The sequence below is a fragment of the Xyrauchen texanus genome, chromosome 38 (assembly GCF_025860055.1).
Source record: "Xyrauchen texanus isolate HMW12.3.18 chromosome 38, RBS_HiC_50CHRs, whole genome shotgun sequence".
In the NCBI taxonomy this organism is placed as follows: Eukaryota; Metazoa; Chordata; class Actinopteri; order Cypriniformes; family Catostomidae; genus Xyrauchen; species Xyrauchen texanus.
This window is the reverse complement of record NC_068313.1, coordinates 26,373,224-26,819,028: the sequence shown is the minus strand read 5'-3', so window position 1 is coordinate 26,819,028 and position 445,805 is coordinate 26,373,224. Positions and strand designations below refer to the sequence as shown.

The 445,805-nt window shown below is 38.2% G+C and overlaps 4 protein-coding genes across 18 annotated transcripts; 1 reads left to right on the top strand and 3 right to left on the bottom strand.

The window, feature by feature from the left end:
- Positions 1–7,256: 7,256 nt before the first annotated feature.
- LOC127632101 (RNA-binding protein Musashi homolog 2) lies at positions 7,257–379,827 on the top strand. Of its 14 annotated transcripts, none has more exons than XM_052110592.1 (15): positions 7,257–7,420; positions 7,748–7,788; positions 8,076–8,157; positions 8,553–8,637; positions 15,178–15,219; positions 114,667–114,759; positions 227,982–228,030; positions 283,568–283,650; positions 305,085–305,199; positions 315,261–315,335; positions 340,056–340,121; positions 360,766–360,945; positions 366,961–367,115; positions 372,188–372,264; positions 375,159–379,827. In XM_052110592.1, exons 1-14 carry the CDS (start codon positions 7,359–7,361, stop codon positions 372,227–372,229), a joined length of 1,170 nt encoding a protein of 389 aa, XP_051966552.1. In that variant the 5' UTR covers positions 7,257–7,358; the 3' UTR covers positions 372,230–372,264; positions 375,159–379,827. The 14 variants fall into 14 exon arrangements, with proteins under 14 accessions (XP_051966552.1, XP_051966549.1, XP_051966560.1 ...); XM_052110589.1 differs by having other exon boundaries at positions 340,056–340,178; XM_052110600.1 differs by lacking the exon at positions 360,766–360,945.
- LOC127632115 (acyl-CoA-binding protein-like) lies at positions 100,407–100,670 on the bottom strand. Its single transcript, XM_052110623.1, has one exon. The coding sequence runs from the start codon at positions 100,668–100,670 to the stop codon at positions 100,407–100,409; it is 264 nt and encodes an 87-aa protein (XP_051966583.1).
- A 33,951-nt stretch (positions 379,828–413,778) lies between the features above and the next one.
- mrps23 (mitochondrial ribosomal protein S23) lies at positions 413,779–419,092 on the bottom strand. Of its 2 annotated transcripts, none has more exons than XM_052110620.1 (5): positions 418,937–419,092; positions 416,370–416,549; positions 415,079–415,156; positions 414,863–414,986; positions 413,779–414,747 (listed from the first exon to the last, which is right to left on the bottom strand). In XM_052110620.1, exons 1-5 carry the CDS (start codon positions 418,978–418,980, stop codon positions 414,595–414,597), a joined length of 579 nt encoding a protein of 192 aa, XP_051966580.1. In that variant the 5' UTR covers positions 418,981–419,092; the 3' UTR covers positions 413,779–414,594. The 2 variants fall into 2 exon arrangements, with proteins under 2 accessions (XP_051966580.1, XP_051966581.1); XM_052110621.1 differs by having other exon boundaries at positions 413,779–414,744.
- Positions 419,093–420,189: 1,097 nt separating this feature from the next.
- Positions 420,190–433,225, bottom strand: LOC127632087 (nitric oxide synthase, inducible-like). Its single transcript, XM_052110565.1, has 26 exons — positions 433,200–433,225; positions 432,547–432,605; positions 432,366–432,467; positions 431,144–431,292; positions 430,831–430,993; positions 430,647–430,738; positions 430,374–430,515; positions 430,005–430,144; positions 429,093–429,267; positions 428,898–428,999; positions 428,375–428,569; positions 428,158–428,240; positions 427,892–428,036; positions 427,206–427,310; positions 426,955–427,004; positions 426,672–426,846; positions 426,403–426,523; positions 426,046–426,124; positions 425,722–425,912; positions 425,465–425,631; positions 423,628–423,838; positions 423,268–423,355; positions 422,348–422,469; positions 422,091–422,239; positions 421,163–421,357; positions 420,190–421,047 (listed from the first exon to the last, which is right to left on the bottom strand). Exons 2-26 carry the CDS (start codon positions 432,601–432,603, stop codon positions 421,009–421,011), a joined length of 3,237 nt encoding a protein of 1,078 aa, XP_051966525.1. The 5' UTR covers positions 432,604–432,605; positions 433,200–433,225; the 3' UTR covers positions 420,190–421,008.
- Between the last annotated feature and the right edge of the window lie 12,580 nt (positions 433,226–445,805).

Genomic DNA, 445,805 nt, shown 5'->3' with positions numbered 1-445,805 from the left:
AGCCATGATTCATTTAATCCAAGAGTGAAAGTGTTCAATAACAAGACTGTTACAGAGATTAAGTAAGTAGTATTCAGATGGCCATGATGGTGCCCCTGCCCCATGTAGAATAAAACAGCTTTTATAAAGTTACTGATACTATGACTACAGTCCTGTGAGTGGTCATGATTTTATACACGTTTCAAAATTACAATTTAATAACCTAACCTTAATATTTTTAAAATCGCTGTAGCCTATCATAAAGCTGTGAATCCTCCTTTCTTTCACAATATTACAGTTATTATCTAATATAGTGATCCATGTCTGGTCACTGATGTGTTGTGATAACATGAGCACAAGATGGCGTCGGAGTTTGACATTTCAACTTCGCTAGAAATTCTTCTTTTTTTTTTTTTTTTTTTTTAGGTCAATGAGATCATCAGCTTTTGGAGTGTCAGGACCATCTCCATTTCAGGGCACTTAAATGAGCTTTTTGTCTGTCTGATCTCTGTCAAATAGTGGTAATGCGTTAGCTCGCACGAATCTAATGAAGGCACTCAAGCACACACAATCTTTATTCAGACGTCTTGAATGGCTGCACTTTCTAGCTCATCTCTGGACACTGGTAATTATCCGAGGTCACCCTTGTCTTGCTTTCTGCCGCCAGACAGCCGAGACCCTTAAGTCTTCGAAAAATGTGTATGAACACAATGGATATTCTGGCATGTGAATGTTACACTGTACGGCAGTGCTGGAATTAAATGAATGTTATTGTCTCCTGAGGGGCAGTTTAACACCGACACGTTTCTCATTTGATTGTTCTGGTCAGGCACTACTAAATTACACTTTCTATCGCACCTACCTTCGCAGTTTCGTGAACGTGAAAAGGCTAAAGTCTGTTCTTTTTCCACCGAGGACACTATTTTTAAACCTCCTTTTATCAGTGCGACTGGCAAATATTTCAGTCTCTGGTTAAAAATAATCGAGAGTTCCTCTGTTCAAGTGCAATTGGCATCAAGGACGATTCTGAAGCGTTTCAGTACTTCACTGAAACTGATACTGAGATTAAACTGATAATCAAGGTTTAAGGCTGGTTTATCTTTTGATTAATACATTCTGTGGAAGAAATGGATTTAATAAATGTACTGAGGATTGATATCTAAAGTTTAGATGTTTTTTTTTTTTAAACTCATGTCATTACTTTTGAACTGGTACAATTGCACTAAAAAGTATGCATATAATGCATATAAAAATGTTAAACTCATTTGCATTATATAACAAAATATAAAACTTGGTGGCATAAATATTGAAGACAAAAAGCAGAAACACACTTTATATGTAAAACAATGCTAAAATTGTACAACAATTGATATATTGTTCAAATTAAAGAGAAAAGATATTTGGACACTTTCTGGTTGTCGATCTTGGAGCATGTCCAGAGTTGATGTGAAGAACTGCACCTTTATTTAGTCTGCTACACTCTCAGATAAAAAGGTACCGTTCAAGGTAGAAGGCTGTCACTGAGGTGGTACCCTTGTTTTTGGAACATATCTGTATTCTTAAGGGGAAAAAGGTACTTTTCCCCCCCAGATGAACAGAACATATAAATGTACCTTTAAACATACCCAATACATCCTTAGGGTACAATTATGACCCAAAACGTGTTATGAATTTTACAAAGTGGCACAAACAAGTTCCCATTGAGGGTACCAACCCAGTGACAGACCTTGTACCTTAAATGGTACTTTTTATTTAATTTGTATAGTGTACAACACCTGTGTGAACTTCAGGGGAACTGACATCATTCATCCACTAAAACCACCCTGGGACAAGGTAGTTACAAGTAATTGCAAAATCAAATAAAAAAAAGGCTCTGATTTTGACCATGATTGTATTGCCATCCCCAAAAGAATCAGTGAGGAACAGTGACATGGACACAGTCAAAGCACAGAGACTCCAAGACATTGAGTCAGGGTAACTGAAGATACACATAAAAGCATGTAAAGAGCCCTCAGCACCTTTCCTTACTCTGACACCATCTGCTCAGCACTGATGTTAGCTCATGCGTCTCTGTTTGTGTATGTGCGAAGCTTCTGCCTGCTGCTGAATGGAGCGTCTGCTTTGTAGTGTGCGCCAATAACTTTGATGGGAGATCATTAGAATGAGTGCTAACATCTTTTCCGTATGTTCTTTTTTCACTTGATGTGTACAGGTGTGTATAAAAGGAGGACACATCTAGATTTGAATTTGAATATAGTGAATCGCCTGTGGCCTAAATGATGTTGCCAAAGAAGCGAGGCAGCATTAGCAATAAGCGTCGCTTAATACTGGCAGGGGAACAATAGCTCAATTGCAGTATTGGCAGGGGCGTAGATTCTGGGGGAGATGGGGGTATGTAACCCCTCTAATAATCAAAACAAGCAAGTAACCCCCTCATTGGACACATGGAAATTTGACAGTTCGTATTGTCAATATTTCTGTAAATTAGGCCATATCCCAGTGCCATTTGCGAAACAAGCTATGCAGGATAATAAAACACAAATGGATGTTTGGATGTGATAAGAAACAGTGGAAGCAGCATTTAATCTGGGAGCGATAATGCGCATCAGATAACTTGATAGAGGAAGTGCTCAATACTCATTTAGTGATGATGTGACAGGGGAATTGATTTATTGGCAGTATTTCACTCTGGCCCAGTCACACGGTGACCATGTCGGAAACATGTGATATATATATATATATATACAAACTTTTACTTATTACTAAAAAGAGGTTCAGTTATATATCAAAAATGGTTTTCCATTTATTATTTTATTAAAAAAGGTAAAGTAGCAGCCCTTGTTGATTGGAGAATATGTATTTTATTTTAAAAGTCACTTCTTGTACTCCAAAAATATTTGAGCCTGTTTTTAAGATTTACACATGCGAAATCTGTAACTATGTGAGAAAATGTGTAATTTACGAAATACATAAATCTTACAAATAGGCTAAAAAAAGAAGTGAAGAAAGAAACATATTATAATGCAAACCAAACCAAACTTAAAATTGAAAATCAACCAATTTGAATTAGAACCAGAGGAACAAGGAATGCTAGAGGACCAGGCAATTGGAAATTAACATTCATTGGTTTATATTTCTGTTTTCTTATTTATTTATTTACTCAAATACCAACTTCATTGCAACAGCAAGAAAATGGGGTCATTTTGACTTACATTTGTACACTTTTAAATGACAAACCTTCACGGCCTGTTCCTCGAAGAGCCCTTAGTAGTTTACATTTTGGTTAAGTTTGCAACATAATGCTGATCTTCTGGTGCAAGGTGTGACTGAGCCCAGAACTATCTTTGTTAAACTATAGAAGAACTTAATGATTCATTTTCAAGAACAGCATCACCGCTTTGAAAAGGGACAACATGATGATGATGAAACTTGTTTCTTCATTATTTCAACCCCCATTATAACTATTTCTTAATCATGAAGTATTATCTCTGGAGTTATCCATTTGAAGATTTGAGCACATATTTTCTAATTCCATTGTCAAATTGCCCATCCATTTTAGGCAATGTTTGGCATATTACATTTTCTCTCTAATTACAAAATGCACCCGCTCTAATTGGACAGATATGTGTTGTGCACTTAGTCTTGTCTTTAATAAGGGTCTTCAGTTCAGACATCTTTCTCTGCTGTGTTTGAAGACTTAATGGATTCTCAGAGACATTAGATTTAACGTAATAACGGCGAGGGTTGCAGTGTTAATAAACCGTGCCTTCAAAACCAGCAAATGCAAATGTGTATATTTAAATACGCTTTTGATGTGTTTAATTTAAAGTTGAATTGAAATTCCATTTCATCAAGCCTGACAGCCGTGTCTCTGTTTGTGTCACATGTAGCATGAATATGCATATCAGAATGGTAATATTCATAATCACTGCTCCTATTCATCTCATAGGAGCCGAGTATTTATTAAGTGGATGATATTCAGGCTGATCTACAAGAGAAAATGTATGTTTTGTGGGATCAGACAAATATCAGTACCGTGAGAGTCTTGGGGTGAAAAAAAAAAAAGCAATGCTTTGAATTAATTCTGTAATCAAATAATAAAAGTTAGTAGTAAAGCTCTTATGAGGACCTGTTTGCACTCAATGCTTTAATGAACCAATAAACATTTGGCTTTCCAAATAGTCATTCCCCTAAATGGTATTTAAGGCTTGTATATATATGTATATGAAACCCTCGGGTCATCATGTACAGTAGATGTTTCCTGAACAATTATGCCAATGAGCCATGATTCTAAAAACAGCCCCCTTTTGATAGCTCAGATTTGGCATAGCTACGGCAAGGCATAAAAAAAGACATGCTTTCAGGTGGTCGGATTGAATGTGTTTTGCTGCTTTACACTGAAATGAAAGGCAACTGCTCTGAATAAACTATTTTTTCCCCTCCATTATGCTTATCAGATCTTATTAAGCAATTATGTCATTTCGATTATCCTAAATACCCTGTTAAACTGTTCTGCCAAAGCCCATCAGAAATTTAATTATGTATTGAATTACAATAAAATAGAACAGCAGTGGTGATGCATATTTGAACTTAACAGAAATGACATTTCAGGGATCTTGGAGGATAACAATCATTTTTAATACTAATTACAATTTATTGGTCAAGAACATGGAAAGTAATCAAGAACAAAAAATGTAAACGGTATAAACCTTTTTTATGAGGATCCTTGACATGCTATTCCTTTTTCTTTTTAAAACGGTGGTCTTGTCTTGCCGGAAGCCCAAGAGAATATAATCTGAAAGGGGAGAGAGATGTTTTGTTTCTGGGTTGCGCCCGATAGGTGCCTATGTGTCAGTTTACCAACAAGCAGGATGCAAGGCAGTGAGGTGAGACAGCGGGGTTCACCTGCCAATCAAGCACATCTCAGCCTCCTCTGGACACTTCCTTCATGTTTGCTCTTCACTTGAAGAGGCTAGACTGTTGTTCAGAGGCTATCTTTAGCAGAGGAGTGGAAAAGAGGATATATGAATTGGAGGAGGTATAGAAGAAAAAATGGGTGAAATGATGAGCTGTCTTTGGGCCATGAGGCCCTCTCTCATACAGAGCTGCAGGAAATAAACAGCAATCGCTGTAGCATGACTGAAAATCCACTGAGCAGGCAGCCTTAATTGAGCCCTCTCTCTCTATCTCTCGCTCCTTAACACATAGGCTGACTCTCTCCCCCCTCTCCATGGATAGTAAGCCTTAACCTTTTTTGTGTGTTTTTAAAAAACCTTAATTGATGTGTAAAATGGTGGTTTTCGGAAGTCAAGTGATCCAAATACCCTCAGGCAGGGTTCTCAGATATTTGAATTTTAACGTCTAACTGTGACAGACGGTTGCCGTCAAGGAGTCCTTCACAATGACTTCATGAGTGTACTATACATGACAGAGATAGGAAAAAGTTGAGAATCAATAACCTTACCAAATGTAATATTTGCATTTGTGCTTTAAATGTCTAATTCATTTGATGAATGTTGATGATTTTTGAATGTGTAAATAAATGACTGTTAATCTAATTAAACTATGATTGAACCATGGCAGTGATTTCTATTTAAAAAATAATTTATATTTGAAACTTGAACACAATAGATAGCGGGTTTTGCCCAAGGCACAATAAAGCTAGAAACGCTACTGACCACATCTTGCACATAAAGATTGCAAAGCATTTCATGCTTGCTTTAGATCTTTCAAGATAAAAATAATTTTTTGGTCAATTTCTTATTACCACTACACTTCCAGTTTCAAAATCAAGAGCATTTAATGTTTGATAAACAAAAAAGAAAACTTTGATTTTATACAGACGAGAGGTCTTTGTATTGTTATTTGCAACAGATGTTTTTTTCAAACTGGGGCCCGGAGACCCCCAAAGGGCCACAATGGTGTGCGCTGAAAATGTCAGAGAAATTCAGAGTTAGTCAGAGTTTCATTCTGCTCGCTTAAGACTAGTTGAAAATAATAACAATTAACATGAACTAACAATGAACATTACTTTTACAACATATATTAATCTAGGTTAATGTTCATTTCAACATATACCAATACATAAAAAGAAAAAAAAATGAATAGTTGTATTTGTTAACAATAGTTAATGCACTGTGAACTAACGATGAACAATATAATTTGTATTAACTAACAATTACAAATGCTGTAATAAATATATTGTTCATTGTTTGTTCATAATAACTAATGCAATTACTTATGTTAACAAATTGAACCTTATTGTAAAGTGTTAGCTTTTATTATCTATACAGTCATAGTTTCCTCATGTCACTCCTCCCAGGCAACATTCCCTATAAAGCATGATTTGAAACTAAATATATTGTGAAAATCGCTATAAATACATTTCTCCATAGATGTATATACATCTATAACATTACTCTATTAGTGAGTTGAAAACTGTAGCTAATAAAAGATACACAGTCAACTGAATACAAATTAAATGTTTTCTAGATATTATAAAATAATTTCCTTTGGCTTTAGTACATTGACAACATTAACATTAATTATTTCATTTTCCAAACAGCATGTTGTTTTTATAATATCACAATTACTATTTTTCTCACACAGAAGACTATAAATGGGTCTTTATACATTAAAATACATACCTGCTTTTTTATTTTAAGGAGGGGCTCCTCGCAAGGGACTTATCATATTTGGGGGTCCTTTTGGAAAATTTAGAAACCCCTGATTTAAAATATAGTCAAGCCACCTTTTTCAACAAAACAGATGACAGAGAAATTATCTTAAATTTAATCTTTAGTCAATATGTAGGTAGTTATTGAAAGAAGCACAACAATTGAAGCAATTGTTTTCAGACTGTCACCTGCAGCATTAGATTAAAATGATATCATTGATTTACCCCAAAACATTGCGAGCCTGGCTAGAATTTTATTTCCACCCTACTTGATGTTTAGACATGCTGGAGCAACAAAACAAAAAAGGATAGGAGCAAACAGTCAGTGCTTATTATATAATAATAATTATTATTATTATTATTATAATCGGTGACGTAATGTTTTTCCTGTCCTAGTACTCCCCACGGGCGCAATGAAAAAAACAAAACAATAAACTACAGAAAAAGCCCAAATCTTCAATTTCACAGCTCAAGGTGGGCGTGACCATGCTAATGACGTCAATGAAATAGGTTAGGTGACGAGCCCCTTCTGCGCTCCGCCCCTTGTGGGTGACGGGAGGGGGAGGGAGCCAGGCAGAGCTGATCCCACGTGTGACGCTCGCATTCCCGGCTCAGTAACATTCTCTTAGCGGGGCTTCGGGTAGCGTTCGCTCTGACTGTGTGTGTGTGTGTGTGTTAGTTACTGGCCATAGTTGGGTTAGCAATGGAGGGAGACGGGAGCCAAGCCACATCTGGAAGCCCTAGCGATTCGCAACACGACCCGGGGTAAGCCAGAGCCAGTGCTGACTGCACTTGACTTTTCCCTTTTCTCTATCTTTTTCTCTCCAGTGACATTATTCGGTTTTTAAAAAACGCAGCGGTGCCATTGGTGCAGCCTTCTGAGTGCACTCAACTACTACACTTTGGTTTGATTGATATGAGCGAGCGGGCCTGCCCGGCTCAGTAAAAAACACACACAGCTCTTCTCGATCTGTGCTTTGCCTTCGTGTAGCTTTGCTTTTTTATATTTTGTCGCTAGCTAAGTAGTTAGCTGCATGTCAAAATGGCCGATCTGACATCTGGACTGACTTGTGCTGTGTTTTCCCCTTACAGTAAAATGTTTATCGGTGGCCTCAGCTGGCAAACTTCACCAGGTAAGAGCACGACGATGTCGCTGTCATTTGCGAGCCTTTGTCGCTCGGTGTGTTTTTGTTGCGCGTCCGCGCGCTGGTTACATTGTATCTAGCGTTGCGCGCGGTGCGGGAGATGTGTGCCGTGCGCGCAAGGTTATTTTCATTCCCAATCATTTCAAGTCCTCTATTCGACCCCTGTTTGAAATGCATAAGGGGTGGTGTTTTCATTTATATGTTTATATAAAAAAGCCGCAATAACTATTCTGCTTTGCTAATGTGTCCTCTTTTCTTTCTGTTTTGTTTCACAGACAGCCTTAGAGACTATTTTAATAAATTTGGAGAAATCAGAGAATGTATGGTGATGAGAGATCCCACGACAAAACGCTCCAGGTAAAAAAAAATAATTAACGCTTAGGTTTTGAATCCCTTTGACTTCGAGATTGTGATTTTAAGCGTTCGGCGATGTATTGCACGCTCTTGCGAGTTGCGCTGTTAATTAGCATCCGGAGGATGTGTTCTGAGAAACGCGTAATGTTAAATCAGATGTCTTTAAACATAAACGCTTAATAAAATTGCACCAGATTTCGGCTTCGTCATTGGCACGTTAAGTGTCCTTGACAGTACCTGAAATGTTTAGTCAACCAATGTCTTGTAATGTTTAATAATAAAAGGATGGACGTGTTAACATCCTTCACCAAGTGTCCTACGATCAGTCAGACGCGCGTGACCCATCGCTGTCAAAGCGCTTAATGCATTTCTGTGTTTGTGTTGTGTTTGTTTTCCAGGGGATTTGGCTTCGTTACATTTGCGGATGCGGCCAGTGTAGATAAGGTCTTAGCTCAACCTCACCACGAGTTAGACTCCAAGACGGTAGGTTTGCTTTTATTCGCGATATATTCTGTGAAGTGCTATTTCAACATGCTTGTATGTGTCATTCAGTGGGGGAAAAAAACACGCAGTCTCCTTATAATATCTTTTCCCGGGTCTAGCCACTACAGCATTGACATTGTACCACACACACAACAGCAGGGCACTTGACGCAAATAAGTAGCGGGATAATTAGTCCTGTCTTATAAATACTTCCATGCCTCAACAGGATTGAACCCCTTGTTTGCAGTCCTGGAACTGGGAAACAAGGGGTTAAAAGCACAGAGGTGAAGACTGGGCTAATTGCCTGCTGTTTATTTTGGTTGTGAGCACGTGTCATTTGTGCCAGTTGTGACGTAAAACTTGCAATATGTATGTAGTGTGAGTGTAGTCCTGCTCATGTCTGTTGCCGGTTTGAATTTTCTAAAGGAAAGCTGAAACGTGCTCAGGGCAAGGATCTATTTTAGATGCACACACAAGTTCATTCCACAGCAGGCTGACTAATACTGTTCAGGAGCAGGTCACATTATTTACATGGGGAAATAATAATATATTTTTTTTATTTTACTGCAAGGATATTTTTGATTTTGAGTTGTGTTCACATGCATCTGTCATTTGTGGTCCAAGTTTGTGTGTGCACAGGCGAGACTGAGCTTTAGTCATTTTCTGTTGTTATCATTATTATGCATTCATGTCGTTATATTAAAATGTGACGTTACTTCTTATTTTTTTAATATACAAGTTATTTTTCTGTTGTTGATTTATTCATACCTAGAGTTTGCTGTTGTTTTAAAAATGTTTAAAATATGCTTGAAACATGCAAACCTGATGTTCAGACAATGTAATATGAATTATAATTTTTTTTTTAAAGTATTGCACGCATTGAAAATAAAATGATAACTTTCAAAAAAGCCGCTAAGACTATGAGGTGTTTTTCTTTATATGTAGTGATGGAACACATTTTATTATGTGGTATTTGATTCTTCTAAAACAATTGTGTTGTATTTAAATAGGAGTAATGTGTCGATATGTTACTGTTGTGTTGGTTTGAAATGAAAGATTGATCTTTAGGAAATTCTGAAAATTGAAATGTCGGCTATGTCTGTGCAACTGAGTCAGATACAAAAGGCCTATCAGCAAGAAATGGGTTTATCTGGCTCATAGTACCTCATCTGTTTGAATACCTAAATCAAACCAGAATACATTCAGATTTCCATGAGCCAGAGAACCCAAAGATAAGCAGACACCCTATCAGTAAAATTCATGTGGGTTTTATTTTTCTATTTTTTTATAGTCACCATCTTTCTTGTTTGTAGTTGCAGCTGTTAGTTACCTGTAGGAGTCCGGTGTGAAAGAGCCTTTTATTTGGGATATAGGGTGTGGACAAATACTGCCTTCACTGACTCATTTTAACAGATGCAATGTTTCTGCAAGTTCTTATCAAGTGATGAACTTTATTTAAAGGGATTCATAGAGGTACATTGCTGCGAATGACTAACTTGACATTCACTTGGAATGCTTGTGGCTTCTACTCTTCTCCCAAACCACTGAATATAAATGTTGCCAGTACCTTTAATTTCAAAACATGTCCGATTCAAATGGCCATTAGAATTTTTGGTAACCCTTTACAATCAAGTGCCATTATTTAACAACATTAGTTATCATAAACTAACAATGAACAACATTTTTACAGCATTTTTTATTGTTTGTTAATGTTAATACGACATTAATAAATTTTTTAAATCAAAAGTTATATTTGTCATAGTTAATGCAGTATGAACTAACATTAACATTGAACAATTGTATTAGCTAACCGTAACAAAGCTTAATAAATATATTGCTCCTTGTTAGTTAATGACACACAATGCATTAACTAATGTTAGCAAATTACACTTTATTGTAAACTGTTAACGAATTATGTTCCAGTTAAGTAGATCATTTGATGGAAATGTAAAATATTACATTTTACAAAATAGATTTGAAATAAGTCAAATAAAATAGCAATTTCAAACATTTTCATAAAAAAAAAAAAATGAAATTAAAAGAAGAAACAAAACAAAAGATTTTAATTTAAGTTTGAGAATGAACTTGTTTCATGTAATATTTCATCATGCCATAATAATCTCATTATAGGTTTAGGAATAATGTTTACACTAAAGACGTAAATAGATGGGACCAAACCGAGGTAATGTGGTGGATAACCCGAGGTTATGTGGTTGCTCATTGCACTGATTAGATTAGATCAGGTGGCTAATTTGTTAAACTGTTTATTACCCACATAAAACTGCAGGTAGATTACTGTTGATAGTTTACTTAATAGTTTACTCCAGTTTCTTGTAAAATATTAATATAAAATCATGATACTAGACTATCAGGTGAAATATTCTCTTTTTGCTTTCAAGCCCTAAATTTGTACAGTACTGTGCAAAAGTCTTAGACAAGCAAGATGTTTTATAAAAAAAAACATTTGTCTTAAAATAGTTATTTATATCTTCAGCTTTAGTGTAACATTAGGAAATATAAATGCTAGACTCCCAAACATAACTTTTTGCAAATAGAATAGAACAGAAGAACAGGGAGCCCTGCAACAGTTGGCATGCCCCCTACAGAGCCCCCCAGTAAACATTGTGTCAGTCTGGGATTACATGAAGAGACACAAGCAATCGAGACAGCCTAAATAGATAGAAGAACTGTGAAAAATTCTCCAAGAAGCTTGGAACATCCTATCTGCCAACAACCAAGAAAAACTGTGTCCAGGTTTTCCTAGGAGAATTAGGACTGTTTTAAAGCCAAAGTTGGTCACACCAAAATATTAATTTAGCTTTATTTTATGTTTACTTGACTTTAAATGACATTATTTGATAAACGAAAACTATTTATAGCATTAGTTTTAAAGACATCCTCACTGTGCATTTTTCACAAGTGCCTAAAACTTTTGCACTACTGTAGATGCACAGCTTTCCATTCATCTCACTCTGCCTATTTGACATTGACTGATGTAAGCTTAAATACCTTTAGGAGGGAGAATATTTCAATCTGATATATATATATATATATATATATATATTAGTTCATTTAATATATATATTAAATGAACCCTAAAGATTTTAGCATTGCACATTGCAAAAAAAAATCATATCTCGGACATCAAAATTGAGCAGTGTAGATTACATAATCACAGCACACATGTGTAACTCTTGAAGTTAAAAGTGGGTCAGTGTTTGACATTTCAAATGCTCTTGAATGGCTGCGGGGAAAAAAAAGAAAGCTAGCATAAGCAGTGATGTATCCAGGATTGAGAGCGATTGAGATCACGGGGACAGTAGCGGCTGCAGCTAAAGCAGGGATTAATGAGCTCTTGGTAGTGATGTCATTGTTAGTGTTGGGGCATCACTGGCATGACTTGAACCAAAGCATGACCTCATTGATAAAGGTAAACACTGGGGCTATAGCTCCAGGCTTAAATGAAAGTTCTGTCATCAGTTAATCAGCCTCATTATGTTCCAAACCCGTCACTATTGCTTTTTTTCTCTCTCTACAAACAATAAAAGTTAATGGTGACTGAGACTGTTAAACCTTAATTTTCTGCATGAAATCACATTTTGTGTTCCATGGAAGAAAGAAAATAATATGGGTTTGGAACAGCATGAGGTTGAGTGAATTTTCTCTTCTGGGTGAAACGTTCCTTTAAAGAACAACTTTAAATTGGTTTTGATTTCTATAACATTTGAAACGTGTTATTTTTTTCTTTTCTTTTTAAGCATTGCTTCTTTTAAAAAGATCAAGGCTTGTTCTTCTTCCCCAACTGTTCCTTTACTATTTATGTTTCAGCCGCATTAGTTTTTGCCATTCCATATCCTGAATTTTATTAGTCTTATTTGCATAATCTTAAAACATAAGCACATGTAAATAAACATATAGATATTCCTATATTATTAAGCTGTCGTATGTTAATTAAATATATGCGCCATATTACAGATGGGTGTTTAAGAAGGTGATGCACACATATAGTTTTTTAAAAATCCTTTAGAAATGATATTTTTATTATTATAAGAAATAAGAAAAATATTATTTGCTGATTCACAAAACACTCAAAGTTTCCTCGTTTAAATCCATGTTTTTTGCATTTTCTGTTTTCCATTTTTCCGCAATTTGTGCAAATGGACCAGAGAAAACATGTACAGAGATATTCTTGATGCTCTTGTTTCACATTTGATTAAAAGCTGTGTAATCTGCAAAAAAAAGAAAAAAGAAAAATACCCGGGGTGAGAATTGCATTGTGTATTGACAACCGAGAGACTGCTGGCGGTTTCTCTAAAAGCAATCTGTTTTAGATTAAACACTTTTCTGGATGAATTAAAGTACAACACAACAGCATAATTTCCCACCAGAAAGAGTTTTTTTTTATTTATTATTTTTTATTATTATATAAAAGCAGTACATATTGCATTTCTCTTCAGGTCAAATTAATTTACCAGGAGACTCCCTCCTTCGTATTCCACCAAAACATGTTTATTACTTTTTTTTTTTTCCCCCTTTTCGCACGCTGTCACATCTCACAGTTCTGCTTTTCTTTTGGTTGCTGTTTATATAAAGTGACAAAGCATTCAGATACACAGTATATTCAAGAGCAATATAGCACTAACAGATCTTTTTCCCTTGAGATATTTTTCCATTTAATGGGAATGCAGGAGCAAGCATCTGCGGAAAGAAAGTCTTTGAACTGTTTTTTATTCTCGCATGCGTGATTATCTACCGTCCATTCCTTCTAGTGCTCTGGCAGAACAAGCTTTTGGCCTCTGCTTGGAAAAATACTTTTGTTTTAGACTTTGAAAGTTTTTTTATTTCAGTTTTTAAAATGGGAATAGTTATGATGAAGCTTGTATTTGTAAGCATTAGCAAATGCATAATGCAATATGAAATTACAAAGAACAATATATATTTTTTTTTACAGTATTAATATTGGTTAATATTAATTAATAAGAAAATCCAGTTGTTCATGGTTAGTTCAAGTTAGTGCATTAACAACTGATCATGCATAACACTTTAAAAAAATGTATTAATAAGTGAGTATTGATGCTGACTACCACCCCTGGAGTCCTGAGTTCGAATCCAGGGCATGCTGAGTGACTCCAGCCAGGTCTCCTAAGCAACCAAATTGGACCGGTTGCTATGAAGGGTAGAGTCACATGGGGTAACCTCCTCGTGGTCACTATAATGTGTGGTTCTTACTCTCGGTGGGGCACATGGTGAGTTGTGTGTGGATGCCGCAGAGAATAGGGTGGACATCCACACGAGCTACCTCTCCGTGGTAATGCGCTCAACAAGCTGCATGATAAGAAGCGCGGATTGACGGTCTCGTATGCGGAGGCAACTGAGATTCGTCCTCTGCCACCCGGATTAAGGAGAGTCACTACACCACCACAAGGTCTTCAAACGCATTGGGAATTGGGCATTCCAAATTGGGGAGAAAAATGGGAGAAAAGACAATGATTAGTATACATTAGAATGTTGAAGTTGCTGTAAAGCAATGTTCATTGTAATTCATGCTAACTAACATATTGAAAATGTTAACAAATGCAACCTTATTTTAAAGGGTTACCAGTGTAATATCTTTTTTTTTAATATTTGTCCTAGGGTGTGCCTCTAACAAGCCAGTTTGTGGAAATCAATAATGCCTGTTTATTATAAATAAAACTACTTTTCTCTAAATAAAGAGAAACGTTTAGCATAAGACACATCCATTTTTTTGCATTACCAACAGGTATAATAGCGCAGAGACATCGATAAAAGGACAAATTACTTGATTGCAATTGACACATTTATGTTGTTAATGTCTTCCCCTGGGATTTTAATTTCCCAGATGAATCATGGAAGCAATTAATGTAAATTGTGCCCTTCGTTGCAGGGTGTATTCAGGTTATTTCTCTGTCAATGTGTATGAAATAACGCTGCTTGTAATATAGGGAAATATAAACTGTGTGATGCCAATAATGTTGCTAAAATGATGTTCAAAGTGTAACTCTTCATTCAGTGTGAAACAGTGTAGGATTGAGATAGTCACCTATAATAATGATAATCTCTCAGGGGGAATGAAGTTTGTTGATGTATTTGATCAAATGCCCTGTCTTGACTCTTCACAAATCTACAGCACTCACTAAAACACCTTCCGTCATGTCGACCTGACCTCCCTGGAGGCCAGCAGCACTTTTTCACCAAGTCTGTGAATTATCTCTGGTGTGTTAAATTACCCGGCCTGTTTATTTATGCTGTAATCTAGTAATTATGCTCCAACCTGTGTTAGGTTTTATTTGATTTTGTTATACACAGGCCTCATGCAACCAGCGTGTAATAACTAGGCAAGATTACACATGAGACCCAGTGCATTGCATCATGATTAATGCCATTATTTTCATGAAGGTTATTGAGCAGTCACAGCACATTGCCTCTGTTTTCGAATATTTTGTCATTTTCCTCTTCATGTAACTGTATTACCAGTTCAGTGTTCTCATATTTCTTTCTCTCTTCCCTTGTCTTATTTAGATTGATCCTAAAGTTGCCTTTCCAAGACGCGCTCAACCCAAGGTAAGAGCTGTTTGCTTTTGCTCGCAATGCCCAGTCACTTTACATTTGCAAGTATGCCGTGTATTTGTTAATAGTGTGAGAGGGTGAATGTTTTCGGTGAATTTTGGCTTTGATAGAGCAGAGTTGAGTCTGAGTTTTAACTGTGATGCTATGTTGTGGTCTGTTGTAGTCTGGCTGGTGTTTGTTCCAGGCTGACCATGACTTCTCTGTGTCAGTACAAGGAGAGGCTGTTGTTTAATATTTGAAAAATTACAGCTTTTTAATCAGTTTTTTTAAGCTAGGGCCAGCTATTAGTGCTAATGAACCTTAGTGAAGAACTATATATTTACTAAAATATTAATTTATTACTGTTTTGAGTGTGAAAGTTGAGTATTTTTATTGGGGAGATAGTGTTGAGTGGTTATTTATTGTACTTTTTTCGCATCGCTGCTTCAATGTAAGATCCTTAGTGAATAATTTTTTGTTTATTAAATAAATATTGAAACGACTAGTTCAGCATAATTAGAAAATTCTGTCATCATTTACTCACTTCTATTGTTCTATACTGTTGTTATTTATGTGGAACACACAAGGAGAATTTTTGAGGAATCTTTTACTCAGATCTTTTCCACACAACCACAGTTCATGTTGACCATGGCGGTCAAGACAAAACACCATAAAAGTAGTCAAAATATTTATTCCAAGTCTTCTGAAGCCATATGATAGCCTTATGTTAGGAACATGCCAACATTTAAAGGAATAGTTCACCTAAAAATTTAATTCTTTCAACATTAATTCATCCTCATGTCATTCCAAAGCAGTATTTTTTTCTTCGGTCAAACAGACAACACACAATGTTAGGGACTGACAGCCTCAGTCACCATTCACTTTCATTGCATGGAAAACGGATGTAATGACAGCGAATGGTGATTGGCACAGCAGTCCCTAACATTATGCCTTTTATCTTCCACGGATAAAAAAAAGCTATAGGGGTTCAGAACAACATGAGATTGATTAATTGATGACAGAATTTTCATTTTTGGGTGAAGTCGGTATTCACTGATAATCTACCCCTTCGCTGAAGCAGCATTTACTGTACTTTAAATGTGAAGAATTCAGCTTTTGTAATTAGTATTTGATGGCAATATATTAGTACGTACAGTATGAACCTGAAGAACAGTCATGGAGAAAATGTTTTATTATTGCTGTTTTGAATGTGAAGGTTGAGTGGTGTGGGTGGTGATTAACTGACCTTTTTTTTTGGCATTGTTGCTTTGGTGAATCTTTGCGAAGGGGTGGAGGGGGGGTTTCCCCTCAGCATTGGAATCCTGAGAATTAAATTCCTCTGCCAGTTTCTCATGAATTTTGTCTCAATATTATTTTTTTTGTGCATCCTTCTGTGTGTTTTCATGGTATCTAATGTCCTGCTTCTGCGAGCCATGTTGGCAGCAAACCACCTACAGCCTCTTCACTTCAGTGTCAGCCAGATGGTCTATGCCCCAGATTTTGTGTCTGCCGTGCAGCCGTTGCTCAGGTAGAGCTCAGGAAGACCCCCCTGGATGTGCTATAGGCCACCATGACTTTTATCCACTTTTTCTCTAAAGAGGAAAGGTGAGAACTTCAACACTGACCTGGGATCAGCTCAGATGTTGTCTTGGAATGGATGAGGAAAGAAAAATCTCTATTGCTCCTAGACAACACTGAGGTTGCAAGATTTTCCTTAAAGGGATAGGTCACCAAAAAATGCAAATTCTGTCATAATTTACTCACCGTCATGTTGTGTTGTCCCAAACCCCTATTAAAAAGTAAATGGATAAAAGTGTCTGCTAAATGAATAAATAAATAAATGGTGACTGAGGTCCTTCTGTGTTCCAAGGAACAAAGTCATGTGGGTTTGGAACAACATGAGGGTGAGTGAATGATTCCATTCATTTTTAGGTGAACTATTCCTTTAAATTAGATCTCCAGGTCTCCTGATATAAAAAAGCAACCTTGGAGAAATATAATTGTCCTCTGGGAGAGAGAGAGGAACAGGCAGATGGTCTTAGACCGGAAACAAAATGGGAACCTCTGGCCTGTATGGTGAGAGGTGTCTGTTGCACACTTGTCTGGCTAATTGATATAAAGAACTTTTCTGCTTGGTCCAGAGTAGGGAATCATTGAAGGAGAAACGATGTGCTCTGTTTCCCGCTCTCATGCACATACACATGCCAGCGAGGCTGGTCCAAATGCAGGCCACAGGGTCCCAGGCCTAATGCTGTTTCTTGGCTTTGGTTGGACACAGGATGAATAGGAGTATTAATACTGCCAGGATTCAGTAGCAGTTAGACTGAAGTCCTGTGGATCTTTGCTCAGAGCCAGGCATATTGGTGAATAGTACCTTTAAATGGTGATACATTATTATTCCCACATCCAGTCAATGGGTTAGACGTGATCGCGCAATCAAAACTTGCCAATAGCGAGTATTATACGAATTAATTATCCACCATCCCCTAACTGTGTGGTTAAATTTAATGATCCATGTTCAATGCAAGTTTAGCTCAGTAGACAGAATTTGTGGTGTAATGCTGATTACAACAAAAATTATTTAAACTCGTCCCTCATTTATTTTAAATAAGCAAATATCGCAGTTACAGTTAGGCACTTACAATGTAATTGAATGGGGCCAGTCCATGAACATTAAAGTACATGCTGTTTCACAAGTACAGCCACAAGACATAAACATTATGTACACTGGCGGCCAAAGGTTTGGAATAATGTACAGATTTTGCTCTTATGGATAGAATTTGATACTTTTATTCACCAAAGTGGCATTCAACTGATCACAATGAATAGTCAGGACATTAAAATTACAATTTGATTTTTCATACTTTTTTGTCTTAAACTACTTTCCTCCAAGTGCATCAATGATAGCTTTGGAGATTCTTGGCATTCTAGCTGTCAGTTTGTCCAGATACTCAAGTGACATTTCACCCCACACTTCCTGTAGAACTTGCCATAGATGTGGCTGTCTTGTCGGCACTTCTCACGCACCTTACAGTCTAGCTGATCCTACAAAAGCTAAATGGAGTTAAGATCCATAACACTCTTTTCCAATTATCTGTTGTCTAATTAACCTTTTATTTTAGTTTTTCTGTTTCAAAAGTGGCTTTTTCTTTGCAATTCTTCCCATAAGGCTGCACCCCTTCGTCTACTCTTTACTGTTGTACATGAAACTGGTGTTGAGCTGGTAGAATTCAATGAAGCTGTCAGTTGAGGTCATGTGAGGCATCTGTTTCTCAAACTCTGATGTACTTATCCTCTTGTTTAGTTGTACATCTGGCCTTCCACATCTCTTTCTGTCCTTGTTAGAGCCAGTTGTCTGTAGTATACACCTATGTATCTAGAGAAAGCTGATTCTTTTTGCCATTTTTTACCTAATATTGACTTTAAGACATGCTAGTCTATTGCATACTGTGGCAACTCAAAAACAAACACAGAGACAATGTTAAGCTTCATTTAATGAACCAAATAGCTTTCAGCAGTGTTTGATATAATGACAAGTGATTTTCTAGTAGCAATTTACCATGATTACTCAAGGATAAGGTGTTGGAGTGATGGCTGCTGGAAATGGGGCCTTTCTAGATTTGATCAAAAATGACTTTTTTCAAATAGTGATGGTGTTGTTTTTTACATCAGTAATGTCCTGACTATACTTTGTGATCAGTTGAATGCCACTTTGGTGAACTAAAGTACCAATTTCCTTCCAAAACAGCACAATCTGTACATTATTCCAAACTTTTGGCCGCCAGAATATGTTAACATGACTTTAGTGGGCATTGCAGGGTGAACTGGCGTTACGTCTTATTGACAGCAAAGTAGTAATATTGGCTATAACTTAACATAAATAAGGTTAATAATTGATTTTTATCACACTTTGATCATGTTAACAAGTATAGTGTTTACTTCATGTGGCTATACTTTTGAAACTGTGTGTAGTTTAAACATTTATAAATTGACCCTATTCACTTCCATTGTAAGTGCCTTAGTGTATATATGCTTTTTGCCTTTTTTTATTTTATTTTTTATAAATTAGGGGAGAGTCATTCGAGTCTAATTAACATAATTCCACAAATTCCGCTGTTGATTTAGCTTAATTTGAATTGAATCTGGAACATAAAGGAAGAGATTAAGAACAAACCAGCAGTAAATAATCATAAATATCCCAAAAAATCTAATGGCCACACTGTCCTCACCATGCAAGGCGAGAGTAGAGTGCTTTTTATTTCCCAACAAAAGCACTAAAAGGTAGTGGGGATTTGTTTTTGCAATGATTGTGTTTAACACTGCAGAAGTTTACAACAGATTGCTTTTCCGTCATGTTTGTGAGTGGGCTTGTTGTTTCACACTACTTTTCCCAAACACGGCTCTGCATGTCCCGACAAGATTTTAATTGATATCGGAATTGAGGCCACTTTTGGAAGGGAATGGATTTTCGCAGGTCTGATATCGCCCTCCGAGAACACTGTTATTTTCATCATCCCTCAGGCTGCATAATCCTTCCAATCAAGTTACCAGTGCTTCACCAGCTGGTGTAGTGCAGTTTTAACAAGCCTCTAGGTGCAGTAAGGCAATGGACGATCATCTTTATGTGATGGGCCATTTGTTCGGCACTCATTCTTGGCCCTTCTCATTGATCATATTTGCAGATCAGACCGTTCCCAGTTGCTAATTTAGTGGGAGGATATTTATCTACAAGACATTTGCGGATGAAGCATTACATTCTCAAATAATTTATTTCAAAACTATTTACGTCCTTAAGTAAATTCAAAGAAATAATGGGAAACTTGATGGCTTTAGTTCAAAACATTAAAGGGGATCATTTATGTGCAAATTCTGTCAACATATGTATCTGTTAAATATATATTAAGATTTTTAAAAGATTATCTCACCTATGTTGTTCCATACAATGCAATTGAATGGGTGCCAACATTTTGAAGCTCCAAAATCCACAGAAGGGCAACATAAAAGTGCTCCAGATGATTCTGGGGGTTGAGTGCATATCTTCTAATGTGATATGATAGGTGTTGGTGAGAAACAGATCAATATTTAAGTCCTTTTTCCTTCATTTTCACTTTCTTCTCCTTTTGGTGATTTACAGTCTTAATGCATATCGCCCCCTACTGGGCAAGGAGGAGAATTTATAATAAAAAATGACTTCAATATTGATCTGTTACTCACCCACGTCTATCATATCGTGTCTGTACACATTGATTTAACTATTGGAGTCGTATGGATTACTTTTATGCTTCCTTAATGTGGATTTTGGAGCTTCAAAATGTTGATACCCATCACTTGCATTGTAAGGACCTACAGAGCTGAAAAATTCTTCTAAAAATCTTAATTTTATTCTGCAGAGGAATGAAAGTCAGTCACATCTGGGATGGCAGAAAGGTGAGTAAATCATGAGAGAATTTTATTTTTGGGTGAACTATCCTTTTAAGAATACCAAGGATGATAGGAGACTAGTTTGGGTCTCTGTATGCAAGTCCGATTCTTGAGCGTGAAAGTTACGACTCATTTGTGCCCCTTGGGCTTTTCTTCCCTGCCTCTACCTTCCAGCCTCTGCTTTTTCTGCCATTAAAAGATTATTGTGTCATTTTTGCTGACACTAGTTCAAAACACTGTTAGACACTGTATAATGAGTTTGCACGCAAAGCTCACAGCAGCTACCTTCGGGTCCTTAAACTTGATTTCACAGGAGTCTTACCAATCAGTGCCAAGCCGGTGGCTATAATCAGTCTAATGAGTGACATTATCTACAAAAATGGGAGCTATTTTTAAAGTACAGACGAAATCGGGGGTGGGGTTTGAAACCAGAGTTAAAAGGCCCTGCACATAACATAATGGGACCCTTCAGTTCCAGCAGCCCAACACACAACCAGCCTGAGTTGAGATGCCCTGACATTTACCACCATGAGTGTTGTCAAAACAAAGCCCGAGCAAGCTACATCCCCAGTTCTCTTGTTCTTGCAAACATCCTGCACAGGACTGGCTGAATAGAGAAATAATGGGTGTCAGAGCTAAAATTATGTTTACTATTGGAAATTTCTTCCATCATACACTGGAAATTTCAAGAAGTTTAAAAAATCCGGACCTGGAAAAGTAATAGAAATTAGTAAAATTTAAAGTCATGGAAATATCTGTTTGTCTAGTTATGTGTTTCTCTAAAATATTTAATTGGCTTGATATTGCTCTTGTGTAGTGTAAAACTAGTAGGGTTACGAACCTAGAACCGGTTCTGAACAAGAACGAGTCTGAACCATTTCTTTTGTAATATACCATTTCTTTTTGTAATAATGATTTTCATGACTTTCAGTTCCATTAATAGTTTCTGAACATGTCATTTTTGGCTGATTTAAAATACTCTGATATATCGAGCGTAACACTGTGTGACCAGTTTAGTGCGATTCCCAAAGAAATCTCTTTTTTTTTTTATTGGAAGAATCAGTGTGCAACAATGTGCAACAATATTTACAATATTTACTCCTAGTGTACTGTGAAACAACAAAGCTGTCTGGTCCTGTGGTGCAAGCTTTCAGGGAGAGGCACATGGCTAAGTGTGAAAAATTCAGGCCAAGTTTTTAATGAAGTCCAAAATGTGGTGCCGTATGAAGTGCCGAAACCCCCCAGTGGACGTTTTCTCACTCTCTGGGAGGCAGAGCAGCACCGCAAGCCCACCAACTCCAAACAACTCTGCAGCAATTAAAGAAAGCTGGCTAACGCACAGCTCAATCCAGCTTCATGGGCTTTACAGATCGCCTCTTTCATTTCAGCCGCCATAGTTCTTTGCTGACAGCTTGGCAAAGTAGCCCCTTTTCTCTTTTGAATTTTCAACAGGTGCTTGTTTATTCCACGTGGGCTGAGAAAACTTTGATTTGATAAAAGGGCCTTGGTTGAATCTGTTGTAGGTCTTTGATGTGAATATCGCTTGATGTAAATATTGCGTAAAAGTTCCGTGATGAAACGTTTTGATGCAAGGAACAACAAAGGAGAAAGAAAGGATGTGAACTGAGAGAAAAGAGAATAAGCACCTCATTGTGCATTTTTAGGTGCTTTGCCAAACAAGAGCATCATCAATTCAACCAAACTGTGAAACACAACATTATTTTCCAACCCCTTCAGTAAGGCTTAAGTAGACCTTTATATATACCATACCTGAAATTAGCACTATATATGCACATTATATAAAAACATAAATAATAATGAAAGTAAAAAGTGCAATTATAATAATTGTAACAAAATGTAAAGACATTGCCTTTCAGCTCACCACTTGTACTTAATACATTTTCACTTTTTCTTTTTTCAGGAAAATCAGAATATCCACATTATCAGGGAAGGTGGATCTGTTAGCATTGACAATGTCCCTACTGTTGAAATATTAATCCGATGATGTTCATTATTGCTTTAGCTCTGTCTGAGTTTGCAGGGAGAGGCTGCTTGCATGCCGTGTCGAGACTAAGGGTGCTTCTGATTTCTGAAATTGTGCGTCCTTGTTTCCTTTACTTTCTTCCTTTCCTCGTTTCCTTGCTCCACCCTTTTAGAAAACAAGGAAAGGATGGAAGGAAACATGGACAGAGGAATCGAAGCAAGACTTGATTGTAAAGAAATGTCCTTGCTCCCGTTAGCTCAAAGGCACATGTGGATGATGTCACCACAAATGTGTCATCATGTTAGATGTGCTTCGTGAGGCATGCACGACTTTGGTGAAACAGAGCCGACACACAACCTTCGTCCTGCTCACTACTTCGTTTACCACAATAACCACAATATAAACCACAATATTTCCAAACAACAGATTTTAGAGACTGTGGTGGGTCTTCAATCTCTAGCTTATTTAGGACTGACATATTTATATTTTCATGGCTCCATACTGCGACCAAAAATTATTGATTGCAACAATAATTTAAAATGGAGTCGCCATTGGCGACAGTCGGGTTGTGCACGTTAATATGCAGTTTTGTCAGATATCATTTTGTGAGTTATTGAATACATCTATAGAGCACGCACCACCAGTGTGTCTTGAGCAGCTTTACACCCGTTCTGTCGACAAACCCAGCGTGAGAGAGTCATGACCAAATGACTCTTTTGAACCGGATATTTTTCATTAATCATCCAAAAAGAACTGAGGGTTTGTACTCAGGAGCTCAGGTTAGCAGTTTGAATGAGGACTGGGACTATCAAGCCTCTAAATGACATAAAAAGCACCATGAAAGTATCATATAAGTAAATAGTACACTACATTCCACATCTTCTGAAGTCATACTACAGCTTAGTGTTAGGACCAGACTGAAATTTAAGTAATTAAGTTCTTCAAGTTCACAAACTCCTGCTTTAGTATCACTGGTTTTGAGTTATAAGATTGACAAAAGCAGTCATAAGATAATGTCGACTCAAAAACGTTAATTTCATCCCTTTTTCCTTGAGGAGTCTTTGAGGGCGCCGTCTTCCCCCTTGTACTGCTGAGTGACTGCGAGCAGGCCTGGCATGGTCACATGGTTCAAAACTATAGAGGAGAGCTACGAGTACCACTGTGGCCAGCCCAGCACTAACTGCTCTTGAGTGACACTAATGAGGAGAACAGGCATGCAGGAAAGAGAAGGAAACAAGCTCTTGTGGACATCGCCATTGACAAAACCCCTTTAAGATCTCACCACTCACTGCAATCTTTCACAAGACTCCCCCCTTTCTTCAAATCCCTCTCGCAGACTCCCATTCTCAAAAGACACATCTCTCAATTAGCATGGTTTGGAAAACATGCCACTTTGGTGCTATTCCTGTTATTTTTTTTTATTAGCAGGATGTGAGAGATCTAATTGAATCCTGTTCTAAAGAGTATGGCAACACGCTTCACGACTTGCCCAAACAACAGAGAAAATATGGAGAGAGGGGAGAAGATGCATTCTGTACTTCAGTCTAAAGGTGTCTGGAGCACAATTGTCTTACATCAGACTTAAGGACCATTCACACAAAACAAATTTTTGTCTCAATATTTTTTTTACAGAGCCCATATTGTGCTAATTTACAGGTTCATAATTTTATTTTGGTGGTCTACTAAAATAGGTTTACATGCTTTAATGTTCAAAAAACACATAATTTTTCTCATACTGTAAATTGTTGCAGCACCTCTATTCATCCTCTGTCTGAAACACTCTGTTTTAGCTCCTGTCTCTTTAAAGCCCCGCTTTCCTAAAAGCCCAGTCTGTTGCGATTGGTCAACCGTTAGAGCATGTGTCAGAAATGTAACGCCCCCTTACCAGAACTGAAGTAGCCCTTAGGCTCGCATTATGCAAATGTATTACATAGTGACATATCTAAGTCACGGAAGTAATGGCTGTTTTCTGTGGGACAGAGAAACTTTCTTTGGCATGGACTTTGTGCTTTGTTACTTTTCCAACCTTTTACATGCACAAACGACTATATTACACACTAAAGGAAATGTAAACTCACTTTAATTGTTTTTCTTTTAAAACATTAGATGGTTGTCTTTGAACATTTTATCATGTCTTGTTTTTTCAGCTCAAGAGCAACACATTTTTAAGAGGGTGTGTCAAGTTAAAGCAGTGGTTCTCAAACTTTTTCGGTCATTCCCCACTTTGGACAAGGGGGAATTTTCAAGCCCCATCTGCCACCATCGCCCCAACACAATGCTAATGAAATATGCAACAAGCTTAAAATGTTCCAATTTATTGAACAGTAGTAACAAGTAACAAGTAGTATCAGTAACAAGTTGTATCTAAATATAAACTAACTATTTACATGAAATAACAGCAAGTTCAAAAATAAAGAAAATAAAAGTGCAGCTGGCATAACTTGCATGAAATTCAGAAATAGAGAAAATAAAAGTGCAGCTGTGTCAACATTTGTATCAAGATAAAAAAAATTAGAAAAGAAATACAAGTGCTACTTTGCAATCTGTTAAAAAAAAGAAAAAAAGAGAAATCCATTTGGCAAGAAAGTATTTAAAGAATTCATTTTCCCTGCATTAGTGGCTGCAATGAGCTTGTTTTGCATTGCACAGTTTCTCAAAGCAGGGTTGCAGGCTTGATACTGCCACTCAAGTCATGTTCAATGTTCAGTTGAGATCTGTACTTAGTTTTCAGTGAAGCAACAGCTGAAAAGCCCATCTCACAGAGATATGATGTGGCAAAGGACTAACATCATTTTGTACTTAAAAACGTGAAATATATATATTTTTTAAATAGACATAACATACTGTGTTTGAAATTGGATTAAAATTATGGGCAGTGTAGCTATAAGATAAACTAATGATTCATTATTCTAATATTCCTTTGCTCCGATCAGAGCATGTGAGCTGAGCGCGCATTTCTGAATATTCCGCTCTGCTCGCTCATTCCGCTCAGGGTCGCGGCTCAACCCAGAATGGCCTGCTGGTTCAAAAATATGTGAAATAAGGGCTGCCTCCGACTAAAGTTTTTTCTAGTCGACTAGTAGTTGTTCATTTAAGCCATTAGTGGACAAATTGCCCCTTTATATTGATTTAATAACTTAAGTAGGCTATACAGGATACTGAGCGTTATATAGCCGCACTCAAGCGCATCGACCGCACGCATAAAGCTTGCCACAAAGAACCGGCAAAAGTAATGATTATGAATGTGAAACAAAAATAGCAAGGAGACATTTAATTGTTTATTAATAAACTGGTGTTTTATGTGTCACTGCAAAGATGAAGTTGACGATGCAGACTCGCCATGAACGAATAAAGACAGAAATGCATAAAAAGGAAAATTTCCCCCCGTTTGGCGCGCCCCACCTGTCACGTCTCTATTCCCCACCAGTGGGGCGCGCCCCATACTTTGAGAACCGCTGAGTTAAAGGAACTTCAAGCAAGCCTTGAGACACCTGTGTGCTGTTCTATTCATTACTCTTTGTCTAGCGTTTTTTAACCCAAGAACGGTTGCAATCTGAACAACCCCCACACCATTTCCAGCTATTAAAAAAAATTCAAATCTGTCCATACTGAAAGTAAAAATGCTAAAACTAAGAACACATATCTTGTATTTTTGTGAGGTCCATCATACTTCTTCAGACAGTGTCCCTTTTATTGTTTTTCCTTGTGAAAATTGTTTGATTTGTTGTATAAGATCCAATGTTTCTTAACCTCCACAATCAATTTCACCTCATCGATTTTTGATGTTTATTATACATGAGGAGTGGGATTTTGGTCCCAAATATTTTTTTTATTGTGGGTGAGGAGAGCAAGCATAACATAGCAAAAATATAATTAAGTGACCAACAGAAACTAGCACTCGTCGTGATTGGTTTGGACAAACTTAACATAAAAATTAACATAAAAAAGATGTATTATAAAAAAGATTTATAGTTTGCTTTGTCACATCGAGCTTGGACAAAATGTTACATGCTGTTTGCTGTTCTGCAGAAAATAAAACAAACAGCAAATAGTTATATTGTCTGTTTTATTGTTCCTCCGTCATTTGTTCAGGCTCACTGCCTGTTCAAAAGTAAACTTTCATCGATGGCCCTAATCAATGGTGAATCACTTTGTCTTTCTTGTAACTCTGCGAAAGTTAACTAAAAAGTTTGTTTTCTATATTGCTCCTGTGGTAGACTGTGGCATAGTGCCAGTTCCAAAAACATAAAGATTTTTCAAAGAACATATTTCTTTTGAAGTCACAGTGTGACATTAACCGAGTAGAAAGAGAAGCAATAACACTGAGGGTGTTATGAACCAAATGTTTTTGACCCTTTCATAGACCTGTGTTCTGTAAACTTGTTCCTGCAATTTATTCTTTTCATTATCCTTCCTGCTTGATTTCTGACACATCTCAGGCCCCGTTTATATCTTGTATTACCATCCACAATGGCAAATGTTCTTGGTCACTGTGGTTTCATACACACAGTGTTAATAACATGCAGTGACACAGTGGAGGTAATACTCTGATACGGCCATCCTTCTCCATTTCTGTGGAGGTGATAGAATGGAAAATCATATTTTGAAAAACACACAGAATCTCAAGGGTGTTCCTTTATGTGAAATAGGGGGTTGAGGGTTTAATTGAAGAGCCTCACGAGTAAAAGGGAGGATTTAGGATGGACATATTTTGTATATTATATTGTGTAATTCCACATATTATATTATATTATATTATATTATATTATATTATATTATATTATATTATATTAATGTTTGAGTAGGTGACCAATTGCTTGTTGTTTACTCTACAAATGCAAAGTGAATTGCTGTGCATTTCTGACTACACCGAAAGTGTAGAAAGTGTTCTTTCCATAAGAGCAAAATCTGTACATTATTCCAATCTTTTGGCCAGCAGTGTATACTGTGTGTGTGTGTGTGTGTGTGTGTGTGTAATAAATATATATATATATATATATATATATATATATATATATATATATATATATAATATAAATTTGTGAAAATATTGCATGTTATTGCACCCTTGCTAGTTGTTGTTGCTCTTTCTGTGCCATCAAATCATTTCAATTTATATTTCTAGGAAAACAATTTCACTATACACCGAAAAGCACATAAAAGTACACAAATAAAACAAATAACCATTCATTCTTATGTAGGCAATATATGGTAGTACAAGTTAACGTATTAACATGAACATAACTACACTGATATTAGCCACAGTTTTACAGTGGTATGAATTAGTTTATTAGTTAAAGTAATAATAAAGAATTAACAATTTTCATAGAAGCCTAATAAACATAACATTAATGAGACTATCACGCATGTCTTTCACAGTATGCTCGTCTCTTTAGACACTACTATACCACTGATGTAAGGAGCACATTTTATCAGTATGTTTTTTCCATGGGAATAAAACCCAGGACCTTGCTGTTGCTAGCAACATGGACTTCCGGTTTAGCTACGGGAAAACTAAAATATTAGGCAAGGATTGCACATATTGTTACATTTGCTTTCTCAACCCACAAAGTTTGATAAAAGTCTAGAAAAAATAAGACAATACAGTATTACTTGAGGCTAGCTTTGACTTTGCCTTGGGCTGTCAGGCCTGTAAGCATGTCAACACAGCAGACAGGTTATTATACTGTGACAAACTCAGTTCGGAGCATCCTGGAGCTTTCATTTAGGGTTTCTCCCAGAGTGGAAGGCTGCCAGATCTGCCAAAGCCTTTGTAGGAGCAGACAATCTTCCAAATCCACCCAGTTGACGCTGTGGCGTGCTTCTCTTTGATGGTGCAGTTACCTGCTGTGTCCTATGCTGTACAGTACAGCTGTAGCGCCGGGGCTATCGGCCCACACACTCCACCCTCTAACAGCCGAACTCTGTGCTGCAAGCTGGCTTCTCTCACTCTTTTTCTCTCTGAAAGACCTCTTACGAACTGGTGCATGCAGTGTTGCATTGGAGCTGGTATATAATCCCTATTAGTTTTAATGGGTTAGTTCACACAAAAATGTCAATTTTGTCGTCATTTATTGACCCTAAAGTCGTTCCAAACCAATATGACTTTTTTCCATGGAACACAAATAGGAGATGTTAGGCAGCATGTTTGTGACTGGCTGGCTCAGTCACCATTCAGTTTCATCATATAGAATAATGATGCAATGAAAGGGAATGGTGACTGAGAGGAACATCATCTTTTGTGTTCCGCAGAAGTAGTAGTAGTAGTGGTTTACAATGACATGAGGTTGAGGAAATGATGAAAGAAATGTCATTAATGGGTTAACTATCCCTTTAAAGCTTACCTGTGCAATTTCTGCCTCACTAGCATCACCAAATAGAATTGAAAATAGTTGTTTTCAAACAGGTTTTCCAAACACTGGCCCCATCCTTTATTGGTCAGACAAACAAAAAGCCACGCCCCTAAACTCGTGCCATTGGTTGAGTCATTGTTGCTATAGCAAACTTGTTGGGATGCACAAACAAATAGAGGAATGTTTTGATAACGCCACAGTGTTTTTGAAACACTGTGTGCGTTTTCCGGTGTACTTCGTATATGCTTTTGACCTTGATGCGCATGCGCAGTCGAGGCATTTTTTCTCACTGCGTTTTTGTTGCAGCTTTGATGTGTCGAATATTGACATTTGTGATTTGGTGGAAGCTGTGCTCTGCTCTCGCTCTCTGTCCGTTTCTCTCTGGGTGTTTGTGAAATAAGTGGTCTGTGCAATCAGTGCTGTTGGGCTCATCGAAACTTCTCTGACCTGCCATGTGTGTCCTTGTTCAATGATTGTCCTTCACTTCACTGCAGTGCTCCGCTCCTCTCCTCCACACAGCTCGGCCACTTATCTGACCAGGTGGCTGATATGTTTTCTTTCCTTTTTCTTTTCATTTTTCCATCATTGTTTTTAGCGGTCCAGTGCAAGGGTACCTTTTTTTACTCCTTCCACTCAAGAGCACTTGGATGAAACACATTTTCCATGTGTATTTTAGCATACAAACTCCAGCAAACAATCTCTGCAGCAAACTTCTCCTTACGCTCACAAACTTCATATATATTTGTATATATCTGCATATTTTGCAATGTACTTTAAATATATATATTCTATTGAGGCTGTCATGATTATTAAATTTGGCTGATGATTCATTGTCTACAAATAATTGCGATTATGACGATTAATTGTCATATTTCTTAAGGTGTATGTGTGCTTCACAGCTTAAGTTATTTTGTACATATTTAACTTCAAATATGTAAATTAAATAATAAAAAGGGATATATGATTTCCTGTTAAGGCTTCAAAAACTTATGAATGACATAAAAATGTTTTTATTTTTATATATCAAAATATTTCTAAATGCTTAAATATGTCCCACAAATATTTTTTTTTCAGCAATGGTCCTGCTGTGTCCATGAGCCTGATTTTAGATTATTTTGTCGCTGAAATGCACATTATATTGATTTTGACTTGATGCAACAGTAACATCTGTAAAAAAGTTTATTTATACATAGGCCTACCTAATTTATATAGGGCTAAATTAAAATATTCTGTGTGTAATCCTACTGATTAAGTACAATCATCTCTTTGAATTTCTGAAGGCAAAAAAGCCAGTTACTTTTTCCTACAATCAAAGAGCAGATTTTACACTGAAGAAAAACTGATTGCTTGGTCCATAATAATTATGAAAAATTTCCATAATTCCTCCATTAGTGTCATAGTTTTAAGTGATATTTGTAACTAGATCACAGTTAGTCACTGGTAAAATCAAGCATGGCTCCTCACTACGACAGTAAGTAACCAACAAAATAAACAATGGCATTTTTGTTATGAAATGACAGAAACTACACATTTAAAAACTTTATATGCAAATTAGCTGGAGCTCCCCACCCCGTATCCAGAATAGGGCGGAGTTTTGTCATCTCTGCTTCGGACAACTAGACATCATAAACAATATGACTGACAGCAAAAATAGTGGTGTTCAGCCCTATATGTTTGAACCGTAGTCAGACACTGATGAAGGAGAGACTCCGTCAGATGTAACAAATTTGAGAATGAACCAGGAAGTTTACGAATGGTTATTTGATAAATGTATTTATTTGTTGTAGAGTTTTTTCAGCAGTTTTGCAATGATGGATGAGCAACACACGCACACACAGATACTGTTACAACGTTTGCTTGCGCTATAACGAAACAACACACTCAATCAAACATGTCCGTCTGCAGTGTCCGTCAACAGTCGTGGGCAAGGCCTGTACAAAGTGACCTCACTTTGTACAGAATCTGCGAATGGCTTGTTCTGAGACAGTGCTTCTGATTAATGGGGATTAAAAAAAAGGACTGGGTGGATTTTTATCATTATAGGGGGGTTGTGTATACACACTGCCAACACACATTTATGTTCAAACACCATGTAAAAGTGAATTTTGCATAATAAGTGTCTACGTCACACCGGCTGGAAAAATGATTGCAAGACGCGACCATTATGTCGCAATCTGGAGCCCTATATTTCTATTAACTTTAATAACTTCAAAGAAGTTATCAGAGAAAAATACTTTACATTAGAAGCAGTAGTAAAATATTTCTGTCCTAATTTCTTACATTTTACACGTTATTTTAATGCTCTTTTTTTTGAAAATACAAGCCCTTATTTCTCATGAAAAACAAGTTTCAAGTGATGCCGGAGCGCTTTGCGTTCACGATCAAAGTTAATATTTGTTCGTTTATATTTTCGCGGGAGTTTGGCGTGTACCTCTGCTGATGGTGCGTGCATCAGAGAAGTGCTTAACGTGCTCTTCAGGACAGGCTTTGCTCTGGGTGACATCTGTGGCACAGCTCAGTGACGCTCAGAGTTCAGCTGAATGGGACACAAACGCGCCGTTGATGGCATTTATATATTCGCTTTAAATTCCCTTATTTGGACATTAAAATGTGATTGGAATTTGAAGTGCACAATAATCAAATTACCGCGATCAGACATTTATTTAATAATCGTGACAGGCCTAATTCTATACTTATTATATCGACTGCTTTAAATCAATGGTTTTGTTATTTTAGTTTTTAATTTGATTGTGTCATCCGTAATGCTTTATGGTATTGTAGTTCATTCCCTCATTAAAAATGATTAATAAACAGGCTTTTTGTCTGATTTTCAAAGAATTCTTTGCCTCATGAAAGTTTGTAACACTGTGATTCATCTCAGAAATGGTTGGTTTGGTTCATGGCTTGGCAACTCTTAAATTAAGACATTAACATTTCATGTTGCTAAATATACAGTATGTGTGCAATTGGTGAGTCTTGGTGAGTATTTCACCCCCAGTATTGATTTTATGTTGTTGTAAAGTGTCTTCAATAATAAGATAATAAATGATATGCAGTTTCAAATTAGTTAGATGGAACCCCCCCCCCCCACTCTATTCTCCAAGGATCACTCTTTTGGATCTGTGTGTTTGTCCCCCATGGCAGGCCAGAGTTGCAGGAGCAACTATTAGGCTGCAGTATGTGTACTGCTGTCAGGCCATGACATTTTTCATTGGCTCTGAATGTGACTATTGACGGACGCCCCCTCAGACGCAACGCCTCCTCCAGTTGGTTTCTCCCCGCCCTCTCTGGTTAGCTGGAGCCTTTGCTACCGCATGATAAATCTGAGGCTAAATTTAGAGGCCGTTTTTCTCGCACAGAGAGAGACTGAACGACAGTGAAAGTAAGAGAGTGTGTATATGAGTGTCATAGGCTTGCTATCCACAACAAATCCATTTGCAAAGAGACAACATTTTGTCCCCTTCACAAAGGGTATTGTTTGTCCCTTATTTTCCTTCGCATAACTGATTTATTTGTGCTTATTCTTTATACTGTGCATTGTTGTTTTATCCAGTTTTGCTGCCATTACGGACTATTGGACAGGCTTTTTTGCCATAACATATTTTTCCTTTCATACAAACCTTCAGTGACTCCAATTAAGATCTTGAATGTCTTTTATTTTTCTAAAAGACAGAGTCAAAAAGACTCTGTAACTGATTGGATTCCAATTTGTCTGATTTGTCCTTTTTAGTTGAACGTTGTTGTATTTATCCAGCTGAAGTAACCTTTAATCTCACATGCCCAGGTTTACTACCAATTTATTTGCTTTACTTGTTTGTTTGGCTGTAGTAACTGTGCACTTTTGTAATGGTGAACTTGCAAAAGCTGGGCTGCATATGCAGACGCAATCGCTACTTCAGGATTTAGTTTATCCCATTCACTTCGGCAGTCCCTGAGAAACCACTTACCTTGATTTTTCCACACCACTGCCATGGGATTTCATTTGATCTTTTAAAAGTAGATGGCACACAAACTACATCTGAGAACAAAAACAAGTGCCATCTTCCTTTTGTATTGACCAAAGACTTGGACAAATACACTTAACGTTACACTTAAGGTACCGCACTATTCTAAGCATCAAAAGAAATTAGCCTGAGCGTGACTGGTTAGCAACATCTGTTCGCTTCAGCAGGCTCACGCTATGTTTTTGATGTTGTGAAAGGGGGTAAAGGGCGAATTTGGGTCTCTCTCTGAAGTACGCAGTGAGATGGGATCTGGCTGTGGACATTTTTTCCAATGCTGATACAGCTGAACCATCAGGAGGGCCAGTGCACATGAAATGACTGGCCTGCTTAAAGGGATAGTTCATTGAAAAATGACAGTTCGGTCACCATTACTGTTCCAAACCTATATGACTTTCACTGTAAGGAAAAAAGTTGCCGTAAAAGTGAAAGGTAACATTTTGCCACTCAAAAGCTAAAGTCATAGGGGATTGAAGCCAAATGATTGTGAGTAAATGATGATAGAATTTTCATTTTTGGGTGAACTATCCCTTTAAGTTCCCTCTCACTACATACTCCCACCTTTCCAAGACTCAGTCAGTGTGCTGTGCTCTAATTCACAGGTGTCTCGGCTGACCTATTTCAAACCATTTTGGGTACGACTGCAATCATTTTAAGCAATGGTTCTCGATTAGATTTGCAACCCAGATTTTACATTGGACATAAAGAGGCAAACCAATAGAATATCAAAATCGTTCATAATTCAACAAAATATTCCTAAAAAACAAACATTAAGATTTATTGAAATTATTCTAAACTGCATAGGCCCAACATTATGCTAAATTGTTTGCATGTCATGGGCTAGAACATTTATAAATGTGGTTCCTAAATGTCTCTTGAATTTTAATAGTTGCATGCTCTTGGCAGCCAGTAATTCAACACACAAAACACATTGGTTGGAAGTCTCTGCACAAACCATGTTCATTCTCACGTCAAGTGAACCCACTTTAAATGTATTCTGGGTTGTACCATGTATATTTTTGTTCATGGTTTTTCGTGGCTGAGGGCAGTTTATGTTTATATGTGGCTAATTTGGCTAGCTCCTTCTAAATGACATATAATACCGTTGAGTTGGATTGGACATTCAACCTTTGACAACAAAAGATATGTTTTCTCCTCCCTTTGACCTCATTTACACCTGATATTAAGATGCGTTTTTGGTAATCCGATCTCATGTTGTCAGCGCATAAATACAGGTCTAAACAGGGTCTTAAATGTTTTGTGATTGGTTCACAATAAGCACACATGAATGTGGTCAAAAACGCATGTGACCGCATCACAATTGAGGTGTAAACACTAATCAGTCCTGTATGCATCCGGGCAGCAACAAAGTACCACCCCTCACATGTCAATCATCTGCTGTGCTAAAACAAGAGTCTAAATTTTGCCGGTTATGAGCGATTTAACTTTTTACACAAGTGTGAGGACTAAACTGCCCTACAAATCAAAAAGGCAGTAACTACGCAGAGTGCAGAGCTGAGAAAAATTACTTTAAAGTTATCCTGTCATCCAGCCTAAGTAGTTGTAGGTAGATTATTGGACATGTGGCTGTTTTGTTACTTTATATTAGATTATTCTTTGTACATATCAAACCTCATAATTAATTAGATATTTTACCCCTATTTTGCAGTTACTGTATTCTTGCTTTGTATTACTTACCAAAAACGTGGCACCCATACCAACTCATACAGAGGGACAACATTTTCATAGGTTAATATAATTAAGGGGAATCCAAATAAAATATATTATTTTATATTCAGAAGAAGAAACCGTGCAATAAATAAATGCTTAGGAACAGGAACCAATGTGTTTGAGCCTGAGAGCTAAGGAGCGTAAATACCTGCCGGCTCAGCTCTGCAGAAGTTTGTTTTTGTTGAAAGCATGGATACAGTAAAGAGAAAGATGTCAGTTTTGCTCACAACTCGCTAACTTCTCTAAACAGCGGACATAGTCTTCAAACAGCGGCGCGAAGAGAGTGTGTTTTAAGTTGAACAGACACCTGTCACATTAAAGAATAACTGTTACACCGATAGCTGTGTTTATGGACAGTTATATTCTCCTGCTGGACAACAACGCCGTGAATGATTACCCTATGAAAAAAGAATACGCCATTCATGTAGGCTAATAAGAGCGAAGAAGATCACGCTGGCTGCTTGGAAGTTATGGGATAGCCTGATGCCTTTAGAAGTTTTACCTCCTTACCTGTGTGTTCATCATGGAAACAGTAACTTCACTGCACAGCAACGCGGTTATTTTTTGTTAGGTAAAACATAACAAGAATACAGTAATGGATGTTACTGTACTCATGCTTTGTTTCACTAGGGCTTTTTGCAGTTACTGTACAAACGACTACCATTTTTCTCGAAAACGACACACATTTGAGATAAGATGTTTTTTTTTTTTCACTTGTTTCCATTTTTATTGTTTTATATGGTTTTTAGTAGAACACAAAAGAACAGAACAGGTCACTAGGGGTATGACATACAATTATGTTGTTCATAAACTGTTAATGTCAAATCAGGGGTTACTTTCCCAATAGTCTCAGAGGAGTGAGAAAGAACTTTTCCTTTTCCCCCCCTCTCTTCCTTCCTTTATAATAATATCAGGAGAATAATTGTAATTGTCCGTTCAAGTCAATAAAAGGTTCAAGGTCCCATCATACAACATTCAGTTCCAGCATGTTTTCATTGGATAAGTATTTGAATGAGAAAAGAATAAATAAAATAAAAATAATAATAATTTGCATTACACTCACAATATCTCCTTATATTCACTCCCTGCTTCTATACATTAGCCATTTTGACCAGTACTTGTAGAATTTGTCCATGTTTAATCGTAAAGAGAAGGTCAGCTTTTCCATATCATATAAACGACTTACAATCACTATCCACTCATCTTTTGTTGGTGGACTCTCATGCAGCCATTTCTTAGTTATTGTTTTTTTACTCACAACTAATAATACATTAAGTAGGTATTTGTCTTGAGTATTAAGATTAGTTGTTATATTTCCTAAATATATAGTACTGAAACTGTACTCCGTCTCGAATCCCAGTATCAATTTTATTTCACAGATTATCTCTAACCAAAAAGGCTGAATCGTTGGACATTTCCAGAATATGTGAAAGTAATCTGCCATAGAGGTATTACATTGTCTCCAACAGAATATAGAATCTGGTTTACCATTCTGTAAGTATTTTCTCTTGGGAGTAATAAAGAATCTTACGATATTTTTCCATGAGAATTCTCTCCATTGACCTGAACTGGTGGTAGTATACTGTGTTTTGCAAATGTTTAACCACTCTTCATCGGATAAAATTATGTTCGCTTCCTTCTCCCATTTATCTTTCACATATACTGTAGAGTGATTTTTAGAAGATTGTATACTTGAGTATATTCTTGATATCAGTTTCTTGTGAGTTCCATTCTTATACGCATCAATAAAAATATTGACCATATTCATTTCAATTTTATTGTTATTTTTTATATTTTTATTGTAATGGTTCCTAAGTTGTAAATATCTAAAGAAATCTTGTTTTTCTAAAATGTAGGTGTCAGTAAGATGTTGGAAGCTCTTTAAACCTGTGTTGGTTGAGATTATACAATATGATGTAATGCCTTTCGACGACCATTGTTTAAACCTTGAATCTAACTGTGCAGGTTTAAAATCATTGTCATAGGCCACCCATCTTAACAACCGTGCTTGCTTCTCGAGCTTGAAATTTTTACATTCCTTGAACCAGACATTGAGAGGAACCATCGTCCAATGACTCAGTTCATTAGAGTATTTAGTCTTAGTGGTTTTATCCCCCAATAAGGATGATGAGCTAAATTTCACAGACCACATTTCAAAAACTGCAAGATCTTGTAGATTTACACTCTACAATATCAGGAAGATAAGACCCTTCCTCTCTGTACATGCCACACAACTGCTCGTTCAGTCCCTTGTCATAACTAGACTGGACTACTGTAACGCTCTCATTGCAGGCCTTCCTGCATGTGCTATTAGACCTCTCCAAATGATCCAGAATGCAGCAGCACGTCTGGTCTTTAATGAACCTAAGAGAGCACACGTTACACCACTCTTTGTCTCTCTCCACTGGCTGCCGGTTCATGCCCGTTTTAAATTCAAGGCCCTGATGCTGGCATATAAAACAGTCACTGGGTCTGCTCCAGCATACCTTAAAACATTTATGCAGAGCTACGTTCCCACCAGAAGCCTGCGGTCGGCTAAGGAACGTCGCCTTGTCGTACCAAAACAAAGAGGCACCAAAACACTTTCCCGGACTTTCAGTTTCATCATACCACGGTGGTGGAATGACCTTCCCAACTCAATCCGGAAGCTAACTCACTCTCTATCTTCAAAAAGCGGCTAAAAACACATCTTTTCCAAAAGCACTTAACCGGTCAATAAAAAAAAAAAAAAAAAAAAAAAATATAATATATATATATATATATATATTTACATTTCTTGTTGCACTTAAATCTGTTTTGTATACTATTATGATGATAGTGAAACTTTGTAATATGGCACTTTTTGTACCACTGTCTCCCTAAGATGATTCGCTGATGTTCTTCCTCTTTTGTAAGTCGCTTTGGATAAAAGCGTCTGCCAAATGAATAAATGTAAATGTAAATGTAAATAAGGAGGGGAGGGTAATGCCCAGCTGGCTAAATTCTAATTCTTTCCATCTTGCTTCATACTCATTATTACACCAACAAACTAGATATTTCAGCTGTGCCGCTTTGTAGTAATCTTCCAAACAGGGAAGAGACAGTCCACCTCTCTCCTTTGATAATTGTAGTGTTTTAAGTCTGACCCTAGGTTTCTGATTTTTCCATATGTATCTAGAAATCATTCGGTTCCAGTCATTAAACTGTTTTTTCGGAATCTCTACAGGCAGCGATTGGAATAGAAACAGTAATCGTGGTAAAACGTTCATTCTTATACTTTCAATTCGATTATATAAACCAAGGGGTAAGGGCATCCATCTGTCCAAATCTGCTTTTAGTTCTTTAGTTATGGGTTCATAATTTATAGTGTAAATTTTTGTCATATTCTTTGGTATGCTTTGGTATTTTCCACTTAAAATGATATTTATTACGTATGTTCTCCTGTGGTGAATAATTAAAAGAGAGGGTTTGAGTTTTGTCTAAATTTAATCTATATCCTGAGTACCAACCAAACTGCTCAAGGCATGACATAAGTTTAGGTAAACTGGAGTCGGGGTCAGAGATTGTCACAAGAATATCATCTGCATATAGACATATTTTGTGTTCATTTCCTTTAAATTGGAATCCTGGTATTTCTACATCTTCTCTAATTGCTTGAGCAAGTGGCTCTATGAATAGTGCAAAAAGTGTGGGACTTAAAGGGCATCCCTGGCGACATCCCCATTCCAGTGTAATTGAACTAGAAATACTACCATTTATTTTAACCTGTGCCGTCGGTAAATGATATAGTGGTTTAAGACATCCTATAACCTTTTCATTGAAGCCAAAACAATGCAGTACCAGGTACAAAAATTCCCATCGCACGGAAACAAAAGCCTTTTCGGCATCGAGGCTAATTACCAGAGATTTAGAGTTACTTTTGCTTATGCTATCAATCAGAAATAATGCCCGTCTCACATTATCTTGTGTCTGCCTGTTTTTCACAAATCCTGTTTGGTCGATATCAATCAACTGAGGAATTATATTTTCTAGTCTTTTTGCAATTATCGAAGCATATAATCTATAATCTATATTCAAAACCGAAATAGGTCTATATGACCCACATTCCGTCTTATCTTTTCCAACTTTTGGTATTACTGATATGATGGCTTGCTTCCAAGATATTGGCGTCTCTCCCCCCTTAAGAACATGGTTAAAACATTTTAACAGCATAGGTTTTAGTAATTCGTTAAATGTTTTGTACCACTCTGCTGGGTACCCATCCCCCCCTGGTACTTTATTTGTCTTTAAAGTTGATATGGCCTTATCAATTTCAGCTTCTGTAATTTCTTGTGTTACCAGTTTGTTTTGTGTAAGCCCTACTGATGGTAAGTCTAGAGATTCCAAAAAATGTTCAATAATGGAAGGGTCCGCTGCTTCTGGTTGAGAATATAATTTTTTATAGTAGATTTCAAACGAACTTAATATATCTTCTGTTTTATAGCACGTTTCATTGGTTTCTGGATTTCTAATTTTGAAAACTGACCTTTCAGTTTGCCGTTTACGGAGTTTCCATGCTAACAGTTTTTTAGCTCTGGGTCCATTTTCATAGTACTGCAGTTTGACATATTTAAGTTTGATCTCTACTTGTTTATCAAGTATCTTGTTTATTTGCTGTTTTCTTACTTTTATTTCTTCTAAAATTTGAGGTTTATTTAATTCAATATGTTTTTGTTCCAGTGTTTTTAGTGAGTTTGATAAATCAGACAATATCTTCTGTTTTTCTTTTTTTTTCCTTGAGGACCACTTTAACAGCTTTCCTCTTAACACTGCCTTAGCAGCGTCCCATAGAACACTTGATGACATTTCCTCATTATTATTAAATTCTATGTACTCTTTAATTTCTTTTTTAATATAGTCTATACATTGGGGATCATTTAAGAGGCTAGTGTTCAATCTCCAGACGGTGTTCTTGGATTGAACATCTAAATGGAGTCTCAAATAAACTCCTGCATGATCTGAAACATCTCTAATTCCTATATCACAACCTATAATTCTATGCCTGTCCGATTGGAGCATGAAAAAATAAAGAGATAAGATGTTTTGTCACATAACAAAGGATGCCTTGAATGTCATGAAAATGATAATAACTCATTTTTGACCAAAAATGCAGTTACTGCCTTTTTGTTTTGTAAGGCATTAAACAGATCATCTTCAGTGCATCAGAAATTAACATGCAGGGACTTATGAGAAGCACGAACATCTGCAACGAGATGCATCTTAAAACGAGGTGTAAAACGAGGGGTCTTTGAAAAAGTTTATTTGCCTTTTTCTGTCCTAAATATGCACGATTAAATGGCTAATTGCATTGTATTATTGCCATTTAGACCATAAAGACTTTCAGAACTTTTCAGAACCTGAGACTCACCAGTTGTGAACCACTGGTTTAAAGCACTGTTATGAACTTTGTAAATGTTGTGGTTTTAACATGAGCTGTTTTTCTTTTTCAACTCAAACAATCCCTTATGCAGCATAAGATTTTTATTTGGAATTCTCAACCCAACTGTCATCACATTTTTCAACTCTGTTTTTAAAATAAACCTCCTGTAGGCCTCTCCTCTGGTGAACTTATGAAGGCCCATTAGGAGTGTCTCCCTGTTGGTGTTGCAAATGGTGCAGGCTTTTATTTTTGGCCCTGTCCTGGCTGATGTATTTTGCTCCGAGACGGCTGGCTGTTAGATATAGATAGGTCTCTCTCTCTCTCTCTATCTCTCTCTCTCTCTCTCACACTCTCTCTCTCGCTCTCTCTCTCTCTCTCTCTCACTCACTTATTAACAAAAACATACAAGCCTCACACATACAGGTTAAAGGTTATAGGCAGTAATTAAAAATGTGCATCTAATGTTTCCTTCAGGATTTTGTTTTTGCAGTGGATGCCTTTGACCCCCCAGAAATTGACCCTAATACAATTCTAAACAAAATTAAAAGAAAGTTGTGCTGACTGATTTATGTTAAAAATAATTTAGCCGTGCCCAGTCTTTCTGTCTCGTCATATACAAATCACAGCCTGTCAACCGTGATGCTGCAGGTTCAGGAGTATCACTCCTGAATAACACTGAGGGATACTTGTGCATACCATAGTAGGAAATGTAGTCCATTAAGAGGAGCATGTTTTGTTTATGTCTTTAGTAGCTTGGACATCTTGGCTGAAATTTGACCCTGGCACACAGGGCCAGTTGTTGTGCTTTCCAACAGTTCTCATTTCTTAAAGACCCTGATGTAGTGATACAATAAATCACAGTCATTTATCTGTGGCTAGTGTCTGTGATGAATAATTAAGCCAGTTATTAGTAAAATGCACAACGTGTTAATTACCCATAGTCTTCATCATTAAAGGTTGCGTCTCGCTGAATATAATGGCAGCTCTTGGGTGGTGGTTCTTCTGGTATTGACATATTATGTCTCAAGCCAGTGTTCTAGACTGTGGGTTTTGAACCTACTCGGTTAGAGGAATTCAGAGTGAAACATGCAGCTTGTTGGTAATCGAGGGAATAATTGGCAATCAATAATGAATGAGACAGAGCCTTGAAATAGGACTGTCCATTTCAACATCAATTTTTAATTATCAATCACAGGCAGGAATGAAAATCTTAATGTAAGTGTCTGATTTGTTTTGCAGGGTGTTAAGCACTCCTTGGGTGGGGTGATGCTTGACTTTATTGTACCTTGACCTGCATAGTCAGACTGTCTCAACACTTATAGATTGTATTTATTAAATCATACTTTATTCTGACAGCTTCCTCACATAAATATTCTGCAGCTCAGTTTTGTTTAAATACATATTTGAACTGAAATCAAAGTTTTTTTGTTGTTGTCCTTTTTGTGTATTAGATTTTAAGGCCTTTTTTTAATGCTTTTAAAATGTGTAGTTTTTTGGACCCAGAACATTAATGACTCACCTTGGTCGAAGGGGCGTGCACACATTTTTGTCCAATTAAATTCTCTCTAGATTGAGAATGTCCCCTCTCCCAGTGCTCCTGCTGTTAAACACAACAGTGCCCACCATTTTTTTTGCAGCTGTTTTGGTTCTGGTATTTTGCAAAGTATTTTACCCATTTATTTTTCTCCATAGGGATTTCACAAAATGAACCATAAAGAGTTCTAAGTCATGAACAAAAACCAACCAGCTTTGAGGTTTATCACAACATTTTATTCTTTGATTTGAATATTTTTATATCTGACAAAAGAAGACGGCTTAACGTTTTTCATGAGGGTGTGAACTATAATCCCATGAAGCGTTGAAAATTATGTAATCGAATTGATAACTATGGCAAAATATAAAACTTTTGATTTAAAATGGCCTTTAATAAGTATATAAATATAACATTTAAGTTTGTTGCAAAATATTCATATATGGATATTTTAACAAGTAGTTTGAGAGTGTAGACGGACAAGATTATGTAATCTTGGCCGATATTCGTCTTAAATCCGTGATCGGCCGATCGTGCCTAGATTTAGGGCCGATCTTTTTTGCAGCATGCAGGCAATGACACATACACTGCTCCTCTAATGAATAAGTGCTTTCTCAGCCCTTGAAGCATGACAGAATGGCCTCTGGAGTTGTGGGCAATTCTAAGCATTCACGAATTTAAACTTTCAGACATGATGTAATTGAGATTAATATGCCGATTTGTTTTAAAAAATGTGTAAGAATTACATAAGTGTGTATGTATGTTAATTTGCTCATTTTCTAGAGTCGTTACAGTAGTTATTTGGACTTGTTACACAGTGAACAGGAAGAGGATATAGAGGCTGCTAACAGGTTTAAAAACAAATTAAACAGCAAATAAACATGCAAATACATGATGCATGACGTGTGTTGTGACAGTCAGGCGTTGTGTTACGTGATAGAGACCGTTTGAGCAATCATGAGCGCTTTTAGCTTTACTCTCTTTAACTGTTTAACCTTCAATAATGACACGGCTTCTTCATGCATTTGCTTAATAATTAGTGATTTGTGTTACAGCAAATCTCAAAGACAGTAAACAGACCATAATGATTTCTCACTGGGGCAGTTTTAGGGCTTGTTATGAATATATTTTGATATTTACAACAGAACTATTAATAACCGTTTCATTATTGTTGAACTTGTGACTATTCAAGTCAAGCTGTTTACACCATTTGTAAGTGTATGTTAGATTTCTATTCATCAATACTGAACTGAATTATTTTTGATAAAATAAGCTATTACACCATTCTAAGTAGAAGTTGATTTTGTGAGTTTTATAAAAATGCTAGCTGCACTAAGTTAAATGCATTAAGTTGAAGACATCTTTTAGTTACTTTGTTTATTAGTTATTTTTGTAAACAAACAAAAAAACAGTCTTCAGCTCTATTACCTAGTCAAATACAAGTATCAGATCAGGACTCGGTATCTGCAGATATTTAATATTTAAATATCGGATCAGCTGTCAAAAAAGCTGATCGGGACATCCCTAGCAAAGATAGTTTTTTTTCTTCTTTTGTCTGTAGGCAGAGACACACCTCCACCCACAAGCCTGAGACGCTGAGAAGAAAAACAGTTAATAATGTAATATAGGATAGTAGGAGAACTGGAGGTGATGAGGGATCTGCTCACTTCTCCACTTCTTTACCAGGGCTTTGGGCTTGGAGGTGTACAATATCAATTCCCTGCAGTGTGCGTGGGTCATGTGATCCTGGTTGCTATGTTACTAGGTTCGAATACAGGCATACTTCCCTAAGAGGAAGGCCCTTGGAAGAAGATAAGTGCAGCTTCTAGTCCGTTAATAATCCAAGCTTGATCTCAAAAATATATCAACCTAGGTCTGAAATCACTTAGTTTGGAAGGACAGGACGTGTCTAATAATGGTTTTAAATATGAGACAGAATGGCGATTGACTATTTGGCCTAAGTTGGAGCAGTTTCTTAAATAATAACATAATTAAAGGAATCACATCATCATTTTAAAGCAATCATAAGAGCCATTTTGGCTCCTACTATTGCAGCGATATGATACACATACCGGGAAGTTCTCCCCCTGTGATGGCAGTGGATGGTCAATGCATTGTGTGTAATGAGAAAGTTATGAGGATAAATGTCTGTTGGAGAGTGGGGTAGAGCAAGGGAATATAGATATAATGTTCTTACTGACCATGCATCTCTGATGTAAATGTCTGCTTGATAGCAGTTATCCATCCATTCCGCTGGTGTACGCTCAACCGCAGCATCACTGGAGAGTCGAGGGCAGCTGATGCCAAAAGCCTGGGGCGCTCTGATCAGTGTCGCAGGTGAATAATTATTAGCTTAGTAGTAGGTATTTACCTTCAGGGCAATTCAGGACCAACAAAATATGTCTTGGCAAAATCACAGTGAACGTGTTACCCACAGCTTTGCATGGAATAAGTGCTTTACATGCAATGGAAATTCACTTCGAACAGCAACACTATATAGAAAACACCTGGATGGTTTGACCATCAGTGTCTGTGTGGTGGTGGTGGTGGTGGTAGGTCAGTCACCATCCATCTGTTCAGTAGTAAAAGGCAACTGTATATGGCAAGTATATATGTGATATACCGGTCATGGACAAGTCCTTAATGGCAAAATGTTTGTGTACACCAAGTAAAGTTTTTCTTTGTATATGAGAACTGCCATTGTTTTTAGTGGCCATCCAAAGTCAGGACCTTGCAGTTTACTTTTCTTGTACAGTGTTAGTACAGTGAAAGTTGAACAAATTTGTACTTTCTGTAATACACTGTGACATTGTCCATTGTTCAATAAGAATTTCAGAGAGGCAGGTCCAGTTGTACTTTCAGAGTTCCATTATATTCCAATATTCTCAGCCATCTTGGTTCTGGAAGTTTTTCACTTTTTTCCATAGGGATTTCAAGCACTTCATAAAAGTACCAACCAGCTCCGAGGTGAATCACTCCATTATGAACTTTCACCAGGAATTTCGCTTTATACATGGTTTTTAAAACTTAAAATAATGGAGACTGATGGCTTCAATGGCTTCATCGGTAAACAACCTCAGAGCTCACGGTAGGCATGCCTTTAAAGGTTTATAAGTTATCATTAATGATCAATTCCTCTATGGAAAAAAAGGAATAAATGTTCTACTTTGGGAACCAGAATGTTGTTCTATTGGCTGTAGCAAATAGGAAACTTGATTTCAAACATCTCTTTCCAAATCCTCAAAATGCATCTTACACATCCATACAATGCTCTGTGAGAGCTTTCTTTAGAGCAGTGGTTCTTAATTCCGGTCCTGGGTCCAGTTGCAAGAAACCCCTAAAGTTAAGAAAAGCTTTAGTTAGAAGTTACAAGATATAAGGGTATTGCCACTATAGTGCTGCACATTTAGGATTCCATACTAGAACTGTGGTTCTCAAGTCAAGTTCTGGTTAACCAAGGGTGTTTCTTAATAAGGGTTATTCAGAAAACCCTTAGTCAACCAGTAATGGACTTGAGAACCACTGCTCTAGGACTTCTCATTTCATGTTCATGCATTTGTCCTGTGTAGTGCTCTCTCTCCCTCCCTCTGTTCTTTGGGAACCCTACCGTGCCAATACTCCCCACAGCTGTGGCCCTTTTGCCCTGCTGTAGATTTGGGCCTGCTGGCACTCTCTTAATGGCTGTGAGATGTAGGGGAGATGGGCCACTTGGGGAGCACTTGTTTGTTGATTGGCGACAGCAGCACAATCATTGTTTCCACAGCTGCCTCGATCGAGGATTCTATGTTCTTGATTCGACCTTGGGGAGTCAGGGCCGTTTGATGCATCTTCCAAACACGGACATGGTCAGGCCAAATGTGGCCCGCTGTTTTTTTTTTTCTGTTTTTTTGCCATTACTTGCTTTTGTGTCCTACAAGCTGAGAATATTACAGTTGCATATTGCCTTTAAGAAATGCACATAATCCAGTGCAGGAGTTTAAGCAGAAACTTTTGTTTACTATACTTGCTGCAAGGGTGGATGTAGCTCAAGCTTTGAAAGCACTCTACAGCCCAAGTTCCAGTTCCAGTTTTGAACTCTTCTGTTTAGAACAGAGCAAACAAACAAAAGCTTGGTATCCTGGTAGAGGAAGAAACTGGAAAACAACAGAGTTCATTTGTGGTTGTTCTATTGAAGTAGACACCCTACTGAGACCTCCTGACATAAAGGATTAGTTCACCCAAAAATTCTGTATCATTTACTCACCTTCATCATCATTCCATACCTTAATGACATTCTGTCTTCTGTAGAACACAACATTTTTGAAGCCCATCTCTTTTTCATATAATGAAAGTGAATTAGGACTGGGGCTATCAAGCTCTAAATTAACAAGGATAGCACCATAAAAGTACTACAAAAGTTGTCCTTATAACTTGAACACTATATATATCATGTTTTCTGAAGCCATTCAACAGAGACGAGAAACCGAGAAACTGACTAACATTCAAAACAGGCCAACATTTTAAGTCCTTATTCACTGAAAATCTTGATATCAACCCTAACTCGTTTTGTTTTCGATGGGAGTTTGAGATCAAATTGCTCTTTTGTTACAAATAATTTCATGATCCTTTTAAATAAAGTCAATGTACAGTTTCAAATGTAATTCATTCTACATTTCATGTGAAAGCAATCAATCATTTTGATTTATAGCAACAAGAAAGCTACTGTGAAGCCTTCTCTTTAAATGAACAGTGGATTTATTTGTTTTTCTACAATCATATCAATCAGGGAATTCCCATCTTGGTCCAAGCTGCATTTGTCTTTTTTGTGTTTTTACAGCTCTAGTTCTCTCATGCCGTTCCGCAGCACATGTCACACGTCTTCCCAAATCCCAGCTCTTAGCTGTCTGCTGCGGAATCCTTCCCTCCCACAAGCTTTTATTTGAACATGCTTTTACCATTCATCAGAGTGCGAAGCTCAAGATCACAGTCCCTCTCTGAGGACAAGACATAAAGTAGAAGTTTACTTGGGGAACATCGGCAGAAAAAAAGAAAGGGAAAAGTAGACCGCGACACTTGAACTTATGATTGGCACTTTTGACTAGGTTTGAGCCAAGTTGACGGTGTGCATCCATAACCATAAAAGATATTGAACGGTCGATGTTGTGTTTATGAGCACATAGCTCAGAGAGGCAGCTGTCCTCACTGTTGCACCGTTGAGTAACACAGCAAAGATTAATAGCCCGCAATAGACAGTAAATGATACTTGATTTATAGCTCATTATATACACTGCTGTGCGGCTCATAGTATTACATAATACGCTTTTAATACTGCCGTGTCTATCAAAAGTGCCAGCTTATGAATACCGGAGCAAAGAAATTATACAAAAGTAATTAACATCGAAAGACCACAGCTTTATGAACGATCTCCCTTTTAATTGGGGCTCCTGTAAAGCCGGGGTTGTTGGCAGTGTGGGGACAGTTGGGAGAGATTACAGGTGAGTGATAAACTAAATAAAGGTTGTGAATTTCCAGGTTTTATTTTAGAAATGGTGGCTGACATGGTCAAAGTCATTCTAATGTTTATGCTTTGCCAAAATAGAGCAAATTAATTTTATTAGAGGTCACATTTTAATATCAAAATGAAAAATGTTGATCTATGTGCTAGGGACATAGTTTATTTTGAATGGGCATTGATATTTGTTTATGGAAAGCTCTTCATTGTGTGGTTTTTGTAGGTACAATACAATAAATGGTGTCCTCATGTGCAACACATTAGAATTCATTGAGGCATGAATTGTAATAAAATCATGCAACCAATGACTCAGTTCAATTGAAAAACATCAAAAAGGACACTTTTGTAAAAGTATATTTTTGGCCATTGCTATAGTTTTTTTAATTCAATTTAATGGAATTTTATGTAATTGAAATGCGTACATTTTAAAAATAGGCTAAAAATATTTTTGAATTTATATATGAATTATTAATTAAATAAATAAATACATTATTATTATTGTTTGTGGAAAGCTCTCAACAATACTTGTTGTATCTACAATACATGTTGTCCTATGCAATGTGTTGCAATTTGTTGTTGCGTAAATTGTGATGCAAGTGGGCAACAAATGCAAGGATTTAGTTCAAGCACATCACAAAGTAGAGATTGACCTATAATTTTATTTAACCATTATACTGTAACCGATAACCGTCATTGAAAATTTTATTGGCTAGTGTTTGCTTAATATCAGACCTATCAATTATGATATCAATGTCAATTTACCTATAATGGAAACATTACACTTTTTCACAATTGTCTTAATAATTGAGTAATATCTTTATTATTATCATCATTAAAATATTCATCATGTGTATATAGTTTTCATTGATGTAATCTTTATTTATCATTGTCTCAAAAGTAGAAATAAAACAAATTACAAATGAGTTCTGCATATACAGCTGAAGTCTGAAGCCATAGCCACAGAATGCATCTCCTTCCTGAGCGGTTTGATGGCTGCATGGTCCCATGGTATTTATTCTTGCACAGATTAATGTAGTACATTCAGGCATTTGGGAATTGCTCCCAAGGATGAACCAGACATGTGGAGGTCCACAATTTTGTTCTGAAATCTTGGCTGATTTATTTCGATTTCCCATGATGTCAAGCAAAGAGGCACTGAGTTTGAAGGTAGGCCTAAAAATACATCCACAGGTACACCTCCAATTCAGTACACCTCCTATCAGAAATTAACTCGCTAATTACCGAAGTCTTGACTTAATTTTCTGGAATTTTCCAAGCTGCTTAAAGGGACAGTTAACTAAATATATGTGAACTTCTGACCCACTGGAATTGTTATATAGGCAATTAAAAGTTAAGCAATCTGTCTGTAAACAATTGTTGGAAAAATGACTCATGTCATGCACAAAGTAGATGTCCTAAATAACTTGCCAAAACTCGAGTTTGCTAATATTATATATATATATATGTATATGTATATATATGTATATGTATATATATGTATATATATATATGTATAGATATATATATATATATATGTATATATATATGTGTGTATATATATATATATATATATATATCTATCTATCTATCTATCTATCTGTGGAGTGGTTAAAAATGTGTTTTATTGATTTCAACATAAGTGTATGTAAACTTCAACTGTAGGTTGAAGTTTACATACACTTATTACATCAGCTGCCACTTAAACATTGAAAATAAAATATGTTTAGTATCTGTCTGTCAAATAGGAAAGATTAAGACAAAAAGCCCAAATTTAAAATAAATTATCTTTTTTTTTCCCCTTAAAGATAAACGATTGCCCAATTGCATTATAAAATTTGTGGTGGTTGACATAGGATCTTCAGCCATCGAAGAGCCCGGGCTGTCCTTCCTGGCTCAGCAGTCTATTTTAAGAAGACACTTGTTGTGAAGTAACACTTTCACTGCTGTATCCTTTTTTTTCTACAACCAGTCATTACTGCCACTGTCACCCTTTAAGAGTTGTTCCACCTCCCTCCCATACCTCCACACCAGGGGCTGGACTACTTCTGACCCATAGAGCATGTGCTTGCAAGAGGTGATAGGTGATGATGTTAACTGGCAGCAGGCCATTTTCGCTGCTGGTTACAGGTAATGTGTAGTTCAAAGGGGTGCTATCCCACCCTTGAAATGTTTTATCTCGCCCATATTTTTTTTTAAGTCATTCTTTGCCCAAGCTCTAGAGATTCCTAAAATCATTGTCAGTTAGTGCTTTAAATCCCTCATCCTTATTGTGGGCCTAGACTGTCTGCTTGTTGTAGGCTGTGAGAGGATGTGTGAGGGTTTAGTAGAGGTGATGGTTAAATGATGTGAGCCGCACAGAGACCTGTGAACGTGGAAATTCCCTGAGTCTCTTTTTGTTTCCTTTGTCTTCCACTTAGTAACTTTTTTGCATAGCTTAAATCTGTGGTTCTCAAAGTGGGGGTGCGCGGAAGACTGACCCATCCTCAAATCTTGTTCACTTTCACACATTCAACAAAAAAAGTGAAAATTAACATAAGAACCAAAGTGCACAATTTATTTTCCTCTGCCTTTAAAATTTAGCTTGGCACCACAGCGCATCCTGTGTGCGCAGCTCTTGACAGCCCAAAGCGTTGATGTCAGTTGCGCTCATGTAAACGAGGTCATTCTTGCATGCAGGGCAGTTTCAGGTGAGTGACGAGGTGAATAAACTCTTAAATTTCAGTCTTTTCCTCAAACAACACACTATATTGCTTCAGAAGAATTGAGATCTGAGGCACAAGTGTTATGGATGACTTTAAGGTGCTTTTATGTGTGCTTTTGGAGCTTGGACCGCCACAAACGCGGTCCTCTCATCCCTCAATCTTGTGTTTCGTGAATTAAAAAAGTCATACTGATTTTGAACGACGAGGGTGAGTAAATGATGGTGGAAAGGTCATTTTTTTATTAAAGTTGATCAGTATCATTAATCAGGTGTTCTCAGTAAAAACAAAATGATTTTTGATTCGATTATTTGGAGGTGATCCAAAAAAAATTGAGAACCATTGGCTTAGTCAACACAAAATGACATTCACAATCCTTTTTACTTTCGCCATGTGACATATTTCTGAGTGAAACAGGATTTTTAGTGAGAAAAAAAATAAATAAATGGATTTGATTTTACCTATCAGATTATAAAAATGAAAGTCAGTAATTGGTTGAAACTTAAGTGTCCTTCATGACGTCAGAGGAAAAAATACATTATTTTCAGACACTTGAGCAAGTTATTTCATTTTGATGAAACATTTTTTTTCTTTGGAATAAACGCACTGATAATTTATATTCTTATAAGTCCAGGAACGTGTATTCAAGGTGAACTGTGAAATTTCTTTACCACTAGTGGCACCAAATGGAATTGCAATAATAATGCCGGTTAGCTGGTTTAAAATGACAGTAATGACTGATTTCAAACTGATTTCTTAAACACTCCCCTGTCTGCCATTAGTTGGACAAAAAAAAATACAAAATTGTCCCACCGTAAACTGATGCCATTGGTTGAGCCTATGTTCCCATGTCTGGCTGGACGAGATGGCTCAATCAAACGGAGAAATGTTTTGATAGTGTTTACCTTTTTTTGGGGGGGGGGATCAACCTATGAATGGCTTACTTATGATTTTCTCTGCATTTTAAGCTGGGATAGAAGAATATTCTGCACTATTGTCCATCTCTCTTTTTTGACAATTAGTGGATGCTTGATAGGTTTCTCTTTCTTTTCTCACTTCCTTTGAATGACAGAGAGGGAAGACTGCTGGCTGAACTCTTTCTTTCTCTCTCTCTCTCTCTCTCTCTCTCTCTCTCTCTCTCTCTCTCTCTCTCTCTCTCTCATGCTGTTAGTGGAATCAAGGGCAATGCCACAGATGAGGACGAGACTTGCTAAAAGTAGCCGACACTGATCATTGAGAGGGAAAGTGGTGTACCCCCCACGCACCTTTAATCTCACTCACTTGTTCTCACTCTCTCGCCATCCCTAGCACTCTCTTTCTTTCTATCCCTTGACTATGATTGCTGGTCTCCAATAGTTAAAGAGCATGCATTGGAGACCAGGACTGCTGGCTAGCCTTTTCTGGTTCTATGGAATAAGGCATCATTGTGAACATTGCAGTGATTTTGGTGGGCTTTTTTGCCACTGAGATTTTAGAAACTGCTTCAAGTAGAGGTCCCAACTCAAAAAATTTTTTTGATAATTTTTGACTGGTGAAAGAAATGCATATATTTTGGACTTTGATAATCATTTACTGAGGTCCGCTTATAATCCTATTAAGATTTTTTTAATAAAAGTTTTGGCCCTCTGATTAAAAAGCTCAATTTTAGCATTGTGTCCCCTTTAAGACTTAAATGTAAATGCCCACTGCTATGATTGGGTGACTTAATAATCTATGCATATGAAAGAAGTTTCATAGTGTCAAATGTATCCAAAACATTTGCCAAAACAAAAACAAATCAAAATTGTATTTTGTTGCATTGTATAATGGGGCTAAAATGACCTCTCTCACATTTCTGTTTGCTTAAATCCATCTTTAACTCACAAAAAACAAACACTCTCTTATTAATAAAGCTGCGTATTGCCAATTTTCATCATGACAATTTGTTTCAGCCCTAATATGAAGCAATACAATTAACATGGATACTCACACTTGTGTGTTGCGACATTACTGTCGCGTTTAAGTTTTAATTTTAGTCTCTCTGCAAAGCCAGCGTCGAACTGTGTCTTGTTTGAAAAAGAATACACAGTAAAATTAATCGAACAAACAAACACTGTCTTACTGACGTGATCCGGGACTCCATTAAAAATAAACGTCAGCCACAATTTCCTAATTTTTGGATCATTAGGAATCAAATGCAAAGGGTCGGTTTTTCCACAACCTGGCACTGCACAATGTTTTATAAACTTTGCAGGCATCTCGTACCTCTTGTTCAAATAATCCCTGTGTTTTTCCCTGCCGTGCCAACTCTTATCACTGCTATAATTGCGAACCTATGGGCGGGCCAAAAAGGCTGTTGTAGGCGAAGTAGATGTTGACCTGTTTATGCAGAGGAAGACTTGTGCAGATGTATTCTTCTCTAATATGTAATTGGGATGAAGCAGTAGAAAAAGTGTCGTTTAGGAATATTGGTTTCAGTAAAGTCTTTTTTTTGACTAACGAATAAGTTTTGAGTCCTGAAACTTACAGTATGTTTTTATAGTACTATGTCCTCTTATATGTCAAAAGATCAAGGAAAGTTTGATTTCTCAATGCATGACACCTTGGTCAGGTTGCAGTAACATCAATTTTAATGCTAGGTCTATTTATGTTTATCTTTCTTCAGAAAAAGTCAACAAAATCAAATTTTAGCTGGTCTCGGAGTATCTAATTTGACATGAATTAACCCATTAGACTAATTTCAGGTTCTCTCCCTGTTTTGAGACTAGTGAGTATTAGAACGTTAAGATACAAAAAGTTTAATAGCCTCTCTGATGTAAACTTTGAAGCTAAAACAGTAGTTCAGTTGGCTGTTTCAGTGTAAGTGATTCAATGATTCATTTGCACCATCACTTAAAAATGTACCTGTGTGGCTTTTTTTCATGTATTAATGTTTTAGTAAAATAAATGTAGGTTGATTTAGCTATTTATGACATTGTATTGTTATTTGTATTACCATATTAATTCATTGGTGCTCTGCATAGGTAGTAAAATAATTCAATATAATTCTTCCTTTTGTTCATTTAGTGAAAACATTGTGGAAAACATGCCTTGATTATTTTAAACTAGATTTCACTGTATTTAGTCTGCATTAAACATTATCTATGAATCTTTGGCGCCAGTGGCTGCAGAATGGTTCCTCTTGTTGAAAAATACATGGTTTTAAGCAGTTTCAGGGCAAACGCATAATATCGAAATCTATATTCAATATCATCTGACGGCTGAGAAATTTTGAAATTGAATTTTTAGCTGTATTGCCCTGGCCTACTGACTAGTGGGCCGCTCTTCCTTCCTAATTTTTTTTCCTGTGGTTCTTTGGCCTCTTTTGTCCCTCTCAGTTAGAATATTTTTGCCTTTATTCTCTTACGAGCAATAGCTGGCCTCTTTAAAAGGATTCGCAATTCCACTCTTAGACTTTGTACTTACAAGCAGAGCACACTGAATAAACCGTTTTAATCAGGCTGTCCTTTTTTGATTGTTGTATTTTGCATATTTTAAGCAGGTCATTATTTCATTTGTCCTTGTCTTGGACTAAGTTTGTAGCTAATCAGTAAGTTGTCCATGGCGCTCTTCAAATTTATTCTCCATGGTGGTGCGCAGACATATTTCACGTTAAGTAAAATGCTAATGCGGAGTAGTAAAATGAGAGATTGTAGGGCTGTCGTATTCCGCCAGTCCATTATCATTAGGTTGGAATGTTTTTCGGTTTTCTCTGTCAGTTCATTTAGTTGTGCATAATAACAAATAGACAGTCCTTCCCGTGATTCTGCAACAGTGCCGCTACTTGAGAAACAGCAGGGGGAAGATTTACATCCCATGTTTACCAGTTACATTATGATTTCCCCTTTGCCTGTTAGTTTTGATGGGAAAAGAGGTTAACAATATGGGTCTCAAAAATTGTGCCTGTTTGTTCAACAGCAAAGGGTGACAGCTCATGATTTATTCAATCATTGTCAGTGTTATTCATTCAAATTGTCATAGTATTACCTTAAGTCACAAGATTTGCTGTGCATACTGTAAAGTTGTCTATCAATGTCTAACGTTGACGATGCGGCGACTCCCCCCAATAAGTGTTGCGGTGCATTCTGACAAACCGCTGCGAAAGATTGTGACGCTCCCCCATAGAGCTACCTTCATTTTCCTGTCTACCGAATGCACCTTCAGGTTAGATTGACATTCCCCTAAATTACTCTTTTCAGCCAGTTAAAGCTGTTGCCTTTTGAGTGATTGGCTTGCTTCTCGATTTTCTCCACCAGAAAACAAACAAAATTTTGTTTTTCTTTTGCTCTTAAAAGTTGAGCTGCATCCTTTGTCGATCAAGAGCGATAAAGTGTCTGTGATTTTATGAAATAAGCAAATGGAGTATTCCATTTTTCCTTGACTAGAGGGCTATTTACTCAAAACAGCTTACTCCACTTCCTCCTCTGAATGTAATGTTTATGATGGATTACAGAGGTTGATGTTCATTGGTGTGAGAATGAGTGTAGTGGTGTGAGAAGACCAAAAGGTGAACCGAAGTCGCCGAGAGGCTTGCAAACTTGGTGGTTGGCTTGCTGTAGTGCTTGCTGGTAAAGCTCCTCAGGGGCCTTTAAGCAGGAAGTCTGCTGTAGGAGTAATTGAACACAGCTTTGCTGTAGTCACTTTAAAACCCAGGAGGGAGTGGATGGGGTGGGAGGTGGCAAATGGAGTGGCTGTTTTTCTGACCAGTTTTTCAGGATGAGCCCATGAGAAGACGTTTAAAATCAAAGCAAGAGCTTATGCTAAATCATACAAAACGGCTACCGTCTCTCTCACACACGACTGACGTTGTGTAGAGCTTTCCACTTACAGCAATAATAACGATGTCTTTGTCATATGTATTATATTAGTTGGGACACAATTCTAGTTGAAGCATCAATTATAATAATTGATGATACTTAGGGTTAGGGATTTGGACAAACCCCAGAATCCCAAGTATTACATTTAGGTTAATAACTTGCCCTGCACTGTACATGAACAATATAGGGGATGTTTTAATAATTTTCTAAGTGAATACATTTGCTATTTTTATATTTTATTAAAAAGAAATGTCTCCTGTTTTGCAATAAAACAAGCCAAAAAAATGTCATCGACTTGCATTGAAGGGGGTATGTATCTAGGGATTGACAGGGTGTCTCTAAAGGGATGCTTCTATATTGTGTAGACATGGGTATGGGGCTCTTTTGAATTGGGCCAGTAAGCAAGTACCTAGCAACCACCATGAACACCCTAGCAACTGCATAGCAATGCACTAAAACCTACTTGAAATATCTTAGCAGTCACATTGCAACACCTTCTCAACCAAACAGAACACCATGGCAACGACATAGCAATGCAGTAAAACCCACTAAGAACAACTAAGCAACCACATAGCAATGCCCTGACAACTATCCACAACACCCTAGCATAATGGAGCCAGCTTTTCTTTAAACAAGCTTCACCTATATATTTTCTTATACATTTTAGATGTATCCTCAGAAAACATTTAAATAAAAAATCAAGATTTATCTGTTTGCAGTTTAGCATGCCGAGCATGGCCACACATTTAAAATGCTCTAGTAAATTCAGCTGGTTCTTTAACAAAGCAATCCCTTTTAGTCCTATAGCACACACTTGTGCATCTCTCAACCTGAAATCAATGTCCACAGTACACTGCAGAGTGCCCTATGCCATTTATCCATATTGGAGTATCAATACACCCGTGAGCCTGCTTAGTGCCTGATCTGGTTCGTGCCTGTCTGGCAGCTCTCTCTGTGTCTTAGAGAGATTAAAATGAGGATCATGTTTGAGTTTGCCTCAGCAGGATTGAGACACCAGGTAACCCTGTTTGGTCCTCTCTCTTGTGGTTATGAATTCGATTTTACATGGCTCCTTCTAAACCTCTCCCACGATGATAGGTTGACATCTCCCATGACACAGCTAAAGAGTTCAAATGATCAATGAAAAACTGGTGATTTGGTGTTATTGATTTTAGAATGCTTGTTGTTGCATAGACATTTGATAACAGACCTAATTCAGTGTAGATGCCATATTTAATTTGACGCAAATGAAAACGGCGCTGTGAGGGATAGAAAGATAGTTCATTCAATATGTCATACTCTTGGGGTACCTGTGTGTCATTTGTTCAACCGGCAAATCACTGAAAGTATCTTTTCACAAATTTTTGGTTTGACAAAAAGACTCTGGAAATATTGGGTTATGAAAATTAGATGTGACATTTAAGTACCTTAAAGTTGTCAAATCAAAATGTATGTATTTATTTATTTATTTATTTTATGAATGCACATTACTGGTCTTATTGTGACATTCATCCATGCAGATTTGTTAATTTGTGAAATAAATGAATAAATAAATAAAATAACTCGTAATCTTTAATAAAAATGTCATTACTCTCAAAGCTCTTCTGGTGATAAAATGACTCTTCTCTTCTGATGTATGCAAGGCTGTGCTGCAGTTAACCAAATCCAAATCAATTTGAACCCTCCTTCAATAGTCATGTATACAAAACTGGCATCAAAGTAGCAAATGCAGATATAAAGAGGTGTGTTTTCAGCCGTTTCCCTCCCAAAACCCCTATTCCTTACCCAAAATGCCTTGGAGTTTGGAATGTTTGGAGTTTATTCATATGTTTTAATGTAGGCACCTTCTGGGGGTATCTTGGGATGTACGGCATGAGTAAGTGTTCTTTTTTCTCTTTATATTTAGTGTATTTAGTGTATTCAAAATGTTGAAATATTGTGATCTTTTACTTGCTTGTTTCTTATTAATCTGCACTGGACTGTAATGAACAACAGCTCCAGTATAGTAGTTAGCGAAGACCGTGATGTGCTGTGTGCATGTGTGGGCTGGTTATGTATTGCTGTCAGTTAGATCTTCGTTCGGTTCTCAAGTCAGTGAAAAAGCAGTGTGTTATTGAGATCAGTTTCCCTGGCTCTTGCAGGAGCAGCACGGTGGAAAGGATGCATGTGTGTCTGTTTGTCAACTGCAATCTTGTATTCAGGTCAGCCTCTGATACGGTATGCAACTCCCACTTTTTGTCCCAAGGTTTTTTTAGTTTTAGTTTTTTAATGAACAGATTTCAGCTTTTTTTCTTTTTGGTATATGAAGGTCTCATTAAAACGGATTTGGAAACTTTTTGCCAGGCCATCATCTTTTTTAGTACTTGAAATGCATTTTATGTATAGATTTGACTGTTTTAGCCTTGTCCCAGACCCAGCCTTTTAATTTTAAACTATGAAAATCCATCAGAATTATGTTAAACACAATACATAATTTGAGATGTGGTTGAAATCACACTAGTAGGAATTCCCATGACATCCAGAAAAAACAAACGACAAAAATAGCATAAATCACCTGTAATGAATGTCTATACACCGTTGAACATTATAGACAAAAAATAAATAAATTAAAAGGTTAAACGAGATTTACTTCGAAATCCATACCAATAAAAGTTGGAAGTTGAAGAAACGCCCACGCCCATTTGCAAGGAAAACAAGTCAATTTTATTTGTATAGTGCCTTTAACAACACACATTGTTTCAAAGCAGCTTTACAGAAGATCATGCCTTAACATAAGATACAAATTTAATATCTATAATATCTTCATCATCACTGTGTAGTTTGATAAAATAAGATTGCGAATTGTGTTTAAAAAAACAGGTAGTCAATGGTTTCTATATGACATGTGGTTGGAGGGAAGGGGTTTAAAAATAAGGGCAGGGTGATGTTGGTTTAAAAGTAAAGTTGCTTCATAGGTGGAGCAAGTTATTAACAAAAAAAAGATTATGAAGACCAAAACATGTTTTCTTTGATGTAATATAGAGATGATTAATTCCCAAAAATTTCGGAAACAGTAAACAGACTGCACTTCTTCCACTCACTGTCTTATTTGATTCAATTTGAAATAAAACATTGTGTCTACCTTGACTAAAGTCTATAGTGTCATGTGGCTTACAAAACTTGAATAAGCCAGCATGCTAAATCTGTCTGTAGCACAACCACTGAGTTACGCTGGTTGAATTCTGAATGTGATAACTGAGCTTCCCTTTAGTTTGCCTCCCCACTATCTCCTCTCACTGACTATAATTGCTGAGGTGATGTTAAAAGTAGTGAACATTTTCCACTAGGGCTATCCTGGCAGCGTTGTCGAGTGGCAGCAGGCATATCCAGATCCAGCTGTAGCAGCTGTTGAGAGGGAAGATGAAGGTGGGAGAGCTTGCCATCCACAGGTGCAGTGTGTTAGACGCTTCACAGACAGCTTGCATTTGTTTTTGCCGTTGTTTTAGTAAGCAATGCTGTTTTCAGCTCTGTCAGCATCACAACGCTTCGCATCAAAGCCCAAATTATGCTATTGAAGTTCCCCGAGATGGAGCTTCTCATAGACAAGAGAGACAACCTCCTTGTTCAATGCTCCTTTATTTATTTAATTTTTTCATCATGTTCTCCTCACACCTGGTGTCTGTTTAAAAAGAAATGCCTCATTCAGGGCTTATGGGTTAGCTATGAAAGCTAATGGAGCTTTGTGCTTCAAAGGATCTATAGGCAGAGCTGTTCTCTGTTTCAGGAGCACTGAGGGAAGATTAAAACTCTGCTGAGGCGGTTGCGGGTCTGGACGGCCCAGGCCACATCTCCAGGTGTGTTCTAGGATATGTCAGCAGGAAGAGATATGTGCTAGGTCAGGCTACAACACCACCTGTGATCTTGCTGGTCTTTGGTTTCCAGCCTTTAAAGCTTGTGGCTTGTTAAATCTCAGATCATCATGTAGGTTATCTCCAAAGCAGATATGGACATTTTCTTGTTTTCAAATGTTTTCATATAGTAATGTGTGTGTAGAGATTTTATTGTTTAATTTTCATGTTAACGTTCTTTTTTTTTTTTTCTAATTTATTGAGAGACTTACTAAAAGATCAAGCCTAAGGTTTGCTGGTCTTAGCTAGTTTAACCCATATTTTGGTCTTGTAAAACTTTAGAACTCATTTAAAATCATTTTAAAAACAGGTTAATATTAACCGTGAGACCAAAAATGGTTTAAGCCCATTTAGCAGAAATCAATAGGTGTTTAGCTGGTTTAGGTGCTCGACTAGCTAGTCTCCAAGCCAGACCAGCAGACAAGTGCTTCCAATACTTTTAAAACCATCAAAATGGACCTGCCTAACTATCTTGGCCAGGCTGGGAGACCAGCTTAGACCACCTCAGGCTGGTTTAAGCTGTTTTTCAGCATTGAGAGAGTAGAGGACAGGAAATGATGTAAAAAAGAGGTGAATTATGAAATGTTGCAAGCAGGATTCAAACTTGAATCACTTGCATGAGCACCACTGCTCAATGTGTAGGAACATGTGCCCCACAGCTCCAGCTGAGAAATATTTTAAAATCTGTTTCATACCATTATTGGTCATCCAGCTTCTACGATTGTGAACAGCAAACCTCTGTGGAGATTGCAATTCTTCATCACAGTGCCTCCACAAACGCAGTCCCTTCAGATTAATTAGCTGGAAAAAACATAGACAAACAAATAACATGACAAATAAACTCATGGTTAACTGGTGAACAAAGCAGCATGTCATATATTTTGCTTGACATAAAAAAACAGCATTGTGGTCTATGTGTTTGACCCAGATTGCGAGAATGCAAACTCCTAGATTTTCTAGTGTGCTGCGTGTGTTCCTTTCTGCTGGACTGAGTCTTGAGCTTCAGCAAGCTCAGTGCCAGCCGGTGGAAACTGGAGCCCAAGGTAATTTGCAGACCTTAAACACAGTGCATTCACTCAATGAATCCCCGGGATTCCATTACCATGTACTGAGAAGCGAGCAGCGCTAATTAGTAAGGAATCGAATCAGAGTAACCTTCGTACTTGGTTGCCTCTTTCCAGTCCAGGAGTCCTAGAGACTTTCTACAAATAACGGATTTTAGCACTTTCAGCTGATTTTTTTATCTTCCTACAACCCTATCCCTGCAGAAAAATACATTGGGTTTTAGCTTGTTTTGGCACTCTTCTGCCTAGTGTACACTACAGGACTTGTTATGAGTCGGCAACGAAAAGACAGCTCTCAAGATGAATGGCCTTGTTGTGTGTGCACTCCTGCGACACTCCCTGACTCATCCCAGACGCCAAGATGGATTTCAAAACTCCTTGAAATCCAGACGTCTTGTCGCCATGTGTGAGCACTGTCCTGACAAGCGAGAGACCGTTAGTGACCAGCAGACAATGAAATTGCAAGAGAAGTCATATGGAGTCAGCTGAGACCATCAAACCAGCTTAGGCTGTTTTAAGCTGTTTTTTAAGTGGGGCATTAAGATGAAGGGCACATGTTTGCTTTGAAGGATGACTTCACTGATTAAAATCATGATATGTTTCATAGAAATATAATTGCAACATTTTGCGGAATAGTGCTTGATTTAATGTATGCATGTTTTTCATGCACACTCGCAATATAGACTGGAATTCCTAGATATTGCACTGCTGCACTCTTTCTTTGACATCTGTGTCATGTGGATAGGACTTATTAGTGTTTGTTGTGCTGTTGCCTCTCCTTTACCGATACCAATAATGATGACTGTGGGAAGGGGAAACTAGGTTATTTTAGGCGTTTAGTGTCTATCAGAGAACAGCGCTGATAATTCCTTGTGCTAGGGTGTTATTTACCCTCCTGTTTATGATATGATTGCCAAGGGTAACAACATATAAGATGTTTCTTAGATCATTTCCTGGGGCACTGAAGTCAACTTGAGAATTCTTGTGGGTTTATCCATTGCCTACAGCAGGAAGAGTTGATACGAATAGATGAACAATGTCATTGTATTTGCTCCGAAATGATACACATGGAATGTATAATCTCAGCCCATGGGCTGAGTGAGAATCGAATGTCATAGAAAACAATATCAGCGCAAATCTAATCAAAGTCCTCAAAGCTGTTGAACACATTTCTTGATGAAGACTGCATTTTTCAAAGCCAGCTGCCAAGTTCTTTCGTGGGATTGTTGTAGGCAGTGCATGTAGATGAGAAAATAGACCTGCCGGACTCTGACGTAATCAATTCCACTTCTTTGCCACCTTGAAAAATGGATGCCGTGCTATTCTGGGACTGTATGGGGGGAAAGTGCAAATAGTCCAGGAATAATTGAGTGTGGGTGGGCTGGGATAGTTTTTGCATCGCCACTACATTGCCCCAGTTAATTATTATTTTAGGAAAATTGGCTACTTTGTTGCTTCCGCCTCAATGTGGAGGCCTTAAAAGTCACCCCTTGGGGAGGAAGCCACATGCAGGCGGGGGTAGTAATGGGAAGGACCAGAATGTCATTAGTATGGGATGTGCTTTGACAGAAGAGGCCTGTACTCAGAGTCTCCAGTGTGTTCCTCTGATACTTGCCTCATAAGGTCTCCATCAGGGCCCATTTAGATTATGACTCTGATCTCTCTCTTAAAATGTGCACAATCATCTCTAGTAATGGGAATATGAATTATGCATGCTTCTCAATCCCTGATTTCTCTCTGCCCCCCCCCCCCCTTCTTGAAGTAGCAAAGAACATAGGGAAGACTGTGATCAGTAAAATCAACAACATTTATCATTACAAGGAAATCCTTGCAATCTAGCTGTATGCAGGAACTGTACGTTTTTACCGAAATATAAGAAAAAAAAAATAAGACAAAGAACATTGATTCCAGTATAAAGATACCTTATTGTTTGGCAAAATGTTGCAATAGTTTTTGCATTGCATTTTTTTGTATTACTCACTATCAATGATATCAATGTCGTACTGTATCTTCAATGACGACCATGGTTCATGCAAATTCTGGTAATTTTGGTCAAATGAAAGTAATGGAGTGTATTAATACCGCAGTAATTTTCATCATTCTCATACACTTGTTAGTGTGTGCATAAATTTAACTAAAGACATTGATTCCTGGTGTCAGAATAATAGTCAATTTGAGGTTGGGAAGTTGTTGGATGGCCTAATGAACTTTGATCTACTTTAATTGTAGAAAGGCTGGGAGGTATCCGGCCCCACTGCTAGCTGGTCTTGTGCTCTTGTCCTCACTTTTTGACTCTGACACCGCATGGAAAAAGTTATAAGTTTAGTCCTGCGTTTGTCTGTCTGCCTGTTTGCTCAAGTCACAGGAGTATTTGTATGTGAAAAGAATTAGCGCGTTCGTGATTATAATCACTAGCGCGTTAGTGATTTATGCCACCCTGGGAAAGGCTGAGGGGATACGATGTCCTCTTGCAAAAACGTGTGGCTGGTAATGGCACATTTGTGTCTGGGCCTGCATCTGTGTTCCATCTGATGGGTTTAATCCTTGTTTTTACCGCTGTTTCAGCTGTGTTCTGCTTCGTTTGATGTGTACTCTGTTACCCAACCATTTTGTTCTCTCTCTTTCTCTCCCTCACACCCTCAATCTATCTCTCTTTTTGTTGTTCTCACACTCTTTCTGTGTGAGATACACGAAAAAATTTCTGCGTCACATTTCACCCCAAAAACAGAAAAAAGCAAAATATATTGCATACTTTATATTTACTTAGATAAAAAACAGAAAAATTAAGTAGACAATATCTACTTGATTACAGTAAAAAAAAAATATATTTGTAAACATTTAAATAAGCATAAATTAAAGTTAGTTCAACAAGCACTATCATTACTACTGATTATTTACTACCATTATTACTACATTTTAAATATTTTATATATATATATATATATATATATATATATATATATATATATATATATATATATATACTGTAAAGCAGTCAATGGAAAGGAGGCGGTGAGAACCGGCTTTTCAACATAAATAATAGTTTAATAATAAACTGAAACAAAAGACAAGAAACACACATTTGACGGACATGTCCGTAAACGATCTCTCTCTCCCGCACAATCCTCCGCAGTCGGCCTTTATCCCTCTCGGAGGCTTGATTAGCCTGATAGGGGACCCGGTGTGTATAATCACGGTTTGAAAAAAGTCATTTTTGATCAAATCTAGACAGGCCGCATTTCCAGCAGCCATCACTCCAACACCTTATCCTTGAGTATTCATGCTAAATCACTAATTTGCTACAAGAAAATCACTTGGAATTATATCAAACACAGTTGAAAGCTATTTGGTTCATTAAATGAAGCTTAACATTGTCTTTGTGTTTGTTTTTGAGTTGCCACAGTATGCAATAGACTGGCATGTGTTAAGGTCAATATTAGGTGAAAATATGTATATATATATATATGTACATATATGTATGTATGTGTGTATATATATGTACATATATGTATGTATGTGTGTATATATGTATGTACATACATGTATGTGTGTGTGTGTATGTACAGTGAGGAAAATAAGTATTTGAACACCCTGCTATTTTGCAAGTTCTCCCACTTGGAAATCATGGAGGGGTCTGAAATTGTCATCGTAGGTGCATGTCCACTGTGAGAGACATAATCTAAAAAAAAAAATCCAGAAATCACAATATATGATTTTTTAACTATTTATTTGTATGATACAGCTGCAAATAAGTATTTGAACACCTGTCTATTAGCTAGAATTCTGACCCTCAAAGACCTGTTAGTCTGCCTTTAAAATGTCCACCTCCACTCCATTTATTATCCTAAATTAGATGCACCTGTTTGAGGTCGTTAGCTGCATAAAGACACCTGTCCACCCCATACAATCAGTAAGAATCCAACTACTAACATGGCCAAGACCAAAGAGCTGTCCAAAGACACTAGAGACAAAATTGTACACCTCCACAAGGCTGGAAAGGGCTACGGGAAATTGCCAAGCAGCTTGGTGAAAAAAGGTCCACTGTTGGAGCAATCATTAGAAAATGGAAGAAGCTAAACATGACTGTCAATCTCCCTCGGACTGGGGCTCCATGCAAGATCTCACCTCGTGGGGTCTCAATGATCCTAAGAAAGGTGAGAAATCAGCCCAGAACTACACTGGAGGAGCTGGTCAATGACCTGAAAAGAGCTGGGACCACCGTTTCCAAGGTTACTGTTGGTAATACACTAAGACGTCATGGTTTGAAATCATGCATGGCACGGAAGGTTCCCCTGCTTAAACCAGCACATGTCAAGGCCCGTCTTAAGTTTGCCAATGACCATTTGGATGATCCAGAGGAGTCATGGGAGAAAGTCATGTGGTCAGATGAGACCAAAATAGAACTTTTTGGTCATAATTCCACTAACCGTGTTTGGAGGAAGAAGAATGATGAGTACATCCCAAGAACACCATCCCTACTGTGAAGCATGGGGGTGGTAGCGTCATGCTTTGGGGGTGTTTTTCTGCACATGGGACAGGGCTGACTGCACTGTATTAAGGAGAGGATGACCGGGGCCATGTATTGCGAGATTTTGGGGAACAACCTCCTTCCCTCAGTTAGAGCATTGAAGATGGGTCGAGGCTGGGTCTTCCAACATGACAATGACCGAAGCACACAGCCAGGATAACCAAGGAGTGGCTCTGTAAGAAGCATATCAAGGTTCTGGCGTGGCCTAGCCAGTCTCCAGACCTAAACCCAATAGAGAATCTTTGGAGGGAGCTCAAACTCCGTGTTTCTCAGCGACAGCCCAGAAACCTGACTGATCTAGAGAAGATCTGTGTGGAGGAGTGGGCCAAAATCCCTCCTGCAGTGTGTGCAAACCTGGTGAAAAACTACAGGAAACGTTTGACCTCTGTAATTGCAAACAAAGGCTACTGTACCAAATATTAACATTGATTTTCTCAGGTGTTCAAATACTTATTTGCAGCTGTATCATACAAATAAATAGTTAAAAAATCATACATTGTGATTTCTGGATTTTTTTTTAGATTATGTCTCTCACAGTGGACATGCACCTACGATGACAATTTCAGACCCCTCCATGATTTCTAAGTGGGAGAACTTGCAAAATAGCAGGGTGTTCAAATACTTATTTTCCTCACTGTATGTATGTATATATATATATATATATATATATGCATATATGCATCAAATTTATACATTGAATGCATGGATCTGCTAAATGTACAAATATAAAATTATAGGGTGGATAATGAGGCAGACAGGTTTCGTGAGATTCACACTTATCTCCCTCTCCTCCCACCAGCTATAGGTAACACTATCCTTCATGTGCTGCCAGAGTACTCTGGCTTCATGAAAGGTGCCAGGTAGCAGAGGTGAAACCTGGAGCCGGGCTGTGCCCTCACACAGGGGTGCCATGCTCTTTGTCGTGATGGAAGTTGTCAATGGAGCATATGGCTTTCCCACTAATCAGCACTTCAGCTCGCCTCTCTCCATGACTGCTGATTCAGCACACACACAACTTGGCTCCACCCTGCCATATTGTGCTTTAATAAGCAGTCTTTATTGTGAAAAGTCAACAATTATGCACTTCATAATCCCACAGTTGGCATTACGCTTGAGTTGTAATCTATATTCTTGCTATGAATGAAGGCAGTGTCTTACAACGGCCATATTTTACACCTTTGTGGCATTTCATTTTTTCCCTCCTGGACTTTTTTTGTTGTTGTACCAAAATCAGTCATAATTTAGTTGTACATTAACATTTTCCACCTTCTTTCTGATCTTTATAATTAATCAGGCTGTTTTTGGCAGCTGTACCTTTTAAGTGGTCTATATGTAAATGACCTTCGTTCTAATTGGCTAGCCTTCCCGTGCTGGCATAGTTTACACGGCCATTTATCGGGTGGGCTAAGTTGCTAAATACTGAATAAATATTGATGTGACTTCACAACCATGCATATTTCAGTATGACATGGTTAATATTTGTGTAAAAAGTAGATGTTTACATTGTCTGGGGGGGGGTGGTAGTGGCTTGATAGAGCTTAAGTGTTGTGGCTAATTGCTGGGGTGTTGCTATGTGGTTGCTAAGGTGTTCTGAGTGGTTACTAGGCTGTTCTGGGTGGTTGCTAGATAGTCTGATCACTTAGAAAAGTAATAGCACACTTCTGCTCAACTAGCCACATCATTTAAAGCAGTTACCAGCCAAAGTTTTGGATGTTTTTGAAAATACCTTATCCCTAAATATGAGCATTAGTAATCCTGATGCTTGCCTCGATGTTGTAGACATGGTGTTCAAAAAGCCCCTCAGAGGTAACTAGCTCTAACTCTGGCTCTGCAGTCTTCTGAAAATAACCCTGTCACAGCCCACAGGGCAGCAGCGTGTCTGGAGGAGAGTGGCAGATTTGTCTATATAAGGAGTGAGGGAGGTCTTCCCATAGCATGAGCTGAAGTGCAGGTGGAGCCCTGCCCAGTTACTTCCTCCTCCACCATCCTTTGTCTGTTTCTCTGTTTTTGTCTCGGTTTCTGTGGTTCTGTATTTACTGGCCCTCCATTCCTTTTAACCAGGGATGGGTCGTGATGGTTGACTGTTCGTTGAGCAAGCGACAGCATGCTGTGTTTTAGCTCTTACAGAGTTTGCGTGGTCAAATCCTCTTGTAAAAGTTGCGTTAGATTCATTGCCCCTTTAAAGCCTCACCACCTCGACCAAATATATCGATGGATATGTTTGGCTGTTGTGACATGTGTCGCTGTGTTTTTGTGCATGCCGTTGCATCACGTTTTTTAGACAAATATTGTATTTATTTATACCTTTATTTTACCAGGTTAGTCTCTTGAGATTACAAATCTCTTTTACAAGAGAGACCTGGCCAAAATGGCAGCATACAATGTTGTAATAATAATCATCAAATAAACAAGTACAGAAAATTGGGTATATAAAGCAAAATAAAAAATAAAATTAGGCTAACTATACATTAAAACATACATTAAATACATTAAAATCACCAAAGTTGCTGTTTAAAAAGTCTCTGACTCTAAATACATTTAAAGGCAATCGTTTTTGCTGAAGAACATTTAAGAAGAAGGGGCAGCAAATAAAAAAGCTTTCATACCAAACTCAGTCCTCATCTTAGTGACTAGGATACTATAACATATCAATAATGCATCAAGATTTTTTTTTAATTAGTCTAAAATGCATTGTGAGCCTTACGTTTGTACTATACTGTTTTGCTCTATCTAGCTGTTTTTAAACTAATGCATCTTATGTAAACACCTAGAAATGCTTCTTATCGAGGTCAGGTAATCCCATAACCAGACTGATATATACAGGGCTCACCAAGTCGATTAGTCGACTTGTCATTCAAACAAACAACCAACTGGTCGATTCATGGTAAAACAGTAACTATCAGGGAATTTGAAATTAACATTATTTTCTAGGCCTAGAAATGACAACTTCTTTGAAAGTCATGGTAAAATCATATACATTTTAATAGAGAATATATATATTTTTGTATTTATATTCAGTTCTAAAATATTTAATTGGCTAGAAATTGTCTTCTGCAATGCAGTCACTATAACATTTGAAATATCCTTATCCAGTAACCACAAACGACTGTCCGAAGTCATGGAAAGGTCAAGGAATTGATTGGTCCTAATTTTTTCAAATCTCTTCTTATAATACAATATCGTTACCATAAGAGCTTTTGTCTCCTCCTTGGCATCCTCTCCTCCATTTTATCTTCATTATCTTCCTCTGCGTGACAGATGACGAGCTGGAGTGCTGAGCAGAGGTTAGAAAATGTATTAATAGGAATGTGGGAGAGTTGGCCAAGCACCTTCCTTGTGCACCTGCAGCCATTGCTGAATGTGGCTAATCGCCGCCTCCCTCAGGTCTAGACAGAGCTCGGGTCACTTAAGTTCAGCCCAGGTGCAGGACAAACTAGCCAGAACACAGTTATCTCAGATATCAGGCAACAGAAAATACATCAGACACCTCAGGCATGAACTCGCCGTTTGCAGTCTCCACCACTGGAGAATGCTGATGAATGATACCCAGGGCTCAACAGCAATGATGGGCCACTGGACTGGGGCCAGAGTCAGACATTCAGGCAAGTTAACCGAACTGTCACTTGCTCAACTGGTGCAGTGCTGTGTTGGCACTAAATCTTAAATTTGTTGGTCTAGTAAATGTGAAAACTTTTTGGATGTCTCTTAAAAAGGAAAAATAATTTAGAATTCATCAAGAATTGACTTACCTTCATGTTGTTCCAAACACACAAAAGCACAAAAAAAGGAAATGTTATGAAACCAATGGCAGATGGTGGGAGTGTTTGGGAAATCGGTTTGGAAGCAGTCATTATTTTTATAATTCCATGTGGTCATGCTAGTGGTGTAGAAATGACAAATTTCACCATAAACATTTCATGAAAGATATTCTCTTTTCTGAAACATTTAAAAAATACATTGCTAAAAGAAAAAAAGTTCTTTATTTATATATTTTTTGGTGGTGGGGTCAGTAAAAATTAGAAAAATTGAATGTTTACAGTTAAGCCTTCGATAGCTCCACACAAATTCTGAAATCTGTAAAAACCGGCAAATCGGAACGTGCACAGAGCTGCTCAGACATTGAGGGTTCTACCTTGATTTGTTTTTATGTTGGCTCCTTAAACACAATAGATAATGACAATGTTTCAGCGAACAGCTTGACAAATAGAGGGGTGCTTTAAGCAAGTGCTGCACTCCTGCGTGATTGTGCGGATGTTGTTTTTGATGAGCTTTACAAGGCTTTCTACAGCGTTTAGGGCTGGGAGACGAGCCAGCCGACCCCCTCCCCCCTCCCTTCGCTCTGTTGGAGCACGAACAGAAAACAAGCTAGAGATTCTGTTTCGCCTTTAATCACCAACTAGTGCAAAGACAAACAGTGCTCCTCCACCTGAGAGCCACTCTTAAGGGAACACTAATGATGCTTTAACAGGCCGCGTTTTTAGCAGAACCCCAGCCATGCCCTTCAGTTCCACCTTAAGCTCTCGAACATATTACTTTACAGATGCATTGTCTTCTGTTCTGCTGAGGCGCACAGAATGGCAGTGCCGTCCAACAGGAAAAATGAGCTAGCATCACACTGCTGGCTCCCAGGCTGATGTTTCTTCCCCTATTACCAAAACTTGACATTTGAGAGAATGGTCTTTTCACTTCAGGGTTCTCTGACAATGTGCATAGAATCATGTGTCCTATGCTGTCTTCCTCTCCTGTGTTTTTCTAAACTTAGCCTCCTTGTTCGAGCACAGGCTGACATTAGGTGCCGTAGTCTAAAACCAAAGGTGTCAGCTCAGCCCTCATGTGCCGGGAGTGTTGCGTCGCTGCGTTTTTGTGCCGCTGCATGGAAAGCAGTGGTAAACATGCAGTAGATTGTGGCTGAGCTTTAGTAAACCTGCATTCAGATCCCCAGCAGAGCCAGGAAAAGGCTGACATCCTGCCAACGAAGACAACTGCTGTGAGGGGAGGGGGAGAGAGAGATTGAGTTTTCCCTAGAGATATCTCAATGAGAAAATACATAAACCATTGTGTCCACTGGGGCTCCTTTGGAATAAACGTAGCTGTTCTAAAAATACATTTATAAAGCAGATAGTTATGACCACAAATTCTGATTGGTTGAGTTGCCTTCAAAGCTGTTGTAAAATATAAAATGTTCAACTGTGAACACACATTCTATTTTAAAGAAGTGTAATATCTGTGCCACTAGTATCACCAAACGGAATTGCAAGACTAATAACTGTTGTCAAACAGTGTTTATGTTAATGGTAAAATTTTAGTGCCCGTTGAATAATGCAGGTCAATTGAGGGGTTATTCTTTGCCACCAGGAACTGTCTTTCAGATGACAGATACTGTAGGATACAATGTGCCACAACAGATTCACCATAGGCAACATGCACTTTAAGTGGGTTGAACAAGTATAGAGACAGAAAAATCAATTGGCATGTTAAAACACAGTGGGGCATGAAGAGAGGAAGTCTTTTCTAATATTATGACCTGAGACGTTCAGCATACATGGGAACTTTCCCTCCTCAATAATATTAAATGCAGCCGAGGTGGTCACTACATGCAACTCAGAAATATTGAAAAAGTGACAGGGGATAAGTAAAAGGTTTTACATGCATCACATGCAAATAAAATCAGCGGGGCAATGTCTAGGGTTAGGGTTTGGATTTGGGTTATGGTTATGGTGCAGTGACTCTAGATTATGCTCATTAATAAGCATGTTTTACATTTTAGAGTTTTGCAGCACAAGAGTTACCATGTCCTCATGACATGTCAGTTGTCCATAGTTACTTGTTTGATAGTGTGAGCTGATTTTAATAAATGAATGACTTGACTTTTGATGTCAAACGCCTTCTGAAGTGAAAAGTGTAACTCGCCACAAGCGAGAGCATTTCAGTGCCAAAAAAGCTGCAGTTCCAAGTTGCACATATGTCACTACCTATTAGCCTAGCATTAACATAAAACCATACAACCATGTTTGCACAGTCTAAGGGCAAATGTATTCTGATTCCTGCTTTTACTTTGTATTAACGTTTTAAATCATTTACCATTAAAGCCAAAGTTGTTTAAAATGTCATAAAATATTGGAAAAACTATGCTAAATGCTAAACAGAGTTTTTGTTAGCTAATCTTTAACTAAGTAGAACTGACAATAGACCTAATATCAGTTGTAAGAGAGGAAGTATGTATGCTTCAGTTATCTCTCTCCTTCTCTTTCTTTCTTTATCTCTGTCTTTTTCTCAGTGTTGTAATAAGGTGCTTGCTGTCCATTGCTCTCCAAGTGAGTTTTACTATTGATGGATGGCTTTTTGTGGTTGGAGCAAATGGGTGGCATAAACTCTTTGACAGAATTAAAATTTTCCTCTTTCGTTCACAATAAATAATTTATAAAGCAAATTCCTTTTAGTTAAGGACCATGTTTGTGTGCATTTAGACACAATGGCACATCACATTGCCTGGAATGACAGTTGCGAAATACAACTGCACCTGTATCCACTGCAACAGTGTTGTCAGCAAAACATAGCACATGGGTTGTCTACTGGACACCAGGTGTGTTCAGTATTAATTATGCTTTGTCACTACATCGCACAAAAAGAAGTGTTTGACCAATTTTTGGGTACACATATTTTAATTTAGCCATATTTCTTTAAAATTCATTAAGACATGTTTACTATAAATTGCTTATCTGTTGACAAAGCTTGTCTTTACATTTTGGAACTGACACAAGAACAGGCCTAGGGGTTGTTCACACAGGACCCATTCTTGCATAAAAAGTTTAACGCTATTAATCAAATCCCACAATTTTAATGTGATATATATCTGGAAAACATGTCTTGAGTATTTTAAACTTGCATATAGCCTACCCTGTTTTACTACTAAGCATTGCTAAGACCATGTTGAATTTGTGCCACTGGCTATTTAATTAAGAGTCTGTGATACATTATTTATTTCGAGATTGTGTTGGTTTGTTTTGGTGTGGGGATACGGTATTAATAATTTTTGTACAGGTCTTAAAAAGGTCTTTTAAAGTAGTGGTCAACCGATATGGGTTTTTTAATGGACGATGCCGATATCCAGAGAGCATGGTGGCAGACAGGCCGATACAATGCCGATATATCACGAAATTTTATAGTAAATAACATAACTATTCTAAAACAATTTCTAAACTCTTATTTAGCACCATATTTACTAATAATTTTACTTAATTTTACATAAAACTGCAACTTTGTAAAAAATATATAAAAAAATAATATTGTATTTTAAATGGTAGATAGCAGTTTCTTCTGATTTCAGTTTTTTTTGTACAAATTTTTGTAATTTATTTGCACATGAATCTTTTAGGAAAAAGGAAATATCAGTACACACAGTAGTCCAGCAACCATAGATGGCATGTCCATGTTAGCAATCGCATTTTCTGAAAAAATACAGAATCAAACCAATTGTACATACAGCACACAGTGAATAAGATATTTACTTCTAGCACAGGTGAAGCGCATTTACTTTGAAGTTGCTTTCTCACGCTCATGCATATCCAGCACGAACAGCAATCTCCCGACACTTTAGATGGCCTGGATCGCCTGCTTGGATTATCACGGACATGACTGACCATCATGATTGGTGAATCAGAGGAACTTTTGATCCTAATCCTGAAGTTTTGATTCTGGCTTATAGAATATGCACTTCAGAGGAAGATATTTGATGAGCGAACAACAGGATGTGAAATTGCTGGATTTTCGCGAGGTTTGTAAATGACATCTGTTTAAGCGAGGTATCTGCACATTTGCAGATGGTATATAATAGAGGTTTTATCTATTTGACTTTAATCATTAGAAAAGAAAGTACAAATTTACAGGGAACTGCTGAGGAGAGGCTGATAAAATACGTGCTTTAGAGGTAAATAAATGATCGCCCCACACGACGCTGGATTTCCTCAAGTTTTGTGAGTTTTTTTTAATTACATTTGTTTAAATGAGATATACACATATGTGCAGATGGTATATGATATTAGTTTTATTAATAATTGCCTTTTTATCATTAGACAAGACAGTTAAATGTTACAGGGAACTATTGAGGAGAGAGAGGGAGTGAGGGAGGGAATGAAACTTTAACAATATGAGCTCAAACGTGTCTGCCTTGCGTCTCTGATATGTGGACCGTTTAAATTAGACTTTATTACACACTGGTTTATTATTGTAGTAACATTATGTCATGTAACAACAAAACGAACCGTGACTGGTCGTTTACATGTCTTATTCGCTTCACATGCAAACAGGCAATTTTGGCACCCTCAAGAAACGAATCGAGCAAACAGGAAAATGTATCGGCCGATGCCAATTATGACAAAAGCCTAAATATCATCCGATTTATCAACCTCTGTGATATATCAGTCGACCACTATTAAAAAGTCTTAAATCTTATTTAAAAAATTTTTGAAGCAACCCTGCTTTAAACAATGTGATGCCTGTATTCTGTTCTATTCCACTGCGTTGCTTCTAATTGTTTTTGAACTGAAGAGTGTGACCTTTTTAAGCGACCCTTAACGCTTCTGATAATTTCAAAATGTCCAGTTTTTAGCCAGTTAATCAGCCTGACTGATATATTTGTGTATTACTAAATAAAAGCTTATATATTTACTGTATCTATAGCAACAGCCATCCATTATATCAATTCAGCTGTAGCTTTCAGGGGGAGATTCACTCGTCCTCACACCCTCTCTCTCTCTCTCTCTCTCTCATCCAAAATTCTCTCTGAATGCCAGTACTTATATCGGACTATTTTGTAGAAATGTGCCATTCGTTTTATCCAGCAGATGCCACTTAAGTGAGGTGTCAATAACATTTTAAGATAACAAAAGACTGCCGTATGTTTGAAAAAAGGAGTGTTTTTCTATTGACTCCTACACAGGAGTGCTTTATTCCACGAAAGCTTCATGGTCCATTTGTTGTAGCTGTTTTCTTTCCTTCCTTCCGCCCGCCGCCCACCAACTCCTTCACATCTCCGCATCTAACCTTTACTTTGTTGTGGTGATTAGTATTCACAGGGGCTGAACGGTGTCCTGTAGAGGTGAACCGGATGCCCTTCGCCCCTCATTAGCGAGGTCATTCTCTGGAGTGGCTGGCTGTGACACGGCTGTTCGCCGGTGGCCGTGAGGGAGGGCCGAGAGCTCCATGAAGTGTAATACATGTCAGAGGAGTCTTCAGAAACGTGGAGACCGCGTCCCCACTCGGATCTGCACTCCTTCATTGTTATTCACGGCACTGTGAAGGCTTCAGATACGGGGCAGGAGGGAGAAAGTTCCAAGGGCTTGTATTGATGGAGCTGTTTATGATAGGCCTGGGTTGGATTTGAGTCTGTGCATTTGTGGATTTTTTTGATACAAGGCAGCAGCATATCCATTTAGATGAGGAAGATCCAGTATGGTCTTTGGACTGTCAAGTTGTGTTCACTGGAAGAGCTTTATTCAGCTGAAACCCCAGATTTAATCATTTAAAGTTGCACTATGTAAGATTTTTTTGGTTAAAAATGAACAAATTGCCATTATTGATTGAGTACATAGACGATCAATGTTCAAAACAATGTCCTTACCTTACCCCGATTCTCTACTGTAAGCCTATACAAATGATTTGTATTTTGAGCTGTTGGGTTCGATTTAACTCGAAATCGCTAATGACGTTCATCTTTGCATCATTACTTAATACCCGCACACACAGGAAAGAAGTACCGACTTTCTCATGTTCCGGCTGGAGAAACCAACGCTGTTCATCTCAGTTCAGTAACACACTCACACAGGTCAGGACAGCATCATTGCAGTCTTGTGGGGCGGCTGTGGCTCAGTTGGTAGAGCGGGTCAGCCACTAATCGCAGGGTTGGTAGTTCGAATCCTGGCCCACACGACTCCACATTCCGAAGTGTCCTTGGGCAAGACACTGAACCCCAAGTTGCTCCCAATGGCAGGCTAGCACCTTACATAGCAGCTCTGCCACCATTGGTGTGGGAATGTGTGTGAGAATGGGTGAATGAGACGCAGTGTAAAGCGCTTTGAATACTGTTAAGGCTTAAAAAGGCGCTATATAAGTGCAGACCATTTACCATTTAGATGTATATTTATCTGTTATCCGTTTGACGAAGTTGTTTACCTATTATGCTTGGATATTTTTTCTGGTACGGTTGTTGAAACTAATACTGCATGTCATGCTTTTATGAATCTAACATTACTCATGTGTAACTGATCGCAATGTATATACGTTGTCCGGTGAAGTTACTTTGACATGTTTAAAATGTATGACTTCTGAAATTGACTTCTTGTAATTGTTATATTGCATGTATAAGCTTAATATTTTGATGTTTAATGAAGTAGATTTTATCCAAATCATTATTGAATCCTCGTTTTATGTTTTTAGTTTACTGTTTTATTGTGTGCATTGCATATATATGCTATTGTAGTTACGGAGGTTGGATAATATAGGATAAAAGTCTCCTATTGAACTCAAATCAGCCATACAATTGAAATTGTAGTACCATTTACACATTAATAGTAGATAAGTTGAATAATCATATTAAGATCTACTGGCTTGCAGAGCACAAAGTTACATATTGCAGCTTTAAGCAGATCACATGTTGTAGATGTAAGACAACTATAGAAGAGCGATTGTAGTGCAATTCTGTTACCCCATTTTTCCAGCAATGTCAGTTTTAATCAGTTTTCGCATAACTCAACATTAGTCTTTGAAGTGTACATATCTACTCTGTGGCTTAATCCACAGAGCAGTTTCAGTTTATTGTTTGGAAAACACTGAAGTGTTTTATTACTATTGATTGCTTAGGAAAAAGATGCTTAATATCTAGTGGTCAACCGACATGGGTTTTTCAGTAGCCAATACTGAAACCGATATCTTGGACCTGTAGCTAAACTGGTAGAACAAAATGCATACATTTAGATGTGATGTAAATCTAGAGAGCATGGTGGGTTGATGCCCCAATATATATTGATTCACTTGGCTTTAAGGCCAAGAGTATGTGGCAACCAAACGCAGTGCTTGTTGAACATTTAATTTAAAAATCATGGGCATTAATAGGAAGGTGGACCTCCCTTTGCGACTTTAATGGCTTCCACTCTTCTGGGATGTCTTTCTATTAGATATTGAACATGACTGCTGGTATTTTCTCAGACATCAGAGCATGGTGGAACAGAAAAGTTCTGTCCATTCTACTGAAATGTATGCACTTGTGTGGCAGGGTGAGCGAGAGACAGACACAGTGGGTGTGGTGACAATCCAATCAGAGGCGTTTATTGAAATAATAATAACACAAAAAGTTAAATAAACTGTCCAAATGGCAAAGTTTCCAAAACAAAGGGGAATCTGGTGTCCTCGTGGTGCATAAGGGTTATGTGCAGAGAGGGTAAGGTCCAGGTGCTAGTAGGCGGGGTCCGGTGGCCGTACATGCTCCCCTCCTAGGTTCATGGGCGCTTGGGGCGATGGCTCTTTTTAAGCAGCCTGGTTTCCCTGGGCCTCAGTGCTTGAGGGGAATAGCGGTTCGGCATTATGCCTGTCAGCCGCAACGTGTGCTCCAATCCAAAGTGTGGGTCCGGTAATGAATCTAATTTGCGCCAGACCATCCCCTCTCTGTTTTTGGACCTACGAAGGTGCCAGCAGGAAGAGACCAGTCTCCTGAGGTACATTCAGGTTTTAAAGGCTTCGGTGATGAGGCCATTCATTAAGTTCAGGTGAACCCTGTCACGCACCGCCAATTGGGGAAAAGTCACTGTGCCCCTCCTCTCTCTCCTCTGCCCACTCCAGTTGTGAGCCTGACTGAAGAACTGCCCTCTGAAGAGGCAGGGCAACGATGATCTATGAGAGGGGTGTGTCGTTCTGTCACAACTTGTTAGTAATGGGTATACGTGAAGTGGCCAAACTTGTTAATAGCCTGGCTATTTGTATTATACAGTAGTTCTTATTTGGTTAGAAACTATAACTACAATAGTAGTCGACTTAAATGGGTTTTTCAGTGGCCGATAACAATACACTATAAAATGCAGGGTGGCCCATTTAATCGCATTATAAAATTATACAATTTAATGCAATATTAATACCAAAATGCCACTTGAATCGGCCTGATCAATATATAGGTCTATTTTTACTTGGATCACAATTACCTGATTGGACTGTCTATTTACTCATGCATATGCTATATTAGTGCTGACACAGATATTCTTAAAAATACAAGTTTTAATTGTCAAGCTGTACCGGGCCAGAGCTAAAACTCGTAATGTTCCTGGTTGTGCCCCCTCTTCCATCGGCCTTATACTGTTTGCATGTATAGTCACACGCCATGCCCTTGTCATGTCTGTTAGCACACATAGGTACACTACACATCAGACTCATTGAAAAAGGTTTGTTGAAGACGTGCATGCCATTTACTCTGCATAATTTTGCTAAGCAGAACTGGCACAGGTGGATGGCTGTGGAAATTATCGGTTATTTCCAGTTGTGTTGAAAAGGCAATGAAATTACAGTAATATGAACTGGCAAATTCTATTTGCTTTGCGGAAATTTAGCGCTCTCAAATTTGGGGATGGCAGAGTGTAAGCTATTGGCAATGATTGAAGTATAGCCGGTCTGGAGGCTAAGTGATTGTTATTATTCAGGAGCTTTGAAGAGAGCTAGAGAGAGTGAGAGTGAAAGTAAAAAAAAATCTATTACATTTTTTGCCTCTAAATGGAGCTTGATTAAAGTGTTAAGTAGAGAAATGTCCCAAAAGGTACCCTTCCTGTCACTGTGGAAACGGCATGGTGCCGTGCTCCATGGGCAATCTGCCGTGCCCTCATTTCATCTGATTTGCATGCTAGAGAGAATTAGGTAATTGGCATTTATGCAGAACAAAAGAGAAGCTGCTCTCCCGGATAAAGGAGTGAGAGCTTTTCAAGTAGAACCTGATGTATGCGGCAGCAGAGCACCTTTTTAAGCAACACTTTTATATCTCTGTGTGTGTTTCAAGTATGATGCCGTTGTGCCTTTGGCAGTTGGGTGAAGTGAGGTGGAAGGAGGGTTAGAATATCTACTACGCTATCTCTAGTGAGAGAACCTTGTTTATTAGAGCTAGTTCCTGCCTGAGGTTGTATGGATCAATACCAAAATGTTGGTAGTCGATGCCACTGCTTGTATAATTTAAAAATAATTTGATACCATTTTCAATATCACAGCAAAAAAGTAACAGGCTAATGAACACACTCACTTATTAATATTAATATAAATACTAGCAAATTAAATGAAAACAGCCTTCAAGTATTTCTCAATTAAGCAAACATTGCTTCAAGTTTTTTTTAATTATATTTAATATTTTCAACAGCGGCAGGTGTAAATAATTTATAATATTGTTTTTAGTCCCACCTGTTTTTAAGACTTTTAAGACATTTAAGAAGACGTTTACATACACTTAAGACTTACGAAAGCAGACAAACAGTGTGCGGGTACCAAATTGAGTTGTTGTTTTGTACAACTGAATCTATAGAAAGACTCATTTTATCGTTACATCTGTTTCTTTTGTATTGACATCTTATTATTTCAGTATTTTAGTTGGTCCTGAAGTAGATGTATTTTGACATCCCTATTTCTGCCACTTCCAGTTGGAAAATATTCCTGTGTTTCGGGGCATATGATTGAACGTTACTCCGTGAGAATGCTCAAACTGAAATTGAAATATGGCGTAGAGGCAGCGGGGCTTGAGAAAGCAGTAAGAACCTTCTGCAAATCATTCATCCAAATATTGCACCCTTGCCATTTAAATCCCAGTCATGGAGAGCCATTCTGCGACTTTATTTATACTGAACAGTTATCCAAGAGCACGAGAGAAGGGCTTTGCCCATCATTAATGGCTCATATTAGAAAGCGAAGGAGAGGGAGAGAGGGAGCGTGTGGGGACGATGGCGGCACCACTCAGAACTGCACTTGAAATCGGTTTGAACAAGCCTTATCTGGCTAAAGCAGAACCACTGGCCTGTTTACTGTGTAAACTGATCACGGGCTCTGCCGTGTTGTGTGTTGAGGCTTTATTAATTAGAGCAGCCAGCCTGTTTGATTTCAAATAACTCTGAAAGTCATTTTTTCATCCCCTCTCTCTCTCTTTTCCTCTCTCTCTCTCTCTCTCTCTCTCTATCCCCCAGCTGATATCACTGTGTGACAGATGTTAAATTAGAGGCACGTCGCATTTTCACTTCTCAGGGGAAGAGAGGGAGTTTGAGTAGAATGGATTTTAACTCATGGTACCTTGGAATCAAAATGGTGCGAATGGCATACAATGTTTTTCATGTTCAAAATGTCTTTAAAGGTGTTTTGATCACATCAGAAGAGCACCAAATGCGCACAAAGTTTTTTAATCGAAAATAAGGAAAGAGATATAAGTAGGATAATAGGGTTTACTCTGATTCCAGGTTTATACCTCTTTATTGACTGAGACTTCGGCCCATAACATGGCCTACTCTATGCAAATATGTGAATGCAAACAATTCGAGCTATGCAAACTGAATTTCACATGTCGTTGTGTTCCGAAATGATCTTGAATGTGATTTATGAAGCAACTCACATACATGTTGCATTCCCAGCATTCCCATGTGGGCCGCTATATCGGGCCAGGCATTAAAATTAATAGTCTTCAACAAGAGTCAGTTTTCTCTTCCATGTCAACTAACATTTTAGCAGAGCAACAGTTTCAAGAGAATCTTGCTGAATTAGAGAAGACTAATTTGTTCTACTAGTGGCAACAAATGGAATTACAATCTCTTTATTTGAGCAGCCCGACTGCGCCGGACATAAAAAAAATCTCCCAACTAACATTGAGAGTTTGGGGAGTTATACCTTTAACGTTTATAGCTTGCTACCTGAATAAAAACCCATCCTGTTTAATGGCACACATTTGAAGGTAACTCTATCACCCCCTTGATTACTGAAGTTTTTTGCATTCATAGAAATGCAAGAATGTGTGTCAAGTTTATACAACAGGAACAAACACCTGTTGTGCATTGGCCAAGCATTTGTGTCCATATTTGCGTAGAGTATGTTTATGGTCTTAGTTGCAACCAACTATTTACCAAAACTCACATTGCCTTGATGGCGTATTGAAGGTTGTATTTTAGGATTAAGTCAAAACATGCTCATTTAGTTAGTCAGCACAGCATGTGTTTTGGCAGCAAAAGTTTGAAACGTGAAACACAGACTAGCCATGTTTGTGTTCAGCAGCACATATACACATGGCGTCACAGCCTTTAGCAGGTGAGGATGGAAAGAGAGAGGGGGAGGTTGGTTCCCGTTCATGTCACAGCCCAACAGAGTGGCTCTATCTGGGCCAGGGGTCACAAAGGCAGAGCCTGAGGAAAGTGAGGGGCTCTGGAGTGGCACGCTGTGTGAGCAGGGCTGCCTGAGAGTAATGGAGTGTTCCAAAGAGGTGAGGACTTGCGACTGTAAAGCAGCACCGCGCTCAGAGAGGCGTTTGTTTTACAGAGAAAAACACTCCCTCCACAGCCAGCCCCTACAGCAGTGCAGAGGCAGGTCACACATGGATGAACCGGGCTCTGTGTGTGTGTGTTTGTGTGTGTGTTTCAATGTGTGTGTGTGTGTGTGTGTGTGTGTGTGTGTGTGTGTGTGTATGAAAACGTGCTCTAGGCTCTGCTGCAGTTCTGGTAGTGTGTTTTAGACCACCCTATAATATTTCTTAAAGCCCAGTCAACATGTGCCACAGTACTTAATGCATATTAATTAATTAATTAATTGGTTTTGATAGTTGCTATTTGGAACTATTGGTTAACAGAAAATATATATGCTGATATTTCATTCATCATTTATTTAAAAATTTCCCCCATCATTTTTTAATTCCTTATCCGTTAGGGATGCACCGATACCACTTTTTCTCTTCTACGATTCCCATATCGGAAATATCATTATCGGCTGATACCGATCCCACTTACATAATCGGTTTAGAATATCTTTACATTATTTTGTTGAACTAATTGGGTGTACTCTTTAATATGTAAAGAAACACAAACCTGTAACTAGGATTCAGATCTCTTTTTTGTTCAATTTAGTTGTAAGATATCAGCTCACTTTTCATTTACACAGTTATTTTTTAGAACCTAGTCAACTTAAATATTACTATAACATTACTACTAATAATAATATTTTAAAATAGTAATATATAGTAATATATCTCAATCATGCACCTTTAACTTTTAAACCCTCACGCTTTTATTTTGACATACTAAACTCTCCAGGAAGTCCCTGTATGTGTCTGTTTGTAGGCAAGTTCACAGTAGCTTAATTCATTTCTTATTCAAATTCTGGCAAAATAAAATGAACCGATCTATTCAGCATCTACATCTGAGATGTTCGTGAGTAGTGCTCAAAAGTTGTGCACCGCTGTGAAGGCTAAAAATAGCCACGAGTGTGTGTCAACAGAGCAGCGCCATTCACTAACGTGCAGGAGCTGCTTGTGCATTTTATATATTTACTTATTAAACACAGCCTTTTGTAATTCACAGAGCTATTGCACATCTTAAAGTGGCTTTGAATAAAATGCACGAGTCATGAAAACTGCTTTAATTGTGTTTTTATGGTTCTTTTGTGTCATTTTTTTGAGCTTGATATTAACGAACATGACTATCATGGCTCATGCCATGGTCCAAAACACTGAGATCACATTTTTCCCGCATTCTGATAATTGATGTGAAAATGAACTGGACCTCCTGACCCGTATCTGCCTGATTTATACACTGCACTGCTGCCACAAGATTGGCTGATTAGGTAATCGCATGGATGATTGTTGATGCTAGACAGGCTGGTTTGAGTATTTCTGTAACAGCTGATCTTCTGGGATTTTCACACACAACAGTCTCTAGGATTTACTCAGAATGGTGGCAAAAACAAAAAACATCCACTCTTCATCTGGTGAATCTAATACTGGCTTGTTTGTCCTTGTGCCCCCCCAAAAACAATTTCTGATGCACCCCACCTCATTTGGATGGCAAAACTAACAACCCCATTCATACCTGGTCGGACGGTGAATTAGACAACCTATTGCCCACCCTAAAAGTCCAAATACAAATTTTGTTTAAATAGTTCAGATTGAGTGAGTACATTTCCACTGAAAATAACTTCCCTGGCTGAACATACGTGTGGGCTTTTTGGTTAGCTTAAGTGAAAAAGCTTCTCTGATGGCTTTTGTCCTTGAACACCACAGGTGGGATTAACTAATCACTCAGAGAGGGGGACCATTGATCAGGGCTACTTAAGCCCACTCTGAAAAACGTGGCCATCAAGACACAAAATGTCACAGATATCTTTTCTCTATGGTGACAGATGCAGCCACTCTGGGTGGAAATTTGATGTATAGTCAGGGGTCAAATTACATTTAATTTCACACAACTTCATTAATTAATGGCTGTTTGTTTGTCAATCCATTCCAGTGGGGAAAAACACACTAAAGTTTGTCACATTAAGCATAATGCTTCCCCCTAGTCAGTTGTGGACCCATAGAAATTGCCTATGCTATAGTGTTTAGTGTATGCAGTAATATAACAACAATGATGTCATATCTGGCCTAGGTCACTAGAATCACCAGCAGATTTAAGCGTTTCTCTACCTCCAAAAGCCTAATATAACCGCTGTGTATAGTAACACTGCAGTGTTGATACTGCCCGTAGAACTGCATCGGCAGTGTCGCATGTTGCCTGACAGCAATATGGCCTCCTTCCCAAGGCAGAGTCACTCATAAGAGCCATCGTCCTAATTGCAAGTTAATTCCTCACTCGAATCTCAGTTATCCTCTCGCTGCCTAGTAACAATGAGAGGAAACGCTATTTTGGTTACACTCATTTGCAAGCCCCCAGCAATCTTTATTCGCTCAACAAGTAACGTCACTTTGGTTTTAAAGCATAATTATGGCTATAGTTTCCACTCCGAAGGGCTTGCAGTATGTAAAGGGATAGTTCAACCAAGAATGACACCCATCATTTTTCTTACTTCCATTCAGTTCAAAATGCTCATCGCTGGCAACAAATGAACTCTGTAGAAGTGAGTGTTAAGAAAAAAAAGCCTTTCTTCCACTAGCAGGATAACGTAACACTCCGTCTTGCACTTGGTCAATAATCATTCCCATGCCCAGAAACTTCCTTAATCTAGCCGAGTGTTATATGCATTGTATGTGGACGGTTAATGCTGGTACATCAATAGGGATTATATAATGCTGTGGAAAGTTCACTAAAGGAGGTGGCAGAGGAGAGCCCACTGCTATCAATCAATCGTCCTATTAAAGTGAAAGTGCCCGCTCCTTCAGCCATCTCGCCCGCTCTGACTGTACCTTTTCCCTTTTACTTTCATCCGAAGCAATCAATCTCACGCTGCATCCGCTGCTGTGCTCTGCCTTAAGGCACCATGATTCTGGACTCTAAAATGATAGTCTGTATAGCCCAATGACCTTCTGCAAACTGGCTGTGGCCCACAGAGGAAATGGCTTGTTTTATGGCATGGAAGAATGTTTTTTTTTTAGGTCTGTACTAATATATTTAGAGGCTTAGTGATTATTGCTGAGGCTTATTGACTTGAAAGAAAATTTTTCACAAATTCTTGAATATTTAATCTAGGGTTGTTGAGAATTGCTGTGTTTTTACTAGCATGAATTTCTGTACTTCCTGGAATTGGTTTAATAATAAATGACATCCTCACTAGGGGTAGGCGGTTATGAGATTTAGTTATGATTCGCTGGTAATTCTATTTATTTATTAATCAGCATGTGGTAATGTTTAATATTTGGTTAATCCAGTGATTTGAATACAAACTCCATTTGATTCTTTTATCTTTTTACTTGGAACTTGATGGATACAAAGACAAAAAAAGAATATTCAAAAGAAGCCTCCTGGCATCAGTGCAGAAAAGACTAGTACAACTTATATTTTTAAGCAGATATTTTAAATTCTGATTGGATGAGCTGCATTCGAAGCCTTTGTTAAACGTATACACACCTGTAAAAACTGTAAATCGTTATAAATCTATATTAATGCATCAAGTTTCAACATTGCTTGGGAACCGCAATCATCTAATGATGAAGTCATGTCATGTGGGAATGGTCATATTTACTTGTTGAGTGCAGATGAAAGTCTCCACTAAGTCATAATTACCAGTGGGGAAACTTTTCGAGGTGGTTGGAGTCATGTCAGTTAAAGGATCAAGCAGGAATGAAATTGGAAATGGCCATAATTCAGTTTTTCTTGTGAATATTGACTGTGCAGTTTAGTTTGTGTGCATTTACATACCGTAAATGAAGCATGACGATTATGCTTGCCATAAAATAAATGCATTTAGCTGGTTTCAGAGGTGACAGGGGTGTGCAATAAAACTACATTTCCCATCATTAGATTTGATACCACTAGATTGATAAAATAGATAAATAGAGCATTAATTACACGCCAAATGCACAAATTTGCTCTTCATTTTGGTGTAGTGGCACATAAAGAACATCCTGTCTTTGTTCGTAGGTGAAAAAAGAGAGAAAGATGTATCAAATTGCACAATTGGTACATTATTATTATTATTATTATTATTTTTTTACTAAAATCAATTGAACAGTCATCACATTGTAAGTACGAACTTCCCAGGAGGACTTGAACACAGCCCAAACTCTGCTTTGCATTACATCGCCTATACTATCAAGTTTCACAAATTTGTTTGTTAGGTATTTGTGCATTAATTAAAAATACTTCTTAGCTCTTGGGTGTAAATAATGCATATCAAACCTGCTAACTAATAGCCACACAAATATATCTATCATGGTTTAAACGTTACATAGCTAAATCTCTACCGGTTAAAACATTTCTATTGTCGCATATAATGCCATTCCACCCAGCCCTAGTCCTCGCACTAAAAGGGTTGCAGAGACATGTCGAACAGACTTGAATCTGCCGTCAGATTCTCTGACAGCTCTGTGTGTCAGAACTGTAGTTAGAGCTATGGAGTATACATTAGCACTGGGAGTGCTCTTGGAAGATTGCCATGGTGTTTGTGGACCACAAACACAGCCCAGATGTACCCTGAACGCTGAGCTTCATACAAAGTTATCCTGAGCAACCTCTCATTGGTTCTGTCTCCTTAATGGTGCATTTGAATATCCATCTCATTTGGATGATCATCTTGTAATAAGATGACACCATGGAATATAGAATAAAAACGTATCTATTTAGCATGTCTGTTCTGAGTCAAATAGGTTTCTGGGTATTGAGAACTGGCTCATGTTCCATGCCTCAAATGCTCCAGAAGTTGATATCTGGGCCATAACTCGACTCAGAAGCTCTGTTCAGTAACCTATTCAGGGGGCTGATCTGGAAGAGGAAGATCGGGGCTTGATGTCTGAGCCATATCTGGCATGTCCATCACCTTAGCTTTGCGTCAGTCTGAGGCTTCCGTTGGCCAGCTGGGCCCTAATTACCCATAGCCAGCCAAACGGACACTTTATGTGCAATTTACGTGTTTATTGGGGATCAAGATTGTTTTTTGTGAGTTAAAGTTGGATCGAAATCAAGTGAACAAAAAGGTGAGAGACCGGAAGTCTTCGCCCATTATACACTGCAACAAAATAAGTTTTTGATTTGTTGTTGTTTTGGCTTGTTTTCCAATATAATTATCTAAAACTCCTTTTAAAACAATGTACATTTACTTTAGCAGTTATACTGCAGAAGAAAAAACATTTATCAGAGCATGTTTAGTATAATATTAAATATTTTAAAATATCTAAAAATCCTTAAAACAAGATGCATTTACTTGAACAGCAGCATATAAGATATTTAGACTTGCTTTCAGAGAATATATCCTTTTTTAATAAATTTTTTCATATTCTCTCCTTTTCCTCCCCAATTTGGAATGACCATTTCCCAATGCGCTCTAAGTCCTCATGGTGGCGTAGTGACTCGCCTCAATCCGGGTGGCGGAGGATGAATCTCAGTTGCCTCCGCGTTTGAGACCGTCAATCCGCGCATTTTATCATGTGGCTTTTTGAGTGCGTTACTGCGGAGATGTAGCGTATATGGAGGCTCCACGCTATTCTCCGTGACAGCCACACACAACTCCCCATGCGCCCTACCGAGTACGAACCACATTATAGCGACCATGAGGAAGTTACCCCATGTGACTACCCTCCCTAGCAACTGGGCCAATTTGGTTGCTTTGGAGACCTGGCTGGAATCACTCAGCATGCCCTGGATTCGAACTCGTAACTTCAGGGGTGGTAGTCAGCGTCTTTACTTGCTAAGCTACCCAGGCTGCCACAGAGAATATATCTTGAATATAAGTATATTTTGACTTTACTGCACTCGCAGAATGATCCAGTGATAAAATAAACTTATATTCAAAATACACTTACAGTATATTCAAGATACATTCTCTGAAAGCAAGTCCAAATATCTTATATGTTGTTTCTTAATTAAATGCATCTTGTTTTAAATATATGTATACAAATGTAAATGGAAAACAAGACAATTACTTGATAAAAAATAAATAAAATGTTTGCATACATTTTTTTACGGAATTAAACTTAATAATATTTTCCCCCTTTGTGTCAGTGAATATCTTTTAGAGGTACTTTTAAAAGATTTTGTTCTCTTTATTGTTAGTAAGCATGTTTAATACAACTTAAGTCAAGGCACAAGCTGAATAATTGGTTAAGAGCTAATGATTAATCGTTGCAAGAATTGCAGAATAATCGAATAATCTTTCTAATGCTTTCTTTTTATATGCTCAATGTTTTATTGTACAGCACTTTGGTGCAACTCTGTTGATGTCACGTTCCCTTGTTGTCTGCCCCGTGTTTTCTGTTTCACTCAGCACGTCACACTCCATGTCACGTTCCTTGTGGTCCGGCCCGTGTTTTCACCAGTCCTTGTCTAAGAAAACTACACTTCCCATCTTTCCTTGCCCTCACCACCTGCCAACACTCACTCATTGTTTTCACCTGCTTATCGTTTAGTTCCATCACCTCGTGTATTTAAACCCCCTTGTTTTCCCTTTCCTTTGTCGTTCGTTGATGTGTCATGTTCTTTGCCAAAGTACCCTGTGATTGCTGTCTTCCACTTACCCTTCGTAGATGTTTTACCCAACCTGTGCTCTCCTGTGTGTCGTTTTGTATTTGAGTTTAGTTTTCCCATCGTGGACTTTTCCTTTGTTCCTGTGTTTGTATTATTATTATTTGTTTTTTAATAAAACCGCGTTTGGATCCGCACCCCCCGTCTGCCTTCTCCTGCTTCCCACACACGCATAACAGTTGCTTTTAAATGTGCTATAGAAATACATTTTGACTGGACTTTACTAATAATCGTTAGATTAGTCGATTTATTAAAATAATTGTTAGTTACAGCCCTAGTGCACAATATTCCAAGTCTTCATTTGAATATGTGACCTGTTGCAAAATGGAAGATATTTAGTAAATATTGACTTAAATGTCAGTCTGTTTCTCACAAGAAGCTATCGTTCTTTTGTCCTTTTTGAAGCTTGACAGCCTCCATTGCCATTCAGTTTTATTTTTATGGAAAAGAGCATCATTGAAACATCTCCTTTTGTGTTCCATGGAGGAAAGCATTTGCAATGGTTTGGAACAATGTGAGGGTGAGTAAATATGACATATTTATTATGACATCATTTAAATTTTTGGTTCTTTTAAGTTCTTTTAAAAGTAAATCACTGGTCATCTGACTAGTCAAGGGCATAAATGGGATTCGCCCCACCAAAGTGCAGAAAAACATTGAAGTTGATCTTGACTTAAGATATGGCCCGTGGCTGTTTGGTCTGCATTTGCTCAGACATCTTTGACAAGATGCCTGAATGCAAACACTGCAACACAAATGCGAACACGCACACATTCAGCGTGCCACAAAGCAAACGGAAGCACACAAGTGGCTTCTGTGAAATCAAAGTTCGCTTTAGGCCCGCAAGATGGATGTTTGTTAGCTCTTCTCTTTCTCCTGAACAGATTAAACTGATGTGAAGCTCCATCTTGCCTTGTGGAGATTATTTCACTATGTGCTCAGAAAAAGTAGAAAGGATTGCTGAAGGCCTGTCTCCAAACGATGTGGTGTGCTGATAAATTCCGCAGCTTGCACTATACTTACTTAATATTTCAGAGAAGGACATAAAAGTCTGATATCATTTTATACTCCTAAATGGCAGCTTGGGAGAAAATGTCTGGAATAAAAAGAAAAATCTATTGTGAAAACTGAGAGGGAAGAGAAAAAGTACAGTCGCTTTAAAAATGTATACAGCTTCCAGCATAATGGTGTAAGTAATTTGTTAAGTGCTTATAACTCCCTTGCTAAAGTTTCGAAGATTTCGCCCCAAGCAAGCACTTAATTAGCATATTAATTTTTTAGAATAGCTTTGAGGGGCAAGCGCTAAATTTTTTCTCTCATTCCCCCCTCCCTAATGTGAAAATATTTTCCATTCTGCAGACTGTTTATCAAGGCTGAAAGCTCATTGAAATTCAGCGCAATTCCGTTTGAATGTAGACCGCGAGGTGCATCAGCCTAGCCATCTCCTGGGTCCTATAAGGAGCTATGAGTGACCACAATCTATCTTCATAACTGTGCAATAATCTATCGACTCTTGGTTTGAGTGTAAAGCTCATCAGATCATTAAGATAAAGCCACTGAGTGGGTATTGCTACAGTTTGTCATTTGAGGAATATTGGTGTTTGTGCAGTTTGAAATTACTAAGATACAATATGAAGGTCTGTATCGAAGAATTCTTGCACTCACTTTTTATTTACCTTTGGTAGGGTAAAATCGAATACAAATAATCAAGAATGAACTATATGGTTTGTATAGAGTACATTACATACTATACTCCGATCAACCACAGCATTAAAACCACCTTACTAATATTGTGTAGGTCCCCCTCGTGCTGACAAAACGGTGCCAACCTGCATCTCAGAACAGCATTCTGAGATGATATTCTTCTCACCACAATAGTACAGAGCAGTTATCTGAGTTACCATAGACTTAGTCAGTTCGAACCAGTCTGGCCATTCTGTGTTGACCTCTCTCATCAACTAGGCATTTCCATCCACAGAACTGCCACTCACTGGAAGTTTTTTGTGTTTTTTGCACCATTCGGAGTAAATTCGGAGACTGTTGTGCATGAAAATCCCAGGAGATCATCGGTTACAGAATTACTGTAATTGAATAAAGAGCTTTTATGAACCACAAATGCTTTCAGAATTATTTTCAGGATATATTATTCAGAATAATTTATAAACTTGAGAGGGGTCCAAATATGTTTTTTTAGTGGTGCTTGCTAAAACAAGCATCTGTATTACTATTGTTTGTATTTAGGGTTATAGATTTAAGTCTAGTTTTAAAATGTAGTGCATAATTTGCCCACACTGTTTGTGCTACAGACATAAATGTTACCTCAAATTGTCTGGCTTGTTGAGGTGTGCCATTACTAGACTTGCATTGAAGGAAGGATCCAAGTCATATTTAGGGACCAGAAAATCAGAGAGATTTTGTTATTGGCTCTTTTGACCTTGACCAATCAAAACACTTGAGCAACTGCATAGTGACACCCTGCATTCATGTTGTTTCGGAATTACTGTATTTATGAGATGGCAACACACAGATTGTACTCAAAGCTGTTCACATCCTCGAACCTTTCAGTGACAAAACTCAGAATGGCAAAATGGCTTTGTTGTTAACAGCAAAATATTTATCACTACATTAATTCATTATTTCACAGCTATATGTTCTTGCAAAATGTTTAAGAACAAAAAGAGTATTGATGCTGACTACCACCCCTGGAGTCGTGAGGTCGAATCCAGGGTGTGCCGAGTGACTCCAGCTAAGTTTCCCAAGCAACCAATTTGGCCCTGTTGCTAGGGAGGGTAACCTCCTTGTGGTCACGATTAGGGGTTCTCGCTCTCAGTGAGGCATGTAGTAATCTGTGCGTGGACTCGCGGAGAGTAACACGATCCTCCAGTGCTGCGAGTCTCCGCGTTATCATGCTCTGCGAGCCACATGATAAGATGCGCTGAATGACAGTCTCAGAAACGGATGCAACTGAGATTTGTCTTCCGCCACCTTGATTGAGGGGAGTAACCGCACCACCACGAGGACCTACTAAGTAGTATGAAATTGGGAGAAATTCGAATTGGGAGAAAAAGGGATAAAAAAAAGAACAGAAAGTGCTCCAGATAACAATAGCATAATGACATGGTATATCAAACAGATGAATAATTCCATCATGACATGAATACACGAAAAGGCAACATCCACAATAATCCATTTCCATTTGAAAATACATTGATTTTGCTTAATTCATGCCTTATACCTACACTAGAATGGTGTTTTCTTCAATGAAAAATGCTCTCCATAGCCGCCACATACATTGGAAAATGATGATAGTAGTAAACAGAAATTGGAGGTTTTGAATTTAACTGGATTAGTTTGGATGAATGTTTTGATGAATAACCTTTGTGACTGACCCCTGAACAACCTTTGACATTTCTCAATAATGTTTTAGACTGTTGTATGCTGGTTTGTCCCAGTGGTGCAACATGCTTTTACAGGTCTTGATCTCATCAGAGGGAGGGTATAGATATTGGCTAGTATTAACTCTTTCCCCGCCAGCGTTTTAAAAAAAAAGTTGCCAGCCACCGCCAGGGTTTTTGACGATTTTCGCTAAACTTTAATGGCCCGCAGAATATTTACTTCCATGAATATATGAAGATGCTATATATCACAATAAAGATCTGAGCCTCTGCTTTTAGGCAAAAAAAACGATTTTATTTTATCTTCATTTGTTCTTTTTTTATTGTGACTTGAACAGAGGTCGGTTTTATCAAAAAACAACATTTCAGACAAAAAGCTGATAAAAAGGCATGTTTATGTCTGATATTTTGAGCTTTCAAAACATGCGGAGGGGTCTTCCTTACTGTATAACACCTAAAACACGGAAACCCAGAAAATTCCGTGTTTGGCGGGGAAAGAGTTAAGTGCATGTCATGGGACTGTTACATAGATTTGACCTGGTCACCGGTGCTGCTGCTGTTCACATGAGCCAGCTTTGGCAATCCACCGGTCAGATGACCCGAGTATATTTTAGCATTGTGACATCAGTGGCTAAGGATTTAGAATGCTCTGACTGGTCACTCTTAAAGCTGTAGTATCCCACATGTGACGCAATTGAGTGCTCCAAAAGTGCTGTAATGATTGTAAGATCTGTAATGGCTGTAAGAACTGTGAGTTTATTAAAATCAATATTATTTATATATATATGTGTGTGTGTGTGTGTGTGTGTGTGTGTGTGTGTGTGTATTCAAAAGCTTTCAAAGGGGACAGCAGTTTCCAAGTGTTATGGAATTCAAAAATAAAGAGCTCTTTAGTGTGTCAGCAGTTTAGTATATATATATGTTTTATTTACAGAGGTGCTCCCAGATATCTCTTGATTTTGCACGGTACTTTCAGTGTCAGCACAACCTTACAACCTGCAGCTCTAATAGTTTCTATCAGCTTGAACTGTCTAAGAAAATACATTTCAAAATACATTTCATAGCACAGTTAAGCTCCACATTTTTAGAGGCTTGCTTCCAGTTATTTTGTTTTGTTTTGTTTTTTAATTGGCAGAAGTGCCATTTCATTTATCTTCAGCAAATGTTTGATTACCATAAATGCAGCTAGTTAATTAATGTCCACATGGATGTATGCATACATCCTGCTATTTGACAGTAGTGAAGATTAATTTTTTTTGCAATTTGTTTTTTTAAATATTACCAAACGCTTCGATATTTTGCTTAAAAATCTTTGACTTGTCAGCAGTCATTACTAGTGTCAATTACACAATTACTACTTCAAGTTACATCAAGTCAGATGCAGTTGAACTAGAAGTTCACATAGGATGATGTTACAAAGTCAGCAGCCATATCACCCTGTAGCTTTAGACTGGTTGCCCACTGAGGGTTGAGCCTGGTCAGTACCTGGATAGGAGACTTCCTGGGGAAAACTGAGGTTGCTGCTGAAAGAGGTGTTAGTGAGGCCAGCAGGGTGTGCTTACCCTGTGGTTTGTGTGGGTGCTAATGCCCCAGTATATTGAAATCACTGTCCTTCAGATGAGATGTCTGTGGTCACTAAAAAAAGAAATCCCATGGCACTTGTAAAAGAGTAGGGGTGTAACACCAGTGTCCTGGCCAAATTCCCCCCCATTGGCCCTTGTCAATTATGGCATCCTAATAATCCCTGTCCATTCATTATCTGTATCACTACTCTCTCCTCTCCACCAACTGCTGGTGTGTGATGAGAATACTTTGCACTATGGCTGCCATTGCATCATCAAGGTGGATGCTGCACACTGGTGGTGGTTGAGGAAATCCCCTGTTCACTATGTAAAGCGCTTTGAGTGTAGTGTCAGACAAGCGCTATGTAAATGTAACATTCATTTATTAATTCATTACACCCATGATGTATACCTGAAATGAAGGTGTGTGTGTGATAACTGTATCAAATTTATATTTTATGTCTTTATACTGTACTATTATACAAATTATGTTTAGAGCCTGACCAATATGGGATTTTTGAGGCCGATACCGATTTTAGAGTGGGAAAATTCACTGATTACTGGTATGGTGGTCGATATAGTTAATTTTGAGCTGCAATGAAAACAGACCTTTTCTATGTGGATTGTGCACCGGTATGACTATAAAAAGGTACTCAGAAGGCTGCTTTCTTAAACAAGTAAAAAGTAAAGTACAAGTACCTCTAAATTAGAGCTGCATGATTTGGACAAATAATAATATTGCGATTATTTTGAAAAATATTGTGATTGCGATTTGAACGGCGATTTATGATGGTAATGTTTTCCACATGTTCAACTGCAAAAAGGCTACTTGGGTTTTCACACTTGAGCCCTCTTAAAAAGAACCAAACTACAAACCACAAACAAATAAATATATAACAGTGAAACAAAGTCATCTTCATATTCAAATGTTACCGTCCACCGTGTACCTGTTTTTGTCCATTTTGTGATAGGGTCTCAGCCCACTAATCATCGTCATTAGTTTTTGAAACACAGTCATCTTGAATATTAGGGAAGCTCCAATCAGGATTTTAACATCTGATACCGATCTCCAATTTTCTTTTCATCTCATCAGTCGATGCTGATCATTTAACTTTTTATCAGCAGCTCTGTCAAAACTGGTTATATGTAAACTTTCTGCTCAATGTCACTGTTAACTAAATTTCCCTGTCGGTAAAACCATAGTTGTTGCCTAGTTTTTGCTGTCAAAAATAATGTTGGTTGATTGAATAATGCAATAAACACAAAATATAATTTTAATATATAAATTTTACTCTTTATTCTAGGCCTTAAAAACTACTTGGCTTGTACAAAAGTCCTAAAGAATGAGGCTTAATGTCAAACTGAAGTTGAACTGATAACCCATTGGTGTAATTAAATTTAAAATGAAAATATTGGTTAGTTTGTCACCATTACATTTAATTATTTGTATTCATTATTTTATTATATTTTATTTAGTAATGCATTATATTATAGTAACTAAATATTTGATATAGATTTATTTTATGTATGTTCCTTTTCATTTTGTTGGATGTTGGTAATATCAGTTCCACTTTCCCCTGTTTCCTTGGGGAGTGTAATAAGGGCGACACACTCTCTCGTGAGATAAACAAATGACAGGAGAATGGAGGAAGAGAAGTTTCTGGAATGTTAATGCTGTTTGCTCAGCAATCATTTAATAAAGTTGTTTGAATTATACCCCATCTTTCAGCCCTACTCTAAATTGTACTAAAGTACAGTTTTCTTGCCTATCAAAAGATCATCAGCAATATTTTGCTGTTAATGTATAACAAAACAGTCTCAAACAATAACTCATGGTTCGCTGCTATGAGTCTAGAGATAAACAGCGGCAGCGTTGTTGCACTGTATTCTGCTATACAAGTTCTGGGTAAACATTCAATGGTGGAAAACCAGACTTTTAATTATTACATTTTGTAAATGCAACGACTGGAATTGTTCGGTTGAAGGTGGTAACAAACTGTGAATCCTAAATAAAACAGTTTGGTGAATACATGCTTACACATTAGACTCCACTCAGCTGACAAGGTATGTAAGTAGTTACGTGGTTACGTTCATTGTCAAGGAGAGTAAAAGACCACCCAAGCATTGTTTTCTGCATTGTATGTTCTGAATTTTGTATTTTTTTTTAATATCTGCGCATATCGGAAAACATATATGTCGATACCAATATATCGGTGAAATGCTAAAATCCATTGACCGATAAATCAGTCGGGCACTAATTATGATGCACAGGTATGTAAACACAGCAGACTACAGCCAGCAAGGTAAGCAATTTGATATGGAAAATATATTTTTTAATACCATTTAAACATTGAAAAGTTCCCCACAATAGTTTAAATCTGAGCCTCATCAATACTTTATTATTTACAATTATAGCAAAAGGAGTTTGTGCTGCCACCAATTATTCCTGTGCCCAAGATAACTCTTTAAAATTATTTATGATTTGATCTATTGTAAAAAAAATTGTTTTGGATTTTTACTCAACCGTTTTGTTTTTCATTATCTGTTTGTCTAATTTGACTAAACTTTCTAGTGTTTTGGGAGGAGGTAGAAGACGTAATTGCACATGTACAGACCTTAAATGTTGAGTGAATTGGACATTCAGTTATTACTGATTTTACATTTATGGTTTTATATACAGGTTCTCTGCTATTGATAAATGTAATATTGGCCTGCAGGTTTGAATTTTATTTTCACTGTTAACTTAAATTGCCTCAAACAGAATGACCAGCCATTAAGCTGCTCATGTTGATCCCATTCAACCCTTGTCTGCTGCATGTGCTTTAGTTGCCTTGGGCTCCACTAAGTGGCTTGGGAGGGATCTTCCATTGACAGAGAGCTAGAGACTCATTTATGTGCCCTTTGGGGTCAGCAAAAGCCTGTTTGGCCCTGTCTTTGGCAGCCAACCTGCTGTCAGTCTGGAGATGCCTGCTGTAAGCTTGTAGTACTGTAGCTGCTTTGGGCTGTCACCTGCCATTTGCACTAAGCATCTTTACCTCACTCATCTACTCAGTGTAATGGCATTGCGGTTATCAATTAGGACTCTATAAATATGCACTAGAGATGGGATTGGACCAGTTTTACCCTGGAAACAAACTTCACACTATAGAACACCTCCATCCCTGTCCAAAGATCTGCTCTTTTTTAACACTTATAATGAAATCATGTCATTATTTAAATGCATCTAATGTTCTTTTAATAAAGTCAAGCCATTTTTATTTGTATAGCACTTTTCACTACATGCATCGTTTCAAAGCAGCTTTAAAGGAAATCATGCATTAACAAAAAAAAAAATGTAACCATAATATCTATAATGTCTTACAGTGATCATTGTGTAGTTTGATTAAATATGATTGTAAAATGTCTATAGAAATTAAATAATGAAAAAATAAAAAAATATAAAAATAAAAAAATTTAAAATAACCTTGGGAGAAACCTCACTGTGGGGTCCAGTTCCCCTCTGGCTAAACAACATGAATATAATTCCAATATTAGTTATTTGTTTGCAGTGCAAGTCATGATTTTTAATTTGTAAATTAAGTAAGTGTTAATGTCCAGTGTTTAAAAAATAATTCTTGGAAATATTAACAAGCCAGTATATTTTGTGGCGTGATGGAACGTGATGGAATATAGCATGTCAGAAGGTCACTTAAGTACTGCGGCGCTAGATTATTCAAAGCTTTGTATGTAGTTAACCAAATTTTTAAATGAATACGAAATTTAACAGGTAGCCAGTGTAACGATGATTAAATTGGGCTAATATGATCATATTTCTTGGTTGTAGTCAGCAATCTGGCTGCTGCATTTTGAACCAATTGAAGTTTATTTATTGAACTTGCTGGACATCCTCCCAGTAATGCATTACAATAATCTGTCTTAATTTAACAGTATTTCTCAGGTGGAAGAATGCTGTTCTACAAACATTGGACATTTTATTTTCAAAGGAACCGAAGTTCTTTTCTGTAGAAGATGACGTCAGAAGATGACATCCATCGAGATAGACACCCTTATTTTTAGAGGTTTATGGTCCAATATTTAGTACCTCTGTTTTGTAAGAATTGAGTAGAAGGAAATTTCTGACTATTCAATCTTTGATTTCATTGATAAACTCTGCTAATTTGGAGAATTGTGAATTTTCATTGGGTTTAGAATAAATATAAAGTTGGGTAATGTCTGCATAACAGTGGAAACTTATTCCGTGATTCCTGAAAATATCTCCCAGGGTTAACATGTATAAGGAGAAAAGCAGAGGTCCTAAAACTGATCCCTGTGGCACACTTTCGTTTTATGTGACAATTCCTTGTTTACACATACAAAGTGGTAGCAGTCTGATAAATATGATCTAAACCATGCTAATGCAAGTCCACTAATGCCAACAATATTCAAGAGAATGTCGTGATTTATCTTGTTGCAGGCAGCACTAAGATCTAAAAGCACTGATATGAGCAAGTCATTTGTAACTCTGATAAGTGTAGTCTTTGTAAGTTGATGGGGCCTAAATCCTGATTGTAATTGTTAATATATTACATTTCTCTGTAGGAATTAACATAGTTGGGAGGACACTACCTTTTCTTGTATTTTCAACATAAATTATATATTTGAAATCAGTCTGTAATTATAATTATCCAGGATCAAGCTGTGGCTTCTTAATAAGTGGTTTGATAACTGCCATTTTAAAGTTTCTTGGGACATGTTCAAAGGATAGTGAAGAGTTAATAATATTAAAAAGAGGTTCTGAGATTAAAAGGAATAATCCTTTTAAGAGTTTAGTTGGTATTGGAACTAACATACAGTATCTCACAAAAGTGAGTACATCCCTCACATTTTTGTAAATATTTGATTATATCTTTTCAAGTGACAACACTGAAGAAATGACACTTTGTTACAATGTAAAGTAGTGAGTGTACAGCTTGTATAACAGTGTAAATTTCACCCTCAGCTTCTTTAGCAAGGCAGTGGTCGTCTTGGAGGTGTGTTTGGGGTCGTTATCATGCTGGATTACTGTCCTGTGGCCCAGTCTCCGATGGGAGGGGATCATGCTCTGCTTCAGTATGTCACAGTACATGTTGGCATTCATGGTTCCCTCAATGAAATGTAGCTCCCCAGTGCCGGCAGCACTCATGCAGCCCCAGACCATGACACTCCCACCACCATGCTTGACTGTAGGCAAGCCACACTTGTCTTTGTACTCCTCACCTGGTTGCCGCCACACACGCTTGACACCATCTGATGTCTCATCAGACCACAGGACATGGTTTCAGTAATCCATGTCCTTAGTCTGCTTGTCTTCAGCAAACTATTTCCAGGCTTTCTTGTGCATCATCTTTAGAAGAGGCTTTCTTCTGGGATGACAGCCATGCAGACCAATTTGATGCAGTGTGCGGCATATGGTCTGAGCACTGACAGGCTGACCCCCCACCCCTTCAACCTCTGCAGCAATGCTGGCAGCACTCATACATCTATTTCTCAAAGACAACCTCTGGATATACCATGGCGAGGCCTGTTCTGAGTGGAACCTGTCCTGTTAAACTGCTGTATGGTCTTGGCCACTGTGCTGCAGCTCAGTGTCAGGGTCTTGGCAATCTTCTTAAAGCCTAGGCCATCTTTATGTAGAGCAACAATTCTTTTTTTCAGATCCTAAGAGAGTTCTTTGCCATGAGGTGCCATGTTGAACTTCCAGTGACCAGTATGAGGGAGCGTGAGAGCGATGACACCGCGATTCACACCTGAGACCTTGTAACACTAACGAGTCACATGACATTAATAAGTGGTTTAGACATTAATGGCTGTGGGTTGAGTTATTTTGAGGGGACAGCAAATTTACAATGTTATACAAGCTGTACACTCACTACTTTACATTGTAGCAAAGTGTCATTTCTTCAGTGTTGTCACATGAAAAGATATAATCAAATATTTACAAAAATGTGAGGGGTGTACTAACTTTTGTGAGATATTGTATATGTTGTGGCTTTTGATTTTTTTTATAAGTTTTATTAACTCTTCATGACCTATGACAGCAAAGGATTGAAGTTGCTTGTGAGGAACTTTGATACCATGTTTTCTGATGTGCAGTGACAGAATTATGCAATTTTATCAGTAAAGAAATTGATGTACTCGTTACAATTGTGCTGCGACTGAATATCTGGTTCTGTTGAGGCTTTAATCCTAAACAATTTAGCCACAGTACTGAATAAACACCTAGGATTGTTGTGGTTATTTTCTATGAGTATGCTGAACTGGCAGCTTATAATGCCTGTCTGTAGTTACAGACACTATCCTTCCATTCACCGCAAAACACCTCTAATTGCATTCTTCCACTTGTGCTCCATTTTCCAAGCTGCTTTCTTGAGAGCATGAGTGTGATCATTGTACCATGGTGCAAGGCTTTTTTCTTGATTTTTTTATCAAGAGTGCTACAGAAGACTGTGTTTATATTTTCTGTTATTTCATCAAGACTTTTTGACTTATTGAGTATGTGAGACAATTCTGGAAGATTATTAGTGAAGCTATCTTTAGTGGTCAAAGAATAGTTCTATCTGAACGATATCATGGTGTAGATTGAGTAACATTAGCTGATCGCAACAAAAAAGAGACACGGTAATGATCTAAGATGTCATCACTCTGCGGTACAATTTCTATAGTATTAACATCAAATCCATATGACAGAATTAAATCTAGCTTATGATTATGGCGATCAGTTTTTCCTCTCACATTTTGTCTGACTCCAAGTGAGTTGAAAATATTGATAAATGCTAATCCCAGTGGGTCATTTTAATTATCTATGTGAATGTTGAAGACACCAACAATTAAAGCTCTATCTAGATGAACTACTAAATCAAGGTAACCAGAGTAAGGCCCGGGTGATCTATATACTTTAGCAAGGGCTTAAGATGACAGTGATTGTTTTTATTTATATAAAACAGTGTCAGTGTCATATGAAACATTATTAGTTCAAAAGACTTAAACTTGTTTCCTGCCCTCTGGTTTCCTGTCAGAAACTTCACTGTAAATTGTAGCAACACCTCCTCCTCGACCCTTCAGATGAGGCTTATGTTTATAACAATAACCTGTGAAAGTAGATTTGTAAAACTAATATATTCATCCGGTTTAAGCCAGGTTTTAGTCAAACAGAGTGCATCCAAACTATGATCTGTAATAATTTAATTTACAATTAGTTCTTTGGTAGAAAGAGATCTAATGTTTAGTAGCACAACCTTTATATGATGTTTATATTCAATAGTTTCTTTTTTTTTTTTTTTTAAGTGTGACTTTTCTAAATTATTTTTGAGTGTTTTGTGTTTGGTAGTTCGGGGAACAGACACAGTCTCTATGTGATATCTAGGTTATACAGTCTCTATGTGTTGTAGTTTATGCGACCTGTGTGATGTCTGAAGGCAGCTAGCAGACTTTCGGATTGTCTGCTACATTCCCTGTGGGCATGAATTCCATCTCTCTTTAGTAGGACAGGTCTATCCCAAAAACTCTTCCCAATTGTCTATAAATCCTATGTTTTTCTCCAGACACAACTCAGACATTCAGCCGTTCAGTGACACTAATCTACTATAAAACTCAGGGAGAGGGCCAGAACATATTACAGTGTCTTACATCATTTTTGCAAGTTCACACACCTCTTTATGATTATCTCTAATGATTTCCGACTGGCAAAGCCGGACATCATTTGTGCTGACAAGAATAACAATTTTAGGAAATCTTATTTTAAAAGTGTTATGTTTAGCATTAGCCAGCACTTGTAAATTTGATCTGATGTCAGACTCCCGAGCCCCCGAAATGCATTTAACAATGTTGGCTGGAGTCTCTATTTCCACATTCCTTACAATATCACCATTAAGAATCACCATTGATTCTCAGTGGATGCATCACTGAGTGGAAAGAATCTATTGGAAACCCTAAAAGGAATGGGAGAGTGGTGTCACTTTGCTGAGCAAGTATGCCACCGAGACGTCACCCAGTTGCCCTGCTGCAGGGACTCTTCAGCTGGAACCAAAGTGTGTGTGTTGGTTGCTGTACTACCTGCATCCAAAACAGTTTCTACTGGCTTCTCTTTCTCACTGACCTCCACTAGCATTCAGATGCATGTCTCTATCTCATTAACCTTCTCCATCAGCCTGACTAATTCCTTAAATTTATTGCATGGAAATACCTTACTGCTGACAGAAGAAGCTACAGCAAACATGTGCAGGAAGCATTAACATGAGCGGATGACATGACTTACCACAATTGTTTGTTGTTGATGTTGTTATGGTTGTCCTTGAGTGGTGAGGATTTGATATCGACGTGGTTTCTAATCAGAAGATGTTTGAGATTGATGCAATAATTCTTGCAAAACACAGTGGAGAAAAACGAATGCACGCAGTTGAGATGTGATATTGTTTTCTACAAGCAGTGTACACATAGCTGACTACCACCCCTGGTGTCGCAAGTTCAAATCCAGGGTGTGCGACTCCAGCCAGGTCTCCTAAGCAACCAAATGGGCCTCTTTGCTAGGGAGGGTAGAGTCACATGTGGTAACCTCCTCTTGGCTGTGATTAATGTTTCTTGCTCTCAATGAGGCGCGTGGTAAGTTGTGCATGGATCGCAGATAGTACCATGAGCCTCCACATGCTGAGTCTCTGCGGTGTCATGCACGTCGAGACACGTGATAAGATATGTGGATTGACTGTCTCAGAAGCAGAGGCAACTGAGACTTGTCCTCCGCCACCCAGATTGAGGTGAGTAACCGCAACGCCACGAGGACCTACTAAGTAGTGGGAATTGAGCATTCCAAATTGGGAGACAAGGGGATAAATAAAGAAAAAATAATAAGAATAAGCAATGCTACCAAGCTGCAAACATTCGTGCAGCGTGCTGTCAGCGACAGGAACAGTAATTGACGTGACGTCAAAAACTTAATAACTTTTATAGCATTGTATAAATTTGCATTTATTAAAAAATGGGAAATACATTTTCACTACATGATTGCTGGAGGACGATTTATCTTGGCCTGCGAGGACTGTACCTCACACAGAGCACTGAGTCTGCATGCTCCAGTGTACCGTAACACAATTGAGAGGGGACACACTGGAGGCCTTAAGGCGTTTGATAGGAAAACAGTACAGGTAAAGACAGATTTCAACTTTAGATTCCGTACTTCACCTTCAGCTCTTCAACATTAGCAATGAATGCTTTCACAGCATCCTCCTTACTCATACCTTTCTTTGCCTCCCAGGCATCCCATTTGGCCTTTCCAGTAAAGTCTAACAAACCGGGTTGAGCGGTGTTTACATCTCCTATGGTGGCCTGTTTGTACAGACTGTAAATCTCCAGCATCTCAGCGTCTGTCGGTTTCGCTTTCAGCTGTTTGACCTCCTCTGCGGCTTTTTGAAACTCAGCCTCAGACATGGTTATAAATGTTTCTGTCGACTAAACTGCAGCACTCCAGAAACCACTGTGTGTGAGGGCAGCACTCACTCAAGCTTACCCTAGGGTTTTTATCTCTTGCGCTAGAGTCAGTTTTTATGTGTCTTTTGTTAAGGTTGCTTAAAATGTAATTTATTTATTTATTTTTTGTGTCAAGAATATAATGGAAATATATTGCTGACTTGACCATGCTTCTACACTTGTAGGTTATGCACAGTTTATTCTGTAGTCTCAAATCACGTCCCAGACCGCACACTTCTGCACTATTCTACACCATTTTGTAGTGCAAGTAGTGCGAGTAGTATGTTTACACTAAAAATGCAACAAAAAGAAGTGTACTACAAGTACACGAATAATGCACTTTTTCAACCATCAAAATGGAGTGTGGATTGTTGGACACTTGCTTGCCGTAGATAGCTGAAGGGACAGAGTTACCAACAGTTGTAAATAATGGAGAATATGGCAACAAGCAAAACTTCTGTGAAGACAGCACCTTACAAAAGTGAGTTAAACGCTTTACCATCATACCATGCTGTGTGAGTATATTATTGAGATATAAGTGTTGAACTGAAGATGATTTGTGCTAAAGCTAGTGGCAACACAACGCTTGTGTTTGAAACATCACTTCAGTCAGCTGTCTAATGGCGAATGCTTCCGTATAGTAAAAAAACATTAAGTGTCCATTTGGGACGATGCTACACTTTGAACATTCATACAATACATGGCTGAGTGCATAGTATATTTTGTAAGTTCATAGTGTATGGTGTGTTGTTTGGGACACAGCTTCTGTCACTGCACTTGTGCTGAAATTTACTGAATGCATTTAACTTTTTAACTAGATTTTTACATTTCCAGAAGAAAATGTAAGTGGTGCTTTCCTCATTAAAATTGGTTGCCAGTGGTTGTTATTGTGTTGCTAGAATTTTCTGGTTTGCCAGTGGTTGTTAGCTTGTTCATATGGTGTTTCTAGATGGTTGTTTTGGTTTTCTTGGTTACTAGTGATTTTTAACATGTTTCTTGTGTGTTTCTAAAATGGTAAAAAAAAACTGCCCCTAGATGAGTCTAGATGTGTGCTCAGGTTTTCTGGGTTGCTAGTGATTGTTAGTAGTGCTATAACAATAAGTCAACATTATCGACAATAAAAAGTGTAGACAAATTTTTTGGGTTGTCGAATAGTCATTTGATCTCATTTAACATAACACGAAATCACATTAAACTCTAATGATGATGCATGAGAGCAGTACTGCAGCTTGTGCCTGACTGAAGAGAGGAAGAAATGGTTAATGGTAAATGGTCTGCACTTATATAGTGCTTTTTTAACCTTCGAGGTTACCAAAGCACTTTACACTGTGTTCCATTCACCCATTCACACACACACACACACACACACACACACACACACACACACACACACACACACACACACACACACACACACCAATGATGGCAGAGCTGCCATGCAAGGGGTTAGCCTGCCATTGGGAGCAACTTGGGGTTCAGTGTCTTACCCAAGGACACTTCAGCGTGTGGAGTCATGTGGGCCAGGAATCGAACCACCAACCCTGCGATTGGCAGAGGACCCGCTCTACCACCTGAGCCACAGCCGCCTAAGAAAACATATCACTGTCCAGATGCACTCTAAACTTTCCAAACAGCTTCAGGTTATATAGATTGCAAAGTATTAGAGAATTATAATGCAAAAATTCAAAATAAATACAGAAGCACTCTCGTTGTGGAGCTGGAGCTGCTGCTCCGCTGAAGGAAAACTTGCATCTCGAGCTTCTTTAAAGGAAACACTCCAGCGTTACATCTTTAATAGTTATATTTAATGCCTTATAGCTTTATTAATCTTCAAATAAAATGGAAGCAGGTCATGTAAATAACTACAAACTCCAACACTGGCATTTTTCTGTGCGGTCAGCACCTCTTCAATGAGTTGCACGAATGTCACAATCTAAGGGGGAGAGATTGAAACTGCACCCGGCTGATACACACACTGTCGCGGGGATGCTCATCCCTCGAGCGTGCGCTTAATGCAGCTAGATTATAATGTGATGGTTCGTGACTAATTGAATCAAAATATATGTGTCACTGTGCATTTATTTTCATGAAGAAAACTGGCAATACGCAGCTTTATTAATAAGAGAGATTTAGATTTTTTGTGAGTTAAAGATGAATTGAAGTGAACAGAAAGGTGAGAGGTAGCCTTCACCCCATTATACACTGCAATAAAATACGTTTTTTTATTTGTTTTTGTTTTGGCTTGTTTTCCAATTTAAATGCATTGGCGGCCAAATGTTTAAAACAATGTACAGATTTTCTTTTAACTTTTATTCACCAAAGTGGCATTCAACTGATCACAATATATAGTCAGGACATTAATAATGTGAAAAATTATTATTACAATTTAAAAAAATAAATAAAAATGTTCATAACTTAAACTACTTCAAAGAGCTTTGTAGATCCTTGGCATTCTATTGCCAGAGATGTGGCTGTCTTGTCACGCACCTTATAGTCTAGCTTATCCCACAAAAGCTCAATGGGGTTAAGATCCATAACACTCTTTTCCAAATATCTGTTATCTTTGTCTGTGTTTCTTTGCCCACACTAACCTTTTATTTTTTTTCTGTTTTAAAAGCGTCTTTTCTTTGCAATTCTACCCATAAGGTCTGCACCCATGAGTCTTCTCTTTACTGTTGTACATGAAACTGGTGTTGAGCGGGTAGAATTCAATGAAGCTCTCAGCTGAAGACATGTGAGGCATCTGTTTCTCAAACTAGAGACTCTGATGTACTTATCCTCTTGTTTAGTTGTACATCTGGCCTTCCACAACTCTTTCTGTCCTTGTTAGAGCCAGTTATCCTTTGTCTTTGAAGACTGTAGTATACACCTTTATATGAAACCTTCAGTTTTTTGGCAATTTGACTGATGCGTTTCTAGAGAAATATGTTTCTTTTTTGTAATTTTTGACCTAATATTGACCTTAAGATAGTCCAGTCTATTGCATACTGTGGCAACTCAAAAACAAGCCTCATTTAATGAACCAAATAGCGTTCAACTGTGTTTGATATAATGGCAAGTGATTTTCTAGTACCAAATTAGCAATTTAGCATGATTACTCAAGGATAAGGTGTTGGAGTGATGGCTGCTGGAAATGGGGCCTGTCTAGATTTGATCAAAAATTACTTTTTTCAAATAATCTTCTCTTTACTGTTGTACATGAAACTGGTGTTGAGCGAGTAAAATTCAATGAAGCTGTCAGCTGAGGGCATGTGAGGCATCTGTTTCTCAAACTAGAGATTCTGATGTGCTTATCCTCTTTTTAGTTGTACATCTGGCTTTCCACATCTCTTCCTGTCCTTGTTAGAGCAGTTGCCATTTGTATTGGGGCCTGTCTAGATTTGATCTAAAATGACTTTTTTTCAAATAGCAATGGTGCTGTTTTTTTACATCAGTAATGTTCTGACTATACTTTGTGATCAGTTGAATGCCACTTTGGTGAATTAAAGTACCAATTTCCTTCTGAAACAGCAAAATCTGTACATTATTCCAAACTTTTGCCACCAGTTTATCTAAAACTCCTTGAAAACAATGTACATTTTTTTTAGCAGCTGAAGAAAAATTGTTATCTCAGAATGTTGAATATAATATTAAAAATAGAAATATTTTTATTAAAAAAGATGATAAGTATTCTTTAAAAAAAAGATGCATTCACCTGAGGAGCATGTAGACTTGCTTTTAGAGAATAGATCTTGAATATAAACATATTTGATCTTTTCTGCACTCGCAGAAATATAACCAAGTGAAAAAATACACTTCTATACAAAATACACATATTTTTAAGATACATTCTATTGAAGCATGTCTAAATATCTTATATGTTGCGTCTCAAGTAAATGTATCATGTTTTAAGGATTTCTAGACAATTTTAAATGTAAAACAAGTCAAAAACACTTGATAACAATATGATTTTTTCCCCCAGTGAATTTCTTTACTGAATTAAACTTGATACAAATAATTTTTTCCCTTTAATTCAGTGAATGTCATTTAGAGGTATCTTTTAAAAGAGGATTTTGTCCTCTTTATTGTTAGTAAGCATGTTTTATACAAACTTTTAAGTTGGGGCACAAGCTGAATAATAATGAATAATCACAGCAATAATCACTGAATAGTTGATTAATCGTTCTAATAATCATTCGATTAATCGATTATCAATATAATCGTTAGTTGCAGCCCTACTGTTGCTAGGGTGTTTCTATATGTGCTTTAGGGTTTTCTGGGTTGGAGTGGTTGTTAGCATGTTACTAGGGTGTTTCTAGATGATTGCTCGGGGTTTTATGGGATGCAAGTGGTTGTTTGATTGTTACTAGTTTGTTCCTAGATTGTTGCTAGGGTTTTCTTGGTGGATGTTAGGTGGTTGCTTACTGGCCTAAGTCAAAACATTCCACCCCAAAGTGTCTGATATTTTGGTCTCTAGAAGTGGCTCATGTCCCTCATTCAGTATATAGTAAGTTAATGAAATATATTCACTCATTTTATCATTTGCCAGAATTTTGAGTCTGATCACTTGGAAAAGCAATAGCACACTTATCCTTTACAAGGCACATGATTTGAGGCATTGTTATCAAAGTTAAATACTTGGGGTTAGGGCAAGTATAAAACTCCGTGTTAAGAATTTGTTCAAATCCCATATCCGAAGTATAACCTATAGTAATAGTAATACTTGTCTTTGCAAGCACCAAAACATTTAATATATATATGTATCTTTTTATTTTTTTTTTAAATATAGTCATTTAATAATTTATTATGCATGTGTTTGTGAGTGCTTGTGCAGGAATATACTGTAGAAAAATCTCATATTAACACCCTTGATACGCTCCCACAGAGAAAGAATTAACAGTGTTTGATATTGCATTAAATAAATCTTGTCTGATGTGCAACAGGGTGTTTGGGACCTGGAAAGGGGGGGCTGCACATCCAGCGGTTTTGCCAACATTACTAATCAGTTATTCTCAGCTCTTGGTCAAGCCGCCGCCTCGCCTGTCAATCAGGGTTAGCTGCAGGCGCGAAGCAGGAGCTGTTTGGCCCAGTACATTTGAATGTCGACATTAAAATTCCACACTGCAAAATTGTGTACAAATTGGAGCTTGGCGGCCTAAATTTAGATGCTGAAGAATAGAATGTGGCAAGTGCACTGGATTCTGTCACTCAAGCAAATGTCAACACCTCGCATGAGAAGAGAGCATGTTCAACTTTTTTGCTTTCACCTTCCTAGTTGTCACTGTTTCCAACTGGTTTTGATATGGTAATCATAATGATTTCAGTTATCCACTTAATGATTCTGGTTCCTATTCCACTTAACAATTGCTTTAACAGTTGTTTTATCAATTTTGAGGAAGCACCAAATAATTTATACTAGCTATATTGTAATATGTACTATATTTGTTTTTACATATTATAAAGAAAAGAAATTGGAACATATTATAAGCTCCATTTAATACAGCAAAAAATCTGAATGTGAATCTTCAACTTTAACCATGTCATCATATGAACAACCACAAACCCTCATTAATTACATTTATATATGCCTTAAAAAATACATGACACATAATAATGATTTGCTAGTAAGTGTAAGTACATTTAGTGGAACAGTTAACAATCATGAGCCATTCACACAGAAAAATCTTCAATATCAAAATATCATCTTCAAATGCAGCACTCAGGATGCAAGGGATGTTCACGTTAAGTCAACATTCGGTTTACCCAGTGTTTCCCAACCACTGTGCCGTGGCACACTAGTATGGCGTGAAAAGTTGTCAGGTGTTCCGTGGAAAATAATAAAATTCCACAAAATAAATAAATGCATGAATCATTTCAGGGATCCAAACACCTCACCTTTCAGAGAAATTCGCCATTTTGAAATCATAATCAGTCACTTTTGTGGTTGTGAAGAGCAATGATTAATGTGCAAATATGACTGATATTTATACATTCATCTCTTTGTAAATAAATAAATGCATAATCTGCTATATACTCATCCTGTGAATTGATGATTAAAAATGAAATTGTAGAAAATAAAAGCTATTAAATGTCTTATCATTAAAATATGAAAATTAAAATGACAGGTAATAATAGATTATGATGGAATTTTCATGACCCTGTCCGTTAATATGATGGATGATGAGAAGGTCTAATTTGTGAGAAATTTTTGCATAGCCGAATTTTAAACATTACAAGTAAACACGCTACTTAGACGCTACTGAAAACATGGACAAGATATTGAAAAGGAAAAATATTGACGATGGTTAGCCTATGTGGGATAGTGGTGTGCCGTAGAATTTGTTAGTCGTAAAAAGCAGAAACATTTTTGGGAAACTGGGTTCCCATGTATGCGCCAGTACTCGAATACCTAAATAAAACCACCATTCGGTTATGCTACATGTGCAATAGAGGGCTTCGACCCAAACTCAACGAGTTCTGACAAACCGTTGAGTTTTCCATCTGGGTTTGTGTCAGTTTTTCGTTTATTGGGCAAGGGCTGTTCATACATGCTTTTGTATGCATCTGCACAATGTTAAAACACTGTTCTATTCGCTGCCTTATGGCAATGTGAACCTGCCCGGGCAGAGCGCATATAGACAGTGACTGTTTGATAATTATAGTTTGAATTTAATGTGAACTAAGGGAAGTTACATTGCAATAAATGTTTTTTTATTCCCACGTCCTGACTACCCACAGAGAATGTATTAACTGTTCATGGTACACGAAAACTTGCACATACCTGGACGAAAGCAACTGAAAAAGCAGCGAGACGTGTCACAAATTTCATAGGCATGTTTGCATAGAAAAACAGTGCACATGGTTACGTACTGTGTGAATAGCCTCTTTGGGGCCTTTTAGCATGGTGTTCCGCTCGCATCAGTAGAACAATGCAGACCATTCAGAACTGATTCTCAATTCCCAACCCTACGTAATCCTGTTTGCTTGTAGTGTGTGATTCGGTGCAAGGACAAGGAGATGGCAATCAGCGATGAATATGTGACTTGAGATGATGAAGAGGCCTAGGAGGGAGGAAGGAGGAGGATGAGGAAGGGGTCTCATTATCTCACTCTAATCAGGGGACATCCAGCCAGGCAAAGAGGACTGATTAAAAATAGACTTGTCACAACAAGAGCATCGTTTGGCTGGGGCTTATGGGCTTATTGTTAGTGAGGACCAATGTTAGTCAACCGCAATCAACAGCAAGAGTCCACTACACCATTCATCAGAGACCCAGAGTAAACACAAATAAAAGTGAATGTGGGCCTCTCTAAAGACCACTATGCTTAAGAGAGGAAAGTCCTGGGAAAAAGGTCTAGGCGGTTTGATGGTGTGTATTGTGCAATAGTTGAAATGTGTCTACCGGTAGTGATTCTGCTGAATTGTTTATACATGATTTAAAAAAAAAATGACATAAAAGAAAACTGTAGTCTGCTTTACAAACTATGTTGTAGATGGACCAACATGAGCACACATCTGAAAGTCCGTGAACACATTTTCGTAGTGCTATTGGGAGCAACCTCCATAACACGGGTTTTGTGCCTGTGGGAACAAGGAAGTAGTCGCATTAACAAACTATGGTGAGTGCTATTGGGAGGTTACGTTTTCAGTCAAAAATGTTTTACTCCACTGACAATTACGTTTGGAGTTTGGGTTAGGCGGTGGAGTTAATAAAAGATGCATTCCTGTTATCTACTACATTTACAACTAAAAATACTACTTGCTTTTGGTGCCCCTCTGTGGACATTTCACCCAGAAATGAGCTCACATGTTCTCATATGTTCATCAACTCGTCCAGCTTTTGCCACTGGCAATGATTACAATTTCGATAATCTGATGAGTCTGGACAACTTCCACTCTAGACAACTTCGTTGATAATGGTAATAGCTATTTAGGTTTGACTCCTCATTTGTCCGGTGTAAACACAATGTAACTGTAGATATTTTCTCCACAGTAAAATACTTGAGTTCAACTGACGTCCAGTCACGCCATCACAGGTGTGCAACTCTGCATAAATCGGCCTATTCTGCATATATCGACTTGAAACATGGCTCGTCCAGTCATATCTATAATATATTACTGTTTTGAGCTTTCTGTTTTGAATTTACATAAAAAATAACTATCATACAATAACCATGATAAAAAAATGACTTGTGTCATGAGACAACTTATTGGTCATACGAACTCTCCACAGATGTTTTGAGAGGAGCAAGTTTAATCTTCATTTTCCCTTCCCTGATCTTTGTTCTTTGTTGTACTCCACGTTAGCCATCTCTCAAATGTCTCTCCCTCTCGTACCCCTCCCTCTCCGCTGGAATATAACTTGATTTGGTATGTCTGTATCCTGGCGATTGTCCTGCGCTCTGATAAGGATCCATGTTTTCAGGGAGGGTTTGGTTGCACCTCATCTAATGAAAGATCTTAATTAGATCCATTTGTGCCCAAAGGAGAGTAGATACAATATTAAATTGTCACTCCTATCACATTCCTACAATTTAGGCTGCAGGATACGTCTCGATCCATTTTATTTCACCGCAAATAATTGGTGAACTTTGCTGTCACTACTACCTTCTGCATTTTCCACATTTGAGAGAGCAAAAATAAACTCTGAAGAAAAACACTGCAATTAAATATTTACCATGTGACTACATACAATTACTTGTTAAAAAAAATCTAATTTACCTTCCAGTCTCACTCTTTGTACAGCACATTAAATTGTGTTGTGCTTATTTGGAGTAATAATGTCTAAATTGAAGCCTTCATTGCAGTCTTGGTCTTTATGTTCAAATTTATGTTTTCATGTTCTTGAATACAAATATACTTTTTTAAAAAAATATATATATATATTAAGTGTAATGACTTTGTTATAGCCATGGTAAATTTAACTTCTGAACAGTCCATTTAAGAATTTAACTTTCCATGGAGAGTACTAATAAAATAAATGTAATTCATTCTACTCATATATTTAATGACACATGCCAGGCCTTCTAGACACCAGGGCTGAGTTTCCCAAAAACATTGTAAGCCTAAGTAGATTGTAGGAACCATTGGCACCAATGGTCTCTACAATCAACTTAAGTTTGTGATGCTTAAAATCTAAAAATGTATCTGTTCAGTCACAAAATCATTATTAAAATCAGCATAAATGCAAATTCACTATAGAATTTATTTCATATATTACTTGACAGCTTGCATGAGATTCACCCACCAAACCTTTCTTTTATATATATATATATATATATATATATGTGTGTGTGTGTGTGTTTAGTGTATGAGTACTGTAATGCATTATAACGTCAACATGCACAATATCTAGCAGAATCTCATGTAGGCATCACCTCTGATCACCTGCACTTGTCTCAGCACTGGTAGAAACCTGCACCAAGACTTGCATCTCCTAGAAACATTCTGGCAGCTGACATTCCCTCGCACTAGAGGAAGGCAAGAAATCTACTCTAGGCATGCTGAGTCACATCAAGCAAGGCTGCTGGAAGATGACAGGCCTGAAACGGCAACATCAGCAGCCACAGACTAAGAGCAACAAACTCTGCTGCTCTGCATACATTTCTATGCACAGTATTTCCAAACATTCTGCTTATTCTCTATATACCTAGGTCCGTGGCATTCTTATATCTCTCGCCTCTACTGCGAGAAGTGCTCTTTCATATATTCATTTTCACGGCTAAATTTTTTAGGTCTTGAGATTGTGAAAGTTCCTCCTATATGTCATCACTTCGCCAGATGCTCTGTCCATTTTCAAGGTCCACGTTTTTCTGTCTTTTCATTTGAATATACTCTCACTGCTGAAAATTCCCCCCAGCTTAAACCAACCTAAGCTGGTTTTCTGGTCTTAGCCTTTGCTGGTTTTAGAGGGGTTTTGGTTGCTTGTCAGTTGTTTAGGCTGGGAGACTAGCTGGCCATCAGCTAAACACCTGCTTGGCCAGCTTGGGAGACAAACTTGACCTTCAAACCAGCTTAGTCTGGTTCAAGCTGTTTTTGTCAGCAGTCACACCTCAATGTTTTCTTGTTTTTTTTTTCACAGTTCTAATTTGTCTAATTTGGTACTTCTAATAGTACCTTCTTCCATCTCAACTATGTTAAAGACCACCTCTTAATGTCTGACAAAGAGTGTTTTCAAATTTGCGCTGACCATGAGAGGCTGTGGATGGATGTGTGAGGGTTGAAGCTGTGAATCCTTCAGCTGTAAATGTAGGGTTCCTTTAGCTCGAGCGAGTCGACACAGGACATGCTGACGCTATTCATACCCAGCATCTCTGTCACCGCTGGTTGAGGTTATTGCTCCATGTGTCATAAAACTAATTTGTTAGAAATTGTCTTTGTTTATTCTCCTCATGTTTTTCTAACCCTGTATGACTTGCATTCTTCTGTGGAACACAATAGGAGTTATTTATAACAGTATGTTCGAGCTGCTGTCTTCCATACAGTGAAAATGAATGGAGATGCTCAGTGGTCAAGCAAGAATTTTAGTAAATAGATACTTACATTTTAGTCTGTTCCTCACACAAATCAATCCTAATGGCTTTAAAGATATGGATTATAGCGGACTATGGATTACAGTGCTCAAATGGTAGGCACTACTTTTGTGATGGTTATGCTGCTTTTTTGTCCTTTTTGGAGCTTGACAGCACTTGGTCCTCATCTACTTACATTTTATGGAAGAGAGCACCTCAAAAATGGTTTTCTACAGAAAAAAGAATGTCATACAGGTTTGGAACAACAATGAGGGTGAGTAAATGTAAAATGTTTCATTTTTGGGTGAACTATCCCTTTAAAACAGGTATTTGGAATTTGGAAAGGTTGGTATTTTCCAAACTGGCATGAACCTGCTTTCTGTAATCGTCTTGGTCTTTATTGTGTGCAAACCAGCGCTCTGAATGCTAATGGGTTAGCTGAGTTAGCAGTGTCAGCAATGCAATGTGTTTGTGAGGCATATCTGCAGCTGAATCCCGAGAGAGGGAGTGGGGAAAGAGCAAAGGCCTGCTGTTGTCTCTTGTCACCATGGAGAGAAATGGACAGAGTAATTGCGTTGTTCCAGGGCCTGAGGAATCCCATCAACCAGGAGCTGGTGTTGTCAGAGGACATAAAGATGCCAGTAAAAACTTAACTCTCCACAGACACATTGGGGCGGCCCGGGCCTGCACAAAACGACAAGGGAAAAGACAGACAGATTAACCATGGTGGGTGCAGTTGAGAGCGAAAGTGCTTTGGAGAGGGTTTGGGAAACAGCCAGCTGAGTCGAGGGCCTGAGTGTGTTGGTTGCCAAGATTATGTATGATGGATGTGAATGAAGTCGAAATAAATGCTCAGTGTTGCTTATTTTTTCACTGTCATCTGTGGTTGGGGAAATAATGAGGACTACTACATATATGTTGCTAGACCCTATTTAGGGGGGCTTTAGTTCCCTTGTATTTAATCTGCGATTTAAGTTGTCAGCACCCATAAAAATGTGATTCACGTTCGCTGAAAAAACTTTCTCTAACTCTCTGTTCCAGTAAAATCCACATATTAAACTGCAAGCAAATACTCCAATGTTACTGACAAACCGATTCAATTTTGAATTATTTAGAAAAGTTGTCAGTCCTCTTGCAACTTCTTGCACTTGAGGCACGACTGACATCCAGGAATCTCCCCTCTGGTTTCCTTCAATGCCGAAACAAAGCTTATGTTCTCTCCTTGTCAATAAGCACACATTTTTGGGCTTTGTTTTAGTTTTTATGAGCTCAATAGAGAGGATAGGAAATTATTAAAGAGTTTGGAATGGATTCAGACATTTGGGAAAAACAGGGCTTATTAACTTAATGTGATCAAACAGAGTTTTGGAATATGGAAGCTGTTTGTTACTAGTCCAGGATGTTCTTGCAGTTCTAACCAGCCTGATCAATATTGAGTGTGTTTACATGCACACCAATATGCTGATGACTATCAAAAATTAGCTTATTCCAAAAATTTGACAATGCAAGAATATTTAATTTTTTTTATGCATTTTGACGTCAAAACATAATAAAGTATGCGCATAACACCTGTGCTCATTGGATAAGCCGTAATATACTTACTTATATAAGTAAAAATGGATGTAAAGGTGTACTTCTGCAACACCAAATCTGGATAATAGGCAAAAATCAGTTATGACCATACCCCAATTATTGAAAACCATAAAATATACCATGTAAGGCATTTACATGACTGTAACAGGTAAAGGATGGGCAAAGACAGGCTGAACAATTAACTAACATTTAATGAATAAATGAACTTAAACAAACACAGAGTGGCTGCGTCTCTCTCTCTCTCTCTCTCTCTCTCTCTCTCTCTCTCCCAAACTGGAGTCTCCGGCTCCCCTTTATCTCCCTCTCCTGCTGATTAATTGACTTGGCGCCGGCCGTGCACCCTCACAGTCCTTGTCACAATGACCTTACATCTTTAGCTTATTAAACATGATCAGTGATATATCATGTATGTAAATGTGCTCATTGTCTACCATGTCATCCAGATGGTAGTCCAGCTGATCAAATATCTAGACCAGTTTGGGGGCATGGGTTGGATTCAAACCTGTGTCTCCTACATGAGCTCCATAGCTCAATGTGTTGGGACCATTGCTGTGCCACAGCTCCAACGATGTGCACTCATTTTTTAGAAATCCACCTGGGTCAAAAAGAAACAGGGTTTGACAAGTTTCTTCTTTTTTACTTCAAAAAGGCCTTAACACTGCCTGAGGAGCTCTCTTGTTAGCGGTTATCATGGCCCTATATGATAGGTGGGCTATTTGATCTCAGTACACCAGCTCTCAACACAATTAGCGTTGCTACATGAAGAGAAGTCAGGTCTCGCCGCTCCACACATCTTCCAGCAGGGAGAGTTAATTGTGTTTTGAAGCATGGGCCTGGTTGCGTGACTGCGACCTCAACTACTATCTGTTCTCACGGTTGCGATCTTGCTTGGCTTATTGTAGAACCTCAGAGACTTCCAACTTTCCAACACCTTTTGTTAGTTACTCAATTAGAGCCACTTTGATGGTGTATTCAATCAACTCACTACAAGCTTTACTTGAGAAATATCAGAAATATTATAATTGGTGGAGATGGACCTCTTGTATATGTAAAAATGAAAGGAATCATAACACCAAATAGGACAACTGTAGTCCTGCCAACAAGAGCCTATGGCATTTTTTATTGAGGCATCACAACGTTCAATATAGTGACTGTTGAAATGAAAGTTCTGCCTTACAATTATATTCCTGCTTATTCTAGAATGTGAACTAGTTAGACCAGACTTAAAAATACTGTTTTTGTGTGATTTGAGATGAATAAGCACAACTTTTGATGCCGCTATTGTCAGATTTATTTCCTGATTTGAAATATGCTATTAAAACAATCACAAGCAACTCAAACTAAGTTTGAAATTTCGTTTTCCCCCCTTTCAGGTAGATAGGAGCTGTACTTGCATGAATGTAAATAGCTGCCGAACTTGGACCTAAGGTGAACTGACTTGCCTCACATAGGGACTTTGAAACTATCCTTTCCTAGTGAAACACTTCTGCTCCAATTTTCCTAAATGGACTGGGGGGGTTGCGAGTTGGTTCTTTGCAACACAAGCAAAACACCATTCACAGCTCAGGTGTTTCTTTTAGTGTGAAACAAAAAGTGTCCAGACTGTAATGTTGAGAGAGAGAAAGGACAGGTAGTGAAAGCAATATTGGGCATAGCAAGCTAGGTGTTATCCAGTCCCCAAGCACACTCTCACACACTCACAAATCACCTCTACTTCAGTACCTGTGGGACCAAAAACCCACAACCGTTCATCTCCCAATTCCCTCTTTTCCAGTTCTGAGCATCCTATTGCCACCTTTGTCTTCTGTGCCTTTGAAGTTCGCTCTGAAATGCTTTCACATGGGCTTAATCCCTTGTCTTCTCTTCTCTTCCAGATGGTCACAAGAACAAAGAAAATATTTGTAGGCGGATTATCAGCTAACACAGTAGTTGAAGATGTGAAGCAGTATTTTGAACAGTTTGGCAAGGTAAGATCTCTTTTTTTTTTTTTTTTTTTTCTCATTTGGCTAATTTCATGGCGAGATGCTTGCATGTGGCAGTTTGGAGATAAAAGACCAATCCGTTATTCACCTAGTCTGTTTCCATTAGGATTGTGCATTTTACCGGTACTAACGAATTACCACATTACAAAACAATTTGAAACATTACAATATCATATTGTTGCTATTTTGGTACCATATTAAAATATGCTGACATTAGCAAAATTATATGAGATATGACAATTTTGAGATGAAATCAATGAAAATTTTAAAATAAAATAAGAAACCTCTTGATATGGCCAAGTGAGATCTTTAAACAGCAGAAGGATATAATGTAATAAAATAATATTATGTCACATGCGCTGCACACTACAGAATTAACAAAAGGTGCCTCTCTGACTGTCATATGATCACACACACACACGCACACACACAAACACAACTCAACACAAACTACTGGTGCTTAATTTTCATGCAGTGCGTTTAGGGTATAAACGGCTGTTACCACTTAAATGAACTCCTCGGGTGCAGCTCGGAGATTTCAGCTCAAGAGTCAAGTAATTTTTATTTGTATAACACTTTTCACAACACACATAGTTTCAAAGCAGCTTTACAGGAAATCATGCATCAACAAAAAACTGTTATATCTATAAAGTCATTGAATGATCATTGTGTAGTTTGATTAAATATGATTGTAAATTGTGTATATAAAATGTATAATTAAATAATATTTGTATTTAGAACCCCTGTATGCAAGCTGAAGGCAACTGTGGCGAGGAACACAAAACGCTATTTAAATGTTGGTTAATGGAGAAAAATAATCTTGGAGAAACCAGACTCACTGTGGGGTCCAGTTCCCCTCTGGCTAAACAAAATGAATATAATGCCAATATTAGTTATTTGTGTGCAGTGCAAGTCATGGTCTAAAATTTGTAAATGAAGTAAGCATTCATGTCCAGTGTTAAAAAAACAAACAAACTAAAAAACAAAAACAATTATTAACTTTAAGATTAATGATTTATGTGTTTGAAGTCCATCCTGGATTAACTGCTGAAGTTCACATAGATGCATTGTCCTTTGTTAGTTTGCTGATGAAGGCTTTTGTTGGCAATTAAATGATAGTCTGTGTATTCCATTTTAAGAGTGTAGTCCATCAATAGACAAAGGTGATGCAGGCAGAGATCAATTAGGTGCAGAGATCAATGAGCTTTGTATGTAGTTAACAGAATATTTTAATTAATATGAAATTTAACAGGTAGCAATGTAACAATGATAAAATTAGGCTAGTATGATCATATTTCTTGGTTGTAGTCAGCACTTTGAACCAATTGAAGTTAATTTATTGAACTTGCTGGACATCCTCCCAGTAATGCATTACAATAATCTAGTCTTGAAGTCATGAACACATTAATTCGTTTTTTAGGCATCAGCAACAGAGAGCATGTGTCGTAACTGTATAAAAAACAATATTTCTGAGGTGGAAGAATGCTGTTCTACAAACATTGGAAATTCGATTACTAAAAGACAGATTTGTATCAAATATAACACCTTAGTTCTTAGCTGTAGAAGACGACATAACAGTACATCTATCGAGAGCCAAATGACATCAGATGATAAGAGCGAGTCATTTGTAACTGATAAGTGCAGTCTCTGTACTGTGATGGGGCCTAAATCTTGACTGAAATTGTTCATATATACCATTTCTCCATAGAAATGAACAGTTGGGAGGACAGTACTTTTCTAGTATTTTCAACATAAATGGTTGATTTGAAATCAGCCTGTAATTAGCCAATTCTCCAGGTTCAAGCTGTGGCTTCTTAATAAGCGGTTTGATAACTGCCATTTTAAAGTTCCTATCATGACCTATGATAGCAAAGTATTAAAGTTGCTAGTGAGGAAAATGATGAGAGTTTTCTGAGATGCCGTGACAGTTTTATTTCTGATTATTTCAGTTATTTAATTCATTGACACTAATCTACTGTAAACCTTATCAACACGATGAGCAGGGAGGGGGCCAGAGCATATTACAGTGTCTGACATTTATTTTGCAAGTTCACACACACCTTTAACATTATTTTTAGTGATCTTTGACTGGTGAAGCTGGACATAGTTAGTGCAGTCATGTATAACAATTTTAGAAAATCTAAATTTAGCATTAGCCAGCACTTGTAAATTTGATCTGATGTCAGATGCTCGAGCCCATGAAATGCATTTAACAATGGTGGCTGGAGTCTCTATTTCCACGTTCCTTGCAATAGAATCACAAGTTATTAAGGCTTTTCTACATGATTCTCAGTGGGTGCATGACAGAGTGGGGAGAATCGATTGGAAACCCTAACAGGAACAGTAGAGTGGTGTCGCTTTGCTGAGCGAGTATGCCGCTGTGACGTCACCCAAATACCCTGCTGCGGGGGTTCTACATCCGGAACAAAAGAGTGTGTGTTGCTCACTGTACTACCCACATCCGAAACAGTATCTACCGGCTTCTTTCTCACTGACCTCCACTAGCGTTAGGATGCGTGTCTTTAATTCAATAAACTTCTCTGTCAGCCTGAATAATTCCTTTCATTTATCATATGTGAATCCCTCACTGCTGACAGAGGAAGCTATAGTAAACATGTGGCATGCAATGCAGAAAGATATAACATGAGCAGATGTCATGACTTACCGCAATTGTTTGTCGTTGTTTTGGTTGTACTTGAGCAGTGAGGGTTTGAGATCGATGTGGTTCTATGTGGTTTCTAATCAGCAGGTGTTTGAGATTGATACAATAATCTTCCTAAAACACAGTGGAGAAAACTAATGCATGCAGTCGAGACATGAGATGTAGACAAGCGGAAAAAAGGAAAAACGGGCACGCTCAGTAAAATACACGCAGTTGAAACAGTAGAAAAGCGGAAAAACCAGAGGCACGTGGTAAAATTGCAAAGGATAAAATGATGAACATAGAAGAATAAGCAATGCTAAGCAGGCTGGCAAGCTACAAAGACAGACTCGTGCAGCATGCGGAGTCATGATGGGTGTATCCCAGCATTAATGGGAAGCTTGATATAACTAACCCGAAAAACGGGTGTAGGAGCCATTTCAAAATTGTTGTATTGTGACTTGTATTTCTATAGTTGTGCAACCTCTGCAGGTGAGGTGATGCCTTAAAAGACCAGGTGTTGCATGTTGAGTTGGCCTGCTGGGAGCATACGGTCTTTACCTTCAACTTTGTTTGTGCTGGACTTTTGTTTAATTTGTGTAGTTGCATTGCATTTTTCTTTTAATTTTATTCGTAACTTCAAGAAAGTAATAAACAGCATGGAATTCAGCGTAAACCTTGTTGACAATGGATTTATAAACAAAGGAAGAGTCTAAATCACTCCGCAAACCCAAGAAGTGACCAAATGGACAGTTTGTTTAAGGATGGTCATTACAACAGGATGAACTAAAAGTTATTTCAAAATAAAAGTCCCGCTAATAGGAACGCTCTATTCAAATGAATGAGTGCAATTGAAGACAGAAAAATATAACTACTGTATAAAAATTTTATATTCAAAAAGTAGCAAAAATACTCACAATAACAATGATGTAATATGAAATGTTTTTATTATTATTATTATTATATGTAAGCAATATCACAAACACAAGAAGCATTAACGTTTTCATTAATACTGTGAAGCTCTGTTGTGCAGCATTATATTTGACCAAAAATACAATTGCAGTAAATAATTATATATATAATTTTTATTAAAACTGTATGTGTTCATTTGATTAAACACCATTTGATCCTAACATTTAATTAAAAATGTTGTTACACAAATACAGGTATCTCCTAACCTCTTCACATACACGCTCTTGATGTGCATGCACATCAACGGTTGTAGTTTTCACCTACTTCTCCTGTGGTTTAGCATCTTCTAGCACTTCTTAATGACAGCAAAGGCTGAAATGTGAGTGTTGTCACCTTTTGGTCCAAGTAATTAGTGCAAATATTTCCAGGCGCATACACATTCTGTGTGTCTAGATTACGAGTGGTTAGAAAAATCTGGCTGCATGTGTTCAGTGCTTGAGCAATCTGCTGATGACAAAATTTTTGTCACATGTCCTGTGAGCGGAGGCTCAATGTTCGCGTCTGACCGAAGTATAGTAAGGGCTTATGTCAGAACACTCTGACGGTCTGTGCCAAGTTTGGTGGATGTGGCTTTAAAGTTCTAGGAGGAGTTAAAATTAATTTGTCAAGCCAACATAATTATTATTTTCAAGCAAGTTTCCCTGAACAGTCCCCTCGTCTTCCATTGGTTGGTCGAACATATATTCCTACCCCTTTGCCATCAGCCAATGGCATTGTTTGAGCAAATGTTGCTGAGTCAGGCTGGTTAGAATTTTGTCTGTGTTTGCATTTCATATATCTGTCTCTGAATATTAAGCTAGGATAGGAGAAAGTATTTTATCATCTTTAAAATTACAAACTTCATGTACACACTCTGTAAAGGCTCAAATGTTTGAACGTCATTTTCTTGGTAAATGTTGTAAGGGTTGATTTTGAGAGCCTCATATCTACTGTGCATTACACATGCCAAAATTGACAGTTGACCCTTATTTTTCTTTGGCCCAGGTGAACTTTTCTATCTGCATTCATTATGATATGACTTTGAGTAAGTTCACAGTCTCTCTATATTTCAAGCCCTACATAAATACCTAGCTCCATTTGTTTGTAATCAGCTGTGTCTAAGTGGACCTAACACGCACCTGACTTGATTGAAGGGCTCAATTATGCAGATGTTATACTTGCCCCATGCCATACGCCTTGCCCTCTGGCTGTTTTTACCAGCGCCAGTACTGCCAGTAGACAACTGCTAAATCATTGTGATTAAAGAACGGCAGAGTATTTGTAGCTTCTTAGGTCACAAGATTATATTTGTCTTACCGCAGCCCAGTTTATTGCACCGATCTTGTCTGCTGTTTTCAGGTAAAGCCGTAGATTGTTATTTTGAACAGACAGAGAGATCCAATAATACTTGCTGGGGTGCTAAAGACCTCAGCACCCGGTGTCTCATTGTTTGTAAGTTGGCAAAGACAGTGTTTAATGAAGTGTCTGCCTCCAAAGACAGGGAAATTACAAACTGACCATTCAATGGACGCGTTGTTATTTTGTACTGTGAGCAAAGGCGATACAAACCTTGAAATTGCTGCAAACTCTTGATGACTCTGCAAGTCTGCCCACCTGGAGGTATCACCACACTGGTGTCAGTTGAGCTGTTACCCAGAGGTGTGTGTATATGTATGTATGTGTGTGTGGGTGCGTGTGTGTAGGCCAATTAACAGTGTCTCATGGCGAGTGATGGGCAGGGACAGTAAGAGGTTCCTGGGAGGAGAGCAGGTGGCCTGGGGCAGAGAGGTCACCGGATCTGTCTCCTTAGAAGCTGTGTTCTTCCTGAGCACTTTTTCTGTGCCATGACAGCTTACACTCTGAGAGGGAGGTCTCACACACACACACACACACACACACACACACACACACACACACACACACATTGATGTTGGTGCAGCTATCCTTATGAGGAATCTCCATAGACACAATGATGTTTATACTGTACGAACAAAAAAAAAAACATTTATTATGTTTTGTTTTTTTTACAATTTGAATTATGGAACACATGTCCTCATAAACCACATTTATAGCATAATACCCTTGTAATTACCAGTTTGCATACACACGCATTTAAGCAGCACTAAGGGGCATATATTGCACAACACTGCAGAATTAAGATTTTAAAAAGCCTCTCCACAAAGGCTCTTTGAGTTAAATCCACTTTTCATTAACATTCTGTGATTTTGTGCTAATGCACAGCATAGCATTTGTTATTTCAGAGGAAAGTGTGACTAAATGATTTTAGTTTGCAATGAAACATTTCACTGGGTTCCCATATTTGGAAATATCAAGGAATTTTAAAATATGCATTTTGAGGCATGGAAACGTCTTTTGAAATGAATGAAATCTTGGAAAACATAATGGAAAAGAATCATGGAAATTCTGTAGAGAAGATCCATTTTTCTAGTTTTACTCTGCTTTAAAATATTTAATTGGCTAGAAATTGCTCTTTGCGAGTGCATCATATACTAACCCAGCCATCAAAAATGACTGGAAAAATCTACCTGGTGTAAAAGAAGCATGTTACTATAAATTTACTTACGTGGCTCGTTTTATGTATTGCGTCAATTTCTTGGTGAAATAAACACTAGAGGTGCTAAAACGAAAAATACTTTTATTTCCTTTCACACAAAAAAAGGCACATTAACCATTCATAAACTATTCCTTTTCAACCGTTCCTCACAAGGCCATCTTATGACATCAAAACTCTTTTACCATAGTGCAAACCTGTAAGGCTATATATACATTTGAATGTTTGCATTACATAATCAAATATATTTATAAGCTTGTTCTTGTGCGACAGTGTTGAAGCAGCTTTTTTCGAGATTTTTCATAATGATAATGTGAAAGGCTGCGTCCCGCTCTAAACCTTTATGCGCCCTAATTACATTGGATGGCTTATGCTTAGTCATAGGTTTATTGTAATCGGCTTGGAGTAGGTCTCCATACAAAGTACACTTATTCTGCTAAGTTGAAACAACTCCTGTTTACTTCATGATGATGTGTGTGTGTCTCTCTACCTCTCTACCTCTCTCGTTCTGGTGTTCAGTGTGCTGCTTTGACCAGGCTTTAGTTTCATTAGGCCTGAGTGTTGTTTCCAAGCCAATGCTTCACCACAATCAGGCCTTTATGCCTCCTCTTCCCTAGTTCCCATATCGGCCTGGGTGAGAGCCAGCCCCTGCTGTCTCGGGGGCAAAACTTTAAACTCCATCAGCCCAGATAGAATGTTTAGAGTGTCACTAGAATCACAGAGATGAGCAAAATATAGATGTTACAATACATGTTGATCATTGTGGTGAAGGATAATTATTGTGCGAGAAAAAGACTGATATATTAAGATTGGTGAAATTATATAGAGTTTGAGGTATTTTAAAGAGATAATGCAATTGCAACGCATATATTGCAAATTCCAAAATGAAATATGTGATTAGGGCCTAGGCATCGATACAGATTTACCAATTTAATTCAATTCTGATTCACAAGCTCCCGATTTGATTCAACTCTGATTTGATTAGATTCATATCCGTATATTTAGTTATTATACAGTGTATATTGCTTAGACATTAAAGAAGTTCTTTCTTAGCTAATGTTGTAAATTACACAGGGAACCTTCTAAATTGGTACTTTATGAAAATATAAATTTTAAAACATAATAACAGTTTCAGTGTCTATTTGTTTAACAGTGTTCAACACCACTAAAACTATATTAAACTTTGAAGCCATGTAATAATTATGGTTACCATTTGAAAATTATTTATTTTCTCTGCAGATTGTCCTTCCCTCTATTCCTTGTCATTGAACAGATTGTCATTTTCTCTTGGCTCATGACTCAGTGACAAGCCCACGTTAAGTGCTAGCTGAACGAAACCGCAATGCACTTGTCTGATGACAGACCATGTATTGTCATGTCGTCAAAATGAGAGAAAGGGCCGTCTGTAATGACTGTATCATGAGCACTCACTGTTAGTTAATTTAGCATACCTGGTGAACCGCTAACATTTAATAACGGCATTCGATTTACCTCAGGCTCAGGTAATAAAAACAGAGCACTTCTCTATTTGCAAGCCTCGCCGAATCACTAAGCCCTTAAAGTCTGATTTGATAAGCTTGTTTAGTGAGAGGTGTTTGTGAATTCAGTGTGAAGAGTTTATTTCAGATGCGTTCGCCTCATGTACAGGGTAAGGCTCAGGAAACATGACAGCAGTTCACCAGGGAGAGTAATGGCAGCCATCCAAAGTTGTCTTAAAGACACATTATTTTCTTCCCAAGGTTTCTTGCTTTACACCCAGACTGTTTTCCCTTGTTGCTGAGGCCTTGAGCTTGATCATGGGAGGTTTTAAACCTGACACTTTCAGGCCTCAACAATAAGGATGAGCTGATGGTATATACATGTGTTTTAATGACAAAGAAAACAATAATTTAATTTACATTTTGAATTCTGTTAATGTATGAATGTACAGTACATTGTTGTTGAGAATTATGCTCTTTTATACAGATAAAAACTTAAGTGAAATGTGATAATCTTTGAAGCATCAGTTAGAATGGATTAAACATTGTTACCCATCAGTTTAGCATTATATAAACATATTTTACTTTGTATGCCATTGTTTTCCAGAAAAGTGTTTATGAATTAATTGCAGTCATAGAGTTATAATTTAAGCAAACTGGTCTTATAGTATCACGTTATTATACCTTTAGTTTTGAAAATGATTTTAACCTGGCTTTTTTATGTATTGCGTCAGAAATAAACAATATAGAGGCACTACAACAGCAATGACTTTTCCCTTTTACACAAATCATGAGTAAAATGGCCTGTTATCTATTTAGGCAGTACATGTAATGTTTGCTTCACATAACCACATATACTACATGAACTACATTTACATTTATGCATTTGGCAGACGCTTTTATCCAAAGCGACTTACAGAGCCCTTATTACAGGGACAATCCCCTGGAGCAACCTGGAGTTAAGTACCTTGCTCAAGGACACAATGGTGGTGGCTGTGGGGATCGAACCAGCGACCTTCTGATTACCAGTTTACCAGTTATGTGGTTTAGACCACTACACCACCACCACTACATTTACAAGCTTGTTCTAACACTGTAAAATTGCGTGGTAGCTCAACTGAGGAGCTTGATGCAAGTTGATGTGTGATCCGAAAGTGTCATAGAAGCAGCACAAAATTACACGGTTGCTTCAGCAATTGCATTTTACTTTGCACATTTGCTTTCTATGACTTTATTGGTTAGGTTTAGGTTTAAGGTTTAGGGTAGGGAGGTCGGTTTTGATTTAAAACTCCATAGAGTATTAATTTGTATGTGTGCAAAATAAAATGTGTTTGTTTGGTGGTGCCAAGGGAAAATGTTGGAAGGGCAAGTTAAATGGGACCTATTATGCAAAATTCACTTTTACATAGTGTTTGAACATAAAGGTGTGTTGGCAGTTTGTGTACACAACCACCCTATAATGATAAAAATCCACCCAGTCCTATTTTTATTTTTTTAAATCCCCATTAATCAGAAGCACTGTCTCAGAACAAGCCATTCACAGATTCTGTACAAAGTGAGGTCACTTTGTACAGGCCTAACCCACGACTGTTGACGGACACTGCACACCTGTACACCAATTAATAAGTGAACATTACGCAACATGTTCAACATGTTTGTTTGTGTGTGTTGTTTCGTTGTAGCGCATAGCAAACAGCATTTGTTTGTGTGTGTGTGTTGCGCATCCATCATTACAAAACTGCTGAAAAAACTATTTTTTGATACATTTATCAAATAACCATTCGGAAACTTCCTGGTTCATTCTCAAAGGAGTCTCTCCCTCATCAGTGTCTGACTCCGGTTCAAACATATAGGGCTGAACACCACTATATTCGCTGTCAGTCATATTGCTTATGATGTCTTGCTATCGAAGCAGAGATGTCAAAACCCCGCCCTATTCTGGATACAGAGTGGGGAGCGCCAGCTCATTTGCATTTAAAGACACATACACAAAAAGAGCTCATTTTTATTCCCACCCGAAAATTTGCATTATCAACATGGTATAATAAATGATCTGTAGGTTATTTTGAGCTGAAACTTGACAGACACATTCTGGGCACACAAAAGTTTTAAATGACATCTTGTGAAAAAGGGCATAATACAACTTTCAAGGCTGTGTGATATGACGATATATATTGTGGTGACGATATAGAGTGTCAATCGCTAGAGATTTTGCTATGTCCTGTATATTGTGATATGTAAATATCCATGTGCGCAGTGCAAGCGTATCTATCAGTGGGCGCGCTTCACGTGAAACTGAAACCAGGCTTGAGCGGGAAATGAATTCGCCGGTTATTTGCATATACCATTGTAATGCCAGGATTCACTACAGAAATTCTGCAGATCAGACAACGGCGCAAACATGGCCACAAACTCATGCTGATTCTATGCAATTCTGATTTTGCGGGCCGATTCTGAGCACTCTTCAGCGGAGGATGCAGCAGTCCACCGTGATCTGACTATCACAGTCTGCTGGGACAGCGTCACTGTGATCCAGACACCTGGATCATCACTTTAATGTGCCACGGTGCGCTTGACTACACCGCACATCTGTAATTTTTGCTGATATGATCAAAAGTTAAGTTAAGAAAACGAACGGGAGCTTGCAGTTAAAACAGGTGCAACTTCTGGTTCACAAAAGCTGACACTGATTCGAAAAATTTAATCTGCAAACTGTCACGTGACAAAAAATACTGATCTGTAAACAACTTGAATGAAGCATGCTAAAGAATATTATGAATGCCAAAATATGCACTCCACTTTAATTGTCTTTTATTTTCTCCTTCTTTTTTGCATGTAGTGTGTGTGTATATATATATATATATATATATATATATATATATATATATATATATATATATAAAACAAAATTCTGCAAGTCGTGTTATTTTCATTGTGTATGTTTTGCAAAAATTATGTAATATTTTCTTTGTTACATTGCTTTGAAAAGATCTTGTGTTTCTTGAGGAATGTTATAAAATGATTGGTCAACAACATATCAGACTGATATGTGGCATAATGTGAAATTGAGTATTATGCAAAGGTTGATTTAAAACTGAGTGTTTATTTTACTTTTTGAATTTGTCAAGTTCTAAATGAAGAGTAAATTATATAAGAGGAAGTAGTTTTAATTTAAAAAGTATTTATTTCTCTGACCACATTTTCCACAAATAGGCATTACAATATGGTTACTTATTATGTTAACCACACTGTAAAACATTGAAGTAAAATCAACAGTAATTTACTGGCAACTGGCCATATCACAGCAGAATAACTGTAAAACTATCAATAGTAGTTTACAGCTTACTGTATAATGATTTACAGTATGTGCTGTACTGTCAAATTAATTGCAGTAGTTGTTTGTAGGTATCTATTACAAGTAAAAAACATAATGAAATAATTTAGGGATTTTTGCAAACAGAAAATGTATTACACATTGAGAACTCAAATATCACAATTCAAATGTTACTCATAAAGGTAAATTATGCTACCCACATAAAAGTCCATTGAAATATTATAGTTCACCAGATGTCCAAATGTCTGAAAGAACACTCTCCAATTCTCTGCCTGTCCAGACCTAGAGAACAAAAATACAAAAATCAATTAATATCATACACCATTAGTCTTGTATTTATATCTACATGACATTAAAACTACAAGGGAGAGAATCCACTCTCATCAACCAAGGTTGAGCATCATTCAGAAAGGACTTTAAAAAAAAAAAAGAATTGTTTCACATGTTCAATCGGTGTAAAAACAACATTTGTTCACAGACAATGTAAAGTGCTTACTGTAATACTAAACAGATTGGCCATGAGTTAAATTACTGTAATTATTCTCCAGCTCATTTTCTCCTAAAGAACACAGCTCAGTTTGACAGTAACATAAGGCAAGGTGGATAATACAGCCATAATACTGAAAAAGCAGCAACATACTGTAAACCGTATCTACAGTAAGTTGCAGTTGGAAATAGAATAATAATACTGTCAAAACAAGAAAAATAATTTACAGTGCAATTTTTATTGGATTTTCAGATGAAATTACTATATCGCGGTATATATGGTGATACACAGTAATATTACTCATATCGTGATATAAGATTTTTGTCATATCGCCCACTCCTAGTGCTACTACAGCAGAAACGATCCTTACCCTTGAGCTCTGCACTTTGTAAAGCAGTTTTAAGACAAACTCAATTGTAAAAGTGCTATATTAATTAATTTAATTGGATGGAAAGGTTCAAGTGACTGCACAAGCAAATAATAAACATTACCGAAAGCCTCTACGAACTGTGTGGAAACAGGCATGAGATTTAACATAATGCCATTGGTTATAGTATATATTACGGTAGTGTTTGGTACATTTCTGCTTTCTTTTTTAAGTTAGTATTTTTTAAGAGTCTGTAGCTTTAACTTTGTGAGTTTTTCATGGTTTATTTTCAGTTAATGTCTTAGGAGGGACTCCATTGTCTTGGCTGAGATGTGTTATTTCTTACCAAAAGGCCCTTTAGACTACCTTCTTCCATAAGACTGGCCAGGGAAGTGTCCTCTATTCACTGCAAGGGTGAGCAGTAAATCCCGGCGGACTTCTGTAGAGCCCATAGCCCTTAAATGTTCTCTACACATCAGTGGCTGCACACAAGTGGGAAGTTGCTAACAAAAGGTAGAAATTCTTAAGGGCCGCTGAAATACTCAATCATGGGTTCCGTGCTCTCCAGTGCCCTCTGGAGTGAACGGAGAAAACAAATGGGGAGCTAGTGAGGGATGAAAAGGAGCTTTTGAATGGCCTGGGATTAGGTTTAAGATGATGCTCTTTCTCCTCCCTCCCTTCCGTTCTGCCCGCTCGTCTCCCTCCTCGGCCTTTCGAGCCCACACCTGTATTTGTTTCGCTACCTAGTCTTTAACAAGGTCTTAAAATGGCTTTCATAGTGCTTGTGTTAACCAGTGAAACCAAATCTTCTTGTGAAGATTGAAAACACAATTGATTTTGGGCAGGGCTGAGGTCCCTCGCCCAGATCTGGCTCTTTTTCCGCCTGTGTTTGCTCTCACACGCCTTGAGATTGATCTCTGTCTTTCTTTCATTCCATTTTTTTTATTGTTTTTCTTGGCAAGACACAGGCCAGAAAAATGCATGCCTGCGTCAGACTCCGAATTCAATATTTTATCAAAATGTCACCTTGCACATCGGAACTGGACATCGTCCATCACATTTTCTGCCTCTTTCTTGGGGCTTACAGGTTGTATGTCTCAAATCAGTTAGTGAATGCTTTTTGTTTTGTTTTGACGTTTAGTTGTGTTAGATAGGTAAACAAAAATGCTTTTAAACAAACTTAAAATTGCTTTGCCCAACACGCAAGAATCCAAGATGGCTGTCCATGTAAATTGTCATGTGCATTTGTCTATAAAGTTAAAATTGCGAAGCAAACTATGTTTCAACTAAAGATTAAAAGTGAAAGTTCACCCATTATGAAAATTCTTTCATAATTTATTCATTCCCATGTTGTTCCAAACTCATATCGACTTTTGTTCTTCCATTGAATACACAAAGAAGACGGTATGTAGAATGACAGCTTCAGTCAGCATTCACTTTAACTGTATGGGGAAAAAAAATGCAATAAAAGTGAATGTTGACTGAGACAACATGAAAAATTGACCATGGATCATTTAAAACGGCCAACCTCCGGGGAATCACCGGTTGTACAAATAAAGAAACCTCGAACAGAGCAGAGTCTACAAGCAAAAAGGGAAAGCCACAGAGTACGTAATAAAACCTGAAATAACATGTACATATGTCTGTGTGTGTGTGTATGTGTAGTGAAATACAATAATTAAACTGTAATCTGTGCAGAACATTTCATTTGCTAGCACACGTGTGTATTTTTCTTTAGAATGGCATTAATTTATATAAATATATCCTAGGCTTGCCAAGGACATGTGAGTTTTGAAATGATGTTGACCACCGGTTGGTAACAATGACAATCTATAAATTACTTTTAATAACGTCATTTATTTCAAAACACCAATGTTTCAAATAAGTCAAAACAACAGAATAAGATATGGCACTTAACTGCTCAGGTGACGTGCTTTTGGATATCTGTCTTTTCCTTTCTTTTGTTATTTATTTGTCCATTCACTCTGATAAGATATCTTGTATTCAAGTGACACCGGTGACTCGAACCACATTCATCCACACTGAGGAGCAGAACCGAAACACAACTTGCTTCATTACCAAAACAATGTTCTTCCGCAAGACACATGCAGTTTATTTTTTAGATAAATAGAGGGCCAAAAGATACATAGAGTAGCTTTTAATATTATTTTTTTAGAGACTTAACAAAAGCGGTCTTCTAAAAGTAGGTGTGTAAATTATCTTTAAAACAGTATCGCCAATGGAAAAATTCAACACAAAGTACCCAGTAGAGTTCCTCTCAATTGTCCGGGTGGATCTGAAGCTTTAAACGCAGTGATTTACTGGCTTTATGGGCTCTTAAACACAGGCTGCCTGAGCTAGCTTTGCAGCCCTTTTAAAACAGAAAAATTAAACAATGATTTAACATTCTTCCTGACCTTTGTTTTCTCTGAGTATTGGCTGTGTTTCCAAGAGTCAAGGGGGGATGATTTTAAAACACCCACATGAGAATTGGAAGTTAAACTGCTTTTTGGCAATGATTTCCATTTTGATTCTGCTCTTTTCCTCCCTGTCTCCTTAAGTCTGTAGTTTGGCAGTATATCTTGTTGTTCATGACCTACCCAGAGTACATCATTTATAAACTTACAGTGATGGGTTGGACTTACTTTAGCTGCCTTGTATGCAGTAGAAGGCCTCTGTGATTTTACAGTATCTGTATCTAGAAAGTAGTTGTTTCTTTTCAAGACACTATTTACCTAGACTACTTTTAATTCACATCGTCGAGTGGAAAGAGCTTGACCACATTTGGCTACCTTAATCACTCTAACCACTCTCTAATTGCTTTTTCCTCATCATAGTCCCTGTGCTCTAAGATGATTTAGAGGGCATGAAATCTGGACTCAAGGTCTTATCGATGTCGTCAGTGCTTTGGCGACGCTTTGTTGCGTCATAAGGACCGTTTTTACCTGTGACCTGAAATGTAGGTTTTTAAACAGGATGAGAGCATTTTATGTGTTTTGATGATCTGTAACAGATTGTTTACTAATTCTTAAGTGTGTTAGGGTGAACATATTTGAGCAGTGTTGAAGCTTTATGTTAGGGATAACATGTTTAAGCTGCATTTAATGAGTGTTTGGGTTTTTCCATGGTTAAGATGCATGTTAGCTTAGGGGTTGCAAACAACAATTCACCATTAACATATTGTCCTTCTAGTTTGATTGTAATCAACTTAAGTGTGGTTTTGTGGCACAGATCCATTTTAAAGGAATAGTTCACCCAAAAAATACATATTTTGTCATTATTTTCTCACCCGCATGTCATTCCAAAGTTCCAAACCTGTATAACATCCTTTCTTATGCTGAACACACAAGGTCATTTTGAAATGAATATCACAGTCTGTCTTTTCAGTACAATCACAGTTGATAGGGACTAATGAAACTTTTTGTCGTCTTTGATGCCTCAAATGAATACATCTAATTCAAAGGACATGGTGTCATTGCTCTTAACCCTTGGTTCACCTGGTCTTGTGTTATCGGAGTAAATCTTCCAAGAGGGTCACTTTGTAAGCATGGATTGCCTTGATTACCTTTGAACTAAGTCACTGGGTCATGTGCGTACTGATACGTTGCCAGAGCCAGTCACATCTGTTTAAAGGGCTATCCGTTTTAAGAAGATTGACTGTGATTGAGGAGGATTTTCAGGCCCCGCTAACACAAGCAAATCTCTGAGAGATAGCAAGCCTCCAGCCGCAGGTTATTTTAGGTTGAAGGAAAGACTGAAGCAAAGAAAGAAACATTTCTCTCAGATTGCCCACATTCCAAAAAATATTGTCAAAAGATCTGCTTGGGCTTTGGCTCAATCTTCTGCATTGAGTGGCACTATCAGATCAGCTTTGGCTGGCTGGTCCCACTGTGCCTGAAGCCACTGGCCGATTTTAATCTTTTCCACCACTCCCTAGGCATGGAGTGCACCAATTAAATCAGCTCAGTGCTCTATTAGGATTTAACTGGGAAAATAAAGGAACCATTTCTATAGAGACCATGACATTTCCAATCCCCCCACCAGCACCCACCCATTCACCTGTGGAGATAGCCTTGGAGTGGTAATAAGATTTTCACTCAGGGGGGCTTCTGTGATCTTCAAGCTGGAGCAGCAGCTTCCAAGATGTGGCCTCAAATAAGCATCCACCTGCCATGCTGACTCTTCGAGAGAGGGACACTGCTGTGTCTCGTTCTGCTGCAGGCTCACAGGAAGTCTTCAGTGGGCTGATATTCCACAAAGATGTCCAGGAACATAGAGCGAAGGAAGGTCTTGAGTGACAGCTTCCATTCAGTCCGGAATGTGATGGTTTGAAAATAAGGTGTTATTCTGACCATGGTCTGTTTTGAACTTTTTTTTTCAAGAGTTTTCAGTTAGCATGCTAACCAATTAACCTGCAAAGCTAACATTCTGGTATGCTATCACTGCAATAAGTATGCTAATCAATTACCCTGCTAAGTCAACATATTCATTAGCATTAGACATTAGACTCACTTACAATTAGGGTTGTGCCGATGGACGATATCATCGTCCATCGTGATGGCTGACCAACATCACGATGTAGAGCCACCATCGTGATGCCACGCCCCCTTTTGCGAGTCTTGCTAGTGTGACTCACTAATCCTAGTGTCTTCTATAGTTAACCTAAAAACTTTGCAGGGATTGCTCTGTGAATTAAATTGAGAATATAACTAATGCATATATGCTATTTTAAATACTGTAGTATATGCCAGAGACGTGACGTGTTAGTCTGTGAAAATACCGTGTCAGGCAGGCTACACAAATATTGATCTTGACATTGTTAGCTTCTTGTCTTTTTTTTACATGTCTTACACTGTACATTTAGATTAAAATATTTTATGTTGTAGGCTACAAGAAAATAGCCTTTATTAATGAATTATTAGTAGTTGTAGTGTCAGAAAATCTTGCTCATTGTCACATAGCTCTTGTATACACTGAAGCGGCAGTTTAAGATAAACCCAGACCAGCGAACGTCAAATAACTTTTGTCTGGTTAATACTTTTAAAGAAAGATTTCCTTGGCCATAAATACATAATGTCAAAATGAAAAAATCAAATGAAAGAAACTAGGTGAATATGAATAACACACATTTATTAAAACATAGAAGAACAACAAATAAAGAACAAGAAAACTGGAGCAACACTCAGACCGAAGCTCGGCATTAACATTTCACTTATAATTAGCAGCACAATTAACTTCAGCACAGGCTACAAAATAAATTATGTTATTGAAATATTGTAAAGTGGTCATATGAACTACACAAATGAACGTTTAAAAAATAATATGCAAAATTGAATAGATCCGCAACGGACGGAAACATGCGTAAAGAAGTCTAATATCTTTCACCATAGACCATGTTTAAAATTCGATGTTTTTGGTCAGAAATACCAACATATTCACTTTATCTGGTTTTAATAAGCTGCGGATTGGAGTAAATACACTACCCGCTGTGCTGAAGACCCGCTCTGATGGAGTACTGGTAGCACATATGCACAGATATTTCCGTGCTAATCTTGCCATGAACGGAAACCTTTTGTCGTTCGTTTTCCACCAAGTCAGCGGGTCCTCTTCCCCATCAATGGCCATTTCCTGCAGGTACATGGTCATTTCTGCCTCGACCTTTTGCTCATCAGTGAGTAAAATAACGAAATTATAGTTTTTAAGTGGAAAATAGTATTTGTGTAAAGAGATATATTAAAATAAAAAGTGCACAACTCTTCATAAGTGAAAGCTAAAAAAAGAAAAGCTTCACGTGTCGTGCAACCTACTGATAAAGCGCCGACGAGTCATTAGTTGGGTTAGTAAAATAACGAAATTATCATTTTTCATATAATTTTTGAAAATTATATGGAATTATATAATCCACCCCCCCCCGCCCCACCCCACCGACGATATCGTCGTCCATCGCCATGTTTTACTGTCAACATCGTCAACTGCCAATTTAGGGGACATCGCCCAACCCTACTTACAGTGGGTTCTAGGTGTACCCTTTGTAAATTTGTGTGTATCATACTATCCAATTATCTTGTAAAGCTGTAATTTAGTCATGTGCTTCTTATGGTTAGCATGCTTATCAATTACCCTGCTAAGATAACATTTATTCACAGTAATTTATTAGTTTTTTTGTTGTTGTAAGTTTGTGTGAAGCTTGCTAACCAATTAACCTGTAAAGCCAACATTCAGTCATGCACTCCTTAGCATGCTTATCAATTGCCCTGCTATGCTAACGTTAGTTTACATTTATGTATTAAACAGACACTTTCATCCAAAACTACTTAAGGTCTGGGTATAGTTAATTTTTGTGCATTCCAGATCAGCTCGCAAATGGTCAAATGCATGGTAGGGTTGCACTGATAGACGATGATCTCAGGGATCGACGATGTTCAGAGTGATCGGCAATAGCTGATGACTTTGATGTCAAGAAGATATTTGGCTCGTTTCCCCATTAATGTATTAAATTATTATTATTATTATTAGGCTATTATTATTATCAAATTAATATTACAAATAATTTGCCCCATGGCACAAAGACACACGCTTGAAGAAACCCGCTTTATTATATTATTAAGAACAGATGACAGAAAAGCCGTCTATGTGCATGTATGACACGCTGTTTGCACGGAGGCATGCAGTCTCGTGGAACGCACATGTAAAAGTTTCTCTCTCTTTCATTGTTTCTGTCTTCAGAATTTTAGATTTTTTTGGTAAGAACAGTATCATCTATGAGCACTGCAAATGACCTCAGATATATCAGCTCAGGAGGTGCTTTGAGTTCAGTTTGCTTTATTTCCACATAGCAGTTCATTGTGACCACAACTCTGCAGAATATACTTCTGTGATTAAAACATAAAATAATACAAAAACACCTTCACCTCGAATCATGATTTACATTTCAGTGATTGTTATCATAATTGTAATTATTATTTTTGCATTTATTATTGTTTTCATGTCTTGAATTTGTTTTATTTCACGTGACTTGTTGAGCGCATTACCACAGAGAAATAGTCAGTGTGGAGGCATCCATTGTGGCATCCACGCAAAACTCACCATGCACCCCACCAAGAGCAACCACGAGGAGGTTACCCCATGTGACTCTACCCTCCCTAGCAACCGGGCCAATTTGGTTGCTTATGAGACATGGCTGGAGTCACTCAGTATGCCCTGGGATTCGAACTCCGGGGCCAGTCGTCAACGTCTTTACTCACTGAGCTACCCAGACCTGTGATAGTCTTTTTTTTAGTACACTCAATAGCAAGTGCATGTGTCTTGAGCAGGTCAAGAAATTCTAGGTGATGCACGGCCAAGCTGCATGGCTGTGCTGATGTAATTTGTGTCACATACTGTGTGCGGAGAAATTCGCACATAGTATACTTTGGCCTTTAAAGTGCATTCAAGTTTTGTTTTGTTTTTGCTGGGAATCAAACCAATAACCTTGCCACTGTTAGCACTGTGCTCTACCAATTGAGCTACAACAGACCACAGTCTGTGTACATGTATATCATACATTTAGTAAACACAGTATTACCATGTCCAGTTGCATGAAGTACAAGTACAGAATAAAGCTACAGAAACACAAATTCAGAGCTAGTTACTTCACATAATCATCAGAAAATTGATGATTCAGAAAGTATTTGATGCAGTTGGATTTGGCAGTACTGTAATTATTGACTGTATTTATGTAAATCAGAATGTGGTCTTTTGTGAACTTAGAGAATCTTCGGCCTGTTTTTTTTATTTCTCCTTCAGCAGAGATGATTGATACTCTCATACGTCTCTCATCAGCTCAACGCTGGCGGATACGAAGAAACGAGAACATTTAAATGCTCAGCATGAAAACAGTCAGCGTGAGCTCAAGAGAAAGAAGAGGAGATGAGAGCGAAATTATAACTGTGTGAGTTGTCTCTCCTCGGCATCCCTCAGAAATCTGATTGGGCTGACAGCATGGATGCTTATTTGGCATAGGGCCGCCTGCACGCTAACGCGTTGTTACACGTTGTGCATGAGTAACGTAGGAAAAAAACACATTAAACAATGTCCCATTGGGATAACAACCTCTCCCACTCAAAATGCTTTGAATGCTTTAAATGGCCTTGTTTCTGCCTCTTTCTCCTTTTACCTTATGCTTACTAGAAGGTACTTTTTTTTTTTTTTTGATTCAAAGCTTTAATGAAGCCTCTCAGGTATTGAGCATCATATACAATTACCAGGCTTACACAGCGGAGGATCACTGGATAATGTATGCTAGCAGGTACCGGGTGCTGTGTAGGGGCTATAGTGGCATGGTGCCAATGTAGTGTAAGGGGGAGATGGAATTTGGTGTTAGGGGGATAAGGAAGGACAAGACTTAAAGGAATGGTTAACCAAAACATGACAATGCACAACAATGAGGATGAGTAAATGATGTCATAATTTTCATTTTTAGATGAACTATTCCTTCATGAAGATAGAAACAGCATCATCTGCACATGCAATAATTAGACTGAATTCGCCATGAGACTCAGTGTCTATTAAAGGGTATATGTCCTCTTAGATGAGTGTCTACAAGTGTGGAGTTCTGCTGTGTTGCTTCTGTAGATGTGGAGATGGAGGCAGGGGAGGCGAGAAGGATAAATGGATGAAGCAGATTGGATTGATAAATATATTCGCCACATGCTTGCATACCCTGCGTGCGTGCGTGTGTGCGCGCTGCGTGTGTGTGTGTGCGTGTGTGTGTGTGTGTGTGCGCTAGTGAGCTCTTCACGACTGTTTGCGCCGTTTGAGGCAGCCGCACAAGGAAGCGGTGAAGGACTTTCAAGGCTACAGCGTTAATGTGAAATAGCTGAAAGTTCGGAAACAGGAAAGGTCTGGAGGCAGCGAAGCAGTTCAGGCAAGTGTATATTTTCTACTTTGATGCACACTTCACACAAACATTTTTTGGTGCTTGTAACTCAAGGTGCTTCAACAGGTCTATCAGTGGTTTCATAATAAATTAAACTCTCAATAACATAAACTCTCAATAACGTAAACTCATTAAACACAGCAACACCGCACTCTCGTGTCACTCTCCCCCTCTCTGATGTGTTTGGGCTGGTCCAGAAGGTCTCCCTCTGCTATAAATGTAACAAGAAACAGCTGTTAAAAATTACACCAGCCAATTTAAAGAACCACACCACACCCTCTCTCCCACAAACTGACACACGACCACACCCCCATCCCCACAGCTAATTAACTCAAATGCCAATGCATTACCTGGCTTCTTTCTTCGTTTTTTGTTTTTTAACCAACTCTGACACCAATCTGCTCCATGGGGCCCAAGCTGGGCGTGATAGCATGCCACCTCAGCCTTCATCGGAGAGCACTGTAAGGTTGAATATGCGCCGTGGGGATTGTGGGTTTGTCTACTGTGAAGATGGATCCCATGGAGTGGTCTAGAGAGAGGCCAAGGTTAAATAGTCCCTCATGGAACCCATGTTGATGCACTGGGTATGCCATTAAGTCACTTGAAGAATCCAAGAAAAGAAAAAAAAGGAAGAACATTCATTGTTTAGTACCACAAATGAATAGAATACCTCTCAGAGCCTTTGTGCATCAAAGTAATCAGCGTAGCTTATAATGAGCATGTTTTTACATTTAGATAAACAAGCAAATTTACCTTCTGAAATGATTTGTAGTAAATCTTTATACCTCTGAATCATATGCAATCAGATTCATCACAATTCAAAGCTCTTTTTGTCAGAATTTAATTGGACAAACAGATATATCACATACACAAGAGCAAGTCTGAGCATATCCCTCTTCGCTCTAATAGCAAACACATTTGCAATGACAGATATATTCTAGACTTCAGGAAATTATAGTTCCTTAGGCAAGTTGCGCCAGTGCCGAGCCAGAGCTCCCGCTACACTGTCTTCCTTCCCAGGCAGTGATCCTTTTTAGATTTGACTTATGAAAATAAAAACACTCACAATCCATTAAAATGAATTGTTTTGCTGACTGATTTATCATCCCCTGAAGGTTTCCAACAAGAATAACTTGGCATTCAATGTCACCTTGAAATGGATTAAAGGAAAGATAGATATTGTAATTGTTTTTTTCTGACTGTGAATACGTTTTGTAGCATATTTCTGGCTCTCCTGATAATCTTTATCATCACCGTGGGGGGCGAGCGGTGATTTGAAATGTCACAGGGGCTGTTTTGAAATGACTGCTTGTCAGTTCCACCCGCCATCGATGAGGAGTTGACTGGCCTGCCGATGCTGTTGCCTCGGGAGCCGAACTTCACAATGAGGGAGTGAATGATTATGACGATTAAAAAGAAGACGAGTACAAGCGTTCTAATTTCCCATCACAGCAGGTGGTTTTCATATATCCTTCCAAACAGCTGGTGGGATGGTGGGCAGGGGGAATGACGAGGATGGGGTCTGGGCCCAGTGCCCCGTCACCCGCCTTAATGACAACACTGCTTCTCCGTTGTCCAAACCACAGCCCCTCACACAGATGTTCAATCAGCATTTCTGACTAAATGCTGTTGAGACCACTGAACATTTTCAAATCACCCTGAAGTGCTGGCCATCTAGCATTTTCTGTGAGTGTTTTCAAATTACAAATAGCACATCAACAAGGTTTTTGGGGATAATTAGTGGAACAATAATGTTTTTTCCCAACATTTTAATGTTTACAGACAACATGTACACATTTAAATGGAAAGTTCACCCAAAAATGAAAATTATATCACCATTTGCTCACCCTCAATTTTTTACTAGATAAGATAAACATAAATGGTGATAAAAGCCAAGATATTAAATGACATCGATCAATATTTACTGAGGGATGTATTACTTTGTAAAGGTGGTACAAAATGTAATTTTCAGACTATGATTTTGTAGTGAAATCCCAGATTAAAAAAACTACTTTGTAAGGTGGCAGGATAATTATTTTTTGCTCAAATATAGTTTGGTCTATTACTAAAATCAGTTGACTCCAGCACTACTTGTTAAGTAAATGGCAATGGTGTGAGTCCAAAAATAAATAAATAAATAAATATAAACAACCAAAATTTCCATTTGGTGTCTTTCTTTTAACTGCCCGTTAAGGTTAAATCCCAGAGATATGGGGCTCTCAGTGTTGCACCATGCATAAATTGTTCAATTTTACCAATTTTCAATGGCTGAAAACCAAATGTCACATGGTATAAAGCCAGTTATTCTTTAGCAAGAAAACACACATCTGTACAAAGTAAAAATAATGGTGAAACTAGAAGTATATCTTTTTTATTCACAATAGTTTCAAAATCTCTATTTTTTGAGAAACCAAAAATGCTATATTATTAAAGGGCACCTATTATGGAATTTTGAAAATTACCTTTCATGTAGTGTGTAACATAGATTTAAGTGAACAAAAACATCCTGCAAAGTTTTATATATGAAAGTTCACCGTAAAAAAAGTTATTGTCTCTCAAATGTAGGAGTCGACTCTGAGTCAATGTAATGAATCGTTTTTCCAATGAGTCATTTTCCTTTTCGTTGTAACGTCAAGACGAAAAATGATCAAATTGGCACGCCCACTCATTGCACGCGCAGAGACACCAGGGAAAACTTGAAAACATCATGTCGACAACAAGACGCTGTGTTCTGAAGTCGCGTATCAAAAGCTGACCTTTTTTTCACTGCCCAAGGACGAGCATGTGAAGAATCAGTGGCTAGAGTTTATATTTACAACTATACCACACAAGTATAGCCGAACCTTGTGCTGTGTTCGCGTCATTTTAATGACGATTGCTTTACGAACATGAATGCTTTCAAGTGTGGATTCGCGAGCCGGTTGATACTGAAGGAAGGTTCAGTACCAAGTTTATTTGGATCAGCTTCCTCCGAATCACAACCTGTAAGTATTATTAATAATTGTTGCTTTTATGTGTTTTTTAGCATGCTTAATAAGTATTTGTGTGTGTTGTGTACGTTACGCTCAGGGCAGCTTCTAGGTCTCCAATGTCAATTTTTTGGAAATATGTGAAATGTTTGTCGATGTTATTGCAGTTGTCATAAAGAATAGAGCAATAACTTGTAGTAATGCAGTGCTTTACCAATATGTTTATGCGTTGGGCTAACGCAAACAATAACTGATTGGGTGTTTACCACCGAACTTTGGGCTATGATCGCTAACATAAATCAACTCAAATTCCTTCTCTGATTTTTATTTTTTTACTACAAAGCGGTGATGGGCGTTCCGTTTCCGACAATCTCTGCACAGAATATACCAATCACAACTGACTGGGTCATCTGACCAATCACCGCAGATTAGCATCACGCAAAGGAGGGGTTGGGAAAAATGAGTCGTTGAACGAATCATTTGGGAGTCGGTGAGCAAATCAGGTAAACATAAATGCATATTATAAGACAACAAAAGTGTTTTTTGTCATTGCATGCATGTAAAACTGTTGTTGGGGACTCCCAAAACAATATTAGGAACATTTTAAATGCCATAATAGGTGCCCTTTAAAGGTTCACTCATTAATTTATTTCCTCATTTGAAAGGTTTTACTTCTATAGAAATTAATAGTAATTTTGAAACGTGTATAAAATCATGACTATTCATGTGATATGAAGAGGTCAGTCATATCAGTAACCTTATAAAACTATTTTATTCTATATGGGGCAGGGTCTCCTCATAGGGGCAGCCATGTTAGAATCACATAACCAGCTAAATACTACTCGCTTATTTCCAGTAATGGCCCTGTTATTGGACACTTTCACTCATGGATTAAATGAATTCTGGCTTACTCTGCATAGTGAATTTCTACAATAATAATGGTAACTGAAAACTACTGTGTTTGAATGATGCAGCATCCATGCCACCAGGTGTTAGTGTAAGCCATACTCCGACATATATATACAAAATTACTGAGGGCACCTTTAAGAAAAGGAGACTATCCCTTTAATGCACTGTAAGTCACTTTGGATAAAAGCATCTTAGAAAATAATAATTGGAAATGTGAGCTGTTGCTTAGGGGTTAGCAAACATGGTGCAAATTTAATTGTGCTAAAAGAACACAGCCAGCATGGAAAAACCATGTGGCGCATATCTGTTTGAAGTGTCAACATTAAGGGCACCCAAACAAAGACTAAATCACTCACAGCAACACACTTTGGTAGAAGAAAGGCCAACTGACTTTAGTTTAGGGGTCCAGATTTAATTAAAATTATCACACGCAGTAGAGAATCAAGCAGAGATGCATGTCGTGTTATGCTATGATAAATAGAAAGAGTGACTTAAAAAGTGGGTGAAAAAGTGACTTTCACCTCACCTTCTTGTCCGTTTGATCTGTTGCAGTGGTCCTAACTGGGTGACGCCACCACTCCGGGTGTCAAAAGAAGCTCTTTTAAGTCTTTCACAATCTTCTGCACCCCAGTGGTTCGGAGTCTTGTGCGCAGGGTGAAGATGCCATCTCTGCTAATTATTTAGCGTCTGGAGTGAGTTGGATTTAGACCTTGACGTGTTACTCTGTATTTAATTAGTTGATGTCTTCAGAAAGTACTGTTTTGTGGAGGACTGCTTCCTCGCCACTTAGTACTGATGGGGGCTTCTCTCAGGGTGCCATGCTGCCCAGCATTGGCACACCCTGCCATTCTTTTTGTTTATGATAATACTGGCGGATGGCAATCACCACAAAATAGGAGTTAAAGAATGGGATTTCACTGGCTTTGTGGACCGAAACCATGCTACGTTAGTTACGTTTTTCATGTTTCTATGATACAAGCAATTTAAGCTTGAAGTGCATCTATTTTTACAAGCCGTGTCAGTAGGTGGTAGCATTTATATATATTTAAGCAATATCACTCGAGCTAGAGTGCGATATGGCCCTACATCAGCACTGCATGTAGGTTAGCACTGTGGCTGAATCACAGCAGTGTTGATGTAGAACCATATTGCATGATTGCTAGTGTGATATTGCTTATATACAACAGTTCAATGAACAAGTAAATAAACTTTCTTACACAATCAGAATCTGCTGTTGCTGGTTCAAAACAAATTATGCATCCAAGCCTTCGTTAGTAATTCAAAAATGTAACTTCTGAAATGGTATCACGGCCTGTGCTGTTTCGAACAAGTTATTGGATAAACAAGGATGGGTGTGTGTGTGTGTGTGTGTGTGTGTGAGTAGTGAGAGAGAGAGAGAGAGAGAGAGAGAGAGCGAGAGAGACTGAGAATGTGCAATCATCTGTTGCCACACCCAAGCAGAGATGCTGTCAGCTTTCTGAAGGTCAGCTTTCTCAGTGGTAAAATAGCTATCCAAGCAGGGGTATTCCTCTCTATTTCATATATTTGACTGTGCAAGAGTCATTCCCTATAGAAACCGCAATGTCCTACACCATTTTAAAAGTATGTATCCAATGTGGAAACTCCAGTAAGAGTTAAGCACCTTGAGTTCTGTAATCAATCAGTCTGTTGTGTCTCTCAGCTGTGATGAGCCTTAATGCTGAAGTTGTTTGTTTGAAGCTGTTTAAAGCTATTTCCTAGCTTAAGTAATGTAGTAGTAATATGAGTGATCATGGAGTGCTGTTCTATGTAAACAATGACTAAAGGATTCACTTCAGATCACCAACTGGCTCATATAACACACAAAAGGATCTTTTGCCACCACCTACTGGCTAACATATGTAATGACAAAATAAATGGATGAAAAAATAGACACATAGCCTACATTATCTCTTACCACATATGCCCTGCTCTTACAATTTAGTTTAGTATGACGAACACAAGCGGAGTGATACACACACATTGAAGCATCCGAGTGCTGATGATGTCAGACCATCACTGCTCATGAAACGTCTCTCGTCCAATCAGATTCGAGGACTGGACCAGAACTAACTGTTTTGTGTGTGTGTGTGTGTGTGTGTGTGTGTATATATACACACACACACACACACACACACACAGTATACCATATTTTTGATTTGCTCTAAATTTGACACACATCAAATAATACGCTTTTTACTGCTACAGCAGAACTTTCCGACTTTCGTTTTCTTCCTTTTACTGCAGGAATGACCTTGCTCCCATGAGCTTTGCTCAGCCAAGCCCTCTTTACCCCTGAAACAGATAACAAGCTTGCTCTCTGCCACTCTCCTGCTTCCCTCTGACCTCTCATTTCATCTCTTCCTCCAGTCCTCTCTCTTCTTCCATCTCTTTCCAGCTTCATCCTCCTAAACTTTGTTTAGAAAAAAGAGTGTGACTCTTTCTTTAAAAGCCTGTATGCTACAATTTACTTTGATGTTTGGCTCTTTGAAACTGATTTGGATGTTTTATAGCATTCTGGGGTGCTATGGAAACTGTTTAGTGTGAAATCCTTGTCTGAGTGACCTTGATAGTATATGACATGTTCAACAGAACTGCGCTACTGTTAAGAGTGTAAACAATGAATGTATGCATACTTGGGTACATTCATATGCATGCATTAGTTCTATTTTTCTATAATAACACTCTTGCTAAAAACACTTTTATTTAGCATTTTTGGAATATTTACATGCATACTTAGTATTATTGAATATAGTGTTTTTTTTTTTTTATATTTATGATTGCATTGTAAATGTTACATTATGGTCATTTCGTCCCAAAAATGAGGACGTTAATTATTGCAGAAAATAAATCAAGAAGAATGCTTAGACAAAATTCACACCAAAAATATTGGACAACTAAACAATGAAACTGCAGCTTCTATCCTGTTAGGCAGTGAGTAATTGCATGTTGCCAGAATGCACCAAGCCTGAATGTGACCTTTCAGAAGCACAAAATAAATATATATGCACTGTGGCAAATAGATTTCATTCTGTGTGTCTTTTATATTCTAATTTAGTGGGAATTTATGCATGCCATGGGAGAGATTTCAGAGACGGTGTTCAAGCCTCTCAGATTTGCCGTTTGGAACATTAAACACAATGCACCGTATAAAAGCATAGCTTGTTTGGAGTGAAGAATTTTAGAGAGAGAGAGAGAGAGAGAAAGAGAAAGAAAGAAAGAATAAATGTGAGAGAGCGTGTCAGGGAGGGAGGATGTGAGTGACTTGTATCTGAGTTTTCACTACAGCTGCCATGTGTGTATATGTTTGTATGCTTGAGCAGGATTTTTGGCAGTTGTGCCTTTGTGCCTCTGAGTTCAGGAGTCCTAGCTTCAATCCACTCCCCCCCCAGTCACACCTGATTCACTCTGACTTAAGCCCCTAATGGCTCAATATTTTACTGTGGCTTTTGAGAGCAGGCGGAGAGAGAGACTCTTCAAGCCCATCTGTCGCATATGGTCCCGCTTCTACACATGTGACATTCATTCAGGAGTCTTTTAATTCAGGAGCTCAACTTAGAAAGAGCTCCTCGAGCATGTGACAAATTGCTCTGAAGTGCAATGATCGAATCGTACTCGCATGTGCGTGTGCCGGAAATATCTGCATTAGTATTAGAGTGGATCCACATTTGGTTGGCAAGGCATAGCCAACTGATGCATAGTAAACATTGGAATTACATACAAAAGGGCCAGTGCGCAAAAGTATCATGTAGTGTAGAGCAAGATAAATGACAAAAAGATTTTAATTTGAATTTAATGTGGCATTTAACAAAATTTAATTTTCCATGGTGTATTTTGTATTTTTCAATTAGAATTTTGTACATTTTTATTGTATACATATGGCATTTAACAAAATAGATTTTTTTATTTATCTTTTTATTTATCTTATTTTATACATTTGTATTTTTAAACAGCAGATTTTGTGTTCTGCATTTTTTAGAGGTGAAATTAGCTGTAAAAATATAGGTTATAAAAGTACAGATGAATAAAATATAAAAAAAATTAAATATATAATTCAATATTCTAAAATTCTTAACGCAGAAGTTGAGATCTTACAGGAAGTAGGCCAGGGGTCAAGCATCCGGGTTTCACAGGGAAAATTAGAGGTTTCAGAGAAGTCAAACAGAGCATTTTTGCCAATCATAGAGCTACAATGGCAATTCCAGCATTTGCAGTGAAAATTTAAAATTGAATGTATAAATTACCCATGACCAGAATATATCAGAACCATTTCATTTAATTATCATCTGCAGATAGAATCCGAAAACTGTCCTTTGTAGTCTTCTGATGTCCGATTTCATAGCTGAACCAAACCAGACATTTATTGAAGGGCAGAGGACTGACTCAATGATTACGGATTAGAACTGGATTAGCAGCGCCTGTGACAGGTTGAACTTCCTCAACTGGCGAATGAAGTACAACCTCTGCTGGGCCTTTTTTAACAGTGGAGTCAATGTGGGTCTCCCACTTCAGGCCCTGTGAGATGGTAGTGCCCAGGAACCTGAATTACTCTACTGCTGCCACAGTGCTGTTTAGAATGGTGAGCGGAGTCCACAATCATCTCCACTGTTTTGAGCATGTTGAACTTCAGGTTGTTTTCACTGCATCAGTGAGCCAGCCTTTCAACCTTCCTTCTGTATGCAGACTCATTGTCATCCTGGATGAGGCCGATGACAGTAGTGTCATCTGCCAACTTCATGAGCTTGACAGAGGGGTCCTTGGCAGTGCAGTCACGGTATACAGGGAGAAGAGTAGTGGGGAGAACCCACATCCCTGTGGGGCACCAATGCTGTGATCGTACATGTGCTGGAAGTGAATTTCCCCAGTCTCACTAGCTGCTGCCTGTCCGCCAGAAAGCTGGGGAACACTGACAGATAGACATGGGAACAGAGAGCTGGGTTAATTTATTCCATAGGAGAGCTGGGATGAAGGTGTTGAATGCCGAACTGAAGTCCACAAAAAAGGATCATTGCATATTTCCCTGGTGTGTCCAGATGTTACAGGATTTGATGCAATTCCATGTTGACTGCATCATCCACAGACCTGTCTGCTCTATTAGTAAATTGAAGAGGATCCAGAAAGGGTCCAGAGATGTCCTTCGGTTTGGCCAACACCAGTCTCTCAAATGACTTCATGACCACAGACGTCAGAGCAATGGGTCTGTAGTCATTAATTCATTTGATCTTGGGTTTCTTTGGGACAGGGATGATAGTGGTGTATTTGAAGCAGCAGGGAACTTCACACTGCTCCAGTGATCTGTTGAAGATCTGTATGAAGATGGGAACCAGCTGGTCAACACAGGATTTTAGACAAGTGGGTGAAACACTGTTTGGGTCCTGTGCTTTCCTTGTCTTTTGATTCCGGAAGACCAGCACACATCCTCTTTACAGATCTTAAGTGCAGGTTGAGTAGTGGGGGTTGCAGGAGGTGTTGGTGTTTGTGTGAAGTGAAGGTCAGAGCGGGTGTGGAGTGTGAGACTGGGCTTTTCAAATCTAGAGTAAAACACATTCAAGTCGTCACCCATTTGTTGGCTCCCTACAATTTTGGGGGATGGTGTCTTGAAGTTAGTAATGTCTTTCAGGCCTCTCCACACTGATGCAGGGTTGTTCAATCCCTATTTTGCAATTATAAAATATAGGCTAGCTTTTTGAATTTTTTTAGAAATGGTGCGAAAAGTGTTTCTTTTCAAATTGCTATATCTAAGAAAGGGAAATAGTAACGGTTTCTTTTAATGGCACAAATCGGCACAAATCAGCATAAAGACTAAAGACTGGATTTATTTGATCCAAAATACAGAAACAACATTGATATTCTGAACTCTTTTTACAATTTAAAATAACAGTTTTCTATATGAATATATTGTAAAAATGCAATTTGTGATCAAAGCTGAATTTTCAGCATCATTACTGCAGTCTTCAGTGTCACATGATCCTTCAGAAATCATTATAATATGCTGATTTTCTAATATGGGCATATTTAAAATGCATTTTACTCATTTACACCTGAACAGATGTTTGCAAGCACAAGCATTGATGATAATGAGGCAGTATAAACGCTATTTAAAATATAATCTAGACATTCATATAATTTTATATCATATTACATATCATATTTATATTATACAGCATACAATTTAAATACCTGCTTTAGCCAAAACAGCATTTAAATGTAACTAAAACTTGCTTATTAGGACATATTTCCGTCGACCCCAGAGGGTTAATGTGCACTGTAATTAAAATAAATCTTACCTTACACTTCACAGCAGATGCACTGGAGGACAGATTATATCACAGCAAGAACTTTGAAGGTCAGATTATATATTATCAAACATATAATGTGGTTTTTAGATGTGTATAATTATTGATTATGAAAGATAAGATGCTATCGCGAATACACATGCCTCTATGCACAGCTGCCATATTTTTGTTGCAATATAAGTTGGGATTCTGAATTGAAGATATCGTCATGGAAGCATACAAAAGGAGGAGCACAGAAAGTTCTAAAAACCTAGCCCTTCCACTCTCCCAGCCTCGGAAGTGGTTGTGACGGATGGAATGGGAGAAGGCTGACTTAGTTTGTAGATTTTTTGGCATCAGAAAACATTGCTGCAGCTCTGCATCTAAACAGTGCACTCAAATGGTAATGGCTTTATACTTTTATTTAGTGATTTAAAAAAAAAAAAAAATGGTATAAAAATAAAGATATTGTGATGTTGAAAAGACTATTTGAGCGGCTGGATCATTATGACAACCGATTTTGCTGGTAAATAGCAGCATGAATTCAGATCATACCGGTTTGATCGTACGCATCTGAGCCCAGCCTTGTGTAATCAAACAAGTTTGATCATACTTGTAAAAGGTTTAAGTTAACTCACCTTGCTTATCATGCAGTATGTTAACTAGACTTAAGTAGACTTATCTCAGATTTGCTATTTAAAAGTTGTTTTTTTCTACATAATAATTTTAACTGAATAGACTCAAATGTAGGTCATACAATAACACAAATAGTTTACAAATAGATTATAACTGATTCTAGGTCAATCATTAAATAAACTTAATATTCCACAAATGAAATGCATAGACACCTGTATTTCAGTTGCACATGCACAAGGAGTACTGAGATAAATATAGCAGAGTCCAACTTGACCAAAGGAGACACATCACCCTAATGTGGTGTCATCACAACAAAACAACAAAAGTGATACTACAATAGAATTAAAACCTCTGAATTCTTATACCAACTATTTAAATGCCTCCATAAGTTGCCTTTGACCCTGGAAACATAATTCAATAATTTAAGTGCAAGGCATTATAGGTGTTCCCCCTAGCCTCAATTTTGTACTGAATCGTACAAGTGTTTATTACCACTTAAAATCTTAAGTCTGGATTTTTAAGCAAAATAAGTGCAAAGAACATAGACATTTGAGTTACAAGCTCAAAACTTGACTTTTCAAGTAATGTTAAATTGAGACAACTTGATTTTTCCAGTAATGACAACATTAGGGTTTACAGAGTACCAACAATGTCAACAATTGCAAACAATTGGTGTCACGCAATATAAATAAACAAACAAAAAAATTTGTCTATCAACAATTTTACCAGCATCTAGTGTCAATAATTGTAAAACAAATTGTGTTACGTAAAAACAATATTCAAGAAATTCAATAACTGTTGTTAATCAACAATTTTACCAGCATCTACCAACAAGTCTTTCAATGATCGTAAACACTTATGTAACGTCAAAACAATAAATAAACAAAACAAACTCAGTTAATCAACAATGTTTCTAGCCTTTAGCAGCAGTCAGTTAACAACTACATCAAACTCAATTCTCAAAGGCTTGTTCCTCAGCCAACATGACCTTCAATTTGCACACTCTCCTGCCTGTGCCGTGGAAGTTGGCTTTTTTTTTTTTTTTCTTTACCCCCGTAGAGGCCAAACTGGAGAAACTGAGTGCGTTCTCCCAGCACTTGATAACCATTCACACTATCAGAATGCTTCATTACACACCTTGACCTCTGTGGCATTTTCTCTTCACCCTGGATTTTACGCCAGCTCTGCAAAAAAGTATGAAAAAGAGAGAGCGAGAGAGAGAGAGAGAGAGAGAGGAAGGAAAGAAAGAAAGAAAGAGAGAGTCTGATTGTCAGGTGCAGTGTTTTGTAATTACTGTAGCTGCAGCTGTAGAGTTGAACAGTCCTGCTGGCTGGCTTTATTAGATTCTTTCAAACATCCCCCCCCCCCACACGCGCAATATACACACACACTTACCACCTCCTTCCCTTGCTGTTGGTTTCCAACTGAATGCTTTATTTCAAGAAAACCTGTTAAAGGAGAAGTGGTTCACAATAATCCACATCTTTCACTGTGTTGATAACACGAGTTAGGAGCTCTTTAAAAACATCACACACTAAACCGAGCACTGGATTCGCCAAATGACTTTACTTCGGGAGCTGTTTTATGTAACCTATAAACCCAGGTTTTTAGTGGTGCTTGCTTTGGCATCACGATTATTATTGCTCACACCCAATTTTGGGAACTGAGAAACCCATAACCCTAAGTGCTAAACTGTGGTATGTTTATGTTACAGACATGAATGATGCCTCAAATTGTTCAGCTTATTGAGGCAGAGCTACAATATCAAAGAGACTTTGGGGTGGGGTTGTTTCAAAAACTTCAACCAAGAACACCCTAGCAATGGCCTAGAAACCATTTAGTACTGTGGCAGCAACTACTTGAAACACTTTAGCGACCGCATAGCAACACCTTGGCAACCACCCACAACCCCAAAACACCATGACAGAGAGTTTTCTTTAGTCACAGTTGATTCAGAACATGTAAAAATCAAGTTTTCAAATCTATTTTAGTGTGTTGGCACTGCCATGTTTGGTCATGCTCTGTTATTCATTCATCTGTATCTGTCAAGGTCCTGAAGGTTTTTGAGTTAAGTATATATCTCTGAAGAGGACTGAAATCACTGATATAATTAGCAGCAGTATTTTACGGGAGTGGAGGGGAGCACAGCGAGTATCAGTCATCTGAAGATGCACTGACCTCTGCTCACTTCTCTGAGTCAGCAAGAATGACTTTGACACACACACACACACACACACACACACACACACACACACACACACACACACACACACACACACACACACACAGGCTCACAGTGTTTCCTCTTTCTTCATTCTCACTCTCCTTTTCATTCCTTTCACGTGCTCCACGGTTCTGCCAGCTGGCAATTTTTATTTTATATCATTTACAAAAACGTCATTGCCATTTTACGCATCATATACTCAAATGTGTCCTTCCAGAGGTGCAGATTTGTGCTTTACTCTCGCTGGACAGAAGATCAAAAGTTCAAGTATGACATTAAAGTCAACTTGAAATCAAAATGGACCCAATTTACTTTTGGAATAGGCTTTTTTTTGTTGCTTGTCTTATTGTGAACAATTAATCGGTGTACATGATTACAATAGTTACAATACAGTAATAGTTATTAAAGTGCTCAGTCTCTGAAACGACTTTCCTTTCTGCTGACATCACTAAGACCTCTTTTTTCGTCAAACCTCTCCCCTCCAAACACCATTTAGGATTCATTTCAGAGGTATTTACATTTAGTCACTTCATCATTTTTGTACTGTAATTGTGAACGCAAATTTAGTGACCTACTATTTTTATAAGCCACATAGAAAGAAGCAACATTTCACTGTGTGTTGTTCGCATTGTCATAGAAGTGAAATGTGTTATATTTGCCTATAATGGGGGAATAGTAGATCAGATTTGGATCCAATTTGTGGAGTCACATTGATGTGGCTAAGTGTAAATGGATTATGCATACCCAATTGTATATCAATTCGATCAATCGAGATGCATGAAGTGACTGATCCCTTAGGAACCAATTTTCATGATTAATTCAGATTCTCGATTAAAAAAATCAAAACCCTGCCTAAATCCTGTTTCACTTGGAAATACGTCACATTTTAGAAGTAAAATGGGTTGTGAACAGTTTTATGTAAACTTTTAAAGTTGCAGTGTTCATTATTCACATCAACATATGATTATGGTTACATAAGATTTGTGCTGAGATTACACAAGACTAATGCAACCATTAGAACAGCATGAAACTTTGTAAGTATTATACTCTTGCATGATGGAGAATGGAAATCTCTAAGAATCATCTCAAAAGTGGTACTTTAAACACGTCGGTTCATGCAAGGTCACAACGTCAAAGCAACATATAAAATCAAGTGTCTTCCTGTGTCGGCGGTGTAGAACTGGCATAATTCAGAAGCGATCATGACTGTGGCACGAACTGTTGAATCAGAGCTCTGCCTCTCTTTCACACCTCATCACACTCTGGATGTGCAAACTAATCACATCACAGGTACAGACTATGATTTAAAGCAAATAAAAAAAAAATCCCACCCTGCTACAGGCTTGAACATCAGGTGAAGTGTTATTTTGTCAAACGGGTGATAAAACCATTAATCCACTCCAGTGCACCCAATCCAGAGTGACACTTAAAACAGCTGTGGGTGGTGATACAGTGATCTCACTGGCAGAAGATTCACAGTTTCTCTTATTTTATCTGTTTTGTGTGCTTTGCTTCTTGTTACTTTTTGTTTTAAAGACAGGTCTGAGGTTGTCCGTTCAATACTCTGGCCCCAAAAAGTATTTGGATACTTGGGCCTCACTTAAAAAAAATATTAATGTCATTGCATTAGATAACAAAATATCAAACAAAGTGGCATTTATTTGAAAGTAAAAAAGCACAAACACACAATTGAAGCAAAACCTTTCAGAAGAGAAGTTTGATAGATTTGAAATTTAAAAATTAAACATGTAATATAAAATGGTAAAAAAAAAAGAAAAGTAAATGTTCATATCCATACATCCGTCCATCCTGATCATCTGTTCGAACATCCCATCCGGACATCATCCATCTGTCTGTCTGGACATCTGTCCTTCCGGACATACATCCGTAAAATACGTCTGTCCAACCATCAATCCATCCGAATGTCCGTCCATCCATCCAAATGTCCATCCATCCATACATCCACATATCCATCCATCCGAACATCCATCCATTTGAACATCCATCTATCCAAACAGTAGGTAATAGGTCTAATGGAGTGGTGGTGGCATAGTGGGCTAAAGCGCATAACTGGTAATCAGAAGGTTGCTGGTTCGATCCCCACAGCCACCACCATTGTGTCCTTGAGCAAGGCACTTAACTCCAGGTTGATTCGGGGGTATTGTCCCTGTAATAAGGGCTCTGTAATTCGCTTTGGATAAAAGCGTCTGCCAAATGCATAAATGTAAATGTCTAATGTTCATAATGAATGTATTTTGACACTTCCTGGTTGTCAGACGTCAATGGAACATATCCATAGTTAATGTTATGAACCTTTAGGTCACCTGTGGCTTGGAGACCTGTATGAACTTGAGTGGAAGACACTGTATACATTCACAAAAAATGGCTAAATAATGTCTGCAAAAATTAGAAAAATTGCTTAAAAGTAATTGGAAAAATGGTTCAGAAATGTGGCGTTAGTTCTTTGTAAACATCTAGCATCATTTGTTTAAAGATATTTTGCTATCTAATACAATGGCATTCATATGTCTGGGTCGATTGTTCAATCAATGAAACATTGAAAAAACATCAACAAATTTGCAGTTCTAAAAAAATAAATAAATACAGATTTTTTGTTGACCATTAGAACTAACCTATGACCTTAAGACAGTCCAATGTTTCAGATCGATGTTTACAGTCTCATGTTTTATTATCCAGCTGTGAGAGGAAGTTCAGTCCCTCTCTGATGCTCTGTCTGGACCTGTCCTAGAAAATCTTTGCCCAGTGGCAACAGAGTGAGAAAGAATCCTGCAATATTAGCTTGACAATTCAAAACTGATTTTTCAAACTCCTTCAAAGCAACACTTTTTATTGTGGCATTAGTGTTGCCGACAGGATTGAAGCACTTTTGGCAAGCCTCAATATGGACAACATGTAATTAAGTGGTTGGAGGAGGCATTGCTGTGGTAACGTAAGGAGGCGGAAAGTCTATAAAGGTGAACGGTCAGCATGTGGCCACTGACGCAGACTGAAGACACCCTGTGGCTAGCACACTTCACGACCACCTCAGGTCTCCGGGGCAAAAATAAAAGACATTACAAAACAGTCTCATGTGAATGCATGGCTTTGCATTCAAAGAGCGAATGTTTTTCTCGAATGACCTTGAGTGGTGGGGGTCACACGTCTGGCTGTGTTAGCACCCTTCTTCAACAGACCTGTCCCCTTAACTTCATCGCCATAGTAACTTCAGCCCTCGGCAGTGAGGCTGACCTTCATGCACTAAACAACAGCGTGGAGTGTAAGAGAACATTTAAATGTCTGCCAAAAGCCCATTACAGCCTCCAGGAAGAATACAATAACGTATTTTTTTTGCCGCTTATTTTCTTAATTTAATCAGTCATTACGTGGCTCTTAGCTAACTCCATTAGCCTCAACATGAAAGATCAGATTGTTGTAGTTACTTCTGCCAGTTTGCGTTGGGAATTACAGAGGAACACATGCAGCCTACTGAGACAGCATTTTAAGGCATCATAGACACCCCCTTGATGCTGTTGAAAAAGGGAGGCAACTTTGTAGTTGAATTGTGTCATTTCAATTGCAAATATAGCTGCAAGCTGCGATAAATAGTGTTCAAGCCTTTAAGGTCCTTTAAGTAAATATGTATCAGATAGTAAGTATTAATTAGACAGTCTGTTAGCACCTAAAACAATGATAAAGTGCCATAATATTCAGAAACATCATGTAACGAAGCACAAAGATATGGTATATTTTACATTCATGACTTAAAGCGCCACCAAGAGGCATAGGTGGGCAATTTTTTATAAGTGTCCTCAGACTGACCTCCTACATAAGTGTTTTTTTTTTCTTCTTTTGAACTACTCCCCTTTTCTCCCCTATTTGGCATGCCCAATTCCCAATGCGCTCTAGTCCTCATGGTGGCGTAGTTACTCGCCTCAATCTGGTTGGCAGAGGACGAATCTCAGTTGCTTCCACTTCTGAGACCGTCAATCCATGCATCTTATCACGTGGCTTGTTGAGCGCGTTACCGCGGAGACCTAGTGCATGTGGAGGCTTCACGCTATTTTCTGCGGCATCCACGCACAACTCGCCTCACGCCCCACTGAGAGCGAGAACCACATTATGGCGACCACGAGGAGGTTACCCCATGTGACTCTACCCACCCTAGCAACCGGGCCAATTGGTTGCTTGGGAAGCTTCACTGAAGTCACGTCGTGGATTTGAACTTGCTACTCCAGGGGTGGTAGTCAGTGTCTTTACTTGCTGAGCTACATTCCGTTCAAAAACTTCCGGAGCTTAAAAGATTTGCCATGATGTGGACGAGGCAAGAGAAATGTTGCAAATAAATATAATTATTTAATACTGAAAAGTATTGATTAAAAAGGTTTAAATTATATATTTTTTTACCCCAGATCAGTCACTTTTAACGTTCAATGACCAGAAGGCTGCTGCCTATGTAGTAGGGCTGAAACAGTTATTGACAACATTGACAATAAAAAATTGTCGACAAAATTTTTTGTTGTAGAATAGTCTTTTGATCTCATTTAACGTAACATGAAATCATATTAAACTCTAATGATGGCATGCGAGAGGAGCACTTCAGTTCGCACCTGATTGAAGAGAGGAAGAAAACACAGCTTACAGTCCAAATGCACTCCAAACCTTTCGAATAGTTCTGATATAGTGATATATAGTGATATAGATCACAAAGTATAAAGGGGATTATACAAAATTACAAATTAAGAAAAATACAGAAGCACGTTGTGGAATAAGCGGAGCCGGAGCTGCCGTTCCACTTATGCTTACAATCATGTATGTCTGACGTCTTTAAAATAAACACCTGTCGTTATATCTCTAATGCATCCTTTATTAAAGTAAAAATAATATGGAAGCAGATCATGTAAATAAGTACAAACTCCAAAACTGGCATTTCTCTGTGCGGTCAGCACCTCTTCTATGAGTTGCGTGAAGTCACCCGAGAATGTGTCTTGAACATGAGTATATTTTGACTTTACTGCACTCGCAGAAATATGATCAAGTGAAAAGTTTTTATTCAAAATACACTTCAACCTTTTAAGTCAAGGTACAAGCTGAATAGTCTGTTAAGAGCTAATGAATAATCGTTGCAATAATCACAGAATGGTCAAATCATTAAAATAATCGTTAGTTGAAGCCCTACTATGTAGGCATTAGGCAGTGAGGCAGCCCACTTGGTTTTGAAACACAGCTCTTGTGTTTTTATGCCCCACCGCCAGTGGCTTGAGAACAGGTCAGTGGCATGGTTATTTCGTGCCTAAATTGGCTCTTCTATCTGACCTTAGATCAGCAAATTATGTGGCTCTTTGGATATGGGATTGTACATTATCAGGTCTGGAGTCAGTGTGTGGGGATGCTTGGCATTTCACCTTGCTCAGCCCCTGCACCGTGTCCTCCTAAAGCCCGAGGAGAGCATCAGCTATTTACTGCCGCTGGCTCGCAGCACCACCACCCAAAAATAGAGGCACAGTAATCACAATTACACAGCCGGGGCGGAGGGCTGAAGTGTCATTTAGAAAAATAATCAAACATTCATCTTTCTCTCTCTCCCTCCTCTTCCTTTGTCTCTCTCTCGCTCTCTCACTTTTGAATCTGGCACAGTTTCAAGTAGCCTTGTTCAAAGCCATTACTGGAACAGACTAAAGTGCAAATAAAAGGTTGATGAACGATGGGGAAAATGGACAGATTGTATAGGGAAAGAAAGAGTCGAGCCCTCTCAAAAGCAAAGACCGTGGAGGGCAAAACCAGAAACACTGAGTGGGCACTGCCCTAAAACCTTGTCCTAAATCCAGTAGAGTTCTCTTCAGATTGCTAAGCGATTTTATAGTCCTGCTGGGATTTAAAGCTTAAGCAGAGATACAGGTTTGAACTAACATCTTGATTAAAACGTTAAGTGTCGTTTAACAGAACACCCAGCAGTTGTGCTAATGCATTGCAGTTAGAGTCAATAAGAAAGCAAGTACATTATACTGTATGCCTGCCATTAGCACCATTTGATTTACTAGTCCCATTAAGACTTGTGGCCATATAAAGAGTTAGTTTTATATTAAACACACAATGCTTTATATTTTGACCATATTCCAAATGTATTCCCGTCTTGCAGGGCTTTCTTTGACCTTTTAAGATGCTATACGCTGCATCTGCATTTTGGCCATTTCACAGACTTTAAGCCAACAAGCAATACCATAATTGTGTTTAAAGCTGAAAATATTCCACAACCACCAAACGTAATCGCACTGATAGGCTGATAGACTGAAGCAATTTAATTTATTAGAGGGTCAAAGCAATTTACTGAGTGCTAATTCACTTTAAAAATGCTAATAGAAATGTATTGAAGTAGCTAGTGCATGTATACAGAGCACCGGGAAACCGAGGCTAAACAGGTTTGATTTAAGAAGCTTGTGATAGGGACGTTGTAAGAATGTGTGAGTTTGATTAGATGTATTGTAGTTGTATGTAAAAGGTTATATTATTCATATATTCTTGCAGACTTCTGAAATGAGGCCCCTGATTTACCACAATCTTATAATATTTTTGTAATCCATCCATCCATCCATCCATCCATCCATCCATCCATCCATCCATCCATCCATCCATCGTCAACCGCTTATCCTGTGTACAGGGTCGCGGGGGGCTGGAGCCTATCCCAGCTAACATTGGGCGAAAGGCGGGGACACCCTGGACAGGTCGCCAGTCCAATATTTTTGTAATATTATAATAAAATTCTATTTAAACCAAGTCATTCTGTCAAGTCTCAGGTATATACAGTATGCTTTTAAATATTTCTGCATAGCTTTGTAATAATAATAATAATAATAATAAAATAGCTCTTATGTGACGTAGTAAATTGTCACCTTTTTAGCCCATTAGTCGACAAATCCTTGGGCACGTAATGAAGGTCACAGGTATCTTAAATTTAACCGAACTGTTAAACTGTCACTATAAACTGGCTAACTCACAGATATTTGGTTCATTTTAATTTGGAAATAACTAAGTTGTGATCTGCAAATGGTAGAGTTGTTTACATTATAATTAGTCAATCTATTTCCACCTGTTTCACCAATTCTGGCTGATTTGTGGATCGGCTGCAATCATGGAAGGTATTACCCTTATGACAACTGTTGGACAGTGTTACTTAAAAAAAAAAAAAAAAAAAAGGTGTGAATTATATGCTATTTGATCTCGTAATTATGATATTTTGTAATATGTGTTTTGCATTATTTATGTTCTGTCAATTATTTTCTTATCCAACTTTATTGAGGAAAGCTCACAAACTTCTGTTGGATCTGAGCCCCTCAGGCTAGTACTGTTTCAGTTTGTGTAAGTAGCAGCAACATTCTCCCTGAGCAATGTTGTTATAAGAAACTGCTGTACTCGTCTGCATCCTCTCGGCTGCCCGGGCGGATGAGGCTCTCCCTTTCCCCAGTGGACCCGGGAGCACCTGGGCCTGGGCTGCAGCTGCTCTGGGTCTTAATGCAATTAGCTGTCCCTGCCTGCAAGTCATGTGGAGCCCGGCCCTGCCTGATGACACTTAGAGAGATGAACCAGGAGGAGCTTCGTAGCACATGCGACACAGAAAACGCTAGCAAACCATTGCGTATATGGGTCAACACTAACCGCTAATGAGTTTCACCCACACATTTAGCAAGGACTGTAGCAGTCTGTACTTTCAGAAGCTATTCGCTGACGGAGGCACATGTTCGCTCGGTCCCATGTGTTTTAAATCGTAGTCTGCAGAGGTATGTATCACATTCGTCGAAGCAGAGGGTGATTTAGGAGAAACTTGTTGTGCAGTGTGTTTGAAGGGTGTAAGTACATGAAAAGTATGTTAGGGAAAATGAATGGGAGTTTTGGGGTGGTTTTGCACTGCTATTAAAGATGCATACACAAGCAGATCTGTGACTACTATGCGTTCACAGTTGTTTTGTTTTTTTTAGCTCAATGTGGTTCATCACAACTGAGAGCGTCCTCTATTTCAAAACAAGCCTGACATATTCACTTCAACTCTGTCAGCAATTTTGGGAGTGCATCACAGTTATGTGTTAAGCCCTTTTGATTTTTGTAGAACTAGCATGTAAACTTGCCTCTTAGTATGTCCCAAGTACATGCTGAATTCTGATGATTTTGATTTTAAATGTAGTAGGTCTGCTTTTTAATATAGTGTTAGTGACTAGATTTTTATTAGCAGATTGGTGGATGGTGCATGTGCGTGCTCCATGTTTTAGGTGGTTACTTAGTGGCCAAGTCAAAAGAGCCCACCCTCAAGTCTCTGATATTTTCATCCCCTCTATTTACATTTACATTTATACATTTGGCAGACACTTTTATCCAAAGCGATTTACAGTGCATTTATTACAGGGACAATCCCCCCGGAGCAACCTGGAGTTAAGTGCCTTGCTCAAGGACACAATGGTGTCCTTGAGCAAGGACTGTGGGGCTCGAACCAGTGTACATCTGATGACCAGATTACCAGTTATGTGCTTAGACCACTACACCACCACTCCATCTAGGCAAAAAGTCCAATCCTTAGAAAAGAAATAGTAAACCTCTCTTCAAAATGACACTAATGTCCTTTGCAAAAACTGTGTAATTTTTAAAAGACCACAAAGATTGAGACATGGCACATACCACTAATACACATAGTGTTTCTTCACCATTCTACTCTTGACCTCATATTCGGTGATGTTGCGATATCCAAATGTTATGCTTTTTCTTAAACTTTTGATGTATTATTTGTCAATCATGTCTTGAAGATGCCTTTGATCATAGTAAGTTGTCAGCAGTATCTGCGATATATTTCAAGAGCTGACTTGACCATCTGACTGGCGATATGGATGATTTGTCTTGCATTTTAAATATTCGTATCATAAGCTGTGTACATCAATCACACCAAATTTGTATCCGATATGCCGCGTGTTCTGGATACAACAAAGATAAAAGTGGCCCTGTGGTCCTTCTGTTGCTTTGAGTTGATAAAATCTGTTTTTAGTTGTCGCATTAATATTAAAGACTTTCTTGTTTCTTTTGTTACTCCAATCCACATGTTTGAATACTGAGCAGTAGGGCTTAGCGAAAAATCGTAAAAATGATATCTCTGATATGGCTTAGATGGGTGTCACACACTGGCAGCCAAAAGTTTTAAATAATGTACAGATTTTGTTCTTATGGTAAGAAATTGGTGTTTTATTCATCAAAGTGGCATTCAACTGATCACAATGTATAGTCAGGACATTAAAATTACTATTAACATTTTTAAACTACTTAAAAACTACTTCAAAGAGTTCTCATCAAAAAATCCTCCACATGCAGCAATGACAGCTTTGCAGCTCCTTAACATTCTAACTGTCCGTTTGTCAAGATTCTCAGGTGACATTTCACCCCACACTTCCTGTAGCACTTGTCAGGCACTTCTCACGCACCTTACATTCTAGCTGATCCCACAAAAGCTCAATGGGGTTAAGATCCATAACATTCTTTTCCAATTATCTGTTGTCCAATGTCTGTGTTTCTTTGCCCACTCTAACCTTTTCTTTTTGTTTTTCTGTTTCAAAAGTGGCTTTTTCTTTGCAATTCTTCCCATAAGGCTGTACCCCTGACTCTTCTCTTTACTGTTGTACATTAAACTGGTGTTGAGCGGGTAGAATTCAATGAAGCTGTCAGTTGAGGACATGTGAGGCATCTGTTTCTCAAACTAGAGACTCTGATGTACTTATCCTCTTGTTTAGTTGTACATATTGCCTTCCACATCTCTTTCTGTCCTTGTTAGAACCAGTTATCCTTTGTCTTTGAAGACTGTAGTATACACCTTTGTTTGAAATCTTCAGTTTTTTTGGCAATTTCAAGCATTGCATAGCCTTCATTTCTCAAAACAATGATTGACTGACAAGTTTCTAGAGAAAGCCGTTACTTTATTGCCATTTTTACCTAGTATTGACCTTAAGACATGCCACCATGTCTATTGCATACTGTGGCAACTCAAAAACAAACACAAAGACAATGTTAAAGAGCACCTATTATGGTTTTTAAACGTGCCTAATTTTGTTTTAAATGTCTCATACAATAGATTTACATGCATCCAATGTCAAAAAACACTTAAATTTGTTAATAATTTTAATTGCAGCATCACCTTTTTATCCTTTTTTCAAAGACGACTTGTTCAATGATCATCCGTCCTTAAGCATTCATTCTAAACTCTTCCTTTCAGAGAGCCTACTCTGCTCTGATTGTTCAGATGTCCCAGTCTGTTTTGATTGGTCTACCACTTAGTGTAGTGTTTTAGTGTAGTTAAAAGCGGTTCGCGAGCAGCCAATGAAGACCAGAGGCGGGGTTTTTGGTACCAAATTATGTAGGTTAGTACAGGAAGTGAGCCTGGAATCACTAAGGACTCGTTTCAGGTGTTCAGAATCGGTTCTTTCATTTGGCAGTCAATAACTCCATTTGTTGTGCACTTTGATTTTTGAAACTTTGCAGACTTTACATTCACAAACAGCTATATAACACACTACAAGGTAATATTTTAAAACCGTAATAGGTGCTCTTTAAGCTTCATTTAATGAACCAAATAGCTTTCAACTGTGTTTGATATAATTGCAAGTGATTTTCTAGTAACAAATTAGCAATTTAGCATGATTACTCAAGTATAAGGTGTTGGAGAAATGGCTGCTGGAAATGACTTTTCTCAAATAGTGATGGTGCTATATTTTACATCAGTAATGTCCTGCCACTATGGTGAATTAAAGTATCAATTTCCTTCCGAAACAGCAAAATCTGTATATTAGTCCAAACCTTTGGCTGCGTGTGTGTGTGTGTGTGTGTGTGTGTGTGTGTGTGTGTGTGTGTATGTGTATATATAAATAAAAAAATATATATATATATATATATATATATGTATATGTGTGTGTGTTTCTCATGATCTTAAAAACCTGTTGATTTGAAGGCGTATGATTAAATGTTTATTAGTTTGAAATTAGTTTTGTAGACAAAAATATAATTGTGCCAACATATTAATTTCATTACAAAACTTCAATTTTATTATTATAATTTTTTTAATATTATGTTTTTATTTTGACATTAAGGCAGCATAGGAAATACAAAAAAACAATGACAGGAAGGGGAAAATAAAAAAGGGGTGATTTTACAACGGTTGAAGTACATCAGTTCCTCCAGTTTTATACATATTTTTTTATTGTTTTATACACATATTTCTATGCCAGTGGGCACGGGCAATATATTGGCCATGCAAACAACAAAAGGGTCAAACCTTTACACTGTTATCCTCAGCCTTTGATAGATGTTTAAGAAAGGGTTCCCAGGTGAAACTAGCAATGTTACCAGAGAGAGTCTCTCTATATGCAAAGTGGTAGAGTTCAGACAGCCAAGATTTAAAAAGCAGGTTTGATGTCTTATTCCATAGACAAAGATGATTTTTTTTTTATAGCTAAGACCATTCCATATTGCACAGCTTTTTTGAAATCGATGGCCAAAGCCATGAAGAGAGTCAGATCAGCCAAAAACAGCAATTGCTGTGTCAGGGGAGCGGGCACAAGAATATGCCTCAGTGTAGAATAAGAAAATTTCACTCCAGAACTTGTAATGTTTCAGGCATGACCAAAACAGATGTTCCAGGAAGCCCTCAGCAGATTTACATTTGTTACAGGTAGAGGAGATGGAGTGGTAGAATTTGTTAAGCTTTGTCCTAAAATAATGCAGCCTATGTACTACTTTATATTGAATAATTTGGTGCCTTGTGTTAATAGAACATGTATTTATGACATTAATAGGCTCTATCCAGTACTTGTCAGTTATCTGAATAAATCCTTTTCCAATGAATCTTTCAGATATAAGGTAGATATGTCGAGCTGACTGGTAAAGACATCTATAAAACAGGAAATCAAATTAGGGGCATTGGGAGAGGCAGAAAGTAATTTTTTATATTTCATTTTCGTCCGTGTGTAGTTCAAAGTGCGAGATAGACGTGCAAACACAATTTCTCAGCTGTAGATGTCTAAAAATACGTGATGGTGGAATGTAAAATGTCTCTTTCAGCTGAGAAAATGTGGCAAATTAACCGTCCACATACAAGTCTCTGATGGTGACCATACCTTTACTAACCAGACTGACAATGTGGAGTTCGTGAGTGATGGCTTAAAGGCATTATTATAAAAGATGGCAGACAGTGCAGTAGATGGCAACTTAAATGTTTTCTGGACCTGACTCCATATTTTAAGAGAGCTGCTAAGTATAAAGTTTGTGTTGGCTACTGTTATGGGTGGCACAGGCACCTCAAAAAGCAGAGAGGAGAGAGAGTGGTTTGTAACACTCTGTTCGATGGCGAGCCAAGATGGAATGTCACCTGCAGGCCCCGTCGGGTGGGATTTTTTTCCACTATGATAAGGCTCTGCAGTTTGCAGCCCAATGATAATGCTGGAAGTTTGGCAGGCCTAATCTGCCCAGTGACCTTGGTTTACATAAATGTAGTTTTGAAATACGGTGCACTTTAAAGCCTCACACAAATGGCAATAAAATCGAACCCAAGGCTTTAAAAAAAATGTGTCCAGGAAAATTGGCAGGTTTTGAAAAAGGTTTAGAAATCTTGGCAGTGTCACCATCTTGATTGCATTTACATGCCCTACCATAGACAGTGGGAAGGTCCTCCAACTTTCTATATTATGTTTCAATCTGTCTAGCATTGCTAAATAATTTATCTTAAATATGTCCTTTGAGTTTTTTGGTATAGTGACACCCAGATATTTCAAACAATAGACTGCAATTTTAAAAGTAAAATTTTGTATGAAGCAATATTGTTAGTTACAGGCATGAATTCACTCTTTTGCCAGTTTACAGAGTAACCAGAGAACTTTCCAAAAGTCTCCAGCAAATCTATTAGGGGTGGGATGGACCATACTTGATCGACGGTAAATAATAATGTCATCAGCGTAGAGAGATATGTGGTGGTCTAATTGGCCTACCTTGGGAGTTAAAATAAGTGTGTTATTTCTTATAGCAGCCGTGAGGGGTTTTATAGCTATGGCAAAGAGCAGGGGTGAAAGTGGGCACCCTTGTATAGTGCCTCTATGCAGTATAAATTGTGATGATTTAACGAAGTTAGTGAGCACTGAGGGCCTGGTTCTGGCATAAAGCATTTTCACCCATAGAGAGAATGATTTGCCTAGGTCAAACTCCTGGAATACTGATATAATATAATCACATTCAATTTGGTCAAATGCCTTTTCAGCATCCAGAGATAAGATGGTTTGGGTATAAAATGTTAATTCGGTGTCTGACATTAAAGAAGGAAAAGTGCCCTGGGATGAAACCAGTCTGATCAGGTGACATTTTTTTGCTATACATTTATTTAATCTGTTCACAAGAATCTTAGTGAAAATTTTAAGATCTGAGTTCAGAAGGGCTAATGGGCGGCACGATGCAGGATCCGTTTCCACTTTCCCTTTTTTTAAGAATTAAAGAAATGTTGCCGTCCTACATTGATTTTGGAAATTCTTGGTTGTCAGTAGAATGGTTGAATAATCTTAGCATCAGGAGAGTGGGTTTCTGTGAATATTTCTTATAAAATTAAATTCTGAAGCTGTCAGGTCTGGGAACCTTACCGCTAGGGAAAGATGTTATGGCTTTGAGTATTTCATCTAATGCTATGTCTGTGTTAAGAGCGTCTCGTTCTGCATCATCTAATTTGGGGAGATGTAGTGATTGGAGGAAGCGGGATTGGGCTGTAGGAGCAGTGGATGTCTTGGATTCATACAAACCTTCATTAAATTCCTTGAAACGTTCATTGATGTCTCTAGGATTCCTTATTAAGGCCCCGTCCTTTTTCCTAATTTGATGAAGAGCTCTATTAGCTTGAATACTTCTCAGCTGTTGTGTGAGAAGCCTGTCAGATTTTTTTTATCTAGCTCAAATTGCTTTTGTTTTATTTTCAATAGCATATTTTTTTACTTTGTTAGAAAGAACTGAATTATACTCTAGTTTTAATGCTGTAACCTCTTTGAGCACATCAGGGTCTGCGGAGTCTGCATGTAAATGTTTGAGTTGAGTAAGACAAGCTTCAATTACTGACAGGCGTGCTTTCCATTTTTTTTTTCATGCCGGATTCATAAGAGATGATGTGTCCACTTAATACGGTCCTGAGTGACTCCCAAGGCGTTGAATCGGACACTTCCCCTGTATCGTTAAACGTAAGATATTCATCTAGACATTCTAAAACCGCTAAGGTTAAAAAAAAGCACTATTCAGACCATTTTTACCATTTAAAAATTTAAAAGTACATTGCCTGTCAGTTGGATAATTTAACCTCCAAATATCAACTAAATCAAGTGAGTTAATTAATTTGTTCAAGGTGGTGGTGGAATTGGGCAGATGGCCCACAGAGCGGATAGGGGTCCTGTCTAAAATGGGATCTAATACCAAGTTAAAGTCACTGCCAATTATTAGATTAGTGATTGACAGATTGGGCAGGAGATTAAGAACTTCACGGAAAAAGGATGGGTCATCATAGTTTGGTCCATATACATTCAATAGCATAATATGTACCGAGAAAATGAGACCAGAGACTATAACGTATCGCAAATGGTAGATATATGCTTAGCTTAACTGAGCATTAAATGTGAAAAATAATAATAATAATGAGTAAGTGACCCTAAACTTTTGACCGGTAATGTGTGTGTATATATATGTGTGTGTAAATCCGAGATGGGACACAGTCATTCTCTCATACAGATTTGAGATCAGGATTGTGAATTAATTTGAAAAGCGCATTATAAGCATTGCAACATTCAATGATGCAAAATTGATAATACCAGCCAAATTCTTGTAAATATATTGTGAATATTACATAAGTTGCCCAGTCGTAGTAAGCAGCGAGCTGTGTTTTTTCATGGGCAGGTCCAGACAGAGTGTTAGAGAGGGACCGCTCCTCCTTTCACCTTTCACATCACAACCATAAAATATGAGTCTGGGGAAAAAGAAGGACCTTTTAAAGGTGTAGCTGCTTTTGCTTTCCTTTTCATTACCCTAAAGGATGCCACTCAAGTTTTTAAGCTATGTGAATACATGGAGATTTTGGCTTGGATCGACACATCTCCGAACAGCAGCTTGAGCCCCAGCTTAAATGTCAGCCGCAGGGCAGAATGCACACTTCTCTGTCCCCGCCTGAACCGCCAGCCATCAAAGCTCTGCATTTCCTCTCTTGAACCTGCTCATAGTTTGTTATTTAGTGGAGGACAGAGAATGGAAAACCCGTCTGGGACTGTCACATCCACCTATGAACTTGTAGATACATCCATCCTGAGGGCTCCTGCTTTTTGCAACCCTTTTATGAATGAACAGATTTTTCCCCCTTGAGATGTGTCATGCCCTTGTATATTCCTGTTTCTTGACACTTATCTCTGGTTTTGTCCTTTGGCTTTTGGTGCATCAATGGATTCTCAATAAAATGAATTGCCTGAAAAGTGCTTGGACATTCAGGCGACTCATAACAATTTATGAATTCATTGCATGCAAACCAATGAGATCTGCAAAACGTATATATTTTTTTTCTTATATTTTCAGTAGGTAATGAATTGCCATCCCACAGGTAAAAAATAAATAAAATCACATTAATTCACATTAATTACTGTATTAGACATGTTTAACATTTCATGACCAGAAACTGTCCAAAATACTTTTTCATAATTTTGAACAGCATTTGTGAACAAACTTATAGGTGTGTATATATATATATATATATATATATATATATATATATATATATATATATATATACTCATATATTAACGCTCATATTATTTACACCTTGGGACTATACTTTGAAACAGCAAATATCTTAATGTTTTAGGATTGGCCCTACTCATTTCAGTTTTACGTGTCTCACTGGAACCCAGATTTGTCCTTTTCATAAATAAAAGGAGGAACAAGTAATAATTATATTTTTGTGGTAATGAACATTATGCTTCAAATGCTGTTGATTGAGCTTAACTTGTATTGAACATTCCTTTAAAAGAAATGCCTCCTCTAATACAATGACATTCATACGTTTAAATGTGGCTTAAATGTCCAAATACTTTTTGGGGCCACGCTACACAGCAGTAATTCCAAACTACCACAAATGAATTAAGTGACTATTGAAAAAGTCTTTCAAGACACCTTAAGCTTGAATGAATCATTAACCTCTTTTATATTTATCTTTTAGGTGCTCTTTCTCCGCCTCCATTACTTTATAATATATTCATCAGAAAGTTGTGGAGCATTCATAAGAGTTAGCACTGAGTAATTGAATTTTAGTGTAGGATGGTTGGGGGGAGAGAAAGAGAGAGGGACAGGGGAACATGGAGTGGGAGCCGAGGGAAGAGAGAGAGAGTGCAGGCATGTGTGGTTTGGCAGACTGCCGGTACAAACTGTTTCAAAGTTTTCAGGCCTTTATTTATTTTTCAATCATCTCTGTTTTATTATCAAATCCCTGGACAACTGGGTGCATAATCTCACATTATTCGCAAGGCTAATTAAAACTCAGCCAGGCTTCTAGTCTATTAAATCCTTTGAGCTTGGATGGAGAGCGCGACGTTGGATGTTACCCTACGTTCCTAACAAGGCTTGTTACTGCATGCATATTGTATGTCTGTACTGGGATGGCTGGCTACCATTGGTTCCCAGCCCTTCCCCTCCCTTCACCCCCTTTTCCAATGCCCAGAGATATGTATGCACACCCACGGCTCTCCAACCCCCATGGCTATTTCCCGCTCTTCACATTTCCAGTGGCTAACTTTCCAAAAATCCCTCATTTGTTTTTACAAGCAGTGCCCGTGCTCTTTTACGCCGTCCTGGGTGGGTACCCCTCTGTACCAACATGGTGCCCTGTTGGGTGCCTCTTTCTGACTGGTTGGACGGCAGCTTCAATGATAGCGAGTGGGGGGTTCTGCCAGACCCCCCACTTGCCCATTGGCTCCGAGGTGAGAGGACCCTGTTCTAATCATGACACCATCTCTTATGGAGAAGGTTACACCAGTGCCATGCTGATATCACTCTGCTTCACTCAACGCATCCTAACAAAAAATGTTCTCCGTCTATGCTGGGACCTTGCATCTGGGGCTCATACAAACAGCCAGAGGGCAGAGCTCAGTGACTCCTTGGGGCCCACATGCCATCTGAGCCAGACCCGGCAGGCAGAAAGAAGATCAGGGCTTGTGGGAGCAAAGAGAGACTGTGTGGGCACCTCTTTGCATACAGTCACTGGGGGTCAGGTTTTTGCGTACATTTCGGCAAACCCTTAAACAGTTGTGTTTATATTAGCTATGCTCAGCAAAGGTCAGCTATTAATTAACAATCCAGCAAAAAGCCAATTTAACTGAGCCAATGTTTGTGTGTATCTGCAAGTGGTAAGAGCACCTAAGATTAGAGGGGAAATCATTTGGAGAGGAATGTTTTTAAAGATGCCCAGCCTCCTTAGCAAATTCTTTAAAGCATATTCCGTACTTTTCATTTTTACAAGGTAAATGCATGCTTACTCTTTATTACATGGCTCTCTGTTATATTGATTCTGATTGGTCAATCGTGCCATCCAATGGTCTGATATTTCTAAATTAGAAACGCACATATTAACCGGTCATCCAGATATTGAGTCATCTTTCCTGCTTCTCGAATCAGTCTACAAGTAAGCTAATAAAATAATTTAAACTCAATATTTCATGTCCATTTATATATTTATTTGGCAATTAGTCTTGTAACAATTTAGGATCTGACAGATTATTCAATTAAATTCTAACATTTTTAAATAAATCAAAAAATACATAATAAAATTTATAAAATCACTAAATGAATCATTGCATCGCTAAGTACATCTATTAATCTCCCTTGTATGTTATAGTAGGGCTAGCTTGTGTCCTTTTTTATTTTAGCATCATCTTTGGGTTTCATTTAAGCATTAGCTTCGTATCTTTTCATTTTAAGGGTTATGGATATTGGCCTATCACAAAACAACAGTGGGTGTCACCATTTTAAGTAGGACGTCCTCTATCATGATGACCTTCTCCAGTCAAATGCTGCTCCAGTCAAAATCAAAAAACAAAATGTTGTGTAATTTCCAGTCAAAAACACTGCATAATGCTGTTAAGAATGGTCCACACACCAAAGCTGATGTTGCTATCATTCGCAGCATTTATTTCAGCCAACATTTCCATTACATTTTCTATATGGGTTAAAATTAAGTTATTGTTAGAGTTTTGGTCGGCAACTTCATCTGCAAGAATTAAAAAGAAACCTCTACTAAGCTCAGCCATATTTTAGGAGGAAAAATAACACTCAACTATTCTCATTAACCATAAAGTCCAAAGACATCGATTTTGAAGGGTTACGTCCACTGTCATTGAGTGACATGTCAATAACTGTAACACTGAAAATGAAAATTATAAGAACCAATTAAATCCATGCTTGACTGAAAAATTGGCCCAAAGATAGGGCTAAAATGAAATAAAAGTGACATTTATTGATTTATTTAGTGATTTAATGATTTTTTATTATTATTTCATAATATAAACACCATCAGGTTAATCAGAATTCAGATGGAAACCTGAGGTGGAATTCAGCTTTTTCTGGAGTCTCTACCATCTTGTTCTTCTCACATTCAGTAATAACACAATTTTAATGCAAATCACTGTTTCCATTTATTTATTTGGCAAATAAGCCACTTCAGGATGAAACAAGATCACTTTAGGATGAAACAAGATCACCATGACACACTGTTGACACTGTACATTATCCATTACTTTGTAAATCCCCATGGGCTACAGTGACTCCCATTCACACTTTCAATTTGATTGTGTAAAATTGGTAATTTCCAAAGTAGAATGTACATTTACAGATTCATTGTTTTATGATCTCATTAAAACATTCAGATTTTTTCCCCACCTTTTTTATAGCACATAGATGCCACTATACATTCCATCTAGATGCTAACATAGCCCAACACGAAGGATTAGCGCTATCTCCGGCTTTCGCTAGCTCGCTGCTAATTGCTGTCCACAACTTTCCTGTTACTCATGTTTAGCGAAAGCCATGAACGGCCAGTTAATCTCCACAAATTACTCCATTGTTTGAAGCCTTTATGTCCACGTCACTCAAACTCACCCCATCAGGTGTATAATAGAAGGTAAGGTAATCATGTTATAGGTTCGTAGCGTTGTTTTGTTCTACATTGGCCTGCGGAAAATTCCAGAGTTTGGAATTACGAGAAACGTCTCGAGAGCATTCTCATCATCTGTGACTGTCACTACAGGACAGAGCAAGAGAAAAATCAAACCCTGGGTTTAAATTTATTGGACCCTTGAGCAAAGTCAATATGTTTGATTTGGCAGACAAGCTCTTTTTTTATAAAGCGCTTCTGTCAAGTCCACTCAGCTAGCAGTCGTCTCTTTCTTCATACTCACTCTCTCTTCGGGGCAAGGTTGATAACTGCCAGCGTACAAGCTAAATTATGCTTGCTCAAAGCTGTCCACAACCCTACTACAACTTCCCACATCAACAGAGGTTTGTTTGGGAAATACATCTCCTTCTAATGATAGCTGTGGGGATGGCTTATTTAGCAGGGGGGGCAAAATCAGGCATGGCAGCGGAGACCTGTGTGGTCTCTGTAAGCTATGGCAAGAGAATTCATAGAGTGTTTCTGTAGAGATGCTCTGAGGGACAGGATGGTGTCCTGCATATTCAAGAGGTGCTTGACCTTTTGCTGGAGAGGAGGGGGATTAGTCTACTTCCTGATTTTCTCTGCCCCTTCAAAGTAAGTTTAGACTTCAGTTCTGTGGAGATTATGTTTCAATTATATTTCAAATGCAGCCGGCTTGGAAAGCAAAATTGGGTGGAAGAGGTAGATCTTTTTATGTCTGTCTTTAAAAGGAAATGGACAGGTGGTGTGGTCTATGTCATAGCCATTCTAGAGCAAAAAAGAAATACAGATTATTAAAATGTAAGCTTTGAGGCATGTGGTCCATGTCTTTTTTCTTTGAAGCCATCTATATGCTGGTGTCCTCTGTTAAGATGACCATTTTAATAGATCTACTCATTTAATATTTACTGCCTTTCTCTTCCAAAAATATTGGTGACTCATTTTGCACTCACAGGCGCATCCAAAGTTTTGCCCAATAAAATGTTTTCTAGAATGAGATAAGTAGTGAATACAAAGGGGCCGTTCACACCAAACAATTTTTTAATGCTGTTTTTTAATGTTAAGCTAGACAGACATTTTTGACCATTGTGCTGTTTTTTAGTCTCTCGCACAGGACTGTCAAGTTTTTTAGATGCTATGTTGAGTTAAAAAGAACTTTTAAAACCTCATCTTATGACACATGTGCTTCTTTTGTTGTGCTACGTTCAGCTGTTTTTTCCAAGAATGCTTTTGGACTGAACAGCCCCTATTACTACCTGCAGCGACAAGAAAGTAGCAAGTGTTCTTTGTATTCTAGTGTCCTCTTTAAATTTCACCATATTAAAGACACCCTCTTACGCCATCCTGGGTGGGCACCCCTCTGTGCCAGCATGGTGCCCTGCTTTAGTGAAAATCAAGTGTTTAACCTTGTTTACATGTCCATTTGGTGTTTTTTATATGCTAAAGGTTTGCCATATCAATAGCATACACTGCGGCGAAGCAAGGGGTATCAGGAGAAGCCAGGTGTTTGGAAGACATGTTCTGATTTTGGATGCAAAGTTGCGAAAGGTCAAAGGGTTAGCCTTCATGTATTATCAAAGGATCTGAAAATCAGAGATAAATGGGTGCAGTATATTGGAAAAATCATAATGTCCCAGCAAAACTTTCAGAGAATACTCGGGTTTGAAGTAGTCATTTTCCAAAGAACTGTTTTGAAAATTTTACCCAAAAACAGGTGGGTTTTGCCACTAAACTTATATTGAAGCCCAACGCGATTCCATCAATTTATCCTGGGGACACAGCGAGTATGAACCAACATGTTGGTCAACCGGTAAGATTCTTTTTCTTGTGTTTTATCTATCGACTGTGTCCAACAAATCTGCTGTGTACTAGATAAAAAGTAACTAAATTATATTACGATGTTAGTTTAATGAACACTATATGCCTTTCTCCAGAGACTTTCTATAGTGTTCAAGGCGTTTCTTCCTAACGGCACATCTGGATGTTTATTTTTACAAGGTAGCTAACTTGTCAGATGTGGCAAACAGGAACAAGGTTTGTCTAACATTAGCAAAACATAATTAGCTATTTGATAACGTAGTCAAGCCGAAGGATCATGTTATCTATTACGTTAGATTTCTAACGTTGTAGAGAGCGATACATAAAATACACTACCATTGTGATACATCAACTTGTAGATGACCATGTACAGTTCTCTTCTTCTTCTTCATTGTTCTGGTTTGAACATATAAGGCTGAATTTCTCCAATATTACCATTTGCCATTGTTTAGTACTTTTATAGTGAACAGAGTTGGAGGTGAGCAGGTAGCCCGAGCTGCAGGCCTGCAGGGGTGAGTGGAGATGGAGGCGGGACTAATTTACATATTCATAGATCCATGCATACTAAATGAGGCAAAGGTGTAGAGTTATATCTAAGCCATACTAAGGCATGAAGGGATTATTTTTATGGGAAAATAAAACAAAGATGAGTTTTTAGGGGTTAAACCAGTGACTGGAGAGAGACTTAAACTGTTAGCAGATATACGCATTTAATATTTCCAGCATTTCCCTTTGGGCAAAAAATTATGATTCAGATGCGTTCTACAGTTTAATGATTTGTATATTGATTGATTCATAATCATATATTCATATTGATTCATGTAGATGATTAAATATTGATGTATCTGTGTCTCGCAGTAGTGCAATGTTTTTTAACTGCCGTGTCAAGTAAAAAAAATCTAATTTTAAAAACATGTTTTGAGACATGCATTCATTGCGCTGTCTTGACAGAACACATTTGTTATGCACAGCTGCTTATAATCTAAAGGGACTGGAAGTTAGCAAATCATGGTTCAAAGCTATGTAGCAACTAAAGAAAGTTTTCATTTATTTCTATAACATTTTTTTTTTAAATAGTTCATTTGATATTTCCCAACAAATGTATTTTTGTAATTGGAACGATGTTAACACAGGAAAGAAAACTGTTGTTAAGGGGTCTATAATCTGTATATTGATTTAGGGTTTAGCTGATTTTCTTAAAATATTTCATTGGTGTACCTTTATGTTGAAAGCTATTTAAAAAAAAAAAACACAGCTAAGAGGGTTTTGTTACCCACAGTAATGCCATCCTTTAAAAAACATAAACAAAACTACTGATATTGGAGCATTTGACACTGAGACTCGACTTAATACCATTAATGTTTTAAATCAGAGCAGATCCACAACTCCCCATCATACAGGCCCGGGAGCAGAGAACTCCTTGCATTATTTGCTAATTAGACTTTATCCAGAGCTGGATTGTGGCTTTGATCTCCAAAATGTTTGGCTCCATTGTCTCTGATTTTAAACGTTCCGGGCCACCAGGCTCGCGCGGCCACGTCTGGCCGCTGTAACTGTGGAATGCTCAGGCCCTTTCATCTGTGCCTAAGCCCTCTTCCGGAACTGTCACGAGCTGAGGTGCTAGAAGGGGTAACCATAGTGACAGGCGGTAATTGGCCTGAGTGCGAGAGCGTTGGCACAGCTGCTACTGCTTTTGAAGTATTTACTCTAAATGACTGAGTCTTCCCACGTGAAATGGAGGATATCAAATACTGCACTTTTCATAATGGACCAAAAGTATAAATCAAAAGCTTTTTGGTGTCAAATTTTGTGAAGTATTGCCAGCTTATTTTTAGGACAAGTTGCAATACAGGATTATTTCTTCACTCATAGGACAACTCAGAACAATTTAACAAGGGTAACAGGGTGTGTCTCATCCCTAAAATTATGAATATAAAATTTGTGTAGAGTACGTTCTTATATCAGATGAGTGTAATATTCAGTTTGCAAATTACAGTGGGGGTCTTAAAGGAACATAGTCTTTTTACATTAAAGTATCTTTATGTATGTTTCTGCGGGTTTGCAAACATTTTAGTAGCCACAAATGTTAAACAGTCACTCTTGAACAGAAATCTTATTTTACCTGACATTGTAACCATAGCAACAGTAATCTGCTCAAGTGTTTTTTGTTAAGATCATCAATGGATGAATCTTTGGTAAAACATAAACACTGTCATCAGCATTTTGTTAGAGATGTTCATATCACAAATATATAAAAAATTAACTTTAATGTTTTGTCATTTGTCTAACTTGGCAAGATAAATCTCAACAGTTTGCACTGCAAACAGTTCAGATAGAAATTCCTTTAAAAAAAGGTAACCCCCCGAAAGTCATTGTGTAATTCACATACACACCACCTGTCATATACCGTATGTTTACTTGTCAACAGTGGACCACGATAACTGAAAAGTGTGGCCCCAAGTCCCAAGCTCTTCATTCACTCTCTGCTCCCTTATGCCTTCATTAACACATTCAGTGAAGTGCACGTGGAGCATCAGAATCGCACATTCCTGATTCAGGAGGTGATTTTTAAGCTCTGAGCAGCTCTCTTTCGCTCCCTCAGAAATGCGGAGCTCAGAATGTGAACTGAAAGCAGATAAGACGAAAAAATATCCCAGATGCATTGCACATAAAAAAAAAAGAAAATAATATTATCTGCCTAAGCTGACAACACCAACAAAGAAAATGAGATCTATATATTATCATGAAGGTAATTATGCAAGGAAGATTATAATCTTTTGTTGTCATTTGGAATATTTACTTGGAAAATTATATATCGGAATGCCTCCAGAATTCTTTGGATTTTTTTTTATTTGCCATCGCATATGAGGGATGTCTCTATGTGCTAGTCTAAATGACCTCATTATAACATCTCTGTCTAGGCTTCCACAGACTCTAACGAGACCTGTTTGAGTTTTAAGCAACTTTTTTTAGTGACCTAACGAATTAAAAATCTTTTACGAATGATTCGGTATCTTTAACTAGTGCACTGCAGACGATGAAGCTTCTAAAAAAAATAATACAAAATTTTGTGTGAGAGTGTGTTGAATGCCTTTTTGCATCTAACTTGACTCCCAAGGGATACATTTAACACCTCCATCACCAGAGCAGCAAAAGGAATGAATATTAAACAACAACCTGTGTGTTACAGTGATTTTACCTTGGGTAAGGGGCGTTCTTACATGCAATATTTGGTGGAGCAGCACACCATTGTGTACCGTATTCACATAGTGTTTTATTTGTTATTTTGAAATAACTTGACTATTAGCACAAGGTATAGTATTTACTGTATTCAAGTGACTTTATAAAAAATTGTGGACACATTTTAATAACATTTTTATTTTATTAAGTATTAAATATGTTGGTGAACAGGTGTTTTTTGTCTTAGCTTTTACTATATAGTGTATTTTAGCACATCTGGGACAGCTGTATTGACCAATCAGCGTCCAGGACCGGATCAATATTAATATTATTAATTCACCTTTAGTTTAAGAAGCATGCTGCACAATTATACAGAAACATGTTATCTGTGATGTTAGATTTGGCTGGAGTGGATCTGCAGTTTATCCAGCTGTACACACACTGGGGACCCGAAGCCAAGGCTGGCAGCCACTCATGCTTCTCAGTGGAACCGTGATAGATGGAAAGGAGAATATCTGGGCCTCTTCTGTATCAGCAAAGGGCTTAATTGAGAATAAGAACCCCCCCCAGGAGACACGTGGCGGAATCACTGCAGCTGCTCCTGCCGAGCGCCTCGCCGCTTTTGAGGAATGGACTAATGTACTCACGCAAAATGGCAGCCAGAAAGATTGGGAAGCGAATCCGCTTCTGTCTGCCGTAAAAAAAAAGTGTTCCTACTTCCTCTTTCTCCCTCAACCCTCTTTCTTTTCTTTCATACTCAGTTCAGTGGTTCCTCAATGGCTTCCCAGACGTTATTCATCATAGTTCATATTTGATTCAATTTGGTAATACAGGGATAAATAGGCCAGTGAGATGGCTGCAAATTACATTAAGACTCTGCGTCTGACATTTTCGATTTCAGTCTGGCAGAGTTTGAAAGCTGGCAAGCACGACTGAAAGCCCAGATGCCTGTAGCGACTTTGCAGCCAGCGTGGAACTCCGCCACTTCAGGTTGTGTTGAAGGAGCACTCTAGGGAAAAAATAAAAATAAACTAAGAAGATCTTGATTCTTTTTTTGTTCTTATTTATTTTGTTTTACCTCAGATGTTGGCCTGTATCATTTACCTTACATCTGGGAAGAATTGTCATCTTTGATGTGACCACTGTTTGACCACATATATATACATTCATTTTTTTTTAGTGGTGGTGTTTTAAAAATTTTAATTAAAAGGAAAAGTTGCATCTTTAAATGTATTCCCTTTAAAACACCACCGCTGCAGCTTTACACATTCAGATGGACATTTTTGTCCATTACGTTGCATATTTGGATGTTTTTTTGAATATGAATTGTGTTTTTAAAATGCCTTGTCAAATTAAAAATAAAATAGTACTGATCCAAAAATAAAATAATATACTCATTAATAAAAAATTCAAGTTTTAGAAGCGCATCAAGATCATTGCATCTTACATAAACAACCCCTATGAAATGCTTCCAATCAAGGTCCTATAAGGTCCGAGTTAAAGGAATAGTTCACCCAAAAATTAACATTCTCTCATCATATACTCACACTCATGCCATATCAGATGTGTATGACTTTATTTCTTCTGCAGAACACAAACGCTCTGTTGGTCCATTCAATGCAAGTGAATGATGACCAGAATTTTGAAGCTCCAAAGAGCACATACTGGCAGCATAAAAGTAATCCATAAGACTCCTGTAGTTTAATCCATGTCTTCAGAAGTGATATGATATGTGTGGGCGAGAAACAGATACATATTTAAGTCCTTTCCTACTATAAATTCTCCTCCCTTCCCGGTAGGTGGCGATATGCGAATCGCCAAAAACAAAAGAATAATCTGGAAGTCAAAGTGGAAATGTATCGTATAATAGGACTTAAATATTGATCTCTTAGTCACCCACACCAATCATATCACTTTTGAATACATGGATTTAATCACTGGAGCCTTATGGTTTACTTTTATGCTGCCTTTCTTCACTATTTCTGAGGTAAAGAGGCAAGTTATTCCAACATTTAGGAGCTGCCACTGCAAATTTTCAGCAGAAGAAAGTCATACACATCTGGGATGTTATGATAGTGAGTATACGATGTAATAATTTTCATTTTTGAGAAAACTATCCTTTAAAGACTGATTAGTTAAACAGTCATGCTGGCAACCTACTTATTGATTTTTAAAAAAAACATTTTAGTTTTGCACATCTCAAATATATTTTTTACCTGTGAAAGGATATTCTTGGTGTCTCCTTTAGGTCAACGTGAATATTGTTGTGTTGCCTTTGGTCCTTCTCCTTTGTTGTGCAACAATTCCACCTTTTAAGTTTCCTCCAGAGGGTTTGATGATGAAAGCCCTACCTTTGTTGTCTATGTCTGTGTGTGTGTCTAGTGTGGGAGAGATTGACTGGTGTAGGGAGAGATTGATGAATGAGGTAGAGTGCTCTCAACATTGCTAACTTAATGTTGATGGAACGACAGGCAGGGTACGATGGGCACACACTGAGGTTGTGTGTGTGTGTGCACGAGTTTAGCCCACAGGTAACACAAACCGTAATTATTTTCATCATGCAAGTTTAGAGTTGTGCGAGAAGCTCAATAAACTGAAAAGGGGTGGGGGAGGGGTCACTGCTTGACAGATGACAGCATTGTTTATGATTGCTGCTGCTGAGTTAGATGCAATTCAATCAGGCAGAGAGATACATATATTTTATTGCAATTATGCAAAATAACAATGTCACCCCGAGCGTCCTGATTCTTGATTTTCAGTTATTTTGTATGTGGTCCTCAGCAAATGTTGTATCTTCTGTAAATGAGCCAAGCCACTGTGTATGTAGAGTAGGTGAATTATATGTTCATTTTGAATCCTTTGTTGTAATGTACTTTTGTGCAAGAGATTAAATGTATTAGGTTCGATCCCGGCCTGCAACATGTTTGTGTTTTTTTCTTTACAATGTCATTTTAATAAAGATAAAAAAGAGAAGGAAAAAAAGAAATAGAACTGCTGGCAATGAGAAAAAAATCTTCAAATGCAGCTGTCAAATGTTATTTTATTATCCTTTTTATTAATTTTGTCTTAAAAAACATATTTGTACAATAAATGCTCTGTAGCTTTTGTAGAGTTTTTCATTTCCCACAGGGCACACAAGCTTTTATGTCTAAAAATGTGCATTAAAAAATAAATGAAAAGATTTAAGAAAATTGCACATTCCACAACTTGATATGGCCTTTAAAGTTGATGGCATATTAAAGTTTTTGATACATGGGAATGATTAATCATTTTGATTCAACATAGATTTAGTGAGATGACTAATGAGATGACTCAAGAAAGTGGTATTATAAGAGATAGGTCTTAATTTCGGTTATTTTAAATGCTATTCTTTGTAAAATCACTCCTCCAATAAATGAGTCAAGCCTTTATGGGATAGTTCTACCAAAAATTACACTTCTGTTGTCACTTTTGTCCCTAACATTCAACCTAATATTTTTGTGTTTCACGGAAGAAAGACATGGATTTGTAACAATATGAGGGTAAGTTAATGATGACAACATTTTTGGGTAAGCCATCCCTTTAAAGGGGATACCGCATGTGTAGAGGTGAATTGAGTGTTGTCAACACACATCATGGTGAAAAATGACTCCAGTGTAATTTCCTTAATACAGCATGATAAGGAGCAATAAGCTTTTGCGTTTAATGACATTAGCCAGCCATCGCTGAGCTGTAATTAAATGGATTGAAACAACTGATTAGCCAGGTTTGTTGCAACTATAAAATGTAATTGGAAATTTATGCAAATGTGAGAATCCCAAGGTTGCATCTTGATTCTCGGGTGCTCTGGCTGAAGATGGCCGTGGTCTCCAGGGTAACCAGAACACACAGAAAAGAGTGAAATTCTATGAGTGTGAATCGAAGTGTGTTACAAAGTCTGGAAAACTGTCTCAAGATAGGGTGACCATGCCTTTGTTAAAGTTTGTCACAGTCATATTAAGAGCTTTTCAATCATCTTCATTTGCTTTTTAGCTTTTGATCTCAAAAGGCCCAGAGTTGGACACAGGAGATGGACAATGGCATTGAACATGTTTCATGTAAGGATCTCTTATGTACTGTACCTTTAGATTTATGATCGAAGCCATGGGGTAGATGTTTAGATGTTATCTTTTAGATATGTTGCAGCCATGGTGCTCTCATGGATGACACAGGTTCGAGTCCAGTCTGCAACCTGTCCTAATCCAATTCCCCTCTCTTTCCCCAAAAATTTATTTGAACCCTCTATAATTGTATCTATTAACGTTGGTGCCAAGCAAAGCCATGGTGAAAATTCCATTTTAGAGTAAAAAAAAAATACACTTACATTTTGCAACTAACCTTTGATATGCAAATAGGAAGTGGCTCTTCACTACCTAGGTAGCAAAATAGTGTGTAGATTTGTACAAATTATTATTCAAAATGACTCTTAGAAAGTCTTTCCAACTGTCACATCTTCCAATGAAAACGATATCAATTATGCTAATGCTTTGCTCTTGTTACTGTAGAGTTTAAAGATCTTCTCAATTAACCGCTAACAGTTGGATTGATCAAATGTCTTATATAATGTCCCTTCTTAGAAGACAAGGAAGAGTGCTGAGGACAAGCCCTGTAATAGTTTGCATTTAGCAAGGCTGTAACACACACACACACACACACACACACACACACACACACACACACACACACAATCTGCCCCTAAGGATGCCTGTTTAAGCGACTGGCCCTGTCCTGGCTGCATGAGGCTGCATAAGTTGCCCACCCACCCCCACCCCCACACACACACACACACACACACACACTTACACACACTCAGATAAATTAGGGGCTGTCTCTGACTTTGGGATTTCTCACTCAGTGACACAGCGGCCATTTGTCAGTTCTCTCCATGGCACTCTTGGAGGCGAGTGTGTGTGTGTGTGTGCTCAGCAAAGCCATAAGTCTTGTTTATTTTGCTGGCTGTTGATTTGTTGGACCGTTTCTGTATGCACCATTGTTGTGCTGAAATTATTAAAAGCTGTCAGGGTTGAAGTATGAATACTTCATGCCATGCCAGCTGGTGTGTTTACAAGCGATCAATAAAAGCGACCGATAGCTGCACGAAACGATACAATATTTTTCACAGCTGGATCCCTGATCATTAATTCATCTCGCCCGTTTGGTAATCCTGGCATGCTAGCCAAATCAGGGGCTGTTAACCGTTTACAGAATGTGATTGGTTACAGTTGAATGGCAGATCATAACTCTACATAATCACATTGTGTCCCTAAGAGACTTTTTTTCTAAATCCTGCCCTCAATCTAAATGGTCATTACAATGAAATATAGATTTTCAATGTTGTTGGTGATATATAAAATTGAATCTGTTCGTTTGTCTTAGAGGCATGTTGTTCTAGGGCATTTGAAACACTGTTTTCAACAATGTTTTCGATTTGGAAAGTCATGGCACTTACAAAAATGTACAGTGGCTGTACCATAGTACTCTGATGGTATCCGGTGGTAATACCGTTGTACTTTTGCCATATACCATGTTACTTAATGATTTGAAAGATTGCTACTATCATGCACCATTGTATTTACATGGTATTCCAAGGTACAATGCTTCAAAGAATACCATACTGTAGTACTACCATGGTACATGTCTAAAAAACTATGGCAGTATCATGCTATTGTTGTTTAATGATCAGAGCTTTGGCGCAGTAGTTTGCATATGTGATTTTGACATGTTGGAGCTATGATGCTCACACTGATGATTAAGGTTAAAGTCAGGCCTACAACATGTCCTGATTCCATTTACCCTCTTTCCTTCTCCAATAATTCCGTCACTCATTCATGTGCCTATGTGTTCACACAATGATCTATTTTCTGAGTCAAAACCTCACAATGAAATTACAATAAAAAGAAACTTAAAGTACAGCCTTTCTTAAATTCTGCACAGCTTTTGTAAAGATTTTGTTATATTCCACAGGGAAAACACACTTTTATGTCTAAAACTGTGGTTGAAGTAAAAACAAAAAACAATAAAGCTACAATTTAAGATGATGGAACATCAGTTCAAAAGTTGATATTGCCTTTTAAGTTATTTGTTGATGACATGCACATTTTTTACATTCAATGGAATGACTATTGATTTAGATTCATCATTGATTTGACTATTGAGATGACTACTGTAGTAGGGGAGATTCACCTGCTGAGCAACTGCCATTGGGATGAATGGGAATACTAAGAAATAGCTTTTTTCAGACATTATACAGTATACCTCATTTATTAAAACACCCTTGCATCAGAATTTGTATGGTCTCATTTTTAGGAATATTTCACTTAGTAATACTCATCTTTATGACTATTTTTATAAAAATATCCAATATTCGTCAGCTAATTGATTTCTGTGAATTCATGGCTTCTTGCTTCAGAGACCCCATCATTTGGACACATGCAGTAGGAGATTTTCTTGATAGGAGATGGCTGAATTCATAAGACCTCAGTTGGTGGCCTGCCATAACACTGCAAGTGCACACAGACGCAATCAATTCCTTTCACGGCAAAATTCTGAGCTTTAATAGAGATAAAGTGCCCATCAACGTGTAAGCATTAGTATTGTTGACACGCTGAGTCATGGCCTAATGCACCCTGCACTCCTTCCCGCCTATGAGAGCATGGAAAGAGCGCAGGAAAATGACCAGTGCATTCCTCTGAGCTATGAGGGGAATCGACTTAAAGTGCCTTTAGGAGCCCAATAAGAAATGTGTACAGAGATTACGCCAAGAAACATCGCCCACAGTGTTGGACGTGATCCGGGTTTCTAATACCATTGATGGGACTTACAATAACAATTCGGTACGAGTCAAAACAACATTAGGAGAGTTTGATGGCAGCATGTTCTGAATGGCCCCCTCTTACGCTCCTGGGGCTAGTACATGACATAAAACCAACTACTGCCAGAATGACTTTTCACTTTACTCTATTTGATTTTATGGTCTGGTGTGACAGATAAATATATAAATGACTGACTTTCATTCAAATGAGGCATTCCTGGAATTTTAGAATGGTGATTGGTTGGCTGGTCCCAGCCTGGTCAGTTGGCTGGTTTTAGACAGGTTTAAGGCAATTTTAGCTGGTCAGACTGGGGACCAGCTAGAACAGTGGTTCTCATTGATGAATGCCCCCTACTTATTTCCTTACCCCAACAAATTATGGCAATTTTGTAATTACAAACAATAGGCCAACTCTAAATGTAGCCTATGGTAATATGTATTATTAATCTATTTTTGCAGTTAGTAGTAAATGTAAGCGCAGCGTAGTTCTAGCGGGAAGACTAGCAGCTGTTCATCATCAAACCATTAGCTGGGTTATTCCTAGCCAATTGCATGTAAACCATTGCTTTATAAGTCTGTTCACAATCTATCACATTGCTGTTTCAGTGTGCTAACACAGCAACCTCCACCACCCCACCACCACAGGTTGAGCCCTGTCCCGCACGGGGGTAGGCTCCTCGCCCCTGCGTCCTATCTCCGGCAGGATATGACGGTTCCGAGTATAACTCTCTCGGACCGCCAGACGGGTCCTACGCCAAATAGAGACATTACGTTTCTGTTTTACATTCATCAAATAAATGGCATCTTAAACCTCACTCAAGCCTGCGTGTCTTCCCGCTAGAAGTACAGTTAGTGTTACTATAGTAAATTCAAGGGTGGTCATATAGAATTTTGTGCCAAATTCAAATGGTTTCCACGTCTCATGCTTCTCAACGGTTCTCGCAGTGCTACAATGATCAGGGGTGCACGTTTAGAGACCGGTGTGTAAGTAAAAACGCACCTACTTTGCACTCGTGCTGCTCTGTCCATTGAGCTGTATCCACCTACAGAGACATACAGGTGCATTAGCGGAGGTTGTGACTTCACCTGTCTATTTGACACTGCTAAACCAGATACTTCAGATGCGTAGATAGACTTAAGAATCAGAAGAGCCACAGTACAAATGCATACCAACTTGTGTAATGGAGTCTAGATAAACATTTTAATGTAAACAGAAACTTGACGATAGATTTGATTAAAATGACTGATAAATGCCACCCATTTGGAACCTAATGTCCCCCTCTCTGCTAATTTGCTATCAGTGCCCACTGGCATTCTTTGAATGCCCACTGGGAACTGAGAACCCCTGAGTGTCACCATCTTAGTCAGGCTGGGAGACCAGATCAAACCAGGTAAGATCATCTTGAACCAACTTACCAGGTTATGCTGGTTTTAGCTTTCAAAACAAGTCTGTTTGTTTGTGCAACCTGTCCATCTGTTTCTTGACCAATCGTTTGGGTATGGCCCGGGACTATCTGTTTTTATCAATATTGTTGGTTTCGGGCAGAGCTATCTGTTTCTTTGACTAGTCGTGGGTTTGGGGTGGGCCTGTCTGTTCCTTTGACTAATAGTGTATATTTGTGGGAGGACTGTCTTTTTCTTTGACCAATAGTGTGTGTTTGTGGTGGAACTGTATGTTCCTTTGACTATTATTATGGATTTAGTGTGGTGCTATCTATTTCTTTGAACAATCATTTGTGATTGGGGTCAGGCTATCTGTTTCTTTGACCAATATTGTAGGTTTGGGACGGTACTTTCTGTTTCTTTGACCAGTTGTGTGGGTTTGGGGTGGGACTGTCTATTTCTTTCAGTAATAGTGTACATTTGGGGTGGAACTGTCTTTTTACACATTTCAGTTTTAAGGTGACAACTGACTCTAGAATAAGACTGTTGACATTCATTTCTGATGTAGCACAATGTGACAACGAGAATGCAATTTACTTACAATTTCTCATGGTTTGCTGTGACACATTTGGGAATGCAGCAACACATAAAACGACCCGTAAAACAACTAAAGTTTCCACAACTACAAACGTTTGCATTAATATATATTTGTGTAGAGTACGTTTCGGGCCTAAGAGCTAGAAACATGTGAAAAGAGAGAGAGAGAGAGAGAGAGATAGATTGCAAGCAGAAGGATCAGAGAGAGGCCTTGTTAGATGAGTGCTCCTCTGTGCTCTGAGGGTTTTTTCCTCTCTCTTTCGTTCTCTCTTTTTCTCCCTGGCTCCCCTTGGCCCTTTCATTGCGTGGGGTGCTAGTCAAATCGCAGATCAAAGCTTTATTCATTAAATGTCAGAGCAGATCATTTGCACTTCCATGAAATCTGCCATCACCAACACTGCTAAACCTCTGCGTTCATTAATATCCAAATTCAGGAAAGACAAAGCCGCTGATGAAATGCATATTCTGATCATTTCATCCAAAAGCAAGCCCTTTTTGCTCCAATAGACTCCATTTAAACCTGAAACAATGCTTATTTTATATTAATTCATTTTTTTTATCAAATCTCTCATTGCTAACATGGAAGCACGTGCTCGATTATTAAAGGAGCAGTGGGGAAACAATAGCCAAAGGCGAAAACTGCTTCATGTAGGCTGTTTATTACCGTCTGAAAAGATTTTTTTACTGAAGTGGCGTTCTGCTGAAAAAGAAACACTATAGCTGTGTGAATATAATTCTTTGAGATTTAATAGATATGCAATTTTGTGTCCTGAAGAGAACCACGTGAGGTGAAGTATTCATCTGTACTTCCATCTTCATTGGGAAAAAAATATATATATAAACAAATCTTAATCGGTACCTTTGTCTTGTTTTCCAGTAAACATTTCTAAGCATAAATAAAACAAGATAAATTTAGTCTTGTGCTGCTTTTTAATTTGACAAAGCAGCTAAAAATGTGGCACCCTTCCAAGAGATTCTGAGGTGGTCATATATGTATGTCTAGTGCTTGTTTGCACAGAAAACTTGTATTGAGAAAAACAATGCAACCGGCCGGAGAATCTCACCTGTGCATGCGCATCTCCTTTCCTCCTCGACTGCCTGTCAGACTCGTCAACTTGCACCACACACACACACACACACACACACACACGTAGCGGAGAAAATGTCAGAGAGAGGCGAGGGGGTCTGACATAAGAGTGTGTGTGTGTGAGTTAAAGCAGTGTTTCTCAACTGGTGGGTCGCAGGTCTATTCGGACTGGGTCGTGGACAGCAGGGAAAGAACAATGCAATGGTTCTACCATTGAAGATATTTCGGCAGCTGCCCAAGTGATAGCCCATTTAGGACTGCCGAGACAGATTTAATGAAAATCTCGAAAATATTTATTTTCAAAAGGGAGACTTTTAAAAAATAAAATAAAAATCAAGTTTCAATTATAATAAAGCGTTTGTTCAACCCCCCAAAAAAGCTTCTGTTTTCACTCCTTTAAGGGTCATTGTAAGTGATAATAATAATTATGTAATACTGTGAAACTGATATTTTCTGAGACTGTTATTGTACTGTGAAAATCTCATACCGTTGCAACCCTACATGACAATAGCTTACTTATGTCTTTGCATATTAGGCCAGGTTAGGAGAAAGTATTTTAACATCAAGAACATTACATACACAACCTTTGGGCTGAGTGACATAAATGAAATGTGCTCACTTTCACTCAGCACTGGAACAAACTTTTAAAACTATATTACTATTAATGTAAAACTATTTTAACATCAAGAGCATTACATACTCAACCTTTAAGAAAATATCTTTTGTTTAGTTTTTGGACTGTATCCTTCTCTCTTTTAACTAGATTGAATTTATATGCGCTGGCAGGGCTGCATAAATGTATATGATGAACATCTGTGAAAGGCAAACATCACTTCAAGGGAATTCTGTGATGTAGTGTGAAGGTTACTATAAAGAACCTCTCTCTCTCTCTCTCTCTCTCTCTCATTGCCTTATTTCAAGAGTTTCCACCTCAAACCAATTTCTCCCCCTTAGTCGCCGACAGTACGACAGACAATCCATCCCCAGTCATCCATCCATCTCTCTGCCTGACACGCTGTCATTGTTTTTTTGTAGAGGAAACACGCTTGTATTTGTAGCACTTGGGCTGAGTGACATAAATGAAATGTGCTTGCTTTCACTCAGCACTGGAACGAACAGTTAAAACTATATGTGGTGTTGGCTGTGCATGTGGTAACAGCCACTGTTGACCTTGGTCAGGCCGGTGGTGCCCGCTGCGAGTGTGGCACTCTTCCCATGTTGCCGCAGGGTGGTGGTGGAGCTGGTGGAGCTCACGCTAGACACAACAATGAGCATGACTCAGCATTGGCAAGCCGAGTGGGCCTTTTAGCAATGTTTTTTTTTTACTTTTGTCAATAAGTGTGGAAAGGAAGGACATTTTTGCCTGTTAACCTTTTCATGAGTAGGGTCTAAATTCCATTTCAATGGCTGTGAGTTATTTTGCACGTGACTGCACAGCTGGTAGAGGTGGGCAGATAGTATTTTTATAAAGAAAAAAATTATTTACATTTTTTATTTCTTGTCATTCATATATATATATATATATATATATATATATATATATATATATATATATATATATATATATATATATATATATATTAGTTGTTTAGGGTCACATACTCATTCTTTATTTGTAATTTTTTTTTTAAATGCAATTTTTGTTTTGTAATTAAATTAATATGTTGGCACAATTATATTTTTTGTCTACAAAACTCATTTCAATCATTTAATCATACGCCTTAAGATCAAAAGGTTTTTAAGATCATGAGAAACATTTCAGGCAAGTGAACCCAAACTTTTGACCGGTAGTGTATAAATCTAGTAAACATGTGAACAAATAGGTTATATCTGCTGTAATGTATTTGGTTTATAGCTGTAAAAACAAATGAACAAATAATATCAGCAGTCAGGTTTGCCTATATGCACTGTTTGACTCCTCAGACATTGTGTGTGTGTGTGTGTGTGTGTGTGTGTGTGTGTGTGTGTGTGTGTGTGTGTGTGTGTGAGAGACAAACGCTAATGTAAACAGACTTAGCTGCGTGAATTGGATAATCATGCTTGATCAGATGTTTTCACTGTATGGATACAAGTTTTAAACCGTTATCGTGGGGCTTTTGTGAAAGTTTGGCACTCTTTTTCAAAAAACAAATGTATTAAATGCCTGAAAAGACTGTTTGAGTTGATGTTTGTGTGAATGAAAACCTCATCTACACCTCATAAGTAGACGTGGCTGCATGCATGGGAAGATCACATTTAGATATGATGGTAGTGCTTCTGCAAGTTGTGAACCGTTATCGTAGTACTTTGGTGACAGTTAAGCTGTTTGTTACATAATTAAACATATTTGTGCTTGAAAAGAGCTTTGAGTAGCTGTTTGTTTGACTAATGACAACCACTGCTAATGTAAACAAATGGCAGCACGCATTGGAGGAAGATCGCATTTGATGTATTGACTGCGTATAAGAGCTGTAAACTTTATATAGGGGTACTTTGGTGACGAGTTGGATGTAATCTCATACTGTATGTGTGACGGTAAATATGAAAGGGTTAAAAGTGTTTAGCTTCCTTTTGGGATAGTATTGGCATCAACAACTTTGAAAACAACACCAAAACACTAGCATCAATTAACTTCACTGTGAAATTTTTGTTTATTGTGCAAAAGACAGACCAGTTTGTTGCATGAAATGTGGGTTGCAGCTAACATCAGAAATATAATTTGAATGAAAAATACATGAATATATATATATATTTTTCCCCACTGAAACTCCACTGATACAGGGTTGCTACCTAACAAAATTTACATTTAAAGCTCCGCAGTCCAGTTCTTTCAGAAAAGCTTCGTAATTGCTAGACTGCTATGCTTGAACCACTTCACTTTTTAATGAGAGTGCTGTTTTGATTGGACTCTTATGCGTCGTAATAAAGTAATGAACTCAAAACAAAGCGGTTGTTGTAAAGACACTGTTATGCTTCCGAAGACACCAGGCGCTCGCAGTGAAGCTCAAGGTCGTCTCCTCGGCACTCTTTCTTGGCAATTTTGCCTCTTTTCATTCAGTGTTTTTGTTCAAATTCCACTGTAAGAGGCACACATTCAATGTAACTGAGGCTTATTACCTTTTAGGTGTTTTTAATTGTTGTTTCTTAGCATAAGTGCATTGACCTCTACATTCTGTTTCAATGACACTGTATTCTGATTCATTCTATCTGTCAGTTTTATGTGTTAGTTATGGGAAATTTAACAATGTTGTTGTGTAGTTGATTGATGAGTGTAATTAAAGGTATTATGATTTAATTACGTGTTTTTAATTATTTAAATAGGCGTTGAATCATCTAGTTTGTCTATTGTCTTTGAGCATAGTGTATACACCTTTTGTTTCAAATGCAGGTTTGAGTGATAAGAATGGTCTGACGGCCCTGGGGCCAGTGTGAGAATGTTTTGGGCCATTTGATAGAACTGGCACTTGCCATATCAGACCAATACTTACGTTACAATAATTGTACAGTACATTCGTGGATTATGGGCATGTGTTTTTAGGCCTTGAAAACTTGCAGTCTATGATGTTTTGAACATTATTGTTGTGCAAATGTGTTGATGTAGAAAGGCAACATTATCTAATTAATTGACACAGATGAGGTTTTGATACAGTTGCGAGAATAATTGTGGTAGTCTTCAAAGAATCAGTTGGAACTGACTGCAAATTATAACCAAATGAGTTATGTTGTGCACCACATGCCATGAATTTCCAGGAAAAGTATTTATGAACTTTATAGCTGTCACAGTTACGTTATAACTGTACATTTTCCAGATATTGCTCTATGAATTCTAAATAATGTCCACATTTCCTTAGTCATTGTCGACCACAATGACCTATTAGGGGCCGTATGCCCTCAGATGTCACTGGAATGCAAAGAGACAACTATGGAATAGTAGAAATGGAAATATTGGAATTATGTTGTCCAAAATAAATCAAAACTATGTTATATTTTAGCATTTTCAAAGTAGTCACATTTTGCCTCGAATTTGCAGACATGTATTCTTGACATTTTCTCAACCAACTTCTTGAGGTATCACCCTGGGATGCTTTTAAACAGTATTAAAGGAGTTCCCATCTATATTCTGGGCAGTGGCTGCTTTTCTTAATTGTTCGATACACTTTTCTTTTTTTTATAACATTTTAGTTTTGTAATTAAAAATATTAATATGGTGGCATAATTAAATTTTTGTCTACAAAACTAATTTCAAACATTTTAGAATGCACCTTCAGATCAAAGGGTTTTTAAGATCATGAGAAACTTTTCAGGCAAGTAACCCCAAACCTTTGAACGGTAGTGTATATGAAAATAATTAACTTAATTGAAAGTCAGTAACTGTAATCTGACTACTAGAATTTAAAGTGTAATTTATCACTCTACTCCAAACAAAGTAATTAGATTACAGTAGTTAATAACTTTGTAATCAGAGTACATCCAACACTTAAAATAATGTCAATTATTTGTTGTAAATTGACTGATAATTTGATTTTTTAATCTCTTCTCAATAAAGTTGTATTCAATTACTTGACTACATCCGTTAACAAACTAACAATGAGCAAAACTGCACATGTTAATCTGGTTAATTTCAATTAACATTTTTTCAATTGAAAAGTTGTATATGTTAACACTAGTTAATACATTTTAAACTAACAATGAACAATTGCATCAGTATATTTACTTTTCAAATATATATTTTGTTGATAGTTCTTGATACCTAATGCATGTTAACACACAGAACCTTATTGTAAAATGTCAACACTTATTTATGACTTTATGCCAGTGAAAATATTGCTATGTCAAGTAAAAATCTGCAGTATGGTGCCCAACTAAACCAGCAGAAGTAAAATCCTTATTTTTGAGCGCTGAGTTGTAAGAATTCTTGTTTATCTCTCTAAATGCTAAATATATTGGACTGTCTTGCAGTCTTCACATCACATGAAGTCTTTTTTCATTTAGTGGTAAACGGCCTGGCATCTTTCTCAACGTAGTTTGAGCGGCATGTTTGTGCTTTCGGCTTTAAGGGTGTCTCGGTGATTGTCAGCTCGAGTTTGTGTGTAGATGGATAAGATACAGTGCAGGTTGTTAGATGGTAGTTCTCAGGGGAACTCAAAATCGAGTGCTTTAAGATTAGACCCGTAGACTACAGAGCTTCTTATGTAAATGGCCGATACAATTGCATTTCCATCGTAAGAGCTTCAAGTCGTTTTACCCCTGAGAAACCAAATGGCCCTTCTGCAGTCTTTATCTCTCTCTGTACAAATTTAAGAAAAGCTTGCATATTTTGCGTCAGTCTTTCCTGAATGCTTTTCCTCCTGGTACGTCCTAACTTTGCTTCCTGCGATGCCCTGGTCCCCGTACCCCTTTGAAACATACTGTAATTAAATGTTCAACAGATGATTCAGAGAATGCTCCACTGCCTGCCAACTGATAGCGGGCAGGACTGCCAAACGCAATCTCTCAAAGCGCAATTCAGCGGGGAGCCCGGCGGTGCTTGTTTCTCCTCTCAGCTTTTCTCTCTCCTCATGGGTTTCTTAGACACAGGGTAAACAGCTCCCTGAAAAACCCTCTCTCGCTCACACATATGCTTTTAGGCTACAACCAGGTGTGCTGGTAGAAGGACCCGATTCTTTTTATTGAAACGGCTTCATTAAGGTGTTTCTGTAATGTGATAACTAGGCTAATCTATTGAGATCAGGAAACAATTTTAATGTTGCCAGGAAGAATAGTTTTTAGGGTTAGTCTGTATAGATGTACAGGTTTATGACTCTTTTTCACATTCATGTTGATTCAGTCATTCATCTGCCGTTTATGATAGACTATCATTTGAATAAACATTTAAGCTATACACAACAGACGAGAGATGATGTCTGTTAGGCTACATGCTAATCTAGCGTGTTAAAGGAATAGTTCACCCACAATTCATATTTTGCCACAATTAAAAATGTTAAGAATCTTTACACAGCTACTGCCATGCAATGACGTTTGACATTAACTAGTGACTGGCAAGCTACAAAATGGACAATAAAGCACCATAAAAGCAATCTGTACATCAACTACAGGTATGTATGCACGTAAAATTGTCTTTTTTTTCCACTGTAAAAAAAACGGCATATCATCGCTGTTTGATGAAAAGCACGGATCTCCATAAATTACACCATGAATAGAATTCTATCATTACACATCTGTTTATAAACCGATTGATTTTTTTAATTGAACTTACATTAATTTTTGTTAGCAAATGTAGCCATACACGGTTTTCTTGTCACAGGTTCCAATGGTGCATGTTCTGAGTCTAGCTGTTCGTATTCCCAGAACTCAGTTGGCAGGTTATCGAATGGTAATTTATTTTTGTATATAATCTGAGCTTTCACTTACTATTTTAGATATAAATCAGTTTAATGACTTGTGTGTCTAGTCCTGTTGTTGACTGTTTTGGCAGTTTGCGCTCGCCTCATTAATAGTTTCGTTAATTAATGTTGCAAATACAGTGCAGCGATAACTTTTGGAAATTCAAGGCTGTTTCTCAGCACAGAGGCCACTTCATGCCGGCTCTGTAATAGGCATATATTGAATGGACAGTTTGATTTCGTGATTTCCGGGTTCAACGCATGAATTCCTCAGAATTAGCTTTCACCCACAGTTTCGCCAAGTGAAATGTAGAAATCTGGCAACTGTATATGGCGGGTATTGTCTACTTTTAAAAGCCACTGGACATTGTGCTTGCATGAATGGCTTTGGTTGTCAGGGAAATCACAGAGCCAGCGCAATGTAGGCAATCTCTTCACTACACTTCAGCTGAACAGCTGAGGTAAATTAGTTGACGCTCTTCAAAACATAAGGGTGGGACATACGCAGTTTTATGGACACTTCTCAAGGTAAATTGAGATACTTGTTAAACAGATAACCTGTTTAAACATTTTTTAATTGGTCACTTCAATGCACAATATAAAAAGTCAAAGTTGGAAGAGGTCATTCAGTGCATTCCGTCTATGGTAAAAAGTAAAAATTGCCAAAAGTGGAGATACGTGTATTTCAGACAGCGATGATATATGTGTTTGTATTGAAATCCAAAGTAATAATAATGACAGTATTTTTATCATGTGGGTAAGCTATTCCTTTAAATCTCAGCTTTTAAGACATATAGCAGAGAATGTTCTGGGTGGTGAGTTAAAGCTACCATTTGAACGGAACCCAAAATCACTAACTCTTTATAATTATAATTTTTTTCCCCCAATTTGGAAATCCCAATTCCCAATGCACTTTTGAAGTCCTCGTGGTGGCGTAGTGATTCGCCTCACTCCACGTAGTGGAGGACGAATCCCAGCTGCCTCCACATCTGAGACCATGATCCCGTGCATCTTGTCACATGGCTTGTTGAGCACGACGCCGCGGAAACATAGCGCATGTGGAGGCTTCACGCCATCCACCGCGGCATTCACGCTCAACACACCACGTGTCCCACTGAGACTGAACCACATTGTAGTGACCACGAGGAGGATACCCTGTATGACTCTTCCCTTCCTAGCAACTGGGCCAATTTGGTTGCTTAGGAGACCTGGCTGGTGTCACTCGGCACACCCTGAGATTCAAACTAGCGAACTCCAGGGGTGTAGTCAGCGTCTTTACCACAGAGTAGACAAAATTGGAAAATAGAGCAAAGCACTCCAACTCGTCTGTTTTGCTTGTCTCTGAGTGAGAGCATATGTGTGAAACAAGTTAGGTAGGCCTGTTTTCTATTATATTAAATACAAACCGAACCCGGCTCGAAACCCCGCGGTTTCTCGGGTCCCGTCGGGCTTGGGTCGGTTGCAGACCTCTACAGTAAAGTTCATATACAATCATCATAGTTTGAAAGATCCTGCATTTGCAATGTACTGCAGTGTACCCTGTAAAGCACTGTTTGCCATTATTCAGACCAACAGGTAAATCCTTCCTAAATGTTATTGTTTGAGGCAAAGTTTTTTTTAAAGTGCCATGTTTTTTTGGGAATTAAACAGTCTAATAGCTTACTTATAATTGTCTTTGCACAATACCTTACTTATGCAATATGACTTAATTCATTATGGTTGGGTCAAATTTGATTAACTGAATTTCATTAATCTTTATTTGAATGATCTCAATATTGATTCTGCACAGTTTGGGCCTTATTGCAATTTTATTACAATATTTTCAAAATGTATCAAGTTAGAAAGTTCCTTAGATTATTTGTAGCATTATCTTTGGGGGTATTTCTTTCATATGTAAGCAAAATGGACATTGTATGGAATCAAATCATATTAAAATGGGGATCGAATCAAATCGGGAAATCCTTCACCCTAACAATTCGAAAAACAGAATAATTGGTGGGAAATAATGTATGACTTGATTGTATCCTCTAGGATTTGATTAGATCGTGGATATTAGGCTTTGATTTCATTGGTTAATATTATTTTCCCTGTCCGTGCAGTCTTGGTGACATCAGCAGAAAAGAAAAGACGTTTATTAAAGGGGTCATATAATGGTACATGCACTTTTTCAAGTTGATTGTACTGAAATGTGTGTTGGCTGTGTCTGTACACAACCATCCTATTATGATAAACATCCATCCAGTGTTTTTGTTTTAATCTCCTTATATATTTTCCCCTGCCTCAAATAGAGCCGTTCGACCGTGTGACGTCACACGGTCGGACGCCCCTCCCAGGATTGTTGATTGACAGCAGTGTTTCAACACAGACCCGCCCTCGCTCGTGAGCGAGCTGTCAATCATAGTCCGTCATCATTGTTGATACACTGGAGCAGAATGGCGCCTAAGCGATTGTGGTGTTCTGTTCGGTGTAATAACGAACACAGCAGTCATTTTGATGTTCCTAAATCTGAACCGCTGAAGACGCAGTGGCTGAGTTTAGTTTACGATGGGAATATTCCCCACGAGCAACGTCAATGCGTTCATGTTTGCGCGAATCATTTTTCACCAGACTGCTTTATAAACGAGGGTCAGTATAAAGCTGGTTTTGCTAAGAAGCTGCTGCTGAAAAAAGATTCGGTACCAACTATTTATATTCCCTCTGCACCTCCAGAAGGAGTAAGTGTAACGTTTTATTAACCTTTATATTAATCTTTGCAAATCGCTTGCACGCTTCACAATGAATGTGGCTAATGTTTACACTCAGGGTACATTACGGCATGTTTTCCATAACGTTACAACGTTCTCAATATAATTCATAATCCCACATTTATAATGAACAAAACGCCCCCAGAACGGAGGGGCGGGGTGACCAAAGCTCATTATCATTTAAAGTCATATGCACTGAAACGGCGTGCTGAAAACAGAGCTGTTTTTGAGCAGGTAAAATTAGTGTTTTCTTAAAATACTAATGAGAATTTTTAATAAAAGTATATTACAAAGTTTTCATTTAGACCCTAAAGATTCATATTAACTTGTACAAAAATGGCATTATATGACCCCTTTAAGAAAGTAAATAGGCTTTATTGTTATTTTTTATGTTAATATTATGTGCATTTTTGGGTTTAGTTTCACTTATGGTATGAAGGTGGCTTCAGCAGAGAGCTCTGTGATGTGAGATGCTTGTGTACATGTGTATACTTTCCCTCCAGCCGGTTCTTGGACTGGCCTTGCTTTTCCATTAACACAGTGACTTAATACAACTGTTAGCTCAGTTGCATTAAGACCAGTCTTTTGTAAGGGCTCAGCAATCAATGCAAATTGGCCAAAACCGCTTTGGCAGTTTGCGCTCGCCTCGTTAATAGGCTCGTTAATTAATGTTGCAAATACCTTGCAGCGATAACTTTTGAAAATTCAAGGCTGTCTCTCAGCACAGAGGCCGCTTCATGCCGGCTCTGTAATAGGCATGTATTGAATGGAAAATTGATGATTCAAAAACTTCAATTGGAAGTGCCCAATTAAAATAAAATTTGATGCAACAATGGCCCAATGAGAGAGACTCAGTATGAAAGCCAAGCTCCTTATACTGTGTGTCAGATTTAATTTCGGACTGAGAGTCTCACAGGCTTGCTCAATAATAGCTCAGTATATTTTGTGCTCGGAATACTGTTTTGTCTGTTGAATGAAACAAACTAATCAGTTTATAAGCCTCCCTGGTCACTCATTGGTTTCAAATCACTCTTAGAGTCCCGTAATGAATTTGGCTTGATTTGAATCGATAAAATTCAAGCTTGATTTCAGTCATCTAACAAGCAGGAAGGATTTTGAGGCCTGTTTGTGAAGTTGCTAAAGTGTTTGTTAATGCTGAGGAGGGTGTTTGGTGAATTCTTCTCATCACAGATGGCTTCACTTGGGGGACAGTGTAGCATATTTACTGCAATAAAGCTGAGAAAAACGGACAGAAAACAAAAGAAGGATTTGCCAAATAACAAGGCCAGTCATGTGATTCTGGGGTACCCGTTCTGCCAGTGCCTGAGGCCTTGTGTTCTGCCTGCTGTACCCAGATTGAAATCTTCCATTTTGTACAAAATAAGTAAGTGGGCAATGGAAAAAGGAGAATTTGAGAGAAAATCCTTTTTAAATGCAGGGTGAATAAACACAATAGGAATAAACAAAGCATTTCCTATTTAATTGATCAGTTTCTGTGAACTAAAAATATTTTTTTATACAGTACTGTGCAAAAGTCTTAGGCACTTAAGATGTTTCCCCAAAAACATTTGTCTTAAGATGGTTATTTTTATATGCTACTTTAGTGTCAATTGGAAATATAAATGTTATACTCACAAACATTCCTTTTGTAAATAGAATATAATAGAATAGAAGAACAGGGAGCCCTGCAACAGATGGCATGACCCTCACAGAGCCCCCCACTGAACATCAAGTCTGTCTGGGATTTCACGAAGAGACCAAAGTAGTTGTGACAGCCTAAGTAATAAAATTTTTTTATTGTGGCAAATTTTCCAAGAAGCTTGGAACACCCTATCTGCCAACAACCAAGACAATTGTGTCCAGGTGTAAGTAGCAGAATAGGTGCTGTTTTGAATGCAAAAGTGGTCACACCAAATATTGATTAAGGTCTTTTTACTGGACTTTGCATGATGTTAATTGATTAATGATTTTTAATGAAAGATTTTTTTAAGAAATCCTCAATTTGAAAGTTTTTCACAAGTGCTTAAAACTTTTGCACAGTACTGTATATATTTAATTATATTTCTTCAATATTTGTATTATATTATGCAATAGTAAAATATTTCTTTACTAATTTTTTCACCTTCACACGTTATTTTAATGCTCTGATTTAACACTCAAGCCCTTATTTGTCATGAAGCAAAACCTTTGAGATTTAGTTTCATCATGTTATCACTCCACATAAATAACGTAAGTGTGTCTCCTCTTTGTCACTGCGTGTCATTAACACATTGTGTGTGACTGAACCAGGAACATTAGCCATTACACGATCGTTTAAAGTGAAACCGGAGCACTTTGCATTCACTGTCAAAGTTTATACTTGTTCATTTATATTTTCACGAGAGTTTGGCGCGAGCCTCTTCTGACAGTGCACGCATCAGAGTGGTTTACGAGCTCTTCAGGACAGGAGCTTGTTGACCTCCGCGGTGCGGCTCATTGACTCTCGGGGTTCAACTGAATTACAGACAAAAGCGCCTTTCATGGCATATATACAGTATATTTACTTAAAATTCCCTTATTTGGGCATTAAAATGCGATTGGAATTTGAATGTTCAATAATCACGTTAGTTTCAAATAAATGCGGTTAGATCAAATAACCGCGATTAGAGGGATATTTAATAATCGCGACTGGCCTAGTGCAAGTTATGGCATAAATATATACAGAAATATATATATTTATATATAACAGCACAACTCCAAATGCAAGCTTATTTATTAATAAGCTTGCATTTTGAGTTTTGCAGTTATAAATATGAATATACTGTATACATTTTATTGGTAATACCATGGTATTTGTTTCAGTGATGATGGAAATCCAAATGAGCTCATGATATTCAACAAAACATGACTGTAAGCAATAAACTACATGGACTCCAAAAAAAAAAAAAAATCATATTTGTCTTCTTGTTTTTCTGTTAAAATATCTGAAGACCCTTTTTGTCTCAACAGCAAAATAAGATTAGACAATAGGATTTGTTTTCAGAGACTGTATCTTGAAGTTTTGTTCTTGTGGCACTAACATATGTGAAAATACACATAAATTCAAGACTCGTTCTCTGAAAAAAAGCTGAATTATCTAGTGTTAAAGGAAATGTTAACTAAAAAATTTTAAATCATTAATTTACCTACCCTCGTGATGTTTTCAGACCCCTATGTCTTTCTTTTCTGGAACACGAAAGGAGACGTTATGCTGAATGTTTGCCTCAGTCACCATTCACTTTCATTGCAACCTTTTTCCATTCAATGAAAGTGAATGGTGACTTAGGCTGTTATTCTGCCTTACATCTCATTTTGGGTTCAACAGAAGAAAGTCATATAGGCTTGGAAAAACATGAGGGCGAGTAAATGATGGCAGATCAAGTTTGGGTGAACTATCCCTTTAAGGATTTTTAGATGTTTTTACTGGAAAGCAAGACAGTCACTCATATTAATGACATTTTGCAGTGGAAGTGTAACGAGAACCAGCTGGTACGTGGTAGTTCTGCAGTAAGTGTAACCCTCACTCACCTGGCCTCAAGAGGTGCACTAGCCTCCTCGTTAGCATACCCACCTCCCATGCTAGCTGACGCCGGTTCGAATCCCGCTCAGAGCAGGTTGAGGAGGACTGGTTACACGAGCATAGTTTGATAGCCACACATTTAGCATTACATTCAGCTGTTCTCTTTACATACACTCTCTTATACTCATAGAAACTGATACTTAAGCCCGACAGCACATCAGCTGTTCTTCTAAGAAACTGTACAGTCACGCTATTCCTTTACAAAGTTGTTTCAGTGCATGGGAGTACATTTGTGCTCAAAAGATGGAAGACTTGAAAGAATATGTGTGTGTGTGTGCTTGGAGCACCCCTCAGAGGACCACTTTCATCCTCCTACACACACCCTCCAATAACACATCAAGCCGTACACACAAGCCTGAGTTTGTATTACAGACACCGAGAGATGAAGCTAGCTCATTGTTTCTCTTTCACCGTAAATAACATTATAACAGCCTGTTTGTGAGTTTCATTTCTCGACTTTTAGATTTTTCAAATGTCATGAAGAGGACAGGCTGCCAGACCATTTGTTAACTGTTTCATATGTTTTTCCCTACGAGGCAATTTTCTGCAATGATATTCTCATCCTGACAATAGCGAGAGGAAAGCACTATTATTGCCTCGCTCCATTGACTCAATCACGGCCCTGCTGAACAGCTCGCCATCTTGTCATTACTGTCTCTTTATTTATTTTTGACTCAATTACACTCGCACAGTGCCTTACCACTTATATCTGTACCGAAAAATGCACACGCATTTATTCTTTATTGAATTAAATATGATATTACTAAAGCACAACCTGCAATACTCAGAGGGATGGACGCACGCTCACTAAACATTTATTTAAACACCAACCTGCTTCTCATAAAGGGATAGTTTATCTTAAAACAAATATTCTTTATTTACCCTCATCGTTGGTCCAAACCCAATTACTTTTTGTTTCCTTGGAACACAAAAGAATGACACCATTCACTTCCACTGTATGGAAAATAGATGCAGTTAAAGTGAATGGCTAACATTTTGCGTAAAGCCTCTTTTTGTGTTGCAGAAGAAGCAAAGTCATTCGGATTTGGAACAACATTAGTGTTCCCCCTCATGTTGTCCTAAACCCAATCACTTTCTTTATTTTGTGGTAATCAAAGGGAGGCATTTAGTTGAATGTCCAAGCTGTTTTTCCCCCCCGAACAATGGAAGTGAATTGAATGGAATTATTTGGTATTTTCATTTCTGCCCGAACTGTTCATTTAAGGATTGAATGCCAGGAAAAGCCCAGAAGCATTCATTTGCATTCATTAAAGTCCTTTCCTATCAGGCCGCCTTTGGTCGGCCATTATTTCCCGCACAATAATGGAAATGTATATGGAGACGTGTAGGGTCGAGAGTTTGGCACCACATCGGGATGGCAGGGATGCCAGGCAGTCTAAGCATGTGTGAAATATATTAATTCATCTCTTGTCATTTTTGCTTGGATAATTCTAATGTTGTCATGGTAATTTGAGGCCGGGAGGCAGCAGGTCACTTTCCAAACAGAGAGCATGTGCGGTAAGCACGGATTCTTGTGAGGGGCTGATAAGGCGCTGTGTGCAGCCTTCAGCTTCATGATGAATCACCTGCTTATCTGCGCACACCCAAAAGAGCCAGCTCCCACTGCACGAGACTGAGAGAGAGAGAGAGAGAGAGAGAGGGAGGGAGATTTTCATTATCAGCAAATAAGGGATAAAATGCTTGCACACAATAATAGCCATGTTCCCTATGCAAACCTGCTTGAATACCTGAATGGCGGCGCTATCAGCTCCCATGAGTTTGCGAGGCTTCAAAAACAAATGGACAACATTTTTATCATCGCTGTTCAATTTTCTCACCATTGTGCGGACGTATATGATACAGTTCATTACTATGGTCTGAGAGACGCCACGTGAAAGGGCCATTATGTAAAAATGGATTTTTGCACAGGTGACTCAATCAGAAAGGTTTATACAGGGTCCCCATGCTCATGGCTTTCAGGCATAAGGTCATGATATTAATAAAACCTGAAAAGGAAAGTACAATAAAAAATGAAAATTTTGTCATCCTATACTCGCCATAATTTTGTTCCAATGTCACATCTGTTTTTTATACACTAAATGGAAGTAAATGGTGACTGAGGCTTTCATTCTGCCTTGCATAACCTTAATGCCAATGCAAACCTGTATGACTTTCTTCCATTGGACACAAAAGGAGTAAATGTCTGAATTTTCATTTTTGTGTGAACAAGTTCTTTGAAAGTCATAGAAATGCACAATAATGAAGCTATAATTTTTCAGTTATACTTTTCTCTAAAATACTTTAAATCCTAAACATTGCTGTTGTGTAGAGGAAAGCGTTCTTGTACGCTGTAGTGTTCTAAAACATTCTTGTGCAGAATGTTAGTCTCTGTCACCATTCACTTTCATTTAATCAGTTTTTGCTGTTGTGTCACATGACTTGATGTTTAACCTTAAATGACAATCTAGAGTGTTGTGAACACTATTCAGTCGGTTTAAATTCATTGAAATTATGCGTTGCGGATAGCGAAGCCAAAATACAACATCAACGCATGTGGATGCGAGGTCACACGAGGTTTAATGCTAGAATAAAGTCATATACATTTCTAGAATTAATGTACGTTTTTTCTAGTTGTGCTTTGCTCTAAAATATTTCATAAATATTGCTCTTATGTAGAGTAAAACTTACTCTCAAGCCATAGTGTTGAATCAATGAATCAAAACAGTTTACAAAACAATTTTCCTGTAAGAATTAATGACTGGAAAGGTCATGGAAAAATCAAGGAAATTCCAAAAAGTGTGGGAACCCCCTGGGGAAAATTTCTTCTGGGAAAATGTTGTGTCTGCATGTTAGCATTTCACTGAGGGATTTTATTAATACGTAAATATAGGATCTTTTCGTGTTGTTGCTTATTAGAACATGGTCACCTACCGTGTGTGAGGTAGGAGGGGATTAAACGCTCACACGCAGCTATACACGGACTTCCTGCTAAACGTAAGTTTACTGCCGTAGCACTACTACTGCCTCTGGGCAACATCCTCTCACTCCTCCTCCTCCTCTCTTGCTTTGTGTGTGCATGCTGAAATGGTTGTGAATAGCCTGTGATAACTGCTGATGAGGTGTCGGGATCCATCCATCATTTTTCACACATTTTGTGGGTGATCAACCTCTCCACTTCTCAGGCCGTTTTACATTTCATGGAAAGGTTGCTTGAGTACCAACCACACCAATTTTTTCTTCCCTTTTGTGACTGTCTGTATTATTTTCTCTAAACTGGTTTTCCCTGAGGGGAGCATTTAGACTTTCCACAGAATCAGTCTGCTTGAGTTCTCATGTATTCTTGCTACTTTTCACTGCAGTTCGTTAATAAATAAATCACACCGAATGGTTTCCAAGCTTTAATTAGAAAGCCTGTACACCTTTCATTTCTTTAACATTTAGCACATCGCTAGCTCTCTGTCTACAAGCCGCAGTCCTTCCATTTGTTCATTAGTGGAAGGTTTTTATGTATTAGGAAAATGGAAGAAATGTAAATGGCAGCATAATAGATATTCATGTACTGCGGAATCCATGCATTTGCACGATCTAATGAATGCATAATTCAATTCCAAGTTGCAAACACTGATTCAACTCGATTCCTATAAGCAAGAAGAGATGGGGGGAGAGAGAGAGAGGGGGTGAATAAAACAGGGGTTCTCAACTGGTGAGACCCAGATAATGGGCTGCAGGTCTATTCTGATAAGGTTTTTCAAAAACAATGCTAAATTACAATAGAGGCAAAAACAGTCAGGTTCCGAAAGTAAAAATCCCATTTATTTTCTCCATTGCTGAATATATTTATTTATTTTTAATAGCTCTAAGGTTGGTAATTGATGGGATATATTTCTACTGAAGCCATCAGTCTGTGTTATTTGAACTTTTAAAACAATAACCTTGTTTAATAGTGGAATTCCTGATGAAGAACTACACTATCAATGTTGCTGAAGGGGAACTATCCACCAGTCAGAGAATTGTGATAAACAAAGCACGGCAAATGAGCTCTGCAGCAACTGCCCGCTCCCACTATGCACTGGGCAAGACGTAATTGTGTCAGCCTCCTTACAATCGATAATTATATATAAATGTGTGTGTGTGTGTGTATGTGTATATATATGATATATATATATATATATATATATATATATATATATATATATATATAATGGATATATATATATGGATATTCAAAAGAAATTCAAATGCATTGGTTCTATTTTTAAAATCATCATCTTTAAATCAATATTTTATATGTTTTCATAATTTTATATTCAATTACCGGTACATCATAAAAGAAAATAAGTTCACAGTTTTGTACCTGAATAATTTGGTCTGATATTGAATTACTTTATATTTCTTTCAAATTAAAGTTTGTAATATTGTGATTCACCTTGAGCTAGTTGGTTTGGTTTAAGGCTTAGAATTCTCTTAAAAAGCATTTCATAAAATCCCAATGGAACCAAAACATCGGATAAAAAATACTTCCAAAACCAAGAAGGCTGAAAAAATGGGCTGAAATAAAATACAATTAATAAACCATATAAATGTGCATTGTTAGGATAACAAAATAAATAGGCTTATCACCTGTTAAAGGGGCCAAATGGTGCCCATTTGTTTTGTTGTTAACTGTAAAGGCTGTCCATCTAATTAAACTCTATTTTGCAACACTTTAAAAGTTAGCCCCATTAGGTATCCTAAACATGTGTCTGCTTTGTGCCAATTACAATGTGTTTGGTAGCACTTATAATAAGGTTCCATTTGTTAACTTTACTAAATGTGTTAGATTTATGAACTAACAATGAACAATATATTTTGCAGTATTTAGTCATCTTTGTTAATGTTAGTTAATAAAGATACAATTGTTCATTATTAGTTCATAGTGCATTAACTAATGTTAAAATATAGAAATTATGACTTTTAAATGTGTTAGTGTATGTTGAAATTAACATGAACTAAAAGTAAAATAACTGTAAAAGTATTGCTCATTGTTAGTCCATGGTAACTAATCCTAACAAATGGAACCTTATTTTTTTTATTTAATGTTTTTATCCCCTTTTTTTCCCAAATTTGGAATGCTTAATTCCCACTACTTACTAGGTCTCCGTGGTGGCACGGATGCTCATCTCAATCTGGGTGGCGGAGGACAAGTCTCAGTTGCCTCCGCTTCTGAGACAGTTCTGCCTCGTTGTGCATGACACCACGGAGACTCACAGCACGTGGAGGCTCATGCTACTCTCCTTGATCCACGCAGAACTTACCATATGCCCCGTTGAGCTATTCAATCGCGACTACGAGAGGTTACCCCATGTGAATCTACCCTCCCTAGCAACCGGGCCAATTTGGTTGCTTAGGAGACCTGGCTGGAGTCAGTCAGCACATTCGAACTCGCGACTCCAGGGGTGGAAGTCAGCATCAATACTCGCTAAGCTACTCAGGCCCCAATAAATGGAACCTTATTTTAAAGTGTTACCATGTGTTTTGTGCTATAAATCATTAGCTTCTGAGAGCATAAAGTCATTGAAATGCTGGAGAATTTAAGAAAGCAAAATTTTTGCTGTTCAGCCTATGCTATGCTTTAATTTTGTACATTGTTGGCATGCAGTTTAGGCAACATTAAAACATTTAAATGTTTGATTTTATGGATATTTTTGTAAACAATTTTTCTACCGTTTTGGGTCATTACTTCTAGTCCAATGTAAAATCTGGGTCCTGAAGCAAAACCAGTGGATTTAAGTGATTTGAAGGAAAATGGGTGGAACCGTCAAAACAAGGTCAATAGGAAATTTTCCAACAGTTTAGGCACCTTTTTGTTTTGGTATGGAATGAGTTTTTTGGTGTGGACTCTGCCTCGAGACATGATCAACAATACCTTCTTACCTTATGCTCTTATGCAACTTCCTTCAAAGTTCTATTACGGTATGCAGAGCAGCATGGCTGAGGAATCCCATTCTGATGCGTTCATTCATTATAAGTCATTTCTGCCTCTGTGCGTTGTCTGAAAAGAAGCTCTTTTGCTTGCTCAGTCCATTTCAGTAATATAATGGAAAACACACCAGAACAGCTGAGGTACACATTTGTACTGCAGCCCCTATCTCTCCCTCTTTCTGTCTCTCTTTCATTCTTATTCTCCCTGGCTTGAGGATTCAAGTATTTGCTTTAACCCACATTTCTTTCTTTTTTTCTTCTTGTTCTGTGTCAATACAAATTCAGACAATTAGAATGATTGGCACTTTCTCAATGCCCCTAAAGACATTGTTTCCTTTTTGAAGTCAGCAGAGATTTTTATTTTTTACTCAAAAAGTTAGCTAAAGTGAAATGTTTTTTTTTAAGAAAGCATTGTCTTAAATAAAAGTTGTTTCTTTCACCCGATTCACCCCTTATTAATGTGCAACAAGAAAAAAAAAATCTCCGAACAGGTCAAATTAAGATATGCCTTGTAATTCGTAAAATATTAAAATAATATTTCTAGTTATTTTCAGCTTACATTATGTCATGTCTATGTGCTGTCTTATATATTTATATTAAAATAATTAAAATGTAGTAGTTAACATATAATTATAATAATTCATAATATATCATTTGTATTATATAAGGCTATCATTTTAATTTGTTCCTTTGTATAAACAAATGGGAAACCGTGATGACAGCATGCTACTGCAATTGGAATATTCCTTTATAGTCTACATGAAGTGGTTTTCACAACCCATTGTGCTTCATTCTCGTGCGACCCCACACCCTTGTACGTGGACTGTGTGTTTTGTTTTTGCTGTATGCTCAGCATAATTTTATTTTATTTAACTCAAATGATCCCAGTTCAGGACACCATGGGCTATCCGATATGCCATTTAAAAAATGTGAACGTTTTATCGCAAAACGGCACGCTGTTAAACACAGTGACCACTATAGTGGACTACAGCATTATTTTTCCCTTAGAAATTATATATGTACAGTGCATTATCACATTGAGAAGCTGAAAAATGTTGCTTTCAGAGGCTTTGTATGGAGTTAGGATGAAAAATAAGGTGCATTTTGAACTGTTTTTAGAGCAGTGCAGACACAAAGCACACTGGAGGTTAAGTCATTCACTAAATAGTGAGCAAGGGAGCTTTTCTATGCAGCCAAGTGCATTCACTCCAAACATCCGACCAGAAGTTCAGTTTCAGGCTGCAGATGATGTTTGGAACTCTCAACATGGTTGGCAGGCATGGGACAGTGATAATCAGTACATTTATTCAGAATTTATAATGCATCATTTTATTTGTACATGGTTAGCAGTGATTGGATGATGCTAGGCACTTGTACTTGTATCAGAAATAATTATGCTAATTTCTGATTGGTAAAAAGGCTGCAGCACTGGCTATCGCTTGTTTGTTTGAGAACACTAAGTATTGTTGCCAAAGTAGAATTAAAAAAATAATTGTAAAATAAAAGTTTATTTGCAGAGTTTATTTGTCAAAAAACATGAATCAATTATGTAACGTCTCAAAAATTACATTTCTTTCTGTAGCTTGGAATTATTTTCAATTTTACATCTTAGTCCAACTGTCCCCATATGAGGGCATCAAATTTTAGGAAATAATTTTCTCTTCTTTTTTTGCATGTTTATTACTAGTTATAAAGCAAAAATTGAAATGGAAAATGCACACAGTAGTCACGCTTGGGAACCCGGAAGGTTAATGTGAGACATTTCTCGTATAAATGTAGAACAGAACTTGATTTTTTTCCTTAAAGAATTGATTGGATTGTAAAAGTAGGCGTTCTGTACTAGATTGGAGGCAGACCTGAATGCAAATGGGTAATTTGAGAGGAAGGACTGAAATCAGCCAAAAAGGAATGTCGAGACATTCTTTGGAATAATATGCACATTCTTTCCAGGAATATGCATTCAGAAAGTAAATATGGTCAATTTTGATTTCAAGTAGACTCAAATCCCTTTAAGCCCCCCTATTTTTTCTTCATAATATGGATGCTAGCAAACGTGATTGCCTCACTTGCCCTACATGAATAACAAGCTGTGACTTCTTGGCAACCACATCTCAGGCAACAGTCGCTCTGTAAAAACCCTTTGAGATACAGTGGGTACGGAAAGTATTCAGACCCCCTTAAATTTTTCACTCTTTGTTATATTGCAGCCATTTGCTAAAATCATTTAAGTTCATTTTTTTTCCTCATTATTGTACACACAGCACCCCATATAGACAGAAAAACACAGAATTGTTGACATTTTTGCACATTTATTAAAAAAGAAAAACTGAAATATCACATGGTCCTAAGTATTCAGACCCTTTGCTGTGACACTCATATATTTAACTCAGGTGCTGTCCATTTCTTCTGATCATCCTTGAGATGGTTCTACACCTTCAGTTGAGTCCAGCTGTGTTTGATTATACTGATTGGACTTGATTAGGAAAGCCACACACCTGTCTATATAAGAACTTACAGCTCACAGTGCATGTCAGAGCAAATGAGAATCATGAGGTCAAAGGAACTGCCTGAAGAGCTCAGAGACAGAATTGTGGCAAGGCACAGATCTGGCCAAGGTTACAAAAACATTTCTGCTGCCCTTAAGGTTCATAAGAGCACAGTGGCCTCCATAATCCTTAAATGGAAGATGTTTGGGATGACCAGAACCCTTCCTAGAGCTGGCCGTCCGGCCAAACTGAGCTATCGGGGGAGAAGAGCCTTGGTGAGAGAGGTAAAGAAGAACCCAAAGATCACTGTGGCTGAGCTCCAGAGATGCAGTCGGGAGATGGGAGAAAGTTGTAGTAAGTCAACCATCACTGCAGCCATCCACCAGTCGGGGCTTTATGGCAGAGTGGCCCGACGGAAGCCTCTCCTCAGTGCAAGACACTTGAAAGCCCGTATGGAGTTTGCTAAAAAACACCTGAAGGACTCCAAGATGGTGATAAATAAGATTCTCTGGTCTGATGAGACCAAGATAGAACTTTTTGGCCTTAATTCTAAGCGGTATGTGTGGAGAAAACCAGGCACTGCTCATCACCTGTCCAATACAGTCTCAACAGTGAAGCATGGTGGTGGCAGCATCATGCTGTGGGTGTGTTATTCAGCTGCAGGGACAGGACGACTGGTTGCAATCGAGGGAAAGATGAATGCGGCCAAGTACAGGGATATCCTGGACGAAAACCTTCTCCAGAGTGCTCTGGACCTCAGACTGGGCCGAAGGTTCACCTTCCAACAAGACAATGACCCTAAGCACACCGCTAAAATAACGAAGGAGTGGCTTCACAACAACTCCGTGACTCTGAGCCCTGACTTAACTCTGAGCCCTGACTTAAACCCAATTGAGCATCTCTGGAGAGACCTGAATATGGCTGTCCACCAACGTTTACCATCCAACCTGACAGAACTGGAGAGGATCTGCAAGGAGGAATGGCAGAGGATACCCAAATCCAGATGTGAAAAACTTGTTGCATCTTTCCCAAAAAGACTCATGGCTGTATTAGATCAAAAGGGTGCTTCTACTAAATACTGAACAAAGGGTCTGAATACTTAGGACCATGTGATATTTCAGTTTTTCTTTTTTAATAAATGTGCAAAAATGTCAACAATTCTGTTTTTTTCTGTCAATATGGGGTGCTGTGTGTTCAATAATGAGGAAAAAAAATGAACTTAAATGATTTTAGCAAATGGCTGCAATATAACAAAGAGTGAAAAATGTAAGGGGGTCTGAATACTTTCCGTACCCACTGTTAAGTCAGTTTGCACAATGCTTCTGCCCATATGTAGTAAGAGAAAGACAGACAAGTCTCTTTTCAATCTATCATTTTGACAGGGTTTTATGCTAAATGGAGAGCAATGCACCAAATATTAGCTGGTCCACATGCTTGCCATTTTCTGCACTAACATTCACTGCATTATTCACTATGACTGTGACCTTCTCATTATCTTCTTTTCAGCCATTTCTTGTATGATTCTTATTGGCCATTTTGAACATAATGCTTCCCATTGAAAAGACTCACCGGAAGGCTTGATATTACATTCAGTGACTGGATTCTTCCTCCGCATACCAAAATGCCATTTAGTTCCATTCGCTACAGCTCTGGGTTTCAGCATATATCCTTAGTCTTTGATTGTGCACTCAGAGCTGTTTTTTCTAGGGGTCTCTGTGCTGTGCTGCAGGGGCCCTCAGGAGAACAAGTGGCCCCTTTTATGCGTTTGAACTACTCCGTGGGCCTGACTGCTCTCCCTACACCTCCACAGCACTGTGTTGCTGTTCTCATGTTCATGAGCCGGAGCAAAGTAGTAAACTGAAACTTCAGAGTGTTTTCAGAGTGTTCGGGGAAAAACACAGTAACCTCTGAATGTGACCGTTCAAACAAAAATGAAAATTCTGTCTTTTTACTCTCGAATGTCGTTCCAAACCAGTATTACTTTCTTAAGAAGATGCAATGAAAGTGAATAGTAACTGAGACTAATATTTTTTTTTTATTCCAATCTTTTATTCCATGAAAGACAGAATGTCATAAAGGTTTGGAACTATATGAGGGTGAGTAAATGATGACAGAAGTTTTTTTTTTTTTTTTTTAGAGAACCATGCCTTTAAAGGATTCCAAGAGGATGATGGCAACCTTCAGACCTGTAATATTTTTGAATTTAATTTTGTAGCCCTATAGTACAGCTTGATTTAGCCAAATGGACATGATTCTGGTCAGAACTGGTAATAAAATAAGCTTTTGTGATCTCCATGTGAACATTAATATTTGTAGTGTGCTTCCTGTCCTACAGTTGTCATTAAGATAGTGGTGGATTCTCTTCCTTGGATGCAATGCACATTATACTGTTGCGATCAAACGATTACGTAAAATTGAAACAGGCCTTTTGACATGAAATGATTCACTTAAATGTTCCCTGAAAAGTCAGTTGACCACATTTGTGCATAATGTTGACTATCACAAACAAATTAAAATAAAAAATAATACAAATTTAAATAAAAAAAAACATGACAGGGTTGTGTTGGAGAGAGAGGGCGAGGACTCAAAAGCAGTGTAGAATAGGCTTTAGTAATACAAAAAACAAACAAAAACTACCCCGAGGGAGTGACAGTCCACAACAAACTGGCATGGGACAGAAAACACAATGAGGTTAAATAGGGAAGGAAAAGAGGAGGTAATGATGAGGGCAGGGGAGCCAAATGAACTAATAACAAGGTAACAAGGGGGTGGGGTGGGATATCACTCACGACTGAACTGACACAAGTGCACATGACAATGAGAAAACACAAAGCCAAGAGCAATCACACAATAAACGACAAGACACAAGAACACAGCCATGTGTTCACTCAACATGACACAAAACATGAGTGTGTGGAGCGGAGCGGAGGGGGGCGGGGCCGGGTCGGAATATCGCGCGCCCGGTCCCCAATCGGCCTGATGAGGCGCGCAAGGGATAAAGGCGGGCGGTGACGATTGTTCGAGAGAGAGAGAGAATTACGGGCATGTCCGTCATGTGTGTGTTTGTGTATGCTTTTGGTTTAAGTTCTCATTAAATATCATTTATATTGACAAGCTGGTTCTCGCCGCCTCCTTGCCCATCCTTTAACTGTTTTACATTGGTGCCGAAAGCCAGGAAGGAGGAGGGATGCCCGTCGCAGAGTCCTCGACACTGCCGTCCACCCTGGGGAGTGCCGCTGCCATCTGCCGGGTGACGGAGTAGCCTGACCGCCCGGATGCGGGGAACGGCCGTCGTCCGTGGGGCAAGTGGGGACGGGATACCCCGACTGCCTGGAGCGAGGGAGCCGCTGCCGGGGGCGGAGGAGTGCCCTGCCGTCCCCAGAGACGCGGAGGGGTCGAGGGAAGACTGCCGTCCGCGAGGGGAGGAGGGAAGAAACTCTCCGACCGCCCGGAGCGGTAGAGCCGCTGCCAGGGGCGGAGGAGGGTCCCCATTTGCCGCCAGAAAAGCGGAGGTGCGTTCTACCTGCTGGGGGTCGAAGGTTTCACTCCGGAATATCGCGCGCCCGGTCCCCAATCGGCCTGATGAGGCGCGCGATATTCCGACCTGGCCCCGCCCCCCTCCGCTCCACATTCCTCCCGGCGTTATCTCAGGCCGGGGTGCCACCGGCATGACGTACACCCCCCCTATCCCTTGGGCGGGGTGTATCTCGCGTCCCGCGTGGTCATCCCCGCCTTCCTCGCCCTGGGAGGAGACAGGAGGGGAAAAACAACAACAAAATAGGTGAGGGAAAAGGCCAACACGGTGCGAAAGGGAGAGAGAGGGGAGAGAGAGAAAAAGCTCACTCACCGGTTCTCTGATACGCCGCAGCTTGTTCCTCGGCCACTCCTCCACACTCCAACGGACGACAGCCACGCCTCTCCGGGCGGATCCGAGGCAGTCCTCCAGCCCCTGGCGTACGGAACACCCCGCCGTGTTCTCGGGGAACAGAAGGGGTCTCCCCCGCCCCTGGCAGCGGTCCTCTCGCTCCAGGCGGTCGCCAGTGAGCCCCTCCCTGCTCGCGGCCAGCGGTCTTCAACCGCGCCGCGTTTCAGCGGCCGGTAGGCGACTCCTGCGCCCATGGCAGCGGCCCTGACCGCTCCAGGCGGTCGGCTAGGAGCCCCTTCTCCCCACGCGGTCGGCGGCCATCGTCCTCGTTCAGGCGGCTGGGCTCCTCGTCCCCCGGCAGATGGCAGATGGTTGGGGTGGACGGTAGTGGCGAGAACTCTACTACGGCGTATCCCTCCTCCTTCCCGGGCTTCGGCACCAGTGTAACGTATTCAATGGAAAGGAGGAGGTGAGAACTGGCTTGATAATATAAATGATAGTTTAATGGTAAACTTAAACCAAAAGCATACACAAACACACACACGACGGACATGCCCGTAATTCTCTCTCTCTCAAACAATCCTCACCGGCCGCCTTTATCCCTCGCGTGCCTCATCAGGCCGATTGGGGACCGGGTGCGCGATATTCCGACCCGGCCCCGCCCCCCTCCGCTCCACAGAGTGTCAGAATTCAGCCACAAAAAATATAAACAGATCCAACAGAAGTGTCTAAACCCTGACATTTACAGCTAGGCACTTACAATGGAAGTGAATAGGGCTAATTTTTGGAGGGTTTAAAGAAACAAATATAAAGTGTATAATTTTATGAATTACATTTATACAGTATACATTTTATAACATGAATTCTTCTGATAAAGTTATGTATTACTAGAGCTGTAAAGCTGATTAAATAAGCAGGATTACAGGGCTTACAGTTTTACGTCGTCATGGAAATAAAGTTGTTAAATTGGATACATCTTTACATAGTGAGTGATTTTATCACACTAATATCATGTTAACATGCAGCGTTTATGTCTTGTGGTTATACTTTTAAACAGTGAATATTTGAACTGTTTAGGGATTGGCTCTATTCACTTCCAATGTAAGTTCCTATCTGTAACACAGAATTTGGAGTGAAAGTTGAAATGGTAATCAATATTATACCTCAAATGGTGTCTAATGAGCTTAACTTTTATTGATCCTGGAATATTCCTGTAAGTAGTATTTGAAACAGGCCTGTTGAATATCCCCAAATGATTAAAATAAGAACTGAATCAAATCAAGATTTCATGAAACAAAATGAAATCATATTAAAAATCAGTACCAAGACCCAGCGCTATTACTGGATCAACATTCCTCAACATTCTAAAAAATACGATGCCTTATCCTTACACTAAGTTAAACCTTAAAATCAAAGGGAAATGTTGATAAGAATGTTGTTTAAGCCTCCAAACAGCCCTTAACTCTGAAATCTGATTGGTTGATTCATACCACGTCTGTACATGGTAATCACATTAAGCTTGCACTATGAGCTTTTTTCTCCCCTTATTTGATGATGCAAATTATTCATCAGATTAAAAGCAATTAAACTGATTTATATGCAATCACAAAAAATGATCTCATTCACCTCCTCGACACTAATATATATTTAAGGTTTTAAAAATAGCTTCTTTCAAATTTCCAGAAGAGAATTTTAACAGTGTACAGTATGGTGAAATCGATACAGAGGGAGGGAGTAAGAAATCAAGAGTGTCTGTGGACAAACAGATGATTTCAAGAGCAAATTGTTTTTTTCCAGTGTGAGAGACTGAAAGCCTGGATGGGGAGGAGAGGAAAAAGTGGCTCATCTTTCTCCTGTCAAAAAGTCGGGAGGATTCTCCTTCCACTGCCTTTTGTTTTTTAATTCACTGCCAGCTGTGTCAAATAACATGGCTTTCATCTCGAGTGGCTCCTAACCTTCCATTTACACCCTCCACTTTACAATTCCACCTTTGTGTTCACGCTTCAAATAAACCCCCTTTGTTTTGCTTTCCAACTCTTAAGAAATCTACATCACTCAAGTATATTAACTGAGGACTATAACTGTCACACAGAATTGCTCCCCGGGCTCGAGTAAAGATTCCCTTGACAAAACCCCCAGTCATGTTAATCCAAGCATAAATAAATGAAAAGTAGTACAACTGTATTCAAATTGTGCTCTGGTGTTTCATCCTCAAATAAAAGGGCGGGGGTGTCACGAGCAGAGATCTGCAGAAGTAACATTATCGCAAAGTATCACGTTTTAGATTTCTCCATTGTGGATATAGTTGTATTGAATCTGCAGTTAAAAAGGCTTTAAATGGTGAGCTAAATAAAGAGCTACGGGGGGTACAACTCTGGCAGGAACTGTAATAAAAATGAATGCGAGGATATAACCTCTAATGCTCCCTATCAGCCACGTACATCTGCACCTAATATAACAGGAAGTGCATCAGCCCTGCTTGCCTTGGTGTAAGATTGATCTTTTGTTTATTGAAATCCAGTAGTTTCACTTGTTTTTTCACATCCTTCCTGTTCCAGCTAGTATTCATCAGAGCTGCCAATCAGTTGCACACCTTCTTCCGTTTCTGACATATTTAATATTTGCAAGAATATTGAAATGTAACTCAGAAAGAGAGGTGGGCGTTATGAAAACCTTATAGCATGGTATATCAAAAAATATATATATTTTGGAAATTAAACAATAAAATGGTTTATGTATTAAATAACCATGTGATAATGACTAACCATGTGATAATTTTGAATAATGTAGTGAATTAAATACTTTACAAACTAAAGGTACTCCATCTCATTTGATTAATTTCTCATTTTATTTGGAACTTGATGGACAAAAACCAAAAAAGTATGGCATTAGTTAAAAATCAGCTTCATGTTAAGTAACTGTATGTGGCTGCCATACTGCCTGGAGTCTGGTTTTTCAGGTGAGGTGAGTTATCGAAGGGGCCTAACACAGACTTGCGAGGAGGGAGAGTTCTCAGCTGTTTGAGCCCACACCTCATCCATCGCTAGCTGTTAAGGACGAGCGAAAATGTTATTGCTTTTTTCATCACGGCGAAAATGACACTGCTTCTCTCCGAGAATGAGCTGGCTTTTCACACTCTCAGTCCACTACTTCTGCAGTGCAGTCATCGATCTGAGCGGATAGGAGCGACAGGGCGGGGGTGGTGGAGGAAGTGAGCATGCGGGCATGCAAGAGAGTGAGGGAGAAAGGTTAAGCCAGCTCCTCGGCCGCTGGCTCAGAGGTTTGCTGGGGCTCTGCCACGGCTAGGTTCCCGGCTTGATTCCACTCCCGTTTCATTTTGGAACGTAACAACCTTTGTCCTGCTGTCATCTCCTTCACACGCTCTACGGCCTGCCACTCACACCTGCCATAATGAAAGCTGACACGTCTCGATTTGCTTTTAAATTTGCGCATTTGAACGGAAGGCCCGCCAATGTTTCTGAGACCCTATTTACATACCAATGATATGGCTTCATTACTGAATTTTCATAATGATTAATATCATTATGTACTGTATGGACACTGAAATCACCAGATGGAGAACATACTGTAAGACTGAAAGGAACACTCACATAAGCAGAAACAGAAGTATAATTAGTAAAAATAGAAAGAAAAACCACAATATGACTTATATACTGTTTATAACGTTTATCCAACCAGTTATGTGCTACTTTATAAGAAATAATAATAATATAGTAATTCTATATATATATTGGGCTGGTTTGAATATTTCTGTAACTGCTGATCTCATGGGATTTTCATGCACAACAGTCTCCACCGTTTACTCAGAATGGTGCCAAAAACAAAAAAAATATTCCAGTGAGCGGCAGTTCTGTGAATGGAAATGGAGAGGTCAACAGAGAATGGCCAGACTGGTTCGATCTAACAAAGTCTACGGAAATCTCCAAATCTGTTTGGCAAAATTAAGTTTAAACTAAAGATTTTTAATCAGCTTTTCATACATGCAAAAAAAAAAAAAAAAAATCCAGCTAATGCTCATCAGCATTCTAGAGTAAACAAACTTTTTAACTGAATTGATATCTTTAAACTTCTAAAACCTTTCCTACAACAACCATTTTTCATGTTGTCATGATGTATCTACAATTGTTTCTGGTTTGAGGAACTCCAACACTTGTTGATGTGCTGCACCAATAGGGTGCCTGGATTTCCCATTTCTCAAGCCGCTGTTTTGGCTTGAAGACATCTTCATTTGTTAGTCTTCCTACAGAGACAAAACTTTCACCTTGCTTGCTCCCAGGCATAATATGTTCTTATGGAAGCACCATTCGCCATGCTAAAGCAGGGACAAGAGGAGTAGCTTGGCATGTTAAAGCACCATAAATAAAATGCCATTGTGACCTGTTGGTCCTGAACAGCTTGCAAACAGAAATGTGGGTGGGATTCATCAGCAGGCCCTATGGTCAACACCACACTGTCTTGACAGTGTGGATAAATCTTGGTTGGCACACTTGTGCAATTCCAGTGCCATGCCTCAAGCCGAGTGTAGTAATGACTGACTGTAGCATCAGCTGCTGCCCCCTCTTCAAGACCGGTTTTCGTAATGCCACTCCGTCCCTGACCAGGGGCCTTCTGGCTCCATGCTCCATCTCATTCTGTCTGGATTCAGGCCGTATTGACAATTTTTGGATGGCTTCAGTCGTGGCAGCGAGCTGTCTCTCTAATAGCAACAGGAACAGAAATCTTTGTGTCTTATGATGTGTTGTAGGACTTGCTTGTCAATTAGTAAGGTTGATTAGTTTAAATAGATTTTCTTTCCCCTCATATATAACTAAAATCGAGGTTAAAGTGAGGCACTTGCAATGGAACTGAATGTGGCCAATTTTTGGAGGGTTTAAAGGCATAAATGTGAAGCTTATCATTTTATAAATGAACCTGCATTCATTCTAATGTTAACTTGTGTATTATTTGAGCTGTAAAGTTGTTTAGATGTGTAATTTCTAGTCATTTTAGGGTTTGTTGACATCAAGATTGCAACAAAGTTATAATATTGTCTATAACTTTACACACAAAAAAGGTTAGTTTAGGATTTTATCACACTAAAATCATGGTTACACGCATATTATCTTGTGGCTAAACTTTTGAAACAGTGAGGATTTTAACGTGAAAAAATATGCCCCATACAGTGCCTCACTGTAACCTAGATTTTATATATTTATTTTTTAAAGAAAAGGATAGGCAAGTCAAAATGAATTTTTGTGGTAATCAATATTAGGCCACGAATGCTGTTGATTGAGCTTAACTTGTATTGAACCCGGAATATTCCTTTAACTTCATACAAAGTGCAGTACTGATAAATATAATCCAACACTGGGAAAAATGTAAGAACCCCCAAGAAACCAATCTGATTAATACAGAGCTTCCTTGAGAACGGTTGGTCTACCAGTCATTCAGACAACCCACCGACCAGACGATTTTGAAAATATGTAGTTTGTTACATCTCTAGAGTTGAGCTTATGGCATAAGAAAGTCTCTGCTGGAGTTCTGCAGCATTTTAGTTTATTACTACACTTGAACGCTGTTGGTGCAGTTGTGTCAAGAGGTAGTTTATATGCAGTAGAAGCTTTGTTTCCCTGAGCGGTTATACAGGAGCCAACAATCTGTGCCAAGCCCCCTATTGTCACCTTCTCAAGAGCAACCACACATTGACAGTGTTTGTATACTCCAAATCTCGCATTACTTGCTCATTTCCATGCCTACGGGACATGAATGATACTGGTACCAAAGATATGTTCAAACTATTTGTATTTACTTTACATCAGAGCTTTCTTTAATCCATAAATAAGGCAGTGGATTACTTAGTCTCAATTGCACATTGGTGGACTACGTTACAATGCCTTAATCAAGTTTGAAAAGATTGCTTTATTCCTCATCCGAGAGTTAAAATCTGATCCTTGCTCCAGTGAGTACATCAGCTGTTATATCGGATGTTGTTCACCACTCCTGAAGTTGTTGATAAAAAGTTTGAATGTTTTCTGGGCTACAGAAAGGGCAAAGGGGTCATGTTTCCAGATCATATTACATGAGCTGCAGTGGTGCACCAGACGAAGTAATGAGTCATGTGCACTCCCTGGAAGCCGAGCCGTACTGATGACAACTAGCATAGCCAGAACCAAATCAACTGGTGTTCTGTGAGACTAGACCTTATCTTCTGCAAAGAACCCAGTTGTAAAAATGTCCTATTTAAGAGTCCCGTCTAAGATGAGTCTTTCTTGAATCACTACCAACTTGGGGTGAGCAGTAAAAGTTAAAAATTGTATTGCAATATTTTCACAATTTTGGTAGGTAAAGACATACAGTAGATCACAGCATTCAAAATCAATTGAAAAAAAAAAAAAGAAATGTTAATTTTAAACTTGATTTATAGATGCAGGTTCATTCTGTTTTGCCAGCACGAGGGGGACCTACACAATATTTGGCAGGTGTTTTTAATGTTGTGGCTGATCGTTGTATAATGATGTAGCTACTTTTTTGAAGTTACTCTTATTATTAATGCTTCATGCTTTGGAAACGTTTATAATTTCCATGTTTTAACCAGTTTATTTATCACCATGATGCATCTTTCGACTCGTCATTATCCTTGACCAAATAAACCTTAATCGGTGAACAATTTGTCAGTAATTTTGTCACTGTTCATTATGGATTTCTTTGCCAATTTGACGTTTTGGATGTAGCTTTTAATGACACATTAGAAAAACATTTAGTGACTATACAGTGTGGAAATGCTAGATATACATGCATGGCAAAACCACATATCTCCACCCAAGCCAGCTTCTTTTCTCTCTGTGTTTAACAGTGGCAAAGAAGCACTAGAAGTTAAAAACATGACAGAGGTAGCAACATTAACTAAGGGGCGGCGTTTCATTCCGTTATTCCAGCCATGTTCTCTAGTTTTCATTACTAAACTATACTTGATAATTTATACAATGATTTTAAACATTATATCAGTCACCCCTGCTGCCATTAGAGCTATTGTCCTAAATTTACGTCATGGCATAAAAAATATGTTTATTTCTTCTGTTGGTCGAGCAACTTTTATAGGTATCCGGGCAAAGGAGATAGTCAATATTAGAAGGATAACAGATTGTGATGTGGATTTAACAATAATGTGCTACTTCGAAAGTATCTCTAGTTTTCTCAAGGATACATCACATCGTTAGAAGCAAATTGGTCAGCTTTTGCTTTCATATCGTAATTAGCATCTTTACAGTCAATGAATTCTGATTGTCTTTGGTTCTGTCTGACAGACACTGCTATACGCCAGGATTTACAAAGGATTTCGGTCCAAAGCTCTGTATGCAATGTTCATATGCAATGGCTCTGATAATTAAACCTTTTAAGGGCATAATGAGCTTATCGGGTGTGTGGGGGGGGAAATGTGGTGGGGGCTTCCTGCAGAAAGCGATTCTCTGCACCAAATCTCATGTGTTCCTCATCTTCAGGCTGTCAGTTAAGAGCGTGGATTTACATACATTTACATCACGCTTCGTCGGCGTGACAACGGTGAAGTAACGATGAGTCGATAACGGCCTGAAATAATCTGCCGTGATGAGTGAAGTCCAGACCAACTGATTTTGTGGGATGCCTGAATTTAGCTTATCTTCGCACTGAGCTGCAGGTGTTGATTTTTTGGTGTCTGTTGCTCTGTTCCAAAACCATGTGAGCCATCTTGCTGTTGACCTGTTCATGGGCAGCTGCTTCCTAAGGCTGCATTTTACCATCATGGAATCTCTACACAGCCAGCGCTCCACACAAGATACACAAGTCACAAATTTCAATAGAGACATTCAAGAAATAACACAATTGTTTTTGCACCTTTTAATTATTGAATAATTTCTAATAATTACATTTGCTTTGTCTGCCTTCTTACATTTTCTTTCATTCTGGGATTGTCTTCCTTGTAAAGGATACATGTGATGCTGCCTTAGAATTAGATGAAAACTAGGTATCTTCCTCCACTGGCAGCACACTAGATTTTGGAACAGAGTGTATGCGTTGGTTTTTTCGCCTTTCCTGTCAATGTCCACAGTGCCAGGAATTGCTGAAAACAGATTTGCCGCATGAGCGGAGTGATCTGGCATGGCTGGAACTCAAATCACTGCTTATCCATCCTGCACAAACAGAGCAGTGATCCCCCACCTCATAAATGGCCTGTTGTTTGTCAAATATACATGTTCCCCTTTTGCACAACATTTTGTCACGCTGGACCAGTATCAGGCATCACTCAAGTCTAGACATTTCACATCAAAAGGAAATAAATAGGAGATTTAGACCTGTGTGAATCGCTTTTGATATACTGTATATCAGAGCAGCTAGTCTCATCAATTATGGATTGGTGAACCTTAACCACAAATGTCCAGTCCTTGGGAGGGGGAAAATGTCTCTTTAGAGGCAGGACCTTGTGCAATCTAAGTGCCAAAGTCAAGCAAGACAGATAGTCAAGGATAGTTAGTTGGCATTTTTACCATTGGTGTAATCTTGGTTTAGAGAGGGGGGAATGTGAAAATGAGTGCTTATTACGAACTGCTCTCAATATAATACTTCTGCAAAATATTTCCTTTTAAAATAAATGGCAGGGTTCCACACAGCCAAGAAAAACCGTTAAGTGTCAGGGAAAAATAGTGGAATGGTTAAAATCTTAAAGATTTCGTTTTTTTTATTATTAAAATACTTTCTTCTAACCAATTTTAATCGGTAGAGATAACTATTGGTAAGCCATTAGTATTAGTATAACTATTAGTAAGTCATTGTTTTCTCCGGAAAGTATTAACATGGTAGCACTTTCCAAAATTGCTCCATTTTAGCAGCCTGGACAGCTTGACACAGTCGTTGGCTCAACCAATGTCATGAATTTGGGGTGGGACTTTTCCCCCCCCACCAATGGCAGACTGAGGGTGTACAACATTTAGTTTTGCAGTTCTGTTTAGTTACGGTCATGTCGCCGCAATTACACACTTCAGCTTTAACTGAAATTACTAAAGTAAATATGCATTTTTCTAGCTCTGCATGAATATTTCATCATCTAGAAATTAGGGCTGTCGATTTAACGCAATATAAAAATTAACGCAATTAATCGCACCATAATAAGGAAGATTCCTGAGAAATGCGAGCTTGTAGTACTACCTGTTTACTCCAGAGGGCAGTAAGTGAAATTTCAGCTGTATGAGCAACGCACAGTTTATACAGTGAAGAAAACACTTCAATAGGCAGAACAACGCAAATATACGTTACATTTTTGCGTTCAAAACACTTTAAGGAGCACAAATGCAAACTAAGGGATCTCAAGATGTGTTTAAAGATTGAGTATTAAACTATATTTAACTTGAAACAGTGAACTACAAATTGTATGTTTATGATGCGATGCACCCGAGACGCTACACAAGCATGTCTGACACAGGTGTAGATTGATGGGCTGTTAAACAAGCCCTCATAATAAATCTCCAACTGATTGACAAATTCACTTGTGTAATGGATTGCTGTGAACTGTATGCCGATGATTGACTTATGATCAATAATATGGTAGTAAACAATACATTGTTTTCTAAAGCCGTTTTCTGTCTTATCAATGATTTACTCTTCTGCCACAAGAATGTAATAGATTTTAATTATCTGAATATTTTTTATTACACACATTTATATATATATATATATATATATATATATATATATATATATATATATATATATATATATATGTATAATTATATATTGATATAAATATGTGTAATCTTTATATATTGAATTATTGTTATATGAGGGTCTTTCTCAGCAAATATTTGTATATGCGATTAATTTTTAAGGCCATCCATTCTCTTTACGTTGTTTTGATCCGATCTACATTCATTGCATTGTTTTCCATCGAGATGTGCCCACAGTAGCATATTTAATTGCCAGTGCTAATAGCAGATGAAGCATGCATCCAAGACATGGCCACGGACAATCACTCTCCTTTCATTTACCGTCCAGATCAGAAAGAAATAGAAAAGAAAAAGAAAGTGACTCCCCAAAATTAGAGGTGGTGAAACTTGATCGATTGTCCTTGAGAGAAAAAGTGAGACTTGCTCCTTTAGCATTGATTTTTCCAACAAAAGAAAAGACCGAGACAAATGATTAGAAAAAATAGAAAAGTGCTGGGGGTCTCTGCGGTAGATGAGGAGTGGATTCTGCACCCGACGCTGGCAGCCATTTCCAATTCGGTTATGCAAATAAACGTCTCCTCTTCCACCGAGCCATAGTCCTAAATGAGACCTTCCCGTGAATATCCATTTCCTCGTCTGCCACTGTTTATTTTTGATCAGCGGGTTTGTTTGCTCAATCACATTCACGTAAACACACATGCACCTCTATGATGAGGCACTGAGATGCGTTCGGACTTCTCTCCCATAGCTAAATATGCCATTGATCCACACCTGTGTGTCCTGCATCTGCAAAGAAAATCTTACTTGGAATGTTTCGTCTGGCTTTCTGTTTTTGTCCCCATGTTTTGTCAATTTGTGAGGTTGTTTGTGTCTTCTGCAACTCAAGATGTTAAATTGGTGTCAGGAACACTGTTAGGACAAAATGTGTCTCTTGGATTTCTTCCACCATGTTAGTGGCTACGATACTGTTGATTTTGAAACTGTTTTCAGTTTGCATTAGGAGTTGCACTGACTAAGCTTGTTGAACAGGCCAGTTCTGCCACTAGTCGATGTATTAGGTGTCGACTAGTTGTGGATCATAACTTGAGTTGTGTTTGTACTACTGTATATGGCGATCGCAACAGGAAATGTCAATTTATATATTGGTATAGCATTTTATTTTTCTTATAACACACTGATCCAAAGCAGTTTTATAGAAAATAGTAAAAAATATTACATGACCTGCTGACTAGTCAACTGCTTTTCAGAATGAATGCTTGACTCATACAAATTTGTAGTCTTGCAAACCCTAATTTGCATTTTCATGAGTTTTAAACAGTACTCATCCTCTGCTTTTCATTTAAATGCTTTCAGCCACAAAACCCACTGATGCTTTTTGATTATTTTTGATAAAATGATAATTCAATGTGTCTGATTTAAAAAAAAAAATGCTGCATTTGTTTTGGAGATTTCTACTGTGGCATGATTGGCACATTCACGATTTATTTGATACAAGAAGAGAGGTGGAGTCTGTTTTTCTTTCCTTACTGAGGGAGATTTAGCATGCGGTGATATGGCAGGTGGTAGATTCCACTCCCAGGTGGCTGAGTGAATTTAACCAAGTGTTGAATTGCCTTCTCTCGATTATTCGCCTGCATGTAAACACAATCTCCCCCTGTCTGACTGCGCATCCGCTGGCTTGTATTCCCTCCTGTCCTCCCGCTGATACCTTCCACAGTTAATAAAAAATGGCCCCACAGACTTTCCAATTATATTTCAGACTTAAATGAAGACATGTTGTCAAGCAGTTTTGCATAGCTACCATAGAGAAAGCAGCAAGGATTGCAACAATCTAGAATAATCCATGTTTAACTGAGTATGCTGTAGTTTTTGCTGGTTACGTTTAAAAAAAGTTCAGTAGCTGTTTTATGCAGTTTTAATTATTTTAAAGACCCCTTTAAATCCAAATCCAAATGTAAGTTTTAGTGCATATCTTTTAGATTTAAGCAGTCTATTTGCTAGTGTACTCCTAAAAAGTTGACAAATCAAACTTTTAGCTGTTATACGCATTCAAAATGTACAGTCTTTCTCATATGAGACCAACATGTCTACATGCTCACCAATATGCTGATATAAAGAATGAGAATGTCCCTCCTCTTAAAAGAAGGGTTCAGTACAAGTTAAGCTCAATCGACATTTGCATTTGTTGCTGTTGATAAACAAAAAACATTTCAAAATGATTTTTTGTGCGATTATCAACATTATTATGCAAATGCAGAGATTAACTTTACCCAAATACATCAACACTGGAAAGAAAACTGCCTTTGTGAAGCGATTTCATGGGGTCTTTAATGTGTTTTTGTCTGAGGTTTGTTGATGGGGTGGCCTATGGTTAACTCTGCGACAACATCTTTTCTTCTTTGGTAATACAAGATCACAACACCTGTGTGCTTTTCCTCATAACAGTCCTGCTATAAAAGCCCATAAAGGGCCATGTCTCAAAGGGCTTAATGCACGGCCCCTGCTAATAAGACGCATAAATCTCAAGGCGAGCTACAGTTTGTTTTCGCAAACTTCATTTAAACACAGTTTTATCGGTGCTCAGATAGGACCTGCCCCTTCCATGCCTGTCATAAAACAGGCCTTACCGTGGCATTTACTCATTGTGCTGGGTGCACGGCGCGTATTAGCCACTGACCAAGCTTAGGATGGGCAGTAAAAAGGCCACTTGTTCAGTCAATTAACAGTAATGGTGTTTAATGGCAAAGTAGCGCTACCACCTAGGGTGTTTCACAGGGGCTTTTAATGGCATTGGTCCCCTGAGCCTAGGGAGAATTTGCGCAATTTTCTATCATGCACCGTGAGCTGCCACATATGGTGGGCTAATTAATTCCCCACCACATCAGAACACTTAAAGGCCACTCAGTGCACTGGCTTGTTTCGCATCGATCTGTGTGCACCGAGCATGGGGTCTCGCCACCCCACAGCCCCTCAGAGTATTGGGCACAGGCGCAAAAGCTAACACGTAAAAGGTCAGAGCTATTTTAAATGCAGCATTAAGTTTCCATCCAAAGATTTTTTGCTAATAAAGTTTTAGCACATCAAAATAAAGCTGAAGTAAATGCTAATTATCATAAAAATTTCACAAGTGTCAACATATTTTTCAGTTGAACTCTAGCGCATAAACTCTATGTTGATACTTCAAATGTCACGAAAACTGGTTTTGAAACAATTTTTGTCGAGAAAATTGGCATTAATGCAAAAATTTAGTGTCACATGACCGAATTTGCCCCAATCGTTTGCCTGTTTTAATCATGACAACAAGGTATACATTCTTGAAAGCCACTTTATTGTATGTGATTATGGAACAGCATATAAATCTGATGCTGCAAACATGACACATCCATGAGTGCCAACACAAATATCTCATATCATGCACATCGACAAGTGCACGGAGAACAAATTAATAGCCATTGTTTGCGATTAATTTAATCATGGTAGACATCTGTTTATTTATTAAAGCTGCTTTTCCACACCATTAAAAATAATAGACGGCATTCATGAAATTAGCCCATAATACAAAAAACTAATAATTTCTTTTACAATTAAAAATAAATACACAATACTTGGAGAAAAGAATCAGTGTGCTTTTTTGGAACACTAACGATAGACCAATTCTATAAAATGATTGTTTAGTTTTCTTTTGAAAAAATGCCAGCAAAAATTCCTTGTATTAAATTAAATAAATTACCAAATGAAAAAAGCATTAAATTAAAAAATAAATTACAAATTAAAAAATATATATTTTTAGTCAGCTGAATGACATTCTCAGAATATTCTGCACTTTTTTCAAGACTAAACTTTCAGAAATATTTACTTAAAGAAAACTAGCTTTTGAACATTTTAAAACATGTAAATATTTTAAATCAAACCCTCTTTACCTCAGATCGCATTTGCTGAGCTTCTTCAGAAAATGTAAATTGCATTATGATGCTAAAATTAACTTTAAATGACAATCAAGTTCAGTTGGTCGTTAAAAGTTGCTGGACAAATATGCGGGACATAATGCAGTTGTGATGGCGATGCTTTAGATTAGATGATTGTTCAAAAATAGCCTATTAAATATCAGAAATGTATCATATGTAAACTCTGAAATTACACTGCAACAGATATTCTTTAATAGCTGTGCACACAACATATACACATCGATTGATGGTCCTTATACTAAGACCGCAAGTTTCCCCCACTTATTGGTGCAGGTCGCCAGCTTGAGCAGGGCCATGACGATTTGCATTTGGGTCAGAACCGGTGGCAACCTGTGATAGGAGCAACATCAGGACCAATATTACAGTCCTATCAGAAGAGCAACTGTTCCCTTTTGATTGCAATTACTTTTCTGATTGCTTTTATTTGTGAAATTAAAATGACAGTAAACTGGCTAATTTCAATGAATTGCCTCAATACTCTCCCCATTTTACCAAAACTTCTGAGGAAAATGATTAGGGACATCTTGGAGGCGAATTAACGATAAAAACACATACACAACCGGTCTCTAGATTTCCTTCCAAGCAATGGTCCGGACAATAACTTACTTGGTGTTAGTTGTCAGTATAGCTAAAGTCAAAAGAGCCTCTTTGAAACTGGTCAAGTATTATGATATTGGGGCTCCAGAGACAAAGCCAAAGTAGTGGGGTTTAGGGGATCTTCTACAAAAATATAAAAATATCTAAATGAGTTCATCAATCAAGAGCACTTTGTTATACATAATTAAAGATAAAATCAACTGTTCCTTTTGAAGCTGAATGACAACAGTCCAATATTTGTGTTTGAATATTTTTCGAGACTCAAGGGCATAGGAGGCCGTGTGACTATTAGTGAAAGATATTGTTTTAGGGTTCAAATGTAAAAGTCTGAATGGACCATTTTTACATTTTCCTTAAAATGAAAATCAATTACAAAACCAACAACAAACAATGTACAGCAAAATAGTGAAGCTTAACAATATTTTTAGCTAAAGTTAAGTAGGCCTATAAATGATCAGACTATCAAATAATGGAAACATTCTCATGAGAACTCCACCAGTAAAATCAAATGTATTTATTGTTTTACCTTGCTATTTATGCAATAGATGATCTTTGATAAATGTTCACAAAATAATCTGTTTGTGAAAGTCTTGAAACATGCTGATTAATAAAGTGCATTTTAGACTGAACATTTTTGTATAGTTTAAAGGCGCTCTGGAAGCACATTGTCATGTCACAAACCTGCGTGTTTAATGAAACATAAACAATTAATGATTAACAGCTTACAAACGGTAGGCAATTAAGGTCACAGTTATAAAAACTTTATAAACTTAAGAGACCTTTCTACTGACTCGTGTTCATTAAAAGAGAAAAGTATTCGAGGATACAGCACTGAAAGATCAGTGATAACTGCACACGAGCGTTTGCGCTATACACATCTCCGTTGTTTTGTTGCGTTGATCACTTGAAGTATAGAAACGGTAAGATGGGGCAGCAAATGTCAAGTTACATAACGGTCTGGATATAACCAAGACGAGGTCAGGACCTGGACGGCTGTCCGCTATTTGCTGACTGCTGTCCTACACCATCCACTTTTCTGTTGTGTTACTAGATAGCAAGAACTCTAAGTAGAGCTTTCTGTACTTTTCCATGAATCTAGTTGGCTCCTTTTACCTCAAATATAAAAGCGGGCCTGTTATCTGTGGGGGCCGCCCGGCCCCCTTACATACTGAAGAGACAGCTATTATCCCTCAGGCTTTCTTTCACAGGAGAAGGAGAGCGAACGGACTAAGATTAGGCACAGCCAAGGTGTGGGACCACGCTCACCTTTGTGTCGCATCTATACTGTATGTGTGTGTGCCCTCAAGAGCTTTTTATCTCTCAATCTGATGGCCGCAGGCAGACTGAATCTATCTATGAATTGCCTTTATTGAAAGGCCTGAATGGGTCATGGTGGTTCGAAGGCAGCGAAGCAGGACTGGCAGTGTGACATTCACACTTGTGCATTAGGTCATAGAGTATACAGTATAAATTAAGAGGTCTCAATTAATGTGAACAATATTTTTAAATATTTACCTGCATATATTTTTAAGTAAGAGATAATGTACAGTCAGCTGGTCATTATCACAAAATAAAGTCAGATAAGGTGATCATTGACCCCGATCTGCTCACGACATTACACAGCTATCTATATAATATCAATTAATTAATTAATAAATTGACATGACATATTGGTTTGTGTTAAAATTATGTTGTTTTGTGGGAAAAAAGGACCACTGAGTAGAGGTCTGCACGGGACTGTATTTTCCATCCCACTCCCACAAGTTTCTATCCCACAGGCCTCCTGCTGAATTTTACTCAATGTTCATCCGCTCTCTGCCGGCATTGATTTTCTTCCTGACCGCTCCCGTTCCCGCAAACTCGTATTTATTTTCCACATAGAGCAATACAAATAGATAACAAGTGTACACAAAGAAAGTTTTATTTTTTATATTAATATGATTGCTATTATCCAATGATGTGTGAAAATGATACCAATTTGACTTGCCTGAAGTTGGTTTCTTAACACTAAATTGACAATTTTCTAGTCCGAGTTTCACATCCTTTGATAACACAATGTGTGCACTGCCATTTTTCTAAAGCCCCATTGACTACCTGCCTGCTCTTAATATTGAATAATTAAATGCACAAGCTGTTCGCGCATTTATTTTACTTTATAAAAAATGTATAATAAATATAGTTTTATTTATTTATTTATTTATTTATTTATTATTATTATTATTATTATTATTTTGCATTCATTAATTAATAAAATAAAAAAGAGATCCACATCAGATTTGTCAGGCTGCTCTCTGACTGCCCACTCTCGTACCATCAGCTCCTGTCTTCAACTCTCGCACCACAAAAAATCCAATTGGGTCCTGCAGGTTCTGCGGGAGTTCTGAGGGAATGTAGTCCTCTACCACTGAGTTCCCAGAAACAACTGAATTCCACCTCCTGTTTGCATCATTCTGAGTTCAGTGGGTGTTTATTTTGCAAAAATGACCATCTTCGAAATAAATAAATACATTTTAAAATATCACTTGAGTGGAATAGGAAATATGAAAAATGACTTGCAATACCAAGATGACCAGTTTGTGCGGTCATTAATCAGAAATATCAGACCACTCAGTGACATAATTGTCCACTCTATATATATATATATATATATATGAGTATATCAGAGAGCAATGTAATACAATTATTTACAGAAATGAATCAAACTTAACAACTGTAGCTGAATTTTTGACACTGAGTTTAAAATCTGAATTAATAAAAATATCTGTCTTCACGCTTTCATACTTGGAAGTCACAACACTAAATAACACAGTCTTTAGTAAAACTTAATGGCCAAATAAGTGCACTAAAATCATTGCAAGTCTTACATTATTGTCCTGCATTACACCAGAGTGACAGAGAACCTGTGGAGAGATGCAGTCTTTTGCCCCATCAGTAATATATCTCAGATTTGTTACTGTGACATAAAGACAGGTGACACAGGTTCACACTGTTTGAGAATGAAAGAGAAAGATGAAGGGTGTGAAAGAGAGAAGAGAGAGAGAGAGAGAGAGAGAGAGAGAGAGAGAGAGAGAGAGACCTCATACTTGTTATGAGGAGAGACAGTTACATATGAGCCCGACTCCAGGGCTGTCTCCTCCCATCATGCTTTAGTGCAGCTCCAGTCAAGAGTCTGTGCTCTTTCTGGACAGAGTTAGATGCAGCAAGCTTCAGGCCTACAAACTAGCATTGACCAGCAGGGACAACATAATTACAGAGCTAACATACATCACATGAATTGTGAAAGGCACTCATGATGGTATATATATTCCCACATTACAATATTGTGCAGTTCTTTGAATTTCACCTTAAATGGCACTACTGTAGTTGCTCAGACAAATCCACATACTACATTATATTGTAAGTCTAATGGGTGCTTGGCAAATAGCTATGAGTCAGAATTGAGTATTTCCAAGAAACCACTAAATAATGCAAATTGGTTGTATTCAGATTAGATGGCATATTTCATTTATTTCATTTGACATGTACAATGCAATGGTGTGAGATATAGAAGTACAGTCTGTTTAATATTTTAAGTTGTTGATTAATCCCTGTGAAGTTTTATTTTATTTTATCTGTTCAATGAATTGATTGAAAAGCATTCAGTGATCCACTTTTGAGATCACTCAGAAATATTAATGGAAGTAAATATGTGGCATTCGGCATGCTTACAATTTTAATAATACAAAAAAATTGTTGGTAAAAATGGCTGATTATTACTATGTGCTTCTTTATTTGTTTTTTGTTTTTTTTATAGGTGAGTAAAAATAATTAATTAACATTCTTGTGTTATTTTAGTGGCAAAACAGCATTTCGCTAATTTAAGTTTATTTTACCTACATTAAACTACTATTTTAAATCTACTATGCAACAGTAACTGTCTACTGTAGATTATGATTGAATCCTTTGATTAAATACAAATTTCAGAGCAATATTAATATTATATAAATATTATGATATATATTGAATAGGTAGAACAATCTCAAGGTATGTATATATATATATATATATATATATATATATATATATATATATATATATATATATATATATATATATAAAATAATTTTTGTTTATTTATTTCCATTTCACCCAGCGCTTATGCTATTTTGTTCAAAAAGCTTAATTGTAAAGCCAAAATCTACTTCATTTGCATGGTGCTCATTTATGAACCATGTTCTTCACAATGAGAACTGTTCTTTTAGAAGAGCATAAATATGTGTTGAGTGATAGTGGAGGATAACAGATTTCCTCAGCCTGCGTGAGAGAGACTGTCAGTGTGATGTTTATTGGAAGTGATTGAGGGTGATGAGGAACTCTAAAGCTCTCTGCTCTATTGTTCTCTATAGAGCTGAGTGAAGGATGGCTGCTTTGGTGTGGCCAAGGTGTTTTTAAAACCTCCCCTGCCTCAGGGCTGATCTCAGGGACCTCTACAAGGAATGTATATGCTTGCATGTAGAGATGGGTGATATTTATTCATGATATATTTGCAATGGTTTTGCTGTTTATGTAGAATTAAGCAGCATTGTGAATGATTTTAATGTAGTTTTTATTTTGCTTCCTAAAGAGTGCATAATTTGATTAGTTTTGCGATCATGTCATTCTGTGGCTCGTGAATGTTATGTCTTTGCGATTTAAACATCCTAAGATAAAAAAAATTAGAGTTGATTCAGTTTAAACTATCTGTTACAATACCATTTTTTCTAAATTGTCTTTGCGTCATCATCAAAATTGTTCATGTAATGTTGTTTTTGCATTTATTAAAATCTTTTAGTTGATTATAATCCATAAATCTCGAAATATACAGTACTGTGCAAAAGTTTTGGGCACTTGTGAAAAATGTTGCAATAGTGAGGATGCCATAAATAGTTTTCATTTATCAATTAATGTCATACAAAGACCAGAAACATAAAAAAAGCTATATCAATATCTGGCGTGACCAGCTCTGTCTTCAAAACAGCACCAGTTAGGTACACCTGGACACTATTTAGGCTGCCTTGACTGCTTCTGTTTCTTCATGTAATCTCAAACTTACTCAGTGATGTTGAGATCTGGGCTCCGTGGGGACCATACCATCTTTGGTAGGGCTCCTTATTCTTCTTTTATTCAATTGTATTTGCAAAGGGAATTGTTTTTGTGAAAAATATAATGTGCCTAAGACTTTTGCACAATACTGTACATTGAACACATTTCTCTTAAATGTATGAATGTGTTCAAGTCTGTAACAGGCAGGTTTAGGCATACAGTGGGATGTATTAAGCATATTTATGTCAGTGTGTGTGATGGGTGCACTCTGGTGTGTGTCCTTGCAGACAGGGTTTTCCTGGAGTTTGCACAGGCCTCTGCATGTCAGAGTCAGACAGGATGCTACCCTTGGGCCGGTGGGGGAATATCATTCCTCAAAGAAAACGACAATGAGAAGCTTTCACATCTGTGCATGTATTAAAGGAATGACCCGTGTTTAATACAAGTTAAGCTCCATTGACAACATTTGTGGCATAATGTCGATTACCACAGGAAATTATTTTGACTCACTCCCCTAAGTACAGTGACCACTAAAAATCATGATTATAGTGAGGCACAGTGGAAATAACAGGCCATGCATTTAGTTTTTAGTTTTTTGTTAAAGCACTGACATGAATACTTCCCTCAAAAATATTTATTATATGAGCTATATAATTGTGTAACTCATGCTTTCAGTTGTGGGACTTCTATTATGGCTGATGAACTTGTAGTTATTTGCCACCTGTGTACAGTAATTTCTGTGTTTGGACAAATCCTTCTTTTCTTTCCTTATAGAACCTATTGATATCCACATATCAATGGGTTCACTGGCTTTATATGTTTATGACAGGAGTAACTTAAATTTAGATATACTTTCAAAACAGTGTAAATTTGAATTAATCTGATGTTACATTGCTTTACCTGTATTGGATTACTCCCTTAATGCCTTTTGCGCTTTGTAACTCCTCTTTTTATACGTTAAACTAGTATTACATTAATTTTCCTATCTTTTCTCTTACAGGTAGAAGATGCTATGCTTATGTTTGATAAAACTACAAATAGACATAGAGGTAAGAATCCATTTGTTTTTTTACGCATGTGTTTTTGTGTTTATGTCAAGTAAAGTCATTTTTATTTGTGTAGCGATTTTCACAACACACATTGTTTCAAAGCAGCTTTACAGAAAATAGTGTGTTAACAGAAAATTAAACTGTAATATCTATAAAGTCTTAGTTATCATTGTGTAGTTTGATTAAATATGACTGTAAACTAAACTATGTATAAAAATAAATAATTAAATCATTAAATCATATTTGTATTTATAACGCCAGTGAGCGAGCCGAAGGCGATTGTGGCAGGGAACACAAAACTCCATAAGATGTTGGTTAATGGAGAAAAATAACCTTGGTAGAAACCAGACTCACTGTGGGGCCAGTTCCCCTCTGGATAAACAACATGAAAATAATGTCAGTATTTATGTGCAGTGCAGGTCATGATTTAAAATGAGAATAATAAGTAAGTGTTAAAGGCCAGTGTTTATACAAAAATGTTGTATGAACTGAAAGATTAATGACGAATCCTGGATTAATTGCAGAAGTTCACATTGATGCATTGTCCTTTGTTAGTTGGATGATGAAGGGTTTTGTTGGCAAATCATTGAAAGTCTATGTATTCCATTATAAGAGTGTAGTCCATCATTAGACCAAGGTGATGCAAGCAGAGATCAGTGAGGTGCATCACAGTTCAACCAGCAGGTAATTTCGGTGAGGTCGTTCCCCAGTCCAAGGTTCAGGCAGTGGGATGTGATGTATCCCATGTTTTATGGTTGGAGTTGGCATCAGTTCATCCCCTGAAGTCCATCGTAATAGACTGAAGTGATGTCTGGCTGGCACTTGTGGCATTTAGTCCTCATCACTCAGAGACACATAGCAGTGGAGTCCGACACCAAGCAGGAACAGAGGTGGATCTGGCCAGCTCTGGTAACATTGGGATATGAATCCCGTGGTTGAGACAGGGATAGAATGTTAGATGCCATTCAGTTTTTTGCCGACTTATAGAGCATGATAAATGTTTCTGGCTCTGGCAGACCTAAATAAAGCAGCCTTATTGTGAGTTGATGGATAAATTAGGTGTATGCCTTGCTAAATAGATGAGTCTTTAGTCTAGACTTAAACTGAGTGTGTCTACATCCAGAACACTGTTAAAGAGTCTATTCCATAGTTTAGGAGCCAAATAGGAAAATGATCTACCTCCTTTTGTGGATTTTGATATTCTAGGAACTATTAACAGGCCAGAATTTTGCAATCGTTATGATCTTGATGGAATATAACGTGGTAGAAGGTCATTACCTCCAGTTAGACCATTCAAAGTTTTGTACGTAGTTAACACATTTTTTTTTTAAGAGGTTATTTTTAGAGGTTTTTGGTCCAATAATTAGTACCTCTGTTTTGTCATCTGATTGGCCATCCAATCTTTGATTTCACTGATACACTGCTAATTTGGAGAATTGTGATATTTCATCAGGTTTTGAAGAAATATAAAGTTGGGTATCATCAGCATTACAGTGGAAACTTATTCCATGATTCCTGGTAATATCTCCCAGGGGAAGCATATATAAGGAGAAAAGCAGAGGCCCTAAATCTGAACCCTGTGGCACTACATACTTTTGTTTGATTTGACAATTCCTCGTTTACACAGACAAAGTGGTAGTGGTCTGCTAAATAGGACCTAAACCATGTTAATGCAAGTCTACAAATGCCAACATAATTCTCAAGCCTATTTTAAGAGTATGTCGTGATCTATCGTGTAGAAGGCAGCATTAAGATCTAAAAGCACTAGAAGAGAAATGAAGCCGCGATCAGATGATTAGAGCAAGTCATTTGTAACTCTGATAAGTGCAGTCTTGGGGCCTAAATCCTGACTGAAATTGTTCATACTATTTCTCTGTAGAAATTAACATAGTTGGGAGGACTGCACCATTTCTAGTATTTTTTACATCAGTCTGTAATTAGCCAATTCTCCAGGATCAAGCTGTGGCTTCTTAAGTGGTTTGATAACTGCTATTTTAAAGTTTCTTGGGACATGTCCTAAGGATAGTGAGGAGTTAATAATATTTAAAAGAGGTTCTGAGATTACAGGGAATATCTCTTTTAAGAGTGTAGTTGGTATTGGATCTAACATACTGTACATGTTGTGGCTTTTAATGTTTTGATATATTCTTCATGACATATGACAGCGAAGGATTGAAGTTGTTTTTAAGGAAAATTATGTGGTACTTTGACAGCTGATTCCAATTTTATTTCTGATTATTTCAAATATATTTGTTAAGAAATTTATGAAGTCATTACTATTGTGTTGCAACAGAATATCTGGTTCAGTCAATGCTTTATTCCTAACCAGTTTAACCACAGTACTGAATACACACCTAGGATTGTTGTGGTTATATTTTATGAGTTTACTTAAATATTCTGACCTGGCAGCTTTTAGTGCCTGTCTGTAGCTACAGACACTATCCTTCCATGCACTGCGAAATACCTAATGTACCATGGTTTTTCTTTAATCGAGGGGGCGACACTATCAAGAGTGCTAGAGATTACTTTAATTATATTTTCTGATATTACGTCAAGTTCTTCTAGTCAAAACTAGAGTTTATGCAGTCTTGCGTGTCTGTGGGTGTTTATATGCACTACCTTTTGTTGGTGTGTGTGTGTGTGTGTGTGTGTGTGTGTTGTTACTACGAATGTCCTTCAGTTATTCTGAAAGCAAATTGTAATGTGCTGTTAGTCGTGCAGTTCACAGTTGCAGCACTCTACAGAAATTGATGCGTAGGTTTTCTGTGCAGGTACAGGAAGCCCCAGTGTGTGCTGGGTGTTACATTATAGCATTATATCTTCAAGGACGTTTCATTTTAGCCCTGAAGGTCAGGGCTAATGTGTTCCAATAAAAGAGCTGGATTTCCACTGTAGCCAGTCCATCGACTCTATTTGATTAGTCTGACATTTACCATTGGATACACAGGATGGAATGTTTCTCAGTCATATACGCTCACGCCTGCAGGCCTGTAAGAAATGAACAATGCCTTGTAGCGAATTTGGTAGTATAAATGTACATGGGATGGGTTAAAGTGCCTGCGTACCTCCACCATTATATGTAGGGAAACAGTATGTGTGAACTAGAAATTAAATTAAACTGTCCTTATTCTACATTATTATGTAAGGAAATTTATAATGGAATTAGATGCGTTCGACAACCATTATTATAATATTATAATTATAATATAATTAACAACCGTTAATTTTAGCCTTCACAGCAGTGCGCAATATTTTAGCACTACTCAAGAACAGCATCTCAGATGTAGATGCTCAAAAGTTCAGTTCACTTATAATATGCATTTAGAACGGCACCGGAGGAGCATTTTACCAGAATCTGAATAAGAAATAATTAACTACTGTGAACTTGCCTACAAACAGACAGTTTACAAACTGGAGAATTTAGAATGTCAAAATAAAAGTGTGAGTGTTAAAAAAGTGCACGATTTAAATATATTACTGTTTTATTTAAAATTAAAATTAAAATGTAATAATACAAATATTAATAAAAATTCATTTTTTTATATTCAAAATTAATTTGCTGCTATATTATCCGGTATACTTGTGAATATTAAAGTTTTTCTTAATAAGCTATACATTTATATTGAAATAATGTGTAGTTAGAGGTTTGTGTTTCTTTACATATTAAAGAGTACTCCCATGTAATATGTAAATATATTCTAACTGATTTTGCAAACAAACAACACTGATATCAGCTTGGGATCTGTATAGACGATACTGAAATTTCCGATATCGGAATCGGATCAGAAGAGAAAAAGTGGGATCTGTGCATCCCTAGTTCCTTGAGTTGATGGCGTTGAAGTTGCAATCAACTTATTTCACATTGAATGAAGAAATGATGTTGAACTTGCAGTGTTAGTTTCACTCTGTTATGGTCGAAGAAGTTACACGTGGCTTGATGTGTTGAGGCCTGCCAGCCCGAGACCTCGCGGTCGGACCGGGTGTTTCTGGTCCCACACGAACAGCAACCAGGAGAAGAAGGGAGAGGGAAGAGAGAGGGAGGTCACTCCGACAGTACCCTTTAACTTCTGAGGGAGGTCACTCCTCTCGAGTTTGGCTTGACAAATGAGAAGGGTGCAATTTTCCAGCAGGAAAAGTTCCTTTGTTTGGAAGTTGACTCATTTGCATAATTGGGGTAAGCTGGCAGATTGTGCCCCTTTATGCTCTGATTAAATTACAAGCATACAATGCATGCTATAAGGAGGTGATATACACCAATGTGCAGGGCGTCACACAAGGATTAATTTGATAGGAAGCAATAATTTTACATTAACTAGTGGTTCTGTCATAAAGCATGCATAACACAGTTCAGTACGAGACAGAAACAGTAATAATCATATAAACAATGTCCTGGGGATATGCATGTTCATTTATAGAACAGTTTGTCTATAAGTTAATGAAGAAAAGTCTGTTTTATGGGCTTTATGTGTCTTTCCTGTGGCGGAATGAACGGAATTACTCTCCCCATATTCCTTGGCTTTGCATGTGGCTACCCTCCCCTACCTGGAATATCTTTGATGTCCACTAGTTGCTGAACCAGTGTCAGCAAAGGGAGAGTAAAAGCTGATAATGATCAGGTGTAGAGCAGACATCTTGGAGTCTGCTTGGGCCTTTGCTTGTTACGATCTTGAGACATCTGTTGGATTATTAATTAAATAATGAATTATTGTGTGTCTGATTGGTCCAGATGCTACAGCCTTCAGACTCATTAATACTGGACTTTAGGGTGTATGCTATGTTTTGTGTTTTTACCTGTATGTGTGATATGATTTTAATAATGGGTTTGTTGATGGAGAGGAGAGAAGAAATGGGGAAATTAAACAGAAATGAGGACAAAAGGTGTAGAAAAGAGCAATGAAGAGAGGATGGTAAAATTAGGGAAGTAGAGGCAAAATCAGGAGAGGTAAGGAGGAATAAGGAAAGTAGAAGAGAAATGTGAAGAGCAGATAGTAGAAATGAGGAGAGGAGAAATAAGGACAAAAAGGAGAGGGAACGAGAAATGAGGAAAGGATAAATTAAGAGAAGAGGGGAGAAATGAGGAATAAAGAGGCATGGAGAAGAATTATGAGGTGAAGGAAAGAGACATGTTGAGGGGAGAGATGGCAGAAATTAGGAGAGGGGAAATTAAGACAAAAGAGCGATGCAAGGAGAAGTGAGGAGAGGAGAGGAGAGGAAAATGGAGGAAATGAAAGGGAAATGGTGAGAGGATAAATTAAGAGAAGAGAAAATAAAGGAAGGAGAAGAAATGGGAAATTTGGGAGACAATAAGTGAGGCGAGGAAAGGAGAAATAAAGAGAAGAAAAAAGGAGAAGAAAAGATACAGTAAATGTGGACATGACACAGTAGCAGAAATTAGGAGAGTAAAGGAGAAATGAAGAGAGGTGAGACAAGGAGGAGAGAAAAGGGAAGGAAAGGGAAAGGATGAGGAAAGATAACTGAAAACAGGAGAGGAGAAATAAAGACAAAAGAATAGATGCAAGGAGAAATTAGGAGAGAAGAGGAGTAGAAAGGAGGTAATGAGGAAATAAGATCAAGGAGAAGGAAGGCGAGAGAAGTGATGAGGAGGGGAGATATGAGAAAAGAAGAGACAATGAGAGCGGAAATGAGGACAGAAGAGGAAAGGAAATGATAAATGAGGAGAAATGAAGAGAAGTGGGGAGAAATGAGGGAGGGAGAGAAGAAATAAGGAGAGGGAAGGAGAAATTGGGAAAGAGATGAGAAATTAGAAACGAGGAGAGGAAAGGTGCAATGAAAGAAGAAGGGGAGAAATGAGGAAACAAGAAAATATAGAAGAAATGAGTAGATGAGGGAAGAAATTATGAAATAAGTACAAGAAGAGAAATGCAGAGTAGAAATACTAAATGAGAAGATGACAAATGAGGAAATGAGAAACGAGGAAAGAAGAAGAGAAATTAGGTGCGGAGACATGAGGACAAATGAGGTAAAGAGAAATGAGAAGATACATTAGGAAACAGGAGAGGACTTGAAAGGAGTGTGGGCCGTTGGTTATATCCAGCTCTGATCATCATCTCTCTATTTGACTTTACCAGCGAGGCCTCTCATGCTGGCCGAGGACATTCTAATGGCAAGCACTGAGCCAGTGAAAGAGTAGGCCGGACATAAAGATGAAGAGGATACACCAGACAGAGAATGAGAGGGGAGACATAAAGAGAAATGGCAAGCAGCTCTATGCAAAAGTGTTCACCAGTATAGCATCCTCCTCTGTAGCGGCCTGAAAGCCATAGAGATTCTTAGCCTTGAGTGGCCTTTGTGTGAGGCAGAGGAGCAGCAGTGTGTCTTTTATGCTGCATAAGTGGCTTTCGGTGCTCTAAGATGGGCTGGTTGTGGAAACGAAGTGGAGGGTATTAATCTCTCAACCTTAGATTTGCCTTTTAATCCATTTTGGTCACATTTTAAAGGTGAGTGTGTGCGTTTGTGTTTGAAGGTGTGCGGATGTGTGTTTCATTTTATTTTTCTCTCTCACTCAAATACACACTTTCAACCCCCCAAAGAACTTCCTGTCCTCCTGGCCGTTGTAACGCTCTCAGCTTTCTCTTTAACTGACTCTTCAGATCACTGTCTGTGACATCCTCGGAACAGCCTGATAAGTCATGGTGATATTTCTCATTCTATCCTATTATTGGCTAAGCTTTTTTTTAATCTGCTTCACAACCTTAAAAGGAATAGTTCACTCAAAACTGAAAATATGTTAATTGGATACTCACTCGTAATATCACACCTAATGCATTTTGCATCTGTTTGCTCTGTTTTTCAGTTGTATTTCTACAACTACAACTATTTTTGAAACTGCTTGATTGGTTACAGCTACGGCCAAATGTGTGCTTGGCTACAGCAGCACGTGCACATTGAAAAGCGGAACTTTTGAAACTTCTCATTCATAAACAAACTGAGTGACCTGGTACATGTACTGACTGACTGTAAGAGAAGGGCATGATGTTTGTTACTTCAGCATTGGCATGTGAGTCTCCCTTGTTCATCACGGAGAGAAATGGGCGGAAGAGCTATTGATGTGTACATGCGACTGATGTTTATACACGATGAGGGGTTTTAACAGGACTCACGTCAGTGCTGCCGAATACACTGAAGTCCATGAAGATGCACATCAGTGCAACCTCGGCTCTGACTTATAACCAAAAAGTTTTCACACACAAATCATGTCTTTTAGAGTACAAAGCTACAAGAAATAGTTTAAAACTGTCAAACTTTATGAGGAGATATTGAATGTCTCATAATTTATTTTAATTAATTATTATCTTTTTGTTTCTAAGTATCCAGAGATGCCAGTTATTGAATATAATACTCTCTGTATCTATGGGAACAGAGGGCAGGGGTGTTGTGGAGCCAGGGCTCTTTAGAGAGCCAAAATTCTGTTCCAGAGATGAGGCAAGTCAGAGTAAAGGTGGTGTTCTTCTGTTGAGCGTTCGCGTCGGCCCCTAGTTGAAAAACAAAACAAATGATATTATTCTCAAATACTTTGCGAAAGTTGCAAAAGAGCAGCGAGGATGGAAATAAGACCAGCTGCCATTAAACATGTGGCTGGTAAACACCAAGTGGCAAACAATGGCGACAAGGACCTGCCATTTCCATTAAAGACCTTGTACGCTTTTCAAAGAGAATCCCAACAATAGAGCAGCAACAATAGACGCCCGCAGATATGTTGCGCTTTTGTTTACTCGCCATTTGGAATATGAGCGATTGTCTTTTTGTTTATCCATGTCCTCCTTAAATTGCTCTCTCTCCAATGGCACCTTCAGCTAAACGAGGTGCCGTGAGGTCATGGTTTTTAATAGCCTCACAGCAATTACTTGACGTGGCTGCGGCTTCCACTGAATCTAAGTGGCCAACTGGGTGGTAATATGAAGGCAGAAAGAGACGTTTAAACTAGTTTTTGTAGATAACATTTAAATGAATGTGTTTGTTTTTGTTTCTTCCTAAAATGAAACAGGCTGAGAGAGGGAAAGAGGAAAAAGGAGAGACAGAAATGCAGTGATGTTCAGAATTGTGGCCTAGCATTCAGCACACTTGCTCCAGATACATCAAGCCATGGTGCTCATTTGTAGGGTTGGGATTTTAGTTTGTTTACTGGGAAAAATACTGGAATTGATAGATTTGCATGATGTTTTCCGTTTACGGTTCTGGAACTTTTGCATTCTTTTAGTGATCTAAAAAAACATTGTAAGAATCTGCAATATTTTTATCAGAGCTACCTTATATTTTGCTGTTGTTTAGATGATCAGTGCATTTCTTATTTTTTGTCAAGAATCAACATTACGCTTTCTAGCTCATTCATTGTTTTACACGGTCTGTGTACAATAAAGTTTGCGTTAACCACCTAATTTGTATTTTTACATTTTTCTGTTTCACGGATTGGGATTCATCGTGTCCCAATCCTATTCCAGTTCTCCCTCCTTCATTTCCTGTCCTCTTTCTACTCTGTCTTTCAATAAAATGACAAGATGGCCTAAATAAAAAATAAAAAAACGCACCATAGAGGACATTTCCGAACATTCTAGAACCAAAGTAAAAAGATTGTCGCGTCACATCCTGCTTTGAAGCACAAGACAATCTCACACTCCGATGTCTCACTGTCATCATCTCGGCTGTATGACTGCAACAGTGAGAGATGGAGAGAAAGATGGTAGTGGATGTCATAGGACAGAAGCAGAGACAGACAGTCTCTAATCCTCCGCAGTCTGTCTGTCTTCACACCCCCCTGCAAGACTATTCAACACTGTCCTTCAGCTCAGAGGTGACGAACACACGGCAGCTAAAAAGCGTTTTCTTTTTATCCCCCCCGTCTCTGTCTCTCCTCTCTCCTTCTCTCATAAAAGGGCGTTAGCTGTGCCAGAATGGGAGGACAACAGCCAAGGTCTTGCATTCAGGCAGAGATAGTGAGAATGTTTGTGCTTGAGATGGAGCTCTTTGGTGTTAGAAATGGACAATAAATATTGTCCTTTTTGCTGTGTCCAGAAAGTACACACTTCACCTTTAATTTCAGAAGTGAAAATGGTATTATAGTTGGTGTGCTTGATTCATTTTCATGGATCAGTTCAAATTATCTGCATTTTTCATGTATTTGCATATGCTATTAAAAATATATGTAGGTAAATATAGCTGTTTAGAGTGATGTTGGAAGAATACCTATATAATATTTGTGGAACACATTGCTCGATTACTTTTGACCATGGCTAACTGGCTGAATGATGGCCCCATTGATTGAAATGAAATCACCCTTTTAAGCCACTTCAAAGCAAAACATGAAGATCAAACTAAACTGTATATTCAAACACAATCAGGGCTTTAATTCGCTTCGTCTTTTATCTATTTTCTTTCTTTCTGCCTGTCTATCTCTCTCTTTCTGCTTCTCCTTTCTTCTCTCTCTCTATCGCTCTCTGAACAAGTCTCAAGTGAATATGCTACATCTGTGCTTCACAAAATGAGAAACAAAGTCTCTGCTGTGCTAGTGTGCCAGAGTCTGATTTTACACACCTTAGCACAATTCTGCTCTGATAATCGCAGCGCTATACTGTACATTCATCAGTCTGTCTGTAGAGACACTTTCTGTGTCATCCAGAAAATCCCTATACACTAGAGATTTGCATTTTGGTCATTTTGGCTGCTTGAGTTCTTGACAGATAAATCAGCAGAGTATTCATTATTGAACAGAGAGCTATAGTTACGTTTTTGCTATTTTTAATTGTTGGACCATGCACGGATGTGTTCAACTACTGCATTGCATTTTGAACTATTGAAATATTAGATTTAGGTTAGGGTATACATTTCAATAGTTTAAATAGTTTGATTTTCAAGACCCATGCATTCTGTTCCTTTACGTTGCATTCCATCTTACTTTTATTTTACTTATTGGCCTTCCACATCTCTCTTACTTATTATTATTTTATGCATTAACACGTCTTGTGTAAACGCCCCCCCGAGTACTCTCCAAGCAGAGTGTCGAGCACTCTTGCTACCCAGACTAAAAATGACCATGTATAGTGTCCAATCAGAGTGCTAGGTACTGCTCAAAATACCACTAAAATCAATCACAGAATTTTAGGTAAAAAAAAAAAAATACAAATAAAAATATATATAAATTAACTAAAGTTATGGACATTATCCGAGTGAATTTACATTTTTATAGATATGCTCAACACTAAAATATAAAATTTGTTAGTCATTTTTCTAAGTGCAATACCTTGAAAGTGAAATAATAAAAAAATCCTTATCCAGTAAACAAACAACTGGAAAAGTCATACAAATTAATTTGTTATATGGTGTAGGAATCCTCATCATTGCCCTCACTTTCTCTTATGCATGCCCATAACTAAGCATAATAAGCACAAGGAGTGTTTTAACATTTGCGTGATTTTTATGAATTTGTGCGTCTGGTGACATTTACAGAATAAATAAGTTTTAAAGGGACTAGACAAAACTGTGGGAACCACTTCAGTAGTGGATGGGTTTTTTCTGGCTTGGAATATTGCTGGCGTGGCATTTCGAGAGTGCGGTGGCGAGTTCATTAGTGTTGTTGCCAGCTAGCGATGGCCCTCATTGTCATTTAATAGGCTGTGCAAACAGATGTGTCCCTCCAAAATCAAATGTTTGTCTTTCTACATAGCTGACCGAAGCACTGTGCATTGCCTCTTTGGAGGTGTGTGTGTGTACAAGAGAGAGTTTGCTCATGTGTTCATGGATTCATAGGGGTTATCATGTTGGCAAATCTGTGTTTTGGCTCTGTAGGTACTGTATCATAAAAAACACAATTCGACATCCTGCAAGTGGGTTTCTGCTGTTGTTAATGTTTCAGCTTTAGAAAATACTAAACTATATGATGAAATCGCTTGAAAGAGTGGTTATGTTCCACATGATAAGAGACTCACATATACTGTATGTTTTTTTGCAAGATCAATATAAAATGAGAGAGAGAGAGAGAGAGAGAGAGAGCATTAGACATCTAAATATGAAACCAATTGGCATTTGTTAAAGAAAAATAGCACAAGCACAATTTTCAAGCAAAGCATTTCACAAGAAGTTTGTTAGGTTATAAATGATAAAACAAATACTGATCAGAATTAATCACTAAAAAATATTAGGAGGCTTTCTAGTTGTCAAAAGTTAGTGGAACATGTCCAAATGCCCTGATATATTTTTATATCTATCCAATGCAATCCAATCCAGATCTTAAATGTAGCTTAAGTGCCTTAACTTTTGTGGAATACTGTAAAAGGGAGGTAAAATCTAATAAAAACATGTCATAAACTGATATCTGTTTGCCCTGACATTGCAGGATTGTGCACTGATGCAGTGCATGCATGATGTTCTGCATCGTAAATATCCATAATCTCGCTATAAGGAGGACTGATAAATTTAATACAGTTTCATGCCACTGACTCATCCCCATTAGCAGTCCAAATCTGTGTTTTCTGCACCAATCAATAAGGCTGCAGGGCTGTGTTTGTGGACGGCAATAGAAGGACATTCTCTAAAGTGATCAGGGACAGCCTGTGAATCAGTTGCACTTAATCTCTCGAGCTCGTCTCTGTACTGCGTCGTATTTCTGCTGACGCCGTTTCGGAAGTGTAGCAATAATGTAGCTCCAAGTGTGTAAACAATGTAAGTACTGTTGATCCGCAGAAGGTCTCTTAAAGCCCACAAAGGTTAGCAGAGTTTGTTTTGGCCTTTCGCGACGTAATGGCAGCAATTTCCACATGTTTCACGTACCGCACGGCTCTCTGCCAGAGATCCCTGAGTAAATCTAATTAGATATACCTTCACCTTTATTGCCGTGGTTTGAAAAAGGGGCAACACCATTGTCTTGCATTAGCAATTAATATCCTTTCTTCTCGTAGATATATTGGCACGATATTAGTGTTTAACACAGAATGTCATCAAAATATCATAGTTAATCATACACATTTTCTCAGTGCCTCATTTAATTGGAGCTGCTCTAATCACTGTGAGGAGGAAATTATGTGTTCAGGTTTTGAGGGAATAACTTGATGCCTCAGAGGTGCATTAGGAAGACTGTACATTTACAGGGCCTATCGTATAGGTTTAATGCTAGAAAATACATACATTTTCTATAAATAATAAGAAATACATTTTCTTAGAACCGTCCTGACCAGGTTGTAATCACACAAGTGCTTAGTGATATGCTGTAGCTAATGCAATAATATCTCTTCATTTTCAGCCTTATGACAATATATACTGTATATTTATATACTGTTTAAAAATAAATAAAAACATGACTATATATATATACAACTATAAATATATATATATACACACTAGCGGCCAAAAGTTTGGAATAATGTACAGATTTTGCTCTTATGGAAAGAAATTGGCACTTTTATTCACCAAATGGCATTGAACTGATCACACTGTATAGTCAGGACATTTAATAATGTGAAAAATTACTATTACAATTTGAAAAACATTTCAGAACTTTTTAAACTATTTCAAAGTGTTCTCATCAAAAAATCCTCCACATGCATCAATGACATCTTTGCAGATTCTTGGCATTCTAGCTGTCACTTTGTCCAGATACTCAGGTGACGTTTCACCCCACACTTCCTGTATATATATATATATATATATATGTGTACAGTAGTGGCCAAAAATATTGGCACCCATGGTAAATATGAGCAAAGAAGGCTGTGAAAATAAATCTGTATTGTTTATCCTTTTGAAATGTAATAAAAACAAATGACAAAATCCGAACCTTTAATTGAAGAAAAACGATTGAAACAGCGTAAATATCTCTTTATTAAATCAACATTTTTCTCCAAAATACTTTGGCCATAACTATTGGCACCCGTTTATTCAATAATATTTGCAGCCTCCCTTTGCCAGGATAACAGCTCTGAGTCTTCTCTTATAACACCTAATGAGGTTGGAGAACACATGGCAATGGATCTGAGACCATTCCTCCATACAGAATCTCTCCAGATCCTTCAAATTCAGAGGTCCATGTTGGTGGACTCTGCTCTTCAGTTCACCCCACAGGTTTTCTATGGGGTTCAGGTCAGGGGACCGGTATGGCTATGGCAGAACCTTGATTTTGTTGTCAGTGAACCATTTTTGTGGTGATTTTGATGTTTGTTTTGGATCATTGTCTTGCTGGAAGATCCAACCAGGGCCCATTGTAAGTCATCTGACCATAGAACCCAGTTGCATTTGAAGTTCCAGTAGTGTTTGACAAACTGGAGATGCTTGAGTTTGTTGTTGGATGAGAGCAGAGGCTTTTTTTTCTTGAAACCCTCCCACACAACTTGTGGTGATGTAGGTGATGTCTGATTTATTTTTTATTTTTTAGACTTTCTGACCCCAAGACCCAACTAATTTCAGCAATTCTCCAGCTGTGATCCTTGGAAATTTTTTGGCCACTTGAACCATCCTCCTCACTGTGCGTGGAGACAATATAGAGACACGTCCTTTTCCAGGCCGATTCATAAGATCTCCAGTTGATTGTAACTTGTTAATTATTGCGCTGATTGTGGAAATGGGTTTTCAATGCTTTGGCTATTTTCTTATAGCCACTTCCCATTTTGTGAACCTCAAAAACCTTTTGCCACACATCATAACTATATTCTTTAGTCTAACCCACTGTGATGGATGATTAAGGGAATTTGGCCTGTGTGGTACCTCATATTTATACCCCTCTGAAACAGGAAGTCATGGCTCACCCAGGTGCTCTAAAAAAATTACAAATATGAAGGGGAATATACTTAAGATATATTTTACTCATAAGAATTTCTACTAGTCCACTAATACCAACGTGTGTGTGTGTGCGTGTGTGTGTGTGTTTTAGTTTAATATATTGCAAGTCATGACACAAGGAAGAACCATGAAACTAATTTAATGACAGTCTTTAAAAACGTATTAGCCAGTGTTGCTTAGCTTTATATCACCAGCATAATCATTGCAAATATAATGTGAATATTTTATATATAGACCAGCCCTACTTCATGCCGTTGTCAGTCACAACCCAGAGACAATGGAACAAATGCATTTATCCTCTAGAAATGCTGAAAGCTTTTTAAAAGCCACGGTGGTATTATTGCTGGCACAGGGTTTGTTGCAGGTGTTGTGGGGGGTTCAAAGGGGATGAAGAAAGGCTCTTTGATGTGGCTGAAGTTCATGCATTGACCTTTAGCAGCCCAGTGTCAGCCTCCCTGGAAGCCAAGAGAATGACTTCATAAGCAGGCACACCACTGACAGAGTGGCTGACCGACACATGGTGCCATTTACAGGACAGCAATCTTGTATCATCCTTAAAGAAATAAAGAGGTTTAAAAAAGAAGAATGTATCACTTCCTGAATAGGGATGAGTCAGGATTGTTGACTAGTTGCAAACAACCAGCTGGTCGATTAGTAAGGTCAACTAGTTTAACAGTTTTTTTTTTTTTTTGCAGTCAGCCTTTATCACTCTCGGAGGCTTGATTAGCCTGATAAGTGACCGGGTGTGTACAATCACGACCCCGCCCTCCGCCCTGTCACACCCCCTAAGAAAGGTGTCGATCTGGGTAAGGTGAACTCGAAACCAGCCTAATTATACAGCATTTCCTTATGGCTGATTAGTCGAATTGTTATTTTGTGTAATTTTGCACATCTCTATTTCTGAAAGAAATTACTCTAACCTTCAACTACTGAATGATGAAACAGCTTTCATTTAAAAAACTCCCTTCGGAACAAGAATCTTCAAGATGTACCTGGATATTATTATGCTGTGCCCAACATCATATCAATTTGAGAGCTGAAATCAGTCAGGACTATTTCAGGCTATTACATGAAGAGGACTTAACTCATTGAGAAGCAGCTCTTCGCTAGTTTTCTTTAGAGAAATTTACAGTCATCTATAAAATGAGAAACATAAAAACTGTAATTTCCACTTTCACACACTCAGTCTTATTACCACTAACATTTATTCTAGATGGAGACAGTAAAATCTATTGGATCCCTGGATTGAAGTCTTCATAATATCAAAATGGACCCTTTTTACTTTCTTGATGCATGTTCCAGGTCTTAAGGTGAATGATTAATCGGTGCACATTATTCCCATTAAGCTACGTTTTTATTTTTTTGGTTGGTTGGTTTTATTTGTCTTCATAATCTTAAAACTACTTTCTCTTTCTCTGAAATTACTTTCCTTTTTGCTGACGTATCTTAGGCTATACAAAATGAAAGTCTTAGGGGTTTAGAACAACATGAAGGTGCTTAAATAAGTAGTTTAATTTTTATGTGAACTATCCCTTCTGAAACCAGAGATCGATATGGAGTTTTTAGATAAAAAATATCCTAGTAGCAAACAGCCTGATTCTGAGTATTGGGGATTAGAATCCATGTGGGACGCGGCAGCGGTCAGCGCTGAGTTATATGTCATTGTGTGTGGAATTACGCTACCGCTGACCTTTTAATGCTGCCGGCTCCTCAATTTATGACCTCTGCAAACACTCGTCTCAGAAACAGCCACCCCAGTGTGAATTCGACGTACGGCGAACACACAGCGCACCGTATCAGCATTCATAGAGTCCTGAACACATTCTATTTAAGAGGTTAAGCACTGCAGAGAATTGGCAAGCGTGCTCGGAAAGGAGAAACGGGAAACACACATCCCTGACACTGAAAAGTGTTTTAGTGAGTGTGTGCCATTGTTTATATGCCTCACTCGGTTAACGTCAGCAATAATATGCAAGACTGGTCTATTAGAGGGGGAAGCAGACAGTTTGTTGTTTCATTTCATGTCGGTTGTGTTTTTTATAGTAAAAAAGGATTCTTTATTTTTCCTCTGTCTTTTGCTTAGTCTTGTCTTTAAAGGCCTTCCAAAGCAGCAGGTTACATTAGTAGAGTAATAGACTCTGCATTGTTAACTTGACAAAGTGGCTTTCTTATTTAGAATTGATAACTTAACTGTGTGTGTTCTGGATATTCTTTATTACATCTTCTTTTGTGTTCCACAGAAGAAATACATAGGTTTGGTGAAGTTAAGGGGATAGTTCACCCAAAAATGAAAATTCTCTCATCATTTTCTTACTGTCATGCTATTCCAGATGTGTATGACCTTGTCTTTCTTCAGCAAAACACAAATATGTTTAGAAAAATATATCAGCTCTTTAGGTCCACGTAATGCAAGTTAATGGTGATCAGACCTTTGTACCTCCAAAAAAACACATTACGGTAACGTAATGACTCCAGTGTTCAAATCCATTTCTTCAGAAGCGATATAATAGGTGTGGGTGGAAACAGAAGAATATTTAAGTATTTTTTTACTCTAAATCTCCCCTTTACTTTTACATCTGAAAGTGAAAGTTAAAGTGCATATTTAGAATAAAAAGGACTTAAATATTGTTCTGTTTCTCACCAACACCTTTCTGAAGAAAGTCATATTGATTACTTTTATGTTTCCTTGATGTGATTTTTGGAGCTATAATGGTCTGATCACCACTCACTGCAGTGTATGTACCTACAGAGCTGAGATATTTTTCGAAAAATCTCCTTATGTGTTCTACTGAAGAAAGAAAGTCATACGCATCTGAGATGACATGAGGTTGAGTAAATTCACTTTCATTTTTGGGTGAACTGTCCCTTTAACGATGACAGAATTAAAATGTTTGGGTTATGTATTCCTTCAAGAACCCCCTTCATATCTACATACGCTGCAAGAAAAGGTCAAATATTTAACTTGGGCTTTGGGAAATGGGCTTTCATGCATTTGCTTTCGCCTTCCACTAGTCAGAGTAAAGCCTCAGAGTGTCAGTCACGTGAAAGGACTGATACATGTATAATGTGTAATTATCAATAATTATCATTAACTGAATGACGCAGAACTAAGCTCAGAACATCGAGGAATTGTGCCATGTACATTGTGTTGTTGAAAATCGTAACTATTGATACCTTCATGTTGAGAAGTCATCAGAAAAATTTTGAGTGCACGGGGTACTCAACTAAAGGCAAAATTGTTCAATTATTGCAGACATGTGTAGTGCCATTGTTTATGGAAATGCTAGAAGGCGTTGAAGTGCAAAGGTGAAATAAAATCTATATTTTAACTCACAATGCTGTATCGATATTCTAATAGCAAGAAGTGACATTTTTCACATTAATATATGGGAGGAAAAGACATTGTTAACCAAATTGCAAACTCAGAACAAGTCTAACTTGTTTTATTTTTAAGGATGTCTGTTCAGATCATCCATAGAGCTAGAAAACAAGGGTTTATGTGTAATCATGATGTAATCATAATTTTTTTTACTAACACTTTTATTGCTCTGTTATGAAGATTAAATTAAGCACTTGTTGCACAAAGTCCAATAAAGATGAATAAGTAACAAGTGAGTAAAAGATTGCAATGTAGAGTTTTAAATTGCAATACACTTAACATGATTTATCACAAATATTAATGTAGCACAACCAAGATGTTGATATAATATTGTGTTGCCAGGTCCCTGCTGATTCCTACCCCTACTTACAGTAAGTATTATGGGAAATGTGAACGGCACTTCAGAGCTGGATAATGCTGCAGCATGTTATCTCCCCCGAGCCTTTCACTTTAAGTACTTACAGTTTACTTTCACTAACCTGCAATAAACTTCTCAATCTCCCCAAAATATCCCCCTGATTGACACTTCTGACCTTTCGTTCCGGGCATTTGCTGAGCAAAAACAGCCCCATCCCCCTGGTGATTGGCCGGCTTGTTTGTGATTGCCTTCAGCTGATTGGCAGGCAGAGAGATTGGCGGGGGGTCTCGGGTTGGCGGCGCAGGGGGAGTCAGGGAACAGTTGCAGAGGCGAGCTGGTCCCTTGGATGTGGAAATGGGTTTGATAAATAATAAAACAGTGGTAATAACCAGCTGCTTTGGAGGTCACATGACCTTCTGCCACAACCACCATGCAAATAATGACTTGACGACAACCTGATTGGTTCATGCATTATTAAGCCCAACCCCCCTCTGCTAACTCCACCCGCTAATGGCGCTACAGGTGTCCTCACATGGCTGGGGAAAATATCAACCTCTTTCATTGGCTTTTTATGCTTTCTTTTTAATCCTTTCTCTCACTTGGTGTGGCCATCTATTTCCCTGTGGAAATAAAATGCTGGTTATTGTATCCACCCGAGGATGCTTCCCTCTGGCTTTGTGCTATCATGATTTTTCTTGTGTGGCTAATGAGGTTTTGTGTTTGTGTATGTGTGTATCTTGTAAAGAAAGCCAAACAGCAAGGAAGAAAGACATATTGACTCTGTATACTTTCCCTGGATGCTTACTTCCAATATGATCCATTGACACTTTGTGTGACTGCACTGTATGGATTCCTCTGGCAGTTCATACCACTACTTCACCATATTGATCTTTTTGTCCTCAGTATTTCTCTGTGTGTAGCGGATGACTTTACACTGACAATAGGAAGGGAGAAAGGAACCGAGTGCAGCACCTACAGTACATAGTCATTCTCCTTGTTTTACTGCCTTCATGATGGACCATCACAAAAGAGCTCTTAGACACAAACACCTTTTTGTCTGTTATCTCAGTGATGGGCCCAGTGTGGATTGGTGTGCTGTTTTGTTTTTTGTTTTTTTTGGGCAAAAAGTGTGGGCACTGGCGGGAGCCTTGGTGCTCATGTAGGAGATGCAGGTTTGAGTTTTGCTTGCCCATGCAAAACACAATGCTGGTTTGTTGTGGGTCAGTGTCAAGAAACTACTGACCGTTTGCTATGGTTTTCTGGGTGGTTACTACGTGGTTGATATCCAGCCCGAGTCAAAAGAATCCACTCCCAGGTCATTATTATATTATTCTGGATCCTAAATATGGCTTGAGTCCCTCCTTTAATATAAGGATATGGGATTTTTTTTGTTCATTTGTTTAATTTTTTTCAGCAGGGGAAATTCTGAAAGCCGAATCATACTCTATATAAGTGTGAACACAGACACTTATAGATATGCAAGCTAGATTTCGGGAAAAAAGTGTCAGACAGCAAATCATGAAACAACGCAAGTGCACATTGCATTCTCAATGTTGCCAGTAGGGGCACTATAGCGGACATTAGTGTGAACTGTGCACTTATGCGGTGAGTTTTCTCTTTCAAGTCATGGCGGAGCAACAGTTTGAAGAGAATATTGCTGAGTGAGCACCTCACCTGCAAGTGAGCACCTCACCTGCATAATAACATATCTAGTTTAGGGTAACTAGGTAACTCTATAGGCCGCTTAAGTGCTGAGGTTTATTACCACATTACCACAGTAGCGCAAGAATGCACGTAAAGCATGTTCAACCGGACAGTACGTTGGCAAAGGCTTGGTCAAGAGCTCGAATCTGCACATGCGTACTTGCATAAAATATGTTTCTGGCCTATAGGTCAAAGTACACTAAGATCAGACGACACATGACACAAATCTCGTCATCAGCAGAGTGCTCGAGCACTGAACACGTGCTGCCCGATTTGTCTAACTGTGCGGCTTTGAATGCACAGAATATGCATGCACCTGGAATTATTTCCACAACTTAGTTGCTCCACAAAGAGGCAGTACTCACATTTGAGCCATTGCTGTCATGAAGAAATGCTAGAAGAAGATGTAATCGCCGGTAAATAACAGGAGAACAACAATGGTCGTTTAGCACTGCTTAAAAGGCCCTGTATCTTTTTTCGAAGTCTGTAAGAATCTCTGAGGTGAGTGAAACCACAGTGACAAACAGATGTTCAGTGTGCCTGACATGTTAATGCTGTGCCCGCCAGTTCACGTCTAAGGAGCCAACATGAAACCTGGTGCAAATTACAGTGTAAATATACCAATGGTTTATTCTGTGTTATAAATAGACACAACTAGAAAATGTATTCACCGAAGCACTGCTCTCATGGTGTGGAATTCTCTGGGTTGAGTGAAGGCTTTCTCTTGTGCTCTCTTAATGCCTTTTCCAGAGAAAATCTTGAAGATGTGCAGTGAGTTTGTTCTAGATGAAATCTCTGTTTAAAAAGGATCTTCTGAGGTTCTCATAACCAAGACACCAGCTGAGGCAAAAAACACTGAAATCTCTCTTTCGGTCCCCCTCCATACCCTGCATCTTTCCCGCTGTCTCTCATCACTCAATTTTCCCAATCCCTCCTCTGAGGCCCCCCTCTTTTCTCTATGGCTTTTGTCAGATGAAAGTGACAGGTCCCGACGGAGAAAGCCATGGAACAGCGCGGCACAAGACTGTCCTCTGGCATTCCACTGGCTCGGCGCTCTGTGTTTGAGATGTTCAATCAAAATGCTAATGGATCTTGCGACGAGGGAACGATATTATTGTTCCACTAATTGATATGAGAGGGAAGATGGAAGGGCCCACGTTGCAGCTCACCGCTACGTACCGGCTGCTCAGACACTCTGTTTTAATTACAATTATACAAATGAAAGGGAACAAATTGATCCGACAAGCAAAACAGTTTGTTGTTTTCCCTCTTTGTATATTAAATGCTATCTTATCTTATATAGTCACTTTTTGCATTATTTATTCCATACCTCACTTTGATTCAATGTCAAGATCCTATAGAAACATACCAAAATGGAACCGCCCTCTTGTTGTTTATTGCATTCAGGGCTGTAGCCACCATTAGAAGATTTGAATGGAATATTCAAATATATATATATATATATATATATATATATATATATATATATATATATATATATATATATATATATCAGATGTGATATATTATATACCAGTGATTCTAGGAATATCTGAAGCCAAGCCAGGCTAGTGTTTCCTAATCTCAAACATCATTAGAACAGGAAAAATATTACAGTATTACGTATGACTTTCTTCATAATTTATAAAGATCCAGACTTTTATTCTACATTGTAGCCTACTTGACATTGTGTTTACCATTGTTAAGCCAATGGATTGCTCCTCAGTGGTTAGTTAGGTAGTCTTAAAAAAATCTACTGTTTATTTGTTATAAAAAACAATAAATAGCCTTAACACGTTTAAAAACGTAATGTTTTTAATACAACTGCCACGGTTGTTATGAAAATCTATAATAATCTAAGTTTACCATGATAAATGTTAATAATGTGTGTTGATGTGTCGATGTGAAAAGTCTTGCAGTTGATGCTGGTGAAGGTGTTTTCTTTTTCCGTCATCAGTGCTGTTCAGAATATTATGGCTGTTTATCTGTTTGAAATGTTTGAATTGCTCCATAGCACTTTAAAATAGATAATTGTCATGTATAATTCAAATGGGTCACATGAGGTTTGATATGCTCCTTGATATCGATGGAAGCCCAGTGTAATCGTGCATGTGACCCACTCTGCACTATCCTATCACCGGAGCTTATATAACGAGGGTAGCCTGGTTGATGCGCATGCACCTGTGCACACCTGTGCACAGTATTAGAATAGAGAAGAGTGCATTGCTTGCGCGTGAGATTCTCTTTGGATAGTGTGACATGCACGCGATTCCACTCTTCAATCTGCAAACCACACGAGAAGCATATTTAGTGCTTATAAAGCCCAAAAAGCACATGAATATCATAAAGTTTCTCTTGGCGGCTGCCGAAAAATTTTCAGTGTTGAAATGACCTTAAAATGCAGTTCAAAAGTATAGCCACAAGATGTAAACATTATGCATGTTAACAAGATTTTAGTGTGATAAATTTGTTTTCAAACCTTATCTGGGTAAAGTTATATCCAATACCGGGATTGCTGAGTTTTGCTGTCATGACACCAAAGTTGTAATATTGTATCTAACTTTGCTCAAATTAGGTTAGTATGCGATTTTTTTTTTTTTCTTTTTTTTTCCCATCACTAAAATCATTTTAACGTGCATAAATTTTACATGTAGGTACTATACTTTTGAAACAATATTATACTGTATATATAAAAAGTGTATACATTGGCTCTTGTGTTACTACCAAAACATTGCGCTTGTTATATTTTATCGATAATGTGAGTTTAGGCTGATGGACTTTTTGCTTGCACAAATAATCCTACTATGGCCAGCATCTACTTACCATCTATAAAAAAAAAAAAATTAAATAACATTACAAAATTAACATTTATGATCAAACCTTATAAATGACAGTTTGCCCCTTACCTTTTTTCTATTTTGATGCCCCTGATTGCAACCAGCATTTTAGAAACACAGCAATTGTGTCCCAAGATCCTGAAAAAACACCTTCCTCTCAGTTCTCTTCAAGTGTGTGAACTCTAACCCCAACCAGAAATGTATTTTTCTCTGCTGCTAAATGACCTTAAAGCAATCCAAGCAGTCATCTGTCTACATGGAAGAATCTGCCACCCATAGTAGTTGGACTATTGATGTTTCTTTTTTCCTTTTGAGGCATCTAAGTATAGCCATGGGCTGAACCTTTTCCATGAATCTTCGTAGGGGTCACGGGAGAGACATTTCTATGTCTGTAGACGTATCAGAGATCCATGCTCTGGTGGGTGGCAAAGAAAGGGCAATTAATAGGCTGTCATGTGTGTTATTTCTTTCTGTTGGAGTGTCCATCCAGTAGGAGTGATGCTCCTGTCCGAAGCGTTTCTCAGAGATGTGGTCTGTCTTATTAAGTTGTCGACAGTTTTGAATGTTTTTGTGTGCGTGAATGAATTGATGGCCAGACCAATCTTAGCTTTAGAGGCAAATCTTGCAGAAAAAGCTTGTGTTCAGACTAGGGTTAGATATATAAAATTTGACTTTTATACAAAACCAGCCACTGGTACCCCGGAACAGATTCTAAATAAATTCCTGAAAGCAATGGTTGACTGAAAAAATACAAATTCTATCACTATTTACCCTCATGTTACACATGGGTGTGTTACACATGGGTGTGTAACATAATGGTAGAATTTTTTTATTTTCACCATCTAATTACAGAATATGGGAACTTTTGAGTTCAGTGCAGATTTGTATTTATTGTTTTTTACTTTAAGTTGCTATGTTAACTATGCAATTGTTTTTTAAATTAACACTTTCTGTTGTTATTATTATTAATATTATTATTATTATAGAAAGACTAGCTAAATTAACCTAACCACAGCAATGAGTAGCCATCCATGGCCTTACCTATGCCTTTGGCATAAGGGCAAATGCATAAAATGGTTTAAAGTCTCGACCTCCCAAGACTTATTGACAGATTTTTGACAAAGTTTTCCTCCTGTCAAATATATATTCTGTTTGAATTATGTTTGTTCTGTAGTTGTAATGAAAATCACCTAGTAGATTAGCATATTTAATATATAACTGCAACATTTTGTTAAAATACCACAGTTTCTGTTATTTCTGTAAAATCATAATACATAATACATAATAGTAAGGGTGATGATGGGCATTTGAAAAACTTGCGTGAGTCGCACCACACTCACATGAAATCCAGGCTTCAGTCACGCTGCATATTCGGTGTGTATAAAGTGCAAAGCGAGAGAAGAATATCATTAATTTTAATTCAGCGGCATGAAATTTCAGTTGGCCGGCTGCCAAACCATTTTCAATGCAGGAAAAACCCTGATATACACCGATCAGCCACATCATTACAACCACCTGCCTAATATTGTGTAGGTCCCCCTCGTGCCACCAAAACAGCACCAACCTGCATCTCAGAACAACATTCTGAGATTATATTCTTCTCACCACAATTGTACAGAGCGGTTATCTGAGTTACCATAGACTTAGTCAGTTCAAACCAGTCTGGCCATTCTCTGTTGACGTCTCAAACAAGGCATTTCCATCCACAGAACTGCCGCTCACTGGATATTTTTGTGTTTTTGGCACCATAAAATAAATGATTCTCTCTACTTTTATCCTGATATTTCACATTCTTAAAATTAAGTAGTGAACCTAACTGACCTAAGATAGGGAATGTTTTCTATGATTAAATATAAGCACTTCTGAAAAACTGAGTTTAAATGTATTTGGCTAAGGTCTATGTCAACTTCTGACTTCAACTGTATATACTGTTTGTATGATAGTCATAAATGTACTTTTTTACGATGGGACAATATTGTATTTGCCCCCTAGATCTGACGTTTAGGGCCATTTTTTACCTTTATGAGGGCATTTTACAAAACCCATATGTGTTGTCCTTTTATGTAAAGTGCTTTAATGTAATACATTTATTAATACAAATTCCAAATAAATTTAGTAATGCTGTTACCTAAAAATATAAATTTGCATGCAATCATATTTTGTGATCTGTATTAGGCCTACAAATAAATATGACAAAATATATCAGATTTGTTGTTATAATTTGTATTATTTTGAAGTGTGTAGTTATTATGAAGCATTATTTTAATTTTGGGGACATTTTTGTCACTTTTATTTGCATTTTTGCACCAATCCTGACTAATCTAGTTTATTGTTGATTTCAACATATACTAATGAATTTTTACTTTATATTAAATGTTAGTTAATTAGTTAATGCATTACAAACTAACATGAAATAAAAATTTTTTTATAACTAAACATTAACCAAGAAGATTAATACATAATGTAAAACATTGTCTGTTCTTGATACATAAGGCATTGAATAATGTTTACAAATACAACCTTATTGTAAAGTGTTAATTTATTATGTAAATGTCCGGCAATTCATTTCTTAGCAGCACATTGTCGTCTGGGTCAGATATCGAAATTTGCTAAATGTTTGTTGGTATTGCATTTACTGCACAGCCCTAGTTCAGTCTTCACTTCTTACGCAAGGCCTATCTCAAACTAAACTTTTTTTAGTTTGTTTGAAAAAGTTGTTTTCTTACTCTATCTTCATCCTTTGTGCTGGTCATACGTCTAAATGTGTCCTGGGATCACTTCAAACAACGTTTGTGCGTATATGTTTGTGGCTTTGTGAAATCACATCACATGTGCTTGAAGGCATCTCATCAAGTTGCCATGTTTAAACAGCCATCTTCATAACCACAGAGGGTAGACCTGTTGAATGAAGCCTTTGTAAATTTGTGATGAAAATGTCAGTACTGAGGGGAGAAATTAGCTCAGACATGCCTTTAGGAGGCCAACGGAGAAGAATGAATTTCTTCAAGCTCAAATCAAGCTGTAAGCAACACAGGCTCACAAAATGAATCCAACCGACTTGGGCAAAGTATTTTCCTGCCTTTAAAGGCTGCGTAGTACAGGTGCACAGGGTTAATGAGAACAACTCTCCAAGGTGGCACTTGCCAGAGGGAAGCAACACAATATGAGAGAGAATGAGAGACTGAGAGCACTCTGACACTGCTAGAAATGGGCAGTAGAGAGAGATTTTGGTAAATTCTGTTTGAGAGGTGCCAGACTCATGGTTGAGGGTATCTGGGAAACGCCTAATGCCATTTCATTGCGCATTTGACAGCTGCAGGCTGCTACATGCTGGTCCTGCAGCCCGTGGGGGTATAATTGGTTCTGCGGTGGGCACGTTGTGCTGTTCGGTGGGTAGTTCCGTGGGATTACACCGAGGCAAGGGCTTTGAGTTGTGTGCGGCCGAGATACAGGAGCATCTGGCGGTGGTCAGCTTGAAAAGAGCTGAGCAGGAGAGGGAGGTGGTCGACCTGGACTTTTTTCACAGCTTGTCCATTTTCCTTAGCCTTTCTGACAGATAAGCTTACACACAGAGAGAGAGAGAGAGAGAGAGAGAGAGAGAGAGCAGAAGAATGAATAAGAGAAGGGAGTTAAAGAGAGAGTGAGGAAAATGGGCTCTTTCAGACCTTAGATTTCATTTCAGTAGGCTTTATCTCTTCAGAACAATGCCAATGGAAAAGCTTATCAGGAGTGGTCTGAAGCATAAAGGTCCCACAGTAATGTGCGCTGATCACCACACACATACAAACAAACACACACACACACACACACACACACACACACACACACCTTTTGTTTGCGTGCTCTGATGTGGGATGTTAAAAGTGTTTACTTGTGGTGGTTACATTATAGCACACGCTATAATAAGAGTCCGCAAACCTCACTGTAGCAAAGAGATGGAAAGGAGTGTAATGTGACCAGCATTGTGCCCAGCATTGTGCGTTTATTATCAATAACAAAACCAGTGCCGGGGACGGGTCTGCACATGACCCGTTTCATTTAAGTAGCAACTCTGTATTTACGTAAAATGATCTTCTTTTCACAGATACATTTTCAACTATGTGGCAACACTGCTAAACAAAACTCTTAAACCAATTTGCTGACTGGTTTGCTGTTCTCCCAGCCTGGCCAAGCTGGTCTGTTTGCTGGTTCTAGGAGGAGTTGAGCACTGTTTAGCTGGACAGACTAGAAGACTAGCTGTCAGACCAGTTAAGTTCAGCTAGACCTGCAAAACCAGCCTCGGCAGGTTTAAACTTGGTATTGTGGTTTAGTGGTTTTAGAGGGGTTTTGTTCTTATTTCAGCTGGTTAAGGTGGGAGACCAGCTGGACGAACAGTTAGACCAGCTCAAGACTACCTTGGCTAGGCCTAGAGACTAGCTAAATCAGCTGAAACCAGCGAAGACCAGCAAACCAGCCTAGGCAGGTTTAAACCGTTTTCTTTCTTTCTTCGGCAGGGTGATTTGATGGTTTTAGAGCATGTGGTGGGGTGAGCAAGAGACAGACACAATGGGTGTGGTGTCAGGCCTCTGAGAGGTGTTTATTTCAAATAACATTAACAGAAAATGGGGGACAAACATGTCCAAGGGGGGAAAGTGCCCAACATAAAGGGCAATTTGGCATCCTCGCCATGAATGGGGCAATGTTGTGCTCCCCTGCTTTGTCTGCTGGAAGAGGGGCGGCAGCTTCTTTGGCAGCCCTGTCACAACGTTTGAGGGGAATGGCCTTCCTGGCCCGTCGGCCGCAACACGTGCTCCAGTACCCGGCATCACATCAATTCTCATGCCGGGGGTTTGGGGTGCAGCTCCGACGACACATCTAATTTGCGCTTGACCCTTCCCGCTCCATTCCTTGACCTGCAGGGTGAAGAGTGCGGTCTCTCGAGAAGAGGCACAGACGTTTTCAAAGGCAGTAGTGATGAGGGTTAGCAAGATGAAGAGAGGGTTGGAGACCAGCTCAATGACATGATAAACCAGCTCAAGACCATCTGTCCAGGTTGGAGACCAACTCAAACCAGCTAAGATTAGCAAACCAAATGCAGGGCGGTCTGATGATTGAAGATGGCTTTTGGGCACTTTTCTCCAGTTTTTGTTTTTGTTTGTTGTTTTACCCAAGAAAGGGAGGTTTGCTGGTTTAAAAGGGTTTTTGGGTACTTTCAGCTTGGCCTTGCTGGGTGAACAGATAAGACCGGCAAAACATCTTAGGATGGTTTAAGGTTGTATTTTTAGCTTGAAAAATATCTTTTTTGGTGTACATCTAAACCAAAACTGCCACTCTATCATATACATGCAGCCAACACGACTCACCTTTTCCATAAAGTCTCACAGAAAACAACAGCATCTAATTTCCTCTGTGGCAAGAACATTTCGCATAGATGACAGGCTGAGTATGGATTATTTTGTTTGTTTTTCACTCTTGTGTCTCGACTAGCTGGTATATAATCACCATATCTGTATATGAAATAGTCTTCATGGTGTTCACCAGGCCTTTATTCATGAAGTGTCACTTTACATAAAGGGAAGAATATAGCATTATGCTCACAGATACCCCTCACATGCACACCTCCTCCCTTGTGGAACGGCTGGAGAAGCAGCCTGCTGCTGCCGCTTTGAGGAAGATTAATGGGAGCTGAGGTTGTGAGGTGAAAATTCACCCCGAGAATGAATAAGATAAACACATTCCGCCTTTTTGACGCTGGTGTGAGGCTGTAATGACACTTGAATGAATGGCACATATTCAAAGCACACTGGCCGTTATTAGCGAGGCGAGGCAGCCGGCTACGCTGCATGTCTGACATGTATCGAAAGTCTTGGGAACATATTGAAATCAAAACGAATGGTATCTTGTGTAATAGATACGCTTATTGGAAAAAACAATGTTTATATCTTTGTGCGCTCATGCTCAAGCATAGCCAAAAGAAACCTCAGAATGCAGCTAAACCTGCTGAAACCGGCCTTTACTTGTCTTGGCTGATCACCCAGCCTAGTAAAGCTGGTTTCTTGACTGGTTTTTAGAGGAGGTTTGGGCAATTTTGACCTGATCTGACTGGGAGACCAGCTTAAAACAGCTATGACCAGGTTTCCATGCCACAAAAACGGCCTGAACCAGCTTATGCTGGTTTTATCTGGTTTATGATGCTTATTTCAGCAGACAATGCAACTATTGTTGTACAAAGCACAATCTTCATGTCTGAAGAATCAGATGTTTAAAAATATGATGGCTTTAAAAGACAAGGCACTCCTCATCACTCTTCCACTGATGAAGATGTCCTAGTGCTGAGTGACAACGCTTTACAGTCGCCATAGTGACAAAGGCATGCTGAAAGGCAGCAACCGCTGCTATTGAAGGGCCTCGTTAACAGGCATGCAGATAAGAGCTCCTTTAGCTCTAAAACAATCCTGAAACAATCAGAGAGAGAGAGAGAGAGAGAGAGAGAGAGATGGAGTGTGGCGGAGGGTGACGGAGAGAAAGAATCACGATAGTTAGTGCTCTTATCAAAAGGAGAAATGCGATTGTTTTGCAGCCTTAATTGCTAATATTGTTTACATTTTGACATCTCATCACGATTTAAACACCATAATCATGAACTGCTTTACTGGACTCTGTTCCAAATCCTAGTGATTTCCCTTGTTTTCTACTGCCTTCTAAGAAAGTGTCTTAACTGGAGCATGAACATATGTCAAATCAGCAACAAAATCTGACAACAGTAGTGTACATTTTGATTCTTTGCTTAAATCAGAACAAAAACCCCTCTGTTTTTCAGGTTAGTCCAGTTAAAATACATACGCATTCTAGAGCAATTTAAAGAGTAGGGACTGCTTTTTCTACAGGCTCCATATTTCCGCTACTGTGTCTGGTACACCATAAATATAGGTAACAGCTTAGTAAGGCAAACCGTACCAGTGCTTAAACTCTGATTCACTAGGCTAAACTGGTTTCCCACTTCACTACACTGAGCTCCTCAGCCATCTCTCTGGACCTGCTACCTGTTTCGGCTTTGTTCTTGAAAGCCTCTGCATTGCGCTTTGACTTTGTAGTGGATTAAATCAGAGTTTTTGAGTGAGGAGAGAGTCCTTACTCGTTTTTAAGATGGGTATGGAAGAAGAAAATTGATTGTTTCCACTGTTGGAATTCTAGTTGCTTTAACAACTATTAGCTCCAGGTTTCTTGTTGCATGAGGCTTTGAAGATTTAGCTCAGTAACACAACCCACAACATTGCTTACTCAATGTCGCTCCAAACTTATGACTGTCTTCAAAGCTGAATATGTAATGCCTAAATCACACACGGGGACTAAGGAGCAGGTCACGAGACAAGCAAGAACGAGGTTTGATGTTATTGCCATTTAAGTCATACTGTTGTCACCATTTTTGGGACAAAAAGAAAAAGAAACCATGTGGTTTTATCCCTAGTCATGAGAAGACTGACAAATACACAGTCATGAGTATTAGAATCAAAGGGATAGTTCAACCAAAAATCAACATTTTCATAATTTACTTAATACTTAATACTTTTTTCTGTGGAACACAAAATATGTTTTTATCTCAGTCACCATTCACTTCCATTGCATACTTTTTCCATGTACACATATCTTCTTTTGTGTTCCCCAATATATTTTTAGTGACGTTTCTCCCCCGGCTGTGTAAATAAATCTATAAACCCGTTCCTAACATCATTTGACACCTTTATTTCACACTTCTTTTAAAAACATCTTCATCCACCCAAGGAGTGATAAATCCATATGTATGATGACATGAAAATGGAGAGGGAGTAGGAAATTGGATATACGTACTTAAAATTTCAAGAATCACTTGACTATGAGAAAGGTGAAAGTCTGTGTGTTGGGAGGGGGAAGAGGGAAATATTAAAATTCCATTTCCTTCCTGCTTGTTCTTCTAAAGAGGTATTACAGGAAATTGTAGGGAGAATATGTACAATGATCTGTTTAACCTCCAGCAGCTCTTGGGCGGCTTCTTGACTCAGCCAGCTTGTGAGGCGTAAGTAGATTTCTGACAAGGTATAAATCAAATTATACAAATAACAGCCAATGACATTTTCCTGCAAGCGATCACCTCACGCATGCGAGAAAAAGAGAGAGCAGGACAGATGGACAGAGGAATATTTTTCAGGAATGTCTTATTTCTTTATCTGTCTGGGCTGTTTGGTCAGAAAAACAAAGAGAGGATTGGCAGTGCACACAACAATGAGATCTACAGTATTGTCCTGTGTGTCAGATAGTGGAAAACAATGAGTGATACTTGGGCTTTGTGAATTGCAGAAGACCTGCCTTAAAAGTTGGTTTGAATCAGGGTGTCATTCATCCACCCATTCGTTCATTCATTAATAAATGCTTGCATCATCCATTTGTATACATTTGCGGATTCATTTATTCACATAAAACAAATTAGTGAAACCAATCCATTTGAATGCTCATTCACTTATTCATTCATCTATAGTAACTGTATGAAACATTCATTTGTGTAGTCATTTATTACGTTGCATCCATGTATGTCTCCTTATTTATTTATTTATTTACTTCATTCATCTCATATGTTACAAATCAGGGAAACATATCTTAATTTTTATACTTGTTCATTTCATTAATTTACATTACTTTTAACTTTTGTATGACGTTTCTGTTCATGCATTCACTTATAACAAAAGCGTGAAACATATCTTAATTTTTGTGCTTGTTAATTTGATCGTTTGTTTGTTTATTCATTCATTCATTTATTAATTCAGTCACCTGTGTTAAGCATAAGTGAAACACACCTTAATTTGTGCATTTGTTCATCCACCTATATAAAATGAGTGAAAGAGTTAAACATGCAAATTGTGCATCTGCTCATCTATGCATGCATTCACATAAAGGAATTAAATATTCATTAATTTGTGTACATATTCATTAATTCACATGTTTGTCCTTATGTGAAAATACAGATGTGTACTTGTTTATTCGTTCATACTTTCATTCACTCCTAAAAATGCATTTTTGAAAAGCATGGCTTTTGCAGAGTGGAGCGTTGGAAATGGAGACAGACAGAGATGAAAACAGTAAGGGGGGAGAGATAGAAATAGAAGGGAGGGGGCAAAAGTATGAAAGCGTAGACATGTTATGATGGACGCTGATGCATCATTAGCCCACCCGCCCTGGCTCTGTACCACCAGACGGCCAATTTCTCCTTCAGCCCCACTGCATTAGAGCACAATCTGCAGGATTACGTCCACCGGATCCCCTATTTCAGCTCGCGCCACACTATCTGCGATTAGATTATTTAGCATCAGCTTTCAGCTTCATTAAACCTTGTTAAAAGCAGCTTCGTAGCAAAGGATTACAAGGACATGATAACGGGGAGGGCTATCTCTTAATGAAGGAATAATTTGCTCCCTGCTCTCTCCAGACCCCCTTCAGGAAATACACTATGAAGGGAACGAAGGGAGTGGAAGTGGAGAGGGCCGAACTGCTCTCTGCTGTGAGAGCTTCCCAGGGGCTATGTAGAGAGGCTCTTATGCCCTTACAAATACCCAAAGATGCTGCTAATGTGTGTCCACTTGCATGCCATCAAAATCTGAAGGATGCCCCCACCTCTCAGGCTTTGTTTCTGTTGTTTTCGGATTCTGTTAGATTCTCTTCTTTGCATCTTCCTCTCTCTTTCTCTCACTCGTTCTCTTTTTTGACACTGTCATCTTTACCAGTCCTTTTGTAACCTGTAAGAATATCTGGCACTTATAATTTAGTGAGTTGGACGCATATTGTTGCACCCAAAAATTTAACTTCTGTCATCATTTACTCGCCCTTTTGTTACAATCCTGTATGGCTTTGCCTACAACTATGGAAGTTGAATTTATAGTTTCTAAATATTTTTTTTCTTCATACTGTACAGTAATTTGTTTCTTAGAAATCATTGTTACATTGATCACCCCATGATTATTAGGAGCCTGCCATAGTTTTGCTTGTGGTTACTGTGCTCTTGCTACATATACTGAACTGAACTATGGTTAATATGTATAAACTCTGGTACTGCCTTTAGGGCATTAGCAGTTTACTGTATAGAAGTACAGATCTGTGCAAAAGTCTTAGGTGTATTATATTTTCCACAAAAACCTTTTTCTTTAAATTGTTATTTTATATATTTTGCTTTTAGTATATCAGTTGGAAAAATCAACTTTAGATTTAAACATTTCTTTTGCTATAAAATTGAATAGAAGATGAACAAGGAGCCCTACAACAGATGGTATGGCCCCCATAGAGCCCTGATCTCAACATCATTGGGATTACATAAGGAGACAATTGAGACATACTAAATACATAGAAGAACTGTGCCAAATTCTCCAAGAAGCTTAGACTATCCTATCTGCCAACAACCGAGAAAATCTGGGTACAGGTATATCTAGGAGAATTGGTGCTGTTTTGAAGGCAAAGGTTGGCACAGCAAATATTGATATAGCTTTTTTATGTTTATTGGACTTTGTATGACGTTAACTGTTAAATTAAAATGATGTATGGCTTTATTTTTGAAGACATCTTCACTATGCAACATTTTTCACAACTGCCTAAAACGTTTTCTCTGGATTGCTGGTTTTAGCTTATCTTTCACCCTGGCCAGGTTTGACTGCTGCTTGGTTTTATAGATTTTGGAAACTTTTCAACTGGTCAGTCAGCATGGGGGTCCAGCAAACCAGCTTAGGCTGTTATTTGTATTTTTTGTGAAAGTTTGTTCCTTTCAATTGTCTGGGCTATGACCTCTGATAAGTACCTCAACCCATCGATAACATCTGGCTTTATTTTCGTATTTGCACGGAGACCCAAGCACTAATGCTATGGCTAAATCTGCAGATATCTTGTGCCCATCTCATTGGCCCTTTTATAAGCCCTGTACTACGGAAATCAACAACAACATAAAACAAATTCAGTTCTGTAGGCCATCCACTGTCCGGTCTATCTGAATAACCTTTAGATGAATTAAATGATGAATGTGAGACCCCCCTCAGAGTGCATCTTCAAAGCCTAGCTAATAGTAGCACACAGTTGGGATCCAGGCCATCGGATTGATCAGGCCTGTCTCAAAGGGCAATTAAAGAGGAATAAAATGGCTTAGCATAGGAAGCATTTAGCTTCCGTTAGTTCAGACTTACTCAGAATACTGATCGCTTAGGGATGTATTTACAGTAACAGCCATTATTTATTAAATATAGCATATTTTTGTCAGTGTTTTGGTTACTTTTTCTATTTTTGCACATTGCTCAAAGCCAGGAAATCAATTGCGTTGCACATTAATGTGGCTTTAACTCAGTTTGGCCAATTTACTCCCTTTCTGGGGCCGGCTAAAGTTAATGCCTCTTCCCTACAAATGCCAACGAATCAATATCAACAAGTAATGAGGCATGACATTGCAGAAATTTGATTGACTTGAGCTTATCCCCTTGCCTTTCTTTCTTCAGATAGTGTCTCCAGGACAAACACACTCTCTCTCTTTCTGCTTGGAGGTTTTTTTTTTTTAATGCCCTAGGGTGCAGGATTAACTCTGTTCATTTAAGATCTTCTGAACTCCTCTGCGTTGACCTCAAAGTATATCAAACCGAAGCTTTTAGATTAAGTAAAAGGGTTGGCATGATCTACAGTAGCCTCAGAGAGCGGGGAGATTGACAGGGTACACATGCAGAGGTTGGTGGTCAAATACTGACCCTGAATGGTCCCTGAATGGGTGATATAGCAAAAAATAAATAATATATTGATAATTATGTACTTGCACTGAAATTACTTTATAGATTGGATTATTTACTTATTTTTTATTTTTTTGTTTTTTTTATCAAAGGAACCATCGTTTTGACTGAACATGCATGGAGTAGATTCAAAATGTTTAACTCAAAAAAGAGTCAAATGTAGCTAAACAGTGAAACTTAACATTTAAACTGATTCAAACACATATTTAAACTCACCAACTCTAACACCATTTTTACTATTGAAGTTCAAATCAAACATAACACTTTCATGTCTGCAAGTTGCGAGACAAGGAAGGATCATAAAACTAGTCTAATAACACGATCTTTTGCAAACTTAAATGGAAAATAAAAAAGCTAATTAAAATCATTGTGATATTCATGATGTTGCACCACTTTATATTGGCAGCAAAATCATTGCAAATATATTGTGAATATTCAATATATCGCCTAGCAGCAAATATGGCCAATACATACAAAGGCCTCAAATGAAGCATCCAACACTGTAACATCAATTTCCTGTACTAGATTTCTCCCATGTTCATCATCTCTTCCTCTGTTTTGTTCTGTAATCTCTCTAAGAACAGTCCTGAAAAGCATCTCTGCTGTATGTGTGTAGTTAATGCTCGACTTTGGCTGGAATTCTGCCTTGGCGCCAGCTCCTATGCGACTGGGACCGTAAAATTTTTGACTATTGTGAATTTGGTGGGAATCTTAGTGAAGAAATTTTCAATAGAAAAGAAGGAGACATGCCACACGCCTGAATAAGGCACAAAGATGGACTGTGTGATGCAGGAGACACACCACACAGCAGAGCTTTTAATTTCTGCTAATTCACCTTGGCGCCGTCCCAGTCGTGGTGATTAAAATAGAGCCCATGTGTTGGAATGGCTCTATAATATACATTTTCACATTTGATTATACAAGCAATTATGTTGCATTTAATGACATTTCAAATGTGCTCAGGAGGTTGTCGGCGGAAAGATCCTCATGTGCCCATCCCAACCCCCTCTCCTGACCTCCTTCAGCTAGTGATGGGAATTTCTCAGTTCTGGTTAAAATTCTGAATCCACTTAAAGATTATTTAAGTATTTATGGAGGGAAATGATTAGTGTGTCTTTCTGTCTCATTCATTTAAAGAACCGGATAATAAGAGTCACAAAGCAAACTACAATTGTCACTACACTAGCAGTGCAGGGTGACACTATCACAGTATTTTAGTTTTCTTTCTTGTTTTCATTGCAGGTTTCTAATGCAGAATGCAGATGTTCTAGAACCATTAACTGAACCAAACATTGTATTGCATTCAGTTCCAGTATTTCTTAATTTTTTAATGGAAATTATTCTGAATAAGAACCTGTTATCAGTTCCCTACCCTGCCCCAATTTCCAGGGTGTTGGTATTGAATGTTTTCTTAGGGGCCTTTCAGACCAAATATGTTCTTGAAAAAAGCTATACAATGCATATAACAGAACACAGTTCCTCAAGACATGCTTTAAAGAGTATGGCATCTTAAAAAATGTGTCTGTTTGCACAACACACTAAAAAAAAAAAAAAAACAGCTGGACGCAATGCAACCGGTAATGTCCATCTACCATGAAAAAAAGAGCACAGCCTGACACAACAACGTGTTTCATGTGAACAGCCTTTTAGACTAATCGTAATCACTATGATCTGTAAAGATTCCTCAGTCTCTCCTCTTATATTCAACAGTCTTGCCATAGCACTTAAAATGAGGGCATTTGTTACCTCCAGTTTATGTTCCAAGAGATTAAAATGAGAGTCCAACTTTACCGTTAATAAATTACAGTTCTCCCGTTGTCGCCGCTTCAAATGTGGACCATAACTGTGTCAAAAGCCTGTTATTCCTCCTGGCTGTTATTGTGTTATAGCACCCTGTTTCAGTTTCAGTTAGACTGTTTCAGTTCTGCTTTGGAACTAGATTTGAATATCCCCCAAAACACATGAACGTCTAATGCCATGCGAGACAGCGGAGGAGGCCGTGTATGACTTGGGTAAGCTGTCTGCTCTTGCAGCCGAAGTGTTGTTGATGATGAACGGCTTTATCGTCCATCTCTCTGATTGTACCATATGTGTGCAAACATAAACAGTCTGGCCACTGTCGTAGCGAGTGGCCTAATTACATGCTATCAGTGTTATTTATTTCCTAAAGGTGCTGTTTGGGAACATTCTCTCTCTCTCTCTCTCTCTCTCTCTCTCTCTCTCTCTCTCTCTCTCTCTCTCTCTCTCTCTCTCTCTCTCTCTCTCTCTCTCTCTCTCTCTTGCTCTCGCTCTCGCTCTCGCTCTACATCTCTGTTTGCCTTTAATCTGTCTTGCTCTTTCAGCCATGTGTGAATATTTCCGGTAATTATAATGTAGTTAATGTTGGTACATGAGTTCTTGTGGACTGGTATTCTCAACCTGGTCTCATAGAAGCACATTACTATACCTGTATTTGTGTAAAATACTTTTTACACATATGTAATTTTAAAGAACATTTGACATTTTTATTATACATTGTCAACAAATTCTAGAAATGAACACTGAGAAAATAAAGAATAAATAAAAATACAATAAATAGCTAAATAAACATCAGTAGTACAGTTTAATATCAGTCAAATGTTGACTATATTAATACTACCAGTCAATTAGTGGCAGATTGTAAAACAAGAAGCATTTACACCTGCCGAGTCAAGAGATAAAAAGCGGCAGCAGCTTTACACCTTATTCTGCTATACAAGTTCAGGGGAAACTTTCAACGGTGGAAAACCAGACTTTTAAATATTACATTTTGTAAATACAATGACTGGAATTGTTCGCTTGAAGGGATGCCAAACTGTGAATCAATTAAATTATTATAAGCAATTAAAGTAGCTACATGGTTAGCTATAAGCTCGTTGTCACAGAGAGTAAAAGATGGACCAGCATTGCATCTTACCAACTAGGTAACAACATAGCGTGAAATCAACACTCAACAGACACAATCCACCACCACACCGTTGTCTGCTGGGCTGCAAAAAGATGCTCTGATGTTTACCTTTCAATCTGCAATGTGTTACTGACTGCAATGACCAACTGTAGCTGGCTAAAATAGCAAACAGATGTGATAAACGTGAGTGACATGGTTGTCAGAGACAGGGTTAACATTATATTAGTTAAATTTATAAGGGAAAAAGATGGTGTCATTGTTTATTAGCTTTCCAATATGTATTTCACAAACTAGTTAGCAGCTTACCGTGAAGCCACCGTTTAACTCTGCACCGATAAATCGGCTGTGCACTAGTTTCCTCACACAAGGCTGTCTTAAGACATCATAACACTTTTACTGTAGTGCGTGTGTAATGGGTGCCAGCTGGTACGTGATAGCTCTACATTATGATTAAAACCTCACTACCCTGGCCTCAAGAGACACACTAGCAACTGACTGTAGAGGCTGTAGCCTTTAGCCTCCTCGGTAGCTCACCGACCTTCCATGCCGGCTGACGCCGATTTGAATCCCATTTGGAGTGAGTCAAGCAGGACCGGTTACAGTGGTGGTGTGACCAGGATGGAAGTGAGGTTTAGGGGGCTTAGTGTAATGGGAGCCAGCTGGTTCATTTCCCATGCCGGCTGCCACCTGTTCGAATCTCACTCGGTATGGGTCGAGCAGGACTGGTTACACGTGACATGTAAGGCGATATGTTTGAACGTTTGTATTATATAACCAACTACATTAGAAGCTTGTTTGGGCACATCAAATTGTGCAGTAGTTTAACTGATAGAGCGTTGCACTTGTGATACAAAGGACCAAGGGAGTCGACACGTGAGCAGAAAGTGTCATAGAAGAACCGTAAAATGATGTGGTTGCTTCAGTAAATATGTTTTTATGCCACATTTAACACTATCAGTTAGGTTTGGGTTTAAGGTTTGGGGTAGGGAGAAAGTTTTTTTTTATTTTAAACTCAAGAGTCTTAACCTTATCTGTACTAAATTCAACTCACTTTTAGTGCCTCTCATTGGATATTTCACCTCTGAATTTCCATGATACCTGTAAGGAGCAACCTAATATCATTTTGCAAAAATGTCACCATAGTCATGTTATCTCAATGTGCTAAGACTGTATTCTATTTCTCAAATTCTTCTCTTTATATATCCTAACTGTTCAAAGTCATGGGCATGTGATTTTTAACACTGATGTTCTCAAATGATTTAATCGCGAAGAGCTAGCTAGTCGAGACATTACCTAATTTGACCTTAAATTATCCATTATTTTACACAAACTGTGAAGCACTGTGGGGGAAAAAAAGTGTATTCTCACTTCTTTTGTGAAACTGAAAAAAATATCGATATATTCAAGTATGTAGCATGAAGGTGCAACCCCAGTGAAAAGATTTAAATGTTACACTGCCGGAGCAGAGTCCTTTCTCAACTGTGCAGTATGTTGACAAGCAGTGAAGTCTTTCGGAAAATATTTTCGGCACCTCTTTGATGTTTCTTCTCTTAGAACTGGACTATATCAGTTCTGCCAGATGCAAACTCAGAAGCTTTGTGATCTGATGAAACAACTTTCAACTAACCAAAACCAAGAACAACTAATTTTAAGGGGTTCCCTCTTGATAAGATCAGAGGCTGCCTTTTTTTCTTGCCTTTTTCATTGTGCCAACGCTGTAAATTGGATTTGTTTATGCATGGTCTCACTAATCAGAACGATTCATGTCGTTTTACATGCACAGACTATTGTTTCATTTCTGTATTTTATTGTTGTTCCAAATTCAGATTTATACTCTGTTGCTGTCGTGGAGAGTGTTCCCTAACCCAGCCAGCAAGGTGCAGGTTGAAAGTGATGGGGTATGTAGTCTTAGTGAAAAAATTCCCAGTTTCTCCAGTGTGTGTCTTTTTAAGTAGGACAGTGAAATTGATGGCCCAGTGCTGCTAGGTGACCTACATACAGTGGCATGGACAAAATAGACTCCTGAACACACACACACACAAAGCAGGGGGTGTGGAAGTCAGCAGAGCCTGAATGAACTCACAAACACAGAGATTCTGCTCACCGTGACATACATATGCTAATAAGGTGAGATATAGTGTATGTAATGTATAATACTACCATAATAATACTACCCGAAACCAGTGCTCATCCAGAGAATAATGCTTGCCATAGTCATTTCACCTTCAAGACAACCCCTTTGTAACTAAGTAGCAATTATTGCAATGTTGTTGTGTTTTTATTTATCTATTTTGGCTGTGTCAGGGTGCCATTTTCAGTCAGGGACAAAAACCTGAAACCAGAACTCTAATAACCTGCTATTAAAATCATCCTCCATTGTTTCACTTAAATAAAAAACAATTTATAGCCCAGAGGCTATAAACTTCCAAAACTGAGTGAGCTGCCTACCTAGACAGCATTGTGAAGCATCATAGGTGCTTTCTCATCATGAAGGCTGTTCCAAAAGTTGGAATTTGGCCAAAATAAGGTATCTTAGAAGGCAGCATAATTATGCTTATTAATTATGCTGCCTTCTAAGATACCTTATTTTGGCCAAATTCTAAAGCAGCATTACAGAAGAGAAGTAAATCTTAAAAGTTGAGAGAAAATGTTTGATTATAAATGTACTTATTTAATTCAAAACTAAACAGAATCCATTAAAATAGTTGCATCAAATTAAAATGGACTTTCCCAATATTTGTGTTTACCACAAATTTTATACTTATTGGAGTATTACATTATTAGCTTAAGAGCACTATTTGTGTGCCACACATCTTGTTGCCTATGTACTGTAGAAGTTTCCAAATCAGTCATTTATTTATGACATTCTTTATGAGTGAATGTAGGATGCTGCTTTTAGCCACTTTTCTACCATCGGGCCGAAACAATTCTTGTTGCGAAACCATGCCGTTCCATGGTGATACGGGTCAGTTTGTTTTTCCACTGTGGTGCTTGAATCTATATAACAAATATGTTAGTTGTGGACGGCGTGAGAGGAAAACATTGGAGCAAATGCGCATTGAGGATGATTTTTTCCTGTTTTTTACTCTGCTAAAGCGCAGGAAAGACATAACACATGACGCAAAAAGGAAAGCAAAGAGAAAAAGCAAGAGCTTTACCATCATTTGCTAAGACACCCGACATGTACACAAAGAAAGGCACAAGTTACCAGACTAGCTAAACAGGACATCTATTTACAAAATATTATATGAGAAATAAATATGTTATATGAGTTTTAATGAGCAAGCTAGCATAATCTACCTACCTGATGAAAAAGGTGTGTAGAAATAATCTACATAAAATAATCGACTTTTCTTGTTAAACCATCCTCAAAATATCATGAAGATACACCAAACACAAACATTTTAATATTTGTTTTTTAATAAAATGTTATTAACCTCACAATAGTGAACTTTGCCAGCTACCTAGAAACAAATGAGTTACCTTGGCGTTGGCTAATTGACTATTGCGAGTCGCCATGTGCTAAAGCCATTTTACCCGCATGGTAAAATAACCTGCCAAGAAATCCAGTCCGTAAACGTTTTGTAAAAGTGCCATTTTCAAGTTTAAAGGCAGCAAGTAGACAGCACGACAGCTCACTAGGTTTTTGAAACAAAGCTATTGTGTAAATTGCAATAACATCTACATATCTAATCTATAAAAACAACAAACATCTGCAGGTTTGTTTTATTTAAAAAAAAATTCCCTGGTAATATCAAGATGCCGTTTTCCATCAGGGACAATTTATCAGCAGCAGCATATCTCTTCAGAACAGTCTACAACCTTTATTGCTCATCAGCTTCTCTCTCTATTTCCCTTTCCCTTTCACTCCTCTGGATCTCTTCTCTTCACATTGTATCCTGATGCATCATTCACTCAGGTGCCCAGCTCAAGGGCAATGACTCATAGCACCATGACTCTAAATACCCAATAGAGAAGTGCAGTAATGAGATCCATCGCTTTAATTGTTACAGAGTTGGCGCTTGTTTGGGAGAGACTTTAGAACAGCTAATTAGTCAAAATGATTGAGATCCACAAACCTCTGCGAGGGAGAAGATAGATAAGGTGAAAAGTGCAGAATGCATCATTCAGTGCACGTCAGAGAAAGAGTGCTTCGTTCTATCTTTCTATCTATCTATCTATCTATCTATCTATCTCTATCTATCTATCTATCTATCTATCTATCTATCTATCGATCTATCTATCTATCTATCTATCGATCTATCTGTCTGTCTGTCTGATATACATTGTATATGTTTTATTCCATCCATCCATCCATCCATCCATCCATCCATCCATCCATCCATCCATCCATCCATCCATCCATCCATCCATCCATCCATCCATCCATCCATCCATCCATCCATCCATCCATCCATCCATCCATCCCCAACATTTACAAAGATTAATACTTTCTCTAAAAAATATATTGTGAATTGTTTGTTCATGATACCTAATGCATTAACTGATGTTAACAAATGGTGCCTTATTGTAAAGTGTTACCAAAATATTTATAGTTCTGCACTGTTTGTAGGCCACTAATAAAAGAGCCATATTTGTGACATTGACCATGTTAACTCCCGTGCAAGAAAAGGTCAGATTTCCTTGCTCCCATTGATTCTTTTCAACAGCATCACAAACCATGCTGGGATAACATGGATCATTAGGTTTTAAACAAAGGGGTATGTACCTATTACAAAGAAATTCTGAAATTCATGTCAATTCAAATCTCACTCACTCAATTTCTTTTAATAAATAAATTCTAAATTAAACAAGACAAGTAAGAAGTAGAACATTACAAATAAATGTCTTTGACTTAAACAAGATTAGGTGTATGCATTCATTCTAACACTGAATATATTTGAGTATAGAACATATGTAATATTTTCATTGAGGTCAGCATTGAGTTAAAATGTTAGTTCACCCAAAAAGGAAAAAAATCCCATAATTTACTCACTTTCAAGCCATCCTAGGTGTATATGACTTTCATCTTTCAGCCAAACACAATCAGAGTTATATTAAAAAATATCCTGGTTCTTCCGAGCTTTATAATGGGAGTGAATGATACCTTAGATTTTGAAGCCCAAAAAAGCGCATCCATCAAAAAGTAATCCATACAGCTCCATCCATCCGCGTTTGTCACTTCTCACTTATGCTACGCCTACATCATATGCCGGAACTCGCCTCTCTTGTGAACGCGTGGACGGCTGTTACCGGAAGCCAGTGATTGTAGTTTTTTAGTTATAAATATGGATATTTTTCTTAAAAAAACGCATCACTTCACTTCAGAAGGCCTTTATTAACCCCCTGGAGCCGTATGGAATACTTTTTTTGAAGGATGGATGTGCTTTTTTTGGACTTCAAAATCTAAGGTACCATTCACTCTCATTATAAAGCTTGGAAGAGCCAAGATATATTTTAATATAACTTCGATTGTGTTTGGCTGAAAGAGGAAAGTCAAATACACCTAGGATGGCTTGAGGGTGAGAGAATTATGGGATAATTTTCATTTTTGGGTGAACTAACCCTTTAAGATAAAGCATATTAGGTATTTGGATTAAGTAGGGATTGGTGTGTGTACATTTTACACTCGTTTAGCAGCTTCAAGTTACTGTGTGTGTTAGAATGTAAAGTTTGCTCACTCTATTAAGGAAGAAACCTGCACGTCTCCTAAGGCCTGACCTATGACCACTAACACCTGTGCCCACCACCTTTGAATCTGTATTGGTGTTTACTTTGTTTTCCACAGCTCCGTCTCAATTCCGGAAAGAAACCTTCAGATTAACAATGTTACCGAATTTCTGTGGCGCATGTGATGACCCAGAGAGAAAACTCGATACCGCTCGATACCCACATAAAGACCACCTGTTGTAGAGAGTGTAATTAGGCACCCTGATGCAATCATTTTCCAGTGAGATTGATCAATTTTATTTCACTCTGAAGGGTAAACATCAGTGCCCAGCACTGGCTCCCACCACTGACATTTACGGCAACTAACGGCACATTATCAGATATTCCCCTTAATTCGTCATGCCAATTGCTTCTTTGAAAAATTCCTATCATGGCTCTCGCCTTGATGTGTCTGCTGTAATTAAGGCTCAAATTGTTTTGATGCAAGTGTAATCACATTAGCCTGTTTGCAGGGGAGAGGGGTGAAATTGGACTTGTTGCTCTAGCGCCTGCAAAAAAGGCAGCAGACTGCGTGGAGTTTATGGATTATGAAAGAAAGAACTGTCAGAAAGCATCGAGCTCAAAGCTCTGTCCCATATGGGTCTTCATTACCTGCCCTGTCAGAGCCAGTCGAACCGCCACAAACACAATAAAAGCCTAATTCGCGTAGTTAAAGATGAGAATGGGATAAATGTTGGATTTTGGTTGCAAAAAGATGGCTCAATCGTTTGCAAGGGAATAGATTTTTTGTTTGTTTGTTTGTTTGTTTATTTGCTTATTTGTTTTTCCTGTCTTCTGTTTTGTTTTGCCATTTGGCGCGTTGACAGTCGAACGTAACTGGCAGTGAAATTACAGTTAGCTTAATTCATATTAGTCATAGAGGATTTTATCAAACATAGCAATATGTTGAATGATTATGATTCAACTTCTCACGCAGAGTAGAGTGAAAGACCAGATGGTACTTGTTATGTAGGAGGTCTTATGAGTTCAGAGTGACATTTCAAGTAACATTAGCATTACATTGTAGTGTTATTAATAATTCTAGCAACATATAATATTTTTCTTTGCTGATAATTGCATGAAAAGCTACAAGCTTTGTGCTTTGTAATCTTTTTTTATTATTATGTATTTACCTTTAGATCTAATATTCGTTAAATATTTATAATGATGTTTTCCTCTTCATTTACATGCAGATCAGAGCAGTTTACATTGAGTTGGTTAAACTGACACAGCCATAACATTAATGCATGAGTTCTTATTTTTTTGTTAAGACAAAATTTACTTACTTTATGTTTGTGTCATAGACCCCAATGCTAAATATGTAAACATGTAAATATTATTTTCAAAAGTAAACTATTATTTTGCCTTTTAATTTGTTTAATATGTTCCTGTGGCCTAATGAATTACAGTAATCATTGTTTAAATGTATTTATTTATTTTTATTAAAGCTTGTGTCACAAAGATGATGTGCACTTATCCAGTATATCATTTGTGTTTAGGGTCATCTTATTTACAAAATTCATTTCAGGCATTTAAGCACAAGCCTTGAGATCAAAATGTTTTGTTGGGTCACGTGAACATAAATTCACTTAATTGATTCAAAATGACTTGTAGTGTACTACTACAGTGTTTCCACTACTCAAAAGGTCTTGGTATGTGACAGTTAATTGTATTTCTTCAAAATGTATATTATATTTATATCAAATATTAATAATGTAGTCCCCAACAGAACTTGAGATCTAGTGGACTTTTTATCATATCAGGTTCTCTGGCCTTTCTGAGAAAACTTCTCTGGGACACTCTAAAGATGTTAGTTATGATATATTTGTTTAGAAAAAAATTATGTATGGAGCTTCTTTAGGAAATACTGGGGTCTTAAATGCACTTACCTTAAAGTTTAGCTATAAGTTATACTTGGTCTGAGTTGGTAGGTTATCTTTCATTTATAACTTGTGATATAAGATATTTTAATCACTTTATTGAAAATAAATAACTGAATCAAAGTTTTTGGTTCAGATTGTACATGTCTCTCTCTCTCTCTCTCTCTCTCTCTCTGTATGTCTCTCTCTGTCTGTCTCTCTCTCACTGTCTCGCTCTCTCTCTCTGCTGTGCTCCACATTCGCATAGACTTACCCTGCTGACTGTGCACATATTGCACCTCTCCATTCATCCGTCTTCTGTAATGAGGGAGGAAGAACTCAGATCATTAGCCATTAGAGAGAAATGGCTTCTTCTGAAGTGGCTGGTATTTTAGTTAGGTGGCTTCTGGAGAGTCTAATGTTGACATTAATCTTCAGTGCCACATGCGAGGGTACGCCAGTTACCTTAATTTTAGCTCTTTTAACCAAAGATATGACACCCTGTCGAAGGATGACTATCTAGATCTTTACAATCCACCTTGACAATGTAATTGCAAAAACTTCCCTGTGTGTGAGTATGCATACCTTCTTGCTACAGAAGTATGTCTGGTGTCATGCAGGATTACGTCCCCCCATGAAATCCAGTCCCAATTAGGTAGTGGAAGTGTCTGTTAAAATTTCAGTTGTAGCTGATCACATAAATACAGACAAATACAGACAATTTTTTGCTTTGGTTATGTCATGTTCTTTATTGAGGCTACGTATTTCTTCAAACGACCAAATAGAGCACCCAAAACAACTTCTTTCAGCTACTTGAATTCACTTTGGGGTCCTAGGGGGACAGGAAGTTCTTATTTGAATTCAGTATATGAAAGTGCGTATTAAAGTTACAAAAGTACTGGAATTCGACAGTCATTGTCAACATTGTTTTTTTTAGACACTTATGCTAATTGAACTTGTTTGTTAATGAATATTCTAAGTTTAATACAAGTTTATCTCAATCGACGGCATTCATGGCATAATTCATTTAGGCTTTTCTCAGTTGTTCTTTAAAAAAAAAAAAGAAAAAGAAAAGATCTGGGTTACAGTGAGGCACTTGCAATGGAAGTTAAGGGGGCCTCACTGTTTCTAAAGTATAACCACAAGACGTAAAGTAGATGCATCTTAAAATGATTTTAGCATTATAAAATTGCTTCCTAATCTTCTCTGTGTAAAGTTGCATCCAATTTGCCATTAAAGTAATGCTATAAACACTAAAACCCTATAAAGAAGAATTAATGTAAGTACATATATACAATTATAAGCTTCACATTTCTGCCTTTTAACCCTCCAAAAATTGCCCTCTTTCACTTCCATTGTAACTGAAGTGACTCACTGTAACCTCGATTTTAGCTTTTTTAAAAGAAAAGGAGGGATGAGTCGGATTTGTGTTTGTGTGTGTTTGGGTGTGTGTGTGTGTGTGTGTGTGTGTGTGTGTGTGTGTGTGTGTGTGTGTGTGTGTGTGTGTGTGTGTGTGTGCGCGTGCGTGTGTTGTAATGGTAATCAAAATTATGCCACAATTGGATCCAGAATTTTCCTTTAATATTCCTATGGCAGGTGCGTAAATTTGCGCCTTCTGTTTTCTGATATCACAGCTTAGTTCCCTTGAGATCCATCACGTCTCTCACACACACTCGACTGGAGTAAAAGATTTATACAGTGTCAGCGATGGCACACAGCTCCAAGAACTTTTCATTTGAATATACTTCTCTTTATTTTATCAAACTTCTTTTTTAGGTCCTCTCTCTCCGGTTTCTCCAAGAGCCATGTCTCTCCCAAGTCATAGCGGGGTGGCTGGAGCGACAATCGATTATGCTGTCTAGTCTCATTTAGGTTACAAGAGTTCCAGGTTGCAGAGAGCTTACCGAGAGGCTATTTTTCTCCCTACCCGTCGTCTTTTTGATTAAGCGGATGTGTAAATAAGGCCGCAAACTCCCATCGATGCATGCCAATCTATTTATTGGCTCCTAAGGATCATTTTCACCACTCCCCATGGGTGTCTTATAAGAATAGAGCTCCTCCCAGCACATGCGAGCGCAGGGACAGCCATCTGTCTGCCCGGGGAAAAAAAAGGAAACGCGTTGACAGATGTTCTCGTAGTGCTTTCTGCTTTCATTATTAATAGATGAGGAAGAGGGCCCATTTATCAGAGTGAGGAGAAATTAATTGACACTGGCTTTGATTTTATTGCTGTAACTTGTTGTTTGTGCACAATCACAATTTATTTTTCCTGTTTTGCTTCCAGGGGAAAGTGTTTGATGGTGGTTTAATGCAAAAGCATGTTGGTAAAAACACTATAAACAAAAAAAATAACTCTTCTCTCTCACACACACACACTCACACAGACTGACATATGCTAACTTATGTTGCGGAATGTTGCCCTGTCACCTCCCCACTGTGGCAGCAACTCATCTGTAACAGACGGAGATGCTGATGTCACTGTCTGGTTTTTTTTATGCCTCGGAGTCAGCAAACTGTGTTTAAAAAGCAGCCTAGCTTAGCATTTATTACAGGGGGAGATGCAGAACGTGCGCAGTGCAGCTGTGTCACAAGCTTTCCTTTATACTGGTACAGGGACCCCAACTGTGCTTTAGGTTACTGAAACTTTGAAATAGATAGACCACATTTTACCAGATATCTTTGGAATACCATGCAAAAAAAAAAAAAAAGCTTAGATTTGTTTGGACCAGCTTACATTCCGAAGCCTACTTTTGGATAGTAAGGCTGATCTGTTACTTGCACAATGTTGTAAAATTGGTTATTGTAGGAGGTAGACAAGCTTGACCAGAGAAAACCAGCTTTAAAATTCCCAATGTATTAGTAACCAGCAACATACAATTGATTTAGCCAATGTTTCTACATTATGTTGGATAGTAATTGAACGATATACCATCCAGGCTTATAAATCTACTGATTTTTGGTTATTTTGAAAGTAACAGTGATAACCATGCCTTGGCAGGCTTTAGCTCCCCATTGAGTAAGTTAGCAAATCTTCCAACAGTTAATGTCAATGGATAATACACAATTTCTATTTTTTTATGTACATTGTTTTACATTGATACTTTTTATGTTGTTTAAACATACAACATAAAAGTTTGTGTCTCACTTGCTGTAATTCAGTTGTATTAGTCTATGTCAAATATTTATTCAAACTTCAGGGAGATCCAACTATGATTTGCTTTATAGTGGTGTCTGTAGTTTAACATCAAAACAGTTATACACATTAGCTTTATATGGACATTTAAAGGTGTACTCAATAACTGTGTTTGTGTAATCTTGGACTTACAGTGACTACTAATGGTGTGGATGCAGCATTATTCAAAATCAGTAGCTTTCAGTTACTAATCCCATTGTGGAAATTCTCTATTAACCATCAGCCATGATTCATTTAATTAAAGAGTGAAAGTGTCCAATAACAAGATGGATACTGAGATTAAGTGAGTAGTATTCAGCTGGTCATGTGATTCTAAAACGGCAGCCCCCATGAGTGCTCCCCTGCCCCATGTAGAATAAAACAGCTTTTATTAGGTTACTGATATGACTAGAATCTTCATCTTGTGTGAGTGGTCATGATTTTATACATATGTTTCAAAATGACAATTAATTTACAAATGCATTAAAACATTTTAACTTGTGGTCATATATTATTCAACGGCTGACTTTGCATACCATTATAGAAGTCACAGATTCAGGTGATACGCCGTTAATGCAGTTTGCAAACAGCGTGCGCACACGCAAGTGTGTCGTGCATTTTTGAGTAAGTCCGTAGGCCACTGGGAGAAAAGGATGCCTTTTTCCCCCGCCATTTAATATGCAACATGCAATCTATTTACCATCTCTGGTCACTAGAAATGATACGAGATGGTGGTAATAATTTGGTTTTGTACCTCTTTCCTTTAAATACATCGAACTGCTCCAGGCACCCTCAGCTTTTTAAGCAAAGGTCAGAGGAAGACTCATTGATTTAGCATTTTAATTTTATTTGTGCTGGGCTCCGAGGGGGACTGGCATTCAGTGTGGCATTGGCTCTTTGTTTTCTAAGAGGCTGTGAATGTCTGTGTGTCTTTTGAGACCCAGCCTGCTCCGCTCTGGCTAATAAGTGTGAGATGGTAGCCAAACGCCTCCATAATAGCCACTAACACTTATTATCCTCCCCGAGATTGGAAATCCATGTGTTGTCATTGAGGGATCTCGAGATGAGTTAAAAGGAAAAAGATGGATGTGTTTTTTGCTCAAGCGTACAGCTTCAAAACAGATGTGCGTGTTTTGTGGGAATGCCGAATTGGTGTAGGTGGGCTGTAAGGCAGAAGTGGTTTCCAATGTAAGGAAATGGCCTGTTCAGAGTGGTTAAGTCACTAACTGAGCGAGATAATGCCTTGGGTTGTTTGAGGCGGAAAAATGCGACATCTCCTCCTCCAGCACAGAGGCAGCTGTTGTTTTGCATTGTCCCGTCCTCTCCTTCGCTTGACTTTGCAGAGGATGCGGAGAGGGCCCTGGTATCGGCCATCTTCATTAAGAGATCCTGTTAGCCGCTCTAGTCATTAGCGGAGCGGAGGGTTTTTGATTTGCTGCCATTTCCAATGCTTAGTCAAGAGCTCACCCCTGTCGATTGCACCATGTGCTCTGGGCGAAGACAGCATTCAAGCAAGATCGTTACCTGATCTTTCCTGCTACACTTGATATAGTTAGAGGGTAGACGGTTGTATTTGTCGTATGTGAAAATTGTACTTTTTATTTTTCATTTTCAGGGTCATGGGAAATATTCCTTTTTTATTCTTTTTTTTTTACCATTTATTTTTATTTAATTAATGATTTATGAAATGTGTGTTTTTTCTATTTATGCCCGTTTCTAAGATATTTAATTGGCTAAATATTGTTCTTGTGCAGAGTAAAACTTGCAAGCCATACTGTTGTCTGACTTATGAGTGAATCATTATTTATTTATTTCGGTTTCACTAATAAGTCTTATTGATTCATTGTTGAGTCTGTCTAAATTTGAGTTATTAAAATCCTTATCCCGAAGGTTAATCATAAACTATGAAATGTGATGGGAAAGTCATGGAAATCTTTTGTCAAAAAGTGAGGGCACTCTGCATTTTGTACTCAGAATAGTTTTCATGTCTATACCTGTCAAGTTTTGATCAAGTCCAACAACTTAATTTATTATTATAATTTAGTCTGTCATTTATAATTTTTTAATTCTCCATATATATAATCTCTCTTACAATATTATCCTGCTGTATGGATAATTGATATGAAATACTTCTGGCAAAGTTGATGTATCCTGAGGTATTACATTCTATAAACTATTTTTAATGGCATTTTGCTCATTCTTTTCTTATTACGCATTCAGTTTTTTATTAACTCAAGTGACTACTTGGAATATTTGTTCTTTTAGAAATTTATTTTTCACATTGCAGAGCCATTTAAAACGAGTGAGTGACTGCAAAAGGTGATTAAAAATTGTGAAATATTTAAAAGAAATTGTGAGCTGTTACAGAATTGAAAAATCAATATTTTATCGAATACATTAATTTCAACCTAAAATGTTGATGTTGGCAAAAAAAAATCCATGTACACCTTTTGTCAAATACAGATGCAGCAGTGTTGGGCGATATGACCACGAACTTAAATCGCTATATGAGTAATTTTATATTACAATAAAGGTATTTATCACGATATAGTATTTTTTTTAGGAACATCAATACAAATTGGCTTATGTATTAAACATATTTAAAGTCTATTTCTGTCAGTGAATTAAATATTTTCAAAAATGTACTCATGTAATTGTCTCTATTTGTCAGTAGTCAAAGTACAAAAAAAAAAACAACTTGGTTTTAAATCATTCTTACCATAATGCTAAATTTCACATTATGCCACATTTCAGTCTGATATATTGATCACCATAATTATTATAAAATTAGTAAAAAAGCAACGTAAAAGTAAATGTAAACATTTAAAAGTGGAGTGGTGGTGGCATAGTGGGCTAATGCACATAACTGTTAATCAGAAGGTCGCTGGTTTGAGCCTCCATGTGGGGCATCCTCAGAAGGAAGGTGGAGGAGCACAAGGTCTCTAACATCCACCAGCTCCGTGATGTCATCATGGAGGAGTGGAAGAGGACTCCAGTGGCAACCTGTGAAGCTCTGGTGAACTCCATGCCCAAGAGGGTTAAACCAGTGCTGGAAAATAATGGTGGCCACACAAAATATTTTGGGCCCAATTTGGACATTTTCACTTAGGGGTGTACTCACTTTTGTTGCCAGTGGTTTAGACATTAATGGCTGTGTGTTGAGTTATTTTGAGGGGACAGCAAATTTACACTGTTATACAAGCTGTATGTACACTCACTACTTTACATTGCAGCAAAGTGTCATTTCTTCAGTGTTGTCACTTTAAAAGATATAATCAAATATTTACAAAAATGTGAGGGATGTACTAACTTTTGTGAGATACTGTATATAGCTGAATTAATGTGTAGTGCATCTTTTGACTCTCATAATATTATTTTGCATGCTTCATTTTGAGGTAAAACAGAAAGCTTTTATTATGTGTGATTATCGTCATGTGGCACAGTTTGAATATATTTTTCTGCTCTGTGTTGGGTTTTGTGAACCTACACAACAGATGTCGCACTTGATTTAACAACAATCTCCTCTTCATTTTCTTGACTTGTTTGGGAGTCATCCTGTTATGTGGAGACATTCTTCAGTATGTTTCCTGGATAAAAAATTATAGTAGCACGAGTTATCCCGCTCTGCTGCTGCACTTGCTTGCACTTGTGTGCTCCAGAGGTATAACACATGATCGCTCACATGAAACGCAGAGATGCGCATGTCAGATGAGAAGCATAGTAAGCGCTTATGAAACTCCAAACCCGAATGCGAGATGAATGTCATTTAATTTGCTTGGGTGGCCGCCGAATATTTTTTAAACCACGTTTCTTAAATTCTCACAGTCTCACATGAAGCCATGCCCATTGATAGATAAGCCCATGCTGTGCACATGGATATTTACATATTGTGATATGCATGATATCTCTATTGATTGACACTTTACGTCGTCGCCACAATATATATCATATCGCCAAGCCCTAATATGCAGTAATTTTACGTTGAGTAAAAATGGTAGTCAAATTCTGTACTTTAGGAATAATTTAGATTTGCGAGACTGATACTAGACTCATCAACTGGTGGGGAAATTTCTATTTCAGGTGCTTCCTGCTGGGATGGAGGTACTGTAACCCTCCTCCCCCTCCCCTCCGTTGCCGGCAGGTTCCCTAATCCACCCAATGCTTGCCAGCTCCCTCCCAGGCTGCTGAGAAATTGCTCCTGACAGCTGATTTGTTGGTTGTCAGAACTGGTCGCTGTGCGGCTGATAAGGGCACGGAGGCCCGAGATGGAAAACTAACTGCCTCTCATGATTTCAAAGGCAGGCCCATCAGCTCTAGGCCTGCAGACACATGTAAATGTCTCTGGGCTGAAATCACCAGGGATGTTTCCTCCATGCAGAAGGGCGTTCTTTAAAGAGCCATCCTCGCATGAGTTAGCCCGCGCTCAGTGTGGATCATAGGGAATCACATGGCACAAATACAACCTTTTTGAGTATTTTACTTCACACTAATTGTTTGCTAGTGTTTATTGCTGCCCTGGCTGTACAAACACAGCTTTAGATAATTCCTGCTGAGTCCTTTTTTAACAAAGAATGAAGGTGGATGAATAGAGGACATAAGGCAGCAATAATCAGGCCCTGTGAGAGCACAAGCTTATGCACAGATATAAAACTGACATCTTTTCTATATAGCCGGTGCAGTGGGGAATAGTTCACCCAAATATAAAGTTTGCTCATCAATTACTCACCCTCATGTATTTTGGAACCTTTCTGTGAAAAATAAAATAAGTTATTTGTAATATAATGTCAAAGCTTTTTTGGAGCTTGAACACCCATGCTCCCATCCACTTTCATTAAATGGAAGAGTACAGCTCAGACTTTCTAATAAAACATATAATTTTGTATTCCACTGAAGAAAGAAAGTTATACAGGTTTGGAACGATGTAAGCGTAAATGATGACCTTTTTCATTTTCGTTAGAACTACTGTATCAATTTTAAGTATATAAAAGCAACAAGTATGGAGATGCTCCAGGCTGGCAGGGCAAGAAGTTTTTTACAACCCAATCCTCTCATTCATGTCAATGATCCCCTGATCTATGCTATCAAAGTAGACAGGCATATGGAGTAGAGAGAGTATCGGATGTATGACCTGGAAGGACACTGTGAGATGTGGTCCAGCCTGCAGCTGAATCATCAGGTCTGATCAGTCGTAGGAAGCTCTAATAGGCTTGTACAGGAAGCAATTGTGAGAGACGAGGTCACTGGTTAATTGGCTGTGAATCCTGTTTCAGTGTCCTCTCATGGGGCGGCTGCTCCTATAACTCACTTCCTGTCAATGATGTCAGCCCAAGAGGCCATCTAAGCCCAGACTGAAGGGTCGATGAGGGGGAACTGGCCGTCATCCAGTGCCAACAACACTAGAGTAAATGGCATTGCGGCAATGACCGTAGATCACCCATGCAGCCCATACATACAGTAATTGCCCATAATTACCTCATGCCCCAATACAAAGCCCTCATACAGTTGTGGCAAGACCCTGGTCTCAGCCACAGATGGCAAACCCATGAACCGCGCAGAGTCCATGCATAAACCATCTGACGCATATTGCACTCAAAACTGGAAAACACTTTTTCGATCTAGTAAGTGCTAATCTGATTGTCAATTTATGTATTCGTCAACAAGCTTGATAACGAGGAATCAGGTGGTAATTTTTTCTTTTCAAAACTGATCATTATTAACTGATCACGGTGATACAAGGCCACCCTCTCTGGGTTTTTTTTTTGCAATAATGACTGGCTGACTGTGGAATATTCCATACTCAGATAAACCCACCCCAAACAACACAAACAAACAATATGATATGTGATTTGTCGGTTTACAGTACATGTCAGTCAGGTGGCTCTTGTGAGCATTTCTTGGCTAGAATAAGCTTCAGACCGCACCTTTTTCCGCTGAAGGTAATACCCCATCAATCAGTCCGCAACCACATTCTGTCGACTCCAAACAGCATGCAGTCCACCTCTACCCAACCTTTGTGTTTAACCCAGCTGGGCGGGAAGTGGATGCTTCTGTGTCTTGGAGTCAGAGAGCAGATAATTCAGGTGGTGTTTTCTTCTCCAAACATAACAAACTGTACATATAATCACTGCTAGGTCGCGCAGTGCCAAGCCAGAAGCCACTGGCTTGTTTATCCGGCACATGTTATCATCCCTCCCACCTCTTCATCTTCTCTTATCATGGCCGTCGTTGATAGGGGATCCTTAGTTTCCTGTTTTGGGCTCTCTGTCAACCCCTCTGACCTTTTTGAACCTGGAGCTTATCTCTCACTTTCTTAAAAGCCTTGTCTAAAAGCAGCAGAGCACTCGATCTGGTTTATAAGTGCTCTGTCTTTGCTCTTTTTGTCTCTGTTACTTTAAAGGGTTTGTTCATTTTCAAAAATGAAAATTCTCTCAGCCTCATGCCATCCCGAATTCTGCAATTTATTCTGCAGAACACAAAGAAAGATTTTTAGAAGAATATCATGGCTCTTTTGGTCCATATAATGCAACTGAATGGGTGCCAAAATTTTGTAGCTCCAAAAAGGGTAACATAAAATACTCCATACCTTCTGAAACAATGTGATAGATGTGGGTGAGAAACAGGTCAATATTTAAGTCATTTTTTCTTCACTTTCTCCTTATGTGTTTGATGATTCACATTTTTTGTGCATATCCCTCCATACTGAGCAGGGAGGAGAATTTATAATAAAATATGACTTAAATATTGATCTGTTTCTTACCCACACCTATCATATCCTGTCTGAACACATGGCTCAAACCACTGGAGTCATATGGATTACTTTTATGCTACCTTAATGTGGATTTTGGAGCTTCAAAATTGTGGCACCCATTCACTTGCATTGAACGGGGCTAAAGAGCTGAGATATTCTTCTAAAAATCATAATTTGTGTTCTGCAGAGAAAAGAAAGTCATACTTGTCTGGGATGTCAGAAGGGTGAGTAAATCATAAAGAATTTTCATTTTTGGGTGAACAACCCCTTTAAAAGCCTTTTACGTAAAAAAAAAAAAAAAAAAAACCTTACCTAATGGTATACATTACTGCATAATATTTGTGATTATTTCTTAGTTAAATTGTCCTCCCACTTTTGAGGTATTATTATTTTAGAGTTTTGTTTTGCCTACCTGCATTGTGAAGAAAATAAAACAGCATTTTTAAGACCAAACAGAAGCTATTGCCAACCAGTTACGGTCATGGACTGAACAAACTTGGTGGTAATGGTGAGCACCTCCTGGGCAAATGTTACGTCACCTAATTAATATTCATGAGTCAAGATGATAAGTTTTGTGATGTATCCCCTCCAGAGCTGTCGTTGGGGATGGAACAACTCTAGAGCACACCCCACTATTCAGAAAATGTATCTGCCCCAGTTGTGTGTGTATTTGAGAATATTCTTGTGATTGTGTTAGACAATTTGTCTGTACGCAAACATCCAGGTCTAATTTAAGACTAATTCTTGGACATTTTGAGCATTTTTTGGTTATTCAGTGAATATTCTTCGTTTTAGTGGAGGATTTTACTCTGTTGTGCTCTGAGGTGAAAATGGATCCTCAGTAGATGCACTTAGAAATTAGGCAAAATAGTGCATCATGTATTGAAAAGCTTGCAAGGAAACATCAAATATTTCGTAATGGAATTCAGATGCCGACTGGCACTACAAATCCCATTAAAACAGCTTTGAGCCTCCTCCATCTCTGAGGAACAGACTCAAAGCTATTTTAATAGTGCCCAGGACTTCATCATTTTAACAGCAAAAGAGGTTCCTGTTCTGTACTAGATACATAATTTGCATGGCATTAGGACCAGATAAAACGAAAAATGCTGCACGACTCAAAGGCTCATTTATGCCTGCTCCATACGAGAATAGCAATCAACAGTTATTTGTTGCTTTTCCTATTCATTTAACTGCTTGTGTGTGGGTTCACTTCAATCACGTGCTGTTTTTTTTCCCCTCCTCCTTTCTACCCTGTTTTCCCTTTTCTCTTCCCCCCTTCCTTCCCCCCTCCATTCTCTTCACAGGATTCGGCTTTGTAACTTTCGAGAACGAAGACGTAGTGGAAAAGGTCTGCGAGATTCATTTTCACGAAATCAATAATAAAATGGTGAGTTGGTTTCACCTCTTTGCAATTTTTCAGTTCGGGAGATAGGATTAATATTTTATGCTGGAAGCAGAATGGGTGCTTATAATGGCACTGTACAGTGAGGGTGACAGCAAGGGTGGGTGTGTGTGTGGGGTGGTGTCATCTCTATCCCCCGACCAGCCTACTTTCAAGGGGATGAGGAGTCACTGGTGTGCACCGGCCACAAACCATGAAATTGTGTCTTAGATCCCTGTCTGCCAAGTTTGGAGAAAAGGCCTGTCTCCTTTCCCTGTCACTATTCCCTCAGCCAGGGAAGAATGGAGGAATATCTGGCAGTCATTCTGGGGTCTTGAAAAAAGTGTGCAGTGCGAAAGATTGAAAGACGATTTCAAATCAAAGCTGGGTGCTTCTTGCATGTTGGTACCTGATGCCCTGTCATGCGATTTCATGTTTGCCGCCAAGGTTTGTATTAGATTCCCGATTCCTCGCCAAGGTTTCAAAAAATGAAAGACATTGGAGGGACACGGTTACTGACCTTGAGGCTTTTACAGGCAAGCCATAAATGCAGCTTGCACTGCTCGCAGCGATTCACCAAACGAGGACAACCCTGGCGTTATTCTACATGACAGCCAGTTAGCAGGGTTTTTAATGAAGGTCAGCACTGTCAGTAAAGTTCAATTACTTATACTTACAAATCACCCGAGAAGCATGTGCCTCCAGGAGTTTTCCATGAGCTTGAGCTGAGAACTGACTTGTGGCTTTGATGAAACTACCATCTTGACAAAATTTTTCAGTCATGTGACAGTAGTTACTATAATTAATTTAACACTCTGCTAAACAAAGTTGAAAATCTGATTCATCTGAGTAAATTGGTTTACTTGGATGATTCATAAAACTGCTCAAGCCACTGTACAGAAGTTCCTACTCAGCATTTTTTGGTCTTCTTTTAAAAGTGAAATATTTTGTTAAATGCTGCTGTTAATATGGTGTTTTGATTGTAGTTTTGATTCAGGTATTTTATTTTTTTTTTATTTATTTAGAGTAAATTTATCTGTTGAAGTTTGATGATGTGACCCTATGTATGATTAGTCGCTCATTTAAAAAACTCTCTCTGTTTTTGTGCTACAAAAAAGGATGGGTCTGATTCAATCACACATGATTATATACAGTAGTTACATATTAAAAAAAAAAAAAAATGGTTAGCTATGTTCTACAGTAATAGAGTTAGAGTGTAAGTAACTTGCCTTTTTCAAAAGACTAGCTTGATTGTAGTTTAACTACTCGAAATCATGAGTGGCATGATTCAATACAAGTTAAGCTCAGTCAACAGCATTTGTGGCTCAATGTTGATTACCACAAAATGTATTTTGACATGTCCCTCCTGTTCTTTAAAAAAAGAGAAAGAAAGCCAAAATCTGGGTTGCAGTCCACTTACAATGGAAGTGAATGTGGCCAATCTGTAAACGTTAAAATAGTCAGTTTCAAAGTCACAGCCATAAGATGTAAACACTATACGTGTAATATATTTTTACTATGATAAAATTGCTTGCTAACCTTATCTGTGTAAAGTTATATCCAATTTTACAACTTTGTTGCCATTATGATGTAACACTGTAAACTCTTAAACCCTAAAACGACCATAGAAGTGACAATTACAAAAACTTTACAGCTCAGAATACACAAGTTTTACAGAAGAATTCATTTAAGGGCTTTTATAAAATTACAAGCTTCACATATCTGCCTTTTAAACCCGATTTATTGATTAAGCTTAACTTTTATAGAACTCTGGGTATTCCTTTAACACTGTTGATGACGCAATGAATCTTGTTATTCCATTCCAAGTATGAAAGCACAGGAGGCCCAGCCTCTTCATTGATTTTTATATGATAATGCATCAAATATTCTCATTATTCAATGTTTGCCTAGAGAAAGCAGCAGATTTATGTCTTTTTTTTTTTACATGTTTCCCCCAGTGTCTCTTAGCTGGAATCTTGCTGTTGATTGACTGGCTGGCTTAAATTGGACCATTGGAGAATTGATTGCATTGCTAATATCTGCTAGAAGGTTTAAGAAAAAGGAAAATGTGACAAAGGAGATCATACTGAATTTACATGAATATTAGTTAACCCCAAAAATAAAAATCATCATTTTCTTTCCCTCATGTCATACACATGACTATCTTTCTCCTGTTGAACAAGAGAAATTTCAAAGAATGTTGACACTCAGTGAAAGTGAATGGTGAATTGGCTGAGCTTGAGTAAATGATGACAGAATTTATGTTTTTGGCAAACTATCCCTTTAAAATTACAGCTTTATCATGGCCAAGAGTGGCATCAAATGTGAAATGTTTTGCCACAAATGCAAGGCATGAAAACAGGAATAAGGTCAAGGAATGTTCAATGAGAAAAAACAGAAAACACACAAACCCTGTCTTCCCGCTCTCTTTTGCTCTTCTTACTGATTTCAATTGCCATCATCAAGTTGCTTTTGCCAATAAGATCAAAGTGGTCTCTGAAGCATCGTCTCCTAGCAGGCCTGTGTGCATATTTGACTTGCTAATTCTACCATGGTAATATTGTTATAATATTTTGTACAGCGGCCGTAATGATCTCCCACTGCTTTTGGAAATGCCAGCAACGCACATCAACTGCCTACTTGGTGTTTCGCCATTTTCAGAAGCACCATATGTGACCTCCGACCCCAGGCTATGGAGCGGAGTGTGAGCCAGGCTCAGTAGCTTTTTATAGAGAGGCTCTGTTGACCCAGTAAGGCCACTCACAAGCTGCCAGGGCCCTGGATATCCATAAATGACCCTAAATGGTTCCAGGATCTGGAAAAGCTGGACTGGTAGATGTCTCTACAGACGCCAGGCTTCCTGATCAGCTCATTTGATACCTGGCCTGGAAATCCAGCCGGGCATTAAACATTCAGGAGACAATTCCTTGATCCCACAAGCTTGGAGACAGGAGCTCCGGGATTGGTGCCCTAACCAGCAGGAAAGTTAGATGCCATTCAAAGGGGATGAGATTGATAGAGATTACAGTAAAGTATACTGTTTAGAGATAATTTTAAGTTGTAAAAAAAAAAAAATACAGTAATAGCTTAAACCAGTCTAAGCTCGTTTGCTGGCCTTAGCTGGTCTAACTGGCTTGTCTCCCAACAAGTCAATACAATGTACATGGACAACTCATATTTAGGAAATTAATTGAAAACAGTTAAAGGAATATTCCGGGTTCAGTGCAAGTTAAGCTCAGCATTTGCAGCATAATGTTGATTATCACAAAAATGTATTTATACTCGCCCATCCTTTTCTATAAAAAAAGCTCAAATCTTGGTTCCAGTGAGGCACTTACAATAGAAGTGAATGCAGCCACTTTTTGGAGGGTTTAAAAGCAGAAATGTGAAGCTAATCATTTTATAAAAGCACTAACATAAAACTTGTGTATTATTTGAGCTGTAAAGTTATTTAAGTTGTCATTTTTTCAGTTTTTTTTTTTTTTTTTAGGGTTTGTTGACATGTCATCATTGCAACGAAGTTGTAAAATTGTCTATATCCTTACACAGAAAAGGTTAGTAAGTGATTTTATGACACATAAATCATGTTAACACACACATAGTTTACAACTTATGGCTATGCTTTTGAAACAGTGAGTATTTTAATGTTCACAGTTTGGCCCCCATTCACTTCCATTGTGCCTCACTGTAACCCAGATTTGTTTTAAATCACAGTAAATTTTTGCGATTATCAGTATTAATGCCACAAATGCTGTCGATTGAGCTTGACTTGTATCGAACCCGTAATATTACTTTAAATGAAAGCAGAGTGCAACTAGTTCAAAACTGCACAGATATGGAAGAAAAAACTACAAACAGATCAACATAATTGTTGTTTTAACTGGTTTCCATCTCCTTGAATGACTCATTCTAGAGTCATAATATCCTGTTACGTCTGTTTGCATGCTTTTTTCCCCCAAAGTATTATTCCGGACATTCTCCATTTTATCAGGCATTCCAGGAACATTTATCTTCCCCTCTGCTGACTGTAATGAGGAATACTGTGGGGCGAATTCAATAAACAGTTGTGCCGCCTTTGCACGCAATATTTCAGCGCAAAATCCTGCATCTTATTTACTACCCACCCGCATTCCAATTGAACCAGGCGTCAAATGCGCTGAAATAACACCAAGCTTTATTTAAATTAAGTCATTGTCATTCTTTTTCATAAGAAACGTGTCTTTTTTTTAAAGAAAATTAAGCTTAATAAACTGTAGATTGTGCCTTATTCACAAAACTCACGCAATTAATGTTGTGCCATTACCACCTGCTTTGCGGAATTTCATTTAAAAGAGATGTTTGTTTACATTTTCTGTTGATTATGGCAGTAGTTTTTCATTATGAAGAAGAGCGTTACTACCGGGCATGTTTCCAGACGGGCCGCTTAGACAAGCACACTTTCTGCATTTTTAAAGCTGATTCTTTAGTGAACCTTGTGCTAAAATAATGCACACAGAACATGCCTTTAAACAGCAATATCAGTAACCACAGTTCATTCTTGATGAATTCCCCTGTGTTTGAAAGTAATCTGGCTAGGCTGGATAAGTGGTTGACATCACCTGGATGGTTATAGAACAGCTGGATGAGTTCAACACAGTCCATGCAGTTTGTTCATTGGAAAATGTCCTCAAAAGAGGCACTGGAGCTGAAGCGAAGGTTTTGCAACCAGTTTAGACCATAGATGCCCTCTGCATGTGTTTGTGTGCGTTGAGTGGGGGAGTGTTCGATAGCATGCTAATTTTAGGTACTGGCCCCGAAGTCAGGAAGCATTATTTATAGTCTGATGGCTGTTTAACGCCATGGAAGAAGTGACTGTATCCTGACCCCGTGTAAACTCCATGTGGGAGTTCTCATGGACATACAGTATAACTGCACATGTTATCTCTCTTTTGCCTGTTGCCTGTTTGCTTGTCTGTCGCTGCCTCGCTCTCTTCCTCTGGGAATCTTCACCTTTCTAACCTTGGAACAGTATTGACTACTTAAGTCATCTCTATTCACATCATATTCATAAGACATTCTTTACGTTTCCCGACACTGTTAAGCGATCAAGTACTCGGTCAATGCCCTCCTCGCTCTTAATGCGTAAAGAGCAATTCCACACCATGGCCGTCCGTGCCTGCAACTGAATGATGTGAATTTTCTGCTCATGTCCTCCCCGCCTGTGCTCTTGCTTCCTGCGGGCACTGCGGAGGTTGTCTTTCTGATTTCTGTTACCGTTCCCACCCTCCTCTCAGTTTGCCCCGGCCGCCCAGCCGGCTTGCTGCCTGCCCACTGCGAGTCGGCCCATTAGCATGTATGATAAGTGCTGAGAGTGTCGGCAGGCCAATTTAGTGTCGCCTTGCCGCGCCGAGGCCCCAGCCTGCGCTATCATTGGAAGATAATCTACAACTGTGAGGAGAGAAGGGGAAAAAGTGTCAGTTCAGGATGGGAGAAAATTACTCCTATTTCCCGCTCTTTTTTTTTTTTTTGCCTGAAGGCTTGTGGCTCTCTGAAACTATCTTAAAGACGTGGTGCCAACAGCGGTGACAGAGCAGAGTTAGGGTGATTTCATGCCTGCTTCATTTAGCAGGCTCGCACCGCATCTGGGTTCGGTTAGATGCGCCACCATCTGAATTAAGATTTGCTGAAAATGTTTTCCTTTTAAATATTTAGCTAAGAGCGTGACTCGTTTTTAGCCTAACTGGGATATTTGTGCTTACTGAAGCTAATATGAAAGACACTAAATCGAGAATAGTAATAATACGTAATACAAATTGTTTAATCATCGGGATGAAAGTTTGTCATCATTTACTCACCCTCATGTTGTTCCAAAACCATATGACTTTCTTCTATGGAGCACAAAGGAGATGTTTGGAAGAAGTTCACCCCAGTCACCATTTACTTTAATTGTATGGAAAAAAGATGCAACGAAAGTAAATGGTGACTGAGAATAACATTCTGCCAAACATCTCCTTTTGTGTCAAATTAAGCCTGTCAAGTTTGGAACTATACACTTTCATCTTGTTTTCACAATATGTTTGTAATCAGACAGTTAAAACGGTAAACAAATAATACAATTATTTTGGATACACTAATGGTCTATCCAAAGCACATGAACCAGGTGTGAAAACCCTTTACAAGGCCCACACATTTTTTTTATTTTTTTCCCCCCAGTTTGTATAAGCACCTAAGCATGTTTAGAAGTTTGACAGTTTATTTGATCCCTCTCTAATCACCTGGATCTGATTAGCCCTTTTATCAAATAGATATTTTATTGTCACTGTGTGTGTGGTGTGGAGATGTATTTACACACTCTTGCCACAGGATCTTAAGAGTAGGTTGGCCTAATGGAAGGGGATTGTGATATTTGAAAAGATTACAGTAATTCAGCCGGCTGTAATGGAGCCGGCTGTTTCCGAAGAGCTCTCCGCGATTTCGAAATGTCACAACAAAGAAAGGAGGAGATTCAGCAAATTTGTGCCTTAAATAGAAGGGCGGACAAAACCAGAGGAAGAACACATGGTTTGAGAGTTTGTGCATGAGGGACAGGGAGAGAAAGTGAGAAAAAAAGCATGAGCACAGTTTTCTCTACTTACATTTTTCTCTGACCTTGCCAAACAAACAGTACAACACAGTGGAGGAATGATGTCATAAAGATTTTGTTTTGAAAACACATTATGATGTCACCAGGGGTGCATTAAGTTACCTCACGGCCCATTGGCTCATTTTTCTTCAGGCACTCCTGCCAGTCGTCTGAAGGTTACAGGGCTTTCACTACTTTCACTTGTGCTACACAGATGGCTTTCACTGTTGTGTGCTAACACAACTGTTATATGCTCTCTTCCTGCAAACATCAACATGGGAGGATAGGGAAGCAGATTCTGTGAATGCCCCCCCAAACCCCTCGGAAATTGTTGGCTTCTGGGCTTCAGCCCATATAAACCTGTGCATTAATGCGCCCCCGGATGTCAGTAAAGTCCTAAATTAATACTCGCCAAGCACAAAATGCAAGTTTAAAATTGCGTTGGCGCTTAATCGGCAAGTTACTGACCATTGGCTGTAATATCTACAATTCCTTAAAGAGATTAAAAAAAGAAAATTCTCATTTACTCTCCCTCATGCCATCCCAGATGTGTATGACTTTCTTTCTTCTGCAGAACACAAATAAAGATTTTTAGATGATTATCACAGCTCTATTGGTCCTCTGACTTAAATGTTGATCTCTTTCTCACCACACCCATTATATTGTTTCAGAAGATATGCATTTAACAACTGGAGTCATATAGATTACTTTTATACTGACTTTATGTCCCTTTTGGACCTACAAAGTTTTGGTCTCCATTCACTTGCACAGCTTAATTTGTGTTTTGCAGAAAGTCATACACATCTGAGATGAGGCATGAGGGTGAGTAAATGATGAGAACATTTTTGTTCTTTGGTGAACCATCCCTTTAAGTTTTTATTTTCTCCATGTGGTAACAGAAATCCTCACAATAAGCCAGCAAAGTAAAAATTTAAGTAACAAAATCATGATGCAGCTTCATGTTTTTGTGAGAAGTGCAGTTTCAAATAGAGTGACAATGACCACTGTTTGTCGCTAATATGCACAGACAAATCTGCTAAATAATAAAGACGAAAAAAAAAAATATATATATATATATATATATATATATATATATATATATATATATATATATATATATATATATAGCCAGTATTAATTATTTATGGCTGGTAATATTTTAAATTTACTTCCCATTGACAGGTGTTGCAAAACGTTTATTCTGGACCCTGGATGTCATATATAAAAGCGCTTTAGATGAGATGGTAAAATGTGTACTGAAGATGCCAGACACATCTGTGTGTGTGGGAATGTTTTACTTTTGAAATGAAACCAGAGCAAAGCCCAGATTAAATGGTGGTTTCTAAGTCTTGATTTTTTCCATCTTTATGTGGTTACCAGAGTTCGCTCTGTAACAGGCTGTTGAAACAGACATTCTGTTTGGGAGGCATAAATAGCCTCTGACAGGCGTTCTTTTTTGTTGGCGAATATAGATTTCTGTGTCAGATGGAATAGCTGTAAGTGTATCAATAATGTACGGCAGCCCCAAGTCTCCGATGTAATTTAATTCAAGTTGCGATGAATTATGCCTCAGTGTTAAGCCTTTAGTTCTGGCGCCTCTGGGTAAAAGAGCAGGGGGTTGTTTTCTTTTATCTCTCTCTCTCTCTCTGCCTGGCCTCTCGTGTCTGTTTTATCTGTGGGAACTGTACAAAAAAGCCATACTGAGTGACCTCTGGAGCAGTGATGTAACAGGAGTTCACTGGGAGAGCTGTGATAACGTTTAAATATGTTGTAGTTGATATGAGACCACACACACACACACACACGCACGCATACACACACACACAGTGGGCCTGTAGAAGACAGCTTGAGGTTACAGTAACTTGGTTGTTATTTGAATCTGTTTAAATCTACATATTGACGACAGTTGCTTCCACTTTAAATTTAAATTAGAGTTTGATTCTCCTGTGTGTGACATGCTGCGAAAATCCCACTTAACGATCCTTTAGCATATGTTTGCAACTAGCACCATTTGTGTTGTAGATATGAATGATACAGTATCTCAAATTAGAGAGTTTAACAAGAGCTATTTTCTATGCAATTGCATTTTTGTGTGGCAAAGAATAAAACAGGGAAAAAAAATAAAAGGAGGCATTAAAGTCAAACCTAAGGACCAGAATATCATAGAGTTTTGGGGATGGGCACATTTGACCTACCAACCAGAACACACCTGCAACGCCATAGCAACATGGTAAATAGCACCTAGAACAAGTTAGCAGCTGCAATGCAGTCATGGCAACCACCCATAACACCCTGCTAAATTAGAGCCCTTCTATTAAGTGGAGTCTACAAGCTTAGCATAAAGTAGCATAACATAGACATTCTATGGCAGTGCTCTGGCAAGGAGACAAGAGACCATTATTTTTAATGGATGTATATGGAGGAGATGCTTGAGTGTGCAGACTAAACTGCTATTGTGAGGAAACAGCTCATTAATTAATCAATTAACCGCTAATCTTCAGCATGTTATACACTAAATAATCCTTTTGGAATTAAATAAATAGTTCACCCAAAAATTACAATTCTCTCATCGTTTACTCACCCTTATGCCATCCCAGATGTGTATGACTTTCTTTTATCTGCTGAAGATATTTTGAATAATTTCTCAGCTCTGTAGGTCCATACAATGCAAGTAAATGGGTGCCAAAATTCTGAAGCACCAAAATCCACATAAGGACAAAAAAAATAAATACTCCAGACAACTCCAGTGGTTAAATCAATGTCTTCTGAAGCGATATGAAAACACCTTTCATATCGCTTCAGAAGACAGATCAAGTCTTTTTTTTACTATAAATTCTCCTCCCTGTCCTCAGTCAATCTCCACTTCAGTTTTTTTTACATTAAAGCACTATGTAGGAAGTCAGACATCTCAAATGGTGAGAGAGCCTGACATTCTAACCAACACTGACGAGGAAAACAACTAAAACAATGTGTCATGTGCTAACAATTATGTGTATCTGTCATGCAGATTTTTTAAACCAGTGGTGCTCAACCTTTTGGACTCCATGGCCCCCCACTGTCCAAGATGAAATTTGAAGGCCCCATCGCCCGAAACTAGACGTGTCTGATTAAAATAACTAATTATGGATCATTTTGGAGTCTAGAAGTGTCAGAAAGAGTCTGTTTATAATTTGTAGGCATACATCAAATGAATGCCTACATCTTATAGTCTTTTTTTTTTAGCATTTTAATTAAATGTAATTATTTTAATATTTCTTATTTTAAATAATTTTTCTTGATGCCACCTTTGGAAGTGTTCTGAGGCCCCCTAGTGTGTCCTGACTCGCGCAGCTTATCATGTGGTTCGTTGAGCGCGTAACTACGGAGACATAGCGTGTGTGGAGGCCCACGCCATCCACCGCGGCATCTACGCACGACTCCCACGCGCATCTATACACGACTCCCACAGAGAGCAAACCACATTATAGCGATCATGAGGAGGTTACCCCGGGTGACTCTACCCTCCCTAGCAACCGGGCCAATTTGGTTGCTTAGGAGACCTGGCTGGAGTTACTCGGCACATCCTGGGACTCGAACTCGCGAACTCCAGGTGTGGTAGCCAGCGTCTTTCACCATTGAGCTACCCAGGCCAATGAGAAAAACTATTTTTCATCAGAAACTATGGCAACTACGCTAAGTGTTAAGTTCCCTCGCAATAGTTTTGCATTCCCTAACAAAAGGTTTTGCTTTCCCTCACGACAGGTCTAAGTTTTATAATTTTTTTTGTTGTCACGCAATAGCTTTATCTATCCCTTACACAAATGAACTATGGCTTTAGTACAGTAACAATATTTTTATCATTGTATTTGTAGTAAATCCACAGAAAAAGCTAAATTATGGTAATAAAAATCATTCTGTCAAAAAAGGAAAGAATGAAAGAGAAAGACAAAATGAAAAAAGAAAGTACAAACGAAAGAAAGAACGAAAGGCAGACATAGTTACTACAGTTTTACTAGTAATACAATGGTTGGTTTGTGGTATGAATTATGGTAAAAAAATAAAAAAACTTGACCTTAAGAGAATTAACCATATCTTCACATTAGTAAACTGCAGTTACCATGCTGTTTGATAGGAACCTTTTTAAAAACCATTTGGTGCATGTTCTACAAATTAACCATGGAGTTAATAGTAAAACTGTAGCAACCCATTTATATATTTCTTTGGCAGATTTAATATAAATACCAAAGTTTTGGTTTTCCTTTATTATTACTATGTTTTTACTACAAATATAATGGTTAGAATATAAATACTGTAGTAATACCATGGTGATTTCTGTGGTTGGTAGTTTTACTACAAACAGTAATTTAACTGGTTACAGAAGTGAAACCAATGTAAATTTTTGTAAGCTATGGATAAAGATATTGTGAGGGAATCCAAAACTACTGCTTCAGAAAGTAAATACCCTCCCTGTTCTCTAAGGGGCTCCATGCTTATCCACAATCACAAGATAAAAAATATAGACTTGCATTTTCAGGATTAAATACACATAGCAAACCTAAGCCTGAAATCTACTATAAGTTTGAATTGAGTTTGTATAATAGTCAATTGCAGAATTGTATTTCTTAATGGACAGCAGTTTAAAATAAAACAACCAGAACATTTGAGGAATATCAATATGGTGCCTTTACAAATTACAAATGAATTGCAGAATTGTATTACTTGGGGTTGGGGCTTTAGAAAAAAAACAGAATGGTTGAGGAATATCAATACCGTACTGCCTTGCAATCACAATAAAAACTGTTTATACTGTATAGCGTAAAAGCCACTTCCCTTGAACTGCTTTATTTGTTGACAGTCTGTAAAGTTTGATTCTTTACTTTAATGGTGAGAAGTGTTTCTCATGATCCATTGAGAGATGAAAAATGGATGTCTGAATGAGGGGGGTCTAGTCGATTTGCCTCTGTCTGGCTTCATGAATGATCTCCAGCACTACAGATGGCAGAAATAAGACTGATTCCTCAGGCAGCCCACTTCAGATATATACAGCAGGCACAGAGAATGCCAACTCCATTATTGTGACAATCTCAGTGCGGCAGGACCCGTGCAAGTGTCCCTGTTTCACAGGACACTGCCTGTTTAGAATGCATATTTATTTATTGAGTTTGGATAAGTTATTTTCATGTTGGGCATTATGTGATCCCAAAGTCTTGGGAGCAAGGCAGGCAGGCGGCCTGGCATTTTGAAGTTCTGCAATTCTAATGGTAGAATAGAGAGTGAATGAATCAGCCTTCTGATTCATTCTTTCTTTATCCTCTGTCAGAGGAGAACAACATTTTTCTTGCTTCAAAAGAAGCAAATCTGCTTTAAGGAGCTAAATTTAAATGGGAGGTGTTTAGTCGTTATTGTGATTTATTGATTTTTATTGTCTCCCACACATGTTCTGGTCTGTTGTTATTGCACTGTGATTGATTTATATAGCAAACAATTGTTAGACTGTTAACTCCACTTTGCCTTATGTCAAGGTGCGTTAGCAGCAAGCCGTATAGTGGTTCTCATTCACTTATAATTGTGTACAAATATGAATGCATGCATACACATGCATATTCACTGTGCATCTGGAAAGTATTCACAGCGCTTCACTTTTTCCACATTTTGTTTTGTTACAGCCTTATTCCAAAATTGATTAAATTCATTATTTTCCTCAAAATTCTACAAACAATTCCCCACAATGCCAACGTGAAAGAAGTTTGTTTGAAATCTTATATTTTCTTAATTTATCACATGTACATAAGTATTCACAGCCTTTGCCATGACACTCAAAATTGAGCTCAGTTGCATCCTGTTTCCACTGATCATCCTTGAAATGTTTCTACAACTTGATTGAAGTCCACCTGTGGTAAATTCATTTCATTGGACATGATTTGGAAAGTCACACACCTGTCTATATAAGGTCCCAGAGTTAACAGTACATGTCAGAGCACAAACCAAGCCATGAAGTCCAAGGAATTGTCTGTCGACCTCCGAGTCAGGATTGTATTGAGGCACAGATCTGGGGATCTCATTGAAGGTCCCAATGAGCACAGTGGCCTCCATCATCCGTAAGTGGTAGAAGTTTGGAACCACCAGAACTCTTCCTTGAGCTGGTTGCCTGACCAAACTGAGGGGGAGAAGAGCCTTAGTCATTCTGAAAGAGCTCCAGAGTTTCTCTGTGGAGAGAGGAGAACCTTCCAGAAGAACAACCATCTCTTCAGCACTCTACCAATCAGGCCTGTATGGTAGAGTGCCCAGACGGAAGCCACTCCTCAATAAAAGGCACATGACAGCCCACCTGGATTTTGCCAAAAGGCACCTGAAGGACTCTCAGACCATGAGAAACTAAATTCTCTGGTCTGATGAAACAAAGATTTAACTCTTTGGCCTGAATGGCAAGCATCAAGTCTGGAGAAAACCAGGCAGCACTCATCACCTGGCCAATACCATCCCTACAGTGAAGCATGGTGGTGGCAGCATCATGCTGTGGGGATGTTTTTCAGTGGCAGGACAGGGAGACAAGTCAGGAACGAGGGAAAGATGAATGCAGCAATGTACAGAGACATCCTTGATGAAAACCTGCTCCAGAGCGCTCTAGACCTCAGACTGGGGCAAAGGTTCATCTTCCAACAGGACAACGACCCTAAGCACACAGCCAAGATAACAAAGGAGTGGCTACGGGACAACTCTGTGAATGTCCATGAGTGGCCCAGCCAGAGCCCTGACTTGAACCCCATTGAACATCTCTTGAGAGATTTGAAAATGGCTGTCCACTGATGCTCCCCATCCAACCTGATGGAGCTTGAGAGGTCCTGCAAAGGAGATTGGGAGAAACTGCCCAAAAATAGGTGTGCCAAGCTTGTAGCATCATACACAAAAAGACTTGAGGCTGTAATTGGGGCCAAAGGTGCTTCAACAAAGTATTGAGCAAATGCTGTGAATACTTGTATATGTGATTTTTTTTCATTTTTTATTTTTAATACATTTGCAAAGATTTCAAACAAACTTCTTTCACGTTGTCATTATGGGGTATTGTTTGTAGAATTTTGTGGAAAATAATTAATTTAATCCATTTTGGAAAAAGTGAAGTGCTGTGAATACTTTCCGGATGCACTGTGTGTGTGTGTGTGTGTGTGTGTGTGTGTGTGTATGTATGTATATATATATATATATATATATATATATATATATACACACACACACACACACACACACACACACACACACACACACAACAGTTAGTATAGGTCCTCAAATCTGATTGGACAAGAGACGTTCTATGAGTACTGATGGTCTCACACCATCAGCACTCGGACACTTCATTGTATGTATCGCTCCTTGTGTCCGTGCCATTCTAAACTAAAGTATAAGAGCAGTGCAGATGTGTTAAGAGCCATCTGTCTCTTTACATTTAATTTTGTGAAATTACATATTTTATCCAGCAAGTGGAGACTATTTTTGTGTTTAATATGAGCCAGTTTGTGATGTGAAGTGAGTCAGCATAACTCAGTGTTTATATTCAACAACACTCAGTGATCGCTCGTATTACTACTACACTAATAAAACTAGAAAATAGCTTTAAACGGCTTTAAACTAACAACTTCAGCATTAAGGCTGAATTATATACAGGTGAAACTCAAAAAATTAGAATATCGTGCAAAAGTTCATTAATTTCAGTAATTCAACTTAAAAGGTGAAACTAATATTTTATATAGACTCATTACAAGCAAAGTAAGATATTTCAAGCCTTTATTTGATATAATTTTGATGATTATGGCTTACAGCTTATGAAAACCCCAAATTCAGAATCTCAGAAAATTAGAATATTGTGAAAAGGTTCAGTATTGTAGGCTCAAAGTGTCACACTCTAATCAGCTAAACACCTGTAAAGGGTTCCTGAGCCTTTAAATGGTCTCTCAGTCTGGTTCAGTTGAATTCACAATCATGGGGAAGACTGCTGACCTGACAGTTGTGCAGAAAACCATCATTGACACCCTCCACAAGGAGGGAAAGCCTCAAAAGGTAATTGCAAAAGAAGTTGGATGTTCTCAAAGTGCTGTATCAAAGCACATTAATAGAAAGTTAAGTGGAAGGGAAAAGTGTGGAAGAAAAAGGTGCACAAGCAGCAGGGATGACCGTAGCCTGGAGAGGATTGTCAGGAAAAGGCCATTCAAATGTGTGGGGAGCTTCACAAGGAGTGGACGGAGGCTGGAGTTACTGCATCAAGAGCCACCACACACAGACGGGTCCTGGACATGGGCTTCAAATGTCAAACGCCTTACCTGGGCTAAAGAAAAAAGAAGTGGTCTATTGCTCAGTGGTCCAAAGTCCTCTTTTCTGATGAGAGCAAATTTTGCATCTCATTTGGAAACCAAGGTCCCAGAGTCTGGAGGAAGAATGGAGAGGCACACAATCCAAGATGCTTGAAGTCCAGTGTGAAGTTTCCACAGTCTGTGTTGGTTTGGGGAGCCATGTCATCGGCTGGTGTTGGTCCACTGTGCTTTATTAAGTCCAGAGTCAACGCAGCCGTCTACCGGGACATTTTAGAGCACTTCATGCTTCCTTCAGCAGACAAGCTTTATGGAGATGCTGACTTCATTTTCCAGCAGGACTTGGCACCTGCCCACACTGCCAAAAGTACCAAAACCTGGTTCAATGACCATGGTATTACTGTGCTTGATTGGCAAGAGAAAGATGAGAGACATGAGACCAAACAATGCAGAAGAGCTGAAGGCCGCTATTGAAGCATCTTGGTCTTCCATAACACCTCAGCAGTGCCACAGGCTGATAGCATCCATGCCACGCCGCATTGAGGCAGTAATTAATGCAAAAGGGGCCCAAACCAAGTACTGAGTACATATGCATGATTATACTTTTCAGAGGGCCGACATTTCTGTATTTAAAATCCTTATTTTTTATTGATTTTGTGTAATATTCTAATTTTCTGAGATTCTGAATTTGGGGTTTTCATAAGCTGTAAGCCATAATCATCAAAATTATATCAAATAAAGGCTTGAAATATCTTACTTTGCTTGTAATGAGTCTATATAATATATTAGTTTCACCTTTTAAGTTGAATTACTGAAATTAATGAAATTTTGCACGATATTCTAATTTTTCGAGTTTCACCTGTATATATATAAATATATATATTCACACACAGGTTTGTGAATGAGACCCAGTATGTTTAAAAATAGTTCCCTCTTTGGAACGACTCTCCTTTCAAAGTCAAAACATGTGGCTGAAGTTTTTGTGTGAGTGACGTCTTTTGTCACAAGGTCAGGGCGTCAGATTAGCAGATCGGATCTAATCTATCCCGAACCAGCCGGCTAATAAGCAGTGTGTGTGTTCTCTGGAGCAGATCGATCCTGTCTCACACCTCTTGCCTTCTCACACCAGCTCTGCTGAGGACACCGACACTAATGGCCACATTTGCTCCTGCCCACCAGTACCGTGTTCCTGCTCATGATTTTCCGACAATTAGCAAGACGAGTGGATGCACCCTGTTCTCATCTCTGCCATCATCCTCTCTGGCCTGGACATCCACTTAACTTGCTCTTTGGGTTGAACGGTGGATGTGAGATATAATAGAGTTTTTACCTCAAGTACAGTACACACATAAACAAACATGAAACACTTTAAAGTCTCTATGGACTCTGTGTGGCAATGTGTGGTAAAATAGGTGGCATGATGAATTTGACAAATATACTGTAGGTAACAATAACAAATTTGGTAACACTTTATTAAAAGTTTTATTCATTAGGACTAGACAGAATTTTTTTCCACTTTTTTTGACTGTGATGAGTGTTGGAAAAAAACTATTTTTATTTAAAATTTTAAATATTTAAGCGTTAAACGGAGTTAAATAAATATAGGCTACCCTTATTTGCCTGTGAAAGGGAATGTTGAATTTGGAATACTACAGAAATATGCAGAGCAGTCTGTGGAATTCTGCTGGCACAAATTGCATGCAGGCCTATAACAAACATTTGAACACAATTTTAATGTTTAATACATTTTATTAAAATTCTGTGGTTATTATGGTGATGGAAATTACATTTGAATCTTTTCTGAAATAAAGTGGTCAACTCCTTTGCATTGCTAAGGCTACTTACATTGCCAACATTTAATTTATACTAAATACACACAATGAAATTATATTTTCACATTTTTGCATAATTTGACAAAATATAGCTTGATTGGAAACAACACCATATAAATGTTCTGCTCACAGTTGATATTTACCTTGATTTGTCTTTGATGTTTTCACTTACACTTACATCAGTTGTCTCATATTTAATTTCAAGATTCACTTTGTGGACTTGTTGAACTAGTACACTAACTTTTACAGAAATATTGTTTGGTGTGGTGGATATGTTGCAACAACTGTGGGAGAGTCTTAATTTTTGAAAAGTTGATAGAAATTATTTGTCCACAATCTTTTTTTAATGTTTATTTAAATCTTGTTTATCATAGTTTAACTTAACATTTAATAATCTGTTTATTTATAATGGATTTCAATTGTCTTTGACCCAGAATTTCAATATTAAGCTAAAACTGTAAAATGTGTACCGTACATAAAAAGCATTTGAAAAGTACCAAGAAGGCCTGGTAAATGTTTTTTTGTGTTTTTAAAAAAAGTAACTTTCAGACACCATAAAGGAAATAAAAGTTGATCTTTTCGTTTTGATAAAAGTCAACCCCCTGGGACATGAAATTGCCTGAAGTTGAAGAAAAACAAATATATAAATAAGTAAATTTACATTCAAATATGAACTTGTTAATATGAAAAGTTTGATTACATTTCTTAATTTTTTTATGTGTATTAATGATCTCAAGCATACGGTATATAATGTATATATTACTTACATGCATGTTTGATCATTTTATTTATGAAATTTATAAAGTGTTCCCATGGAAATTTGTACTTGTTTTTTTTAATAGAGCTTTTACAATCTTTCTATTGAGAGGAGAGTAGAGAATGGACAGGAAATCATGGGAGGGAGGGATGGGAGGAGGGGGGGGCGTATGACACCCCCCTCCTGGTCCGATGAAGAGACAACTACTTGCCCACCCTAAGATCAAAATGCCCCTAAAAGATTGCATTTTAGTACCGGCCCAGAAAGTAAGCATGAAATGCTGCGAGCCAGATTCAAACTCCCATTTCCTGCATGAGTCGCTGATCTTTTTCACTGGATTCTGTTACATATATTAATCAAGTTTCACAAGAATGCCTAAATATCAAATGTAGAGATGCATTAGCGCATCATTTTTAGGAGGTTCCTCGGATGGACTTTGTTTTAAAGGCAGTGTCCTGATTTTGCCTATACTTCATTAGGTCCAAAAGTGAGAACATTCACCCATCAACGGTTCTCCCTCCTGTCCTTTCCTCCTCTCTCTCGTCTTCTCCTCCTCTTTCCTCCCCTGTGCTGGCATGATAACAGAGCCGTCCTGCGCTCTCAGGTCATTAGCCACAGGCTCTCGTATTTTCATTAACGATGGACGGGAGCTCATCATTGGCCTACCTCGACTGACGAGAGTAATTAGGTAAGTAATAATGTGGAGCCGCAGTCATGGCTCTTAAATGCCCATTGATGACAGTCAGATCGGAAGCCGGGCTTTCCTCGCCTATTAGCAACACAGAGATTGCAGGCATCATCGCTGAAACCACAAACTGACATAATTACACGCATCACACTCACACACACGAACACTCTCCTTGTCTCTCTTTCCCCAACACACACACTTTTTAGTGCCAGTGGTTAATGGAAGCATGTTGTATTTGGAGAAGTCCTGTGGCTCCTTATGAGTGCTTGTTGGTTTATGTGCTCATTTTTTGAAACAAGACATCGATGTTTGTGTTGTGATGTCTGGAGTTTGTTTGCTCACTTACTGCATGAAAATTAAATGTTCTTTTAATGCTTCCGTTGACATATAAGGTCATTTGGGAAAATGGAGGTGTTATCTTTAACAGATATCTGGATTTCCTTTATCTTTAGGTGCTGAAATTCAAGGATATTATCTCTCATTGTTAACATCAAGGACAACATACTGTCATGCAGTCACTTAGCTTGATGTGTTACATGCAGAGTGAATTAATTAATTTGGAAAACTCTGCCAGATATTTGAAGGTATTAGATTTTAATTGGGGAGTCATTACCATTAGCTCAAACATTTCACATATGTGTCTGGGATATTTGTATTTGAGAGCTGATGTGTTATAACAGTCCAAAATATGGATATTTAAAAAGTGTAATAACTAAGAGGTATTCAGAGATTTATTTTATGTGCTTAGTAGTGAGCAAACTAGGGATTTATGTGCAGAACTATATATTCTGCTTAGTTTTATATTTATGAGATTATCGTTATGCATAACTTTTGGATTAGCAAAAATTCTAATAAATAAATTGACATACATATCTCATAATTTCTTTAGCATTTTATGTACAAGAGTTTGAATGTGACACGCCGGCACGTATAAACAAAAGTGTGTGGTTCTTGGCCAGAATAATTCAGCTGCCGCAAATTCGCCACTGATCATTTTCACATGCAAATCAGCTTTGTGGCAAACTTGCAGCAAATTGTCCATTGTTGCCAAAGGTGTGCTGCAGGTTCACCTCTACCGGTGAAGAGCTGAAAACTTCTGGCAAGTGTTTGTGGCAAATCTCAAGCTCATTTGCATGTGAAAATAATGAATGGCAAATTTGCAGTAAATGTGTGGAAAGTTTGTGGCTAGTATGCCAGATGTAAGGGCTCCTGGTCATCTGTGTCTTCACTGGTCTTAGATAAAGCCTATAGGATAAATCTGCCCACCGCATATAAAACTAGCAGACATTTTAAGGACCTAGTAAGCATTAATCTGATTGGTTGTTTTAAAAAAATAAACGGTGAGTAGAGGAATAAAGCCTTTTTACTTACACTTTGTCCACCTGGAAACAGTTATGTTTACAAGGTATTGGGATGATATAACAAGCACTTTTGAGGATGATATAATCACTGGATTTGCCAAAGTGTTCAACGTTAATGACATCAGATCTTTGGAACATAGCCAGAGTTTTGTTTGATGGATTTAGTAGCAAGTTACTGTATATTTCTCATTGTTTTGTTAGTTATACCAATGATCCAGTTATTATTACTGTATGTTGGCTTGAAAAAGACACTTTAAGCTGATTAGGGTTTTTACAAAATCCCTAAACCAAGACCAAGATGTCCACTAAAACCTTTTTGTCCGAAAACGCATTGTTTTTGAGACCTTTCCTTTTTATTTTATTTTATTATCACATACTTTGGAAAACATAAGAAAGGAAGACATAAGAAAACTGAAAACAGAGTTTTCCAAAGAATACGGATAAGTGTGGACATTTCCTTAGTGTGCTATGTCTTTTAAAACAGATCGAATGATAGTTTTCACACAGTGGATGATCAAAACTTTCTAAAGAAGATTTGAAAAATCCACACTAATATGTTTTCATTTGAAAAATCCATTCTCAGTTTTCTAACAACTTAATTTTGGGTCTGGGAAATCCAGTGTGGATGAGAGGTGTAAACATAGTGAAATAAAGGCCACATCCTCACTGATACGATTCCAAATGACAACGCATTCATTTCTATATGTTTACACCTCTCATCCACACTAAAAAGTGCTTTTCCTTCACTGAAAATTTTGAGAAAGGCATTTAAGTTTTATTTTTTCCATGCCAATCTATTGTTGTGGTATAATTTATCTCGACCATGTCCACACTAATGCGTTTATATTTGAAAACGGATTGATTTTGCTCTCTTCACATCTCTCGTCATGTTGAGGACTTGATTCAAAAATGCTCTCTATAACTGCATACTTTGTAGAATTATGTCATTAAGAATCTAAAAAGAGTTTTCAAATGAAAATGGATTAGTGTGGATGTCGCCTTAGATAAACCTGCCACTAAATGCTTCGTAAAAATAATATTAACTGTGATTCATCGCTTAAAATGTCAGTCAGGCAGCTCTTTCTGTCTAAGTGGGCAACTCTTGACCAGAATAATTCACAGTCAAAACCAGATCTTTTGCAGCGGATAAAAAGACTAGATAAAGCATAGCCGGAACTGACAGGTGGTTGAGCTTTTGTTGATGGATCATGTGCATAACTTTATGCACAATGTTGGGGTTGACATTTCTTACCATGTCACTATCACAAACCCACGGATCCTTCATTCTGGTGCAGCACTTTATTTTAATGCCGGTGTTTGCGGTTGGTCTGCCACTCTTGACGCCCACTCTGTGTGTTCTGTCATAAGCAGGCTCTTTGCTGTGCATAGTGGAGGAGGGCGAAATGTCAGTCAGCACAGCAGGAAAATTATCAGTCGAAGGCGGTAGGGAGCTGGTTGGGGGTGCGGTGGGGGGGTGATCAGAAAGTGCCCGGGTAGAAATGGTTCAATGATAAGGACCTGATTAAAGTGGCAAGACAGTAATGGGTGATGAGAAAAATTCACAGGAAAAACAGAAAATAAAAACAACTTTCTTTTTTCTTTGCCCAAAGACAGCACATGGCATGTCTTAATAAACACACAAACATCAAAAGTGCTCTTGAAAAACTGTGGTGACATTAAGGCAGTGCATTACCAGCTGAAATACAGTTTGTTTGTTTTGTTCATTTTGTCAGCAAGTGATATACAAGTGCCAGCTCTGATAGTTTATGTCTGCAAGGTGACACAAGCCAAATATGAACAGCTTTTTTCTTATTTCCTGTGGGCTGGACATTTGTAATGGGTAGACAGGTCCTCAATGTAATAAGTGGTCTCCATCGAGAAAATAGTTGGACTGAATGTCATATTTTGTGCTCTGTCCACAGGTAGAATGTAAGAAGGCCCAGCCGAAGGAAGTGATGTTTCCTCCAGGGACACGGGGGAGAGCTAGAGGCCTGCCCTACACCATGGACGCCTTCATGCTGGGAATGGGCATGCTGAGTAAGTGGCATCTTAATATCCTGCTTACAATTAGTCATAAATAACCCTGTCAATTACTCGACCTGTATGCTTCTTTAAAGCCTTCACGAGTTAGTGTTCACAACCCAATTTATTTACATAATGTGAAGTATTTCCAAGGGAAATAAAACAAAATTTACAGCAGGACTTCATTTTATTATTTGAGGTTTAATTGGATCATGTAAAGTGGACAAGGTAGATGGTATGGTGTCTATATATATATATATATATATATATATATATATGGTTTGAGGAGGAGTTGAAAAATAAGAGGGTGAATCTCACAAAACATGTCAAGAAAATATCCTGGTCATATTTAACCCCAAATAAAAAAAAGAATTGCATCAAGAAACATTTTAAGGAATAGTTCACCTAAAAATTTAAATTCTCTCATTATTTACTCACCCTTATGCCAACCCAGATGTGTATGAATTTGTATGTATCTGCTGAACTCAAGTGAAGATTTTTAGAATAATTTCTCAGCTCTTTTGGACCATATAATGCATGTGAATGGGTGCCAAAAATGTTGAGGTTAATAAAAAAGTAATACTCCAGTGATTAAATCTATATCTTCAGAGGCGATATGATAGGCGTGGGTGAGAAACAGATCACTTTTACATTCTTCTTCTTGTGTTGGTGATTCACATTCTTCATGTGTACCGCCCCATACTGTCAGGGAGAAGAATTTTAATATTGATCTGTTTCTATGGATTAAAACACTGGGGACACATGGATTACATTTATGATACCTTTTTGTGCTTTTTGGAGCATCAAAATGTTGGCACCCATTCACTTGCATTGCATGGACCTACAGAGCTAAGATATTCTTCTAAATGACTTTGTTTCTGCTGAAGAAAGAAAGTCATACACATCTAAGATGGCATGAGGGTCAGGTGAGTAAATGATGAGACAATTAAATATATTTCTTTCTTTTTTTTGCATTGTGACATTATTTTGAAGACATTTAAACACATTTTACCCCTGAATTTTCATTACCATAATTGTGTCCAGATAGTAATAGTAACTTTTACTATTCCCATTATTTTCAAATGGTAAATGGTCTGCACTTATATTGCGTTTTTTATAACCTTAGCGGTTTTCAAAGCGCTTTACACTGTGAGCTCATTCACACACACACACACACACACACACACACACACACACACACACACACACACACACACACACACACACCAATGACAGCAGAGATACCATGCAAGGCACTAGCCTGCCATTGGGAGCAACTTGAGGTTCAGTGTCTTGCCCTAGGACACTTTGGCATGTGGAGTCATATGGGTCAGGAATCGAACCGCCAACCCTGCGATTAGTAGACCCGCTCTACCACCTGAGCCACAGAAAAATTTTGCATATATATATATATATATATTTTTATATGATTCCATGATTCATTTAATTAAAGAGTGAAAGTGCTCAAACAAGATGGTTACTGAGATTAAGTGAGTAGTATTCAGCTGATCATGTGATTTTTAAAATGGCAGCCCTCAAGAGGGGACCCTCTACATGTAGAATAAAACAGCTTTTATAAAGTTACTGATGTGACTGAAGACCTCATCTCATGTGAGTGGTCATGATTTTATACACGCGTTTCAAAATGACAGTTAATTTATTTAGGAGTAAAACTAATTTTGAGCACACCTTTCTGAGACTCATTTTCTATATGCACAATGTAACTTCTTATTTACTTCTGTAAATAGGACCAGGAATTTTTCTTGACAGCATTCGTGAGAATCAACTCTAAATATCTAGAGATGTCAACAAAACTGGAAAGTCAATTTGAAGACAGCAAGTTATTTTCATTTAATTGTATTAACCCTGAAGAGAAAAAACTACTTAAACTAGCCCTGGTCTTAGCTGGTCTGCTTGGGAGACCAGTTGGCCAACTCGCTAAACCAGCTGAAGACCAGCTTTGCCAGGCTGATATACCACCAGCTAAGAACAGCAAACCAGCTTAACCTGGTTTAATCTGTTTTGATAAAAAAAATATTATTATTATAATTTATTTTTTAAACAAATTTTTTTTATTTTATTTTTTACGGGAGAAGTCCATGTTGATGTGAATCTAGATCATAAATATCCACTGGGTGGGATTTTAGAGCAAGCATTGTTTCATGTTGACCTCAGAGACAAATGGAAGTTTCAGACCCAAATATGTCTGTGCACATTTTAAACATAGAAGCTGAGCTTGAGGGTGTGGAACAAGAGCATCACTGTAAACTCGAAGAACAAATTGCCAAATCATGATGTTGGAACAGTCAGACATGGAGAGGCAACAGCCTATTGAAAGTGTTCCTCAGAGAGAGCTCTGCATTTGCGTTAATGCTGCCACGCTCTGTTAGCGACTCTACAACTGCCATGCCAGTTTGAAACTTCTCTGCATTTCTGCTGGGAGCCTCACTCAAAGTCTACATGGATACGATACGCATGCGTCACTATCACATAAACGAGCTCTGGAAGCCATCAAACACAACGAGCCATCATCCCGACAGCCGCAAAGCTCGTCTTGATGATTCTCTGTAAATTTGACGTATGTCAGGAGGACAGGAAACGTAAATCCAGACAAGAATACCCACCTCTCAACACCCCCCACCCCCACCCCTCGTAAACTCACCCCCCACCCCCACCCAACCAGCTCCAGTGACTAGAGATAATTACTGTGAGATTGATCGTCTGCTGAAAGTAACTGAAGCAAATAAATCGTTTGATGCCTTGTGCAGAATGCGAATGGCAGCTATTGGGTGAAGCTGCAGAAGAGGTCGTCCTGCCTGTAATATGACTTGATGAAGCATCCTCGCCGGGCCCGCATGAAATATGATATTGATATTCAGCCAGCTCTGCTTCTAGCCCAACCAAATCCCTAACCTACTCTCACCAGATTATGGCTCCGCATTATAGTGCTAAATGAAGAGGAAAATTTAGGTAAAGTTGGGTTTTGAACCCATGATTTCAACAAACCTCAAAGGAGGGCGTAATACTTCTGTTTGCAAAGCAGTGTTATAATCATTAAAGGTGTCCTGGATTGCAGACATCTTAGATGCATGGATGCTGCATCATGCTAAAGTAATAGTTTTCGGTGACTAAAACTATTGTAGAAATGCACTATTTGCAGTCAGCCAAGACAAGCCTTTAAAAAGTACTCATTTTTTTCCTATGTGTAATACTTTTATTTGAGTGCACCTTCAATGCAAACTTTAAGGACTTTAAGTTTTTTTTGCTTTGATAGAAGCTTGTTTACAGTGGCTCACATGATCAAGCAAGAACTTCCTTTGTTAAGCGCTAAAAACAATGCTAGTTCACAGGTAAGCATGTGAGCCACTGTTAACTAGCTTTTCTCATAGAAAACATTTCGGGTTGTTTCTAACCAAAACCTGTTGAGTGCCTTCAGAAGACTTAAGGCCAAATTATACTTCAGTTGGGCACTGTGCTAAACACTCCACGCACAGAATGGCGCAAATTTCCTCATCGGCCCAGTTTGCGTGGACTATTCCTGCTTGGCCCAGTTTTTCTCAACATGCATCGTCGGTGCGTGCGCCTGGCGTTGAAGTCATAGTACGCATACGGCAACTGCATCTTTATTCACTCGCGTTTAAGTCAACACTGTCGACGGGGCGTGGTCTGATCTGGAACACAGAAAAACAAACTGTACTGGGGCTTTTACTTTTAGGATACTTTGTTTTTGTTTGTTTAGTTTTTTTAAGGCTGAAAACAACATGTTACATTAATTAACATTTTTTATTTTGTGTCCTGCATAAGAAAGATGATTTGTTTTTGTTGAACAAAATGTTTGTTTCTAATTTCATTGTTTTTCTAAGTATATATTTAAGTCTCCGTTTTAGGTGGAGGATTAAAGCGTTTTCAAACAAAATTGTATTAGTGTGGACATGGACGTTGCCTAAATTATTACAGAATTTTCATTTTTGGGTGAACTATTCCTTTTAAATAAAAATTAGCAGTCCGTTATTTATTTAAGGGTTCAACTACGAGCGTATCACAGCTACATCAAGACTTTTTGCCAAGATCCAAAAACCCCTAGCATGTTAATAGTCCATGATATCATCCGACTTCTTTCCGTTGGTGTCTACAGTGCCAACAGCATGATGTCAGCTCAAGTTGACTCGAGTTGAGATTGATGAAATTATGCCGCAAGTGGGTGTCATGAGCTTATTAGGGTTTAAAGCAGATCAGTGTTGAACAAACAGCAAGGGAGGAAGATGGAGCAAATTGCAAAGAGGAGACAGTGGGAACGGGTTAAAGGGGTCGCGCTCACTCGATCACGACACTGTCTTATCTAAATGAAATTGGAAAGCAGGACAGCGAAACATTCCTTTTGCTAATTTGCATACAAAAATCAACAAGGCTGATTATTTAAAGAACTACAATTCCTTATGTGCCGAAATCTCATTAGAGCTCTGCTCTGAGCAACGGTGTTTACCACACCTAATCGAGCTATTTATCTTTATTGTGCTGGGCCTCATGTATGTTTGCTAAAATTAATACACATCTCTGCTGGCGCAAAGTGCAGCCTTACCAGATGGATAATTGATTTTACAGTGAATCGAAACTGTTGAGCCATAAAATGGGCGCATTAGCATGCATATTAATAACGCAAATAAGAGGGCGAGGCCGTCGCCACTAGGCCAGATTAAGTGACAGTCTTTATTTACTGCATTGCCGGGAGATGGAAGGTGCCTGCCGTGGTGACGGCATGGCTTAATGAGTCTTCTACCCAGCCTCAGGTACCTTTCTCTCTTCCCCCCTCACGTTTCATCTCATTTCGCTCCTTATCTCCCACTGAGAGGCCTTGACTGCTACATGCAGTCTTGCCACTTGTTATTGGGCGGCAAAGTCGTGGCGGCCTGGCGTGTCAGGTGCTGGTCTCATGGCGTTCCCCTTTGTTATGCCCACAGCTCAACATCAAGGCTTAGCTTGGTCATTAAACACAGAGGAGAGCCATTTAGGTCTGACAGTTGAGTTGAATAGTTTTGATGAGGAGGTGGAGGAATGTTTCTGGGGAAAATGCTACCCTACGTGTGAGGTTTTGTGTATACAGACTATTATGAATCTCTTCACTGGCGAACAGCAGGCCATTATTTGTGGGTATGGGGCTATATACAGTACATTCCCAAGGGCCATATACTGCAGTTTAATGGTGAAGTGTGTAAGTTCTGTGCTAATAGCATCTTTAAAAGGAATTACAAAAATAATGGCAGTTTCCAAACAAGTTCTTGAATGTTTGCCTTCCTCATCTGCCATTGGTCGGACAAAACAATAGTCCACCCAACCCCCTGACTGCCTATTTTACTGTCTTTCTAATCATCCATCTGACTTTGAAATTAAAGTACAGTGTTCCTCAAGGGCTTTGTGGCTCCTCTATTTTGTTCCCATAGGTGCTGGCCCTACCACTATGTTAATCCACTACTGTCAACAAAAGCCCATCCCTCTACATTTAAAGTGATCTCTCTCTAAATGTCATATGAAAAGCCTTTGTCATGTATATTTAGTCTGGGCATCTGGCATTTGCTCCTCCTTAAGAGTAGAGTACACAGAGCCACTGTAGTCTCGAGAGAGACCTAGGAGCCCAGATATTAAGACTTTGTAAACATGTGATACGGCTCTCACAAAGAGCAAAGTTAAAGATGGCCTCCTTGTGGCATACAACACCTTGATAACTAATAATGTGATTGTTAAGTGTGTAGTTCAGTAGCAGGATCCTGTTCAATTCAAGAATTGTTGCCACAAGTTGAGACTAAAGCAATAAGTCGCAATATGTTGCACATTACAGTTATTTTACTATGGTATAACATCATGGGAAGAGCCTAAATGGCTTTACTTGTGGAAAAGAAAATGACTGTAATGCACATACTTGAGTGGCTTTGGCAATAGCAACATGATAAAAGATACAGATGTTAAAAAAAAGAGTCCAATTTATTATTAATAATAATCTGACTAAACAATTTTTTTAAAAAGTGAAGTAGTGCATTATCCTAACTAGGTTGTTAATGGTTGCCAAGCAACATAGGAACCTGGTGCATTAAAGGAATAGTTGACCTAAAATTGAAAATATAATTTACCCATGTTGCTTCAATCCCGTATGACTTTCTTACCTCCATGGAACATAAAAGAGGTTACAATAGGCAGAATATTCACCTCAGTCACAATTCACTTTCATTTTTTCCATACAATGAAAGTGAATGGTGAACAAGGGTAACATTTTGCCTTATATCCAGAAAAAAGGAATGTAAAGGTAACAGAATAAAATCTTTTGTTCAACTATCCTTTTAATATAGAATGTGCAGTCACAGAATGTGCATCTATATTCATTATATACAACAGCTTTGAATGACTATTCCTATCAGCATTTAGAGTTAGAACTATCAGTTTTAAAATTAGGTTATGATGCCGAAAGGATAGACATTAATTTCTTATAGATTGTATATCTGTAACTTGTCATCTGATGTGCCAAGTGAGTTCTACATCACTTTTCTGTGTACTTCAGGCAGTAGAACAGAATTTTTAATACTTTTATCCCTTCCCCCTCTTCTCCCCCATTTCCTCAGAATTGAGCTCACCTCAAGAATGGTCTTTGATTTGAAAACCGACTCTGTGGTTTCCATAGCATTTACTGCAAACGGCACAAAAAGCCTCCTTTCAGAAGCAGTCAATAAAAACAGAAAACTTCATAAAAGCAAATTATTTATTTTAAGCCTCTACTATAGCACTGACCCTTACCAAAGAAACTTTGTCAGGATCAATATCTTCACATAGACTACTTCCCACCAGTCTGTCTCTGCAATGTCAAACTGAATTGATCCAAGTTATGTCTGGCTTAACTTATGGTGAAGTATATTTATTCTCCTCAACACCAACTCACATTTGTGGCCGAGAGCCAAGAGCGATCAGTCGGCGTGAGCTTGCACTGCACACAGCCAATAACTATTACAGAGATCTCTCAGGTGTTTCTAAAGCTGTTTTGGGGAGTAGAAACAGGGATGGTGTGAGACTACACTGCCCTACAATGCCAAAACTTAGTAACCACAATATTGAAAGTAAGTCAAAGTTTTTGGATTGTCCAGGCAAATGTGGATTATAACATTGTCTTCTTCCGTTTTCTCTGAACCTGAGCATAATTTAACCACAAGCTGACTGTCATAGGACATATACATCTATGAGATCCAATTTGACTTTGCATGGCAGTATAGCGATTTCATCTCTTCATTCATTCTAAAGCTCTCTTTCTATATATATTGTTCTCACATGATCATATCGCATTCCCTCTGGCATTTGCGTCAACAATATGGCTGGCTGATATGTTCGATTGCTTGAAAAAAGTTTTTTTGTCTTCTGTTTGAAACCTGGCCAGATAATTAGTGCCTGAGCTCACATTGAAATAAGCCATTGTGACAGAATACGAACAATGGGTCTTTGGCCTGTAGCCGGGTAAATAGGGACATGCGGTGGCCCGTCGTTCAATGCTGGCAGTGCAACAACTTGAGCATGTGTGTTGGGTCGCATCCCATTTTTTTCTTAACAGCATGAGCAGGATGTGTTCCAGCGGAGGCAGGCATTATAGTAAACACTGCCGATTTCGTGTTTTCGCCTTGCTCCCAAATAGCCGATGATGGTTCTCTGATAATAAAATATTCTAGGGAAAACCAGCTCTCCCACCCGAGCTTCATCATTAAAAAGTTCTTCTTCAGCAGCAAAGACGACGAAGAGGCGTAAAAAACAGATTCCTAGAAAATTCCCTGCCAACGCCTTAACGCACTTTTTCAGTGTTTCGCTCCACTTTCGAATGACTTCTGCAATCGCTCAATCATATTTGTACCGTCCTGTCAGCGAGACGCAGTCGGTATTAGCACTCAGAAGGCCAAGGCTATGTGGCAGTGAGGGACTTTAATCCGTGATGTCCTGCCACAACTATCAGCCTGCCATTGTCTCGCACTGTCGTGTCCTTCATGATCGATTAGCCTGAGCTATAAAAGAAGGGTTATCGATCAATGACAGTGGAGAGGTGGGAAAATAGAGGGAGGGAGAAAGAGATGACAGCAGCAGACATGTCCGTTCCCTCAGCCAGTGGAAAAGAGGGATGAGCTCTGGGGAATGAAGCGAAATTGTGTTTTGTGATGTTTATGCTGTTCATCACTGCAAACTGAAGTTCGCAGGCTAGCTAATCTGTTATATTGCAGCCTCACTTTACGTGGTGTGTGATTGCCAAGGGAATGATTTCTTCTGAGTTTGTGCTGTTTCTGAGTTCTTTTATTTGTGTGTGTCTTGTTTGTATATCTGTGTCAGAAATGAATCATGACTTCTGTAAAATGCAGCACAAAGAGACAAAAATGCTAGGGATGAGAATCAGCAAGGAGCTGGTCTTACAGTATTATAGTGACATTAGGTACAATAGTATTGTGGTAAAATATTGCTTTACATTACTTGATGTTTTAGTATATTACGATTCAAACTGTTTGTATGTGAATGGCAGGTATCTGAAAGTCAATTTCAAGGCACATGCCTGAAAGTCTTGGCTATAAAATAGCTCTTTAACATGTTTGCCTTTCTTCCCCTCGAAACAAATATACAATTCATTGAATGTATGATGACCTTTTGTGGCAGCTTGCACCTCGTCAATCTAAACAAAAACAAAATCTAAACCTCTTTTTAAATCTATGTCTGCATTAAACCACCTATTATATGCTTTTTAGCCAAATTTAACAAAAAAGGTAACACAAAAATATCAAAACATTGTTTTGGCTGGCAAATGATGTAATTGATAAATTGTATATATTTATGTAATTTTAAATAAAAATACATTTATTGTAATGACACATTTAAACCTTTGGGTAAAAATATTCATTTATATTTTAGTTATATTTAGTATAATTAGTTTAGTTAACCCAAACATTTTAATTCTCTCATCATTTACTCACCCTCATGTCATCCCAGATGTGTATGACTTTCTTTCTTCAGCAGAACACAAACAAAGATTATTAGAAGAATATCTCAGCTCTGCAGGTCAATTCAATGCATGTGAATGGTGATCAGACCTTTTAGTAGCTCCAAGTGATTAAGTCCTTATCTTCAGAAGTGAAGATTAAACAAAATTTAAAACCTTTTTTACTCTAAATCTCCACTTTCACTTTCAATTTTACATCTGAAATTCACGCGTGGAACCTGTTTAGTATCACTTTCCCATCTGAAAGTTAAAGTGGAGATTTAGAGTTTAAAAGTTTTAAAATTGTGTTGTTTTTCACCCACTCCTATTAAATTGCTTCTGAAGATATGGATTCATATGGATTATGTTTACTTTTTGTGATTTTTGGAGCTACAAAAGTCTGATCACCATTCACATGCATTGTATGGCCCTACAGAGCTGAGATCTTCTTAAAATCTTAATTTGTGTTCTGCAGAAGAAAGTCAGTCATACTCATCTGGGATGGCATGAGGGTGAGTAAATGATGAGAGAATTTTCATTTTTGGGTGAACTATCCCTTTAAATTATGCAGGTGTGATTTGAATATGTTCAATATGAGCTATAACAAAAATACAGTATATCCATATTGAGAGTTAAAATTTTACTTTGGAGAATTAATAAAAATTAATTTAAGAGGTTTTTGAAGAAGGGGTTTGAAAACAACGTACAAATCCTCTGCTAGAGAAAACACATTTGTGCAATTGTACAGCATGTTTTATTATGACACAAAAACCCTTGTCGTCTTGATGTTAATTTGATTTTATAGGCAACAGCCTATCTGAATTATTCAGAATCATTTCAATTAATTATTTAAATTGAAGTATTTTACATAAATGGATTGCACATTGTTTTGATTTGGTAAGAAAAACAATATACCCTCTTAAAATAAAAAACAGCCCTTTAAAATCAATGACAAAATGTTAAAACAACAGGTTATTTCTGGCACTACTGTATATTTGTGTTTTAAATTAAATACTTATTTAATGGCACAATAGAGGCAAGCTCTGGGCTGTCTAAGCCATTTATAACATACCTGGATTTTCTTCTCTCCCCTCAGGTTATCCAAACATTGTAGCAACTTATGGCCGTGGATACACTGGTTTCGCCCCGAGCTACAGCTACCAGTTCCCTGGTAAGTTCCATCTTGTTAAGCTCTGTTTGGTGCTGCTCTCTCCTGCTGCTATGTGGTAATGGCCTCCCTGCTGGCCGCCAAAATCACAAACACCAACATACACCCATCCCTTGCTCCCACCAAAGCCCCATGCTGGAAACTCTGGTTTGGTGCTTTAAACTTAAATACACCATTTACATACTCAACATCTGTACATTTTGATGTACAAACAGACGCAATGTGCCTGGTTTAGCACCCTGCTGTAGTCCCATATGCACATTCATGTAGCTTTACAGATAACACAGCCATAAAGATGCTTTTAAACCCCACACGAACTACAAAAGAGCCCATTGGCATCTCATTTTCTCTCTTTTCACTGATATAATTCATACATTTAATTATACAATAGAATTCTGCAAATCAAATCAAAATCTTGACCCAGCAGGGTTTCAGGACATCCTGACAGAGATGAGTTTCTTTTTGTCTGGAAAAATCTGATGCAGCAATATAGCTCTATTATTTCACAGTTTAGTTCTTAGAAATGGCCTTTTGATAACCGATTGGTCCGAACCTATATTAGGACTTGTCAGGTATATCTTATTAGAATATACTACCTACTGTTTATCTAATGCTACTGAGTATACTTAAAGGAACGGTTCCCCAAAAAAGTAAAATGTTGTCATAATTTACCATTTGTGTATTGTTCCAAAATGCATGACTCTTCATATGACACAAATAGAGATGTGAGAAGGGAGAAATAGAGAAGGCAGCCTCAGTCACCAATCGCTTGAATGGTGACTGAAGCGAACATCCTGCCTAATATTTCCATTTGTGTTATTGATTTTCATTTTTGGGTGTAATATCCCTTTTAAGTCGAATTCAAATGACATTTGCAGCCCTTTTTACTTTTTAAGTGAAACAGGAAATTCATTGGAAACAGAAAATGTAGGGAGGAACGTAATTTTATCCATCGAGAATTGACTGGAAAGATGATTTGGTAATGTCAGATCAAAAGGAACACTTTTTTGTCAGAGGTGCAGCAAGTTATTACATTTGATTGATTTCAAAGTTGTTTTTTATTTATTTTTTTTATAGATGAATCTTTCACAAAAACAAGCCTAGAAACACATTTTAAGAAAGAAAGTAGGTTCAATTACAATTTCATATTGACTTTAATTTGAAGGAACATGAAAAGTGAACGTACTTTCATTACATATTTCTGATTAATTGTTTTGTCAAAACACCAGTCTAAGAGGCTTTTTACCATTCCATTATTAAACAATCTAATAATTATGCAGCAGTAGCATTAAAAGCACACAACACTAATAAGGAATTACAAATGAATGCATTTTTTGTAAATGCAAGACAACAGCTCTTCACAATTTGCAAAACACTGGCATGTTCACACTGTCAATGCTTAGCTGTATGAACGTAGCTTTATAGTGTCCTTTATCTCCGTATAATCAGTGTATCTTCAACAGGGGTTGCAAACTTATTTACTGTATGTGCATAAATGTTTCACTTTTGTTCTTTGCTCAGAGGGCCCTAGCTGGATTCTTCAAATGACTTGGCTGTTAAACATAAAGGGTGCTGTTTGTCACACTGAGAACTCTTAGTTGTCTTCCCCTTTGATTCCAATGCACAAATCAACCACAAACAATCCGTGCAGGCATCCTAAACTAACCGTTGAGTGCAGTCAGAATATTCCAGTGGTGACTTAGATAAATAAATGAAGCAAGGGGTAATGGATAATGAGGAAGTATAAATTGGCAGATGCTTTAGCAAGAGCTACTGTGACTAAGCTTGGTCAGGGGGATTAAAACATTATTGTGGGCTCACTCTCTTTAGTGAGTAGACTTAGCATAGTGCTATGCCAGTGTTCGTTATGTTCGATCTTATTTGTCTTATCTACCCCACAGGCCTATCAGTAAGGCTCAAGTACCCCTTTATCAACACCAAACAAGAAATGTGTTACTTTCAGCTCATATTATACTGTATATGATGTAGCATTATCAAAATTATTACAATGGCCAATATGATTAAAAGCAATAGATAATTTGAGAGAAAACATTCTCCCTGTGCAGCTTGCGCTCAAACTGAAGCAGGAGATCAACAGTTCAGAAATACTCATCTGGCACCAACATTCATCCATGCAATTATCTAAACAGCCAATCATGTGGCAGCAGTGCAGTGCATAAAATCATTCAGATACGGGTCAGGAGCTTCAGTTAATGTTCACATCAACCATCAGAATGGGGAACAAATATGATCTCAGTGATATATATATATATATATATATATATATATATATTTATAATAGACATCCACACAATTTACTGAGCTCAACACTTACAGCATAAGTATTCTAGTTTTCTCTCCATTTAAAATAACTGAACGTGTTAAAGAAATAGTTCAACCAAAAATGAAAATTCAATCATCATTTACTTACCCTTATGCCATTCCAAACCCATTTGACTTTATTCCTTCTGTGGCATTTCTTCTTATTACACAATATATTTTTTGTTTTGTTTTTTTAGTCTTTGGACAGCCCTAATATTATTATTATTTTTTTTTTTTTTACAGTCACAATTTCAATTTTTATAGGTTTAACAAAGCAAAATAAAAACGTTCCCAAGTATCCCTTTGGATACACATATGGGAATCACTACTTGCATCAGTTCTGAGCCTAGCAACATATCGAAGTTACCTCAGAAATGTATGTGTAGGCCCATATCTAAACACCAACTCCCACCTGATGCTATAAATAACCATACGAATAAACACATACAGGTCCACCCATGCCAAAAGTCTCATAACGCGAGCTGAAAAGCAATTGAGTGTATCGAATGCATATTTTTAGTGATATTGACCCTGAATATGGAGCTGAAGGACTTGCTGGCATATGAGTCACTGGCAAATAGGCTCGCAAACCACTCAACTAAAACTACAGTCCTATTGCAAAAAGGGGACTTTTTCTTTTCTTTCATATAATCCCCTGGCTTTTCTTGTAAAATGATCTACCAGATGCCACTCAGAAAGGGTCCCCTCACTCCATTTCAGATGTTGTCAATGACCTTGGTGTTGAATGTACAGGGTGAAAAACTTTTTCCAGACTGCTTGTTGTAGTACCTGGGATTTACTATAAGCTTAGCTGCAGCGAAGGTTAAAAATTGACTGTTGAAAAGAGAGAAGGTATTTTTTTTTTCATAGCACTTCTTGTAATCTACACAGGTGACTGGATTTGTAACGGGTCACAGGGGATGGTTTGCATGTTTTTGTGATGCATGCATGCAAGTAATGTATGCAAGTTACTATGCTCCTGTTTAGATTTTTAATGAAAACAAGAATAATTAATTGCATATCAAAGCCACAAGCCCACAGTACAATGGTGGAATTAATTGCATATGTGTTTTTAATCAATATACAGCGTATATACCAGGCTAAGTCTCCTCTGGGAACATCTTTGATCATAGATGGATTTAGTGTTTTCACTGCCCCAAAGACATACAGACATAAACAACCAATGGCGCTGTTGGAGCAAGTGTTGGTGCTATTGTCATTTTCATACTAACATGTCCTCTGGTAGATAAGATAAGAAGAAGCTGACAGGATCAGGCCACCTTCACTGTTATCTCCCCCTTCACCAGGACACACACACATACACACACATTGTTCTTCTCTCATTTTTATGAGACACAGAAGGGTGTTTCGGAGGCTTTAAATCCATGGCAAGCATATCCAAAGACCCATAGGCAAGCTCAGTGGCTCACCACCAATCCTGTAGATCCAACAGGCTTTCCCCAAACTGTGGGAGAAGATCTTCTCATTTTGGTGTAAGTCTATTGAAGGTTATTAGAGGTGTAGAAAATGAAAAACGTGACAAAGATCATTTTAGTGTGAACACTTAGAATTGAGAACCTTTTCTCATTCAGAACCTATTCAATTAAAATGATAAAATAAAAATAATAATACTGGAACCAAATTAGTTTCATAACGTTCGATTTTGTTAACAATCCTTGAATGTTTGCATTGCTCCATCAGTTCAGATTGTGCTTTTTAAAATACTCTGCTGGTGTTTCCCACCACTGAATCTACATTACCACTAGAGTGCCATCATTTCTTTGGTAAAGGAGCTTTAGCTTAGCTTGGAGTCTGAATTGAATGTGATAAATGGCTCTTATAAAATGATTCACTCAATTGGGAGTGGTTTCTGAATTAACTAATTGACTCACTGAAGCACAATTCATTATTTTCTGTTACGTCGGACTCAAAATGTACCAATAACTGTTACTGAGTTACATTGTATTGCAAGATTTATGACTAGTTGTTCATATGACAACAAGTAGTTACAAATACACTTTAGAGAATAGAGTTTTGTTGTAATAATGATACGAGAGGTTTTGCCAATTAATCTGAACCAATAGCAACCTTTTCAGTTATCGGCATACATTTTTGCCCATAGTTCGTTGGAAATCTTCTTAGATACAAAACACATTCAATAAATCGAATTATCGGCCAATTTATCAGTTATCTATTTATTAATTTTTTTTGGAAACCGCAAGTGTACTGTATGTTAAACGTTTTCAAATACAATGCAAACAATACAAATAAAAAAACGGTGGTATCAAATGACAAAAAGTTATTCTTCTGTTAATGTTATTAGACTTGGTTCAGCCACCACCTTAAGGTGTGTTCACACCGCCAGCGACACGCAGCGACAAAACAACCTCATCTCAGTCATTTTCTGCCGACTTCCGGCGAAACGAGCAATGGCAACCGTTGGTGACTGGTTGTGAGGGTGTCCAGCAACGCAACAAATTTGAGATGTATAACTTTATGCAAATGAAGAGCGACTTTCGGGAGCGACAGCCAATACGAGAGAAGATGGAAGAGCTCACGTGATCCTTCTCTCTCTCAGCTTCTGAGTCCTGCAGTGAAGGAAAGATGGAGGAAAGTCTAATCCTTGCTGTTAGCAATTTACCAATGTTGTATGATATGTCTCTGCCTGCATACAGGACATATTTAAGAAAAATGATGCGTGGAACGGTGTATCTGAGATCGCGGGGATCCCAAGTAGGTTTAAATCATCAAATAGCCTGTAAAATTAACTATTAAATTGTTTGTTTTGAAAATGATTTACATGTATAACAGAAAATGAAACTATATAAATGATCAGTGAATAAACGTACCATATTAATAACCTTACTAATATTTTAATAATAATAATAAATGTAAAGAAACAGTGCTGTTTATAGTCTCCATACCCGCCACTAGCGACCTAACCACCAGCCAATGGTGACATGCAGCGACAAAGTAGCAAAATCCAATAAAATATCAGTCTACCACTAAATGACACTTAAATATGTTAGTTATTTTTTGTTTATATACAGTATTTGCTTATATGAACAAAATATTGCAAATTGTAAAATATAGTATAATATAATATAGTGGCATAATATCCACCTTTTTCTGTGTCCCGTGATGCTTAGTGCTAGATCCGTTGTCAAGTAAACACAGTTGTTGTTGTGGCATATGTCCATTCATTCATTCATTGCGGTTTTGGGATTTCGAGGAGACCGTGTCTCATTTCATGATGACATGCATCAATCACTATGTCATTGTGTTACTGATTCTCCCAGATGTGATTGAAACCTATATTACCTCCGTTAGTTCAGTTTTAGATGTGTATGCTTGTCATTTGGTCACCCTGCATGTTGATATCAGACACACTGAAGAAGAGGCATGTAGTTCTTGTTCTTGGGTATTTAATCTCCTTTTCAAGTTTTCCGATATGACGGTTATTTCCTTTTAAATCTGCACGTAAGTTTATAATTTTGTTTGATTGATTGGTAAGAGGTGGTGCTTCACTGCCGCCCTTGACGCATCAGGACGCCATTTACACCTTAAATGCATTGTGGCCACATGTGTATGTGCTTCCTCAAAAGTACTAGGAATCCTTAATGGAATCAAAAAAAAAAAAAGGTTTGGTTAATTTAATCAGAACCAGAATCGCTAAAGGGATAAGTAACACCAACATGATGTCATGATTTATTCACTCTCAGATTGTTCCAAATCTGTTTGAATTTCTTACTTCTGTGAAACACAAAGAATGGGCCAGTCACCCATTGTTTCTCCCCCATACAATGAAAGTGAGTAATGACTGAGGCTGAGGCTATGTCCTATGGGTCATAAAGGAATTGGAACAACATGAGGATGAGTTCATTTTGGGTGAACTATCCCTTTAAATTCCTTATGATTCCCATCCCTAATGAACACCTTCATCCATCAAGACGCCTGTGATTCTTTGTTGTCATTTGCATTTTGTTTTTGGAAAATATGTGCCTTTATTTCCCACAATCCTCTGTTTGATCTTGTCTCACATTAAGCACTTACCGCACTCTGTTTTTCCAGCAGCGAATCATCTCTGTTCCACCATGATTTCTGGCATTTGACACGGCTGATGCTGATTAGAGCTGAAGGATTTTCCGTTGTCAAGGTCACCGTTCCTCTCGGCCCTGTCGGAACAAACGATATGTTAGAACACCATCCATTTATCCCTCTCTTCTCCTTAGGAGAAAGAAGAGGGAGGGATGGAATTGATGCTTCACTTCTGATTAGGGCCCAATCAGTTATGCAAACACACAGGCTGTCAGGGACCCCTTTTCCATTCTCCAGCGCAAGGCCCTCCACCAGCCCATCGTACAGAACATGACCGGCCTCGCAGGATATTGGAGTGCAAACAAACAAATAAAGATGCTGCTCTGCTGGAGATGGTGTTTATGTGGGAGGAGAGAGAGGAGAGGAAATTGGGAGATGACAGAAAAAGGGAGAGAGTGACAATCACTTAGAGGAGGTATGATATAATTGGGTTGGGAACCAAGAACTGGTTCTTATTCTAAGCAGGTTTCATTTTTTACTTTCATTCGTTAGGAGTTCTTGAACATGCCCTTTTTCATGTAAAGTACTTAAAATGCTCTAATAGTGTTTCCTGTACTACTATTTAGAGGCTGTTACTGAATTTACTACGTGTGTTGTCCAATTCTCAAAATAAATACTAAGTGAATCAAAAACACAGATGAATCTTTAAGAGCAGTTACTGAATTAAGGCCCCAGCACACTTCAAACTAAATTGAAGAATGAATGGGTGTGATGTAATTTAGAACAAAATCTGGCCAAAACTAAGGTGTTTTTGAGTATGTTTCATGACTTGTAACATCTCGCCATTGTGAACTGTCAGGAAAACTTCGTAACAACAACTTACTGCCATTGGTCCACGCCATTGGTAGGTGTGACCTGGAACTCAGTCAACATGAACACACAGGCGTGCAGTCATTAGCGAGCTGGTGCAAATTATCTTATATCTTAGAGACATTTTCCAAGAACATGTCATGCCATTTTTTTTATCAAATCTATTCAAATGCTCTTAAGTGCCCATTCACTCTGTTGTTTGATATACTGCTACACTCATTTGCCATCTGCAGACAAAAGCCATTCACACATCTGCCCAAAGAAATGCCTCTCTTATCATTATTCTTATCTTTATTATGCCTATGAAAACTCTTTTATACATCATCTTTGCCATAATATCAGTGTCATCATAAACTACAATGACAGAGTGTAACCGGCGCATATTATTGCCGCATATAGCGTGTTAGCACATTAGCGCCATGAATGCAGAATGTAAACATAATAAATTACTCATTAACTACTGCATGTACATTACTTTAAATTATCAGTGAATATTAAAACTCAAAACTCGCGTTTACTTATCTAGTGTGAATTTTATGCATAGAATGAGTTTTCATTAATTGAAAACACATTTAGAGTCACATTACTTATGCATCCTCTTATTTAAATGCCCCTTACGCCTCCCACAGCAGCGCAGTCAGTGTCTGAATGTTTGCAAACATTATACCCTTGCTCAGCTGTTTCGAACTTCTTTTTGTTGAAGAACGAAGAAGACCTTCTCTGTGAGGATGTCAGGGCCTTAAATCTAACTCGCTTACAGACCTACAAGTTTATAATTTGTCATTTTTAATAGACTCGAAATTAACCAATAATTTTTCTAATGAGCAAGAAAATTCTGCCTGTCAGCCACTGGTTGGAAAAGAGATAGTCACATCCCAATCTCACACCATTGGTTGAGACTATGACTATGTTTACATGGACACCAGAAATCGTCTAATTGCGAGAAAACAGCGTCCGTGTTTGCATGCGCAGTATAATTTGCGTACTCTTTACTCCCGTAAACTACGAATAAATTGCACATTTCACCTTTAAATTCCTCTCGATTCCCATCTCTAGATTAGAGTCCTGCCCTGCTGAGCTTGGCAGCGCCAGCAGACTTCAGGAGAGTAGCACAATTTCTTCTCTTTGACCCATTGTGAGGAGAGGATGATGAAAGAAAGATCGAGAGGGAGAGAGAGCAGATGAATAGGCAACAGAGAAGTCTCCTGCAGCTGTGCTACCTCATTCAGCTCTTCACCCAAATTAGCTCTAATTGAAAAGCCTGCTTATTAACTCAGTAGGCATGAGGCTAACACATTCACTATGTTACATGCTTAAAACAGGGGCCGCTGAGCTGGACACACTCTCGCCACACACACCAACACACTCAGTGCTCTTACAGTCTGTCTACAATGGACACAAGTGGTGTGTTACCAAGCATAAAAGTAAATCTCTCCCATTATAATAGTTGAAGCTGACTACAACGGAACACAGTACTTTCTGACACGGTCTATATTTAATCTAGCCAATTCATTTTTTCTTCCATCTTAAATATAGGCCACATCCACGCTAATACTTTTCATTTAAAAACACATAGATTTTGATAGATTTGATGTTTACGCCTCTCATCCACACTGGAAATGACGGCGTTTCGAAAAACGCTCTCCATTATCGCAGACTATGGAGAATGATGATATTAAGAATGAAAAAGATTTAGTTTAGATGTGGCCAAAGACTTTGGAAAACTCTCTCTAGTACCATAAACTTTGGAAAATGACTTTTCATATGATAACGGATTAGTGTGGATGTGACAAATGGTTTTAAAACCAAATATCAAATGTGGAGGTTTTTCCAATTAATTTATTCAATATATTATTAAATAACTAGCCAGCTTATGATGTTTTTGGTCTATCAATTAATGTCATCATTTGCTTCTAACTATACTATATGTATACTCAGTTGTGGCAATAGCAACATTATAATATGGATTTTATTTAAAAAATTCGTTTTCAAGTTATTCACCCATTTAAATCATTGCTTTAGCTCACAGCTGATTGCGCCTTGTTAGTGAACATTCTGAGATGATGAAGCTTAGATGCTTTTTGTAGACAGACACAAGCCGTTGCATTGCATCTTGGATTGTGTCTTGTGTAGGCAGGTTGTTAAAACAGATCCTGACACTTATTTATTGGAAATTCTTGGATGGCATAGGTTGTGCCAGACAGATGTTGTTTGTGTTTACAGAATAGATGATGTGAAGGTTGGCAGAGGTCATTGTGGAGGTCGTCTCATAGCGATAGATTAGACAGCCTGTCTCCTGCGGCCTTCCTGCTGTAATCACATTGATGACTCATCTGCAGTTCCCCACAGTCAGGCTGAAGCCCTGTCATATCCCAGGCTGCACTGCAGAGGCGTTTTAACCAGTATGGGTTTAATTATCAGCTTGTATCAGATCTACAACTCACACGCTGTTCTGAACGGAGCATCTCTTTTTCCTTGGGTTTCTTGTTGACTGAGGTCTTCACTCGGTGCTTGCATAATGAACACCGTATTCCTCATACCTGCCTTTTTTCTTCGCTATTTATTGTAATTAATTCAGCTCCAACCGCTTACAAACTCAATTCAAAATTTGATAATTTCAGTCTTTGATGTATTTTTTTAATAATAATATCTGATGTAAACATGCACTAGATGGGTGTCTTTAACCCTTTCAATGTGTCTTGCTGTTTTTTCTGCATCTGGTGCAATGAACGAAGAAGCATTTTAACATGGCATGTCAAGTAAAAAAAAAAAGAAGTCAACTTTAAAAGTCTCGAGACACCTGCATTTTGTTTCATTTCTCACACTGAATCTCTCTCTTTTTTTTTACCACAGGAACGGGCCCCTTAGAATGTTCTGCATTATTTTATACATTTGTTCTTTTAAGAAATGTAACATTTGAAGTTTAAAAAATCTCCAGTTGACTTGCATTTTTGCATCCATCTGCTCTGTTTTTCTATATAAGCATGTGCTAGATGGACATCTTTTGGTGTTGTGATGTGTCTTGCCTCTTTTTCAGCATTTTGTGCCATTAGCAAAGCATTTTTAAGACCCGTGTTAAGTTTAAAGAACTTCCATCTCGAGACACCTGAATTCAGCCCTATTCATTGTACTGTTTAATTGTATGAATGGCCCCTTAGAGTGTTCTGAATTTTAAAATCAAATTGTCTGCGATGACATCATAATAGCCTGTCTGCTTCAGCCACTAATTTCAGCTGGGTCCCCTTCTCACTGTGTCCAGTTCCTCTGGCATTCTTCTAAATTTTTAGATTGTTTTACCATAAACTATAGCACTGTTCTTTTACATGCTTGCAAGTACTGGTGTATCCTACAGTAAATGCAAATCTGGTGTGGTATTACCTTTTTTATGGCCCAAAAGGGTTACAACATCATGGCCTTGAAAATGCATACTTTAAGTTACATTACATTAATACACAATTACATTAGCATCAGCCCTTGACATTTCTGCCCCTTATTTCATAGTCCTCATTGAGGAGCCCATTGCCCTCAGATGTGCTTAAAAATCTAGCCTGATAAGTGGTGACTTTGGCTGACCCCCTGGTTAATCCATGTGCCCCTCTGCCAGGGATATAGTATTTGTCTGCCTGGTAATTGCCCTCATCAAGGAGGCGGCGGACTGCAAAGTAGGGTGTCAGGCTGCCAGTGGAGGAGACCTGTCCCTGGGCTGCGGCCTCATTATATGTGCTCATGCTGATTGGACCTGGATCCAGGTGGTCAGGAAGCCGCGGGGGAGCCGTATGAAGTCTCGCTGATGTCTAGGCAGGTTCTGACATTAGCAGATCGGCCAGACCCGGATCTTTCAACCTTCTGATGCCCTGATCTTCAGAAATGTGGCAAAGTTCACAGTTGTTAGACCGACAACCTCAAGCGCCCCATATGTTGTATCCCATAAAACCTCTTGGTCTTCCTCCTCATCTGCAGTTTGAACTTTGGATCCTGATTAAAGACCCTGTTTGATTATATTATATTATAGTACAGTATAGTATATTATATTACTCTCTCTGGACATACAGCAAATCCAAAAAGTATTTGGAGACTTAAGCAACACTTATGTCATTGCATTACAATCCAAATATCAAACCAAGTGGCATCTGCAAACAAATATTGACCTTTTCTTAGAACAGATACTTTTCTCAGCTGTTTTTTTTATTTTTATTTACTTTTAACCAATTGTTCCCAATGTCATGTTAGTGGATGTATAAAGTCCGTTCCCCTCAATTACACACAGGTGTCCAAGTGGAGTAACAACAGGTGTAGTTCAGGACATTGACTTTGCAAATGTTCCACTAACAGTTGCCAATCAGAAAGTGTTCAAATACTTTTGTCTTCGTTTTGAACAGTAATCTAATGAAGGGTCATTTAAAACCTAACAAAACATAAATTTGTGAATAGTTTTGCTAGAAAAGTGTTAATGTGGAAATATCCACTTTGTTGGATATTTTGTCTTAAGTGTCCAAATACTTTTTGGAACCACTGTACATCAGTGCGACATTTACAGGTGCATTTATTGTTTTATTCTTTGGTAAAAGCTTACTTTTCCTAAGCTAAAGCCTACCAGTAATATTTATGCCACAGTATTAGGCTATTCTTGTATTCTTTTTTTTTATGTATTTATTGGCACTAGAACTGACATTTTTCTTTTCTGCTCATTACCGCTTTGAAAAATGTCTCTATCGAGTGGTTGTAGGTTTTATTGCTGTACATAAAGCACTCTTAAGGAGATGCCGTCTGCTTGAACTGAATCCCCAGCCCAGTTGCTTTTGCCCTGGGTACAGTTTAATATGTCTTCCCCAAGCACACCCATCCCCATCCTCCCATTCTGAATACTGTGCTTTTTTGTGGATTAGGCATGATATGTAAATAATTCAAAATGTAAACCAGTTGAGATGAGTGTCGTATGCAGAGGTTAGACAGCTAGCTGAGCTATAAAGCGCTGAGATTGACATGACTTGCACAAGGTTTATATACGCTTAGCCCTTGTTATATCCTTTGCCAATTTAATGTGGTTTTGTTTTACAACTTTTGTTGTATGTCATACCCAGTAGGGGTGGGTGGTATAGCTAAAATAGCAATACCTATATGTATGTGTACAGTATTAATAAATATATATATATATATATATATATATATATATATATATATATATATATATATATATATATATATATATATATTTGCTTTAAAATTGCTTACAAATCAGAGGATTTTTTTTTTTCTTAAATAAATAAAAGTTAGGTTTTAAATAACAACATGTAACAACTACAGTAAAAATCTAGTTCAATCAATTCATTTGTTGGCTAATTGAACACAAGGAAGAATGGTATTTAGTCATTTTTATTTATATGCACCAAGATAACAATACATAGTTTTATGCATACAATATATACATGTTCTGTAATACACATAATAATTCATATATTTTTACTAAATCATATTAATATTTGAAAAATGCTTTGCAGAATGTGGAATCAGATAATTGAAATAGACAGTTGAACTCATTCAAAGCAATTAATTGAACTCTTAACGCTCATATGAAACTGATTGGCCCAATGAAAGCACATTTAAATGAAATATTATTACATAGATATACACAGTGTTGCTTAATGCTATATCAGCAGCACAATCATTGCAAATATAGCATGGATTTTTGTTAGATTTTCCAGCCTTAGTACCCAGCCACGTGGCTGTTTTTGTGGCACTCTACCAAAAGCCCTCCCGGCCCGTTTTATACAGGCCTGAGATGATGGATGCACTAGAGAAATCTGGTCATGCTTTCTGCCTTCAGAAATTGCTCTATAAGATGCACTATTAGTCAGACACCGCTTCACACATTGTATGTGATGGTCCCTGTAGCCGTTCTTATATTCTAATGTTTTTCCCTTTAATGTACGTTTAAGATCAATAAAAGCATTGCTTGGGTATTTAACCTTTGATCATAAGTGGACCATCATAGATTTCTACAATTTTGATGATGGTTACAAAGATAATCGAAGATTGCCTTTCTTTGGTCAAGGGAAATATTTATATCCGAGCTCTGTTTCCTCCATTTTTGCTTGTGCATTGTGATTCAAATGCAGTTTGAAGCATATGACTAAAGATTTGGCACCACAAATTGGGGAGTAGCTTGTTTATTATTAGTCATTTCATAATAAAAATGAAAAAAACAAAACATTAACTAGAAAAAAAATCGATTTTTACATTTTCTGTAGAAAATTCGAGTAGCACTTTTCCCTGAAAAACTCTATGCCAGGATGTTTTGGGTGGTTGCTAGGGTGTTCAGTGTGGTTTTAGAGTGTTGCTATGGAGTAATGGATAGGGTGTTCTATGTGGTTCCTTCGTGCCTATTGTTCAAAAGATCACCCATAATTCTATATTATATTCTGGTTTATAGATATAACTTGGGTCCCTCCTTCAATATTTGACTATCCACCAGCTAAGTTTTATTATCCACCATCCGAAAATCGTGAAATAAATTGTATCACTTAGACAAGCAATACTTTTCCTCAAACCAAGTGGCATCTGCAAAGAAAAATTGACCTTTTCTTAGAACTGGTTTTACATTTCTCAGCCTTGCCTCTTGCATTTAATTTTACCCAGTTGTTCCCAATGTCATGTTAGTGGATGTATAAAGTCCATTCCCCTCAAGTTCACACAGGTTTCCAAGCAGAGTAACAACAGGTGTAGTTCAGGACATTGACTTTGCAAATGTTCCACTAACAGTTGCCAATCAGAAAGTGTTGAAATACGTTTGTCATCGTTTAGATCAGTAATCTAATGAAGGGTCATTTAAAACCTAACAAAACATAATTTTGTGAATAGTTTTGCTAGAAAAGTGTGCTTGTGCTTTCTTTTTGTTTTAAAATGCCACTTTGTTGGATATTTTGTCTTAAGTGTCCAAATACTTTGGACACTTTGCATATGTCCCACTAACAGTTGCCATTCAGAAAGTGTTACCAATACATATATAACTCCTGCCTGTTTCATTATCCACCAGCCAAAAATCGTGAAATAAATTTGAACACTTAGACAAGTTATAGCACTCCTTTCCTCAACAAGCCACACAATTTGAGGCATCATAAGGTATCATGTCTATAGCACAAACATGCATGAGTTATTTGCTGAAGTTTAAGACCAGAAACATTTACACAATTACCCAATGTGCAGTCGTGTTTAACATGTGTTTTTGCATTACTGTAGTGGTAACAGACCTCAGTACTCAAGGGGAAACTGGATGCGTTACTATTTATGTACTGTAAATATATTTAATTTATCTTACTTGCTTTGCGATATTCTCTTCAAACTGTTTCTCCGCCATTACATTAGTTGGCTTGAAAGAGAAAACTCACAGTAAAAGCAGGGAGTTTACACTAATCTTTTCTATAGCGCCCCTTGCGGCAACATTGAGACTGCAATGCACAGTTGTGTTGTGTTATGAATTGCGGTCTGACGCGTTTTGGATCGCAGTAGCGCATGAAATCGAGCCTGCGTAGCTCGAAGTGTCTAGGTTCTTGCTTAGAAGTATTTTCGGCCTTAATTCTTGGGGCCATGGGTTTGTTCTAATCCCTATCCCGAAGTATGAGCAACAGTAAAAGTGATGCTTTTCTACTTGATAGTCCTGTTTTAACAGGAACTCACACTTTTTTACTGTCAAATCATTGGCCATTATCTGCATCTATATTTTTTTCACCCCTGCTGCGAGCGAAGCAGCATTCGTTTCTGCACCCATAATCGGCTGACATGAATGAAATTGCTCCATAAACATCATTGAGTGTGGTAAACGCTACCCCCCAATGTGCATACCTTACAGCTAAATAATCACAGCTGAATTCACACCCCCTTCGCCAGAAGCGTCCGAACCCCTACAGCCAGCTTTGACTCGCAATTCCCACACCTGTAATTCCTGAAGCCACAGATGCCAGAGCTGTGAGGAGCGGAGCAGTGACACGTTCCGTGTCCTTCATCGTCAGCACCCTCATTAGCCGAAGATATGAGCAGTTGGGCGTAATTCTGAGTTCTCTGCTGGCGAATGTCTCTCCGACTTGTGCATTTGGAAGCCTCATTGCCCAGGCTCCCGGCAGTCTTTGATGGCTCTACAGAAAATCCCTTTTGAAAGAAATACAAGTCAAGGGCTTCTGCTAAAGTAGCATGACTCACCTCTCGTTTGCCGGATGAAAAGATGGATGTTGAGATTGTGTTCTTGGTCTTTTCTTTTATCTGCCCTCTTTCTAAGATGCTCATTTTAGTGCTTGCATTTCTAATTCATTCCCCTCTGAATGTTTTATAATTGCTACATCAGCTAATAGCACGTTTTGAGTGTAGTTGAAAAGCAAGAAAACGGTTCCTGTTCTTTGATTCATTTTCATCAATTGCTTAAATTACGTTCTGATATATTAAATCAAAAAATTCATCAGATGTATTGCCATCTCTGTTTTAATGTTAGCAGCCCCACTAATCTAATTTAATGGCCATTATGACTTAAAATCATGATCGACCATGTCTAATTATTGAATGCCTTTATGACTCAAGAAAACAGGCGGTGAGCAGTCCAAACTAGAGTATTTCTAGAGGATAGTTGGCAGAAACACATAGGCATTAGTGATCATAAAATTTGCACATTTATAAAATCCACTGAAGATTTTAAGACCTCGTGAAATTGCTTGACGAGCAGTTTGTTTTCCTTTGTTGACATTTTTCATATTGAAACTGGAATATTGGTCAGAACATAGAAGGGGTCATCAACTTAATATGTTTATTTATCAGTATTTTTGTCTTGTTTTCCAGTTAAATATCTATACAATCATAAAACAAAATACATTTGCTTGAGAAACAAAATTTGGTAAGATTATAAGCCTTTTTTTTAGCATAAACCTCTCTAAATGATTTTTTTTTATGTCTGCATACAACAATAAAAAAAACATTTGTATGAGAAATCTACATAATTTGAGATATATTATAAAGTCTTATTAACTTACACAATCTAGTTTCTTTCTGTAGGTACATTTTTCAAGGTTTAGTTATTTTAGATAGATTTAGATTTGTATACATTTATTTATATGTTTTGGTCTGTTTTCTCAAATGTCAACTTTTATGTACACTAGCATATAGATGGCTTCAAAAGTACCAGTAATAGACATGAACTAAAAGCCCCCAAACTCCAATTATGATTTCATGGGGTCTTTTAGAAGGCTGTAAAAAAAGAAAAAAGTGTGGGGCGAGAGGAGACAGCAGGAGGAAATAGCGTGGGAGAGAGAGTGACAGGGGATGAGTGAGGACTACATCTATCCAGGGCTTCAGGGTGGAACAGATGTGTCCTTGTCCCTCCTCCAGGCCAGCCCAGCCGAGCACGGCCACTGACAGAGCAAACAGGCTGGAAAAATGAGGAAAAGTGGAAAGCTAAATATTGGCGTTATGTCCTCGGTAATTGAGAGGCCATGAAATTTATTTGATTCTGCCGAGCTGTTCCTGGGGGATAACACTGCAAACCCCCCAACCTCATCCCTCCTCCCAATGCCCTCTCTAGCCTCTACCGACCCCCTTCAAAAACAGAGAGCAAGATCTACAAAGTAACTCTATTTTTTCTATTCAGAAATGTTTAGATCTACCACAAAGTTTTCCGTGTATGATATCAAAAAAGAACAAATGGTTTTGTGGTTGAGAGGTACTCCAGAGTTCAGCAGAGCCACAATTAGAGCAGGTATTGACAAGACCCAGCAGGGTGCGTGTTTACCATTGTCTGAGAGATGTTTACTCTTGTCAAGAGCTGGTTTTGTTCTGAAGAGGCTGATAAGTGGGACTAAAACTAATATTTGCAAAGAGTGAAATGCAGCTTCACAGAGCAGACAGAAAAACAGCTGTGGATGTAGCGTGTCAGTGCTGTCTGTTTAGTTCATGTTTTATGTTTGTTTAGGCATTGTTAGGAAATGTGAATTTTAAAAGTAACACATTACATTACTGAATCAATCTTACAAAGTAACTAATTACATTATATACGTTTTTATGGAATGTAAGGGACCGTTCACACAGGACACATCCTTGTGTTCTTTTTAATTGTTTGTGTATGTAAACATACTGCACAGGTAACCTTTTAAAAATGCATATCATAACTACTTTTTGGAACGAGAACTCATCCTATAGGAACATCCGCTAATGCGATAGTTAGCTGTTTCTCTTCTTAATCCTTAGTGCTGTGTTTGACTTGACTTGTTTTAAGCATTTTTATTATTTTTATGCTGTGGACCAATGTTTGTCCCTCCAACATAGTTTGCATGCATGACTGAATCTTTGTATAGATGTTGCGACACTTGCAGTGAAGGCTGCTTAGTTTATGATAAATCGAGAAACCTAATTTTGTCACATCAGTTTTGTCACTTGCAATATAGGCGCATTGTCACATGCACTGTTACTTTTTAATTGGAAAAGTAGAGGTTTTCAATTGTATTTGTCAATAAATATATAGAGAGGCAACAATGCATGTTGCACTTATTTGTTATAGAAACTTTTATTATAGTGTAAACTCAAAAAGTAACGTTACTTGTTGCTTCCAAAAAGTAGTTTGATAACACAAAGCTTAATTGTAGCACAACCCAACTCTCTTTCTAAGTTCATACTCATCTCCATACATTTTCACATTGCATTACTGTCGTTGCATTTTACATCGTGATTTTTCAGGATGTCTATTACGTGCAACATATCCAGTATTTCGGCCTATTGCTAATAAAGAAGAGAAAACGGGCACTGTCAAAGGCGGCAGCGGCATACTTCAACTGGGAGCTACTGTTTAGCTTTGTCATTTCTAAATCTCACACCTGTGCTGTACTGATGTGTTAGCTGAAATATATCTCGATGTTAAGCACTCGGCCCCATTGTACAATTCTACAGCTAATCTTATCCTAAAGACTCCTTTTTGATTAGGCATTAGCAGCTCATGAAAGGTTATTAAGGCCACTAATATGAGGGTTTGGAGGGCGTCTGTGCTGAGGAATAGGATGGAACCCGTAAGAGATGGGGCTAATTACCATCCATCTTTCTGTGTGAACCCAACCATCTGCCAGTGTCACCCACTTATTGTCTATTGGCTTTCAATCATGAACTGACCACTGCAGCCAAAGATGTGTGTTTTAATTAGAGAGCTGCTCTATAATTATATTTATATTATAATAATGACTTTGACGAAGCATTTGAGTGGATGTCCTTCATTGTTCACTAAAATGATCATATTTAATTATGATGTTTGAACACTGCAGATTTGAGCAAGCTGAGTGGTTCTCTGTCTCTTTGGCACACACATGTGGGCACACCAACACAGACACACTTAAGTTTTTGCTCTCTTTTTCAAACACACATACATACCAAAGACATGTTCTCACCATACAGTAGTGCCAATTTTTGCCACATACTCAATTTCTTTGTTCCAAAACCTATGAGCTGCACTCCCAATAAAAGATGTCAAAACCAGTGGCGAATTCTCAGGGCCAGCAAAGCCTTCTCTGCTGGACTAACATGCCAAATAAATAATTATTTTTCATCCTTTCATTCTCAATCACCTTTTTGCCTTTTGCCTGCATTTGTAATCACTTTCCACTCTTAATAAATCTACAAACAAATAGAGAAAAAAAATAGAAGTTTATCCAGTCAAAATGTATTCCTTGATGCTTACAAGCAAAGTGTGACAACTGTTTCACAAATCGCATGCCCAAAGCATCGCGTGAGTTTGAGCTCCACCACGTCAGGCCTTCAGAATTTCTACAGAATCCCTCAACAGTGCAAATAAATGAGAAACTATAGTCAGATTCATCAGACAATCAGATTGATTTTTTTTGTTCTTGGTGGGTGTGATCTTCAGGATATGTCCCGGTCAAGGCCTTCTAGCTGGCCTTGAGTGACGCAATCATGCTTTAATTGACATAATTTGAAAGCGAAGAGCACGAGATCTATAGCTGATGAGTCGACTGTCATTACTACCTCTATCGCCATTGAGAAAGAGATCCTTCTGGATTTAAAAGCATGAGATGATCTGCATGACCATGTGATTGCTTAATTTATTAATCAGGAAAGGAGGACTGATTTTCACTCACTGCCAATGAGAATTGTTGAGTGGAATTTGCATGCCACTCCCCTGGACATATAGGTATAAAATGAGCTGGAATGCATCCACTCATTCAGGTTTTGTGCTGAGCAGCCGAGATAGGGTCTTGGACAATTTAGCGGGTAGTACAGCATTGTGGCAAGTGGGACACAACGTCTCGTTCCCTCCATCAGGGAACGGAAGACGTTCCCTATCTGTCACTCACTCAACGTTGTGTCGATGTAGTGACACTAGGGGTCTCTATACAAAACGCCACAACTAGCTGAACTGTGTTACGTGGACTGCCGATGCAGGTGCAAGCAAGCTGCTGCATGCGTAATAGCAGGTGTACCCGTCTGCATGTAGCCTCCCCCGCATTCACATTTGAATGGTCACTTAGAAGGCAGCTGCCTTTGTAGGCAGTAGGCAAGGCAGCTTACTTATCTTTAGAACAGAGCCATTGTGTTACCAGAAGGCAGTTATGCTTAAATCCATTAAGCCAATTTTTTGTGAACATTAATCTTGGCCTAACAGTCTATAGTATAAACAGTATACCTGAAATCTGTTTACTTTCTTTTGCAAGCATACATTGCATCCTCTCCCCCGCTGCTGCACCATACCGGTTTCCTTACCCCATGTAACGAAAGCTTAAAGTGAATTAAAGGGCACTTGGAAGCGAGCAATTAATCCCTGATGCCTACTCTCGTAATAATGCCATAAAGAGCCACTAAACCAGAGAGGTGATGGAGACACTTTCATCCAGCCCTGCTCAAAAATCACAGCCCCTGTGCAACACCCGGGGCCCGGCGTGGCTGGAACATTGCTTCACACTCCCTGGGGACCAAATTATCCTGCTGATTGAGTTGCGCGGCATAAACCGTCACGGTTCGTGATGGAGTACGATTCAACAGCTCAGCTTTACGACTCTCCATCTCTGTCTCGGTCCCTCATTCTCCCGCCCAAACATGAGCGGCAGCACAGAGATAAGTGACTTAAGTGGACTACAAAGTGTTGGGAGCATGGAGCCATTTCCATATCGCTTTTATGCTGCCGATGCCGGTCATGGTTGGATTTAACCCTATAGTGTTGCTGTGGATCATCTTTCTGGCTCGTGGTGGATTTCTCTGCCTATTTGGAAGTCAAGTTGCAGTTTCCAACTTGCCTCTGGTCTTGTGTTTCTTTTCAGCTCATGTTGTAGTGTAAATTTGTGAGGTGTTATGGAAATTGAGGCCGCTCGAATATAATTCTCTTGTCTTTTGATGCTAAAGACAAATAAAACTAAAAATATGGATACAAATACAGACAGGCAAATGGACAATGTGCACTGGATTGCAACATTATATAATGTTACACACCATGTAAACCTCCAAACACAGTCAATGCAGAATTTTTTTTTACTAGAATTACATTGACATTATAAAGTATTTGCATTGCATACAGTTGCTCCCAAAACTACTTTAATTTGTGTCTCTTCATCAGAGAATTTACTCAAATTGTCACTTTTCAAATTAAATTCTTTTTTGGGAATGACGAAATACCAAAAAAAAAAAATATATTTTTTTACAATTAACGTGAAGCCAGTATATACAGTATATGACCAAGGTATTTACTGTAGAGAATCTTATAGAAGACACTGTAATGCACTATATCTTTTTATAATTAATTGTAGCCAGTCAAAATAAATTATAACGCTTACCTATTCTTGGTTGGACCCTTTGAGAGTATAATGCATTATATAACATGATAGCTCATGAATGGATGTTGATGGATGTTAATCATGTGCATTGTGGTCTAAAATATAGGTAAGTAAGATAATGTATTAAAACATATTCACGCACCACACACTGATTATAAGGTGTATTTAAAGACATTATGTATGCTTTAGAATAGAGGTCGACCGATTAATCGGCCGTTTTTTTGCATTTTTTTACATAATCGGCATCGGCCAATATCCACGCATATCAAGCCGATTATTAGGCAGGTGCATCTCTGGGCAGCCTAGTCTTGTTGTGGAACACGTGTTCGACGCACACTGCCCCTAGAGTCATTTTCCAGCAGAGTGAGCAGACCTCATCCAGTGCCTAAGGAAGGAGCTAAGTTCCTTGGAGAAAACAGTAAGGGTTAAATTTGTATAACTTCTTTAGATTTAATTAAAAACTTTTGATATGTTACTGCCAACTTCAAGAAAAAACGTGACAAACGCGATAGTTGACATGACGCTCGGCTACTTTGGATATTGATAGCGTAGTTGAAGTTGCATTATCACAGCAGAAGGGTTGCTATCATGTCACAATAAGGAAGCAAGAATTTTGCAATTACAGACAGTGAATCTGAGACTTTTATTTGTTCTGTTTGTGTGTCTTATATTTGAGAGGGTTGTCACTCAATGCAGATAAATAAGTAATAAAAATATACCAACGCAGTATAGGCTATTGAAGGACTGGCTTTGGTAAGCTCGGACGTTATCGGTTCTGCTGTCGGTACTGGAGAAATTAAGAAAATACATTCTTTATTGCTGTAAAGAGAAAGTTATTTCTCTTATATCGCCAGCCATTTCTATGTATAATAAGTCTATGAAACCATTTATCTGTGATGCAATTTAGCTATTCGCAGTCAGAGAGAGAGAGTGAGAGATATCGATATCTCACGCGGTGCTACAGCGAGCAAAACACGAGCCCTGCTTAATGAGTGACAGAACTAAACATTCAAACATAGCCTGGTTTAGATCTGTGATTATTAGTTTGATTTTATTTTAGATTTCGCCTTCCAAAGATTATAAAAAGAATATTTATACATAAGCCGCATTCTGTCTAGCACAACTTCCTTCCCTTCACAGCGGTGCACTGACATTTCTCCCTAAAACTCAAACTTAACGTCAGAATCAGCACGATCGGTGATTGTTGTAAAATGCTACTGTGGCTAAATTGCGGGACGCATTTAATAATAAAAAGAGTGCAAGAGATAGGCTACCGTTCCCAAGGCGGCGCGCGCTCCGAAACACACCGCAAAGAGACAAGCAAAGTATAGGCTACTTTGGGTTTCATGCGTCTAAACGATCAACTATACACAAAAATATGTCAAAACGACCGGCTTGGAGATTCACTTAAACACAGTTTATGTCTTAAATGGACGTAGTTATGGAAATAGTTGGGGAGAAAATATGCTGCATCAGGAGCCTATTAGATCTGAACTCGGTCTTAAAGGGGAAGCGGTCTATGAAACGTGACGATTGAGCCATTACTGTGAATCAAACAACAAAAGGCAAAGAGAAAATCACTTACAGCTCTTGAATGAATAACTTCTGCGTTAATAAGCATTAATCTATCTATGATAAACTACAGTGTTATTTTACAATTGATTACTTTATTAGATTTCTTTTTAGACCACACCTGAACAGTAATGTTAGACCTTCCTGAAATAAAATTATATATATATATATATATATATATATATATATATATATATATATAACAAAAAAGAACCGTTAAGAATACCGTTAAAGTACCGGATCGATAAGCAGTATCGGTAAGATAGTAATACCATTAAAACCTTAACGATGCCCATCCCTAGTTATGCCTGTGCTTCTCTTGGATGTTCTGAATATTGGATTACGTGTCTGGATTGCCCCTTAATTAAAGCTGCATTTGGATCTCAACCTTCGTGTCTCGGAGCAGTTCGTAACACCTGCTTTGTTTATTTAATATATTTGTTATACATTATTTATACAATATGTTTTTACATTATACATTTTTAATTTTAAGTGTACAAGTGCAGATTGGTCAAGTGTTCAATAAATGTATTTGTTGAGAAATGTTGTCTATCTTAAGTAATTATTTGTGTTACATTTTATCTTTCAAATAAAAGGTTCAAATAAGAGGTTAAAAACAAGCACATATCGGCCAAATATCGGCCAAAATAAATCGGCAGCATTAATCGGCCATCGGCCGACCCGGATTTCAAAAGATCGGCATCGGCCTGAAAAAACCAATATCGGTCGACCTCTACTTTAGAATATACTGTTTTATCAATGCACTACATAAACAGGCCTTAAGTAAAGTTTCACCGGCTATACTTTTCATATGAAACTAATGTCAAAGCAAATCCATTGGTATAGTCTGATATACTGCATTAAGCTTACAGTTCCTCTTTGAATTCATCAGTGATTATGGTTATTCAAGGTCAGGATTCTCCTTTTGCAAAGTGCTGTTTCATTTCAGGCAGATGTTAGACTGTTGAATAACTGTGAAGTTCTATCTTTACTGCAGTGCTTTATTTCAAACATAAATACCTTATAGAAGAGTATTCTAGTAACTATATATTTCACATGACAACAAATCTAATTAGTTTATTATAGTAACTTGACTGTATAAGCTCAGTATCACATCCAGAAGGGTGATCCTCGCTCGTGGCCCTCCTGCTGTGTGCTCTGAACAGATAAGCTGAGGAGCAGCGTGGTCACCCATGCAGTAATACTCTGAGGGAGTGTATTAGGGCCACTGCAGCCATTACAATTGCAGAAACCTGCAAGAACACTGCAGCAAGTCTGTTTATGAGTCTGGAAATGTTGAGAGGTAGCTTGTTCCTGCTTTTTTTTTCTAATTTATCCTCTCCTCTCATTTTTTCCTTCTCCTTTTTACCCTCTCTACTCCTCTCCTCCCTTCACTACTCTCCTTTTCTGCTCTTTTATTCTCTCCTCTCCTTCACTGTTCCTCTTTCCCATTTTTTCTCTCTCCTGTACTCTCCTCGCTACATTACTCCCATTTTCTACCCTTTCCGCTCTTTTTTTTTCTTTTGTAATTTCTCCTTCCATTTTCTAATTTCTCCTCTAATTTCCTCTCCTCTCGTCACTACTACCATTTTCCACTTTTCTCCTCTCCTCTCTTGTCCTGTCCTGTTTCTCCATCCTCTTCTCCTTTATCACTCCCCCTTTTCACCCTTTTATACTCCTTTTTTTCTCTCCTCTTCTCTCTTTCCCTCACTGCTCCCTTTTGCAACTATTTTGTACTTGTTTACTCTCCTATAATTCTGTCACTACCTCCTTTTCCTCTCTTTTGTCTCTCCTCTTTTCTCTTTCCCTCACTGCTCCCCTTCGCAACTATTTTGTACTTGTTTGCTCTCCTATAATTCTGTCACTACCTCCTTTTCCTCTCTTTTTTCTCCCCTCTCACTCTTCACCTCTCATTCCTCAACTACTACCCATTTTCTGCCCTGTATCTTCCTTTTACTCCTTTTACTATTCTCCTTTTACCTCCTTTTCTGCTATTTGTCTTCTCCTCTCCTCTCATTCCTACGCTACTCCCCGTTTCCTCTTTTCTTTCTTCTTTCCTTTCCTTTCCTCTCCTCTCCTCTCCTCTTCTACCTCACCCCTCCCTTCCCCCATTTCCGCACAGGCTTCCCAGCAACAGCGTATGGTCCGGTAGCAGCAGCAGCAGCAGTGGCGGCAGCGCGTGGCTCAGGTAGGGGGGCCCGTGGAAGAGGCGGCTACGCAGCATACCCTCAGAGCACAGGGCCAGGTAAACGCTCTGGCCGTAGATCTGTGTGACTGCTGCTCTCTCCATGCTGCTGTTAACTCTAGCCGCCTCTGTCCTCTCTCTTACACACACACACACATTCACAAATATACACATAGTCTATAGTTAGAGTAAAAGGACAGAGCTCAAGGCTCTTGCCAGCTTCCCCGCCTTTTAGATGTGATTTATGGTGCTAGCAGAAGTTGCCCCCAAGCTGATGGTCTGAGACCAGTTTTTCCTTTTTTTTTTTCTTAATTTAGTTAAAGTCAGGATTATGATTGTGGGAACTGGTTACAGATCAGAGCACAGAGGCCCACTTCTACTTGCACAACCATTTCCATGCTGGGAAAAAAAAAAGAATTAAGCCAGGTCTGGTTAAAGCTGGTCTTCCAGCTTGACCAGCTGAAAAGTCCCCAAAATCCCTTTAAAATGAACAGAGCAGACCAGCAAACCCACTTAGTCTGGGGTTTTGTTATGTTTTTTCCAGCTGGATTGTTCTTTACTGTAGATGCCGTATTTTATTTTCTAACCCCTCCACCTCCCAACACCATTACACAAAGGCTACACCACTGAGACTGTTAATTTCTCATGATTATTTGAGTTCTCACATTTAATCAGCAGTGCTCTTGGACGTCAATTCCTTCACTCTGTCATTTGGACAAATGTTGTTCACCGCTGTCTAGAAAACACAGAGTCTGAACATTAAATATTTCCCAGTCGCTCCCTCATTCTGCCGTAGCTATTGATCTGGATGCTGGATAGCTTAATCTATCAATTGGAATTTAGCCCTGTTTGGACGGCAATTATTTTACATGGGGACGTGAGGTATTTCCAGCATTTACAGGGGGTAGTCAGTGATTTTATTGCTGTCCGAATCCGAAATGTCAGTGTTTTTCTCCAACCACCCATGAGAACATTCCCGACCAAATTACCTACTGTTTTTTTTTACAAACTTCAAGGTTGTGTGGTAATTTAATTACTGTCTGAATCCACATCTCTGAGTTTATAATCCAAAAGCCATATTGGAAATCCTTTTTGACTACTGCTAAGTGCTATACGTTTGCGCTGCTCGTGGTAACAGCTCTGGTGATAATGTACAGTTGTGGAAGTTGGAAGATTGTGTAACCGCTCCACCACAGGAAGTGGGAACTCTTAAGTAGAAGGGAAAGAAAAACGAGAGCCAGATCACGTAAACTTTTGAAATGGTCCATTATTATGTCAGCAATGTAATACAATTTTAATATCACTTTTTAATGTAGAAACGTCTACTAAATTAGATTTATACATAGGGCTTGCATGACTACTCGTTTATACGGGTCGAGTAGTCCCAGAAATGTTACCGGGTTAATGTCTATCTTATGTAAAATGTTTCATTTCCACCTACACTTTATAAACACTGACAGATAATTCCAAATGATTTGTTTTATCACAGAGTAGCCATGAAAATGTACTTTTACAGACGTCACCCTGAGAAACAATCGGTGTCTGAAAAAAGTTTTTGTCTGTACGACACAAGGATACTTTAATAAATAAACATCAGAGAGGAACAGCCCTCGGCCTTCTCCCTGACATCTGGCCTTTAACACAATGGGAAATGATGGCCTCGTCTAACTGACCATCAGAAAGTGGGGCCAGAGTGGATGTGTGATGAGATACTGAGTGTCTATTTAAAAACACACAGGCTCTTTTCCAAAACCTATTGAGCTGCCTTGCTGTCTACTACCTAATTATGAAGCTGCCTTTAAAGGCAGCATCCTAACTAGGACCTCATAAGTGACTAATTTGAAACGCTGTACAAAGGCAGCTCAGCACGCCACACAAATGACACTCCGCATTTTAGTCTCACAGTTGATTCCAATGGAGTGATACTCAAATAAGTATTACAATGAACAACACACACAAATATTGGGGGAAATATTCAGTTTTTAATTAGATTTTTTTAAAATTATTATTATTTTATAATCTATACTTCTTGATCAACATTTTGAAACGTCTTGAAAAAAAATGTTTCACTATGCTCAGTGCAATACATTCTAGAGTTGCCATTTCCACTAATATTTCATGGATATATGCAATGTTGTCTTTGACAGTTTGGCCAAAAGAAGGTACCCTAGCGGTAGCTACCTTTTTGAACACCTTTAGGCTCCATAGTGTGCCGATGATGCCTTAACATGCTACTTACGGTACACAGGCAGCTCAGGCTTTGGAGCGACACAATCACACAGTGCTACACAATGTTGTGTCTATCACAAATGCTACACAGGCAAATCAGACAAACATAATCCGTCCTCTTGCATACATTTTCTGCATATTTTGACTTATACACTTGAGCTCACTACATTGACACCTGCTCTCCACAGACAGCTATCCACCCCAGTTTAATTGGCCGACAGGCGTAAAAGTGGCTCTGTGCACGGTTTGAAGCAATGCAGTCGACAGAGCGTGAGCCAATCAGTCATGCCTCTCCACCCAATCAGACGTGTTTGATTCTGATTAGCACCCAGCTAAAGAAACCAACTTAGCCTGGAGAAAACAGCTCTCTGTATCTCATTTCTGTTTAATGTGGGTAAATTAAGGCAGGCTTGCTTGGAGCAGGCTCTGAGTTTAAATCAAGAGTTACATGAGAAACGGGTGGTGCTCACCTTTGACGTCATTAGACTCTGAAACATCTTGTGGTCATAGTTGTCTGCTTAATAAAGCCATAATGCAGGCTGGCATTTTGAAATTCACAGTGCATACAGTATATTTGTATGGCTTTCAGTGAGCCGGTATACTTTACATTATTTACAGTTGAGATCAGCACAAAAACATGTAGTAATACTGAAATACAGAGCGGGAATGTGAACCAAACAAATCGAGATGAGGAAGAACTTGCTTTTTGATGTTCAGAGATGTTGTTGAGTTTCAAAATGAAGTGATGTTTAGCTATTTACGTTACTGTGCAATGTCACAATTTACCACACCAATAAAGAATTTGTAGCCTGATCTCATGAACATAATTTTACTATGGTGGTATTTTTGCTAAATTAAATGGTTCCTTCACAGGTGAAATATCCACTGTGTTGTGCTAAAAGTGAGTTAAATAATCTCCCACACAATTATGTTTTAAAGAATAGGGCTCTTTTGATTTTTAAATCAACAAAACCTACCTCCCTAACCTAAACCTTAACCCTTAACCTAAACGATAGTGTCATAAAAAGCAAATGTGAGATAAAAACAGATGGGGTTTTTAAGTTAATACTCTATCATGTTTTTAAAATGAACAGAACCGACCTTCCTACCCTAAACCTTAAATCTATACCTAACCGATAGTGTCATAAAAAGTAAATGTAACATGAATAATTGCTGAAGCAATCATGTCATCTTGTTGCACTTCTATGCATGGTTGGGCTGTAATGGAATACATGTAATGGGATTTCATATTCAGAATACAAAAATGAATTAACTGTATTCAGCCCCCATTCAGAATACAGTTCCAGGACTTTATACAATTTTGTTAGAATTTTAGAGTACTTCTCACATAATGAACACAAAATTGGGCAGATGTGAAACAAAAACATAAATATTGTCAATCAAGTAAGAAACACTCACTCTCTCTTTCTTTAGAGCAGCTGATTTTGCTAATTTGAAAACACATTCATGGGTTAAAATATTTGAATGATGGGTTGCATTTTTGGGTTAATTTAATTATGGACCGCATTTACCAAAATGTTAGATGGTAGGCACTTAAAAATGAAATACATTGCCTTATTTAAAGTTATATTTTTTTCATCAATTTAACATTTGCACACTTGATACATTGTTTCCTGTAATCGTTGCTGTGGAAATACATTGATGCCACTGCAGATACAGCTTCTGTGTACAGACGGAGTAAAGAGCATTAAGAGTAAGAGCATCATGATAAGCATTTGGTGAGTCACGATCATATCAGAAACTTGCAGAATGAAGAACTGTTGAGAAATTTATTAACGACAATTATATGAGTAGGTCAAATGTGGGACAAAGTACTGAAAAGACAAAAAGAGGGTTAAAGGACTTCAAGTAGTTTTAGCTATTATAAATAGCTACTGTCAAATTTGTGGTTTATAGACATATGGGTGGCAAGTTCAGTGACACATATTGTAACACAAAGGCATTTTAATATCTACGTATATCTTACTTTTTAAAAGAACATATACAAAGCAGAGGTGGAAAGTAACGAATTACAACTACTCTCGTTACAGTACTTTAGTACATTTCAAAAAAAATAATTTTATAAATAAATAATAGGACTTTAGTTGATTAAAAAATGAAGAATTGTGAGGGAAATATAGTGGGAAAAACCCACTGTATTGTGATTTCTGCAAGGTTGCGCAATCATTTTCAATTGTTCTAATAATATGAAATTTGATTAGGTACCAAATTAGCACTTTAGAATGCTTTTGTAAGGAATAGGTGACACAGTATATGTTTGCCATCACGGATAAAGAAAAAATTGAATAAATGCTACTTAAAAAATTATTTCAAACCGCATTTATAATTTGCAATGAATGATTTTGGCAGGATTTTTGATAAATGTAATGCATCCTTGGTGAAAGGAAGCATCAATTTCATTCAAGAACAAAAATGTCTTTGTGTTCTAAAAATGGAAGTGTATATGCTATATATAATATAATATACTTTTTAGTAAGTAACTTGTAGCATAATTACTTGAGTAGTTTTTAAGCAAACTACTTATTTACTCTTCTTATACTAATAATATTTCTCAGTACTTCTACTTGTACTCTGGTGAATTATTTAATCAGTAGCAGTACTTTTACTTAAGTAAAAAACAAAATTGGTACTCTTTCCACCACTGATGCAAAGTTATTCACAAAATATAAAAAAATATAAAAAATCTCAAAAGTATGAGTAAAAGAAACAAAACACCCAAAAATAAAAGTGTCGGTAATAAAGAAAATAGGCCTAAATTTGGAAATATGCAAGCAATCCTAGTCAAAATCATTAGTAAGCATTAGTTTCCAACTACACATCTAATTTAAGGAAGCTAGCTTTTCAGATTCACTTGGATGTTAATAGTGTGCATATATATTGTAAAAGCATTCTTATGTGATGTATCGGCATACAGTACTGAACACATTTATTAAAGAGTATTTACTATTCAGCCCAGAATACTGTTAAAGTAATCCACCCAACCCTGCTTCTATGACACTTTTTGATTTGCATGCTCTTCTTTTCTTGTTTCCCGGTTCTTCACAACACAAATGCAATGCTTTATCAGTTGCGCTACCGCGCAAGTTGATCGCATTCAAACAAGCTTGTAAATACAGTTGGTTACATAATGCAAATATTAATCGACTGTATATAATCTACTGTATATAGCCTTACAAGTTCTGCGCTATAGCAGTTTCTTTTATGTCATAAAGCATCATGTGAGGAACAAGTCAAAAAGTGTTTATGATGATCTACTGTTTTACTCCTGATTTATGTTAATGTGAATAAAAGTCATTGTTGTTATAGCAACTCTAGTGTTCAGTTCACCAGGAGACTGCCACGAAATGTACAGCGATCCATGTAAAAATTATTTAGTAAACATTGAGGTTTAGTAATGAGGTTCTTTGTTTGAGAATTTGTCACAGTTGTGCAAGGTCACAGTTGTGCATACATATTGGCTATTTTGCAAAGGCTTCAGTTTTGTCTCATCCTATCAGAATTACAGTTTGAACTATCTGAATTTAAATTATTAGTTTTACTGATTTTAGTTTTTTGTTTTTAGTGTGAATGTGTTACATAATTTAAAGTTATTTTTGCATGGATCCCAGACTTATCATTCACATCTTTTAGGTTGTGGCCAAAAAAAATAAATAATAAAATATTATAGTAGCATTAATTTATAAACAGGGTTTGAAATTAACACCTGCCAAATGTGGGTAAAAAACTCTGTCACTCTTACTGGCCACTTTGGCGGATTACATTTTTTCAGGGTTTTTCCTGCATTAAAAGGAAAAATCCGATTCAGAGCTGCTGCCGAAGTAAATTTTATTGTATTCATCTCGCGTTGAGCGCTTTATAAGCACTAAATATGTCACTCATAACTTACCTCATGCATCTGTGCAGTGCGAATGATGCGTGACCCGCCGCAGCGCACACCAGTGCTCCAAAGATAAGATTGCCAGAGCTCTGAAACAGTGCAGAGCGAACCTTGCATGATTCAGTCGTGCTTCACTTGGTATTGCAGTGGCCAGTGGAAAACACAAAACTTTTGTGCCCATTTGAATTCTACAGAGAGAACATTCTAGTATAAAGTGCTATATGGAGGAAGTCAAGCATCTCACACTGCTAGACGGCACATACATTATAAACAGCAATGACGAGATAAAGAGGAAACAAATACGTCACTGGTTTTTAAAATACACATCATCATCCTTACTCAGATATATCCAGTATATGCTTTATTTAATGCAGTATCTGGTAACTTGCATAGATTTATAGTAAATCTATTTGGGTGAATCTATTAGACTTTAATTTTATGAATGTAGTAAAAGGTTTGTAATGTGTTTGGGCTAGAGCTTTTTCTTAACAAATACTAGTTTATTTTTCTTTTTTTAGAAAAGACTATCTTAACCACATATTAACCTAATCACAGTAATGTGAGGCTACACATGGTCTTACGTAATGGCCTTGTCATTACAAATGCCACTGTTAAACAATGGTAGAACAATGGCAAACTATCATAGGCATTTACAATTTTAAGGGGTTGAAACTTCGTTTTTTTTGACAAATGTTCCTCCTCTTCTATCCTACTCTTGTTTTAGCTGGCGTTTGCCTTTGGATAATATATAGGTTACGTAAACCATTAGGTCGGTGTCCTGCTGAAGTCACATCATTCTTATTTAGATAAAATGTCCAAATGCATGCAGTTACAGCCTCCAGTTACCTTTATACCTTTTTTGCGAGGTGGGGGATTTTGGCAGGTGAAAATGCTGAGTGGCTAGTGACCTTGGAAAACTACTAGCCACAGTTACGGTGAGCCAAAAAGTTCATTTCAAACCCTGTTTATAATTGACTCACTTTTTATCCAAACATAGTCATTACAACATGGATATAATCCTTTTCTTCTTTGAATATCAAGCAAAAATGACTATTGTGAAATTACCGTGATATAAGTCTTCGGTTATACTGCCCACCACTAATAGGTCTAATGAGCCTGATTTTCATTTGAAGATTGAAATCTTGCTGGAATGCAATAGGGTTTTTGGATTGGAACTTCATTAAGCCCATTGGACCAAGTTTATTAGGACTCAACCTAGCAGGCTACTGTAGTTATTTTACTACCCCTTTAATTGCCCCCTCACCCACCCCCTACGGCTGGTATCGTAAGCTGATGGCACAGTTGCACTCTTTTGTGACTGATGGAGTCACTCCATGGTTGCGCTGTGACAGAAGTATGAAAGCCATTGAGACAGAGCACTGACATTTAAGGATGACCTTTTCCGAGAGCCTCATCATCTATTACCAAACTGATCTCCATTGCGCAGCACAATTTATACACCCCTGCTGTGCATACATTTGCTGCTAGGCGGAGGATGAGATGTGTTTGCATGCCGACTGTCAGTCAGTTAACTCCTGCACCAACCTGCTGGCAAGGGTACGGTGAAAGTCAGAGGCTCCGGTCTGACAGACAAGTCGTCGCACTCCAGGGCCCCAGGATTCTGGTGAATTAGTGATTTTGCAGTCGGCCCATCCTCATCTTTTCAGAATCTGTCAATCACCCGAGGGCTGTTGCTCTTTCTCCACCTGCTTTTGATCTAATATTATAATATATTTACTATTTCAAAGCCTGACATTCCACAGATCTGATCATCCAAAGCAGCTTCTTTTTATGATTATTTATTGCCGTTGAAGTCATAAAATATATGACACACACTTTAGCTAGGCTAAATGGTGTGTGTAATATGAATGGGCTTCGGTGATTGCCGACTACGCCAGACCAGACTACTGCTACTCTTTGTCAGTTTGGCCAGAGAAACAGAGTCAGCAGATTTTTTAGGGTCAGGCAACATGTTCAGTATGAACTACTTATCAAATTAGTCTCCGTTTTACACTGATTGTACATGTTAAGCCTACATAAATTAATTTGAAGTCCAGATATTACAGCAGATCTGTTAAAGCTAGAACATACTAAGGCAGAAAATATTAAAATAGCAGATTTAAAGTTGCAATAAAAGTTGTATGATAAGTTTTGAATCCAGTTGAAGGTTTGTCCCTGCTCTTGTACTTCCCCTTCCTCTTGTTCTTCCTCTCAGCCGTATCCTGTGTCCTCTTACTGCTTTATTTACAGATCTTTTGGGTTCAGTCATACACCTTTTTTCTGTTGTATTTTAGCATTTAGTTTGACCTGTGGTGCTGAAAGGAATAGTCACACAAAAATCAATCTTTTGTCATCATTCCAGAGAATTTTTAGCCTGAGACGGACCACATGTATTACAATGAATGGTAGAAATTGAAGCACTCAATATGGCCAGTGCAGAAAAGGAAGTACCGCCTTACATGTTATAGAGCCAATCACCTTTTAGATACAGAGATCACCTGTTGGTTATCTTGAGAACGTGCATTAGCTGGACTGGACCTGCCTGAAAAATAGCGCTTTTTTTTTTGCGTGATCTGAGCTAAAGAAGCACAATTTATGATATCATTGTTGTCAGATTTTACTGCTGATTTGAAATATGTTATTATATGTAATCTTGACTAACTGTTTTGGAGATTTTTGTCTTTTCCCATTTTCCCAAGTAGATACGAGCTATACTTTTATGCCGCTTGTATCAATAGACAATAGCTTCCCCAAACTGTTCCCAAAATGGTTGCAGAATGGACTGACTTGCTTTGAAAGAGACTTTGGTGATTACAAACCCATATGACTTACTTTCTTTGGTGGAACACAAACGGAAATGTAAGGTAGAATTGCTAAAGCCTCAGTCACCATTCACTTTTGTAGAAGAAAGATGGTTATACGGGTTTGGAACACACAAGTATGATGACAGAATTTTTATTTGTGTGTAAACTATTCCTTGAACAACTGTAAATACTTCCCTCAATATTTCTTCCACCACAATAGCCTATATTTTCTTGTTCTTGCCTATTTCAATCATTCTCTGTCTAAAACATCTCTCAATCTTTACCATTTCTCTCCCTGGGGTTTTGTTTTGGTCTTTTTGAAAGTGTCTCCGAATTGAGTGCATGCCTCTGTAGTGGTAATTAGTGCTGGGTATTGATACAGATTTCCCGATTCACATGCTTTCGATATCAATTCATATGTTAATTATATAGGAGACCTTCTAACTAGGTACAATACGAAAATGTATTTTAATCCTATTTAATCATTTTGTTCCCATTTTAGCTTTTTAAAAATGTACAAATCCACGTAAACAATCAATAAATATAATATTATACTGCGTATATAATTTTTTGTTACATTGTTTATTGTTTGATTGCATAATTTGTACTATTTATAATTATTTACATTGATTTGTTGAACACGTGCTAAAAACAGTACTGTCTTTTTAAGAAAACTGGCATTTCTGTAAAGAGCGCCTGTAAACAAACGCATATTAACGAGAGAGACTCAAATGGCTTTACTTTTACATGTTATTCATTTTTATTGATTCATATATATATATATATATATATATAGTATATATATATATATATATAAAATACAGAATAAAATTTTAACCCCCGTTATTTCCCTGGTGGTTATGTGTATGTCTGTTTACTTGGATTTTGAAATATTGCATTATGGTTATTGGATTGCATATGTTTTAAATATTAGCAAAAATGGCTACATTCAGTAACTTGTCTTCGGATTGAAAGTACTAATTCTAATTCTTGTTTACCCCTTAATATATTTGTGTCAGAGGAATGGTGTAAAACGAATTGTGACTTATTGAGATCTCCTACAGCATGTGTCAAAGTGTGCGTCAAATGACATTCTGGCAGAGCTGCCCCATTTACTCTGAGCTCTTTGGCAAATAGAGAGGGAGAGGTGACTCACAGGAGATGCACAAGTTACATGACATTGCACATCTCACAAAAGCACATCCTAGAACTGTAGACCTGACGAACTCAGCACCTCGGCTCACCTGAGCTGGGGACAAAGAGCCACCACTGTCCATGGGGCGAGACTTGTCCATCCAATTTCTTTCAAGCTTTGCCATTCCTTCTCTCCCTCCATCTGTCCCTCTCCGTGAATTTAAAGAATGCTGTGTGTGTGTGTGTGTGTGTGTGTGTGTGTGTGTGTGTGTGTGTGTGTGTGTGTGTGTGTGTGTGTGTGTGTGTGTGTGTGCGCGTGTGGGTGTGAATTAGAGAGGCAGTCAGCACAGAAAACCTGTGTCACTCTCCATTAGTTATCATAGACTGACAGACCTGGACTGCAGCTGTGTCCGCGTCATTCGCTGCAGTCTCCACAGGCCACAGGTGCAGTCTAGGCCAGCCCGTCTCTACGGTGCCAGCCGCCCATGCTGCAAATTTGAAATGTACTTCATACTTGTCTGTCACGCTGCTGATGAAGACAGATGTGTGTTTTCATCATGTCGCGGCTAGCTGTCCGTTTCTGCACAACCTCCCCCTATGTGTGATGGTGTGAGCGCGTGACAAAATGAAAGCTTAAATAAGTATTAAATAATCAGGATTTTTTTCAGTTATTATAGTTTTGAAATGTTACTTTTTATTTTATTTTCAATTTGGCTTTTCAATTTAGTTGAGTTGTTATTTTTCACTCTATCACTGTTAGTTTAAGTTTAGTTTTAGTTTTCAAAGTGCATTTTAGTTTCAGTAAAATTGTAGATTTTCAGTTGATTTATATTTATTTCTATCTTAATATATGTTTAGATGCCATTTTTATGTTTAATGAAGGGTTATTCAAGTTTTTAATTAATTATTTATTATTTAGTTGCATTTGTCCTTTCCAATTTAGTTACATTTTTGTTACTTGTCTTGTTTAGTTTTAGTATTTTAGGGCTTAATGTGTTAGCTGACAACTTTTACATATTTTACATTTAGTGAAGAGTTAGGGTTCACATTTTATATTATACAATGTATCAAAAATTATAGCTAAAATTAGTTCATGGTTGTTTTATCAGCCACAATGTAGCTGTTCTATTCTGTAACATTATTTCTGTCAACAAAAACTTTGTTAACAATTGTAACTGGTGAGTGCTATTCTAGGATGAATCTCTGTCTCAAACAATCTGGATTTTTATTTTAATTTTAATTTTTTTGTCATGTACATCATTTTCTAAGCACAAACCGATGAAACATTATCTATATATAATTTATGAAACATCATCTCTTGCTGGCAGGGACATGTAGTAATCATAATTACTCTAATATGTGACTAGAAAAAAAAATATCTCTGAATGGAGAATGAAGCTTTCTGGATCCAATGGAAGGTTCTTGTAATTCTTTAAAGATGACATTGGTGGAAATGAGGTAGCTAATTGTGGATGTTCGGAAATTTCAAAGCTAATTTGGAGACACATTTGACATGTTTATTGACACCCTTGTAGCAGATGTGTTGGAAGGGAGAGAAGTGGAGAGAGATGCTGGAGATTGAGAGGCTGGGAGATAAAACATAATGTCACTGTGAGTATGGAATTGCAGGGTCAGTGCTTTTTATAGAACGCCAGTATGTGTTTTTGTTTGAGTGTACAGATTCCCTCTCCACGACTGTCATTTCTGCCCGGAGTAGATGATTGTGTGAAATGCTATTTCCAAGGCAGGCCGCAGTCCTTGAGCTTTTTTAAAAAGTGTTTGAAAGTCACATTGCGAAATGTCAGCTTTTCCATCGTCCCCCCATGAAAAGACTCTGTAAATGGTAGTATTTCGCTAACATCAGCAGGCTAATTGTGGTAATAGACTGCTGACAGGTCAAGTGTGAGCCATTCTGACTGGGTACAGAGAAAGAGGAAGATTTTTTCTCACCTTCTTGAAGCAGGCCCACTGTACACAATGTCAAATTGCTATGCAAACACATTTTCGTTTTTCCTAGACTTTTATACCAGACAAACAGATTTTAGTCTCAATGTCAGTGTGAAACACAGAGCTCATCAAGCATCTCCAAGAATAAATAGTTTTTACCAAAAGACCTCAATGAAGGTGGCCTGCTTTTAGTAGCAAATTAGATAAGTAAGATTACACAATGAGGAATTTGACTTGGTGAATTGCTTCCAAGAACCAGATGAAGCAGAAAGCAAGGTGTTAACAAATAAATATAGACAGGTAGGAACAACACTATGGCAGTATTTTGTGACACCATGTTGAACCATAAAAATTGTAAGTAGTTTAGTTATTAGGTTTTGTTTTTTTATTTTGAGTTTTTCTTGATGCTTGACTTGATGATGTGACTGTGGCTACATTTACATTCATCCAAATACATTTAAAAATACCGTTTTCATTTTCGAAACGCTCCCCATCCACACTGTCATTTTCAAGCATTTTTCCAGAAGTTGCTTGTCCACGCTGAAACATGAAAATGCTTAAATCCTCTTACTGAAAATGCGAAATCTCTGTTGCATGTACGGTCTGAAACGCAATTATCCTCCCGTTCCGTCGCCAGTCACCAATTCCGAGTAAACTTCCCGTCGCCTTTGAAGGAACGCAATGTAAATTCATTACAGTAGTACAAAAGCCTGTCTCACTGTGGACGGAAGGCCAAAATGTAGAGGAAAAAGATGCATTTTCAACCGAAAACCTATTAGGCTATTTTCAGACTGCAGGCAAATCAGAATTTTTCTCAAATCAGATCTTTTCAGGCAGACTGTCCGCACTATTATTTGCAAGTGATCATATTTGCATGTTCAGACTTAACCAACCTATCTGCATGGGTTGCTTTGGTAATAACGTAGGTGTACCCACGTGACGATGCTTTCAAAACAGATGCGGGAAAAATGGAGGTGCATCATCTCGCTTTCCAAATAAGCGCCTTGTCCAGTCATGGTGCAGAACTCCTCCGTTGCACAAGAAAAACTCAGTGACGGAGGAAACTGGTAAATATTGTGATGTTCCGTACTGCAGTCACCGTTTTTTGACGTCATCATTGTGTGTCGTGTTAAGAGTGATGCAAAAGACCGTTTGAAATCAGATTTGAGCAGCCAGAGCGTCCAGACTGAGATGCATCTGAAAAAATCCAATTTTGATCGCATTTGAAACTACCTCCCGATGTGAAGGAAAATCTGATTTCATGTGTTTTTTTGCTGTCCAGACTAGATTTTTTTGGATAATCAAAAAATGTGGTTTTAGTGGCAGTCTGAACAAGGTCTTAGTGTGGAGATGGCCAGAGACTGAAATCTGTCACTTTGTTTTAAGGAAGAGAACAGTAAACATGGGGTTCTTTTAGGCCTTTATACAGTTTTAGCACAGCTTTACTTTTCCTACACAGGGATGCAAGTTTGACTTTGGCTTACGTTATTCTTTGATCCCATTCCCTCTCGATCTCCCTCCACTTTCATGTTTGGGCTCAATTTTACTATGATTAAAGACAAAAATCCCATAAACAAAATTTTGGTTTTCGATAAATAAGCAGTAATTCAGAACAGGAAATCTATATTTCATAAGAATTGATTTGCATATTGTAACTAGAAGTGAACCATCTATATTGCATATAACGTTTGTATTATACTTATCAAAGTCCTCCCTTATTTTGAATGTAAAGACTGATAGCTGTGTTAAAAGAGCAGCATATTAATTATGATCTCAAATTTGGCCTTATCAACCCTTCATGTTGGCCTGGGTGGTCTGGACTGATGCGGTCTTGACTACAGTACGATTCGACAAACAAAATGTCCACCACTGTGTGTATGCATAAAGCCATGACAAATTGCCACTCTCTGTTCATTAAACAGCTGATAAAGGGACTCTTATTTACATACTCATGTATTTATGTATCTGTTTCTTGATGCCGCTCTAACAGATATTATGTATAATAAAACAAAACTGCACCGTGGGGTGTTGGGAGGGGGGGCGGGGGGTTGTAGGGGGAGTAAAAAGCAACCAGTGCTTTCATCTCAGCAACAGCTAAGAAGTACCCAGATGGGCTTTGTAATGGTGCAGTTGACAACCTTCCAGAGTGCATCCATTCTGAGCTCGCCTGCCCTGCTTCGGTCCCTCTGTCCCTCACCCTTGCTAGGGGGTCCTGGCTCGGTGCAGATGTTGCTCAGACAAAGGCACATCTGGATGACCTACTCCCAGCTGTTCCGGCATGACCTTAGAGTGTGTTCGCTGCCCTCAGTGCAGCACACAGAGGCGGAATGATGAATAGATGAGATGATGTCGTACGCCCACCATGAACGAGTGAGTGCCTCACATTCCTACACCGCTATTCATCAAGTCGGTGGAAGTGAGTTTGCGCATCTATCACCTGTCAACAATGCACCCCCCCACCCCAAACCTGACATTATAGAGTAATTAGATTTATCTTTGAGCGAAGGGGAGAGGCCCGCATGTATTCGTTTTTGTAGGAGAAGAAAACATTTTGAGCGTTTTGTTTTGTTTGACTATGAAGTTGTAGTTTGAGGAATTATTCATATGAAAATGTGTGACTATTAATGGAGGGAGACAATCTGTCCTTGCATTTTTTCTGCATCCTCCATCACGAGTTATTCACAGAGGCATAAAACGTTCCAAGTGCCATTCTCTAACTGATTGGCAGCATAGAATACAGTGGGGAAGCCATGGAGGAGCCATTATTGTGGCAACTTTTGATGTTTAAAAATGGCAGGGTTTAATTTAGCTCTTCTTTTTTTTTCCTCGTTCCTCACTTCCACTTGGTAAAAGTGAATGATTTGCATGCACTCTGAGAGAGAATTAGCCAGCAAAGGTAATCAAGCAGCCCTATTCCGCCAGATGGCTTTCTCTATAGACAGTAAATGGGCACTTTTTAACTGTGTTTTATTCCGTGTTTCTGCTTCAGATAGCACTGTCATTGGACGTGATCTACCTGGATAATAAACGTAATTTCTGCAGGCCGTTATTAGATAAGACCTTTGCTGCCACCTCTTTAACGCAAACAGCTTTCCAAGGCTAATTTGCCATGTCAATGCAAACAAAGAAACCAGGTGTGTTTGTTGTATGTGCGGTAATGTCCTATTTTGCATCCTGCGGTTCCTGTTCCGTGGAAATTAGGCGAAATATTTATGCAGATTGCGGCAGGGCCAAGGCATTGTCGTGTATAGCAGACTGTGGAGCGTCAGACAAAAGGGACGAGGCAGGCCACTTCGCTCGCGTCTGTGAAAGGACTTCATTTGCTTGTTGTTAAAGATCTAATTAGGAGGATGTGGGGAAACAGGACGGGATGGCAGCTTGTCTAATTAAGAGGCACGTTCAGGGTTCCCTTTGAACCTCAAGGATGCCCATCTATTAGAGAAGCCCATCAAAAATGGATTCAGCCTAAGTGCATTTTTGGTTGCTTTCCTTAAATGATTTAAGATGTGTGCACTGGAGTGGGCTTCCCCCTCCTCTCCGAAAGCCTGGAACACTTGAAGATTCTGAGCATAACGACCATTTCCATCATTTTTGCGCAGTTAGTTGGGGAAATTGCTTGGATGTCGTAATGCATCTGTGATTTATTTGCGTTCACAAATGTAGGGACTGGCAGGACTGGGATTTTCATGCTTGTTTCTGGTTATTAAACATACAGATCTTTTTAGTTCCTCGGAAATGCCTGTGAATGTTCTCGGACTGTTTTAGCGGCCCCAAAAATCTATGACACATATTTTTGAATTGGCTATTTTTTCTTTTTCTTTTTTGGAAAGGAGCCTGAAAAAAGGTGTAGAACATGGCCAAAACGTTTGTTGACACTCAAACACAACAACCACCACACAAAAATTGTGTTTGTTTAAACATTTATTTTTTAAAAACATGGGTATTTTAAGGAAGCTGGTCTTCCCAGACATCTTCCACTTGGATCATGGCTGGGGCAGGGATTTGCTTCCAAGAACATCAGTGAGGTCAGGCGTTGATATTTGGCAGTTGGGTCTGGCTCAAAGTTGCCATTCCAATTCATCCCAAAAGTGTTCAGTGGGGTTCAGGTTTGGGCTTTGTGCAGGCCAGTTAAGTTCTTCCACAACACTCAATTATTTTTGACGGGCCAAATTTTTGGCCCAGGGGCCTGTTGCACCTGCCATGCACAAGTTACAATTTAGACTAGCTTTAGCGTAAAGAGGCGCTAAGTTACAATTTATACACTACTAAATATTTAATAATTTCACCATTAAATCTAAATATTTATGGAAGCCTCAAACCAGGAGTAACAAAATCTAACTCAATGACATCGCTCAAGGTTTTGCATGACAGACTTCTATCTTTTAGACATATATGACTATTTTGACATTTACACTCATGTACATTTACAAGAGAATGTAAAAAATAGACTAGCATGAAACCATTCTAAGCGGTGCACTTTTCGGTGTGCATCGTCTGGTGTCACTGGCATGCAAATTTTCAATGTAATATGAAATTTTTCCCAGTTTGTTATATTTTTATTTATTTACTGATCCTTATTATTTACAGTTCCTAAACCTGATTAATTATATATATATATATATATATATATATATATATATATATATATATATATATATATATATATATATAATTAGCCTTCAGAACTGCCTTAATTCTACGTGGCATTGATTCAACAAGGTGCTGAAAGCATTCTTTAGAAATGTTGGCCCATATTGATAGGATAGCATCTTGCAGTTGATGGAGATTTGTGGGATGCACATCCAGGGCACGAAGCTCTCGTTCCACCACATCCCAAAGATGCTCTATTGGGTTGAGATCTGGTGACTGTGGGGGCCATTTTAGTACAGTGAACTCATTGTCATGTTCAAGAAACCAATTTGAAATGATTCGAGCTTTGTGACATGGTGCATTATCCTGCTGGAAGTAGCCATCAGAGGATGGGTACATGGTGGCCATAAAGGGATGGACATGGTCAGAAACAATGCTCAGGTAGGCTGTGGCATTTAAACGATGCCCAATTGGCACAAAGGGGCCTAAAGTGTGCCAAGAAAACTCCCCCACACCATTACACCACCACCACCAGCCTGCACAGTGGTAACAAGGCATGATGGATCCATGTTCTCATTCTGTTTACGCCAAATTCTGACTATACCATCTGAATGTCTCAACAGAAATCGAGACTCATCAGACCAGGCAACATTTTTCCAGTCTTCAACTGTCCAATTTTGGTGAGCTCTTGCAAATTGTAGCCTCTTTTTCCTATTTGTAGTGGAGATGAGTGGTACCCGGTGGGGTCTTCTGCTGTTGTAGCCCATGCGCCTCAAGGTTGTGCGTGTTGTGGCTTCACAAATGCTTTGCTGCATACCTCGGTTGTAATGAGTGGTTATTTCAGGCAAAGTTGCTCTTCTATCAGCATGAATCATTCGGCCCATTCTCCTCTGACCTCTAGCATCAACAAGGCATTTTCGCCCACAGGACTGCCGCATACTGGATGTTTTTCCCTTTTCACACCATTCTTTGTAAACCCTAGAAATGGTTGTGTGTGAAAATCCCAGTAACTGAGCAGATTGTGAAATACTCAGACCGGCCCGTCTGGCACCAAAAACCATGCCACGCTCAAAATTGCTTAAATCACCTTTCTTTCCCATTCTGACATTCAGTTTGGAGTTCAGGAGATTGTCTTGACCAGGACCACACCCCTAAATGCATTGAAGCAACTGCCATGTGATTGGTTGATTAGATAATTGCATTAATGAGAAATTGAACAGGTGTTCCTAATAATCCTTTAGGTGAGTGTATATATATATATATTTTTTTTTTTTTTTTTTTCCGCACTGCTTAACAATGGAAATGTAATTTATTACCACTGACAATTAGGCCTTATGTGTGACAAAAATGTTAAATATTCCTTAAGATAAAACTGAAATGAGTGTTTTTCAACACTTCTGTTCACTATTATGAAGTCTGCTTATTGGATAAATAAAGGTAAATGTCAGATGATGTGGCTGCACATTACTTTACAGAGAGCTTATTTCTAACTAGCTAAGTATTGCATTAATAACTGGTTGTGCGACTAAATTAAGCACTGATTTATTTACAAACTAACTAGTAGTTACTAAGCCCTTAGTTTGAACTCTACATCCCAACGTAACACCTGGTACAACCCTACACTGGGCATTATGCACTCTACATTACTCGTTCGTCTATGGAGATTGCATGTCAGTATTCTTGCACCTAGCATAAAAAAGCAATTGGTGCATCTGAAATAACCAAACCTGTTAATTAGAAGGATCATTTTTTTTACATACTTTTGGCCATGTAGTGTATAAATGATACCAACAAGCCTCTGTGACCAAAAACGCAGCTGTTGTTGTTTGCCTACATTAAAGCAGATCCAAAGTTTGGGCTGAGGTGAGTCAGCGGAGAAGAGCCTAGAGCCAGATAATTAATGAGTGATTGGGGAAGGTCGGAGCAACGAGCATCAACTGCATGCTACAGCCTCAGAGAGAGATCAGTGGCCCAGAATCAGTATTTCTTTTTTCTTTTCCTTTATTTATATTACTTTATTACTCCCTCAACCCTTCTTAAATGTAGGCTTCTGTAGACCTCATTTGTTCTACTGTGTATATCTGAGATCCTCTGAAACTAATTAAGAGGAAATAAAGGAAGAATATTGAATATAGGACCTCACCAAGGCTGCTCTAATGAGACAGTGTCTAGGATGAGTGGTTGTCTTGATATGAAACCTCAGCAGAGGGTCTGTATTGGCTGTTTATAAACAGTTAGCAGGTACATTGCAGTTTGTGAGATCCATCTTGTACTGTAACACCTTCCCTGAAGTTCACAGTTTCTCATCTAAAACAACAGCAGGCAGTGTAGGAAGGGATCAGCTTAATTACACACCCTCAGTTGTGGAACTGGGACCATTTTAGGGTGTTCTTCTCAAGTACAATGTTAGCTCTTCTCACATTTGTCTGCTTTTCACAGAGAGAAAGAGTTTTGAGATTGAGATTATGTAATAGTTGTTCTGGTTAAATCTCATATATAAAGGACATTTGCAATACTGTTAATAAGTAACTGCCAGTAACATCCCAAAATGTATTTGGGCACTTGAGCTACACTTAAAATGCATGAATGACAAGATAATAAAACAACCAAGTGCAATCAAATGATGCTAGCCCTTTATCATAAATTAAGCCTAATTATGCCTAATTTCACTCAGTTCCCCTCAAATTCAAATATGTGCCATAGCAAAGTAAACACAGGTGTAGTTCAACACAAAAACGAAGGACATTTTCCACTAAATTTGACTACCAGAACGTGTCCTTTTGCCTTAATTTTTAACTGTAACGTTTTGCTTGAAAAGTGCTATCTTTCTTAAAAATAAATGTGCCTTAGTTTGATATTTTGTTATCTAATGGCATGACATTGACGAAGTTTACATGCACATTCTTGCACCGATTATGCTTAACCAGCCAAAAACAAGTGTGTGGTAATGTAAACGCATTAAACGGCTTTCCTTTATTGTGTAAGGTCATAAACGGGTAGATTTTGTGTATTACCTTGATTTCGCCTTGCATGTAAACATTCTTACCGGACTATCCAGTGTAAGCAAGTGTTGTGCGCATGCCTCTTCGAGATTTGACATCAAATGCAGAGAATAACTAGATTATTTCAAATCTCATGTAAACGCAGTTTCCTTGCTTTGGTGAGTTATCATCTTATTGGTGTGCATGTAAACAGGTTTACTGCTGCTTTTTTAAAGTTTCCAAATACTCTTAGGACCACTGTATATAATATGTAAAAGCATCTTTTTACTTGTAATAATTTGTGCAGATTGACTCTTACAATAAAATAAAACATAAGAATCCTTATTTTGTTTAGACATTTTTTTAATACATTATCCACAATACCAACATAATGCACAATGCTTTATTATTTGGCTAACCATGCCTTAACCAAATACCAAGAATACCAAGCAGAGAGAGTTTTTCTGAAGTTATTGTCCTGCTTGTTGTGTTTGTTATGGATGCTGAATTTAAATTTGTTTTCAATAGTGAACATTTCTTTTTTAAATATCTATTAAGGGCTGTCAGTTTTTATGTAATGCTTTAAACAGTGACTTTAATGTACATATTTGATCTGTACTGTGTTAGTACCTCCAACTACAGCAAGCTCAAAGGTTGATAGGGTTGGAAAGGACAGGCAAGACAGGTAGGGATAGGATAGGACAGTACAGGATAGGATAGGTTGGGATCGAATGGGATAGGATAGGATAGGATGGGATAGAGGTGGGATAGGGATCGGTTTAGGAATGGGGTAGGGATCGGTTTACGGATAAATATTAGGGATGGGATTGGGATAGTATAGGATACATTCAAACACATCAAAGGGGGAAATGGCAAGATGTCGCTCTACAATCTCAGCATTTATCTTCCTAGTGCACGCTGCATTGTACAACCATGCAAGTCATATATTAAGCATTGCCTCGTAAAATTACTATGCAAAAGTCATATTTCCCCCAATGATGGAGTCCCATTCCTCCTCCTTCTCCCCTCCTCTTCCTCCTCCTTCCCTGTACTGTATCTCCCAGGCTTCCCCGATTACGGTTTCTATTCTTCGCCGAGCGACCAACGGGGGCCCCCCTTCTCCTTTGCTGACTATGGTTCCCTGGGCCCCCAGGCGGCTCAGCTGCTGCAAAGCGAGCATGCCACATCAGCCTGCAACTCCCCTCTCCAGCACCTGGCCAGCCCGGATCAGTATAAGAGCCCAGGTGTGTACCCGCCTCTCCTTCATTCAATGATTGATTTGATTCATGCGGTTGATTCATCACCGTGCCATTCATTATAACCAGAGAGAGAGAAAAAAGTGAGAGAGAGGGAGAGAGGGACTCGTGCATCCATGCAGTTTGCTTGATGTGTGCTGCATGTTGATTTTTCATAGCTTTGATAAAAGCATTCTTATTTAGCTTGGGGATTGAGGGAGAGTGTGTGTATATGATGTTGCCATTATGTATGTAATATTGAGATATATGGGCATGCAGGATTTGACTGCGGTCACATTCCCTGTGCAATTAACCACATGGTATGGCATATGCGGTTATGTCTGGTAGTGGTGTATCTTGTACAGTACATATCTAGACACGTATATGTATTACATGCCCATCAGCTCCATTCCACTTACCTGTCAGCCTGCTGGCATGTGATAAAGGATATCCAAACATCTGAATTCATATACACAAATATAAAATGACAAGCCATTTGTTTTCAAGCTGATTGTATCTCTTAGTTTGCACAGTTGGGCCTAGTATCATGTATTGTTAATGCATCCTCTTATTGCAGACTGTTTATTCTGTTTGCATCTTGTTTTGTGCGCATATGCAAGAGTTATCTGAGTGAAATGGAGTATTGTGTGTTGCATGGTTGATATATTCTCATTTTAATAGAGCCAACATATTTGTTATTGCCAAGTTTTGGGCATATTTTGTTATGCTTCGTGGTAGTGCAGCACTGACTTCTTAAAGTCACTCAGTCCTCTTAAAAACAGCAGAGTTGCACTTTATATTCAGTAGCCTGTTGACTGTAGTCTTGAGATCTCAGCAATAAACAGGACACATGATGCCAAGTTCCATGATAATGACTAATAAATCAAGGTTCATGGCAAAACCAGACCATTTCTGGTTCAGATCCCAGTAAGGAAAAGTGGGGAATGATGATTTCATAAATGTTTGAGAAACATTTTTAGTATGTATTTGAATAATTGTTTCGTGTGAATTGCATGTGCGGGGGAGAATGTCACCTCTCTGACCCAAATAGTATAATGCTTACATTTCCTCAAACCTTGTGTGCAGTAGACACCGCTGCAACACTTTCCTTCTTGGGAGGTCTTTAAATGATTGCACGCTCTAAGATAGACACGTCGCACATAATAAGGGATTTTTAAATAAATCCATAATAGTTGATAATGTGTATGAATTTGTTTCCCAGCAGTATCGAGCTACAGAAACAATTTCCTGCTCAGTTAATGAGCACATCCATTGATGACTTCTGGAGCTATACAAGTCAGTGAATCAACATGTCTTATTAGCGGTGGCCTATTGGGAATTCAAAAGGGAGGATGTGATGATAATCAGTACTGTCACTTGCATGAGATACTATGCAATGTGCTGCATTTCCCCTCTTGTTTAAAAGTGCTTTTCTTTTTTTCTTTTTTTATGACAAATGAAAACTAATTTCCTCAAGAGTTACTGTTTCGAGTATTAATGCTTTGATTCAGATCAGCTCAATCATTGCTGACATGCCAAGCTCATGACGCAGTTTCGAGCTTAGAGTTAACACTTAGGATAACCTGTGAACAGACTTGCACTTGAAGTTTTGATGTGTCTCACACCATGCGGTTTTTGGAGCCTTTTTTAAATTTGTATTTGCTGTGTATTCCTGACATATTGACTACCATCCTCACATTTCAAAAAAATAAAATAAATGTATAATTTCTCAAACAGTATTTTTGTGGTGTTACCCAGTTAAAATATCGGAGTATCCCTAAAACAAAGTAAAGTTTCTTTGGAGACAACATTGTGAAAAATAGAAAGAATTTTTTTCAGATAATGTGTCTTGAAGCAAGTAATTTTTCTTACCCTATTGGGAAATAATTTTTGCTGTTTGGTTTGGCTTGGTTTGTTTTGGTTTGGTTATTCAAGATGTATTATCTGAAAATAAGCCATCTTAAAAAAAAGTTTAAAATTAACATCTTAAAAAAAAAAAATCTTGTTTTAAGAATGATTAAAGGGGTCATGACATGGGTTTTTTTATTGTATTATTATGTTCCCTTAGGTGCAATTATAGTATTAATATATTTTTTTTTAAGAAAAACTTTTAAAATCTAGTGATTTATGACCTTTTCCCACCCTGTTTCTCATCCTCTGATTCAAACAGTCTGTTTTGGGGGCGTTTTCCATTTAAGACTTCAGTGTTAACGCCCACTGTTATGATTGGCTAACGTCAGTGCCTATGTATCAATTATTGACGCCCCAGCCAGAACAATATGCAAGTAAACTAAGTAAAAACACTGTGATTATTCATAATGAATGAAATTGCGCTTTAAAAAGTAGTTTAAAGTTTAAAATAGATTACTTACAGTTTGCGTCGTCGTTGTTCCCAGAATAGTCGGCACGGACTTATCTTTGAGCAACAGTTTTCTGGCAAAGCCAGCATCATATTGAGATTTGTTCTCAAAACAGTCATCCTTAAAATGTACAGAACAAACGCTTAAGTTAACACTGCCGTGACTGGGACGTCCGCAAAAAATAAACTGCATCCATTTTTCCCTGACGTCTGGATCTTTCGGCAGCTTATTCAGAGGTTTTGTTTGACCACAGCCAGGAACAGCACATCTGTGTGGCATCGTAATTTTCCTGTGCACAAGTAGTCTCTGTCAGAGCTCGCTGTCCATCGACTGAACACTTGTGAGGCGCACGGCGATACTGAAATGAGCGTAGTTGTCTTGCGCTTAAAGCGTAGTTATCTTGTGCTGGAGGCGGTCATATGCAAACGCTGGTACGTCACTTCTAACCGACACGTCACTTCTAACCATGAATCCAGAACGAGCTGTATTTTGAGCTTGATTAAATAAATGATTTGTTTAGAATGGGGAGGACGTCTTAAAATATTAAACTTGCAGGACGTTTTAATGATACAAAGACCTCTTATATACCAAAAGATCAAGGCAAATTTGGTTTCTCATGTCATGACCCCTTTAAATATTTTTTTACTGCAAAACAAGACCTTTTTTGCATTGTATCGCATTGCTTTACCTAAAGTATTGCTTAAGGAAATCTAGTCTGATTGTTGTCACTTGGAAATTGTGTAGCATATTTCACATTAAACAAACCAAGACGTCCTCTACATATAGATGTTTTGCTAGCAGCTGCCATCTTCCATTCTGTTCCAATCTACAGATGGATATACACACTGTCCCATCATCCCTCACAGTAGCTGTCTCTATTTTTATACATTGACATTTAGAAGTGAGAGCTTTGACTGGTAAACCGCACATCTCTCCTCTTGTCTGTATATTAATTTGTGTAAAAAGCAGATGGATTGTGCCTTGTGTTGTGTTTTGATTTTTACTTACGGCGGCATGTTGCCCCCTATCTAACATATTTGATCGCTTAGATAAGCTCTCTTGGATACTATTCCATTCACACAGAAACCTTTTACCCTCCCAAATATCGTGGAGGCTGCTATAGGCAGTAATAGACTTCCACTTCAATGGGTGCTGAACTAAAGCCTTCGCTTGTGGAGGAACTTGATTTAATATTCGCTTATTAATGGAAGTGTCATAGAAGGACACGAATAGGAGAAAAATGAGCGTGGCACAGCAAGGGGCCTCAAAGATTCTGAGAGCTTTCATTTAATTGAATTCATACATTTGTTTTTGTTTTGTTTTTTTCTTTAATTTGCCTATCAACAGCAGTTAAATGGAGGGGTCATTTGCGGATGACAGCAGCCATGGCTCAAGTGCTCTGATATAATTAGTCTTATTGTAATCCCCCCCACCCCCAAAACCCCCTTCCCTTTACCCATTTGTCCGTTTTTCCGAGGCTTGGATTTGTGTATAGGTTCAGAGGTTTCGAATTGGGCAACCAAACCTTGCAGAGTTCAAATGGCAAGTGAATTGAGAACACTTAACGGCTTTAGATATTTTGTTATGTCTTCCGCCCTTATGAATATTATACTGCCCCTATTATTGTTGGGTTGTTTTGCTGTTTTTGTGAGAAAAAGCGAAGGTCACTCAAGATGAGCTAGTCTCAGACTATCGATGAAACTGCACTAGTTATAGAAGCGTGAAGTCACATCATGATTTTGTTCCTCGTATGTTTGTTTTGGTGGCTTAATGCAAGAGATATTGCACATATGCATGAGTTCTGGAGTAAACAAAAAACATGTGCCATCCTAGATTAACTTCTGATGTTAAATTTCCACTGAGGTAAAAGTTGTTAGAAGACGTGCGAGTCACGACAAATGTTTTCTTTAGTAGACAGTTTGTATGTCTTTGATTTGAATGCATTACTTGCATAAAATACAGAGCTTGTTGATTGTTAATATTCAGGGTTCCAAGGTTCATGGAAAGCCTGGGAATATCAGTGAATTTAAAAATTGTTATTTCCAGGCCTGGAAAATTCATGGACAGTCACTGTATAGTTCATCAGCTAGAAATTCTTCATTGGGATTGCAATCTCTATAAAATAATTTTAAAAAATCCAGTATTCACAAATGACTGGAAAATTAATAGAAATTCATTGTTTAAGAGAGGAAACTCCATGATTCAGTCTTTAACGGGTTTTGCCCAAGACAATTTCTTGGTTCCAGGCAGCTGCTAGGCTTGATAGCCCCCTGATGCTAACAGCCAAATAAGCATTGTTATATAAAAATAAAAGAATACATTTAAAAAAAAAAAAAATATATATATATATAGGAGAGGAAGAGAGAGAGACAATTTTTTCAATGACAGGTGTTGATTAGGTAGGGGGTGTTGTGTCAGAATGCCCCGTGCAATTTTCAGAGAGGGACTGGATAACTGGCAGTCAAATTTGAAGGAGGATGGGCGTACAGCACTTGATATGAGATTGGGGAAAGGGAGCATACAGAAGTGGAGACAGGGTGAGGTTATGATATTGAAAGGAAGCTATTCATTCTGACTCAAACTCTTTAATATCGCAGAGGCCTTCAATGAAAAATGTTCCATCTACATACTACAGCAGTCCAGCTGTCTTTGCTTGCCTAACACCTACTTGAGCTCCTTTTGTTACCATGCATGTTTGATGCATCCGAAAAGTATACAGTGACCCCAAAAAGTATTTGAATGCTTAAGCCATACATAAAAATGCATGCATGTTTTAATTATTTAACAAAACATCAAACGAAGATTTATTTTCGAGAAAGATAGCACAAGCACACCTTTTAAGCAAAATATTTCACACACACACACACACACACACACACACACACAAAAATACGTTTGTTAGGTTTTTAATTATAAAATAAATGAAGACAGAACTATTAAAGCACTTTCTGGCTGTCGAATGTAAAATTAGTGGGTTTGTCTGCTGAGACTCCTGTGTAAACTGAAAGAGCATTTGATTAAAATAAAATTTGTTTGCATATGTTTGGTTTGATATTTTCTATGTAATGCGATTACATTTTTAAGTGGGACATAAGTGTCCAGATTTGTCAGAATACATTTTGTCTCCACTGTAAGTATACATTCATCTGCATGAATGACAAAAAACATACAAGACGAGATTACAGTGCAAAACTTGGCAGCAATAATACATAGCTTGCAGTAGTGCTAACTAGCTTGCTTTGTGTATTGTTCATTCGTGTGTGTGTGTGTGTGTGTGTGTGTGTGTGTGTGTGTGTGTGTGTGTGTGTGTGTCTGTCTGTCTGTCTGTCTGTCTGTCTGTCTGTCTGTCTGTCTGTCTGTGTCTGTGTCTATTCCCAGACCTGAATTTAGAACTTATTTTGATAATTTTATATCTGAAACGTTTTGGATGAACCATAAAGCATACATCGGGGCACTATTCTTAAAATATGCTAGGCAGTATAGACACACACACCTTCCTTTAAAAATCTGACGTTTTGTCCCCGTAACACTGTTGGTCTGTAGTGCTTTGTAAATGTACTGTGCATGCTTGTGCTAAGCTCACCTTGTTAGCCCTACTACACATTAGTGGTCATGACTAGCAACCCTGCTTACATCACTGTTGGCACGGTCGCTTCTCCGGCAGGCACCAACCCGCCCCGGCCTGGAGCCTTTCCTGGAGCCAGCAGCCCCGGGCCAGTGGCTGACCTGTATGGCCCCACCAGCCAGGACTCCGGTGTGGGCAACTACATTAGCGCTGCTAGTCCCCAGCCCGGCTCCGGCTTCGGACACAGCATTGCTGTAAGTACCCACCTGTTGCATTGAATGTCCTGCCCATGTTAGCGCTTTTAGTCTATAGTTGTTGCTTTTGTAGTTTTACACAGTGTACAAACCAGATGGTATGCAATAAAGTGACAAGCGTTAAAAGTTATCTGTGTTAAGCGAATTTGTTGATTGCTTGGTTTCTATTTTGTGGTATTGTTTTGAGTGGCCCTGCTCACAGTGAAATCTCATGGGTCAAATTTTGCTTCAATTTTAGCTGTTTATGCACAGTCACATTTACCTTAGCTCGGCAAAGACGCTATAAGCGGATTCTAAGTGGCCTTAAAACCTGCAATAATACATGCTAAGCAGCCTCTTTTTTTATGCTGCACTTTATAAACTGAGAAAGTGACATTATAAAGATGCTCACCACTAAAATGATTTCCTCATCCATATTGAAAATTCAGTGTAGTTATGTACAAAGCGCTGCCTAAACAAAGGTTTCTGCCAAACCAAGCAATTACCTATTGGTCAACAATGCGAATTTGTGTCAAAGTTCACCAAACTTAAGCTTATCCCTCAGGGATTCCCATCGAGATGACTATTTCGCCTGTGAAATTTGGAAATGTGACAGCACCTTTAAACATCTTATTTGCTGTAATTAGCCGCGTCGTATCTCGCAGCATTTTTGCATTCAGTGTGGAAAGATACATTTTTTGCCGCTGTCATTGCATCACATCTGGTTAGGACGCTGTGCCAATTATTTTTCTTTACAACAGATATGATTATGGGGAAAAAAACAGACTTGCTTACTTCAGATCAGAGATTCATACAAATGACATTGTTTACGTTTAAAAGCTGAATTGTGTAATTTCTATGCCATCAATCAGAATTGCGAAAATAAACATTGTTAACATTTTCCTGAATACTCTCCCTGTGTACCACTGATTGAACAAACAAATAGTCCTGCCCCAAACGCAATGTTTATCACACCACAGTGTGTTTACAGTTTTTTCAGAAAATCAACCAAGTTAGATTAATTTTTTTTATTTTTAATCAAATTAATAATGCAATATGCTGGTTAATTGATTGAATAGCAATTAATCGAATACCAATATTTACTGAGAAAGGCCCCTAGTAAAGGTATTTTCAGCACCTCTATTCAAAAGTGCTGTGTTTTTAGGACATGTGTTAAGTTAAACATAGTCTGAAACTTTGAAAAACCCATCTGGAGATACCTGCATTCTATTATGCACGGTCCAGCTGTCATTGAGCGCAAGAGCATGCCATCTACCAGCCTTCCTAGCTGGTTTGAAAAGGCATGTTGCCTGTACAGCTGTAGTGCTGACTGCCCCCTACTGCATTAAGGTGAAACATAAAGCTTGAATTGTTCCTATGGTAGGAACATTCCTCATTACATAATTTACGAACATGTTGGGGGCTTGATTTATTGAGTTATTTTTATGCCCTATTTTTCATATAATTAATCACACTAAATTAACACATTATATCGACAGCCCTATATTTGAGTATTTTATTGAAAAAGTTACACACTTCAGCTTTAAATGTGTTTAAGCTAGCTAATAAAAGCTTTGAATATGATGGAGTTCAAAAGGAATAAACATTTCTAAAATAACTAATAGGGCTAAAAAATTTAATATGTGATCTCAGTAGAACTTAACTGGTGAAAATATGAGAGGAAAAAAATACTTTAATAAATATCTCAGATATAATAGGTTGCAATGGGTCCAAAGGTGTGATAGATGTGCATGTTTTACCGATACTAATTATCGGGAACAAGGCTATAAAAAATGTCTCTCATTTGAAGCCAGAAAAATGTGAAATCATAGTCTCATTAGTGCGAAGCAGGTGCCTTGGCACAAAGCTGAAGTTAGATAGCATTAGGTTATAGCATTCCTAACATTTCTGCATTCCCTACCAGCATTCCACTCTCTCTGTCAGCTTCAGGATAACAAACTGTGAACTTGTACCGGCTGTCAGCAGCAGTGTGATGTGTCAGTGTGCTTTTTGTTCATGTGCCATCTCAGAGGACAGAAATCTCACAATTAGTTCTTCTCTCATTTTCAAACCAGTATTTTTTCTCTCGCACTATGGCTTATTTATCTTTTGCGTAGATGATGGGCATACCAGAGGCAACCTTTAAAAGGTTCCCCACACAAAGTGCATATGTAAATCAATAAGGATATGATAAACTCTTGTGTCATAAGAATGTGTTGTCTTGGCCTTTGAAGCCATAGGCATTCATTATTCCTTTCATGCATTCGTTTTTTACCTTTAATGGAGTGGAGAGATAGAACGAGATTTGGGAGGAAGATGAGAGCAAACAGAGGCCTGCTCACAAGGGGGTTGATGAGGGAGGCTGTGGTAAATCACAGGCTGCTGAGAGAATTACTGGCTCCGGCCACTTTTTGAACTGCCGTCCAGAAGCTGGGGGAAAAAATGAATAAGAGCTACTTCTGATTCATTCTCCTTTGAATGCCCCTCGAATCTCTTGTTTGTGAGGAAAACCAAATTAGTTTTTTTTCCCTTTTGTGCCCTTAAGTACAGTTTGCAAAACAGACAGGGCACTCATTAAATCTAAACTGGATTTTCAGAATAATAATGTCACCTTGCACTTGACTTTCTGATAGAGTTGTTCTAACCTAAATAGAGTAAAATTTACAGTGATGTGAAAAGTATACGTTTTCTTTCATTTTTCAAATCTAATTATTTTATATCTTCAAATGAGATGTAACATATATATTCTATTAAAGCAAAAAAGTTATCCAACACCTGTATCACCCCAGTTAAAATTGAACTGTCCCTTTAAACTTAATAGCTGGATGTGTCACATTTAGCAGCAACAACTGCAACCAAATGCTTCCGATAATGCTGTGGTGGAATTTTGGCCCACTCTTCTTCGCAGAACTGTTTTAGTTCAGCCAAATTGGAGGGTTTTCGAGCATGAACTACCCATTTAAGTCCTGCCACAACATCTCAATTGGGTTCAAGTCAGGACTTTTACTAGGCCACTCCAAAACTTTAATTTAGCTTCTTTTGAGCCATTCAGAGGTGGACTTACTTCTATGCTTTGGATCATTGTCTTGCTGCATAATCATGATGCGCTTGAGCTTCAACTCATTGACGACCGGATGTTCTCCTTTAGGATTTTCTGGTAGAGAGCAGAATTAATTTCCCTCATTTATTGCAAGTCCCCCTGGCCTTGAAGCAGCAAAGCATCCCCACACCACTACCACCCGTAGGTTTTTTTTTTGGTGTGGAATTCTGTGTTTGATTTACATCAGATGTAATGGGACACCTGTCTTCTAAACAGTTCCACTTTCGACTCATCAGTCCACAGAACATTCTCCCAAAAGGTTTGAGGATTATCAAGGTGTGTTTTGGCAAAATTCAGACAAGCCTTAATGTTCTTCTGGGTTAGCAGTGGTTTCTGCCTCGACACTCTTCCATGGATGCCAGTGTCTTTCTGATAGTGGAGTCATGAACAGTGATCTTTATTGATGCGAGGGAGGCCTGCAGATCCTTGGATGTTGTCCTTGGAATAAGTCATTGCTGTGCTCTTGGAGGAATATGGAAGTTCAGCCACTTCTGGGAAGGTTCACTACTGTGCCAATTTTTCTCCATTTGGAGACAATGTTCACAATGGTTCTTTGGAGTCCCAGAGCATTTGAAATAGCTTTGTAACCCTTCCCAGACAGATGTCTTTCAATCACCTTTTTCCTCATTATTTCTGGACTTTCTTTCGACCATGGCATAGTATGCTACTAAAAAAGTTCTATTTAGGTGTTGATTTGATTGAACAAGTCTGGCAGTAATCCGGCCTGGGTGTGTCTAGTCTTACTGAACACTATTATAAATGCAGTTTCATAGACTTGTGGATTTAGTAACTAATGTGGGCAAATATCTTTTTTTATAAAGGCCCAGTCGGTATTGTATAACTTTTTTGCTTCAATAAATAATATTATCATTTAAAAACTTGAGTGTCAGATTGCCTCTTTTCTTATGTTAGATTTTGTTTCCATTTTCGATATACACAAAAACACAAGAAATCAAGATGGGGGCAAATACTTTTTCACAGCATTTTAGGTTGGCCTCAAAAAAGTCTTGCTTGTGACTGGCAATGTTCTAGAGGCAGAAATACTTTTTGGTTTTGCCTGACACAAAACAGCTGCTTTTTTATAACGTCCTTGAAAACTTAAAATACATTTCTTTGGGTAAATTTGTTTCTACAGTGTTCAAGTCCTCCAGTGGTTAGAACACAACCTGACGCTGGTGAAGTTCACAGTTATTAGTTGCTCAGAGTGAGGCTTATCTGCGATTTCTGACAGAGCATTGTTCTCTCGCTGTGTTTTCTTGAGGATTTTACTGCATGGATTTTGATTTCAGATAATGTCATTAATGATGGTACTGTTGGCATGAATGTAAATTAATATGCAATTCCCTGAACTTTGATTGAAAGAAAAAAATTATTACATACAGTTGCCCCAAAAGTATTTGGACACACACCTAAAATGTGTGAATGTCTTTGAATTATATAACTGCAAATTTATATAATTGTATGAATATAATTGTTTTTTGAATTTCACAAATTAATTTATTTAAAATGATATCAAATATATAAATTAAAATATAATAACTTAAATACTTGGAAATAGTAAGTAAAGTTAGTTTTCTGAGAAAAGGTCTAGCAGCATTTATTTCCATTGTATTTGTTTTGGTATTTTGTATCTAACGCAATGACAGACATTTTTAAGTGTGACTTAAATGTGCGAATACTTTTTTGGGGCCACTGTAAATATTATGTATTCTTTCTTACACCCGCATACCTACAATCGAAACACTCAATCATTAAAATGATTATTCTTAAATGTACATGTAAATGTATTTTTTCTTAATATATATATATATATATAATATGCTGTTCACTTAGATCAGTTAATGTGGACTGCTATTTGTTTTATTCTATTTTAAAAAACATGCATTCATGCTAGCAACACATGCAATGATTTAAATAATCTTACCAGGGGTTGACATATTAGCCTTTTCACTCAAAATGCATACTGACACCCATACTAACTCTACACTTTTAGGGTCCTTTGATTGCGACAGCTTTTACAAATGGATACCATTGAAACCTAACAGGTGGTTGGTTGCCATCTCATTTGAGGTAGATATCCTGTGCCATTTATGACAATTCATAATCATGTATCTATTTACTATACAATCCTCCTCTTTCATCTGCCTATTCATTTTGATTCCCTCTCATTTTTATCACTGTTTAGGTTTAATTTGTGTAGTGTTTTTATTTTTGTCATCAACACCAAAAGGCTTTTACAGGTGTTTCAACAAATATCCCAGACAAAGGAATTCAAACTTTATATGCAAGAAAGTGGTTTCCAAAGTGAGTCTCATCTCTTCTTTAAGGTTTATTATTTATCATTTATTTTACATTTAAAGCCCTTTAAAAGCCTTTAAAGTTTTTCCGTTTCGCATCATAACTTTGGCATCTACGCGTTTCCTCATCACTTTGTCACTAGTTCCTCCTTCGTCCTACGCCTGTCAGTCAGTCAGTCGACTGCTCCTTTCATGCATGTCTGCAAGTGGGTCTACTCCAAACTGTGCAGTTGCTTTCTTTTACTGCCAGAGTTCTATTGCAACAGCCTCTGTGCGTATTGACTGCATCCTCTATGAAGTGCTGGATTTGGATATTATGCACAGGTGTTGCATCTTTGATTGGTGTGCACCTGGAACAGAGCTCTTGAAGTCGAAAATGATTCTCTTTGCTGAGAATCTGTTGACTTAGGTACCGTTTGATGCAATTTATCAGGTTTTGGGGATAAAGCATGCTTTTTCTTATTCACAGCACTTGTAAAGCTAGGTGTTAAGGACTTAAAGGTGATTTGTTGTTCTTTATATGCTGAGATCTCAGATATGGGTAAATCAGAGATGGCTTGCTTATTTATATGCAGTTTGTGTGGTGTGTGTGTGTGTGTGTGTGTGTGTGTGTGTGTGTGTGTGTGTGTGTGTGAGCGTGTATTTATCATTTTGTGGGGACCAAATGTCCCCATAAGGATAGTAAAACCCGACATTTTTGACCTTGTGGGGACATTTTGTCGGTCCCCATGAGGAAAACAGCTTATAAATCATACTAAATTATGTTTTTTGAAAATGTAAAAATGCAGAAAGTTTTCTGTGAGGGTTAGGTTTAGGGGTAGGGTTAGGTTTAGGGGATAGAATATAAAGTTTGTACAGTATAAAAACCATTATGTCTATGGAAAGTCCCCATAAAACCTGGAAACACAACATTTCATGATCTAGTCAATTCCCAATGGATAAATTTAGTTATGTCCTACATTGTTTTTACATTGTTGATCATCCAGTTTCAAAATGGAAATATATTACATTACTTAAGTAAAATAATTTTCAAATGGGGATTGAGATATCAGGGTTACTATGGTCATGAAAATCCTGGAAATTTCAGGGAATTTTGCAATTGTGATTTCCAAACCTGGTAAAGCAATTAATGCAAATTAATTTCAGTAGTGAATATATATTTTTCTAGCTATGCTCGACAGTAAAATGTTTCATTAGCTGACAAAATTGCTCTTTATGAGTGCAATCACTCTAAAATTATTTTTAGAAAGCCTTAATCATGAACGATTATGAAAATCATAAAACAAGTCATGGAAATGCATTTGGTCAAAAAGAGTAAAAAACTTTTTTTTAGCATGATGTATCAAGTGTGATTTCCCCAGTCTCATTGGCTCTGTGGCCCTTACCTGTGACCTGTAGTCTGGATAAGTGGCATGTGCAATGTAGTTTGTTGCCCATAATCTTCCTAAAGAGCTTGTCATTTTGTCCTTGAGGCAAAACAGATGATTGATATAATGAGTAGGTAAAATCGCTCCATCTGTACAACTGCAGCACACTAAGCGACTGATTAAACTCATGGATTCTCCACACGTTTGATTGAAGTACACATGATCAGCAGTCTGAGAAAGCAACAGCATCCAGTAGATTTTATGGAAGCAGGTTCTTAACCTTTCATTTCCTGGTTGGATGGACATTCAGAGAGTTTTTGCATTCTTTAAACACTAACATATGTCATATCGATGTCTGAATCCCATGCAGATAAGATGTTTGAGTGCATAAAATGTTCCCATGTGTTCTGTATCTGAGCTTGTGCCTAAACAATTTCCTGCATCAAAAACTTGTAATGAAAAGATTCTGAAAGTGGACTGATATAATAGAAAACAGGATAACATCTCTACTGCAATTTAAATGCTGTTAGCCTCCAGAATTCATCTGGTTTGATTTGATACACAGCTTAATTTTATTGGTTTACGTTTGAACTAGTTTAAGTGTGTATGTATGTACAATACTGTAGCTTCAGTTGATCAAATACATTGCATGTCCAAAGACGATGTATCTTTCGGAAAATGAAAAAAATCATGTGTACATTTCAACTCAAGCAAAAGGTTTGAATTCCATTTGAATTGTACAATATTTGAACTACCAGTTACAAGTTTGGACTATTCTTTGGACTAGGATTCTGTATTATTTCCCAAATTTTTAAATAATGGTAGTTATGAAAACTATGAAATGACATAAATGGAAGTATGGGAATTATGTAGTGACCAAAATTTTTTTCAAGCAAATCAAAACATCTTATAATTTACATTGTAAAATCTCATATTTTAGCTTCTTCAATGTGGCCATCTTTTGCCTAGATTACAGTTCTTTAAACTCTGGGGATTTATAGTTGATCCACAAATAAATAATTACATTTGATAAAGAAATTCATACAGTTTGTAGACACAATTTATCTACAAAACTATTTTTAACCATTTAAGCATAACTCCTTAGAACAAAAGTTTTTAAGAGCATGTAACACAAATTCAATTTTGCCAAAACTTTTGGATGGGGGTGTACATTACAGAGTTTAAGGAGACAAATACACAGATGTACATCTAAGACATTATGGCACCAACAAAGCTCAGATGCAGCACATTTTTACACACCCACCCTGTTTTACGGAAGCTTCTCTGTTTGTTTCAGCAGAGTTTATCAGGAGGCCCGGGGAAGACTGGCCGGAGTTTCTAATTGGTTCTGTGTACAGGTAAAGGCCATTCTACTTCAAGCACTACAGCGCAGAACGGGAATCTAAAGCTGAGGTGGCGCCACACAAAGATCAAACGAATCATCAGAATCATCTCATAATGAAAAAACAACAACAACTAAACAATCTGCTGTACAATACTGACAACCTGGCTTATGAATATTTTAACTTAGTGTAGCCCCTCAACTTGAAGTAGGATTTTAATATCATTTGTTCCTTTATTGATTCTTTCTCACGTTAGAAGAGTTTCTTTGTGATCTTTTTATTGTGCACACGTTGAATTAACCATCGACTTTAATTTGAGTTTTAACAATGTTCTTCATTGTTATTGAATTTTCTCTGATGACTGTGATGAGAGCGAATATGTAAACATATACTAATGTCTTTTTGTTTCTTTTGGGATTTTTTGAAGTAGTAATATTAATGCAAAAGCATTCTCATTTCACAGCCCTTGTCTATCACATTTCAGGTTTTATTTCACTCAAGGGAGAAAATGTATTGAAATGATTGAGGTGGCATTTAATTCAAGCCTAAAATTGCAAAGAGTGGATGACTTAAAAAAAAAACAAACAAAAAAAAAACTTAGTAGCTCTGTTATATGTTTATTGTGATGTCTTGTTAACCATGATTACCTATTTTGGGCAATAAGAGGACTACAATATTTTCACAGTCCTTTTTTATAAATGTCATTTTGTTGTTGATAAAAAAGAAAAAAAGCTTTCTTTTTAATACTTTGTGAAATGAGATTTAAAAAGAAAAGGATTCTGAAACTGTAAATATTATTCTGTTCACTGCATCAAACTGTTTCTGAGAGAGAACCATATTTTTGTGATGGTGTCATAGAGGTCGTGTTGTGCGCAGGCTGAGATATGTCTATCGAGGCTGAATGCAGTAACTGAGGTCCATCTGTAGCACAAAAGCCGTGATTTACCCCAGTACGGATGAAAAACCACAATCAAACACTGTTAGGTCGCTTTGTAAATACTTTTTGCTTTACAGCCGTGCAGGTGTCATACCAGCCATACCAGCATATTTAGTTAGTATGTTAAGATGTGCACAGCTTACAAAGAGAATATACTTTACAAGGTATACAGAAATCAGCATTGTAATAAAATCACGACAAAATCCAAAGCACACTTTCATTTTTCGTCGGTTTCGACAAGGCTGATTTTAAAACAGTGAGAATTACTTTAAAGAAGATTAGAAATTAATTTATTTTAGGCTAAGACAAATATTAGAAGAAGAAAAAAAGATATTAAAGTTTTGAAATTCATTGCACTGTGAGAGAGAATTTATCATTTCTATTTTCTAACATTGTATGTTAACATACAGTCTCTACCATGGGAAGGACCGGTGTGGAAACCATTTGGTTTTGTTCCACACTGGACATATAAACATTTATGAGTCTTGAGTCTTGCATTGATTTGAAGACTGTACTTTTGAATAATCTCCTTCCAGGGATTTTATTATATAGATAGGTTGACAATATCAGAGATGACAATTATATTGGTAGCAATAGTTCATTTCCTCAGAAACACTGAAACTGATTGAAACCAGTGGCTGCTACACACATTTGTTGTACATGTGGGGGACTGGATTTGATGAGACACAAATGGCATTTAGAAATATGAATGATATTTACAAATATGAATAGAATGATGTATGCTGTTGTTCAGTCTTGCTGAAAATGTTTTATTTTTGTTTATTTAATTCTCCTTAGTTGTTCATTTCACTTAACTAACAGGTGAGACAGAATGCTGGATTCTTTCTCGAGGAGGAGACGTGATAAAGTAATAAGTATTTAAAAAGCAAGGAGAACTTTGTGCTAACTGTTTGAGCTGTTTTAAAAAGGCAAACATACAAAAAAAAAAAAAAAAAAAAAAAAAGAAAGAAAACTGTCCCGAACATGTTTTGCATTTAAATAGGGATGGATTTTTATCAATATTTTTGTGGATGTTGATTATACTAAATATAACAATGACAATAATACAGATATTATGTACTGTATTTATCAATTGTTTATCTCTTCATTCCCTGTCACCTCATTCAGTAATCCTATGTTGATCATTGTATTTTAGTAGTGTAAAAAAGAAGAAAAAAAATGGCATATGAATTTACCTTGTAAAAGAGTGCTGTCTTGATGCCAGTGTAGTGGTCTTTACACTTCTTGGTTTGTATTTTTCACATCTCCCCCCTTTAGTCTTTTTTCCCTTTCTCTCTATATCTCTGTCTCACTCTCTCTTTAGTGAATAGCTGTAGGTGTTATGTACTTAATGTTAAGATGTAGAAGTATCCGTTAGCAATTGTAGGACCAGTAAGGATAGAACTTTCTCTTTATAATCATTTACAGACAAAAGATTAAAAAAAAAAAAAAAAAAGGAAAAAAAAAAAATGCAGAGCGTTGTTTTCATAGTAATATTTCTTTGTTTTTCTTTTTTCTCCTTTTTGTTCCACTGTTTTGCTGGTCTCACATGGTTTCAACCAACCAAAGCTCTCACTGATGAAATCTATAGGAGAAAAGAAATTGCTGTATGACAGAATTGTAATCAAGGCATTAATTGGATCCCCACCCTTGAATGTTTTAAAAGGGGTGTGCCATACTACCTTAAATGCTAATGCTAGATATGCAAACTCGTTTCATTTTCATTCTTTTTTAAGAGGGATGCAAGCTATAATTTGGAAGAGATGATGATTTTATTACATGAATGACAAATTCATATTTTTTTAGCAAGGTCTAACAACGTAATCTCGACATAGCCTAATAATTATTGATATGGATAAAACTGTAATAGGTTTTGAAACTTGTACTATTAAAAAAAATAAAATAAAAAATCCCATTCAGTGGCCCATGGTGCTACTATTTTAAATACTCATTTTTGTGTGTCTGCCTAGTTTAATACATCATTTAGTTTTCAGTCACCTGGGACATAAATACAGGATGCTTGTTTTTGTACTCTTTAATTGCATTGCCAGTTTTGATTTTAATTCAGCTGAAGTAGAATTGATTCCAGACAGTAGGGTGTCTGCTATGATGTCACACTAACTTGATTGACTTTAATGTAAATCCAATGTCATTCCCACTCTAAACACACTGAATCTGTATTCCTGAATCACATACGTTCTCAGGGGTATCAAATGTGAGCCTATGTACCACCTTCAGAAGTGTGATTTTATTATACACTGAGTGGGTTATTATCAGATCTGTGGTACAGCACAACTATTAATGAAAGATATGACCGTATGTCTAATGAAGTTTATGAAATGTATGTGATCTATAAAAGTAGTTAGACGGTTAGTTGTACTTTAGTTGAAAGTCTCTTTCTTGAGTAATGAGAGTCTCTGCATCCATTAAGCTAGTTAAACACTAGAACTGTTGCTCTCCCTATAGAGTCAGATGATCCACAAATAAACACCTTAAGGCGAATGTTTAAGAGCAGATGAAGCACACATTTCCTTCGGTTCTGGATGAAGTAAGAAGTAAGCTTGACAGGCTCTTGATTAAAATGAAGGCTGGCAACCCTCTTAAACAGTTTTTACCATTTGCATAGGTTAGCTTAACTTTTTTTCTCATAATTTGATCTCATAGCTTGGACTTTAAGGTAGCATGGCTCTGTTGCCACCATTTGTTTTTATTTTTATTTTTTTCATGGACAGCAGTTTACAGCAGATGAATGTTAAACATCTTGCTAGACTAGTTAAATCATTGGTTAATTGTTGGTTTTAAAAAAAAAAAAAACGAAAAAGAAAAAAGAAAACGACCTGGAAGGTGTCGGGTGATTTCGGGAGTGTACCGTATCCATTTAAACTTGAATTTTGCGGCAAGTGCTAGGCAATGGCCAAAACGATCATTCCACTATTAAAGCAACAAAACTTTCCACACACACACAATGTAATGTCTAATGTTCAGTATACATATACAAGACAATATGTATAGTGTATATATATATATATATATATGTATCTCTTTGTTAAAATGTTAAACTGCCTCATGAATCATTGTATGTAAACTGAATAGGGGCGTAAATCTCTGTACATTAGACTAAACTCTTTGTTGAATCATTTGGAGTCACTTCGCTGTTTGTTGTGTAAGAGAACACTTTTAATTGGAGGCATTTTAGTAGTTTAACAGCGGAATCTTGTTTTGAACTGAATGTGTTGTGTAAAGCTTACAAGGAGGTATAGCGCAATGGGGACGGTACAGGTCTTTAGTTTGACACTTCCTTTGGCAACTTGGTCTCTCATGTTCTCCTGAGGCTTTTCGGCCTCGCTGATTGCCTTGCCCATTCCTAACACTTGCCCATTTTTTAACGTTAACGGACTTTTTACTGCGAGAACTGACTGAAAGGACTGACGTCTGAAAGCATCTTTCAGGTCTTCTTGTATGGCTTGCTCAAGCCCTGTTGTAAAATAAACTAAAGGGGATGGGGGTCTCTCACATCTCAGATGTGGAAAGTATAATTTTATATTTGTATTTTCAAATAATAATTATAATAATAATAAAAAATGTTTGTGAAAGGTTTCCATCCTCTACTGTGGTCCAGAAATCAATGTTGTTTGTCTGGAAAAGATATATATATTAAAAAAAAATAAAAAATAAAATAAAACCGTTTTAAACCATTTCACTCATGGTTTTTATTTTCAACTTTTTTCAAGCAATTGATGTGTGATTCAAAAGACATGACTATACCTGCAAAAGATTGTATGCCAGAACATGCACAACGATTAAAATGCACAAAGTTGAAAACAGAGCCCAAAAGCTCTTGTGTAAGTTTCTTTTCATTCTCATATTTGTCTAATTTTATTCTGCCATGTTTAAGGCTACACGAATATCATATGATTCTTTAGAACTACTTCATTGGAACAGACCTATGAGCCTAAAACACTAAACAAGTGTTGACATCAACATAGCCTCATGGCAACTTGCATTATTGAGATAATGACTTGGTTCATACTTTTATTTCCAGACAAATCCAATCAACAAACAGTTTTTAAATCGATACAAAACTTTAAGCTGGCCTCATATCTAAGGCTGCACTGGTAATCTGGCATACCGGGCATGTTCCCGGTGGGCCGACGCACTTTGGGGCTGATCAGGGGAGGACTGGCCATCGGGAGAACCGGGAGGTCCGGTGGGTAGGCCGCCGAATGGGCAATGGGCGTGATAAGCTATAATGAGCCTGCACATTATGCAGAATGGACCACAAAACGGCACCGCAATATGCAGAAAAGGACGATGAAACGATGACCAGCCATAGGGAGAACTGGGACTTTTCCCGGTGGGCCGGCTGCAAAACGGGATGAATGATAAAAGTGAATGGTGACTGAGCCTTTCAATCCCTAACATTCTGTCTCATTTTGTGATTCATGGAAGAAAGAAAGTTATACAGGTTTAATTCAACATGAGGGTGAGTAAATGTTGACTGAATTAAAAAAAACTAAATTATGTTTAAAGGTAGCTATCCCTTTAACTTTGTTTTTGTTGTCGCTTCAACACTATTAAATTAGTTGCATCTTGATTTGGACTGTTTTTGTCTTGTGCTTATTAATTTTAAATATATTTTAATGAGCAGGGTTTAAAAAAAGAACAAAAAGGAATGTTGGAGAAAAAAAACGCATTCAGAAACAGCACTGATTCATAATTTGTTTCCAAGCTTTACTGTACACAGAATCCAATCAGACGGTCTTATTGTTGCACGGTGCGTTTGTGTCTTCTCGAAGCCTAATCAAGAGGTGTTTCAACTGGGAAGAAAAATGCAATGTGTGCAGGCTGGCAGAAATTAATGTCATTTTTAATTTGAGTCACTGTCCCATTCTCAAATGTGAAATTGCCTTGCTGAATGTAAGGTGTGACAGCTATTATAAATGTGTGGAAATCCATCTTCCACCCTGCCTCCTCTCCCTCTCTCTGACTCCGGGATGAGCAAGCTCTCTTCATACAGTCACTATCACTGGAGCTGTCCACCCACACACTTCACTGGAGCCCTTGGATAGTGTCATGACTCATTGTGTTCACTTTTTGCCAGGAGAGAAATACTGCAAGAAATCTCAGCATTCCTCTTATCTGGAGACCACTTAGACAGGAGGGCTGCTGCACTGCATTCTAACGTGTACAATCTGAGGGGAAAAACCCCCGCCATTCTGTCAAACAGGTCCTCTTAAAGCATGTGTACCTCATAGTAAGAAAGGGAGTCTCTTTGTGGCGGATATGTACTTGTGAGCAGGTGTTTGCCTCTTTTTGTTGTGCAGCAAAGGAAAGTGGTCATTATATGTGTGTAAAGTGCAACTCGCAGAGATTGCATTTGTGAATTAAAGGGGTATTCATTCAAATATGAGTATTCCTTTCATCATTTACTCATGTCATTTCCATGTGACTTTCTTTTTTCCTTGGAACATAAAAGGAGGTGGTGTAGGCAGAATAACAGCCTCAGTCACCGTTTTCTTTCATTGCAATGAAAATAATAGATGCAATGAAACTGAATGGCCAGTCAAACGTAACCTAATGCCCAACTTCGTGTGTGTGTGTGTGTGTGTGTGTGTGTGTGTGTGTGTGTGTGTGTGTGTGTGTGTGTGTGTGTGTGTGTGTGAGAGAATATTCATTCTGTCAGAAAGCCTCAATATCGCCTAACCCTATACTTAGTCAACCTGAGGTCAAAATTAACCCTATTTACATTCAAAGTGTATGTTCTTGGTCTTATTTTGAAAAGTTTATTGGTGCACTTTAATCCACATTTTCAGTAATTAAAATAAAAATTAAAAATGTAATGACTTTATCTTCCTTGTCTGCTGATGTTACTTGTGTGTGTGTGTGTGTGTGTGTGTGTGTGTGTGTGTGTGTGTGTGTGTGTGTGTGTGTGTGTGTGTGTGTGTGTGTGTGTGTGTGTGTTTCAATAAATAAAGAAAGTCATATTGGTTTGGGAGAGCGTGAGTTTGAGTAAACGCTGTCCTGTATCTGAAGAACATATACTGAAGTTGGTCCCCACCCCCAAAAAAATGATTTATACATTGTGATGTCACAATAGCGTTAATTGTACATGAGACCTTTGTGTTGTGAAGCCTAGCAACAAAGCACTGGTGTAGGTATCAGCTGACTTAAGTAAACCAATTAAATCATTTGAGAAATGACTGCAGGTGTCGAGAGCTATCTCCAGAGAACTCATTTGGAGAGTTCTGTGTTCTCTGATGTATATTTAAGACAAAGCTGCCCTACCTATAAGGTCTGCCGGTGTGTTTGTACAGGCAGAAAAATATCACAGGCTTCCCACTGCTTGCTCCTAAATCTTCAACGAAGAACTGTATGAGTTACTAAATCAGGTTTACACAAGGCTTTTATATACACAATATATTACGCAAGAAAGCTGTGAAATTTCAAAGGCTTTCATGAGCTTTTTTATCACCACTACTTTTATGTTCTTGATGAATACTTGCTCACCAATGTAAATTACACGGAAGCAAAGTGACTTAAAGAACTTATTACACAGCTCTTTAGAATAATTGATTGTGATTGATCTATCGCAGCATTCTGTTATCAAATATTTCAAATACATTAACACATTTACAAATCATTTTAAAGACATTTATAAATGCATTATAAGTCATTGATATGCAGATTTTACAACATATTTTCCAAAAGTGAGCATGTTATGTTGTAAATGCTTAATAAATGCAGTTATTCAAATTTAAAATGCCCAAATTCGTGATTTATGTCACAACGCAGCAAAAATAGATGATTATGTCATTTTACTGCAGTCTGCTTTGTGTTTGCATTACTGTAATGTCTAGACTCACTTGTGTTGTCACTTTCCTTGTCACAATGATGCCATGTTAGTGGTGTCTCAACTTTCTTAGTTACCTAAAGTCCTCTGCAAAAACACAGCTCTTTATGCAAATTCATATAATAAAGCCTGATGATTAATAAATGTTATATGTGTGCTCACTTTAAATGTAAAGAATGTATTGCTGCTTCATTGGAAGAAACATTTTGTGGGGTTCCTGTAGCTAAACTGACAGAGCATGGCGCTAGCAACATCAAGATTGTGGGTTTGATATCCAGAGAGAACACAAACTGATAAGGAAAAATGTTTTACCTTGAATGCACTGCAATTAGCTTTGGATAAAACAGTCTGCCAAATGCCAAATGAAAATGTTCATATGTTATTATTTTTGAAAAGTGAAAAACTAACGTGAGGTAAAATGGCTCACTATTTGGTAGGTATTATATGGAAGTCATTTTTATGTATGTTGTTATAACCACATATTAATGATTTATAATGCTTGTGAAAATCACTTATTAGTAATTAATGAAACCCCTTTATAAACTCATAACAAAGGTACTGTTAATGTATAGTGTTACTAAATAAAGTCATACACATCTGGGATGGCATGAGGGTGAGTAAATGATAAGAGAATTTCATTTTTGGGTGATCTATCCCTTTAAATAGAACATGTGCAAAGGATAAGCATAATTATAAAAAAAAAAAAATTATCTACTTTACTGGTAATTTATTACACAAATTAACACGCTCTCTACATCAGTGGTCGGTATTATTAAAAAACTAACAATTGTATTAAAAAATATAATAAAAAACGAATTCACTATTTAATTTATTTTAAAGCTACTCTCTTTGAGTTGTTCTCTCATTTTGTTGTTATTGTTGTTTGATTAATAGTCCTATTATGACATACTAGACAGTGGTCTATTCAGTTACATGTACAGTACACTTTGTACAAATACGCTTTTTGTCCCACGTATGTCTACGTTCACTTTAGACATAACCGACTGCGTTTACATAAATGCCTCACTGAAACGGGCATTGGCAGAATTATGAAGAGTATGGTATCTTTGAGGCACGTACCCACATTAGCGCTCTCAGAACACACGTCCATGTAAAGCGCAGCACACAAACATAAGCTGCCTGCCAGTCAATGTACAGCATGCAACTACAGACTCCAGGTAATAAAAAGTGAATCTTATTTATTTTATCTAGATCAACCAACCAGTGGTTGTCTTCCTATAAACATCAAGATTGTTTTATCACCCAGCCCTGTTGATAACACTGCATTCATCTCTCACAGCAATCCAATAATCTCAGTGATAGATTGCTAAATTACAGGCTAAACTATAGACACTTATTACATGGCTCTCTGGAATACTTGATTCTGATTGGTCAATGGGACCATCCAGTGGTCAGATATTGCTCTGTAACTACCGTACATCCCAGGATTTAGACGTGTCAGACTGCTCATTGAGGAGTCTGGCGGTCATTTTCACAAATGTTTTTCTTCTCAGATTACATAATTTCAACGCAAATAAATATTTTATGTCCATGTATTTATTTATTTATTTGTTTAATAGCGCTTTAATAAGCGGGATAATGTACAGTCAGCTGGTTATTGCAAAATAAACCCCTTTTTCACTGTGAAAAGCCCCTTCAGGTGTGGCTGTGGATGTTCAGGTGTTGAACTGTGCTTCTCCACATCCATTATTAATAGCAGTTAACGTGGTGCCCAATCTACAGCTGCTGTTCAAGTATTTACAAGTGATTTGATTTGACGGGAGTCACAAGACTCTCCTTAGCCAATCACGTTGATGGATAAAAAAAAAAGGACAGGGAAGTAGCGAAAACAGACAGAGTTACTGTTACAGCACTTAAAATGTACTCAAGTACAAGTAAAAGTATGCAATTTATTGTTATATTATAAATAATATATTAAAATACTTCAAAAAGTAAAATTCCTGGGAAAACTACTTAAGTACAGTAACTTGAGTATTTTTAATTCGATACTTTACACCCCTGCCCAAACCCTGAACCTAACCTAACATTTTTAAGCAAAAATGTATCCTCGAAATCACACTAACCATTGTTTACACAAATGCGATAACTTCCTGGATCCCATGTGACCAGAACTGCTTAAATAATACCCTTATACACCAGATCTGCGTTGTGTCAGGATTCTGATGACCCTGTCAGGGTTTATTTTGTGACAATGACCAGCTGACTGTACATAATTTCATCAAATTTCACTTGTGGTTCATTTTTTAGACTTCTCCTGATTTAATTTCAATGATCCGATTGTAATTAACAGCAGGGCCTACACAGGTGTGCATTACTTGATAAATGATGTTGCTTATTCATTGTAAATGCGCAGGCCAAAGATGTAAATTGTGTCATTTTCACAAGAGTTTGTCCACCCACTTTGCTGTCACACATTTTCAGTCTAAACTGAATTTTTTAGCAGATGACACTTTTTATAAGAGGCTTATTGATGAAAAACATAATGGCATTTTCATCATTTCCTCCTCTCGGCTAAGAGATCGATGACCAAAAGAGTTTTGCAGCTTTTACAGAATGAATATTCTCAATCATTTGAGGTGTCACAAGTATAGCGTGAGGGTCCGGGTGTGATCTTGCATTAACATCAAGTGCGATCACAGAGACCAGACCATCCCGTTCTGAAATGAGCCCAGACAGTTTTCAGGATTGGAAACCTGTTCAATTCAACCCCTTATCTTTGCCAGTGGCAAATTTAGACATGGGCGACATGTGCAGCCGCCCAGGGCGGCATCTTGCTCGGGGTGGCAAGATGCCAAGGTGCCCAAGGAGCCACTAGAACTGCCACTGGTCTTTGCTGATGGGTATTTGACTTCTAACTGCGAGAGATCCCAATCATCTCCACTCCCCAATACTCCAATCAGGGCATCATTAGCATCTGACACTACCTGTCATTAACAAAGCTCTCTAATTAGGAGCCAATCAGCCCTCTTAGGAGTCCTCTTCTGAATGATGTGTGTTTAAAGTGGCAGCGAGTGATGAGCTCAGATTGCGGGTGAGGTGTGGTGTTAAAGGGGAGAACAGCGTGCTTACCCACCAAGCCTACGTGTACTCAGACAGATGGAGGAAAATTAAATAGTTCCTGACACTTTTTATAGTCGCACAATCATCTGAGCGCTCTGACTCTTAACGGTGAAGAGAGAGGACTGGTTATTCAAAGGCATTATGCATGTCACTTGAATCAGCTTGCCATAAGCGCATACATACAGTATGTCAGCAAAAAAGCAATGTTCATTTCTGCTGGGGCAATAATAAGTAGCATGTTGAAAAATACAATGAGACATTCAGTGGACTGAAAGTATCAGATTAGTTAGTAGTCAAAACAGAACTACATATATTTCGCTACTTGCATTTCTTGATTCTTTATTCGTTTGCATATAAGAACTTGTTTATTAGCATTTCACATGCAGTTTTTTGTCATGGATAACTGAGCATGTGATCTATTCATTGACTTTAGATTGCCAGTTCTATATGTCAAGCTAAGGAACATTCAGAATTTGTTGACATCTTTAATAGACTATGTCTTGGTGCTGTGGAGATTGATATTTTGTTATTTCTGTTTTATTATGTAAAAATATGCACAAAAAACTTTCAAGTAAACAAATGCAATTCCATTAACAAAATGCATTTTTTTCATGTTTGCAAATCACTAGCAAAATGGTTACTACAGTGTTCTCGGTGGAAATGCAATTGTAGAACAAATTCATGGACATGTGAAATTTCATAGTGACTTAAATAAATGAGCTAGTACTTGTTATCTTAATCCATAAAAACTATGCATGGGTGTTTGCTTTGGTGTTGTCACCCCTCAAAGTCTTCATGCCTCCCCATCATTTCAAGCTCCAAAAAGGACATAAAGGCAGCATAAAAGTAATTCATACAACTCAAGGGGTTAACCTGTGACTTCTGAAGTGATACGGTCAGTTTGGGGTCAGAACAGACCAGAATTTAAATATTTTTTCACTATAAATATTGACATCTGCAGTCTCCTTGGTGCTGTCATAATATAAAGCTTGATTACTCTTCCCTATGCTTAGTTTAATGATGCTGCCTTTATGTCCTTTTTGGAGCTTAAAAGTGTTGGACCCCATTAACTCGCATTGTATGGATAGAAACGCATTGTATCTCCATACAACAAAATGTTAGTTTGTGTTCCATAGAGGAAAGTCATATGAGTTTGAGATGTCGTACAGATGAGTAAAGAACAAGAGAATTATCATTTTCCTTTAACGGAATAGTTCATCAAGTGGCCTCCTTGATCGCACTTGATATTAATGCGAGATCACACCCAGACCCTCGAGCTATACTTGTGACCCCTCAAATGACTGAGAATATCCATTCAGTAAAAGCCGCAAAACGTTTTTGTTATCGATCGCTCAGCCGAGAAGAGCAAATTATGAGAATACCATTATGTTTTTCATCAACAGCCCTCTTATAAAAAGTATCATTGCTAAAAAAATCAGTTTGGACTGAGGATGTGAGGAATGCAGAGTGGGTGGACAAACTCTAGTGAAAATTATCCAATTTACAACTTTCGGCCTGCACATTTACAATGAAGCAGCAATACGACCATTTATCAAGCACTGTACACCTGTGCAGCAATTAGAGGCCCTGCTGTTAATTACAATCAGATCATGCATTGAAACTAAATCAGGAGAGATCTAAAAATGAAACACACCTTTTTTTATGCACTATTATGGTCTTAATCCCCAGCAGCTCAGAGGCTTAAATAGTTATTTTAAGACAAAATATTATATGTACCTCTTTATATACTGTACCATTAAAGCACAAAACAGTTCCAAAAAATAAAACAAATAAATGACCAAGCTTGTGGCAATCAAATCCTGCATATACTAGGTGGGAAAGCCTCTCCAAACCTCTAATAAACCTTCTCAGCTGGCCATATTCTAATAATTCTGTTATGGTTAAAGGTCACTTTATGAGAACTGAATGAGCATGAATTTAAAGTACTTCTCTTTCTGGCTAATTCTTAAGCCATTCCGACTGAATGGGAATTATAATGCTCCCGGTAAGATGGGGGAAGTTGGGATGAGTTTGCTCAAAGGTAATATTTTTAATTTGCGTGGTTTCATTTTTGCTTAAAAAGAAATCTCTCTCCTGCGACTGTGTCAGATTGAGTCGGTACGGCAAAATGCACTCATCTGCATAGCTGTCACAACGGCTCATAAGATCTGGCTCCCAATAACTTCACATTGTGCAGAATTACCGGTGTCACTTGTAATGTGACATAGCAATTTACGTCACACATTGTAGGGACACGTGAACATTTCAAGTGGTTTCCATGGTTAATGGCTGGAACGTTATTTGCATTATAATTTGGTGAGTGTGAAGTGTAAACAAGCTACAATGACTCTCGGGGACTGTGGTGGCATGGTGGGCGACGTTGCATGAACCCAAGAGCAGCTCTGCTTGGGCTCACATGCAAATTTGCTGTGCGTTGCCAATCTGATGCGCCCCTGACTTGGGGTTAGTTTGCATATTCCATATTTGGCATGTTAGACCCCACAAAGCCCTTCTACCCTCTCTTCAACTCTCATTAGAAGCAGAGAAGTAGTATGCTGATGTGCTGGCAAACTTCATTTGGGTGTTAAACATATTTAGATCTACAGAACTTGATACAGAAGAGAGTTTCTTAGACTGATCTGTGAAAGTGTGATTATGAGGGAAGTAGCTGACTTGCACACAAAAGTTGGTCCATTGACATACATTTAGGCAACATCTTATTTCAGATAATGTGTGTGTTTGTGTAACTGATCCTGCTCAACCCACTCTGAGCGGGATTTGAACCAGGGACTCCAGCATGGGAGGCAGGTGTGCTGACGAGGAGGCTACAGCCTCTAGCTTCAGTTGCTAGTGCGCCTCTTGAGGCCAGGGGAGTGAGGTTTACATAATGCACAGCTAGCTACCAGCTGGCTACCATTGCATTTGTGAGAGTTTGTAGTAACTTAGCCAGAAAATAGTTTAGATGCCCTCAGATTTACAGAGCATCTCTTGCTTAGAAATACAGGAATGTTTTGTGGGTGAGTAGTGAGTTTCAATTATTAAACTACCTTTTAGTGCAAGGTTTTTGTGAAATAGCCTATTTGTGATATATATATATATCCATAATAAAGTGTGCGATGGACTGGCGACCTGTCCAGGGTGTCCCCCGCCTTTCGCCCAATGTTAGCTGGGATAGGCTCCAGCCCCCCGCGACCCTGTACACAGGATAAGCGGTTGACGATGGATGGATGGATGGATAATAAAGTGATAAATAATGGCAGTTCTTAAAGAAACATTCCAGATTCAATAAAAGTTAAGGTCAATCGACAGCATTTGTGGCATAATTTTAACTACCAAAAAATACTTTTTTTAAAAAAGAAAAAATTGAGGTTACAGTTTCTTTCAATAGAATAGGGACAATTTTTAAATGGATTAAAGGCAGAAATGTGAAGCTTATTATTTTTAAAAGCATATTTTTTACAGCCTTTTTAGGGATTTTTGACATTACATCATCATGGCAACAACAATGGCTATAACATTGCACAGAAAAGGTTAGTAAGTGATTTTATCACACTAAAATCATGTTAACACACATAATGTTTACATCTTGTGTTAATACTTTTGAAAAAGTTCGTATTTTAATGCCAAAAAATTGGCCCCATTTACTTCTTTTGTAGGTGCCTCACTGAAACCCAGATATTTGCTTTTTTTTAAACAAAGGGAGAAATATTTTTGGTGGTAATCAACATTATGCCACAAATGCTGTCAATTGAGCTTAACTTATATTGAACCCGGAATATTCCTTTAATGCACCGTCAATTACTATGAAAAAGTGCTTGATCAGATTACTCTTATGGTTAATTCTGTGGTATTTTAAGCATAATCTAAGGGGTTGTTCACACTGAACGTGCCCTTGTGTTAAAATGTTAGATACAGCACCATGAATAGAACAATTTAAATTTAAACGCATTTGGTGTGAATGGCCCCTAAGGTGGTCTTTTAGAAGGCCTGCTCTAACCTTTGTTTTGAGTTCCTTTAAGAGCTTTCTTTCAGAATTCCCCCTTCAAACCCCCCATAATTCAGACCCTGGGTGATAATCTTCTGCGATTATGAACTCGTTTGCAAGCCAAATGCATAATCATATTTATTCACTGACGAAAACTGAATGATAATAAAAAGGGATGATTTTTCAAACACAAATGCACGTGTGTTCATGGGTAATCACATCACTAATTCTGCAACCAAATAACAGCTAACCACATTGGTGTCATTGTGAAATTAAGAGGATTTCCATTTAATTGTCAGATGTTAGGAAAAATGTAGGTTGCGTTCAGTTGGTTAAATCAGTGGAGCCAGGAATCAACATACTGCACCAATACTTGCTGTCAAATTTAATGTATCATAACTCAAGTCAGAATGTAATTACTTAGTTTGTCTTGGCTTTTGGAAAATGCTTTTCAAAGCCCAATGCATTACGTCTATTCATTAGATTGTGTTTCAGGTACAAAATGTGTAAAAATGCATCAAAATATTCTAATTGTGCTGAATACATTTTGGTGAAATAATGAGGGGAGACAGTTAACACTCAATCAAAACAATATTAGAACAACAAGTTGAAACAAGGAAAAGAAAATGAACTGACAAAATCTGCAAAGTCTTCACAAGACGCAGAACAGAGCTATTACAGACCATTTATGGAGAGCTAAAAATGTATCTGGAGTAAATAATTCAGAAGCCATTAGTGATGCTTTGTAGTTGCATTTATAATAGGAAAGAGAACGCTTGCATGAGTAAGATTCTGTGGAGGATAGGATCCGTTATTGGACACGTTTTTGGCACAGTCAACAGCCGTTGTCAATGTGAACACCATGTGTTTATTTCTATAATGAGATCAGAGAGTTAAATATTTGGTATTCCACTCGTATGGAACAGGTTGCACAGTGTCAATGTTAATTAAAGGCATTTTCTACTAATCCAGCAACGCTTCCTGAATAGATTTTGGTTGTCCCTCAAGTAAATTATCTTGAGAACTGATAGTCCCTCTCCACTTTCTCTCTCTTCTTTCTGTCTACCCACTTTCCCATCTACCACTCAGGGTATTAATCATGTTTGGCATTTGATTGCAAGATTTCTAGAATTGCTGACACAAACCTACATCCTTTATCATGAAGCTATTTCTCTCTAGAGATTTGCCACATTATAAACTGGTCTCAAAGGAAAACATTATAGCTAATCATATGACATGCTGTGTATCTATCTTGCTCTCTTTCATCTATCAAAGTCTCTATGCAAGAGGATCCAACATCATTATTAAGAACGGAGGAATCAATCTTGGTGAATGTAATGCATTTTGTACCTGAGATTGTAGCTTTGTACTGGGAGCTGTTGAAAGCCAAAATAGCTTTGCACAATGCAGAAAGAGAGTCAAAATATAGTCAATCAATGTTCCCCCTGAGATGGATTCAGTAAGGTAGAGTTGACAATTAAAGGTTGTTTTAGCCCAGAATGAGAGTTTGGGTATATATGTGTGCTTGTGTTTCTGTCTAAACAAGGAGGGCTGACACAGACAAGTTAATTGAGTTTGGAGTGGAGGCCAGAGGCTGTGTTCTTACAATAGCACTCTTAAGATGAACTGTTATAGGAAAGGAAACATGCCTGCCAGGGAAAAGACATTTGGATAGACATAAACAGTTTATTTAGGAAGCCTCCACTTTAGCCAAAGTGCATTATGTTGACAGCACTTATTAGAGTCTGAAATTGGGAATGCAATATGTTAGGTGGTCCAACAGCACATTACATATACAATATTTTGCAGACATAAGGGTCAAATATGGGGCATTAGACGTAAGGCATTTCAGTATACAACAACGGTAGCTGCGGAATTCAACCACGTACCTAATGGTCATCAGATCAGATGTCTGATAATGTTGTATTTAAACAATTTGCAACATTTTGAGTGAAAGATGAATATACTCTAAAATGTAGTATATAGTAAATTTATACAGTATAAATATATTGTATTTTTGTATTTGGTCTGTCCCTTTTGGCATGGACTCCATGAGTTTGTACAAAACCCGTTGATCCACACAATCCCATGTGATTTGAAAGTGTTTCAAAAAGGGGGTCCTGGGTAGCTCAGCCACCCCTGAAGCCATGAGTTCAAATCCAGGGTGTGCTGACTGACTCCAGCCAGGTCTCCTAAGCAACCAAACTGGTCCGGTTGCTAGGGAGGGTATAGTCACATGGGGTAACCTCCTTGCAGTCACAATTAGGGGTTCTCACTCTCAATGTGGCATCTGGTAAGTTGTGTGTGGATTGCGGAGAGTAGCATGAGCCTCCACGTGCTGAGTCTTTGCGCTGTCATGCACAGTGAGCCACATGATAAGATGCATGGATTGACGGTCTCAGAAGCAGAGGCAACTGAGGCTTGTCCTCCACCACCCGGATTGAGATGAGTGACCGCGCCAACATGAGGGCCTACTAAGTAGTGGGAATTGGGTATTCCAAATTGGGAGAAAATGGGAATAAATAAATAATAAATTGTTTCAAAAAGTATCCTGTGTGCTTTAGTGGAAGCAAGGAAATCTGACCTTTGCAAAAATTAGCTTATTTGATGAGGGATCTAGTGCAGAATCTTATATAGTTCTAATTTAATTTATGTCAGTGTTTCTTTGTTTTCAATATTTCAAAATCTGAAACTGTATTTTCAGTTTAAAATTTTATTTTATTTCCACAATTTTCAATATGTACTTTTAGAGCCCCATTTTATAACTGGTACATTCTGAATATCAAATTCCAAAACTGAAAACTGTGCACAAAAGCAATATAAAAACATGATCTAGAACAGAAGTAAATGATGTGGCCTTTAACAAAACTATACATTCAGTGGTGGCCAAAAATATTGGCACCCTTAGTAAATAAGTCTTCATTGTTTATCTTTTTGATCTTTCATTCAATATATTCACAAAAATATATATCCTCTAATGGATATCAAACAATTGCAAACACAACACAAGTTATATCAAAAACTAAATTTTTGTCAGAAATATGTGTGGCACAATTATTGTTATGTCTTTTATTCAATACATTGTGAACCTCCCTTTGCCAAGATAACAGCTCTGAGTCTTCTCCTATAAAGCATAATGAGGTTGGAGAACACATGACAAGGGATCTGAGACCATTCCTCCATACAGAATCTCTTCAGATACTTTTTCCGAGGTCCACATGGTGGACTCTCCTCTTCAGTTCACCACACAGGTTTTCTATAGGGTTCAGGAGACTGGGATGGCCATGGAAGAACATTGATTTTGTTGTCAATGAACCATTTTTGTGTTGATTTTGATGTGTGCTCGGACCTGCACACAAGAATTTCACCTACTGTTGCACTTGTGTACATGGTAGTGTGACAATAAAGTGATTTGATTTGATTTGATTTGATCTGATCATTGTCTTGCTGGAAGATATAACCAGGGCCCATTTTAAGCTTTCTGGCTGAGGCAGACTGGGTTTTTTTATCTGTTGGTATTTGATAAGAGTCAGTGATGCCATGTATCCGAATAAGATGTCCACGACCTTTGGCATAAAAACAGCCCCACAATGTTAAAAATCCACCACCATATTTAACCGTGGCCATGAGGCACTTTTGCTTATGACTACCCCTCTGTGTGCGCCAAACTCATCTCTGCTGTTTGCTGCCAAAAAGCTCTATTTTTGTTTTATCTGACCATAGAACCCAGTCCCATTTCAAGTTCCAGAAGTGTCTGGCAAACTGAAGACACTTAATTTTGTTGTTGGATGAGCAGAGGCTTTTTTTCTTGAAACCCTCCTAAACAACTTGTGATGTAGGTGACATCTGATTGTAGTTTTGGAGATTTTCTGAACCCAAGACCCAACAAATTTTTGCAATTCTCCAGCTGTGATCCTTGGAGAATTTTTGGCCACTCGAACCATCCTCATCGCCGTGCTTGGAGACAATATAGACACGCGTCATCTTCCAGGTCGATTCTTAACATCTAAGGGAATTTGGCTTGTGTGTTACTTCATATTTATGCCCCTCTGAAACAGGAAGTCACGGCTGAAATGTTTTTGAAAAAAAAAGTTGAAAAAAAAGTTCCTTGTCACCCAACAAAAATGTACAAATAAATGTCAAATATGAATAGGAATGTACTTCAGATATATTTTACTCCTAAGAATTTCTAGGGGTGCCAATAAATGTGCCACATATATATTTGACAAAAATAGCTGTATAAAAACATGTTGTATTTGCAGTTGTTTGATATCCATTAGACTTGGAGGATATATTTTTGTGAATATTTTGAATGAAAGATCAAAAGGATAAACAATAAAGACATATTTACCAAGGGTGCCAATATTTTTTGGCCACTACTGTAAATGATTAATATGCATCACATTAACTCCAGCTAGTTGTACTTAATTAACAGTAAATCTAGAGATCATAACTCAGGCTTATTGCTGGTCACACCATCATTATTCTAGTAAACCATCAATAATGTTTTCCACATTTTCTTGTCTGATCTAGTCCCACATAGTTCTTGTGCCGTTCACATGTGATCCCCCATGTGCAACCATAAACATGCACCACTGTCAATAAACTTACCTGCTTGTTCCCCTTGTCCCTTTAACCGCGACACAAATGTCACTCTGCGATGAGATGGGCCCCAAAGATTTTGCCGGAGGCATCAAAACAAATTAACCTTCAGATATTTCTTCGATCCTGGGTACACCACCGAGCCATCACCCCTTAAGGTCTCCCACACCCCTTCATGTGGCCAAATGTAATCTTTCGCATTTCATTTGCACGCACATTATTATTTATATCGGCCAGATTTACTGTGGGCGATGGCACAGATTGGATTCTGGTCAAGGGCTTGGGCAGGTTGCAAAGGGGGGGTTGGGAAGAGACTCGGGTAATTATAATAGAAATGAATGTGGGGCTGGGATGAGGCATAGGCTTGGCTGCTGGGAAGGCTTTATTAAATATGGAACCACCATGATCTGATCAGGGCCCTGAGGATATTGACCGCCTCGGGAGGAGATAACAGTTAAGAGGGCAGGGGAAATGACAAGCTGATGGATGTATTATTTGTGTAAAGGTCTGATCGACGAGGCAGGTGATTCGTTTATGGAGGAGACATCCGCACTTTCAAATTTGATCACCCCACCTTCCCAACCTTCCAGCGGTACCCCCCTCTATACCCCCACCTTTGGCTCATTGCTCTGAAGAAGAGGCCACAGGTGAGCATCAAGCTCCAGACAGCCTGCATTACCATTATGAATAGAATATGAATATGAAGCACTGGGTTTGTGGAACTGACATTGCCAGGTTTTTTTTTCCAGGGGTTACACTGTACATCAAACGTCAGGGGGCTTACTTTAACAGTTTGTACCATGAGCTGTTCATTTATTTAATGGATTTGGGAGAAGATTCTTGTCTTTGACAAGCAAAATAGTGTAATTTAATGTATTTCTGTGTCATGTCAAGAGATAAGTTGAATCATTGGGAAATACATGAATGATTTACATTCTAAATTCTTTTCTGTGCATTATTTGAATTTTCTTAAAGATATCCATGAAAATATTAAAGAAAATGTCTAATATTTAATGATGTTAAACAGTAAATATTTGTTCCCTATCTGTCACTCACTTGACGTTGTGTTGATGAAGTGACACTAGGGGTCACTCTTGAGAGCCCGAGACACCTCTGATCATTGATAAAAGGCAAATGGGAATCAGCAAGTGGTACTTGCATGCCACTCCTCCGGACATATGGGTATAAAGGAGCTGGCGCTCATTCAGATTTTCTCTTCGGAGCTGAGCGGTCGATGTTCCAATTCATCTCTGCTAGATTTCTGACCCCCTCTCTGCACTGGTGCACTGCAAAGATCGCCCCTGAAAGAGTATATTCTAAAAGAGCGACACACACAGAACGTCTTTTTAAAGACACATTTTTTAGCCCCATGGACCTCACAATCCCCAGCATGCTCGTTTGCCCCGGTTAGGCTTCCGGATAAGTGTGCCGGCTCATCTCATTGCGAGTTCGACCTGTTGTTTGGTGCCCGCGAAGGTGATGAGCTTTTGAGCGCAGCATCGGAGAGCGGGCTCGTCCAGTCAGATGCGGAAGGCTCGGCTGGGCTGCCCCCTTTGGTTACGGTCGCCCAGTCTCAGGCCGACGCTGAAATGACAGAGATGCTTTCCCAGGCTGAAGCGGAGCTAGAGTGGAACCCTCCGCTCTCCCCTGAACCCTCGCGGCTTGATGATTGGTTCCTGGGCCCGCGGCACCCCAGTTCCTTTCTTCCCGGATGTGCAAAAGGAGCTTACAATGTCGTGGGAGCTTACAATGTCCCCCGTGGCCGCCCCCACAGGAAGCAGATGCCACCTGTCTCATGGCTGGCTGCTAAGAAGAAGACCTCGCAGCGCCACTGAGATGGGCGACCCAGGGACTAGGAGACTTGCTGTTCCTGAGTTGGTAGACAGACCACTCTGTCCCCTGGTGGAGGGCCAGGAGGAGAATCTTTCGTTTCATTCTCATTTAATTTCGCTGCACGCCCAAGTGGCTGCGGTACCCAAAAACTCAACAAAAGAGCAGTTTTCTCATTCCCTGGGTCACATACCTGGTGTGTACGGCTGTCATTATGACCACCGTCCACCATTTCATTCTGGCAGGTTCGGCACTCCAGCAGTGGTCCCCCCGCCCCTGCGCACCCAGCTGTGGCACAAACCCACCCAGACGGTTTCGATGGACCGTGGGGATGATGTATCTCCTTCTTCACGAAGGTCGCAGAGGCAGCTCTTGCCCCATTAAAGGAAATGGGCATTCGCAACCTCAACTATCTCGATGAATGGCTAAACTTAGCTCACTCTCGGGATATGTTGTGTGCACACAGAGACCTGGTGCTCATGCACCTCAGCCAGCTAGGGCTTCGGGTCAACTGGGAAAAGAGCAAGCTCCTCCCGGTTCAGAGCATCTCTTTTCTCGGTCTGGAGTTGGACTCAGTCTCGATAATGGTACGCCTCACAAACGAGTGCACCCAGTCGGTGCTGACCTGTATGAAGACGTTCAGACAGAAGACAGAGGTTCCACTGAAACTATTTCAGAGGCTTCTGGGGCATATGGAATCCTCGGCGGTGGCCACACTGCTCAGGTTGATGCATATGAGACCACTTCAGCACTGGCTCCAGACTCAAGTCCCGAGATGGTCATGGCACAGTGGGACACATCGCGTGGCTATCACGCCGGTCTGTCGCCACCTCTTCAGCCTGTGGACTGACCTCACTTTTCTATGGGCAGTTGTTCCCCTAGAACAGGTGTCCAGGCACATCATGGGCACACAGCCGCCGGCTCCTGGACAGGCCCACGGCTACATTGGCACATCAACTGCTTGTTGTTGGCAATATTGCTTGCCCTGCGGAGGTTCCAGCCCTTGATCCAGGGCAAGCATGAGTTAGCTCGGACAGACTACATGATGATGGTGGCATACATCTACCTGTCACGGCAGGTTACCCACAAGGGAGAGTGGAGACTCCACCCTCAGGTGGTCCAGCTGATTTGGAGTCAATTCAAGCAGGCACAGGTAGACCTTTTCGCCTGCCCAGAATCCTCCAACTGCCCGCTTTGGTACACTCTGACCGAGGTGCCCCTCGGTATAGACACGCTAGCACACTGCTGGCCCCCTGGACTCTGCAAATATGCGTTTCCTCAAGTGAGATTACTTGCACAGACCCTGTGCAAGGTCAGGGAGGATGAGGAGCAGGTCATCCTAGTAGCACCCTACTGGCCCACCCAGACTTGGTTCTCCGACCTCACAAGCCCCTGAGGAAGGACCTTCTTCTTCAGGGACGGGGCACTATCTGGTACCCGCGACCAGACCTCTGGAATCTCCACGTCTGGCCCCTGGACGAGATGGAAGACCTAAATGGCCCACCACCCACCATGGTAGACATGATCACTCAGGCTAGGGCTCCCTCTACGAGGCGCCTATATTACTTGAAATGGCATCTGCTCGCTAAGTGGTGTTCTTCCCGTCGTGAAGAAACCCAGAGATGCATAGTCGGATCGGTGCTTTCCTTTCTGACAGCTGTCCCCCTCCACCTTTAAGGTGTATGTAGCCGCTATAGCAGCACACCACGACACAGTGGACGGTAAGTTCACATCCTTCGTCCATATTGCCCCCATAATGGGCAGGGAGATTAATTTATGATAAAAAAATAATAATAAAATATTGATCTGGTTCTCACCCACATCCATCAAATTGTGTCTGAATTTATGGATTACTCTTATGCTCCCTTTATGTTGTAAATTTTGTAAAAAATTTGATCACTTGATTAATTTGATAGCAAAATAAAGTAACTGGATTTGAATATTTTCCATTTGTTCCAATGGTGTTAAATTTCCAGATAATCTACAGGTTTTACAGCTCACTTTAAAAAGAGCATAGTGGGATAAAAAATATTAAGATTCAAGCTGTGGATGATTTGATGGCTCCATTATGGCCAGACTCATTATGGTTAAGAAAATGTCACAGGTGCAGAAATTACCATTAAGATTTAGTGTAGTCAAACATGTTCTTCTTTTGAACACATACTCTGGCTTTTGCTCCTGTGCAATTCAAGTGTGAGCCAGATTTATAAAGGAAAAATGTATTCCCAGCTAAGCGTAGTGTGTCAGGCAGACACAGGTCAAGCACTCGTATTAATAAAACCCAAAGGCCACTTGGCACCTCTCCTCCCCTACTCCACTCCAAGGCCAGAGCAGCCATGTTCGTGCAAGAGGGAGAGCAGAATATCTTTGCTAAATCTGATCTTGTTAAAGGCTGCATTAAATATTGATCAACCCTTAAGATACTCAATGAGCCTACTTCTGCAGTCTGTCTGTGTGTGCAGGTGCCAGAGCCGCTATGAGTTATGATTGGATGTGATGGGCCAGTTTTGGATCCTGCATGGAGGTCTAGGGAGATGAATTTCAATGAAGATAACAGTAAAACCTCAACTGTACATGTTATAAACTGGATACTGACCCTTACCTAAAAACCAGCCTCAGGTGGTTAGCTGCTCTGCCAGCCTTCTGCTAGTCAGCCTAGGATACCAGCCCATCACCAGCTTGGTCAGGCTGGAAGACCAGTAAACCATATTAAACCAGCTCTTATGTTTTGACAAGTTTTAGAGGTTTTAGGCACTTTTCAGCTGGTCAGGCTGGGAGACATGCTGGCTGACCAGTTATACATCAGCTTGGCCACCCACAGAGATCAGCTAAACGTCAGCTTAACCAGGCTAGGAGACCAGGAGATGATCTTAAACCAGCTTAGACTAACAAAGCATCTGTTATGTTATGATGGTATTATAGGGGTTTTAGGCACTTTTGAGTTGGTCAGTCTGGGAGACCTTCTGGCCAACCGGCTTTACTAGCTAAACACATAGTTTTACCATGCTGTTAGACCAGCTGGATCGGAAACCAGCTAGAAAATATAAACCAGTTAAACATCCGTTTAGCCATATTGGTGGACAAAAAAGACCAACTTAAACCAGATAATACCAGCAAACTAGCTGTTAAATTGTAACGATTTTAGGCACTTTTCAGCTAATCAGGCTGGGAGACCAGTTAAACACCAGCTTGGTCAGGCTGGAAGACCAGCTTAAACCAGCAAAAACCAGCAAACCAGCTGTAATGTTTGATGGTTTTAAAAGGATTTATACACATTTTAAGGCTGGGAGACCTGCTGACCGAGCAGCTAAACCAGCTTGACTATGCTGTGTGACCAGCTAAATCAGCTAAACACAAGATTGGCTAGACAAGAATACCAAAAAAGAATCTTAAACCAAAATCTTAAACCAGCTAAGACCAGAAACCCAGCTGTTATGTTTTGATGGTGTTAGAGGAGGATTATGGACTTTTCAGCTGGTCAGGCTGAATGACCTGCAGACTGACTAACTAAATGGGTTAAATACCAGCTTGACCATGCTAGAAGACCAGCTAAACACCAGATTAGCTAGGCTAGTAGTCCAGGAACACCAGCTTTTCTTTTCAGCTGGTTTTCTGGGAAAGTTCATAAATAACATGTACATTAAGGAATAAGTTTGGAAGGACTCAATCTTCAGATATTCTCAGCTTTAAATCATTCCTCCCACTCTCTGTCTTTTATGCGAACCCTGCCCAATGAATGGCTGGGTTCGCATAAAAATTCCTTTAAAGAGCTGTTGCTCAAAGATAAGTTCTCTGTCAGAAGGAATAAGTGTGCATTGAACTCGTTTGCTCTTATAACATTACGTTGAACTGATTTTCTTGGCTGTAATATACCATTGAAGCTCAATAGACACAGAATTTGTCCCTTATAGCAGGGTTTACAGAATAACCTCCTCATCAGGCTAATGGGAGTCTGGGCCCCTCAAGCATATCCAAATTGCAATCAGAACTAGATGAACACCACACTTTAGCTTCCCTAATGAAGAAAACAATTCCCTCAAGGGAGCCAAAAATTAGTTTATGTACAGTGTGCAAAAGAGTGTTTTTCTTGCTTTCCCAGTTCGCTAAGCATGTCTGCAACGGAACAAGTTCCACACCTGGTTATAAACATTCTGGCACTTGAGACACTAAGAGAAGTATGAGGAGAGTTAGAAAAAGAATGGAAAAAGGCTCTCTAAAAATACCTAAAAAGTCCTCCTCAAGTTGCAGCTGTGAGTGAGTTCACCGTGAAACTGCACAATTTGCCAGACTCATTTATCACAGTCAGAGCTGAGGCGACCGGAGGCCATGTTGTGTCTATTGTATTAGCAAACACACACTCATTTCATACCCTCCCCCTCATCTATTTGTCCTCATATGCACAAAAATGAGGGGCTGAAGTTGGAAAATGTGGCCATGTTAGGTCACTGTATTTTGTCATCTCTGGTAATTAATAGCTGGAATATTGAAGAAAATTATCTATTACAACTAATTAGACAATGTATCAATTAGACATTTGACCTTTGACCATTTGATTTGTGACCTTTTTAATGCATAACTGATATGCGGTTATCCATGTTATCTCCATTACTCTACTTGGGTAGTTGACATGAAATGACAATTTTTTAGAACAATGACAGTGTGATATCATGGCCATATACTTAAAAACCTTAAACCGCTGAAACCCATAAAACATTAGATATGAGTTTTTTGCTTTTTATGAGTATGACTGTATGTGTGGTATCAAAACTGCTAACAAAAAGCCCTCAAGCTGTTCATCTTCTAACACACAAATGTCCTTATTCATCACTCTGCTGTGCCCATCCTATCAGTTGGGACACATGTCATTCATCATTTCCATGGCAACTGTCTCTCCACTGGACAACTTTGCAATCAGGAACCCATCAGACCTTCAACGTGCCTCGGCCTCTTTTGTCCCTGTCCGCTAGCCAACATAGTGCGATAAGATTATTAGAAACGACCTCAAATCTGCACCAGTGCTGCAAGAGAAAGGAGGAGGTAATAACTCTTTTATTCCGCTTTCATACTTTATCCGTTCTGCCCACAACAGGCCTTTTCCTGTCTTCCTTTGCCTTCCCTGCAATGACGGAGAAGCGGCTGAACGTGTGATATGTCAAGAGAGGGCCGGCTCTTTGACTGCTGACAGTAACAACCAAACACAAAGGCCTTCCTGAATTATCTGACAATAAATCTGGGAGATTTAAGGCTTGACATGAACAGCACTTAAAGGAGAATTATAACAAAGCAAGAAGAGAGACATGAAAAATGGAAAAACATGCCAAGCCAAACTGTACCGAGAGCTCTGCATGAAAAGTGTTTAAAGGGAAATCTTGTAGATCTGGTTTAACAATGTTAGCATTGATTTAAGGCCATTCAATACTTGTTGAAATGTGTCTAGAGATTATGATCAGCATAATTATTGATGTTCAACTCTGACCTTCCGTCTAATGACAAAAAATGGCTTGACGATTGCAGTTTTCTTCACATGCTGGTGTACTTCCTACTGAAACAAAAAGTTGGGGTCGGAAATATTGAAAGACGTGAACAAAATGTTTGTTAATGATTTTAGTATGATAAAATTGCTTTCAAATTTTTCTGTGCAAAGATGTATCCAATTTTACAACTTCGTTTCGATGACAATGTAATACAACCATAAAACCTACAACTTGAACAACATTACAGCTCAAATAATACACAAGTATTAATAGAGGAATTATGTAAGTGCTTTTATCAAATTAAAAGATTCACATTTCTGCCTTAAAATCCTCAAACAATTGGCCTCAATCACTTCCATTGTATGTAAATCACTGTAACCTCGATTTTGCTTCTTTCTTTTTTTTTGTGGTAATCAAGATAATGATAGTGTCAATGAAGCTTAACTTGAACTGAACAAGAAACATTCCTTAAAATGTGTATTTCTCAGCCCTAATAAAGTGTTTAAGGAAATTTCACATTCACATTTATTAAGAGATATTTGTTTTATGTTGAAAAAATTCCCATAATAAGAGAGCAAAGCTAGAACAAACACAGTTCAGTATACTTCTTGAAACATATTTCAGTATTGTATCTTGCCAATGTTTATTTACCATTTATTCTTGAGAATTTTCATTCCAGTATTGAGGTTTGGTGCTATTCTGGGTTCTTTGTGGCATGTCCAAGCTCAATACTGAAACAGTGAGAATATATCACTGCCAGTTTTTTTCTTTTAGAAATTGGTGCATTTTTCGAATCAATTCCATGGCAGTGCCAGGAACAAAAGGAGAAGAACCACTTCCACTGAAATTCTCGAGCGCTCCAGAGAAAAGTGTGTCTCTGCCATCATCCAATCTCCCACTGTCCTTGAAGGATTGATCAGAAGTGCTGAGCTGTGGAGGAGAGCGAGATGAAGAGGACAGATGAACGAGCGGAAGAGAATAGATCCAGATGAGGATGCATTATTTATTTAAAGCCATAATTAATACAAGGGACTTCATTACCGTCCTCCGCTTCGGACGGGTTTCCATTTTTAATGTTATTCATGGGGGGATGAGATAGAAAATTTCAAATCTCCTTGCCTTATTACTGCAGCAAGAAAGTGTCACATTACTTAGGGGGGTGATTACACAGCTGCCCGAGCCCCAACTGTATACGCAAATACTGTATTTGCAAACATTTGAGTTCTGAGAGCTGGACCGTAATCACCTCTTCTGTCAGAGGTAGACAAGTGACGGAATCAAATTAGTCCCTCAAGGTTATTTCCCTCTTCCTCTTTAGTGATGCAAACTTTTCACATGAGCACTCAGGTCTCACGGATGGAGGAAATGGAGAAGAGAGGAAAAAAAATGTGAGATGCCTCCGGCTCATCAGAAAATAAACCGTATTTTAGCGTATTCGCTAGTTTAGCCCCAAACAATCTCATCTGTAGCAGAGGGAGACAGGGAGACGATATTAAAGATTCTCATTATGTAGCTCTCCGCGTGTCTTCAGTCAGTCCTCCACCACAGACAGCACAAGAATCACTCCTGACAAACATTAATACAAAATGAACATTGAAGGATGCATTGCCAGAAAGCTTGGGGAGCTGGCTGCATCCCGAAGATTAGGTGAGTAGAGCCTGTTATTGACACCTCCTCGTGGGGGCAAAATGTTGCAGAGATTCCAGGGTGGGGGGTTTCATATCGGTGCTATTGCTTTTGTCTTGGACCAGACAGCCGTCAGAGAAAACAATGCCCAGAAAAATGGCCTTCACCGCATACATTGAGGTCTTTTAACCATTCCCGTGGGCAATGAGAGTGCCGTAGAAAGATGTCCTCCACATTCATACTTGAGTAGGCTAACAGTCAAGACACTGAATACAAATCGTCATTAAGGATGGGTAGAACTTTTCAGGGACAGAAGCTAGATCGTTCTCCATTGCAGGCGTGGTAATTGGCACTGTTCCAAATAGACTAGCCCCAGGAGTTTGTCTATTTTTACTTTAACTTTCTCATGGAAAGTAGGGTTCATTTACATTCAATAAGTCACATGAAAAAAGGGAAATTGAGAAGACCTGACTCTCTGTCCTCTATAACTTTGAGTAACGTGAAGGGAATCAACAGGGGCAGGTGTTCGTGGTCGTCATTCTGATTTGCTATTTAAAGCCACATTCAAAAGAGTACAACTAATTACTTTCTGAAAACATCGCTCATTAAATATCGCTCATTAAAAATATCGGTATCGGCCGATAAAAGCAAATATCTCCACTAATGGACATCAACTGATTTAAAAACGGCAGATGATCAGTGATGATTATGTCCTGTTGAATGGGGCCTGAAAAATGCATTGTACAACTCGTGCTGTCTGTGAAAGAAAAGGTTTCTTGTGTGGACTTGGGTGATTACTTGGAACTGGGTGACAATGACAGCAGAGTTTAATTTTGTAAGCTTTGCACCATTCACCTTAAAGCTAGACACAGCCAAGAATACGAGTTTGTTAAAGCTAAAGCGAGACTGTTTCAGCTTAAAAGGGAAAAAATTCATCATTCATAATTCTGTAACCCAAGTTGGATAAATCTTATGAAATCGTACATGTTGAATTTGTACGAATTGTAGACATGCAAATCCCCAGATGTGTATTGTGTAAGTAAGTGAAAGTTATATGTGTCAGATTTAATGTTCACATGTTTATTATAGTAACTGTATGCCCTAACCCAAACCCCATACAGTATGTAAACCTAACCATAGAGTAAGGTCCGTAAGCATGATTTGAAGTGTAAATGGTATGTTGTAATTTTTGCAGTCAGCATGAGTGTGTTAGATTCTATTAATGTGAATTTAGAACATTCAAAAAATTAAGAAATCTTACCAATTTAATGTGAGCTTAACAAGAGGATTTTCAGAATTCAGTTAATATTTGTTAAGAATGTTAATAATTTGTTTTTTATTTCAGTGTTTCCAATTACTCTGAAACTTGAAATACGTGTAGAGACATGGACAATAAAGTGATTATTTAAGTTTCTTTCAAAGTTAAGTAATTAATAACTGGAAATCGGTAAACTTTGTGTCATCCATCCCTTGCACATTACATTCATTGATAAAGTCCACTGCAACAGCCAGTTAATTTTGATGTTCTGATAAAATATTTTTTATCCAGTGTTGAGAGTGCAATAAATCATGGATTTAGCCAAAACTATGGGGGTAAATTCTATAGCATAAACAACTGTTTCTGCAAATAATGGCGAAGAGATAGAATGTTGAAGCACTCGAGTGGTTTCGCAAGCTTTTACCTGGTTTGTTGATTTATTTGGTCTATTTTTACTATAATTTTCTCACAATAAGTTTCAATGATATTCAATAAGTCACGCTGGAAGTTACATGAGAAAGTGGAAATTGAGAAGACCGGACCCTGTCTTCTACAGCAGTCACGATTATGACACTTTTAGTTACGTCTAGGGAAGCAACAGGGGAAAGTGTGCATAGCATCATTCGGTCAGATTTACTAAAGCAACACTTTAAAAAGTCCAACCAATCACTTTTGTCAACACACCATATCACAAATTCAAAAAACAAAAAAAGAAAATGCTAAATTGTTAACTTCAGGGGCTATTTTCTATTACATGACCTTCATTGGTAAAGACTAACATTATCAGGTTTGTACAGTAACAGTAGCCTTGATGTTTTTTTGTCTTGGCTAAAACCAGTTAGTTTACATGTTCCAATAAAGTATGTTTTTTTAGGTTAACTGACTTTTTCACAGTGTTTTTTTGCTAAATCTATGGAGGAACATTCAAGGGCATGAACAACTGTTTCTGCAAATAATGCCGGGAGGACATTCTTGATATATGGTATGTTGAAGCACACTAGAGCGGTTTTGCAGGCTGGATTTTACCTGGTTTATTTTTAGTAAACAACATGCTTATGGCAGCAGGTGCTCTTTTACTTCTGCTTATGGCATCAATATAAATGAGGGATAATTACTTTTGTTACAATTAAATTAGACTCAGCAAAACAACATAATGGCGATTTGTTATGCTCTGGTGAGCAATAACAAACCAATCATAATTAACAGCTCCAGTTGCTCGAGTGAGCCTCTTTGTGCAACAAATATAATCTGATTCCCTAAACTAAATGTACGCGCCAAAATTTGATGAAACACCGGAAATGATATTCAATGAATAAAGGATTTGGCCAGAATGATAGTGATTGGTCTCACACATTTTAATGAGTGAGTGAATGTTTTTGAGGTTGTATGTGCTGGGGAGGATGCTGGGATGGGTTTGAAATGTGTTTGTGGTGTCAATGGGCCTATTTAGTCACTTCAAATGTCTTGATTGATCGGATTGGATATCCAAATGGGTATGCACTTCCATGTACTTTGCCCCCTATGGATTGTTTTTTCAAGCTCAATCAACAGCATTTGTGGCATATTGTTGATTACCATAAAAATTAAGTTTGACTTCTCCCTCCTATTCTTTAGAACAAGCAAAACATTTGGTTACTGTGAGGCACTTTCAATTTAGTGAATCTGTAAATGTTAAAATACTGTTTCAAAAGTAAAGACACAAGATTTTAACCATGCATGTTAACATTATTTTATTGGGATAAAATCACTTAGGCCTACTAACCTTTTCAGTGTTGAATTATATACATTTCATTGCCATGGCGGCATAACGCCGTAAACAGTAAAACTCTAAAACGACAATGAAAACTACGATTAAGCTCAAATAATACATAAGTTTTAACAGAAGAATGTAAGTGCTTTTATAAAATGATAAGCTTCACATTTCTGCCTTTAAACCCTCCACAAATTAGCCCCTATTTACTGACATTGCGAATGCCTCACTTTAATCTCAGTTTTTACTTTTTTTTTATATATAGGAGGGAGGAGGCACTAGTTCAAATACTTTTTTGTGGTAATCAACATTATACCACAAATGGTGTAGTCCTATAGTGCTAAATCAACCAAATGCAGGTTCTCTCAAAAGTCTCATGCAGCAATATTCATTTTTTGCATTAATGTATAGATGTTACCAGCTTTAGCCTCCCATTAGAGCAGCTCCTGTGCTTGAAGGATTAAAAAAAAAACACATTAAACAGCTCCTGTCAATGAGAATAAAGTGCCTGTGTGGCATAGGTTGATGGCACCACACTTGGAAGCAGCCTGTTGACTTAGTTTTCCATTTATCCCTTTACACCTCTTGCCCCTCCAAAGTTTTGCTCAGACTTCATAGCCTGAGGACATGGAATCATATAAGAGGGCTAGCCTGTGGCTCCATCTCTGATCTCAGATCAGTCTGGGCTTACCTGCACCTTTGGGGTAGGGTATAGCAGAACTTACAAACCCCTCAGGGAGTTAAACAACAGGATATGAAGCAAAACCTTCCAAAGGCAACCACCACACCTACTCCTTACTCCTGCATGGTCCATTTATGTAGAATCAGTATATAATATATGTTATCAGTGTATTGAAATAAGAACCAAATAAGCTCCTGAACATCAAGAATAAGGCAAAATATGGTATTAACACACCACATTTGCATTTGCATTTGCTATCAGGGCTCCATTTTCTCCCCCAGGCCCTTTAATTGTGAGCTTTCTGGTTCAATTTGAAAATGCAAAGCTTAAGTGAAAGGCTTGTTAGAAAGCCATTTCGCAAGGATTAATTATCAAGGCCAATTTTTTAGAATTGTATTATGTGAAAGGTTAGCTCTAGGTGAGAGAAGAGAGGAAACAGACCTGAGGCAATGTAGGTAGCGCGTGTGGCCGTGCATTTCAGTGCTATGTGAAAATGAACTCGCCCGCAGAGCAAATTGCATTGACCTGGATTGCATGTGTTGATGGTGAAGAGGTAGAACTCCACGGGAGAGCCTTTAACCCTTTGCTTTGTCAGCTGAGGTGCCTGACAGTTTAAAGAAAGCTTTTAAGAAAGCTAAACTGGCCTGAATACTATATTTTTCATGTCTTTATTATGATGTCAGACAGGCCATTGTATATTCTAAACAGTGCAACAGAGGTGTAAACCGTGAAGTGTGCACGGCAGCTGCCTTGGAGTTCTTTCTTTCTGTTGGAAAGGTTCATTCTTTCATTTCTACGCATATTTTGAGAAAATGAAGTAATGTTACCAAGTATGTGTAACTCAAAATATAGACCAATCGGTTATTTTAAGCAGAAAAACCAACAAATGCATCTTTTTTTAATGGTGACTGACGCTAGAGGCTGTAGCCTTCAGCCTCCTCATTAGCGTGCCCACCTCCCATGCCGACTGATGCTGGTTTGAATCCCAATCGGAGTGGGTCGAGCAGGACTTGTTACCGTGGTGCTGTGACCTGAATGGGAGTGAGTATCAGAGGGGTGAGTGTAACAGGAGCCAGCTGTAGAGGTCTGCAACCCAACCCGGACAATAAGGGACCCAAGAACCCGATGGGTTTCAGGCCGGGTTCGGGTCAGTTTTTTCAAGTAGGACTACGGGCCGTGCTTCCCGCGACTAATGCAAAGGGCTGTAGCCTTTAGCCCTACTTGTTTGCACACCCACTTCCCATGCAGAAGACCCTGGTTCGAATCCCACTTTGTACACTCTTAAAAATAAAGGGATCAGCATCATAGATTCACCTTGTCCTTATCAAGAAATGTCTACGGTGAGCAAATTGGTTTCTGGGTTTTTTAAAGCATCAGTGCACTGTATGGATGGCATACATTTTCTTGAAGCTTGTATGTACAGCATGATGCACTACAAAGTTTTTCACAATGTCTAACAATACACCTTATAATCAAATGTATGCTATCGTAAATGACTAACGACAGCATATTTTCTTATTGGTTAGACCTTGCATAAAAGCACGGGCTCAGAACCTTTAAAGCACACATTTAGAACATGTTTGGATCTAATTAGATCTAATTAGAATTGAAAGTAGAATTTTAAGAGTGTTTATGTTTGAAACTTGCCAGATCATCACAAACCAATTCTTTGCTTGCGAGCTTTGTGAGAAGAAAATATGTGAAATGCTTAAAATGCTAGATCTTGGCCCACTTTAGGAGAGTTTCATATTTATTTTAGGACTAAGGATTGTGTTACGTTACGTTTATTCATGCCGACCTCAGCAGAGGGATGCAGAACATACTGGGTACAGTTATTCAGGTCTCTCAAGTAATATACCAGGCTAATTAAAAACATCAGGAATCTTTATGCAATTAATTAGTGCATCAGGCCTGCACAGCACAACATATTTAAGTCTTTGCAGGCAAGGGGCAAGAAAGAAAGGAAGCTTTAGTATACAGCTGGGGAAAAAAATGCCCTTGACATGTGCAGAGGGGTAAATCCCAAAGTTCCACTGCTAAATAAATAAATAAAACAACAAACAGGCAGGTCCCAATCGATACTTTGACCAGGGCAACTGGATTGCAGCCTTTCTTCTGAGCTCCATGGCCGTGAAGATGTAAAACAAACAGTGTTTGTGTAAAGGTCTTTAAACCCCAGCCGGCTCAACCTGCCATTGATTATGGTGATGGAGCACTCAAAGGGATGTTTGACCACTAGACAGAAGCAGTAGTGCAAATCTAGTGTGTACAGATCATGTCTCATTATCAGCACATTGCAAAGGAGGAGACATCGCCATGGACATTGAGCTTCAAATAGCCCGGTTGTATTCTCGTGACATTAAAAATTTTAAATGTGTTAAAATGTATATGCCAAAACGCTTCTGAAGTTGAGAAAAACATTGTATTCTCCTATTTATATTTCTTATTCTACAATGGATATAGGCAAGTAGGCCATTTAAAATAATTGGTAACACTGTTCTATAACTATGTAATTATATATAATTATTTATATAACTATACAATAATGTTGTGTACTTTAACATTATATACCCAATAGTTAACATGCATAATGCAATAGTATAACACAATAGTTTCTTTTGTTTTGTTTTTTTCACTTAATTGAAGTTTATTAAATACCTTAATTGAAACATACAGTATCATTGCACTCAAACAAACAGATCAGTATTTTTGATTTATTATCTATCTCCTGTGTGTGTGTGTGTGTGTGTGTGTGTGTGTGTGTGTGTGTGTGTGTGTGTGTGTGTGTGTGTGTGTGTGAGTGAGTGCGTGTGTGAGTGTGTGTGTGAGTGTGTGTTTGTGTGTGAGTGTGTTTGTGTGTGTGTGAGTGTGTGTGTGTGTGTGTGTGTGTGTGTGTGTGTGTGTGTGTGTGTGTGTGTGTTTGTGTTTGTGTGAGTGAGTGTGTGCATGTGCACATGAGTGTGAGTGTATCTGGGTGTTGGGGTGGAAGCACATAAACAAAAGAACATCTAGAAATGTATAACAGATATAACAATAGTAAAAACAACAAATAATAATGACAATAATAATAAACTCAATTCAATAAGAATGTGGGGGTGGGGGGGTGAAGGGTGATTAAGAGGGCAAATAATAATAATAAAGTAATATTAATATTAAATTATTATAAGGCTGCCTCTGATCCCTCCGTGGCCATGTCATAAGTTAGTCCCATGCCCATGTCACACCACAACGGGTCGTCAGGGAGAGATGCCGCCGGGCACATGGCCTAAGGCCCGCACCGCCATCCCCCAGGACATTCCCCACATGCCTGTGCTGGGTTTTTTTTTCCTATTCCTTCCCCTTCCCCTTCTTGTCCCCTTTTCTCCTCCTCGTTTAATAAGTGTGTATGTGTGTCAACTAGTGTGTGATGCATTAAAAATAACGTGGTGTTCTGTGTAGAACCAGCCCAGGGCAAAGCCTAGGCCACAATATACACATGCCACGCTTACCCTGTGTTGTGTTCCCTTTTTCTCTTTTTTCTCCCTTCCCTTTTATCCTTTTTTATCCTTTTTCAAGCTCTTTGTAGATATATATGTATCTCAGCTAATATGTGATGCATTAAAAAAAAACTAGGCATACAATGCAGACCCAGCCCCAAACAAGAAATCCAGGGCGAAAAATTGCGGGGGGATGGCGGGAAGGTACAAGGCCAAGGTCCAGGCCCCACACAACACCCACCCACAACTAAACCCCACTGCAGCGGATATAACACAATAGTTAATGTGAGCTAACAATGAACAATACTTTTACGACATTTGATAATCAAGGTTGTTGTTTTTTACATATACTAATGCATTTTTCCAGCAAAAGTTGTATTGTTAAAATAAAGGCATTATGAACTAACGATGAACAATAGTTTATTTATAAATGAACATAAACCAAGATTCATTAATCCTGTACAAAAGTATTGTACATTGTTATCTCATGATACCTAAAGCATTAATGTTATTATGTCTAGAACCTTAATGTTACCAATCATATGAACATGCACTAATCTCTTTTAAATATATATATATATATATATTTATATATATATATATATTTAATTTATAATCTTAAGTATTTTATTAGACATTATATAAGGGGCTGTCAATGGTTCACAGCAATTCCACAGATACACATTTGGAGGATGGAACAGAAGAGATTTCTGCTTTATCATTAGTTTGTTATCATCTACCAGCCTGATCCACTGTCATTCATCTTTTAAGGTAAATGTTACCTGGCAGTCCATTTAATTAAATTCTTAAAATGTTCAGCCACTGTTTGTGAAATTTAAAATCTTTGGTGTGTGTCTAAAATAGCTTTACCATATGAGTATCTTTAAAGTTAGTGTTAACATCTACAGTTTTTGCTACTTAAGCCACACTTAAAAATGCATGAATGTTATGGCATTAGTTAACAAAATATCAAAGTGGCATTTATTTGAAAGAAAACGAGCACAGACACATTTTTTGGGAAAACAACCACTGTACGTCTTAAGCTGGAATCTCAAGTAGTATTGATATCAGAGTAAACATCCATTCATTAACTAAATGAATTATTATCTCTAGTTGTTCTCTATATTTTAAGTGTGGCTAAAAATCTTTTTTGAGTCACTGCATCTGACTGATTAACGTAAAAGTTTAAAATACAAATAAGACATTTAATTTAATTGATACACTTTTGAAACTATAAGACATTTTATATTTTTGCCAATAAGGATTTGAAATTGGATTGGAAGACTGCGCACCCACTTATTGGGCTTTTCCCTCTTAAGTATTTCCTTTGCAAAATATTACCACTGTAACCATAGTTTACACCATAATAGCCTACAATAAAACTTATTGTTTCTAAAAGAAAAATGTAACTTGGAATTTGACACCACTATCATCAAAAAAAGAAGTCACATATTAAAGGGACAGTTCAACCATCTTTCTTCTGTGAAACACAAATGATTATAAACAAAATATTAGGGACTGGCAGTCACAGTCTCCTTTATATATATATATATACACAATGAAAGTGAATAGTGACTGAAGCTACGATTCTGCTTAACACTTCATTTTGGGTTTTACAGAAGAAAGTAAGTCATATGGGTTTGGAACAAAATTATTCCCAGTTATCCTTTTAGTCCATTATAGTTTAACGTAGTAACAATAACTGTGCTAACTATAGTACTTTGGCTCGAACTACAGTTACCATAGTACTTTTAGTGAGGGTTGTTTTTAAGAGCAGGAGAGTAAAGGTGCAGCAGACAGTCAAACACCCTCAGAGCGACCGTCACGCTCTCTGCCTTTACTACTTTCACGCCTCTCCTTCTCTAATTTCAACCATATCTGGGTCCTCCACACCAACACACACACACACACACACACACACACACACACACACACACACACACACACACACACACACACACACACACACACTGTATGTTCATGCACACATGAAAACACATATAAAATCCATTAATGTTGACAAAATGACACAAATTGAAATGCAGCATAGAAACAAATAAATGACTTAGGGGCAAAATGTTATCCAATATGTGCATAGATACAAAATACATTTTGACAGCTCTCAGAGCCTCCAAATGCATGACGTGAAGCATGTGTACTTGAGTCACACACTTGAAGCAATAGACATCACATCAGTGCCATCTAGCGGATAAAGATTGTGAATGACTGTTGAGCGCCTTTCAGCTCGAGGCAGCCGTCGACTTCAATACAAACAGAGAAACACAAGAAATCACAATTGTAAAGCCACTTAGAGAGCAATGTAAAAACATGTAGCTAATCAGTACTCTGCTAAACCAGAATCATTTGTTCAAAGAAAAAAAGAACAATTATTTGTAGGACACACAAAACAAAATGTGAGCTATGAATAATGAAAATAATACAAGAATGTAATAAAAAAAAAAAGACAGAAAAGATTGTCAATTTTGGTTACATTTTATAACAAGTTTGTATTGTTCAGTTAACTAAATTATTTTATATGAACTAAAAATGAAACTTTTTTTTAGCACTTTTTAGTCTTGGTTAATGTTAATTTTAACACATACTAATACATTTTATTTTAATTAAAATGTGTAGATGTTAATATTAGCTAATGAATTAAGAACTAAAAAATTGCCAATTGTTTTATTTTAATACAATTAAGGTTAATAAATGCTTTAAAAATATACTGTTCATTGTTAGGTCATGATACCTAATGAATTTACAAAAAAAAAAAAAAAAACCTTATTGTACAGTGACAAATATCCATCAAAAATATTTTTATAAAATTGAGTGAATTTTTGTTTTTTGTTTCTGAAGTGTTTTTTATAAATTCTGTATTCTGAAAAAAGTCTTCTAAAATAATAATAAAACAGCTCACTTCTTATATTCCATGTAGTGTTTTTTGTGCCTTTTGAAATTATTTACATCCTTGAATTTACCCATTGTGCAAAAAAAAAAAAAAAATTACTTTCAATAAATTACACATTCATGATTTTTATTCCCATCCACATTCCTTGGAGTGAAATCCTGCCAACAATGCACCAGTAATAAAGATAAATTAACAGTATAAAATATAAAACGTTACAGTTTAACATTTATATGAATCATAGGTTTATGAGATACTCAGACAATTGCAAATATATAACCTTTTATTAAGTATTTACTAAGCTGACAATTTTCTACTCCTGCTGTTAATGGCATACTCCAATTAAACACTCCACATATTTTATTAAAGACATTAAAATGTCTCCACACTGTATGACACAAATTTATTTCAACAGTCTTCGTACCATTTTTTTTTATTAATGTTGGATGGTTCTGCAGTACTAACCTTCTATTGTTCAAGCCTTGTTCTTCATGTCTTGGATTATTATCTAACAACTTTTAACTTCCAGAGATTACTATGCTGACAATTTTCCACTAATGCAGTTAATGGAATAAATACTTCCAGTAAACAGTCCACATATTTTATTACAGACATTACAAATTCATACACGTGCTAGCGCTCTATCACATAACATGAAAATGCTGTGGGGGAAGAAAAAAACTCCAAAAGCTGCATGGCTATACAAATCACAAGCCTAAACAGTTCCAACTGTACTTGACATGTACAAATGTGTTCAAACTTCCCACCTTTGACACCAAGAGGGGAGCAGACACACACTGTTCTGCATTTTACGCAGTGCTTACAAATGAAGGAACAATATCTGTGCTCCATGGGTCAAGAAATGCCTGATGTTACATCTTGTTGAGGCTGAGGCAGGACCAGTTTATGTTGCGCTAACAGAGAGGAACTGATACATTTACGAAGACGTCTGACTGTCAGTGTTGACTGCCTCTGCCTGAGGCTCCTTCTCTGGAACATTTGTCTCTGTTTCCGTGTCTCTTTGCTGCTCTGCCAACATGTCGGTCAACTTCATGTTCAGCAAGGGGTCCCGGGACTCTGTCGACACCTGCTGGTCATCAGGAAACATGACAAATTTAACAACCTACATAGAAAGGTGACAAACTTCCACTGAGAGAAAGAATTAATCCAAGGAATTATTCAGCTATCAAAGGACTCATACTCACCACGGGTCCTCCTCTCTTCCTTAAATAAATACCCTCTGCTAGGAGCACTTTGGCTGTCTCTTCAAACAGCATCTTGGGTTTTATGTCCCCTCGGCTTTCTAATTCATTGTACTTCATCACAAACCTGCACAAAGACACACCTGTACAGTTAAATAAAAAATAACTATAATTATCACCTCTTCTTATTTTTCTGATGGGCAGTACATCAAATCTTACTTCTGGCATGGTGACACAAAGTTGGGCTTGAGGATCTCAAAAGCTCTGGGTCCACTACCATAAACTTCAAAGAACTTCCTAAAATCAGAGGAAAAAAGGTTTGCCTTTACTGCACAGGTTATAGTACACTTGGTTGTTCAACAACATAGTAATAATAAACATAATGCCTTTCCTAAGCTCCAGTGTTCACACCCATTTTGTCCATGAATTTCCGTGACTTTTTCCCATGACCTTCCCATTGATTTTATATAAGTTATACTGCACTCAAAACATTTTTTTAACCTATTTTTAAGATTTATGCATTTCAACATCAAAATGAATTTCGTAAACATTAACAAAGTTTTATAATAAACAAATATATTCAAGTATCATACATTTATAATGTTAAAAGATAGTTTTTGTACATCATTTTAGAGATTTAGTTTTAAAATAATGTAATGATCTAGCAGTCATCGCATACGTCAAGTTCAAGGATGTGTACAAGAGACTGCAATGGCTAGTTGTAAAGTGAAAAAGAAGTTATATTTTGGTCTGTTTCTCACCCAACACAAACTGGAACACTTCTGAAGACTTGGGAGTAAAACAATCGTATGGATTAATTTTATGCTGACTTTATCTACTTTTTGGAGCTACAAATTTCTGGACACCATTCACATGCACTGAATTGACCTACAGAGCTGAGATATTCTGCTAAAAATCTGTATTTGTGTTCTGCAGAAGAAAGAAAGTCACACACATCTGGGGTGGCATGAGGGTGAGTAAATGAGAGAATTTTCATTTTTGGGTGACATATTCCTACAATGTGACTGTGGTCTGTGTGTTTGCTTAGTCTAGTGCTGTCACAGAGACCAGTGAGATTTCTCAGATTTATTTCAGTGATGTCTTTCAGGGAGAAAGAATATTTTATACGTGCCAATCCAATAGAAATTTAAATATTGCATAGAGATCTTTTCATTTCAATTACATTTCTGGCCCTGGATTCACAATTTTAAAATTATATTTACTGTTTTATCAATGTGGGAACCCTGAAGCTCACAATATACTCGTCAAATTCAATGAATACATATAATAAAGGTATCTTTTAAGACATCGGTGTAAAATACATAAACTAATAGCATATAAACAGAAAATGGAGAACACAACGCACAAATGAAGGGCACAGAGTTAGAGTAGGATAGCAATAATCAATGCCAAGCAATAATATTCTGACTCTAAAAAAAAAAAAAAGTCTTCAAAGTTAACAACAAACAAAAAAACATTATGTATTTTACAGGATTTTTTTTTAACTCACGCTCGTATTTCATCCTCTTTGTAGAGTATTTCAGGTACAGAGTCAGCAGCATGTCTCTTCACTTGTCTCACAGGTTTCTCATAGAGGGGCTCTCTCTTAGGAGGAAAAGCAGCATAAACATCAAACCAGATGGGCTTTTCCTTCTGCTTGATGACTCCAGCACGCATTAAATCTCGAACCCTTCAAAACAGTTGACCAATCATTTATCAATCAATTAAAAACATGAGCGGCGTGAACCAAGTTTCAATGCTACAAATAACTTGACAAGTAGCAAAAAACGTTATCTATGAAACACATTTTTAACACTTCCTTCAGTTAAACAATAACAAGACAAAGGTCAGTTAGAAATTCCAAGGGTTCACTCAAAACAAGGTGACACATCGTTTAGCTATTATGGCACCTGCAGCTGGACCCAGCTTCCAGAAGAGCCACATTCAAGTCCAGACTGAAAACACATCGGTTTAACTGTGCATTTACGGACTGAAAACTGTGCAACTGATCGTACAGCATTTTTTTTAAATGATTTTTTTTTTTTTTTTTTATTGTTTGAAATGTGCTTTATACATTGTTGGTGTACAGATTTTGCTCTTATAGAAAGAAATTGGTACTTTTATTTACCAAAGTGGCATTCAACTGAACACAATGTATAGTCAGGACATTAAAATGACTATTACAATGAGTAAACTACTTAAAAACTACAAAGAGTTCTCGTCAAAATATCCTCCACATGTAGCAATGACAGCTTTGCAGATCCTTGGCATTCTAACTGTCCGTTTGTCCAGATACTCAGGTGACATAATAATAATAATAATAATAATAATTCCTTGCATTTATATAGCACTTTTCTAGGCACTCAAAGCGCTTTACATAGGGGGAATCTCCTCAACCACCACCAGTGTGCAACATCCACCTGGATGATGCGACAGCAGCCATAGTGCACCAGAACGCCCACCACACACCAGCTATTGGTGGAGAGGAGAGAGTATAGTTATGTAGCCAATTCAGGGATGGAGATTAATACAATGCTATGGTAGATAGGGGCCAATGGGGGGGTATTTGGCCAGGACACCGGGGTTACACCCCTACTCTTTACGAGAAGTGTCCTGGGATTTTTAATGACCACAGAGAGTCAGGACCTTGGTTTAACATCTCATCCGAAGGATGGTGCCTTTTTTACAGTATAGTGTCCCCGTCACTATACTGGGGCATTAGGACCCACACAGACTGTAGGGTGAGCACCCCCTGCTGGCCTCCCTAATACCACTTCCAGCAGCAACCTTGGTTTTCCCCAGGAGGTCTCCCATCCAGGTACTGGCCAGGCTCAACCCTGCTTAGCTTTAGTGGGCAACCAGGAAAGAGATGCAGGGTGATATGGCTGCCAGTCATTTTACCCCACACTTCCTGTAGCACTTCCCATAGATGTGACTGTCTTGTCAGGCACTTCTCACGCACCTTACAGTCTAGATGATCTCACAAAAGCTCAATGGGGTTAAGATCCATAACACTCTTTTCCAATTATCTGTTGCCAATGTCTGTGTTTCTTTGCCCACTCTAACCTTTTCTTTTTTTTTTTCTGTTTCAAAAGTATTTTTTCTTTGCAATTCTTCCCATAAGGCCTGCACCCCTGAGTCTTCTCTTTACTGTTGTACATGAAACTGGTGTTGAGTGGGTAGAATTCAAAGAAGCTGTAAGCTGAGGAAATTTGAAGTGTATTTCTCAAACTATAAACTTTGATGTGCTTATCCTCGTTTAGTTGTACATCTGGCCTTCCACATCTCTTTCTGTCCTTGTTAGAGCCAGCTGTCTTTTTATATTTTAATACTGTTCAGTTTTTTGTCAATTTCAAGTATTGTATTGCCTTCATTCCTCACAATAATGATTGACTAACGAGTTCATAGAGAAAGCTATTTATTTTTTGCCATTTTTGACCTAATATTGATCTTAAGACATGCATATTGTATTGCATACTGTGGCAACTCAAAAACAAACGCAAAGGCAATGTTAGGCTTCATTTAACGAATAGATTTCAACTGTTTGATATAACTGATTTTCTAGTATCAAATTAGCAATTTAGCATGGTTATTCAACCAGCATGGATATAAGATGTTGTAGAGATGGTGCTGTTTTTTTTTTTTTTTACATCAGTAATTTCCTGACTGTACTTTGTGATCAGTTGAATGCCACTTTGGTGAATTATAGTACCAATGTCCTTCCGAAACAGCAAAATCTGTACATTATTCCGAACTTTTGGCCGCCAGTGTATATCAACTTGCCTTGCCTATATTCAAAAAGCTTTACTGTAATGGTAATAGGCGTCATTTCTAAAGCATTATACAAATCAGATACACTTTACAAAATAAATGTATCCGTTTTAATGCTTTCAGATTAAAGAAGCGTTGATTGTCTAGTTAAAAGGGACACAATGTAATGTACATTTTCATATTAAATTATGCATTTTAAATAGACCTCTACTTTAAACACCGACAGATTTAAAACAAAACATATTTCCTTTAACCTTGAAGTGATCCCTTTTGCATCATGAATCGCGTGCCGTCACAAACGCTTACCGTGTATAAACAGTTCCAAATTTCTCAAGTCGACTTCCAGCCATAATAGCTCTATATGATCCTACACATATAATTAGATCCTAATAAATGTCATTTAAAAAGCTGATATCGTGATAGTGGTGATAAAACGCTCTCTGCTGCAACACGAGTCCACTATTTCCGGTGTAACTACGGGTGCTCATCAAAGACAAACTACGATCAAACTGGATGCGAAGCAAATCATATTTAATAATAAATACAGGACAACAGAATTTTGCTTATTACAGACAGTTTATTATGAAACGCAATGCTTATCCAAATATATTTTTAAATTAATATTTACATTTATATTAATATAGACAAAGTAGGAGACATGAACATGTTTAACATAATGAATTCAACATTGTCAGTTGGAAGCAACCAAATTAATAAGGATTGAAGCTGCTAACACAAAGGTTTTGGTTTGATATCAGCCAGGTAGTGGTGAACTATTACTGTTCCCTTGAGCATGGCACTTAAAGGGATAGTTCACCAAACTCATCATTTACTCACCCTCACCATGCCATCCCAGATATGTATGACTTTCTTTCTTCAGCAGAACACAAACAAAGTTTAGAAGATTTTAGGATAATAAAATCAGTTACAAAGGTCTGACAAAAGGAAACATCCATAAGACTCCAGTGGTTAAATACATGTCTTCAGAAGCTATATGATATGTGTGGGTGAGAAACAAATAATAATAAAAAAGTCTTTTTTTTAACTCTGAATCTTCACTTCCGCTTTCAATTTTACATCTGAAAGTCACACGTGGTGCCTGTTTAGTTTCACGTTCTAATCTGAAAGTGAAAGTTAAAGTGGAGATTTAGAGAAAAATTACTTAAATGTTGTTCTGTTTCACACACACACACACACACACACACACACATGTTGTGTTTCCATGTTTTATGGGGACTTTCCATAGACATAATGACTTTTATACTGTACAAACTTTATATTTTATCCCCTAAACCTAACCCTACCCCTAAACCTAACCCTCACAGAAAACATTCTGCATTTTTACATTTTCAAAAAACATAATTTAGTATGATTTATAAGCTGTTTTCCTCATGGGGACCGACAAAATGTCCCCACAAGGTCAAAAATTTCGGGTTTTACTATCCTTATGGGGACATTTGGTCCCCACAAAGTGATAAATACACGCTCACACACACACACACACACACACACACACACACACACACACACACACACACACACACACACACACACACACCTATTAAATTGCTTCTGAAGATATGGATTTAAACACTGGAGATATTTAGATTACTTTTATGTTTCCTTTATGTGATTTTGGCAGCTACAAAGGTCTGATCACCATTCACTTGCATTGTATCGACCTACAGAGCAGAGACATTCTTCTAAAAATCTTCATTTGTATTCTGCTGAAGAAAGAAAGTATACACATCTGGAATGGCACCAGGGTGAGTAAATGATGATACACATTTTTATTTTTGGGTGAGCTATATCTTTAACTCCCTGCAATTACTGTCCTGCCAAAATGTCTTGTGTACAGTATAGCAAAGTGCTTAAAATAATTGTCCAGGTATTTGTTTAACAAAACAAATTTTGTTAAATATTACTTGCATGTCTTAATTGTAGAACATTGAACAACTTACTGTAACTTACTTCAAGTTAAAAGAATCAAAACACAAAAATGAAAAAGCAAGAAAAAACATACAAAGTTTTTAAACAAAACTGTACTATCTAAAATGTATTCTGATGACTAGACTGCGTTCTCCGGCAAGTATTGCTGTGGCTTTATTGTGCAATTAGTTCTATGTTAACATGTTATATTGTGTTATATTGTGTTTTACTGATGTGAACTGGTGTGTCCCTGTTTACAAGTGTATCTGAGATTTGGTTATGAGAGGTTTCCCTGATTCTGGCAATATTACTGACTAGTTTTTTGAAAAATATATATCAAATAACTTAAAGAACTGTTTCTGTTTACTCTCCCCTCCATCAACCTTTTTGCTCTTTTTATTGTGTGCATAGTGTTTGGAGAGTAAAAAGGTGAAGGCTGAACTCCAGCACTACGATCTAAAGATGTCCTCATGGTACCGCTTCTCCTTCTGTGTACAAAAAATTATGACAAAATAAAATGAATGACCAAAGAAATGTTCAATCAATTCAGCCTTTCAGAACCAAACTGAAGTGGCATTGAAATGTGACATGTTTTAGGTTCACCTTGAGGCTTGACAGATATTCTTCAGCCTGAGTAAAAGTGATGCCCAGCCGGCTGACCAGGATTTCCTTAATGGTGGCAGCTACATCACGAGCCATGTTTATTCCCCCACAGATGTACAGATGACCTGGACTCTGGTGCAAGACCTCATAGACCTTGTAACTTAATTGCTCTCGCAAGATATCCTGAACATATACCTGTACCAGGTGCAAAAATTAAATATTAGTCTGCAGACCCCCCAGCTAATGTCATTTTAAATGTGTAGCATAGAATGGTGGGTCACATATATTTTTTTCTTACTGTAAGAAGTAATGATTTTTCTTTTTATTAGCTATGAACATCAGCAAGGAGATGTAACAAGATTAATCTTTCAGAAAAGAATAACTGGAAAGAAAACTGTGGGTTAAACTTGATTTATTTGTGGACATTTGTTCTGAGCCTGGTCAGTAGCTGGATGGGAGACCTCCTGGGAAAACAAATGTGGCTTTTCCACTGCACTGTACAACTCGACTCTGCTCACTTTTGGGGGGTTTTACACTGTGGATGGTACTTGGTACTTTTTTTAGTACCACCTTGGTCGAGGTTCCAAGCAAGCCGAGCTGATACTAAATGTGATGTCAAAATGCTGCAGATCACTGATTGGTCAAAGAGAATCATCACTACCAGCGTCACTGGATTTGTGACACGGGACATCAACCCACTAGTTTTAAAGTTAGCTACAGTGATAGCAGTATCATTTGTTCACGCGAAAAGAAAAGAAATGGCTGTAGTATACACATATATAATTTTTGTTCCAATAGGCCTTTATATTTATCGAGATAAATGTTGACATGGATAAAAATGGTTGTATATTATGGTACTGTATATATAACTACAATACATAAAATTGATTTTAAACTAAAAGGTTGTATTATCAAGTGAAGGCTTTACCTTGGGTTGACCAGCCTGCCTAGAGTAAGCTGTTGTGATACTGCTCAGAGTGCCATTATCTCTCATGTCCAGAGTCTCTTCTCTGTAAAGATGATCAGTATCTGAATCTCGACACCCGAACACAAGTGTTATAGGGTTCCCTTTCAGACCTAGGATAAATAACACAACTTAAGGGCCAACAACTTGATGCAAGCCAATTTCAAGTGGAACGCTTCACTTCAAACCATTTGAATGTGATAAGGGATATAGTTCAATACCTGTTTTTTTCATGTCATGGAATTGTTGTTGCCAGAAGCTGCGGAAGGGAGCAATACCGCTCCCAGCTCCCACAAGAATACAAGGAGCACTGGGGTCAGATGGGAGATGGAACCCATCAGATCTGAAAATGTTTAAATGGAAAACATTAGCAAGTTCTGATATTGTCTCTGCATATTGTGTGTATTTTTCTTTTACTGATTTTGTGTTTTAAACTAGAAACTTTAGGGTAGCACTTCATTTTACAGAACTGGTCTTTTGTTTCTCACATTTTCTCCCCAATTTGGAATGCCCAATTCCCAATGTGCTCTAAGTCCTCGTGGTGGTGTAGTGACTCGCATCAGTCCGGGTGGCGGAGGATGAATCTCAGTTGCCTCCGATTCTGAGACCATCATTCCGCGCATCTTATCAAGTGGCTTGTTGAGCACGTTACTGGGGAGACCTAGCGTGCCTGGAGGCTTCATTCTGTTCTCTGTGGCATCCATGCACAACTCACCACAAGGCCCATGAGTGCGAGAACCACATTATTGTTACCCCATGTGACTCTACCCTAACTAGCAACCGGGCCAATTTGGTTTCTTAGGAGACCTGGCTGGAGTCACTCAGTACACCCTGGGATTTGATCTTGCGACACCAGGGGTGGTAGTCAGCGTCAATACTCGTTGAGCTACCCAGGCCCCCTACAGTACTGTTCTATATTTATGTACTATATAAGTACAAAAACTACAGTAATTACTAGGTACTAAACCTAACCAACCCTAACCTTAACCCATATTAAGTACATGTAGTTACCTAATATTACACAGTACTTTCTTGGGTGAGTACACTGTAAGTATACTGAAAGTACACATAATGTAAAATAAAGTGTAACTAACATTAAAAAAAATATATATACATAATATATATAATTTTTGTTTCATACCTATGGATGAAGCAGGGCACCATATCTCCTTCTTTGATGGTATTGAGCCAGGTACTGCAGAGACCAAAATGTAGTGGACCCTTTCCCTCTAATGACAGCATAAAATATATACAAATATTGGAAGTTCTAGGATGTCTATTAGAATGTTCAACTGTTCAGGTATCAGTTAATAAATTATTAGTGTCCTAGGGAAAATGTTCTACAAGACAATAAAACAGATTCCCTTCCTGCCGGGTCTGAAATGTTGGGGGGCTTGGGGCAAAAATGCTACCAAAAATGCCCACAAAATTCAAAAGTAATGAATTCTTCTGTTTTTTATTTGTAAAATTTTGGCAAACCTGGTATGAGGTTTTCACATACCCTGAGTGTAATAGCTGATCACAGCCACAGTGAGGTGGAGCTCCTGAGGGTGGAGTTCTGGAGAGGAGCTGATAGAGTAGAGTCGTGGCCTCAACAGAGGCAGATGGCTGAGAAGAAATGCTGCAGAAAGTTCCAAAGAGGGAAACTCCTCCAGAACTTCAAGGAAGGTGGGTTTGCGGAAGTCTTTCCATGTGGAATAGACCTGAAAGTCCTGTAGAGAGATGTTTTAGAATGTATTTAACATAAATTATATTGATAACAGCATAATGCATATGCACAATGGAACTTTCCAAAATATTCTAGCCTGGGTACAGTCTTATAGTATTTATAAAGTATATGGGGATCACAGCCCCTAATCACATCCTCCACAGTTTTAGCAATAAATGTGTTGAGTTAATATATATGTTATTAATAAATGTTGTATAGAATATCCGTTCTCATAGTGAGAACCTTCCTGACCCATGACTCCTATATCATTTTTTTAAATAATTAAATAATATGTTTATTTTTTTCCTTCACCTGTACTTGTCTATATGATTGTATTCATACATTGTTTGATCTTATTGAACATTTATATAGAAAAACTGCACAGTTTTAGCACAGTGTGTGGACTTTTCAGACGGACCCTTCAGACAGAAATATTCCAACTTAAATCAATGTTAAATTGGCGATCTGGAACGATTTCACCGTGACCAGCTTAAATACGGGACAAATCGCGTCCCGTATTGGTTCAATATAGGACGCATCATTTTATCTTTAAATACGGGACGATCCCGTATTTTAAGGGACGGGTGGCACCCTGTCTGTGTGTAAATCCATACAGTTACTTTCTGAGATCTTTCTCTTTGAATTTTTGTAGTTTACTCAAAAACATTCTAAAGGATGTTTTTTCATATACGCATTTCATTTACACTCTTATCACTTTCAATATGTTTCTAAGAAAGCCATCATCAATCAAAATTTAAAGGTGAAGTGTCATTTCTGCGCTTCTGGTGGCACCAAACGGAATTACAAAAATAGAGTATGTTTTCAAAAACCTTTGCCAACACCCCTCAGACCTATCACGCCCTTTGCACTCGCTGATTACCTATGAACAAATAGGCAATACTACTTAAATGGTGATAAACGTTTAACGTCATAATAAATAACACCACTATTACTGTAAATAAACACACTGGACACAAAGCGTTTCAGAGGAATCGGCTTGTCCAATAACATCGCTGGATTGAACGGAAGCTGGTGTGCGGGGGATCTAGCACAAGAGGTTGGATAGTTCTTGGTGACTAGTAAGCGTAACAATAAATATTCCGAGCATCTTACGAATGTATCTGAAGCTTGACCGTAATGAGCTATCTTGTGTGGCAATACCAGAGTATAGCTTACCTGTCGAGAAGCAACACGACAAGAATCAAACCCCCAAAAATTCCTTAAAAGTCCTCCACGTTGTAAATGTTTAACTCTAGTCTTAGAATTTTGATAAAGCTAAGTTTCATTTCCTCTGTAACACGTCTGCCATGGATGTTCATATTCTACTGGTTGAACAGTTTACTACAGGTAGCCACGCCCCAAACTCACGCTGTAGATTTTGACAGAAAGGGATGGGTGGAGCCGAGCGGGCTGCTCAAAATATAAACATCAATGTTTTGATAGAGCCTGGGAGGCTCAGTGTTTACACTTTTGGGGGTGCTAATCCCACGAATGGCTGACTTATAGTTGTCAATGAACAATAAACTAGGATATTAGAAAGTATTTTGATATCAAAAAAGTTACACATTTCATCTTTAATATAAACTGAAATGTGTGCAGTTTAACTTATGTTTAAGAATGAGAGTCTTACCAGAGCTAATGCTAGCAGGCGCTGTCGGTGGTCTTCCTGCTTTGTCATTTTTGACAGCTTGCGGAGGAAACTTTGTGATGGTGGTGTGGTGACATCTAGAAGGTACGTAAGAGCTTGGGCAAGAGGACATGGTGGTAATCGTTCATTTTTCTGCCACCTTTCACCATCTGCAAGACAGCATTACTAGGCATTATTACACTTTTAGGTGTCAGACGTCTATTGTTGTAATTGTGTGATTAGGTTACATGGTTTAATACCAGGGTAGGAATCACTGAGGAATTCCAGGCGAAGGCTCTGGTTGATAGGAGGGGCATTAGAAACATGCCTTAGGATGCCAGCTACTAACTCAGGTGAGTTCCCAGGGAAAATCCCCACATGGTCTCCAGGGGCGAAGTTTAAGGGTTCTGTGTTCCCATTCATCTCCAGCTCCACCAATATTGTGGCACGACTAAGAGCAAAAGAGAGAGGGGAACAAAACTGTAAGGAACACAATTCTACAAAATCCTGTTTCTTTTCTAAAAACAAACATTATTTATAAAAGATTATATATTGCATCTCAGTTGTTAGTTTGAAAAACCAACCTTGATTGTGGACTCTGTAGATTCTGTCTTTTCTTTAGCTTCATATAAACCACATCTTTAGAATGAAGAGCTGACAAAGCTGTAAAATCAAGCTTAGTTTAGACAGTAATATCAAAATCAATATAAATAGTACCCTATTTGCTTGTACCCTATTTATCTAATGTACAAATATAGTTTTTATGGTCACATTTCTTAATTTGGTTCCGATTTGAATGCAAATGCACTCCAACAATACTCTATGTATAACAATTCAACTGTTGTACAATATTTTTTTAAATATACTGTAATAAAAATGACAAAATGCATTAATACATCATTACTAGCAGCAGTTTGACAAGAAAACAGGTCTTGATGTACCTGCGATTCGGTCAAGTGTACAAGTGTCATTCTGAACTCTGTGTCTCTCAGGATCCCAGGTGTCCACCATACGACCAGTTCCTGGAAGCTGCCCTTTGACTTTAAACTCCTTGCATGCATCCTACATATAAAATGCAAACAGCTCATAAATACAGACACATTTTACAAATCTAATTACTGAAAATATTTGAACTGGATATTTAACATTTATCACCAGTACAACACTAGCCATTATCGGTCAACAAACATTATTTACAATGACCTCACACCTCAAAGGCAGTGCAAGCCCAGGATGAGAACTCGTCCTCCTGTCCATTCAGCTCATCTCCTTCACCTGTGGAGGACACTCGAATGGCTCCCAGCATTGCAAACTTTGCATCCACTGCATGGGCGAATGCACAGAACTGGGGGTACATTCGAGAACCGAGACCAAATACACAGTACCTGTGTGTGTGGGAAAGAATCAGCTATGGGTCCCCTCATTTAAAAAAAAAATATTCTAAACAAGAGTGGTAGCCCCTTAAAATGCATTTAGAGTATTTGAAAAACTACCTGACTTGGTTTCTGAGGGTTTCTAGGCTGAGAAGCTGTTTCTTGAAACTCTGAGAAGAGAAGAAAAATCATGTCACCAAACCAACTTGCCAACAGCAAGAATCTCGTTCTGGTTAGGTAAAATATATTGTCGTTATTGTGCAAACATCAATGAGTTCTGGTGAAACACTTTCTCATTTTGCTGAATTGTACTATAAATTGTGCAATAATTAAAGGTAATGTGTGTGAATAATGAGGTTATTTGTTCACACCGCTCCATTTCCCGGACAGTCTCCATCACCAAAGGTGCTAGTGACAACCATAAGAAGGCTTTCCTTTTCAAGATCACTGAAGTTGTATTCCTCCATGCACACAACCTGTATGAAGAAAGAAGGGGTTGTAATCTCTATATTCATGATGTCTGACATAAAGTAGTCCTTTATTTCCCATAGTATAATCTATTAATCTAATCTATGTTGCATTTCCCCCCCTAACATTACATTTTTATCACCACTGATGGTTAGGTTCAGGTTTGGGTGTACAGTTTAAATAATATGCATTCATTTTCCCTGTATTGTATAAGTACAGATGAAAATGACACTTTACAACTCACTTTTGGTGGTCCTTCATGGACATATAATCAGAAAAATGGAGCTTGCACGTGCCTATATGCCCAACAACCCTGCTTCCACCACTGGGAGCAGTGTTTCGAATTTTGGTGAGCACAGACCAATTTTAGCTAAAGAAAAGTTCACCTACTACTTTCGATTTCACTGTGAGATCAGTCTGATCACTTACATGTTTCTTTGACACATGTTTGAAAATAGATAGCCTACTTTGTTTGCAACATTTATATATGTGTTTAGAGAATGCAATACAAAATGTATTTAAGACATTATCTATACAATTCTTTGTACAATGTTGAGATGCATAGGATTTGGGGTAATGATCCTCTTACCTTAGAGGTGAAAGCACAGTTCATCATGGCATTGAGTTTCTTAGCAAAGGTTTGTGATTTCCCTGTTTCTGTGGCATAGAGTATGGTGCAACGCACCCTCTTGGCCAAGGCTGATTTAATGAGTGTTTGAGAGAAGAGCACAACACTAGAGGTGGGGAAAAACAAGAATTTCAGCTAACTAACCTTTGAAACATCCATAACATTGTTGAAGTCAAATCTCAAGTGAGAAAACAGCACTGAATGGAAATTAAATGGTGGTACTATACCTTATCAAGCCCTTGAAGCTAACTTTACACCTCCTCACTTTTCTTTTCTTGTCCTTCCACTTGTATGTCAACCATGGGTCAGACTTCACATGGCAACAAACACACATTATAAGGTATTATATTATAAAAGGAATATCCATTTACTCTGTCACAAGAATATTCCAATAATGCAGATTATTGCAGTCTAGATACTTTGCAGATGTATTTTGGATGATACCTGGTAATAGAAGAATGGTGAAAGGATGTAGTTCAGCATTTCCTGGTGGAACACAGAGCAGAGAGAGCCAGACATTGGCGGCACCAGCCAAACCCAATCGGCTGGACAGCCACCACGCAGACGCATTTCTGTCTCCATGTGCATCATGAAGGACTCAGATGCAGAATGGTGATCAGTGATGGTGACCTTTTTTTTCTATATGTCAGCAAGACAAGAGGTCAAAATCTGACAAATAAAAGCCTAACAATCCAAACCACAAGTTAAACCTACAACTGAATAATAGGTACTTTTTTTGCCCAATTTCCAGTAGTTTTTGGCATTGGAACCAGGCTTTGTGAGAAAGTCAATTTTTTATATAGAATATTTAAATCCTGATTACAAAAAATATGTAAAATGGGTAAATTGTGGACCACGGTTACAAATTAAGTGCAGTTTCTTAGGTCAATAGTTAAAAAAATACATTTATAAACCAATGCATTTTAAAATGATTTTTTACATCTACTCTACAGGGTGAACACTTTACCTGAAAACTATGCATCACTGCAACATTGATGGCTACCAGGGCCTGGTCCTTCCAAAGTGAGGACAGCTTTTGCGTCTCCAGGCCCATTAGACGGCCAACACGCTGCAAAACGTAAGACAACAAAACAGAATATCAGTTTCAAAGAAACACTTGCTTTATTGCAATGTCTTTGGGCTGAAAGACATGTAGCAGCACCTCAAGAATGTTGTAGCGCTTGGCATCACAGAAGTTCCTCACTCCAATTTCAGTGCCCATGTACCACCCATTGAAGGGACATGCTGTGAATTCAAGACCACCGATCTCTAGCAACATGTTGGACACCGCAGGCAATGCATACCATCGGAGGTTCAAATCCTTAAACCATTCATACCTGAAGAAATGCACAAAACCTCATCACTTCTGCATGCAAACACTTCAAGAGCAGAAAATATGCTGCATTTGGATATAGTGTATAATACATTATTTTTCATGCCCTCATATGGCCCATTTTCTGGTACAAATCTGTAACATATCCAGGTCTGCATGGTTGCACCTTTTTGGCTCCATCAACCAGCACTTCAATCAATTCACAATGTACTTCAGAAAACTAATTAGGTAGCTTTGTAGAGTGAAGTGTAAGAATGAGACTTCTTTGAGAACATGACATTAGGCCACATTTAAACTCATTTGTCGAGTCTGGATGAAAAAATGAGGCAGAGACAGGTTCTCTTCAGTTCCAATGGCTTTTCCACTCTAGTCTGATCTTGAAGTGCCATGAGGCGGTTGATTTTAAAGTTTTTTTTAAAGTGAGCTTTTAAAGGGAAAAGCCTTGAATAATGTTCTTTTCAAGAAGCAAGCAGATTTACTACAAAACCAAGTGGAATGCAAGCCATCTCAGATTTTTGAGCACCTCAATCAATAGCTCAGGTGGCATATGTAAACAACATTGCACTCAAGATTACATGTATGTAACTGGATTGAATGTACTGTATGGCTTTGGGACTTTGTAAAAGTACCTTGCACACATATTGATGCAACCCAGCATTTTAGAGTTAATCAATCAGCTATTTTAATCTGTTGAGAGCTTGTTTTCCAAGCCAACAAGAGTATGGGGCCCATGTCACTTACTGTGGGTGCTCCATGGGAACTTCCAAAATCAAATGTTGAGGAATTTCAAAAAGCTGAGGGTCCTCTCCATTAGCTTGTAGCACAAGTGGAAGCACATCAAAAATACCATACTTTGGGGTCCACCCAATCTGGATGCACATCTGTTGGAATTGGACAATAAATTATTAAAAATAAATGAATAAATAAAAAAAAGTCCCTTACACATACATGTACATTTTAACCTAAAATCTTGATGTTGAATTAAAAAAATGTGTCATTAGTCATTATATGTTAGCTACCCTAATACTGTCAATAAAAACTGTGAAGTGTTTGGAAAAAGAGTAATAGTAATACTCCTCAGATTTATATAGAAAAGAAACTTGTATTTACCTCTGTAAAGTCTACACTGCCAGGATCTCCTATTATTGTACCATCTGCCATTTTGTAGCCAGCGTACTTTAGGAGCTGATTATTCCATACACGGAAATCATGTTGGCCATCAGTTCTTTGAGGGAACACAGTGATGGCAGACCTGTAAAAAAAAACATGTTTATTGTGACAACATCATTGTATCAAGTTTGCAAAGACAATCAAGATTTCATAAGGTTAGATACTGAAAAGCTAGAAAAACATATTCTTGGCAATAACTCATTCTTGGTGTACCTCAGGTTGCCCTCATTGGTGGCAAATTGAATATGATCACACAACATCTGAAACATATCCTCAGCAGTTCTGCATTCACGTGCATCAAACAGCTGTACAGGACAACAAGACTTAATGTAAATATACCTGTGCAATTCCAAACAGACTCCCTTTATATGTTTCAGTCTAGATGAGGTGAAACTACCTGCAAATTAGCCCACTGAATTCTGCCAATGCATCTTGGTGCGTTCCTCCATGCCTGCTTTGCTCCAAATTCCAGTTCCTTTGTGGTGAGTTTGTATGATCCAGTGGAATCTATCTCCATTGCGACCTCCTCCAAACGAGCCAGGTGCTCCTCATTTTTTGCGCTGAGTAATAGACATTAATCAATCAAATATCCTTTTCACCCCAAATAAAGTAAATGTTCATGATCTGATTTATTAAGTAATTACAAGAAAGGAAAACACAATTTAAGATCTAAAAATCTTTTCCTTTATATTATAATAAGTTCTTCCTACTTTTTAAAAGACTTGTAATATTGATTGATGAAATCAATGGCTTGCATGAGGATGTCATTGGAGGCTTGTAGGGTGGAGGAAGGGCAGCTCATCAGAGATTTTGGCATCATAATAGAGCCCTCACAAACCTTAGACAAGCAAGTCTGGGTCTAAAATAAAAGAGAAAAAAAGGTAACTTATCCTACCATTAAATACAGATAAAGTGGGACACTTAAACGTAATCATCTATCATTATGTGTTTGGGCTATTCTTACATTTTTGAAAATCACCATTAAAGGTATAGTTCACCCGAAAATGACAATTCTCCACCATTTACTCACGCATGCATCCCAGAAGTGTATGACTTTCTTTCTTCTGCTGAACACAAACAAAGATTTTTAGAAGAATATCTCAGCTCTCTTGGTCCATTCAATGCAAGTGAATGGTGGCCAGAACTTTGAAGCTCCAAAAAGGATATAAAGGCAGCATAAAAGTAATCCATACAACTCCAGTGGTTTAATCCATGTCTTCAGAAGTGATATGATAGGTGTGGTTGAGAAACAGATCAACATTTAAGTCTTTTTTTTACTATTAATTCTCCTCCATACACAGTAGGTACAATTTAAATATGCACAAAGAATGTGAATTGTTTTTATCTGTTTCTCACTCACACCTGTCATATCTCTTCAAAAGACATGGATTAAATCACTGGAGATGTATGGATTACTCTTTTGCTGCCTTTATATCCATTTTGGAGCTTCAAATTTCTGGCCACCAATCACTTGCATTGAATGGAGCTACAGAGCTGAGATATTCTTCTTAAAATGTTTGTTTATGCTTTGCAGAAGAAATAAAGTCATACACATCTGGGATGGAATGATGGTGATTAAATGATGAGAGAATTTTCCTTTTTGGGTGAACAATCCTTTAAATTCATACTAAATTATAATGGGATGACGCTGTTGTAGCAATCTGGATCATATTTGAAAAACAACACCAATTACAAATGATCAGAAAGTTCCCACTTTACCTGCAGTATATTCACCCTAATTAACCTATATGCAATTGCCAGTAAATGTAATCTGACATCATGAGTTCTATGTAAATTCTAATTGCAAACATTAGAATAGCAAGAAATATGGCTATACTAAACCCTAAATTTGCTCACACTTGTCTCATTGACGCTTGTATGGGTTATAGGGAAATATCTCTATTATAACTCTGTAATATAGCCATAACTCACCTTGACAGCTCTCTGATGTAATGTGTCTTGATAGCCCGAGCCATCCTCATAGTTCTTCACTTGCTTGGAAAATGGGCATTTATTCATTTTGCTCTCCCATTGCTAAATAAGCAAATAACATTTCAGAATGTTGCATTTGATTTATGATGTTGAATTTAATTTAAATTAAAGTTTTGCTCACCGTATGCTGCTGGTGGAGTATTGTGTTTTTGTCGTCTTTAGTGACCTGGTTTCCCATGTCTTTCAGAAAAGTAAATTAATAGAAAATTATTTCAATAATTTGAATTCCTTGCAATCAAAAGTTGCAGTACTGATATACTATTTAAATTTCTTAATATACATATATATATATTTACCCAAAAAATAATAATAAGATAATAATAAATAAATAACAATTATAATTACAATACACACTAAAATAAGGCTCATGAACTATGTCACATGAACTAACAATGAACAATACTGTTTCAGCATTCATTGTTTAATGTTAATTTCACAATTACCAATATTTGTTTTAAATTAAAGGCTGCATACAATATGTAAACATAAGTTAATGCATTACAAGCCAACATGAACTAACAAAGAACAATTGCATCCTTATAAATTAACATTAACCAAGATTTACAAAATGTATGTTTTAAAAATATTGGTCATTGTTAGTTCATGACACCTCATACATTTACTAATGCATACAAATAGAAACTTTTTGTAAATTTGTATTTATTTATTTTGTATATCTATATGATTTAGATACATGGAATGAATAGATCAAAATGAACGTTATAATGTAATATGCATTATATGAAAAACAAAATGGAATACATGAGTTTTTACCTTCACGTCAGGTGTTAGGCAGTCCCTTCTCAGTCTGCAGCTGTGGATTTCCCAGTATAAGATGCTTTTATACTCAATGGCAAGTAAGGGCAGGTCAAGTGTTTTTGGTCGTGGCACAGAGAAGCAGTTCAATCGCAGTCTTATCAGCACTTATCGAATGTCACAATCTTGTGCCTCCACTGGAATCTTCAGACTACTCCAGTGTCTGTAAAACTTTTATGATGAACTGGATTTATTGGACTTGTCTACTAAAGCCAAATGGGTTAGTTTCACATTCATTTTCAGAAGGACAGCACATTATTAGCTCATAGAGGAATATTGTATGTAGATGGATTGATGCCTATTGAGAAATACTCTATGTGTATGATGCCTGTATGAATGAAATAGTTAATCTATTTTTATTGTACAGTTCTGCATTAAAAAATAATCAAAAAGACATTTACAGAATGTACTTAACAAACCCCGGACCTATACACTAGTCTCAACCACTATACTAACTATATATAAATTATTATTATTTACTGTATTCTTGTTTACTATTGTTATTATTGTAATTATAAATTACAATAAATTATTATTATTATTATTATTATTGCTGTCGTATTAGTATGTTGAAAATTTCCAATGTATACTGGATGGAGGATGCCTTAAAAAAACCTTATTACAGACATTTCAGGGTTATAGTGTCATTAATATAATAACAAGCAGTGTTGAAATACTCGACTCCAGGACTCGAGATCTAGTGACTTAACAACAACACTGGTAAGTATAGTAACATTAGTAACAAGATTTTGTGTTTTGCAGAAATGTGTTTCCAGGAAATGTGTCTCACCAATTGGTAAAAACTGTAAGCTCTTATATTACCTCACTACTCATAGAGTAGTTTCCTTATTTTCAGAATCCACGTGAGGAAAACAAATGTATTATTTATTATAAAAACATATTTTCATATCAAACTTTTTCACAGAAACCTGTTTTGAATCCTCTTTCCTAGCTCAATCGACAGCATTTGTGGCATAATATTTTTCTACAAAAATGTATTTTGACTCACCTCTCCTTTTCTTAAATAAATAAAAAAGCAAGAATCTAGGTTACAGTGAGGCACTTACAATGGAAGTGAATGGGGACCAATTTTTGAATGTTAATAGCTAATACTCACTTTTTCTGAAGTATAGCCACAAGACGTAAACATGATTTTAATGTGATAAAAATCACTTAATAAGCTTTTCTGTGTGAAGTTATAGCCAATTTTACAACTTCGTTACCATGACGATGTAATATCAACAAACTCTAAAACCCATAAACAACTGTAAAAATTACAATTTGGAACACTTTACAGCTCAAATATACATGAGTTTTAACTAAATAATTAATGAAAGTGCTTTTATAAAATTATAAGCTTCACATTTCTGTGTTTCAACCTGCCACAAATTGTCTCCATTCACTTCCATTCAAACTTGTCATGTTGCCTGCCACAAAAATCAAACCTCACTTTAAGATGCTTTCACAAAATGCATTTGCCAAGAAGCGAAAAAGTGATATATATATATATATATATATATATATATATATATATATATATATATATATATATATATATATATAAAAAGTTTGAATTTAAAGCATGTGTAATATTCAGAAGGGTGGCACACAATTAGCCCATTTAGACACCACCACATAAATTATGAGAAAAATCACATTTGTTTCTATTTCAACAATAAAAAGTTGTATTATAATCAATAAAGCAATTAGTGGATTCCCAGTTCCACATAAAAGTTCTCTTATCACTTTCATTATGAACAGCACCGCAGGAAAGAATTACGTTAATACTGCAGTTTTTTGCAATAATACACCGCAAAATATTTTTTTATGGAGTAATAGTGATGATTGTTGGTAGATTACAAATATGGGCATTCCTTTGACATGGTTTCACAACTGAAACGTTTAATTTGCGATTGCTATGTAAATCTCACTGTTTCTCAAGAACTATGCTCTGTTGAAAAAAGGTTGTTTGAAAATACATTGGAAGAGTTAATACAGGTAGACAATGCTGTATTTTTGTTTGAGGTCCTGCTGTTGCACAACCAACTCACTGTGTCTAAAAAGCACACATATTAAATGTTTAACAATACACAAGAACCTTTTGTTTCTACAAAAAAATCAATTCATTTGACATCAAATCAAACATCACATACATTTAAATAAACGTAAATCAAGGCATTTCCATTTTTTCTCTTTCAATTACCACTTTATTGTTTTGTTTTTTTTGCATCACTCCAGCAAATTATGTTGATATGGTGATAAACATGCATTTACTTCAATATATTGACATAACAGAAATCCATATTTGAAGAACATTGTTCACTTGATCTGTCAGACATAGGAATTCATTTGACAAGCAAGGGCTCATTGTCGGTAGTTTTGAGAATTACAGCAGTGCAGACTGTGCCTAAAAGTGCTGTGAAAAGGTATTTGCCTCCCTGATCTTTTTTCATCCTAAATGGTTTTAAATGGATATAAATGTTATATCTCAATCTTCAAATGAGATATAAAATAAAACAAAGGCAACCTGAGTAAACACAAAATACAGTTTTCAAAGATGTATATATATATATATATATATATATATATATATATATTTTTTTTTATTGAAGGAAAAAAGTTAGCCAACACCTATACCGCCCATGTGAAAAACGAACTGCCCCCTGGATGTGTCACCTTCAGCAGCAACAACTGCAACCAAATGCTTCCGATAACTGGAGATCAGTCTTTCACAACGCTGTGGTGTAATTTTAGCCTACTGTTCTTCACAGCACTGCTTTACTTCCGCCACATTGGAGGATTTTTGAGCATGAACTGCCCATTTAAGGTCCTGCCACAGCATCTCAGTCGGTTTCAAGTCAGGACTCCAAAACTTTAATTTTTATTATTTTTAGCCATTCAGAGGTGGACTTAATCCTATACTTTGGATCACTGTGTTGCTGCAGAATACATGAAGTTTTCCTCAATTCACCACACATCACACTACCACCACCATATACTTGATCGTAGGTATGATGGAATTCTGTGTTTGATTTATGCCAGATGTAACGGGACCCCTGTCTTCCAAACAGTTCCACATTTGACTCATCAGTCCACAGAATATTCTCCTAAAAGGTTTTGGCAAAATTCAGACAAGCCTTACTGGGTTAGCAGTGATTTCGTCTCACCACTCTTCCATGGATGACATTTTTGGCCAGTGTCTTTCTGTTTGTGGAGTCATAAACAGTGATCTTTATTGATGTGAGGGAGGCCTGCAGTTTCTTAGATGTTGTCCTTGGCTTTTTTGTGACTTCCTGGATGAGTCATTGCTGTGCTCTTGGAGGAATTCTGGAAGGTTGGACACTTCTGGGAAGGTTCAATACTGTGCCAAGTTTTCTCCATTTGGAGACAATGGTTCTCACACTGGTTCTTTGGAGTCCCAGAGCCTTTGAAATAGCTTTGTAACCCTTCCCACAATGATGTATTTCAATCACCTTTTTCCTCATCATTTCTGGAATTTCTTTCGACCTTGGAATAGTGTGCTACTGGGTGAGACCTTTTAGCCAACTTCATGCTGCTGAAAAAGTTCTATTTCGGTGTTTATTTGATTGAACAGGGCTGCCAGTAATCAGGCCTGGGTGCGTCTAGTCCAACTGAACACCATTATGAATGCAGTTTCATAAATTTGGGGATTTAGCAACTACATTTACATTTATGCATTTGGCAGACGCTTTTATCCAAAGCGACTTACAGTGCACTTTTACAGGGAGAATCCCCCCAGAGCAACCTGGAGTTAAGTGCCTTGCTCAAGGACACAATGGTGGTGGCTGTGGGGATCGAACCAACAACCTTCTGATTAACAGTTATGTGCTTTAGCCCACTACACCACCACCACTCCTAAGGAGCAAATACTTTTCACAAAGGTCCAGTTGGTATTGGATAACATTTTTGCTTCATTAAATCACATTATAATTTAAAAACTGTATATGTAAATCCATTAGTTGAAAACGATTTACAGTACATTACCTATGTCATATATATTAATATGTGCTGAATAAATTAGTTTTGCTCATCCTCATCCTCATAATTTGAGATTTCAGTTTACACCACCAGGTGTTAAAGAGTGGATAATCATTTTCATTACTACATCACTGTTATGTCAAGCAAGCAAAATTACCTATTTAAAACATCTAAATGAGCCTTCTGCACTTCCTTACAATGGAGTCGTGAACGGTATTTCACATCCACCTATGACGTGAATATATTGATGATCAGTTGCTATAGTTTAAATCTAATGTCACTCTAAATGTGTGTGCACATTGAAAAATCATAGATAGATTTGCTGTCACAGTGATTAAAAGGCGAATTTAAGTGTGTGCGCCCTGCTTTATTATTTTCGTTTCAAAGGCTAATCAGAACATAACTGGACGTTTGTAAAGGCATTAAATATGTTTTAAGTACTTGTAAATGCCTTGATCTCTGGTGGGTGGATTCCTATTTTACGTAATAAAAACATAAAAGAGGTATTTCGGACTTGTTATCTAAAAATTTTGACTTTATAACTCGCAATTTGCGAGATATAAAGTCGCAATTCTGAGAAATTGCCAATTTATATCTCTCAATTGAGGAAATTCATATGTTTTTCCCAAATGGAAACAACAGCACAGTGGGGGAATTCCAAAATCTTTGTGAATCAAAACTCACAACGATGAGGTTCTACATTACAACAACAACAACAAGATAGTGGAGGGTACTGTGTAAATATTAGATTCAAGACACAATGGAGGACTCACAAGAATACAATCAGGATCAGAGTTCTGCCACTTCTTCCAGCAATATAATAGTCCACACAAAGGGTGATTCATTTTCATCTTAAGATGCCGTGGATGTCATTTTGGTGGCAAGTACTAGTTTTAACTCAGGAAGTAATGATTACTTACCAGTTTATTCTACAGAGGATCTGAATGTTGCAGAGGATCTGAATGTTACTTTCCACCATTCTTTAATAACCTCACCAGATTTGTTAAATGCAAGCAACATAGTGACACTATTCACCAGAGATGTCACTGAGATGGAAGAGCAAAACTTAGAGTACACTTTGTCCCTGAGCCCAGAAACCTATGTACTGAAAAAATGTCATTCTTGTTGTTCGATGGGGACAGATATTTTCAGAACTCTAGGGACACTTTGATGAAAGCCTTGGTCATACACAGTGTGATGTTAAAGTGAAGCTACTTCTGCCAGATGGGCAGTATGAGAAGTGGTGTTCTCAAGGATTGCCTCAGAATCAGAATTGTATGTGCAGTGCACTCTGGGCAACAACTTTAAAGTACCATTTCTCCAGCATGATATTGGGAAGGAAAAATGGGAAAGTGTTGGCCGAATAATATATTTTGGCTGCCAGAAATAGAAAGATCTCCCAATAAACCTTGCACCTGTGATTCTACAGCAAGCAATACAGGGGTCTGCTAGAAGTGATCTTATTGACAACGTTTTGATATATGTCTCATAAAATGAATGTGCTATCTAAGAAAGCTGCAGAACAGACTTCAAAAGTGCAGACCAGGAGGAATTACTAGAGATCTTAGACAACTACTGTTGCAGGAGAATTCCAATGGCAGAGAACTTTGAACTGACACACCTGCCTGCCTATGTTCTTGAACAGTGGGTAAGCATTCTTGCACCTCTCAGCAAAGTCCTAGAAGACATAAAAGGTGTGTATGGTGCATTACAGCCAACTGTGTGGAAAAATTTGAAATCTCTAAAATTCCCAGAAACAAGGGATGTTGGATGCACAGAAAAAGGAAATTTCAAAGCATTTGACAACATATCTAAAGAAGTGTGACAAAAAACGACAGATTCTGTACAGGCTCAGATTTGTTCATAGGCAAAATTATAACAATTGATTTCACAGATTTTTTGAGCTTGAGAGAAGACCTGTGGCACATACATGTGACTGTTTTCGGTGCACTATGACAGCTATCCAGATTTCACATTTGAAATGAACAGAATTCTCATAAGCAATGTTTGTGTCATGGACATAATGTGATTAGTGATTCATTATCAAAATGCAGAAATTATACGTATATGACCAACTCATCTGTGAACTCTTTTTCATGGTACATTCTTCATGCATATACTGTATAATGCACATGCATACTTAAATAAAACAAAATAACATTGAACTAAATCACAATGTTTCCACTTGCTTATTGCAGGGAGGTACATAATGAATATGACAAACATGTTTTTTTTTTTTACTACTTTCATAAGTTCCTAAACTTTTGGTGCAACAATATACACTCATATTAAGCCGTACTGTATTGTTGTGTTAACTAGTTTAAACTCTTCAGTCAGACATGGCATTACATTCTTTTTGTATATGTTCTTAAATCAACCATATGTGCTTGTGTACAACTGCATGTTATGTTCATTGTTAACCTTTGGCCACATCCTGTAGGGTTTAACACTTGAATAGTTGAAATAGTTTTACTATAGTCTCTTTTTATACTGCCTTTGTCTTTTTACCACTTTAAGAAATTGTTCGCCCAAACTGAAATATTCTTTTCAAAATCTTAATTTGTGTTCTGCTGAAGAAAGATACACATCAGGGATGGCATGAGGGTGAGTAAATGATGAGAGAATTTTCATATTTGGTAAACTATCTCTTTAATGTTTGGTAAATCACTATGCACAAAGTAATATATGACAGCCTGCATATGTGGTGTCAGTGTTATTTTGATGTATTGATGCAGTGGTCATTAAAGATGTAGTGGCTAATAATATTATTAGTGGCTTCCATAGATTCCTGTGCATATATGCCCTTTGACATAAAACAACTATCCCTCCATCAGTTCTCTGTCTGTTTCATGGCGAACTTTTGTCCACTCATCCTCCATGGTGATCACTTCTTTTTGGCATACTAGGAGGAAGACAAAAAACAATCAGAGGTCATTCAAAACAATCACTATTTGTAACTTTTCTGGTGATTAAAGATCATATTTTATTTAATATCCTGCCAGCATCAGATATAGCACTTCAAAGGATCATCTGCATCCTTTCAGGGCCATCCTCATCTACATAACTGTTATAGCTCTGAAAGAAATAATACACAATTTCACACCAGGTGCATCTTGGGTACACAGATAATTTCAGTAGTTATATTAACAATTCTTAAAGTTAGTTGACTGGAGAAATTGTTCAGGTTTTGTACATCTAGAAACAACTGGATAGTTCAATAGCATGCCATTTTTACATGTATTTTTTAACACAAGGATTTTAGGTTAAAATTAACATGTTTGTATAAAGGAAAGTGTGTTTTAATAATATATGGCCACCATTTCAAGTTTTTAACTTTTTTTAAATAGCTTGTAGCTTTTATGTCCTGCAGTGAGACAAAAACAAAAATAAATAATAATAATAATGTGTATTAACAGAAAGGCGTCGTTACCTGTCGGATTACTTGTTGATGGTATTTCTGCATGGCAGCTGATGGCAGGATTTTACAGCTGCGCAGAAGAGAGCGGTACAGCTGCACAGGCATGTGCACGAGCTCAGCGCACGGCAGTGGAGACATGAGGGACAAACTACTGTCACTTAAACCTTGACCTTTTGTCTAGTCAAAACAACATGATTGAGCATTAACGAACAGACTCTGGGTTCCCCTTCTGTCGCTCTCTCCACGTTGTGTCGGAGAAGCGACACTAGGGGTCTCTCTTGAGCGCCGATATCCACCTCTGATCTATGAAAAAAGGCCAATGAGAGTTGGCAGCCAGTATTTGCATGTCCCGCCCCCAGACATACGGGTATTTAAGAGGCGCAAATACGGGAGTTCATTCAGAAAATTTATACAGAGCCGATGGTCTGTCTGCAGTTTGCTGCGAGTTTACACACCACTATTACGTTCCTGTTCCTCTGACGATCTGCATGCTGTTGGATTTGACGGCGCACAACAGCGGCTTTCTCCTACTTTGCACGGCGTGCATTGTTGCCCCTGAGCGCTTCGACAGCGCAGACACACACACATACTGTGTATTAAAATAGTTATTTCCCTTAAAAGAGTGAATATCTCTAAAAGAGCAAAACACAGCGGCGTTGAACGTCCTTTTCAGGACGCGTCTTTTTCAAGATGCCCTTCCGCCCCTGTGTTGTTCCTGGATGCGGTAGAATGCTCTCCGCTTCAGACGGCCACAGGCGCTGTCTCGTGTGTTTGGGTCGCAATCACACCGAGGCGGCGTTTGTGGATGGCTCATGTTCTCACTGCGAGAACATGACCATGACCACGTTGTGGTCGCGGCTTGCTTTCAACAGAGAGCAAGCCACCCCAGCTGCACCCCGCATTGCTCCTTCTTCCCACGGGATTGAGGACGATCGCGGTTGGCGCTGAGGGCGATTTGGGGCGGCAGCGGTGCAGTTTCGCCGGGTAACCCCCGCGAACCTCCCGTTCCCGACACGCTCGCTGGTCCCCGTCCACGCTCGCGGCGATAGCGGCTCGCCTCATGGCCTGGCTGTCTATCCTCCCGAGCCCGAAGCAGATGAGCTCGCCGCTGCATCGGAGAGTGTGATGTCTGATGCCGAGGACTCCCCTGGACTGCCGCCTTCGGGCCAGCAGGCCCAGGCTGAGGCCGACGCTCAGATGTCTGACATGCATTCCCGGGCCGCCGTGAGTGTGGGGTTGGATTGGAACCCTCCATCCTCCCCACAGCCTTCACGGTTGGATGACTGGTTCCTGGTGGCAGCGCACCGTTCATGGCCACGCATCCCCCTGGTCCCGTTTTTCCCGGAGGTGCATGACGAGCTGACGTCTACGTGGAGAGCCCCGCTCTCCGCTCGTCTAGGTGCCACCCGCTCCACTCTCACCACCCTCGACGGCGGAGAGTGCCACGGATACGGGGCGATTCCCCAGGTCGATAGGGCAGTTGCGAACCATCTATGCCCCGGTAGCCCTACCTCCTGGCGTGGCCGCCCCGTACTCCCATCCAAGCCCTGTAGGACAACATCCTCGCTCAACGCGAAGGCCTACAGTGCGGCTGTACGCGCTGCCTCCGCCCTGCATGCGATGGCCCTCCTGCAAGTCCACCAGGCCAAAGCACTCAGAATCATGCACGGGGGTGGACCTGATCCTGATGTGCTGCAGGAACTGCGCTCAGCGACCGACCTCGCCCTGAGAGCGACGGAGGCCACAGCGCAGTCACTCGGACAGGCGATGGACACCCTAGTGGTCCCGGAACGCCATCTCTGGCTATATCTGGTCGAGATGCGTGAGGTTGATAAGAACCGCTTCCTGGACGCACCTGTCTCCCAGATTGGCCTTTTCGGCGACACCGTCGAGGACTTCGCCCAACAGTTCTCCGCGGTGAAGAAGCAGACGGAGGCCATCAGTCACATCATGCCCCGCCCCATCTGCCCGCCGAGGGCGTCCCCCTGCGAAGAAACCAGCTCCTGCTCCGCCTCAACCCGGGCCCAGCTCTCAGCCCCAGCGTCGAAGCACCCGCGAGGCGGCGACGCCCCTGTCTCACGAACCCCTCTCTAGGACCCGGAAGGCTCCCAAGCATTCCTGAGACAGCCGACCCAGAGCCGAAGACGTTAGCTCCGGAGGTGGTAAGACCGCTCCGTCCCCCGGTGGAGGGCCGGGAGGAGAATCCTTTGTTTTTTCATTTGCCTCACCCCCTGACGGGGGCTGTGGTACCCACATTCTCAATAAAAGAGCTATTTCCTTTGCCTCTGGGTCACCTGGCCCGCAAATGCCGTTCTCACGGCAATCTGCTTTCAGATTACGACAGTCCCGGTACATCGGATGCGGCGATCCCGCCTTCCGCCTGCCCAAGACTGTCCCCCGGCCGGCCGGTTCAGACGAGTCCAGAGGACGCCAGCATCAGACCTCCTCCTCAGTCACGAACCCGCCCCCTGCCGGGTGCACGGAGCAAGGTAAGTGCTTTGAGTCTATTCTCAGCACCTCAGCCTCAGGCCGCAACGAAGCCGCCCGACTGCACTACCTGTTCCGCCCCGCTGCGAGGCCCCGCCGGGTATGTCCAAAATACTCGTCCCTTTGGTGCCCCTAGCGCAGAGCTTGGAAGCGTGGCTTTCGCTTCCCAAGGCATCACGCTGGCTGCACCGGACCATTCGACTCGGTTACGCAATTCAGTTTGCCCGGCTCCCCCCCCTTCAGGGCGTCCGCTTTCCGCAGTACACGGCGAGCATGCCAGTTCCCTGCGCATGGAAATCGCGACCCTCTTAGCCAAGGGCGCGGTAGAGCCCGTCCCTCCAACCGAAATGAGGAAGGGTTTCTACAGCCCTTACTTCATTGTACCCAAGAAAGGCGGCGCTTACAACCAATCCTGGACCTCGCGAAGTTTTCAATCGGGCCTTGTTAAAACTCCCGTTCAAAATGCTCACGCAGAGAAATATTCTGGCTGGCGTTCAGCATCTAGATTGGTTCGCAGCGGTAGACCTGAAGGACGCGTACTTCCACGTCTCAATTCTGCCACGACACCGACCCTTCTTACGGTTCGCGTTCGACGGCCAGGCGTTTCAGTACAAAGTCCTCCCCTTCGGCCTGTCTCTGTCCCCTCGCGTCTTCACGAAGGTCGCAGAGGCGGCCCTTGCCCCGCCACGAGTAGCCTGCATCCGCAGAGACCAGGTGCTCCGGCACCTCAGCCGTTTGGGGCTTCAGGTCAACTGGGAAAAGAGCAAGCTCACTCCGGTTCAGAGCATCTCTTTTCTCGGGTTGGAGATAGACGTCTCACGAGCGAGCGTGCTCAGTCAGTGCTGGACTGCCTCGCTTCCCTCAAGCCAGGCACAGTGGTCCCTCTAAAACTTTTCCAGAGGCTCCTGGGGCATATGGCGTCCTCCGCGGTGGTCGCGCCGCTGGGGTTGATGCATATGAGACCACTCCAGCACTGGCTCCAGACTCGAGTCCCAAGACAAGCATGGCACCACGGCACGCATCGGGTAAGGATCACCCCCGCCTGCCTCAAAACACTCCGACTCTGGACAGACCTCTGCTTTTTACGGGCAGGAGTGCCCCTGCAGCAGGTGTCCCGACACGTTCTGGTCACAACCGACGCCTCCCGGTCCGGGTGGGGTGCCGTGTACAGGCACAAGTACAAGTATGCATTTCCCCAAGTGAGCCTTCTTGCACCGGTGCTGTGCAAGGTCAGGGAGGACGAGGAGCAAGTCATGTCAGTGGCCCCCTACTGGCCCACTCGGACTTGGTTCTCGGAACTCAGACTTCTCGCGACAGCTCCTCCCTGGCAAATTCCCCTGAGAAAGGACCTCCTCTCTCAGGGACGGGGCACGCTCTGGCACCCGCGCCCAGACCTCTGGAACCTCCACGTCTGGTCCCTGGACGGGATGCGGAAGAGCTAGCCGGCTTACCGGCGACCGTTGTGAATACAATCAACCAAGCCAGAGCCCCCTCTACCAGGCACCTTTACGCCCTAAAGTGGCGCTTGTTCGCAGATTGGTGTTCTTCCCGAACTGAAGACCCGCAGAGATGCGTGATCAAGTCAGTGCTCCTGTTCCTACAGGAGAGGCTGGACAGGACGCTGTCCCCGTCCACCCTCAAGGTGTATGTTGCCGCCATTGCCGCCCACCACGATCCTGTAGACGGCAAGTCTTTGGGTAAGCACGACCTGATCCTCAGGTTCCTGAGAGGCGCCCGGAGGTTGAATCCCTCCCGGCCAGGCCTAGTTCCCTCCTGGGATCTCTTGGTAGTCTTGGCAGGACTCCAGAGACCTCCCTTCGAGCCGCTTGAATCAATTGGACTCAGGGCCCTCTCTCTCAAGACGGCCCTGCTGATCGCGCTCGCCTCTATCAAGAGGGTCGGGGACCTGCAAGCGTTCTCTGTCAGCGACACTTGCCTGGAGTTCGGTCCGGCAGATACGTCTGTGATTCTAAGACCGCAACCGGGCTATGTGCCCAAGGTTCCTACCACACCCTTCCGAGATCAGGTAGTGAACCTGCAAGCGCTGCCCCGGGAGGAGTCAGACCCAGCCCTTTCGTTGCTATGTCAAGTGCGCGCCCTGCGCATTTACCTGGACCGCACACAGAGCACCAGACGCTCTGAGCAGCTCTTTGTCTGCTTTGGGGGACGGCAGAAAGGGAATGCCGTCTCCAAACAGAGGCTCACCCACTGGGTTGTCGACGCCATCACACTGGCTTATCACACCCAGGCCGTGCCCCTACCCTTGCGGGTCCGAGCTCACTCAACAAGGGGTGTTGCGTCCTCGTGGGCACTGGCCAAGGGCACCTCCCTAGCAGACATCTGTAGAGCCGCGGGTTGGGCAACACCCAACACCTTCGTGAGGTTTTACAACCTCCGCGTTGAGTCGGTTGCGTCTTGTGTTTTCTCAGGTCCGAGCCCGTAGAACTCGGTAACACGTAGACGACCGGCCGGGTGGATCGCTTGCACCCAGCGCCCTTTTCCTGACGTCAAGGTAAAGTAGTGCGCCTTCTTCCCAGGGCGCCCCACTCCGAGTCGGGCCCCTGGTCGATTCCTCCCCAGCCCTCCGGGTCCGCGGTTCAGCGGTTCAGCCCTGATGGCTACCCTGTACTGGTATAGGTGCTCCACAGGTAAGGTCTCCT

Excerpts from the sequence above, each read along its gene's own strand:
- mrps23 (XM_052110620.1), bottom strand. The coding sequence starts at position 418,980 with ATGGCTGGAAGTCGACTTGAGAAATTTGGAACTGTTTATACACG. Across the intron at positions 415,157-416,369 it reads AAAGAGGATGAAATACGAGC|GAAGTTCTTTGAAGTTTATG; the intron begins GTGAGTTAAAAA and ends CTCTGATTTTAG. Across the intron at positions 414,748-414,862 it reads GGAAGAGAGGAGGACCCGTG|CAGGTGTCGACAGAGTCCCG; the intron begins GTGAGTATGAGT and ends CCTGATGACCAG.
- LOC127632101 (XM_052110588.1), top strand. The coding sequence starts at position 7,359 with ATGGAGGGAGACGGGAGCCAAGCCACATCTGGAAGCCCTAGCGATTCG. Across the intron at positions 228,031-283,567 it reads AACTACAAATAGACATAGAG|GATTCGGCTTTGTAACTTTC; the intron begins GTAAGAATCCAT and ends TTCTCTTCACAG. Across the intron at positions 305,200-315,260 it reads GCTGGGAATGGGCATGCTGA|GTTATCCAAACATTGTAGCA; the intron begins GTAAGTGGCATC and ends CTCTCCCCTCAG.
- LOC127632115 (XM_052110623.1), bottom strand. The coding sequence starts at position 100,670 with ATGTCTGAGGCTGAGTTTCAAAAAGCCGCAGAGGAGGTCAAACAGCTG.
- LOC127632087 (XM_052110565.1), bottom strand. The coding sequence starts at position 432,603 with ATGGGAAACCAGGTCACTAAAGACGACAAAAACACAATACTCCACCAG. Across the intron at positions 428,570-428,897 it reads CAGTGATGCATAGTTTTCAG|AAAAAAAAGGTCACCATCAC; the intron begins GTAAAGTGTTCA and ends GCTGACATATAG. Across the intron at positions 426,847-426,954 it reads ACCCTCAGAAACCAAGTCAG|GTACTGTGTATTTGGTCTCG; the intron begins GTAGTTTTTCAA and ends CCACACACACAG.